The sequence below is a fragment of the Mesocricetus auratus genome, unplaced genomic scaffold, assembly GCF_017639785.1.
Source record: "Mesocricetus auratus isolate SY011 unplaced genomic scaffold, BCM_Maur_2.0 Super-Scaffold_100006, whole genome shotgun sequence".
NCBI lineage: Eukaryota > Metazoa > Chordata > Mammalia > Rodentia > Cricetidae > Mesocricetus > Mesocricetus auratus.
The window spans coordinates 100,475,611-100,889,697 of NW_024429190.1; the positions used below are offsets into that span (position 1 = coordinate 100,475,611).

Consider the following 414,087-nt stretch of genomic DNA (forward strand, 5'->3'; position numbering starts at 1 on the left):
GTTCAGCTGGCATGGTGGTCTGAATGAAAACGGCCCACAGGCTCTTAGGGAGTAGCGCTATTAGGGGGTGTGGCCTTGTTAAAGGAAGGGTGTAGCTTGGGAAAGGCTTTGAAGTTCCAGAAGCTCCAGCCAGGCCCAGTGTCATCTTCTTTTCCTGATCTTCCGGGTATAAAATTCTGAGCTTCCTCTCCAGCACCATGTCTTCTACAATGCTGCCCTGCTTGCCACCATGATGGCAGTGAATTAAACCTCTGAACTGTAAGTCAGCCCTGATTAAATGATTTCCTTCATATAGGTAGCAATATGGCATACATAGTGGTGCATGCCTTTAATCCAGGCACTTGACAGATTTCTGTGAGTTCAAGACCAGGCTGAGCCTGCTCTACAAAGAGTGTTCTAGGACAGTCAGGGCTGTCACACAGAGAAATCCTGTCTCAAAACAACAACAAAAAAAAAGTTGCTGTGGTCATGGTGTCTATTCACAGCAATAAAACCCTAATTAAGACACTGGCAAATGTGCTTGCCACAGAAGCTTGACAGCCTAAATTCAATCCCCAGAACCCACAGAAAGGTAGAAGAAAAAACAACTCCACAAAGTTGTTCTTTGAACTCTGCATGCATGCCATGGCACATGCAAGCACACACACACACCATGCATACATACACACACAATAATAATAAACTTTTTAAAAAGAGTGAGAATAAGATTAATGTTGAGTCAATCTAGAATCTCTATTCACTAAGGTTTAGCAGTTCAAAATGATACAATCTTTTTATAAAGCATCAAATATACATTGCAGTACAATTTAAACGAACATATGCAACTACCATGTGCATGTTCCCAAACTTTTGATAAGTTGTGGACATTATAACATTTCACCTGGAACAATAACTTTCCTATTAAGAATAGTCTCCAAAGTAGCCACATGCATGGTTTTTAAAAGTATTTTATCATTTTGTTTTACTCTGCATTTGTGAGGGAAAAAAGTGAGTGTTGCTGGTGCTTGAACCCAGAGCTTGTGCATATTAGCAGGTGCTCTACCACTGAGCTACACCACCAGTCCCAGTGTATGTTTCTGTAAATATAGAAAACTTGGAAAAACAAAAGAGAAATAATGTAAAGGATGAGCTGGCATAGTGGAGCACACCTTTAACCCCATCACTCGGGAGGCAGAAGCAGGTGGATCTCTGAGAGTTCCAGGAGAGCCTGGTCTACATGGTGAGTTCCAGGACAGCCAGAGCTACACGGTGAGGTCCTGTCTGAAAAAAAATAATGAGGAGGAGGAGGAACTATTCATAATCCCACTATAATAGTAATAATAATGAGGAGGATGAGGAGATATTCATAATCCCACTGTCTGAGACTGACCGCTTTAAGCAATTTGGTGCTGTACAGGAAAAAAAAGACTATCTTGTACCTATTGCTTTGTCCACGTATGTAGCAAAGTTCTAAGTGGTATTAATAATAAAAACTCAGTCAGATATTGGAGCTAAAGCCGACGATCAGAGCAGCAAAGTGGCCATCTCCTAGAGAGAGGTTCTCACCTCTACAAATGCTCAGACAGAAAGGGTGATCCCGCCTCACACTGCATCTGTCTCCACCAAACCTCAGACTCCCTGAGCTCCTGTCTCCTCCCGCCTTATAGTCCTCACTAGTGCTGGGATTAAAGGCGTGGGATCCCAAGTGCTGAGATCACCTTTGTGTGAGCTCTGTTTCTCTTTTAGACTAGATCACTTTTGTGTAGCTCAGTGTGGCCTTGAACTCACAGAGATCCGCCTGCCTCTGCCTCCTGAGTGCTGGGATTAAAGGCGTGTGCCACCACCGCCTGGCCTCTATGACTCACTAGTGAGGCTAGCTTTGCCTCTGATCTTCAGTTAAGCTTTATTTGTTGGACATAAACAAAATATCACCAAACATGTAGTCCAGTGCATCTCTTCTTGTTTTCATGCTCACACAGAGAATTTTCCTTTTCTCCTGTACTGAGCAGGCTAATGACGCCGCAGAGCTGCCCACATGCAAACATATTGTAGTGCATGGAAGGAGAGATTTGCTGATACGGTTAAAGGTGCAGAAGTTGAGCTGACTAGATATCTTGGATTATCTGAACAGGCCTCCTTTCAATCACACGAGTCCTTAAAGTGGAATCAGGAAGCAGAGTAGTCAGAGAGATGCGCCAGAGGACCCAGGCTCCCTCAAGTAGCTGACTTGGAAGATGGAAGAAGGGAGGCCACGAACCACAGAATGAAAGCATCCTCTTGAAGCCGGAGAGGGGCATGGAAAATGGTACCCCCTCCAGCCTCCAGGGAGGGCCTCGAACCTGCCCATACCTTGGTTTTAGCCTAGTGAGGCCACATCAGATTTCCTATCTGTGTGACTCTAAGACAGTAAATCTGTGCTATTCACCCTGTTATTTTATGGTATCATTGGAAAGCAAATGTACTTTTTTTTTTGTTTAGTCTTAATTTGTTCTTGTATATGTGTGAGCGCCTGCTAATAGTTAACTTGGTAATAGGAACAGGTTGTCAAGAATAACAAAGAGTGCTATCTTTACTTCCTGTTAGTAGTCAACCCTAAAATCAATCAGGCAGGCAGGTAGTCCATGCTGAGCCACTGGACTCAAGGCAGATTGTATTCTGTAACTGTTAACACTCAGGTGGAACAAGTTTGGAGCCCAGGAGTTCAAATAACTTCTGACTAAGACAGTGGCCCTTTGCTGGAGACATTCCAAAGTGCTGAGACAGGTTGCTCTGCTTTTCCAGAATGGTGACTTCTGGGAGCATGAAAAATAGTATCAGACTAAACAGCAGAACCTTAGTGATAAGGCAGGGCTACCTTGAGCAGTGGGGAATAGTATGCTTACTGGGTACATAATTCCAAAAGGTGAACATTTCTGAAAACAGATTTATTTTATTAAATCAACTTTTACTGATTAGGGGCTTGTGCTTACAAGCAAAAGAAGAAAGAACTGACTCTGGGGACTGGGAAGAAGGCTCGCTGATTAAAGCACTTGCTACAGAAATATGAGGACCTGGGTTCTGATCCCAAGCACCCACGCAAAAACCAGGAGTAGGGGGTGGCAGCACAAGCCTGCAATCCCAGTGCCGGGAATAGGAATGGAGGCTTACTGGCCAGTCTGTGTAGCCAAAAAATGATGAGCTCAGGGTTCATTGAGAGACTCTGTCTCAAAAATTGTGATGGACATGGAAGAATGCTTGCTTAGCATTCGCAAAGCCCTGGGTTACATCTTCAGGATCACATGACCTGATCCTGGTGGTGAATGCCTATAATCCTGGCAGTCAGGAAGTGGATGCAGAAGGGTCAGAAGTTGAGCAGCATTCTTGGTTATTTAGCAACGCTGGTCTGGACCATGTGAGATCCTAGCTCAAAACATAATTATGATGGAGAGAGAGAGGGACAACCAGCACACACACAGACATGCTCACCGGTATCCACATGCGTCTACCATAGAGGTGGGGGAGGGGAAGGGAGGAAGAAGAGGAAGAGGGAGGAGAGGAGAGACTCTGGCCAACTTAAACCTTTGGGTATGATCAGAATTCATGATAGTTCAGAGAAAGGGGAGGGGGTTCAGAAAAAAAAACTAAGTCTCAAAGGACTGGAGAGATTAACTCAGCAGTTAGAAGCTCTGGCTGCTCTTCCAGAGGACCAGGGCTGATTCCCAGCATCTTCGTGGCTCACAACAGTCTGTGACTCCAGTTCCAGGGCATCTGATGCTGTATTCTGGGCTCCTCAGGCACAGGCCTTCACATGGTGCACAGGTATACACGCAGACATTAAGAGTAAGTCTCAGGAAGGAGCTGTTGATGAGTTAAGAGACAGAGAGCAACCTCACCAGGACACCACCTTTAGGGGGAGACAATCAGCTTATTGGTTTGTTTGTTTGTTTGTTTGTTTGTTTGTTTTTCTCAAGACAGGGTTTCTCTGTATTGTTTTGGAGGCTGCCCTGGAACTTGCTCTGTAGACCAGGCTGGCCTCAAACTCACAAAGATCTGCCTGCCTCTGCCTCCTGAGTACTGGGATTAAAGACGTGTGCCACCAACTCCCGGGAAGCTTATTGTTTCCTAATCTCTTTTTTCAAGATGGGAGAAGCTAACTAAACTATACTAAATTGCTTGTCCATTTCCTGGGCATAACACTTTGAAGGATGGTCCCAATAACTGCATCCAATTGAAGAGGGCTGGCTCCCTAAAGCTGTTGCCAACAGCAGGGGGAAAGGGAATGGGTCAGGCAAAAATCATTAGGTGTCTACCTGTCAGCATGCTTACTGAGTGTGCATTCAGGTACATTATTAGTCTTCTCTTAGGACACTCAGTAGTGACGCAATGCATATGGAATCCATTCTAAGATTCTATAAAAAAAGTAGATGGATAAACAATAAAAGTATGTAAAAATAAATTAATAAAAGAATTCTTTAAAGGTCTAAGCAGATGGAGTTAATCTCTCCAACAAACTAAATGATATCTTCTTTTAAGGAAATATGCACTGGAGTGCTAAGTGGTTTTAAAAGAAGAGGCAGAATATATGCAACCTAGTCTCAGAAACTCAGAGGAGAAATGTATGTATATATACATACATATATATGGGAGAGGAAGAATTTGGGAAAATGTTTTGAAAATAGTGAATTTGGGGGTGAGTTTGAGTCCCTGAATCCACAGAGAGGAGGAAGTCAACCCCTGAAGACTGTCCTCCGACCCCCACATGCACAGTGCCTCCAAATGAAGCAATAAGTAAAATACAAGGAAACATTTTTGGAGGGTACCAAATTTTCTTTAAATAAAACATTTTAAGTAATGGATTTGGATAAAAAAGAAATTAAAGTTCCCTGTGCTGTTCTTGAAAGTTTTCTAAATCTTTAACTATTTCAAAATAAAACTGAACTGAAAGTCACTGGGCAGGGCAAAAGGAAATGTGTTCCCCACTTGCATAACCAAAGATCTTTTGATAAATTATGGTGTGACAAACGAACATTTGTGTGTCTGTACTTTTAGTCCAGGCTCTCCGGGGGGGAAGTTCTCAGTGCCAAGGCCTCGATGATAGGTCCTGACTGTGATGACGGTGACAAAACTCCTCTGGAGACGCCCAGGACACCGATGGGCCTTCCTACAAACGCCCTAGAGCATTCTGATGACACGGGTGGAGAGAGACTTTGGCTTTCACGGTTGTTTGGAGGGATGTATTTCAGGCACAGTGTCTACTCTTAATGCTGTGTCGCCATCGTCCCCCATCATCCCCACCCTTCCCGCCAGACGGAATCTCACTGCATTACCCCAGCCTGGCCTCTATCACTAGCCTCCAGTCCCAGTCTCTCTTCTGAGCACTAGGATTGCAGGCATACGCCACAACAGCCAGTTTGGTTTGTAGCCTTGAGTATTCCTTTATAAATCAACAATTCCTCTCTCAAGTTCTTACTATCTGGATTTGAAGCAAAATATTACTAACATCACAGTTACTTTTTTCGTACTATAAAAATAATCTGTAGAATGATAACTACTACAGCATTGGTATTAACAAAGTTTGGGGTTCAACCCTCCATAGAGCGCTGGCTAAAAAGCATTCATGCAAAGGAATATTGTATAGATGGTATTGTAGTTAGGGTTACTCTTGCTGAGCTGAAACACCACAACCAAAGCCACTTGGTAGGTGAAAGGGACAATTGATCCTTTGTCCACTAGCACAACACTCTTTAACAATAACCTTTTGGTTTTTGTCCACCCCCAAAAAATCTCACAATAATATCACAATCTAAAGCACACTGCAAACTTTAAAAGTCCCATAGTCTTTACAAGTTCAAGCAATAAAAATCAGTCTCTTTAAAATATCCAGTCTTTTAAAATCCAAAGTCCCCGTAAAACTCCAAAATCTCTTTAAAGTTCAAAGTCTGTCAACTGTGGAGTCCAGGAAAGAAATCTCAAAGTGCTTTTTTAATTGCAAGAGGGAAGAAGCAGTCACAACGGGAACAAAACAAAACCACCTCCAGCAGCATTGGCCAACGCAGCGGCCAATGTCTGGGATCCACTCGCGGTTTCCTGAGGTCCCCACATGGGCTTGCCACAGTGCACTCAGCTTTTCTTATGTCAGACCCGGGCCCATTCCTTGCCACTGCTCCTGCTGTCCTTGGCGGTCATTCCATGGTATTGCTTCCTCCAAAGTGTTTAGATTTCCTGCTGCATCTGGGCTGCACTTTCACCAATCATGCAGATTCCTGTGCTCTTCTGAGCTCTCTTCATGGGACCGAACCTCAGCTCTTTGCCTGGCCCCTTCAGCGTTGGAGCTTCAACTGCTTACGGAGCCTGCACCTTCACCCTCGTCTCTCCCGGCCTCTCACAGCACCTCAGCTCTTCCCCACGACTCCTTCATGCCTTCAAGGCCAGCACCACTTGGGAGACTTCTTCACATGGCCAAGCTCAGCCGCCAGCATGAGGTACAGCCTCACTCGCCTTTAGAATACAGTTTCTGTGTGTTGACCTTGAGAAATACTTCCCAAAAGATTTCACCTCGATGATGCTGGTCTCTTCTTAGTCACCATTAGTTTCTCAGCTCCCCCAGCAAATCAGCATCAACCGTCCTAGTAAGGCAAAGGTTTTTACTTCAGTTGTGCTGGTCTCTCGTTCATCACAGCTGATTCTTCAACCCCAGCTGACCAGAACCACAGATTCTTATTCAAAATATCCAATGGCCCTGGTAGTCTTTGCCTCCTCTGAAGTTTAATAAGCCAGGACTCCATCCTCTGCATTGTTCTCAGTATTATCCTCTAATTTTCCAAGTTCTCACAACAGCTTACCAAACTTTGAAAGTTCAAAGGCTTCTCTAACCCAAAATTCCAAAGTCCTTCCACAATCCTCCACAAAACAAGACCAATTCATGTCACAGGAATACTCTGTGAACTTGGTACCAATTTTTATTTTAGTTACTCTTACTATGGTGAAACACTACGTCTAAAAACAACTTGGGGAGAAAAGGGTTTATTTGGCTTACACTTCTATAGTACTGTTCATCATCAAAGGAAGTCGGGGCAGGAACTCAAACAGAGCAGGAATCTGGAGGCAGAAGCTGACACAGAGGCAATGGATGAGCACTGCTTACTGGCTTGCTCCTCATGGCTTGCTCAGTCGGCTTTCTCATAGAACCCAGAACCACCAGGCTCCACTGTGACCTCACCAGCAATGGACAGGGTTCTGGCGCGCTCCCCCCCCCCCTGCCATCAATCACTAAGTTAAGAAAATGCCCTACGTGCTTGCAATGGACAGGACCCCCCCCCCCCCATCAATCACTAAGTTAAGAAAATTCCCTACGTACTTGCCTGGTCTTATGGAGACGTTTTCTCAGTTGAGGCTTCCTCCTCTCAGAAGACTCTAGCTTGTGGCGATGTCTTTCTTGCACAAACAAAGCCTGTCTGGGGGTCAGAGAATAGAGCTAGCCACTAGCTAACCATAGAGGTCTGGAGGTCTGTACAGACAGGCAAGAAGTGATGTAGCTGGGCGGTAACAGGATATAAACAGGGACAAACAGGAAATCGCGCTCTTCTCTGTGGCGACACTTAGGAGGTAAGGTGTGCTGTGGCTTGCTCCTTCTCTCTGATGTCTCAGCGTTCTCCTCTATATCTGACTCCAGCCTTGTTATTATCTAAACCAACTAAGGACTCAATTTACACTAGTTTGTGACAAGTTGACATAAAAACTAGTCAGGACAGATGATAAGAACAAATGTAGCAGGCCCATAAGAGCAGAGATTAAATCATTTAAAATAAAAGCTAAATGAAGCCAGGTGTGATGATATATAGCAGCAATCTCAGAACTCTGAAGAAAATGCAAGTTTTTTACTTTACTAAGAGCCTGGGCTACTTAGTAAAACCCTGTCTCAAAAACAAGTAAATAAATGAATAGGGACTAGAGAGAGGGTTCAATGGTTTAGAGTGTTTGCTGCTCTTCTAGAGGACCTGGTTTGGGTCCCATCACCCATATTGGGGGGCTTACAATCACCTGTAACTCTAGCCTCCGGGGAATCCAGCGCCTGCTCACATGTGTCATAACACATACACACGTACACACACACACACACACACACACACACACACACACTAAAAATAAATCCTTAAATAAAAAAATGCAAGGTACATTAACTTTAAAAACTAACCAAGCCGGGTGTTGGTGGCACACGCCTTTAATCCCAGCACTCAGGAAGCAGAGGCAGGTGGATCTCTGTAAGTTTGAGGCCAGCCTTGTCTACAGAGGGAGTTCAGGACAGCCTCCAAAGCAATACAGAGAAACCCTGTCTTGAAAAAACAAAAACAAAACAAAAAAGATAACCAAAGTTGTTCTATATAGATATGAAAATCTCCAATATACATTTTAAGAGCAATATGCAAGATCGCATAATGATGTCTAGGTAGAAGAATCTTTCCTGGGAAGAATACAGGAAATTAGTAACAGTAGTCACGGCTGTGAGGGGAGCAGTAAGTGCAGATATAGGAGTCACTGTTCCTTTAAGAGCAGTCCTTTGGGAGCCCATTCTTCTCATACAGGGTCAAGAGCCTATTAGCCACTTTAGCCAGAGAAATGTTCCTGCCAACCTGTGGCTGTTTTCAGACTGGGTCCATGGCCCCACAGGCATGTAGTAGATATTTAATGATTATTCAGCTGAATTGGGCTTAACTGGATTGATTTGCAGTGCCTTAAGATACACTTCTAAATAATATTTCCCCCTCTTAAAGTACAGCACGTACACGTATATACATGTGTGTGTTTGGTTGCCCACAGTCTCCAGAAAATGGTGTCAGATCCCCTGGAGCTGGAGTTACAAGGAGAAACACCATATACGGGCTATGGAAAGCAAACTTGGGCCCTTTGGAAGAGCAAACTTGGATAAGCTACTGATCCATCTCTCCAACCCTACCCATTTGTTTTAATAAAGTATGATAGGCCATTTGTGTGAGTTTCCTTCTGTTTGGGAAGAGGAGGTGTGGCCTTGTTGAAGGAGGTACATCACTGGGGGGGGGGGCTTTGAGGACACTCCTGCTTAGCTCTCTCTGTCTCACACTTGTGGATCAAGTGTAAGCTCTAAGTTACTGTTCCAATGCCATGTCTGCCTGCATGCTACCATATTTCCCGAGGTGGTGGTCATGGACTCACCCATTGAAACTATGAGCCCCAATCAACTCTACTACAAGTTGCCTCAGTCAAAGCAATAGGAAAGTAACCAAGACAGGTTTTTACAATCTTTCTACCTCCTCTTCTGCAATGGTCCCCGAACTTCAGGGAGGTTCATAGAAATGTCATATATAGACTAAGAACTCAAGAGCCACTTATTCTTAGCACTTGGACCAGTCATGAGCCTCTGTGTTAACTGATGCCCACTACAAAAAAGAAGCCACGTTGACCAAGGTTGAGAACAGCACTAATTTGTGGAGATAAGCATCAATATTAACAAGGAAGTCAGTTTAGCAAAAACAGTAGTAGATCTCCCCTTAGGGCCTGTGACTTCCTCAGCCACAGACAGGCTTGACCAGATTTACCCTACCAGGCATGAATTCTCTCCTGTAGAACAGACCTCAAACCAATTAAAAAATATTTTTATTCCCATAATCCTCATGCTACTATTGTATCAATCTTGCTTGGATGGTGTGTTATATCATTCAGATGTCATTTTGGCCAACTTGCCTGTAATATCACATGCTGTAATTACTTGTTTGAAAGCATGTCTCTTCCTCACTGGAGAGCCTGGAGGTCAGACTCTGGAGGCTTCACCATGATTGATGACTTTTATCCCCCAATGGCCTTCATGTCCCCTTCCAGAAGCCAGCCTGCAGGGATAAGGTATTAAGGTCAGGTCCAGCTTTATTTCTCAGGGTGCTGCAACCAAACGTGTTTTGTCATCAACAACAAGGTCTAAGCATCTAGTTACGGGAGCAGCCAAGAACAATGACGATAGCATGTTTTGTTTGGGGAACCTTTGGAGCCTCTTTGACTAATAAGTCGTAGGAAGATATCCTATGGGTAACACTTAAATCTTCATTTGGTAACCCACGTCTTCTGGAAGAACCATCATCCATCCATGGGAGGCGTAGACCTATATGGGCTTTACTCCAAAAGCCCTCATTTCTCAAGGGCCTGCCATTCCCCCATGGCAATCTGCTTGACATTATTTTTTATCACTAGGCGCCATTTATTTTTTTCATATCTGTTTTTAGCTCTGTTTTTGCTATCTAACCCCCAGGCTCTTTAATGAAGAAGAAACATGCTTTCAAACAAGTACTTACAGCAGGTGATATTACAGGCAAGTTGGCCAATGCCAGAATTTTATCTTTTAACTTTGAGTAAATCAGATAGAAACACTAACTTCTCAAAGGGTAAAGGATCATTTATCATTTTGGTTCTAATTTTACCTTCACCCTAGGAAATACCCTGAAGCATTCAAGTAGCCCCTTGAATTATATACATATAAAACAACTAACTATGTCTAATTCAAGGTGAAATCCTGAAGAAGTTGAAGTAAAGAAAGTGGGTGATTCTTACTAAGTGATTCTCAGTCGTGTTCTGCTTCTGTTGATTGATTTCTGCATTTAAATGTCTTCGCTTGGATTCAGGTTGCGGTCTGCTTGTGGCTTGCTGGACATCTATCTGTGCAGAAGTGACAGGAATGTTTTTGGTGAGAGTCATGGAAGATGAATGCTGAGAGTTTGCAAGCTTCTGCAGCCAGAGCTGGAGGAAAGGCCGCGAATGAGAAATGAGTGACTCCCGATCAGAACTCCAGGAAATGGGTACAAAGTTCCACCCATGGAAATTTCCTAGACTTTAGGAACCGGACTGTGACTCACTGTACTCAGACATTGCCTTTTTTAGAACTTAGGACAGGGATATCATCTGTCAGTTGTAGAATTTCTGGAGGACCATCCTGCACCATTCGGGAAGGAGTTTAGACTGTGACCCTCTTAGAACAACCGTTGGTAATGGCAGTGTACGTTGCCACGTCTGCCTCTTACGTGCAAGTTTGGTGACTTGCCAGTAATCACAGCCAGACCTCAGGTGTGCTTCGGGGTTTGCTTAACTTCCTTGGAGGAGTGTCAACCACTTCCCCAAGTCAGCTGTAGAAGCAGTGACGGCACTCGTCACTACGGGACAGAAGGCTGGGGCAGAGAAACGGGAGGCACTGTTTCTGAAAACAGAATAGCTATGTTTTGGGGTATTGTCCAAAATGCAGGGGGAGGGAGACCTTATTCTTTGTAGGAAATGAGCCATGAGACTTAAGCCATCGTAATCTGAGTATTGCGAGTAACTTTGAAGAGGTACGGTGGCTCACACGTGTCATCCCGGCTCTTTGAAGGAGGAAGCACAAGGATCAGGAATTCAAGGTCATCCTCAGTTGCATAAAAGTTTGAGACCAGTTTGAGCTACATGAGACTTCCGTCTCATTGAACAAAAATCTATTATCTGCGTTATATAAGGAACTTAAACAGTTCTAGAACAGTAAAGCAAAAACCGGCATTAAACATGTGCAACAGCAGTCGGGAGGCAGAGGCAGGCGGATCTTTGTGAGTTCGAGGCCAGCATGGTCTATAGAGTGAGTTCTAGGACAGATTCCAAACAATACAGAGAAACCCTGTCTTGAAAAACCAAAAAAAAAAAAAAATGTGCAACAGAGTTGAGCATATATTTCTCATGACACAAAATACAAATGGCTAACAAGTGTTTGAGAAAACAATATTCCTCATCATCAATGAAATGCAAAAAGAGACTACAATGAAATGTCACCTTGTATCTGTTAGAATGACTATGATCAAAACAATAATATCTCAGCGAGGAATTGTAATCCCAGAAGGAAGCTGAGGTAAGAGGGCTGCAACAAGCTTGAGGCCAGCCTAGACTATACATTGAGTTCATATGCACTGATTCCGGGATCTTACCTTACTATGTGGTGAAACCCTGTCTCAAAAACCAAAACCAAAACAAGATGAGAAGAAGAATGCTAGCAATCTGAGAAAATTTCAGTGGTAGAGCTGCTTGTTTAGCAGGTACACATCCCTGGATTTAATACTCAGCACCAGAAAAACAGATGAGAAGTGCCGGGCGGTGGTGGCGCACGCCTTTAATCCCAGCACTCGGGAGGCAGAGGCAGGCGGATCTCTGTGAGTTCGAGGCCGGGCTAGACCGATAGCCTCCAAAACAATACAGAGAAACCCTGTCTCATAAAAACCAAAAAAAAAAAAAAAAAAAAAAAAGATGAGAAGTAACAACTGTTGGTAAAAATACAAAAAGAAACAATGGCATTAGAGGGACAATAAAGAGAAGAGGTATGAGAATTATGCTCAACATATAATGTGTACTCGTATAAAAATTCTAAAATAAATGAAGTTTTAAAAATAAGAAAAGAGTAGTTGTGCATTGGTGGACTGTAGATGGGTATTGTTTATATAAAAAAAAAAACATATCATGGCTATTCCTCAATATACTAAAAGGAGAACTAACTAACAAACCACCCAGAAATCCCAATTGGAAACACATCTACAGAAACTGAAAGCAGCTAGTTAAATAGACATTTGCTCTCCCATGTTTACTGCAGTGCTATTCACGGTAGCCAAGATATGGAATTAACCTGACTATCCACCAACACATAAACAGGTATCAAAAACGTGGTATATGTACCCAATGAAGCAGTAGCCATTACAAAGTAAAATGCTGCCATTGGCAGTGACATGAGTGAACATGGAGGGTGTTGGGCTAGTTGAAATAAGCCAGATACACAAGAGCTCCGTCATACGTAAAATTGCGTAGTAAAATTCAAAGTACTAGTAGGGAGGAGAATGGCAGCTTCCAAGGGCTTGTTCAGAGGGTACAATGTTTCAGATAAAGAGGTAAAATCTGAGACCTACTGTGCAGCGTAGTAACAAGCATTAATAATGCATGTGTTGCCGTTGCTAAGGCAGATTTTTGTTTTGTTTTTGTTTTTCAAGAGTGGGTTTCTCTGTGTCCTGGCACTCACTTTGTCGACCTTGAACCGAGATACCTTCCGCCCCTCCCCCCACCTCCCAGTTGCTAAGGCAAATTTTTAAATATTAACACTATGGAATAATTATCATTAGGTCAGATGGTAGCTTTATAATTAGTTTGTTATAATCATTCTATAATGTATCTTTAACACTGATTCCAACAAATATAGGTGATCATTATTTGCCATTTTAAAGTACAGTCTTATTTTACAGTCATGAGCTAGTAAGATAAGATGTAAAATCTAAGTAGTTCTGCATGTGTTCACTGTGGCTCCTAGCAATTCAAGCCCTTATGTAGTCTTCCCTCAGGATGAATTGGGGCTAGAGCATGTGAGCAAGACTGTGGCAGAGGGCATGTTCGGTGATATCTTCTTCATGATTTATTAAAGCTCGCCTGAGGATCCAGAAAGCAAAGCCAGCCTCAAGCTATAGAGATCAGGCAGCGGTGGCACACACGCTTAATCCCAGGGCCCAGGAGACAAAGGCAGATGGAGCTCTCTGAGTTCAAGGCCACCCAGGGGATTGGAGCCCTCTTGTGGCCTTCGAAGGCACCATCATTCATACACTCATACACACAGAGACACATAGACATGAATAAAAATTAAACAAATGTTTTAAGAAAAAGCCAGGAACGTCTTTAGAAAGAGGGAACAGGACGTGAACTTCAGAGGTGACCTGTCCTGGGGACAAATTTAAGGTGGAGCAAAAAAAAAACATCATTTCAGACTAAGGTAATATCTTCACTGTAGGGCCGAAACAAGGAGAGCATGACTTACTTGAAGAACAGCAGTTAGTTCAGCATGACTGGGATGCAGTACTTTTAAAAAATGAAGTCCAAATGGTTAGAAAAGTAGACTAGACACAGCTCACCAAGGACCTTACATACCATGCCTGTACCTGTTGTTTTATCGTGAAGGTCATGAGGAGATGGTAAAGAAAAAAAATCTTTGTGACTTTATTTTATTTTTTTAATTATTTGTATATGGGTCAGGGTTGTATATGTAAGTGTACATGAAGCCCAGATGTGCCAGAGGTTGTCGTGAATCCATGCTAGGAATTCAACTTCAGCCCCCTGCAGGAACAGTACCAGCTCTTAACTCCTGACCCCTCCTGGTAAATCTTTTTTTTTTAGGGGGGGGTTTCGAGACAGGGTTTCTCTGTAGCTTTGGAGGCTGTCCTGGAACTCACTTTGTAGACCAGGCTGGCCTCGAACTCACAGAGATCCGCCTGCCTCTGCCTCCCGAGTGCTGGGATTAAAGGCGTGCGCCACCAACGCCCGGCCTGGTAAATCTTTAAACAGGTAAATGACATGACTAACTATATTCTTTAAAATGATAGCCAATGAATCAGAAAGAACATTTGGAAGCCCCTGTTTTGCCTTGATGAGGAATGACTACTGTTGGGCTTAGGCCTTGACAGTACAAATGGAGGGTAGGGAGGATTTGGAGGACTTCAGGAAGCAGTTTAGGAATATGAGGGACAAAGGAAACGGGAGGTATGGAATCCAAGAAGAAAATCAAGTTCTTTGGAGGGGAGAGGAGGGCAAGGGAGGGGAGGGCAGAGCAGGGGAGGGGAGAGCAGGGCAGGGCAGGGCAGGGCAGGGAAGTGCAGAGCAGGGAAGGGGAGGGCAGGGCAAGGCAGGGCAGGGGAGGGCAGGGCAGGGGAGGGCAGAGCAGGGGAGGGCAGGGGAGGGCAGGGCAGGGGAGGGCAGGGCAGGGAAGGGCAGGGCAGGGGAGGGGAGAGTTCACTGGTCTGTAAAAATTTCTTTCTTTCCTTTAGGTTGGTGGTGGCTCTGGGGTGAAACCCAGGACCTTATACCTGCTAGACTAGCACTCGGCCACAGAACTACATCCACACTCTGATCCATGGAGCTTCTGGAAAGGCGTTGAGAGGGCAGCTAGAAACATGGCTATGAAGCAGAAGTTAGAAAGGCCGGGGCGGGGCGAAGACAGAGAGACCTGAGTTTTCAAGACCTTTGTGTGCACGTGTCTCTTAATGATGTAAACAGTCCCCTGTGCAGAACAGAATAAAAACAGGTTTTATCACTTTAGATCTGTCTGTCACTGACAGCAAAGGCATTGAGAAATGAAAGCTACTTTTAAAACTGAGAGCCGGCGGTGGGGGTGCATGGCTTGAATTACAGTTGGGAGGCAGAGGCAGCTGGATTTGTGTGAGAGTTCGAGGCCGGCCTGGTCTAGAGTTAAATCCTGTCTCAAAAAACTAAGGAAAAAAACGAGATAAGGGCCAGTGAGATAGTTAAACAGATAAAGGCTGTTGCCACAAGGCCTGAGTTTCATCCCTAAGACCCACGTTGTGGAAGGAGAGAACTGACGTCTGAAAGTTGACTTCTGAACTCCTCATGTGCTCTCTGGCAAAACACGCCCCCCCCACGGCACACACTGCACACACACACACACACACACACACACACACACACACACACACACACACGTGTACACAAAATAATCAACCAATTGATTAATGTTATTTTAAAGAACTGAAATAAGACCAAGACAAAAAAGTTAGAACTGAGCCGGGTTGGATATTTCAGGCAATGCTTGATCTGATTCTAGTTCCCAAAATCCACATGTTAGAAAAAGAACCAACTCTTTTTTTTTTTTAATTTAATCCCCCCGCACCCCCCGCACCGGGTGGCGATGGCGCACGCCTTTAGTCCCAGCACTCGGGAGGCAGAGGCAGGTGGATCTCTGAGAGTCCGAGGCCAGCCTGGTCTACAGAGTGAGTTCTAGGACAGCCTCCAAAACAATACAGAGAAACCCTGTCTTGAAAAACCGGGAAAAAAAAGTTAGAACTGAAAGGCAATCTGACTATCTTTTAATACTTTCCAGTTTGCTGAGTGTTCAGTGGTCATAGAAACCTGTTGGTTAATTAAATGTAGAAATTACACAGCACTTAGCGTCTAAGGCAGGGGGATCAGTGTTAACCCCAACCGTGTGAGACTAAGACCACTACCACAATATTTAAGCCAAATTTGAAGCCAGGTTTTTAAAATACTGGCCAGGACAGTGAACACTGGCCAGGTCCATACCTAGAACTCCCAGAAAATGGCTGCAAATTACGTTAGTCCGGTGCTTATAAAGGCAAAACCCACGTCCCATCGTCATCCAATCAGCTGCAAGCACACATCCTGACAGACTTCGTGCCTGTGTTCCTCCTGGCTAAGAGTGATCAAGCACATCCTGTGCAACTGGGACCACCAACCTTGTTTACAGAAGTGAAAACACATGGCTTGCTATCCTAACATGAACAGTAGCTCCCAGCATTCCAGGAAAGTATCTGTCCTTGGACAAATGAAGCTTACAAGTTTATCTGTCCTTAGTTGGGCAACAGGGGCTTACAGGTTAGAGTCATTTTTGTTTTATAGATCTCTTAAGCACAATAATTTAAACTTAAAGGCCAGGCGATGGTAGCGCACGCCTTTAATCCCAGCACTTGGGAGGCAGAGGCAGGGGGATCTCTGTGAGTTCAAGACCAAGGCTGGTCTACAAGAGCGAGTTCCAGGACAGACTCCAAAACAATACAGAGAAACCCTATCTCGAAAAACCAAATAATAATAATAATAATAATAATAATAATAATTTAAACTTAAAACGTAACCTCAGCCCTTGCATTAGGAGTTCAAAGTTAGCTAAGGTTACAAGAGATGATGGATAAGAAAAGAAATAGAAAGATGGAGGGAGGAAAGGACTGAGGGAAACTAAAGGATCTAAAACATTAATTTCTTCCCAAATATTCCCTTCATTGACCTGTTTCATCACCTGTAACATTGTGGGGCTATGTCCCATTTCTAGTCTAAATCAAAAAATTTAAATCTGTTTTATGATCTGATATTTCTCCCTTCTCCCATTTTCTTTCTTCCGTTATGAGTAAGCAAACTTTCCCCTTTGAGTCCTTAATTTCCTTTATTGAGTACTGTACAGAATGGCATTGAGTCTACTTTATATTACCGATAACCGTCTAACTTCTTGAAATTGATTTTCAACTAATAGATTGTTTATCATCTTTAACACCTAGGTGTGGCTAATATCCAACACTTCAAGAGTTGGAGTTCAATCGGTTCCCTCTACTTGAGAGGACAGATCTAAGAACTATGTAGTTAAAAATATTATACAGGTAATGCAATGCCCATGATATTAGTATTTCAGGAATTAAAGTATCTCATACATCATACAGTTTTATAGTTATCTTAGAAGGAAGAAATCACTACATTAATGTGTACAGCATATTTATTTCTTTGGTGTGAGAGAGAGAGAGTGTGTGTGTGTGCATGTGTGTGTGTGCCTGTGTGTGTGTGCGCGCGTGTGTGTGCATGTGTGTGTGTACACGCTCAGGTGTGCATGTGTATGTGTGTGCGTGTGTGAGTGTATGTGTGCGTGCGTGCGTGCGTGCGTGTGTGTGTGTGTGTGTGTGTGTGTTTTACTGGCCTGGAACTTCTCATATTCTTGCCTCCCTTAAGTGCTGGTATGCACTACCACTCCTAGACAATTATTTCTTAAAGTGGGAGTGCAGAATAATGGACCTTTCTTTTTCATTTAACATTTTACTTGGCGAGGGTGCCCACAGCATGGGTGTAGAGGTCAGGAGCTGGTTATTTCCTTCCACTGTGTGGGTCCCAGGATTGAACTCAGATTCTCCAGTTGGTGGCTGATACTCACCGAGCTATCTCACCAGGTCAATAATGAGCTTCGTCAAGGCATTTCAGTGCATATGAAGCATTGTACTTTTTACAGAGAGATAGAGGACAGACAGACACACAGACACACAGACACACAGACAGACAGACCCTGTACACGTGAGAGAACAGAAGAAAGCAAGAGACTCTGCTTTGGTTGTTTCAGAGCTATTTATGCCTCATTAAAAAATTGTCAGTGAACTTCATGTTACCTTATTTGTGGAAATAACTGTGGTTTTTTAAAAGTAACCACTTAATTTTTGTCAAAGATCCAAGAGAAGTGTTCAGAGAAAAAGAAAGGAAGTTATCAAGTAAATGGAGCAGAGTGTGTTTAGCTTAGCAGAAAGAACTTGAGTATAAAGAGACATTACAGTCTACTAAACTTTTTCAATATTCAGTTGATGAAATGGATGCTTAATAAAATTTTTCTAAGTTGCAAAATGGCTAATGGATATTTTTTAAAGTTTAACTTTAGATAGAAGCAGTTTAATGGCCAGCTACACTTGGTACCCGGAGGCAACAGGATCTGGAGTTCAGTGTCATTCTAGGTCACAAACAAGTCCCAGGCTAACCTAGGCTCCAAGAGACCCTGTCTATGAGTAAATAAAAATAAACAAATAAATAAGCTAAGGAGATAGCCCCCGTTATACAATCATGAGAACGTGAGTTCAGCCACCACTCTTGAGCATATACCAAGAGCTCTCATAAAAATCTGGGTTCTAGCATTGGGGAGGGGGAGACAGGAGGCCCCCTAGAGCTTTCTGGAGAGCTAGTCTTACCGAGTCATTGAGCTCTAGATTCAATGAAAGACCCTTTCTTAAAAAACAAGGTGAGAGCTGGGTGGTGGTGGTGCATGCCTTTAATCACAGCACTCGGGAGGCAGAGGCAGGTGGATCTCTGTGAGTTCAAGGCTGGGCTGGACTGATAGCCTCCAAAACAATACAGAGAAACCCTGTCTCGTAAAAACCAAACCAAACCAAACCAAACCAAAACAAAACAAAACAAAAACAAGGTGAGAGTAATTGAGGAAGAAACTCAAAAGTCCACCTCTGGCACACATACACACATACACACAAACACACAGGTACATACATGAGTGCATGTACCACACACTTCTACAGACAATAAATAAACAACAACAAAAACCAGTTTTGTAACTGTTAAAGTTGTAGGCTATGGCTCTCTCTCAGTGTTAGAACGCTTTTCTGACATACCCAAGGTCCCGTGTTAGATTTCCAACATTAAAGAAAGAAAAAGAAAGAAAAAGAGCATGGCATAATGGTATACACTTGTAGTTCCACCCAGGGCTCCAAAGGCAGAAGCAGAGATATCAAAAGTTGAAGGTCAAGCCTGGTGTTGGTGGCGCACGTCTTTAATCCCAGCACTCGGGAGGCAGAGTCTCTGTGAGTTTGAGGCCAGCCTGGTCTACAGAGCGAGTTCCAGGACAGCCTCCAAAACAGTACAGAGAAACCCTGTCTCAAAATAAATAAATAAATAAATAAATAAATAAATAAATAAAAGGTAAAATTACAAAATATAAGTAGTAGATTTTTTTCCTATGATGAAAATTTGGATTTTCTGATTACATAATTAAGATATATTCATTTTAAGTCAATGAGTATAGAAAGGCAGGAAATAAGTTGCATAACCTTCATTAGTCAGATTAGCATTAATGAATAACCTATCATCCCTTATTTTTATCTGTGCACATGCATGCATATGGTTTTACTAATGCAAAATCACAGTCTCCATTTTCTTCTGTGATTCTTCCATATTATATGGAAGGCAGTAATGAGCATCATTCCGCACCCATAAATAAAGTTCACTGTAGCTTTCCAGACACGTGCATGGGATTATGCTCTATGTTAACATACAATTTCATCAACCTTGCCTACACCATTGAGCATTTAAGTTGTTCCCAAAGTTTTTCTTTAATAATGCCACAGTGAGACTACCAGTCATCCTTCTTCCCTTTGTTTAATTAAATTATTTATTCAGATAAAATATATCAGAATATCTACTCAAGAAAGAGGAGTTAGTTCTGGGATCAAAAAAAATGATTCTCCTATAGAAACAAACACTTTAGTACAAGCTCCAAAGGTTTTTTTAAATTGCATCTATTCATTTATTTGTTTATGTGTGAAGGGAGGTGTGCATGCCATGGGGCTGGTGTTGAGGTTAGATGACAATTTGCAAGAGTTGGTTCTCATGCGATCCCTCCTCCCTCTCTTCGACTGGACTCCGGGAGCTCAGCCCAGTGCTTAGATGTGGATCTCTGCATCTGCTTCCATCAGTTACCGGATGAAGGGTCTGTGATGACAATTAGTGTAGTCACCAGTCTATTTACAGGAGAAGGCCCAGTTCAGCACCCTTTCTACTATTGCCAGGAGTCTTAGCTGGGGTCATCCTTGTGGATTCCTGGAACTTTCCCGAGCACCAGGTTTCTTCCTAACCCCACAGTGGCTCTCTATTAACATATTTCTTTCCTTGCTCTCCCTCTCCATCCGTCCCCCAGTTTGACCATCCTATTCCCTCATGTTTGACCATCCCGTTATATGAGCAAGAGGAGCCAAGATTGTGATGGGGAAACCCGCAGAGACAGCTGACCCAAGCTCATGGGAGCTCATGATCTCTGAACCAACAACTGAGGAGCCTGCATGGAACCAAACTAGGCCCTCTGATTGTGGGTGACAGTTGGCCTATTTGGGGGGCCCCTAATAGTGGGACCAGGATCTATTTCTAGTGTATGAGCTGGCTTTTTGGAGCCCATTCCCTATGGTTGGATGCCTTGCTCAGCCTTGACTGGGGGAGGGGCCTTGGTCCTGCCTCAATTCTATGTGCCAGGCTTTGTTGACTCAGCATGGAACGTTTTACTCTTCCTGAGGAGTGGATGGGGGAGTAGGGTGTGGGGGCGGGGGTGATTTGTTTTGTTTTGTTTTTATGAGACAGGGTTTCTCTGTATTGTTTTGGAGTGTATCGGTCCAGCCCAGCCTCGAACTCACAGAGATCCGCCTCTGCTTCCCAAGTGCTGGGATTAAAGGCGTGCACCACCACCACCCGGCGCGGGGGGGGGGGGGGTGGGTGGGTGGGTAGGGGGATGGGGGGATTAAATTAAAAAAAAAAGAGTTGGTTCTTTTTCTAACACGTGGATTTTGGGAACTAGAATCAGATCAAGCATTGCCTGAAATACCCAACCCACTGAGCAATCTTCCTGGCCCGGATTTCTTTCTTTCTTTTTTTTTTTTTTTTTTTTTTTGGTTTTTCGAGACAGGGTTTCTCTGTGGCTTTGGAGGCTGTCCTGGAACTCGCTCGGTAGACCAGGCTGGTCTCGAACTCACAGTGATCCTCCTGCCTCTGCCTCCCAAGTGCTGGGATTAAAGGCGTGCGCCACCAATTTATCCTACACAAACGCCTTAGGGTTTGAGTGGTTCTGGGAAGCCAGAATGAGGCAGTGCTATTGCTTGGCTTTTGTCTGGCCAGAGACAACCGTTTCTTGGGGTCCTCCCTACACTTGGTGGAAAGCCTACTCAGCTATCTCACTGTTGCTTCAGGGTTTCCAGAGACAATGACCTGTCGCCTGGACATCTTTCAGCCATCCCAACTTGAGTCCTGACCTCCACAGTATTTTCTAAGACTGGGAGACCCTTGAAAGTCCCCAAATCCAATGAACACTTCCAGCCTTATTGCATGCTATTCTTGTGTTTATATTAACAAAAAAATTCTTGGAAAACAAAGACCTATTAATTCTGTCAGGTCAACGGAAGGGCAAGACTCCAGCCCAGGCTGTTTTTGTGGGGATATGAGCAGAAGGAACCGCCACTTAGACTTTGCGGCTAAATCTGTAACAGACAACTAGATAGTTGACGTTGGAGGAATTGCTTAATATCCTTTAAAAGTATTTTTAACTAAAATATAATCACATTTTCCCCCTCTCCTTCCTCCAGCCACTCCCATGTTCTTCCTCACTCCCTCTCAAATCCATGGCATCTTTTTCTTTAATTATTATTTTTAGCTTTTTAGAATTATTTCATTTGTTTTATGAGCGTATGATGTAATTATATCATTCCCCCTTCCCTTTCCTCTCTCCTTAAGCCTCAGCTTATTCATCTATTGAAGCAATCAACAATGACTCAATCTTAGTTTCAGAGTCCCCAGACTCGGTTGTCTTTAACTCCTTATCTTCCCCCTTAAACTTCAAAATAGATATAGAACCCGATCACTGCTCCTCAGCCCGACTGCGTGACTTTGGGATGTGCCTCATATGTCATAATTGTGTCCTTACAGTGTCCTCCTTAGCAGGTCTCCCTTGATGGTCCACTTTCAAGGCAGTAAATACTCGTTTTAAAACGGGATTTTAAAATCACTATTTTAAGTCACTGTTTGAAAATAGTTGATGGTGTTACCTCTGATTTCAAGGAAAAAAAAAGAGTCTGTGGAGTCGCTTGCAAAGCCTCCCTCCTGTGTGGCCTGCCGTGTGTGTCTCCTTCACTTCTCCGGCCTTGCTGCCCACAGTGTCGTCAGTCACTCTACCCATGACAGACACGCTAAGCTTGCCCTGCGCACTCGCTCTTTTCTGTGCCTCAAGACCTCGAATCCCGATGCCCTGCTCCCTTTGTCTTCTCATTGACAAACTGTTAGGACTGGCCTTTTTTTTTATTTTTGAAGGTTTATTTATGTATTTCATGTATATAAGTGTTTTGTCTGCATGCATTTAGGAAACAACAGATTTTGTGAGAATTGCGTGAGACTACAGGCGTGGACTGTTTTAAGCTACCATGTGGGTGCTGGGAATTGAATTTAGGATGCCAGGAAGGGCAGCCCGTGCTTTAACCGCTGAGCTTTATTTTGTTTGTTTGTTATTTTGATTTTTCATGGCAGGGTTTCTCTGTGTAGACCGGGCTGGCCTGGAACTCACAGAGATCTGCCCGCCTCTGCCTCCAGAGTGCTGGGATTAAAGGTGTGTGCCAGCACCACCTGGCCTGCTGTCCAGTTATATGCTTGCTTGTTTACTTATTATTTGTCTCTATAAGCTAGAATGTAAGCTTGTTGGAGGAAAGGATTTGCCTACATAGTTTTTCAGTGACCATAGTTTTGCCTGGTACACATAAGAGAATAATCAAAATTTTCTAAAGAATTAATGAATAGAATTTATTTATTTGTTTCTGTGGGGTTTTTGTTTTTGTTTTCACTGGGTCTAATTTTGTAGCTTTAGCTAATCTAAAACTAGCTATGTAGATATTCTAGTCTTGAACACAAGCTCACAGGGATCTGCCTATCTCTGGCTCTGGAATACTGGGATTAAATGCATGCACCGTCATTCCTGGCCCAAATAAATGGGATTTAATATTTCTTATATTCCAGAGATGCAGTCAGAATTCTTTGAGAAACTGAACAGTCCGATGAGCAGTAAGAACTATGTAAATCTGACTGATGTTTTTAATCATTGTTGTTATGTTTCAGGTAGACTTTGAAAGATGTTAGAAGGAGTCTTTGCAAAAATACTGAAGCAGAACCTTGAACAGGAGCTGCCCTGTGGGTAGGTGCGCCTGTCCTAAATGTGTGTCCTGTGGGTAGGTGATGGGGAAGTCCTGTGTATATGTCAATAAAGCACTGTTGGCCAACAGGGAAGCAAGATAGGTGGAACTAGGAGTCAAGGAGGACTCTGGGAAGGAGAAACACATGGAGTCACTATGTAATCACATAGGGGTAAGAAGTCCAGACCTTTTCTCTGGTAATAGAAATACTTAGAACAACAATTATGGGGTAAATACTTAAGTCAGAGATAGCCAGTAAGAAACAAGCAAACGGCCAATAGCTTCATAATTAATACAGCGTCTTGTGTGTTATTTGGGGACTACAACGCGGCAGAGCCCAGGCGACTGGTGGGGAAAAACCAAAGTGGCTGACAAGGAAAAGGCTTCACTCTACAGGTAGGTGCGCCTGTCCTAAGTGTGTGTCCTGTGGGTAGGTGCACCTGTCCTAAGTGTGTGTCCTGTGGGTAGGTGCGCCTGTCCTAAGTGTGAGTCCTGTGGGTAGGTGAGCCTGTCCTAAGTGTGAGTCCTGTGGGTAGGTGCGCCTGTCCTAAGTGTGTGTCCTGTGGGTAGGTACGCCTGTCCTAAGTGTGAGTCCTGGTCTGAATGGGACGGTCCCCATGTTCTCCGGCATTTGAACACTTGATCCCCAGTTGGAGATGCTGTTTGTGGAGGTGTAAGGTGTTGCCTTGTGGAAGGAAGTGAGTTACTGGGGAGGCTTTGAGGTTTAGTAGTCCCTAGGCACTCCAGATTTGCTAGCCTCTGACTTTGTCCCGTGCCCGTTCTCACGGGAGGGCAGCACACATAGTCGGTGAAGGGAAGAGAGCTGCAGTGAGCATGGGAAAGATCCAGAGTCTTGGGGATCTACTTGTAGTTGGTCTGGGTTGCACAGGGTCCTAACTCAGCCCTTCCCTCCTGTATGATTCAGCTTTGTAAAACGAAAAGTTTGAATTGAGTCTGCTTCAGACCTTGGCTGCCCTTCATGTCTTCATTTCCCACTTCATGTTCAGTTTCTTTTTTATCAGACTAAAGACTTCAGAGTGTGCTCCTGCGTCCAGCAACATCAGTGTCACTAGGGGACGAGCGAGAGGTACAGAACTCTTGGGCAGGTGTGATAGTGTGTGTCTGTAACCCAGTGCTGTGGATCCCACAGGACTGCTGACCTGTCAGCTTAGCCAAAGCAGTGAACTTCAGGCTCAGTGAGAGACTCTGTCTCAAAATAAAATAAGGTGGAGTGTAAAGAGAAGCTTTTTCTTGTCTGCCACTTTGGTTTATCACCCGCCAGTCTCCTGGGCTCTGCCACATTGTAGTCCCCAAATAACACACAAGACGCTGTATTAATTATGAAGCTGTTGGCCTTGCTTGTTTCTTACTGGCTAGCTCTGACTTAAGTAATTACCCCATAATTGTTAATCTAAGTATGTTTCTTAATGGAGAATAGTTCCGGGCTTCCTACCCATAGCGGTTACATCTCGAACTCTCCCGTGTTTCTCCTTCCCAGAATCCTCCTGGATTCCTAGCCCCACCTATCTAGATTCCTATTGGCCAGACAGTGCTTTATTGACATATACACAGGACTTTCCCAACAGTGGAGTGTTGTAGGAATTCATTCAGCCAGTAGCCTTTGGGGTAGGGGCCCTTTAAGGCGTGGTCTCAGGTGCTATGGGGACAGATAAGAAGGAGAAGCACGCGCCCACTCAGTTGGGTGATTATATTATTAGTCCTTCATGAGTGAAGTCCCAGTGAAGATCTGACATCCCTTTATTTTGGGCCCTCGAAGACTCTTACAATAATCATTTACAGTGGAGAACAGGTGTAGTGGCACACACCTTAGCCCTAGCACTTGGAAGGGTGAGGCAGGTGGGTCTCTGTGAATCTGAGGCCAGCCTGGGCTGCACCGTGGGCACCAGGCCATCTTCATCATTGTCAATCACCATCATCATCATAGTGGGGAATGATGCAAGTGCATGTACTATGTTAACCTCTGGCCTATACATGTGTCTGTAGTGGTGAATGCACATGAATGAACACACACACATACACACGCACACATATATGCATGCTCGCACACATATACACACATGCACACACCCATATGTACGCTCACACACACACACACACACACACACACACACACACACGAGGGAAGAGAGAGAGAATTCCCCTGACTGAGGCACCCCCTTGAGTTAAAATCCTAATTGACCAAGATTCCTGGTAATTCCAGTTTGAGAAGGGCTGTTCTTAAGCGTCTCCTGCTCCCCTAATCTCCCTCAAGGGCCTCCCAAAACCTCAAATAAACACACATGTTTGCTTTCTAAACAAGCTTTTTACTACGTGCCTCTCCCTGGAGAGTTTTCCATATCTGAGTACAGGAAACACATTTCCTTCTCAGTGACCTAGCATGTTTCTTTAAAATTCGGGGTCCACTCTGCAGGCTTCTGCACACATATAATACACATATATGTACTCGGTTACACATAAAATTAAACGAATCACTTAAAAAAAAAACCGCAAGATCCAGCTAGACGTGTTGGTACATGTCCACATGCCAGCACTCTGGAGACGGAGGCGATACAAATGAATGGATGACATCCTGAGACTCATAGATAAAACAATGAGTTACTCTAAAAAAAACTTTGAGTCAGACGTGACACATGACTGAAGCATAGGAGTTTCCCTCTAACAGGGCCCTGCTGACTCGCTTATCTCTAATACTTCACCTTGTCGTGAAGAGGGTCACTTGAAATGCAGTCATTCAGTTACTGTCCTCCTATTAGATCCTAAGGGCTCTTGCTCACAAATGTTTCTTTTTAAAAGTATGCTGGGGGGGGGCTCGGGAGGAAGGGAGGGAATGGGAGAGGGACCTGGAACTGACTTGTGAAGCAACCTTGTTTCTTATCTAAATTTAAACTGGAAAATAAAATTAAAAAAAAAAATCTAAAAAAAAAAAGTATGCTGAGAGCATTCAAAGAATTACTTTTTTTTGCTAACTACTCGCCAGTATACAAATGAAATATAAATGATTCCATCAAATAATTAAATATTCAGGGACTAGAGTGATGCTAGTTAAGAGATCTGGCTGCTGGCCCAGAGACCCGAGTTCAATTTCCAGTGGCCCACAGGATGGCTCACAATTGTCTCAACTCTAGTTCCAGGGAATCTGACACCATTATGGCCTCCACAAACACCTGACACACATAAGGTACACAGACATACATGCAAAACACTCATATACAGTTAAAACATGTTTACTTCTCAATATTTCCTTTAATTTATTCTTAAAATTCACTTTATTTTATGCATATAAATGTTTAGCCTCCATGTATGTATATACACTATGTACATTGTCAGTTGTGGTCAGTAGAGAGTGTCGGGTCCCCAGGTACTGGAGTTACAGATGGTCTTGGCTGTAACTGAGAGCCGCTGAGCTGTCTCTCCAGACCTCGTAATATTTTCCTACATAATAAAGGCAGTTTTTTATTCCAACTGATACTTTTTCTTTTTTAGTATTTATTTGTTTGTTTAAATTTTCTGTGTATGGGTATTTTGCTTGCATGTATGCCTGTGCACCATGTGCCTGCCTGATCCAGAGTCCAGAAGAGGGCATCAGATCCCCTGGAACTGAAGTTAAAGACCATTGTAAGCTGCCCCATGAGTACTGGGAACTGAGCTCAAGTCCTCTGGAGGAGCAGCCAGACAGCCAGTGTCTAGTCTCCAGTTCTTCTTTTAACAGGCTCCCCTGTGTAGGGTGTGTGTGTGTGTGTGTGTGTGTGTGTGTGTGTGTGTGCATGTGCGTGCGTGCGTGTGCGTGCGTGTGTGTAGGTGTGTATGTGTGTGTAGGTGTGTGTGTGCGCGGGTGCGTGTGTGTAGGTGTGTCTGTGACTGTGTGTCTGTGTGTGTGAATCAGGCACATGTGACAGTCAAAAGACAGCCTCGTGGGTCGGCCCTTGCTGTCCACCTTGTTTGAGGCAGGACCTCTGTTGTTTTTCTTCTGTCTACACTGAATATATGTCACTGTGATTGGTTTAATAGAGAAGCTGACTGACCAATAGCTGAATAGGATAAGTTTAGGTGGGAGAGCCAAACTGAGAATGCTGGGAGGAAGAGGGGAGGAGTCAAAGGAGTCGAGAGCAGACACAGAGAGAAGCAAGCAGGCCGTGCACTGCTGAGAAAAGGTACCTAGCCACACGGCAAAGGGTAGATAAGAAACATGGGTTAACATACGTGTACGAGTTAGCTAGTAACAAGCCTGAGCTAGTGGCCAGTCATTTATAATTCATATTAAGTCTCCGTGTAGGTTATTTGGGCACTGGTCGGTGGGAAAGAAATGTCTTTTACAGTTCAGACTAACCAGCTCTCAAGCCTCCTGGGATGGTCCTGACCTCACCTCCTATCATCTCCCAGTAGGATGGAAGAATATTCTGACATTGGGTTCTGTGATTCAGACTTTTGCAGCGGATGCTTTGTCTGTTGGACCATTTCTCCTGCCCATCCGAAGGTTTTAAAAGTCATTTAGTTTCTCCTTATCAAAAGCCTACGTCAGGCCAGCCAGTTGTGTAGCCGACCAGAAAGGTACCTGGGAAAGGGAACACATACTGATAGGGAGTCATATTACCTGCTAATGTGTTAACATCACACAACGACTGACTTCCTTACACTATTCTTCTGAGCCTGGGAGTCTGTGGGGTGGAGGTGGTGAGGATAAGGCTTCACACCAGCGGTTTGCTGATCCTCCTCTCTTCCCTGCAGACTCTGACTGCTGAACTGCGAGGAGTGGGGAAAAGGTGGCAGTATTTGTTAGATGGCCACTAACTGAGATTAAATCACACGCGTGAAGCCACATCAATAGACTCCTAACAACAGTGTTCTCCACACTTAATACTTACCGGCTGGGCATAGTTTCATACTTAGGAGGCCGAGGCAGGAGGTTCATTGAATACTAGGCCAGTCTTGGATGAAAAATCTTACTCATGTAAAAGTACAATTACTGTAAGTATGTGGAAACATATGACTAATGTAGATATACATTCTGATCCAATACAGGTCTGTCCTGGAAGGCACAAAACGTGTGTGTGTGTGTGTGTGTGTGTGTGTGTGTGTGTGTGTCTGGATCCCTAACACTAAAACATTTGCCTTGAGATCTGTAATGAAAGTCTCACTATCAGAGAGTAGAGGTGAAAACTCAGACCTCAAAGGGTACAGGATGAAGTCTGTGAACTCAGCAGAGCTGCCTATAGTCAAGTGGAAAATGAGGTCATAAATATCTCTAAGATACAATGATGAGCCAACATTCAAGTCACTGCGTCCATTTTTTCCTGTATTCATAATTTCTAGGATTTGTGTACATTTACAAAGAGAAATTAATTTTTTTTGTCCCAGTGTCCCTTTTCTGATAACTCTCTCTAAGCTTTCCTCTGAATTCCCCACATCATCCTGAGTTCCCCTGCAACAGGAGAACTCTAGTTCTTGGTTTACAGTTGGAGCACATGGCCTGGATCAGGCTAGTCTGATCCCAGAATTCCACTCACCAAAGTGCTAGTCTGGGATGATCACAAAAAGGTTGAATTCAATGAGTTGCTTGATTCTCATGCACGTTCTCCTCTCTCTCTCTCTCTCTCTCTCCCTCCCTCCCTCCCTCCCTCCTCTCTCTCTCTCTCTCTCTCTCTCTCTCCCTCCCTCCCTCCCTCCCTCCCTCCCTCTCTCTCTCTCTCTCTCTCTCTCTCTCTCTCTCTCTCTCTCCCTCTCTCTCTCTCTCTCCCCACTAATATTCTATTTGGGCGGTTCAAACTGTAATGCAGGAAATGACGGCCCAGAGGATGGGGATTGGCGGAAGACGACGGCACATTTCTGAGTCAGGCTTTGTGTGCTTCATGCCCAGACTAGAAAGGGTGCAGCAGGTGTGTGTACTGGCACTCCCTGTTGGCTGCGCTGTGGGGAGAGGCGGTGTCTCGCAGAAAATCATGAAAGGGTGAGCAGTAGGCGTTATCTCACTTGCCTGGGTCTCTCCTAGCTTCCATTTCCATTAGTCATATTTTCCCCATAAGTATTGACTCTCCCGCAAGCCTAAGTTGCTGTGGCTGTTTGCAGTAGGGCAGAATCTGGCGCAGTGTTTGTGAAATGTTCAACACAGCCTGGTACTGGTTTCATTCATTTTCCAGAAGGTAATATAAAGCATAGTGTTCAAAACCTTTACAAGGACACATGGCTAGCGAGTGGCAGTCTGGCCCTGGAAATGATAGAGGACCAAAGTGAGAGAGCTTAGACCTGATGGAGCAGGCCAAGGAGAATTACTGAAGACTCTGGCCTATGGGATATACGGTACGAGCTTTTAAACAGAGCCCCGCCTCTGTGCGCCATCTTCTCAGCTGGTTAAATGGTAGAAGTAGATGGCTCCAAAGACGTGAGATGCTTGTTTTAAAATGGGGTGTCACTATATAGCCTTGGATGACCTGGGACTTTCTATGTAGGCTATAATGGCCTCAAACTCACAGAGATCCACCTGCCTCTGCCTTCCATGTACTGGTATTGAAGGTGTGAACCATGACACTCGGCTAAGACATGACATTTTTGAGGTTTTGAAGACTCTCTGACAAGGTTCAGAGCTTCGTTTGAACTTCAACACTCCTTCCTAATTTCTCTCTATCTACATCTAAACTTAGACCTATTGAAGAAGCTCATAGGTGGCAATAATTAGAGAGAGCATGCAGGAGGAAAAGAAGAGGAGCATAACCTAGAGTCAAGGACCAGGAGGACCATCTGTCCACCAGCTTGGGCTTACACTTCTGAGGATCTTGGTGTTTGCTCCATGAACCCTTTGGTATTGTCTGCCTCATAAACTGATGGCTGCACCTATCACATCTGTGTGGTCGGTGTCTGGTATGTACCCAAGCTCATCAGAACAGACAAATAAGAAGAAGGAGAAGAAGGAGGAGAAGAGGGAGGAGGAGGAGGAGGAGGAGGAGGAGGAGAAGGAGAAGAAGAAGAAGAAGGAAGAAGGAGGAGGAGGAGGAGGAGGAGGAGGAGGAGGAGGAGGTAGTAGTAGTAGTTACGGCACCTTTCCTAACGGCATCTGCAGGAATGCCTGCCTGTGTACAGGTGACTCATCAAGTGGGTACGCTTGATATAAGCTTTCCTACAGTTTGTCATACTTGCAGAAATAAGGCCTAAAAACTGGGGGTTTCCTCCATGGTGCTCTCTGCTGTCTATAGATGTGGGCTCTCAGGCAAAAGGACCCTGGGCGCCTGAAATCAGTAGCGATTGGGAACTGGCGGGCATCCCAAGGTTGAGGCCACAACATTGGTATCTGATCCGTAGAGGAGAGCATAACCTGGGCAATCGTGAGAGGCAGGCTTGGTGCCAGTAGCATTTTGTTTGTTGAAGAGGCTGTGGTGCAAGGTGCTTTCAGGGTGTCAGAATAAGGCATTGTTGGGCACTCAGGTGAGACATCACTGAGATTCCACTGAAAGATATGACTAATTGCGCTTTGGGGGGACATCAAATTGCCAGTGAAGGTCATCACCAGTCCTCCCACGCAGCGAGAGATCTTAGGAATCTGCACCGCTGACCACGCCCAGAATATCAGGCTTTCTTTGCTCCATCTGACATCCCTTGCAGATCATCTTCCAGGACTAGGGGAAAGGCGTTCCCTGACAGTAAGTCTGGGAAGCAGTAGGGATTGCTTGGGGACAGCAGCTTATCCCCTGCTCAGGTGATAGCATACTGAACTGCGACCCTGCTTCACCCACACTCTCCCAGACGCACACGGGCCCTCAACATCTCTGGGCCCTGAGAAAAGTGTTGATTGCCTAGCGGGCCATGGTTTTAGGAGGTGTTCACTCCACCGCTTCCAGAAGACAGAGGTTTATCCAAGGTGCGCTTCTCATAATCCAGGGCAATCTGGCCCACGGCTGCCCTAGCTCAGTTCTCCAGCCTCTGGCTCCATACGGGCTAGGGGTGTGGCATACGCTGCCACTGTGGGTGTCCAGACCCACTTCACTACCCCAGAGGAAACCCGGAGCCAGTGCCCCGATACTAGCACGACTTCCTGTTTCCCTGTGTGCATATGAAGCTAAAGCTTTAAGGTGTATGGAGGATCCATCTCAATCGAAGGCAGACCCAGAGATGGAGAGCAGACAAATCCGAATGGCTGGGGGTGCAGCTCCAAGGTGAGACTCTCTAGTGTGTGTGAGGCCCCGACCCCAATTAACAGGGCCACAGGGAAGGAAGGAAGGAAGGAGGAAAAGAAGGGGAAAAACAAGAGGCTAGTGAGACGGCTTAGAAAATAAAGGCACCCGCCACCAAGCTTGAAGATGCGAGTGTGGTCCCCAGAAAGGACCCGTATGGTGGAAGAAGAGAACCAGCTGCCACAAGTCATTCTCTAACCTCAACACATGTGTTGTGACATGTGCGCACACACACACACAATTAAACTGTAATAAAAAATTGAAAAAGAAATCAAAATATGGCTGACATTATCAAAGCCCTTGAGTAGAGCGCTGTGATAGTATTGATTGTCAACGTGACGGGATGTAGAATCATCTAGGACACAAGCCCCTAGGCACGCCTGTGAGGGAGTGACTAGATTAGGTTAACTGAGATAAAAAAGAAAAAAAGACCCTCTGTAACTATGAGTGGCACCATCCCATGGGCTGGAGTCCTGGACTGGACAGAAGAGGCGGGAGCGAGCTGAGCACCAGCATCCGTCTCTCTCTGCTTCCTGACTGTGAACCACGTTTGGTCAGTTACCTCCTGCTCCTGCCACCACACCTTCCCTGCCGTGATAAACTGCGGCTCCAGGAACGAAGAACCGCACTGTCTTAAGTTACTTTTATCAGGCATGTTGTCGCAGCATGGGACAAGTCACTGATACAAACTGCAGTAAACACGTATTCTTAGGATGGAGTGATGGGTCATCGGCCAAGACAACTTTCTGCTCTTGCTGAAGTTCAATTCCCAGCCCCCACATCACAACGCCCCGTAAGTCTAGCACTGAGGATCTGATTCTCTCTCCTGGCCTCTGAGAAAACTCACTCACTCACATGCACACATAGGGACACACATACACATAGTTTTTTGTTTGGCTGGTTTTTTATGTTTTTTTTTCCAGGCAGGATTTCTCTATGTAGCTTTGGAGCCTGTCCTGGAACTTGCTCTGTAGACCAGACTGGCTTCAAACTCTACCTCCCGAGTGCTAGGATTATGTGACCACCACCAGATCACATAGTTTTTCAATCTTAAAAACATGTATTATCTGATATTTCAATATACATGGATTTGTTATTTAATAAATTATTTGGAGTCTGGTTTTCTATTACCACCAAAAAGTCCTCATGAGTGCATAATTAAGTTCTAAATTGTGTGGCACATACTGAATGTTTTGAAAGGAACCAAATAGTCTGTCAGGGCTGCTAGTCAGAGAAAGCTTTATAAATAAAATGAGGTTTGTATGAGTCAGAAAAAGTAAAAGTGCAAGAAATACATAAATAAAGCATTGGGGTTAGCAACGAAGCATGTTGTGTCTGCAGGGCCTTAAGGAGATGGGGTCAGCATCGTGGAGGATAAACTAAATCGGATGGGGCTAGGTTACAAGAAAGCCTTGTAAGGAATCTAGTGTGACGGGACAATGGGAATGGATTGATAATTAAGGAAGATTGGATTATGTGCTGTGGCTGAGGGTGTGGAACCTTGTACCAGGAAGAGTAGCTTTCTAAACCAGTGCTATAATACGCACCTTAAGAGATGTAGCATTGGAACTACAGTAATAACCCTGAAAAAAACGAAACAGGGGTGCTAATGAAAGCAGAAGGGAAAACATAAATGTGGGTGCCTTTGAGTACAGTAGGCAAGCAGATACTCAGTAAACCTGATCAAAGTTAGCAAAATAAAGGGAGTGGGAAAACGGAAAAAGCACCAAATTTTCCACACCAGAAGGGGATTTCCAATATCTATTTGAATTTCTACAAAGAGCATATTTTAAAAATCATGATCTGTTTCTCTCATTAAATTCTTCCATTTATTTATTTATTTATTATTTCTTGCGTGCGCATGCCACAGCGCCTGTGGAGGCCAGAGGGCAGCTCGCAGGAGTCGGTTCTCTTCCCACCACGAGGACACCGGGGGTCAAAGTCAGATGACCAGCTTTGGGAGCAGGTGCCTTGACTTGCTGAACCATCTCAGTCAGAGTTGCCCAAAGCCACTATGTTTCAAATAACGTGCTAGGAAGGTTCACAAGACTCCAGATATCGTCATACGTCTGTGATTTATTATGGCAGACCCAAAGCGGAATTGACAGCGGCAGAAAGCACATGGAGCCAAGTCTGAGGGGATCAGAACACATTCCCCAGGGTAATCTCCTTGTGCGGTCACGCCGATGTGCTTAGGATCCCCGTCAGTGCACTGTGAGACTACGTGAGATGTCACTGATCAGGAATCTGGCTCCAGACTCACACCCAGGGCTGTTACTGCACTGTTAGTCAATCACCATCTGCCTGGCAGTACCAACATTTTGGCTTCCTAAAAGGGAGGTAGATTGCTGTGGTTTGAGTCTTTTTTCCTGACACCATGTGGCTTTGGCTAGCCTGGAACTTTGTGTAGACCCAGCTATCCTTGAGCTTACAGCAATCTTCCTGCCGCTGCCTCCTGAATACTGGGATTATGGGTATGAGCAGCCACACTTGGATGTTTACATATCTTTGTCCTCCTAAAATTCGTTATGTTAAAATCCCCACAAAGTGATGGCATTGGGAACTGGGCCTTTGAGAAACAATAGGATCATGGGAGTGGAGTGCTCATGAAGGTGATTTCTACCCATATGGAACAGGTAATGCCCGCCCTTTTCCAATTTGAGTACAATGAAAAGATGGCATCTATGAACTGGAGAAGGAAGCTCTTAGGCTAAAGGAGTCAGCCAGGGCTGTGACCTCAGACTTCCCGTCCTCCAGAGCTGTGAGAAATAAGCCTCTCAGTGTGTGGCGTCTTGTTAAATCAGTCCACAAAGATCAAGGCAGGAAGCCCATTGTGCAATGTAGACATAACGAATCATTCTTAATAGATTGATGGCAGGGGCTTTCCTAAATTCAAATTTGAGCCAAGGAGCCGATATAGTCATCTTGGCTTTCAAAGGATAACTGCCAAGTGGCTATTTTTTTATTTTTTAAAAACTTATTTTGTTTATTTATTTGTGTGTGTGTGTGTGTGTGTGTGTGTGTGTGTGTGTGTGTGTGTGTGTAGGTGCCTGTGGTTGCTGGAAGAGGGCATCAGATCCCCTGGACCTGGGGTTACATAACATGAGAGGTGGGAACCAAACTCCAGTCTTTTGCAAGAATAGTGAGTCCTCTTAACTCCTGAACTGTAGTTGGTGGTTTTTTTTGGGGGGGGAACGGGGGCCCACTACTGAACTCCCAGATAAATACATGGAGCCTTACTCTTACTTATGAATGCCTGGCTTAGCTTGGCCTATTTCTAGCCAGTTTTTATAAAATCATCTCGTCTACTTTTTGTCTCTGGGATTTCATCTTTCTCTATTGGACGTACTTTCTTTCTTACTCTGTGGCTGGTTGTGTAGCTGGGTGGCTGCCCCCGATGCCCACATCTCCTCTTTTTCTCGTCCTATTCATCCTCTCTGCCTGGCAGCCCCACCTGTCCCTCTCCTGCTTAGCTATTGGACACTCAGCTCTTTATTAGACCAACAGGTGTTTTAGAGGGGCAAAGCAGCACAGCTTCACTGAGCTGAATTAATGTAACACAAAATAATGCAACACGGCCGGGCGTTGGTGGCGCACGCCTTTAATCCCAGCACTCGGGAGGCAGAGGCAGGCGGATCTCTGTGAGTTCGAGGCCGGCCTGGTCTACACAGCGAGTTCCAGGACAGCCTCCAAAACAATACAGAGAAACCCTGTCTCCAAAAAACAAACAAACAAACAAACAAAGCAAGACATCTTCGTATCATTAAACAAACGTTCCACAGCATAAATGAATGTGACACATCTTAAACTAATATTCCACAACACTGACCCATTTCTCCAGCCCCAAGTCTATCATCTTAATTCACTTTTCTGACCTGTTCTTTTGTGAATCACTCGAGGGATATTGTCTTAAAATGTATACTACCTTGTCTGTGCTATACTTAGACTGAGATACAAACGTTCCTATACTGTACAACTTCCTACTAACATCAGCCCTGCATTCCTCTCCAAACTCACGTCAGGCTGCTCTCAACATCACCTTTAACCCTGGTGGCTGTGGTGGTTTGAATGGGAATATCCCCATAGGCTCATGCATTTGACTGATGGGTCCCCGGTTGGTAACACTGTTTTGGGAAGGGTTAAATGTGTTGTTGGAGAAGGTGTCGTCCCTGGGTGTGGTCCCAGGGTGTACCCCCTGGCTCTGCTGTTGGATGAGATGTAAGCTCTCAGCTTCTGCTCCAGGGCCTCGCCAGCCTGCCTGCTGTCACGCTCCAGGCCACGGCGATCACGGGCTCACCCTCTGACACTGTAAGCAAGTCCTCAATTAATGAAATGTTCTCCTTTGTAAGCTGCCTTGACCACCATGTCTCTTCACAGCAACAGTAAAGGATGTAAGACGTTGGCTTGTAAGTTCCTAGAGTACCTTTGCCTGGTAGGTGTTCTATAAAAAACAGACTGTCTGCGCTGTCCACCAACACATGCTGCCACTGAACACATGAGCTGTGGCCAATGCATATTTTAAATCAATTCACTTGCAAACAGACTTTCAAGTTGGTTTCACTTTGGGGCTATATAATGAATAAAGCTGCTATAAACATGGTGTCCAAAATACCTGTTGGGTTCCCTGCTATTCCTTCTTTGGAACATGTACCTAAAAGTGTCCTTACTGGATCATAAGATAACTATTTTTTTAGAGTGTTGTGTGGTGTTTGGGATATAATTCTTCTGCTTTCTAGGCAATCACTTTACTATTTTACTACGAAAGCTGCATCTCCAGCCCCATCGTCTTTAATTACTTTTGGGAACCACCGTTTTCTACAGGAGCTGGACTCTTACTGTCCTGTAGACAATGCATGTGTGCCATTTTCTACAGGAGCGGGACTCTTTCTGTCCTGTAGACAATGCATGTGTGCTGTTTCTACAGGAGCTGGACTCTTACTGTCCTGTAGACAATGCATGTGTGCCGTTTTCTACAGGAGCGGGACTCTTACTGTCCTGTAGACAATGCATGTGTGCTGTTTCTATAGGAGCGGAACTATTTTACTCTCCTGTAGACAATGCATGTGTATTGTTTTCTTCACTTCCAAGCCCAAACTGGTCATTGTTTGCCTTCTCCCTCCCTTCCTTTCTGTTTTCACTTTTTTCTTCTTAGCCAGCCTAGGAGAGGTGAAATAATATTTACCCATGGTTTCTTTCTTTTTTGTTTTTCTAGGCAGAGGTCTCTCTATGTAATCCTGACTGTCCTGACTCATCAGAGCTGGTCTGAAATTCACAGATGTCCTCCTGCCCCTCCCCGCCTCCTGAGTATTGAGATTAATAACCTGTGCCACAGTGGCTTGCCTACCCACGGTTTTAATTTGCATTGTTAATACAGAGTCTCTTTGTGTGTGTCAAATGGCCATTTGTATACCGACTTTGAAAAGTTTTTCAAGTAGTTTGATCAGTATTCAATCAGCTTCAACTGCCAACTTGGTACAAACCTAGAGTCATCTGGGAGGAGAGAGCCACAACCGGAAGAATTCCCTGAATGGGAGTGGCTTATGGGCGTGATGCAGGGCTTTTCCTTGATTGTGGGTGGGCCAGCCCACTGTGGGCTCCTCGCCCCTCCCCACCCCCAAATGGTCTTAGGCTGTGTGAGAAAGCAGGCTGAGCAAGAGGAAACAAGTCAGCATGCCGTGCTCCTCATGGCCTCTGCTTCAGGTTCCTGCTTGAGTTCTGCCCTGACCTTCCCTGATGATGGACAGTCACCTGTAAGGTCAAATAAACCCCTTCCTCTCCAAGTTGCTTTTGGTCATGATATTTGTTATAGCAACAGAAAAACAAACTAGAGCAGGCTGTTTGTTGGTAATTGGTATAATAATTATTTTCCTCTCATCAGAAAAGTGATTTACAAATATTTTCTCCCATCTCGTGGGTTGCCTTTTTAGCTCTGCCAGTGGTGTCTTTGATGTACAAAAGTTTCAGAGTTCTTTTCTAGAATGTACAATGTCCTAGGGTACGCCCCACAAAAAGTTTTGGTGGTGATGAGGCATAGTATAACTGGTTGCCCCGCCCCATACTTTTGGTGTAACACCCAGCAGTTATTGCTGAATCCAATGTCATGAAGCTTCTTTTCTGTGTTTTCTTCAAACAGCTTTAGGAGTTTAACTTTGTTTCCATTGGTAATCTATCTCGAACTATTTTATGCATACAGTGTTAGACAAGGATCCATCTGCTTTAATTTTGCATGTGAATTTCTAGTTTTCTAGCACGATTTGTTGAACAGCCTGGCCTTTCTTCAAAGAATTTTCTTGGCATCTTTTCCAGAAAACATCTGACCACACACACAGTGGCTTATTTCTGACCTCTCTATTATATTCCACTGGTTTGTGTGTCTGTCTTTCTGCCACTTCTACACCATTTTTTTTACTACTGTGGTTGCGAATTATGTTTTGATACCAGGGGGTATGAGTCTTCTGACTTCATTTTTGAAAACAAAAATGTAATCCTGTTTAATGCACCATCTTGGGCATTATTCCTAGAGGACTGCAAGTTCAGTAACATTGTGAAAAAAATATATACTTTATAGTGATAATTTGTAATTAGATTATTTGTAATAAATTAGTTATTTATTATCTAAGTCACTGACAAGCAAACCAGAGGCCTTGTGTATCCTAGGGAGCACTCTCACTGTTGAGCATCCTTGTGTATCCTAGGGAGCACTCTCACTGTTGAGTGTCCTTGTGTATCCTAGGGAGCACTCTCACTGTTGAGTCACTGCTCCAATCCTTCCTTTTTACCATAATTTATTATTCATTGTTATTATTGGGACTGGGATCAAATCCTGGCCTCATATCTGCTAGGCAAGCACTCTACCCTCAGGTCGTCTGTAAATTCTTAAGAAGGTGTCTAAGCTTGGAAATTTCCTCTATCATGTACTTTTCCTAGATAGACAAACCTCTTAGAATGGATTTCAAATTTGTGGTAAGGTAGAGTTGTATAGGGTGTCACTGACTACCTGGAGAAATAGTCAAGGAGAACTTCCTGGACTAAGCTTAATTAAAGCAATTCTTTTAGTTTGTACTGGCAGACTCCCTTGGTTTGCCCAGAACAGTAAAAACAAAGCTGTTTGGAATTTTTCTCCAGCAGGTTTTGCTATGTGTTCAAGGTTAAACTAATAAAAGTCAAAAGTCAATGATTGAAAAGCCATGAAAAAAAATTAATCCAAACTGAGGCAGAGCAGAGCCTTGGCCATTTTTAAAGAAATAAATTATAAAATGGCGGACATACGACCAATCAAATCTGGCCTGGTAACACACACCTGCATACCTAGTAGGTACTTGTATGTATGCATTCTTGGGAGGTAGAAGCAGGAGTGTCTTAAGTTTAAGGTCATCTTAAGTTATAGTCTAGGCCAACCTGGAATACATGAGACCTCATCTTTAAAAAATGAAAGAAAGAAAGAGAGAGAAAAAGGAAGGAAGGAAGGAAGGAAGGAAGGAAGGAAGGAAAAACAGAGAATTTAAATGAAAAGTACTCCGTGACAAGAGAGTTTTAAATCTCAACAACTTCATGGAGGAAGAGACTGAAAGTGAGGAAGGAAAATGCCCCTAGGTTTGAGTGACTGTCACAGAGGTCCACCCCTGGGTTTGAGTGACTGTCACAGAGGTCCACCCCTGGGTTTGAGAGATGTCACAGAGGTCTACCCCTGGGTTTGAGTGACTGTCACAGAGGTCCACCCCTGGGTTTGAGTGACTGTCACAGAGGTCCACCCCTGGGTTTGAGTGATGTCACAGAGGTCTACCACTGGCAGGAAGAGCCACGGGGATTTAGAGAGACAGAGTAAGGAAGCCCAGCATATCAGGAAACAAAAACAAACACAAAACAAATCTTGCTTAATTTTGTCTGTGTGCCTCCTTTTCAGTTAAACTGACATGCCTGCTGGAGAGCTTAGCTCTGGGGCTACACTAACACTAACCTCCGTATCTCCTTACCAAATGGTTATGTAGGCCCATGGTAGCCTTTTTAAAACAATTCCTTTTGTTTCCTTTTTTTGTTTTTTTTTTGAGACAGGGTGTCTCTGTGTGTAGTCATGAGTGTCCTGGAACTCTCTCTGTAGACCAGGCTGGCCTCAAACTCACAGAGTGCTGGCATTGAAGGTGTGCGCACCATGCCCGGGAACAATTCCTTAGAAACCCACAGCCCTGCTCTCACTTTCATCCCAGACATTTCTTTCTCCTAAAGCTCCTGGTTAAAATCTATATCAAAATTCCTTAAAAAATGTGTGTGTGTGTGTGTGTGTGTGTGAGAGAGAGAGACAGAGAGAGAGACAGAGATAGACACAGAGAGACAGAGACAGAGGGAGACAGAGACAGAGAGAGACAGACAGACAGAGACAGAGAGAGGCACAGAGAGAGAGAGAGAGAGAGAGAGAGAGAGAAAAGACAGACAGACAGACAGACAGAGAGAGAGCGCATTTTAATCCCTGCACTTGGGAGGGTCTCTGTGCATTCAAGGCCAGCCTGATCTGTAGAGTGAGTTCCTGACCAGCCAGGGCTACATAGTGAGACCCCGTCTCCAAAGAAACAAACAGGTACAAGGACTAAATAGATGGCTCAGTGGTTAAGAGGACCCAAGTTCAAGTCCCATTGTCCATGTCAGACAATTTGCAACTGCCTTAACTCCAGTTTCATAGGATCTGACACCCTTTCTGGATCTTATGGGCATGCGCGCGCGCGCGCGCGCACACACACACACACACACACCAATAAAACAAATCTTTTAAGAAGAAATTTTTAGTCACATTCCTATAATCCTGGTACTCTAGTGGTAGGGGCAGACAGATTTCCCAGTTTGAGGCTAGTCTGGTCTACAGAGTGAGATCCAGGAGAGCCAGGGCTATATATAGAAACCCTTTTGCAAAAAATAAAATAAAATAAAATAAAAATAAATAACTAAATAATATTAACTTTCATTTGTTTAGACGACTGATCAAGAAGGAGTATTCTTTAAAGTCAGAGAACAGGACATTTCCAGAGACAGTTAGCATGTGGGACGGCAAGCGATGGAGAAAGAATGTCCTGACTGAGCAACACCATCCAGTAAACCGGGAACCCTGGCGGAATGGAATTAGAAGGAAGGGAAGCCAGCCAACATGCACAAGCTCTGCTCTTCCTGAGTGAGTGCACTGGCTTCTGTTGCTGCCATACCCAACAGGCCTCAGACTCCACCTTCTTCAGCCTTCCGATGAAGGAAGCCTCCAGACCTTCAGCCTTGGACTGGGACTGCTTCACTCTGCCCCATAGTTCTGAGGTCTGAGCAGTCATCTGGTTCTCTGACTCTCTGACTCATGCATGGCCACTAAGGGAGAACTCATCTTATCATGTAAACCAGTCCAGTAGCCCAGTATTCTACTGTTCCTCTGGAGGACTCAACACAGACGCCGTGGGTGAGCCCATCAAGCAAGATCCCCAAGCCTCTATCCTTCAAACACTGACAGAAATACTGATGGTCCCTACTGAGGCTCTTCCTTCCCTCCCTCCCTCCCTCCCTCCCTCCCTCCCTCCCTCCCTCCCTCCCTCCCCCCTCTGTATTTGTTGGTCACATCAGGGTGCTCCTCAGTTTTTTGTTTTGTTTTGTTTTGACAGTGTGTTTTACCTAATCCAGAGTTCAATAACTGACTAGCCTGGGTGGCTAGTGAGCTTTGGGGATCTACTATTCTCTATCCCCTCAGCAGCAGGCCACGGGAAGGAGTGGTCCCTCTGGGCTCCCGTATGGGTACTGGGCATCTGAAGTCAGCTCCACAAACTCGCATGACAAGACTTTGCTGGTTGCACCATTCTTCTAGCCTTCATTATCCCCTTTTAAACTTTCACAGATACTGTTTAGGAAGTGCTTACTTTTTGTCTAATCTTCCCTTCAAAATCTGCACGTAAGCCAGAGAGATCTGGAGGCAGAACGAAGCAGCCAGCATCATCGGCTGCCATTCCTGCCTTGCCCCTGGACCATCCGGGACACAGGAGAGGACTGAGCCTTGAACTCATGCCCACTAGGAGAGGAGAGACCCCACCTATGATGGGAAGACGATAGTATAAGAACACATCCAACAACTTAAAAACTTATACGACACCACCAGAATCTAGGGACTCTACACCAGCAAGACCTGAACATCCCAACACAGATGAAACAGAAGAGAATGACCTTAAAAACAACTTTATGAAAATGATAGAGGCCCTCAAAAAGCATATGAGAAAATCCCTTAAAGAAATAGAAGAAAATACAAACCAAAAATGCAAGAAATCAACAAATCTCTGAAAGAAAGTAAGGAAAGTCAAGAAAAAACAATCAAATAGATGAAGGAAACAATTCAAACAGTTCAAGACCTGAAAACTGAAATAGAGACAATAAAAAAAACACAAACCGAGGGAATGCTGGAAATAGAAAAGCTGAATAAATGATCAGGAACTATAGATGCAAGCATAACAGATTACAAGAGATAGAAGAGAGACTCTCAGGTGCTGAAGATAACTAGAGGAAATAGATTCATCAGCCAAAGAAAATCTGAAATCCAACAAATTGTTAATACAAAATATCCAGGAAATATGGGACACTGTGAAAAGACCAAACCTAAGAGTAATAGGTATAGAAGAAGGCAAAAAAAGTCCAGCTCAAAGGTGCAGAAAACATACTCAACAAAATCATAGAAGAAAACTTTCCCAACCTAAAGAAAGACATGCCTAGTACTAGAAGCTCACCGAATAACAAATAGACTGGATCAAAAAAAAAAGTTCCCTCACCACATAATAATAAAAAACCCCAAACATAAAGAATAAAGAAAGAATATTAAGAGCAGTGAAGGAAAAAGGCCAAGTAACATATAAAGGCGGAACTATCAGAATTATACCTGACTTCTCCATTAAAACTCTTAAAGCCAGAAGATCCTAGGTAGATAGTCTACAAACACTAAGAGACCATGGATGCCAGCCCAGAAAATGGGAACCAGTCTACCTCAAGATCCAGCAATTCCACCCAAAGGATGCACATTCATACAACAAGGACATCTGTTCAACTATGTTCATAGCAGCATTATTTGTAGTAGCCAGAACCTGAAAGCAACCTAGATGCTCCTCAACCGAAGAATGGATACAGAAAATATGGTACATTTACACAATGGAGTACTCCTCAGTGTGGGGGGGATGACGACGACAGTGGAATGTTGAAATTTCCAGTCAAATGGATGGAACTAGAAGAAGCCATCCTAAGTGAGGTAACTCAGTCACAGAAAGACAAACATGGTATGTGCTCACTCATATATGAATTCTAGACATAGTGAAAAGGATTACCAGCCTACAATCCACACCTCCAGAAAAGCTAGGAAACAAGGAGGACCATACGAGATACATACACAGTTCTCCAGTGAGGCAGAAAGGGACAAGAGCCCCTGAACAAATGGAGAGTATGGGAAGAGGAGGGAGGGAGGAGAAAGAGAAGGAGAGAAGAAGAGGGGGGATGAGAACATGAGGGATCAGGAAGATTGAGTGAGGAGAGGAATAGAGGAGAGCAAGAAAAGAGAGACATCAATAGAGGGAGCCACTATAGGTTTAAAGAGAAATCTGGCACTAGAGAATTGTACAGAGACCCCAAAGGATGACCCCGACTAGGAATCTACGCAATAGTGGAGAGGCTACCTTAAATGTCCTTCCCCTATAATGAGAATGATGACTACCTCAAATGCCATCCTAGAGCCTTCATCCAGTAGTTGATAGAAGCAGAAGCAGAGATCCACAGCCAAGCACTGAGCCACACTCCTGGAATCCAGTTTCAGAGAGGGAGGAGTAAGGAACAAAGGGGTCAAGACTGCGCTGGGAAAACCCACAGAAACAGGTGAGCTGAGCAAGTGGGAGCTCATGGACCCCAGTCTGACAGCTGGGGAGCTAATATGGGACCAAATCAGGCCCCTGAACGTGGGTGTCAGTTAGGAGCACTGAGCAGTCTATGGATCTCTGGCAGTGGAACCAGGATGTATCCCTAGTGTACGAATGGACTTCGGGAGCCCACTTCCCATGGAGGGATACTCTCTCAGCCTAGATACACAGGGGAGGGCCTCCGCCCTGCCTCAAATGACAGATTTTGGTGACCCTCATGGAAGGCCTCACCCTCCCTGGGGAGTGGATGGGGGATAGGAGGATGGGAGGGAGAGGGAACTGGGATTGATATGTAAGATTGCTTCTAATTTAAATAAAATTTATATATAAAAATCTGCATGTACACATTTGTCTTTCAGAGATGTGTTGCAATAAACTCAGCTTTCTAATGATAGAACAGTGATAGTTGACTTCTCTATGTTTTGTTGCTATTGTTTTGGTATGGTCTCAGGTAGCCCAGGATGGCCCCAGACTTTGTATGTAGCCAAGGATGACCTTGGATTTTCGATGCTCCTGTCTCCACCCTCCAAGTGTTAGAATTATAAAAGTGAGCCACTAAGTCCGGGGTGACTTTGGTTGGTTGAGTTTGTTTTGGTTTTGGTGGTGTTTCTTTGTTTCTGGTCCAGGGAACTGAACCTCATGAATGCCAGCCGAGTGCTCTACCCTTGAACGGTTGGACAGCCCCGTTTCTTGTCTCTGCTTGCCACTGCATCAGGGTTGTGCCTAAATGGATTTAGTGGAAAAGCAAGAAGGAGATCTAGCTATCCAGGCAAGCGAATGTCTAGGACATTTAGTCTTCCTTCAGGCCCTTTTGGTAAAAGTTAGGCTCTAAAACATGACATTGCAAATCACATCCTGTCTCATGTTCACCTTTTCCTTTTTTTTTAAGCTACGAAAATTTCTTAAATACCAGGAATTTGGTTAGGGGTGAGCGGGGGAGTCTGGAATGTTTTTAATCTTGTATTCAGTGTTCTTGGTAACACTAGAAGAGCAGCAAAGCCATGAACTCAATCAGTTTTTTTGGCTCAAACAACCTACCCTGACTTAACTGCTTTTCACGTGGGGGAAAAAACATCACCAAGAGCAGAAAGCCTTGTGTTGACAGGAAACATAACCTGAGCCAGGGAAGTGTTTGGCTGCCAAACCAAGCAAATTCGATCTGAAGCGGCACTAACATAAGCCTCCCTGCCAGGACGAAGAAGGGTATAGTCCCAGGGTTCACTCTGCTGGGGTGAGCTCACACCTAGAGAATGGTATCTGCCTCTGTGTCTCAAAAACGATTGGAAAAATTAAGTTCACCTAAGTTGGGTGACAGGATGATGAACTGCTGGAATCCTTTGAGGGACAGGTGGAGGACTCGGGGTAATTCACCCTGGAAACTAGAAGACGTGGGAGTATAGGATGACTATTCTGAAATAATCTACGGGGCTTTCATTTAGAAGAGCTGTAGTCAATGAGAGGAAGACTTCCCTAGTCCCTGTGAACACTCAGAAAGGAGCAGCTCTGAGAAGCAGTGCTTTGTTTGCATTCAAGAGCAACTACGTGTGTGCATTCTAAAAGGGCTTGGCTGACCCAGCATCTGATTCACAAATAGGATGGGAAGTGTGGTTCTAATGACAACTTTTGTTTGTTTGTTTGTTTTTTGTTTTTCGAGACAGGGTTTCTCTGTATTGTTTTGGAAAACTCTCTATTGTATTGTTGTAGATCAGGCTGGCCTCAAACTCACAGAGAACTGCCTGCCCTCTGCCTCCCGAGTGCTGGGATTAAAGGTGTGCGCCACCAACGCCCGGCTCTGATGACAACTTTTAAGAAGAAAGAATGTGTTACCATTCCCTCTTCTAGAGCCCATGTGAGGATTAACCACAGAAACCACGCTGGATCACAGAGCAATACGGCTTAGTGCATGAAAGCACTTTCTGCCACATTGGCAACCTGACTCCCACAGAATAGGAGCGAACATCTCCATAAAGTTATCCCATGACCACCATATACAAGCTGTAGTAGGTTGTACCCCTCAAAACAAATAAGTAAACATAATAAAATCTTATAAACAGACGCCATGGGAGAGTATCAAAGTTATAAGCATGGAGACAAAACAAACCCATACTAACAGTGTTTATAGAACTTTTTGTATAAAGGTTTATGAAGTAGTAGTGTGAATGTATGTTTTTGTCATAAAACCCAGATACTTGGTGTGCCTAATTCCTCATTAGACCTATGACCATCTTACTATGTGATTCTCAGAATGCACCATTTGGACAAGATGCCCTTCACCAAATAATATAATAGTATTTCAGCCGGGAACAGCGGTGTCAGACTTTAATCCAAGAACTCTGGAGGCAGAGGCAGGATCTTTGAGTTCAAGGCTATCCTGGTCCAAGACAGCCAGGAATACATCAAGAAACTGTATCTCAAACAAACAAAGGTAGCATTTCAAAGAATGGTAGTTTGTGTCCACAGGTCAAAGATCCGGCACTGCGGAACAGCTGGTCATTAGCACTTATTAATCATTAATAATAAAGTAGCATACAGTAGTGTGTGCATGGGATCACTCATCTCTTCTTAATGGTCAGTGAGGCAGGTTAGTCATTATCATCTCCATTTATCAGTGCAGAAACGAGTTCTTGGGGGCTGGAGAGATGGCTCAGTGATTAAGAGCACTGACTGCTCTTCCAGAGCTCCTGAGTTCAATTCCCAGCAACCACATGGTGACTCACAACCATCTGTGATGAGATCTGGTGTCCTCTGCTGGTGTGCAGGCATATGTGGGGGTAGGATGTTGCACACATAGTAAATAAATCTTTAAAAAAAAAAAAGAAACTAGTTCTTGGAGCTGCTTGTCTACCATGATAATGGATGGAGCTACTCCTGGACCACAGATTTTTTTTTTATTGCTAGCCTACTGTTCTTTCCAATACAAAACAGTTTTCTTCAAACAGTAGTTTAGAGCCTTTCTTTAGTGCAGACTTTTTTTTTTCAGAACTATGCTGGTTCTCTGTAACGGGCAGGTTGTTTTGGTCAAAGACAGCTTCTAATTTAAGTGTTGTCCCTAGTGAATGTTCTGTGCTATAGAAAGTTTCCACGTGGGGCTAGGGAGATAGATGACTCATTGATTAAGAACACTTGCTGTTCTTGCAGAAAACTAAGGATTGGTTCTCAGCACTCACATGGGAACTTTCAACCCCCTTGAACTCTGACTCCAGGTGATCTGGCTGGCACCCTGTTCTGGCCTCTGTGGATACCAGACTCCACTTCAGGGCGCATACATACACAAAGGCAAAAGACTTAAATATATAAAATAAAAAATAATGCATGTCTTTTTTAAAATCCTCGGCATATACTGCTACTGATGACTGAGACTACGTGGCCATCTCTCTGATGGTCAAGTATTTTCATGTGTCTTAGTGTCTTCCCTGAATCCATGCCTGTGTACCACGTGTGCTCCTGGTGTCCTTGGAAATGAGTACGTCAGATCCCCTGGAACTGGAGTTACAGATAACTGTGCGCTACCACATCAGTGTCGGGAACCGAACCGGGGCCCTCTGCAAAAGCCACAAGTACCCCCAACCACTTACTCACTCCCCATCCCTCTGTGATGACTTTTATTTCTTTTTTAAGAGACAGGGTTTCTCTGTGTGCAGTCCTGGCTGTGCTGTCGTCCTGGAACCCACTCTGTAGACCAGGCAGGCCTTGAACTCAGAAATCCATCTGCCTCTACCTCCCAGAGAGCTGGGATTAAAGGCGAGCACCACCACCGCCTGGCCTGTTGTGAGACTCTCATCTATCAGAAAAACCCGGGCTTAAATCTGATCTGCCGCCTACTAGTTATGACAGCATCATCACTTGGAGCCCCAGTTTTGCCCTGTGTAAAATGGAAACAATAATAGCACTGTCTTTTGAGGCTGTCAAGAGGCTAAGGAATGGGAATGTGGGCAAAAGCACAAATAATAGGCTGTTTTTGAAAAATGCAGTTGTCTTCTACACACTTTCCTATTGGGTATTGCTGTGTTTTCTTATTTTTTTAGGGGGGTGGGGGAGGGGTTTCGAGACAGAGTTTCTCTGTATTGTTTTGGAGGCTGTCCTGGAACTAGCTCTTGTAGACCAGGCTGGCCTCGAACTCACAGAGATCCACCTGCCTCTGCCTCCCGAGTGCTGGGATTAAAGGCGTGCATCACTCCTCACACCCCCCACCGGCTCTTCTAATTACTTTTGATGAATAAATCCCAGTAAGTACTGAATAAATCCTATTCAGTGGTACCCTGCTGTGCCAACAGCAGTTGACCAGGGCAGGTGTCTCCTGAGTGCCCAGCCTAGTGCTGACTGATCTCTGACAACGTAGTTTGAAACCGGGCCCTTTCCCCAGTGTTCAGAGAGCACGCTCCAAAGGTGACTTCACCAACTTGGGGTTCTAAGAAAGTCTGGAGATGGGAGAATTGAGTGAGTCAGCCAGACCAATAAAGATGGGAGTTGCCTGGGTACAGCTGGGTGAAAGTACACATTTCTGTGTCAGCGGACTGCAGGAGTGAACACATGCTCGCATTAGAGTTCTTAGACTTTTGGGACTAGTTATGAGTTCCCCAGAACTTCAGTTTCCTTTTCGGCGAGGAGAAATGCATTAGACGTGGTGGCCAGCGCCACTAAACCCAGCATCTTGGGAGGCAGCAGTACCACAAGGTGGAAGCCAGCCCGCACTACATTAAAAAAAAAATTAAAAAAAGAAGGAAAAACCTACCCAACATTAACAAACAAGATAGAGCAAGATAGAGACACAATGTCCACCTACTCGCGATGACATGCCCAACAAACCTAACACTTGAACTCGGCTCATCGACTGGCACAGAGTTCAGAGCTTAAGGGTAAGCGCTAGTTGCTGTCAGCACTCTGTTTTCAGTAATACTAGGGTAATCATCGGTGTCATTCCGAGAATAATTCATTGCTTCGCTGTTGGGGAGGCGAGGTGATGGTTCCCGAGCCACCGGTTCAGTTCAGGGAGCTGTAACACACCAGCAGGCCATGTACGCCGCCCCAGCCGGAGGAGCCGCGCTCCCAGGATCACGTGACCCGCGGCCTCGCCTCGCACTCCCCCCCCCCCAACTCCGGCGGCGGCTCGGGAGCGTCCGCGGCAGCAGCGCCGCGGTGCGCGTGCGCGGGGGGCCTTACGCGCTCTGCGGCGCGGTCCGCGGTGGAGACGGCCGGCCGGAGCCGAGACGGGGTGGTGGATGGCTCTGCGGGGCCCGGCGGTCTTCGGACCCGGCTCCCGGGGGTCGCTGGACGAGGCGGGGGCCGAGGGCCGCGAGGCGGAGGTCCTCGCGGCGGCGGGAGCGGCGCTGGAGGACGACGAGGAGGAGGAGGGCCGCCGGGGCCTGCTGCGCTGGGACGGCTTCTCAGCCTGGCTGCACTGCGTGTGTGTGGTGGGCTTCGACCTGGAGCTGGGCCAGGCGGTGGAGGTGAGGCCGGGCCGCACCCCGTCCGTCTCCACCCTGCGCCCGCGAGCCGGGCGGCCGGGGGCCTGGGCGGCCGCGCATCCGGGCGTGGCCCGCGCGGCCCCTCGCAGGGCTCAGCTGGGCGGCGCTTTTCCGTGGGAGGACCGTGGGCTGCGGCCAGGGGTGCCAAGTCCCCAGTGGGCCCCTCCTAAGCACTCGTTGATGCTCCTCTCCTCCAAAGCGCCGCGCTGACGGAAGGATTTGTGGCGCCCAGGAAAGGCTGCGGCAGGCAGGATGTTTGCTTGCTCGGGACTTTGAAGACGGGAACAATAAACCCCTCGCGCCGGACGGCGAATTGTGGTAGCCAAACGTGCACGCCCCGGCGCGTGGGCGCGCAGACTGTGTTGTCAGTTGCTTCAACTCGTAGGTCGTGCCACTAAGACCAAGCCGAAATGCGTATCTCAGCATGCATTTTTCTCCTTTTCCTCTCTTTGCTCCTCTTGCTGTTTTGGTGTGTCGCCGCCCCTCCCTCCAATCCCCTCCCATTCCCTCCAATCCTCTCTCTTCCATTACAAACGGAATCCAGGGACTTCCGAACACCAGGCAGGCTCTCTACCCAAGAGCTGTATCCCCATTCCCTTGTTGTTTCTTAATACTGATTCTCTAAGAGTTGGCCTGAAACCTAATGTCATACATAGGGAAAGTCGTTGGCTTGTACATCGGTCAGTTTCCCATTTTTATAACATCTTACCTAACGGCCTTCAAATCTCACTCATTTTTGGCATTGTTTAACTTCCTTTTTTTTTTTGTAGCGTAAGAGATTTCTCTTATTTATCCAAGAGAAACGTTATCAGAAAAAATAACATTCAAAAGTTTTTGGCATTTTGTTGTTATTCTTAGCGTCAGTGAAAGATTCTAATCTCGTTCTGACTTTGGTGGCCCGAATTGGCCAGGGAGGTTGTTCCAGGTGAGGAACTCCCGCTTTTGTATTTCACCAACTTCTTCGTCGTTTGTATCATCACACACTTCATTAAATGCTGAGTTTTCACTAAGATCTAGCATTATGCAAGGCAGTGGGACATAAAAGACGCTATAACCGGTACTTGTAGATTGAGACAGTAAGGGGGAGATTGAAGAATTAATCTCGGTAGTCCATAGGATCATATTTACTGCCTGACCCGGGCACTCAGTAAATATTTGTTGATAATAGATTGAGTTAGTACATACAGAAATTCTTATTTGATTTGTGGCAGGGAATAGCCGTCTCCAAAGATCGAAGACATTTACTTTTTAAGATTCGTTCATTTATTTAATGGGTATGAATGTTTTGCCTCCGTGTTTTTATGTACAGAACACTTGTGTCTCGTGCCTGTGGAGGCCAGAAAAGGGGCCCTCTCAACAGGAGTTATGGATGGCTGTGAGCTGCCTCCGAGCGGGACCTCTGGAAGAGCAGCACGTGCTGCTACCCTCCGAGCCTTCTCTCTAGTCCCATTGATTGGTTGTGTAATCTCCCCATTTGGAACGTTGCTTTTAGCATGAGTATTCTTTTTCAGATAAGTGGAATATTTTAACATAGTTGGGTTGCTAAAAAAATACGAATCACTAAAGGGGCAGACTTGAGTTTTATTTCCCATAGTTCACATTGCACAGCAGTTTTCTGTATGAAGTGGTTCTTAGCTTTTTTTCCCTCTTCAACCTTCAAAGAAAAAAAGAAAGTATCAACAGTATGAACTTCCTTAGAAAATGAAGACAAAATTCTGTTTTTAGTTAAGTAGACTGTTTGAACTAATGCTTGGGTCTGGTGTTTCATTTGTGTCCCGATGAAGGATCACTGTTTTTAGAAGTAAGGAATAAGGGTCCGGAAGATCCCTTCATAAAGGATCCAAAGAAAGATAAACATAATAAGACGCAGATGATTGCTTGGATTTGAGAGTGGACAGCACTCTGACCCTGGAATACATGTAGTCCAGGCTGGCCTTAAACTCACAGTGGTCTTCCTGGTCCAGTCTATACCCTCACCCCCCCCTACACCTCCCAGTGTGGGGATTAGCAGTTCCGTAATTTTGTTTTGCTTGCCCGCATGCGTGCACACTTGTGCACGGCAGAACATAGGCGAGAACAAGAGTTGGTTCTCTCCGGATTTCACCGTGTCAGTCCTTGGGGTCACACTCAGGTCTTCAGGCTTGGCAGCAGCCAGCAAACTCCCTTTCCCTAAACAGCTGAGCCATCTCACTTGTCCTTGGCTTTTGTTCTTAGACAGGGTCTCCTTACGTAGACCACGCTTGCTTCAAACTCAGAGATCTGTATCCTCCTGCCCCCTGAGTACGCCACCATGCCCAACCTTTTATCTTCTTTTTTAACTAACGGGGAAATACAGAGTATTTTTGTTTTATTCTTTTTTAAAAATGAACACAAGGCAGTAGCTAATAGAAAACAGTTGAAGATATAGTTTGCATTTTTGAAGCTGCACTTGTGTTGGAAATGGACCGGAAGAGAGTGGTTAGGATGGGATTAGAAATGTAGACTTGTGTTGGAAGTGACATGTAAAGTGCCTCCAGCCCCATGTCTGTAAATCACAACCAAGGAGGCCAAAAAGGAAGGTTAAAGAATATCAATCAAACAATTCGAACAGTAAAACCCTGGAGCCCACCAACATTACTGGTCTCAAAATCAGGTTCGAAAGACCAGTGGCTCTTCTACTGTGCTGGAAAGGCTATATTTGTTTCTTAAAAATGCAGGCTCGGCACTCAGAGAGTCATGGGACAAAAGAGGAGGTCAGATACATACATGACTCCAATCAGAATGAGATCCATATGAATCACCTATCTATACAGAATAACTGAAGCCCTGCAGGGACATCCGTCTTCTTAAAAACCAACAAAGTGTAGCGTGAGAGACACTTTAAATCTCTTCTAAGAGACAGTGTAGAGTACGTCAGGAACCTAGTCTGTAAGCCCTCAGAGCAGAGGCAAAAGGGTGCCCCACAGGTGAGTTCCAGGCCAGTCAAGGCTGCACTGGAGACTATGCCCCCCACCCTACCCCCATCAGCAACACAAGAACAGAGCATATACCAGTTTGAGCCACACACTGCTGTGTTTGTGGATAACTGTAGTACAGACACTGTTGCTTTCTGAGCTAAGTTAGTGTTGGAAAAGCATTCAGAATGATATTTGAGATTTAGCAATGTTTTGGGGTATCATTAATCATTCTAGATTTTTTTTTTGACTGGGTTTCTGTGTTGCTTTGGAGCCTGTCTGGAACTTGCTCTGTAGACCAGGCTGGCCTTGAACTCACAGAGATTTATCTGCCTCTGCCTCCCGAATGCTGGGACTAAAGGCGTGTAGCACCACCTCACGGCTTTTTTTTTTTTTTAAAGGAAATTGAAATGTAACCAACTTATCCCAAATCATAATGCTTAATAAGCCAGGATTTTGATTCCTTCTGACTGTAAAAGCTTGATTTTTCTCTAATATGCAAGCTATCCTGAGGGAAAAATGAAACTATTCATAGAAAACTGAAGCAATGCAGATCTGTGAAATACCAGCGATAACTTAAATAAGATTCCTAAGTTATTGGCAATGACAATTTGTCTTCTCCAAGGTATCTCCTTTTACACAGTACTACTAAATCAAATATGCCGAGCGCTTCTAACCTGGAAATCTGAAATCTAAATGCTTCAAAAAACTTCAAGTAGAACGAATTGCAACTCTATAGAGCTTTAGGTTTCTCATTTAATCAATTCATAGGAGTCCCACTAAGTACTGTAGGCTCAATTTTGTTGGTACCTGTTGTAATAGGAATGTCAAAGCTGTTTGGAGAGGCTATAATGGTTGGTTTGTGTTTTCCCCACCATTTGCAGAAAACTCTGTGTGTTTTCTGTAATGGTAGCAAAGTCCTGGACACTATGGTATGTAAAGCCAAGACGTTTATCTAGCTCACAGCCTTAGATGTCCAGTGGTGTGGCCGTAACATCTGTTAGCGAGGGTCTTTTGGCTCCATGACTTTAGGGGCTGGCATCACGGTGAGAACATAAAAAAGGGGAATCACGTGAAGAGAAGGATAGCAAGAGACTGCGGGGAGGTGGCCCTGGCTCCTTCTTAAGATTTCCAGCCCTCTCCTAGGGACTAATCTCCTTGAGACCACCATCATTCCTTTCTAGGCCACTGTGCCAACATCACGCTGGGGACCAAGCTTCCTGCATAACAATTTTATATGGATATATATTAAAAAGTACCTTTTTAACTTTTTTTTTTTTTTTTGGTTTTTCGAGGCAGGGTTTCTCTATTGTTCTGGAGGCTTTCCTGGAACTCGCTTTGTAGACCAGGATGGACTCGAACTCAGAGATCCGCCTGCCTCTGCCTCCTGAGTGCTGGGATTAAAGGCGTGCGCCACCAACGCCCGGCCCTTTTTAACTTTTTAAAATTATTTTTGACATTTTAATTGTGTATATGCGTGTGGGTATATGTACAAGAATGCAGGTGCGCTCAGGCTAGAGGCATCAGATCCCCCAGGAGCTAGAGTTACATGTGTTTGTGAGACGCCTGGCATGGGAGCTGGAATCAAACTTGGATCCTCTGGAAAGCATCAAGTTCTCTTAACCACTGAGTTACCGCTTTACCCCTGTTCACTCTCTTTTAAAGACGGGATTATCATACCAGGCATAGTGGTCAGCTCTTAGGTGAAGTCAGGAGTATTAGGACCTAAAGATTACCTCAGCTACCTACTGGGCTCGAAGTTAGTTATTAAAGTCAGCTTGGACTCCATGACACTCTTAATCAACAGACACATACACACACACAGACACATGCACACACAGACACACACACACACACACACGCATGCAGACATACACAGACACATACACTCACATACACACACACAGACACATGCACACACAGACACACATTCACGCAGACATACACAGACACATACACTCACATACACACACACAGATACACTCTCACATGCGCGCACACATACACACACAGACACACTCACACACAGACAAATACACTCACAGACACAAAACCAGTAAACTAAGAGCAAACAGTTGCACTCTTGCTGTGTTGCTGAGCTCAAGTGACCACCTTGTTTCTGTCCCTTGAATACTAGGACGACAGGCTCCTGTGCCCTGTTCTCTATGAGGTGTCTGAAGTGGTGGTAGAGGGAGTCATTATTGTTTAACTCTTCATTAAGAGTTGAACAAGACCATATAGTAAGTTTGTAGAGACAAAGTGAAAATTTTCCAATGGAAGATGAGAATTAGTTTGAATCTTAAAACTTAGAAAATTAAAATTTTCCTCACATAATAAAAATTATATGTATATCCATTTAAGAAAAAATGTAGAAAAGAGGAAAGGAAAAATCACTTGTTCCATGTCCTGGATAAAAATTGATAGGCAAAATCAAAATAGTTAATGGTTTTTTTGGTTTGTTTTTTTTTCCAAGACAGGGTTTCTCTGTGGCTTTGGAGGCTGTCCTGGAACTCGCTCTTGTAGACCAGGCTGGCCTGGAACTCACAGAGATCTGCCTGCCTCTGCCTCCCGAGTGCTGGGATTGAAGGTGTGCGCCACCAACTAGTTAATCGTTCTTAAGCGTGGCCAAAGAAAGTCGCTTGCTCACACTTCCTGCTTACTCAGTTAATATTATCTCCTCGCGTCTCTGAGGGAGTTCAAGACTAGATAAGTTGTATAGTTTTTCTTGTTTACCAGACTCAGAAAAGAAACTCACTAAAGAGGTGTAAAGTGTAAAAGATTGAGAGACATTAAAAGATAATTTGATAATGCAAATTAAAGTAGAAGATAAATTGTAACGTGTAGTATTCCAGCCAGTTGCCTGGGCCCTGCTGTAGTTTCAGCCTCCAAATAACACACAGGACACTATATTGGCTATGAAGCTTTTGGCTGTTTGCTATGGTTCCTAATTGGCTAGCTCTGACTTACCCATTGACCCATAATCACCAGTGTTTATTTTTATAAAGACTTATCTTTCTGAGAACGCCAGGCTTGTGTTCTCTCCTCCAGGGATCACGTCTTGACGACTCTCCTCACTACATTTCCCAGAATCCTCCTAGACGCCTAGTCCCACCTATCTTGCTTCCCTGTTGGCCAACAGTGCTTTATTTACACCAATCAAACACATTTACAGAATGACATCTCCCAACAATAAATTAAGTATGACCTTTTGGACTCACCAAGGTAGGATAGACAATGAGTATTTTCTATGAATTTGTCAAATGCAAATGCACTAGACATTGTTGATGTACTTTTTTTTAAATAAATAGCTTCTTTTTATTTTATTTATTTATTTATTATGTATACAACCTTCTGTTTACACGCCAGCACAGGGCACCAGATGTCATTCAAGGTGGTTGTGAGCCACCATGTGGTTGCCGGGAATTGAAGAACAGTCAGTGCTCTTAACCTCTGAGCCATCTCTCCAGCCCATTGTTGATGTACTTATTGCCTGCATATTGTATATAGTATATAGTTGTTTTGTTTGTTTGTTTGTTTTGTTTTGTTTTTTTTTCTGAGACAGAGTTTCTCTGTGGCTTTGGAGGCTGTCCTGGAACTAGCTCTTGTAGACAAGGTTGGTCTCAAACTCACAGAGATCCGCCTGCCTCTGCCTCCCGAGTGCTGGGACTAAAGGTGTGTGCCACCAACACCCGGTTGTATATAATTTTTTTTACTTACTGTATATAGTTTTTCTTATTAATTATAACTTTTTTTTATACTAGACAGAAAAGGGAGAATGTGGTGTATTTTGTTTATGATCTAACAAATAAAGCTTGCCTGGAAAAAAAAATTATGGTCAAAGAAAGTCGCAGGCAAATCCCAAAGCATATTTCAGACTAGTGAATAGATTTTATACTGAAATGTTATGATTTTCAGTTAAATAGAAGTATTTGATACAGTGTAATTCAGGTTAAAGATAAGTGAATAGCTGGTCTGGCACGGTGGTATACACCTTTAGTCCTAATCTCCCACAGAGGCAGGTAGATCTCAGTGGGTTCAAGGACAGCCCAGTCTACAAAGCATACTGAGTTTCCAGCCAGCCAGCCAGAGCTACACATTAAGGCTCTATCTGAAAACAAACAAAAGCATGAATATTTTTCTTTGAAAGGAAAATGCTTAATGATGGGTTATACTGGAAGAGGGAGAATCTTGAGGTCACTGTGAGAAAGATTATAATTTCCACTTTATGATTTTAAGGTGAATTATTAGCTGTGCCCAGGCACAGACTGTTAGGGGTTTGCTGGTTTTAGCCCAGATATTTGCATATTGTGAGATCTACCTATTTGATTTCACAGATCAGCGATTTTAGTGCTTTCCCAAGTAAGGTGACTAGTACCCACTATTCCAGCTGTAGAGCATTTTCTTTACTTCTAAAAGGAAACCACCACCTTTTCCCAGTCTTTGGGGACCACAAATCTATGTTTGACAATGGATTTGCTTCTTGTGTACATATCACACGTGGCCTTTTCTGTCTTAGCAAGTTTTCAGGTTTCCAACAAGGCCACACCTCCTAATATTGCCATTCCCTTTGGAGACCGTTTTCTTTGAAACCACCACAGTATATGTGATGTAGCTTTAAAAACAAACACAAAAACCTGCCAAAATGTTGTTTCTACCAGCGACGTAAAGAGGTTTCGGCTTTTCCTGATCCTTGTCACTCTGATGTGTTCTTTGAATATCCAGATGGGTAAGAGGGATCTTGTATTTTGCTTTCATTTGCATTTCCTAACAACTAATGATGTTGAGTATCTTCATGTACTTATTAGCTGTTGAATTTTTTATTGTTTGTTTGATGCTGCTAGGGATTAAACCTAGAATGTTCCACATGATAGCCTGATAGGCAAGACTATCCCCCCTACTTAGTTGTAGCTCCAGCCCTGTTTTTACATGTGTGTGCATGTGATACCATCAGTAACCCATGTTCTTAATTATCTCTCTTCTGAGACTAGTCTCCAGGTGGGAAGGTAGCTGTGTAGGGTCATAGCAGGTCATAGCAGGTACATCTCCTTTTGTAAAGATAGTTAATTTAAAATCACTCTTGGCTAGGGATGTTGTATGTATTACACACACACACACACACACACACACACACACACACACACACACACTGTGTAAAGACAGAGTAGTAAATAAAATGAGGCAGTTCATATAAATATATATATGAACTTTTTTCTGAGAAATGTTTTTTCTGTTATCACACTTAGTCCTTATTTTTGTCTTGTCATGTAATCACACCTTTATTTGTTGAAACTCATAAGAGTCTAATACAGTTAACAGAACCCATGATGTTCTCCTGTAGTCTTAATATTTTAAAATGTGTGTGTGTGATAAATAAGCATGGAAAGGATAATCCCCTAAAACTGATTGTAGAGTTGTTGACGATAAGTTGTTATAGGCCACTAAATTTGCCAGCATAATGGAGTCCAGCAACTCTAGATGAACTTAGCTGGAATCAGACATTATTTTGTGAGACAGCCTCACTATGTTGTCCAGGTTGGCTTGGAGTCTATGTTTATAGTCCAGGCTGACCTTAAAATCTTCCTTCCTGGGCTTTTCAAGTACTTGGATTACAGGCACATACCAAGTCCCATAAACCATGACTTAAATAGAACGTAGTAGTAAAGGTTTTTAGGTGTTACTTACACTTTAAAAATTGCAAGTGAAGTAATCTGAGCATGAAAAAAGGGAGACTCTTGTATACGTAAAAATTGAGAACTAGCCCGGTGTTGGTGGCACACACCTTTAATCCCAGTACACAGGAGGCAGAGGCAGGAAGATCTCTGTGAGTTCGAGGCCAGCCTGATCTCCAGAGCGAGTTCCAGGACAGCCTCCAAAACAATACAAAGAAACCCTGTCTCAAAAAACAAAAAAACAAACAAAATGGAGAACTAATTTGAGAGTGTATCCTCTGGTGAAGTGAAACTTTTGTTTTTTAGTATCTACTCTGGGATAGAGACTGTTCTAAGTTTAAAGATACAGTGGTAAATAAAAGAGACAGTTCTTTTATGAATTCCCATTTAGGCAAACAAAACAAAACATGATTTTGGTTTTTTGTTGTTAAAAGTGACAAAACCTTAGCCTAAGGTGGCATAAGAAAATACAGTGTTGTTTGTTCACTGGCTTCAACTAATAGTAGGCAAACACTGTTCTTCTCAGGATACATCCCCAGCCCTCTCTTTACTTTTTATGTTGAGACATGCACGGTGCACTCGGTTACCCAGGCTGACCTTGAACTCTCTCTGAAGTAAAGGCTGGTCTTGAACTTAAAAGCCTCCTGCATTAGCTTCTCAAGTAGTTCTGGGTATACACCAGTGCCACCAGACCTAGTTGAGAAAACAATTTTATTGATGAATGCTGTTTCAAAATCCATAACTAGATATGACTGAAAGCACAATCAAATGTATCAGGCAGCAGTGCTGTTATGAGATGGTTTTTATCAGGCAGCAGTGCTGTTATGAGATGGTTTTTATCAGGCAGCAGTGCTGTTATGAGTTGGTTTTTTGCCACCCTTCTCTTTCTCTGTAATTGGTTAAAATAATATAAAATGTGAACAACAGTTAGAGTCATTAGAAGACAACACAGTAGAGTATCATATTGTCAGTGGGAAATATTTAAAAATGTATTTATGTACTTATTTTCTTATTTTGAAGCTAAACATGAGGCCCAAAGCCGTCCACATGCTGACAGTACCCTAAACCCTGAGCTGTACCTCAGCTACATTGGGAAAAGGGTTTATTGGAAGCAAAGCTTGTTGAAGAAGTTTGAAAACAAATCAGTTTGAGCTCTGGCTAATTAAATAAGAAAAAAAACTCTTAAAATAGTAGAAGAAAGTAAGTACTAAAAAACTGAAGACATTGTTGCTTTCTGAATTCCAGTGATTTCTGGTCATATTTATAATAATGTTTTCTTTAACAGAACTCTTTATCCCACTTTTTTTTAACTTTAGCACTTATATTCATGCTTTTTTTTTTGAGACAAAGTCTTGAGTATCTCAAGATGAGCTTGAACTCTTGTTACCAGGGAAGACTTTGACCTTGACTTTCTGATCTGACCCTCTTCTCCCTGTCTCCGGAGTTCTGGAATTATAGGCATATGTCACTGTGTCAAGTTTATGTGGTTCTGAGGGTAAAATCCAGGTTGTTGTGGAATATTCCTTTACACTGTGTGAAGGTGTGTCACTGTGATTGGTTTAGTAAAAAAATAACTGCTAGGCAGGAGGTATAGGGGGGACTTTTGGACAGAGAGCTCTGGGAAGAGGAAGTCAGAGAGGCCAGGAGACCCAGGGAAGCAGGATGGGTATTATGGAGATGGGGTAATAAAGCCACAATGCAAAAAGTAAATTAATAGAAGTGGGTTAGTTTAAATTATAAGAGCTAGTTAGAGGCAAGCCTAAGCTATTGGCCAAGCTTTCATAATTAGTCATAAGTCTCTGTGTCATTACTGGGGAGCTGAGAGTCCCTGAGATAAAGGTTGATTCCACAGGGTTCTATTCACGCTAGGAAAGCATTCTACCCACTGACCTCACCTTCCCCATTTTGACTTTTTAGTGTTAGAATTTGCTCCCTAATATACTTCAAAACAAGTACATAGTACTGTTAAGCTTTACTGTGATGCTGGGATATTGAGCTCAGGGCCTCGAGCATGCTAAACAAACCAAACCAACAAAAAGTAAATTACAAACTACTTCAAACTGAAAGGTTTTCAGACTTCTGAGTCATAATGCCTAGCATATGGGAAATATTAAATTATGGGCCTATGCATACATTTGTGGGCCTCTCAATCTCAGACAACTTGGTGTGGGATATAGGAGATTCTGTTTCACAACAACAGACTGTAAAGAGGTATTCAGCGTTAAATGCTTTCTTGAGGAGATGAGACTCTGAGGCAGAGTGGTGCCGTGGCCCAAGCTACCCTGAAACTATGCCACCCAGGCTGTTCTCAAACCCGCCTCAGCCTCGCGGGTGCGGAGACTGTCTCAGCCTCGCAGGTGTCGAGATTTCAACCCTGTGCTACCACACTGTGCTAGAGCCTGCTGGAGTCACTCCTGGACGTGGTTGATCTGCAGGGAGAATCTCCTTGAGCCTCGTGTTGACTGTTGCTGGTTCTGGCTTCAGCTGCTCTGGCCTAGACCCTCTTTCAGTAAGGAAGCTGATGGACACTTGTTTTCCCTCAGAGGGTTCTGTGGTCCTGCAGGTACTAAACAAGGGAAAGACTTAATAGTTATCTAAAGGAATGATGGATGGTGGTTAGGATAGACTTCACGGTAGAGATCTTTTTTTAATTTTTAAATTTTTTCCTTGTCCTTTTAAGTATTTGCTGCATAATACTCATGGAATCAATTGAAAAGTATTTCTTGAACAGGTATGAGTTGAACTATGGATTATGTTTCTTTACATTTTAAGTTTCAAACAGAAAAAGAGAATGAGTTTAGATTTCACCAGCTTAGAGAAATTTCGATGTAATTTTTTGAAATAATACAAGTTCTACTTAGTTTTTTCCTACCTTCTTTCTTGTTTTGTTACTAAAAGATATGCGTTTATGTTTGGGACAGTGTCAGCATGTTTTCTGGACTGTCCTTGAACGACCAGGCTCAAGGTAGCCTCTTGACCCAGCCTTCCAAGGAGCTGTGACTTGACACCACAGCATCAATTGTGGTTTCTTAAAAACATTTTGGCCATAGCCAACTAGAATTTTAGAAGTACGTGTTGTATGCTAACATAATTAATCTTTCTTTTCCAGGTAATTTATCCACAACATTCCAAACTTACTGATAAAGAAGTAAGTAAATATGTTTCTCTGTATAGCCTACTGTTATATTTTCCTTATTTTTATTGGGGTATATGTCAGTATTGATAGCTCTTGTTTTTTTTTTTTTTTTCAGAAAACCAATATTTGCTATTTGTCTTTTCCAGACTCAAATTCAGGTAACTATCATATAATGTTTTTCTTGACTCTTGTAGGAATATGGGTTATAGTCTTCATATATGACAAGTAACCAATGTGGCACATTCAACATATCAGTGATTTTGAGTTTTTGTTTACTGATGCCTAGTCCTGTCATTGTTGATGCCTTTTTCTTCAGCTCTTAGGTAAATGTTACAGCATGATGCGATTGATGAGATGAAATATACTAAGAGCAATAAATTCTTTCTTTCTTCCTTTTTTTTTTTTTTTTTTTTTTGGTTTTCGAGACAAAGTTTCTCTGTAGCTTTGGAGGCTGTCCTGGAACTCACTCTGTACACCAGGCTGGCGTCAAACTCACAGAGATCTGCCTGCCTCTGCCTCCTGAGTGCTAGTATTAAAGGCGTGCACCACCAATGCCCGTTTTTGTTTTGTTTTGGAAATATACAAAGAGAAATAAATTCTTAAAATAAAGATAATATAGTATATTTGGTAACTTAAAGTATATAGTTTATTTTCAGTTCAGAACTTAGGAATTTGCCTGAAACAGTGCAAAGGCAGTAAAATTTTTTTAGTATGTGTATATGTGAAAATGGGTTTGTGCACATGAGTGCAGTGCCCTCAGAGGCCGGAAGAGGTCAGCAGGACCCTTGGAACTGGGTTAGAGCCAGCAGGTCCCCTGGAAGAGTAGTAAGCACTCTTAAACCACTGAGCATTCTCTCCAGCTCCAAATTGTCTGAACATTCACAAGCCAGCAAGAATATAGTTGTGGAATACTCCCTCCAGCTCTTTGCAGTTGCTTACATAAGTTTCTGCTTCAGGGAAAGCTCTTGATATAGTGCTTAGTGTATAAGCCATGCACGCACTTGCCTGCTGCTTAGCCTGCCTCTTGGGCTCCTCTGAGCTGTGCCTGTGTGGTCCTACCTGATCATCGACATCTCTCAGGCTACCTCTGGATTTTCCATTTGAAACAGCTTCATAGACTTAAAGCGAGCAGAACACTCAGCTCCTCAGGCCGCACACAGAACTCCCAAGGCAGAGTCACTCCAGTTTCTTTGTCTTCTGTGGTTAGTTCTAATGTCCTGACAATTTAGGCCAATAGTTTGATTTGGAAGATTTAACAGGTTACTGTTAATTTTCTTTCTGTATGTATATTTACAACTTTGTTTTGTTTTGTTCTCCTATATATGTGTTACTCTGTCTCGGCGAGAGATATGAAAGAAAACTAGTTTCTTAGTAAATTAGATATTGCTCTTGGGCAAGTCTAGTAGGCCTTTTGTCCTGACCTGAACTGATTAGAATTTAAAGTGGTTTTTGTTCGTAATGATATTGTGACAGAGAAGTTGTCTGAATTTATCCTTATTTCATTTAAAAATTTCCTTATAAAGTCTGCATATACAGTGCCGAATGTTGTGAGTATTGGATTTGCATTTCTAGCACTCAGAGTAAACTAAAATATGTAGCTTGCAGGATGAATTTACTTTCTGTGATTGGAATCCCAGTTGATTGTGTAATGTCCTGTCAGTCTAGAACTGGCTGTCTTAGATCACTTCTTCCTTTTTTTCTGTGTGTGCATATGTGCTAGTGCGTGCCGCGTGCCTCGGCCTGCGTGTGAGCCCGTGTGTATGTGTGTGTGTGCGCTTGCATGCGAGCATGTGTGTGTGGTTGCACATGCCTTGGTGGGCATAGTCAGAGGACAACTTCATAGAATTGGTTCTCTCCTACCATTAAAGCGAGTTCCACAGGACAGTTTCATGTTTCCTGGCTTGTGCAGCAATTTCCTTTATTCTCTGAGCCATTTGCTGGCCCAAGAGTCTTACCTCTTGGTAGAGATGGCACTGATTTGAATCAGTATGAACAAACTTTGCTAAATAATTTTTAACTTGTTTAGTTTTCCACAGGCCAAGCTTTTTAATGTATCTGGAACTTAACCTCTGTTAAAATTGTATGTAAGCTCCCAGATCTAAATCCCTTTGAGTCAACTTTTTCTGTAAGGTTTTCAAAAACATGTAAAACAAGTCTTTTCTATTCTCCACCCCCACCCCCAGCCACCAGTTTTTCAAGACAGGGTGTCTTTGTGTAGCCCTGGCTGTCCCGAAACTCACTCTGTAGACCAGGCTGGCCTTGAACTCACAGAGATTCACCTGCCTTGGCCTCCCAAGTGCTGGGATTAAAGGCCTACCACCAATCCCAGCTAAATCTTTTCTATTTTTGGTATTTTATTGTTCAATTTAATGCACAGATCCTAGCCACTGAACCACAGAGAGTAGAGGAAAAACTTCTCTTCCAAACATCAAGGCTAAAAATCAGCTAATTCCATGGTATTTTGACAGCCTTTACAATTTTTTGTTTTGCTTTGTTTTTTCAAGACAGGGTTTCTCTGTATTGTTTTGGAGCCTGTCTTAGAACTCTCTCTGTAGACCACGCTAGTCTCGTACTCGCAGAGATCCTCCTGCCTCTGCCTCCCGAGTGCTGGGATTAAAGGCGTGTGCCATCAACGAACGCCCTGCGCCTTTAAAAATTTTAAATGTATTTTATTCACTTGTAGTACTGGGAATTGAACCTAGGATCTTGTGCATGCTGGGAAAGAACTCTACCACTGAGCCGCTTGATAGCCTGGTTTGGTTTGGTTGGGGTTTTTTCTGGGGGGTGGAGTGAGGGACAAGGTTTCACTATATAGCAGTGGCTGTTCTGGAACTCTCTATGTAGATCATGCTGGCCTTGGATCACAGAGATCCACCTGTCACTGCCTTGCAAGTGTTGAGATTAAAGACATGCCCCATTACTCCTGGCACTTAACAGTCTTTTTGATAACTTATTTAATAGTTAGTGAATCAGTTTTTGTAAGTTTAAACTCAAATGTAAATCCATGTAAATAAAAATTATAATATTTTTGGTACACGAATGACCTACAGAGTTTTTAAAATGTCTTTTTAATAAGTTGCCAATCAAATGAATTGTGGTTTATTTTACCGAAGCATAGTTGGAGCATATAAATGAAATTGGCAAATAATATTGAAAGCAGCGTTTTGATAGTCTAATGAGCATGCTCTAGAGAGCATCTCAGCCCAGAGCCCACGGTGGTTATCCAGACCACTGACTTTCCTCTGTGTCCTGCAAATGGAAGTTATAACTACTGTGCCAACTTTGAGATTGATTTAAAATTTCCAAGACAGCTTTTATTGCTGTGGAAGTGAATCTTGGCACAGCCGAGCAGACTTTAGAAAAGAGTATAAGTCAAGATTTCCTTCCTTTCCATGATACACCCCTGCTCAAAACAAAACAAAAAAGAAAAAGAAGAGAAAAAGAAAAAATGAGAGAATGGAATAGTATTTTAGACTGTATGAAAACTATACAGAAGAAAAAATGCTTTTGCAATTCACAGTGGAATAGTTTGCCAGTCCTACAAATCTCCCTTCATATACACCTAAGATCTTTATGCTTAGGAAAAAACAAAACATTTTGGGCTTGTTTTTGCCTTCTGAGTGCATTTTGTCTGAGTATGATTTTGAAATGTGCTTGCCCTCAGCTGTACATGCCAGACTTTCCCTCATTGTTTCCCATTGTCACCTTCTGAGTGTAGGTGTGCCTCAAGCTTAAGCTACGTTGAACACTCAAGGACACATTTTAAATATGTCAACAGAGAAACTTAGTTTCTGTTAGAGAGAATTTTAAGTAACAGTGAATTCAAGGAGTCCTTGTGGGTAGACTTGGCTTGCAAACAGTATTTGTGTTAAGCAACAAGGACACTGTAGTCTATGGTATATTCCTTAAATTATGTTAAAGGGCCTGTTTTTGTTTTTTAATGTTTGTATGGATCAATACTTTTGTAAAATGCAAACTAAGCAAAACATTAGAAAAGGAAAATTTAAAAATATCAATGAAACAAAATAAAACTATAAATTTGTCATACTAGTATCAGACTGCTAGAAAAGCTTATAGGTGTATTCAACCCTCATATTTATCTGGTCATATGTCACTAGCAAGTTTATGAACTGGTGTTAGTGTAGAGGATACAGTAATACACTTCTACACTTCTAAACTTACACACTTCTGTACTTCTTCACTTACACACTTTTACACTTCTAAACTTACACACTTCTAAAATTGATTTTCTTTTGTGTTCATTGGTGTTTTGCTTGAGAGATGCTAATATGAAGCTGTGGATCCCCTGGAAGTGGAGTTACAGACAGCTGTGAGCTGAGACGTGAACCCAGGTGCTCTAACCACTGAGCATCTCCCCAGGTCACTTGTACACTTGTAGGATTCTGCACTGAGATGCCTTTGTACTGTACAGTTCCTCATTTCTAGACTTCGGTCCCTCTGTGCTGCTGCATTTCTCCATTTCTTCTAAGCTTCGGCACTTGAGAGGATCTGACCTCAAATGCTGTCTCTGAGCAATTCCCTCTCAGCCACCCTGAGGACACAGGATGAGTGACTACAGAGACAGAAGGCCACAGAGTAGAGCCTTTGTCTCTTCCTTCTTGCTTCTTGTTGTTGTGCTGGTCTTCTATGAAGCAGCCTGCCCGTACACTTGTGAGATTCTCTGCATAGCCCTGGTTCTGGGTTATAGGCAGCCTTGAAATTTTATCTTAGTCATATGTATTCTGAGCCACACCATACCCATGTTTGTGATAATGTAGAAATAATCTTTTAGAATTGTCTGTTGTCATCAGGAAAGTTATTTTTTTCTTAAGTCTTTGAGAGACTCTTGTAAGAAGGTCCTCTGTTTGCCTTTAACTTTGCCATCTCAGCGGCACGGGTAAAGGAAACTTTAAAAATAGTCTACAGTAATCTTAAAAGGGAAGGAGATCTTTCTGCCATCTCCCTGACACTCTGTGGGAAGAACTGTGACTGAATGTCCTGGTGCTCTTTGAATGGATAGTTTGGCCAGAGGCCAGCGAATGTAGCAACTCTGATCTGAAGAGCTTTGCTTTTGAGAGAGGCTTTTGTTAAACGAAGAAAAGCAGCTTCAATGTAGCTTCAATGTCCGTCCTGATGGCCACTGAGATGCCATTAAAAACAAGCTGGGGCTGCGTGGGGGTCAGCAGTCAGGAGCACTTCCTGCCCTTGTGAAAGACCCAGGTCCCATGTCAGACACCCTGCGCTGGTTCACAGCTGTTTGAAACCCGAGTGTAAGCGGATCTGATGCCCTCCTCTAGCCTCTGTGCTACACACACTTGCATGCAAGCTGACACTCACACACACAGTTGAAATAAGAGATCTTAGTAACAGATCAGGGGCTGAGGAGATGACTCTGTACAGGGCTTGCCGTGTCCACCCGTATGTGTGTGCATGCGCACTGCAGTTCACAGAACGTGCAGTCTACTCATAAAACACACTTCCTGGGAGGGAGGGGGGAAGGGGAGTGCGGGAAGAGGGGAGGGAGAGGGAACTGGGATTGACATGTATAACAAGCTATTTAAAATTAAAATAAAAAATGATAAAAAACACACTTCCTTATGATGTCCACACATGTGTGTGCATGCGCACTGCAGTTCACAGAACGTGCAGTCTACTCATAAAACACACTTCCATATGATGTCCACACATATGATGTCCACACATGTGTGTGCATGCGCACTGCAGTTCACAGAACGTGCAGTCTACTCATAAAACGCACTTCCGTATGATGGAATGGTTCACTTCATGGCTAGAGACAGAAAGCAGAGAGCCCAGCAGAAAGGACCTGCAGCAAGTATCCTCAAGGATGCCGCTCCCGAGACCTGCTTCTTCCAGCGAGGCTCTACCTTCTAGTTTCCAGAACATTCGCTGGGGATGAGCCTTTTGTGGGAACACTTGCTATTCAAACTAGTAATTTCTAGAGAAACTCCGAGCCATTGGCTCAGAGCATTTCCCCCCACATTTTAGTAGGTAAGTACAACTAGATCCAGATGTGTTGTACGTACTTACAATTGTAGAACTCAGGAGACTGAGGCAGGAGGATTTTGAGTTTGACACCAGCCTTGGCTGCATAGTTAGTTCCAGACCAGCCTGAGAAACATAGCAAGACTTTGTTTCAAACCACAAAGAAATTCAGTTTCTTTCATTTCTTCCCTCTAACAGCAAAGAAATATTAGTGCTCATAACTGCCTTCAGTATACCGACCTAATTTGACTTTTGTAAAAGTTGAACAAGTGTGAAGTTTAGGATTCCTGATTAGAATATTATATAAAAAATGGTTACATGTGTAATAGTTAAAAAATGAGCATTATTGTATTAGTTCTAACGTATTACTTGGGAAAAATCGAACTGATATTACTGCAGGTATTTAAATTTAATATAATTTAAAGAACTGTTCTCTGTGTGAGTGTGTGCACATACACACGTTGACAGGTATTTAAATTTAATATAATTTAAAGAACTGTTCTCTGTGTGAGCGTGTGCACATACACACGTTAAGTATTTAATTTAATATAATTTAAAGAACTGTTCTCTGTGTAAGCGTGTGCACACACACACGTTGGTGTACATGCGCCACTGTGCCGCCGTGCCTGGCTTGAGGCAGAGGACAGTTGCCAGGGTCGGCTCTCTCTTTGTCTACGGGTTCTGTTCGTTGTCAGGCTTGAGTAGAAAGTACGTTCACCTGCCCAGTCATTTCACTGGGCTAGCCATTTCACCAGCTTGCGTGTGTTTAAATTTTAGAGTTTAATAGCTTTTGAAAGTAATTATTGCATAACAAGTTTAATTAAAATTTGCATTTCAAGAGGCTCTCTGATTAAAGTTGAAAATTAATTGTTAATCCAGATGATTAAGATAATAAGTTGACTACTTGGACTCTTACTGAATCTTGTATACTATGTATTTTTAAAGGCACTTTCCATTGTGCAATGTAAAACACACATAAGACCAATTAATAAAGCTTTGCTAGCGCCTCAGAAACCTCCTCCACCACTCCCTCCTCCAAGTGTGACCACCGATTGTTAGGATGAAGGATTGTTAGGATTTTTTTTTCATCACTAGGTCCTATATCCTCAAACACTACAGCTTTGTCTACTTTTCAAAGTCTGTCTTTGGAAACTGTGACTGTAGTTTAGTGGATGTAGTGCTTACCTAGCATTCAAGAGTCCCTGTGTGCACTGCCCAGCACTACGTAAAATTGGCACGATGGCATAATTACTCTCAGCGCTCGCGGTGGGGACAGGAAGACCAGGACTTGAAGGCGGCATAGCAACTTTGAGGCCAGCCTGAGCTATGTGAGACCCTGTACTTGGATATGGTGGCACGCACCTTTAATCCCAGCACTTGAGAGGTAGAGGCAGGGCAGGAGGATTGCTGAGTTCAAAACTAGCCTTGTCTACCTAGAGAGTTCATGGTATCCACATAGCGAGACCCTGCACAGAGAAACAAAAGTTCGTATAGATGCAGATTTAAACAAGAGGAGTGTGTGTTTAGCTTTATTTGTTTATATTTGTGAGATGACATCACATGCAGACAAATTAAAACAATAACAATGGAAAATGAAGCAGGAAAAATTGTAGTGACCCTTAGAAATTAAGATGTGCATTTTTCTCTAACTAGCAAGGTGTTCTTGAACAAGTCCAGAATTTATTTATTTGCTTGTTTATTTTTTTATTTTTTGTTTATGAGACACAGTCTCATTCTGTAGCACTGGCTGTTCTAGACCTTATTCTGTAAACCCAGCATCAGCCTCCAGAGATCTACCTGCCTCTGCCTCACAAGTGCTAGGATTAATGTCCCACTATCCTGGCTAAATCCTAGAATTTTTAAGCTTTTTTTTTTCTTCTCTTAAACATGAAGAATTGTGTTTAAATTATTTGTAAAGTTCATTCACTTGAATATTGATGAAACTGGATACATGTCACCCTAAGCTGTCCTGACTGGCTTTTCTTTGTGTTTTCACTAGGTTGTCTTGGAGATACCCAGTTTTGTTTTAGATTCCGACAGTCTTCTGGGAGGAGGGTGTCACTGCATTGTCTTCTCGATCAATTTGACAAAGATTTACCCGTTTACTTAAAGGTTGGAAAAGTGTTCTTGGAAAAATGTCCATGTGAGGGGAAACATTAGAACTCACTGCTTTAGAGCTAATATAGGCTGTCACCTTTGATAACATTTTGTTATTGTTTGTCTTTGGGGGAGCTGTTTTATTATCTATCTGGCTTTCTCAAATAAAGTCTAAAAGATAAGGATTGAGTATTGAGTGGAATTGACTGAAGTCACTACTCTGGAAGTCACTGCTCTGTGGACTGTGACATTGGACCAGCATGGCGAGGTGCTGTGTTGTCATCCTGAGGTGTGTTGTGGAGTGGCATTGCACAGTCACTACCTGCATAGTTGAGGAGTCTCCCTGTACCGGTGCCTCAGATCTTATTATAACCATAGGTATTTATTGTAGAATTTGAGAAACAGTGTAGCACTGGGGGAAATTCTGGATTTGGTAGCTTTCTGGCTTCAGTTTGCCAGTCTAGGTGTGAATAAAAGCATAAGTGACAATTCCTAGGGATGGAAGCCTTGCCTGTAGTGGGCAGGCCGCAGCTGTGCTCTCTGGGCACGCTGGCAGGTTCTTTATTCTCCTGAGTTTTGTCTGTAGTAGGAAGACAGGATTAGCTTTTGTGTATTGCTCACATACTGACTTGGGGTTCTAAGGAAGTCCAGTGTTACCATTAACAGATATCTGTACATATGCGTATACATATGTACATACACACATATGATTTTTGTCTCTTCTTTCATAGAAAGATCCTGCATATTTTTATGGATATGTGTATTTTCGACAAGTTCGAGATAAAACTCTTAAAAGAGGCTACTTTCAGAAGGTAATTTTATATGAACTGTTAATTTCTTAGTGTTGTGATAGAAAAGTGAGGACTGGACTTGACGGTGTCTGCCTGCAGTCTGAGCCCCTAGGAGGTGGAAGAGAAGAACCAGGGATTTGAGGCCAACCTGGATCACACGAGACCCTGTTTCAATCCCACACTAAAGTAGACACAGTTAACTCAATGTCTGAAGTTTTTATGTGACCTGTCCTTTTTTTGATTACAGGCATCTGACCCTATCTTATCTATCTATCTATCTATCTATCTATCTATCTATCTATCTATCTATCTATCTATCTATCTATCTATCTATTTTTAGACAGGGTCTGCCTATGTAACCCTGGTTGTTCTAGAACTGGCTATGTAGACCTGACTGGCCTACTGGGTACTGAGATTAAGGGATATGTCACTATGTTTTGTCATCTTTTGGGGGGGGGGCAAGGTTTGTCTGCATTGTTTTGGAGGCTGTCCTGGAACTTACTCTGTAGATCAGACTGGCCCAACTTACAGAGATCCACCTGCCTCTGCCTCCTGAGTGCTGGGATTAAAGGTGTGTGCCACCACCACCCAGCCGATGTTTTGTCATTTTTAACTGTTGAATTTTTGCCGTCTCTGTACTATACTTCTGATAAACTGTAGTGTTGCGGTTAATACGAGGGAGAGTGCGCCTATATTTTTGATATTGGAAAATAAGGGAGAAAATAAATTATAATATTCTTACAACCTATAAACACCTGCAATTTTTGTGTGTTTTTTTCTTATTTTGATGAGCCAATGAGTAAAATTAGCAACACCTTCACCATTATTGCTTCCAACCTAAATATACAGTATCTTATAAATTAAAGAAAAATCAATCAGTCCTACCTAAGCTATTAGGACATACCTTCTCCATCTGTATTCGGAATGTTCAGTGCCCATTGATCGATGCTGGATAGACAGGGAGAAAGTAATCTGGAGGCCGGAGAGACAGATGGCTCAGCTGTTAAGAGTGTTTGCTGCTGTTGCAGGGTTACCAATTCCCTTGTCAGCACCCACACTGGACAGCTCACAACCGCTATAATTCCAACTCCAACTCTGTGGACACCCACACATAAATAAAAATGAAATCCTAAAAAAAATAAAAGTAGCTTTTTTCAAGGAAAACAATATTTAAAATCAGTGTAATTTGTATCTAAAGTGATGATCCTGAAAGTTGCAATTTTTAAGTGTGTAGCTAGGTTAGGACAGCTGAACTGCAGAACTAACTGTCATAGGAATTTGGGCCAAACATCACAATTTGTACTTTTCTTAGTAGAAAGACTTCCTGTGGCTAACTTTTGATATTGCTGTGTTGTAGACAACAGGAAGGTATCTTAATTTCTTTCTATTGCTGTGATAAAATACCCTGACCCTAACAACCTGGGGAGAATGTTGCTTATGTTAGTACTAGCCCCAGGTTATAGGCCTTCTCTGTGGAGAGGTCACAGTGGCATTAGCTTGAGACACTGATAATTTGCACCCATATGATTACATCCATAGCATGCACAGCTTGTTTCCTTAGTCAGAATCCTCTGCCTAGGGAATGGCTCCACCCACAGTAGGTGGGTCTTCCTGCCTCCTCTGACATCATCAGGATAATCTCCGCGGGCACTGATCCTCCCTTCCCAGTGGTTATAGATTGTGTCACATTGACAGTTAAAAACTGACCGTTATACTGGGCTTTTAACATTGTTCATTATATTAGTCTGGCTGGGAGAAACTCTTACTTGAAGAGCAGGAATATTTGTGATTCATTTTCAGTTATTAAAGTGTAATAATAAAATTAAACTTTTTGCATTCCTCAGTTATGGCTTTGTATTTTCTTTTAATCTTATGCTGTAAAAACCTTTTAATTTCAAAGTCCATACTTTTTTTGTTGAATTTTAGCTCATTAGTAATTGTTCATGCAAAACATAAAAGGCAAACCTAAATTATAATTATTAGGCATTAAAAAAACTTTTGTCCCCTTCTTTCTTTAGTCATTGGTTTTGATCAGCAAACTACCTTATATTCACTTTTTTCACACCGTACTCAAACAGATAGCACCAGAGTATTTTGAAAAGAATGAACCTTATTTGGAAGCAGGTAAGTTAAATACTACATGAGTTATGTATTGTGTGTGCATGCATATTTGTTCATGTGTGCATATCCACTGTTTTCAGATGCATGTGTGTGAGCAGGTGTACATGCAAACGTCAGCACGTGTGGAAGCCAGCGGTCAATCTTTTGTGCTCTTCCTCAGGAGCCATAGGGTCTCTTACTAAGACCTGGGCTTTCTAATTAGGCTAGGCTGACTGCCCAGTGAGCCTCAGTCAGCTACTTCTCCTGCCCAGTGCCTGTGTGGCAGACATGCACATCACCATGCTGACTTTTTCTGTGAGTTCTGGGGATCAAGCTCAGTTTCTCACACTGTGCAGCAAGCACTTTCCTGACTTTCCTCAATTCACATGCACTCTTTGTTTTTTTTTTTTTTTTTGTTTTGTTTTTTGTTTTTTTTTTTTTTGAGACAAGGTTTCTCAGTGTTGCTTTGGAGGCTGTCCTGGAACTCACTCTGTAGACCAGGGTGGCCTCAAACTCACAGAGATCCACCTGCCTCTGCCTCCCAAGTGCTGGGATTAAAGGTGTGTGCCACCAATGCCAGGCCCATATGTACTCTTTTATAACATGTTTTTTCATTCATTCCTGTGTGTGTGTGTCTGTCTGTCTGAATGTGTGTCTGTCTGTCTGTGTGCACTATATGTGTGCAGGTGTCCTTGGAGACTAGAAGTATCAGATTTCTTAGGCCTAGAGGTACAAATGGTTGTGAGCTGTCTGACATGCGTTCTGGGAACCAAATTGTGGTCTTTTGATAGAGGTGTTAGCACGCTTAACATTTGAACTATCTCTTCACCCCCCCCCCCCCATTAACAAAGGAGTTTTAATAAAGTGGAAGTTGATATTCTAAAGAATCAAGACTTAAACAATGTGAGAGAGAGGGAAAGAATTTTTGGTCTGGCATCTTTACCTATAAATACTAAAAGTGCTATGTGGTCCTATCTACTGTAACAAAATAAATGATATTTGTTAGATTTAGGAAAAAGGTTTTGAACTGATCATTCTTGGAGTACTATAGAACAGAAATTCTTAGTGTGCAACATTTTAGTAGTTAAAACATAAGTAAGAAAACTGCCCTTGAACCTATTTGTCATCCAACAATTTTTTCTTTTTAATTAAAACAGTTTTTATTGGGCTAGAGAGATGGCTCAGTGGTTAAGAACACTGACTGCTCTTCCAGAGGACCTGGGTTCAATTCCCAGCAACCACATGGCAGCTCACAGCTGTCTGTAACTCCAGTTTCAGGGGACCTGACACCCTTACCAAGACATACATGAAACAAAACACCACTGCACATAAAAAATGAACAAATAAAAGATGTTATTGGGGTGTGTGTGTGTGTGTGTGCGCGCGTGAGCGTGCGTGCCGTGCGCGCTTGCATGCACAAGCACATGCCTGAGGGGAGACCAGAAAGATTCTTGGAGCTGGAGTTGCAGGTGGTGAGTTTCCTGACATCAGTGCCAAGAACCCGAGCTCTTTTGCAAGAGCAGAGAGTGCTCTTAGTGGCTGAGCCATCTCCAGCTCTCGCTCAACAATTAACTAGTACATTCCTTAGGACACAGTATCTCTGAAAGAAATGGAAGCCAGTGTTTCATTCCTTTTACTGTATCTGCTGTTACTACTAATGTTTCTCCCCTGTTACTAAAGAACTCTAACCTGCCGTGTCCATTTTAAATATTTTAATTTTTCACTGACATTAAGAAAATGTTTTGTTACATTTCCAGCTTGTAATGATGTTGACCGGTGGCCTGCCCCAGTGCCAGGGAAAACATTGCATCTGCCTATCATGGGGGTGTTAATGAAGGTAACAACTCACCAAAGTGTCATCGTTTGCCCTTTAAAGAACTCACAGAGAGCTCACACATGGGCTTGGCTTTTAACCCTGTGACACTTAGCAGCATTGCTGCCTTTGTTGTTGCTCTTGCTGAGGGTTACACATGCACCACAGTTCACCCTGCCTCACAGAGTCCTTCCTACCCTCCAGGCCCCTCCAGGCAGGCCCTGCACCTGGTAGAACTGGCACAGGGATGTTGAATTCTGCAATGTGGGTAGTAAGCAGAAGCGGAACACTTGTACTGAGTGTGAATTGCTGAAAAGTAAGATAAACTAGAGGAGCTGTTGGTTTTCAGGTATAAATGGTCTCTAGCATTTAATGTCAGACCAGGCGTGCTTATCTTGGAATATTCTCTGTTATAGTGAGTTTTTTGCTTTTTCTTTTCATTATTTCTCTGTGTATTGGGGATTGAACCCAGGACCTCACAAGTGCTTTACCACGGAGCTATATCCCCAACCCATTGTTTTTGTTTTTCATTTTTTTCCTCAATATATGTTTTTATTTAAATTAGAAACGTGAATGCTTCACACATCAGTCCCAGCTCCCTCTCCCACCCCTCCCGTGGTGTCCCTCCACCAGTCCTCCAGCCTCTCACCCAATCCCCACATCATTCCCCAGGGAGGGTGAGGCCCTCCTTGCCCAACCCATTGCTTTGTGTTTAAGGAATTTGAATTTCCTCTCAGATTTTGTAGGGATGTACTCAGGTTCTTTGCATGTGTTTATGACATTGGCTTTAACCTTCACAGTATTCCTTCTTTGGATTTGCTTGTTTAGTATTTGTATTCTCCCCCAACCCCTTTGGCAAACATAAAAAATAATACTGATAGCACTGTGTGGAGGGTTCCCATTGTTTCCTGTGGGGTTTGTACAACAATTTGGCAGGCTTGAGAGGGTGTGTTTGGGTGTGTGTATTTTATGAAGCAAAGACTGGAAAGATAAGCAGGAAGTTCTATGAGGCTCATGTCCTTACAGTGCTTTGCAGCACATTTGCTTCTTGATGTTTAGTGATCTCTGTTTATACACATGGAAACTTTTGTTCCCCTCCTTTATGCTGTAACTAAAAATGAATATCCTTAGTTCTAAGACCCGACATAAATGCTTGGTATTTATAGCATTTTAGAAGTGCTGAGTGTGTCTTTTAGCATCCAGAAAGCACTTTTCATACAGATAAAGGTGATACTTTCTCACTTTGTCTTTAAGGTACGAATTCCCACGTGTCATGACAAGCCTGGGACCACTCAGATGGTGCAGTTAACTCAGCAGGTAGTATGATCTAAAATAATCACAGTGTAGTTTCGGGGCCTGTTAATATATTTCTGAACATACTTAATGTACTTAAACAGCCATTTTTTTGTTTTGTTTTGTTTTTTAGTTAATTGGCGATAAACTTTTAAGATTTCTTGGCTCTTGTTGTTGTTGTTACTACCTCAGTAGATATTGAAGAACCTAGAGTTTATGTTGTAATTGTAAGGACAAAGGGACGGTAAATACTTTTTTAAAGAGGTTTGATTCTGGAAAAGGTCCTCTCTTAGAAGAGTAGCCAACAGACTCCTGATTATAGAATTCTCAGTCAGAAGGATTCAGGACTTTTATTTCTGTTCATCAGTTGGTTTCATTACCTATCATTCCTTTGCTCTTTGAGTCAGTCTTGAGAACAGCAGGAAAACTGGCTGTGTTTGTTTCATGCTTAGTGTTAATGGTAGAGCACATTGCAGTTCTGACCTGGTCTCACACTGGGCTGGTTCCTACCCACAGGGTTCATATTTTTCTCTATCTTCTGTGCTGGGGAGACTGGTATGACCCATTCTCTTTCATGAAAAACACAGAATGGGGATCTCGCTGGGTAGCCCTGTCTGGCCAGGAACTTGCTAGTGAGGCTGACCTTGAACTTGCATGGGTTCTCCTGTCTCTGCTCTTCAGTGCTGGTATTACAGCATGGTCATGTACCATAGTGTGTCACACTTGGCTTCAGACAGGCAGGTGTGATGGTGTTCACTTAGTCCCTGCACTAATCTGTGAGTTCAGGGCCAGTCTGGACTATGCAGTGAGTTCCAGGATAGCCAAGACTACACCATGTGTTAAAAATAAAACTGAGAAAACGGTTTCTATAAATTTAGTGAATCTCCCCTAATATACTTCTTTTCTTTTAATCCTTTAGGCAGACACACACACATCTGTTATTTTACCTACTGTTCATGAGGTGGATCTTTTCAGGTAAAGATTAAAAAGTTGTTAACTATTTTGTCTTTTTACTGTGTGATAGTTGTTATTAATTTATGGAGAATGTGAATAAACATAGAAGGAAATACTCATTTTGTTTCAATGGTAAAGTCCAGTGTTCCATCCCAGCTGCATCTGATGAGACAGGAAAATGGAGATATACATTGGGTACTAACTACATGGTTAAGACTATTAGTTTTTGTTTCATTTGGTGTAAGAGTTATATTGTAGACATGTTAGAAAAAGTCATGTTTTTTTTTGTTGTTGTTATTTTGAGTTGAATTTTCAATTTTGTGGTGAAATTTAATAAAATTTGTACCCTAGTTAAAAAATCTTCAGTAAAGGAAAGTAGAGAAACAACAGCCTGTGTGAAGACTTGCATGCAGATCCACGCATATGGTAGTTTATCTTATTCACGGGCACACCACCCAGTCTGGGGCAGCGCCTCCGCTCAGGAGTAGCTGACCAACACAACTTGCATGTTTCAGTGTTTTGTTTTGTTTCTTTGTTGTTGTTTTGTTTCTTTGTTGTTGTTTTGTTTCAAATCTTTTTGGATTGTTTGTCTGAGAAGGGAAGAACATGAAGTTGGGTGGGTGAGTAGAGTCTGAAAGGAGTTGAGAAAGGGAAAGAATCTGGTCAAATATATTCTGTTGAGGTAAAGGATGGCTCAGAGGTTAAGAGCACTGGCTGCTCTTCCAGAGGACCCAGGTCTGACTCCAGCACCACACAGTGACTCAGAACTCCTAGAACTCCAGTCCCAGGACATCCAGAGTCATCTTATGACCTCGTCGGGTACGAGGCGTATACCTGGTGCACAGATACACACGCAGGCAAAACACTCACATATAAAATATATGAGTCTAGGTGGTGATGGCATAACCCTTTAATTCTAGCACTTGGGAGGCAGAGATAGGTAGATCTTTCTGAGTTTGAAGCCAGCATGGACTTCAGAGGGAGTTCCAAGACAGCCAAGGCTACACAGAGAAACCCTGTCTCAAAGTAAACAACCAAAATACGAATGAATAAAAATTTTAAAAACATATATACTATGAAAATCTTTTTAAAAACCAATAAATAAAAAAGTTACTTTATTCATAGTAGTGAAATAGGATACAACCCAAATACCCATGCACATAGGAAACCACGCAGCAATAATAAATGAGTGAATGAACCTTTAATAGATACAGTAACATAGGTGACTTTCAAAGACAGCATGCTGATTACAGATGTCAGGCTTTTGTAAGCTACTTAATAGATGGTTTCATTCACATAATTTTGGCAAAGTCAAAACTACAGGACCAGAAACCCAAGGAGAGAGACCTTGATAATGAGGCAATTTTTTGACATGGTAGAACTATTTCTGTATCTTTGGCAGTGCTCAATTTTGCTGTAAATAAAATATAAATAATGCTTAAAATTATGATTTTAAAAGTTTTAACTGAATAAAAAGGTAGAGTATCTATAAAATCTACTACTACACAAAAGACACAGAGAGTACATACTGTTGATTGTTTTGATGCTTGAGTCATTGAAGGGCAAGTTGAAGAATTTGTATAAATTAAGTCAGAATTCAGTTACAAGTTTGTTTGTTTTGTATGTTTTTGTTGTTGTGGGTTTTTTGTTTTGTTTTGTGTGGGTGTGTTGCTTCCATTTTGTTTGGTTGAGACACTATAGCCTCCCTGCCTCAGCCTCCCAGGTGCTGGGGTGTATGTGCCGTCATGCCTAGATGCACGAGAAAGTTTTTCTCTTGAACTTCAGAGAGTGTTAAATATTTTTAATTTGGGGGAAGAGGGAGAGGAAATAAAGAAGAATCTAAGCCCTAGGTGCTGAAGGGATGGCTCAATGGTTGGAGCATTTGTTGCTCTTGTAGAGAACTTGGATTTGATTCCTAGAGCCGACTTGTGCCTCACAACCATCCACAGCTCCTGTTCCGGGGCTCTGATGCCCTCTTTCTGGCCTCCGTGGGCACCAGGCATGCATGTGGTGGTCAAACATACATCCAGGCGAAAACATTCATACACATAAAATAGCATAAGTCTTTCTAAAAATAAAAAACTAAGCCATGAAAAATAATCTCAGGCACAATATCTAAGGATCACATCAATGCTTCCCTATGATAGAACTTTGTGTGGAGAGCTTCTCTGTCTCTTCCTTTGTTTTGGTTTTGGTTTTTGGAGACAGAGTCTCCAGTAGCCCTGAATGGCCCCAAACTCACCCTGTAGCTAAGGCTGGCCTTGGTCCTCTTCCCGACTTCATTTCCCAGGTGCTGAGATTACAGGCGTTTGCACCATACCTGTCTCAAGTTTTCGTTTTATGTTTATTAATATAAGTCACATTTGGTATGTTGAAATGATATTTTTACATTCAGACTGAGGGGAAGGATGGAGATCTTAAAAGAACCTGAGGTTGTAGGGTCAGCCCCTGCCCCTGCTTTCACTAGGTCAGGACTTGTTCCCTCTGTTAGCGTCTGCGGGCTGGACCTTTGATTGCAGTTTCCTCTGTGTAGCATGTACTCTTTCCCGCCAGCTGCCTGGGTTCCACCGCTGTCTCAGCTCCCAGATAACACACGAGACACCGTATTAACTATGAAGCTGTTGGCTGTTTGTAATGGTTTCTTGTTGGCTAGTTCTGACTTTATTAACCCATAACTGCTAATCCTCTGAATCGTAGAAATAGTCCTCCTAGTTCTTAAGTTGAAATAGGAGTTAAAGGGTGGTTTCTGAAATAGTTGAAAGAGACTAGAATGCTCTTACTACAGTCCCTTCAAGTCAGGGACTGTTTACCTGATGATACAATGGCGCACAGTCACCCCCCCCCCCTGTAATTTCAGAGTGAAGCAGTTTGGCAGACCCATTGACTGAGCTGACAAAGCTTTTAAATTTTCTTAGTGTCTGATAATATATGCACATACAACAGATATACAAACAAATTTTTATATATGTGCTTTTGTATCCACATATATTAAAAACTACAAAGTCAAAATAAATGTTCTCAATTCCAATGCTATGTGACAGGGTTTATTTTTGTTTACTTCTTTTACATGCTTGTATCTCCTTTCCTTGAGAAATTACCTTTTACAATTTTAAATTTATTTACTGATTTGATCGACCCCCTGGCTAGTAAACAGTTTGCCATCTTCACTGTGACCCTATCCCTTGTGCGCATGCCTTTCTCCACGGGCTCTGTGGTCCCTGCACGTGGAGCCCCTCCTTACCCTGCTCAGGCTTTGACTCCTTCTGACCCCTGCAGCGTGCTCTGTCAAACGGGTGAGTGCCGCTCTCCTTCGCTGGGTTCTGACTCTGAGTGCCACACGCGTGCCCTCCTTACCCTGCTTTCCCACTCCAGGTCACCTCTCCATGCCCTTATCTCCCTCATGTTGTCCTGACCCCTTGTGCCAGATCGTCTCAGCTGTTACAGTGTGAGTGTAAAACGCCACCCCCCCCGCAGGCATTTGAGCCCTATCTGTAGGTGACTAGAGATTGTAAGAGGTGACTCCTGACTGAAGTAAATCACTGGGAGTGATTAGAGCCTGTTTCCACTCACCGTCTGAGATCCCAGTTTCCTGCTTCATTGAAAAGTAATAAACCAAGCTTCCACCAGCTCCTACCCATAGATGGAACCTCCCGCCACCATGCCTTCCCTGTTATAATGGCTATGAAACTTCACAAATCCAAATTGCTTCCATTAGGTACATTTACATATACTCACATATGTATGTGCACTTAATGGCAAGCCCCATGGTCCTCTCTAGCTCTGGCCCCACACAATAGGACACTCCTCTGGTTTGTGAGCTCATTTGTATGTCCTAGGCTCTGGCCTCCAACCAGATCCCCACCCTCTTCACCACAGCTGAGTCCGCCAGCCTCATGGACCGTGACTCTTCTCTTTATTCAGCTTCCCCAGCGCACACACGCAGGCACGCACGCACGCACCAGGCTTTTCTGGCAGAGATGCCTACTGTGTTCTGCTTTAGATTTGAGACCCTTAGTAAGGGAAAAAGAATAGCTCCTTGCATTATCCTAGAGCCATTTTGAAGAGGGACCCTACTTTGCATTTGTCTTTTTTATAGTTAAATTAACCTATTTTTTTTAAAGATTTATTTATTTATTACAAGCACAACACCCTGCCTCCATGTACATCTACACATCAGAAGAGGGCACCAGATCTCATTACAGATGGTTGTGAGCCACCATGTGGTTGCTGGGAATTGAACTCATGACCTCTGGAAGAGTAGTCAGTGCTCTTAACCTCTGAGCCATCTCTCCAGCCCTAACCTATTTTTTTAATCTCATAAATTTGTCTCGTGCTTTTGTACTTCCACGGTTTTTCTTTTTAGTTTGGGGGAATGTTTGTGTTTTGAACTAGTGAGATTGGTTATGATGTTTAAAAATACTTTTTTTCTCTAATCTGCTTGGGAAAAATTGTTACCAAACAAGGAAGAAAACTAGGCAAAAGTCACCAAATGCTGAGTCTTAAACACACTAGTGGAATTATGTCCTCACAACCCACACTAACTCCAGGGCCTCCGTAAAAATATGTAGTCTTTCTTTGGAAGAGGATTTGTCCAGGAATCAATTCTGTTGTTACATAGAGGTCCCCTGTATTTTGTTGCCTTCATTCTTTGATGTCAGAAGCTTCGGCTCTTGGCTGGTACAGTTCATCATCAGGGCCCGTCACAGATGAGTTGTTCTGCTCTTTCCCTTCTCTCTGCTGCACTTGACCTCTTTTTTTTTTTTTTTAATAATTGGCTTTCTCTGTAGAATGTTTGTCTGTGTGTTCTAGAGATTGAACCCAGGGCCTCGCACTGTGAAAAGCACATGCTCTCTGCGGATCTCTGCCCCAGCTTAGCACTGGATTATAAGTTGCGGACATTCAGTACTTGTACCCTTGGAAGACTATTTTTGTTTCCTCCAAAATACTTAGAATAGAAATTCAAGAATAACAAACAATTGCTAACAAAATAGGCCTGTCACGTTAACACAGTTTGATGACATGTTTTTATTGTTTGTCATCTGTTTTGCGTGTGTTATATCTAATTTTATTTTTAAAAATTGGAATAAATCAAACTGATACATTGGTCGGTTTTGGAGGAGGTTGTTTCTTTTCTTTTATTTCTTTTCCTTTTTGAGACAGGTCTCAGGCTCAGGGTCTGGGGATGATCTTCTGATCCTTCTGCTTCTCCCTTCCAAGTGCTAGTATTACAAGATTGTGCTTTGATTGTGTGTGTGTGTGTGTGTGTGTGTGAGAGAGAGAGAGAGAGAGACAGACAGACAGACAGACAGACAGAGACAGAAAGACACAGAGACAGAGAGAGACTTATGTTTCTATGTATTACCACATTCTTAGTTAATTTTACAGGTCAAGCTGTCAGTAGCAGAAAGAATTTGTATCAATATGAAATTCTTAGAATGATTATTTGGGAGTTAGAAAAGCAAAGTTGGATAAATAATGAAGTGTTTCTTCTGTGTGGACACTTTCTAGGTGTTTCTGCCCAGTTTTCCTTCATAGTCAGATGCTATGGGAGTTGGTGCTGTTGGGAGAACCCCTTGTGGTTATGGCGCCGTCACCATCAGAGTCTTCAGAAACTGTACTGGCCCTTGTTAAGTAAGTATATTGGGCTTGTGGTGCTGATGCATTCAGTGTTTCCAGTCTGTGATGTCCCCCACTCATTGCCTTAATCCATGCAACAGCTGTCTCAGAATGGATGAAAAGATTGACTTAGGTTCAGTTAGAGCTGGAACCATGTCTCTGCTGCTTTGAATCTCAGACACACACACACACACACACACACACACACACACACACACACACACGCACGCACGCACGCACGCACGCACACATATGCTCACACATGCACACACACATACATGCGAGCGCGCACACACACATGCGCACACATACTCGTTCATTTACCTTGATAGATAGATCCCCAGTAATGTTAGTCATCAGTGCTTACCTAAAGGCCATGTTGGAATAACTTGTCTATCAGGTATGTATTGTTAATATGGGTTCTCATGGCCGTGGGCAGAGTCCTGATTTGTATGTCTTCCTGTCCCACAGCTGTATTTCTCCATTAAAGTACTTTAGCGATTTCCGACCTTACTTCACGATTCATGATAGTGAATTCAAAGAATATACCACCCGTACTCAAGCTCCGTGAGTAAACGCAATAACCTTTGTTTCCAAAATGTTGTAGAATTGAATAATACATTTTGTTGTGTAATAAATTCTTCATCTAAAATTTTGATTTAATGACAAATTGATTTTATAAAAGGTTTGGGGAGATGTGGATAATAATTTAAGATTTGAAGAGTTAGTAACTTACTTTCTTTGAGAGATTTTTACTTAATAGATTCTGTGTTGTTGTTAACAATTACCTAACTTTACCTCAGATTTTTCCTTTGATTATGAAAAATTCTTCTGATCTATGGAAGGGAAAAATGGTTGTATTTCTTCCATTTTAGCTCCTGTTTTATAATTGCTTATCTTCTTTTCTTAGATAAAGTTTTAGAAGAACAAAAATAATTTCTGTTTACTTCTTGATTTTCTGTTAATGTCACAGTATCTATTGCAGGCAAACTTTCTGTTTGGGGTTTTGTTTGTTTGTTTTGTTTTTATGAGAGAGGGTTTCTCTGTGTAGCCCTGGTTGTCCTAGAAATTACTCTGTAGACCAGACTAGACTCAATCCCATAGAAATCCACTGGCCTCTGTTTCCTAAGTTCTGGAATTAAAGACCTGCTTCTTTTTTCTTTGATACAATCTGGTTTTTAAATTTATTTTTATTTTATGTGTATGCGTGCTTTGTTCGCATGGATGTCTATGTACCATGTGTTTTCTTGAAGGCAACCACTGAACTGGAGTTACAGAATGGTTGTGAGCTGTCAGGTAGGAAATGAAACAGCGGACACTGCTCTTAACCTCTGAGCTGTCTCTCCAAACCCCAAGCTAAATTCTTAACATTCATCAACACTTTTTATTCTCATTGCTTGAGGTAATGAACAAGAGTTCCATTGCCCTAGTGTGTTGAGACAGGCTCTCGTGTAATGTAGGCTGGCCTTGAATTTCTGAGCCTCCTGGTGCTGTGTTCCAACTATGCGGATGGCAGATAGGCCATTTTTAAGATAGAATTTCCATAAATAGTCTAGACTGTCCTTGAACTTTTGATCCTTCTGCCTCAGCCTCCCTTAGGATTGAAGGTCTACTTCACACCTACCTTCAGAATATCTTTTTATTTTTTGGTTTTTTGAGACAGGGTTTCTCTGTACTCTTTTGGAAGCTGTCCTGGAACTCACTCTGTATACCAGGCTGGCCTTGAACTCACAGAGATCTGACTGCCTCTGCCTCGCAAGTGCTGGGATTAAAGGCATGCACCACCACTGCCTGGCTTTCAGAATATCTTAATCCTTGATCCTCCTGTCTCCTGGCTGCCTGGTGGCATATTTTAGTCTTCTGTGTAGACTTCTTTCTCTGATATTCCCTTAAATGTTGCTGCTATCAAAGATTGTCTCCTGGGTTCTTTTTTCAGACAGATCATTTTCTGTATAGCGTTAACAGCACCCAGGGTCTATGTTGAGACCGTATACTAAGGCTGAGAAGGTGGCTAAGCAGGTAAAGGCACTTTCCACGAAAGCTGTCAGTCCAGGCTCAAGCCCCAAACCATGTACACAACTGGGTACAGTGGCATACATCTGTAGTCTAAGCTCTTCACAGTTATATGGGAGGCAGATGCAGGAGAGACCCTGGAAACTTGAGGGCCAGCCAGCATGCATTACATCAGCAGAAACAGTGAAAGACCCTGCTTCAGGAAGGGGGGAGGACAGAACCAACTCCTCAGAGTTATCTTCTGATACCATCCCCATCCCAGCATGCCACGGTACAAGAGCACGTTTGTCTCTCCCTCCCTCCCTCCCTCCCTCCCTCCCTCCCTCCCTCCCTCCCTCCCTCCCTCCCTCCCTCCCTCCGTCTGTCTATCGCTCTCTCCTGGGCTCATTCTTACTTAATTAATTGCAATTAATTTAAAGACTCTATATTAACTTGTCATAGGAGTTCACTCTGTAACCTTAGTACTTGAGAGGTTGAGCAGGAAGACTGAGGTGAGTTCAAGGCCACTCTGGACTAACTACAGAATAAAAACTTAAATGATCCTATATTAATGACTGAAATATATCTTTGTATTTTAGGTCTCTTCAGCACCCAGACCTGTATGTTACTGGTAGTGTAGAATGTTACACCTGTATATCTATTCTCTTTTTGAGATGGGATCTCAAACCCTAGCACTGATGGGCTAGAACTGGCCTTATACATCAGGGTATCCTTGAACTTGATAATGTAGTTTAGGATGATCTGGTCCTTCTACCTTTGCCTCCCAACTGCTAGGATAATAGGCATACCACCACGCCCATTTCACACCCACGTGTGTTAATGCATCTGAAACTAAGCATGTTTAACTGATTTCCTTTTTTTTTTTTTTTTTTTTTTTGGTCTAATCTCCTATTACTTTCTTGATAAATGGTATTAGTTTTGACTTAGTTACCAAAGACATAGTATTGACATCTTCATAATTTGGCCCGAAATAACTCACAACTAAATTTTGTCAGCTCATCCTAAAACATCTTCCAACCTGTTTATTCCCTTTTTTCCATAGTTCCTTCTTCAGACTTGCTTTTCCTCTGCCCACTGTTGCTTCCCCCAAGCTTCCCTTCCTTACAGGGCATCCTCCACATCACACTACAGTGACCTGTAACCTTCATGTGACATACCTCCACCTGATTCTCCGTGACTTCTCCTTGCTTAAAGACAAGATACTAGCTGGGCAGTGGAGGTGCACGCCTTTAATCCCATCACAGAGGCTGAGAGATCCCACTGAGTTTGAGGCCAGTCCATATACAGAGCAGGTTCCAGGACAGCCAGGGCTACACAAAGAAACCCTGTCTTGAAAAATAAAACGAAACAAACAAAGAAAACCCAAGATAACATATGAATTGTACATGCTTGGTGCTGTCCTTGACTGCTGTTGATGCTCCCCATTCTCCTCGGGGGCTGAGGTGCCTGTGCTAATGTGTGTGGTTCTGGGCAGAGACTGACATCTCCTCGTTGCTTGGCATGTACTATTCTGCATTGTCCCCATCTCCCTTCTCTGCTGACCAAAAACTACCCATCGTTCATGTCTTGTCTTACCACGTCTTTGGGGAATCTGCCCTGTGACACCCTGGCAGACCATAGGTTCTCCTTGTGATTATTGTGCATTTCATCCTCATTTGGTTCTTCAGTGTCTTCTTATTGTCGTCATGATGATTGTGTGTGTATACCTTTATACCTACATGCTGTTTTAAGAATCGTGTTTTGGGGGCTGGAGAGATGGCTCAGAGATTAAGAGCACTGACTGTGTCCTGACTTCTATTCCCAGCAACCACATGGTGGCTCACAGCCATCTATTAATGAGATCTGGTGCCCTCTTCTGGCCTGCAGGCATACATGGAGGTAGAACACTGTATACATAATAAATAAAATCTTTAAAAAAAATCATGTTTTTGGAGGCTTGGGGAGCTGGCTCACAGTTAAAAGCACTGACTGCTCTTTCAGAGGACCCAGGTCTGATTCCCAGCGTTCACAACCATCCTTGACTCTGGTTCCAGGGGATCTGATTCCCTCTTCTGACCTTCTAGGGTACCAGGCATACATGTGATACACAGAATACATGTAGGCAAAATACTCATGCATAAAATAAAATGAATAAATCTAATAAAAAATCATATATTTTATCTTCATGTGTCTAGTACTGAGTATGTTGCCTATTATGTTGATATGTAATAATTCAAATAAGGGAATGGTATTCTATATATTCTTACTCAGAAACTGTTACTTATTCTTCTGTGATGTAACATTATTTTTAATTTTTTGTTTTGCACCTTTTTTTTGTCTCATTTTTATCCAGGCCCTCAGTCATCTTAGGAGTAACTAACCCCTTTTTTGCTAAAACACTACAGCACTGGCCACACATTATTCGAATAGGAGATCTTAAACCTGCAGGTAAAGTGTCTACTTGGTGTTCACAGTGTGTGATGGGTTAAGCACTTACATACCTCCCCTTGTGTTCCTCTGCTTCTGTTTATATTATTGGCAACATTGCTGGAGACAGTCTAGTAGGCAAGTACCTTTGGAGAAGAGTTACAGCTTCTCACTAAAATGGGATATGCCCCAACCCAAAAGCATTTCTATAAAGCCCAAGGAAATTGAGCTTTTTATTTTATAAGCCAGAAACAATAGGGAATTCTACTTTGTTTGAGGAAAGTTTTATAGAAAACTAAAATGATAGCCAGATGTCAGAGTGACTATGTAATTCCAGCACTTTAGAAACTGAGGCAGGAGGATTGGAGCTCAAGGCCGGCCTGGACTGCACAGTTCTAGGCCAGCATGTGCTACAGACTGGAGGCCTCCTCTCAAGATAAGGGAGGAACGGCCAGGCCAGGCAGTGGTGGGGTATCACCTCTAATCCCGGCACCCAGGCAGAGGCAGGCGGATCTCTGAGTTCTAGGACAGCCAGGACTACACAGGGAAACCCTGTCTCAGACACAACAGCAGCAAAAAGCTAGAATTACCCCAGGCTTGGCATGAAAGTCTCAGGCGGCTCTTAAGGCGAGTGCTGTGTAACGTTGTGCGTTGTATTGACTGAGGGAGTCCTCACGGGTTGTGCTTTCCTTGAGGAACACATACAGTGTTTGGCTTGTTGTGGGAAGTTAGTAAGTGTTGATTACATGAATAATGAATTCTGAGATTGGGTGTTTAATTTAAATACCAATTTAATGATACCCCTAACATTGCCATGCTCCTGTCATTCCAGTAGTTTGTTGAGTGACACAAATGATAGTTCAGAGAACAGCAGTTACTCTATGCACAAAAGACATAGGAGGCTTAAATTTTTTTTTATCTTTATACTTACCATTAGGTTTGTTTTTTTACTAATCTAGATTTTGATTGACTGGAATCAGTATATTGCTGTTTATTTTTCTTTCCTATGGGAAAAAATTCCCTTAGGAATAGAGGTAGGAAACTTTTTCAGAAACCATTGGTGACATAATATGAACTGGAAGCTTGTTTAAAAACTCACCATGAGGGAGCTGGACATAATGGTAATGTCTTTAGTGCCAGCACCCCAGCACTCGGGAGGCAGAGCCAAGCAGATCCCTATGAGTTCAAGGCCAACCTGATAGTCTTAACAAGTTCTCAAAGGTGTGTGTCGGGGGGAGCAGGGGGCTGGTCTCTTATCAGACATGCTTTGTAAATTTCCCACCATTCTGTGGACTGTCTTTTTTAGTTTTCATGAAGTTCGTTATATCTATTTTTTTCTTTATTTCTTGTGGATTTGGAGGCATATTCATGAAATAAGGTTTAACTTTAAAAATGAATGTCTAGCTTCTTGAACTCAAATCCAGGCGTACTGCATATGCTACACAAGCTATGCAGACAAAGTCTGTGGAGTTACACATCCTGTAGGCCCCAGAGGGAAGACATGGCAAAACATAAAGGTGGGTCTGGTTTTAACAGTGCAAGGGAATTAGTTCCAGTGCAGAGAGGTTTCTCTCTTAGTGTTTTACCTAGGTGGACTATCCACTTTGTACTAAATGGAAAATAAAACCTAAGAATAACATCCACTAAAGAAGAAACAAAGAGTGCGGGTGTATATTGGCTTTAATTAGAAACTACTCATTTCTAATGAGAAAGTGAACAGGAAAGATGAGGGGTTTGCTCTGAGTCGAGATTTGTGTGCAGACATGCAACGGTGCACTAAGATGACTCTGCTAATGCTAAGCCCCTCTTGTTTGTCTGTTATTCACATCAGACCCTGAATAAGGTCTTTTAAATTGCTTATAATCATAGAGCTGCAGTTTGTTTCCTCACATTTGTGACCTTTTCCCGGAGCTTCCTGGCATCTATTTATGTTTTTCAAACAATTGCTTCAGAATTTTGTGCATACATACGATGTGTTTGATTAAGTCCCCGTGCCATTCCTCCCACTGCTGGCTAGGCTGGGAGCTCAGAGTATGTCTACACTGCAGCAGAGTAATTAATGCCTGCAGCACTGGTGTGCTGTTGTCATTTCTCATTTTAAAAGAGCACATACAGATTACTATGTATTTTCATTATTGTCAAGAAATTAGTGACTATGAGAAATATGAAACTTACTGCCAAATTGTTTCCCTCCCCAGCATAATTTTTGTTGTACAGAGAAAACATTTTAGACAAAATACATGAGTCCTATAGCATGTATGATGGGACTGAGAATATTATGATGCTTAAGATGAGCATGCCAGGCAAATATTCGATCACTAAGTTATAGCCTCAGCCCAGTTTATAATAATTTTTTATGTTTTTCTTTCAGGTGAAATTCCTAAGCAAGTTAAAGTAAAAAAATTGAAGAACCTAAAAACTTTGGATTCTAAACCTGGTATTGACTTTTATTAATGCCTTTTTTTGTGTTTATTTGGGCATGTCAGCATGAAGGTGTCATAATGCATGTGTGGAGGTCAGAGGACAGTATTTGGGAGCCATTCTCTCTTTCCAGCATGGATTCCAGGGATGGATGGAACTCATGTAGGCTTGCATTCCCAGCTAAGTCATCCTGCTGCCCCAGACTTACTAATTTTAAGCATGTACTCATTTAGGTTGTTGGGTTTTTTATCTTCTTTTCTTAGGAGTTTATACTTCTTACAAGCCATATCTAAACAGAGATGATGAAATCATAAAGCAACTCCAGAAGGTAAATACTTGCTCATATTAATTTAAATCTCCTTGTTGATGTATGTAATGTTTAGCTAGGCAATGTGTGGCTTTTTTAATATGATAATGTAATGTAGAACCTCACTTCTTAAAAACAATACTGTTGGTTGAACCAGGGCCTCATGCATGCTAGGCAAGTGCTTTACCATTGAGGCATATCCCCAGCCTAGAATCTCACCTGGCAGAACTCACTATGAAGACCAGGCTGGGCTTGAACTCGTAATCCTCCTGCTTCTGCCTCCTAAATGCTGTATTATAGGCATATGCCATCATGCCTTGGCTTGGATTCTCTTTGAAAAGTTAGAAAATCTGTGTGTGTGTGTGTGTGTGTGTGTGTGCGCGTGCGTGTGCATATACGTGATAGTGGGTGTCAGGGAAACATTGTAGTGTGGAGTTGATTCTCTCTTTCCACCTTTGATGGGAGTTCCAGGGAAAATGCTTTTATTTACTGAGCCATCTTGCTAGCCCTAAATCACTTTTGGTTTTTGCCTTGCACACCTCAACCCTGAATTCCTTTTAAACCCAAGCGTTAGGTCTGGATATTGTGGCTCATGCCTGTGATACCAGCACTAGGAAACTGAGACAGGAGGATCTTAAGTTCTAGACATACCTGGCTAAATAGGGATATCCTTGTCTCAGAAATAAATGACAGAACTGGCAAGGTTGCTCAACAGGTAAAGTTGGCTGCCAAGCTGCCAGCCTGAATTTAATCTCTGGGACCCCTATGGTATAAGGAGAGAGGAGAAAACTAACTCCCACAAGTTGCCCTCCACACATTTTGCTGTGGTATGTATTCTCCACTCCTACCTCCTGAGTCACACACACATACTGCTACACACAAAAGAATGCATAGGCCTGAGTTCAGCCCCTGGATCCACATGGGAGAATGAGAGAACTAACTCCTGCAGTTGTCCTCCCTTACATACAAGCACTCCTTGGCACACATGTGCACATGTACACATATACACAGATAAGTGTAATGAAACTTTTTGAATTAAAAGATTAGGAGCTGCATAGTTATAGACTTGAGTGTTGGCTCTGGAGCTATAGAAAAACAGCAGTAATTCTGGAAAGTGACATTGTTGTAAATTTTCAGTGGCATCTAACAGAGAGTATTTTTTAAAGATGTCAGTAGTCTTAATACAGCATATGCAAATAAAGATTATTTTCACTGTGAACTGACGCTCTTTGAGTATGGAATAGATATTAATAAATCTATAGAGTGTGGGCGTTGGTGGCGCACGCCTTTAATCCCAGCACTCAGGAGGCAGAGGCAGGCGGATCTCTGTGATTTTGAGGCCAGCCTGGCCTACAAAGTGAGTTCCAGGACAGCCTCCAAAGCTACAGAGAAACCCTGTCTCGAAAAACCAAAAAAAAAAAAAATCTATAGAGTATCAATTTATATTTGAGTGATAAAGGCCAAGTATATGTATCAGTACAGTACTATGATATTTTGATATATATACATTGTGTAATGTTTAAATCTGGTTAAATGTACCTATTTCTTCAGACATTTATCATTTCTTTGTGGTGAAACATTTAAAATCCTTTCTTCTATGTCCTTTGAGATATTTAGTATGGAGGTGTTCTTTGTTTGCCCTGTTGTACAATAAGAACACACCCAAACTGCTTGCTCCTGTCCAGCTGTAACTTACTACAGTTACAGGTCGGCCTTTCCCTCCCCACCCTGACTCCCTCGCCTCCAGCCAAAATGTCCTTTTACAGAGGTTACAAAGTGAACTTCTTTTGTTTTGTTTTGTTTTGTTTTTCGAAACAGGGTTTCTCTGTATTGTTTTGGAGGCTGTCCTGGAACTCACTCTGTAGATCAGGCTGGCCTCGAACTCACAGAGATCCGCCTGCCTCTGCAAAGTGACCATCTAATTAAGTTTCTTCAATATACATCCTAGGGATGGTTCTTTTTTTTTTCCCCTTGGGTGGTTGGTTGGTATTAAATTTAAATGCCTATTTACAAAGCAGTTGACTTGGCCGTTATCTAAATATGGGTTTCTGTTTTTTACTTTCTACTTACAAGGGTGTACAGCAGAAACGTCCTTCTGAGGCTCAAAGTGTTATTCTCCGACGCTATTTTTTGGAACTGACACAAAGTTTCATCATTCCATTAGTAAGTAATTAATCGTAATGATTTTCTGAGGACTACATAAGTGTGATTTCCATCCTCTGAATCTTAAGTTACATGCTTTACCAGTTATGCGTTTATTGATTTAAAACAGAGCCGTTTATTAGAGACCTGGATTCTTTGTCCCAGATCTCATTCACTTTGATAAATCATTTGATCCTCAGTTTGCTTGTCCGCGTGTGGCTGTTTCTGTGGTCCCTAAATACCTTTCAAGTTTGTTGTGAATTATTTTAAGTAGGGTTAGAACTTATTGAAAGACCTTTAGTGTACATTTCAAGCACTAGGATTAAGAGAGAGAATAGTACTCAGAACTAAGTACTCAGTACTAAGAACAGGACTGTGGGCTTGCTGAAGGATAGGCACGTGTTGTAAGTCTTAATTGAGATAATGATACAAGTTTTAGGACTTGATAGAATTTTATTTTTTTATTTCCAATGTTTTTAAATAGACAAGAATTGTCTGAGTTGTTTTTCTATTTCTGTGATAAGAGACTGATGAAGGCAACTTACAGAAGAAGGCTTTGTTGCAGCATGCAGTGGCAGAGGGTTAGAGTCTGTGGCCGTCGTGGGGGGAGCTTGTAAGAGTGTAGACTGGCATGGAGCTAGAACAGTAGCCCAGAGCCCAAGGCTTCATCGACAACCCTGAAGCAGAGAGAGCTAACTGGGAATGGCGTGGGCTTTTGGAACCTCAAGCTTACTCCAATAAGGCCACACCTCCCAATCCTTCCCAAATAACTTCCCCAATTGGGACCAAGTATTTAAGTATATGAGCCTCTGGGGCCATTCTCATTAAGACCACCAATACCAACACTACACAGAATGCATAGAATTTACCCAAAGGGGGGAGCAGTAGTGAGGAAGGCTGGTGCTAAGGATTGGTCCCAAGGCCTTGCACAGACAAAACAAACACTCACCACTGAGCTCCATTCCTAACACTATACTACTTATTTTAAGAGATGAGAATATTCAGCACAAATGAGAAGATTAAATCCATAATTCCAGGTGATAAATAATACAAGATACCAGCTAAGTATCTATAAGAAACTGATTGATTGGCCAGGCAGTGGTGACACATACCTTTAATGCCAGCACTTGGAAGGCAGAGGCTTAGTTGAATTTTGTTGAAACATGACTTCCCAATTCAATTTAACTGGAGCAGTCTTTCATAGGAAGTGATGAGATCATTGAAGGAACATGAGGGGAAAACTCAGATTCAGGTTGTCAAGATATCTCACCGAGTGAAAGCACTTGCTGCCAAGCCTCATGATCTGAGTTCCACTGAAATCCACATGGTAGAATGGAAGAGAGCCACATACATGCCATGCATGTGTGCATATGTGTGCACGTGCTTGCATGTGTGCTCATACACACACATAGTAAATAAACAAAACACTGCTTCTGTGACTGTGAGGTGTGCAGTGTTTTACCTCACAGACAAACAAGCAATCAGTTCCGCAGTAGATACCAGCAAGGTAACCCTAATCCAATTCTGACACAATACCTGGAGATAGCTTCAGATCCCAACTGCCAAGGGCTGGGTTCTTGAGTTTGCTCTACTCCATGTCAGATGCCAGTCACAAGCTCTAAGATGTGCTTATTACTAATCCACTGTAAATCCCATAATCCCCTTCTTGGGGTTCTACTAATTTACTTGAATGACTTGGGGCAACATTTGATGTTAGTTAATTATACAGAACATTACAAAGAGTACAGGTAAACAGGATAAGGTATGGAGGGAGATACATAGGCTTGCATGATGTCTCTGAATGTACCACCCTCTATAAATATCATATATTCTGCTATCTTGAAACTGTCTAACCCATGTCCTTTGGATTGCTACTGAGACTTCATTGCATAAGCATGATTGAAGCATGCACATCTGTGTCCAAATGGTATTGGTACAAAGAGTACATGTTCTGGTTGGATGCTATCAGACTGGGTGGTAAAAGTCAGCAAACCCTGTCTGTCAGATTCCTTCCTTGAGGTGTGATTCAGACCCTTTTTGAAATGGAGGTCTTAGCAACTACTTTCAGGCAAGACAGGGGAAAACTCATGATCAGCAAGGCCAGGGAAGACAAGAAATTTTTGTAACCTACTGTGGTGAAGAGAAATTCTAATTTTTATGAACTACCTATAGTAGGGAGTTATAAGCCAGAAACTGGGTGAAAAAAATTGTGTATGTCCTGGTGTCCACTTGGAAAACCATTTTATTAAAATGTAAGATCCCTTAAGTAAGACTGTAAGAACTCCTAACATCCATCTGTCTATCCATCCTTCTGTCTATCCATCTGTCTATCCATCCGTCTATCCATCCATCTATCCATCCATCTATCTGTCTATTTATTGGATTTGTTTTGGCTTTAGGAAAGATACGTGGCAAGCTTAATGCCTTTGCAGAAAAGTATTTCTCCGTGGAAGGTATGTAATAGTCAAGCAATTTCCTCTTCAAACTGTCTAGCTATATTTACTCTCTTTGAATAGAGCAGTTCCTTATTTCTAAATATAGTATGCCTTGTTTTCTAGAGTCCACCCCAGTTAAGACAGTTCCTTCCAGAAGAATTTATGAAAACACTTGAGAAAACGGGACCTCAGCTCACATCTGGAATAAAGGGCGATTGGATTGGACTTTATCGGTTAATTTCTTTACTTATTTTATACCCATCTGTAAATCCTTACTTAAAAAAAAAAACTAGTTGTAAAACGTAGAGTATTTGTGTAGCATGTATTTCTGAGCTATACAAAAGGACTGAAGGGCTGGCATGGTGGCACATTGTAATGTCACCTTCAGCGTCATAGCAAGTTGGAGACCAGCCTGGATTACTTGAGACCCTATTTTTGTTGTTGTTATTTGTTATTTGTTTGTTTTATTTTAAAGAGGGAGTATTGAAAGAAGGAATAAATATTAACCAAACTTTGCTTTTTTAAAATTTATTTTTGTAGGCACTTTCTGAAGTCCCCAAATTTTGATGGCTGGTTCAAGACCCGGCGGAAAGAAATGACCCAAAAATTGGAGGCACTTCATCTAGAAGCTCTTTGTGAAGAGGTTAGAAAACTGTGACACAATTATTAAGAGTACAAAAGTATTTTTAGAGGTTGAAAACAATATTTAAAATCCACCTTATTACATTTACTTACTTGTGTGTGTGCACATGTGTGCGTGCGTGCAGTGTGTGTATGTGTGTGTGCACACGTGTATATGTGTGGTATAGTGTGAGTGTGGAGGTCAGAGGGCAGCTTTCAGGAATCAGTTCTCTCCTCCTAACGTGAGGGCCCCAGGTCTGAACGAGGGTGTCAGGCTTGGCAGTAATGTCTTTATTATTATAAATAGTACTCGTAGCTAACTGCTCATGTCTTGTCCTGTGAGCCAGGGCTCTCTCAGTTGTCACAGAAACTCACTGTGGTCTGTGTTATGCGGCAGCCCCCAGCTGTTTCAGATTCAGTGAAGTTGCCTCAGTTACACCACCCCAGCTGTGAACTTTTTGTTGTACATGAACTGATGTGCACATCTCTTCCCAGTTCTGTGTGCAGACCTCAGTTAGTAGCATCAAGTCCCCTGCAGTGGGAGTGTTGTACCACAGAAGTGGCGAATTCTATACAGCAGAGTACACCTGGGATCAGGACTCCCATCCCTGCCCTCTCACTCCAGCTGTTTCCAGTGACCTGATGGCCATCTGCAGTTAGCGTTGACAGTTTTGTGCATGTGGTCGGGCCGCATTTTATACTTGTAACTCACCACCAGCCTACTTCAAAGTCAGCTTCTTGAGACAGTATCATCTTACTTTCTCTTGTATTTTGCTTTAAATGTTGAGGTGGGCTGGTCATAGTGTTGTCTCTTCTAACCATAAACTCCTAGTGACTGTGGCTTTTAGAAAAATACTGTGATGAAAGCAGCCATAAGTAAGCCCTATGAACGTCTTATTTGAAGACACAAAATTTATATAGAGTAATGCATTCACATTTGGTTGTCTTGATTTATTACCTAAAAATTCGTTATAAATTACTCTTATATAAACAAAGATTACTATTGCATTGAGCTGCTGTTCTGTTTTTCCATCTTGATAAAGGGCCACCTCAGAAAGGAGTTTTTTTACATTTTGTTTACAATTGTTTTGGCTAATGTTAGAAGTTATCTACTTAACAGTTTCTAGATTTTCATGACAGGTCCCCTTGCACTCACTGTGCGGCTGTGTTGGAGTTGTGTGTCCTGTCTTCCTTGTCTTGTCCTTCCTTTCCACTAGCCTCACCAGCTGAAATAGAGAGACTCAAGTAGTTTGTGAGTATGTACCAATTTGAGATTTTCTTACTGTCTAGGACCTCCTTCTCTGGATCCAGAAACACACAGAAGTAGAAACAGTAGACCTTGTGTTGAAGCTGAAAAATAAGTTGGTATGTAACTACAGAGATGAAGATATAATATAAAATAGACTTTTGTGAAAATGTTTTTCTCAGCTGAGCTATTATGTACCACAGAGGTAACATTTAGAGAAGATTTGAGATTGGACAATTGATGGTAGATCTCACTAGAAATATTTGACCACTCAAACAGATCACAATGATTCCAAATTATGATAAAGATATTTAAATAATTTTTAAATTACATTATGCGTATGAGTGTTCAGCCTGCACCAGAGGAGGGAACAGTGAAGCTATGTATGTGCTGGGAACTGAACCCGGGTCTTGTATGAGAACCACTAGTGCCCTTAACTGCTGAGCTATCTCTCCAGCCCCTCTAAAGATACTTATAGTGGAGTCTTTTGAAAGCTACAAAACTATCATCTCAGAGTTTGTCACAGGATATCCTCAGACATCATTTGTGAATTTATAGAATAATAACCTTTTATTGAGGTCCCTTTACACCCCCTTTCCCACTTAATGGAATGTTCTCTACAGTTTTATTTTCTGTAAATTCTAGACTAAGACCTAAAGTTTCAAGTGACCAGGCTATAAAAGAGGTTTTATATAGTAAGCACAATGCATTATTACAGACTCACCTAGACTGTTCTTTATGTAGTTGCAGGCTGACCGAGAGAATTTACCTGTGAAACCTGACACTGTGGCGAAGTTACGGACACATATAGATGCAATTATCTTAGCATTGCCAGAGGACCTGCAAGGCATCCTGCTAAAGACCGGCATGACATGATACAAGGTTTTCCTGCCAGAAAGGACTGTGCACCATGAAGCGAACTGACATTTCATCCAGACGCACACAGGGGCTGTCTGAGCAGCAGTGCGTGGAGAAGAGCAGCAGTTGCTGGATAAGGTGGAGACATGTTAGTGCATTCTGTGGAGTTCCACAGTGCCCAAATACCGAAAGGCATTTCCATGTTTTTAATCATGTTCTGAAGTGCTCTTATGAGAGACCTGTGGGGCCATCAGTATAAGTGACTTCAAGCTGCAGTGCCGGCATTGCAGGTATTTTTTTTTTAAATTGGTGCTGCTTTGCCCAATCATGTTGAAACTCAGGGGAATATAAATAACGCTCACACTGGCTATCCTCTTAAGAAGGAAAAACTGAATTTTCCAACTATGGTTAGTAATAACTGAGGCTGACGTAGTGCCTTTCATTGTCCTATGTTTCACAGGGTCCAGCTGCTAATTGTAAAGCTTTTCCTTTTTTAGTTATGATACACAACTTTAGGAGGCATTATGTCAAGTATGACTTGCTGAAAAGTGTTTCTTGTTGCCCCTCATGTTTATTGATGGGTTTTTAAAAAAGTATCATGTAGGTTTTCATTTCACTGTTTTCCTTACCATTTTCAAAATGAAGTCTTATGAATTTTTCCAGAGGAAGGGGGCATATGTAGTTTGTTATGGAACTTCCTCTTCCCTTTTACTGATTGGGCCTGTATAAATTAATTGGCTTGAATGTCTTTTGAAGATATTCTCACTATGAACATCATAGTCAGCTGTTTTTTTAAAAAATATTGATATGTCAAAAGTATCATAAGCCATTCATGTAATAATTACTTGAGAATTTTAACTTTAATTTTCAACATTATTTGTTGGGTGATACTAGTTACCCTAAATTAATGATTTTCAGAATACTTTTTCTGCTGTTGTTTGATATGAGAACTTTTGTCTAAATCAATATTATAGTTTTGTCTGTCTGTTTTCGTTTATACTACCTTGCCAAAAGTAGAATAGTATCATTTGGTGTGTTAAGATTGTTTGTTTGTGTTTAAATGGGAGTGTCTGCAGAAGCCACTGTTCAAATACGCACACAGGAAGTAGCACATATGTAAATATCTGTGTCTGAACAGCCAAAATTAGGTGTATGTGTTTGTCAAAGAATGGCTTCAGGAGCCGTCGCGTGCTGTCTGTTGATGTTAAAGGGCATTGCCGTCGCGTGCTGTCTGTTGATGTTAAAGGGCATTCCTGGTCTAAGAACGGCTCCCTGTGTTTGTGACTGTGGCCTCATATCAAAGAGTGCCCGTCAGTCATGGATACAGTCTCTTGAAGCATGCCTCTGTCACAAAAAGAGAATGCATTTGGACAAAATCATTTGTGTGGATCATATAGGTTATTTTGTGAAACAATACTGACCTTTCAGAAAAAGGGCAACTACTTTTATATGCTAAAGTACTTCATAACTTTCTGGGAAACTTTATTTAGGTAGAAATGGTCATCTTATTATTTTTAAAAACAATGTATTTTAATAATTTCACAATTTATATACAGTTTGTGACATGAATATGAAAGTCATTAGTGTTATATCAAGGATCTTTTGAAATATACTTGTATGAGATATATCACTTGAAATTTATTCTTCACACCTAAAGAATAACATGAAATGTCAATTAGCATGACAATACTGTCTTTACATTTACCACACATAACCGAAACTTAACACATGTTGAAAATCAAATCGTACTCAACTACTTTATCTCCTAACTTCAAATTATGTACCCGCAACAATAGCTTACGGTTGCATTGGAAACCCAAGAAAGACTCAATGGTAACTTAATTTTTTATGTGATTTTCAGAATTGTCTTTTTTTTGGGAGTTTAATATTCAAGCCCTGCCATTTAATATGTTATCTTCACCAGCATAAGAAGGAATCAGTGCTTTTAGAGTGTTACGTAATGCCTAGTGCCTTCTATTTATAGTGAAGACAGGTTTTGTGGAGGCATTTATGGTCATTACCAAAAGCTGAATTAAAGCCTTGGATTTTAAAACACTTGGACAGCTTGTGTTATGTCTCTTCTCTTCTGGTCTTTTTTTGTTTTGGAGACAGGCTTCCTTGTGTCCCAGCTGGCTTCAAACTCTGTGTGCCAAGGATGAGCTCCAACTGATCTTCCTTCCTGCACCTCCTCAGTGTGGAGATCACAGGCCTGGTCCACCAGACCTGGTCCACAAATGCCTGGTTTATGTGGTGCTGAGGTTTGAACCCAAGGTTTCATGCATTCTAGACAAGCTGTCTGCCAACCAAGCTGTATCTCCAGCCCTAACTTGTATTTCTTATATTTGGAATACTTGGGAAAATATACATATTAAAACTTGCACACTATAAAAGTATTTGATTTCTAAATGATTTTTCAAACAAAATTAAAATCAAAACCCTTTTCTGTTTAATCTACTATGAGCAGGGTGAAATTAAAAGATTAGTATCTTAGTCCTAAGAGATTAATAGAAGTAATTTAACCACGTATAGTAGCACATGCCAATAGTTGCAGCTAACTGGGCTGCTGAGGCAGGAGAACTGCTTGATTTCAGGAGCTCAGGAGTATCCTGGGAGCATAGCACGACCTAGCATGACCCTGCCTGGGTGGAAAAAAAGTCTTTAGTTTCATTATCTAGGAATTGTTAAATTATTTTATTTTGTTTTACCGTTAATCTTAAAAAATACCCTTAGAGGCTGGGAATATAGTTCACTTGATAGAGTTCTTGCTTTACAAACATGAGGACACATTTACAAAGCCAGATGCAGTGACTAATGCCTTTAATCTGAGTACTGGGGAGACAGAAACGGGGAGGGGGCTGGGGGGCGTCCTTGTGTCCCGCCAATCAGCCACTGTAACCTTTAGTGATAGCTAATGAGAGACTCTCTTTGAAAAACGGAAGAGAGGGTCCTGGGGAACAGCACTTAAGGGTGACCTTTGGCTTACACTGCACACACTGATGTGTACCCGTACAGAAGGCTAGGCATGATGACTCTCCTTTAATCCCAGCACTGGCGAGGGAGAGGCAGGAGGCGCTCTGTGAGTTCTAGGCCAGCTTGGTCTACTTAGTGTGTTTGAGAATATCCAGGGCTACAGAGAGAAACCCTTTCTCAGAAACAAACAAACCCCAAACCCAAATACCCATACATGAATACAACATGTAAACACCTTTAAAATTCAGTTCACTTTCGTTTCTTATTCTTTCTGAAGGTAGCAACTATGATATAACAGTGGTAGTGAATGTAAAAGATAAAGTTAGAGCCTGCAGTTAGGTTACCTACCCATCCCACTGACCTTCTGCTCTGACAGGTTCATCGAAGCTACAGCACATTCCCCATTCCTTCCCCCCTCCCTTCCCCTATATAAATCCCTTTGGGATGAATAAAGTTGTCGCCTTGATCAGAATCCTGTCTTGGCGTCCGTCGTCGCATCCCCTGCCCCCCATCTTTTTCCTAGGTGTCCACCAGACCCACGCTGAGTGTCCTGCAGGTCGGGACAACCAGTGTGACCTTGGGTGTGTTAATCTCTCTGATCCTGAATAATATGAATAATCTGTATAGTGTATTTTAGCATGGCACTTGTTATCATTGTTTTGAGAGCAGTTGCCTACGTGATGTATCAGCTACTCACATATTCTTAATTGGAAATCAGAAAATCTGTTTTGATATCACTTTTCCTTTTGTTTATTTTAGGTTTTGAAGAGATGAACAGAATTGTAGGACATTTTTCTTCTTATTTTTTTTAAAGATTTATTTATTATGTATACAGCATTCTGCCTCTATGTATGTGACCTCATTACAGATGGTTGTGAGCCACCGTGTGGTTGCTGGGAATTGAGTCAGTGCTCTTCATCTCTGAGCCATCTCTCCAGCCCCTTTTATTCTTCTTCTTTTTTAAAGATTTATTTATTTATTACATGTACAGTGTTCTGCCTACATGCCAGAAGAGGGCACCAGGTTGAATTGTAGACGGTTGTGAGCCACCATGTGGTTGCTGGGAATTGAACTGAGGACCTCTGGAAGAGCAGTCAAGGTGCTCTAAACCTCTGAGCCATCTATTATTCTTAACTAAAGAGGATATGAAAGTTCTCTTGGATTCAGAACTCAGGATCTAAAAGGGGGAATTACACAAAATTGGAGAAATTTAAAGACTAAATTTGAGATATTTGAGGGACTCAAAAGAATGGCAAGTACTATTAATCACCAAACATCTCTCCAGTACCTTTTATTATCTTTTTTTAAAGGTTATCTGGGTTGTTTGTGTGTTTCCCTATTATTAGAATTTTTAAAAAGATACATTGTTGCCAGGCATTGGTGGCAGGGGCCTTTAATCCCAGCACTCTTGGGAGGCAGAGGCAGGCAGATCTCTGTGAGTTTGAGGCCAGCCTGGTCTACAGATCGAGTTCCAGGACAGCTTCCTAAACAAGAGAAACCCCGTCTCTAAAAACCAAAAAACAACAACAAAAAAAGTATATGTGTGTGTGTATATAGATACATTATATATTTGTTTTCATTTGGGGCTTTAAAAATTAACTGGGGGCTGGAGATATAGCTCAGTATACAGTGACAGCTAAAAGTACTTGCTGCTGTTGCAGAAGACCAGAGTTGGAACTCACTGGGAGGCTCATAACTGCCTGTAATTCCAGTCCCAGGGGGTGAAATGGGGAACTTGGATGCAAGTATATAGAACCACTCAGACACACACATACACATAAATAGAAATAAACCTTAAACATACTAGGGGGTCAGTGACTGACTAGAGGCTGTTAGCAGAGAGGTTGAGTACAATGGCATATGGGTAAGCTTGCTTTTGTATGTGACAGAAATATCACAAGTGGTCTCACAAACAGGAATGTAGCAAAGGGTTTTATTCAAGGCAAAGTGAAAATATAGAATATATGTTTTAGGGGAGCAATGGGCCCCAGAAAGTCCTGGTTTCTGTTTGGGGCTTCCTTTTATGGGTCCAAGAAAAGGAGGAGTTATTTCCTAGGGGTGGTATGTCGGTAGCTTTTTGTTTTTGATACATAGGTTTGTGTTTTGCATGCCTTTGTTCATTGTCATTTCTTATATTGTATCTGATTTTAATTATATGCATGCCCCATCATAAATAGGAATAAGATCATTAATAGTTGGTTTTTCCCTAAAAGTTCATTCCCAGGACAGTTTGCTTTGCAGCATGTGTGTCCAAAGCTAGTTCAGGCTGGCTTGCCCCATTGTCCTTAGTTCCTGGGTATGCATTTGGTCACAAAAGGGGATTTACTAAGGGTTTCTCGGGAGCCAAGTCAGTTTAATGCAGGCGAGGGTCTCAGGCTGCAAAGTGCATTATTGGGAAAGATGTGTGTGTTGCTCCAGCTAAGAAGGGTCCTAGGTTGCCAAGCTATCCCTATGCTCACAAGCCTTAGACATCGATATACTACAGAATATATGTTATTAAACTCTACACTTACAATTGGTGAGTCATTGCAGTGAGTCCTATCTCCTTTAACTGTTGCAGGATGGGTTTCTCCGTTCCCTGCAAAGGTCCCCTTCCTCCATAGCTCATCAGGTAACTGCTAATGACTGAATTCTATTTGAAACTCCTATGCTGCACCCCCCCTGCATGTGTGCGTGCAAGTAAACACGGTCATGATAATCTTCCTGTTGTGGGGCAAGGTCTCATACAGTTGAGGCTAGCCCTACATTTGCTTTTCAGCCAAGATGCCTTGTCTTCCTGACCCCCCCCCCCCCCCCCCACTTTCTGTCTCGAAAGTGCTGGGATCACAAATGTGCCCTCTCACGGACTGTAGACATTTGTATTTTGTCTTACAGCTGGTCCCATTTGTTCCAGGCTGGCCCTGAAGTTTGTAGCAGAGCATGTCCTTAGACTTGTGATTATCCTCTCTCCGCCTCCCAAGTGCTGGGATTACGGGCGTGTGCCACAACTAGTTTCTTGCAGTCCTGGGCATGAATGAACCCGAAGCTTTTGTGACAAGACTTTCACCATCTGAGACACAACCCCAGGAATCTATTTTCAGATCACCTTTCTGTATTTTCTATTTGCTCTCCTCCCCCACTAGCCCTACTTTGGAGATCCTTTTATTAGGATACCGTATGCCAAGCTCTCTGCTTTCAGACAGGAGGGGAAAGGTGGTGTGTTGCCAACATTAAATATGAGGCCATACTTATGAAGAGAAGTCATCACACTTTGAGCCTAAGAAATAGGGAAATCTCTCAGTCAAAAAGTACCTTCCCAGAGAAAATTATAACAAACTTTAAGAGTTGGTCAACAAAAAGAAGGGTGGATTACGGGCACTACTAGCGGCAAACGTCAGCAATGGTTGTAGAGGAAACGTGGGAGGTGAAAATTCTTAGAGAATTTTCTTTTTTAAAGGAACGACATTTATACCTTATTTTGTAACCAGTATAAGAGCAGTAAATTTTTCATTATTCTACTGGGAATGAAAAGGTCCCAGAAAAAGCAGTCTTTACTTGACTTCTCAAAGCATAATACTCAGCTGGGTGTGGTGTGGCAAGCGTGGAAACCCTGCCACCCTGGGAGCTGATGTAGGAGGACCACCAATTCTGCCCAACGGCGGTACAACGTTTCTTAGTATGCATGAGACCCTGGGCTCCAGTCTCAGTGATGGTGGGGAAGGAGGAGGCTCGGAGCACTCTCGTCTGGTAATTAATGGAGTTTTCCACCTTTCCTCTGCTAGCAGTCCTGCTTTTAATCATCTCCGGGGAAGCTAGGTTCTTTCCGATGCTTTTATTCGCCGTCTCATATTCACCACTGAACGGCTGAACGCAGAGACCTCTCTCCCGTTCCAGGGAGACTCCAGAGGTCTTAAAAATCGTACACGATGCGATTTCCTTTGTGCTGCGGGCTGCCGTTGGACCTCGAATCCCAGAAAGCTGCGAGCGGCCGGGTTACTGAGGGCATTTCCGTGAAATCCGTGTCTGCGCCTCTCCCCCACCTGACCTGGCCGGGCTCTACAGTTTAAATCAGCGTCTACCTTCAGCTCCGGAGCGCCCCGGAAGGAGGAAGCCGCCCGCGGGACAGCGAGAACGTCACCGCTTAGCGCACAATGCACGCCCGGAACGGCGAGCGATCGCTCGCTGGCTGCCCCGGGGGGAAGGCGTTCGCCTGGAACCCCATTGGCAGCGGCGGCCCGGGGAACGCCGGGAGCCGGCCGCTCCTCCCGTGCGCAGGTGCCAACCGTCCTCGCGGGGCTGGCTCCGCCCCCGGCGGGTCGTACGTCGGCGACGCCGGCCCTGTGCGCGCAGGCGCAGGCGCAGGCGCAGGCGCGGCGGTGCGGGCGGCGTCTGCCACGCGGGGGAGGGGTGGGGCGGCGGTGACGCGATTCTGTCCGCGTTGGAGCGGGCGGGCCGCCGCCAGAGCCTCCGCGGCCGCCGTGTGACGTGGCACAGCCGAACACTTACCGCCGCGCCGGAGCCGCCGCGCCAGTCGCCCAGCAGGTCCCGCTCCCGCTGCGTCGTGTCCCGCCGCCCGGCCCCGCCGACACGCCGGCCCGACACCGACCGCTCCCCAGCCTTTGCCCTCCCGCCCCGTGGTTCGCGAGCCGGAGCCGGGGAGGCCCGAGGACGGACGCAGCAGACCCCCGCTTCCGACCGTCGCGAGTGCCGGCGCCGCTATGGGCCTCACCATCTCCTCCCTCTTCTCTCGCCTCTTCGGCAAGAAGCAGATGCGCATTCTGATGGGTGAGTGAGGGGCAGCCGGAGCCGCGGACGGCCGGGCGCTGGCGCCGGTGGTCTCGGGCCCGGGCTCCCCCGGCCCAGGTGGGGGAGGGCGGCCACGAAGAACCCTCGGCGGGGAACAATGGGGGCGAGGGGTGGGCCGTCTGTCTGCGGCCGCGGCCCAGCCCGAGCGTGGGGCAGCCTCCCTCGCGCTCGCCTCTGTCTGCTGGCTCCCTCTCCCCGACGTGACTGAGAGCCTGCGAGGACCGAGCGAGCGCTCGGCCCTGCGGGGCTGCTGCTCCCCGGCGAGGCCCGTTCGAAGGGTGCAGCCTTCCGACTCACTTTCCTGGCTGGCTGTGGGCAGCGGTCCTCCTCCTCCTCCTCCTCCTCCTCCTCCTCCTCCTCCTCCTCCTCCTCCTTTTCCCTCTCCCCCTCCCTCCCCTCCCCTGGCCGTGGACGCCCTGTGCACACAACCATTGGTATGTGAGCCCGGCCAGCAGCCGCCTGGGGCAGGAAGTGACCAGGCCGGCCCACTGTGCCGAAGGAGCACCCAAGGTTTCAGGAAAAAGTCCGGAGTCCTCTGAGCTCCTTTTACTAAACTTTGCCTTGCTGTGGATTCGACATCTGAAACACGGAACCTGTTTGGCCTACTGTCTTTGCTCCTTTAAACTGATCTTACCCATCTGGCCTGGAGAACAATGAAATTAAAAATCAGCTTTTAGAAACGAAAGAGGTTTTTCTAACCGGATACTTCTGAAGCACCTAAACTGAACACGATTCCTGCGTTCGGGGTAATCTATTGTTGAAAAACTGCTTCTCGGCGGCAGGTTTTACTGCCCTCTGAGGCCATTCATTCACGAGGGCAAAGTAGAGTTCTCTCCTTAGTGCGGGAGTCCACCTCACAGCTGAGATCCAGGGACCGGCAAAGGGTCTATGACACTTGAGTGTGAGGAGAAAAGAATTACTTCCCACCCACGACCAAGAAGCGCTTTAGTTTCTGTAGTACTGCAGAGTATTGGGTACAAGTTGGTTATTCAGCTCCTCTGCAATTCATGAAACAGTCATTCATGATTCATTCACAAAGCTAAGCGAAGATGTTTTCTTTCACTTTCCCAGATCTCCTTTGTGAAGAGGACGGTTATTTTAGGAGGGCCAGTGTGTTATTTTAGCCTTAAGTGGTTGGAAATTGCAGTGTGAAAGAAGATCTGAAGTCAAAGGGAGGACTTGGGGCTGAGAGCAATGTTTCTTAGAGATTACACAGTACAAGATTGTGTTACTGAAAAATAAAGAACTTACTGTAAATGGATCCTGTTTTTCTTTGCTGTACTCTTGAGATGGCTGAAGGGCGAAGGGGAGAAAGATGCTTTAGGCACTTCACTGTGTTTGAGAAACTTTCCCGTCCATCCCAGCAATGAGTGGAAGAGAACAGGCAGACAAGCATCTAACCTGCCGTGGTGGTGAAACAAGTCGTGGGCTGGGATTACTCTTTAAGCTTATGGTCACTTAGGGGTGTGTGTGTGTGTGTGTGTGTTTAAGCTTATGGTCACTTAGGGGTGTGTGTGTGTGTGTGCGCGCGCTCGCGCGCGCGCGCTCTGTTTTTGCCTTATGATACAGGATCTCTCTCCATAGCTCTGGCTGTCCTGGCCCTCACTCTGTAGACCAGGCTGGCCTCAAACTCACAGAGTGCTGGGAGTAAAGGTGTGTGCCACTGCACCTGGAGTTTCCCTTGATTAGGAGCGTTCTGTTCCTACAGTCAACTTTTTGGTTTTTCGAGACAGGGTTTCTCTGTATTGTCTTGGAGGCTGTCCTGGAACTCGCTTTGTAGACCAGGTTAGCCTCGAACTCACAGAGATCCACCTGCCTCTGTCTCCCGAGTCCTGGGATTAAAGGCATCAGCTTTTATGATAGTTCATCAGGGGAAGTGTAAGTGTGTGTGTGAACTGGGAGCATAGTGCTTTGGAAGTTTGGTGATTCCTAAGAGGGTGTTTGGTTTTGGTTTTGTTTTGTTTTTGCTTTGTGGCTTTATGAGTGATTGAACTTGTAATAATCACTTTTATGGTGTCTTCCTCATCTAAGTGTTGGGAATGTCAGTGAGTGGCCGATTGTACACGTGTGCACATGTGTTCCTATGTGTGCATTTTGCTTTGTGGTATGATTTTGACAATGGAATTCAGGGCCTCCTGTGTGTATCCTAGTCATAGCCCTGAAGGATTGCCCCCTCTTTCATTAATGGGCTCATATTTTCTTTATCAGGCTTATATATGCTTCCTTGAGTCAACAGCTTTTCATAGTCTTTATTCTTTTGTTAGGGATTAAAATCAGGGTCTTGAGTGTTGAGCACAACCACTGAGCCTCTACATCTGTAGTCCTAGACTACTGTTTATAAGCATATTAAGAGACAGTAGTAGTTAGCCAGCGTTTCTGGTTGGCCCAACTGCTGTGGAAATGAAAACTTTATTTCCGTACTGGCTGCTCTACCAACATTAATTTGAGCAGATGTTGAAAAAATATGTCTAATAGTTAACTGTAATTAAAAATAAACCGAGCCTGGGTTAGCGTGATCTGTGTGCCTGTAATTCCTTCACCAAGGAGGCTGAAACAGAAGGATCTCAAATTTGAGGCTAGGATGACTGTGTTTCAAGCACTAACAAATAAATAGCTAATGTATTGAATTTAAAATCTTCTAGACTATTGGTTAATAGACATGATGTATTAGTTATTTATAAGAGAAATTTACTCATTGGAATAATTCTAAATTTAAATTTCGTAGATCACTCAGGTAAGCCAGAGTTAGAAAGCAGTAAGTCTATGATAAGGCGTGCTTTTAGTAAATCAATACTTAAACTTTATCTCTGGAATTACTATTGTATTTGTCAGAGAAGTCCCATGTCCCAGTCCCATCCCCCCCCTTCACCCTGTAGAGTCCCTAACTTTAACCTATTTCCAACTTGGGGGAAAGGCCTCTGAGGCTGTATTGTCTTTTCCCAGTGAGCTATCTTGCCAGGGTTTTTGAGCGAGGAACTCATGTAGCACAGGCTGGCTTACTTAGTATGTAACCCAGAGGTGACCTTAAACTTCTAATCTACCTCCTGAACACTGGAAAGGGTCCTCTATTTGCCAATTTAAAAAATACACTAATAAGTAATAAAATTTACTAATAAGTGAGGCTTTAAGATAGAATAATGCTGCTTTTTTTCCTCAAAAACATTTTTAAAAAAGAATAAGAAACAAGAGTTATAATAAAAAATTTATGAAAGTCCTTTTTGTGAAATTTAGACATGAAAACGGGATGATCACCTGTAATTCAGCAATTTCACTGTTAGTATTTTATGTTCATGTGGGAGAGATCTGGAATTGGAGTACACTGCCCAGTGTGAGCTGGGAACTGACCTCAGGTCCTCCAGAACAGCAAACGCTAACCGTTGAGCCATCTCTTCAGCTCCTACTTGCTACATTTATTCTCCACATTTTAGAAGGTTTGATCCCTCTAAAATTGTTTTGTGTTTTCTTTTTACTTAATATATTACAAACATTTTCTTATACCAATCACTAGCCTTTGATAATTTGTTGGCTAATTATCTCATTCATAAAAGGGAAGATACTCCTCAATTTTGTGAGGTAAAAGCAAAATCCAAACTTTGATTAGATGGTCAAACCTCTGAGGAACTAGATAAAATATCATGGTATGTGCTATTAGAGAGCTCTGGCATCAGAATTAGCTGTTTTTGTTTTTGTTTTTTTTCTTTTAGTTGTTCAAGAGAGGGTTTCTCTGTGTAATAGGTCTGGGTGTCCTCTGCTTCCCGAGTGCTGGGTTACAGGCATGAGCCACCACTGGGTCAGAATTAGCTTTCTTATGTTGGTGGGTGTTTTGTGACACAAGGTCTCATATAACTTAGGCTGGGCTTAAATTCCTGATTTTTCTGTCCCATTTGCCAGATTCTGAGATTACAGCTGACCAACTGTTTTGCTTGTTTTTCTGATTTTTGCAAATAGAGGTATATGTTCATAAATCCACCCTCAACCATCAAGATGTGTCAGCAGATAAGGGCACCTGCTGCCGAACCTGACCCCTGGGATTCAGCTTTGGGAAGGAAACGTGGAGGGACAGAAATGGCTCCTCAAGTCTCCTCTGCCCTCCACAGGCACTGCACTCATGTGTGCAGACACACACACTCTCACACACACACATATACACACACTCACACACACAGATAAACCAATAAAAGAGTGCCACCCCAATGTATAATTTTATTGTTTACAAAGTTGTGTAACAGTTACCACTGTCAAATTACAAAATATTTTCATGACTGCCCAAAATGAATCCCATAACTTTTTAAATATAAGTTTTATTGATTCTTTGGGAATTTCATATCATGCACCCCAATCCCAGTCCCTCCACCCCTGCACCATCCCCCCAAAAGAAAACTCAAAAAAATATTAATTAAAAACAAATCAGAACAGACAAAACACTTGGATCCTCCATCTTTCCAGCTCTGCAGCTCCTCCTCATTCATCTCAGTGGCATCCCATAGCTTTTATCAGTCACTCCCATTTTTCTCTCTCTGTCCATGGCAACCACTAATACTCATTGTTCTGGGCATTTCAGCTAATAGAATAATATATCCATTTATCAGTTGATGGAAATTGGTTACTGTTTTTAGTTCTCATTGTGCACATTTGTAAAGAAGTTTGTGTGTAGACTCAAACTGAGAGATACAACTGTCTCTGGCCTCCCAAGTGTTGAGATTAAAGGCATGACACCCTACCTGGGCCAAAGGTGAATTTGATTACAATTATTCAAAGAGGTCTTAACACTCTTCACACAAGAATTGAAAGATCTGATTGCATTTATTTTGTCCCCGCCACCCCCCCATCTTTTTGCTGAGAATGCCAAATCTAGAGCCTTATACTTGCTTTGCAAGGAGTCTACCATTGAGGGACCACTTTCAGATTTGCTCATCTTATTTATACTATTGCACATTGTATCAGTGTATAACAAATGCTTTGTGTCTGTAAGTGAGGGCAGACTAGTCATTGCCTAATATGTGTCATAGTACTTTGGAAGGAAAAAAACTGGTACCCAGTATCAACAAGTGAGTGTCAGGGTTCAATTAGACAGCATAGGAATAAAGGAATTAATGAATGCTTGATTCCCATCCTTCTCCCACCCATCAATACCCCTCCTCACCACCCGTATATTCAAGTTAAGAGTCCTAAAAATTGGTGGGAGTACAAACCATGTTGATGTTGTCAAGGCCTCGGGGCCTTTTCTGTTGCTGTCAAGAGGAGTGCTGACTTTCTTTTCCTCCTATTCAACAGCATCAGAAAGATGGTGCTTTCAGGATGTAGTTGTAAAGGTTGTCTTATAGGTTGAAGTCCAAATCCTGTAACTTTTCATTTCTCTTGCTTGGACTAACTGAAAAAGTCACATTTAAGCACCCAAGAATATAAACTGGATGGGTGAGGTTAAAACCTGCTAGCTTTGTTTTCATGTGTTAAGTTGTAGTTTGATTTAAACATTTAAGTATAAGTATTTTTGCCTAAATTAATGATCTGTTGATTCTACTTTTAAATTCTGGGATAAAGTAAGTGCAGGCAGCCAAATGAGATGTTCTTTAAAAAAATTCAATGACATTATTAGATACTAATCTTTTATTTATGAGAGCTTTAATCCACAACAATATATAGGTTTTGAGAGTCATACTTCAAAGCATTTAATTTGTTCTTCACTTCTACTGCTGCAATAGAGGCTTATATAATACCTTCTAATAGAGACTTTGTCCCCAAAACAAGCATATTTCCTTCTACTTACCTGTGTCTCATGGATTAAGAGCACTTAGCATTGTGGTGGCACATGCTTGTAATTCTAGCACTTGAGAGGCAGTGGCAGAAGGATCAGGATGTCAAGGCCAGCTTTGGTACAATGTGAGCTTGAGGTCAGACTGGACTACATGAGACCCTGTTTTAGGGAACACACACACACACACACACACACACACACACACACACACACACACACGAAAATTGAAGAATTGGACAAGAATATGATAGGACCATTTTCAGACCATAAATCAAGCATATATTCTATCAGGAGACTAGGACATAGCTACTTACATATGTTCCCCCTTAGCATTAAGAACTTTTTAAAAGAGTGATTTAACTTTTCATTTTTAATTGTGTATATGTGTGTCAGTGTGTGGGTATGTGCACACGACTGTAGTGCCTGTGCAGATGTGTATATGTGTGTCTGTGTGGGTATGTGCACATGACTGTAGTGCCTGTGCAGGCCAGAAGAGAGCTTTGGATCCCTTAGAGCAGAGTTAGGCACTTATAAGACATGTGATAGTGGCTTCCAGGAACTGAACCAATACTTACTCTAAACCACTAAGTCATCTCTCCAGCATGAAGAGCATCTATTCAAAATACATTGTAAATATTAAACAGGATTAATTTTTGGTCTAGAGATGTAGTTTAGTTGGTGTGCTGTATATTAACCTCTTCATTTCTAACAGGCACAGCTCACCTTTAATCCTAGCACTAGTATTCGGGAGATAGAGGCAGGAGTCTCAAGGGTTGAAGGCCATCCTCAGCCACCTAATGAGTTTGAGACCACTCTGGGATACATAAGAGACCCTTCTCTAACAAAGGTACTCCCCTAGCTGGTGGAGTAGTGCCCAGAGATTAGGACTGAAGTCTGCCAGTTCCTTTTTTCTATGTCTAGATCTAAAACAGAAAGCGAACAGGGTAGGAAATGTTGATTGGGGGTGGAGGGCAACTAGGCCAAAAATGAGAAAAACTGCACATTAACTCATTTTTGTATCAATTAACTTATACTTTGAAACTAAATTGCTGAATTACTTACATGTATTTGATTCAGATTTTAAATCTATGGTGTCTTCTTCTAGTTGGATTGGATGCTGCTGGCAAGACGACAATTCTGTATAAACTGAAATTAGGGGAGATCGTCACCACCATTCCTACCATTGGTAAGAAAACCTAGACGACTATACAGAGAAAAATTAATCATAGATATGATACTGGTAGGGTTTAAACTATTCTAAGAAGAGTCCCACTTTGAAGGGAGGGCTTATTTCTTGACTCTCATGCATAGTGGTCATTTGGCTTTGTTCTGTCTTCTTGTAGGCTTTAATGTGGAAACGGTAGAGTACAAGAATATTTGTTTCACAGTGTGGGATGTCGGTGGTCAAGATAAAATTAGGCCTCTCTGGAGGCATTACTTCCAGAATACCCAGGTGAGATGTGATACATATTTGTAACTTTAATTTATAGATTTTATATTACAAATTTTATATTGAATGTTGACTTGTTTGCTTTCTTATCACATTCATTTCATTCTTTAGTATGCTCTTATCCATGCCTTTGAAAGTTCAGTTACATATTGTGGAAGAATTAAATGTCACTTCTTCAGTGATATTTTGAATGACAGTAAACGAGTTCTCAAGAATGAAGTATTTCATCAGTCTTAACCTTAATTTTGAGATTGCTGTATAGCACAGTGGACCTATGACAGTGGTAGAACTTGATTTAACTCAGTATGAAAAAGACCTTAGTGATTTTTGTAGATTAGGAGTTGTCAAATTGACTGCACTTTGGACCTCTGAGGGTGGTCCAAATCTCAACAGCCAAGCAAAGCAGTCCTTTTTTAGGTTTTGTTTTTTCCAAGACAGGGTTTCTCTGTAGTTTTGGAGTCTGCCCTGGCACTTGCTCTGTGTAGACCATGCTGGCCTTGAACTCACAAAGATCCTCTTACCTCTGCCTCCCAGGTGCTGGGAGTAAAGGTATCTCACTCCCCCCAACCAGCAAAGCAGTCCTAGTGTTGTAGCACTTTAGTGTTGTGTGTGAATCACCCAGGCATCGGTTAAAAACATAGACTGAGTGGGACGAACAAGCTTCTTAGACTTGATACTTGAAGCAAGTTGTCTTGTATTGATTCTGCTGGTTTGGGTTCTAATAACAGCAACTCTATCGGCTTTTTGAACTGTGGGGCGGTCTCTCTTTGATTGTAGGATGTTTAGCAGCATCCTACTAAATGCCAATAGCTACTCTGCCTTCCAAGTCAAGTTGTGACCACTACAAATGCTTGCATGATTGCAAGGAAGAAAAAAAATCCTCCCTCGGGATAAAATTATTTCCTGGTGAGAACAACTGTTCTATTCTTGTGTTCTCTCCCCCCATCCTCTACTCTCTCTCACTCCCCCCGTCTCTTCCCTCCCTCCCTCCCCTCTGATGCCGAGACTGTAGGCATACACCATTATGCCAGGGCTCCTAAATGTGCGGACACTGAATCTCAGAGTGACTTGAAGACTGAGCTTCAGGGGGCAGTGATGGCACACACCTGTAGTTGCATTGGGAAGCAGGAGGATGCATCTAATGTCAGTTCAGCCTGTTCCTGCAGAGCAAATTCCAGGCTAGCAAAGGCTCCATAGGGAGAGCCTGTCTTTGAAAAGAAAAGATTGAGTTCTTTCTTTTAATTAATCTGGTCTCTTGTCTTTTATACCATAATGAGGGGTTATACATCTGGTTGTGTTTTACTACTAAAGTTGAGAATTTTTTAAAGTAGTATAGTAAGCGTTTGGGATATTTAAGATTTGCAGTGTTGTGCTTATTCTCCATTGAGGTATGTTGTAGCCCAGTAGCAGTTAACACCCTTGTTGAATGGCTGGAACAATCCTGACTCAAGTAGTAAATCTTATTAAATAAGTGTATGAATATAAAAATAAATAAGTGGCATAATTTTTTACTAAATAAGAATGTGTTAATTCACATGGCTTTGGGTAGAAAACAGATTTTGCAAAAATACAGATTTAAAAATAACTTCATTATGGAAATAGAATTTAACACAATAAACTCATGTATATCTGAAGTAAAATTAGGCATAAGTGTTGCCTAAGGCATAAGTGATTTTAATCCTTATAATAAGCTTTATCCTTATATTTGTTTAAAATGCTTTGTAATACAAAACACGTGAATCATGAATTTGAGATTAGATCTATCCTGGCCTCTTGGACAACTTTAGAATTAAACGCTAAAGCATTCTTCATCCAAGGGAGTTCTTACCCATTGGCAAAAAGTCTATGTGGCCTGATGTAATTACAGCTAAGCTCTTCCAGCTTGCATTTCTAGCATTCCTAATCACTTCTAACTCTTAACACTTAAACTAATTGTTTATTGTGGTAAATTCCTCTCCCCTCGTAACTCCCAGTTTTATTTTGCTTTTCTAAATAATTTGTTTGGCCTTTTTAAAAAGGTTAATTATTATTTTGTTTGTGTGAAGGTTTTTTGTTTTTGCTTTTTTTTTTTTTTTGCCATCATGTATGTAGTGTACCATATACATGCCTGGTGCCTGCAGACCAGAAAAGGTTGTTAAATTCCTGGAACGGATGGTTGTGAGCTACCCTGTGGGTGCTAGGAACTGAATCTAGGTCCTTTACCAGAACAGGAAATGCTCGGAACTACCACCAAATGAACTCTTAGAACAGATGGACTTGTTTTTAGAAGCATAGCTTTTCCATACTGTTGATCCTAGGCTACTACAGGAAAGGACTAACTTTGAATTTATTCTTAAAAATTTCCCTCTTACTAATGTTACTTTGGAACAGATGACATTATTTGCATTTATTTGGAATGATAAGAAAATGAGACTGGTGCTGGAAAGATGGCTCAGCAGGGTTTGTTGCTCTTTGCAAAAGGCCGAGGTTTGATTTCCAGCACCCAAATCGTTCCTCACAAGCTTGTGGAACGCCGGTTTCAGGGGAGCATCAGCTCTCCTCTGACACCTCTGCCTTGCAGGCTCCTGCATGTGTGCATAACACACACACACACACACACACACACACACACACACACACACACACACACACACACAAAGAAATGCAATTAATTCAAAGAGATCTGTGGGGGTTAGGGCTATAGAAAGACTATTTAACCAAGCAGGTATAATGTAAAGTATAGGCTTTTAGCAGAGATGCAGTTTATTTCTATTTTATTAGCTGATAATTTTGTGCTGTACCATATGGAAATTTTCTGTAAAGTCTTAATTCAGTTGCTGCCCAATCCCATTTTTGTTGTATAGAATTGTAGTATTTGTGAATAGCTTTAACTTCTTACTGCTACCTTTTTTGTTACAAATTCCTTATTTGATCATGCAAATTTTTAATTTTTCATGAGATATTTGCTTTGGATTTGTTTCTCCTAATCCAAGTTAATAGGCAACTTTTTGGAGCAAGACTTTTTTTTATTTCTGTGATGAAGTAGCGTGTAGTGATGCATTTAAGGACACACAGACAACAAAGCACAAAGGGCCTGAATTTGAAAGAGAGCAAAAGCCTGGGGGTAAATGGGGGGTGGGTGGGAGAAAAGGGAAGAAGAGAAATGATGTAATTATATTACATTCTCAAAAAATAGAAAACATTTTAATTTAAAAATTACATTTATACTTGTAGTGAACCTATCAGGAAGTTATTCTTGTAATCACAGAACTGAAAAGAACATGTTAGTACCATTATGCAATTCTCGATTCTAATCTCTTTATTTAAAACAAAAACTATTGAAGTGTGTTGTCTCTCCTTTTTGTACTTTATACATGCCTGTTACTGCATCCGTAAATCCATAGTTCATACATTTTTGAGGAGCCTTTGTATTGTTTTCCTTTTGTCTTCACGATGTAGCCTCTGTTTGTTTTGTTTACTTTTGAGACTGGGTTTCACATAGTTCATGCTACCCTGGAAGTCAGAGTGTAGCTGATGGTCCCTTGGAACTTGTGGTCTCCTGCCTTTGCTTCTTGAATGCTGGAGTCACAGTGAAGTGCAACACCGCACCTTTTAATCAGTGTAAGAGCTCAAACCCAGGGCTTCTTGCATGCCAGACAAGCATCCTACCCTCTGAGCTATACCCCCAAACCTGTAACTCTTGTTACTTGCATGTTACTGTATTTAAATAGGATAGGGAAGAGAAATGGGGTGACTACTGTTTGTCTTAGGATTGAGAAAGGTAGTTTAGTCATTGGTTAATAAAATTTGGGGGTCTTAGGGGACTTGGAGAATGATAGGTTAAAATTATGTGGTGCTTAAGTCAGTTTTCAATAGATGATCCTTGAACTTATTTTTCTGTTGTTTGTTTGGTTTTTATTTAACAAGAATGTTTTAGCTAGGGTAACATTGCTGTGATGAAAACTATGATCACAGCAACTTGAGGAAGAAAGAGTTTATTTGGCTTACACTTCCACACCACTGTTCATCAAAGGAAGTCAGAACAAGAACTCGACCAAGGCCAGAACCTAGAGGCTGAAGCTGATGCTGAGATCTCAGTTTACTGGCTTGATCTTCATGGCTTGCTCAGCCTGCTTCTTTACAGAACCCAACACCAGCCCAGGGATGGCCCCACCCAAAATGGGCTGGGCCCTCCCCCCATCAATTACTAATTAAGAGAATGCCCTCCCTCCAGCTGGATCTTTTTTTTTTTGGTTTTTACGAGACAGGGTTTCTCTGTATTGTTTTGGAGGCTATCGGTCCAGCCCGGCCTCGAACTCACAGAGATCCGCCTGCCTCTGCCTCCCGAGTGCTGGGATTAAAGGTGTGCGCCACCACCGCCCGGCTCCAGCTGGATTTTATGGAGTTATTTTCTCACTTGTGGTTCCCCCCTTTCAGATGACTCTAGATTGTTGACGTAAACATAGCCAGGACGCAAGAACATATTTTCTACCATGTGTTTAACTCTCCATACTTTTTTGCTAGTGTATTTTATAGTTAGTGTGACCCTTCAGTTTAACTGTTATAATTTTTTCCCTAGGGTCTTATTTTTGTGGTAGACAGCAATGATCGAGAAAGAATTCAGGAAGGAGCAGCTGTGCTGCAGAAAATGGTAAGTATGTATTTTAAGTTGGTAATTTTCAAGATGTGTTTTCTTTGGGTATTGCCAATGGTTACACATTTTAGAGGTAGAAGTAAATTTAGGAAAATATATTATTTCCAAGTTCTTAAGAATGCACAGAAAAGCCTGCTATAGTCCATTGATTTATTTTTGTAGTTTAGCAGTTCTCAACTTGTGAGTCAAGATTTCCTTTTGGAGGTTAAATGACCCTTTCACAAGAGTCACCTAAACCCATTGGAAACCACAGAGATTTACAATATGATTAATAACAGCAAAATTACAAAGTAGCAATGAAAGTAATTTTATGATTATGGATCACTACAGCATGGGGAACTGTATTAAAGGGTCACAGCATGAGGATGACTGAGAACTACCTTCTTAAAAGCCAATTATTTGTGCAAACTGAAGGATATGAGATTTATAAGAGTGCTTGAGATTTACATAGAGAAATTTAATTGGTTTTCATAGCTTGTTTAATGTTGAGGAAAATGTATGTTTAAGAAGACTTGTGAGTGGTCATTTCAATGTTAGAATAGCTGCTCATGGCTAACCTTTGTCTCCAGCTTCTGGAAGATGAGCTGCAGGACGCAGTGTTGCTGCTTTTTGCAAACAAACAGGATTTGCCAAATGCTATGGCCATCAGTGAGATGACAGATAAGTTAGGTCTTCAGTCTCTCCGTAACAGAACAGTAAGTATTTGAAGGTGATACTAACCTCCTCACTGGTGAAACTGGGTAATTGGTCTAATACTCAGCTGCTTTTTAGTATTGTTATTATTTGGAGGTAGATCTAACTGTAGTCGGAACTTACTCTGTAGACAGGCTGGCCTCAAACTCACAATTGATCTGCCTGCCTCTGCCCGCCCAGTTTAAATGTGTAATAATTTCCTTTGGATAGATAGGACATTTATAAAAATAGGGTAATATGGTTTATAGGAAATACATCACATACCAGCTCTTTCAGGCTTTATTTCTAATTAAATATTACATTATATATTAAGTTATGCTATTAAATTTTTAAAAAATACTGGTAGTCTCTCTTTTTCTATTTAGTTAATATTAACTATCTTCTGTGTTGGTACATTAATAGTACTGAGTTGAATGTGTAGGGATTACAGACATTCATAATTTCCTATCATTCAAATAGCTCTCCAACCATTTTTATTTAATACAAATGTTTTATTTTATTATTTCTATTGATGTTGGAGTTTCTCAACCCAGAGTGTCTTTTTTCTGTGTTAGGGCAGTCACCCTACCACTGAGCAGCATCTGTGGTTGAACAACGATTTTTTAAGGTGGTTCTCACTGTGTAGTCTATGCTGTCTCCATGCACACCAGAAGAAGGAATCTGGTCCCATTACAGACGGTTGTGAGCTGCCATGTGGGTGCTGGGAATTGAACCCTGGTCCTCTGGAAGAGTAGTCAAGTGCTCTTAACCACTGAGCCATCTCTCCATCCTTTTTCTTCTAAGGTGAAATTAGTCAGTTTAAAAATGAATAAACTATTAAAATGTGAATTGTTTTCTAGGTGTTTTGTGGGGTTTTTTGTTTTTGTTTCTTTGAGACATGGTCTCATTTTATTAAGCAATTAAGGATCTTAACTGTTTAAAGGTGAAACTTTCTGGAATATGTGCAATCAAAGATGCTAAAATTATTTTTTTAAGTAAAATTTGAAAAGTCTAAAGTTCTTACAATATCAACAAACATATTTCAGAAACTTACCCCTTTTTACTGGGAATATGGTTAATGGCAGAGGACTTGTCTCTGCATTTGAGCCCCTGGGTATGATCTCTAGGGCTACAAAAGTAAAGCTAAAAAAAATCTGCACGTTGCTGAGTGTTGGTGGTGCACGCCTTTAATCCCAGCACCTGGGAGGTATAGAGGCATGCGTTTCTCCAAGTTTGAGGCCAGCCTGGTCTACAGAGTGAGTTCAAGGACAGGCTCCAAAACAATAGAGAAAGCCTGTGGGGGGGGGGGATCTGCACATGTGTTCTACTTAGTTTATGGGGTATAATGAGAGGATCTTAAGGGCCAGGTAAATAATGTGTTAAAGACTTTCCCATTACTCTTCAGATTTTTAAATAGTGAGGAAATTCCTAAAGGATACTTTGAGTGACCTTTGTAGTTACTGAGAGCATTAAATTCATGTGTGTGGGATCGGCAGGGATTTAGTATTTTTTGTTGAAATATGGCAGTATGTATTGTTAATCAAGTATTTTCTTGTCCTTTCTTCACAGTGGTATGTTCAAGCCACTTGTGCTACCCAAGGAACTGGTCTGTATGAGGGACTCGATTGGCTGTCAAATGAACTTTCAAAACGCTAAATGAACCGGGATATCTAACCAAGGACATGTTTGATAGAATTGGTCTAGACTTGTTACAACAAAATTAGTTTGCATCTTGGTTATTAAAGGATATCTGAGACAGGTTTGGGCAGAATATTACAGCATTTAAAACCTACTTTGTTGCCAATTATTGTTTACCAAGCACAATGTTGCTGTTTAGCAATATGCTTGTGTAAAAGAAATTCTCCCTGGGGGAAAAAAAGTATCTACTGTTATACTTCCCTTAAGCCTAAATGCCTGGACATACAGCTATTGCGACACCTTAAACAAATCTGTTTTGAGTGTCTTTTGAGCCCACACCAATAATGTTATAAAGTTACTCCCTTGATACTTTACTGATACATTTATCATTCCTACAACAGTCTGCTGATTTAAAAATGTAGCATTCCATTTGTATTTATTTCTACCCCTTGCCAAAAAAGATTTTTCTAGCCCTGCTTGGACCAGCAGGGAAACACTATCCAGTTTTCCTGTACTGAGGACCACCACCCCCGTCACATTACTGACTCCTGCTTCCATCAGCCAAACTTACCTTGTCAGTGTGGTTTGGCTTCGATAGCTAACCCTGTGCTGGTTGCAAAGAGTTCCTATTGAGATAACTTAATACTCAGCAGATTGTCTTCCTTTATATTACCTTTTTTATGTTGCATGTTGTTTTTGGAATCAGACTGACTCTTTGCCCAGTATATGATAGTTCTGCTGATATTTTACTGTTTATTGATGAACATATCTTCATTACGAATTTTTTGAAAATTCATTAAATTCAGTGAATAAGTTTTCTTCATAACCCATTTGAAATTATTCCTAATAAAATGATAAAAAAAATGAGTGTTCTTTTGAGTGTTTCCAGAATTTAAAACTGATTTCCTTACATAGCCAAGTTGTGCTTAAGTTGGCAGTAAACTTAACTATAGTTTATCAAGAGTGTCGAAGTAAGGTTCAGTATAAAATTTTACTTTTTCTAGTAGAATACCATTTAAAGCTATAAAGTTCAAAAGACAGATCAAGAAGATCAAGAAGCTGTCATAACATGAACTCCAAAAGCAGGGTATGAAAGGGTTGGTGATGAAGCTGAGTTGGAGTGCTTGCCTTGTATGCACAGAAACCCAAGTTTGATCCCTAGTACCATGTCCCATGGAGGTGTCAAGCATATCAATGTCAGAAATTGTCAATTTGGTGAGTTTGAGGCCAGCCTGGGAAACAGGAGACCTTTCTCAAAAACACAGAAACAAAAGAAGGAAAGTAACAAGTAGGTATGCATACATTTGGCAACTAACATTAGGTGGAAGACACAGATAGCTAAGTGATGCTACTCTAGAGAGCTTAGTGGTTCACAACGTCAAAGCTGTGTGCAAGTTACTTGCTATGGCAGAACAGTGGTACATGCCATAACTATGCTAATTAGAATAGATTTTGTCTATATTTTAATGTCTGGTGTATTATAAGCTTTTTATGACTTTTTAAAAATGATCCTTAATAGCTTAGAGGTTTATATGAACTCATGGATCAAAATTTTTGCTGTTTTGAGACAGATTTCTCTATAATGATCCTGCGTGTTCTGGAACTTGTTTTGTACACCAGGCCAGTCTCAAACTCACAGAGATCTACCCTGCCTCTGCCTCCCCAGTACTGGGATAAAAGGTGTGTGCCACTATGCCTGACTCAAAAATTTAATTCCACGTGCTTTTAAAATGTGATTTTTAAGTTGATAAAATAACTGGATTTAGCAAAATAAATTGAAGCTAAGTAGTTTATAAATAGCTGAAATAGGCTACTGGGATAAAGTATGTTCATTTAGTCGGTTTCATTTGATATAATTGAAGCTTCCTTAGTCCAGCAGGCGAATTCTCCCTTCTTTCCAAATAAGAGAGGTCTTATTTCTTGTTGGAGAAAAAAATACAGTACAGTAAGTTTTTATGGTGTATAGACAGTATGAAACTTTGTAAGTTCAGAGGTAGGAATTATAAGTTAGCATCATAGTAATTTTTAAAACTAAGCCATTCAAGGATTCTTTAGTTTGCTTTTTGTTACATTTAGGCAAATATATTAACAATATAGTTATTTCCAGTTATAAACTTATATTTAGGTGCCTAAATTGGATTTGATGAACAGTAATACCAAGATTCAGATGAAAGATAAGCAGCTGTGCTAGTAATGCCTTCTAGGTCACTGTTGGTGTAGAATGGGACTGGGTTCCCGTCTGCCTTGACAGTAGTTCCTACCCTGCCAGTGAATGGGATGGGTTCAGTTTTCTTGAGCACTTAAGAACTAGCTCATAGGAACGATTCTAGCTTCAGTTACAGTGGGTTTTTTCGTTTTGTCCAGACTTAGAACCATTCAAATAGGGATGTACAGTAGCTTTTTCTCATGTATACTTTTGGTTTCTGTAATTTCAGTCTTAAGTGTTCAACCTTGTTTTAAGAATTTTCAAAAGAATTAGGTTTTATATAATTTTTACTATAGTATGCCATAGTTTTTCTATTTATTAGTATATTGTGCTTAGCTTATCAATTAAACCTTATAAGTATGTACACACAAAAAATGATATAGGCTGTGATACTGTTTTAGGAATCCATTAGGGGTCTTACAAGTAGGAAAGACATGTTCCCTAGAGGAATATAAATTAAAAAGCAAAATCAGGACCACTTCATACTATAATACCTAAAACTATTAAGTGTTCAGGATGTGCGGAAATCAGAGCCCTCATGTGTTTCCGGAGATTGTGTACCTGCTTTCAATAATACTCTAGCAATTTCCCAAAAGGTAAATATTTTTCCATATAACCCAACAGTGCTCCTATGTTGGAAGAATACTCAAGAGAAATGAAAACACCCACACAAAAACTTATACACAAATGTTTATAGCAACATTATCTGTGGAAGCAATGCATACAAATACCCATCAATTTGTAGATAGGTAAAAGTAGTATAACAATGGAAAATCATTAAAAAAACCAACAGTATTAACGCTACAACATGGAAGTACCTAAACAGCCTAAGTGAAAGAAGCCAGTTTCTTCGCATTTATGAAAGTCCAAAACAGACATTTCATGGCAACAAGAGTAGGTAAAGGGTTGTCAGGGCAAACAGGGTTACTACTTATAGGTACAGGGTTTCTTTTAGGTGTCAGACTTACAAATACCAACAGCTCTCAACAAGCTGTTCAATCCTAGTACTCCAGAGGCAGGCAGTTTTTTGTTCCGAGTTTGTTTTTAGTTTTTATACTTTTTAAAGTTTAATTTATGGGTATGGGTGTTTTGCCTGTCATGTATCTTGTCATATACCATGTATATGCCTGGTACCCCGAGATGCCAGCAGAGATGGATTCCTGGAACTGGAGTTACAGGAGGTTGTGAGCCACCATGTGGGTGCTGTGAAATCAATTCCAGGTCCTCTGGAAGAATGAGCACTCTTAATCAGAGTGGTCTCTTCAGGCTCAGGTTTAATGTTTCAAATGCCATTCATTGTTATATAGAGGTTGCTACCAGCCAACTTAATTAAGCTTAATGCTTGAAATTATAACTCTTATATAAATTTTAGCATCTGTATGTTAATACACTAAAGGCGGTCAAGTAATCCCCTATCAGAGTAAATGTCAGCTTAATTTATTGGCTTACAGTTTAAAAGTTACCTTGAATTTAGGGATTTAAAAAAAAATCCAAAATTGCTTGAACTTTTTATGATTATGTATTTAATTATACATCTCATTTTCTCAGTAATTTGTATTCATTCTTGCTATCTATGGATTTAGTGTTCCCATTTAAAAGTAAGTTCTGTGAAATTGCTGAAGTATAAAAAAATGACCTTTTGTTGTGAACATCTTAGGCTTTTGCCATCATTTTTTTGTTTATATTCAAGGTGTTGTATTTTTCAGTTTTCTTTAAAGGAAGCAGTAAGACCTTTTCCACTTGGCACAAACTCATAAAAATAGTAGCAGTTGCTGAAGGTAGGCTCTGGAAAAAGGTTGGGTAAACTATTTAGAATAAAGCATGTTATGACTGCAACAACTTCAAAAGTTAAAAATGTGTCATTACAGCATCAGTTTACATTAAGTAGGATGACTGTTTAAATGGGAATAAGAGCCTAGCTGTGGTGGCACACACCTTTTATCCCAGCACTCAGGAGGCAGAGGCAGGCGGATCTCTAAAAGTCTACAAAGGGAGTTCCAGGACAGTCAAGGCTATTATACAGAGAAAGGCTGTCTTAGTGGGGTTAGGGGAAAGTTGTGGAAATAAGTTTGAAAGGATGAAGGGAAAACTGAACCCAGTGTATAAGATAGTGCAACCGTCGTAAGAAAGTCTGGCTCCAGAAAATTAAAGAGGATTATGATCTAGTAATTTACTCGGAAGTATATAGTTGAACTGAAAAATAGATGCTCTGGGTCGGGTGTGTAGCTCAGTGGTAGAATATTTGCCCAACATACATACAGTCCAGGATTTGATTCCCCAGCACTGCCAAACAATGGAAGCTCAACCAAAAATTTGAGCACAAATATCCCTAGCACTAGTCACAATAGCAAAAGAAACAATCCAAATGTTCAGATAAGCAAGATGTATTATCCATGCAGTAGAAATATTTGGCTGTAAAAGATGAGGTATTGGTACAGACTAACATGGATGAACCTGAACATACCAAGGAAGTAAAGCCAGAATACTGTAGCCAGAAATGTTCTTGCTAATGAATTATAAACCGTGTTTGTTATGGGGACAAATGTATAAGAGTTGGTTTTAACAGAATAACATTCTTTAAAATATTCACTTTTCCTTCAGCAAGAACTTGTGACATAAAATGTGATTTACTCCAAAGTTGCTAGATTTCTCATTAAAATTAAATGTACTAAAAATTTCAAAAGTAATAGAAAAATTCAATCACAATTACAAAGATAGCTTTAAACACTCTGATTAATACCTTGTACTAACTTGTAAGTACAAGTGGATTTTGTATATTTATAGAATTTTTGTAGTGTTCCCTATCTTTGTACTCCAGTCATCCTAACATTTGAGTGCTGGAGATTTGACTGAATGCCTGAAATACCTGTATAACCTGACTATCATTTAATCCACAAATATCAAATTTAAGGACTTGGGATGCTTGGTAAATCCTAGTTTCTCTGATCACAGTTCAAGCCCACCATGGGGTTAATATAGGATCTTGATGAATTTTGTGTGTGTGTGTGTATAAATAATCTCACATATTTTTCTTTCAAAATGTTAACTTCTTGCTGAGTAATTAACAGTCTGTTTAAAAGTTTGTCAACATGCTTATTGAAAGGAAAACAAACCCCAATTTTAAAAAGAAAAGTGTTACTGATATAGTTTGGCAGTGCTGCACATGTTTAGCATGCCCAGGATTCTAGGTTCAATCCCCAGCAACACAGAAATAATCTTGGAAAAAAATTTTTTTTGTTTGCAAAAGAACTACTTCTGACAACATAAACTGCCATTGAAATGCTCTTTTAAAAAAATAGCACGTATATGGCTGGGAATGTAACTTAGTGGCCCTGACTTTGATCCTCAGGAAGAGAAACAAAAGAACCCACTACCATATTTAGGAAGGCACAATTTGGTAGCATCAATTTTTTGTGAGCTATATTTTTTAAAAACAAGATCCCAAGAAACTACCACCTTAATGATTATTTCCCTTTAAATAATTTGAATAAAGAGGTTCAATCTTTAGTGCAGATAAAAATGCTTAAGCTAACTTAAGGGTGTCTGTAGAATATGAAGACACAGACTATATTAGAAGAACATGGGTGAGAAGACACATTTTTAAAAGAGGAAAGTTCTTATGGTATTGGGCTAGAAATGAAAAATTTTGAAATAGAGGCTTCAAGATTGGAAAAAAAAATCAGACCTCTTTTTGAGGTGAGAGGCCTTTACTATCTAAGCCAGAAATTAACTGCAGAAATATGAGCTATGCTACAGTTAATTCTGAACACCAAAAAGCAATAGCTAAAGCATTACCAGTAAGGTATGATAACAACAAAATTAGTAAAACTTGAAGTTATCTAAACTAGATACTAATCAATACAACTCGTAATTTCTCCTTAAAATGTTTGGCTTCATTTTTAAATTTTATATATAAATTATGTGACACTTCTGTTACTCAAACTATAACGCTTAAGTCTATAAAAAGTTTCAGATATTGGCAAAAGCTCACTGTCCCCCTTTTTTCCATTTATGTAGCCGCAACTGGCCTTAAACTGTGTAACCCAGATTAGTACTGAACTCAAAGCAACCCGACTCCCGAGTGCTAGGATTGCAGCTATAAAGCACCATGCCTGGCTCCCTTTTTCCTTCTTACAAAAACTACTTTTGAAAACACTTCCAGCATAGAAATGTTCAATGGTTCAAGTACAACTTGAAGCCCCTATCAGAAGTTTCTCATAACTGTGCTGTTCTTTCACATCATATGGCCATGTGCCCTGTGTTTACAAATATTTTTCATGAGTAAGAGTGAAGACAAGGGATCAAGTTATGCTGCTGTTCCCTCTGAATACTTCAGTGTGCTTGCATCTTACTGTTAAAATGGGCTGAAGTGCAAATGAGAACACAAATTATGAGCAATTGTGCCATCATTTGTATACTAAAAAAATGCTAGGAATAAGAGAAGGAAAATACCTTGCTAACTAAAATTAAAGAAGCTATAAAAATTGGTAATGGCATATTTTAATCTTTTGTTAAAGCTCTAAAATTATAATAAATTCTAACCAAACTGAGGTAGTGATAGACTGATGTATTATTATTCCATGTCTCTCTGAAGTCGTTCACTTTTACCTGCATGTCTCCTCCTCCCCCAATTATATGAACATAATTCAATGTAAAATGGATTATGAAAGAAGTTATGAGATTATTCAAATAGTACCTAAAAATCTTAATTACCAGCTAAAAAAACTTATAAAATGTACACAGTAATTCATTTTTTCCTTGCTAGTCATAAATGTTTTTCTCCAAACGTAGGAAATTAAAAAGAAGATAAAGATATACAATGCAAACATTATGAATTGGTTCTGTAACAAAGCCATCTGGAACTAGTAGGGAATGACCATAATAAAGTTTTGTGTCTAGATTTCCTCTTTGGAGATTTTTATATATACGCTCTGATTCATACTAAATTAAGTAACTAGCTTCCTTTTCAGACTCAATGAAGCAGAATCTATTTCCATTTTAAATCGCATACTAGTGCTATGTGATCAGAGGGATGAGAAACACTAGGTAAGGCCTGGTGGGTGGTAACTTCCTCATGACTAGGTAACGGGATCACCTGTTCAACCTCTAAAGCATTTAAGTCAATAAAAATGTAATCAAGACACCCGTGAAAGCCGCCAACGTAATTTGTGTAAGCAGGTTCACCACAAGCACTTTTCAGTTTGAAAAGGTGAGTGAGAGACATGTTGCATCTTTCCTCTTCCCCATTGGAAGCCCAGTCTTCATGATCCTCTGTAATGCTGCCATTGATGACGAAATGATACAGTCCTGTTGACGGCGTACTATTAAAGTCTCCACAAAATATAACTGGTATGCCAGGATAGAGATTGCATGAAACATTTCTAATGTGAACCAAGGCTACTGCCATTTGAATGAGACGAATATATCCACCTACAAACAAACAAAGTTACTGTAAGTACTTTTTAAAGCCCTCTCCAAGGAGGGGGATCCCTCACAAATTATGGTACCTGAGTAACACTAAGCGTGTATGTATGTGCATTCACACACACACTCTGTGTCTGTGACAGGTGGAGTGTATGTGTGCCTTGGTGTTTGTGTGGAGGTCAGAGGACAATTTACATTGAGTTGCTTCTCTTTTTCTACCATTTGGGTCCCTGGAATTGAACTCAGGTCATCAGGCTTGATTGAAAAAAATAATCACCTACAGCTTTAACAACATTAAGTCACTTATAAAACCTACCTTTTGGGTGCCAGTAGAGATGGGTATTAGCAACACATATCTTTTTAGAAGGGTCCTTTGTAGACTGAAGAACTGAAATCTACAATAGGAAACACCAAAAGTTCAGTTGGTGTCTGCCAATCTGAGAAAACTTTTTGTTTTTTGTTGCTTGAGTTCTGGTTGTCCTGGAACTCTATGTAAACTAGATTGGCTTTGAAACTCATAGAAATCCACCTGCCTCTTCCTACCAAGTGCCACAACATCCAACCCTCCATAATATTCTGTACTTAGAACTGTAAGTGGGCTGGAGAGATGGCACAGAGGTTAAGAGCACTGGCTGTTCTTCCAGAGTTCCTGAGTTTAATCTATAATGAGATCTGGTGCCCTCTTCTGGCCTGCAGGATACATGCAAACAGAGCACCTAATAGATAAATAATCTTTTTAAAATTATTTTTATTTTATGTACCAGTGCTCTACACATATCCCTGCAGGCCAGAAAAGGGCATCAGATCCTACTATAGATGGTTGTGAGTCACCATGTGGTTGCTGGGAATGGAACCCAGAACCTCTGGAGGAGTATAACCTCTGAAACCTGAGCCACCCCTCTAGGCCAGAAAAAAAAAATTGTAGACTGAGCTATTTTATTCCATAGTCCCTTGAAAACTAAGATACTTTTAAAATCTGACATTGCAAGTTTTTTTTTTTGTTTGTTTGTTTTGTTTTTGGTTTTACGAGACAGGGTTTCTCTGTATTGTTTTGGAGGCTATCGGTCCAGCCTGGCCTCGAACTCAGAGATCCGCCTGCCTCTGCCTCCCGAGTGCTGGGATTAAAGGCGTGCGCCACCACCACCCGGCCTGACATTGCAAGTTTTAAGGTATATTAACATGAGTAAATGTAACATCTTAGTAACTGTCAATATATAGAACCATTATGAAAAAATACATTTTGTTAAAACTAGGACTGGATACTGTTTTCAAGTGTGGAAGCACATGCCTTTAGAGTCAGGCAGATCTCTGAACAGTCTAGCATTCACAGCATTGTGCCTTGGGAGCAAGACACTCTTCAGTGTTAAAACGGTAAAGAAACAGTATCACCCATCTATCATAGACGTGTGTATTCAACTAAATGAGCTTACACAGAAGTGCACAGAACACAATGGTGTTTAAAAACAGGTAGATAATTCGTTTTACTTGGAACAAAAAGAGCCGGGCGGTGGTGGCGCACCCCTTTAATCCTAGCACTCCAGCAGAGGCAGTTGAATCTCTGAGTTTGAGACCAACATGCTCTACAAAAGATAGTTCCAGGACAGTCTCCAAAGCCACAGACAAACCCTGTCTGGAAAAAACAAAAACAAAAAAATCCTTACTTAAAAGCTCTGGACAAAAACAATAAAAATGTCCTTTAAAAAACAAAGACAAGACCTAGTGTGGTGGCAGGTCAACTTAGTCCTGGGAAGCAAAGGCGGGTGAATCTCAGTTTATTCAAGGCCAGCCAGGTCTACACATTCAGGTAGTTCCAGGTCATTCACAGCTACACAGTGAGACCCTTCCAAAAATCAACAAAACCAAACAACAAGCAAAAATTAGTTTTAAGCTAAGAGGAGTTCACACCATGAACAACTGGCTAAGAATCCTGGCTCATACTTCTATGAACCAAAGTAAGAGCATTTGAACATTTTCTCTTTTATGAAAGAATAATCTGTAAAAATAGACCAAAGAGCCAATGACTTTTTTACATACTAGGCAATAAATTATGAAACAGGTCTTAAAACAAGAGGCACTTATACTTGTAATTGCTTTAAAGTGCTCTAAAACAGTGCTTGGCAAGTTACTATCATTACTGAATTGTGTATCTATCTGGATCTTTTGGGTTTTTGTTTGGTTGTTTTTTCCAGACAGGGTTTTTCAGTGTAGCTTTAGAGACTGTCCTGGAACTCACTCTGTAGACCTCGAACTCACAGAGATCCACCTGCCTCTGACTCCCAAGTGCTGGGATTAAAGGCATGCGCCGCCAACGCCCGGTCTCTACCTGGATTTTAAGCACTAAGAATATCTCTATTTACCTTGTTCAAGATAACCAGCAGCAGGGTTAAGGGGGCTTAACCGATGCTGGGTAAATGGACAAGCCACACCGTATAAGACACCAGGGCAAACATACTTTAAAGAAATGCAATCTAGATAGTTTTCAGTGATAAGTGCTAACACCATCCCTCCACCCCGAAGGCCCCTAAACACGGGTGAGCATGAAGAAAACAGGCAGAGCTACTTGACCTGAAGGACAGACGATCTCTGGAGTACTTTCTCCTGCGCCAGAGGGTTCAAAGCCAGTTTCTCGAGGAGTTCTTTGTGCAGTGGGTCCGACCCCAGGGCTTCTTGGAAAGAAATGTCGTGCTGGCTAAGAAGGGTGAACTTTGACTTCCGGTAGAAAGTGGCCAGGCCTTCGTGCTGTTTGATCCGAAACACGCCCTCCAGCCCGAAGGCCTCCAGGGCGGGCACCAAGCTGTCGGCGAACACGGCGCGGTCCACCTCCTGCAGACAGATGAGGTCTGCGTTGTAGCCCGTGAGCTCCTTCTGGATGAGGTTCTGGCGGTAGTCAAGCTCCAGGGCGTAGGGCGCACAGTACGGGTACAGGACTGTCCGAGAGAACTCGGTCTGGGCGTAGGTGTCCGCCAGGAGGTTGTAGGAGACAGTACGGATGCAGGGGTCCTCGGTCACCTTCTTGGTGTACAGGTGCCGGTGGTCGAAGGTGCAGGTGCCGGGCCCGGCCTCCACGGGGCACACGCTTTCCAGCTCGCGGCTGGGCCCGAAGCGCTGCCCGTTGCCCGGAGTGCAGTGCAGCTTGAGCCGCAGCCCGACGTCGGCGTTGCTCGGGGTGTAGACGCGCTCTTGCACGCCAGTCTCGGCCCACGCGGGCGACGGCAGGGAGCGAGACGAAGTCGCCGTCGCCGCCGCGAGGCCGCGCTCCCCCGGCTCCGCCGCCCCGGCTCTGACTTCCCTGTACCAGCGGAACACGGAGCTGCCAGGGTCCCCGAACTCCAGGCTGAGCTTGGGGCACACCGGGAAGCCGGCCATGATGTAGCGCGGCAGCTGCAGCTCCGTGAAGGCGGGCGGGTTGCGCTCCACCTTATACTTGACGTCGCCGATCTGCAGCACCGCGCCGTCCTGCCAGGCGTCCACGTTGAGCACGTCCTCGGCCACGGCCTCCTCGCGGTAGAAGAGCCTCACCACCGGCTCGCCCGCCGCCGCCTCCCCCTCCGCCGCCGCCTCCGGCCCCGCCGCCGCCGCCGCCCCGCCGCCGCCCGCGCGCGCTCGGCTCTTCCTGCCCTTCTTGGCGGCCGCCGCCTTCGCGTGGCCCTTGAGGGCGTTGGTGGCGATGCGGCTGAGGGCGCGGCCCAGGGGCTCGCTCTGGTCGCGCTGCATGTTCTTGTGGCTGCCGTCGGCCAGCGCGAACGACAGGCTGAGCTTGGGCTCCGAGGGCACACAGCGCACCACGGCGCGCTCCATGGCCTCCGCCCGGCCGCCCGGCTCCGCCGCCGCCGCCCCCGCCGCGCGCACCCCGCGAAGCGCGACGCGACCCGGGAGCCTCCACATGAACCCTAGCGGCCGACGGGAGCCGAGACCCAGAGTCGCCCGGCGTGGAGGCCGCACGCAGCGGAGGCGGCCGCCGGCGGCTCCAGACCCATTCAGAGCGGGGACTTCCGGCCGGCGGCGCGGCGGGAGAAGGAAGCGCGCGGCGTTTCCCGTGCGCACTTTCGCCACGGTCCACTCGTTCTCGGCAGAGCCGCCCGTGCGGGGCGTTCGCGCGCCTCGGCCTTGGTATCCAGCAAGGGTCCAAGGCAAAGAGAGAAAGGGGCGTAAAGGTGCCGCCGGGAAATATCAGACCCCCCCCCCCCGCCCACCCGGGTTTTGTCGAAAGTGCTGACCGAGGGTAGGAACCTGACCGGAGCGGAAGTGCCTGGGCGGCGCCACGCGCTCTCCTCCCCGCAGGCCTGAGCTTTCCGGGGCTGGGTGACGGCGTGGGTGACCCCACCGGGTGGCGACGTCCGCGCCCCACGGTTCAGCCGCCCTGCTCCCTTGTTTCCGAGGTGTGGCGGGTGGCAAACGGAGCTAGGTTCGGCGGGCGCCGCGAGCACTGGGGGTGCATGACTTACCTGATATCACGATGTTGGTCTCGGTTCCGTCGCTTAGAGACGTGGAGCCCAGGAAGACACGGTCAGAGCCACACAGCGTCGTTGTAATCCCACCGATCGAGAGGATCATGTGTTCTGGACCAGCCTGAATAAATAAAACAGCACAGAAGAAGCAAGCTTTTACCAACTAGAATTATGTCTACCTATGTATCATTTATAAATCTCCCAATATTCATATGGGAAGACTGGGTTTTTTTCTTTCTTTTTGTGGTTTTTAAGACAGGGTTTCTCTGTGTAGCATTGGCTGTCCTAGAGCTCACTCTGTAGACCAGTCTGGCCTTGACCTCACAGGGATGCATCTACCTCTTGTCTCCCGAGTGCTGGGATCAAAGGCACGTGCCACCACCTCCCGACAACTAGTTACTTTTCTTCTGATAGATGATATTGGCAGTTAAACACATAGATTGCTTATATTACTATCTATACTGATGGCCAAATGATACTCAGAATTGAATGCATTTGGGTTATTTGCCAATGTAACTCAAAAGTCAGGCTGAGATAGAGTGCCTAAATTGGCAAGGCTCTCAATCGCCTGTACTGAGAAAGGGGTGGGGCATCGCATTAAAACGATTTCCATTTGTCATTCTATAAAATTTAAAAGGGCCAACTTACCTATATTTTTCTTTCCTTCCTAGCCCCCTTCCCTTTCTTTCTTTCATTTTTTTTTGAGGTAGGAGATAGAAGTTTTCTATGTAGCCCAAGCTAGCCTTGAACTCACAACTTTCTACTTCAGTTTCCTCAATGCTGGCATTACAAATGTATACTATCATGCTGACTAACTTGTTTCTTTTAGGTTTTGTGCTGTTAAAATATTTGTAACACTTTATGTAATGATATTTTATTTGTAATCTAACAAAGCTTGCCTGAAGACCAGAGTACAGAGCTAAGCCACTCATTAGCCACACACCTAAGCCATTAGTTAGCTAGCCGTAGAGGACAGGCAGTGGTCACCACACCTTAACCCCAGTGCTTGGGAGACAGAGGCAGATGGATCTCTGTGAGTTCAAGGTCACCTCAGGGCTACATGAGAATGAATCAGTCTGAAAGAAACAGAGCTCACACCTTTGATCCCAGCACTTGGGATGGCATGACTTTGACCCCAGCACTAGAGAGGAATGTAAGGCAGGAGCTCAGTGCAGTCTGAGGTTTGGTGAATGTCGTTGCAGTCTGCAGATACACAGAGGACAGGACACCCCCTCCCCTTTAGTCCAAGCGTTGGCAGAGGTAAGAACTCTCTAGTGGCTTGGCTGCTTTGCTTTTCTGATCTTCAGTTTGAACCCCAATATCTGTTTCTTTTTTTTAAAGATTTATTTATTATGTATACAGCATTCCATGTACATTCCATGTATACAGCCAGACATTACACAGAGAATGACACACCTTGGAACACTCAGCCTTAAATGGGACAATCTCCATCAAATCCCTCCTCTCAGGGCTCAGGGAACCCTGTAGAAGAGGAGTTGGAAAGAGTGTAAGAGCCAGAGGGGATGGAGGACACCATTTTTTTTATTCTACCTTTAGCCAAAAATGTCCTGCCTTACTTCCCTTGTCTGTTCTTTTTGTACTTCCGTAATTCTCTTCAAGCATTTAATACCCATACTAACATATTACTGCACACAGCCATATCAGTGTTCCTTCTTAAAATGATTGACAATAAAGGGATGACTTTTTTTGCTATCACTATTTGCATAATGATCCTATTCTTTGAGAGCGATTATTTTGCAGGCATTGCTCTCTAAGAAATACTGGTGCTAAGCCAGATACCACAAAGAGTGTAACAGAGGATAATGACACCTCAACTCTACCTGAACCAGTCATTCTTGGATATTGCAGATATTTCCAGTTAAAGAATAAGGATTGTAATAAAAAAAAAAAGTTTAGCAAGATGGCTTTAGGCCAATGTACCTGTTTCCATGACTGAAGATCTGGGTTGGACACCTGGGATGCTTTTGGTTGAAGGAGCAAACCAGCTCCTAAAGGTTGTTCTGACCTCCACATACATGCTGTGGCATAGGTGCATACATGTACACACAGACACATACACTGAATAAGGAAATGTAAAATAAAAAATTAACCCCAGATATGCAACTTGCATGACAAAAACACAAGAAACATGAAGATCCAAGGCAACATAACTGCTTCACAGACTACTAGCCCTTGAGTAATGTCTTCCAATTGGGAAGAATACAAAAGAATGGTTCTAAATATCACAGAAATTAAAGAGGACACTCATTCATGAAGTGGATTCCAAGAGAATGCAGATATCTGCATGAAATGAGGAAGTCAATATGTGATATAAAAATCGAGTCTAACAAAGAGATGGAAATAATGAAGAACAATCTGAAATACTGGGAACAAAAAATAAGTAAAAAATCTGCAGAAAGTGTCAACAGTAGAATGGGTGATGGGAAGGACAATATCAGGGCTTGAAGACAAAGAATTGGAATAGTCCACCCTCACAAAGTATGAACAGAGCACTTCAGATCTATGGGACACTTTGAAAAGACCAAATCTATGAATTATGGGCATGAAAGAAGAATGTTGTGTTAAAACAATACAAGACATTTCAATAAAATCATAGCAGATAATTTCCCAAATCAAGAGAAAAGACGCTATGGCACTAGAAAACAAGCAGGTATCATTGTCCTAAAGTCTGACAGAAGAGATTTTACTTTAAAACTAGTCAGAGAAATTAAAGAAGATAACTTCATACTGATTATTAGAACAATCTGACAAGAGGGCATAACAATGTAAAATTATATACATCAAGCATGGGTGCATCCAATTGTATGAAACATATTACTAGATGTAAAGTCACAGATGTAACCCCAACACAATAATAGTGAATAAAGGAGAGAATTGATAAATGTAATGAAAAAGTTTAATAAAATTTTTGATTTTTTTTTACAAAAATTTACAACGTGCAAACTGAAGCCAAAGCTACATAGTGGTGAGAGCTTGTCTGAAAAAAAAAAGACATTTACAAGCAATCTAAACTTTATATGAAAATGCAAAGGGCCTGCAACAGAAAAAAAAACTAGTTCTCTTTATAAAAGATCAAAGAAGAGTAAAACTGCCTGATTCTAAAACTATAATCATTTTAATAAGTTACAGTGATGAAGGCAACATTATATTGTGCACAGGTAGGCATTCCTATCAATGGAACAGACTGAAAGTCCAGAAATAAAACTCTGCTACATTATAATCAAGTGATGGTTTTGTTATTTTGTTTTGAGATGTGGTCTCACCATGTTGTACAAGCTGATCTTGAACTCCTTGAAGTTCCAACTTCAGCCTCCTGAGTAGCTGAAGCTATAGGCATGTGTATGCCACCATCTGTAGCAAATTACTCAAGTAATTTTTTATTATTTATTTTTAAATTAAATTTAGATTAGAAACAAGGTTGCTTCGCAAGTCAGTTCCAGGTCCCTCTACGTTTCCCTTTCCTCCTCCCGTGCCCTCCCTCAAGTGATTTTTTTTAAAAATAAAGATGCTAACGCACATCGGGGCAAAAAGGCATTTTTTTTCAGCAAATGATACTAGAGTTTGTATTTTCTTTTATAAAGGTTTCCTATGCATGCATGTATGTATGTATGTATGTATGTATGTATGTATGTATGTATGCATGCATGCCAGCCATGTGTGTGCTGTTGCCTAAGAAGGCCAGAAGATGCATCAGACCCTGTGGAACTGGAGTTAAGTTTGGTAAAGAACCACCATGTGGGTGCTAGGAGTTGAACCTGTGTCTTCTGCAAGGGCAACAAGTGTTCTAAATTGCTGTGCCATCAGTCCAGCCTCTGGACTTGTATATTCTTATGCAAAATATTAACTTGGGTCCATACTTGTAACTATGTAAAAATTTAATGGAGTAAAACACAATTAGAAGAAAATAAGAAGTCTTCATTTGTGTGCCTGCCTTCATAGATTACCTCAAAATACATATACATACACATTGGCTTTATCAGAGTTAGAGAGGTTTGCTCTTCAAAGACACCGTTAAGAAAAGAATAAGACAAAGTGAAGAACAGGAGAGCATGCATTTATAAATTATCTAATTCAAGACTTGCATCTAGAATGTAAGGATCTATTAAAACTCAGGGTTAAAAAGCTAAATAATCCTAGCTGGTTGAGATAGCTCAGCTGACAAAACAGTTATGAAATCTTAACCTGAGCTGGGCGTTGGTGGCGTATAGCTTTCCCAGCACTCAGGATGCAGAGGCAGGCGGATCTCTGTGAGTTTGAGACCAGCCTGGTCTACAAAGCGAGTTCCAGGACAAGCTCCAAAGCAATGCAGAGAAACCCTGTCTCAGAAAAAGAAAAGAAATCTTAACCCGAGTTCAATCCCTGGAACCCATGTAAAGGTGGAAGTGTAGCTGGGGTTTTGTCCCAGCAGTCACTCCCAAATAACCACACAGAGACAAAATTATGTTTCACTGATAGCTTAGACTTGTTTTTAACTAGCTCCTATAACTTTAATTAGCCCATTTCTTATCTGTGCTCTGTCATGTGGTGGTACCCTTTTTCAACATGGCAAGTTTATTTGCTTCTCTGTCTCCTCAAGACTCCTCAGACCATTGTGACCCTGCCATTCTTCTCAGCATCCTCTAGGGTTGACTCTCCTGTCTATTCTCTTCTTGCCTAGCTATTGGCCAGTCAGCTCTTTTAGTAAACCAACCAGAAGGTGCCTTGCAAAGACGCATCTTTACAGTGTACAAAAAGATTATTCTATAACATCATAGATTATTCACCCCATCATACACACATATAAATGATTATTGAATTTTATATTTTTATTGTGAGCCTAGCTTTTAATGACTGAGACATCTTTCTAGCCTGATTATTTAATTTTATTAAAAAAATTTAATACAATATATCTTTATCATATTTTCTCTCTCCCCAACTCCTTTTACCTACCCATCCACCCAACTTCAAGTTCTCTCTCTCTTTACAAAGCAAGAATAAAAAAATGAGAAAACAGGGCTGGAGAGATGGCTCAGGGGTTAAGAGCACTGTTTACACTTCTAAAGGACCCGGGTTCAATTCCCAGCACCCACATGGCAGCTCACAGCTGTCTGTAACTCCAGTTCCAGGGGATCTGATTCCCCCCATACAGATATACTTGCCAGTAAACCATCAATGTATATAAAATAAAAAGTTTTTAAAAGAAGAAACAAAAAGTAGAACAAAAAATATAAAGACAAAAACAAAAATCCCATAAAAACATGGAGTTTTGTGTTGGTCAACCACTGGGCATGGGCCTGCTCTGGAGTGTAGTTGATATCCAGTGACACTATACACTGGATAAAACTGGTTTTCCCTTTCCAAGCAAGTATCTATTGCAAAGACCTTAGTAATAGGAGATTGTGCCCAATTCTTTATTTTTTAATTTATTTTAAAATTTAAACATTTTTTGGGGGGGAGGATAAGACATGATTTCTCTGTGTAGCCCTGGATGTCCTGGGACTCGCTTTGTAGACCAGGCTGCCCTCGACCCCACAGAGATAACTCCTGCCTCTGCCTCCCAAGTGCTAGGATTAAAGGTGCGTGCCACCACTCTCTGGCCAATTCTTCTTTTCAGAGCTGAGATTCTGTCTGGTTTAAACCTATGAAGAGCTTGTTCATGCTATCAGTCTCCATGAGTTCATATTTCATCAGTCCTGTTGTATCTGATAGACACTGTTTCCTTGGCGCCATCTATCCCTCTGGCTCTTACTACCTTTCCATTTCTTCTGAATAAGTGTCTGTGGTGGTTTGAATAGGAATGGACCCCGTAGGCTCAACTATTTGAAATGTTTGGTCCTTAGAGTGAAGCTCCTTGGAAAAAGGTTAGGAGGTGTGGCCTTGTTGGAGGAAGTGTGTCACTGGGAGTGGGCTTTGTGGTTTCAGAAGCCCAAGCCAGCCCAGCAGCTCTCTCTTCCTGCTGCCTGCTGATCCTCTCCATGTCCCCATGTCTGCCTGCATGCTGGTCACGCTTCCCACCACACTGATAATGGGCTTTTGTCATTCAATGTGGAAATTCAATCCCGCCATCTTAAAAAAAAAACTACAGTTTAATCAGCGGTAGTTTTTAGCAGATAAGACACGTGACCAGAAAAACATAAAGATTTACAGTAAAGTCAGATTCAGATAAAGAAAAATTTCTAAAGGTTTACAGTGTGTTTAAAAATATACGTAGGATTGAGAGAGAAAAAGAAACGGCATAGTGGTAAATAAATAGAGAAGCCGGCTGTGGTGGCGCATGCCGGTAGGATTTGCTCCAGAGGCAGAAGCAGGCAGATTTCCAGAGAAACCCTGCCTCAGAGAAATAAATAAATAAAAGTAAAAGAAATAGAGTAATAATAATAAATAAATAAGCCATGTAAAGATGGAAAATACACAGGAAGTCTGGATACTGTCTACTATTGTGTTTTTTCAGTTGTTTAGTGGCTAAGGAAGGATCAACTGCTAAAATATATTTGATTATAAATGCTGCTAAATTAATCCAACTTATATATTTCAAAAATGCTTTGACTTCTAACTTTAAATATAGGGACTGGTTACTTGGGAAAAGAGTTTGGTTTTGTTTCCACAGAAAATAGAAAGCTGTGGATTCCTTCCAGACTAACATGGTTTGATGAACCAAGACCGCCCCCCCCCACTTCCCCGGAAGCAGTGTCCCAGGTGACCCAGCATCTGAAACAGCTGAGAGGATGCAGCCTTAAGGACTACAAAAAGCAAGGACTTGACCAAGGTTTCTGAGTTTTGTCATGATCCCCATGTATGAACAGCACCCTCTTCCAGCATGAAGCAGTTTGGAATGAGCGACGTCCTAATTCCCATATTGTTCATAAATCTTTGTTTTCATTTGAATGGAGTTGCTTATAATTAGTTAATGATCACAACCTATTTCTTTTTAATGGTAAAAGGAGTATTATGGTATAGAAATGAATACTTGGTATTGGTATGGTTTTTCATTTATTGATACAAATTCAAGGTCAATTTTGTGATGTTTATATTTCTCCTCTTGTTTAAGTGTTGTGTTTATATTGATCTTTTAAAATGTAATGCATAATTAAATACAGATTATAGATAGTTACTTATAATAGTCAAAACTTATAGTTAGGTTAGTTAGGTTTTTTAGATATACAGATATATATTTGAGATAGATAGACAGTCTTCCCACCTTCCAAAGACCTTCAGAAAATGGCATTTAAAATGGTTTAGGGTTTTTCTTGACAATGAGAAATGTCTGTTCCTGGCACATCAATTTGGCTGAAAGGAAGATGGGCATTGAAGAGACTCGTTATGGAGTTTACTTTCAACATGGCAAGATTAGCCATTTGGTCAAGAAACTGCTTGACTGTTGCTGTATAAACTGGACATGCAGGACCCACAGGAAAGTGACTGCTGAACTCAAACAGTCCTTCAGGGTTCCCAATTCATGGAAGAGTCTACCAGACTTTCTACAGGACACAGAAAAATAAATGACAGACGTCCAATGTAGATGGACAGTTTGAAATTTCCTGCTTTGCTGAGAAGTCTTCTGGACACATTGTGGCCTTATGGGCTGAAGATGGATGCCCCAACGTTACAGAGGAATTTCGGGTGACTGTCCAGGTAGTGAGATGTCTCTGTCAATCCTAGTGTTTATATATTATTCTTCTGTGGTCTTTGATGGAGTTAAAGACAGATAGTTATAATTATATGTCACGTCTGCTGCGCGGCCTGTGTCCGAGAACGTGCGGAGGGTGTCGGGTATTGAAAACACAGAGACTCGTTCAATGATATAAAGAAAACTTTAAACAGGCTCCAAAAAGGTTCAAGAAAAACTTCCTAAGAAAAGCTCCCACCAGAGAAGCTTCTGCTCTCTCCTCTACCCTGGCTGGTTCTGCTCTGACACCAGAGGTGGATGTGTGTGGGTTTTTGAAGGTGCGGTTAGTCTCTGGACAAGGTCGAGGTCAGGGCGGTTTCCGTGGGAAGGCCTTTCCCAGGAACTTATTGTATCATTTTTAGTAAACATGTTTTTACTAAACATTGTCTTACAGCTGCCTACTCCCAGGCAGAAGGGGAAGTGGCCAGGAACTTATTGTATCGTTTTTAGTAAACATGTTTTTACTAAACATTGTCTTACAGCTGCCTACTCCCAGGCAGAAGGGGAAGTGGGTCTCTGCTCAAGGTCTGGTGTTCCCACAATTCACCCCTTTTTATTTTCAAATGAGGCACTCCTGGCTTAGGTCAAGTAGGGTCACCCTCCCTTTCCCGTCTTTGGGGGACCTTGAACCCCTGTTTTAGGTGGGAGGGGTCTTCCCCACAGGTTGCCCGTCATCGGAGATACCCCAACCTTAAATCATCTGTAACCAACCTTCATGGCTATCGGGATTGCCATGGGCTAAGCTAAGCAATACTTGGTTACGGATCTCTTGTCTCTGGAACAAGGCACGTTTGAGCTTGGCATAAAGCCAGAATGCCTACCGCCACTGCCACCATTTCCAGGACCCCCATTGACATAGCGCCTCTCCATCACCATACCCATCACCAGATCTGGGCCATAACATTCTACCAGCCTTCATCTGTTACAAGGGTAACCCGCATGTGATTTACATTTACAATTTGATAAAGTTTCCAATCGTTTCAAGATCTGCTCAGGAAAGCATTTAGAGAGTGCACTTGCACAGATACATTAGGTATAATCATTGATGTTACACATGTAGCATTACGAAAAATATGAACAATAGTTGTCGCATTAGGACAAGTTGCATTTCTCCAGAAAAATACACTGGCCTAGTCGTGATTCCAGAAACAGGAACCATCAAGTGACCATGTCCTGTTCAAATACTGAAAAGAGGCTTTTGCCACTCATCATAGTCCATACCAATGTCCAAATGCTTTAAATGGGTCCTTTTTTCTCTGTTAGCTTCATGATGAAAACTCATGGGTCCGGAAGGTTGATGCAGCAGGTCTGTTGAGAAACTGGAAATCTCGAACCGACTGTTTTCTTTCTTTTTTTGGGCTGTAGATTCGATGACATCAAGGGTCAGGAACACTGATTTAGGAGATCTCACTCAAACTGGCTTAGGTAGGCTCCCATGGTCTCAGGTCCAGTTTTTCTCTGCTCCATGCATCTCACTAAATGGTCTGACAGCTGCCGAAGCTTTATTCTTTTCCTGCAAGAAAACACAAACATGCCCTCGACCCCAAATTAGGGTCTTCTCCACTGTCTAGTGTATGGATGTCTCCATTTGACCTGAGCAATGGTTGCTCAAGTTCCATCATGCCAGAATCTGTCTGAAACTCACTGGCATTCACATTATAAAATTTTTAAATGAGGAGTGTATTATTTGATGAGTCATGTGGGGACTGGGGGCATTATTTCTCCTTTTTTATTTTCTAAAAAATTTTTTTGAACTGTTGAAGCTGGGCCATAACAGTAGAAGGATTTGTCTACCCTCCTTGGTTAACTATCTAGGTAAATTGGGCTTATTACTTAGATTATTTGTAGATGTCCATTAAAAAGGACATATCCTTTGAATATTTCCCAAAAACTTCTGAAAAATCACTCAAAGATTGTAAACTATACTGTGTCCAAATAACTTTTTGAAAATTATTGGAAGTCTGTGAGCAGTCTTTCCCAATCTAACCTGTAGAGCTCTCACTAGCTGACAAGGCCTCATTTGCATCTTAAATTTTTCTGTTAAAACATTAACAGACTGGCTGGATGTTCCTTTTGGCTATATTTAAAGCAATCTAGGTAGCTTCTTAACTATTTTTGAAGGGATTTAAGTATCCTTTTAATCATATAAGCAGTTTACACTCACGCATTCACAATCACATTTCATACATACTGGTGTGGCCACACCATACATTCAGAACATACATGCATCTTTCAGTCATCCTTTTTCCCTAGGTCATGATTAGTCTGTTGCAATGAAGCTTCCTTAATTGAAATCTATGTAAAAGAACAACTCCAGCCAATCCTTGAACTAAAAAGGTTAAAAAGTCCTATATGTTTTTTATCATTCCTCCATTTGAGCTACAGTCATGGGGTACAGCCGTACCTACTCCTTGTAACTCTGTAGATGCAAGGTAGAGAGGCCAGGCTTTTGGCCAAAAGTTTTTAGAGATGACTCACAAAATAGACCTTAAATGTAAACAAAATTTTTCATTCCATATACCTTTGTCTTTGTCTTTTTCTTTAATTAATACCAGTACCAGTTTTTTTTTTTTTGAGTCAGGGTTTCTCTGTATTGTTTGGAGGCTGTCCTGGGACTTACATAAAGGTGTGTTGGGATTAAAAGCCTATGCCGCTGGGAATCTCTTGGATTCCCCTACTTCCTGACCCTGGTATCAGGCTTAGGAGGGGGAAACTCAGAATGTCTAGTTTCTGACTTTTTAATCTCATTGGCAGCAGCCGCTTCCAATGTATTATTGGTGTTATAAAATGGATGAACAGGGAGCTGGCATTAACATGGGGGGGAATCCTCACCAACGCCCATATTTCCCTTACCTGAGTGTTCAGCAATGGTTGGATCTTTATCATGGTGAGCATTCCTAGTATCCGGAGTAGTATTGGGGTCGACATGCCTGATGCACCGTTCGGGGACCCAAATGGGCTTCTCACTTCCTGGAGGGAAAACACAAACAGCCCCTCGGACCCTAGCTAGTAGGGGAGTGGGTGGCTGCCATTTTCCTGTAATCAAATCCCTCCATCTGACCCATCCCAAGGACTGGGAGGGTTTGTTCCAATGTCTCTCCATAGCAGACAAATTATTACGGTCTACGGTCAAAAAATTTAAAATGTAAAGTATGGTGGATAACTGAACATTGGGGGGAGGTAACATACTCCCCCTTTTTTATTTTCTTAAAATACTGTTTGAGAGTGGCATGGGTGCGCTCCACAATAGCCTGTCCCGTGGGGTTGTGAGGAATACCAAAAGAATGGACAATGTGATGTTCCCTGCAAAAGGCAGCAAAGCGATTGCTGGCATAGGCAGGGCCATTGTCCGTTTTCAGGGCATCGGGTATGCCCATGTAGGCAAAGGCCTGCAGGCAATGGGAAATAACATCTTTAATCTTCTCTCCTGAGTGGAGAGAAGCAAAAATCAGTTTAGAATACGTATCCACAGAGACATGCATATATTTTAATTTCCCTGCCTGTGGCAGGTGAGTGACATCCATTTGCCAGAGATGGTTGGCCCTGAGGCCCCGGGGATTTACCCCCCTCATTGGGAGAATTATGATAAGGGGCACAATCAGGGCACTGAGAGGTAATCTGTGTAGCTATGGATAAGGGGCACCCAGTGTGAAATTTAATGGAGCGGGCATTTAGATGATACCTCTCATGGAGCTAGTGGGCCAGCTGCTCCTGAGTAAATAAGACCCTAGGGCGGGTCAAGGAGTCAGCAATTTCATTGCCCTGGGCAAGGGGTCCTGGAAGGTTAGTATGTGCACGAATAAATCCCACATAAGCAGGGTGGATGCGCTGCCAAATAAGATGTTGGAGCTGAACTAATAAGGAACGAACCTGGGAGGTTGGAAGAACATATGGAGAAGTTTCTAAAGGTCTAACAATGTTGGCAACATAAACACTATCCGTATATAAATTAAAGGGCTCTCCCTCAAACATTTGGAAAGCCATCAAGCATGCAAACAACTCGGCGGCTTGTGCTGACATCTGCCCTATGGGTACCCTCTTCTGCACCTGAGAAGAAACCACCACCGCGAAACCCTTGGAGGAGCCGTCTGTAAAGACTGGGCGAGCTCCAACTAGAGGGTTCTCCTTTAAAATCTTGGGAAAGATCACAGGGTGTTGTTTGAAAAAAGACATCAAGGGGCTGTTGGGATATTGGTTATCAAACTGTGCGCCTGTAGATGTAATAAACAGGGTCCACCCATCATGGAAGATCTGTAGATGTTCCACCTCCTCCTTACCATAAGGAAGGATAATTTTATCAGGACTCTTTCCAAAGGTTTGAATGCTAAACTTGTGCGCCTTCCACAACAATTGTAAAATGAGATCATAGTAAGGGGTCACTACCTTCTTAGGGGGAGGCTGACAAATGTACCCAATAAATAGGACCAGTCTGCCAAAACACGGCAGTGGGCGAAAAGCTAGATGAAAGTACAACCAGAACTAGGGGCTGCCCATAATCTATACGCCAAAGGTGGGCTTGCTCTATACTTCTTAACAACAATTGTAGGGCTTCCCTGGCCTCTGGGGTAATCTGTCTAGGGGAAGTTGGAGCAGGATCTCCAGGAAGAATATCATAAAGCGCTTTAAGAGCCCCTGTTTTAATAGAAAGAGAAGGGCGAAACCATTGCACCTCTCCCAAGAATCTCTGCCAATCATGAAGTGTTTTTAAATTTGAACAATCCATCTGGAGTCTTTGTGGCCGGAGGCCAGTTTGTTGAATTTGATGACCCAAATAAGTATAAGGGGGTCTCTTTTGGATCTTTTCAGGAGCCAAAATAAATCCTCGGGCCTCCAGAAGCTCCTGTAGCTCTGCAAAGGCTATGTAACATTGTCTTTCTTTGGCCGCGGCCAAAAGAATATCATCCATGTAGTGGATAATGTAAAGATCAGGGAACTTACGTCTGAGGGGATCTAAACAGGCAGCTACATAAATCTGGCATATAGTTGGACTATTAGCCATCCCTTGGGGGGAGCACCACCCATTGGAAGCGAAGGGCAGGCTCCCTAAAGTTAATCGCAGGAAGGCTAAATGCAAACCGAGGACTATCTTGAGAATGTAAGGGAATAGAAAAGAAGCAATCCTTCAAGTCAATGACAATCAAATGCCAGTCTCTAGGAATGGCCACAGGCACGGGCAAGCCAGGCTGCAGAGCCCCCATAGGCTGCATGGTCGCATTCACTGCCCTCAAGTCTTGTAGTAACCTCCATTTCCCTGAAGATTTTTTTATTACAAATATAGGGGTATTCCAAGGGGACGTGGAAGGAACCAAATGACCTGCCTCCAATTGTTCTTGAACTAGCTGGTGAGCCGCCCTTAGTTTCTCCGCTGGTAAGGGCCACTGTTCCACCCATACCGGATCATCTGATAGCCATGTGATGGGTATGGGGGCTGGCGGCGCAACAGTGACCCTCATCAAAAATGGCCAAAACCCTTCCTATCCCCTGGGGCCCTGGTCTCCAAAGGGAGGGATGCCACAGGGCAAACCTCTCCCTGTTCTAGTTTACCTAGTTCCCTCCCTGGGCTCCAGCCCCTCCCTTGTATCATCTGGGGGCCCCTGCTTTTGGACTTGGGTGCCTGAGTGGTGAGGACCACTCCCATTTCTTGCATGAGGTCCCGTCCCCAGAGGTTAATAGGGAGGCCAGGCAAAACATATGGCTGGAAAAGCCCTGTGTGGCCTTCAGAGTCTTGCCACTTTAAGATCCTGAGGCTTTTTTGGGGCACAGCCTGTCCTATTCCCTGGAGGGTCACTGTCCCTTCCTCTTTCGGCCAGGCGGGGGGCCAGAATTTATCTGAGAGGACAGAGAAATCTGCCCCAGAATCTAAGACGCCCCTAAAGGACTTGCCTTCTATCTTTAATGTAAGCTGGGGGCGGTTCTCCATAGTGGCTACCCAAAATGCTGCCGGGCCGGTACTTCCAAAACCTTGGTTGCCCCTTTTCTCTTTAATTTTTCTAGCCTCACAAGGAGCTGTAGGGAGAAGGAGTAACTGAGCAATCCGTTCTCCTGCAGGGATGGCAACAACCCCACTGCCCACTGATGTCATTATTTTAATCTCCCCCTCACTATCCTGGTCTATAACACCGGGGTGTACCTGGATGCCTCGAAGAATAGTACTGGACCGTCCCAAAAGTAGTCCGACCGTGCCTGGGGGCAATGGCCCATGCACCCCAGTAGGGAGGGCCTGGATCCCCATTTCCGGTGTTAGGATTGCCCGGGCAGAGGGAGCGAGGTCCAATCCTGCACTCCCGAGGTGGCTCTAAGGAGGTCTGAGATATGAAGGGGTTGCTCTGGGGAGAAAATGAGTCCTGCCACTGCCCAGAGCAGGGGTCATTGCCCCGTACACATTGGTTTTGGGGCCCTGGGGCGGGGCCCTCCTCCCGTTTCCCTGATTATTATTAGCAGAAAGGAAATTTCCCTCCCTGTCAGTTTTAGAGTAGCAGTTATTGGCCCAATGATATCCCCTTCGACAACGGGGCATAAACCAGGTCTCTTGAGACCCGTAGTACTATTTTGAGGGCACTCTCTACGGAAGTGTCCCTCCCTACCGCAGCTAAAACATGTTTTTCTCCCTCCCAGAGTAGGTCTTTCTTTCCCCACTTGGGGCCGAATAGCAGCAGCTAACACTTGGCCCTGGATGAAGTTCCCATCAATGTCCCTACAGATCCGGATATAGTCATTTAGACTTTTATTGCGATAGGGGCGAAGGGCTTCCTTACAATACTTATTTGCGTTTTCAAATGCCATCTGCTTGATGACTGGCATCGCAGGCCCAATGCCCCCAAATATTCTTTCTGCTACCTGACTGAGACGGTCTACGAAGTCTTGAAAAGGTTCGGAAGGTCCTTGAAGGATTTTGGACAGATGATCCCCTCCTTCCTTGGAAGGCAATGCTTTCCAAGCCCCTTGGGCCGCTGCTGCCACTTGGGCATAGACTGCGATGTCATATTGCATTTGTTGCTGAATGGTGGCGTATTGACCACTCCCGGTAAGCATCTCCACATTTCTCTGGGGCTGTCCGGCCTGTGCATTCCTTTGGGCTGTCTGGCTGCATCTTTCCTGAAACTCACCTCTCCAAATCAAATAATCTCCCCCCGACAGAGCTGCTCTGCAAAGCTGCTGCCAATCGCCAGGTGTCAAATTAAGAGATGCAAAAGATTCCATTAAGGAAAGTGTAAAGGGAGCCTGTGCTCCATAATTTAAAGTTGCCTCTTTAAGTTGTTTTATATCCTTAAAATTTAAAGGGTTATGACGCCTAATGACCTGTCCAGAATTGTTCGGATCTGGAACTTCCATTACTGGGGCCACCACCGGGCAGCATTGGACCCCTCCTCTGGGTCTTCCCTCCAGGTCTGAGAAGGACTGGGTTATCTCATGGGAGGAGTCCCTTTTTTCAGAGTATGGGGAAGGGTTTCTCTCCCCGTCCTGTCTTTCCTTAATTAGAATCTTTTTTAGTTCTTTTTTAAGGGCCGCGATCTCAGCAAGTAACCGTTCCTTTTCAGACTGTGACGAGTCTGAGTCTGAGCTACTTCCATTTTCTAGGTCTGATAGAGAAGGATATAACCGATTCTGACCGGAGTCCTTCTTTTGGGTCGCGCCCGGAGATGTCTACCCGTTTTTTTGTTGTTACTAAGAGACTCCTCCTCATCCTCACTAACAATGGAGCCTCTAGTTTCAGTCACGGTCTCTTCATCATCACTCTCTGCCCCTGAACTCAAGGAGGCTTGAGTCTCAGTCTCTTGTAACTCTAAAAAGCCTCTTTTGTGTCCTGAACTACCTGGCGGTGACGAACCTTATCTGTCAAAAGTGCTCCCCTCACTAATCTCCATAAGGAGAATGTCGTAGGGGGCAAGGACTCAGATCCCTCTTTTCGTAAAAGTCTATGAAGATCACGGCGAACCTCCTCCCAATCTGGAATATTTAAGCTTCCCCAGTAATGAACCATGGACTGGCTCGTTCGATCGATTTTAGAAAGCCTTCTAGGGTTTTAGACTTGACTGCAGTCCCATGTTCTTTAAGTAACTTTTTTAGTTGATACTGTAATGATTCTAGCTTCCCGGAACTATTCCCCATAGTTTCTTAACCCCGTCCACTTACCTCGCTTTCACGATCTCAGTGGGACCTCCAATTGTCACGTCTGCTGCGCGGCCTGTGTCCGAGAACGTGCGGAGGGTGTCGGGTATTGAAAACACAGAGACTCGTTCAATGATATAAAGAAAACTTTAAACAGGCTCCAAAAAGGTTCAAGAAAAACTTCCTAAGAAAAGCTCCCACCAGAGAAGCTTCTGCTCTCTCCTCTACCCTGGCTGGTTCTGCTCTGACACCAGAGGTGGATGTGTGTGGGTTTTTGAAGGTGCAGTTAGTCTCTGGACAAGGTCGAGGTCAGGGCGGTTTCCGTGGGAAGGCCTTTCCCAGGAACTTATTGTATCATTTTTAGTAAACATGTTTTTACTAAACATTGTCTTACAGCTGCCTACTCCCAGGCAGAAGGGGAAGTGGCCAGGAACTTATTGTATCGTTTTTAGTAAACATGTTTTTACTAAACATTGTCTTACAGCTGCCTACTCCCAGGCAGAAGGGGAAGTGGGTCTCTGCTCAAGGTCTGGTGTTCCCACAATTATAGTTTTCCTTAGTTATGATAAAAGATAAGCTACATATAAGACTTTAGACTCACAAAGATAGGATAGATGATATTTTCTTTAAATCTTAATAAATGTTAATGGACAAAATATCGTAGCTATGTTCTTACTTGATAACTGTTCTGTTATATATAATTTGACTATGTTAAAGTTAAAACCTTTCTTTTTATTTAAATAGAAAAGAGATGGGGCTGGAGAGATGGCTCAGAGGTTAAGAGTACTGACTGTTCTTCCAGAGGTCCTGAGTTCAATTCCCAGCAACCACATGGTGGCTCACAACCATCTATACTGAGGTATGGTGCCCTCTTCTGACAAGTAGGCACACGTGCAGACAGAACATTGTATACATAATAAATAAAATATTAAAAAAAAGAAAAGAGGAGATGATGGGGAAGTCCTGTGTATATGTCAATAAAGCACTGTTGGCCAATAGGGAAGCAAGATAGGTGGGACTAGGAGTCGAGGAGGATTCTGGGAAAGAGAAACACAGTGAGTCATGATGTAGCCTCCAGAGGAGTAAAAGGTCTGGACCCTTTCTCAGGTAAAAGAAATACTTAGATTAACAATTATGGGGTAAATATTTATGTCAGAGATAGCCAGTAAGAAACCAAGCAAACAGCCAACAGCTTCATAATTAATATAGCCTCTTGTGTGTTCATTTGGGACTGATGCAGCTCTGTAACCAGGCTGGTGGGAAGACTTTACTCTACAAGTAGAGGTGATACTTGATTTCTCCATGTTCAGAGACATAAGTCAGTGCTGCCTTAAATAACAGGTCCTTACCAGCAGGCTGTGGGGAGTAACCAGTAGCCTTGGCAACAGCCTGTGATGTTTGGTGTATGTTTTTTGGGGGAATCTATAGGGCCCCTTTGCCAATGACATGATATGATATAACCCATTCCTGGCATTGGACGTTTTACTTGGTGTCATAAAATATCTAGCTGGGACATTGCCTCCCCCTTCATACGGTGACTCCACTTAAATTCCTTTCAGATTCAGAATTCTCAGCTACTTCTCTAGCACCAAGTCTGTGTGCATGCTGCCTCCCATGATGACCGTGTGCTAACCCCCTGAAACTATACGCAAGCCCCAGTTGAAAAACCTTCCTTGCAGCTGGATGTAGTAGCACATGCCTTTAATTGTTGGGGCCTAGCCCCCACAGGGTCTCTGGGTTGTTTGTCAGCTGATGGCCACAGGTGCATCCTGTTTTCTAGGCCTGGCTTACTGCCCCCGCATTGCCCCACTGACATCAACATCTAGCACGAGGAAAACACGCTCTCGTCCATCTGGGGTGTTTCTACTGTGTTGTAAGACTATATATAAGACTGCTCCCTCCTACAAGAGAGAGACCTCTTAGCACTTGCAAAAATAAACACACTTCTTAGTACAAACAGCTGGACATCTGGTCTTTCTTTTCCTGATACCTCGGAGTTGCTTGTGGCGCAGGTGCCGCATTTAATCCCAGCACTCAGGAGGCAGAAGCAGGATAGTTCCAAGTAAGCCAAGGCTACACAAACCTTATCTTGCAAAACAAACAAAACAACACAAAAAACCTTTTCTTTTGTAAGAGTTGCTGTGTTCAGAGAAGCTAGGAAACAAGGAAGACCCTAAGAGAGACGTACATGGTCCCCTGGAGAAGGGAAAAGGGACAAGATCTCCTGAGCTAATTGGGAGCATGGGGGGAGGGGAGAGAGAGTTAGGAGAAGGAGAAGGGGAGAAGAGGAGGGGAAAGGAGGACATGAGGGAGCAGGAAGATTGAGTCAGGGGAAGAATAGAGGACAGCAAGAAAAGAGATACCATAATAGAGGGAGCCATTATAGGTTTAAAGAGAAATCTGGCACTAGGGAAATGTCCAGAGATCTACAAGGATGACCCCAACTAACAATCTAAGCAATAGTGAGACGCTACCTTAAATGCCCTTCCTCGATAATGAGATTGATGACTACCTTATATGCCATTCTAGGGCATTTATTCCAGTAACTGATAGAAGCTGAAGTAGACACCCACAGCTAAACACTGAGCTGAACTCCTAGAATCCAGTTGCAGAGAGGGAGGAGTGATGAGCAAAGGGGTCAAGACCAGGCTGGAGAAACCCACAAAAACAGCTGGCCTGAACAAGGGGGAGCTCATGGACCCTGGACTAATATCTGGGAAACCAGCATAGGACTGATCCAGACCCTTTGAACGTGGATGTCAGTTTGGAGGTCTGGGCAATCCATGGGGCCTCTGGTAATGGATCAGTATTTATCCCTAGTACACAAATGGACTTTAGGAGCCCACTCTACATAGAGGGATACTCTCTCAGCCTAGACACATGGGGGAGGGCCTAGGCCCTGCTCCAAATGATATGACAGACTTTGAAGATCCCCCATGGAAGGCCTCACCCTCCCTGGGGAGCAGGGGATCCATAGGGGGCAGGGAAGAAGGGAAGGGAGCAAGAACTGGGATTGCCATGTAAAACAAGCTTGTTTCTAATTTAAATTTTAAAAAAGTAAAAATAAAGTTGCTGTGTTGATGCTGTCTCTTCTTAGCAATAGGGCATTAAGATAGATGTGTTCCTGAGTTTGGTTTGCAAATATTTTATTGAGAAATTTTACATCTGTGTTCATAAGGGATATTGGTCTATAATTTTCCCTTTTGGGGATGTCCTTGTCCGGTTTTAGCATCAGAGTAATAGTGGCATTGTCTCTATCACACATAAATAATGTATTTTTAAAATTAAATAATTCAATTTGTTAACTGAAAAAAGGTTTGGATAGGTATTTAATAAAACTACTTAAAAATCTGTTAAAGACAAGTTGGATAAGGCTGATGTTAATAGATGATTATTAGTTTATTAGTGACTTGATTATATTTATAAAATCTCTTCACTATATCACTAAATTTATTTGTTTGAATGAATGAGAGCTGTATACATCATACAAAACTTTATTCCTTGTACTTTAGCCTAACAAAAATAGCATTAAGAAAAACTGTCACATAAACATACAATTATTTTGTTTTATACACACAGATACTTGAGCTGCAGAGTTCTAGAAAGTTCATTCTCCTACTGATGCCACATATGGAATGCTTACTATGTGTAAAACATGGTAGTATATGGTGTATCTTCATGTAAAAAACTCTTACATGGTGACGAGCACACAGAAGATACTCAGATGTCAGAATCAATATATTTACCATCTGGAAACTGCAGAGAGAGAGGGGGGGGGCTGGGAGAGAGAGAGGGGGGAGAGAGAGAGGGGAGAGAGAGAGAGAGAGAGAGAGAGAGAGAGAGAGAGAGAGAGAGAGAGAGAGAGAGAGAGAGAGAGAGAGAGAGAGAGAGGAAAATTTGGACATAGTCTGCTATGTCTCCTTCCCTCACAGACTGGGGTGTCTGTTTCCCTGGTCTGCCAGGGAAAGAAGGAAAATGAGCACTATACTCTCCAAAACCTTTAGTACTAAACAGCTCCTCTGAGTAGGCAAGGGAGGACCCCCTCCAACTGTGCAAATGGGAGAAATAAGCTAACCCCAACAGAGTCGTGAAGCAGGTATACTCAGGCAGAGACTGTAGGTCCCTGGGGGGAAAGGTCAAGGCCCAGGAAGAAGGAAAGTGTCCACACACCATCCCCACCCCCGGCCTGGAGTTTAAAAACTAGCAGTAGAAGATGCTTCCGCTGGCACAGCAGAAAGAAGGCTGCGGCTGGGAGGAGGACAAGGTATTAAATGAGACAGGTCGTGCCAAGTGAAACAAGCCAGACATGGACACCTGCCTCACGTCTTCTCACGTGCAGAAGGTTTATCTGAACGCACATACAGCGAGAAAAGAAGAAGGATGAAGAAGAGGAGCCAGTGTGAGGAGAGAACGGGACGGGGAAGGGGTGCATGAAAGCTAAAGAAAAAATTTGTATGCCAACTGAAAAAAGCACTCCTCAAGAATGTATTCATCCCCCATAATCTTTTTGGACTCTACACAGGGGCTTCAAATCGCAGCATTGTTTCCTCAAGCATAACTGCAAAGTTTGCGCCTTAACCTGTTTGATTATTGGCAAGGACTTCCTGAAAGTGTTGTATAAACAAATAGCAAATATAGAAACAAGATAAATTCTATTGAGCATTAGTTACAGGAGTTACAGAAAGTCACTATGTGGATACGTGCAGACTCCGTTCTTCCTTGTGAATATTTACAGAAGTCTGTGTTTTCCAGTGGATCCAATTTTCTGCTTCTACAATTTTTGAAAATCCTATTTCCTGGTCTCCATCCAAGGAAAGGCAGTTAGTGAAACAGCAGCAGCAACAACAGAAAAAACTTGTAACTCTTCCTCCATGCAACTGAGTAAAAAATTGTGGGACTGTTAATCTTAAATCTGTCCTAATTGGGCAGCTGGTTCTTCCAACAACCAAACCCTTCCAGGAAGCCAGGACAGTTTCTATGGTGACCGTGTTGTTTCTACTGGATTGTCTACACCCTCCGCTGGATACTTGCTAGAGGTTTCAACCTTCCTTATTCACGTCGGCTTCACCAGACGAGAAACTCCGAAGTCTGTCTCTGCGTGCCGAATGAGAAAGGTAGCAGTCCTCTGCATTTCTCTTCCTTTCCTTCTGAGACCTATGAATTATCTCCTTATCCTGGGGGGGGGGGGGCATTTGGGTGAAGTATAGTTGATACCATGGTTAAATTGTCCAGCGTTTACATGTTTTACATTCGCTATGCATTAACTACTACTATTTCTGTCAATCATAACGTTACTTTATGTGATTTAGCCTGACTGATTCAGTAATGTTTTGAAAAATGTTAATGATATTAAATACTGGCTTGGGGGAGGGGCGTTCTCTCTTAACAACTAGATTTTGTTGTGGTTTGCCTCTAGGGGGAAAACAACAAGCCCTGGGTTTCAGAGTTGAAAGGCTATTCAGCGCACACAGTTCCTCAGTTTCCAAACCTAAGGGAAACAATGTCTGACTTCGTGTCTTCATAGTAAGTGGCTGGTAGAGCTGTGTTTAGAATCCCTGCCCACTCATCTCAACTGTCATTTCAACTACTACCCCACTGGGCAAGTGAATCTGAGAAGGTGTGGAATTTTCTTTATGCTGTCGTGTAAAGTACACTGAATATATTGAGTCTTGATTTCATAAAATGTCTGTATGAACTTTTTCTTTTCCAGGGTATAGAGTATTTTAATCCCGAGACCAAGATGTCAGACCCCAACAAAAATGCCATTAGAGCAGAAAAGGAGGCTTTGAACTTGAAGTTGCCTCCTATCGTCCGTCCCCCCAAAGACATCGGTGTTGACACACCAAAGCAGAGCGAGCTGCTAAATTACAGACGGTCTAAGGAGCAGCAGAAGAAAATTAACCAGTTAGTGTAAGTAGCGCATTAGTAAACAATTATTGTTTGGAATTAACGATTAGCTTAATAGGCTCATAATTTTTTAAAACTACATAGGTTTTCCAGGGATGAAATAAGGATTAAAGTTCAAATTCACTAAAAAAAGCAATTGAAAATTAACCATAGTGATAGCCAACTTTGTAGAGAGCTTGCCCACCCAGATAGTGTCCCCAACCCCGCCCAGATAGTGTCCCCATCACGTTACTTACACTTCTCACAGCACCTTGATGAGGTATATGTTATTGTTAAACTCTTTTTAAATTTTACTTTTAAAATATTTATTTATTTTATATATATGTGTAAGTGCCTAAGTTTGCGTATATACACCACATGTAAGCAAGAGCCCAGGGAAGTCGGAAGAGGTCAGATCCCCTGGAACTAGTCTAGCTGCCATGTGGGCGCTAGACCCTGGGTCCTGAGACATTTATCCAGCTCATTTATCTTCATTTTTTAAATGACTGAACTAAGGGATAGAAAAGTAATTTGCTCCCACACCTGAGGTCTGGATCCAGTGGTCTGGTTCTGCAGTTCAAGTATCTTGTCATGTCTGCTATTGTGTTATAACTGTACTGATTTCCGAAAACGAATCTGGACTTCCCCTTCTTGGTCAACTTCTTTTAAAAGTGGTTTTGCAACTGACTTGAATTTTATTGCCACTTTGTTTGATGGTCATATTGTCAAAAATGATCATTTAAATTTTGGTCGTTACACATTATAGTTAAACAGGTGTGGAATCATATGGCTTCCATAGACATATTTTTATAAGCCCGTTATTCACTTACTCATATTTAAACCTAAATGAAGAATATTGACTAATATCATTGTTAGATACGCTGTTAGATATATTTTGCCCTCTTCATTCTTTTTACAAAATATTTTATTTGAGTGTATATGTGTGTGTGTGTGTGTATGCAAATGTACATGCCAGAGCCTTCAGAAGCCATAAGAGGACATCATATTCCCAACATGGATGCTGGGAACCAAACCCCAGTCCTCTGGAGGAGGAGCAAGCCCTCTGAGGCACTGAGCCCTCTCTGCAGCCTCTTCCCTGGTTCATTCTGAAGACTCGGTAAGGTTGTAGAAGACTTAGAAAGGCTTCCCAGCAGCTCCTTGTGATCGCCCATTGCCATGAACTACTCACAGTCCCATGGGTACACTGTATTTTTTTATCATTTTGAAGACATGCTTTGCAATTAAGGTGTCTGAATCCCTTCCACACTGCTTTAATCCTTTCTACAATGTGTATCATTTTATGTGAAGATGCTAACTACCTGATGTTGTCCACTGTGCTCGTTACTAGGAAGAGCATAGAAAGCAATAAGAAAGGACTGTGTCTCTAACAAGCTCGTTTGCCACCAGGATAAGACAGTAAACACGTAACAAAAAAGTTACATTCAACTTTCAGATCAGTTCTCAACCTGTGGGTCTCCGACCCCTTCAAGGTTTGAAGGACCCTTTCACAGGGGTCATTCAAGACCACTGGAAAACACAGATGTCTACATTATGATTCATGACAATAGCAAAATTACAGTTGCTATGAGGTAGCAACAAAAACAAGTTGAGATCCACTGCTTTAGATGAAGGGTGCCCTGAGGAAACATGATAGAGTGTAGCGAGCTGCCAGTGTGTTCGCAGCTACAGTGCTACCATACTTCACAATGATCTGAGGCTAAGGGCTAAGGATGAATATAAAGACAAAGAAGTGGCTCATTCTTGCAAGGAGAATGGCATTTATTATTACAAGAGTGGAGCCTTATATACCAAAGGCAGGCATGGTAGAAAAACACCAAGGTCAGAAGCCTACCTTCCCAGGGCCCTCCTGCAAAGGGGTGGGTCAAAAACAGGAATTAGCATTTAGATAATAAACAGGAACTTGCATGCAGGTCTTACTGGGAGGAGGGGATGAGAAATGTTTTGCTAAAATCTCCTAGTAACAAGCAGTCAACAGACCCCCATGGGGAAAGGGTGCAACAAGTCCCCCTTTTATATATAATTTAAAAAATTAGCATCTGGCTTAGGTTGCCCGGGACGTTAACATCTACCTTACCCGTCAATGAGAAGTCTGTCCAGGCCTCACAAACCCTCTGTCTTAGGTTGGTAGATGTCCCCTGGGACATACCTGTCATTGATAACTCATTTGTCTTGTTGGCTCAACCAGGCCTGCACTGAGGGGTTGTCTGTTGACAAAGAAAGCATGATCTGCTTTGTAAGAAAATGGCACTGGGCTTGTGGCCTTTCCATATGGCAAACTAGGGCTAAAGACTCTGTTGCCCAGGGTCATAATCCTGAGGGCTAGTGACCCACTCCGTTTCTCAAGTAATAGACCTATCTGTTGCAGTCCCGTTATGAGGGGGTCTAGTATAAATTTGGAAACTTAGGGTAGAGGCATCCCCCCCCCCCGGGGAGTTATCCAGCATGCCTGCTGTGGCAACTGGCTAAGAGATAGGGAAGCCAAAAACTGCAGCCGCTGTGATGTCAAAGTCACTCCCGTGTCGTGTGAGGATGAGTTGGTTCTCTCCTGACTGTTCCACTGGAATAGGCATGACACCTGGGACACGGACCGCCAAGGCTGATCAACAGCTTCTCAAGCGGCATTCCTGGAGGAGATAATTAAACATTTCTCCCGAGAGAGTGTTACTGAATATAGCAAATGTCCAAGTCCATCCTGAGGGCTGCCTTTCTTAGGCTATGGTTGAGGCTGGTTATAGCTGCATATACCTGACACTGAAGACCTGCCAGCATCAGGACAGGCAGGTTCCTCATTAAAGCCTAATGAGTCTATAGGTGGCTGATGAGTATCAGCAGGAACAGAGCACACACAACGCTCTGGAACCCAAATTGGGTACTTACCATCTTGTGGGAAAACACAAACAGACCCCCGGACCCAAACCAAAACCAGATCTGGTTCTCTCCAAAGACCTGAGGTCAGGTCTTTCCATTTAACTAGAGGCTTTTGCTGTACAGCAGGGCGCCAATGACGATCTGCTGCGGAGTTGCCAGAAGCATACACAATTAAAAAATTTAAGATATAGAGAATAAATGATAGAGTGAGGGGAGCCAAGATGGCCCCCAAGAATAGAGAAAGAGTGTGGTAGTACACTCCTGTAGTCTCAGTCCTGAGGAAGCTGAGCATGTGAATTGTGAGTTCAAGAACAGCCTGGGTTATGTAGTGGGACCCTGTATGAGTGAAAAATAACTAAGAAGACAATATAAATAATAGTAACATGCAAGATATCCCAGGAGCACCACAGGAATGGTTGTGGGGAGAATATTTAGGTAAAGAACTAAAGAATGGGAAGAAATCTTCTACTTAAATAGGAGAAAGTCATCCTATGGATGGGATGGCAATCACAAGAGTCATGAAATATGAATGATTTTAGTGTACATAGCAGCTGACAACAGTTAATATCATGAAGGTCCCATAGGCCCCGGGGAAAACTGGTGCAAGGTGAAGAGGAGATTGGAGCAGATTGTCCAGAGCTTTATAGGCCATAACAAGGAATTCAAGATGTGTTTTTAGACCGGTGGATGCCATTAAAACGTTCTAAATGAGCCAGGTGTGGTGGTGCATGCCTTTAATCCTAGCAGCTGAGGGCCAGAGGCAGGTGGCTACAAGACCAATATATCAAGGTCCGGATCCGCCAGGGCTAGAAGAAGAGGAGGGGAGGAAGGAAGGAAGGAAGGAAGGAAGCGAGGGAGGGAGGAATGGGGGAGGGAGGGAGGAAGAAAGGGGGAAGGGAGGGAGGAAGAAAGGAAGGATGGAAGAAGGAAGGGAGGGAGGGAGGAAGGAAGGGAGAAAAGGATGGAAGAAGGAAGGGAGGGAGGAAGGAGGGAGGGAGGAAGGAAGGGAGGGGGGAAGGAGGGAGGAAGGAAGGGAGGGAGGAAGGAAGGGAGGGAGGGAGGAGGGAGGGAGGAAGGAAGGGAGGGGGGAAGGAGGGAGGAAGGAAGGGAGGGAGAGAGGGAGGAAGGGAGGAAGGGAGGGAAGGAGGGAGGAAGAGAGGGGGAAGGAGAGAGGAAGGGAGGAAGAGAGGGGGAAGGAGGGAGGAAGTGTTCCAAACAGGAACGTGATGGGAAATTATTACCAAAATTTTAATAATCAGCGAATGAAAGTGGTCCTACTTTCTGAATGGACGACAAGATGGTTTGTTTTGTTTTCAAGTCAGGGTCTCGCAGATCTGTACCACTTTTATTTGCTGCTTGATAAAACATACTGCCTCAAAGTTTCCCAACTATAATACTACATTAATAATAATGAGAGAATTTCCATGTATTTCTTTGCAAAAACAAACAAAAAAAACTGGAGTTAAGTATTAATTTGCCTCGACTTCTCTGATGCCAGCAGCATTGCTCTGGCCTCCTCGGTGTTTCTGGTGCTTGCTCAATGTGGCTGTGGCTCATGTGTCCCAAGTTTGTTTTCCTTGTCTTCTTAGTCTCAATGGCACGTCAGCTGAGAGATGGGGGAGGCTCTGAGAAGCCCTCACGAGGTATTTCTTAGTACAGGGTGTAAGGAAGCTGCCTCTGACACGCTGGCATTTTAACAGGGACGACTTAGTCTATAGCAGACTTCATTTTAAAACTATCAGTAAGCTATTATTGAGAATGATTTTATTTTTAGTATTACGTTTACACTGTTCTTGAATAATTTAAAACTTAAGATGTCGTTGGTAATGGCCACTAGGATTTGTTCCTCATAAAAAGTTCAGTCAGAGGCAGATATGATGGCTCATGCCTGTAATTGCAACACTCTGGGAAGCTGAGGCAGTAGGATTGCCACAAATAGGAAACCAGCCTCAACGACATAGTAAGTTCAAGGCTAGCCTGGTTGAGACTGTCTCTCAGTACCCCCTCCTTTAAAAAAAGGAAATGATAATGCAGTCAAATAAAGATCTCTTGAAAATTTCCTTGTTTAGTGTAGAGTCTAAAATGTTTGACTTGAGGTATTTTAGTAATTAATGCTCACTTTATCATGCATTTCAGAATTGCTGGAGCAAAAAAAAATTTAGACAAAACTCTGAATAAAAGAATACCTTCATTACCAGAGCCGGACTACCCTCCGACTGTAAGTTCTCTCTTTAAAACCACCATGTACCATTTTATTTCTTAAAGCATCTCAATAGAACTCATTTTAAAAAGAACAATTATATCTAAAATTTGATTAAAATGTTTTAAACTCCATCCTTATTTGTCTTTTGTTTTATTTTTGACAGATGACCAGTGACATTAAAAAAAAAGGAGTGAGTTGGATTTTCTTGTTTTGAAAATATTCAAAAATAATTATGACAAAGTATTCTTCTAAGACCAACCCACCAAGCTTCCTCCTAGGAAAGAAGTCTGTAAACAGCTTTACATTTCTCAATCCAAAGGAGCAAGCATGTTGTGGGTCACACATGAGGCTTTCCAAGAGTTACATGTGTGCTGCCATCCATCACTTGAGGATTAGCTGCATAAATATTTTACTTCTTATTCAAAACTGTTGAAAAATATTCAAAATATCAGTTACAGAAGAAACGTGTCTCTCTTGTAAAACTAGTATAATAATTATTTATCTTAATATTGATGCAATGTTTATTTTTCCCCTAACAAATACTTAATGAGAAGTACTATATACTAGGGACATTAACTGCATGAGTAATGACATAGGGCTGTGAAATGATTGGTTGAAAAATGCCAATGCGTACAGTTTATTTAATAGTAAAGAATCCAGAAAGTTTTGGAGCTGGTTACATATGAGAGGAAATTATGAAGCATGTTTGCAGATGGGGCTGTAAGTTTCCTAAGTCCGTTAAGATTTTCTTTGGGGATAGAGGACTGAAAATATGAATATGAAATTCTCCTTATGAACTGGCAATACTGTGGGAGAACCTCCTTTTACTAGTCAAGATTTTGGTTTAGTTTATCTAATTAAAAAATCCATTACATTTATTTATGGGGTGGGGTGGTGGTTATGGTGTATGTGTATGTGAGACTTCTAGAATATTTTTATTATGAAAAATTGTTGTCTTAGAAAATAGAATTTAGGAGCTACACGAGATGCTCTATCACTCTGACCATGTGGCTTGTTCCTTTAATGCTCCCAAGCTAAACTACATTTACATGAAGCAGTGTGTAGAGAGCAGTCCTATAGTACCCATCCAGCCGGAATGGCTGGACCACATGCTAACCCTGATCCCTGAACACCTAAAGGAAGGGAAGAAAAGAGAAGAACTGCTGGCAAGTCTTGTAAGTGAGGTATCAAATGACTTTGAAAAAAGCATGAAGAGATATTTGGGTGAGTACCACCTGGCACAGACCAAACTTCTTTTATGCCCGTCCCACGAGTGAGTCAGAAGTGGAAGGAAGCTGATGTTTGGTACAGAGCTGTAACACCAGCTCCTGAGAGGTAGACCTGGGAGGATGAAGGGTTCCAGGTCCATCCTCAACTGCATAGTGAGTTTGAGACCAACCTGCACTCCATGAGATCTTGTCTCAAAAAAAAAAAGCAAAATAAGACAAAATAGCAGAAGTAAAGTGAATACTGAGTACTATATATTCAAAATTCACGTATTTATTCACTGTGATTTCTGCCTTTAGTTATAGTCTGAGATTACAACCCAGTGAAAGACTTGGTAATCTAAGGGCACCTTTTGTATTTATTACAACAGTGAAAGACTTGGTAATCTAAGGGCACCTTTCATATTTATTACAACAGTGAAAGACTTGGCAATCTAAGGGCACCTTTCGTATTTATTACAACAGTGAAAGACTTGGCAATCTAAGGGCACCTTTTGTATTTATTACAACAGTGAAAGACTTGGCAATCTAAGGGCACCTTTCGTATTTATTACAACAGTGAAAGACTTGGCAATCTAAGGGCACCTTTCGTATTTATTACAACAGTGAAAGACTTGGTAATCTAAGGGCACCTTTCGTATTTATTACAACAGTGAAAGACTTGGTAATCTAAGGGCACCTTTCGTATTTATTACAACAGTGAAAGACTTGGCAATCTAAGGGCACCTTTCGTATTTATTACAACAGTGAAAGACTTGGCAATCTAAGGGCACCTTTCGTATTTATTACAACAGTGAAAGAGTTGGTAATCTAAGGGCACCTTTCGTATTTATTACAACAGTGAAAGACTTGGCAATCTAAGGGCACCTTTCGTATTTATTACAACAGTGAAAGAGTTGGTAATCTAAGGGCACCTTTTGTATTTATTACAACAGTGAAAGACTTGGCAATCTAAGGGCACCTTTCGTATTTATTTGCTACTATTTGTTGCTATTTGATTTTTTTATTTTGACACTATGGTTTTAGCGATTCTATTTTTATGGTTATTAGAAATATTAATATATTTTAAATATTTGTGATATTTATTAGAATATTGTTGTTGTTTCTTTTGAGACAGAGTATCACTTTGTAGCCTAGGCTGGCTGGAAAACTTACTATGTACCCTTGGCTGGCCTCAAAGCTCATGACAATCCTCTTGTCCCAGTGTCTTGGATACTGTGGTACAGATACAAGCTGCTGTGCTTGGCTCTGACTTTACTCCTCTAATTGACAAAATTATGTACATTTAATAATATATAATATGCCTCAAAATAATGGGTGCATTGTATAATGTCTAAGGTGACCAATTGACATGTATTAATTCATGCACATGCTGAAATGCTTAAAAGTACTATTAGGTATTTTTTTGTTTGTTTGCTCTTTTGTTTTTTGGTTTTTCAAGACAGGGTTTCTCTGTATTGTTTTGGAGGCAGAGGCAGAGGCAGGCGGATCTCTGTGAGTTGGAGGCCAGCCTGGTCTACAGAGCAAGTTCCAGGACAGGCTCCAAAGCAATAGAGAAACCCTGTCTCAAAAAAAAAAAAAGATCTTTGATCCATTTGGAGTTGAGTTTTGCTCATGGCGATAGATGTGGATCTATCTGCATTCTTCTACATGTTAACATCCAGTTATACCAGCATCATTCGTTGAATATTTTTTCTTTTTCCATTTTATATTTTTAGCCTTTTTGTAAAAAAATAGGTGTTCATATGTGTGTGTGTTGATATTGGGGTCTTTGATTTGATGCCATTGGTCCATGTGTCTGTTTTTATCCCAATACCAAACTGCTTTCATTACTATAGCTCTATAGAAGAGCTTGAAGTCAGGGATGGTGATGCCCCCAGATGATCCTCTATTGTACAGAATTGTTTTGACTATCCTGGGATTTTTGTTTTTCCATATAATGTTGAGTATTGCTCTCTCAAGGTCTGTGAAGAATTGTGTTGGGATTTTGATGGGGATTGCACTGAATCTGTAGATTACTTTTGGGAGGATTGCCATTTTTACTATGCTGATCCTACCTATCCAAGAGCATGGGAGATCTTTCCATTTTATGATATCTTCTTTATAATTTTTCTTTAAAGACTTTAAACGTCTTTCACTTGTTTGGCTAGAGTTAGAATGAATTTCTTAAGTGGTCATACCAGTGATCTTTGAATAGATAGAATGCAAAGAACTGAGAATTAAGAGTGTTCCTATATCTGAATTCACCTTCAAAGGAAGGACAAAATGATGCTAAACTTGATAATATGAAAGAAAGGGAATTTTTTCTCTTATTCATTTTAATGTACAGTAAACTTTACCTTACAGTGACAAGTTAGAGATGTAGACAAAAAAATCTAACTTAGTCTTAGTTAGAACTTGGAAGTATATTCAGAAAATGTTAACACTTATGTATATTTTAGTACAGAGTGTTCTTGTGAAACCTCAAGTTAAATGGCTTGAAGATGACGAGGGCCCTTTGCCTGAATCTCCTCTGTGAGTAAATTATTTTTAAAAACAGTGTATCAGCTACCTTTGGATACAATTTAAAAATGAACAGACATTATATTCAAGTCTGCAATAATGAAGCTCAAATGTGTTTTCTTTTTAAAATTTACAAAGATATTCTCTACATTAATCGTCTAGTTCCACCTACATTAGTAGGAAGACCTATGTGAAAAATAATCAGCCTTGAGTAATCTTTGATATATGACAGACAGATTTTTCTATAAACCCAGCACTGTTCTTGCTTCTGTATTTTGGGTGGCTGAGCTAGAGTAAAGTAGAAGTTAGACAAACATTTAGGGTGGCACCAGTAGTCTTTTCAGCCACAAATGATGTCTCCTCTGAAGATAATGTAGTTTCAACACTGAGTGTACAGACTCAGGAGACGTCCATTCTTGACTACAATGCTTTCCTCCCAGTCCCCAGCATTTTTACTTTAACATTAATTTCTCAAAACTTGCGATATATTGTTTAGTCATGTTTAATGTGGTTTTTGTTTTTCCAGAGGACTAGATTATTCCAAGCCTTGGCATTCTAACTTTGTGCAGGCAAGAAGCCAAATATTATCTAATTTGCACATTGTTCATCCAATTATGAAAATATTGCTGGAGCTTGGTTATACAACATTTGCAGATATGATTTTGCTGGACTTAACAGGAATTAGGTAAAACTTTGTATGTATTAATTAAAACTTAAAAGTTGAATGACTTCTTGTCTCACATATCTTATTGTGTAGTTTAAAAACTGATTTATAAATCTTTTTTTCTTGTTTGTTTTGTTTTTCAAGACGGGGTTTCTCTGTATTGCTTTGGAGGTTGTCCTGGAAGTTGCTGTGTAGACCAGGCTGGCCTCAAACTAACAGAGATCTGCCTGTCTCTGTCTCCCGAGTGCTGGGATTAAAGGTGTGCACCACCAACGCCTGGCTAATTTATAAATCTTTAGAGCTTTTTTATATTTTAAAGCTTTAAGATTATATCTCATCTGTTTTAGCAATTGTATATAAAGACCAATCTGTCATTTGTCTGAATTATTTCCCTTTGTTCACCTATAGAGCTAGAGGCCCGATTGATTGTGAAGGACTGAGAAATGATCTATCCATTCAAGCTAAAAAATCAGAAGAGAAGCTAATGAACACATGGTACCCAAAGGTTATAAATCTCTTTACTAGGAAGGAGGCGCTAGAAGGCATTAAGCCTGAAAAATTGGATTCCTTTTATAGCTGTGTTTCCATACTTTTGTCAAATCAGGTATGTATGCTATTGTGTCAAATCACATGCATACGCCATGTGTACATCTTGAATGATAACACTTAGAGTTCAGTACTTTAAATCAAATTCATTAAAGCACAGTGCTATGCAATTATTTAAAAATAAATTAAGGAAGGCCAGGGGAATGGATCAGCAGGTGACAGAGCTGGCCATGCAACAACCCAGGTTCTAGGTCTGGGACCGGTGTAAAAAGCTGACCGCAGCCGCCTGCGCCTGATGAAAGGAGAGGGGTGACCCCCCAGAGCGTTGTCTTTGATCTTCACAAAAGCACCATGGCATGAACATGCCCGTGTTCACATACGTACTACGTGAAACTTAAAAATAAAGAAAATATTTCATTTAAGTAAATGTATCAGTAAATACTCATTTTTTTCTGAAGTGACCTAAAGTGAGAAGGAACTGGTAGTGTAGCTCAGTGGTAGTGTGTGTCTGCCACGCGCAAGGGTTCTATTTCCAGGACCACTAAGCACACACGTAATGGAGTAAAAACAAAACAAGAGGAAAGTATGGAAGCCTGTGCTAATGAGCGCCCTCTGATGCATGCTTAAAGCGCGTGCCCAAGAGTGCCCCCTGACGCACGCTTAAAGCCTGCAAGCCAGTGGTCGCCAGCTTTCCTGTACCCTGTTAACAGAAAGAGGAGCCTAGTTAATATATTTTTCTAATTTGGTTACTTTTCACTTAATTCTCACTAAACATTTACTTCAGAATATTTTTGATCATCTTTAGATGATGTATAAAAAGAACATTAATCTTACACAATTTTGTTTTTACGGATCTCTTAAATTTTTACTATTTTAGACATGGAACTCTAGAAACTTAGTTTTGAATGAAAACATTCCTTTTCAGCGAAGAGCTCCAAAAGTTCACAAATTCTCCCTTTAGGAGGGTACAGTACAAACATATACAATACAATACATAATTGGCAGCTGTATCTAACATGGTAACTTGTATAGGAAGGAAGAAAACTGTTACTCTCCTAAGGACTACGATTATTTAATGACAAGATGGAGCTCATTTTGGAGATTGCTCAGATCCTTGCATATCCTCTGGGCCAAAAATCTAACAGCTGATTCTAAGTAAGAGCGCACTTTTCATACTTAGAAATGCGCACATTTCTAAGTTGCTGTGGCTCTACCCTGGACTTCACCGAGCAGTGTGATGGCAATCTAGCTTTCCCGAAGGAAAAGTACCCTGAGTTCTGTTTACTGATTTCTGCAGTATAAATATTTTCAACATGTGGAATTCAAGTTTCTAAAACTTTAGCAACTCCTCAAATTTGTGGTTATTTAACAGTTGGCTCTTGTGACTGTGGGAACTATCTTTAGTATCAGGCCACTGTCCACTCTTGCCTTCAGGTGTGAACTTTCCTGATCCCCAGTCTTCAACACACTGTTTGATCATTTGAAATGTTTTTTTTTTGGTGCCAGGGACAAACTTACTAATAAATGTAGAAATTCTATACTGCTGTGATTAGAGTGCTAATATTCTATTACAAAAATTGGTTTGCATATATTGTTCTATTTATTATCTAGACATTTATTAAGAGAGGTTATATCTCCAGGACAGAGCAAATTTACAGAGATCATGTAATATACACAACTCACTTAAGGTAAAGATTGAGTTTATGCATTCTGAAATAATAGTAATTTATGATATCATGTAGCTAAAGGATCTCCTACGGAGAACTGTAGAAGAATTTGTAAAGCTCTTTGATCCAAAACATCAGGACAGGCTTCCAATATTTAAGATGGAATTGACATTTGATGAAGACAGAATGGAATTTTATCCCACCTTTCAAGATTTGGAAGATATTATTTTGGGTTTGATAGAACGAATATCTGAAACTCTGCAGGTATTACTTCATCCTTAACCACTGTGGATACTTATACTGTTCTATTTCATAGTACTTGAATGAATCTCACTGTACTCTGTATAAACATAAAATATTATAGGTATTTATTCCCCTCCCAGTTATTGTAAGTTATAAAATTCTTTTTTTCCCTTTGAAAATATCTGCTAATTGGAGGTGTTTTCCTCCTTTTTACCTTTTCTTATTGTTCTGAACTAATACTTTTGTGTGTGTCTTCTTGCTACTAAGTTGTGAATATCTTAAAAAGAAAATCTAAGTCATGGTGGCACACACCCTGATTCCCAGCACTTTGGAAGCAGAGACAGGTGGATCTCTGTGGAGTTTTCCAGGACAACCAGGGCTACATAGAGAAACTGTCTCAAAACAAGCAAAGAAAAACCAAAGCAAGGTGTAACTCATATTTCTTCTTTCTGGTACTTTTTAGTGTTATCACCTTGATGTAGTTAATAAATATCTTTTAAATGATGGAAAACCAACTGAAAGTAAGGTGGGTTGGGTTCTTTTTGTGGTTGCCATTTTATCTTTGAGGTTTTGCGTTTGGAGACAGAGGTGTCATTTTGTAGCCCAGGCTGTCGCCGTTTGTCCTCCTTCTTTATCTCCATAGAGAGACTTTGGGGATTCAGACATGCATCATGCTCAGCTCCAATTTAAGTTTTCATATTGTATTACAAACTATTTACTATTAAATTAGTACTTCTCATTGAGTTATCTTTTCTTGGGCCACAGGAATTTAAAGAAAATGTTATAGATCAGTTAGATATGTGTGACATTCATTTCTGTTTTTATTTGTGTTAGAATGTCCAAACAGTGCCTTCTTGGCTGTCAGGGACATCAGCACCTGTCAACCTTGACACAGAGCTTCCAGAACATGTGTTAGAATGGGCCCTTACTACGCTAAAAATGGCAATACATCGGAACTTAGAAGGCGCAAAAGCACATTATAACACATATGGTATATATGAAATATATTTTTAATCATTCTATTTTTATCTAGAATCTGGGCAGATATCTGGTTTTCTGGCGTTGTTGTGAAAGAGCCAGAAATGAGCAGAATCAGGGATTCAATCGTCATGGGTCAGACGTAGAACTTTTGTTGTCTGGTTTGAGGGGTGACTGTTAACGGAGCAGGGCGATAAAGTCAAAGGAAAGAGGCAGTGGGGATGTTGGAGTAATGAAGAAGCTAAGCCAAGGCTACAGAGGATATATAGATGAATAGCACAAACTGATCTTGCTTCTTTTCTTTTTATTTAATTTTACTTTTTTTTTTTTTGCGGGGAGTCACAGGAGTGGGAGAATGGACATGGAAGGACTGGGAAATGAGTGTGATCAGGGTGCATGATGTGAGATTTCCAAAGAGTCAATAAAACATGTTTCTTTAAAGAGAGTAGTCTTGGCAAGCTTGGAGTTTCATTTTACTACACAAGTGCATCTGATGATAGGTTGAATAGTTGGCCTTTGACAGGCTATTGGCCAAAACTGTCTGCTATCTGAAGTAACCTGTCCCTCTAAATTATTTTCAAAGTTTCAAATATTGTAGTACATTTAACATTTAAAGACACATGCGTAGGTAGACAGTTCTATAGCTCTCTTTGCTATATACTAAATAAACTTGTCCTTTTGGCTTCAAAATCTGTTTTACCTGGTTTACTTCTTGAATCTTTAAACATTTCATTAACTTTTTTTAGGTTGGCATTCTCTAAATGTTGTAATCTACATATGTTAACACCCTATTAAAATCTTATTTGAGTAGTCTACTCCATTCTGTGATAATACAAGAACATTTTACTATATTAAAATGTTATTCAGATTTTAATTGTAATATTAATTTTCAGTTGAAAACTATAACTGGCTCCTTGATGGAACTGCAATAAAGATGATACAGACTTTCCAGACAGAAGACCATACTTTTGATGAATACACAGAAGTGAGTGATATTCTGGTTTTCCTTTCATCTTTACTCATATATTATTTTTGTTTTTTTGAGACAGGGTTTCTCTGTATAATAGTTCTTGTTTTCCTGGAACTCACTTTGTAGACCAGGCTGGCCTTGAACTCATTGAAATCCACCTGCCTCTGCCTCCCAAATTCTGGAATTAAAGGCATGTGCTGCCACCGTCCAGCCTTTATTCATATTTTTAATTAAAATATAATTATATAGTTACCCTTTCCCCTTTCCTCTTTCCAGCCCCTACCCCCTCAAACACACACACACACGCACACACATGTACACACATGCACACACCCGCGCACACACACACACACACACACACACACACACACACACACACATGCCCACACTCATGTACTCAGGTATATACACACACAAAACCCACTGGCTCCTTTTTGTTGTTTGTATGTATATGGTTTCAGGACTGATCACTTTATCTTGGATAACCAATATGGGGCCCATCCTGAAGAGGCTATTTCTCCTTCCCCCAGTCATTAATTGCCTGAGTGTAAGAGCCAGAATGCCATATATCATGCGGTGAAACTGCCTCCCCTAGAAATACCTACAAAAACGGAACCCGAACAATCACAATATGACTAGACATGCTAACTTGGCAGGATAACCCTGTTTATTTTTAGTGAATACTTTCTGAATTTAAATTAGGATTTTTTTTGCCCTAAGTATAAGGCTTCAAATAATGTAAATAGAATTTCTTATTCAAAGCATCATTTTAGTAAAGCCATTGGTTTACCTCATGATTATTTTAATTATTCATTCATTCATCTGTTGAGTTAATAATATTTTTATGTAAACATTTTAAGATGGGATTTATTTCCTTACTTGTGTGCCATGGCATGTGGGAGTCAGAAGATTGGGTTCTCCTATTATGTGAGCCCCAGAAACGGAGCTCAGACACTTAAGCTTGAAGGCAAGCACCCAATACTACACATTTTTTAAATCACACTCAGTAAGATTTGAAAAATATCTAAATGCTCCCTTCAGAAGCTTAAATTTGTCATTGAATTCTTGATGTAGAAATAGCAGTTGTGGCTGCGTGGTGGCTCATGCCTTTACTGCCAGCACTCAGGAGGCAGCCACAGGCACATCTCAGAGCTCAAGCCAGCCTGAATCTACAGAGCAAGTTCCAGAACAGGCAGGGCTACACAGAGAAACTCTGTCTCAAAAAACAAAGAAAGAAAGAAAGAAAGAAAGAAATAACAATTAGGATGTGTTGATATAAGTATTAGAATAGAGATTAACAAAATATGTGAACACAGAAGAAAATTGCTATTGTTTTCGAAGTTGAAGATTTCATGTCAGAAAAGGAACAAAAAGTGATCTTAACTCAAGTGTATGTGTGTGTGTGTGTGTGCACATGTGTGCATTAGACAGGGTTTCACTGTGTCCAACAGGCTAACCTGGAACTCACTCTGTAGCCCAGGTGGACCTGCCTTAAGTGTATGATCCTTTCGCCCCCAGCTGTCAAATGCAAGGATTACAGGAACACAATACCATGCATGTCAAACTGTCAAAGTTTTATTTTACACTCCTTTAATTTTTGAAAACCATCCCAGTTGTTTTAAGTATTAAGAAATTGATATAAATTTCAAGATCTTAGATCTTTGGTGATGGCAGGCCCTAATATTTCTGTCCTTTTGGACTATTGCAGCACAAAAGGTTGCTTATATTTCTCTTCCTAAAGACTGAATTAACCCTTCAGAGGGATATTCAGTAGTGTCCAAAGCAAATCCATGCAGCTGGGAACATTGTAGCAAAAGCGCAGGTTTGCTCCTAAACAGAGATGAGTTGGCTCTGGGAATATTTTCTAATTGAAGATTTTGAGAAATATGAAGATTTTTGATGCTATAGATGTGAGCACACTCTGTATTTACTAGTAGATCAAATTCCACCACAAAAGGAACAAGAACATTTAGGCACTGACCGTGTGTGTGTAGTTCAGTGGTAGAGCACCAGGTCAGAATCCTCAGCACCAAGAGGGAAAAAGTTTGTGTAACAAAGGGAATATGGGTCACTTAGCAAGAATAATATATTATGTGATTAAGAATTTCATGACAATATTGCTATAAAATCATGAATTATAAAATTCTAATTATTTTTTTAAACACTCTTCTTTATAGTTTATAGAAAAGTTTTTCAGCCTTGCTTCTGAAATAATGCTTTTGCCTCAATGGGTTCATTATCCTATGGTTCGTTTGGACTGTGAAGACTTGAAGACAGGCTTGACGAACAAAGCGAGAGCCTTTGCAAACATATTATTAAGTGACATTGCTTCAAAACATAGAAAAGAAAATGAATCGTAAGTAAAATTAATTACTCTATCCAGAATAACAGGCCAAAGAAACATTTCACTAAAATTACTCTTGTTTAAAAAATGAAAGATTGCCTGGCAGGGGTGGTGCACGCCTTTAATCCCAGAACTTGGGAGGTAGAGGCAGGCGGATCTCTGTGATTTTGAGACCAGCCTGGTATACAGAGCAAGTTCCAGGACAGCCAAGGCTACAGAGAAATCCTGACTTGCAAAACCAAAATATGTAAAATATTATATATATGTATACATACACACATACACACACACACATTTTGTTTCTCAAAACAAAACAAAAAACCAGAAAGAAGGAAGAAAATAACAATTGTGATATGTTGATGTAAATATTAGAATAGAGATTAACAAAGTATTATGTGAACACAGAAGAAAATAACTATTTTTTAAATAAGTGAAAATTTATTTAAAATTCAAACATAAAAATTAAATAATTAAATACCCAAAAATTAAAAATGAAACCAAAACATTAAAATATGTACATGCACCTTTTCCAGCCTAGCTGGAGTTTTTCCTGATATTTCTAGTGGCGGCGTAGAAGGGCAAATCTGAAGAATACACCTTTTGTGGAATAGTGATACAGGGTACCTAGATTCATACTTGTACACCTAGGATAGAAGTTTAAAATATATAAGCAAGGACTCGGTCTTTTTCTTTGCTCTACTGTTATATTTCGCGGGGACATGAGCTGTGCCCTTTACATTCATTCTTGAGATACACAGTCCAGCCCGGTGGGTATCAATAGCTTCGTTTTATAAAATGTGGAAACCGGATCTTGAAGATTGGTCTAAATTCATAAAACTGCTTGTCTTTGTTAAAAGTCTTTCATTACTGGGATAAACACCAGGCCCGAAAATGATACTGGGGAGTCAGGGCAGGCACTCTAGGCAGGAAGTGACGCAGCCACCCGGAAGCAGTCTGATTCCGTAAATTTCTTGCACCATCCGGGTGCAGCCTTCCTTGGGCTCGGCTCTCCTGTGTCAGTCAGTCAGTCATGCCGCCAGGCGGGTCTGAAGGAAGCACGGCTTTAGTTGAGGATTCCTCCTCTCCTACGACCCTGGTTTGTGTGGAGTTGACAAAAACTCACGGGGCACAGCCGGCTAGTTAAGGTCTGCTACATTATTTAAATCACTCTTGAAGAGAATTTAAGAGATCACTCGAAGAATAATGAAGTATGCCATGACTTCAAATTAAAATATTACCTTGATTTTTGTTGGCATAATCTATGGTGGCATCAGGCAAACTAAGCTTAAATATTTATATGATGTCTTAATGAACCAGCCAGTTGTTTTTAGGATAGAGAGTTGCAGCCTTGTAACAATCACAGCACACGTTTATTAAATATGCTGCAAATTACTTGTCTAAGTAGAGTAAATCAGGGTGTCCTGTTAGTATTTGCAGTGATTTTGAGGCCATCAAAGAGCACGCTCTACGAGTCCCCGAGACAACAGAAGAAATGATGGAGCTAATAGCTTTTGTGGAAAAAGCTCGAACGATAGGAATTCGTGAGCTGGCTGCAAGGATCCAGGTAAAAAAATATTTAGTAACTATTATGAAATGAGTTATCAGTATTGACACACCCAGGTAAAAAAGTCAGAGTACCCCAAGGCCTCACCCGTGTTCCTCTGGTCACACCCACCGCTCTCTCTCCTCCGTCCATCATAGCCTCTCCTCGCTCTCTCCTCCGTCCATCATAGCCTCTGCTCGCTCTCTCCTCTGTCCCCCAGGGGCTTCTACCTGATTTTCTCTGGAATGATCTTTTTGAACTTCTTCAGTTTCATCGGTCATGTCCATATTCCTAAACAATATGGAATTTAAAAACTTTTTAGACTTTCTGCATTTAACACTTGTCTTAAAAACCTGCACAAGATTCTTTACCCATTCAAGTATATTTAACCTTCACTCTGTTTGGAAGGCTTTAAACACCGTAAAACATGACAGATTACTGAAAATTACACCAAATGTAATTTGGGGTGTAAAACAAGGAATCCCTACCCAGAGAAAGAGTAGCACCATCACCCCAGAAGCTTATCATTGGATCCCCTGGCCTATCGGCGTGTGAATACGGTCTTCCTTTTGATTGTGTTCCCTTGATTACTCTTCTTTATAGCTTTACCAATGAAGTGAGCACTTCTAGTAACCATGGCTTACTTTTATCTGACGCTGATATTTATCCAAGAGGAGTCACTTTGTTTGCATTCTTTTACACATTACCAGCATTACATCAGCTAAGAACACCAGATCCAATTTTTTTCTTTAAATTACATTTTTAATTCAGCGCATTAATTAGTGTGTGGGGGGGTGCACATGCTTGAACATATTTGTAGAGGTCAGAGAACAACCTAAGGGAATTCTCTCCCTTTGTGTGGTTCCCAGGAACATAACCTAGGTTGTGGGGCATGGCACCAAGGACTTTTTCTTCCGAATACCTTGTCATCCTCAACTTTTAAAAAATGTCACAGCACTGCTGAGTAACATCCGGGTCAACAGCACCCGTAATGACCCCGCCTCTCCAATTAGGTATATCTACTGTGTTAAGTAGTTTTTCCTTTGTCATTCACACTGGGGTTCTTCTGGAGTACTGCTGTGATGCTAAGTAGTCAAATACATGATAATATTACTAAGAAGGCAAAACAAAGCAAAAGATGGTAAGTATGTATCATCAAAGATTAAAAAAAACAAATCATAAGAACAAAAATGAATTTAAGATTTTTTGTTTTGTTTTTCGAGACAGGGTTTCCTCTGTGTAGCTTTGTAGACCATGCTAGCCTTGAACTCACAGAGAGATCTTCCTGCCACTGCCTCCTGAGTATTTAAGATATTTTAAAATCAAGTTTCAAAGGATGCCAACTTGATCGCCTTTTAAAATCATGGACAAGGAGGAGGCCAGAGAGAGAGAGAGAGAGAGAGAGAGGAGAGAGGAGAGAGAGGAGAGAGAGGAGAGAGGAGAGAGAGAGAGAGAGAGAGAGAGAGAGAGATAGTAGGCCAGAAGTCAACATTGGATGTCTTCCTCTACCGCTGTCCTGTTTGCGTTTGTTTGGACAGCCTCTGTCACTGAGTCTGGAGCTCACACGCACAGTCTGGCGGTCAGTGAGTCCCTCGGATCCTCCTGTCTCCACCTCCCACATTCCGGCATCACAGGCACACACCACTACACCTAGTTATCGGTGGTGCTGGAGATCCAAGTTCAGGTCTTGTGTAGCAAGCATTGTACCCACTAAAGCACCTTCCCAGCCCCAGGTGAAAGCATTTAAAAATCTTTAAAACCCACATTAAAGTACAGTATATGACTTGAAGCCAAATACATGTGTGATAACTATTAAAATACCCATGTGATTTGGGCAGTGCATAAAATATCACATTTACAGGAATATTAAAAATTGTTGTCTCGGCCGGGCGTTGGTGGCGCACACCTTTAATCCCAGCACTCGGGAGGCAGAGGCAGGCGGATCTCTGTGAGTTTGAGACCAGCCTGGACTACCAAGCGAGTTCCAGGACAGCCTCCAAAGCCACAGAGAAACCCTGTCTCGAAAAACCAAAAAAAAAAAAAAATTGTTGTCTCTGTTCTTTTTTGTATGATAAATCTTGAGTTTCTTTTGTAGGAGTCTAAACGGCAAATGAGTTACTTTTTAGATGTTTATCTATTCTCTCAAGAAGACTTAAATTTAAATGCTACTGTCCTCATGTGGCCTACAAAAATTAACCCTATCTTTGATGAGAATGATGAAGTAAGTATATTTTAAAATGTATAATTTGTGTTTTTGAAAGTTTTTTTAAACTTTTTTTATTACTTAATTTTAAATAGCTTGCTTCACATGTCAATCCCAGTTCTCTCTCCTTCCCCTCCTCCCACCCCCCCCACCATCCTCCCCAGCTTCCCACCCTATCCCCACTTCCTTCCACATAGGGGATATCTAGAGTCTGTCATTTCACTCAGGGCAGGGTCCAGGCACTCCCCTAAGAGTCCAAGCTGAGAGAGCATCCCTCTTTGTGTTATGGACACACGGAATCCATTTGTATGCCAGGGATAAACACTGATCCACTGCTCAGGGCCCCATAGGTTGCCCAGGCCTCCTCACTGACACTCACACTCAGGGGGGTCTGGGTCAGTCCCATGCTGGCCTCCCAGCTGTCGGTCTGGGGTTCAAGAGCTCCCCTTGTGTTTTGAAAGTTTTAATATTGCATATCTCCCTGCCCCTTGTGTGTGCACGCACACGCGTGTTGGTGCGTGTGTACACCAGGACATGCATGTGAAAATAAGAGGACAATGTGTCAGAGTTGGTTCTACTTCCTCCCTGGGGGTCCTGGGTGTTGAACTCAGGCCGTTGGGCTCAGCGCAGTCCAGTCACCTTTCCTGGCAGGGCCACCTCAGGGCCCACACTCTGACATTTTAAGTATAGTGTGGACTTCAGTTTTCATACCAGTTTGCCATCTGACTTTAAAATCTCCATGCCTGTTATGGTCATGACAGCTTAGAACAGGCTTCTGGGCTTAACTCACTGGGTTTGGTGAGCATAGGGTGAGCAGTAAAGCAGTCAGAACCATTATGTAATTAGCAGTGAGCATAAATTAAGTGATTTTCTTTTACTAAGTTATTCAATACTCGTAAAATCTCAGCTGCTCCCATCTGTTCCACTTCATAGATGATTAAAATGAAACTCAGAGAAGTTGATTAACTTGCAAAATTTCACAGAGATTGGAGGCATCAGACTCAGAACTTTATATCAGACTGAATGTAGTTTGAAAATTTAAAAAAGTAACCAGCCAGTTTTAACCTAAATTGGGAGACAAAATAGAACAATGACAAAAATCATGGGACAGACAAGGTTTTAATTTTGACTTTTTGCTTTTACAATCTTGTAACCTTGCCATGACTCTTGATTTCCATATATCAGTTTCCTTATCTTCGCAGAGAAAACAATCATATAGAAAAGGTACTTAATGGCTCTTGATTTATGGCATGTGTGTGCTCGGTAAATGGTAGTTTTTACTATCATACCACAATATATCAAATAGTCAAACTATATAATTAACAATTTTATATTTATTTTTTAAATTTAAATTAGAAACAACTTATTTTATATATCAGTCCCAGTTCCCTCTCACTCCCATCCTCCCATGTCCCCCTCTCCTCCCCATCCCACCCCCCATTCACTCCCCAGGGAGAGTGAGGCCTCCCATGGGGGAATCATCAAAGTCTGTTGCATCAGTTGGAGGAGGGCTGGAGAGATGGTTCAGCAGTTGAAGGTTAGGCTCACAACCAAAAATATAAATTAACAATTTTGAGTTTTGAAAGATCTAGGAAAATTTGTCTCTGTGGTTAACTCTTTGCGTTTTTACATCAGTCATTAAAGAGAATGATTGTTTCCATTGTCTCTAAATTACTCTAGAACATTCATATTTTATTTCAAAATTATTTTCTTTCTACTACATTAACATCATTAAATTATCTTTTTATAAAGCTCATTGAGAATGCTAAACGTTCCAAGGAGAATGAATTAGTAGCCAAGAGAGAAAAATTGATTTTGGAAATAGAAAAGGAGTCACGTCGCATGGAAGAGTTCACGGAGTTTGCAGAGCTGGAGCGCATGCAGCAGGTCAGACACACACGGAGGGCTGTGACTGCGGCCACCATGGGTTAACACAGGGCAGATGAATGTATTTGAAGATGTAGAGGAAGCATGCATTTGACACAGTTATCAAGCCTGGTATCTGTGACTTAGTTTACCGTCATACAGTGTGCATAACCATATCCTGTTCATCACCATGGTGATACTGCGAAGTAGACAATTAACATCACTGTGTCAACAGGAGAACGTTCCTTATGCGATATTATGCAATCTTGTTACAATGCCTTCTGGATATCTCTGTAACAGACCTTTGCTCGCTTTCAGTATCCTCTGGATATCTCTGTAACAGACCTTTGCTCGCTTTCAGTATGTGATGGATGTAAGACAACTACAGAAACGTATTCAGGAATCAGAAGAAGCAGTTCAGTTTATTAATAAAGAAGAGGAACTTTTTAAATGGGAGTTGACAAAGTACCCTGAACTGGAAAAATTGAAGGTCAACATTGAGCCCTACCAGAAGTTTTTTAATTTTGTTTTGAAGTGGCAGCGAACAGAAAAACGGTAATTTTTGGGTAATGTAATAAAAAATAAGCAAACGATATAAACGGTGTATAAATATAAGGCACTTCTTGTTAAAGGTTTAAAAACAGGACTTACTCGTTTACTTGTGTGAAAAGCAAGTTTTGCAGAGGAGAGCCTCAGGGGATGCTGATGGGCCCGTTGGGCCTTATGATGGGACTTTCTGAGTCTTGCTTGGATTTATCAGAGTCCGTCCACATTTTATGTAGCTAGTTTACTGACGTGTACACAAAATGAAAAGTGTGGGGTCAAGTCTGCGTTTTACTTGAATGGTGTTAGTTAGCTGATCATCATCTGATGCATATTTTACCACAGTCACTACAGCTTAAACGATGGGGTTAAGTCTGTCCCTTCACCATAATTTCTACCTGTGTGCCTCAGCTGTCTCTCTTACAGAAAAAGTGGGTCCACACAAAAGTTTCGCGGTACTTGTGCATAGTTCAAAAAAGATGTAAGTTTCAAATTACTTCCTATTCAGATGGATGGATGGAGGGTTCCTGGACCTTAATGGGGAAAGCATGGAAGCGGATGTAGATGAGTTTTCCCGGGAAATTTTTAAGTCACTGAAATTCTTCCAAACCAAGCAAAAGAAAGAATTACAAGAAAGAAGAAAGGCAGCAAGGAAACGATCTTTGATGGAAGAGAAGCCCGAGGAAGAACCAAAAGAGAACCCTACAATTACCATGTGTACCACAGTAATGGAGCAGATCAAGGTTTTTAAGGTATACGTGGATTTAATGGCATTTAAATAGTTCCCGTCTCTTCTCAGGACCATGATGCATGGAGGTCAGAGGACAACTGTGGCCGTCATTCCCCAGGTGCATGTGTGTGTGTGTGTGCTTGTCTCACATACGTGTACAAGTCAGAGGGCAACACCTAGGAGTCATCTCTCTCCTTGCTCCATGTGGGTTTTGGAATTGAACTCATGCCATCAGTCTTACTATGCAGCCGAACCTATGCTGTAATGCTAACTGGGGAGCCAGCCTCCAGTCAGCTCCAGGGTGAGGGCTAGACCTTTCTATCTGAGGGGTAAATAAGGAAACACAGTTTCTGATGGAAATTTTTCTCTTTTACTTAACCTAGAATCTCTGTCTCCACACAGCTGCACATCGCCACAGAGCCATGGCTATACATCTCATTTATATAGCTCTCAGCTCTTTCACACGGCCGTCTCTCTCTCTCTCTCTCTCTCTCTCTCTCTCTCTCTCTCTCTCTCTCTCTCTCTCTCTCTCTCTCTCTCTCTCTCTCTCTCTCTCTCTCTCTCTCTCTCTCTCCCTCTCCCTCTCTCTCTCTCTCTCTCTCTCTCTCTCTCTCTCTCTCTCTCTCTCACACACACACACACACACACTGCACAGCTCTTACAAAGCTCTACACAACTACCTCTCTCTACACTACCACCCCCCTCACAGCCAAACTCTCAATAATTACTGTATGTTACATTTTCAGGGCCCAACCCATTCTCATAGCACAAGATAAGTCACACAGTTTCTCTTAGGCTAGGGAGGTCACATTGACTGGCCAGTGAGTAGTACTTGGCCGTGTACCTGAGCCTAAATGTTTAGGGTTCTCAGACAGAAAGCAGATAGTAACATAAACTGAGGCTGGGACTACGTGCAAAAAGATAATAATTGTAGAAGGTTTTGTCTACCATGGTTGCTTCTAGCCTGGCCCTGAATCAACAATAAACGATACCTGGGAATTCGTCCTTCTGTATTCTCAGCAGGGGCTGTTTTGAATTTGGTCTGAAGTCTAAAATTAGCTGTCTTTGTGACTGAGAAAACTATTACTTTCCTATGTCAGTCTGAATAATGAAAGATATCTTAGTATAGTTTCTATTCATCAGAGTTACAGATTAAGCAGAAATCACCTTCCTGACCATCCACCGCTACATGTGTGCCCAATAGATGGAGAATATTTTTACAAGACAAACATACAAGCAGTGGGAAAACACCCAGAGCTGTCATCAGGAAAGGAATTCGGTTCGTAGGGAAGAAATGAAGCGGCACATGAGGGAAACTACAGGCAGGAAACAAGCCATGTCCACAGCCAGTGACCCTAGACTTCGCCGAGTGGGGCTTCCCAACATGTGCCACTGATTTCTTATTTTCCATAAAATGCAGCTTAATTTATCCTGAAGATCGTAAGCTGTTAAATTTGTTACTCTAAGACTGCGTGTAACATTTCTTATTTTTTTTTTAAAGAAATATCTACTCCCCCCTCTCTGGGTTTCTTACCTGTACCCACAGCCCCTCAGTGGTATTCGCATGGGTCACAGGAGACAGAAAGGGAGCTTGACGCCTGCTGGGTAGCGCCCTGTCCACTCTAACTGCCAATCTTGCTGCCTTTGCCACTCCAGCGAGTGGGAAGGGGTATCTCAGGGTTTTGACTCGCATCTGCCCGAAGGCTGGGTGTCTTTTCACATGCTTATTGGACATCTTCATGCCTTCTTTGGAGAAATGCCTTTTTAGATCATTTGCCCTTTTTTTTTCTGAGACAAGATCATTCTGTTCACTGTGTGGTCCAAACTGGCCTCAAAATGGCCATCACCCCAGTTTCCTGAGTGATTACAGGTGTAAGCCCCTAGGCCTGGCTCTTCACCCATTTTGTTCTTCCTCTTCCGACCTCTTTGTGTCCTCTCCTTTAAAACAATCAGTCCCGTTACTGATGCTGATGGAACATTAACTGGTCTCGTTCACTTGATCCTATGTGGGCCTTGTACAGGGAGCCTCCAGCTACAGTCAGTTCGTGACGGCTGTGTCATGTGTAGAGGACAGCATTTCACAGCACTTATTTCCCTCCTCTGGCTCTTATATTTTTAACACTTGCTTTTCTATGATGCTCCCTGAGCCTTGGGGAGGGTATATGATATAGAGGTCCCATATAGGTATCTAAGCACTCAACAGGAACCTATTCTTAGCACTCTGGCAGTCGCTGAATTAACTGCTGCCCACCAAAGATAGAACCCACTTTCCCTAGGTTGAGAGAAATACGTACTGATCTATGAATCTATACATAGCTATTTAGAAGTCATCTTGATATATATATATATATATATATATATATATATAACAGAACAGCAGTAGTATGTTCCTCTCAGAGAGGGCCTATGACTCAGTAGTAGGCATTGATTCCTTTCTGTGGAACATGCCTCAGATCCAATCGGGAAGTAGTTCATTATCCCAGTAACCATCACCTTGCCATTGCATCTTGCCTAGCAGGTTTTATGTAGGCACTTGGTGTTATGAAGTTGCCTCTTAGAACTTCATTTATTGTATCCCATAAGTTTGAATATGTTGTGTATTTGATTTCATTCAATTCTAGAAAGTCTTTAATATATTTCTTAATTTCTGTCGTGATCCATGTTTTACTCAGTAGTGAGTTGTTCTGTTTCTGAGTTTGTGAGCTTTCTGTTGTTTCTGTTGTTAATCTCCAGTTTTAATCCATGGTAGTGAGATAAGGTGCAGCGTGTCAGAAAACAAATTAGAACATTCATACCTGTACTTTGATCATATTCACCCAGCCCCTTCCAGTCCAGCCTCTCCCCCTCCACACCTATCTAACTTTTAAACCGGTAGTGTGCAGTTTGTGCTACCCATATAATCTTGGGCATGTGCGCATCCTTACAGCATGATCGATGTGCTGGGGTCCACAACTGTGAAGAAAACCGAGTCTCTGTCTCCCAGCTGGTAACAAATAGCTCCTTATCTAGGAGTGTGACTTCATGATCACCTCCCCCTCCACTGGTGGGACTTTTTTCCGATTTGAGCTTGCACAGGTCTTGTATATGCTATCACAACTACAATGAGTTTGTTCATCTGTGCAACTACCTTGTTGTACCCAGAAAGTTCTGTTTCCTTGTTCCTTTACTCTGCAATCATGGAAGAGAGTGAAGGAGCAGCGCCCCCTGCCTCTGGTTCTTACACTCTTTCTACCCTCTCCTCTGCTGTGATTTCTGAGCCTTGGGAAGAGAGGGTGTGATAAAGATATCCATCCCACTTAGGGATGATCATTCCAGTCTCTCCTCTCTGCACCTTGTCCTATTGAAGTCGCTGTGTTACCGTGTGTTAATTATCATCTACGCAAAGAAGCTTCACTGACGAGGTTTGAGAGGCCCACTAATCTACAGGTGTGACGATAAATTCTCAGGACTCAGTTTAATACTGTGCCCATTTTGCCGAATAACTGTAGTAGTTTCTGTCCCTAGGGCCTATGGTCTCTCTAGCCACAGCTTCTTGGTATTGGTTATTGTACCAAGCATGAGTTCCACCGTTTATAGTATGCATTAAGTCCAATCAGAAAGTGGTTGAGTATTCCCACAACATTTAAATGCCACCATTGCACAAGTGGCCCTACCTTGCCAGTCCTGATGATTACTTTTGTCCTCTGGTAGCATGTATAGCTTTACAACTCTGCAAAAACTAACCATTAAGTATGATTCATCCAGGTCAGTATGGGCTTGATTTCTCCATGCTGTGTCACTGAAGAGTGTGGGATCTTCAGTAGTAGGGTCTGGAGGGTAATTGAGAGCAATGGCAATAGCCTGTAATATTTGGGGGTCTATGGGACTTCACTGGCCAACAACTCGAAAAGAGCTAACCAATTCCTGGCACTGGTCTTTTCATATGTGATATCTGTGGTATCTAGTGGGGGCACTGTCACCCTGATATAGATTAACTACATCTAAACTCTTTTAATATAGGTGTATGTATATATTTTAGAAAGCCCCCCACAGTAGTAGGTTTGCAGGTGACTTCTTCAAAAGCTCTGTAGCAGTGATTATCCCTTCTCTACTCTGCCCTTAACATGATTTATTCTTCCAGGAAGTAAGCATTTTCCCATTTATTTAGATTCCCCATTCTATTTAAAATTATATTTGCAAGTTTTACTGTGTAGGCCTCACATTTCTTAAATTTGCAATTAAGCACTTCATTTTTTGTGATACTAAGGTTCATGGAATTTTTTCCTTACTAATTCTTACTTTGGTAATTTCTTGACTACTTTGCATGCCTAATATTGCGGATGAACTTTAGAATCATTTTGCTCCTTGTTCCCTTCCTCTAAATCTAACTGGTGTTTTGGTTGTACTCATATTAAAGGTTTCATTTGTAGAGTCCACATTTATGGAAGTCAAATGAGATTACTGTTTGTATTTTCATCCTCAGGAGTATATCCCTACCGTCTCCATTCTGTGCAATCCAGGCATGAGGGCCCGCCACTGGAAACAGATGTCAGAAATCGTGGGCTATGACTTAACTCCAGATTCTGGGACTACGCTGAGAAAAGTCTTAAAATTAAACCTTGCACCGTATTTAGAAAATTTTGAAGTGATAAGTGCAGGTGCAAGCAAGGTAAACGCAAAGAGGAACTGAAATGTTTGATACGTTTGCTCTGTGACGGTCGCAGTTTTTGTCTTGGTGCGGTGTGTGTAGTCCAGATAGCAACGGGAAGACAGAGGGAGTGGAAGGTGATGAAGACCACTCTTTTATGACACAAACGTGCGCTTGCTCCTCTGAAATCCTGACTAGAAACCGTTCCTTTGACATAGTCCTAACTCTGCTGCCTTCTGACATAACTGAATGATACACTAGTATCGATGTGTGGTTATTCCGTTAAGGATCAGAGTGGATGGATATGTGTGGCGTGCATGTGCACACTCTCGCACATGTGTGCACATGTCTGTGTGTGTGCATATGTCTGTGTGTGCATATGTGCATGTGTGCACATGTCTGTGTGTGTGCATATGTGTGTGTGCACATGTCTGTGTATGTGCATATGTGTGTGTGCATATGTCTGTGTGTGTGTTCCAACAAATAAGTATGGCCTTAGAGAGAAGGTTCTTGAAATGCACAGGAAATTCCAAGCTACAGGCTATCTGCAAAAAGGCCATTTGGGAGAAAAATCCAGTGGGCTTTTAATTCTGTTGCTCATTTTAATAGTTACAACAAGAGTTTTCATAACATCTAAATTTTAAAAACCTTCATTTTTCTTAGGAATTTTTTGTTTTTTAATTGAAAGTAGAATTTTTTTGATGCAATATATTCTGATTATGGCTTCATCTCCCTTAAACTCTTCCTAATTTTCCCCACTTCCCCTCAGACCTCAACCTAAATCTTTTCTTTTTCTCAATAGAAAACAGGCATCTAAATAATAATAATAAAATAAAATAAGTTAAAATAAAAACAACAAACCAGAATAGGACAAAACAACCAGAAGAAAAGAACAAAAAAAATCCACAAGGAACACATATATACACAATGACTCACTTGTTCATGAACAGAGGATTCTCATAAAAAGACAAAATCAGAAGCCATAATATATATATGTATATACATATATATATGCAAAAAACTTGTAAAGTTAAAAAAAGAATACCATTGACTTAGTTTTCTGTTGGCCATCTGCTGCTGGGCATGCAGTCTACCCTTAAGAGTGCTTTATATGCCCGGTGAGAGTCCGTTGGAGACAGCTAGTTCTTCCTTTATGAGCAGTCATCAGTTGGAGATACTTGGATTCCCTCAGCATAGGACGCAGTTGACACAGACCTGTGCATGTCCCACTGTGTTTGGAAGGCCTTGACCCTTGGTGTCCTCCATCTCTCTGGCTCTCCCTGTCTGCCACAGGGTTCCCCGAGTCCAGAGAGCAGGGGTTTGATGGAGACATCCCTTTCAGGACTGGGTGTTCCAAGGTCTCTCACTGTCGTCAGACAAGCCAGTTATGAATTTTGTTTGTTCCATCTGCCGCAGGAAGGAGCTTCTCTGATGATGGCTAGGCAAGACGCCTATGAGAACAGCAGAGTGTCCTTTTACTGCTGTAGTCCTTTAGTAGAACTACAATGTTTGATTTTCTCCTAGCTCCATGACCTGTTTAAGGAACTTTCAAATAATTAAAAAATGATCCCTTCTCAACAGACAGATAGATGATAGATAGATAGACAGGCAGACAGATAAGCAGACAGACAGACAGACATGGAGATCATGCTGTAGTGAGCAAAATGCTTACTGAGCTATCCAGGGAAATTAATAACATAAATAAGTTTTCATCGTCCTATTGTTGTCCCATTTTCCTCATCCTCTCCTTTCCCATTTCTCCCTTTTAGGAGTTTTCCTTAGAGAGGGCCATGAATGCTATGATAGCAGCTTGGGACGATATTTCCTTTCATATAAGTCTGTATCGTGATACTGGGGTCTGCATCCTTTCTTCAGTGGATGAGATTCAGGCAATTCTTGATGATCAGATTATAAAAACGCAGACAATGAGAGGCTCACCCTTTATCAAACCATTTGAAAATGAGATCAAGGTATGTTAAATATGATATAGCTCATTGACACTCATAAAAACTTCTATATTGTTTCATATACGTTCTCATGGAAATATTTCTGATGCCTTAAAAATGTCCATTCAAGCGATAGAAATGGGCCCTGATATTTTTGTGTGGTGAGATGTAGAAGTACATGTTTGAAGGTAAGGGTGCAACAGGGGACTGAAGGGATGGCGGGGGAAGGGATGGCAGGGAAGGGGGGAAGGAAGGGATGGTGTGGGGGAAAGGGATGGCGGGGGAAGGGATGGCAGGGGGGGAGGATGGTGGGGGAAGGGTTGGCATGGGGGAAGGGATGGCATGGGGGAAGGGATGGCAGGGGAAGGGATGGCACGGGAAGGGTTGGCGGCGGGAAGGAAGGATGGCACCGTGGTAAGAGCACTTGTTGGTCCCCAGCATCCACAAGGTGTCTAGCCGCCATCTGTGCCTCCAGCTCCTGCATTTCTGATGCCCTCTCTGGCATTGGCAGGTGCTATGTGCATACAATAAAACAGACTCACACAAAGGCAAAACACCCATACATGTAACAACTTAAAATTAATAAGAAAATTATATATTAGCTAATGTCTTGGAGAAGAAAATAGTATTTTATTAGGATTTTTCTCCAGTGATAGCGATAGAAAGAAAACAGTTTCTTGCTCTTTCCCTCTTCCCTCCCCTGCCTCCTCGTCTTGCCTGCCCTTCTTTTTCTTGAGACAGGGACACACTCTGCATCATAGGGGCTCCTTGAACTCACTATATGGCCAAGCTGGTCTCAAACTGGCGATGATGATTCTGCCTCAGGTCCTGAGCACTGAGATTGTAGCATGAGTCACCGTGCTGCTCTGTGTTTTTGTGTCCTCCGACCCTCCTGTCCTCCCCACCCCTCCTCCCCTCCTGTCCGCCCCTCTTCTCTTCTCCCCTCCTCCCCTCCTGTCCTCCCCTCCTTCTCTTCTCCCCTCCTCCCCTTCTTCTCTTCTCTCCTCCTCCCCTCCTTGCCTTCCTTTCTGTAACAGGATCCCTCACATGTTAAGTGCACACTCTAGACTGAAAAAGCAGTTTTTGTAGCAAGTGAAATCTAAAAACTTTATTCCTGGGATTTTTAAACACAGTGAATTTCTAATTTTAGAAATCACGCCGTATCCTCATAGTAAAGTTATCTATATCACTAATTCTATTTGTGAACAACAAGTATGAGAGTAATTAATGAATTACTGTCTACTTCAGAAAAATAAATGATATATCTTTATTGTTGATTTGAGTAAGCATGCAAATTATGGTAATAGCTTCATAGTATAACGAAGTTCAGTGGTTTTGACCCTTGGTGAGTATGAACCCAATAAAGCACAACCAGGAGATGAGAGATTAAGAAAGGTTACAAACTGTATAAACTAAGGGACACGCTGAGGATAACTCCTAAGACACCGAACAAAGAAAGTAAGGGAATTTAGTGCAGTGTGTGTGTGCGTGTTTGTGTGTGTGTGCGTGCATGATTGCGTGCTTGTGTGAGAGAGAGAGAGAGAGAGAGAGAGAGAGAGAGAGAGAGAGAGAGAGAACATTTTTACTGAAGAGATGTCATCTAATGTAGAGGTAGCTAGGTAGGCACATTCTTGTACGTGCACAATTAGAGATTACTTCTTAGCTGCTTCCAGCAAAGTATGTAATCCCAGTATTCAGGAGTGAGGCAGGAGAATCATCATCATTCCAATCTACCCTAGGCTGTCTAGTGAGTTAGAACCCAGCCTGGACTACATGATAAGACCTTGTCTCATACAAGGTAAGTAAATAAATGAAAGAGATCATGCTTTTAAATACACTGTATGTTTAAAGGTGGTAGAGAGAAATTCCCCTACATATTATTCAAACAAACAAACAACAACAAAAAACTATTCTACATGGAAGAGGAGCTGGGTAACCTTGGTTGACTTAACCCAGCTCCTTGGTTTTCTTTGAAACAAAGAACCAACTTGACAGGGCGTTTGGAGTCAGCAGCTTTGTCCTCCATCCCTAGCTAACAAGCGTATCAGGATTCTAACTGGGTGCTGTATAAATTGATGAAAAAACAAATTTCTAGATTGTTGATTCCAGTTTTGATTGATGTTAACTATGTTAGTCAATGGTCTAGTGGTTTCACATTTCCTACCTGATTTATGAACCTCACAGCAGACATTCATGGTAGGCATTGTTATTATCTATTTAAATAGGTAAGAAAACTAAGGACAAGTAATTTTCCAAAATTCATTTAGTTATTAAATTAAAGAATTTGAAATTCAAACCAAGGCAGACTTTTTGAAAAACCAGATGTAATTTTAACCGTATTTTTAACTCGCAAAACCTTACATATTTATGTCATACATTGTGATGTTTTTGATACATTTTTGTAATGTGAAATGTTTAATTTAAGCATAAACAGTGTTTCACAGATGATCTTGGCTGCCATTATTTGGAGAAAACTGTTGTGGTTTTCAAAGAAGAAAAAAGTGGATATGCCCATTTTTATTTTTAATTAATGTTTAAATTAAAAACAATCTTATTTTACAAACTAATCTCAGTTGCTTCTGCCTCCTGTCCTGCCACTCCCCTCACCATCCCCCATCCCCCTCCTATCCACTCCTCAGGTAGGGTGAGGCCTCCCATGGGGGAATCATCAAAGTCTGTCACATCATTTGGGGCAGAACCTAGGCCCTCCCCCATGTATCTAGACTGACAGAGTAACCCTCCATAGGGAATGGGCTCCCAAAGCCCATTCATGCACTAGGGATAAATACTGATTCCACTGCCAGAGGCCCCATAGACTGCCCAGGCCTCCCAACTGACACCCACATTCAAGGGGTCTGGATAAGTCCTTTGCTAGTTTCCCCCCCAGCTGTCAGTCTGGGGTCCATGAGCTCCCCCTTGCTCAGGTCAGCTGTTTCTGTGGGTTTCCCCAGCATGCTCATGACCCCTTTGCTCATCACTCCTCCCTCTCTACAATTGGATTCCAGGAGTTCAGCTCAGTGTTTAGCTGTGGGTCTCTGCTTCTGCTTCCATCAGCTACTGGGTGAAGGCTCTAGGATGGCATTTAAGGTAGTCATCAATCTCATTACAGGGGAAGGGCATTTAAGGCAGACTCTCCACTATTGCTTAGATTCTTAGTTGGGGTCATCCTTGTGAATTCCTGGAGATTTTCCTAGTGCCAGGATTCTCGTTAAGCCCATAGTTGGCTCCCTGTATTAAGGTTTGTCTTTCTTTGTTCTCCTTCTCTGTTCTTCCCCCAACTCAACCTTCCTGATCCCTCATGCTCTCCTCACCCCTCCCCTTCTCCCTTCCTCTTTCTCCGAACTCTCCCCAGCCCCGTGCTCCCAGTTTTCTCAGGAGATCTTGTCCCTTTCCCCTTCTCAGGGGTCCTTGCATGTGTCTCTTAAGGTCCTCCCTGTTTCTTAGCTTCTCTGGGGTTTTGGATTGCAGGCTTGTTATCCTTTGCTCTATGTTTAATATTCACTTATGAGAGAGTACACACCATGTTTGCCTTTCTGTGTCTGGGTTACCTCACTCAGGATGGTTTCTTCTAGTTGCCTGGGAATTGGATGGAAATTTTATGTATTAAAAGAGAGAAATGAAGCGCCATACCTAGGTCCTTAGACCATATACTTGAGAAATACTTTACTAACTCTAGGTAATCTCTGAGGGTAAGGAGACTTATTTTACAATTTTAATTTCAATTCTCTACAGACTGTGCTGATGTAGAACAAGATCATTCAACTTTACCCTGTTGACATTTGGGAATGACTAATTCTTTTTTTAATATACATTTCTCTCTTCATATGTTTATTTGTTACTGTGTGTCTTTGTGTATGTGTGTGTGCATACAGGCATGCCACAGTATATGTGCCAAAGTCCGAGAGCTACTTATAAAAGTCAGTTCTCCCTTTCCACTGTGTGGGGCACCAAACTCAGGATGTCAGCCTTGGTGACAAGTTCCTTTACCCTCTGGTCTTGAGCTGAATAATCCTTTGTTATGTGTGTGGTAGAATATTTGTACAGTGTGTGAAGGTATATTGCTGTGATTGGTTTAATAAAGAGCTGAATGGCCAATAGCTAGGCAAGAGGTACAGGCAGGACTTGTGGGCAGGGAGAGAGGAAGTAGGAGATGAATCTCAGCATGAAAGACACTCAGAATGGGATAGAGATAAAGCCATATGGTAGAACATAGATTAATAAAAATGTGGATTAATTTAAGTTATAAGAGCTAATCAAAAATAGGCCTAAACTAAAGGCCAATCTTTTGTAAATTATGAGTATCTGTGTCATTGTTTGGGAGCTGGCTGGTGAGATAGAGAGTTGTTACGTATGGGGACTATCCTGAATATTGTAGTGCATTTCGCAGTATTTCTGGTTTCCATACACTACGTATTAGCAGTGCCCTTCTCCTATTATCTGTAATAACAAATATTATGATATTTCAGACACTCTGAAATATTGCCTGGTATGGAGGACAACATAATCCGTAGTTGATAATCACTGGTGTAAAGCAGGGTATACATTTAAGATTTGGAGTGATTCCCTGAAAGACAAGGAAATGAAATAATTTTACAATCACCACCTGTAGAGTGAAGTCTTCCTGCCAGCTTGGTTCCAGAGCAACATCAGTCTCAAATGAACACACAGGAGGCTATATTAATTATGAAGCTGCTGGCCATTTACTCGTTTTCATACTGGCTATCTCTGATTGTAAATTTAAGTATTTCTCTTACTGGAGAAAAGGGTCTGGACCTCTTATTCCTATGGCAGTTACATCATGATTGACCCTGCCTCTCTTTCCCAGAATCCTCCTTGACTCCTAGTTCCACCTATCTTGATTCCCTATTGGTCAACAGTGCTTTATTGACATATACACAGGACTTCCCCATCAACCACCACATATGAGTTCCATTGATTTAGGAATACTTATACCTCTTATGTTTTGATAAGCCTATATGAGAGTTCTGTGAGTGAGATAAAGGTATAAGTTGTTTTCTGTTGATAGTAAAACAATAATGAATTCTAATGCTTTTTTTCTTGCTATAATGTGTAGTTTTTCTTTTAAAAACTGGAATTTAGTACAGGATGCTTTTTATTCAGGCCTGGGAGGACCGTCTGATTCGAATACAGGAAACAATTGATGAATGGTTGAAAGTGCAAGCTCAGTGGCTGTACCTGGAGCCTATCTTTTGTTCTGAAGATATCATGCAGCAGATGCCAGAAGAAGGACGTCAGTTCCAGACAGTAGACAGACACTGGAGGGACATCATGAAGTTCTGTGCCAAAGACCCGAAGGTAGGTGCTTGTTTCTCTCCTACAGCAGATGAACCCTGGTTGTCGTTTTAAGTGGTCATTTGGCTGTTTTCCTGATTATTAAAATAAAACTAACTTACTGTGTACAAATTGGAAAGTTCATAAAAGTGTAAGTCCAAAAGTGTCAAAGTAATTTGATTTTTCAATTCATAGAAATACTGCTTGTGACTCATTCATGTTTGCGTGTGTGAGTGTGTGCGTGTCTAAGCACAGTGTAACTCCTTTAGATGGACAATTACCTCACTTGACTGCCACTGTCCACCACCACTGTCCGCCACCTCACAGAGCACATGAAACAATGATATAAGGCAAACAATGGAGAATGATTGATCAGCACAGGCCGCTCTTCATTGGCTTGAGAGCGTTAATCAGGGAGAAAGAATCTACCCTCTACTGGTCTCAATTCCGACATGTCTTTCCTATTAAGAGCACCTTGTACAGGATCTGATGCTGAAGAACAGCATTTTTCACCCATTTAGCATAAATCCTAGCTATGCATCTGCATTTAAAATGTGTTCAACTTGAGAAACAACATCTAATTCTGAGAAGAAAGCTAGGCGCGTGCTAGGCTTATTGAGAGTTAATTACAGAAATATATGAGTTTGAATGGTTTTTACCTGACTTTGAGTGGAGGAGCTTTTCAGTACATGATTTCTTACAGATTAGATTTTTCTGTAGATAGCCAGTTAATGCATTTTTTTTAGGCTTTGAGAGGCATGCAGTCTATTTTGTAATGCTTACTCTTGCCATCACATAGTGAAAAGTGACCAGAACTAATGTATAATGAATGGGCATGTTTCTACCGTAATAAAGCTTTGCTTATAAACACTAACATAATTGTTACAAAACAGCATTGTTATCACCATTTTTCTTGTTTAATTTTTGAGACAGGGTCTGTAGCCCAGGTTGCTTCATGTTCTCTCTGTAGCTAAAAGTGGCCTTGAACTTGTGACCCTCCTCCTTCTCCTCGTGGCATGCTAGGGTTGAAGCTGTGTGCTAGCACCCTCTGCTTATGCGTGGTGCTCACAGTGCAACCCTGGTCCTCACACATGCTAAGCAAGCATGCTGCCAGCTGAGCTACCTCCCTAGCCTCCTTTATTTATTAACCTTCTGAAAGGATAGAAATATTCCTTAGTTTGAGCTTCATACCAAAACTAGCAACTGTCTAGATTTGGCCAGTGAGATAGATTACCAAAACCTGCTATAAATTAAGTTTAAAAATTCACAATTGTAAGAGCCAAATTTAAATCACACACACACACCATCCCCACAAGACTCTTCCCATATCAGTCAAAAGAAGAAAGGAGAGGGACTGTAGAGAAGGCTCAGTAGTTACGAGTACCTCCCACTCCTCCAGAAGACACAAGTTCAACTCCCAGCACCGCTCAACTGCCTGCAACTCCAGCTCCAGGGGATCTGGCAGTTTTGACCTCACAAGGCACTACACACACATGCACAAACCCATGTTGAGACCTACCTTCATTTCATACACACAGTGGAAAATTATAAAACAATATAATAAAATATACAGGGTAATTATAACATCATTTGTAACTAGTGTCCTCAGATTATAATATGTATTATTTAGTGAATTTCAATATTTTTATGTTATAAAAGAAATTTCAAAGTTGGGTGTGGTCCATTTGGGGTGATACAGCAAGAAGAGAATTACAAGTCTGTGGCCAGCCTTAGCTACACAGTGAAGTCCAATAAGTTGGGGGCAGGCAGATATTTCACTACTAATTTCCTGAAGTTTCAAAAACAGTAACATTTTTGTTTTGGTTTTTTGAGACAAGGTTTCTCTGTGTAGCTAGCTGTCCTGGAACTAGCTCTTGTAGACCAGGCTGATCTCAAACTCACAGAAATCTGCCTGCCTCTACCATTACCTCCTGAGTACTAGGATTAAAAACGTTAGCATTTTCACATGTGTATGTTAATGTTTGTGTCTTATACCAAGCATGTAAGTGTGACTCATATGGATCTGTGTCTTCTAGGTTCTTGTTGCTACTTCTTTAACGGGCTTATTAGAAAAACTCCAGAACTGCAATGACCTTTTGGAGAAAATCATGAAGGGCCTGAATGCATATCTTGAAAAGAAACGACTTTTCTTCCCTCGGTATGATAGATAATCAATTGTGCTATCATTTAAAACATTTACTGGTGTGTGGTGAATTGCCACCAAAACTTTTTTTATTCACGTATTTCTTTTCTAGATTTTTCTTTTTATCTAATGATGAAATGTTAGAGATTTTGTCAGAGACCAAAGATCCACTCAGAGTTCAGCCACACTTAAAAAAGTGCTTTGAGGGCATTGCTAAGTTGGAGTTCCTGCCTAATCTGGACATTAGAGCCATGTACAGCTCTGAAGGGGAGCGGGTGGAGCTGATCGCGCTGATTTCCACATCTGCCGCAAGGGGCGCTGTAGAGAAGTGGCTCATTCAAGTGGAAGACCTAATGCTCAGAAGCGTGCATGACGTGATCGCCGCGTCCAGACTGGTACGTTTCCTAGGACCCAACGCTACTCTATATTCTACAAATGTTGGGGCTTTTCGTTTGTTTGGTGAACATTATTATTCTCTATTTCTAACATCATTAGTAAGAATTGATACAAGCCAGGCGTTGGTGGCACACAGGAATGAATGAAAAAACATGTTATAAAAGAGTACATATGGGCCTGGCGTTGGTGGCGCACACCTTTAATCCCAGCACTCGGGAGGCAGAGGCAGGCGGATCTCTGTGAGTTCCAGGCCAGGCTGGACCGACAGCCTCCAAAACAATACAGAGAAACCCTGTCTTGTAAAACCAAAAAAAAAATATTTTAATCAGGAGAAAGCCATAATATGCTTTTTATTTTTATACCACTAAGACAGTGGTATAAAGATTAGATTAGTGGACTATCAAAACAGGAAGACCAATTAGGAGACCCTCATATTAACCCAGAAGATAGATGATATGGTCTGACACTAGAGAGTTGGTGGGAAATTTGGAGCAAGTTAGATGGAAGAGAAACATATTTGCATCTCATTTCAGCAGGCCTCAAGGTGGTTGTAGAGTAAAAGGGGGAGGAGGGAGAAAGTCTCCAGAATTACTTGAGTGATGTTTACATGAACATATAGGTGAGATTTCCTCGGGGGAAATGCCTGGAAGAGAAGCAGGTTTGTGAAGGCTTGTGAAAACTCAGAGTTTTATTTCATAAATGACCAAATTAGCACGGTCGCCAGACACAGTAGCTCACAGTTGCAATCTCAGCGCTGGAGAGGCTGAGGAAAGTGGACTTCCAGAGTTTGAGGCAAACCTCAGTTACACAACAAGTTCCAGGGCAACAATGTCTCAAAAAGCAAAATAGGGACCATAGAAATGGCTAAACAGGCAAAGGTTCTTTCTGGCCAGCCTGACAGTCTGAGTCTGAGGGAACTGATTCCTACCAGTCGTCTTTTGAGCGTGCTCTGGCAGGTATACTCAGCCCCCACCCCTGCAATAAACAAGTAAAGAAATACTTTTTAAAGCTCAGTAAATAAAGCATTGCAGTACCGCCCACCTATGTCTAGTAGGCCAATACCAGCTCAAACAAGTTGTCCAGTAAATTTTCTAGTTCACTTATTGCTTTTGAAACCTAACTACTTTAACTTTCTAAATAAGATAGACATAGGACAAGCAGGAACTTATTCTTAACCGCAAACAGAATTCTTAACCTGCAAGGTATTTTTCCTGTTTTGGGTCTTACATGAGCCTAGTTTTAAAATATATTATATGGTCTCTGTCTTAGTTTACTTTTCCTGTTGCTATAATAAAATAGCCTCATATAAGCAACTTAAAGAAGGAAGCATTTGTTTTAGCTCACAATTCAAGGTACAGTCCATTGTGGCAGGGAAGTGAAGACGGCGGGAGCCAGAAGCAGTCACAGCCAGGAAGAAGAGAGCCATGAATGCTTGCTAGTGCTTAGCTGTCTTCCCCCATTTTACACACTCAAGAATCCCTGTACAGGGAAGGGTCCCACCCACAGCTAAGGTGGGTCTTGAGTGCATCAGGTAGTCAAGATAAACCCCTGTAGTCACGCCTAGAGGCCTGTCTCCTGGGTGACGACAGACTCCCGGGTAACGCCAGACTCCATCAGGTTGACAACTAACGCTAACCAACAGATTGCTTTTCAATTAAAATGTAGCATCCATGCATACATTATAGTTGATTTGTTGTCAGGTTTTTGTGTATGCATAAATTACACATTGCATGACCTTCACCTTCCTTTTCAAATATTTTTTAGTTTTCCTCACAATAGAAATAACGTGCATTGTTCATCAAAATCTTGGACAACTAACCCAGCAAAAGAACATAAAAATTGTTGTTAAATGTTTACAGATTTTTTTTGGTAAGCTTTTAAAGATAGAAATTCATTCTAATTGCTCAGGCTTATCCAGAATCTTCAAGAAAAGACTGGGTCAGAGAGTGGCCTGGCCAGGTCGTGCTGTGCGTCTCTCAAATGTTCTGGACTTCGGAGACGCAGGAAGTGATCAGCAGTGGAGCCGAGGTAAAGCACCGCTCGGTTTAAACAGCGAGGTTCTTTCTCGCGTTTCACTTTCCTCTGGGTGCTTGTCTGTTCTCTGCAGGGACAGCATCCTCACTTTCTACATGTGGCATTAAAATTATACACATTTTGGAAAGCTCGTTGTTTTTACTAGGATTATACAAGATCACCCTTTAACTCGCTTATATTCTGAAATAGATTATGAAGGCACGGTTATTTCATAAATAGGCAAATATAGTGTTTTGAGTCATATGCATACATTTATATATAACATCAGTTAAACTGTCTCATTGTTTTGTAGGGATTAAGGAGGTACTACAAGGAACTTCAGTATCAACTAAATGATATCGTAGAGCTAGTAAGAGGAAAGCTGTCTAAACAGACCAGGATCACACTGGGTGCTTTGGTTACAATCGATGTTCATGCTAGGGATGTTGTTATGGACATGATCGAAATGGGTAGGTGACTTTTTCTTTAATTTAAGATATAAAATATTGATAGCTTCTAAAAAACAAAGACTTGTGAGGTTTTTTTTTCTTTATAGAATCCTTTTGGAATGGTCTTTAATTTGAAAACATGAATTATTTCAATGTTTGCTGTTATAATACTTCAGATTATTTTCACTTAATGAAAAATTTTTTCTTTCTTTCTTTCTTTCTAGGTGTCTCACATGACACAGATTTCCAGTGGCTTGCTCAGCTCCGTTATTACTGGGAATATGAGAATGCACGAGTTCGTATCATTAATTGCAATGTAAAATATGCTTACGAGTATCTTGGTAATTCCCCTCGCCTTGTCATAACTCCTCTGACTGACAGATGTTACAGGACATTGGTATGCGCTTAAGTTATTTTGTCCACACATTAAATAATACTTTTAGTACAGATTTTTTTCTTGCCCAAATTTGATATCCTCATTTATTTGAAACATTTTTACAGTTGTTTGTGTGTGTGTGTGTGAGAGAGAGAGAGTTGTTCTTTACCTTCTACATATGGATTGCTGCACTGCACACCCCTCCCCTCCTCTCTACCTCTCTCTCTCTCTCTCTCTCTCTCAGAGACTTTTGCCTGCCTGTCATCTCACTGGCCCCTCATTTGTTAACTTATCTCTAATAATCTAATGCACTTATGCTTTTCTAACCCCAACTTCTCTTTTAAAAATTATTTTACCATTATGTGTGTGTGTGTGTACACGTATATGATATAAAAATGTGTGCACGTCAATGAAAATGCTGGTGTGTGCCCCAGTGTGTGCATACACCACAGAGGACGACTTTCAGGAGTGAGTCTGTTCCTGCCTTCTTCCACTGGCACAGGGACTGAACTCAGGTTTCCAGGCTTGTGTGGCCAACACTTTTACTGCTCGGTTTACCGAACCTCCGAATTCTCCTCACGTGGAGGAGTTGTAATACTGAATATTTACTCCTCAGCCTCCCCCTTTTAGCATACAAAAGTGGTTGAATTCTATATGAGTCATGAGTCACTTCCAGTGTGGCTCATTAGAAAAAGAAAGGTGGGGGAGATAAAAGACAAAACCCGAGCTGCAGAAAGCAGCATCAGGCTTTACAAGGGAGCGCTAGGGAGATGACAGGAGGATCAGGGTACAGCTGCCCTCTAGAACTCCCGGTCACTACTGCTGAGTGAGCAACAGAGCTCTAAGTAGGGGGCAGAGGGCTGCGCTTGCTTGAGAAGCTGTAAAGACAGAAGTATAGCTACTCAAACCATGATAATAATAGTGGACAGAATGCAGGACTCCTGGGTAGAATACAGGCAGGTGGATCTGTGTTAGTTTGAGACCAGCCTGGTCTACAGAGTGAGTTCCAGGACAGCCTCCAAAGCAATACAGAGAAACCCTGTCCCGAAAAACCAAAAAAAGAACAAAAAATTTGTTCATGTACACTTAAGGATAGAGATCCATTCTAGAAAATATTTTTAGGCAATTGTGTTTCATATAAATGCCACAAAATATGTATTTGCAGAACGAGATGTTTCCCAAAACTAGATGGTATGGCCAACAGGATGAGGATGTGTAACATGTTATTGGCACCGTCCACTGTTAACTGAAGCATCATTGCATGGTGTGTGTGTGTGTGTGTGTGTGTGTGTGTGTGTGTGTGTGTGATGTTCTCTGTAAGTAGTGCAAGGGAAGAAAGGGAAGTGCTAATAAATAATTTACTGTTATCTGAAATTCAAATTCCCTATGCATTCTGTATTTTACTTACTTAATCTGCTAAGCCAGGGAATTGTGGAGGGACATAAAGGAAATCATTTAATGAGTAGGTTGCAGTGTAAAGTTGAATTCTCTAGTAGCAGATGAAAAGAGGATTCTTGTACATATGATTGATATGACTCATATACTAATGAATTTAAACTCTGATTAATGAAAAAGAGGAATCCATATTAACTGCAATGCAAAGTAGAAAGCATTAATATTGGTAAGAGAAATATAGAGTACTTCTTTGGGGGATGCAGAAAACCAAGAGTATATTCTCCAAGGCAAGAATCTAGAGAAACCATAAATGATAGATTTGTTTGTATTCCAAATATGGGCCCCATTTGTACCACTTATTTCAAGGGTTTTTGTAACTAGCCTTCTGGAAGATAGCTTGGTTATCTTCTACCAATATCTCCACATCCGCTTTCTGAAGAAAATCACCTTGAATGAAGTTTGCTCCCCCAGTGCTAGATTCTCTGTTCTTGAAGGAGAACTATGCATATGTGAAGTATCAGACAACGATTTCTACGTCTGTAAATTTCTATGCTGAGAAGTAACTGAACAATATAATAATAACTGGCTCCCCTGGAGCTGCAGATAACTTCATTTGGCCAGCAACTATCCAGTTTGTTATTTTTTTTTCCTAGCCGATCATAGATTTCTTTTCACACATAACTTTTTTTTCCAGATAGGTGCGTTCTATTTAAACCTTGGAGGTGCTCCGGAAGGGCCAGCAGGCACAGGAAAAACTGAAACCACCAAAGACCTGGCAAAAGCCGTTGCTGTGCAGTGTGTGGTGTTCAACTGCTCTGACGGGCTAGACTACCTAGCCATGGGAAAGGTAATCATGTCAAACATTACAGCTGGGTCTACCTGGGTACACCGAGGCAGACTGCTGTGCTTATATTACTGGACTGCAGTTTCAGTGTTGCTTGAAGTTTGATTTTAGTGGTAATGGCATTGAAAAATATCATTGGAGCGTTTTAAGCTCAACTTTTAATTTTGACTTAGGAAGTTCAAATGTTTTTGTTTGTTTTGTTTAAAAATGATGTCCTTTCTTAAGAAAAATTCACCATTTTCCTCGATATCCTTAGTTTTTTAAAGGACTGGCTTCTTCGGGCGCCTGGGCTTGCTTTGATGAGTTTAATCGGATTGAACTGGAGGTGTTATCAGTGGTGGCGCAGCAGATTCTGTGCATTCAGAGGGCCATTCAACAGAAACTGGATGTGTTTGTGTTTGAAGGGACAGAACTTAAGCTCAATCCCAACTGTTTTGTAGCTATTACCATGAATCCTGGCTATGCGGGACGTTCTGAATTGCCAGACAATCTCAAGGTAATTTTTTTGAGGGTATAAGTTTGTTAATCGAAACTAATAGCATAATACATTCAAACTGTAGTAAATTCATCCATATAGCTTGTCATTTCCTTTTCCCTTTGGTAAAAAGTAAACCTCAAACCCTCATTTGTTTGGTGATGTAGGGGCTTGGGCTCAGGCATACCTGACAAGCGCTCTACCCAAGGCTGCTCTTATTTTTATTTTGAGAAGTCCCTCTAAATTGCCCAGTCTGGCCTTGAATGTGCGTGTCTCCTACTTCAGTCTCACGTAGCCAGGACTGTGCATATAAGCCACCATGCCCACTTTCTAACGCATTTTTAGAAATTCAAAACTACCAAGTACGTAAAAACATTTAACTACTGTTGAAAGAATAGCTTACAGATAGATAAGTTCAAGGAATACACTTACCATCAGCACCTTTTGGTCCTGTTCCTGCTTAGCTTTAAAAATGGCTTCTTTTGCCTAAGTAATGTATCTCATTTATTACATGCCTCAGGTTCTTTTTAGAACAGTTGCTATGATGGTTCCAAACTACGCCCTTATAGCAGAGATCTCCCTCTACTCCTATGGATTTTTGAATGCAAAACCTCTGTCTGTGAAGATAGTAATGACCTATAGGCTATGCTCAGAGCAGCTGTCATCACAGTTTCACTATGACTACGGAATGAGAGCAGTGAAAGCAGTTTTAGTGGCAGCTGGAAACCTAAAATTAAAATACCCTGATGAAAATGAGGATATACTGGTAAGTGTTAATTAAATATGTGCATTGTGATAATATAAGTGGAGAGATAGCTTCTTTAGTGAGATCAGTCAGGAACTGAACACAGCAACTAAGAGTCTTTTAGGTAAGATTGAAATTGTAATTTTAGGTTACTTATTATACTTTACATTAATACAGATGTCTCTATGTTTGATAACCGCAGTGTTAGTTACTCATTATGGGAATTCTGTGATCAATGTAAAATAAACTGACGTTAGCTAAGGGTGTGTGTGTGTGTGTGTTTAGTGAGCATATAAATGTAGGCAATTAAATTATATTATCCTTTTTGTGATTTTAGCTTCTTCGATCAATTAAAGATGTAAATGAACCAAAGTTTCTGTCACACGACATACCTTTATTTAATGGAATAACTAGTGACTTATTTCCTGGTATTAAACTTCCTGAAGCTGACTATCAAGTAAGTGAGTCCATGAGAATGACTTACTCTGTACAACAAACTGAACTGATGGCTCAGTTGTTCACAAACCTTTATTAAGTGGGGGCCTTATTCTGTTTGGATAGTCTTAGAAGGGTGGGTGTGGAGTCATTCCTTATTTTTCAAAAATTTCGGAAGAGTTTGAGAAGCATTGATATTACTTCTTTAAAGATTTAGCAAAATTCACTGTGGTTATTGTGACCATCAAAATACACAAAATTCAAATAAAAATTGAAATAGGAAAAAGTTTAAAAATAAAAAATATATATGATATAATTTTATCTTAAATCTGTTAAGGTTTGGTTAGTAGCTTAATATGTGGTCCATTTTGTAAATTTTTTATTCATACTTAAGAATGTGTATTCTGTTGCTACTGGGGAGAATGTTCAGGTCTGTTAGGTCCACTTGGACTGAAGTGTGATTCAGGTTTGTGTCTTTAGTGATTTGATATTTGGATTGTCTGTGAATGTTGAGAGCCTTAGTGTTTGTTATCTATCAGTAGATATCCAGTGTTAGGTGTACATTTATACCTGCTTTGTCTTCTTGAAAAACAGTCCTCTTTGTTATTGTTGGAGACTTTCTTTGCATTTTAAATACATATGTATATTTTTTTCAAGACAGGGTTTCTCTGTGTAGCCCTGGAACTTGCTTTGTAGACCAGGCTGGCCTTGAACTCACAGAGATCTGCCTGCCTCTGCCTCCTGAGTGCTGGGATTAAAGGAGTGCGCCACCACCACCCAGCTTTATTTTTATTTTCTCAGTGCATGTTTTTCATCCATTTGCTTTTGCTCTGTGAGTGTTCTATATGGTGAAACGAGCAGCAAATGTTTGGACTTGTGTTTGCTTAACCCTTGCATGCCACAGCTCTCATTTAGAGGTCAGGGACCAGCTGGCAGGAGCAAGGTCTTGGGGACTGAGCAAAAGTCCTCAGGCTGGCTTGGTGGCAGGTGCTTTTACCTGCTGAGTCAGCCCAATGAATCATTGCTATGTAAGGTGCAGCCCGTGCTATTTTGTTTACTGTTTTATGTTTTCCCATATGTTTTCCCCTTGTTTCCTTTGTTGTCTGGAGGCTTCCTGTAGTGACATGCTTTCCTGAGGTTTACATAAAATGTTTTAGAGCTGGCTTTTTAAAGTTGGTAGCAACTTTATATTTACATACTGTACTTAAACTCCTGTTCTCCCACATTTTATGTTTTTAGTGTCACACTTTATATCTTCTTATAATTTGTATCACCTAATTACATTTGACTTGTTTTGTCTTTGATAGTTTTGTCTTTTAATCTTTCTACCAGAGATAGAATCTGTTTACACACTGCCATTATTGTGTCATAGTGTTTGGGATTTGACAGTATGTTTACTCTTTTTTCTTTTTTAAAGCAAGAAGTGAAACTATCTTTAATCACAAATATGATTTTGTATAGAAAATCTTGAGTAACTTACATAATACTTATTAAACACAGTTTAGTGAGGTTGTAGAATACACTATACAAAATCCAATCATATTTTTGTATGTTTGCAATGAACAATCCAACGTGAAATTAAGAAAACAGTTCATACTCGGGCGTTGGCGGTGCACGCCTTTGATCCCAGCACTTGGGAGGCAGAGGCAGGCAGATCTCTGTGAGTTTGAGGCCAGCCTGGTCTACAAGAGCAAGTTCCAAGACAGCCAGAGCTGTTATACAGAGAAACCCTGTTTTGAAAAACCAAAAACCAAACCAAATCAAAACAAAACCCAACAGCTCATTTTCAATAGCAACAAAAAATAAATAAAATTCTGAAGAACTAATTTGGTAAAAAGTGCAAAATGTTTACTCTGAAATTACAAAATTTCATTGAACAGACGTGCACACGCTTAGTGAAATAGTGCATTTCTAGGATCCCAGAATTCAAGACCAAGGAGTATGAAGCAGGAGGTTCATGAGTTCAAGGCCATTCTGGGCTCTACTTCAAGACGAGGGTAGGGGGAGAGAAGCAGAAGGGAGAGGGAAGGAAGGAGGGGGAAGGGGGAGGAAGAAGAAGAAAAGGGACAAAAGGAAGGGACTGAAAGCAAAACGAGTTAAATAAACGGGAAGATAACTCATGTTCATAGATTGGGGACGTGAAAATGGCTAAGATGACAGCTTTCCACAGACTGAGCCACAGCACCAATCCAGTCCCCGCTAGAACCCCAACTGGCTTTTATAGGCATTTATAGGCATTCTAACAGTCCCAGGTAACTGCAAGGCATTCCAAATAGTTTAAACAATCTTGGAAGATAAAGAAAAAAACGAGTGGGCATAAAGCTCACTGTAGAACACAGGCTCCGCATTAACAAGTGAGTTCAGACACAGAACCAAAAAGAAAAGAAAAAAAAGGTAGGAGTCACACTTGAATTTCAAACACAATAAAATGGTATATGACTGAAAAAGTGACACTGACTTACGGATAGGCATGTATAACAACAGAATGGAATTTGCAGTCAGAGAGAAAAACTCATACTTACTAAGTTTTTGACAAGCTATCAGCTCAACTCATTGGGCTAAGGAATAATTTTTCCAGAAAACAGTGCTGGTGCAACTGGGTGGTCACATTGGAAATAATGAGAGGGACCCCTGTCTCACACGTGCAATGTTTTTTTTTTCACTGAAAATAGATTCCTTTTTCTCACATAACATACACTGACTACGATTTCTTCCCCCTCCCCACTCCTCTCAGTTCCTCCCCTCTAATCTGGATCTACTCCCTTTCTGTCTCTCAAGAAAAAACAAACAAGCTTCTATGGGATAATAATAAGTTAAAACTAACCCACCAGAGTTGTACAAGGCAAATAGAAGGAAAAGAGCCCAAGAGAAGGCACAAGAATCAGGGATCGACTCATTCCCACACCAGGAATCCCATAGAAATGCTACACTGGAAGCCATAATATATACACAAAGGACACATTGCAGACCCATGCAGGCCCTGTAGATGCTCTGTGAGTTCACGAGAGCTTTGATAATGCTGGTTAGAGGGTCTTGCTTCCTTGGTATCCTCCATCCTCCTGACTCTTACACTCTTTCCACCTCCTCTTCCATAGGGTTCTCTGAGCCCCGAATGGAGGGACTCGATAGAAACACCCCATTAAAGGCTGAGTGTTCCAAGGCCATTCACTCTTTGCATAATTCCTGGCTGTGGATCTCTGTATTTGTTCCTTTCTGCTGCAGGGGGAATCTTCTCTGATGATGACCAAGCGTGAATATAGTGAGGACAGCAGAATGTCTTTAGGAGTCATTTTACTGCTATGGTTTCTTTGTGTGTTGGGGGGCGGAGTTAGAACAGTAGCATTTGGTTTTAGCCTAGGTCCCTGGGCTATCTGGTCTCTGGTTCTTAGTGACCCAAGAAGTATTGGGTATGGGTTCCATCCAGTGGAGTGGGCCTTCAGACAATGGTTGGTCACTACTACAAGATCTGTGCTGCTATTCCCCTAACGTCTTACAGACAGGATACCATTGGAGAGCAAAGGATTTGTGGCTGGCTTGGTGTTTGTGTCTCTCCTTTGGTAGTAAAGAGTACCTTACTGTATGATAGAGGAGGAGTGAAGGCTCTATGTAGGGACCAGCTTGACTTCTCCATGTTCAGTGAGTTGTGCAGGTGTTGTCTTCAGCAGTGGGGGTTTGCTGTCAGTTTGTGGAGAACTATTCATAGTCTTGGCAACAGCCTGGGTTGTTTGGTTCCTGTGGCTCTACTTTGGCCAACAACTCAATTAGATGTAACCCAGTCCTGGTACTGGAAGCTTCATTTGCTGGTTGGAACACTGTTTTCCCCATTATTTGGTAATTTCATTTAGGATACCTTCACTTACGCATGTATTTTAGGAAGCTTCTACTAGGTCTCCATACTACCTTTCAAGTGTCCCTTAACTTTCCTGTCTCTCCTCATATTCATCATGCCCGTATCCTCTCTCCCTTTCCACTCATTGGACCCATTCCAGTCCCACCCCATCCATCCATAATTATCTATTCTATTTCCTTTTCCTAACAAGATCTATCTGTCCCTCTTATCCCTTACTCTACACCTGCTCTCTGTGATTCCACAGATGGCTGCTTTGTTTTCATTGACTCAACAGCTAATAGCCACATATAAGCAATGCATACCTCATTTGTCTTTCTGGGTCTGGGAAACCTCACTCATGACGATTTTTTCAAGTTCCATCTATTTACCTGTGAATCTCATGATTTCAATTTTTTAATGGCTGAGTAAATGTACCACATTTTTAAAATCCATTCTTCTGTTGAGGCACATTTAGGTTATTTCCAATTTCTGGCTATTGTGAATAGAGCAGCAACAAACATGATTGAGCAAGTGTCTCTATGCAGGATGAAGCGTCTTTTGGGTGTGTTCCCAATAGCTGGATCTTGGGGTATATACTTTTAACAGTGAGTCTCACCATCCCATGTTTTCATGTGCTGTCCATCTGTAGTATAGGTCTTTTCCTCCAGCAGAAATTTATTTTGGGGGAGGGGGCTTAGCACAGGATTGAGACAGGGTCTCACAATGGATCTCTGACTGGCTTGGATCTCACTATGCAAAACAGACGGCCTAAAACTCATGTATATCTACCTGCCTTTGCTCCCAGGTGCTGGGATTAAAGGTGCACACTACATTAGAGAGGACTTTAAAAGAGCTGTAGCTGTGTTTGCCCAGTGTCTTATTAGGGCCTCTGTTGCTGTGACCAAAGTCAACTTGAGGAGGAGGAAAGGGTTTCTTTAACTTACCCTTCAGTATCACAGTCCATCACTGAAGGAAGTCAGGACAGGAACTCAAACAGGTCAGGAACCTGGAGGCAGGATCTGATTACAGAGGTCGTGGAGAAGCGCTGCTTACTGGCATTCTTCTCATGGCTAGCTCAGCTTGCTTTCTTCAGAACCCAGGGTTTTCATCACCCCCCATGGGCTGCCCCCTCCACGTCAGTCACCAGTTAAGAAAATGCTGTTCGGGTTGTCTGCAGCCCAATCGTATGGAGGCATTTTCTCAATTGAGGCTCCCTCCTCTTAGGTGACTGTGTCTTGTGTCAAGTTGAGTTGACATAAAAACTAGCCAAGACACCCAAGAAAAACTAACACATTTCTGAACGCAAGTGCCTCAGAATAATTGGCATCTACAATACCTTAATGGTTCTTAAATTTCTTTTTTTTTTTAGTTTTTCAAGACAGGGTTTCTCTGTGGAGCCCTGGCTGTCCTGGAACTCACTCTGTAGACCAGGCTGGCCTCAAACTGAGAGATCCACCCACCTCTGCCTTCCGAGTGCTGGGATTAAAGGTGTGTGTCGCCACCACCTGGCTGGCTCTTAAGTTTTAAATGACGTTTTTAGCTTCTCTCTTTATTTCTAGTTGCTACGGTATGAAGGATTCTCTAGCATATTCTTTTGTGTTTTAAGCAAAAATAGAATTTTGGCACACAGAATTATAAAAAACTGTTTTTATTTAGCATACATCCAGTGATACAATCATTAATAACTTACATTGACATATTAACAGCATTTTAGTTTTATTTATTCTTTTTAATTTGAAAAAAACCTTTCTGTCTAAACGTTTTTTAATAACATTTCATAGAAACACATTCCATTTTTATTTTATTTCAGGAATTTTTGGAATGTGCACATGAAACCTGCCAAGCACATAATCTTCAGCCTGTTAAATTTTTTCTTGAAAAAATGATTCAGACATATGAAATGATGATTGTTCGACACGGGTAAGGGTATTCATCTGCCATAGTTTGATGTTATTTTAAATTAAACTAAAGAACGAAAAGAAGCAATAAACTTTTATCTACGAGGGATAGAGAACAAATAACTTCTCTTTTCTCAGTAACTTACAGCAAAAAACAAAGAACCAGGGGTAGGGTGCATACCTATAACCCTAGCTTATAATCATATGAGGCAGGAGGATCTTGCATTCCAGGCTAGACTGGCCTATATATGAAGATCCTATCTCAGAAACTGGAGTTTCTCATACTGTTACACATGATGGCCCCATTTCAAGAGAAGGATTTACTGTGAATCTTACGGAGTTTAAGCGTCAGGACCTCTTCCTGGTAGGGAACCATCCAACCAGCTGTAAACATTTTATGTATGTAATTTATTTTACAGTGTGTTATTAAAGTAGATATATAATTTTGTGTACATAATTATATATATATGTTTTTATTTTACAAGATCTCTTAAGTTGTGTAAACATGAGGCTCTTTTTAACAACTTTTATTTAACTCTTCTTGATTTTTGTTTCTTGGTAGGGAATTTCTAATCAGCTGTATTCCAAGGGACTCAATTTAACCTTTGAAAGGTCTTCCTATTTTTGTCTTTTTTCCTCAATATGCATGAATTATCAACAAAGAAAAATGTTATCTGTAGTAGCTGAAAAATGATTTAAGTCATTTCCTCCTTACAGAAGTTGGAGTCTAATAATCATGGCTTTTGAAAAGTTAAAAAGGAAACAACTTTGTATTATGCAACATTTCAAATATGTACTAAAATGAGGGAATAGTAAGTCAATCCTCATGTATCCAGGGTTGAGCACCTATATATGTTGTTAGACCAGAATCAGGAGGTAGAAATCAGTAGATATCTTCAGAAATGTAATCAGCTTTTATGTGTTTTACTCTTCATCTGTCCTAATTACAGTTTTATTATCATATTTCTCTAAATTCTTGTGGCAACCTTGATCCTACCAAGCTGAGAAAATTTTATACCTTTAGTCTGTTTTCATCAAGTTTTGTTCTAAAATGATTACGGTTGCCCTCCTTACCCGAAGCTTTTATTTCTATGGCTTCATTTAGCCAGAATCAATTAATAGCTGTATAAAATACTACAGGGACAACTTCATATTTTGACAGAGAGAGAGACAAAGAGAGACAGAGAGAGAGAGAGACAGACAGACAGACAGAGCACTGTCATATAATCTCAAAGTATATTATTGTACTTATTCTACTTTATGACGAGCTACTGTTAGTGTCTTACTAAGTCCAATTCATAAATTAACCTTTATAATAGTTATAAATGTGCAGGTAAAAAACATAGTATTATATACACTTCTATAGTACACATGGTTTGGGGTATCTACTGGTGGACTAAAACATAATTCCCAAAGATTGGGGGGACTTCTGTTCTGAGAACCACATCAACCCTTCATAGATTTTAATAATGTGATAAAGTAGCCCTGTCCTTAATTTCATCCTTAGTATCATTGTTGAAAAGTGTTCTTGTTTTTTTTACCAATGTGCACGGAAAAATCTATAGGTCCCTGAGTTTCTGAACTCTCTCTATTCTCTTTCACACCCATTGGCAGACAGACCTTTCCTTCACAACCTCTGTGTTCATTGTGTATAGATTCTTGTTAAATCCAGCCACATGTTTCCATTGTACCTAATAGCACTGCGTTCACCACCCTCTCCCCTTAATAAGCGTATTATCTGTCCTCCAAGTTGCCTAAGTGGTTAAATTCATCAAATGTTTTACCACTGTATAACAAAAGCCTTGGGTTTTAAGAATATATAAATAGTAGAAGTTTATTGTCATTTAGACTCTGTTTTTGATAGGGTTATGAATGTGGAAAATGCAGTTGGACTTGATCAGTTTAGAAGGGAAGTGTATTTTATCCATCTGAGGAAACATTATAGAGATTTAGAAACTATATATGGTGATTAACACAGAGTGATGTTTTCTATGCCGGTATAAATAATTTAATTGGCCATATTTTTACCATCTTACTGGATAACTCTCTTTCATAGTTTTATGCTGGTAGGAGAACCTTTTGCCGCTAAAACAGAAGTTCTGCATGTGCTGGCTGATACTTTAACTCTTATGAATGAGCGCAACTATGGAGAGGAAGAAAAGGTCATGTACAGGACTGTGAACCCGAAGTCCATTACTATGGGCCAGCTGTTTGGGCAGTTTGACCCAGTGTCTCATGAGGTAATCTACAAATAATACTCTTGCACATTTTTTTTTACCAATTAGAGCAAAGCAGCTCAGTTGATTCTTGGTTTGGCATTCAGTATTTACAACAAAGTTGTATTGCCCAGGTAATTGGTATTAACCAACTTTCAGGCTTCAGTAACTTTTTGTCAATACATGTGACTTTAATTTTTTAAAACAATCTTTTTTTTTAATTTTACATACCAATCCCAGTTTCCCCTCCCTCCCCTCCTCCCACTCCTCCACCTTCCTCACCCCATCCCCTATCCACTCCTCAGAGAGGGTGAGGCCTCCCATGAGGAGTCAACAAAGTCTGTCACATCACATTGAGGCAGCACTAAGGTCCTCCCTCCAGTATCTAGGCTGAGCACAGATTCCCTCCACAGGGAATGGGTTCCAAAAAGCCACTTAATGCACTAGGTTCCACTGTCAGTGGCCCCATAAACTGCCCAAGCCACACTGCTGTCCCCCACATTCAGAGGGTCTAGTTCTGTCCTTGGCAGGTTCCCCAGCTGTCAGTTAGTGAGCTCCCACCAGCTCGGGTCAGCTGGTTCTGTGGGTTTCCGCATCACGGTCTTGACCCCTTTGCTCATATTATAACTCCTCTCTGTCTTCGACTGGCCTCCAGTGCTTAGCTGTGGATCTCCGTATCTGCTGCCATTAGTTACTGGATGAAGGCTCTATGACGACAATTCAGGTGGTCATCACTCTGATTACAGGGGAAGGCCAGTTCAGACACCCTCTCCACTAATGCTTAGGGTCTTACCTGGGGTCATCCTTGTGGATTCCCGGGAATTTCCTTGCTCTCCCTCTCTGTCCTTCCCCCAGCTGGACCGTCCCATTACCTTACCTCGTGTGTCCCTCCCCTCCCCTGACCTGCCCCCACCCCCACATTCCTGATTTACTCAGGAGGTCCTATTTCCCCTTCCCAGGGGCAGTCTGCGTATGTCTCTCTTAGGGTCCTCCTTGCTTCCTAGCTTCTCCGGGGTTGTGGGCTGTAGGCTGTTATCCTTTGATTTATTTCTAATATCCACTTTTGAGTGAGTACATGCTGTGTTTGTCTTTCGGGGTCTGGGTTACCTCACAGTGCATATTACAGCAGGAAACTAGAAGGGTTTATATGGTTTTAATGATAAACCCAGTTTATTTTGTGAAAGAAGCTTTTCAGCTTTTCCTTTTCCTCAGTGGACTGATGGTATTGTGGCAAACACATTTAGAGAATTTGCCCTCACAGAGTCACCTGACCGGAAATGGGTTGTATTCGATGGTCCTATTGACACTTTGTGGATAGAGAGTATGAATACAGTCTTGGATGATAATAAAAAGGTAAATAACTGCTATTTAAAGCAGAGCTTATTCAGATATAATTAATTCTAGGATTATATAGTTAAGCTGAAGCGTGTAAAACTTGAATACGTTCCTAAATTGTCTTCAGTAAAGACTATGCTATAATAAGTCTTTTGCTTTTTAATAGAATAAAGGTGTATTATATTAAAGCTACCGTGTTAACTAATAATTGTCTTAGTCACTGTTCTCTTGCTGTGAAGAGACACCGTGACCAAAGCATCCTCGTGAAGTGGTAAGCTTCAGATCTTTGCAGATGTAAGAAGAAATGAAACAGGTTTTTTACGGGGTTGGGGGGGTGTTTCAAGACAGGATTTCTCTGTGTAGCTTTGGAACAAAATTACAGTTGTGAAGTAGCAATGAAAATAACTGTATGGTTGGGGTCACCATAACATGAGGAACTGTATTAAGGGGTCACGGCGTTAGGAAGGTTGAGAACCGCTGGCTTAGGGAAACACACACACACACACACACACACACACACACACACACACACACACACATATATATATATATATATATGGGTAGTGCTGAGGACCTGGTTAAATTAAAAGGCTTGAATCACCATTCATTCAACCAAGAACTGCCTTTGTGAAATATTCTCTACAAATAAGCAGCCTGGGCACAGGTAAAGGTGATGTTGCGATCCTGAAAATACACAAAAGACTTCAAAGACAATGGCAGGAGCGTAGTAGAAGCAATGAATATAAAGCATGACTAACAAAGGAGCCCAAACTCCCCACAAAAACAAGAGAGAAAAGTAGATGTGGGGAAAACTTTATAGTGAAATTAATTTGACATATGAAGAGTTGATAATAGTAGTTACTAATTGTAGGAGGAAGCCTGTATGCCGCCATTAACCATGTGACTTACTAGAGGTGCATGCAGATGAGGTAATAAAAGAACAGTTTACCACACTGCTAACCACACCCACTTTAAGCATGACTAAAGACGTATACGGACGGACGTAAAGACGTATATGTATGTAGGTGGTGAACTACATCACTAGCTAGGCCCACTTTTGGGCATGGCTAGGGGGCGTTACGGGGGAAGGAGAAACACAAGAGAGTCGAGATGTAACGCCATGGGGTAGGAAGCCCGGAAACTTCTCCGGTAAGAGACATACTTAGATTAACAATTATCGGGTAATTACTTAAGTCAGAGCTAGCCAGTAAGAAACAAGCAAGGCCAACAGCTTCATAATTAATACAGCGTCTTGTGTGTTATCTGGGGACTACAACGCGGCAAAGCCCAGGCGACTGGCGGGTGATAAACCAAAGCTTCCCTTTACAAAAGCTTCCCTTTACAACTAATACTATAAAATTTAATGATCTCTAAGTCAAGGAGCTTGAGATAAGATAGCTTTAATAATAATGGAAAAGATAATAATTTTAGAGAAAGAATGAATTCAGTTGATGAACCCAAGTTTGAACATATGTGATAAAAGAGGAAGTGTTTTAGATTAAGGAAGATAAGGAGACATCATAAACACGGGACCAGACTAGGGTTACTCCAGCCATACTCATGTCTTTGTGTCATAGCACATACTTTATCTATAAACAGATCAGTTCTGTCTAAATTTTAAAATATTTGAAAAATATTTGCCTTTAGCTTTGCCTTATGAGTGGAGAAATCATTCAGATGTCCCCTCAAATGAGCCTCATCTTTGAAACAATGGACCTTTCACAGGCTTCTGTAAGTTCTTAATATAATAGTATTTTGTTTATTTGTTTGTTTATTCATTGATTGAATAAAAAATATTTTACTTTGTGTCCTAAAATGGGCTTAACACCAGGGATAGACAGATGAATAAGACTCAATGTATGTTTAAAAAGGATGAGAAGCACGCTAATAAATAATCCCAACACACAGTTACACACGCTCGCTCTGAGAGTATGGAGGGGACTGAATACCCATGGGGGCAATGCGGAGAGAAAGACCTTGGAAGGTGTTTGGGTTTGACCTAGTCTTGCAGAAGATTCAAGACTTCTTCAGGGAGATTACTTAGGTTTGGGCATTTCAAATCATGACTGGATGATGCATAAACTTGAAGAGGTGTAGGATGTCTAAGGACCTGACTGAAAATAGTTTTCTGTACCGGGAGCATCTAGTATGTGCTAGACTGTAGAAACAGGCAGACCTAGATCATGAATGAACTTAGAAGCCTTGCTGATAATTGCCAGTTAAAGGAAGATGTGCTTTTTCTCCAGCCTGCCACCGTGAGTCGTTGTGGCATGATTTATTTGGAACCCTCACAGTTAGGATGGGAACCACTTGTGGCTTCATGGTTGAACTCATTGAAAGAGCCTCTAAATGAGCCAGACCACCAATCTCTGCTGAAAGAACTCTTCAAATGGCTAGTGCCGCCTGCTTTAGTATTTCGAAGGAAAAAATGCAAGGTAACAGCACTGTAATTCTGACTTACTACGGCTTCTAAAGATTCTGTTTAGCTTACCTAGATCTACAGTCACTATGCTAGAATGACTAACTAAAGTCAGTTTTTGTTGTTTACCTTTGTTTTCTTCATTATACATATTTATTTTGGTCTTGAACTCACTATGTAACTGAGGGTGACCTTGAACTTCTGATCCTCCTGCCTCCACCTTCCAAGTTCTGGGATTACACACTTGTTGCTTCCATGCCCAGCCTTCTTTGGTTTTATATTGCTTAAAAGGTTAAATTTACTTTAGCTAGCATATTTGTATCAAGTCACAGTTTCTAGACCTTTAAAAATCCCAATTACTTCCTACACTTTAAACATATTTAGGGACTGGAGAGATGGCCCAGCGGTTAAGAATGTACTGCTGTTGTAAAGGACCCACATTCAGTTCCCAGCACCCATGCTGAGTGGCTTACAGCTGTTTGTAACTCCCAACTCCAGGGTCTCTGATGACCACCTACACTCAGATTCACAGGCGCATGCACACACACACACACACACACACACACACACACACAGAGACAGACAGACAGACACACACTCTCTTCAATAAAAATAGATTTCAAAATATTTTAAATATGCCTTTTAAATTCACATGAGTGTTTAGCATTTTATGAAGATACTTTATGCTGTGCTGTCATAACAAATTATTACAAATGTGTCTTCTTAAATAAGAGAATGGTTCTGGAGATTAGAGGCTGACATCAAGATGTTGGTGGAGCTGTGCTTCCCCAGCAATGCTAAGTTTCCAGATTCTAGTGGTTCCAGTTCTGTGGCTCATGGCTGCATAACTCCAATCTCTTCTTCTCTCTGTGGCACTTGGGGTCTTAGATTTCATGCCTATTGGATAATTCATAAGATGTCCTGATCTCTATATTCTTAGTTACATCTTTAAAGATCTTTTACCATAAATTCTTGAGATTATGAGATAGAAGAGGAGGCGACAATAACCTTGGTACCCAAGCCACACAAAGACAAAACTAAGAAAGAGAACTACAGACCAATATCCTTCATGAACATTGATACAGAAATACTCAACAAAATACTGGCAAATCATATCCAAGAACACATCAGAAAAATCATCCACCATGATGAAGTAGGCTTCACCCCAGGGATCCAGGAATGGTTCAACATGCAAAAATCCATCAATGTAATCTGCCATATAAACAAACTTGAAAAGAAAAACCACATGTTCATCTCACTAGATGCTGAAAATGCCTTTGACAAAATCCAAAACCCCTTCATGATAAAGGTCTTGGAAAGATCAGGGATAACAAGAACATACCTAAAAATAATAAAACTATATAAAGCAAACCAACAGCCAAAACATCAACTAAATGGAGAGAAACTCAATGCAATTCCTCTAAAATCAGGAACAACACAAGGCTGTCCACTCTCTCCATATCTCTTAAATATTGTACTCAAAGTTCTAGCTAGAGCAATAAGACAATAAAAGGCGATCAAGGGGACACAGATTGGAAAGGAAGAAGTCAAACTTTCACTGTTTGCAGATGACATGATAGTTTACATAAGTGATCCAATAAACTCTACCAGCGAACTACTACAGCTGATAAACACCTTCAACAAAGTGGCAGGATACAAGATTATCTAAAAAAAATCAGCAGCCATACTCTATATAGACAACAAAAGGACTGAGAAAGAAATCAGAGAAATATCACCCTTTACAATTGCCACAAACAACATAAAATACCTTGGGGTAACGCTAGCCAAACAAGTGAAAGACCTATATAGCAAGAACTTTGAGTCTTTAAAGAAAGAAATTAAAGAAGATACCAGGAAATGGAAAGCTCTCCCATGCTCTTGGATAGGTAGGATCAACATAGTAAAAATGGCAAACTTGCCAAAAGCAATCTATCTATAGATTCAGTGCAACCCCAACAAAATCCCAACACAATTATTCACAGACCTTGAAATAACAATACACAACTTTATATGGAAAAACAAAAAACCCAGGATAACCAAAACAACCCTGTACAATAAAGGAACTTCAGGAGGCATCACCATCCCTGACTTCAAGCTCTATTGTAGAGCTATAGTCCTGCAAACAGCTTGATATTGGTACAAAAATAGACAGGTAGACCAATGGAACCAAATTGAAGACCCTGATATTAACCCACGTACCTATGAACACCTGATTTTTGACAAAGAAGCTAAAACTATACAATGGAAAAAAGAAAGCATCTTCAACAAATGGTGCTGGCATAACTGGATGCTGGCATGTAGAAGACTGCAGATAGATCCATGTTTATTGCTATGCACAAAACTTAAGTCCAAATGAATCAAAGGCCTCAAGATAAATCCAGCCACACTGAACCTCTTAGAAGAGAAGGTGGTAGGCACCCTTGACCGGATTGGCACAGGTGACCCTGAACATAACACCAGTAGCACAGACACTGAGATCCACAATTAATAAATGGGACCTCCTGAAACTGAGAAACTTCTGTAAGGCAAAGGACACAGTCAACAAGACAAAATGGCAGCCCACAAAAATGGGAAAAAATATTCACCAACCCCACATCTGACAGAGGGCTGATTTCCAAAATATACAAAGAACTCAAGAAGCTAGTCACCAAAACACCAAAGGATCCAATTAAAAAGTGGGGTACAGAACTAAATAGAGAATTCTCAATAGAGGAATCTAAAATGGCTGAAAGACAAGAAAGTGCTCAACATCCTTAGCCATCAGGGAAATGCAACTCAAAACAATTCTGAGTTACCATCTTACACCAGCCAGAATGGCTAAAATTAAAAAAAAACAAAACACCAATGACAGCATATGCTGGAGAGAATTTGGAGAAAGAGGAACACTTCCTTCATTGCTGGTGGGAGTGCAAACTTGTGTGGCCACCTTGGAAAACAGTATGGCGATTCCTCAGGAAAATGGGAATCAGTTTACCTCAAGATCCAGCAATTCCACTCTTAGGCATATACCCAAAGATGAACATTCATACAACAAGGACATCTGTTCTACTGTGTTCATAGCAGCATTATTTGTAATAGCCAGAACCTGGAAGCAACCTAGATGCCCCTCAACTGGAAAATGGATGGAGAAAATGTGGAACATTTACACAATGGGGGAAAAAACAATGAAGTCTTGAAATATGCAGGCAAATGGATGGAACTGGAAGAAAACATCCTGAGTGAGGTAACCCAGTCACATAAAGACAAGCATGGTATGTACTCACTCATATATGGATATTAGATACAGAGCAAAGGATTACCAGAGTACAACCCATACCACTAGAGAAACTAGGAAACAAGGAGGACCCTAAGAGAGAAACACATGGTCCCCCGAAGAAGGGGAAAGGGACAAGAACCCCTGGGCAAATTGGGAGCATGGAGGAGGGGAGTGGGGAGGGAGGTAGGAAAAGGAGAAGGGGAAAAGAGGAGGGGGAGGAGAACAAGAGGAATCAGGAAGACTGAGTCAGGGGGGAAATAGAGGAGAGCAAGAAAAGAGATGCGTTAATAGAGGGAGCCAGTATAGGTTTAAAGAGAAATCTGGCACTAAGGAAATGTTCAGAGATCCATAAAGGATGACCCTAACTAATGTAGGCAATAGTGGAGAGGTTATCCTAAATGCCCTTCCCCTAGAATGAGACTGATGGGTATCTTAAATGCCATCCTAGGACCTTCATCCAGTATCTGATTGAAGCAGAAGCATCCACCCACAGCTAAGCACTGAGTCATACTCTGGGAATCCAGTTGTAGAGAGGGAAAGAGGGATGAGCAAAGGAGTCAAAACTGTGCTGGAGAAACCTGCAGGAAGAGTTGACCTGACCTAGAGACCCTAGTCATAAAGCTGGGGAGACAACATTGGACCAAACCAAGCCCTCTGAATGTGGGTGTCAGTTAGGAGGCCAGGGCAGTCTATGGAACCTCTAACTGTGGAGCCAGTGTTTATCCCTAGAGCACAAATGGACTTTGGGAGCCCATTCCCTATGGAGGGTTACTATTGCAGCCCAGATACCTGAAAAGAGGGCCTAGGTCCTACCCCAAATGATGTGACAGACTTTGATGATCCCCATGGAAGCCTCACTGTCCTTGGGGAATGGCTGGGGGGGGCGGGTTGAGGGGGTCAGTGGGAGGCATGGCAAGATGGGAGGGCGAGGGAATGGGGATTGATATGTAAAATAAGATTGTTTCTAAAAGAAAACATAATATAGAAGGGTCTTTTGGAAGACCACCATTCAGTGACAGTCACCACACATGCACACTTAATATATTAATACAGAAAGATTCTCAATTACTTCCCATCCTAAAATGCCATTTGAGGAAGAGGAAAAATATGATATTAGAAGAAAAACGCTAGACAACTCCACATTACAAAGATTGTTCAAGGTGACTTCACCGGGAAAATAAAAGTTCTTAGCAGTCTATCAGTGTTAAATCCCTACTACTATACAAATAAATAATACAAAAGAAACGCCACCTTTCCAGGCAATGAGTGATGGGCTTTGTTTTGCAGTTATCATATTCTCTATATGAAGCCAGTTCTAAAGCAGTGTTGGCTTATATTCTCCTTGGTATCTTTGCATTTGTCCTCTCTCGGGTCTTCCCGGGAGAGTGGCCTCGGTTCTCACTCCTCTCCTACCAGGATCATCACAGTAGCTTTGCTCTGGTGCAGTCTAAACCTTACAGTTAGAATGCAGATTCTAAACGTCCGCTCATCCTGCTTCTTCCCTACTTAAAAATCCTTCTTTGGAGCCTTCTTCCTATAACGACCTTTAACAAGCCCATGTGACTCTTGGAGTCTGATTCTTGTCTGCTTCCGAAGCATAACTTTTTTTTTTTGTCATCCTGCCTTTACATCCCCTTAGTGTGTATCTGCTTGTACTTGTTGTATAATTTCACTGCCTTAAACATTCTCCCCTACTCTATTTACCTGACTTTTATGTCCCTTGAAAATTCAGTTCACCACCTCCTGCTCCTCCTCCTCCTCCTGCTCCTCCTCCTTCTTCTTCTCCTCCTCGTCCTCGTCCTCCTCCTCATCCTCCTCCTCGTCCTTGTCCTCGTCCTTGTCCTCGTCCTCCTCCTCCTCGTCCTCGTCCTCATCCTCATCCTCCTCCTCCTCCTCCTTCTTTGGAAAGGCCTTTTTGTTATTTATCCTTCTCCAGTTTCCCTGAAATCAATGTCTGGCCTATTTTTACCCTAAGTACTATATCACCATGTCTCTCATCTGTGACTGACTCCTTCATATCATAATCTCACTATATGACACATTCCTGTCTGTTTTAGTGTTGCTCCTTTTCAGGGATCATGCCTCTTTATTTCCACATCTCCCAGCCTGCTCCATGGCTATAAATGTGTATTTCATAAACATAGAATAAATAACTGAATGAATGTCTATAAGAGTCTTCATTTCCATTATCCTTAGAATATTGCTTATTCTTGTATAGTACTTAATTTCCATTTGTCATGGGATTTAAAATAAGAATACCTTGTGTACAATTTTGCCATATAATAAACCAAACTAAGAATCTTTGAAAAATGTTTTCATTGTACATACACTTTATTTTCTGTAAGTTTAAGTGTTATAAAGACCATGTCAATACTGTATGTGTCCTTACATTTTTATAAAATGAAGTATTTACTTACATTTCTTCTCCAAATAAGATGGAATTTTTTTAAAAAGCATTTTTTAAAAATTTTCCCTTTGCAGGAACTGATCCCTACAAGTAACATCAATGCTGTTGTCTCTCTCACACGCCTCTTTGAGATACTTCTCTGTAGTGTGTTGGAAAATGAACCCACTAGCAAGCACACTCGTATTTGGATTATGGTTGGTTTTATAATTAAGGTGGTTTTAAGCTAAAAAATAAAATGTGGTTATAGAAAATAATATTTGTATTTAAAAAGGCCTTTATAAGATCTAGAGCAGTTTTTTTGATGATCACTGAAGAATAGCTGAGAACACTTAAGTTAACCTGACCTGGCATTCTGATTCTAAAACACAACTCCAAGGAAAATAAAATGTCAGAATGAACTCAAACTGTGCCATTCTTAATGAAAGACCATATGTTGATAATCCCTTGATGGGGCGGTGCAGTGTTAAACCCAATTTCCTTAGATTAATTGATTTTTTTTTCTGTCCTAGTGCTAAGCCGGCATATAGGCAGCATAGAAACTAGCTACTAAAGACTGGGAGAAGGTATCCAACCAGATAGGTGGATACAGGCAGGGTCCGTGGAGGCCTTAGGGAGACATTAGTGATTGTCCTTGTTAGCTAGCGTCTAGGGTTCAAAGACCAGAGACTGTGTCAATCATGAGCAGAAGGAACCAAAAGGAGACAAAAGGAAGTTTTAAAAATCTCTGTCCCTGTCTGCCTTGCTCTTAGCGCACGCTACTCTTCCTCTCTCTTCCGGTAGGTGGCAGTATCATTCCCCTCTCGTTGTTTCTCCTCCACCTCGTTGCTACAAACAAGATAAAAATAAACAAATCTACCTCTTAGGCAAGGGAGATAGCTCAGTGAGTAAAGGCACTTGCTGCCAAGAGTGACAGGTTTAATCTCTGGGCATCACATGAGTGGGAAAGAGTCAACTCACGTCGGTTGTCCTCTGATGTCCACACGCGTGCTCTTGCACACACACACACACACACGCACGCACGCACGCACGCACACGTAGATTGAATGCAACACCATCTTTTAACTTTGGAAACTCTCTCGGACGTCGCGCATCCCTGTCTTTCCATCCTGACCATGAGCTCCCCTCCTTCCCGCCTTCTTCTCACCTTCCGCCCTTCACAAACGTGTCCCGTGAAGTTTGTTTATACCTTTTCTCCGCGTATTTGGAGTTGTCTTTTCGGGACTATCTCTTCACACTCTTCCACAGCTCTTACTGTTGGCTTTCATAAAACTATCCCAGGAATAGTCCAGCTATATGTAATTTCGTGTATTTCCAAAAAATGTTTTGTTCTCTTGATAAATCAAACTCCCAGCTTTATCAGACAGTTCAGAATGACTTCACAAGACTTACGTAGAATGATTCCTGATTGAAAATTTGGGGGCAATGCTTTTGTTAGCCAGATAAAAAATATACATTGAATAAAATTTAAAAGTCAAAAGAATATTTTCCATTCATACCAATCTCCCAACTCCTCTCAAGGCAACTATTGTTAGTGCCCCACATAGCCAAGCCTTGTAAAGGCTTTATAAATAAATAAATATATATGTATAATCTATATATATTATATATGTGTGTATACTCTTTCCTGCATATGTATTTTATGTCAATATCTACTAATTATATTTACTAATTTGCATCTCTCTTGCAATATGTTTTGCTTTTTCCACATCAGTGTTACAGAGTTGCACCTTTTAAATAGCTGTATATATCCATGTGTGTGGCATACTCTAAATAACCAGATTTCCAGTTGAAGAAATAGTGATGTTATAAATTGTTTATCTGATGACCTTTCCCAGTAATGTAAACAGGCTTTAACATATTAAACTTTAGCTATTTCTTCTCAGTTTTCTTTAAAAATAATCACTACAAGTTAACTTTTTTCACCAACAGGCCTGCTTTATATTCTCTTTGATTTGGTCAGTTGGAGCAAGTTGTGATACAAATGGCCGCCTTGCCTTTGATAATTTCATACGATCAATTATAGCTGGGAAAAATGAAGACAATCCAGTACCGAACTCTGTGGGTAAATGGGAATGCCCATTTGATGAGAAAGGCCTGGTCTATGACTACATGTATGAGGTAGGACCTGAAGTGCATGCATGTTAGCACAGAGTGTAAAACACAAAGCCCTGAGTTACATACAGTGTCTGAGTTTTCATCAGAGTCTCAACGCTTAGGGTTAGGGTTAGGGTTAGGGTTAGGGTTAGGTTAGGGTTAGGGTTAGGGTTAGGGTTAGGGTTAGGGTTAGGGTTAGGATAGAGTTAGGGTTAGGGTTAGGGTTAGGGTTAGGTTAGGGTTAGGGTTAGGGTTAGGGTTAGGGTTAGGGTGAGATGCTTAGCCTCTTCCTGCTTCCCCTTGTAGACTTGTTCTAGTCATAGTTTAAGATGTCACATGCAACATTAACTTACTTTTGCACTCTGTGAAAGAATTAATGAAAGTCTTCTTTAAAACAGATATCTAATCAATCATCTTATTCATGCAAATTTTATTTTACAACCATCAGATCTAATTAGAGCCTTGCTTATAACTTTACCTAATTTATAGAAATTTAGAAAGAGACAGGACTCAAACCCAACTAGCAGTGGAGAACTAACTCCTTCATCCAAATCATATAAACATTAAGATGTAAGAATATGACAAAAGCAATTTTATCTTTATTAGTCATAAAGTCAGTGGGATGCTTTCTAAAAGTGAATAATCAAGAGATGACAATATAAACATGTTGCCTAAAAATTGAAAGTAAATATCCAAATATCCAGTTTAAATAGGTAAACGTGGTTTCTACTGGGAAAGAGAAAATGGGAATTGAGAACTGTTCTTTTTCTTAATCTTCTTGTTTGTTTGTTTTTGTTTTGTTTTCTGAGCCAGGGTTTCTCTGTGTAGCTCTGGCTGTCCTGAAACTCACTCTGTAGACCAGGCTGGCCTTGAACTCAAGGATCTGCCAGCCGCTGCCTCCCGAGTGCTGGGACTAAAGGTGTGCACCGCCACATCCAGCGTCTTTTTCTTAATCTAATAAAACTTTTAGCTCTGAAATACATGTCTGTATAACTATGTTATGACTCTAAAAGTTTTAAAAAATGAGTTACTGAGCCAGGGAGATGGCATTGAGTAACAACACTCGGCACACAAGTATGAGTGCCTGAGTGCCACATGTGTGTCCCACAGGACACGGGGAGGATGGATTCCCAACAGCTGTCCCCTGACCTCCGTATACGTGCTGTGGCACCTGGTTTGTCAAAGAAAATATAGCAACAAATTCTTAGCACCAGCCACAGCACTGGAGCAGGCTAGACTCTGGCGACTTTGCCAGTGACTAACTTTATAATCTATAATAGGAGACCTGCGGAACCTACGGGGGAAAGGGAAGAATAGTAAGAGTAAGAAAGCAATGGTTGAGGCCGGTACTGATTTGGAGACATCAATTCAGCAGCACATTCAGCCAGTGGTTCAAAAGAATTTCAAGACTTTTGTCTTGTCTTGTTGGTTTGTTTGTTGTTTGTTTCAAGGTAAGGTTTCTCAGGATAGCCCCTCCACAGCGATCCTGACCCAGGCTGGCCCTGAACTCAGAGAGATTCACCTGCTTATGCCTCCAAAGTGCTGGCATTAAAGGCATGCCCCACCACCGCTCAGCATGAATTTAAGGACTATAATAGTTAGTTCAGCTCTGCTGACTATCTTGGCTGAACATCAGCTTAGGTCAAAAAGCCAAAATGGCAAACAAATACAGAGGTCTCAAATGACTTTTTATTTTTAGTTAGATTATAGCTCATTTACTTCAAGACATGAAAGATACAAAACCAAAATCTAGCAAATTGTAACATAAGCTATATCATAATACTTTGAAATAAATACCCAGCATATGCAAAAGGACACATTAAAGGCGTTTAGGGAAGATTTTAAGAGGACATAAATTCAGCTGGTGGTGCACGCCTTTAGTCCCAGGGTTCCGAAGGCAGAGGCAGGTGGATCTCTGTGATTTCAAGGCCAGCCTGGTTTGTATAGTGAGCTTCAGGACAGCCTTGGCTACGGTTGTCTCAAAAAATAAAGGACATACATTCTAGATACACTGAGTTTATGATAATTTTTATATTCTTTGGATTATCATTAAAAATTAATTGTGTTAATTAGGTGATAGATTCATGGATGATTACTAATCTTTATGGCTGAAAATATTACATACATTGTTTGTAAATTATTATAATATTTCATTATAAAGGAGGCAACGTCTGAAGTTTTTAATTTGGGGCATTCATTTAGCATATTTAAAAATGTTTATGTGTGTGGGTGTTTTGCCTGCATGCATGCATGTGTACTAAGTGCCTGCCTGGTACCTGCAGAGGTCAGAAGGCGGCATCAGATCCCCTGAAACTGGAGTTACAGTTGTGAGCAGCCATGTGGATGCTGGGAATTGAGTCTGGGACCTCTGGAAGAATAGTCAGTGCTCTTATCCACTGAACCATCTCTCCCTGATTTAGAATTTTTAAAAACTTACTTTTCAAAAAGACAGTGAAGTCCCTTTTCTGGTGCTTGGTCATCCATGCATTCAGGCTCTGGCAGTGAGTGTAAACGGCCTCTCAATGTTATCTCAAGCTGCAGACTCTTACTGCAGCAGCTGTCTGCTGCCCATTCCTATTTATTCTCCTGTAAACTGCACGTTTCTGTTGTTTACCCATCTTTGAATGATCAATAGGTAGCATCATTGTGTTACAGCTGTTACATTTTATCTAAGGGCTCAAATTTTAAAAAATAAATGATGTTAAGTGTTGAACAGTTTCTTTCAGATGTAGCAAATTAGTGTTATAATATTTTAAAAACATTTTCTCTTATAGTTAAAAAACCGAGGTCGCTGGCTCCATTGGAATGAATTAATTAAAAGTTCCAATTTAGAAGACAAACGTGCCAAGATTCAAGATATCATAGTTCCTACAATGGACACAATTAGATATACTTTCCTAATGGATTTGAGTATTACCTATGCAAAGTAAGAAACTCTACTGTAAATGTGAATTCTAAATGTAACAGTACCATTCTAATAAAATGGTAGCATTTTTTTAAAAGTAAACTTTGAGGTCACCGAGTTTCAGGCAACTAAGACCATGGCTGGCAGCTAATTAACATGTCCCAAATGGCTGGGAGCTAATTAACATGTTCTTAATGATATCAACTGTTGCTGAAAACCTAGAATTCAGCTTTCTTATTACTCACTCCAAAGTTTTAACAGAACCATAGTTCATTGCCCCTTAAGTCACCAAAAATCACTTGCAGTGTTACTACTGAAAAGCTACCTATTCTGGGATGGGGAAATGGCCCGGTCAGTAAAGTGCTTACTTTATAAGCATGTGGAACCAGACTCCATATAAAAAGCAATGGGAATGGTGGCGTAAACTTGAAGTCACAGCCATGGCAAGACAGGACACAGAAACAAGCAGAACCTTGAAATCATATGGGCGCTAGTCTAGCCTTCTTGGAAAAATTCCAGGCCAGTGAGACACCCCTGTCTCAAACAAAAGATGGAAAGTTGTTTCTGAACCATGGGTTGTCTCTGAACTCCATATATATGTTATATGTTGTACCTGTGCATGTCTACACATACATATGCACTCATACAACCCACCCCCCCCAACAAATCTATGCATTTTGCATGGAGCACCAATGTCTCAGACTAGTAGGGCAGTAACTTTTTGGAGAATGCACCTATCTCTGCTTCTCATTTCATAGTAGGAATGCTGGGATTACAGACACCAGCTATAAGGTCCATTGTTACATGGGTCCTAGGGATCCAAACTCAGGTCATCAGGCTTGCAAAGCAAGTGCTTTTACCTGCTGAGGCGTCTTCTTGGTCCTGCCTCTACGGGTCTTTCATGAACAATTATATACATGTAGAGTTTTAGATAGAAATGACTTGACTACTATTCAAAGTCTTTTAAATACTTGCGTTTCTTTCCATAAAAATGCTTTCATACTTTCTTCTGTTTTTGAATTATGTTACTCATTGTTTTCATGAAGGCCACTGCTTTTTGTGGGTCCAACTGGCACAGGAAAGTCGGTGTACGTGAAGGATAAGCTAATGAATCATCTGGAAAAAGACAAGTACTTTCCTTTCTATGTTAATTTCTCTGCACGGACCAGTGCCAATCAGGTTCAGGTTAGTATAAAGCCAGAAACTTGGGTTTATAATTACTATACTTTATCTTATTTGGCAACTATTAAAATATTTAAAGCTATATTGTTAAACATGCAACTTTGTAAACCTATGAATCAAAAGGTAACACTTTTACATTAGCCCTTTATTAAGATTTGCCGCTGTTTCTGACTTGATAAGCAATGGTTGATTTAACTGGAGAAGAAAATTTAAGAGACTCATGCATGCATACGCCAGAGTAGTGGGTGGGCATAGGAGAATATCCAGTTGTTGTTTCTGTGTTCTTCTGCATGGCTTTTAGGAACATCTGCTGCTCACATGTTTGGTGCAACCGTGATCTATTACATGGCTTTCTTTTGCCCCTAAATATAACAAGCTGAAGCTACTTCACACTGTTTCACGAAACCTCTAATTGCCACAGTTTGCGTCTGTGCCTATGTATTGTTCCCAACCCTATTCCTGTTGTTTTCAGCCAATACATTTGCCTTAACTTCAAAGTCCTTCGAAGTTAGAGTGCTGTAAAATTTCTAAGCAAAAGAATTCTGATACTCAGTTTTACAATGGACAAGCAAGTTTTAAAAACTACCATAAATATTTAAAAAGCATATATATTTATGTTGGCTATAAAAATCCAACAAAGGTTAGGAAAATTAATACTTTTAAACCTTAGGTAAAGGGTCATCCAGTGTGAAAAGTATTACAGAATTGCACATGTATATACGTAGTGCAAGCTTGACGTGTAAATACCTGTTATAATTCTAAGTGCAGAGGAGGGTCTCAACAGATGTTATTTGAAGTGATGTTGAGTTTAAAGTTTAGTATCAGTTTAAGAGTAACTCAGAGTAGCATTATTTCCTCTCTGTTCAGTCCTTTTCCCGATGTCAATTTTTTTATGTTAAGTTATTGCCTGATTAGACAAATGGTGGCTGCTACTGATGCAGCATGGATACTGGCGGCATAGATCTTAATATTGACTAAGCAACAGTGACAATAGTTACTGGCGACATAGATCTTAATATTGACTAAGCAACGGTGACAATAGTTACTGGCGGCATAGATCTTAATATTGACTAAGCAACGGTGACAATAGTTACTGGCGGCATAGATCTTAATATTGACTAAGCAACGGTGACAATAGTTACTGGCGGCATAGATCTTAATATTGACTAAGCAACGGTGACAATAGCAGGGTTGTAACACGGCCATAGGTAAATATACCTTTCTTTTTAAATTTTTAGAACATCATTATGGCTAGATTGGACAAAAGGCGCAAGGGAGTGTTTGGGCCACCGATGGGAAAGAAGTGTGTGGTGTTTATAGATGACATGAATATGCCTTCATTGGAGAAGTATGGAGCCCAACCTCCTATTGAGTTATTACGACAGTTTTTTGATTGTGGACACTGGTAAATAATTTAAAGTCTTTTTTCTTTACTCTTCTCTCATGCAGTATATCCATTCCTACCACAGCCTCTTCTCCCTCCCTTCCTCTCAGCCGCTCCCCTCCTCCAGATACACTCCTCCTCTGCTTTCCTTCAGAAAAGAGCAGTCCTCCCAGGGATATCAGCTAAACACAGCATAGCAAGATGCAATACGACTAGACATAGACCCTCATATCAAGGGAGGATGAAGCAACCAATGAGGAGGAGAAAGGGGGTCCCAAGAGCAAGCAAAAGAGTCATAGACACTCTCACTCCCACTGTTAGGAGTCCCACAAAACTCCCAAGCTAACAGCCATAACCTGTGTGCAGAGGACCTGGTGCAGACCCACGCGGGCTCTGCGACTGCCGCTTCAGTCTCTGAGCCCCTGTGAGCCCTGCTCAGGTGATTCTGTGGGCTGTGTTTTCCCAGTGTCCTTGACCCCTCTGGCTCCTGCCATCCTTCTTTCTCCTCTTCCCTAGGGTTCCCCAGACTCTGTCTAACGTCTGGCTGTGTGTCTCAGTATCTACTGTCAGCTGTCAGAGGAAGCCTCTCTGATGATGCTTGGAGTAGGCACTGACCTCAGAGTACAGCAGAATAACATTAGAAATCATTTCATTCTCTCTCTCTTTTTTGCCAGTTGTGTTTGGTCCTATCCTAGGTCTCTGAGCCATCCAGCTTCCAGTCCCTTGCCTTCTAGGTAGTGTCAAACATGGGTTCCCTCTTGAAACCTGGCCACTCCAAATTCCGAGCCACCACTGCCCCGGAACCTCAGGCAGGAGAGGCTGTAGATCTAAGGTTCTGTGGCTGGGGTCCCAGTCCCACCACTGGAAGTTTTGCCTGGTTACAGAAGACGGCTGGTTCAGACTCTATCTCCTCCCTTACTAGGAGTCCTCACTAGGGCCGCCCTCCAAGATGTTTCCACTGCACTAGGTTTCCACATAACCCTCCCAAGTGTCCCCCACATTCCAGTCATCTCTTCTTCCATCCCTGTCTTCTCCACTTGATCCCTCCATACCCAAACACCCACAGTTCACGTGCATAATCTGTTATAGTTCTGCTCCCCAGAGAGATCCAGTCCTTCCCCCTTAGAACTCTCCTTGTTACTTAGCCTCTCTGGGTCTGTGGATTGTAGTGGGATTATCCATTACTTAACAGCTAATATCCACTTATAAGTGGGTATATATCATATTTGTCTTTCTGGGTCTCGGTTGCCTTGCTCTGGATGATTTTTCTTTGGTTCCACCTATTTGCCTGCAAATTTCATCATGTCACTTTTTTAAACAGCTGAGTAATACTCCATTGTATAAATGCATTACATTTTTAAAATCCATTCTTCAGTTGAGGGACATCTAGGTTATTTCTGGTTTCTAAATGTTATGAACATCCCTTGTGGTAGGATGGAACATCCCTTGCATATATGCCCAGTGTAACATGCATTCTTCCCACCAGCCTGGTCTCTGAGCCACATCAGTCCCAAATGAACATGCAGGATGCTATATTAATTATAAAGCTATTAGCTGTTTGTTATGGTTTCTTAATCACTTAATTATTAACCCACAATTACTAATACATACTTTTATAAGGTCTTATCCTACCAAGACCACCAGACTTGCTTGCACCCTTCCTCCCAAGATCACATGGCAACTCTCCACTCTTGACTACATTTCCCAGAATCCTCCTTGACTTCTAGTCCCACCTATCTTGCTTCCCTAATGGCCAACAGTGCTTTATTTATCAACCAATCAGACAAACATATACACAGAAGGACTTCCCCCATCAGCCCAGGAGTGGTATAACTGGATCTTGAGGTAGATCAATTCCCAGTTTTCTGGGGAGCTGCCATATTGATTTCCATAGTGACTGTATAAGTTTGCACTCCCACCTGCAATGTAGGAGCGTTCCCCTTATTCCACATCCTCACCAGAATGAGTTGTCAATTGTGTTATTTATCTTAACCATCTGACAGGTTTAAGATGGAATCTCAAAGTAGTTTTGATTTACATTTCCCTGATGGTTAAGGATTTTGAACATTTAAGTGTTTCCAGTCATTTGAGATCCCTCTATTGAGAATGCTCTGTTTAGATCTGTACCCCATTTTTTAAATTGAATCATTTGGTTTGTTGATGTCTAGTTTCTTGAATTCTTTATATATTTTGGATATTAGCCTTTTATTGGACATAGTTGATGAAAATCTTTTCCCATTCTGTAGGCTTCCATTTTGTCCTATTGACTATGTCCTTTGCCTTATAAAAGCTTCTCAGTTCCATGAGGTCCCATTTATTAATTGTCCATTTTAGTACTTGGGTGATTGGTGTTCTGTTCAGGAAATTGTCTCCTATGCCAATGAGTTCAAGGCTATTCCTTACTTTCTCTTCTATCAGGTTCAGTGTTTCGGTTTTATGTTGAAGTCTTTGACCCATTTGGACTTGGGTTTTGTACAGGGTGATGAGTATGGATCTATTTGCACTATTCTACATGTTGACATCCAGTTAGTCCAGCACATTCATTGGAGATGCTTTCTTTTTCCATTGTGTATTTCTGGCTTCTTTATTAAAAAAAACAAGTATCTACAGATATATGATTTTATGTCTGGATCTTCAATTTGATTTCATTGATCAGTATGTCTGTTTTGATGCCAATACCATGTGGTTTTTAATACAATAGCTCTGTAATAGAGCTTGAAATCAGAGATGGTAATATCTCCATAAGTTCTTTTATTGATCAGGATGGTTTTAGCTTCCTGGGGTTTTGTTTTGTTTTTCCATATGAAATTGAATATTGTCCATTCAAGGTCTGAAAAGACCTATGGTGAAATTTTGAATGGGATTTTGTTGAATCCATAGACTGCTTTTGGTAGGATGGCCATTTTACAATATTAATCCTGCTGATCCATGAGCATGGGAGATCTTCCTGTCTTCTAATATCTTCTTCAATTTCTTCCTTCGAAGACTTGGGGTTTTTGTCATTCAAGTTTTCCATTTACTTTTTTTTGATTAGGGTTACCCAAGATACTTTATATTATGTGTGGCTATTGTGGAGGGTGTCCCTGATTTTTTTCTCAGTCCATTTGACGTTTGTATATAGGAGGGCTACTGATTTGGGGGGATTAATCCTCTACCCAGCCACTTCGCTGAAGGTGTTTATCAGCTGTAGGATTTCCCTGGAAAGCAAAGCTGCTTATCTTATAGCCGGGAAGCAAAAGAGAAGAAGATACTGGGGTCCTATAGCCCCTTTAAAGCCCTTTGAACCCAGCTGCTCACTCTTCACACCTTCTGATGACAGCTTCAGTATTAAAGAACTTAGCTGCCTGTTGAAAATAGTGGACTAAATTTTGTTATTCAAATGGCTGATTAGGACTTCTTTGAGGCTTTATGTTTCTGTAATGGAGCCCTCTCTGAATACAAGATGCGTAGGCAATATTTAGACATTGTTTATGCACTCTGAAGACAGGACCCCAGATGATAAGAAGACCAGGGCTTTCCCATAAGCAGAGTGTTCAAACTGAGACACTGCTGAGAATAAAGGGCGGTGTTGTTGGTAACATGCACAATCCAGACTCATCCCAGACAAAGTGGAACAGTCGTCCCTAACTACAACCAAGAGTAGGTTGTAGTAACACTCTTCCAGAGTTCTGGTTTTGCAGAAAAAGAAAACGTGTAGGATCAACTTTAAGGATGAATGGAAAGGCAGGGGAAGGGAAACAGAATTAGCATACCTGGAAGGGGGAGTGGAATATTTTCTTCTGCTTGAAACATTGTCTAAAGTTATTTCCTTTACAGAAGCTAAAACTAAGATTAAATTTCTAAGGCTATCTGTGATTCACTCTGTATTCTTTTCCGTTTTTGTCTTTGTGTGTTTTTTTCCAGGTATGACCTTAAGGACACCAGTAAAATCACACTGGTTGACATAGAGCTGATAGCAGCCATGGGTCCCCCAGGTGGTGGAAGGAATGCAGTCACTCCCCGTTTTATTCGACATTTCAGCATCTGCACTATCAATACTTTCAGTGACGAAACTATGGTCCGAATTTTTTCATCCATCATGGCGTACTACCTTAGGTCTTGTGCATTTTCTCCGGAGTACTTTATAGTTGGAAACCTAATAGTCAGTGGGACTATGGAGGTGAGCAAGGAATGCCGTGTGGGACGTGTTTGTGTCAGATGCCACCCTCACTCGGTCTTCTTGCAAAGCGCCATTCCCTTGACTGACCTTGGTGTCCATTATCAGAGATCTTGACCAGACAGTTTAAGAGCAGGAATGTCACAGATTCTGAAAGCAGAGAATCTAACTGGAGTTGAGCCTTGTCTGCTATCCCTAGCTGGATGTCCTAAAACAAGCAACTTGACCTTTCAGAGATCCAATGTGTAATCACTGAAATGACATATAATGCATGTTTCCTAAGCTTATTGTAAGGAATTTGCCTATAACCAGTACTTCCACACAATAATCATTTCCTTGATGACTAGGTTCCCACTGAGGTATTTGTTAAATTTGCTCTTTCCTGTCTTCCTTCTTAAAAAACAAAACAAAACTTTGCTCATTCTTTGGGAATTTCACCTCATGCACTCTAATTCCACTCATTTCCCAGCCCTCTGTGCACACCTTCACCCTTGCAGTGTGCCTCCCCCGGAAAAAGAAAGCTTAGAAAGACATGAACTTAAACTAAAAAAATAAATAAAATAAAAACAAATGAAAGAACACAAAACAATAACAACAACAAAAAGCCAACAGGATCTCCATGACTCCAGGCAACAGCAGGATATCTGAGAGGATTCTGGGGGGAGGATCCGGTATTGATGGTGTTCTAGAAGCCAGAGTCCTTGAACCTAACCTACAACTCATAACACAATAAACGCTGGCAAATAAAGCTGCCTGGACAAAAGGGTCTACTGCGTGACACCCTGCAGGTCCCAATGTTACTAAGACAGATGGAGAGTCAGGAAAGATGGAGGCGTGAAGAAGTTTTTTTGTTTGGTTGGTTTTGTTCTGTTTTTCCTTCTTGTTCTTCATACTTTTTTCTGTTTTATAATTTTTTAAATTTCAAAACAGTCTTTTCTCATTTTACGTACCAATCTCAGTTCCCACTCATTCTCCTCCTCCTGTTTCTCCCACCTTTCCCCCACCCCACCTCCCCACCCACTCCCAGAGAGGCTAAGGCTTCCCATAGGGAATCAGCAAAGTCTATCACATCACTTTGAGGCAGGACCAAGGCCCTCCCCACTACATCTAGACTGAGCAAGGTATCCTTCCAAAGAGAATGGGCTCCAAAAAAGCCAGTTCAAGCACGAGTGATAAATCCTGGTCCCACTGTCAGAGGCCTCACAGACTGCCCAAGCCACACTACTGTCACCCACATTCAGAGGGCCTAATTTGGTTCCCACCGCTGTCAGTCCAGAGTCAGTGAGCTCCCTCTTTTTCAGGTCAGCTGTTTCTGTGGGTTTCCCCAGCATGGTCTTGACCCCTTTGCTCGTCACTCCTCCCTCTCTGCAACTGGATTCCAGGAATTCGGCTCAGTGCTTGGCTGTGAATGTCTGCTTCTGCTTCCATCAGATACTGGGTGAAGGTTCTAGGATGGCATTTAAGGTAGTCATCAATCTCATTGTAGGAGAAGGACATTTAAGGCAGCCTCCCCACTATTTCTTAGATTTGGAATCCACAAGGATGACCCCCATCTAAACAATAATGTTGTTCTCATTCTTAGTTGCATCTTTGTGTGGTTTGGGTATCAGGATAACTGTAGCGTCATAAAGAGAGTTTGGCAATGTTCTTGCTGTTTCTATTGTGTGGAACAAATGGAGGAGTATAGGTATTAGCTCTTTGCTGTTCTGAAGCCAGCCAGCCCTAGATTTTGGTTTTTGGTTTTTTTATTTTGTTTTGTTTGGGAGATTTTTGATGACTGCTTCTGTTTCCTTAGGTCTGTTTAAATTGTTTATCTGGTCTTGATTTAATTTTGGTATGTGGTATCAATCAAGAAAATTATCCATTTCTTTTAGATTTTCCAATTTTGTAGAGTAATGATTCTCTGGATTTTCTCAGTGTCTGTTATGTTCCCCTTTTCATTTCTGATTTTGTTAACTTAGACATTCTCTCTCTGCCTTTTGGTTAGTTTGGATAAGGGTTTGTCTATCCTGTTGATTTTCTCTAAGAACCAGCTCTTTGTTTCATTGATTTTTTGTATTATTTTCTGTTTCTATTTTATTGATTTCAGCCCTCAATTTGATTATTTCCTGTTGTCTACTCCTCCTGGGTGAGTCTGCTTCTTTTTGTTCTAGAGTTTTCAGGTGTGCTGTTAAGTCACTAGTGTGAAATTTCTTCATGTGCTTTATGTGAGCACTTAGTGTTATGAACTTTCCTCTTACCACTGCTGTCATAGTGTTCTCTAGGTTTGGGTATGTTGTGCAATTATTTTTGTTGCATTCTAGGAATTCTTTAATTTCTTTATTTCTTCCTTGACCCAGGGGTGTTGCAATTGGCTTTTGTTCAATTTCCATGAGTTTGTAGGCTTTCTGCAATTAGTGTTGTTACTGAATTCTAACTTTAATCCATAGTGGTCTAACAAGATACAGGGGGTTAGTCTAATTTTTTCCTGTAACTGTTGAGGTTTGCTTTGTTACCTAGTATGTGATCAGTTTTAGAGAAGGTTTCATGAGGTGCTGAAAAGAAGGTATATTCTTTTGTGTTTGGGTGAAATTTTCTATAAATGTCTATTAAGTCCTTTTGAGTAATAATATCTGTTATTCTTATTTCTCTGTTAAGTTTCTGCCTGGAAGACCTGTCCATTGGTGACAATGGGGTGTTGAAGTCTTTAACTAGTGTGTGGAGTTTGCTGTGTGATTTAAGCTTTAGTAATGTTTATTTTGCATATATATCTGCTCTTGTATCTGGGGCATAGATGTTCAGAATTGAGACTTTATCTTGGTGGATTTTTCCTGTGACAAACATGAAATATTCTCCATCTCTTTTGAGTGATTTAATTCAAAGTCTATTTTGTTAGGTATTAGGATAGCTATACCAGCTTAGGTCCATTTGATTGGAAAAATTTTCCCACCCCTTTACTCTGAGGCAATGTCTGTCTTTGAAGTTGAGGTATGTTTCTTGTATGAAACAGAAGGGATGGATCCTGTTTCTGTGTCCATTCTGTTAGCCTGTGTCTTTTTATAGGTGAGTTGAGTTAGATACTAATGACCAGCAATTGTTAATTTCTGTTATTTTTCAGTGGTAGTGTTTGTGTGTTTCCTTTATTTGGGGGTTTGCTGGTGTGAGGTTATCTGTTGCCTGTATTTTCGTGGGTGCAGCTAACTTCCTTGGGTTGAAGTTTTTCTCTGGTATGTTCTGTAAGACTGGATTTGTGGACAGGTATTATTTAAATCTGGTTTTGTCATGGAATATCTTGTTTTCTCCATCCATAATGATTGAAAGCTTTGCTGGGTATAGCAGTCTGGGCTGGTATCCATGGTCTCTTAGTGTCTGCAGACGGTCCTGGACCTTTTGACTTTCAGAGTTTCCATGGAGAAGTCAGGTGTGATTCTCATAGGTCTGCCTTTGTATGTTACTTGGCTTTTTTCCTTTACAGCTCTTAATATTCTTTTTTTATTCTGTATGTTTAGCATTTTGACTATTATATGGCAAAGGAACTTTTTGTTTTTGATCCAGTTTATTTGGTATTCTGTAAGCTCCTAGTACCTTTATAAGCATATCCTTCTTTACATTGTGAAAGTTTTCTTCTATTATTTTGCTGAACATATTTTTTGTGCCTTTGAGCTGGAGTTCTCCTTCTATCCCTATTATTCTTAGGTTTGGTCTTTTCATGGTGTCCCAGATTTCCTGGATGTTTTGTGTTAAAAATTTGTTGGATTTAACAGTTTTTTGACCGATGAATCTATTTCCTCTATCGTATCTTCAACACCTGAGATTCTCTCTTCCGTCTCTTGTATTTTGTTGGTTATATTTGCATCCTATTCGTTTACCCAGATTTTCCATTTCCAGAATCCCCTCAGTTTGTGGTTTTTTTATTGCCTCTATTTTAGTTTTCAATCTTGAACTGTTTACTTCACCTGTTTGGTTTTTTTCCTTAGTTTTCTTGACTTCCTTTAAGAGATTTATTGATTTCTTCCATTTTTTGTCTTTTCCTCCATTTCTTTAAGGAGATTTTTCATTTCCTTTTTAAGGGTTTCTATCATCTTCATATAGTTATATTTAAAGTCATTTTCTTCTGCTTCTTCTGGGTTAGGATGTTCAGGTCTTCCTGTTGTAGGACCACTAGGTTCTGGTGTTGCCATATTCCTCTTTAAGTTGTTAAATGTATTTGGGGGGGGTTCAAGATAGGGATTCTCTGTGTAACTTTTTAGACCAGGCTAGCCTCAAACTCACATAGATTCTCCTGTCTCTACCTCCCAATTGCTGGGACTAAAGGTGTTTGCCACCACTTCCCAGCTGTTAAATGTATTCTTGCATTGGCTCCTACCCATCTCTTCCTTCAATTGGTGCAGGCAATGTCTTTGCCTCTTGGTCCAGTCCTTGCTGTCAGTGTCTTGGGGACCCTCTCTTGGATCGCTCATTGCAATTGCTGTCTGTGTTTCAGGGGGCCCCTCTTATTCCGCTCTGTACAGCTGCTGTCTGTGCCTCACTCAGGGAGTCACTGTGGTCATGGGGGCTGAGTGGGTTTGGGGGCTGAGTGGAACTTGTACATTACAGGTTTCAGTGGTGGGTGCTGGAGTAGGCTGCCTGCAGGAGGCTTGCCCACTAACTAGCTAGTGCAGCTGAGGTGGGTAGGGCACTTTTTCCTTTTTATTTATTCTCTCATACAGTACATCACAATTGCAGCGTTTCCTCCCTCCACTCCTCCCAGCCTCCCTATCTTCCCTCTTCCCCAGATCCACTGCTCTGCCATTATCCTTCAGAAAAGAGAAGGCCTTCCAGGGATATCAACCAAACACAGTATAGCAAGATGCAGTAAAACTAGGCACAAACCATCCTATCAAGGCTGGATGAGGCAACCGAGGAGAAAGGAAGGGGTCCCAAGAGCAAGCAAAAGAGTCATAGGCACTCCCACTTGCACTGTTAGGAGTCCCATAAAACCCCCAAGCTAACAACCATAACATAACATACCTAGTGCAGACCCATGCAGGCTGTGATTGCCACTTTGGTATCTGTGAGCTCCTATGAGTCCTGCTTAGTAGATTCTGTGGGCTATGTTCTCCTGGTGTCCTTGACCCCTCTGGCTCCTATAATCCTTCCGTGGGGTCCCTAAGCTCTACCCAATGTTTGGCTATAAGTCACTGCATCTGCTCCCATCAGCTGCTAGAGGAAGCCTCTTTGATGTAGGGTAGGACTCATCTGGTCTTCTGGCTGTAATTTTCTTTAAGAAAACAATCATAAACAGTTTATATACACATTGCTTTTAGTCAGACCACACACACTGCAGTGAAAAATTAGAGCATGATGGCTCAGAGGTTAAGAGCATTGGCTGTTCTTTCAGAGGATCTGAGTTCAATTCCCAGCAACCACATGGTGGCTCACAACCATCTGTAATGAGATCTGGCACCTCTTCTGGCTTTCTGGCATACTGACAGATGCTGTATACTAAATAAGTAAATCTAAAAAATGTTTTTAAAAAATTAGAGCATGCAAGGATGGGGGTAAAATAACTTATGCTCTTGTAGTCAAAGAGCACCTCCTGATTTGTTCATGATGTGTTACCTGCCCTCACTCATAAGCCAGAACCAGCCTCATATCAAGTGTTGAAAGGGAAAGTAACGCACTCAAAGGTAATTCATCGATAATCTCAGCAAACTAAGCTCTCCAGAATCTTGCCAAAGAGAGGTTATGCCCACAGTGACTTCCTTCCTTCCAGCTGTCCACACCCTGGTAGTTTCTTCCATCTCCTGATAACGCCACGTGCTGTGACCCGTCATCAGATCAGAGCCCGGGGTCTAATCTCTTCTCAAAGCCCATTTGCTGCCACTCAGGCATTTAACACGAGAGCCATGGTGGGGGGCTTTCAGATCAAACCATGAGTGAATGGCCGCACTTTTCCTCCACAGATATATAAGAAGTCTATGGAAAATCTTCTGCCCACTCCTGCTAAATCTCATTATACTTTCAACCTGCGTGATTTCTCACGCGTCATCCGGGGCTGTTTGCTCATTGAGAAAGACTCTGTGGAGAACAAGCAGACTATGATCCGCCTGTTTGTGCACGAGGTGCTCCGTGTGTTTTATGACCGCCTCATTAATGATGAAGATCGGAACTGGCTCTTCAGATTAATTAAAACTGTCATAAAGGACCAGTTTAAGGAGTCGTTCGATACCCTCTTTAGTCACCTGCGAAAAGAGAATGCGCCAGTAAGCACATTTAGTAATTAAGAGCCTGACAGTTTAAAATGGGATTTTTGTGAGTAATTCATAAGCTTACTTTGTGGAAATGTACTTGTTTTTTATTGAACATGTTCTTGTACTTTTTCTTATGGGTATGAGTTTATCTTGAGATTAGTCTGCACAAGGACTCATGTGATGTGCTGATCGTTTAGAGTTACTCGGTTGTTTAGGTTATTATGGGATAGTAGCTGTTAATGGGGGTGATCCAGAGTATGTAGCATGATTGCCAACTCATACACTCTTCCTAACAGAGAGTCCAGAAAGATGGCTTTCCAGTTTATGAGGAGAGCATCTGGAGAGAGAGCTGGGCGGTTAAGAGCACTGGCTGCTCTTGTAGAAGACCTGAGTTAGATTGCTGCCACTCATGGCAGCTCCCAGCCACCTCTGGTTCCAGCTCCACGAGATCTGATGACCTCTTCTGGCCTCTTCAGGGATAACACACACACAAGACAGATACACACCAGCAAATCACTCATAAAATAAAAACAATGAATCTTTTGATTCCCAGTCTATAAAAATAGAAAAAAAATTGTTTTTACCACACTTATCATTTTATGTGTTAATTTTATACAAATATTATTTGCTATCTTAATGTTTAAAGTTGTCAACCCATGACAAATTTTTGTGTTTTTTCTTAAATTTATTTTGTAATTTAACTTTTGTAACTTTCTGATTTATATTCTATAGGTAACTGAAGAAGACTTAAGAAATCTCATGTTTGGGGATTATATGACCCCTGATCTTGAAGGAGATGATCGAGTTTATATTGAAATTCCAAATATTGACCAGTTTAATGATGTTGTTGAGCAGTGCCTAGATGAATACAATCAAACTCATAAAAGAAGAATGAATCTAGTGGTGTTTAGGTGCCTACATTTTATGTTTATGTGTTTGTTCAAAACTTTTATTTATAAATTTTCATGAAATATGTAAAACAAAAAACGTAGTAATTTTCTGCCATATATATTGTAATATAAAATACTGGTAACTTAGTAGGTTGCCTGTTTCAGCCAGCTCTCCCCTTAGTTTGTATTAATGAAAAGAAACTGCTGGTGTTTTGGACAGAGTATGGAGGTCAGAGGGCAATCTTCAGGTGTCAGTCCTCGATGTCACACGTTGTGTAAGATAGGACCTCTTTCTACTGCATGAGCCAGGCTAGCTGGCCTCCAGAGCCCCTAGGAGTCACAGACCTGTGCTGCTGTCTCCCATAGGTGTGCTGGGATCACAAATGCTTGCTGCATCCAGCTGTCATGTGACTTCCGGAGATTTGGAGTTAGGTTGTTAGTGAGGCGTGAACTTCCCCAACCCCAGCTCCTGCATAGTTACCTGCAATCCAGAACATAGTTTAACTTCTCAATAAATTTTCGGTGTATATTTACAGTGCAACATGATGTTATAAAATATTTATAATAAAATGGTAAGTAAACGTATGTGTGTATTGGTATGGATAATAACCTATTTTTGGTAGGTATGTTTTGGAACATTTGTCAAGAATATGCCGCATCCTAAAGCAGTCTGGTGGAAACGCGTTGCTTATCGGGCTTGGAGGAAGTGGTCGGCAATCTTTAACTCGTCTGGCTACATCTATGGCAAAAATGCAGATTTTCCAACCAGAAATTTCTAAGAGTTATGGTATGAATGAGTGGAGAGAGGATATGAAGGTAAAATCATGACGCTATCTAGTGTGAAAAGTGATGATCGTTCATTCTTTGACTAGTAAAAGGGAAGTCGCCTGTGCAACTGTGTGTATTTGGGTAGTTATGGTAACACTGTCCATCCATTGGGCACCCACTCTGAATGCCTGCTGACATAGTGTCATTCCATAGATACAGCACTGCGGTGCAGCAGATACAATTGTCTCTGTGTTTCACTGTTGAGGGCTCTGAAGCCAAAGGAAATTATAATACACCAGAACAAGGCCTTGTAATGCCAGTTACCATAGTTGCCAATGATTCTGTCTTTGTCCTGGTTTGAGAAGACTCATTCCACAGGATATTTGATTTCCATAAGGTCTTGTGCAGACAGCAACAGTCACTGTGAGTTCATGAGTGCAACAGCCCTGTCACATCCAAAAAACAGTGTCTCCAACAGTCACTCCCAGCTGTAGCTCTTAGAGTCTTCGCTCTCCCTCTGCTGTGGTGTCTCCTGAGCCTAGGGAGAAGGGAAGTTGTATGGACTTTCTGTTTTGGGCTCAACACTGCAGTCACCCATTCCCTGACCTCCACTGGTCATGAGTTTACATCAGTGACCACCCACCCACAATAAGAAGAGAATCTCTAATGAGGGCTGAGAGCTAGACTGATCTGCGGGTTAAAGGTCAGTATTTAGAAGGCAGTTTTATACTGTCTGGGTTAGGGTCTCTATTGCTGTGACAAAGCACCGTGACCAAAATCAAGTTGTAGAGGAAAGAGTTTTTTTGGTTTTTGCTCCCACAGTACTGTCCATCATCAAAGGAAGTAGGAACTCAAGCATGGCCAGAATCTGGAGATGGGAGCTGATGCAGAAGGCCCGGAGGGTTGCTACTACTGGCTTGTTACCCCTGACTCGGTCAGCCTGCATTCTTATAGAACCCTTGACCACCCAGTCTAGGGATGACACCACCCACAATGGACTGGGCCCTCCTCCATCAATCACCAATTTAAAACATGCCCTACAGGCTTGCCTACAGCCTCATCTTGTGGAGGCGTGTTCCCCATTGAGGCTCCCTCCTCTCAGAGGGCTTTAGCTTGTGTCAAGGTTACTTAAAACTATCCAGCACAACTGTTATGCTCATGTGTCAGAAATTATACTAGTAGGTTATATTCCCCAGAGAAAATCACCCTTCCAACCAAGGACCCTTGGGCAAGTTTACAAGTACCACGCATGTGTTACCTCCTGTGGATCAGGCCCTAAATCCAATCGTAAAACTGCCAGTTGTCCCCCCCCTGCACCCCATAACTTTCACTGTGGGGCACTGTAACTCGCAGGGTTCACAACTGGCTAATGTTGATGACCCTTCTGTATCACAGCAGCTGGAAAACACCTTCCGGTTACTATGAGAGCCAGATAGCAGAGTTCCCAGTCAACATCAGTAGCTAACCATCAAGTTCTGATGAGTGACCAAGGGTAGTGGCAATAGCCTATATTTTGTGGGGAGATCCCTGGGAAGCCCATGACCAACAGCTCCAAGAGAGATAACTCACACCCGAGACTGGACTTTTCGTTTGATAACTTCTGGCTTCTGGGAGAAACATTGTCATATCACTTAATTTTAATTGTCGCTATATCTAATAATCTCCTAAGAAGTTCTTGAAAGTTTAACTGTCAGTTTTAACAGACCTGTACAAATCAGCTCTATGGGACTACTAAGTCCATGTCTTTATTTCGGTTGGGAATTTTGGTTGCAATTGGCCAAAAAACACATGAAAAACAGAAGCTAGCTCAAGCTAACTTAAATAAAGGGGCAGTTATTGGTTTATAGGACTTAAGTGTTCAGAGGTGGAGAGTCATTTAACGTGATTCGATTTAAGGGCCCAGATTAGAAATTTCTCCACACTCCCTGGAATCGGTCTTCGTTTGTCTCACTTCTCCAGCTGGCTCAGTCCATGAGGCGCTGGGTATTCCTGGCCTTTGTAGGCATCCTCCTCAGTCCAGGGGCCTCAGTTTTAAGTCCAACTCAGTCCTTACAGTAACAGTTTGACTGGGTCCCTCTTTTTTACATGCCTCTGAACCAACCATTGCGTCTAGGAACTTGAGGAAACTAAGCAGTCTGTGCTGTCCACCTACCGTTTGAGAGAAATGGGGCTCCACCAGAATCAAATGCCCTTAAACCCAAGCATAAAAAGAAGGGAAAAGCAAAGCCTACACCAGTCCACTGTGTTCTGCTTATAAAGTACATTTTCCCTTTAAGACCTTGTTAAGAAACGTGGGCATGAAGGGCCAGAAGACAGTCTTCCTGATCACAGACACTCAGATTAAAGAGGAAGCGTTCCTGGAAGACATTGACAGCGTGCTCAATACTGGTGAAGTTCCTAATATTTTTGCAGCAGACGAAAAGCAAGAAGTAATGGAGGTCAGTGCTTTGGGGGAGCCCTGCTCTCAGCACAGGAATTTCCTTATCATGAACACTTTGCTCTGCTCTTCAGGGAAAATGTAACTTATACAATTAAATAACTAAATAAATATAGCTTAGACAACTTAAAGTATATTAGTTTCATACATCACTTTGGTGAATTTTAAATTTTAGCATCATAAGTCAGATTATTTTATAATTGTCTTCATAAAATAACAATTGTTTTATATGTTTTGTGAAATTACATGCTTGTGACTGGTTGGAGTTTAATGTTGTCTCTTAAACTGGTGAGAGAACCAGAGCTGGGTGTGGAGGTACAGACTTGCACTTGGGTGTAGATGGATGCTAGGTCATTTTATTTATTTATTTATTTATTTATTTATTTATTTATTTACTTTGGTTTTTCCAGACAGGGTTTCTCTGTATTGTTTTGGAGGCTGTCCTGGAACTCGCTCTGTAGACCAGGCTGGCCTCGAGCTCACAGAGATCCTCCTGCCTCTGCCTCCTGAGTGCTGGGATCAAAGGTGTGCGCCACCAATGCCGGGCCTTATACACTTTGAAAATGTTTTATTTTTTTTTTATGTGTATATGCCCGTGTACCAGTACACCCCGCAGGTCCCCTGGAACTGAAGTTACAGGCAGGCAACTGTGAGCTACCAGACAAGGGTGCTGGGAACTGAACTCTGGTCCTCCAGAAGAGCAGTGAGCGTTCTTAACCACTGAGGCATCCCCAGCTTCAGTATACGTTTTTGAGATGAGAACTCTCTGTGTTCTGGGGCTTGGCCACATGTGCCCGGGTCCAAGGAGCCTTCCTGCCTTAGGCGTCTGAGTAGCTCCAGGTATGCGTCACACCCGGGTCCCACCTAGCTTTTTTCTTTAAAACTGCGTCTCATTACTGTAGCTCTGGCTGGTCTCATGCCTCAGCCGCCTAAGTGTTAGGAACACAGGGGCGTGCCACCACATCCAGCTACACATTTTAAAAACTATTTTCTTCGTTCTTTAACAGTTTCATACATGTACACAGGTATCTCGATCACGTCCATTCACTAGTTCCCTCAGGTCCCACACATACAGCCCCTGTACCTCATGTCTTTTTGTTATTGCTGTCATTGTAAATAACTCACCGAGCCCAGATAATGCCGCCAGCATGTGTAAGGGCCACCTCCAGTGACCGTGCCCCCGGATAAAACTGACTCTCCATTCCCCAGCAGCAGCCAGTTGCCAGTGCCACCTCAGGTATGGATGAGGACTAGTGAGCCCTACTTCGCGCATGCCGGAGTGTTGACTGGCTAGACCCTGTGCAGGTGCTTACAGCGTCTGTGAGCTCACCAGGGCGACCCATGGCCAGAAGACAGCATTTCCCAGCATGCCTCCCTCTCCTCCACTCTGTCTTTTCACTTTTTCCTCTATGGCAGTCCCCCAGCCTTGGGGTGTTGCTGCAGGATATTATTTTAAGGTGTGCTACTTTTGTGTGCGCTCTGGAACATGTGTTTAATGACGGGAAGATGTGTTTGATTAAATAAAATTCACCTGCAGTCAGCAACTAGCTGACGGGACGTCGTAGGGAGGAGCCAGGTGGAGAAAGGTCTATAAGGAGGGGCGAGAAAAAGCACGAGGACTTCTTGGGAGCTGCGAAGAGGTGAGCCGGGCGAGCTGCGTGCTGTTCAGCCTCTCTGGGAAGCGGGGCTCTACCTCAACCTTTGACTCTTGAGTTCTTTAGCAGAACAGAGACTTAAATGCTGCCTTGGTGGCTTTTGAAAGAGTCAAGGCTTGAGGGAACAGAATTCCCTCAGACTTGGGCTCCTGAGGCCACCGCTGGTGGCAGCTGCTGGACAGGATAGCCGGGGCTTAAAAGACGGCAACAATTACAAAAGAAAAACAGCAAATGGACATCCCACGTCGGGTGCCATTTTACTGTTTGAAATGCTCTTTACTCTTTTGACATTCTGAGGGACCCGGCTCCCAAGTGAATCACACACAGAGGCTTATTCTTAGTTAGGAATTGTCTGGCCTTAGCTTGGCTTGTTTCTAGCCAGCTTTTCCTTACGTTATCCCATCTGCCTTTTGACTCTGGGCTTTTCCTGTTCTTTTGTGTCTGTAATCTTACTCCGTGGATTGCTCTGTCGAGGGATGGCTGGCACGTCCTGTTCTCTTTCTCCTGTTTATCCTCTCTGCCCGCAGCCCTGCCTACCCTTGCTCCTGCCGCTCTACTGACCGCAGTTCAGCTCTTCCTTAGAGCATCCGGTGGTTTAGACACGCAAAGGATCACAGCTTCACTGAGTCAAACAAATGCAGCAGAAACAAAAGCCAAGCACCTTAAACTAATACTCTACTAGAGGGTGTGGGTAGTGGTAAGTGACAGAGATGTCCCATTTAGGTCTGTGAGCTCAACAGTGTTTTAACCAGGCATGAGTCTCAGCATTAACTGCGGCCACGGCACACAGAAGTTTCTCTAACCAAGGATGAGAGCAGCGATGGTTGATGAAATAAACAAGTGTTTAGAAGGTAAACAAGTGTTTAGAAGGTAGCTTGACAACACGTCCACTTAGCAAATCAACAGTTGCAGGCTTTCCCTTAGCTCTTACGACCCCCCAGCCAGGGGGTTGTGACCAAGTTGACAGTCCCAGGCACACATTCCCTCCCATGGAGCGGCCTCACATCCAGTCAGAAAGTGGTTGGTCCCCCATGAGAGCCATGCGGCTATTAGACCAGTGGGCATACCTTGTATCCAAACTACATATTTCTAAATTTTGTACAAGAGAATCATATTCTGTGTATTCTTACGTTACTGGGTTCTTTTTTTTTTTTTTTTTTTGGTTTACGAGACAGGGTTTCTCTGTATTGTTTTGGAGGCTGTCGGTCCAGCCCGGCCTGCTACTCATAGAGATCCACCTGCCTCTGCCTCCCGAGTGCTGGGATTAAAGGCGTGCGCCACCACCGCCCGGCTCGTTACTGGGTTCTTATCTTCCTAACCTTGCCATAGAGCACACATCTTTTGTTTTCATTATCTCGGTGTGAATGCAAACGAATAGGTTTATTTATGACATTGTACTTTGCTCATCACCTTCCCTTGGAGAGGTTCCTTTCTGCTTTAAACTTAAGTCCCACGTTTGAGAGAGAACTTTGAATATTTGCCTTTTTTTTCTTTCCCCCTCCCGGTACTCTTTCTCCTCACCCTTTCTTTAGACTCCTTTCTCCACATTTTACCGTACATCCTATGTGTTGAGTGTGAGCACACACACACACAGATTTTGCTTATGACAGAAAGTAATGCTTTCAGTGTTTGTCTTTCTGAACATGGCTTTACTTTGTTGTGTAAAGGTTATGTAAAATCCAGTGTAAAGGTCATAAGAATGTTTTGTGAGTTTAGTCAGTTTCTCACTGATGGACATCGAATTAGTTTCCATTATTCCTCTAAAAGCAATGTTGCATTTGCATTTACGCCTACACATAATCTTGATGGGGTTTTTCTGATTATCTTTAACAGGTAAATTCTTTATAGATACTTGTTTTTAAACAACCAATGGCATAAAAGTAAAATTTAAGGACAGTTCATACAAACCTCATTCTACTATAGGAAATCTAACTTCTTGTTCACAAGGTTTTTGTTTTCTGTTCTGCAGGGTGTTCGTCCAATAGCTCAGGCCGGCAATAAACACGATGAACTCAGTCCCTTGGCCCTGTTTGCTTTCTTTGTGAACCGCTGCAAAGATAACCTCCACGTCGTCGTGGCCTTTAGCCCCATAGGAGACGCTTTTCGCAATCGTCTGAGACAATTCCCATCCCTCATCAATTGCTGTACTATTGATTGGTTTCAGGTTGGTTTCATTTTGTTTTGGAGGAGCAGAGTTGCTAATTATTCTGAATCTTACCAGAATCATATTCAAGCTTGATTAATAGTAAGCAAGTGTTTATTGATCAGTTACTATAATGATGGGCATAGTACTTAGCACCAGCAGCTAATGAGACTATGTCCATAGTCTGGACTAGAAGCCATAAAAAACAATAGTTAATCAAAAAGAGGGACATGATGTTGATATGCAAAGTGTATAATGATGACGAAAGTGAATTTTGGAAGTATGAAAATGAATCAGTTACATAGAAGGTTGGATTTGGAACCATAGGATCATGCATGAGTGTTTAAAAAATGTAATTATACACATATATTGTATGTGTATTATAATTTTATGTTAACTAATTAATTATTCCCATTTGAGAGAGAATGTGTGTGTGTGTGTGTGTGTGTGTGTGTGTACCTCTATGGAGCAGGCCTCCAATTTAACCAAAAAGTGGTAGAAAACCTCACCATTGTACCAGTAGACTATATTCTGTAACTTATTTATTTTTAATTTATTTTATGTGTGTGGGTATTTTTCCTGCATGTATGTCTGTGCACCACTCATATCCGAGAGGGCCAAAAGAGGGCATCAGATCCCTGGAATTGGAGTTAAAGACCATTGTGAGCTGCTGTGTGAGTGCCAGGCCCTCTAGGAGAGCAGCTGGTGCTCTTAACCACCAAGCCCGTGCCTATAGCCCCCATTTTTTAAAATTTAATACAAAGAGAAGTGTGTGCATGTGAATGTGTGTGTGTGCAGGGTGGAGGAATTATGGATTTGGTCCCCACAACTATGGAGTCTTACAGTTGTAAAGGTCTTCAGTGCACAAGCTGGAGATCTTGAAGAGTGATCCATTTCCAGTATGAAGGCCATGAGGCTCAAGACTTCCAAGATCAGCCAGGCATTGGTGGCGCACGCCTTTAATCCCAGCACTCAGGAAGCAGAGGCAGGCTGATCTCTTCTGTGAGTTCAAGGCCAGCCTGGTCTACAAAGCTACACTGAGAAACCCTGTCTTGAAAAACAAAAGAAAAAGACTTCCAAGATCTCCTATTTTACTTCATTTCTGAAGTCAGCAATAAAACCCATGTGACAGCCTGAGGGTGGTCAGAGAGGGAGGATTCCCTCCTTATTTGGAAGAAGGGCAAATTTTTTCTTTGATTTAGGACTTCTCCCATTTGAAAGAGGTCTGTTGATATTGGGGTGATGGGTTGTACATCCAATCCCAGCACTCAGGAGTCAGAGGAGGAGGATCTCTGAGTTCGAGGCCAGCCTGGTCTACAGAGTGAGTTCCAGGACAGCCAGAGCTATTACACAGAGAAATCTTGTTCCCCCCACAAAACAAAGCAAATTGTATCCAGACTTTTCTTTCCCAATCTCCAGTTCTCAAATAACCAACACAGAGACTTATTAGCTCTGCCAGTAGCTCAGGCTTGTTATTCGCTGACTCTTACAACTTAAATCAACCCATTTCTATCAATGTGCATTTGCCACATGGTGTTACCTCTCTTTCATCTTGTACCTCCTGTTTCCTCCCTGTGTCTTGCTGGTGACTCTTCTCAGTGTCCTTAGTCTGGTTTTCTCAACGAACCTTATCCTATCCAGCTACTGGTCAGTCAGCTTCTTTACTAAACCAATCACAGCATAGCTTGCACAGTGTACAGGAGGACCCAGCACACCAAATATTAAAAACTGCACTGCTCCAAAAGAAAAAATTATAAGCATCTTATTGAAACTGAATGTAAGGAAATTAGTAAAATGTTGTTGCTTCCATGGGTTTTATTATTCTGTCAAGGGTTGCATGGAAGCCAATAGTAGACCCGTGAGCAAATGGTATCTGAGGAATTAGTAAGCTCTGAGGGTAACACCCACTACAAGAGGCTGAACAGTAACAAGAAGAAGGTTGTTCTGCAAGAGTGTTCCGGGCACCCCCTTATGACACTTTGGGTATAAATATGAAGGAGTTGACAGAGAGAACCACAGGAAGGTCTGAGAAAGCAGGGTCTGCTCAGAGGAAACAGCAAGAGCATAGTTGACACCGTTTAGGATGAAGCAGAATGAAAGCATTACACGGATGTGGGAAAGACTCGCTAAGAAGAGCGTGTAGGTGGGAGAAAATAAACACTTCAGCCCTGAATTATGAAGGACTTCTAATGGCAGAAATCCAAATTGAGTTTTTTCCCCTTTTCTCTCATGTGGAAAAAGGGACAAACTGATATTGAGTAGACAGCACTTTCTACAACTGACATGCTAAAATTGAGATGCCCAATGGACATCCAAGTAGAGGAGTGGTAAAGGTGATATAATTATGTTCTTAATATGTACTGTCTCGTTCTTGTTATACTATCACTTTCATTTTAATGTATAAATCTAAAAAAATATTGGGACCTCAGTCTACTTAATTCTGTTTTCCTCATTAAAGTTTCAGCTTCATGACCCTGAATGAAGTCACTACCTACATTGTTGGATCGAGACTCCACATCTTTTTTACAAATAATTTATTTTTCTTTTATGTGCATTGGTGTTTTGTCTGCATGTTGTGTCTGTGTGAGGGTGTCAGATCTTGGAGTTAACAGACAGTTGTGAGCTGTCACGTGGGTGTTGGGAATGGAACCCAGGTCCTCTAGAAGAACAGCCAGTGATTTTAACCACTGGAGACTGCTCATCTTTAATAACTTTTTCTTCTCCTTTTTTCCAGCCATGGCCTGAAGATGCTCTTGAACGCGTAGCTGTGAATTTCTTAGAAACCCTGGAGCTTACTAAAGCTGAGCGGCAAGAGATAGTCCCGATCTGTAAACACTTTCACACTTCCATTTTGCACCTTTCAGAAAGGTTAATAGTAATGATATTTTAAGTTATGCAAATGCCATGTGTTTTAAGTGCCTTGTATTTTCCACAAAAGTCCAACGCTTTGACATTATTTCTTTGTCTTTTAATCTTTATGGTTATTATTGAAACCCTCAGCTAGCAAGTAGTAGAAAGGAGGAAATTATTATGAAGGTCCACGAACGTCTCGCAAACATCTGAAAAACAACCAGGAGTTAGAATCTGTGAAAAGCACACAACTCTTGTTTTCCTCTGATAGGCATCACTGCTTCCCTCTGGGCATTTCCTTTCTTTTTCTTTGACTGTGTTTAGAGGAAGCTGTCTGCCTCTTGGCTTTTGGACATACTTCTTGCAGTTTTAGCTGGAGGGAGAAGCTAGCCAATTATTTCTAGCTTCCTGCTCCAAAATTTGTCCCCAAAAGTGATTATCATTGTGTCTAATGCCCAACCCTGATCTGATCAACAGTGGCCAGTGTGGCAGATTTCTTAGGTAAAACACTGCTGCTGAGGCACTGGGTGAAAGTTCTTGAGAAGATGAGCTAACTGGATGGAGGGAGGAGGGTAGATACCTCAACAGAGGGAGTATTCTAACTGTTGATCTCTGTATCCTTGTTCATGGAGGCATGAACTTAAGTGATGCTATGTTGCCCATCTAGAGCTAGTTTTCCAGTATGATTGCTTTGGACAGCGGTCCAAGCAGTGTGCTGTAGTCTGCATACTTGTATATCCCCTGTATATCCTTCCGTGTGTGTATGTGTAGATACAGATACCGATACAGATACAGGTACAGATACAGATACATTAGTCTTGTGCGTGTGGCCTTAATGCTTTCAGTCAATGCGTAACATACGATGTAACTCATACAGCCCTTCTGATGCTTGCCTACATCATACAATAGCTTGCGTGTCTTCTAGAGCCTCTTGGCATATGACGCATAGAAAAACAAAGGCTGTCTTTTTTTTTTTTGCAGTAGTTCACCTTTTATGGACATCTTTGTTGATGTGTGCTTTCTAAAATGTGTCATTAGTCTTTGATATTTCTCAGGTAAGATCTTGGAAGATGGTTATGTGCAGATTTCTGGAGTTTCATGAAGTTAAAATACTTAGCGTGTCCTACATAAACCTTAACCTTCATTCATAAATGCTGTGCTGAACTGACATCATTGTGAAACCCATTACTTACACTGTAGTCTGTTGCCTGGCTCTTTTTTAGGTTCTTACAAGAGTTAGGGCGCCATAACTATGTTACCGCTACTTCTTACCTTGAACTTATTGGCTCTTTTCGGCAACTGTTGACTAAGAAACGGCAAGCTGTCATGGAAGCAAAGCAGCGCTATGTGAATGGACTGGACCAGTTAGCTTTTGCTGAGTCTCAGGTAAACTTGATACGCTGTCCAAGATAATACTATATACTGACTAATGTAAAAAGTAATAACAGACCAGGAGCAACTGTGTGTTTATAGTAAGTTACCTGTGAGGCTCCTATGCTATGTATGTCACATACACTGTTTCATCTACTTTTTTAGCAACTCCAAGAGGCAGGTGCTCTTATGTCCTCATTTTACAGATGAGTAAGTTTTAGCGAAGCTCATTGAGTTGCCCAGAACACAGAGACTCCAGATACATTCTGTTCTATTTTTAAATTATTTGTTGTCATTTGAGAGTATAAGGAATGGATTTTGGCTTTCTGTTGTTAACAGACGTTAAACATAACATGGGCTTTTGCTAATGAGTCCAGTGTTGTTAATACTTGCTAGTGTTCTGTTTGTATAGCATAGTTTAATGAGACTACCTGAGCCCACACCTCCTTTTCTGGTTCATTCCCTCCGTGCCAGTTGCCCCAGTGCCCTGTGAAATAAATACCTAAAAGGTTCAATGCCTTCTGTGGGGAAAACTGGATGTACTCTCGTGATTCTTTTTATCATGCAAAGCACTGGGAAAATTAGGGTTTCTCATGGCCAGTATTCCATGATGTATTTAAGTCTGTGATTTCGTGTCGGCTGTCACCGCAGTGAGACTTACAGACAAACTGTCTGTTTAGGTCGGCGAAATGAAACTGGAGCTTGTTGAGTTACAGCCCAAACTGGAGGAGGCGAAGATTGAAAACGCACGCATGATGCAGGTAGGGTCAGTATTCTTACTGACGTCACAGGGAGGTTGAATTGTGTAACACCAGTCTCGAAACTGAGCCTTAATTTTTGTCACTGGAACCTGCAGAGTTTACTCTTCTGTGTTGCCCAGGTATCTCGTTGGCTCTTTATGTCTGTCACTTTTAGAGGGTGGTATGAAACCCACTTCCAAATAAGGTAACATATATTTATATTCTCATTTTAGACCAATCTTCCTTTTTCTTTGGTTTGGTTTGCTTTTAGTTTTTTCAAGACAGGGTTTCTCTGTGTAACAACCCTGGCTGTTCTGCAACTTACTCTGTAAACCAGGCTGGCCTCACGGAGACCTACCTGTCTCTGCCTTCCTGGGATTAAAGGCATGCACCACCACTTTTTGTTTTGGGGGTAATTTCATACATTATTTTTTAGTTATCTTCATTCACCTCTCCATCCTCCTGATCCACCCCCCCCCCATTATATATATACCCACCCAACTTGGTGTTCTCATTTTTTTAACTCACTGAGTCCTATTACTGCTACCTATATACTCCTAAATACTAGAGTATGTTAGACCTACCAAGGACCAAAGGATTGCAGGAGCCAGAGGGGTCAAGGACACCACAAATAAACTCACAGAATCTTCTAACCTGGGCTCATAGGGGCTCACAGAGACTGAACCAACAATTAGGGAGCCCGCATGAGACTGAGCTAAGCACTCTGCGTGTATGTTACAGTTGTGTGGCTTGGTCCCCTTGTGGGACTCCTGACATTGGGAACAAGGGTTGTCTCTGATTCTTTTATAGGCTTTTGGGACCCTACTCCTCGTGCTGGGTCGCCTTGCCCAGCCTTAGTGCACAGGGAGGTGCTTGGTCTCACTGCAACTCGATATGCCATGTTTTGTTGACATTGGTGGGAGACCTGCACTTTCCTGGGCAGAGGCAGAGGAGGAGTGGATTGGGGGGGATGAGAACAGAGGAGACATGGGGGAATCGCGGGGAGGCCGTGGCTGGGAGGTATGGATGTATAGTAAAAGAGAATAAGATTCAAAAAAGAAAGCAAATTCTGTCTTTCAACATTTATCAATTGCCAGTAGCTCTTCAGCAAGGGACTGTCATTGTGTGAGCTTCCGAGAGGCTTGTACATGCTGTCACAGCTGTTGAGCTCATATATGCAACTGCCCTGATGTGTGCAGAAAACATGTTTCCTCGTAGTCATCTACTGCCCCTGACTCTCACAGTCTGTCTACACCCTCACCCGCTGTGACCCCAAACCTTGGGAGGAGGAGGATATGGCTCCTCTGATGAGATCTGAGAGCTGCATTAATCTTTGGATAAAATGAGAAGTTGTTAGGAGTCAGCAGAAAGATAGTAATGGGTTCTCATGGTTTCTCACTTACAACCTATCTGGCTGTTGGTCCCAACAGCAGAGCCAAATAGGGGCTGCATCTCGTAAATCTGACTTTAATCTTATCAGAAAATATTTGACTACTCCCATGCCATTCATTCCCCTGTTGTATCAGTGAGAGTTTCTTGGTAGGCAGGTCATTAATGTAGCTGGCAGGACCCACAGGTAAATAAGATTGATAGTTACTTTTCTCCTCTGGGACCATGCATGGCACCTTCCAGCACTGTGAAAGCTGGTCAGTAGAGATGAAGCCACGTCAAACAACAGCTTGAGTTCCTCATGCTCTATGCTTTGAGCGTGTGGTGTCTTGAGCAACAAGGTCTTCCCATGAAGTTCTGCAGGGTCACCCAGAGCAATGATAATATCCTGTTATATTTAGGTGTCAATGGAACCTTGCTGAGCAACAAATCCTGTAGAGGTTTTACATTCTGGACGCTGGACTTTTTGTTAGCCTGTGGTTCGTAGAGCATTATTACAGGGCAACTCCACTGAAGTTCTTTGTGTATGTAAATGTTTATATTTTAGGAACCTTCTGCAATAGCAGTTTTTCATGTGGTTTTCTTTTCAGAAAGTCTGTAGTGCTAAGTATCCCTCCCTGTATTTCTTTCTCTAACCTACCTTCCCATCCTCAGCCCCATTTGACCGTTCCTGTCCATTATTCCTGTTTTTCCTTTATATCACTGTATTCTGTCTTCCCTCCTTTGGAATCTATTCCCTCTCCATCCCCCGTACTAATTTCCTGACATCTGAGGGTATTCTAAATGAGACAAATGTATCTACAGATTCAAAACTAACATCCATAAAAGATATGACATTTGTCTTTCTGGGTCCGGGTCACCACTCAGAATGATTGGTTCCAGCTCTGTCCATTTACCTTCAAATTTCATAATTTAATTTTTTCTTAGCAAGCCTTTCCACTATTCAAAATGGCATGTTGAGTTACCTGATTTTCATGCCATAGTCTTTTGTCTCTAGGCTTAAAGAAGCAATAGGTTACTTGATAATTTGTCTTTATTTACCTTGTTCCTTTTCTTTAGATTATTGAGATAGAATCTGCACAAGTAGAAGCCAAAAGGAAGTTTGTGAAATTAGATGAAGAGATAGCCAGCATGAAGGCAGAAGAAGCCCAGGCTCTGAAAAATGAGTGTGAAAGTGACCTGGCTGAGGCCATCCCAGCCTTGGAAGCAGCGCTGTCTGCGCTGGACACACTTAAGGGAAGTATTTGGATTTGCCACCTTGGGTTTCATCAGTAAGGAAGCAATATACAGGTCTTTGGTGAGCATGCTGTGGCTCTATTTTGGTGGCTCATACAGCGTTTTTTTTTTTTTGTCAACTTCAAACACATCTGAACAGTTCTTCGATATGATGTTACAGTTACATATTTTCTCTTCCTATGTTATGTATAATTTTCAATCACGATGGTTTAGAATGAATGGAAGGAATGGTCCTTTTGAATCCCAAGAGGTTCTACACATGGGCTGGGAAGTCAAGGAATGAGAGAGTTGGGAAAGGGGAAAACGAGTGTGTGTCTACCTCTGCAGCCTCCTGGACACATGGGCATAGAGAATTCAAACGCTATGTCCTATGCAGCTGTGAGTTGTCCCTTTCTGCAGAGCATTGTGCTGTGTGGGACTTTTAAGGCAACTTAGGCAGGACAGAACCACCTCACCAAACACAACAGCGGAGTCCAGCACCTGTTGACTAGGGAGGCTGAGCGTGTCCAGAGCCTGTTCTCTTGCTGCTTCCTTCCTCATTACCATGATTTTCCATGCCTGGCAAGCTCAACAGATGGCCAGCTTAGCATTCCACAGGCTCAAACCCGACACGACTTTAGCTCTACAGCTTAGTGGTAGTTTTGAGACAAGATTATTTTAGGGCATTCAAACTAATATAAACTTCCTAGTGTTTTCACTATGCCCTGAACAAGGAATTTAAAACCTCAAAACAACTTTGGAGAAGCCGAATGCAGTGTCTCTAAGTGGAGAACATAGGGAAGGTGCTCATTTCTAATAATTCCCTTGCTCTCCATGCTCCCAGCCAAGATGGCTGACATGGAGGACGGAGGGTTACAGTCTGTAATCGTCTAGGCCAGTCATCTCTGAGGCAAATGGAGAACTGGTGCATATTTCCAGAGCGTTAAAGGAAGGTGATGCCGAAGCAGCATTAAGCAGCCGCTGGAAGGTTTTAGACTTGAAGATAAAAAGGGCGAGGAGGGACTATAAGGGATGGAACAAGTGGTCGAGGTCAATTTCAACTTGACAAGTTTCCCAGGGGTAACAAGTAGACGAGCAGCTATTGGCATAGATTCAAAATATAGGAACAAGGAACTATTCTGAAAATTCATTAATATTCTTAAGTCAACATAAAATTCATTAATATCCTATCTCCTTAATTATATGTTAGTGGAACCCCCACTTCTAAACAAAATTCTGACTTTTAAAATGTCAGATGGATTGCCTCAGGAATCTTATGAAACAGCACTGGAAACTTAGGACCACACTCTGAATGGCAGACTGCGGTGCAAAACACGCACAAGGCTCAGAGAATTATATTTTAAAACAGAAGAAGATGGAAGCTTTAAAACCATTGAGCTAGTTGTATCAGCCCAGCCAGACGCAGTCATTAGAAATGTTTGCCTTGGAGAGTCAGGCGCACAGAGAGCACAGGCAGATCACAGCAGACCCTTCACATCAACTCCACCATCCGTCACGGTGACGGCAGCACAGTGTGGGAGCAAAATGGTGAGCAGAGAAAGATCGTGCTCACTCTTGGGGGAATCGTGATCAATTAGGAAGTCAAAATTACCACTCATTTAAAATATGATCTCAGCACATATACTAATGAAGTTTAAAGTAAGTCCATTTGATCCCCAGAGAGCCAAGTCATACAGAAATCCTAGTAATGACAAATCTAGCCAATGACTGTCAGAGTAATGATATCACTGAATTTGAAATTAGTCTTAACACATATCACATGAAGAATGCAATCATAAGAACACGCACTGAAGCCGGGAGGTGGTGGCCACGCCTTTAATCCCAGCACTCGGGAGGCAGAGGCTGGCGGGTCTCTGTGAGTTTGAGGCTGGGCTAGACCGACAGCCTCCAAAACAATACAGAGACACCTTGTCTCGTAAAAACCAAAAAAAAAAAAAAAAAAAAAAAAAAAAAGAAGACTTGCCCAAGCTTCCACAGACAATTAAAAGTAGGGTTAGGTTTCAGTCCTGCAGGCCCACTATTCCTAGTTCAGAGAGGGGAATCAGGTGCAGCAGCCAGGAGGCCAAAGGTTTAAAAGGATGGGTAACCAAAATGTCTGGAGAAGGGCAGCCTGGGCTAGGGAGTTCAGGGTGGATGCAGGTTATCCCAGCCGTGCTCTTAAGAGGAGGGACTGAGGGGTGCTGGGGGAACATGGATGCCAGGTCAGGTTTGTCTTTTATTAACTTGTTTTCATTGATTTTACATACCAGTGACAGTTTCCCTCCCCCCCCCTCCCTTCCCCTCCCCATTTGCCTCCTCACATGCGCTCCTCCTCTGACTCCATTCAGAAGGGGTGGGCAGGCCTCCCATGGGCTTGGACAAAGCATGGCACATCAAGTTGAGGTAGCACAGAGCTCCTCCCCTGCATCAAGACTGGGCAAGACAACCCAGCTAGAGGAACAAGCGCCTGAAAGCCAGCTAAGTGCCAGGGACAGGTGCCAGGTTCAACTTTTATATGTTAAACCTCAGCCATTGGTCCTGGGTTTGAAACTTAGCAAGAAGAGGGTATCAGATCCCCTGTAAGAGAAGGGATGATTGTGAGTCACTATGTGGGTGCTGAAAACTGATCTTCTCCCCCCCAAAAAAAAATTCCTTGCTTTTAACAGAGACATCATTCTAGGCAACCAAGACTATTAATTTAAGGAACGACTTTATCACTGTATTCCATGACCTTTCAGAGTCTCATCTAACACAGGAGTCTTAGTACCTTCAGACCCTGCCAGTAGAGGGCATTGTCTTAGCGTCTGCTTTCAGCTAGAGTCACTGCTGTGTATCTGCAGGTGTGCAGTATTGCTATGAGTTAGAGTCCCAGTTGATTCTATTTAGTATAAGAAGTATTAAGGAAGTTTATAAGTGAACAACAGAATTACTGGAAGACCTATAAGAGAGCTCTTGGAGTGGTCCACCAAGAATAGCTCACAAAGGTGTTTAAACCACAGACTGGTCCAACAGAGGAGCTGTCTCTCCAGGAATGAAGTCTACACATCTCGTCCACAGAACTGTCAGCTCCACGCTCATCCACGGCAGTGAAACAAATGCCTCCCACCATGCCATTCTTCCCACCCACCGTCTGCATCCGAGTGGGGCTTGGGTGGTAGCGGCGTTTGTTCCTGTGTAGGGGCTAAGATACTTACTAGTTTCCCGGCACTCGAACCATTCATTGCAAGGACTATCAGAGGAATGTTGGGATAATAAGAGAACTGCTGGTATCTTTCCTAACAATATAGGTAACAAATCATATTTCTAATATAGGCTTGTCATATTTACATCATTTTATAAATGATTCTCTGGGGGTTTCATAGCACTAACCATGTCTTCATCAGGACTTAGGAGCCCTCTGTTCCACCCTCTATTGCTAATTCTCTTATAAGCATGCAAGACAAAAAAATACTCAAGGTGTTTTTTTACTTCCCAAAATTACTTTTTTATTTTTTGAAATAGCATCTCACTGAGTAACCCAGGCTGGCCGCAAACTCATAACCCTTTCCTGCACCCCTGAGCTCTTGAAATTAGAGGTGAATACTGCCACACCTAGCCCCAACATCAGTTTTTAATTCTCACTATTTAAAGATAAGCTGTTCTATAAAATATCTTGTTTTCTTTTGATACAGCCAGCTGATATCACAATTGTGAAATCAATGAAGAATCCTCCAGCTGGTGTTAAACTAGTTATGGCTGCTGTTTGTGTCATGAAAGATATAAAACCAGAAAAAATTTCAGATCCTTCAGGAACTGGAGGCAAGGTAATAACTGGGCTCAGATTTCAATCATATCTGTGAATGGTAAAGCAGAATACGCTTTACTATTGTCAAATTGAATACCAACGACCTATAATCCAGGGAAGAAATACCGTTTTCTGAATTGAATGGACTCAAAATTAACTACAGAAAAGAGTATCTGTGTATGTCTTAGTAAATTTGATGCCAGAAAGCTGTGGTTTTAGTTGTTTGTATTTTCTTTTCTGTCCATACAGACTCCCTGCTATTGCCACATGTTCTGAGGCCTGTACTTGTAGCTAAAATTTGTAAGAATATGACATATAGGCCAGGCAGCAGTGGCACAACGCTTTTAGTCCCGCACTTGGGAGGCAGAGGCAGGCGGATCTCTGTGAGTTCGAGACCAGCCTTATCTACAATAGCTAGTTCCAGGACAGCCTCCAAAACCACAGAGAAACCCTGTCTCGGAAAACCAAACAAACAAAAGAATATGACATACAACCTTCAGGTGTTGTTGTTTTTGATAATTCATACATTTTTGCCAAGCTAAGAGAATTATAGTAAAGCAAAAACAACTAAAAAGTCGCCTTGTGCTGCCAGGTATGCTAATCCCAGCTCTCCAGAGGGGGAGAGAGGGGATCAGCAGCTCAGGGCCAGCATTCGAGGCAACCCTGGGCAGCATGAAGGGGAAAACAAGAGGGTGGTGTGCTGTGCTCGCCCAGAAAGTCTAACACACAGGAGGCTGGAGCAGGGAGATTGCCGTGAGTTCCAGGCCTGTTTGGGCTCCATACTGAGTTCCAAAGCAGCCTGAGTCGCAGGGTGAGATTCCCTATAAAACGTGAAGGTGAAAGCGAGCCGTGGAGCCAGAAGACTGCATTCGGAAATCTTAGTCCTAGTGACCGTGTGACCTCTGCATGAAGAGTCTGACTCTCTGAGAGAGCCAGCCCGGTGAGAAGATAGCCACAGCGTCGTCCTCACAGAGCCGGAGGATATTAGCTAATGCATGCAAGGCTCAATATCAAAAGCCTCGTAGACAGCGAGCACGTAATAATGTAACCTGTTACTGTAACTGTAACTCAAGGCGCTATCCCTTAAGCAGGAAGGCATCCTGCACTGAATTTACACTTTCTCTCTAGGGTTTTATAATACCTGGTTTGAATTCCTAAATTTAAAAAAATGAATTACATTTTTCATTAAGATAATAAAATAGAGCCTTATCCAGTTATTCTCATTTACACATACACACACTAAATAAATTTAAAAACAAAAAGAACCAACCTTTAAAAAGTGAAGTAATAAAAATGTATTTTCTTCTGTGAAGCTGCCTGTTTTTAAGTTTTCAAAAGAAACGGTCACCTCAATTTTCAATGATGAAAACCTTAATAAGTTTATAGCCATGTTTAAAATACTTTGTATTTTATATAACTAGCATGTTCTTGGGAGAAGAGTCTTTTCCTGTTTTTGTTTTCTTAAAACATAGGGTTTCACACATTGTCCCGACTTCCCTGGAATACTGTAAGTTAACCAAACTGACCTTGAACTCATAGAGATCCGCCTGCCTTCTCTAGCATGCTGGCATTAAAGGTGTATGCCACCACATCTGGCAGGAAATGAGTCTTGATTCTCAAGAAGTTAAGATTTTTAAGAAAAATAAACATCTTTCTGACTAACTTGCTCTCTTACTTGTATAACTAATATATTTCCATAAACTTCATTTGTAGATACTCGATTACTGGGGACCTAGTAAAAAACTTCTGGGAGATATGAATTTCTTAAAAGACTTGAGAGAGTATGACAAAGACAATATTCCAGTAAGTTATATGAGATTTTCCTCTTTAAGTGTGATTTTGTTGTGATTTGATAATTTTTAATTATATGCTGTCTTATAAAACATAAGGAGATATCCTTTTGTGAGAATAAGGTATTTGATAAAGGGGCACTACAGTTATTAATGTCAATAGAATGAATTTTCATAATAACAAAAAACACTTTTAGATTATTGGAAAGCTAATAAATTACTATTTTAACATACTGTTGACTTGAAAAAATTCTCTAAATATCTTCTTGTAATAGTTCCTTTATAAGGAAATCTTGTTCGTATTTACATAAAATAGGAAGGTATCATATTTTCCATTTGAATTGTTATTCATGTTAATTATTCTGTTTTCAAATGTTCTGATTTGGTCTTTTTAGCATTTTTGAAAAAACTTTCTTTAATATCCATAAATTTATGTATTTAGTCATAAATATTGTTTCTGCTACAATTATACTTTTTAAATTACCCCAAAATGTTTGTTTTGATTTTTAAAAACAATGTAACTTTTTAAAAGATCATTTGTGTGTATATGTGAGTGTGTGTGTGAGAGAGTTTGTGTAAGTGTGTGTGTGTGTGTGTGTGTGTGTGTGTGTGTGTTTAGTGTGGGTATGTATATACCATGGCACTCCGGTGACATAAGGCATCTAGGTTTCTCCTTCCATCATATGAGTGTTAGGGGTTGAACTCAGATCACCAGGCTCGGCGGCAAATGCCTTTTGCTCAATAAGTCGTATCAAAGTAACTTTTTAAAATCCAAATGTTCTTACTACATATGATTTTCTTGCACTTTATGGTTATGTGACGAATGTTTTAATTGAAAACCCACATCCCTTTTATATAGGTCACTGTTATGCAGAAGATTCGTAGCGAGTACCTGACAAACCCTGAGTTCGACCCGCCTAAGGTCGCCAAAGCTTCTTCTGCAGCTGAGGGTCTGTGCAAGTGGATCATGGCCATGGAAGTGTATGACAGAGTGGCAAAGGTATCTTCAGGGCTTGCACACCCATTTTTTACCAAAATAGTCCCAGAAATAAGGACGTACACTCGACCTTTCTTTAATTTGTGTTGTGTTAGGTCTTTCGGGATTTTATGCAATGAGTTTTGAGTATACTCACCTCTTCCCAACTCCTTGCAGACCCATCCCCTCCCCTGCCCACCCACCCACCCACCCAACTTTGTGTTCTCTTTGTTATTTTCTATCTGTGGAGTCCAGCTCGTGCTGATCACGTATTCTCAAATGTGTGGTCTCCCACTGGGGCGTGGTCAGCCACTGGTGGCCACACCCTCGAAGAAAGCTTGGCTCCCCTCCTCCCAGTTGCCAGCGGCTCCTCAGCTAGCGGTGGATTTCGCGTCCGCCTCCCGGTCCACTCCGGGATTCGGCAGGCCTGAGCTTGACACGCCTTGAGCATGCTGCCTCGCTGCTGTGAGTTCGCATGTAACCCTGCTCTGTTGTGTCCAGAGGACGCTTTTCCTTTCATTCACTCGCCATCCCTGCCTCTTAGTCTTTCTGCCCCCTCTTCTGTTGTGATCCCTGAGCTTTAGGGGCAGGTGCAGGATATATGTTCAATTCAAGGCTAAGCATTCTGCAAGGTTTTTTTTACCTCAGTCATCTGTGAGTCCCTGTTAATGCGCATCTGCTGCAAACAGAAGCTTCCCTGACGAAGGCTGAGAGGTCCAGCGCTCCATGAATATGTCAGCAAGAGAGCTCCACCTGAACACGTCAGCAAGTCTCTCGGAGTTGGTTTACTAGCAGGATACTAGCAGTAGGTCCTCCCCTAAGGCCTGTGGTCTGTGTAGCCACAGGTTCTTGGCCCAACAATAGTGCCAGGTATGGGCTTCATCCTGTGGAGTAGGAGGTAAACCCACTCAGAAAGTGGTTGGTTATTCCATAATTATTGTGCCACTGTCACACCAATGGCATGTCCTTATTGTAGCTCACAGGGTTTGCAGCTGGGTAGAATTGAGGGTTACTCTCCTCGGACAGCTTTCATAGCACCTCTAGCACTGTGGAAGCTAGCCAATGGGATGAGCTTCTGGGTCAGTACCAACTATCTGTCTCCATGTCCCACTCAAGAGCATGGTATCTTGAGCAAAAGGGGTCTCATCGTTAAGACCTGGTGGTAAACCAATAACACTGGCCGTAGCCTGTAATGTTTTGGGGGTCTATGGGGCTTCACTGACCAGCAACTCCAAACAAGGGAATCCATTCCCAGCATTGGGCTTTTGCTAGCTTGCAGTATCTAATAGGGTCATTGTTGTCCCCTTACAGGGTAAGTGAGATATATATGGGGGGGGTTAACTCTGTGTGTGTGTAAGCTTCTATAGCAAGTAGGTTTCTATATGATTTTAACCCCCCTAGCATTCCTTCCTCTAACCTTCCCTCCCCCACCTCAGTGTAAACCTTTTCTGTTTTATTAGTCCCCTTTAAGATTTTATGTCACTGTTTTCTACATCTCCCACCTTGAAAACCTAACTCTACCCCACCCTCTGTGGGTATTCCAAATGAAACACATACATCTGACGATTCAAAGCTAACATCTACAAATGAGGAAAACATGTAACCTTCCTCTTTCTGAATCTGGGTTACCTTCCTAAGAATGATTGTTTCCAGCTCCATCAATTTACCTGTGAGTTAAATAATTTCATTATTATTGACAGCGGAATAATAATCCATTTTGTAAACATACCACATTTTCCTTGTCTATTCATCAGTTGGTGGACAGCGAAGGTTTTATTGTGAGTAGAGCAGACATGAATATAGGTGTGCAGGTGTCTCTATAGTAGGATATGAATATAGGTGTACAGGTGTCTCTATAGTAGGATATGAATATAGGTGTGCAGGTGTCTCTATAGTAAGATATGAATATAGGTGTGCAGGTGTCTCTATAGTAGGATATGAATATAGGTGTGCAGGTGTCTCTATAGTAGGGTATAAATATAGGTGTGCAGGTGTCTCTATAGTAGGGTATAAATATAGGTGTGCAGGTGTCTCTATAGTAGGGTATAAATATAGGTGTGCAGGTGTCTCTATAGTAGGATATGAATATAGGTGTGCAGGTGTGTCTGTAGTAGGATATGAATATAGGTGTGCAGGTGTCTCTATTGTAGGGTATGAATACAGGTGTGCAGGTGTCTCTATTGTAGGGTATGAATATAGGTGTGCAGGTGTCTCTGTAGTAGGATATGAATATAGGTGTGCAGGTGTCTCTATAGTAAGATATAAATTTAGGTGTGCAGGTGTCTCTATACGAGGATATGAATATAGGTGTGCAGGTGTCTCTATAGTAGGGTATGAATATAGGTGTGCAGGTGTCTCTGTAGTAGGATATGAATATAGGTGTGCAGGTGTCTCTGTAGTAGGATATGAATATAGGTGTGCAGGTGTCTCTGTAGTAGGATATGAATATAGGTGTGCAGGTGTCTCTATAGTAGGATATGAATATAGGTGTGCAGGTGTCTCTCTTGTAGGGTATGAATATAGGTGTGCAGGTGTCTCTATAGTAGGATATGAATATAGGTGTGCAGGTGTCTCTGTAGTAGGATATGAATATAGGTGTGCAGGTGTCTCTATAGTAGGGTATGAATATAGGTGTGCAGGTGTCTCTATAGTAGGGTATAAATATAGGTGTGCAGGTGTCTCTATTGTAGGGTTTAAATATAGGTGTGCAGGTGTCTCTATAGTAGGATATGAATATAGGTGTGCAGGTGTCTCTATTGTAGGGTATAAATATAGGTGTGCAGGTGTCTCTATTGTAGGGTTTAAATATAGGTGTGCAGGTGTCTCTATAGTAGGATATGAATATAGGTGTGCAGGTGTCTCTATAGTAGAGTATAAATATAGGTGTGCAGGTGTCTCTATAGTAGGATATGAATATAGGTGTGCAGGTGTCTCTATAGTAGGGTATAAATATAGGTGTGCAGGTGTCTCTGTAGTAGGATATGAATATAGGTGTGCAGGTGTCTCTATAGTAGGGTATGAATATAGGTGTGCAGGTGTCTCTATAGTAGGGTATGAATATAGGTGTGCAGGTGTCTCTATAGTAGGGTATGAATATAGGTGTGCAGGTGTCTCTATTGTAGGGTATGAATATAGGTGTGCAGGTGTCTCTATTGTAGGGTATGAATATAGGTGTGCAGGTGTCTCTGTAGTAGGATATGAATATAGGTGTGCAGGTGTCTCTATAGTAGGATATGAATATAGGTGTGCAGGTGTCTCTGTAGTAGGATATGAATATAGGTGTGCAGGTGTCTCTATAGTAGGGTATGAATATAGGTGTGCAGGTGTCTCTATTGTAGGGTATGAATATAGGTGTGCAGGTGTCTCTGTAGTAGGATATGAATATAGGTGAGCAGGTGTCTCTGTAGTAGGATATGAATATAGGTGTGCAGGTGTCTCTGTAGTAGGATATGAATATAGGTGTGCAGGTGTCTCTATAGTAGGGTATGAATATAGGTGTGCAGGTGTCTCTATAGTAGGGTATGAATATAGGTGTGCAGGTGTCTCTATAGTAGGGTATGAATATAGGTGTGCAGGTGTCTCTATTGTAGGGTATGAATATAGGTGTGCAGGTGTCTCTGTAGTAGGATATGAATATAGGTGTGCAGGTGTCTCTATAGTAGGATATGAATATAGGTGTGCAGGGGTCTCTATAGTAGGATATAAATATAGGTGTGCAGGTGTCTCTATAGTAAGATATAAATATAGTTGTGCAGGTGTCTCTATACTAGGATATGAATATAGTTGTGCAGGTGTCTCTATAGTAGGGTATGAATATAGGTGTGCAGGTGTCTCTATTGTAGGGCATGAATATAGGTGTGCAGGTGTCTCTGTAGTAGGATATGAATATAGGTGTGCAGGTGTCTCTATAGTAAGATATAAATTTAGGTGTGCAGGTGTCTCTATACTAGGATATGAATATAGGTGTGCAGGTGTCTCTATAGTAGGGTATGAATATAGGTGTGCAGGTGTCTCTATAGTAGGGTATGAATATAGGTGTGCAGGTGTCTCTATAGTAGGGTATGAATATAGGTGTGCAGGTGTCTCTATTGTAGGGTATGAATATAGGTGTGCAGGTGTCTCTGTAGTAGGATATGAATATAGGTGTGCAGGTATCTCTATAGTAGGATATGAATATAGGTGTGCAGGGGTCTCTATAGTAGGATATAAATATAGGTGTGCAGGTGTCTCTATAGTAAGATATAAATATAGGTGTGCAGGTGTCTCTATACTAGGATATGAATATAGTTGTGCAGGTGTCTCTATAGTAGGGTATGAATATAGGTGTGCAGGTGTCTCTATTGTAGGGTATGAATATAGGTGTGCAGGTGTCTCTGTAGTAGGATATGAATATAGGTGTGCAGGTGTCTCTATAGTAAGATATAAATATAGGTGTGCAGGTGTCTCTATACTAGGATATGAATATAGGTGTGCAGGTGTCTCTATAGTAGGGTATGAATATAGGTGTGCAGGTGTCTCTATAGTAGGGTATGAATATAGGTGTGCAGGTGTCTCTATTGTAGGGTATGAATATAGGTGTGCAGGTGTCTCTGTAGTAGGATATGAATATAGGTGTGCAGGTGTCTCTGTAGTAGGATATGAATATAGGTGTGCAGGTGTCTCTGTAGTAGGATATGAATATAGGTGTGCAGGTGTCTCTATAGTAGGATATGAATATAGGTGTGCAGGTGTCTCTGTAGTAGGATATGAATATAGGTGTGCAGGTGTCTCTATAGTAGGGTATAAATATAGGTGTGCAGGTGTCTCTATAGTAGGATATGAATATAGGTGGGCAGGTGTCTCTATTGTAGGGTATGAATATAGGTGTGCAGGTGTCTCTGTAGTAGGATATGAATATAGGTGTGCAGGTGTCTCTGTAGTAGGATATGAATATAGGTGTGCAGGTGTCTCTGTAGTAGGATATGAATATAGGTGTGCAGGTGTCTCTATAGTAGGATATGAATATAGGTGTGCAGGTGTCTCTATTGTAGGGTATGACTATAGGTGTGCAGGTGTCTCTATAGTAGGATATGAATATAGGTGTGCAGGTGTCTCTGTAGTAGGATATGAATATAGGTGTGCAGGTGTCTCTATAGTAGGATATGAATATAGGTGTGCAGGTGTCTCTATAGTAGGGTATAAATATAGGTGTGCAGGTGTCTCTATTGTAGGGTTTAAATATAGGTGTGCAGGTGTCTCTATAGTAGGATATGAATATAGGTGTGCAGGTGTCTCTATTGTAGGGTATAAATATAGGTGTGCAGGTGTCTCTATTGTAGGGTTTAAATATAGGTGTGCAGGTGTCTCTATAGTAGGATATGAATATAGGTGTGCAGGTGTCTCTATAGTAGAGTATAAATATAGGTGTGCAGGTGTCTCTATAGTAGGATATGAATATAGGTGTGCAGGTGTCTCTATAGTAGGGTATAAATATAGGTGTGCAGGTGTCTCTGTAGTAGGATATGAATATAGGTGTGCAGGTGTCTCTATAGTAGGGTATGAATATAGGTGTGCAGGTGTCTCTATAGTAGGGTATGAATATAGGTGTGCAGGTGTCTCTATAGTAGGGTATGAATATAGGTGTGCAGGTGTCTCTATTGTAGGGTATGAATATAGGTGTGCAGGTGTCTCTATTGTAGGGTATGAATATAGGTGTGCAGGTGTCTCTATAGTAGGGTATGAATATAGGTGTGCAGGTGTTTCTATAGTAGCTTATAAATATAGGTGTGCAGGTGTCTCTATAGTAGGATATGAATATAGGTGTGCAGGTGTCTCTATAGTAGGATATGAATATAGGTGTGCAGGTGTCTCTGTAGTAGGATATGAATATAGGTGTGCAGGTGTCTCTATTGTAGGGTATAAATATAGGTGTGCAGGTGTCTCTATAGTAGGATATGAATATAGGTGTGCAGGTGTCTCTATAGTAGGATATGAATATAGGTGTGCAGGTGTCTCTGTAGTAGGATATGAATATAGGTGTGCAGGTGTCTTCATAGTAGGGTATAAATATAGGTGTGCAGGTGTCTCTATAGTAGGATATGAATATAGGTGTGCAGGTGTCTCTGTAGTAGGATATGAATATAGGTGTGCAGGTGTCTCTATAGTAGGATATGAATATAGGTGTGCAGGTGTCTCTATAGTAGGATATGAATATAGGTGTGCAGGTGTCTCTATAGTAGGATATGAATATAGGTGTGCAGGTGTCTCTGTAGTAGGATATGAATATAGGTGTGCAGGTGTCTCTGTAGTAGGATATGAATATAGGTGTGCAGGTGTCTCTGTAGTAGGATATGAATATAGGTGTGCAGGTGTCTCTATAGTAGGGTATGAATATAGGTGTGCAGGTGTCTCTATAGTAGGGTATGAATATAGGTGTGCAGGTGTCTCTATTGTAGGGTATGAATATAGGTGTGCAGGTGTCTCTGTAGTAGGATATGAATATAGGTGTGCAGGTATCTCTATAGTAGGATATGAATATAGGTGTGCAGGGGTCTCTATAGTAGGATATAAATATAGGTGTGCAGGTGTCTCTATAGTAAGATATAAATATAGGTGTGCAGGTGTCTCTATACTAGGATATGAATATAGTTGTGCAGGTGTCTCTATAGTAGGGTATGAATATAGGTGTGCAGGTGTCTCTATTGTAGGGTATGAATATAGGTGTGCAGGTGTCTCTGTAGTAGGATATGAATATAGGTGTGCAGGTGTCTCTATAGTAAGATATAAATATAGGTGTGCAGGTGTCTCTATACTAGGATATGAATATAGGTGTGCAGGTGTCTCTATAGTAGGGTATGAATATAGGTGTGCAGGTGTCTCTATAGTAGGGTATGAATATAGGTGTGCAGGTGTCTCTATTGTAGGGTATGAATATAGGTGTGCAGGTGTCTCTGTAGTAGGATATGAATATAGGTGTGCAGGTGTCTCTGTAGTAGGATATGAATATAGGTGTGCAGGTGTCTCTGTAGTAGGATATGAATATAGGTGTGCAGGTGTCTCTATAGTAGGATATGAATATAGGTGTGCAGGTGTCTCTGTAGTAGGATATGAATATAGGTGTGCAGGTGTCTCTATAGTAGGGTATAAATATAGGTGTGCAGGTGTCTCTATAGTAGGATATGAATATAGGTGGGCAGGTGTCTCTATTGTAGGGTATGAATATAGGTGTGCAGGTGTCTCTGTAGTAGGATATGAATATAGGTGTGCAGGTGTCTCTGTAGTAGGATATGAATATAGGTGTGCAGGTGTCTCTGTAGTAGGATATGAATATAGGTGTGCAGGTGTCTCTATAGTAGGATATGAATATAGGTGTGCAGGTGTCTCTATTGTAGGGTATGAATATAGGTGTGCAGGTGTCTCTATAGTAGGATATGAATATAGGTGTGCAGGTGTCTCTGTAGTAGGATATGAATATAGGTGTGCAGGTGTCTCTATAGTAGGATATGAATATAGGTGTGCAGGTGTCTCTATAGTAGGGTATAAATATAGGTGTGCAGGTGTCTCTATTGTAGGGTTTAAATATAGGTGTGCAGGTGTCTCTATAGTAGGATATGAATATAGGTGTGCAGGTGTCTCTATTGTAGGGTATAAATATAGGTGTGCAGGTGTCTCTATTGTAGGGTTTAAATATAGGTGTGCAGGTGTCTCTATAGTAGGATATGAATATAGGTGTGCAGGTGTCTCTATAGTAGAGTATAAATATAGGTGTGCAGGTGTCTCTATAGTAGGATATGAATATAGGTGTGCAGGTGTCTCTATAGTAGGGTATAAATATAGGTGTGCAGGTGTCTCTGTAGTAGGATATGAATATAGGTGTGCAGGTGTCTCTATAGTAGGGTATGAATATAGGTGTGCAGGTGTCTCTATAGTAGGGTATGAATATAGGTGTGCAGGTGTCTCTATAGTAGGGTATGAATATAGGTGTGCAGGTGTCTCTATTGTAGGGTATGAATATAGGTGTGCAGGTGTCTCTATTGTAGGGTATGAATATAGGTGTGCAGGTGTCTCTATAGTAGGGTATGAATATAGGTGTGCAGGTGTTTCTATAGTAGCTTATAAATATAGGTGTGCAGGTGTCTCTATAGTAGGATATGAATATAGGTGTGCAGGTGTCTCTATAGTAGGATATGAATATAGGTGTGCAGGTGTCTCTGTAGTAGGATATGAATATAGGTGTGCAGGTGTCTCTATTGTAGGGTATAAATATAGGTGTGCAGGTGTCTCTATAGTAGGATATGAATATAGGTGTGCAGGTGTCTCTATAGTAGGATATGAATATAGGTGTGCAGGTGTCTCTGTAGTAGGATATGAATATAGGTGTGCAGGTGTCTTCATAGTAGGGTATAAATATAGGTGTGCAGGTGTCTCTATAGTAGGATATGAATATAGGTGTGCAGGTTTCTCTGTAGTAGGATATGAATATAGGTGTGCAGGTGTCTCTATAGTAGGATATGAATATAGGTGTGCAGGTGTCTCTATAGTAGGATATGAATATAGGTGTGCAGGTGTCTCTATAGTAGGATATGAATATAGGTGTGCAGGTGTCTCTGTAGTAGGATATGAATATAGGTGTGCAGGTGTCTCTGTAGTAGGATATGAATATAGGTGTGCAGGTGTCTCTGTAGTAGGATATGAATATAGGTGTGCAGGTGTCTCTATAGTAGGGTATGAATATAGGTGTGCAGGTGTCTCTATAGTAGGGTATGAATATAGGTGTGCAGGTGTCTCTATAGTAGGGTATGAATATAGGTGTGCAGGTGTCTCTATTGTAGGGTATGAATATAGGTGTGCAGGTGTCTCTGTAGTAGGATATGAATATAGGTGTGCAGGTGTCTCCATAGTAGGATATGAATATAGGTGTGCAGGGGTCTCTATAGTAGGATATAAATATAGGAGTGCAGGTGTCTCTATAGTAAGATATAAATATAGGTGTGCAGGTGTCTCTATAGTAGGGTATGAATATAGGTGTGCAGGTGTCTCTATTGTAGGGTATGAATATAGGTGTGCAGGTGTCTCTGTAGTAGGATATGAATATAGGTGTGCAGGTGTCTCTATAGTAAGATATAAATATAGGTGTGCAGGTGTCTCTATACTAGGATATGAATATAGGTGTGCAGGTGTCTCTATAGTAGGGTATGAATATAGGTGTGCAGGTGTCTCTGTAGTAGGATATGAATATAGGTGTGCAGGTGTCTCTATAGTAGGATATGAATATAGGTGTGCAGGTGTCTCTGTAGTAGGATATGAATATAGGGGTGCAGGTGTCTCTATAGTAGGATATGAATATAGGTGTGCAGGTGTCTCTATAGTAGGGTATGAATATAGGTGTGCAGGTGTCTCTATAGTAGGGTATGAATATAGGTGTGCAGGTGTCTCTATTGTAGGGTATGAATATAGGTGTGCAGGTGTCTCTGTAGTAGGATATGAATATAGGTGTGCAGGTGTCTCTATAGTAGGATATGAATATAGGTGTGCAGGGGTCTCTATAGTAGGATATAAATATAGGTGTGCAGGTGTCTCTATAGTAAGATATAAATATAGGTGTGCAGGTGTCTCTATACTAGGATATGAATATAGTTGTGCAGGTGTCTCTATAGTAGGGTATGAATATAGGTGTGCAGGTGTCTCTATTGTAGGGTATGAATATAGGTGTGCAGGTGTCTCTGTAGTAGGATATGAATATAGGTGTGCAGGTGTCTCTATAGTAAGATATAAATTTAGGTGTGCAGGTGTCTCTATACTAGGATATGAATATAGGTGTGCAGGTGTCTCTATAGTAGGGTATGAATATAGGTGTGCAGGTGTCTCTATAGTAGGGTATGAATATAGGTGTGCAGGTGTCTCTATAGTAGGGTATGAATATAGGTGTGCAGGTGTCTCTATTGTAGGGTATGAATATAGGTGTGCAGGTGTCTCTGTAGTAGGATATGAATATAGGTGTGCAGGTGTCTCTATAGTAGGATATGAATATAGGTGTGCAGGGGTCTCTATAGTAGGATATAAATATAGGTGTGCAGGTGTCTCTATAGTAAGATATAAATATAGGTGTGCAGGTGTCTCTATACTAGGATATGAATATAGTTGTGCAGGTGTCTCTATAGTAGGGTATGAATATAGGTGTGCAGGTGTCTCTATTGTAGGGTATGAATATATGTGTGCAGGTGTCTCTGTAGTAGGATATGAATATAGGTGTGCAGGTGTCTCTATAGTAAGATATAAATATAGGTGTGCAGGTGTCTCTATACTAGGATATGAATATAGGTGTGCAGGTGTCTCTATAGTAGGGTATGAATATAGGTGTGCAGGTGTCTCTATAGTAGGGCATGAATATAGGTGTGCAGGTGTCTCTATTGTAGGGTATGAATATAGGTGTGCAGGTGTCTCTGTAGTAGGATATGAATATAGGTGTGCAGGTGTCTCTATAGTAGGATATGAATATAGGTGTGCAGGTATCTCTATTTTAGGGTATAAATATAGGTGTGCAGGTGTCTCTATAGTAGGATATGAATATAGGTGTGCAGGTGTCTCTGTAGTAGGATATGAAAATAGGTGTGCAGGTCTCTATAGTAGGATATGAATATAGGTGTGCAGGTGTATCTATAGTAGGATATGAATATAGGTGTGCAGGTGTCTCTATAGTAAGATATAAATATAGGTGTGCAGGTGTCTCTATACTAGGATATGAATATAGTTGTGCAGGTGTCTCTATAGTAGGGTATGAATATAGTTGTGCAGGAGTCTCTATAGTAGGGTATGAATATAGGTGTGCAGGTGTCTCTATAGTAGGGTATGAATATAGGTGTGCAGGTGTCTTTATAGTAGGGTATGAATATAGGTGTGCAGGTGTCTCTGTAGTAGGATATGAATATAGGTGTGCAGGTGTCTCTATACTAGGATATGAATATAGTTGTGCAGGTGTCTCTATAGTAGGATATGAATATAGTTGTGCAGGTGTCTCTATAGTAGGGTATGAATATAGGTGTGCAGGTTTCTCTATAGTAGGGTACAAAGTCCCTGAGTTTGTATCCAGAAGTGGTGTAGCTGGACCATATGGTAGATCTGCTTTTAGCTTTTTCAGGAATCTTCACACTGATTTCCATACTCAGATGTACAAGTTTTTCACTCCCAACAGTGGTGAATAAGTGTTCTTTCCCCATATCTACCAAAGAAATTTTATAGTTTTGTGTTGTGTGTTTGGTTGGCCGGTTTTTTTGGGTTTTTTGGTTTGGTTTGGTTTTTTGTTTTGGTTTGGGTGTTTTTTTTTTGTTTTTTGTTTTTTTTTTGGTATTTTGAAACAGGGTTTCTCTGTGTAGCTTTAGATCCTGTCCTGGCACTCGCTCTGTAGACCAGGCTGGCCTCAAACTCACAGAGATCCACCTGCCTCTGCCTCCCGAGTGCTGGGACCAAAGGCATGCATCACTACTGCCTGGCACTGGGTTGTTTTTTTTTTTAATTGTAGACATTCTGACTTGGATAAGGTAAAAATCTCAAGGTAATTTTAATTTACATTTTCTGATGACTAAGGATGTTGAACATTTTTTTAAAATGATGTTCCAGGGAGTTAGGGCCTGGTGACTTGGAGTTAGTATCCAGAGGCCTGGGTAATTAAGGGAGAAGAGGATGGAGATATTTGGTTTGAAGGATATGTAGTCATAGTTATAAAAGAGGAAAAACACCTAGAATAGACAAATACAGAGAAATAGAAGGTAAATCGGTTATTTCCTGGGGCCACAGGTTAGAAGAAGGGATGAGGAGATAGGTAGAAAATAACTTAATAATGATTATGAAGTTTCCATTTGGAGTCAAGAAAAATGTTCTGAAATTACTGTGGTAATTATTGCATAGTTCTGTGACTATACTAAAGACCATTGGTACTTACACTTCAAATGGGTGAATTGTGTAATACATGCATTATATCTCAATAAAGTTCTGCTTTAAAACTTGATGCAGGGTTAGCAAGATAGGCCAGTGAATTAGGCTTGCCATCAAGCCTGATGACCTTAGTTCAACCCTTGGAACCCACATAGTAAGAGGGGGAAAAAACCAACTCCTGCTAGTTGTCCTCTGACCTCCACATGTATGTTGTGGCATGCCATGCTTGCACACATGTGCAGACATACCCACACAGTAAACAAATATAATAGAAATGTAAAAGATCTTGAATGTTCTAAGTGAGGTGATCCATCAGGTTAAGATTCAGTATTATTAAATTAAGAGTGAAGAAAGATCCTGTGAAGTAATGGCTTGAATTGAGAAGGATCTTTTTTTAGGTATCCACTGAGGTAGGAGGATTGTCATGAGTTTGAGAGACATAGGGTGAGTTCAAGGCCAGTCAGGACTGTAGGGTAAGAACCTGTCTCAAAAGAAAAACCAGCAAGTGAAACAAACAGGAAGAAACAGTCACCTGACACTGCCCCTTTTCCAGTTGATAGGAAACTTCTCTTTATTTTAAAACACTTTGCTGCATATTGGGATATTTTTACTCTAGGTTAAAATAGCTTGTTATTCCAGAATAATTTTTTTCTATACTGTAATATACAAATCCAAGCAATTAGTGTATTTTGTGGAGTATATAGGTTTTTTGCTGTAAGATTTAAACGCGTACTCTGTACAATTTGTCGCTGTACCCCATGTCTGACCTGTACATAGAATACACACATCATCTGCATCTTGTTCCCAAACAGGTTGTGGCTCCTAAGAAGGCGCGACTATCAGAAGCTCAGAAGTCCTTGGCTGAGACAATGGAGCTCTTGAATAAGAAGAGGGGAGAACTCGCGGAAGTAGAGCATCATCTGGAGAATTTACAGAAGACTTTTCTTGAGAAAACCGAGGAGAAGGCAGCGTTAGAAGATCAGGTGGAGCTGTGCGCCAAGAAGCTGGAGCGAGCCTCAAAACTGATAGGAGGGCTGGGAGGAGAAAAATCAAGGTAGAGGCGACTGCTTCTCAGGAGCGTTAAGGGTAACCGGCTTGAGAGGGGCGGGGGCCATCATCGGGTGCTGGTCACAGTTACTTCCGATTTTACAGCGGCTAATTGAGAATTGGGAGCTGGGACTCTCCAAAGGAGCAAGATACATGTTGGGAACAGTATTTATGGCTTGTTTTCAAAAACCCACAAGGAGAGGGGAAGAGGAGAAAAGAAAATGCAATGTTAACAGTTTTATAATCTATGTGGCAATTGTTGGGCAGTTATTCTCCAATTTTCTGTGTATCTTTAGATTGGACTGGAGAGTCAGATGTCTCATTATTTTAATGTTCACTCAATGAATAGCATGAAATAGCAACTTAGTTCAAGTCAGACGGTTTCAAATAACTTCTATCACGATGATTTTCATTTATCATGAATGGAAAAACTATCAACTTTATCTGCAGAAACTCAATTTTTTAAAAAATATTTTTATTTATTATGTATACAGTGTCCTGCCTGCATGTATGCCTGCACACCAGAAGAGGGCACCAGATCTCATTACAGATGGTTGTGAGCCACCATGTGGTTGCTGGTATTGAACTCAGGACCTCTGTAAGAGCAGTCAATGCTCTTTAACCTCTGAGCCATCTCTCTAGTCCGAAACTCAACTTTTTAATTTAAAGAGTATCAAATAGTCTTGCTTCACAATAGTATTTCTGGATGAACTCCAAATGTTTCTCGTTCTTTTTTTTTTTAAGACAGGGTTTCTCTGTATTGTTTTGGAGGCTGTCCTAGAACTGGCTCGGGAGACCAGGCTGGCCTTGAACTCACAGAGATCCACCTGCCTCTGCCTCCCAAGTGCTGGACTTAAAGGCATGCACCACCAACGCCCAGCATGTTTCTTGTTCTTATTTTCCTAGAAATAAATATTGAAGCAAACAGTGGGACCAAACAGAAAATTATAAAGCAAAAATGCTAGGGGTTGTCATTGTTGTTGGGAAGGCTGAGTCCTCCAAGACAGACCTATTGCCCTAATATTGAAACGTGATTCATATAATGTGGCTTATCAGAGCTAGAAGGGATCCAACCTTCTCATTTTACAGATAAGGCTGACATTTCCTTTTCTTGTTTTAATTTTATGTATATGACTATTGGCCTGAATGTATGTCTGTGCACCACATACTTGCCTGGTGTCTGTGGAGGCCAGTAGAGGGTATTGGAGTCTCTGAGCCGTGGTTACAGACGGCTGTGAGCCACCATGTGGGTGCTCAAACTGAACTCAGTGCTCTTAACCACTGAGCCATCCCCCCAGCCATCCCTTCGCATACAGTTGTCTGCTGTTACTTGGTTTTGCCTTTGGTTTGTTGCACAGATGGTCTCAAGCTGCCAGTGACCTTCAGATAACTTATGAGAACTTAACTGGTGACGTCTTAGTGTCAGCAGGAGTGATAGCCTACCTTGGTGCCTTCACTTCGGGGTTTCGGCAAGAATGCACGCAAGATTGGAGCTTGCTATGCAAGGTACTGAATTTACACGTGCACGCTTTGTTTTCGAACATTTCAGGCATATTCTGGAAATTATGGTAGTGATGAGAACAGGGAAAGGAAGAACACTAAATATATGCAAAGTCCCTTTCTCTGTCTGTCTCCCCCTCCTTTCCCCTCCTTCCCCCTCCCTCCCCCTCACTCCCTCCCCCTCTCTCCCCTTCTCTCCCTCTCCCTCCCTCCCTCCCTCCCTTTTCTTTAACTCGTAAAATACTCTCAATGCCCAACTTTCAACGTAGTTTTTATGATTCTTAGTTATAGCAGTTAAATATGTATTTTAACTTAATATTTCAATTAAGATGAAAGAATATATCAGACTTTTATTTCTTACAGGAGAAAAAAATCCCTTGTTCAGAGGAGTTCTCATTGAGTAAAACCTTGGGTGATCCAGTAAAAATTAGAGCTTGGAATATAGCTGGGCTACCAACAGATGCATTCTCCATAGACAACGGTGTGATTGTTAATAATTCTAGAAGATGGTAAGGAATGTAAAGGGTTTCCCTGTGTTTATTTACAAGTGTTCAAATATATAAAAGTTGAGAGACTTTCACCAGAAGCAGCAGTGTAATGGTCACCCCTAGACTCCGCAGTTAGCATTTTGTTTTATAAAAGTTGAGAGACTTTCACCAGAAGCAGCAGTGTAATGGTCACCCCTAGACCCTGCAGTTAGCATTTTGTTTGATTTGCTGCTTAGTCACAAATCCATCTACACTTGTGCCAGCCCATCTTTCTAAATGTGTTTACAGATGAGCTACAGACATGTGTTTTCCCCTTAGCCGTCAGCATGTAGACTGTTGACTACATCAATATTAGCTTATATATTTTTTGTTTGAGGTAAAAGTTATATATACCAAAATAGAAAAACTCCAGTGTACCATTTGGTGAGTTCAAAAAGAGTATATACCTGTACACTCAAGCCTCCACCAACATGCAGAGCAAGGCTTCCTCCTGGATAATTCCTTTACCCAGGAAATCATCTTTCCAATTACTTCTCAACATAGATTAGTTATGCCTAATATCTATACTAGACATCATATCTTCTTCTTGACATTTATATGAGACATCTTCCTCTCAGGATAACTGTTTTTAGATTCTTCCATGTGTGGATATTTCATTTCAGGGAGGGTTGTACTCTACTGTATAATAAACACATGAGCATTTGTGGTTCCACCATTTATTCAGGAGTCTCACCAAATGAAAGATTTCCAAATAATTCTTGCATCGATTTCTCTATTTATAAAGTGGGGCAGTAAGTATGCCTGAATGAGGACACTGTGCACTTAAGAGTATACCAGATGACTATGAGAACCCAAAAGTATAATCATGGCATGGTTTAGAAATGGGGACACTTAAAATCTAATGATGTCATGGCTGTATTACCACTGAAGAGGCTGTTTCTCATTATAATACTAGAAATTATTCCTCATATAAAAGTTAATTACAATTCCCATTTACTGCTGTCCTCTATAGCCTCCCCCATCCAACAAGTCCCAGGCTGAGTAACCACTGTTCTATTCCCTCCTAATTAATTGTATATTCTTTTTTAAATAGACTTATTTATTTTATGTGCATAAGTGTTTGCTTGTGTGTCTTTCTGTGTACAACATGCATGCCTGGTTGCCTACAGAGGCCAGGAAAAGGGTGTTTGGTCCCCTGGAGCTGCAGACACTTGTAAACTGCCACATAGGTCCTCTGCAAGAGTAGCAAATGCCCTAAATCATTGACCCATCACTCCAGCCACCAACTATATATTCTCAAACGCAAAGCCTTTACCTTACTATCCTAGAAAAACATTCCTAAATAGATTTTAAATATACACCAGACTTAACTTGGGCACTCACTCCATGTAGCTTTACTTACAAACGTACAAAAATCGTTTATTAACTGGTATGTTTGTACCATTACTTTTCACATTACAGTAAGTGATGCCATGCGTTAAAATTGCTGTGATGACAGTGTTATGAAAACAGCACAACTCACAGATTCACAACGTCCTAGTTCTCTAACACGGGTCTGGTTTTAGAATCTTGGGATTTTGGCCAATGTGAGACTAAATAACTTCATACATGTATATAATACATTCTGCATACTCATCCATTTACCCCCTCTTATGCTCCTCCCCCTCCTCTCACCATTGTACTTTCTTTCTTTTTTGATTTTGCTTTGTGACCACTGGTTTAACCAGGGGCACTTCTTTTACTTTCTGTGTTAACTTAAATTCTTAATTTTACAATATCTACCCTTCCCTCTCCCACTTCCTTTCCTCCTGCTCTGCCATCCCTGGCAAACTCATGACCTTTTTTTTTTTTGTAAATTTGCCGTTTGTTTCTTTTTAATTTTCTTCTAATTTACATTAGGAAAAAAGCTTGCTTTACATGCCAATCCCAGTTCCCTCTCCCTCCCCTACCCCCCACTGATCCCCTATCCCGTCCCCTTTCTGCTCCCCAGGGAGGGTGAGACCTTCCATGGGGGATCTTCAAAGTCTGTCATATCATTTGGAGCAGGGCCTAGGCCCTCCCCCGTGTGTCTAGGCTGAGAGAGTATCCCTCTATGTGAAGTGGGCACCCAAAGTCCATTCCTGTACTAGGGATAAATACTGATCCACTGCCAGAGGCCCCATAGCTTAACCAGGCCTCCTAACTAACACCCATGTTCAGGGGGTCTGGATCAGTCCTATGCTGGTTACCCAGCTATCAGTCTGGGGTCCATGAGCTTCCCCTTCTTTAGTTGTTATTGTTAACATACACAAACATATATAATCATAGGACTTTTATGAATATAAATCTTGATATAAAATACTTTGTAACAATTGACAACAACATTTACTTAATTGCATAGATTTTAAGACGTTGTAGCATTTATGTGTTTCTCTTGGAATTTTCTTCTTATATATCTAGGCCTCTAATGATTGACCCTCAGGGTCAAGCCAATAAGTGGATCAAAAACTCTGAGAAAGAAAATATGCTTAGTGTCATTAAGCTATCAGATACGGACTATATGAGAACGCTGGAAAACTGCATTCAGTTTGGAACTCCACTTCTGCTGGAAAACGTTGGAGAAGATCTGGATCCCTCTTTGGAGCCTTTGCTACTTAGACAAACTTTTAAACAAGGTAGAACTGAAAGATGATTGGATTGTTTTGAGGCATAAAAGAAAAATCATATGTAAACTTAATAATGGCGATGATGACAGTGTAGAGCTCCTGCAGCATTGCTATGCAGGGAGATAAATCTGAAAGATGCTTTCAGAAGTGAACCTCCATCAGGTCCCCTAAGGTCAGCACTTTCGCCCTCATCTTCGCCTTATTCATTACTACCTAGATTCTAGTTCTGCTGAGAGCATGATCCAGTTGATGCCAGACAGAAATCCCCTTGTCTTATGATTGTTGACCTCAGAAAGTCCATTAATTATGAATAATGACAAGAATGTGGACCAGAGTTGAATCTAGGTAAACATTACCCACTATGTATCTTTCTGATGATGACCATTTATCTCTGTCAAGTTCTAATACTTTGGTGATCTTTAATCATATAAAAACTTAAGAATCACAGTCAAAATTTGGTAGAAAAAAATCAAAAAGTATCTTGATTTACAAAGGTCCATGACAACCAGAGATAGTGTCCTATGTTGCTACAGAATGAGCCCTACTGTATAATTGCTTACTTGTCTCTGCACCAGTGAATTTTGTCATATCTGTTTTCTGTTTCATCTTACTTAGGTCCCTTTGCTTATAACTTACATAAGGCCTTAGAAGTACATAGGAAAAGAGGCTAAGTAACTTTGGCTCATTTATTGTTTGTTTTTTCCCTTAAATATAGGTGGTATTGATTGCATTCGACTTGGTGAAGTCATTATTGAATATTCTTTTGATTTTAAATTTTATATCACCACAAAGCTGAGAAACCCACACTACATGCCAGAGCTGGCTACAAAAGTGTCCTTGCTCAACTTCATGATAACCCCGGAAGGGCTTGAAGACCAGCTACTGGGCATTGTGGTCGCAAAGGAAAGGTATGCAGTTCTGTAGATGCTTTAGGCAGTTTGGAGAATATCTGTAGGCTGTTGGTATTTTTGTGGCTATTTTGAAATGGCTATGTTTTATATTTTGTCATTATAAGTCAAACAATTATATAATCCTTTAAAATAACCTTTAAGCAATAACTATTAAGCCAAGTCATGTTATATTGGTCTTTTATTATAGATGAGGGTCAGAATACACACTGTGACTTCTATCAGCCTGAACTAGAAATTTTTCCCATAGTAATAAAGGACTTAGATATAATCAGAAATGTATTCAAATACTTCTATACAGAATAGTAAATTTAGAAAATGCTTGAAGATAGGGTGTGAAAACAGGATAAAAAACTACATATGTAGTATAAGTAATACTATATTTTAAAAATTGATGAATGAATCTGTGTTCAAAATGAAAAAAAGAAGGGAAAAGATTAAGACAGAATATACCTGAATATTAGCAGTTATTTTACCAAGTATATAAAAGCACAGGCAATTTTTATGATTTTATTGATATTTTGTATTTTTCCATTATTAACATACACCACTTTTCAAATGAGAAAAATGTAGCAGTACCCAGAAGAGGTACAAGAGAGAACTGCTCTGGGAGAAAGTAGTTGATTCTAGTTGAAGTTTATCATGACATTATTGAGTGAAATCAAATTAAAAGTATATAAAAGTAGCTTTGTTACTTCCAAAATTAATATATAAACAAGACCTTTGTTATAACATTCTCTATGTCAAATGGTATTATTTTGATGTTTGGTCCTATTTTTGCTCATTAACCCTTAATGCCAATTTCACCTTTCACTTAAAAAGCCAGGAGGACCAGTCCTCCTCCCTATGATTGCTATTTCAGAAGCATTATTGACAACTTAGCCAAAGAATTAATAAGAAGCTTCCTGCTTGGAGTATTGTTTTTAATTTTCCTGTGTGTAGCCAGCTGAGCCATAAGGATTGCTTCCTAGAGTTGCTGTCACATTTCAAGTATGCAGATGATGTTCTCTTTGTTTAAACTTCTCAACTCAATGTTTGTAAGAGCCTTTTCACTTCCTATTGCTGTGATCAAATACATTAACAAAAAAGGAACTTGGGGGAGAAAGTGCTTCTTTCGGCCCACAGTTCCAGCTTAGTCCTTGTTAGCAGGGCAGTCACAGCAGCAGGAGCGTGAATGAACTGGTCATTCAATACTATTCTGTGTGTTTGAATACATTTCTGAGAAGAGAGCAGTAGACACATGCATGCCCGCACTCAGCTCCCTCTTCCCTTTTCATAGTTCAGGGTCCAGCCCATGAAGTGGTGGCCAACCTGACATAGATAATCCGTCGCTGAAACCCCCTTCCCAAGCAATTCTAGATTATAACACATTAACCGTCAAAACTGCCATCATGGTATGCACTTATTTCTCCTTACCATAATAAAATTGGTTAGTTTTTGTCACAGCAATAAAGTAGTAATTCAAATATCCCCAAAATTTTATGCGTGATATTTAGATATAAATTAGATTAATTACTACAGATTTATGGCAAATGTTTCTGTCTTTCTTAGACCAGAATTAGAGGAGGAGCGGAATGTTCTTATTCTTCAGTCTGCAGCTAACAAGAAGCAGCTAAAAGACATAGAGACAAGGATTCTAGAAACATTGTCATCTTCAGAAGGAAACATTTTAGAAGATGAAAGTGCAATAAAAGTCTTAGACTCTGCCAAGTTGATGTCTAATGAGATAACGAAGAAGCAGCAGGTGAGAATAAGGACTCATAGGAATGTTTGGACTCTGACATTCTGGTTTGTTTCCAGGCTCTGAGGAAAACAAAGACTGACAAAATATGAAAACTTAGGAACTAATTTTAAACTCTAGATATCTTACTGTTGAATCTCTCTCAACTTAGTTCCATCTGCACATTATCTGTACAGAGAAGAAATAAAGTTGTTAGCTATGTGTGCAGTTTATCAGGTTTGTTTCGTTTTCCTTGACTCTTCATCTAAAAACTGAAGTTTAAAAGTTGTCCTGCTCCAGGTGGTGGGTGGAATTTGAGGTGTGCAGGGTAAGTCCTGAATGGCTGAGCAATACGTGGTTATTGGAACCACTAGGGGGTGTTCTAACATCAGCCTGTCCTCCGTGTGTTTAGTGTGTTTACTAGAGAGAGAGAGAGAGAGAGAGAGAGAGAGAGAGAGAGAGAGAGAGAGAGTAGGTTGTGTTTATCTATGAGATGGGGCATGTGAGTGACAGGGCCAGTGCTGCACATGTGGAAGTCAGAGGCCAGCTTTCTAGAACTGAAACCAAATCAGCCAACTCTTTCTTGTTAATTCTGCTCTGCACTGTATCACAGACTGTCAGCTGCCTCTCCTGTCTGTACCTACCACTTTCCCACAGACGTTCTGGGATCACAGATGGGAACCACCTTTTCTGGCTTTTCACATGTGGTCTGGAGAGGAGCTCAGGTTGTCAGCAAAGTTTCAGCTCTTACCACTGAACCATCCTGCCATCTCAATTCAGGACCTGCCCCTGTAAAACATTTCTTATTCTTTTTTTCTTTCTTTTAAAGGTTTTTTTTTTTATTTAGATCAGAAACAAGCTTGTTTTACACATCAATCCCAGTTCCCTCTCCCTCTCCCTCCCCTGCCCCCCACTGACCCCCTGTCCTATCCCCTTTCTGCTCCCCAGGGAGAGTGAGGCCTTCCATGAGGGATCATCAAAATCTGTCATATTATTTGGAGCAGGGCCTAGGCCCTCCCCTGTTTGTCAAGGCTGAGAGAGTGTCCCTCTATGTGGAATGAGCTCCCAGAGTCTGTTTGTGTACTGTGGAAGTATTTTTAAAGATTTTAAAATTTTTCAAAGATTTGCATATGTGTGTGTGTGTGTGTGTGTGTGTTGTCCCACGTATGTCTGTGTACTGCACGCTGCCTGTGCCTTTTGAGGACAGAGGGAATGTCAGATCCCCTGGAACTGGAGTTAGATGGTTTTGAGCTGCTATCCGGGTCCTGGAAAGTGACCTCAGGTCCTTTTCCAGAGCAGCTGGTGCTCTTAACTCCTGAGCCAGCTCTCCAGCCCCCACTTTAGTCTTAAAGCAACAGAGAATGCATTCATCCGCATCTTCCCTCAATGCAGCGCCACCGTGGGGAAAAATGTTCAAGAAGTCTGGGATTTTGTTTGGTTTTGGTTTTGGGTTTTTTGTTTGTTTGTTTTTGGTTTGGTTTGGTTTGGTTTTTGGTTTTTCCAGGCAGGGTTTCTCTGTGGCTTTGGAGGTTGTCCTGAAACTCGCTCTTGTAGATCAGGCTGGTCTCAACTCACAGAGATCCACCTGCCTCTGCCTCCTGAGTGCTGGGATTAAAGGCGTGCGCCACCACCGCCCAGTCAAGAAGTCTGGTTTTATACTGTGTTGATAAGGATTCTTTCTGCCAAGTGTTTGGTCCCTTATGTTTCTGAAGAACCAAAGAAGGGAGTGTCTTCTCTACACTCTCAAAAGATCAGTTTCTTCTGCAAAGCCTCTGTCCTCGTTTCTGTAAACGACACAGAGGAAATTTCCCATTGTCTGCTAGCACCTATGACAAGGACCTCCTGACTGACATTCTGATGTGCTTCAAGTTCTAATCCTCTTGGACACCTGACTGTATGGAACCAAGGCTGCACAGGCACACCCCTTCAGCAGCCAGCACACAGGACACCTGACTATATTGTGTTATTCTATGGAACCAAGGCTGCACAGGCACACCCCTTCAGCAGCCGGTACACAGGACACCTGACTATATTATGTTATTCTATGGAACCAAGGCTGCACAGGCACACCCCTTCAGCAGCCGGCACACAGGAAGCCATAGCAAAGCATGGAGAGTGGGTTGGGGAGTGTTCTAAAGCATTTTCCCCATAGGATGAGCATCAACCTAGCAGACTGGGTTGTCAAGTCAGAGCTACTGCCTTAGGGAACCTTTCTCTTCTTCCAGGGTTGAATATATATGACACTACTAGCTGCAAAGACGTTACATGAGTGAGAGACTAGTTGAGAAAAGTATTCTCGGTAGATATAAAAGCATTAACTATTAGGTAGTCAGGGTTTGTGCTGAGCTCCAGTACACATGGTGGTGTCTTCAACATGGATACGTGCACACTGCTCTCCATTCCCGCCTCCTCCTTCCTCTGACCTGTTAAAACCAAAGAGGGTAAACAGCTGACAGACCCATGTCAGACTCATGCAGAGACTGAAGGCTCATTTTCTTCAGATAAGAGAGCAATGGCCAGTGGGCGCCACACTGTTAACCTACAGTGCAAACGTCCTCCTTTTTCCTTCCTTTCCAGCTTTTAGCTGGAAGCTCCTCTCTTGAGGAGTGTACTTAAATTAGGCTCATATAATTTTTCATTGAGTTAAGGGTTGTTCAAATACATATAAAATCATCATATGAAAAGTACATGATGAAGACACTCCCTGCTCATTCATCTTGATTTCTCTCTTCTACCAGGTTGCAGAAAAAACAGAACTCAAAATAGCAGAGTCCCGAGAAGGCTACAGGCCCATTGCCAAGCACTCATCAGTGTTGTTCTTCAGCATTGCAGACCTGGCGAACATTGACCCCATGTACCAGTACTCTCTCATCTGGTTTGTGAACCTTTACATCAACTCCATCCATGACAGGTAACCAGAGCTCTCATTTCATCTATTCTCCCTAGGTTGCATTGTTCACCATCCTTTCCGTTAAAAAAAATCATCTAATTGTTTCTGGTTACTTTTGTAGTATTTCCATTGTAGAAAATTAAGTGAGAGGAAGTGAGAGAAGGGGAAAGAGAGACAACTAAAGTCTTCCTTTGAGAAGCTGTGTCATGCACCTAAGATCCACATGTATAAGGATGCTCGCACTGTGAAGCCCGGGCTGACCCAGCACTTGCTGTTCTCTGGGCCCTGCCTCAGACTTGTGTCTGTCCCCCGAGGGCTGAGATCACAGCATGCGGCACCACAGCTAGCTCTTCTGTCTTCTAAGTATTGCAATCATGCTCAAGATTGCCTTCCTTCCTTTTCTTTTCTTCTTGGCTTTGGTTTTTCCGGACAGGGTTTCTCTGTTCATACCTGCCCGTCCTGGAGCTCGATCTGTAGACCAGACTGACCCCAAACTCTGCCTGCTTCTGCCTCCCAAGTGCTGGGATTAAAGGTGTGCACCACCTTTAATCTAATGTCTCCTTCTCCAGCTCTGAGGCATCTAAAAGGCTGTACAGCATTTCCATGTATTTTCTAGATACTTCACTTTAATTGAGTAAGAAATATATTAGTTATTTTCCTTGTTGCTCGGACAAAATACCTGGAAAAGGCAACTTAAGAAAGGAAGTGTTAATTTTAGCTCACAGTTTGGAGGTCCGTTGAGCTGGGATGGCCTGGTGGAAGGGTGTGAGGTGGCTAGTCACACTGGTGCCACAGGATGGTGCCACTTAGTAAATATAAAAGAATCCCTCACAGACATTCCCAGAGGTTAGCTTACATCATGGTCCTAAATCCATGAGGTTGACAACAGAGGTTAACTGTCACTGTGTGTGTGTGTGGTGTGTGCATATATATATACTTATATATGCATATGTTTTAGAGTCATCCAATCTCAGTTTTACCTCATACCAGTTACAGGACTATAGAAAAGTAAGTTACCCTTTCTATAGGAATAATAATTATATTTGTCTCCTCTGGTCACTTTTAGAATTAAGAGAGATGTTTTCAAAGTGTTGAGAACAATGTCTTAGATTTAGTAACTTCTGTACTTAGTAAGTAAAATAAAAACATGACTTGAGCCCACATGTGTACTCTAAGAAATTTCTTTCTGTGTGAGCTCTTGGTAGAACAATGTCCTCTGAATGCTTAAACCCCCCCCCAAATTTCCCATTTGTGACTTAGAATGTGGATTGACGCAGTGCTTGTGGCAGAGGAAGATCAAGATGAAGAATTGACATAAATATGGGTTACATGTTTTAGTTATGAGATAGAGGAATTGGAACTGTTAGCAATTACCTGGGTTGGACAAGTTTTACATTTGTATATGAGTGATGGCAAATGTCTCTAGTGATGAGAAATAAATTTAAAACATTTTATAGGTTGCCCCAGGTCACCCGCTTTTCCTATTTTTGTTTAATAACATGTTTTCCTTTTTTAAACGTTTTAGTAACAAATCCAAAATTTTGGAAAAGCGCCTGCGCTATCTAAACGACCATTTCACATACAACTTATACTGCAACATTTGCCGATCGCTGTTCGAGAAGGACAAGCTCCTGTTCTCCTTTTTACTGTGTGCTAACCTCCTTCTGTAAGTCACTTGTGCTTTACTCTAAAAAGTTGCCTTGGAATATAACCTACAAAATGGCTCCTCAGAGGATAGTATAATGCCTTGTTAGGGTTAATTCATTATTTCCCTAACCACAGCGTTGATATTTTTGTTTATTTTTGTTTTTCACATTTATATATTACATAAATGTTGACAAAATATGGCACAAAGCCCAACCATCTGCAGAGGTTAGGCTGGAGGCGGGGCTGCCGCGTCTCCCGGGCTCTGCTCTGTGCTCTCCCCAAAGGTGACCGCCATTCTCTTCTGCAGCCTTGCAGTTTAGCTTTGCTGTTACATAAGCAGTGTACAAAGGCAGGTACTCTGTTTCCTTCTTTCTCCCCCAACCTCCTCTAAATAACAGTACCACAGACTCTCTATATGAAAGCCTTGGTGCTCAATGTGCAAATTATTTGCCAGATTAACCCCCCCCCCCGTTTGTATGCCATGGGCAGTTAAGCTCCTATTGTTCTAGGTCTGCACCAAATTCTGTTTTGTTCTCTTTGCATCAGGGTCCTCGGTAGCCAGGATAATGGCCTTGAACTCACGGTCTTCCTGCCCCAGTCCCCTGTGTGTGTCATCTATTGTCATTTTCAAAGTATATTTTAATATGTGATAAGCATTATTCCTTTGTGGTTTAAACTTCTTTGAGGTGAAGAATGGTGTCAGGCTCTACAAACACACACACACACACTCACACACACTCACACACACTCACATACACACTCACACACACACACTCACACACACACACATACATACACTCACACACACACACCCCTGTAGGGGTTTTAGAAATCTATTATCATTTTCCTTTTTTTCTATTGGGTTTTTGTTGTTTTCTAACTAACTTATATGAGTTCTTCATATAATCTAGATCCAAACCCACCAACAGTGTGTGATTGTCACTCACTATCTAGAATGCCTTTTCATTCCCTTAAATAATACAAATTCTTAACCTTAATATTGTCGGCTTATGGCCTGTGCTTAGTGAAAACACTTTGTGCTCAGCTGATATTATAAAGATATTCATAATTATCTTTAAATTTAATTATTTTCCTTTTACACTTATATCTAAAACAGAGGTAACAGATCTGTGTACATGATCTAAAATGTCAAATTTTACCTTTATCCATATAGCTCTGGCTCATTAAAGTCAAGCGTTATTCTAATAGGCCAGCCTTTGTATGTTGCTCATTTTCCTAAAGCCATCTCAAACAAGGATGTAAAGAAAAAAAGTGTTTATTTGAGACCATGATGTGTGTGCCCTTGAATTTAACTTGAATTTATTGGCACTCCTTTCTTATCCTTGAGCACAGTGAGATCATAAAGCCATCTGAAAATTTGATTTATGAAAGAAATTGACTTAACATAAGAGAAAATAACTAACTGGGGAGAGGGCTCAGGGAGTCGAGCACTTTGAACCTCTAGTAACCACACAGAGCTGGCACGGTAGCCAGCACCTATGTCCCAGAGCGCCTGCAGTGAAATGAGGGGCAGAGACCCTAGAAGTCATGGGCCAGTGAGCCCGGCATGTGCAACAGCAGACACACACGTGGGCCAGTGAGCCCGGCATGTGCAGCAGCAAACAAACAGACCCTGTCTCAAACAAGTTGGACAGCAAACACCAACACCCCAGGTAATCCTCGGGCCTCTACCTGTGAGTTATAGCAAATATGCCTATACTCACGTGTGTGACTGCATGTGAGAACGCACGCGCACACACACACACATACACACAGATTTAAAAAATTTTTTTAAAGTTAGCTTGTATTTTTTTTACTTCAGTTTCATATTGCTTAATCTTACATCCTTTTAACAATGTCACCTCCAAACACAAAAATACTGTGCTGGGCGGTGGTGATACACGCCTTTAATCCCAGCACTCAGGCAGCAGAGGCAGGTGGATCTCTGTGATTTCGAGGCCAGCCTGGTCTACAGAGCGAGTTCCAGGACAGGTTTCAAAGCTACACAACAAAACCCTGTCTGGAGAAAAAATAAAACATACAACAACAACAACAACAACAAAAAACCCACAGAGATATTGTATCTACTAAGTACCTCTTTCTTTAGCTATGTGCCATGTACAGGATGTGTGCTGTTGTTTTTTGTAAATGTGCTCTCTCTCCCTCTCCCTGCCACCTAAATTAAAGTGTGTGCAACCCCTTATTTCTGTCAGCAGTGGTGGGGCAGAGCTGTTGCCCTGTCCTCCGGTCAGCAGCCTGAGTTTTCAAGGATTTCTGAGGCAAAGCTACATCATTGACCCTTGACTTACTACACAAGAAGTAATTCCAGGATGAGCCAATATGAAGCAGAGTTGGAGTTTACTAAAAGATGGCTTTAACACAGATTTTAAACACAGGCGTAAATAGAAAGTGGGATACTAAGGAAAGCAATAAGACACACAACTATGGGTTGCAATTATATAGCTTTCCAGTAGCCAGATAGACTGGTTTTGTTAAGTTCTGAAGCTACATCTCAGTAAATGAAAATAGAGTTCCTAGTGTGTCTTAGATGGGATTACAACTGAAACAGTAAAATCCTAGGTCACAGAGGAAGTTAAGATGTTTTGTCTACTGTACTCAAAAACTAAGCGGCCTTGTCTGTGGGATTCCAGACTCCTTTTTGACAGGCTTCCAGCAGACTCCTTTCCTCTTCCCAGTACCCCTGATTGCCTATGCCCTTTTATCCTTCCTAATCTCTGCTTTGTAAATGTGTCAACTTTGCTTCAGGAAAAGACTCGGCTTAACCCGAGCAGAGGTCCCAAGGTAGCAGAACTCCTACAACCACTATCAGCCGTGCCTGTCTGGGTCTGCATGCTGACACTGTTGAGCCCTCCTTAACTCTGTCTCCTGTCTGAACGATACTGCCAGGCTTTGGGTTTTACCACCTCTGCTCTGCGAAGAGAGATGAGGCTACCATATAAACCACCTTACGTGTCTCTTGGTGTTACGCTCTGCGCAGTCTATTGCTAAGTACAGTCTGAGCGACTCCATGCAGGCTCTGATACAGAAGTTGACAACATCCCATTTTAATATCAACAGTTTACAACAGCTATTGTTTGGAACACAGGGCCAAGAAAGATATTGAATACCAGGAACTGATGTTTCTTTTAACTGGAGGAGTAAGTCTTAAGAGTAGTGAAAAAAACCCTGCTCCGGAGTGGCTACAGGATAAAAGCTGGGAGGAGATTTGTAGAGCAAGTGAGCTTCCTGTCTTCCAAGGACTCAGGTAAGTGTATGCATTTGGTGACCTCACATTGAATGGTAATACTAAATTGGTAAAGTGAACTTTTTTACATGATTCTAATTGGTTAGTAGAAAGACGGGCTCTTCACGTAATATAACAGTTCACATAAATGTAAGGAAGTATTAGGGCAAAACCATGGTCTGCTGCAGCTCTGTCATCTATCCCAATGTACCAACGAAAAGAAACAAGTTACAGTGGCCACCCTGGGAAAAGAAGCCCCTCCCCCAAGCACGTATTTAGAGTGCTGATGTGAGGCTCAGGTCTACAGAAGAAGACTTAAAGCAAGAAACAAAACTCAAGTCCTAATGGATCAAAGACCTCAACATAAATCCTGTTATACTGAACTTGATAGAAGAGAAAGTGAGAAGTAGCCTTAAACATGTTGCCACAGGAGACCACTTCCTAAATAGAACACCAGTAGCACAGACACTGAGAGCAACAATTAATAAATGAGATCTCCTGAAACTGACAAGGTTCTGTAAGGCAAAGGACACAGTCAATAAGACAAAACACCAGCCTACAGAATGGGAAAAGATCTTCACCAACCCCACATCTGTCAGAGGGCTGATTTCCAAAATACATAAAGAAATCAAGAAACTATACATCAAAGTGCCAAATAATCCAATTAAAAAATGGGATACAGATCTAAACAGAGTTCTCAACAGAAGAATCTCAAATGGCTGAAAGACACTTAAGGAATTGCTCAACATCCTTAGTTATCAGGGAAATACAAATCAAAATGACTCTGAGATACTATCTTATACTTGTCAGAATGGCCAAAATCAAAAACTCTGATGATAATTTATGTTGGGGAAGATGCAGAGTAAGGGGAACACCCCTCCATTTCTGGTAGAAGTGCAAACTTGTACAGCCACTTTGGAAATCAGTATGGTGGTTTCTCAGAAAATTGGGAATCAGTCTACCTCAAGACCCAGCAATAACGTTCTTGGGCATATATCCAAAGGTTGTTCAATAATACCACAAGGACTGAGTTTGCAGTAAAGTATGTCACCATCAATACCCTTTGCTATCTGCCTGTTCCATTCTTGCAGAAGTGTGGGACAAGAACCAAGCTGGAGACAGGAACCAGTCCCCAACAACCACCTTGCCATCCCAGGAAAGGCACGTTAAAGACTGCTTAAAAGTTCTTCATTTTAAAAAAGCCATCTTCTCTTCAAGGGATTAGAAATGAAAACAAAAGTAGAATCCCGAAACTTGTGATTGACAGTGTTAGATAAGTCTGATGTGTAATGCCTCCACACAGTGGCTTTAAATCATTCTGTCGGAACTGAGATGGTATCCCTGGACCTTTCTACCTCAGCTGTCTTTCTAACAGTCCACTGGCCTCAGTATTTGTTCCCCTTAAGAGTTGTAGTAAAGGGGGGAAGCTTTCATTTAACTATTTCTATTTTACCAATCTTCTACCCTGAGGTGGGGAGCCCTTCCCCCCTCGCCTTTATTTTAGAGAGACAGAAAAATAATTTGGCAAGAACAGGGATTATCAAAAATAAGGGGGGGGACAACTCCCAATTAACTGTTTAACTGCCATAACTTTGCTGAAGCATCTCCACATAAGACAGCATCTTGGTGCTTGGTGGAACATGTTTGCAGTCCTAGCACTGCAGAGAGTGAGGAAACAAGACTGACTTAAAGGCTAGCCTGGTCTAAATGGTGAGTTCCAAGCCAGCACAACAGTGCATGGACGTTCAAGTGATCCAGTAACACTCAGCATGCAGAATGTACTTCAAGTGATGAAGCAGGGTTGACATGTAAGTATTGTGAACACGGAGATCTTTAGGTTGCTCACATTGCTGATGATATCCTTGGAGTCTTTTCTTTGTGAAAAGCCAGTCACAGTTGGTATCTACCAATGTGAGGTTAAATTGGTCATTTGACAGAGCAGAGGGATCTGGACACTGACTTTGAATTTTTTTTTACTTAGAGCAATGGGCTAAATAGTAATCTTTGATGACATTGGAAAAAAAAACCCAGTTCTGGTTATTTTATTTTTCTGCATATATCACCCTCCGTTTCTTTCTACATGATGCTCTTCCTTATGAAGATGTTATAATTTTTATGTCCATGGAGCAAGAAGTGGTATTTTTTTCAGGACTGAAATAATACCATGGTACATATGTCAGGGAAGAACACAGAGCTGGGTGAGTCAACTGAACCTGTCATCGCTAAGACCAGCATCCTTCAGGCTGTAGGAGGACCATGTCATGACTCTCATTAGAACTGCATTGCCTGAATCCAGGGTTCTGGCTTATTCTCTCATATCTTCTCCTACTCTACCAGAAGTGTTTATCTATCTGTTCCTAGACAGAATACATTCCTGCCTCCTGTGAATTCCAGCACTCAGGAGGCAGAGGCAGGTGGATCTCTGTAAGTTCAAGGCCAGCCTGGTCTACAGAGTGAGTTCCTGGACAGCCAAGATTATGCAAAGAAACCCTGCCTCAAAAAAACAAAACAAACAGCCGGGTGGTGGTGGCGCATGCCTTTAATCCCAGCACTCGGGAGGCAGAGGCAGGCGGATCGCCGTGAGTTCGAAGCTGGGCTGTACCGACAGCCTCCAAAACAATACAGAGAAACCCTGTCTCGTAAAAACCAAAAAAAAAAAAAACAAAAAAACAAAAGAACAACCCCTATATTCTAGTGATTTTAATGTGGTCCCTTGTTGTAGAATATTACTTTACATTCACTTATGCTGTGGAACATTTGTTTAATGATGCAAAGATGTGCTGCATTCTTTTATGTTGCATTTGTTTAACTCTGTGAAGCTGTGTTACTTTGCCTGCCCGAAACACCTGATTGGTCTAATGAAGAGCTGACTGACCAATAGCTAGGCAGGAGAAGAACAGGTGGGACTGGCAGGCAGAGAGAGTGAATAGAAAGAGGAATCTGGGAAGAGAGGTCAAGGAATGAGAAAAGGGGTGAGGAGGACACAAGGGGCCGGCCACTCAGACACACAGCCAGCCACGGGGTTAGAAGTAAAGAAAGGTGTACGGGATAGAGAAAGGCAAAGGGCAAAAGGCAGATGGGATGATTCCAGAAAAGCTGGCTAGAAGCAAGCCAAGCTAAGTCCAGGCCTTCCTGAGTAAGACTAAGACTCCACATGACTCATTTAGGAGCTGGGAGCACCCACCATAAACAAGAGCCAGAGTAAAGGCAACAATAATAGTCCCTTACCGTCTTACTCCTCCCTCGCTCAGTCATCTCTGGAAACAGTTCGCAATGGAAAAGACAATTATTTCTTCTTCTAGGGAGCATTTTTGTGAACACACAAAACAGTGGCAGGAAATCTATGACAGCAAAGAGCCACACAATGTGAAATTTCCAGAACCAATGGATAAGACGCTGAACGAACTGCAGAAAATAATAATTCTTCGGTGTTTAAGGCCTGATAAGGTAAAAGACAAAGCTGAGATTCAGATAAACTGCAGTTTATAAAGTGCCTGTCTTAAACTCAACAACCCTGTTGTGCATGATTGACCTCTTCACCAGCAAACACTGTGTAACCAGGGTCTCAGGTTTGTGCTTTGACTGGTATTGAAAACCCAGAGACAGCAATAACCTAAAGGAAATGAATTTACTTCAGTTTTAGCCAGTGTGGGAAGAAGAAGGGGGAGGGGGAAACCCTCCATTCTCTGAGCCTTGCTTATAGAAAATGCGGCAGGAGGACCACTATGAATTCCAGGCTAGTCTGGGCTACGGAGCGAGACCTTGTTTCAGAAATCCTAAATAAAAAATAAATAAATATATATTTTAAATTTTAAGTGTAGATAAAAACATATATAACTAGGCCAGAAAGGGATTTTTGGATGTTGTGCAATGTCCATATAATCTAAATGTTAAAAAGTTTAAAAGTTGTATTATAAGTTTATGAGACTAAAAACCTACAGTAAACTAAGAGTAATTTCTCCTTGAAGAATGCAAGACCTTGCTGAACTGGTCTAATAAAACTCTTGTTTTGCATCTGGGCTCACCCATCTGTGCTTCACAGACTGGCTCTCTGGTGGCTGTGGAGTGAGTCCCACGTCTTGTGGGGTTACTGCTTCGCCATGCATGCTTTGAAGGCTGAACTTAACATGTACAGCATTGAACTTACCCCCTAGAACACATGATACGTGTTGATTTGTCAGTCTCCCCAGCCAGACTAGGGAACACTTGATGTTGGGAACCCATGTCTTGTTTTTCTGTGTATCTTCATGACTTAAAGCACTGCGTGGACAGATACCATATGGTCAGTCACTTTCAACAAAGTGGGTTGAGCTAAACTGAATTAAAACGTGCCATTTGGGGCTTAGTTCACAGTTTCTGCCATACTAAATGAAAGGATCTTATTTTTTAAGGATCTTTTAAAATGTGTGTTGTGTGTGTGTGTGTGTGTGTGTGTGTGTGTGTGTGTGTGTGTGTGTGTGTGTGGTGTTTGTGCCCATAGAAGCCAGAAGAGGATATAGGCTCCCCAGGAGCTGGAGTTTTAGATGGTTATGAGCTGACAGATGTGGATGTTGGAAAAAGAACTCAGGTCCTCTGGAGGAGAATGAAACACATAACTGCTGAGCCATCTCTCCAGTCCAGAGACATGTTTCCTTATACTTAAGACCTACTTGTATTTTTTTCTGTAAAAAGATACCCTCTCTGTCCATTTTTTCTTTGGAATGCTTTTCTTGTCCTATCAGTTTACAAATTACTTTTTATATAGTAAGGAAATTAATGATTTTCTATGATGCCTTTTGGAAATTATGTTCTACTTTTTGTTTTTCAGTAAATCTGTGGTATGCAGCAAAATTTTCTCAAAAATGTATTTTATCTATTCCCAGATAACCCCGGCTATAACAAATTATGTAACTGACAAGCTAGGGAAAAAATTTGTAGAACCTCCACCATTTGATTTGACAAAGAGCTATTTGGATTCAAATTGTACCATTCCCTTAATTTTTGTGCTATCTCCAGGAGCAGATCCTATGGCCAGTAAGTATATATACTGTAACACACACACACACACACACACACACACACACACACACACAATTTATTTTCAGTATGTTTTGCCTACATGTATATAAACGCACTGTGTGTCCAGCATATACTGTAAGCTTTTAACTTATAATGAAAACTTTTATTCAATATGCATTTGTTATGTGATTATAAATCTGTTAACAAATCAGGTTTTCCATGACACAACATGTAAGCATAGGAGCTGTAAGCTGGGATCGAGTAGAAGTGGTGTCATGTATCTCTGCCCCTTGTAGGCCTGCTGAAGTTTGCAAATGATAAATCTATGTCCGGAAATAAGTTTCAAGCTATTTCACTGGGACAAGGACAAGGACCAGTTGCAGCAAAAATGATTACAGCTGCAATAGAAGAAGGCACTTGGGTTTGTCTACAAAACTGTCACCTTGCTGTTTCATGGATGCCTACACTGGAAAAAATATGTGAAGATTTTTCACCTGAAGTCTGCAATTCAACTTTTAGACTTTGGCTCACAAGCTATCCATCTCCAAAAGTAAGTGTCTTATGATAGAGTCCAGTACATTTATTTAGCTGTTATACTCTAACCTTAGAGATTTTTTAAATACTCTGGTACTATAATTGTTGCGGAGTTTTCTTTGTCCTGGCTAGGTCCCACCGCTTCAGCCCCAAATAAACATAGATGCTATATTAAATATAAAATTGTTGGCTGGTATCTAGGGCTTCTTACTGGCTAGCTGTGTCTTAATTATTAACCCATTTCTATTAATCTATGTATCTCCAAATAGTCTTAACTTACCGGAGAAGGGTCCAGACCTGTTACCTGTTATTCCTTTGGTCTCCTTACATGGTGACCGTTCTGGTGGGCCGTCTCTGCCTACCTTTCCCAGAATTCTCCTTGTCCTAGTCCCGCATATCTTCCTGCCTTATTGGCCAACAGTGTTTTATTTATCAACCAATAAAAGAAACATATATACAGAAGGACATCTCCCATCATATAATCATTTTTTAATCCATTGGTGTTTGCAAGATTGTTACCTTTCATAACACTTTGTTTTGTTTTGTTTTTTGTTTTTGTCTTAGTTCCCAGTAACTATTCTACAGAATGGAGTAAAAATGACTAACGAGCCTCCCACGGGTCTTCGGCTAAATCTCCTTCAGTCATATCTCTCTGATCCAATTTCTGATGCTGAGTTTTTCAAGGGATGCCAGGGCAAAGAACTGGTACTGTCCAGCTTCTCACACTCTCCAGCTGTGTTCTTACAGTAGTTATCGCATTAATATAAGGTTTTTAGTTAGTATGTCTTCAGAACTGGGCATAATTTCTAATATAACAAAGTTGTTTCCATCTGACTCATCATTTTATTCCCAATGGTTTATATTCTGCTTATGACATAGTAGATATTGAAATAAATACTTTTGAGTGAATATAGTTTAGTCTATAAACTAAAGCCCAAGCATGTTTTGGATTATATAACTTAACCATTCTTTCAACAAATGTATGTGTTGAGCACGTTTCAAAGTACTAGATATAAAGCAAAGAAAACACAGAAGGAGAAAAATATGCCTCTCAAGAACTTGCATTCTAGTGATAATAGTTTTAAATACTATATTTTCCATAGTGTGCACCACTACTGCCTGGTTACCTAGTGTGGCTTCTGGGATTAAAGGTGTGTATCACCACTGCCTGATCTCTATAGCTCGTGGCTGACTTTGCTTTCTGAGTCCCCAGGCAAGCTTTAATAAGTCATAAACAATATATCACTACAGTAGGGGGACAAGGGAAGTAAGTATAATTAAAGTACATAATATATTTGAAATGAATTTTCTTCATAAAATACAGTACTATATATACATATATATATGAAATGAATATAAATGAACAAGTCAGTAAACTTGTAAAACATAATAACCCTTAAGTAAATAAGTGTACAGCTTTGCACATGGTATTGAAAACTTTAGAGGATCCCAGTATAGTGCTCACTTTCCTTGTCTGAATTCTTTCCAACTAAGAATCTCACAAAAAAAAGGATACACATAGGAAAGACAAGATTACAGCTTTATTGATGATGTTGGCTGTCTTCCTCTGCTGCTCTCTACCTTATCTTTTGAGGCAGGATCTCACTGAATCTCAAACCTGCCATTTTGACCAGGCTGGCTGGCTGGCTGGCTGGCTGGCCTGTGAACTGTTTGGATCTATGTGCCTCTGGCCCAACTCTGGGATTATAGCACACTACCATACCTGGCTTTTACTAGTAACAAAAGTAATCTCAAGACAAGAAGCTATCCATGGAAGGGAAGGAGGGATTCTGGCAGAGACCCATGTTTAAATATCTGGAGGAAAAAAAACTACATTTATATATCAAGTAATTATTCTCATTGCCAAGAGGTTTTCTCCCTGACTGTTTCACTATACCATTATCTAATGAATGAACATATATTTTGACTTATGTATATTTCAAGAATAGAGCCAGGCATTGGTGATGCACGCCTTTAATCCCAGCACTTGGGAGGCAGTGGCAGGTGGATCTCTGTGAGTTCAAGGCCACTCTGGTCTCCAAAGCAAGTTCCAGGACAACCTCCAAAGCAATACAGAGAAACCCTATCTCGAAAAAAAAACAAAAACAAAAAAGAAAAAATGAATAGAGTCTATTCATTAAGGCACAGTATGCTTACATTTCTAGATTGGTTGGGTTTTGTTTGTTTTTTGGTTTGGTTTGGGTTTTTGTTTTGTTTTGTCATTCTGCTTCAGTCTTGAGTTTACTTTTGTTATATTTCCCAGAGTAACCTCAAACTCCTGAGCTCAAGCTATCCTCCTGCTTGAGCCGTGAGGCTATAGGCTTGCATCACCATGCCTAGTTTGCATTATAATAATAAAGAAACCATGAACCATGACTCAGTGCTAGCCACTCCAAACTCTTGGGCAGGAAGATTGCTTGAGCCCAGGAGGTCAGCCTGGGTAACAGAGCAAGATTCTACTTCAAAACAAATAGGAAGGGCAGGAGGGAAGGAAACAATTTATATCACTGCATCACAGGAAGGCAGCTGGGTTGACTTAGACCTATGTTTGGGGTGTTCTAATTTAAAATACATGTCATCAGTATCCTTGAAATCTACTGTGGGAGACCTAAAGGGATGGGTGAGCATCTGCCAGAGCGCTGATACAGGAAGGCACACATGACATCCATATTAGACACTGAAGATGTCATGGAGAGATCAATTAAAAATGCTGTCACTAGTGCTCTCCAAATGAAAAGTAATAAAGTTGGGAATTATATATTGAAGTTTATTCATATTCTCTTCATTAGTCATTCTTTTGCACTTATAGTCTCAAGACATGCCCAATAATCTACAAAATAATACTGAGTGCTGGAATTAGAGATAGCTATGAATGGCAGGTATCATTAACCAACAGTTTTATAAAATAGTAGTAATTTGTAATTTTAGTGTTATTATGGCTTGCTTAGCTGTGGATATTTTAATTAAGCATAAGGTGAATGCTTTTTGTAGAAAATATGTCTTTAGACGCATGCCTTTTAAAAACAGAAATCTGTAGTGACATCTGATCATAAACTCTTACAATTAAAGATCATCTATTTTGCTAGTTTTAATGATGGAAATCTAATCATATTTTTCTCTTGTACAATCTTTGCATTAAAGGCATGGGAGAAGTTGCTTTTTGGGGTTTGCTTTTTTCATGCCCTTGTTCAAGAGAGAAAGAAATTCGGTCCTCTGGGTTGGAATATTCCATATGGATTTAATGAGTCAGACTTACGCATCAGTATCCGGCAACTGCAGGTAAATTGAGAACAGAACAAGCATTTATGAGAGAGAACTGTTTAACAGTCCCAAGGCCACATTTAATGGTATTTATGTCAGACTTTATAATAAAGATGACAGATCATTTTTATAGAGACTCTTGATACGTGACTGGAGACAAAACTCAGTAGTAAGCACTGGCCTAGTGTACACAAGGCCAAAGTTTGGGCCCCAGCACTGAAGGAGAAAAAAAAGAGCTAAGAATAAATTATTAGAATCTTACCAAGTATTTTTTAAAATATTAATCAGAAACCTTGACCAAAATAAGTCCTTCTTTTTGAAATTCCTTATAGTTGCTGAATCCCATGCTTATAAACTGTAATTTTTGTTGAATGACTTTGATCTGAACATTGTTTTTGAAATAGTAGTAGATATGGAGAATATTTTCCTTTAAAGATTTGCCATACAGCCTGTAGGCAACTAGGAACTAAGCCATCTACCAAGCCCCAGATGGTAGTCTCATGACCTCAGCCTTCCCAGAACCAACATCAACATCCACAGACATCAGCTAGACCCATCCTTCATATACAGTGGTGGGACATGCAGTGAGACGTGTCTTCAAACCATCCTCATCTGCTCGTAATGGCAAGTACCTCTCTCCTCCAAAAAGCCGAAGCAGAACCTGACAGCTAAGTCGTTAAACAACAGGACGGCACTGGCTCCTTTCTTGTATGTGGTACAAATTTAACATACGTTCTCCAGGGGTCTCCTCCAGTTTGGGAGAGGGAACCCAGTTGAACATACATGTGTCCTCCCCCAGAGAGAAGGTGGGGAAACTTTTCCATACAGCACATGATTCATTCCCTCAAAGCATAACCTTTGCACTTCCTCAGTCCCCCTCTCAAATCTCTTGACATTTCTCTTCCTCCTGAAAACATGGGAGTCTGGAAAAAAGACTCAGCCCTTGTTTTGACTGGAAAAAGACTCAGCCCTTATGTTTTGACTGGGCTCTGGAGAACTTAAAAATATTTTCTCAACCATGTACCATTTTTTTCTATAATTCAGAGACAGACAGAACTCTCTCAATGAGTAACACACCATTGCAACACACACACACAGACACAAACACACACTCACAAACACACACTCACACACAAACACACACACTCACACACATGCACACACACGCGCACACACACTCACACACTCTCACACACTCACACACACATACACACACACGCACACACACTCACCCTGTATACTGGGAAAGTATAGGATCTAGAAGTGGAAGGAATAAACGTAAGCCTTCCATTCCTTCCCATTTCCCTCACTCTGTTTTGTTCTGCAAGGTCAATGGCAGACGTGTAAGACAGTGTGAAAGCCATGCACATCATAGCTTAACTATGATTATGAGGACACTCATGTACTGACACCATGTCAATGAAGACTGGAAAGCTGCCTCAGTGGTTAAAAGTACATACTGCTCTTGCAGAGGACCTGAGTTCAGGTCCCAGCACCCATGCTGGACAGTTCACAGCCATCTGTAATTTCAGCTCCAGGGGATCCAACGTCAATCTGGCTTGGGGAGCACCTACACTTTCACGTGCTCATACTACATACAGACCCACATATGTGCACATGATCACATGTGATTTTTATTACTATTTTAAAGAAAAAAGTATTCTGAGGGCCGGAGGATGGCTCAATGGAAAAGAGCACTTGATCTATTTAGCATCTGACATAGAATCTGCAGCACCTATGTGTGTGCCCATAACCCCAGCACTGGGGGAGACAGGCTGATCCCGGCTCACTGGCCAGACAGCTTAGCCAGAAAGAAAGAAAGAAAGAGAGAGAGAGAGAGAGAGAGAGAGAGAGAGAGAGAGAGAGAGAGAGAGAGAAAGAGAGGAAGAAAGAGAGAGAGAGAGGGAGGGAGGAAGGAAGGAAAGGAAAGAAAAGAAAAAAGAAAAGAGGTTTCTGGTTCACTGAGACCATGTTTCAAGTCAGTAAAGCAAAGACACAGAGGACACGCAGTATCCTGACCTGGGCTCCACAGTCACACACTGGAACACAGGCACGCCACACGTAAACAGTCAACATATGAGCAGGCACGGTCACTCACCCTTGTCATCCCAGCACTTTTTCCGCTGAATAGTACTCCATTGTGTGAATGTACCACATTTTCTCTATCCACTCTTCAGCTGAGGGGCATCTAGGTTGTTTCCAGGTTCTGGCTACTACAAATAATGCTGCTATGAACATAGTGGAACAGATGTCCTTGTTGTATGAATGGGCATCTTTTGGGTATATGCCTAAGAGTGGAGTTGCTGGGTCTTGTGGTAGGTTTATTCCCATTTTCCTGAGGAATCTCCATACTGATTTCCAAAGTGGCTGCACAAGTTTGCATTCCCACCAGCAATGGAGGAGTGTTCCCCTTTCTCCACATCCTCTCCAGCATAAACTGTCGTCGGTGTTTTTGATTTTAGCCACTTTAACAGGAGTGAGATGGTATCTCGGAGTTGTTTTGGTTTGCATTTTGTTTTGGTTTGCATTTCCCGGATGGCTAGGGATGCTGAGTACTTTCTCACTTTTGTCTCTGCTTCAGTTGTTTATAAATGAATATGACACAATCCCATTTGAAGCCATCTCGTACCTGACCGGGGAGTGTAACTACGGAGGGAGAGTGACAGATGACTGGGACAGACGCCTCCTGCTGACCATGCTGGCTGACTTCTATAACTCACAGATCATCGAAAACCCACACTACAAGTTTTCCCCCAGTGGAAACTATTACGCGCCTCCCAAAGGCACTTATGAGGACTACATTGAATTCATTAAGGTAAATGGTCTGAAAGGAGGGTAAGACAGGTTGTGTGTGTGTGTGTGTGTGTGTCTCTGTCTGTCTGTCTGTCTGTCTGAGTGTGTGTGTGAGAGTGTTTGAGAGTGGGGTGTGCCAGTGTGTGTGAGAGACAGTGTTGTGTGAGTATATGTGTGACAGTGTGTGTCTGTGAGAGTATGCATGTGAGTGTGTGTGTAAGAGTGTGTGCGTGTGAATGTGTGTGTTTAAGTGAATGATGAGTTGCACCCTCTAGTGGGCAAGTGTAGACAAGCAGGATGTTAATGAGCTTTCAGATGCGTTTTTTGCTGAGGTGATCACTGGGCGTCAGAGATCTGAAGCTTTTGATGTTTCTCTGGTTACTAGCTCTTTGTTGTTTGCACATCTACCTTATGAATTATTGCTTTGTATTAGGAAAATTAAACAAACAAACAAAAAACCCACCACTTTCTTCTGCCCTTGTGGCATTCTCTGGATGAAAGGCGTTTATGGGAGAAACAGCGTATATTAATGTTAATATTTTATATGAACGGGACTTTTGGGGAAAGGATTGAAAACTAAAAGAAACGGTTTACTTTGGGGTTTATAAAGCTATTTAAATACACTGATAAAACAAAGAAAAAGCTGTGAGAATGTGTCTAGGAAACACACGAGGGAAGCTAATGGAAGGTGCAGTTATCTTAGTAAACTCTGCAGGTTCACCCCGTACAGCTTTCTGTCTCTAGTGAAAACTCTCCTCTTCTTGGCACAACACGAGGGAAAACTTACAAATGTCCTGCCATTAGATCAGGGGAAGATGAAAACTCTAACCCTGTTGAGCCTTTAGCTCCGCAGTGATGGTTACGCTAAGGTGGTGTGCTTTGGAGTGGGGTACCCTGATCCCCAGTGAGTATATGACGCATGCTTGATCTGTTTTCCAATAGAAACTTCCATTTACTCAAGAACCTGAGATATTTGGATTACATGAAAATGTTGATATCTCCAAAGATCTTCAACAAACAAAAATTCTCTTTGAGTCCTTGCTCCTCACCCAGGGAGGCTCCAAACAGACAGGCTCCTCAGGAAGCACTGACCAGATCCTGTTAGAAATTACTGAAGACATCCTCAAACAGGTGACGCTTGGTTTAAAGCGTGGTGCTTGGGCTGCGTGGTCTCCATTTGTAGTAGAGACCCCATGAAGCTGGACTGTAACTCTTAGCAACATTCTTTTACTTCTCACACGCTAGTCCCCACATCTGCTGGGTGGAGAACACTTTCAGTTGTTATACGGTTTTTGAGTAAAACGCCTACTACATAACAAAGTTCTTAGTAACTATAGTTATGGATGAACTAATGTGCACATGATTTATTTCTAAATAAAAAGTAAAAAGACTTTTTTTAAAAAATGGAATGTTCTGAACTTGCTGGTTCAAGGAGAGCATGGTTTTCATCTATACCGTAGGAGATGTCCATCACAAGGAGGTAATCAGTGCTCAGCCGGCAACTGTGCACTCTCTTTCCATGGTGTAGCTCACTGCGCCGAGCCTGCTAGGAAATGTGGAATGGTGCTCTCCTATGTTTTCTTCCAGTGACTAAGGGAAACTTGAGCAGATTACGATCCTCAACAGCAATCTTTATAGTTCCCTTCTGATGCAACTACCGTGAATATGTCCATATTCCATGTCAGACTCCCTGGCATAGCAAAATCAGGTCCCTATCCCACTCGCCTCCAGGACCACTGCAGGGTCCTCCATAACCCTGGCTATGCCACCATGAGGGAGGTTAGCAGTCAGTCATGCCACCATGAGGGAGGTTAGCAGTCAGTCATGCCACCATGAGGGAGGTTAGCAGTCAGTCAGGCCACCATGAGGGAGGTTAGCAGTCAGTCAGGCCACCATGAGGGAGGTTAGCAGTCAGGCCACCATGAGGGAGTTAGCAGTCAGTCCCGGCCTCCAAGCCGCTGACTTTGCAGTATGGCAAACTGCTTCCATGGTTTAACTCAGTGGGGAAAGGCTGTTGGCTTTATGAATGCTGTCTCCAATAAGATTCACACGAAGGACTGGAAGATTTACTACGTATCTGGGGGAGTGCTGAGTCAAAGTCACTGGAGTGACAGCACTTAGATGCTTGGGACAGAAAGGGAGCTTGAGTCTCAGCTCAGGTATTCCCTAACTGGGAAACTCCCTTGCCACTTCAGGAGTATGAACTCCATACTATTTGATAGGAGGGTGAGTGATAATTGATTATAAGTGAACATAAAGCAGTTATGAAATTGTAAATACATTCTATCCATGGAAAACAAGACTCAGTTTGCAGAAGGAAACTGTAGAGGTTTTCAGAAATACAATGTCCTATCTGTAACATGGAAATAATGATGACCTGTGTGTTAGCTATTACTGGCAACAGAGCTGAATGAAACTCACTGTCTGTTCTGAGAGTAACTGTGACTCTTAATGTCTGTTCTCTCAGCTCCCAAATGATTTTGACATTGAAGCGGCACTACAGCGTTACCCTGTGCGGTATGAAGAGAGCATGAACACTGTGTTAGTGCAAGAAATGGAGCGATTTAACAAGTAAGTAAATCCCCAGGAGCCTGGGAAGCAACTGACCAAACTTGACAAAGTGATTTACTGGTATTGAATCTAAAATCTTCAAAAATTATCAAAATGTCCAATTTTATCTTTTAAGTGCCGTAGCCTCTTGTCCCAGAAGAGGATCTTTTATAATGTAAACATGATGATGAAAAGGAGGTCATTAATCATGTAACTTCTCATCTATCACTGTCCTCTTCACAAAGTAAAGATGGGGCTGAAGAGATGGCTCAGTGGTTATGAGCACCGACTGCTTTTCCAGTGGACCTAAGCTCCTGTGGTAGCCTCATCAGGCAGCTCAGAGCCACCTATGACTGCAGCTCCATGGTATTCGGCTCCCTCTTCTGGCCTCCTCTGGCAACTGCACTCATGCACATACCCATATACAGATACCCAAACATACACATCATTTTTTAAAATTATATTTAACTTTGTATACATGTTACTGTCTCTCCCCTCCTCCACCAATCCCCCTCAACTCTCCACTCCATCCCCCCTCTGCTCCCCAGGGAGGGTGAGACCTTCCATGGGAGTCTTCAAAGTCTGTCAAATCATCCCGGGCAGGGCCTAGGCCCTCCCCCATGTGTCCAGGCTGAGAGAGCATCCCTCCATGTGGAACAGGCTCCCAAAGTACACTTGTACACCAGGGATAAATGATGACCTACTATCTATCCGAGGTCCCAAAGATTGCCAAGGCCTCCTCTCTGACACCCAGGTTCAGAGGGTCTGGATCAGTTCCATGCTGGCCTCTCAGTCACCAGTCTGGGGTCCAATTTAAAATTTTTTAAGTTAAAGACAGAGTGAGCATGGATTGGGTCTATATGTCCTTTTACCAGTTCCTGTTGTTCAGCACGTGTTTCCTTTCTGTTTAAGTGCTGTGGCCCAGGTTAGCCATCAAACAGCCTTTAGACCTGACCTCGTTTATGGGTTGGTTGGTTGGTTGGTTGGTTGGTTGGTTGGTTGGTTGGTTGGTTGGTTGGTTGGTTGGTTTTAAGACAGAGCACAGCCTAAACTGGCCTCAAGCTTGCTATGTAGCTCAAACTGGCCTTGAACTCCTAACCCTGCTGCCTCCACCTCTGAAGGTGCTGAATTATAGGTGCGCTGTTGTCTAGTTCCCTTTTCTTACTGAAGTTCATTAGGTACCACATGATAAACAAGTTATTTGCTCTGAGTTTTATTGAATTTTTTACAATTCAATACTGGATCAAGAAAGAGAAATTTGGTTTTGTTATGAGTTTTCTGTAATATTTCCATGTTTGTTTTCTAGATTTATTGATATAGTAAACTATATTAAAATACCATGTTGCTTTATTTAACTCTGTTTTTTGGGGGGAGGGGTGTAATTTGTTTGCTTGCTTATCTCTTTGTTGTGCTGAAGACTGAAACCTAGAAACTCATATGAACCAGGCAGATGCACTACCACTGAGCCACATCTCCAACCACAACTCAGTATTTCTTCTACAAATGCTACAATTATACACATACATATATACACTAGTATTCAGTCTCTCAGCTAGTATGATTTCTTTATTCACTACAAGTATATTTACGGCATATTCAGCAGTGGGGCCTAAGTAGAAAACAGTGTTTGAAAGTGTATAAATCAATACATAATTTATACTTTGATATGGGGTTTCCCATTTTAGTCATTACACAATAATTTTTCGTTTTGTGGAACAGGTTCTTGATATATAGTACAGACTGTCCTTGATATACAGTAAGACTGCCCTTGATATATAGTACAGACTGCCCTTGATATATATCTATAGTACAGACTGTCCTTGATATATATATATAGTACAGACTGTCTTTGATGTATCTATAGTACAGACTATCCTTGATTTATAGTACAGACTATTCTTGATATACAGTACAGACTGTCCTTGATATACAGTACAGACTGTCCTTGATATACAGTACAGACTGTCCTTGATATATAGTACAGACTGCCCTTGATATATATCTATAGTACAGACTGTCCTTGATATATATATAGTACAGACTGTCTTTGATATATCTATAGTACAGACTATCCTTGATTTATAGTACAGACTGTTCTTGATATACAGTACAGACTGCCCTTGATATACATATATATATATAGTACAGACTGTCCTTGATATATAGTACAGACTGTCTTTGATATATCTATAGTACAGACTATCCTTGATATATAGTACAGACTGCCCTTGATATATATATATATAGTACAGACTGTCCTTGATATATATATATATATAGTACAGACTGTCCTTGATATATATATATATATATAGTACAGACTGTCCTTGATATATATATAGTACAGACTGTCCTTGATATATATATATATATATATAGTACAGACTGTCCTTGATATACAGTACAGACTGTCCTTGATATACAGTACAGACTGTCCTTGATATACAGTACAGACTGTCCTTGATATATAGTACAGACTGTCCTTGATATACAGTACAGACTGTCCTTGATATACAGTACAGACTGTCCTTGATATATAGTACAGACTGCCCTTGATATATAGTACAGACTGCCCTTGATATATATCTATAGTACAGACTTCTTTGATATATATATATACAGTACAGACTGTCCTTGATATATAGTACAGACTGTCCTTGATATACAGTACAGACTGTCCTTGATATACAGTACAGACTGACCTTGAGCTGACTATTTAGCCCAAGCTGGCCTCAAGTGCAAAGAGACTGTCTCAGTCACTGAAGTTCCAGGATTACAGGTCTATGCCACCTTGTCCTGCTTGCATAGCACCTTTTTTTCAACTTTTTTCCGTATATTATTTGCCTATTATTTTTCCTTGGGTGATTCTTTGCTTGAATGAATTGGGTCCTCCAAAAATGGTCCATAAATCCAAATAAACCCTTATAAAAGTTCAAATGTCATGTCTCATAACTATAGGAAAAACAATTTTAGGATTCACATAATTCATGAAGAATCAGAAAGTATCTCAAATATCTAATGCAGTTATTAACAAAAAGAGCTACCTAAACCCAAAGAATGCTATCAAAGGTGGTACCTGAGACAGCATTAGCAAATGGAACAGAAGAGAGCTCAGAGAACACTTATCATCAGTTGATGTCTGAGAGTGGCGCCGGCTATGCACAGTGGAGGAGCAGCAGTCTCCTCATAAGTGGTGCTGGGGAAACTGGATGTGCACAGGCAAAAGAATGAAGTGGGACCTTACGTCAGCCCACGTACCATGCCAACTCAAAATAGGTAAGACTGAACCAAACCCTGAAAGTGCTGGGCAGGGTTCAGGGATAGACTGCGTGCCTAACATGCAGAGTCCTGAGCCCAGTCACCAATACCAAACAAGCCTGAGACTGTAAAACTACTGAGAGACAGCATGGAGGAAAACTATATAACTGTAGACTCCACAGAGGTTTTTTTTTCCCCCTTTAAGATCTGACCCTCAAAGGCAAAGACAGACAAACATAATTACCTCAAAATACAAAGATTCTTTATATCAAAGGAAGCAATAATGTATAAAATATATAAGGAATTCACAGCTGGACAGTGGTGGCACACACCTGTAATTCCAGCACTTGGGAAGCAGAGGCAGGCGGATCTCTGTGAGTTTGAGGCCAGCCTGGTCTACAGAGCAAGTTCCAGCACAGCCGAGACTATTAAAAAGAGAAAGAAACCCATACACACACACACACATATATATATATATATATATCAGAAATTCACACAACCCTGAAATGGAACAAATATTCTGATTAATCAATGGGCAAGAGACTTGAACACACATTCTCACACAAGATATCCAAAGGTCAAGTATTAGAAGAAAGGCCAGTGCCAGCACCTATAAGAGATACAAATGAAAATCATAAGATCCATCCCTCACTCTCATGGAAACAGCCAGTGGAAATGTGAAAATAGTATGGAGGGTCATCAGAAAGCAAAAACAAAATTAACATACCACCCAGGAGTCTCATTTTTAGTATTTACCCAAAGATTTTTCAATCAATATGTCAAAAAGATACCTCTATTCCTATGCTTAATACATCACTGTTCACAATAACCATGATACAGAATCAACTTGTAATTCGTCAAAAAATAAAGGAAATGTGTTTACACCACACAGCAAATAGTATTTATTCCTAAAAAGTAAAGAATTCTGTCATTTGTGACAACATTGATGGAATTGAAATATTTCCTAAGTGAAATGAGTCAAACCTAGAAAGACAAATGCTGTGTGTTCTCATTTTTGTGGACAGCAACTAATCTTCTATGACAAAGAGTGGAATAGCAATTACCAGAGCCTGGGAAATAGGAGAATTGGAAGATGGTGGTCAAGGTGTGCAAAGTCTCAGCTAGACAGAAAGAAAAGGTGTGATTTGTTAAGTCAGTCACACAGCATGCACAATACAGTTAATAATTTTGTACATGTTATATCTTAATACCATAAAATGTAAATTTCCAATGTTCTCATGACATAAAATATGAAATATTTGCAATGACATGTTAAATGACTTTAACATGACTTTCCAATTGTATTGAAAATTATAACACCACCTTATAGTCCATAAACATGCACAATTATAATTTACCAACATATAATTTTTAAAGTTATCTAGGTCCTGAGCAATAATAGCCAGAAAAGTGTTTGATATCATTCAATATCAGTATCACATAATAGTAAATTGATGTGCTACTGGTTTATTCTGTATTTCAAAATAGTATGCCACTTGTAGTGGCGCACACCTTTAATCCCAGCACTCAGGAAGCAGAGGCAGGGGGACCTCTGTGAGTTCAAGGCCAGCCTAGTCTACATCATCAATTCCAGGTCATCCAGAACTACATAGTAAGACCCTGTCTCCAAAAAGAAAAGATGGCTAAGATGAAAAATGCTCATTCAAATGGCACCTACAGTTACCTCACACACTACCTATCAAGTGGGCATAGCCATGCTTTGGGAAACACTGCCATAAAGCCGTGGCTATTTCCTGTTGTCTCTTCTTGTGCGGATTATAACACAGTTTCTTTCATTGCAGTTTAATCAGAACTATACGTAACACTCTACAGGACCTTAAAAAGGCTATTAAAGGTGTGGTTGTAATGGACTCTGCATTGGAAGCACTTTCAGGCAGCTTGCTTATTGGGAAGGTTCCAGAAATGTGGGCGGAACGATCATACCCAAGTCTGAAGCCCCTTGCAAGTTACATCACAGATTTCCTAGCCCGGCTGAGCTTTTTACAGGTAAAATATTATTGATAGATAGATGGGTAGGTGGGTGGGTGGGATAGGTAATTTTATATTTAATGTGTATTATTCAAATAAAAACATATTCACTCAAATACTGTCAAAAATTACCATACAGCACAATATATATTTGTCATTAAGTTTCAAGGACATTGCTCAGACATTGAGTAGGCGGGAGCAGGAAGACCGTGCACACGGGGCAGAAAGAAGGCTGAGAATCCCCGTCCATAGGGGGCAGTGCACACGCAAACCAGGGCATTACCTGGGCTCAAGATCTGGAATGGCATGAGTTACCGCATTAGTTAAAGGTTAGAATATCTAAAGATGGCGACTCTTCATTGGGCTAAAGAGCATAATGAGTACTCACAACTACAGTTGGCCTTTACAGTTGGCTCTTTCAAGTTAAATTTACTTAAATCAATGCTGAAACCATTTTTGAATTTCCAAGAATAACTGGGGGGGGGGGGCAAAAAAGGAAAGAGGGAGAATGCATTGGTATCAGGGAAAGTCTTCTGATGGACAGCGGGGGCAACACACATGAAAATCAGAATCAGGAATTGTATGTGCAGTGGCATTTTGTAAAAACAGACATAATGTATCTTGTTTTCCTTGTAGGAATGGTTCAGTTTTGGAAAACCCAGTGTGTTTTGGATCTCCGGTTTCTTTTTCACCCAAGCTTTTTTAACTGGAGCTATGCAGAATTATGCCAGAAAATACACCATCCCTATTGATTTACTAGGCTACGAATTTGAGGTACAAAAGGTCACTCCTTTAACTCAGTCAGCAGTATGATACTAAATTAGTCATATGTCTAAGCAAGAAGAATATGCAAAATTTACATATTAATGTCCAATATAACCAAATTATTTTTCTATTCTATGTGTTCTATCAAGTATATAGTTCTTGTCTTACTATATTTAGGACTTTTGTAATGGGGTATAAATAACGCAGTATTGTTCTTATGTTTAAAAAATTAATGTGATAAAATGCTTCAAAATACCTATCCAAAGCTGGGTAGATAGTTGAGTTAGCAAACTGCTTACCACACAAGCCTGGGAACCTGAGTTCTCCCTCTAGAACCCATGGAAAACTGCTGGTCAGATGACACACATTTGTGATCACAGTGCTGTAGAGGTGACCAGGGTTCACTGGCCAACAAACCAAGGTAGATGCCTCCTGAAGAATAACACCCAAGGTTGACCTCTGCCTCCACACACCCACTCATATACACGCTCATATGCCTGCACACATGCTCACGTGCTCGCACACACAGCAACTGTATAATACTGTATGTTTTTAGATATTATGGCTGAAAATTTTCATAGTCTAACCGGTTTTTTAATGTATCCTGACAGTTCAGCCAGAGTTTTCTTCATGAGATGAAGGTGTGTGGTGAACAATATTAATAGTGTGGGTCTCTCTTCAGGTGATTTCTTTTCATGCCTCTGACACTCCACCAGAAGATGGTGTTTACATTCATGGGTTATATCTTGATGGAGCACGCTGGGACAGGATCAGGTTAGTACTTTAAATATAAACCCTCTGCCAGCATAGATGAATCATAGATATGATAGGTGGCCTCCTGTCTCCTGTCGGACCAAAGGATCTCTCCTGTGAGATCCTTTCAGAGTGCTTTCAGAGATGCTTTCAGAGTGCTTACACAAGTCATTGCTCAGGCTAGGACAATTGATGGGTGATTATTTTTAAGTCCTAACAATTTCAGCTAATATTCTAGTGATCTCATTAATAGAAAAGTTAGCTGAAATTATTTTCCAGCTTATGGTTGATAACTGCTCCCTTCTATCTTGTAATGTGTAGGACTGAATCAACTTTAAACAATTGACAGTTTAGTTAAGCTCCCATTAAGTGACTGGAAATTTTCTGCTTACATTTGAGTGTGTGTGTGTCTGTCTGTCTGTCTCACTGTGTATGTATGTGTGTATGAGTGTGTGTGTATATATATATGTGTGTGTGTATATGAGTGTGTGTGACTGTGTATATATGTGTGTATGAGTGTGTGTGAGTGTGTGTGTCTATCTGACTGTGTATGTATGTGTGTATGAGTGTGTGTGTATGACTGTGTATGTGTGTGTGTGTGTGTACAGAGAGATTTCCAACTTTGTTCTTAGAAACAGAGAGGAAACTATTAAGCTTTTCCTGGTTTACAGTAGGTAGGGGTGAGAAAAGGCAGAGCATTTCCCTTAGAGCCCTGGTCCTCAACAATTCATTAACCTGAACAATCTATTGTTCCGGTTGGACTTTGCTCGAAAGTCTGTGGGAAATGAGGCAGGAAAAATCACTGAAGAGGAAGAAATGTGATACTGCTACAGAGGTAATTTCAAGACGTGTTAATGAAGAGACCCACGCTGCTCCCTGGCCTCTGTGGGCTTGTAGTCATATCATAACGCAAAATGTATTCAGTCCAACTTCAAAAGTCCCCATAGTCTATCACCGCCTCAACACTGTTTAAAATTCCAAAGTTCAAAGTTTCTTCTGAGACTCATGGCAATCTCTTAACTTTAGTCCCCTGTAAACTACTGAGTTATATTCCCCACAAAAGTATAGTCCAGAGCTGGGTGTTGGTGGCGCACACAGGAGGCAGAGGCAGGTAGATTTCTAGGAGTTCTCGGCCAGCCTGGTCTACAGAGGGAGTTCCAGGACAGGCTCCAAAGCTACAGAGAAACTCTGTCTTAAAAAACAAAAACAAAACAAAAAAAGTGTATTCCAGACTGGCCTTGAATTCCTTACCCCTCCCTCCCCCTGACCCCACCCTGCCCTCTTCTAAGCATTGTCCTGCTGGTGTGTACCACCGTGACAGGTTTCACCCCTCATCGGTTTGCTGCCATTTTTCTTTGCCTTCTTAAATTATTTAATTTCCTTCCTTCCTACCCCCCCCAAATGCAGCATACTAAAAAGAAAACATTCTCTAGAGAGGCAGACCTACTTTTTTACTTTAGGTTATCTAATATTTTTATCTTGCTTATCAAAGTCTCAGTTTGTAGCCAAGAGTGAACTTGGCCTCATAGTAGCCATCCTGGCTTAGCCTCTGTGGTGCTGAACTTACAGGGATGAGTCACCATGCCCAACTTACACTTGAATCTGGACCCTGTCAGGGTCTGTAAGAGGTTATTCAGAGTCTTGGAGCCTCCACGCTGTCTGTGGACCAGGCATGGGCATGATCGCTCTGAGGGCGGAGCGTGGTAGGGCAGTGTCTGTTTAGTGAGCAATGCTAACCATTGACAGATTCGATATTTGTTCTCTGCTTTGCACCTTGGATTTCCATCATCTTCCTGTGTTTCTCTTGTCTCTCTATTGCCTTATCCTCCTCCCTTTCCTCTCCTCCTGTCCATTCTCCTCCTCCTTTCCTCCTTCCCATTCTTCTCTCTCCCTTTTGTCTATAAATCTGATGTTTTGCTGTATTTATTCCTTGTCCTCTCTCATATTGAAGACCAAAACTGGAATTTTGTTCTAACGAGAAAATAAGTAATAATATCCATCAATGTCTCTTTGCAGTGGATTGCTTGCTGAACAACATCCCAAACTTTTGTTTGACCTGATGCCCATCATATGGATAAAACCAAGTAAATACATAACAGAATATGTTAGAGTTTTACAGAGAATAATTATTCCCATGAATAATTTTTGCTCAAAACTTTTAGGTTTTAATTCGTTTGTGATTTATACCAGATGGAATGTCTGTGCTGCAAATATGTTGGGGCATTTACACTATTGTGGGATCATCCCTCTGCTTCTGTATGCTAATATTAGCTTATATGAGCTGATATGGTTTTAAGGGCCAGAGAGATGGCTCAGCAGGGAAGAGTCCCTGCTGTTCTTCCAGAGGATTCAAATTCAGTTCCCAGCACCCACGTTTGTCAACTGGTAACTCCAGCTCCACATGATTTGATACCCTCTTCTGGCCTCAGCAGGCACCAGCTCAAACATGTTACACACGCCGACATAAACACATGACACATAAATTAAAAAATAACCACCTTGTTAAGTTACCATTTGCTTATTCCATCCTTGCGCTTCCCTGATGGATCTCATGCTGCAACACTCTCTCTCCCCTCCCCCACTTTGGCTGAGTGCTTCTGCTAATTGTGCAGCGTGCATGGGGCTTTGTGCAGACTGCACCAGCACCCAGCATTTTCTCCTCTAAAAGACCCATAAGCCTAGGAGCCAATCGGGAGACCTAAGGTCCATGTAGAAACCATGTGGGGAGAGGTCTACCTAGCCCTTGATGGAGCTACCTTCCTCTTTCTGCCATCATCATGTTTTCTAAAAGTAAACTAATAACAGCAATAATGAGGCTCATTCATTTTTCTACCTTTTTACAAATAATTTTTAGTTTTACTTTTCTGAAGTGCTTATGATCAAACCTAGAGCCTTACATATACTAGGCAAGTGTCCTACTCCTGAGTTACACCCCAGCCCCAGTTTTCTTAGTCTTAAATAACAATGGAGGAACATATTCACAAATTACCTAAAGTCACCACCCAAGCTATCAAATGCTTCCCTATCAATGTGATTCAACTATGACAAGAGTGGCTTTCATTTAGAAAAACTCCTCTAGTAACTGCACATAGATCACTGTGCGAGTTGACAGGAATTGGTATGCTCTCCTTATTGATATCCTGCTAAAAACAAGTAGGAGCGCCAGCCTCTTCTGATTGGTATGTTAGAGCTGGCTGGCGGCAGTGCCAGCTCCCACCTGCGGGCACACTACAATTCTTGGGATTTGCTTCACTTGTAATTCAGAATGTCAAGTGCAGTTCTAATGAGTTATATTAGAGTTCTAAGCAGTTTCTCCCAAATCTCCTCTCACACCCACTATCTTGTCTTCTTTCTCCTTCCTTCCCATATCCTCTGGAGATTTTTCATGCCTTCGCAGAGATAAAAACTGTTTCCTAAGATTTATTTTTATGGGCTGAAGAGATAGCTCAGTAGTTAGGAGCACTTGCTTCTCTTCCAGAGGACCCAAGTTGCCTTCCCTACACCCATGCTGGGGGGCGTACAAGTGCCTGTAACTCCATTTCCAGGGGACCCAGAGTCCTCTCTGGACTCTGTAGGGAATTGAACTCATGTTCACATACTCCATCCACACCCAAAGATATGCACATGTATGCACAGAATTATTTTAAAGAGTTTAGATTTATGTGTTTGTGTGTTCAGGTGCCTATGGAGGCCAGAAGAGGACATCAGATCTCCTATATCTAGAGTTACAAAAGGTTGTAAGCTGCTGGGTGTAGGTTCTAGAAACTGAACTGGATACAGCAGCCGGTGCTCTTAACTACTGAGTCATCTCTCCTGTCCCAAAGAGCAAAACTTTACAGTCAACTCTTGATTTATTGAACCATTGAGGTGTTTGCCTTGATATGCCTACTGTTTAAATAAAAAACAACTAAACCTTTCAAATATCAGACTCAAGATCTTGGCCATTCTGTTATAAAGTAAGCAATTGTTCTTTTAGAAATAGTGGCTGTTTAATCTTTATTTAACAGATATATCTCTTTTTTTCTTTTTCAAGATGAAAAGCTTAAGATTGTGAAGTCCAATGCCTATCTCTGTCCCCTCTACAAGACAAGCGAACGTAAAGGGACTCTTTCCACTACAGGACACTCTACCAACTTTGTCATTGCAATGTTGTTAAAAACGGACTACCCTGTTCAACACTGGATCAAGCGTGGTGTGGCTATGCTCTGTCAGTTGGATAACTAAACTGAACAAATTTAGAAAATACCTCATACTTTTTTAATTTTCACTTACTTAAAATAAATCCCAAACTGAGAATTGTGGTGTCATTCCTTGAACGGGTCTTTGCCCATTCTGCCTGATGCTCCACCGCTGATTAGAAAAGTTCTCTAACCAGATCCCTTTGAGTTCGGCTAGACACCTTCAGAGAAACTGGGAGGCAAAGCGTTACCGGAAAGCATGTGGAAGGCTCTGCAGATTTTATCTAGTTTCTTAAAGTTTGATACAAACACAGAAAGATTTGGACAACTAGATGGATATGATTTAATTTATATTAGAAAGTATTTCTTCCACTAATGTTGTCCTTTGTTCAGCTCCAGTACTTCTCAGCTACCTGAAACCATTATGCATGAACATTTTAAATACTTAAAAGCACAGTAAGGAAAATACTAAGACAAAGAGCCATGGCCTGCATCGCATACTTCTAAAAAGTTAGTCCAAAATCTCCACGCACTCTTGTAACAGGAGGTGAAGGGAGACGGTGAAGCTTCCGCTCAGTGCCAGCTTCCGCTCAGTGCCAGCTTCCATGTCCCCCTTGGCATTTCATCTTTCAATGGAAATACCAAGTGTCCCCTTCATTTTAAGTTTTTATTTTGTTTTGTTACTAGTCTTAGTATTATCAATGTGTGTGTGGAGCAGGAGAGAGAGGTGTGCATGCCTCTTGCAGTGCGTGTGTGGGGATCAGAGAAGAACTCTCAGGTCATGGGGTTTGCACACCAAGCCATCTTGCTGACTCTGTCTCCCCTTTGTTATTTTCAATGCTTGATATTCTTTTTACTTAGTGAGCATTGATAACATTAATATAAACTGAGGATTTATAAGCATTTCAACAAAACAAAAAGTTTAGTCAAAACTGCATTATGCGTGGATCTGGGGAGATCACTTAGTTGGTAAAGCGCTTGCCATTCAGGCATGAGAGCCTGGTTCGGTGCTCAGAGCCCAAGTGCAAAATCAAGATGTGGTAGCAGAGAGAGGACTCAGCAGTTTAATTACCATCCTGTTCCTGCAGACCGCCTGAGATCAGCTCCCAGCACCCTATGGAGCGGCTCCAACTGCCCTTAACTCCAACTCCAAGGGATCCAACGCCCCCTTCTGCTTGTGCAGGAGCTGCACTCACGTGCAGAAGCCGACACTCAGAAGGACACACACGCACACAATTTTTTAAAATTTCAAGTTGTTAAAGAGCTGAATGTAGTGACATGCACTTTGTAATTCCAGGACTGAGAAGGTGGAGACAGGCAGACCCCTACCACTTGCTGGCCAGCCTGCCTAGTTAGCAGGCCCTAGGTCTCGGTAAAAGAGACTGTCTCGAAAACAAGGTAGCCGGGCGGTGGTGGCACACGCCTTTGATCCCAGTACTTGGGAGGCAGAGGCAGGTGGACCTCTGTGAGTTGGAGGCCAGGCTGGTCTACAAAGTGAGTTCTAGAACAGTCAGGGCTGCTACACAGAGAAACATTATCTCAAAACAAAAATAAAACAAAACAAAACAAAAAACCAGGTAGCTGGAAAGATGGCTCAGTGGTTGAGAGTACTTAATGCTCTTGTAGAGGACCTGGGCTCAGTTCTCAGTGCCCACATCAGGTGGCTCACAACCACCTGTAACTGCAGTCCCAGGGGATCCAACGCCCTCTTCAGCCTCCAAGGGCACCCACATACACAGGGACACACACAAACAAACATGAAAGTACACACGCATGCACAGAATAATCTTTTTAAAAGCTGGGTGCCTTCTGAGAAATAATAACTTGAGGTTGATCTGTCAGAACGCATGTACACACGTGTGAACAACACCTGAACACGCACACAGATTTACAAATAAGTTCTGTAACGTAATCCCTTCCTTGGGATTCCAAGGTTCTGAAGGCTGCAGCTCCACAGCCCAGAGAATACGTAGGTGTGGGCACACAGGGACTCTGGAACAGTTATCCTTTTGCCGGCGCGGGGGATTTAACCGTGCATCTCGTGCGTGCTGCTCAGGTGCTCTGCCATGGAGCCATGGCTCCAGCCCCCGTTTTTCCTTTGCGTTTTGAGACAGGGTCTCAGTTGCCCAGGCTAACTCTGCACTCACTCTGTAGTCCACGCAGAACTTGAACATGGGGTCTTCCCGCCTCAGCTTCCCAATAGCTACTCGGATCCCCAGTTAAGTCACTTTTGATAATGCCAGCAGAGCAAATTTGCTGCCTCCTCTGAAGTAGGAAATTCTGGTCTCTCGTGGCTCTGTGCCTGAGTCTTAAATTTTTTTCATAGCCAACCTTCTACAAGTACATTATATCTCCCAAATCAGATGAAATCTTTTAAATCTGATTAATCTAGCAGTGAGGAAAAGAGGTCATGTTTCCAAACAGCACAAACCCACATGTGAAAAACAAGGAAAGCATGCCAGACTAGTCTTATGATCAAGTATTTATAGTAAAGCTATTTATAATGATCGCCAGTGGGGAGAGAAGATCCAGACATCTGCAACATGGAGACTTGGGAGCAGCCCTAGAGGACATTTAAAAAGGTAAAAAATTAGTCTTTAGAGCCTGTTCTATATTAAAATGGTAGTGTTCTCTTTAAACCATTTAGATATTGCCTAATACACTGGCTGGCTTAATTATTGCTGTTCCTATTCTTTGTGGTGTATTTATTCCCAAAACATTCTCACTTTCGGGTTTTTACAATAAAATAGTGTTGTTAGCATAGCATTCACTGACTCTATGGAAGGTCTTCTTTTGGGTGCTATAATCATTGAGAAAAACTCAAATGCCCTGCCTAAATAAGTCAATAGGAAACACTTTCAGTATTGCAAAAAAATGCCCTGGGCTTTTTAAAATCCCTTTAAAGTTTAATTACTTATTTGTAAGTAGTTTTTGTTGTTGTTTTACTTTTTGCCTTCAGTTTTGAAGTTGGTGTGTAAATGGGCTTTGCTATGACATTTTCATACACGTGTGTCATTATGCTGTATTCGTTCCCTTCCCCATGCTGTCCACCCCGCCCCGCCCCTCTTGACTTTCTTCCGTGTGTCTTCTGTCACTCTCTTTCTCCCTCCCCCTCCTTTAAAAGCACTTCCTCTCATGGTTCCTGTCTACTTTCATGGTGTGTGTGTGTGTGTGTGTGTGTGTGTGTGTGTGTGTTGCTCTCCACCTCACTTTTAATTTTTTCTTTATTCTTGACATTGTCACAGGTGCATACAATGAAATATGATCATATATTTCCCCCAACATGTCATTCTCCCAGCTTCTTGTCCTTATTTTATTTTGTGTTTTTTTTTCTTTTTTATAACCCACTAAGTTCAGTTAGTGCTCTCCATGTGTGTGGGAGTGGGTGTGGAGTCACACCCTAAAGCGTGGAAATCCTAGCAGTAGCCATGTCTTTTTAAAAAATGGTTTTCACCTAGAAAATATCAGCTGACAACAGTCCTGCAGTAAGGGATGAGGACTAGAGACCATCTGTCCCATATGTGCCAGAATTTGATGAGTTTGACCTTGCGTGGGCCTCTTGCAGGTAACCGTGGCTGCTGTGAGTTCTTGAGTGTGACTATGAAAGCTTGTCAACAGGGATGAATTTTACTTGTTGGTTTGAGATTGATTTTTTTTCCTGAAGCCATATCCCTAAAAGAGAGTGACTTCCCTCCATCAGCAGCTATCGACTGTTGAGAGCTCCTCAGCGAGATGCAGGCCTCACAGGGCCTCTCTGCATCCGGGCTGGCACTTAGACTGACTTCATCTCATGTAGGTTCTGTGCAGTAACCACAGTTGCTATGCACTGATGTGTGCAACAGCTGTGCATGTCCAAAAGCCACCACTGTGCAGCTCTCCTCCCATCTGCCGACTCTTACGTCCTTTCTGCCCCCTCTTCCTCAGTGTGCCTAGATACGGGTGTGGATACAGGAGAGACATCCATAGCTGAGCACTCAGTTTCTTATAAGGTCTTCTTTTGAGATCTGTCTATTCAGTTCATTAGCCCTCTTATTAGCTAGATCATCTAACAATTTATGTACTTAATTTTTGCAGTTCTTTATATAGTTTGGATATTAATCTCTGGTGTATAGTTGGCAATGATTTATGACCTAAGTCTCATGAAAGTAGGGTTTTCTTGAGTAAGTTTTAAATAAATGTCTACTCACAGAAACATCTAATTTATATTGAATCCAGGGCAGTCCAGAAAACTTTTAAATTCATGGGAAAATTTTAAATGAATATTTTGTTTTCAAAATTTGCATTTTCTTCATTTATCAATCCTGTCAGCTTTCTAGTTTTCTAGATGTCACTTCATATTTTTAGGCAGTTGAAATCTTTTCACAACTGGAAAAATACTTGAACTCATTCTGAGTTGAAAGTGAACCTATCCAAGACTCACATGGATAACTCCAACAGTGATGAGGACACAGACACCGACTTTGAAACCCAACTCATCATTCAACAGAGTTTGCTGGATATCTACAAGCCAGGAATAACGCAACATACATCAGAAGACAAGAGGTAATGTCCTCCTCATTGGCAAAGAGTATTAAGAAGTATTCAGCAGTTGAGACCAGTCATGATCTTAATGCTAATGTTACAGACACAGAAGGGAAAGTCAGAGAATACAGGGAGTTGTTATCTTAGGGTTTCTGTTGCTATAAAGAGACACCGTGACCATGGCAACTCTTATAAAGAATTTAACTGTGGCGGCTCACTCACAGTTTCAGAGGTTCCGTCCGTTATCATCATGGCAGTGAGCGTGGCTTGCAAGGCAGATGTAGTGCTGGAGGAGCAGCTGAGAGTCCCACATCTTGCAACCAACAGGAAGTCAACTGACTGTCATACTTAGTAAAGCTTGAGAAAAGAGACCTAAAAGCCTGCCCCCACAGTGACACACTTCCTCCAACAAGACCACACCTACTGCAACAAAACCACACCTCCTAATAGTGCCACTCCCTTTGAGGGCCATTTTCTTTCAAGCCATCAGAGTTGTCTTTTTTTTTTTTCAGTAGTGGTTAGAATTGAACCCTAGGTCACGCGAATGCAAAGCGTGCACTATGCCGCTGCATTCCCAATGGGTGACTGTAATGTAAGCACGTCTAGAATATAATGCCCAAATGCAGAGAGAAACTTGGAAAGAAGTAAGACAGTAGGAGGGTAACAAATCTGGGTGAGAAGATGCGCACTGGAAAGCAGAAGGAAGAAATGAAGGCAGGCGATGAAGGCCAGAGAAGAGCATAACACAGTTGTCCTTACGGAGTTGAAGGTACACATGAATATAACCAAGACACACAGGAAATTACCTCAGTGAGGCAGGTGAGGAGCCCGGTCTTTATCTACTGAGATCCAGGGAGGGAGTGCAGCCTTAGGAGAGACCAACACCTCCTGGGTGAGGGGATTAGAGTTTTGTTGGCACTAGGTCTCTACACGGTGTAAGAATTACCCTCACCCTGGGTAAGGACAGTTCACAGTCATGCACAGCTAGCTGATCAGCAACGTTGGCCTCCAGGGCTGAAACCATTGCCTTTATGGAGTGAGAAGCCCAGTTGGTTGGCATGGCAACCTCTATCTACCTGCTCAGGTAAAGCAGGATGGTTTCTTAACCTCAAATGACCTTACAATTAAATATGGAAATGAGGATTAAATCAAACCTATAGGATTTTTAAAGCTTTATTTTGTATTTTGGATGTGTGTGTGGTGTGGATTTATGCATTTGAGTGCAGGTGCCTGTGGAAACCACAGGCGTCAGATCCCTGGAGCTGGAGTTATAGGTGGTGTGAACTGCCCGGTGTGGGTGCTGAGAACCAAACTCTGGTCCTCTACAAGAGCAGGATGTGCTCTTAATCACTGAACCGCATCACCAGCATCTGGTAGTATTATCTAACTTTAACAAATTCATGGTGTGATCACAGTATGCCATGAACTAGTCCTAACTATTAACTTACTTCAATTTTAATTCTCGTTACTTCTTTATGGGGAGGTCCTGTTATTTTTAGAAATAACATTTACAAATAAAGAAACTGAGGCACAGAAAAGTAACTTACTCAAGTTCACTAATGAGCTAATGAGGAGCCAGGCAGGTTCACAGTCTGTGCTTCCCGCAACAACATAATCCCTATACATTGCTGTTCACTTTAGGGTGATAATTAAAATAATATTTAGATGCTTAAAGTTTCACAAAGAAATCAGACTTACCAAGTTGTCTAGTGATATCAATCTTATGGTTGTGGTATTAATGCATAACCAAGCAATTGATTTCTTTTTTAATTTATTTACTTATTTTTATTACATATAGTGTTTTGTTTGCATATTTGCCTGCACACCAGAAGAGGGCACCAGAGCTCACAATAGATGGTTGCGAGCCACCATGTGGTTGCTGGGAATTGAACTCAGGACCTCTGGAAGAGCAGTCAGTGCTCTTAACCTCTGAACCATCTCTCCAGCCCCAACAATTTATTTCAAATAAATACTTATAGTCTAAAAGTGCAAGAGATTTTTACTAAGTAAAGTATGGAAATGTATGATGGAAATTGAAATTGTAGTCATCACATAAATTTCATTTATTAAATTTCAAAACTTGTACAATACCCAGAGAAGATTGCTGATTGGGCCAGGCATTCACTGGTGTTAGAAATATAAAATGGAGGCTGGATAGTGTTTACTGCACAAACTTGAGGTCCTGAGTCCATATCGCCAGCACCCGCATAAATGCAAGACATGGTGGTGTACATCTGTACTGTCAGTGCTCAGGGAAGCAGAGGCACGTCAGTACCTAAAGCTCATTAGCCAGCCAACAGTCCATCTGGCTGAACTGATGCGCGCCAGCAGAGAGACCCTATCTCAGAAGGAAGACACGGTGGAAAAGCAACGGAGGAGACACCCGACGGTGACCTCTTAAAGGCAATGGAGGGGATGCCTGATGGTGACCTCTGGTCCTCTTGTGCATGAACACTCATGCACATGTGTGAATATGTACACACATGGACCACACACACAGAAAGGAAAACAAGAATATTCTTATGTCGTGTGGAGTAGTGACCCACCTAAAGGTGCTTACTCCCTAATTCCTAGAACCCTGAGTACACAAATCTGTAAAACTACAGGAAATTACAGATGCTAATCACATAGTGGAGGTGACCCGGGCAGGGCCTTAACGGTGGGCAGGAAAGGGAGAGGTGTCACCGAAGGGAGGGCGGCACCCAACCAAGGACCTGGAGGAAGAAGGAACGGATCCATGTACCAAAAACCATGTGATGGTTCTAGAACTTGGAAAAGACAAGAAACAGAACCTTACCTAGAGCTTTCAGGAGAAGCCAGATCTGTGCAAGCCCAGAACCGAAGAACCACAAAGTAATGGCTTTGTGCTGTTTTAAGTCAGTAACAGTGTGGTCATTTCTCACAGAGCACACAGAAACAACACAATTACAAATGTTAGGGAGACTCAGATGGCCACATTGTGAACAGGACAGAGTGTCTAAGAAAATTCATTCTTTCCAACCTGGGCTTACTGAGTAAGCAGAGAAAACCGTCTAAGATTCATATATTGAGTCCAGGGTGCTTGCCCACAACCCCTGCAGAGGCAGAAGCAATGCAGGGACCTGGAGCAGCTCTGGGCTACATAATGAGATCCTGTCTCAAAATTTAAAACTCATACACAATGCTTTAAGGTTTAGATCTTTTCATAAAAGTAGAATTTAAACTGTTACTGTTTCCTGAAAAAGAATTCAAACTATGGGGAATTCACACCTTAATTATGTATTTTTAACAATAATTTTTTGCTAGAGTATCTATCGGTTTTTCCATGTGGTACAATTGACTCAAATTTAAGTCAATTCAGCACCATTTATTGAAGGCATAAACTGCAGTCTAGATTCCCAAGTAGACCTGTTCCTTGCCTTCAAGAAGTTATGTCTAACAAGGGAGAGCAGACCTGGAGGGGCAGTTTCCCTATAATGTGTTGAGGAACGTACTACATTTTACAAATGGAATCTATCCCTCGCCCTCAACCCTTGCACTCATGTACGAGCACACATGATGAGTGTGTATGTGTGAGTGTGTGCATGCATGGGCACGTGCACTGGAGATGTTATGCATGCAAGGCAAGCATTCTAAGCTGCACACCCATCCTCAAGGCAAGTGTTTCTACTAGGTCTCACTGAGTCCTTCATATGGGAGTTCATCCCTGAGTAACTACAACTGTTTTTACCTTTTCTTTTGGGCTTCCATCAAAAACACTAGATAACTGCTTATTTTTCTGTGCAGATCCCATTCTGTTTTGAGTGCTGATCATAAGAAGATCATTGAGGCGATAGAGGCAGTTAAGTTCTCTTCCTATTCTCCCTTCCGTGTGTGGTGAGGTGTGGTGGTGGCAGCATTTCCTTCCAGGCACCAAAAGCCTGGAAACAGTCTCCTACAGACTGGGCATTTGGTGGTCGATGGCAGAAGTAGCATGGGCTCCTGTGTGTGCCAAACATGAATCTGTGTTCTTTTCCATGTCACCAGGTAAGGAAGATGCACTGGCGCACTTGACCAGGTGCCAGTCTGCATTTGATGAAGCCAACGGGGATGGCTGGCTCCCTCTGCATAAGGCGGCAGTGCACTTAAATAGGAACATCTTGGAAATAACCCTGAAAGGTAAACTCCTCTTCGCTCCTCTTGATGCTTCGGAAGAATGAGTTAAGTTTATTTCTGCATCTTAACCTGTGTGGTGTGATGAATTTATTTCAGCTTCCAAACCCAGTGCGTGGGAACACACCACCCACAATGGTGAAACACCACTCTTTTTGGCGGTCAGCAGTAGCCTCCTAGAAAATGTCCATTTTCTCCTTCTCAATGGCTGCAACCCAGATGCTAAGAATCTTGAAGGCAATTCCCCTCTTCTTACAGGTAAAGAACAGCTTCTCTTTGAAGAAAGTCTAGGTCACCTCCGTGGCCACAGTTACGGCACTGTCCGTTCGGCTCCTGCTCTCTGGCGTGTGTTCTGCTGGGTGGGGTAACTTTCGCTTGTAACCAACTCTTCTTGACTTTGAGGCCAGTCTGGGTCACATAGTGAGTTAAAAGTTAGCATGGATTTTGAAACTGTGTCCCAAGAAACAAAACTTAAAAAATAAAAATCCTCTGAGAAAGAACAAAGATATCTGGGAAAGAGAGAATTCCGATAACTGGCTCTTAAACCCAACCCAAATGTAATTCTTGTCGACACCACACTGCTCAAGTTGTCTCTCATGGCCCCAGTCTTCCTGAGAAGGCAGTGCACAAACTACAGAGCACCACACCACAGCTCGCATGAGAAAGCTCTTGCGTGACAAGTGTGTGTAAGTCACGTCTGAAAAGCAAACACACTCTGAGCCTTTCACAGCGATGGTGGGAAGCTGGCTCCTCTCTGGATTCTGGATTCATTTATCTGTGTGTGTCCTTGCTGCTGTTTCTAGGCTGGCTCTCTTCTTTGTTTTGGCTGATGCTAGCTACATGATCATTTGTTTTCATCACAAAGAATCTCAGGGAGCATTCTCTACTACATACTTGGGAACCAGCCCCAAACCCTCACTGCCTGTGAGCAGAGCCATTCCTATAGATATTTCAATGGCATTTTAGCCCTCCATCCATTGCTGAGGAGGCTTCTGTTGCTGTTAGGGCTCTCCTCCTAAGCAGCTGCAGGCATCTTAGGACTGTACTAAGCATTTAGACTCTCATTAAAAATATAGTTCACTTTATTAAAGATGGTTTTCATAAACAATTCCAAAAATAGAATTAACATGCAAATGAAAATTGTCACCACCACTCCATGTCACAGGTGAAGGAGCAATTTTAGTGGACAGTCACGCCAAGTTTAGGCTTGCCTTAGCATTTCTGTCCTCCTTAAGTAATTTATAATGGACATGCACTTTCTTTCCCTTTTAATAATATTTTTACGTTTATTTCCTCGTGGTGCGGGGGTAGTTGGGGGTTCACTGACATGGCACATGTGTGAAGGTCATACGACAACTTGCAGACATTGGTTCTCTCCTTCCACCATGTGTGGCCCGGGATGGAACATGAGTTTTCAGACATGGCACAAGTCCTGTGCTCACTGGGCCATTTAACTGGCCCTCCTTTTCTTTCTTAAAAAAAAAAAACATACATTATTTACACATAACATTGTAACATATCATCTGCAAAGCTAAAAGTTTTATGCTGTGTGATGTATTTTTAGGTGGTAACTACAGGGTTGCTTTGTACACTGGTGTCGTATGTAGGCATTCACCATCATCATGACATTTTCATATATGTATAGAATGTATTTCTGTCATGCCCATCCCCCATTCCCCTCTCTTGTCCCTCTAATCTCCTTCCTCTTTTCAGATATACCTCTCCAACACATACTTTCATGTCCTTGATTTTGATGATCCAATGAGTTTAATTAAGGATGCTTAAAAAAAAAAAAACATGGGTGACAGGTGACTTTTACAGGAGCATAGACATCTCCCTAGTGGTTGTCTCACTGAAGAAATGTCTCACTATCCTCCAGTCACCATTAACTGTCTGTGGGTTCTAGGGAGGGGTGCAGCTTGTGAGCCTCTCCACGAAGCTCCTGTTTTCTTGAGAGAAATAAGGTTAATAAACTTTTTCTCAACCATGTAAATACCCAGTAGAAAGTAGCAGCTCACAGCTTACAAAAACAAAAACAAGACCCCACATCTCATTTATGTAAAACACTCTAGTATTACTTTGTATCTGCCTTAAGAAGCTGAGGACACTAGCTAATAGGCCACTTACCTTAAGCCCCTCTTAATGCACTGTCCACCTCACAATTCCCCAGCTGTTCTGAAAGACTCCTACGACATGGCCACCTTGCTGATCAGCCATGGAGCGGATGTCAACCTTCGATGTGCCAATGAGAGAACAGCTCTCCATGAAGCTGCCAAGCTAGGCAGATTGGACATGGTGAAGTTGATGCTGGCTTCTGGGGCACACCCGGATGCACGGAGCTCCTACGGATTTACCCCTCTCGCGCTTGCGGCTCAAAGCGGACACACTGAAATCATGGAACTCTTACTGCAGAAAGGCAAGGGTTACCCAGTGACTGGTTACAGGAGTAATGAGAGCCAAGGGTTGGTTTAGGGGTAGGGCTTATTGTTGGTTCGTGTTTTTTAAGACTTACTTATTTTTATTTTGTATGTGGGAGTGTCTTGCCTGCATGTATGTCTATTTACTACATGCATATAAAGTTCACAGAGGCTAGAAAAGGGATGCCCAGGAACTAGAGTTAAAAACAGTTGTTGGTATGTTCTGGGAATTGAACCCAGGCCCTCTGGAAGAGGAGCCAGTGCTCATAACTATTAATTCATCTCTCCAGACTCCCCAAGAGTTCTTCTAAAATAACATTTTATAAGGACCAGTGTTTGTGAAAATTGTGTGTGAATGTTAGCTATTTAAAAACCTGAACTCAGCTGGGCAGTGTTGACACACGCCTTGAGAGAGAGAGGGGGGAGGGAGAGAGAGAGGGAGGCAGAGAGAGAGAGAGAGAGAGAGAGAGAGAGAGAGAGAGAGAGAGAGAGAGAGAGAGAGAGAGAGAGAGAGAGGAGAAAGGAGAGAGGACAGAGAGAGAGGAGGGAGGGGGAGGAGAGAGAGAGAGAGAGAGAGAGAGAGAGAGAGAGAGATTAAAAGAAACACTGAAAATGGAGACTGAATCTTTTGTGACATAGTTTTGCAAATTATGAGGCTGCAGATGACTTTTGTCCAATACTCCATCAAACCAACCCTTGGTTCTCAGTTTAAACTTTTGTGTTGGTTGTCCTTTCCTACAAAGTCTCTGCAACAATCCATGTTCTGTGTGTCTCTGTCTCTCTGTCTCTGTCTCTGTCTCTGTCTCTCTCTCTCTCTCTCTCTCTAAACTTGGTCTCAATCATATAATCACCCAATAGACAATAGCTGCTCACAGTTTACCAAAAAGCAAACATCTCATTGATATAAAACACTACTAACCAGGGCTGGAGAGGTGGCTTAGTGATTAAAAACACTGACTGTTCTTCCAGAGGATCCAAATTCAATTCCCAGAGCCCACATGACAACTCACAATTATCTAACTCCAGTTCCAGGGAATCTGTCACCTTCACACAGACATACATGCAGGCAAAACACCAATGTACATAAAATATAATTTAAAAATCACACCAACATTACTTTGTATCTGCCCTATCTATCTGTCTATCATCTGTCATCTCCCTTTCTTGCCTCCCTTCCCTCCACACCCTCCAAGGTTTTCTTGAGGCAATGTGTCATCAAGCTGTTAAGATAATAGCAAATTCCTCCTGACTGCTTTACTCTGTGTCCTAGCCTCTGCTTGGGTAATAACCAAACCCCCAGGGGGAGAAGACAATTCATGCTGAATACTTTCTATCCGACAGGTATTTAGCAGTTTGTATCCTTTAAACACGTGAGGCAGGTATCAACTTCATCCTGCACTTGAGGAAAGAAGACCAATGATGGTACCAGCTGCAACACGTCTTCCATTACACCCACTCCCTTTAGTGATGACAAGTCTAGACTCTGGTTTATCTAGCAGGGACCCTTGGCTCACAAAACGAATACATCACTGAGACCATCATTAATGTGTCCAATGAAGCAGTGTATGAAATCACAACATTGTACCTTTTATTTTCCTTATATCTAGAAGCTTTGGATTTTAGTAATATATAATTCCAGTCTACAATACTCTAGATGGCAAGGCCTTCTATACAGGAAGCAGAGCTCCAACAAATGCCTGTTGAATTTTAACACAGTGCCTGACATGTGATCTAAAAGATGTCTAGAGTTATTCACTGGAATAACAAAAGGAAACACCAGATCTTTCATCTTTGAGAAAGACTCTTTCCCTCTACCTCACTGTGTTACTGGGGTTTAAACCAGTCTTCTGCATTGTCCAAAAGAACTCTAATAATAAACTACATTTCTAGCCTAAGAATAAGCCTTGTCTAGATCACTGATTTAAATATAAAGATGGAGGAAAGACAACAAATTTAAATCTTTTTTATAAAGTTTTATTTAAATTAGAAACAATCTTATTTTATATACCAATCCCAGTTCCCTCTCCCTCCTGTCCTCCCATGCCCACCACCAGCCCCCCATCCCACCTCCCATCCACTCCTCAGGGAGGGTGAGACCTCCAATGGGAATCATCAAAGTCTGTCACATCATTTGGGGCAGGGCCTAGGCCCTCCCCTATGTATCTAGGCTAAGAAAGTATTCCTCCATAGGGAAGGGGCTCCCAAAGTCCATTTGTGCACTCCGAATAAATACTAGTTCTACTACCAGAGGCCCCATAGACTGCCCAGGCCTCCCAACTGACACCCACATTCAGAGGGCCTGGTTCGGTCCTACACTGGTTCCCCAACTGTCAGATTAGGGTCCATGTGCTCCCCCTTGCTCAGGTCAGCTGTTTCTATGAATTTCCCCAGCATGATCTTGACCCCTTTGCTCATCACTCCTTCCTCTCTACAACTGGATTCCAGGAGTTCAGCTCAGTGATTAGCTGTGGATCTCTGCTTCTGCTTCCATCAGCTACTGGGTGAAGGCTCTATGATGCCATTTAAGGCAGTCATCAATCTCATTATAGGGGAAGGGCATTTAAGGTAGCCTCTCCACTATTGCTTAGATTGTTAGTTGGGGTCATCCTTGTGCATCTCTGGACATTTCCCTAGTGCCAGATTTCTCTTTAAACCTATACTGGCTCCATCTATTAATGTATCTCTTTTCTTGCTTTCCTCTATTCCTCCCCTGACTCAGTCTTCCTGATTCCTTTTGTTGTCCTACCCCCTCCCCTTTCACCTACCTACCTCCCACCTTCCCCATGCTCTCAATTTGTTCAGGATATCTTGTCTCTATTAGGGTCCTCCTCCTATCCTAGCTTTTCTGGGGTTGTGGATTATAGCCTGGTAATCCTTTGCTCTATGTCTAATACCCATTTATGAGAGAGTACATACCATGTTTGTCTTTCTGTGTCTGGGTTACCTCACTCGGGATGGTTTCTTCTAGTTCCATCCATTTGCCTGCGAATTTCAAGATTTCATTTTTTTCCCACTGAGTAGTACTCCATTGTATAAATGTACTACATTTTCTTTATCCATTCTTCGGTTGAGGGAAATCTGGATTGCTTCTAGGTTTGGCTATTACAAATAATGCTGCTATGAACACAGTTGAACAGATGTCCTTGTGGTATGAATGTACATCCTTTGGGTATATGCCTAAGAGTGGAACTGCTGGATCTTGAGGTAAAGTGATTCCAATTTTCCTGAGAAACCACCATACTGATTTCCAAAGTAGCTGTACAAGTTTGCACTCCCACCAGCAGTATAGGAGTGTTCCCCTCTCTCCACCACCTCTCCAGCATAAACTGTCATTGGTGTTTTTGATTTTAGCCATTTTGACAGGAGTGAGATGGTATCTCAGAGTTGTTTTTATTTGTATTTCCTGGATGGCTAGGGATGTTGAGCACTTTCTCAAGTGTCTCTCAGTCATTTTAGACTCCTCTATTGAGAATTCTCTATTTAGTTCTGTACCCCATTTTTTAATTGGATCCTTGCTTCTTAAGTTCTAAATTTTGGAGATCAGCCCTCTGTCAGATGTGGGGTTAGTGAATATCTTTTCCCAATCTGTGGGTTGCCTTTTTGTCTTCTCAGGTTCAGGAGGTCCCACTTACTGTCGATCTTAGTGTCTGTGCTACTAGAGTTATGTTGGTTCAGGAGGTCCCACTTACTGTCGATCTTAGTGTCTGTGCTACTAGAGTTATGTTCAGGATGCTGTTTCCTATACCAATTCGTTCAAGGGTGCCTCCCACTTTCTCTTCTAACAGATTCAGTGTGGCTAGATTTATGTTGAGGTCTTTGATCCATTTGGACTTAAGTTTTGTGCATGTCGATAAACATGGATCTATCTGCAGTCTTCTACATGCCAGCATCCAGTTATGCCAGCACCATTTGTTAAAGATGCTTTCTTTTTTCCATTGTGTATTTTTAGCTTCTTTGTCAAAAATTGGGTGTTCATACTTGTATGGGTTAATATCAGGGTGTTCAATTCGATTCCAATCAGTCTACCTGTCTATTTTTGTGCCAATACCAAGCTGTTTTCAGGACTACAGCTCTATGATAGAGCTTAAAGTCAGGGATGGTGATGCCTCCAGATGTTGCTTTGTTGAATAAGGTTGTTTTGGCTATCCTGGGTCTTTTGTTTTTCCATATAAAGTTGATTATTGTTCTTTCAAAGTCTGTGAAGAATTGTGCTGGGATTTTAATAGGGATTGCGTTAAATCTGTAGATTGCTTTTGGTAAGATTGCCATTTTAACTATGTTGATCCTACCTATCCAAGAGCATGGGAGATCTTTCCACCTTCTGGTGTCTTCTTTAATTTCTTTCTTTAAAGACTTTTCCCTTGTTTGGTTAGCGTTACCCCCAAAGTATTTTATGTTGTTTGTGGCTATTGTAAAGGACAATGTTTCTCTGATTTCTTTCTCAGCCATCTGTATATAGTAGGGCTACTGATTTTCTTGAGTTGATCTTGTATCCTGCCACTTTGCTGAAAGTATTTATCAGCTGCAGGAGTTCCCTGGTAGAGTTTTTTGGGTCACTTATGTAAACTATCTTATCATCTGAAAATAGTGAAAATTTGACCTCTTCTTTTCCAATTTGTATCCCCTTGATCTCCTTTTGTTGTTGTATTGCTCTAGTTAGAACTTCAAGTACAATACTGAAGAGGTATAGGGAGAGGGGACAGCCTTGTCTTGTTCCTGATCTTAGCGGAATTGCATTGAGTTTCTGACCATTTAGTTTGATGTTGGCTGTTGGTTTGCTGCACATAGCTTTAATTATGTTGAGGAAGTTCCTGTTATCCCAGATCTCTCCAAGACCTTTATCATGAAGGGGTGTTGGATTTTGTCAAAGGCTTTTTCAGCATCCAGTGAGATGATCATGTGATTTTTGTTTCTCAGCTTGTTTATATGGTGGATTACATTGATGGATTTTCATATGTTGAACCATCCTTGCATCCCTGGAATGAAGCCTACTTGATCATGGTGGATAAGTTTTCTGATGTGTTCTTGGATCTGATTTGCCAGGATTTTATTGAGTATTTTTGCTTCAGTGTTCATGAGGGATATTGGTCTGAAGTTCTCTTTCTTAGTTGTGTCTTTCTGTGGCTTGGGTATCAAGGTTATTGAAGCCTCATAGAAAGGGTTTGGCAAAGACCCTTCTGCTTCTACTGTGTGGAATACTTTGAGAAGAATTGGTATAAGCTGTTCTTTGAATTTCTGGTAGAATTCTGCACTGAGGCCATCTGACCCTGGGTTTTTTTGTTTGTTTGTTTGTTTTGGTTGGGAGACTTTTGATGACTGCTTCTATTTCCCTTAGGTGTTATAGGTCTGTTTAAATTGCTTATCTATTCTTGATTTAATTTTGGCAGGTGATATCTATCCAGAAAATTGTCCATTTCCTTTAGATTTTCAAATTTTGTGGAGTACAGGTTTTCAAATTATGACCTGATGATTCTCTGGATTTCTTCAGTGTCTGTTGGTATGGCCCCCTTTTCATTTCTGATTTTGTTAATTTGCATGTTCACACTCTGTCCTTTGGTAAGTTTGGATAAAGTTTTGTCTATCTTGTTGATTTTCTCAAAGAACCAACTCTTCGCTACATCGATTTTTTTGTATCGTTTTCTGCTTTATTGATTTCAGCCCACAATATGATTGTTTCCTGGCGTCTACTTCTCCTGGGTGAATTTGCTTCTTTGTGTTCTAGAGCTTTCAGTTGTGCTGTTAATTCTCTAGTGTAACTATTCTCCAGTTTCTTCATGTGGGCACTTAGTGCTATGAACTTCCCCCGTAGCACTGTTTTCAAAATGTCCCATAAGTCCCTAGAATTGGGAATTCTAGGAAGTCTCTAATTTCTTTTTTTATTTCTTCATTGACCCAGGAATGGTGCATTTGAGCATTGTTCAACGTCGTGAGTTTGTAGGGTTTCTGCGATTTGTGTTGTTGTTGCATTCTAATTTTAATGCATAGCGGTCTGATAAGGTGCATGGAGTTATTCCAATTTTTTGTACCTGTTGAGGTTTGATATGTTGCCAAGTATGTGGTCGATTTTTGAGAAGGTTCCATGTGGTGCTGAGAAGAAGGTATATTCTTTTTTATTTGGATGGAATGTTCTATAGATGTCTGTTAATCCCAATTGGGTCATAACTTCTATTAGTTCCTTTGATTCTTTGTTAAGTTTCTGTCTGGTAGTCCTGTCTAGAGGTGAGAGTGGGGTGTTGAAGTCTCCCACTATAAGTGTGTGGGGCTTTATATGTGATTTGAGTTTTAGTAATGTTCCTTTTATGAACGTGGGTACCTTTGTATTTGGGGCATAGATGTTCAAAATTGAAACTTCATCTTGGTGGATTTCTCCTGTGATGAGTATGAAGTGCCCTCTTTCATCTCTTTTGATTGATTTAATTTTAAAATCTAATTTGTTAGATATTAGGATTGCAACCCCCACTTGCTTCTTGGGTCCATTTGATTGGAAAATCTTTTCCCAACCCTTACATGTGAGGTAATATCTGTCTTTGAGGCTGAGATGTTTCTTGTATGCAGCAGAAGGATGGGTTCTGTCTTCGAATCCATTCTGTTAGCCTGTGTCTCTTTATGGGTGAGTTAAGACCATTAATATTGAGGAATGTTAATGACCATTGATTACTCATTCTTGTTTGTTTTGGAATAGTTGATGGTGGTGGAATTATATGTGGATTTCTACCTCTTTTCTTTTGGTTTTTGGTAAGGTGGGATTATCTATTGCCTATGTTTTTCTGGTTGTAGTTAACTCCCTTGGGTTGGGGTTTTCCTTCCAGAACTATCTGTAGGGCTGGGTTAGTGGATACATATTGTTTAAATCTGGATTTGTCGTGGAATATTTTGTTTTCTCCATCTATAGTGATTGAAAGCTTTGCTGGATATAGCAGTCTGGGCTGGCATCCATGGTCTCTTAGTGTTGGTAGAATATCTATCCAGTACCTTCTGGCTTTCAGAGTTTCCATGGAGAAGTCAGGTATGATTCTGATAGGTTTACCTTTGTATGTTACTTGGCCGTTTTCCTTTGCTGCTCTTAATATTCTTTCTTTATTCTGTATGTTCAGGGTTTTTACTATTATGTGGCCAGGGGATTTCCTTTTACTCTCATTGGCATGTCTTTCTTTAAGTTGGGAAAGTTTTCTTCTATGATTTTGTTGAATATGTTTTCTTCCCCCTTTGAGGTGTATTTCTTCACCTTCATCTATACCTATTATTCTTAGGTTTGGTCTTTCCACAGTGTCCCATATTTCCTGGATATTTTGTGTTAGGGATTTGTTGGACTTAAGATTTTCTTTGGTCGATGAATCTATTTCCCCTAGTGTGTCTTCACTAGGATTCTCTTTTCCATCTCTTATATTCTGTTGGTTATGCTTGTATTTGTAGTACCTGACCGTTTGCCCAGCTTTTCTATTTCCAGCATTCCTTCAGACTGTGGGGTTTTTTCACTGTCTCTATCTCAGCTTTCAACCCTTGCACTGTTTGAATTGTTTCTTGTAATTTTTGCTTTGTCTTTTCTTCTTGCATTTGTTGAAGTTTTTGGTTTGTCTTTTCTTTCATTTCTTGCATTTTTTGGATTCTTTCCTCCATATCTTGTATTTTTTGTTTGGTTTTTCTTCCATGTCTTTAAGGGATTTTCTCATATCATCTTCTTTGAGGGCCTCTATCATTTTCATGAAGTTGTTTTTAAGGTGTTTCTCATCTGCTTCTCCCGCAATGGACTGTTCAGGTCTTGCAGGTGTAGATTCTCTAGTTTCTGGCAGTGACATATTGGTTTTTCTGTTGGTGGGTGTGTTTTTGTATTGTCACCTTCCCATCATTTCTTCCTGTGGGTGCAGAAGGAGTCTCTTCCCCCCCTGGTGGGTATGTGCCCACGGTTCCTTTCCAGTGGGCGGGAGCAGGCCCAATACCCTGGTGGCTTTCCTTTTGTGTGGATGGAGGCCATCCTAGTATCAGAACTTAGCAAACTCTGGGTAGGTTGGACCCTCGCCTCTCCTGTCCCATGGGTGGAGATTGGGAGTTGGAAGCTGGAAGTCTCTGGGTGGGCTGAATCCCGTTGGGCTGGGATCTGGATCCGCTGTGCGCAGTCCTCAGGTCTCCAGTGGTTCTGCTCAGGCCACCTGAAAGCAGGCTGGAGACAGATCAACAGTTACCTCGCCTGTCCCGTGGGTGGAGAATGGGACTTTTTAATTGGATTACTTGGTGTTTTGGTGGCTAGCTTCTTGAACTCTTTGTATATTTAGGAAATCAGCCCTCTGTTAGATGTTGGGTTGGTGAAGATCTTTTCCCATTCTGTGAGCTGCTATTTTGTCTTGTTGACTGTGTCCTTTGCCTTACAGAAGCATCTCAGTTTCAGGAGGTCCCATTTACTAATTGTCGATCTCAGCATCTGTGCTACTGTGTTATGTTCAGGAAACGGTCTCCTGCACCAATTCGTTCAAGGGTACTTTGATCTTTTACCTGTCAGATAAACCAGCATTTGCTGGCCAGCGAGCCAGCATTTGAAGCCGTATCTGACTAAATCACTTTGTTTTACCACCCTGTGTGGCTGCAATAGCAACATGGTCTCAGAGAAGTAAGCTTGGATCTGGAGATGTGCTCACAAATCTTAATCCTCTTGTCTACTAGCTCTATTTTGGAGGAACTTAAACGCAGAAAGCCTGAGTTTATTTACCTTTCAATGAGGATATTAAAACCTACTTTTGAGGTTGTGAAGTTTAGAAATTCTTTAATATTCTATTTTTATCTTTGATTTTTGAGACAGCCCTGGCTGTTCTAGAGCTCACCATGTAGACTAGGGTGGCTTCAAACTCAGATCCACCTGCCTCTGCCTCCCAGTGCTGAGATTAAAGGTGTGTGCCATCACTCCTGGCCAAGATTTCATTTTTAATTACATATGACTGTCTCTGTGTGTACGCCACTAATGCGTAGGTGTTCAAGGAGGCTAGAAGAGAGTATTGAACCCCTACAGCTGGAGTTAAAGGTGGTTGTGAGCCACCCAACCTGGTGCTGGAAACAGAAGTCAGCTCTGTTAACAGCAAGCACTGTTAATGGCTAAGCTCTCTCCAGCCCCAAGTTTAGAAATTCTTACACACATAAAGGAACCAGGACATAGTAAACACTCAAGAATGGCTATCAGATTGTGTAGTGCATTCTGGAAATGGGGTTCTTGTGCAGTTCTTGTGATGAAGGAGTCTGTTCTAAAGGCACATCCTTTCAGTGAGCTCCAAATATGCTCAGAATATGTCAGCTTCATTGAGACTTCTAGCATTAGCTCAGACATCTTTTCTTCAGCTTCCAGCTCTCCTCCCAGTGCCTGCCCTGGATCTTTTAGAGGACACTTAACCTACATAATCAATGAAGTGTGGGTATAGTTACCTTTGTAAGTATCAAGTCTTCAACTTTAATAAGAAGGATTAAGGTCTTTTACTATGAAACCTCTAATAATTTGAAAAATAACAAATGTCCCTTTCATCAAAATACCATTAGATGATATGGAAATACAGTTGTTTGCAGTGCTGCTCTACATGCAAGCAGGTTATGCATTAGGGCAGCTTTTATAAGCCAGTCTAGAAAGAAGGAATACTTGTACCAAGAATTCCTACTGGAGTTCCAAGTGCCAAACGACCTATTAAACTATTCTGAGAAACCACTTACCCCATGGTTTTCTTCCCCAACTAATTTATACTGCACTTGGGAAAAGGGAGCACATATTTTATCTTTTATTCTTAGTGTTTTACTTTAACAGGTGCTGATTGTTTTAAAATGTCTTACTTTTATGTTTAAATGTATAAGTGTCTGTATGTATATATGTGCCCACAGAGGTAGGAAGAGAGCATCAGTCCTCTGGAACTGGAGTTTCAGATAGTTGGAAACTGCCTTGTGGGTGCTAGGAACCAAACCTTAGTCCTCTGGAAAAGCAACAATTACTCTTAACTGCTGAGCTGCTTTTTAGTGGCGGTAATGGTCTATTAGGATTGCTTAAGCAATAGGGTGGAAAGAAACTTTGCCTAATGAGATTTTTCCTCTTTTTAGGGGCTGATGCTCACAGTCAAGCCTCTGATTGTTCCTCCATTTTACTTGAAGCTGTCAGAGGAGGAAATCCAGATTCTGTGACTCTCTTGTTAGAGAATGGAGCTGATGCCAACATTCCTAAAAGTTCAGGCCACCTGCCCATTCATGTGGCAGCTGACAAAGGCCACTTATTGTAAGTCCCATTCTGTAATTGTAACAGGAAATAGTAGTAACTAAATTTTCTTAAAGAACAGTTTGGGAAATATGGGAAGTCTTGGATCTCAGGTGATTTGGCTAGTTCAAAGTTTTAACCTAAACAGTAGCTGTATTAACTTTGACATTTGAGTTTCTTGAAGAAACTAGCACTTTGGTATGGGTCCTAAATACCACCTGATTAACATATATCATTCATTGTAGGGATAATAGTATCATAGACAGGTTAATTCTACTTTGTAACAACCTCTAAAGTGCGTCTTGAAAATTTTTTTCCAGAGCTCTAAAGATGTTGGTTCCAGTTACAGATATTGCTGCCATCAAGAGGAGTGGGATCAGTCCAATTCACTGCGCAGCAGCCGGGGCGCATCCCCAGTGCCTGGAACTTCTCATTCAGGCTGGATTTGATGTGAATTTCATGCTAGATCAGAGAATCCGTAAATATTATGATGATCAAAGGAAGTCAGCCTTGTATTTTGCAGTTTCAAATGGCGACCTCTCTTCCGTTAAGCTGCTTCTGAGTGCTGGGGCTCTACCCAATCAAGACCCGGTCAACTGCCTACAAATAGCTCTCAGAATGGGCAACTATGAGCTCATAAGTCTACTACTGAGGCATGGGGCCAATGTCAATTACTTCTGCAGAGTTAACCCTTTGCATTTCCCATCAGCATTGCAATACTCATTGAAAGATGAAGTCATGCTCAGGATGCTGTTGAATTATGGGTATGACACAGAGCGATGTTTTGATTGTCCTCATGGGGATAGAGTTCATCGTCTTTGTACTTTTGAAGGCTGGACATCTACAGTTATTAAAGACACTATGGTAAGCCCACAGTGCTGGTAGTATTCCCTAAACAGTTGTGTGTAGCCTTGGAACTGTAACAATAGGCGCAATATGCCCTTGGAAAAGCTCACACTGGCAAGACTCTAGTGTGGTATCTCATAACATAACTAAACCCAACCATGGGAATTTGTAAGAAGTACAGAATTCATAGGAGAAAGTGACTTTAGTCAGAACTATGAGAATGATTCACAAGTTCAGCATGAGCAAGGTTTTAAACAATGCATACAATCTTGTATTCTAGCTTTTTCTTTGAGTATTCAGCTAGATTGTTTCTAAGTTCCCCATTCCTATAATCACTGTTTCTCTTTGGTTATCCCTTTTAGTGCTCAAATCTGATCAGCCCATCTCCCTTTGCCATCTTTCTGACAAAAAAGAGACTCACGCACCAGTCTCTTAGCTTTGCCTTACCTCCTCTGCTACTTTCCCAGGGCTTTCAAATGTTTCCTCCACTTTTCAGGTCTTATTTAGTGTCCTCTCCCACAGGCCCTTCCCTGTCTACCTCAAGTAGTTCCCTCTTTCAATCAATTCTCTTACTGTGAAGATTTATAGCACTTATCTAGAATTATTTTAATTATTTTGCACCCCCTCACAAATATATGAACATCAACTCTTACTCATTTTGTTTCCTTGGTCTTGGGTCTGTGCTTAGCATATAGTGGATGTTCTATACACACCTGAATTTATATTTTGAAAATGTGAAAACAAGGGCTGGGTGGTGGTAGCGCACGCCTTTATTCCCAGCACCTGGGAGGCAGAGGCAGGTGGATCTATATGAGTTTGAGGCCAGTCTGGGTTAAGATTACACAGAGAAACCCTGTCTTGAAACACCTCCCCCCCAAAAAAATTTTTTGAAAATAGTGAATGGAAGACTTTGAAATGGTTTGATGAAATGAAGGTTTTATTGAGGTAATAAGGGTTCAAGCTACTTTATACACTGATTTGGCATTAGGGCATACACCATCTGGTATTATTTCCTGAATATCTCGTATATTATAACTTCAACTCTCATTTGGGCATCTTGTCTAAGGGCACACAAATTATTTAAAGACAGAAACTGCCATATTGTTCAGGTATTAGGATCTAGGTTATAAACAACAGAAAATGCAAAAAATAAAAAAGCTATAATAAAGTGACAGCTGGGCAAAATGGCACACATGTAGTCCCAGCTACTCAGGAGACATTACTTGAGGCCATGCTGAGCAACACAGTAAGACTCTAAAACATAGGACTAGCAAGATGGCTAAGCGAGTTAAGATGTTTAACACCAAGACTGATGACCTGAGTTTGATCCCTGGAACCCACATAGTGGAAGGAAAATCAACTTCAGAACAATGCCTCTGATCTCAATACATGCATGAACATGCATGCATGCGTGCACACACACACACTTTTCTAAAAATAATCAAAAATGTCTCGTCTCTTATAAGAACCATAACTAAGTTATCTTCCCACTAGACAGTTTTGTGTTTAACAGGAGAAACACACACCCATATTCCAGCTAGCCAGAAGGCTGCCCGTGTCTTGCTTTTCTTTAAGGGTATCTGGGTAACTGTTCAGACTCCCACTCACATCTGGCAGCTAGAATTGTCAGTTACAAGGCCATCTTTATTGCAGACAACCAAGCAATAAACATATGTAACTACCTGTCAAGCCTTACCCTGTGCAGCTCTGAGGCCACCCTGAGGTCAGTTATGCCTGTGACTCAGTTTAGTACGCTTTTCATCACTCTGCTAAACTAAGGATGCTCAGTGCTGTGCTTTCTGCTTCTTTTCCTCTCAGTTTTGTGAAGTCATAACTCTGTCATGGCTACAGCATCTTTCTGGAAAAGTTGTTCGTGTGATGCTTGATTACGTTGATCAAGTTCAAATCTGTTCAAAATTGAAAGCTGTGCTTGAAAAACAGAAGCTCTGGTCAGAAATACATTTTATCTTGAGTGAGTATCTTTCTTACAGAAAATTCTTACCACAACACTTTATGAACATTCTTCTGATTAAAAGGTTGACCTAAAAAGGAATAGAGAAATACTATTCTTTTAAAATGGTGCTATTCATAACTACACTTAATGTGTGCTTATCATCATTTCCCATCTCCTTCCTTCCTTCGTAGGTAGTTAACACTTTTCCCCAAAGGCTCTGAGGAACAATATACACCCAAGACTCAGAAGCTATGAACTGGCAATAGCAAGAGGGAAAGCGAAGTTCCAACCCTGTAGCATATAAAATGATGTTTCTCCAAACGAATTCTCTCACCTGGGTCAAATTGAATTTTTCTTATATCTCCTTTCTCCTGGGGTGATCTTTGAGCTTTTAGTCAATTCCAAGAGACAGGATGGGGGAGCTGACAGTTAAGTACTTGAAGGATTTGGGGGTCTCACAAGCCAGACTTACAATTGATGTGGGTAGAAACTACCTACATTGAAGGCTGTGATGAGAACTGAAGAGCTGTTTCCCTACACACATTAGTGGCAAATAAAAATGCTATTAACCATCATATCTGCCCACTTCTGAGGATACCAATCCTCTGGCCCCCTACACAATCAAAAATAATTAAAGTTAATATGATTAACTTGTCATTAATGAAGAAAAACAGAAAAAAGTAATGAATAAAAACTAAGAGAACCTGGCCTGGGCATGGGATGAAGCTTCTGGTGTTTGGTTGGAAGGCTGAGCTAGTCTAGCCATGGGTGCATACACAGAACAAAGTGAATTCTGGAGGTTGTTGGGACTTGGGGCAGCAGCAGAAGAATCCCAGATACTGATTGCAAAGTGAGTCTTCCTTCCTTCCTTTCCTTCCTTTCCTTCTTTCTTTCTCTCCTTCCTTTCTTTAATAAATAAAAAATGCTATTAACCTAGATATCAAACACATTTGCCAACTAAGCCCTCAGGTCACCAAGGAACAAAGCAATTCTTTTTGTTTTAGCAAACCCTCGTTCTTTGAAACACTTGTGCCGCCTTAAGATCCGGAAGTGTATGGGACGGTTACGCCTGCGCTGCCCTGTCTTCATGTCATTTCTTCCACTGCCCAAGCGTCTAAAAGCTTATGTCCTTTATGAAGAATACAACCTTTATGGACAAGAAAGTTTTACAGGATCTTGGTAATTGACCTATTTTGGAGGAAAAAGGTATAATGTGCAGCCTTTTCTTAACAAATGACTTTTTCTTCACTTGGTAACTAACTCTTCAGTGTAGTCACATCACTTCATGTCTCTGTGTGCTGGCCTCTCTCTGAGCTTTTCAGAGAGGCTCCAGGTCTCTCAGACAATACAGTTACTGCCCACATGACTTAAGGGTGAGGCGCTACTGCTGAAGACATCCCACACTTTGGCTGCAGAACACAACACTCTACATGTTACAGTACTGAAGTGCCAGGCAAAATGTGCCCCTGATGCAGCTTGCGATGAGCCAGCCAACTACTCTCCAACTGGATTGAGACTCACTCCATTAGAAGGAATTTATGCCTGATACTATAAACCTGGATTTGGGGGGTGCGTTGTTGTTTCTAAAGTCCCAGGCTGCAGAGGTCATAAGCCCTAGGAAAGACCCTACTGAATTTTGCTAAATGAACATGTTCTCAAACTGCCTTTTAAGTGTGTTATATTCATTATATATTAGTTAGCCTTGGTCAGAGATATTTTTTTCTGGCAGGTGTCAATTAAGGTAACGACTCATAACTGGTGACATGCTAAGAAAAAATAACTATTGAGTGTTCAGCCTTAAACAGAACATTCATAATATCCCACTATGGGGCTCAAAGAATACGGCAGAAGAGCAGAAAAACTGTTGAATCAGAGAGAGGATGGGGAGGGCTGCTATAAAACACTGTACATGACATGGTCACTGCGATCTCATTAGTTCGCAGAAACTGTGGTTACCTGCACAAGACTGGGCCCACCAGCATTCCATTATGGTGCTAGAGAAGAAAGTTCTTGCTATATTAGACTAATGACCAGAATCTGACTGCCAGAGCTCAGTGGTAGAAGATCAACTCCAACAAGTTGTACTCTGATCTCCACATGCATCCATGACACACACATGCACGCACACACACACTCTTCTCTCTCCAAACGAACAAAACAAACAAAACAGCATCGTGAATCAGGGAGGGCTCAAGAGGCCCCCTCCTCCTCAAAGAGTGACTGGTAATTAAGCTGCTGAGGAAAGGAGAGCCACGCTCTTCAGTGACATAACCCGCAGAGCTGTTCACACTCCAGGAAGTTACTTACTCGTTGTATTTGCACCAGCCTGTCTTCACACTTATGCAGGCGCCTAATTACTCGGTGAGTCAAATAAATTATAAGAGTTGGAGGGGAAGAGAGAATTTGGCAGGAATGAAAGAGGAATAATAAGGGGTGATGGGGCAAATATAATAAAAATATATACATGTGTGAAAATGCCAAAAATAAATTTTAAAGTAGCTTTGAATCCAGGCTTGGTGGTATATACCAGGTTTTGGGAGATAGAGGCAGAAGGATCAAAACTTCAAGGTCTCCATGGGTACTTTGGAGACTGTCTCAGGAAAGCTAAAACAAAAAATAAAACAAAACTAAAAAACAATGGCTTTGAACATAGTTTCTCAACCATGGCTAGAACTTTAAGATAATTCAAAAAAAAAAAAAACTCATGCAAGAGCACTGGCACATGCCTATAATCCAAACTATTCGGGAGGTGAAGTGGGAGGACCTCACATTCAAAGCCATCGTAAGCTACTAGGCGAGACCTTAGGAGCTAGGACGAATTTCACATAACTCAAATACACCCAGTCTAACTGTGTATTCATCTTATAGTAGGAACATGAATGCAATTTCTTTATGTCCAAAATAACAGGTGCCACTCAGGGTACCTCTGCTGGCCTGGAACTCACAGAGATCCACCTGTCTCTGCCTCTTGAAACCTAGGATTAAAAGTGTGCACAACCACACCTGGCTATGACTTTTGTAATCTTTTTACAGAGAATATATATCTTACTGATTCAACTGAGTAGAGGAACCCCACTACATGACTGGAAGTGAACAGTTCATGTGCCCAATTCCTAGTGCCGACTTAGCAGCTGACATCACTTCTTCACGGTCAAGTACACAGGCAGGGTAATTTAGAACTCTGAACTGAAATTCTATCACTGATAGGGAAAACATTTGCCATCTTTGGAAAATGCTTGGTTATGCCTCACCACTTACTCATTAGTGTGGTCCCTGGCAGAGAAATTTAAATTGTTTTCGAAGTAATGATGAACTTACGGTTTCTGAACTAAACACAGGCTGGTATGAACAGGGACGGACTCACTACCAACAGAAGATGCCAGTTTAAATGTTTATTTCTATACCATATTGCATGTAAAGAATATTTTTAAAGTAGATATACTTGTTGGGGACTGCTAGAACCTTGAACAAAATGGAGTCTGTCAACCGTTTCTTGGCCTTCCGCCTACGTGACTGCGAGCACACATGCCCTTGAGACAAAGGAAAAGGCTAACCATTAAAGTTAAATTTACACGGGGCAGCCCACCCACCTAGCCAGAGGGAAGTACCCTTACAGAGTAATTGTCTTTGTTAACAAAAGGTTAAAGTGTTCTGTTGTATACTTCCTACCCCTCCCTAATTCCTGCACCTGACTTACGCTGACAAGCATTTGTGGAATGCAACTAATGACTGATGGAAAATTACAGCTTTGTCTTTACCGTATTTGGTGTATATTTGAATTGAGACTTGATTGACATGCTTGTACCACCCCCTGAGGTCCTTCCTCTATAAATTCCAGCGCGCCCCAAAAATAAAGGCTCTTGATCAGCGAACGTTGTCTTGAGCCTGTTTCCATTAACCTCTTGAAGTTCACTTTCCAGATCGGATCTGCTCGTGAAGGCCCACTAAATTAGTAGCGACCCTCATCACCTCACCCCCGCGGGTCGGGGGTCCCCTTCCCGGGGGTCGCAACTGGCGCCCACGTGGGACACGAGTTACAGACCACCGATCGGACGGCAGAGGCGCGACGAGTCCGGAGCCCACTCATAAGGCGTCAGGTAAGCCCCATCCGGGTGGCGCAGAGTAGGGTTAGTCTAATGACCTAGGTTAACACCGCCGTCCCATCCGTCCCGCGAAAATGGGGACTAGTATCAGCAAAGAAGCTAGATTTATTAAAGGAATTCAAGAAGAATTAAGAGATAGAAACATTGAGGTTAAGAAAAAAGATTTACTTAAGTTTTTGCTTTTTGTACATGAAGTTTGTCCCTGGTTTGTCATTACCTGCCCAAAAATAGTTTGCAGTACTTGGGAACAAGTCGGGGCCGAATTACCTAATTATTTTGAAACCAAAGGCTCTGAAAGCGATAAAAAGATTATGCAGCAGTATTGGGATCTCTTAAAAAGTATCATTGTTAACGCGGAGGAAAGCCTCTAAAATGAACAAATTCTTAAAGATGCCCAACAACATCTAGAGGTCGCTTCCTGAGGGTGTTCTAGTGCAGCTCCAGGGCAAGTTCTGTCGCTGATCTTTCTAAAGATTGTTCCTCTTCCTCTGCTAACTCTGACTTTGATAAGCTTCCTCCTTCTCCTTCTGATCAACCTACTTCATTTGCCCCTAAAGTTCGCTCTCTAGCCACCTGTATCTACCCCTCCCTACGGGCTGTCGCCTCTGCTCCTCCTGAGGAACCTCTCGATCCTGGGGAAGCCCAGGAGCTAGAGGAAGAGGCTGCCGCATACCTTCGGGTTCGGGCGTGAGGTCTCTCTGGCCACGAGACCTTCTGCCTACGATCCTTCCTAGCTCCCTGATCTTCCTCAACCTTTTGCTCCCAAATACTCCTCCACTGTTGATTCTCTTGCTTCCTCTCTCTCGTTCAAGCTCTCAGCGACAAGTTTTCACAGCTCCTCTCCTCGGCATCATGTAAACTCCAGTTCCCTCTTTTTGACCCTGAAGGGTAGGGAGCTGAACCGCCTCTCCCTGCTAGACCTCTTCCTGTGGCACAGGGGCAACCACGCACTAGACAGGCAGCTTGAGCCGAAGAAGCGGCTCGCCTGATCCCGATGATAGAGCGTGCCTTGGCTATAGCCCACCTGCTCAAAATTTTCAGTAGTGGTTACTACCTCCCCTGTACCCTCCCCCCCCCCCCGCCCCGGCAGATAAAATCACCTGGATAAATGATGATCCTGTCTGGGTAGGGCAATAGCCTCTAGTCAAAGAAAAATTAGAAGCAGCCCAGCAGCTTGTGCAGGAGCAATTCAATGCTGGCCATATAGAACTCTCCACATCTCCTTGGAATACCCCTATTTTCGTTATCAAAAAGAAATCAGGTTTGTGGATGCTTTATTTTTGGAAGCCACAGATGTAGTTTTTCTGGATGAATTGTTTTTCTTATAGATGATGTATCGGTGTGGTATGCTTTTGCGTTGATCTACAGGGTGATTTAAAATTTATTTTTACAAGCAGTTTTTCAATCAAATTCTATATTTGATACAATGTGTTAAAGGTAGATCAGCCTAGAGTCATGCAGCTAACAGCTGGGACCCCTGAGTGTCTAAGAGTCCTTAGAGGCTAGGTGGCCTCTCTTGGTAGTCCCTGTGGTGGTAGCGCTGGCTGGTCACAGGAACGAATCTTCAGGGCCCTCAGCATGGCCCTGAACTCTTGGATTGTTACAAGGATTTTTCATGGGCATTTTGCTATACAGGCAGTGGACAATCCCAGTAGTCCCAGGCATGCCATAAGCAACCTTTCTGTGATCTCTCCCTAACACATTTTTCACACCTATGAAAAAAGGAATGTGCCCTGAGTAGATGTTACTCTCCCTTGGTGTTCATATGCCTCATTTGCGAATGCAAACATTTTGTTTATGTTTTAAACCCTTCCCCAAAGTAACTGTGCTGGCTGGCTCACCATAGACAGTACACGTGTAGCTCTGTCGTGGGCATCCTGTGGCAGGCATGCTGATCCTGTAAATTGCACTGATCTTGTGACAGTTTTCCTTATCACATCCAGCAATGAATCTGCTGTACTCATTTAAAGTGATTGTAAACAGACTCGTAGTGGCAGGAGTGATGTGGATCTGGGACATTGCCTTGCTTCTACGATCCCAACACATTTCAGTATTATATGCTAGAGTGTGCGGACTAGACTCTGCTCTCTCGAGCACTGTAGACTGGCCTTGTCTGACTTTCCAACAAAAAGTTTTCCACCTCTAAACAGCATGTTCTTTAAGACCTAAAGAGAAGGCTTGAATGTAAACATTCAAGTTAGGAGTCTTTGTGGCACTTTTGGTCTGTTTAGTTTTCTTGTGATCAGTTTTCTTGTGATCGGCCAGGCCCCCAAAAGTATGTCATTCTAGTTCTGTGTGGCCTTTGACAGCTTGGACAGCATCTAAATGGCCCAGCTAGTGTTACCAGGCCATTGCTGCATTTCTTTAGCCAGTCCTAAACTTAAAGCTGTGAGGTCACTGCTGTGTCACACTGTCGTTTATGATACATCCATGGGTGGCAGGGGCACCTGAAGCCTTGTGACCCTGCTGGGTTCTAAATCCATGCTCTATTCAGCCCCACACAAACTGTCTGTGGTCAGGGTACCCAGTGTCTGAAACTAAAGGAGCTTTTACACTCAAACCGCTGTATGTGTGTGTATGTATGTGTGTATGTGTGTGTGTGTGATCAGTGCCATTACAGAGCCTTCACTTTATGTCTTTGGATTTGTTCTGCCATTTGATTGTCTCTCAAGTTGAATGTATTGGCTTAGCCAAATCACTACAGAAGGTGATTTCTAAAAACCTTTCAGACAGATGCATAAAAGCTACCTCTAACTTCTTCTTGGTTTGTGTTTGATCAGTCTAACTCTTCACAGTTAGCACAACAGGCTCATAGATTACATCACCTTAATGCACAAACACTTAGGCTACAATATTCCATCACTCGTGAACAGGCTCGAGAGATAGTTAAATCGTGCAAAGCTTGCCTCTCCCTTTTGCCTGAGCCTCATACTTGCCTGAGCCTCATACAGGAGTCAACCCCCGTGGTCTTGTGCCTGGTGAGCTTTGGCAATTGGATGTTACTCATTATTCTGCCTTTGGCAATCTTAAATATATTCATGTTACGGTGGATACCTTTAGTGGCTTTGTTTGTGCCTCTCTCCAAACAGGAGAGGCCACCAAAGACGTTATTGCCCATATTTTACATTGTTTTACTATTATTCCTGTCCCTATCGCCATTAAAACTGACAATGGCCCAGGGTACATTAGTTCTAAATTTAAGGATTTTTGTAAAAAATTTGGCATTACCCACAAAACAGGAATTCCCTTTAACCCTCAAGGACAGGGAGTTGTAGAGCGAGCTAATCAGACCTTAAAAAATATGCTCTTTAAGCTTTCTTCCGAAAGCGAAACCCTGTACGCTCGCAAAGGCAAGCATCGCCTACTTTTAAATCATGCACTTTTTGTGCTCAATTTTCTCTCTCTGGACAACAATGGCCAATCAGCTGCTGATCTGCTGATCGGCTCTGGCACCCTTCCACCTGTGAAAACTTTCGACAGGTTCTCTGGAAGGATGTGCACACGGGCCAATGGCTCGGTCCTCACCCAGTCCTTATCTGGGGAAAAGGACATGCTTGCATTCATAATACCAGCAATGGAGAAACGCGCTGGCTTCCAGACAAACTGGTCAAGCTTTATAACCCTCCCAGGGAAAGAGCCCCTGAGGAATCTCCTGTTTTCTCTTTCAGATGCTGTTGATAACAAAACTCCCAGTGAAGATAACACCACATCGCCTGCTACTTCTTCCATTTCTCCTTTTGATTTTTAGTTTCCCTCCTTGCATCCCTGCCAATCCCTACCGAGTATACAACTATACTTGGATTATTACCAATGAGGCCGGGGACATAGCCAATGCTACCTCACAACTTGCCGGTTCTATCCCATGGCCTGATCTTTTTGTCGACCTGTGTGCACTCGCCATGGGCGCGGCTGGAAAAACTTGGGGCACACCTAATAACTTCATGCCCCAACCCAAACCCGTGAACACAAATAACCGCTATAGTAGTGTTCCTGGGTGTTATAACCCCATTGCACGTACCTATCTAACCATGGCACCCATTTACGTTTGCCCCGGCCCACATAGGGAGCGATCCCTAACAGGAAAGTGTGGGCAATCAGAAAGTTTTTATTGCGCACAATGGGGTTGTGAAACCACAGGTGACACCTATTGGAATCCCTCCTCTTCCTGGGACCTCATAACTGTAAGGCGATTTAATCCCCCTGCCAGACTGCCTACTTCTGGCCCACCACCACTTAATCCCCTTTGTTCACGCAGTTGGTGCAACCTCCTACATATCCAGTTTACGGCTGCAGGAAAAAGGTTCCTCTGGGAAGGTTCCCGAGGAGCTCACTGGGGTCTACGCCTATATGTTTCTGGCACGGACCCAGGCCTCACCTTTTCCATTAGACTTTTGAAGGAAATCCCTTCCTTTCGCCCTATTGCTGTTGGCCCCAATCCTTTTTTATACCCCTCTGGTGGTGGCTCATTCCTACCCAAGGCTGCCGCCCCTCGCCCTGGTCCTAATCTCCATTCTCCAGCTCCCGCTGCTGCCACCACTGTTTATCAACCCACCATGCCCGCCGGTCCAGTCTCCACCGCGGACCTCATCCTTCAGATGGTCAACGCCTCAGCCCAGGCACTCGCCAACACCACCTATGAGCGCTGCTGGATTTGCTATTCGCCCATCCCTCCATTCTACGAAGAAATTGCAGCCTTCGGCTCACCCATCTACACCAACGACACCAATCTGCTTCGCTGGGGCACGCAGCCACAACCACGTGGCATGACCTTAGGACAGGTCGTGGGATCTGGACTCTGCCTTTTGGGACCACGTATGCTTCCCCCCACCCCGCTGTTAGAAGCATGTACTCAAACCATGCAAGTTGCTACTCATGCTTCCTTCCTTATTGCCCCCAACCTCACCTTTTTTGCTTGCTCCACAGGGTTATCCCCGCATATTATTGTAGATGTTTTTCTTGCGCACAAGGACTACTGCGTCCTTGTTGTACTTGTGCCCAAATTGACTGTTCGCCCTGAATCTGATTTATTGCCCCAAAGTGATCCAACTGTAACTCTCTCTCGCCAAAAAAGAGAGCCGGTCACCGCCCTCACACTAGCCATATTGGTTGGTCTGGGTGCGACAGGTGCTGGCACAGGAATTTACTCCCTAATCCACACAAAGGACTCTATTAATGCTCTAACCCGCACTGTTATTAGAGACGTAGATGAGCTAAAAAGAGGTTTAGATTACTTAGAACAGACTGTTGGTTCCTTAGCTGAAGTGGTACAACAAAACCGCCGAGGTCTCGACCTCGCCTTTTTGCGGGAGGGAGGAGTTTGTGCCGCCCTTAAAGAGGAATGTTGCTTTTTCAAAGACAAATCAGGATTAGTTAGAGATAGTATCAGAAGAGTTGAACAGAGTCTGGAAGAAACAAAAAGAAATTTGGATCAAAGTGAATCTTGGTACAAAAATTGGTTCTCTACCTCCCCCTGGCTATCGACTTTGCTGCCTAGTTTGTTAAGACCGTTTATTGGCTTCATGTTACTTATTTCCTTTGGTCCTTGGGCATTTCGTCGCCTTACTGGTTTTGTTAAAAATCAGGTTGATGAGGCTACCAAAAATTCAGTTCAGGTTCACTATCAGCAGCTCTCTCAACAAGACCCCGAAGAACCTGAGGCTGTAGACAAACCTACATTCCAGCCTTTGAGCTTTCAGGAGTTTGAGTACCTGGCCAACCGCCCGCGTTCACTCTGCTCCAGGCTGTGGAGATGCTTAAGACGGGGATAGCTTGGTGCCAGAATCTGGGAGCAAACATGGCTCTCTAAACATTGCCGGCAAAAACTTAATTCGTATCCTCTCTCGCCATGTCCAGAACTGGAAGCCCACCAGGTAACCTAAGACAGGCACTCCACCCAATTGCTCTCTTCTTTTACTATATAGAAAAGGGGGAGATGTTGGGGACTGCTAGAACCTTGAACAAAATGGAGTCTGTCAACCGTTTCTTGGCCTTCCGCCTACGTGACTGCGAGCACACATGCCCTTGAGACAAAGGAAAAGGCTAACCATTAAAGTTAAATTTACACGGGGCAGCCCACCCACCTAGCCAGAGGGAAGTACCCTTACAGAGTAATTGTCTTTGTTAACAAAAGGTTAAAGTGTTCTGTTGTATACTTCCTACCCCTCCCTAATTCCTGCACCTGACTTACGCTGACAAGCATTTGTGGAATGCAACTAATGACTGATGGAAAATTACAGCTTTGTCTTTACCGTATTTGGTGTATATTTGAATTGAGACTTGATTGACATGCTTGTACCACCCCCTGAGGTCCTTCCTCTATAAATTCCAGCGCGCCCCAAAAAATAAAGGCTCTTGATCAGCGAACGTTGTCTTGAGCCTGTTTCCATTAACCTCTTGAAGTTCACTTTCCAGATCGGATCTGCTCGTGAAGGCCCACTAAATTAGTAGCGACCCTCATCACCTCACCCCCGCGGGTCGGGGGTCCCCTTCCCGGGGGTCGCATATACTGAAATTTTTAATTAGAAATTTTTACTCATGCTATACTGTATATAAGTAAGGTAAACTTTTTGATTATATGCAGCTTTCTGTATATGAGAGCTGAGGAAAAACACAGGTGTTCACTTAGCCACAGATGTCTTACTCAAATGGCACTGCAGAGAGGTGGGTGACACACTCCATGTCACTGCAGCCCAGTCAGCCGTCACACTCAAGTCCATATTCAGTCTTAATGCTTTAGTGTAATTAAAGCTCTTTGATTTCTGATACAGGGATCCATTAGCTACTTCAGTAAACACACATAAATTTTGTTTTTTGTTGTTGATTTTCAAGACAGGGTTTCTCTGTGGTTTTGGATGCTGTCCTGGAACTAGCTCTTGTCTCAAACTCACAGAGATCCACTTGCCTCTGCCTCCTGAGTGCTGGGATTAAAGGCATGCACCACCACCACCTGGCTCTTATAATTATTTTTACACTAAAGCTTTTGCAATATTAGTGCACTTGAAGTGCTCGTTTAGGTCACACATGCACTAAGTTATCAATTTCTAGTTAATATCATCCACTCCCTTCACAAGTATATACCTTTAGGTGCTATAATTAAACTACAAAGAGCACATGGAATAAATTCATCAGTATTAAAACTACAGGCCCAAGCTACTTAAGCTGGAGCAAACAACCTACCTTATTTTGTTTTGTTTCCCGAGACAGGGTTTCCCTATGTAGCTTTGGAGCCTCTCCTGGAACTCACTCTGTAGGCCAGGCTGGCCTTGAACTCACAGAGATCCGCCTGCCTCTGCCTCCAACGTCCGGCAAAACCTGCCTTTTTAACTAGAGGAGTTTGTTCAAGTAGGATAACAACATAAAGCATATGTCATAAAAAAAATAAAAATTTACTGGAGTAATTAGTTATTGAAGTCTCTTTCGTTTGCTATAAAAAGTCAAATTTTCTTGGTAAGTGACTTGTCCCCCTATTTTGGCTATTGTGGGGCCAGAGTGTTATAACATATTTGTCTTGCTATTTTTAATTATATGTATGTGTGTGCGTCTGTGTGGGTGCATGTGTGTGTGAGCACAGTGCCCACTGATGTCAGAAGGGTCGGGTCCACTGAAGTTGACATGCAGGCAAATGTGAGCCGTCTTATGTGGGTGTTGGGAACTGAACCCAGGCCTCTGGAAGAGGAATATGTGCTCTTGACTGCTGAGCTACCCTCTAGCCCTGACTAAAAACATCTGAAATCACTGGGAGAAATAAAATTCATAGTAACTATCAAATATACATAAAGTCTGTATAAAAATTATGGACTTTATTACACATTTAAAAAATTCCAACAACAACATATTTCTTGAACCCTTGTCAGCAAATACCTATTTTGACAAATGAAAAAATAAGTTCTCTGCCCCACAAGCTATACCATGATCACAAATCCAATTTTAAAGAGAGATGCTGCATGATTTTTAATTGTATACTGTACAGTTGGTTAATATCATCAGTGAAATAGGTTAATCAATTTAACTAATTACAAAAATCACAAAATATACACTCTTGCACATTAACTATCACTTAACCCAGTATTCACATCAACTGAAGTTAGTTTCTTACAAGTGTAGCCAGAGACTGATTAAAGGTTCAGCATGGTTCTAGCTTCAGATCTCTGTTATTAATGTAGAATAAAATCTAAAAGGAAATAAATCAAACTTGCTAAAAACAAGATGAAACGCTTGCTGGTTACATACACTGGTATGTTTAATATTTAAAGTATAGTCTAAATGTTCAGACTTGCTATCAAAAGCAAATCAGTATTTCCGTTTCATTTCGATGCCAGAAGATTTTGTAAATAGTAGCTCTCGGGGTCTACCAGCATTGTCAGTTCAAACTGTAAGCAGTGTGGTTCCTGTAGTAGCTTGTGAGCATCCACCACACAGAATCATGTTACCTACAATGTTATGTACATCCTACTATCCTTTTCTCAATAATAATGACAACTTCCTTATCCCAACACTGTGGAGCTAGGAATTCTTTTGAAATTAAACACCCAGTAATCTTTAAATACATGGCAAAAACAAGATTAGTTTCAGGGATTGAGGGACTTTGTTCAAAGGGACAGTTTCAGTCCCTAGCAAGTTTATAGCAAGTCTCTAGCAAGGATAGAGAAATAAGTGATTTTCTATTGAGTTTATTATCAGAGTTATGCAAGTACTGTCAATACAGGTAATAAGAGTACTCAGCAGAATTAGGTAGGCTATGTTGCTTTCCCTTTTTAAAGACATTTTGTTCATTTCTAAAAAGTGGGGAGATTTTGGAGGACAGTACACCAGAACAAGTTCAGCACTAACATTTGAGAACAAGTGTCCAAGCAACCTTCCTTAAGCAGGAGAGGTGATTAAAGCTGATGTGCAGAGTCCCAGACAGTTTCATAGTGACAGAACAGAGGCTGAATCATCTAAAACCGTTCAACTCACTCTGGACATGTCCTGGGCACTGGAACACATTCTGGTCTGGCCTATGACATGACAGCAACTGTGGGAATTCCTATGAAATGTGACTTAAAAAGAATTAGAAAACCCTCACCACTGGCCTGAATTTTTTGCTTCCACGCAAAGCACTAGTGAGTGAACTGTCCCCTGATGGTGAGCACTCTTACTGTGAAACAACAGATTTCCCCTGAACTGTCCCCTGATGGTGAGCGCTCTTACTGTGAAACAACAGATTTCCCCTGAAGTCGGAGGACAACTTCCATCAAGAAAAGACCTCACAAACTGAAAACTTGGGATAGGGCCGCAGCTCAGTGGTAGAGGGCTTACTTAGCATGTGTGAGAAACTGGGTTTGATCTCCAGCACTGCCAAAATCAAACAGACAACAAAAACAAACCAAATAAAACCAACAACAAAAAACAGAAACCTTACCAATCTTAAAAAAGTCTTAAAGCAAGACTTGCCACAACTAATCAAGTACTGACCACAGCAATTTCTAGTTTAACAAGAAGGAAATACTAATGTAAAAGCATTCCTTTTAGTAAGCACAAAATTTAATTTTAACCAAATGTACTCCATAAATTGCTACCTATTAGCTGTATATTGGGTAACATAAATAACCATTACTCCCATTTGGCACATGGATTAAAAACATATATATATATATATAGTTATCTCATTACTACAGACAACTGTACTTACAGAGTGTGAAACTGAGCTATATTCTGAAAACTAAAACAGAAGCCACTTCTAACTCAGAACTAAGAGAAAATTACTTGTGAAATTAGTGGTTAACCTCTTGAAAATCTATAAATGTATGACTATGTAAAATACCTTACTCAATATATTTAACCTGTATACATATGTATATATATACACACTTTTTCATGTAGAACACATGAAAACAAAATCTATAAACAAAAATTAAAATCTGAGTGAAGGAAGAGTTTTGACAGAAAATAAATGTAGGGCATGTTAACCTTAGTAGCAAGCGAACTCCTTCCTTGGTTCTACACTATTTGAGGTGTTCAGTTCCTTTCAGTCTTTCATGGAATTAGAGCTTTTACTCATTTGAAAAGTAAAAGTATTTACAATAATTAGTACAAATTATTCTACACTCATAAATTAGTTATTTGCCTTTGTGGATATAAAGTGGCAATTCAATTCATTATCAAAATGTAAGATTATGAAAATACTGGGATTATCAGTCTGAAATTTAAAAGATTATGTTCTCTAAACAAAACTGCATATTTTTATTCTAAGCAGTAAACATAAATGTTATAGAACATCTTCTGAAATGCCACATATTATCAATAAAAATTATTTCACAATACAGAAAATACAATGTATCACTCTACAACACTTCCTTTACATGTCAATTCTAATATAAAATGTTTTAACAACAACAAAAATCTTTCAATAAATTCTGAAATTTTATCCTAACCCTTACTGCTCTTCAGCAATAAGTAAAGTCCCAACCTGAGAACTAAGAATATGGTGACAAAATACCAAGAACTGCATCAAACACCAACAGACACTTGAGTTTCTTTCCTCCTGCCATGATACACTGCCATCAGAGACATGGAGCAAGCCCAGAAAATGCCCTGAAATCAACAGCACCACGTGCCCCTGCCCTGGTGACTTCACACAAATCCTACTGCATACTCGACATTGTTAGAGCATTTGCAAACCTGTAGAAGTCTCCATACAAGAAATTTTAAGCTCATTCGGTTGAATACTCCCTCACTACCAACAAGACATTCCTAAAGAAAGGGAGAGAGCACACACGAATGTCAGATTCTGAAGAATAGATGATTTCTTATGGATTCAGCCTATTACAGTGCATGATAAAAAGTGTTCACAATTTCAAAGAAAAATATCTTGAGCAAGTGTGATTCCTCAGCAGTCAACTAGAGGAAAGTAAGCAGGTCTTATTTGGGTAAGCAGAATTTGATGATAATGCATAGAATTTTATTTTTAAGAGAATATGCTCAATATAACCTGTTATCGCATTTAGTCTTTTTTAAATGAAGCTGAAACAAGGAAATATGAAGTTTAGTCCCCTCGTTGGTCTTTAACATGGTTACCTTGTGCCACATTCCAGGGGACAAGGGAAATCAGTCAAAAAGCAAAAGCAAGTTTATGCTTCTGATTCTCTTTTTTTCCCTTCTTCTCCCAAATCACTCTCCTCTGATTGGCTACTGCTAAGGACAAGCTGGCCCTCACTACCAGCCTGGTTTGGTCTATTGGAAGCAGCTATCAATCGACTCTGTTCTTCCAAGTCCTGGTGGAAAGATAAAAAAGAAACTAAATTACCTGTCAGCAATCAAATGGAAAACTACACTTTTCTAAACTAATTAATGTTCTATACACTTTGACGGTACTTGAGAGCTACTCCAATCCTATCACATGCCTAATTCTGGAAATCTGATGAAAAGAAAAGCTATATTCAACCAACGAGAGACAACAGGGTGAATTTTGGCATAATATGAATAACTCCATAAAAGCAAACAAAATTTGCTATATTATCCTCCCTTTCTTGTTCTATTGCTCATAACCAAGTTCTGACAATCCTCATATGTCACTGCACACCATGTAAGCAGTCTCATAGTCAGGAAGTTCCATCGTCATCCTCATGCCATCCCCTGCTGCTCTCCAGTGTCCCTCTCCCTCAGTTACTTCTGTGCCGTCTTTGCACTTCTCTCTCAGCCCCAGCTGTCCACTCACTTCAGCTCTGACTGGTCTCTCTGTGTTCTTTACATTCCTGTTACTTTCTCTCTTGTTTTCTGACCTTCACCCTTAACAGGATCCTACAATCTCTTGGATCACCTAACCAAGTTTTGACTCTGAAAACTGTGTAGTTTTAATTATCCTTTTGTAGGTTTGATCCTTAGTACCACAAAGAAATGTAGAAGTGTGCTGTGGGGAATGGAAGACGCCTGAGTGTGTGCTATTGACATGCACACAGCCTCGTCAAGGACTGCAGTGTCTCCAACCCACGGGAACTGGCAAAGCTACCTTCTGGCCTGTGTGCAGATGTTGAGTGTGCAAAAACTAGCAACCTCAGTTTTCCCTTCCCCTCTCGTGCCTCAGGAATAACTCTGGCCTGAGACTGCTCGCCACTCCACAAGAGCTGTGCTGAGAACTGAGTTGAGGGTGGTTCTGCAGCAGTAGGTGCCCCCATCAGAAAGAGCCTCCCATGCCAGCTTCTCTGTGCATCTGTCCATCTTTTCCTCAGTGTCTGTCCTTTCCAGAACCGTCCAAGCTGTGCTGAATGCTGTGCACATGAGTGTGTGTGCATTATATGTGTACATATATGAATATGACACTTGATGATTCTTAAGTATTTTCTCTTTCATAGTCAATGTGGCAAGACAATTAAGTCTATTATTGGTATATGAAAATTCTAGCACGTCTCTTTAACAGAAAGTTATATTTCATGGCAACTACTATGCACTTCAGATGTCAACGCTTTTCTGCAGTGCAGTGAGTCATCTAGTTATTAGGTGGCTGAACTACAAGAAATAAATGGATGGACTTCCATTTGGAAGCTAAAATCTGAAAGTCACAGTGCTGAGTTAGTCATCATCAAGATTACATAAAAGAACAGATACCTTCTCAATCTGTTTTTGTTTGCTGAGTTCTTTCTGTTGCTTCTCTTTTACTCTCTCTATTTCTTTTTGTTTTTCTGATGCCCTACGATCCTAGAAGGGGGTTGGTAAATAAAACAAGCATGTTAAATAGAAAGTAACTTAAATTTTACACATTTCAATTAATATGAGCTTTGTAACTTTTCAGTATTTTTACATAAAGCACACCAATAGTTTTCCAAGACGGGGTTTCTCAGTGTAGCCCTGGCTGTCCTGGAACTCATTCTGTAGACCAGGCTGGCCTGGAACTCACAAAGATCCACATGCTTCTGACTCCCAAGTGCTGGAACTAAAAGGTGTGCGCCACCACCACCTGGTTCCAGATTCTAAATGCTATATGAGCAATAGCATCTACTGTTAACCTTGTTTAGCAAAGCAATTTTACTTACTTGCTAGTATGAAAGAGCTTTTATTACACTGCTTTAGCTTAGAACGTCCTTGGAAACTAAGTGGCTCTGACTCTTACCAGTTCAGCATGCAGTGCTATCTGTTTTGCCAATCCAACAGAGTCACAAATCTAAAAGGAGAAAAAGCAAGACCTCAGATACTTTCCTATTACACTACAGTTTTCAAATACCCAAATGGATGATGTATCTAGTTTTATAATAATTCAAGAAAACATACACGTTTAAATAAGAATTTATTTAAAGATATTTCAACCAAAAAAATTTCAGCATTTTTTTCCCCCAGAATCTATGGACTTCTACTGCTGGCTTTTCTCTCATCATGTGCCCATCCTACTTCACATTACATCAAACTCATTACTGATGGAAACCATTGCAGAGATCTACAACTGCTCAAAATGTAGACAATCAGTGACTATAAGTGCTCAGGCCCAATTGATACCTCTGTACCTAATTGATACCCTACACCTAAGGCTAAGGGAAAATCACGTAAGAGAGAGTCGCAAAGACTAAGAGCCAGAAGACCAAAACACCTGTCTTCTAGACATGACAGGAAAGATGTACCCATGGAATCTCAACAATATGGTTACCTAACAAGACCTGAAAATTGGCAACAGTTGGCATGCAATGAAAATGGAGGGCATTTATTTTACAAGACCCTACCCCTAGATGAAGAGCTACAGGCAACTGATAGCTGCTGAAAGAGGAAGAATCTGTTTTGTCCAGGGATGAGCCCCAGTAGATTACCGAGTTCTAAGTGGTCAGCCCGAAGCACACGCATATAAAAGCAACATTAGAAGGACTCTGTGATTTATGCACACGTACACACACCAATTATAGTAAAGTCACGGGGGAACAAAGAAGGAGCTGGAGCGGGGAGAGGGAGAGGAGCACAGCATTCATGTGTTAAGTTCTCAAAAATACAAAAAAAACTTTAGAATTTAAAACATCATTACTGAGATAGTAAGTCATCCAAAGAATGAAGGATTCGGGTGATGTTATCTATCGATGTAAACTAGTAACACCTAAGACTGACTATGGGAACATCTACTGTTCTCAGGATAAGTTAATGAAACAGAAGACTGAGCCAGCTGTCAACAGTCTGCAGAAGCTGACAGGCTGCACGCATCGGGTGGCTCTCTGGATCCAGAGTACACGCTCTCATTATGCAGCTCAGCTGGGCGAGGCATAACCTGAGAGCTTTTTCCAGAAATTCTAGGGTAAAACTGTGACTCTGATAGGTGTTTTATGAACTAAACATTCTGAAAGCCAGTACCTTTTCCCCCTCATTGTTTGATTCAAATATGTAGCAGACTGACGACAAACTACTTTCACTTCTTCCGCCTGATGTCCGGAGAACAAATCCAAAAAGTCGTTTATTTTCCTGGTGTGTAGCATACAGAACTACACATGGTAATGGAAACTGTCACAAAACACCATAAATAAACATGAGATCTTCCCAGTCGCTACAGTAGCATTCAGATGATGAAAACTCATGATAAATTCTAAACTTATTGTAAATAGAATTTTAAAGACAAATTTTCAATAGAATAATAATCTAGAACAAATAATGCCATATTTGGTTTGGATATTACCAAAGAGAGATTTTTAAATAATGAGTTTTGCTCAATAACATATTTACCAATACAAATTTAACTACAAAAATTATCTACATAGTAATAATAAAAACATAACTTAGACATACAAAGAAACAAATAATTATAAAATGAACTCAATTATGTTCATGTTTTGATTCCTACTGTTAATTTCTTTGGCATATACACTCTCTAGAGATAAAAAAAGTATTAACCGTACCAAAATGTGTTGAATCCTTATTTTATAGAGTGCTCAGTAAATTTTTGGAGCTGGCTGTATATGTAACTACAGCCTAAAACCCAATCTTAATTGATATAGTCGTATTAGGACACATAGGACCAGATTATTATCAAACGATAAAATGTACACATGAACAAAAGATACTTAAAGCTTTAATCACATAGAACTCACTGTGAGCCTTGTAACTTGGGTCTGTGGATCAATTAACCTATAATAATTAAGAATTTGGAAGACAACTTTTTAATTAGGCTGAATTTTAAAGAATCATTTTTTCTGTAAGTTTGTTTGGAGAGGGTTACTACTTACTTCAAACAGTCACAAGTGACTAATAAGTGTGATTCTGTCATACGAAAGATGTTATGGATGGCCCGAGCCGCTAAGATCTGACGCATCGTTTCATAAACAACATCTGGATGGTCATCTGCCTTTACCTCCATAGAACCAAGGAATCGGACAATAAATAACTGATGAAGAATAGAGTCTGTAATAGAGCAGGGTACATTATGGTGAGGGATGTCTGTGGCTTTGCAGCACGTTAGCCTTAAACTCAAATTCCCGTACTTTAGCATCCTGGATACTGGTATTACAAGTGTATGCCATTCTACTTAAATATTATGTATTTTTAAACCCTGTAGTCCTTTGCCAAAAGAATATACTACAAGGTTTTAGGTTTTCCAATGAAAAAAATAAAACCGAAAGGAGAAATTTTGAAATAACCTTTAACACTACAGTCAGTGTTCAAGTTATAGGAAAATTAAGGCCTCCGTTTCAATCGGCAAAATATACTGTTACAGTGATATGGTCTGTGGTGGTCTGAATGAAAACGACCCCCATAGGCTCATGGGGAGTGGCATTAGTGGAGATGTGCCCGGTAGTACTGTGACCTTGTTGGAGGAAGTGTCACTGCAGGTGAGCTCTGATGCTTCAGAAACTCAAGCCAGGCCCATTGGCTCACTCTTTCTCGCTGCTGCCTGCAGAGCTCTCAGCTCCTTCTCCATCACCAGTGTCTGCCTGATGCTGCCATGCTTCCTGCCACGAGGACAATGGACTAACCCTCCAAACTGTAAGCCAGCCCCTAGTAAATACTATGTAAGAGATGTCATGGTCATGGTGTCTCTTCACAGCACTAGAAACCCTAACTAAGACATGGTTCCAGATAAAAATAATTCTTTGTACTAGTCCTATAACTTTACTGTAAGTTTAAAATTATATCTAAGAAAAATAGCTGCAGCCAGGTATGGTGGAGCACGCCTTTAACCCCAGTATGGAGAGGCAGAAGCAGGTGGATATCTCTGAGTTAGAGCCCAGCCTGGTCTACAGAGTGAGCTCCAAGACAGCCAGGGCTCTGTGACACAGATGGGTGGGTGGGACAGAGGGAGGAAGGAAGGAGGGGAGGGAGGGAGAAGGGAGAGGGAGGGAGGGGGAAGGAGGGAGAGAGTGACAGCTGCTGGGGCTGGAGATGATGGTTCAGTGTACTGTGTGTTAAGTGTCAGCTACATAAGCATGAGGTCCTGTGTTTGGATCCCTAGCACCCACATAAAAGCTGGCTGCAAGAGCAGCTGAGACAGACGGTGTCTGTAACCCCAGGGCTTAGGAGCATAAGAGAATGACACAGGGAGGGAATTGCTGACCAACAAGCCTCAAAAGCAGGTGCAAAGGACAGCGGGAGATACCCAATGTGGACCTTTGACCTACGAAGGTATACACACATATACATGCACACACTTACATATACCACATACACACAGTAAATCAGCAACAAACCCAAGTACTGGCTGGGTATGTTGGCACATGCCTGTAATCGTAGTACTGGGGAAGGAGAGGCAAGAGGATTAGAGTTCAAGGTCATCCTTGGCTACATAGTGTTTGAAGGCTGTCTAGTTATTCGAGAACTGTCTTAAAAAGGAAAAAAGGTACTGGAAAATGAACACACCCTTCCCCACCCAACCCAGCCATCCCAGGGCAATTGCCCTGGCCTCGTTTAGCCACCCCAGCCTGAGCCTCAACCAACCTTTAGGATTTCACCAAGTCCTGCTCTGTCTACCCTAACCTACAGTAAGCCCCTCCCACACCTCATCCCTCTGCTCTCCCGCCCAGTCCACTCTGTCCACTGGACTTCCTCCCACCTAAGCTACTTCTCACCTTAGGCCTCAGCCACCTGTACACCCTTTCTTGTGCTCCAACTTGCTCTGTCGATACCAGTCATAAGACTAAGAAAAGAAGTCCACATGCCCAAATAGTACTTCAAGAATATGAACAGTATGAAAAGACCAAGCCAGTATTTCCTCTCCAAAACCTACCAGTGCTGTATAAATGTTTGCCAATGATAATTACCTAGGTGAAACCCAAGACAGAGAATTTAAAAGAACAGTCATAAAGGTCACCAAATGAACAGTTTAAGAACACACAAAGAAAGAGCTCAATGAAATTAAGGAGAACAAACAGCTGAGTGATGTCCAAGAAAACACAAACATAAGACTGTGGAAATGAAGATAATCCAGGACTTGAGAACAGAGCTGAATAAAGAGACAGAAACACTGAAGAGGACTTGAGCTAAAATGAGGATGGACCTGAAAAACTCAAAAAGCTGGGGTTCCCCTTCTTCCCCAGGGTGTGTTGGCCATGGGGCCGTGAGGGCAAAGGGGGCAGAGCAGCAGGCAAAGCCTTGTGCCACCTGTGAGTGAAACAGAAACAGCCTTCCAGGAGACTGCTTCAGTGTTACAGCTCAACTTTACTTCAAAGTGAAGGCAGATATAAAGGATGGGAACAGTGGCTGGGGCATCACCTACTTTGCATAAAACAGGACGTTTCTATCATAAAGCTCCCAGCACAATGTTTAGCTGCCATATGGGCAGCAGGGGGAAAGACTTTGTAGGGAACTGTGTCAAGGGTTACATTAGAGATAAGTCAGGCATCTGGGCCTAGAGACATTCTCCAAATAAGGTCAGACAGAGTAGGAAGCCTCCACTGGTGAGGAACAGGGGAAGTCCTCCATGCTGCTCAGTTCAGAGAGGGCTGCCAAGCCATAGACTGCAACCTCTGACCAGAAGGGCCTCCCAACAGTAAGCCAACTAGAAAACTCAAGGGAAAGCCTTACAAGTAAACTGCATTAAGCAGAAGATAGAACATTAGGTTTTGAAGATGAAGTAGATGAGTTAAACCAAATAATCAAGGAATATGAAAAAAAACTTAAAAACACAGTAAACATACAGGAAATGTGGGGAACCATGAAAGCTAAACCTTCAATTATTATAGGCACAGAAGAAGGAAAAGAATCCCAAGTAAATAGTCCAGCTCTTTCACAAGATATAGAAGAAAATCTTCCCAAACTAAGGAAAGGCATACCCATACAAATACAAGAAACACACAGAATATCGGACAAGACCAGAAAAGAAAATACCCACATCTTATCACAGTTAAAATACTAAGTATACATAACAACAAAAGTGTAATAAAAGCTGCAAGAGAAAAAAACTAACACAAAGGAAAGGAAAGAAAGCCCGTCAGAATTAACAGCTGACTTCTCAAGGGAACCTTTGAAAGCCAGAAGACTTTGGAGTAATGCATCCAAGTCATAAAAGACCACGAGAATCTGCCTAAACTAATATAACTGCCATATTGAAGGGCAAAAAAAGGTTTTCTATAATCTAAATAGCCCAAAAAATTTTCTACCCAACAAACCAAACCTAAAGAAAACAATATTTCTGGCTAAAGAGAGGAATGTGGAAACAAATATAAAGCCATAATTATTAAAATACAAAATACCACTGAAAACACAACACTATGAACTAATAACACAATGGCTGAAATTAACACACACATCTCTTTTTTATTTGTTTGGCTGGGTTTGTTTTTTTCAAGACAGGGTTTCTCTGTGTAGCCCTGGCCAGCCTGAAACTCACTCTGTAGACAGGCTGACTTGGAACTCAGAGGTCCACCTGCCTCTGCCTCCCAAATGCTGAAATTAAAGGTATGTGTCACTACCACCACTGACAACACACACGTTTAAATAATAACATTAAATATCAATGGCCTGGATTCCCAAAAAAAAAGACACAGATTGAAAGGAAAAGAAACCAAACTCATCTGTCTGCTGATTACAAGAAACCCAGCTTTAAAGAGAGGCACTATCCTGGGATAAAGATGGACCACAAGCACTCCAATCACATGGAGCCAGGACGCAAATAGGCTTCCCTTATCCTAGTATCTGCTGAAAGACAACAAACTAAAACTAATCACAAAAGACAAAGGATACTTTGTTTTAATCAGGGGAACTCTTAACCAAGATGACATTATGATCCTAAGCATACATTCACCAAACACTGGTCAATCTTTAATTTCATTATTTTAAAAAAAGTACTAATGGATTTAAAGACAGAGTAACATCAATCCATAAATACTGATTCCAACATCCCCCACTTTCTATAATAGACAGATCATCTGAACAAAAATACAGAAAAATGTCATAATTAACACCATAAGCCAAATACAGAAAGGCTGAAGTAACTCTATGTATCCTACCTGACCACAAAGCAATAAAATCTATAACTTACAACAAACTCATGGAGACTTCCTTATTTTTTAGTGGATGATAAATGAGTCAAAGAAGAAATCAAGAAAGAAGAAATTTCCAGGAACTAAATGAAAATACATCAAAACTAAATTTCTGGGTCATATTGAAAGCAGTCTTTTGAGGGAAATTTACAGCCCTAAGTACCTACATTTAAAAAATCAAAAAGAGGGACTGCAGAGATGGCTCAGCAGTTAAGAGCACTCACTGGCTGCTTTTCCAGAGGACCCTTGGTTCAATTTCCAGTACCCACATGGCAGCCCACAACTGTCTATAACTCCGGTTCTAGAACATACATACAGACATACATACAGGCAAAACACTAATGCATGTAAAATAAGAATAAATGAATCAAAAAAATCAGAAAGAGCACAATAACTTAATGATAAACCTCAAAATTTTGGAAGAACAGCCAGGCAGTGGTGGTGCATGGCTTCAATCCCAGCACTCAGGAAACAGAAGCAGGTGGGTCTCTGAGTTCAAGGCCAGCCTGGTCTACAGAGTGAGTTCCAGGACAGCCAGAGCTACAGAGAAACCCTGTCTTGTAAAACAAAACAAAACAAACAAAAGAACCCAGAGGAAGGGATCGTGGACATACTCCCATTCACAACTGCCTCAAAGAAAATAAAATTCTAGAAATAAGCATAACCAATAAAGTGAAGGGCCTCTGCAATAAAAAATTTAAACCTCTGAAGAGATAAACAAAACAAAAACCTAGAAAATGGAAGATCATGAATTGGTAAAATTAATGTTGTGAAAAAATTCATTTTACCAAAAGCTATTATAGATTCAATTTAATCACAATCAAAATCCCCATCTCATTCTTCACAAAATAGAAACAAAAAACTACCCTAAAATTCATAAGGACACCACAAAAACTCTGGAGAGCCAAAACAATACTAGAAAAAAGAACCATGCTAGAGGGATTACAATTCCAGATCTTAAGATATTATTACAGAGCCACTGTAATAGAAACAATATGGTATTGGCACAAACATAGACACAGACCAATGGGATAAAATCAAAGGCCCAGACATGAGTACACGTAACTTAAACCACTTAATATTTGACAAAGATGTCAGACAAACCCTGAAGAAAAGCACACCTCCAACGGAGGGTGCCAAGTAAACTGGGTGTCCACATGGAGAAGAGTGAGATGAGACCCTATCTATATCACCTTGCACAAAGCAACTCCAGACAAAGACCTAGAAGTGAAGCCCAAACGCTGAAAATGCTAGAGGAGACACAGGCAGTGTTGTGCATAATGATGTAGGAAAGGACGTTCTAAGCAAGACTCCATTTGACCAAGAACTAACAACTAAAAAGTGCCATTCTAGATCCTTCACCCAGTGACTGATGGCAGCAGAGGCAAACACCCACAGCTAAACACTGAACTGAACCCATGAAATCCAGTGACAGAGAGAGAGGAGCGATGAGCAAATTGGCAAAGAATGGGCTGGCAAAACCAGCAGAGACAGCTGATCTGAACGGGAAGCTCTTGGACCCCAGACCGACAGCTGGGAGGCCAGCATAGGACCGATCCAGACCCCCTGAGTGTGAGAGTCAGTGAGGAGGCCTGGGCAACCTATGGGGCCCTGAGCAGTGGATCAGTGTTTATCCCTGGCATACAAACGGACTCTGTGTGTCCATAACACAAAGAGGGATGCTCTCTCAGCCTGGACTCTTAGGGAAGTGCCTGGACCCTGCCCTGAGTGAAATGACAGACTCTGGATATCTCCTATGTGGAAGGAAATGGCAATAGGGTGGGATGCTGGGGGGGATGGTGGGAATGCGGGAGGAGGTGAGGGAGAGGGAACTGGGATTGACATGTGAAGCAAGCTATTTAAAATTAAAGTAATAAAAAAAGTTTTTTTTTAAAAAAGAAATAAACTGTTAAAGAGGAGGCCCACAGAACAGGAGAGAATCTTTGCTAACTATACAATTGTAGAGGCTTAATATCCAAAATATATAAAAAACTCGAAAAACAAAGGGTTAAAAAAACAAAAAACAAATGACCTGTCTAAAAAGGGGCTTGGAACCTGAACAGAGAGGTTCTCAAAAGAAGAAAAAAAAAAGACTAAGAGATATCTCAAAAAAATATTCATCACATTAGGGAAAGCAAATCAAAACAGCTAGTCAGAATGGCAAAGATCACCAAGCAACAAGTGCCAGAGGCTGTGCAGGAACAGAGCCTCATTCACTGTGGTGGAGCTGCAGACTGCTCCAAGGACCCTGGGAATCAGTGTGGAAAATTCCCCAAAGGCTAGTAATAAATCTACCAAGTGGCCCAGCTAGACCACTCCCTTGGTATATTCCCAAAGGCTTTGACACCCTACTCCACAGACACCTGTTCACTCACGTTCACTGCTGTCATAGTCACAAAAGCCATGAAATAGAAACAAACTAAATGTCCTTCAACTGCTGAATAGGTAATAAAAATGCAGTACATATACACTATGAAACACTATTCAACTGTAAAGAAAATTAAATAAACTCTGCAGGTAAATGGATGGAATTAGAAAAGCTTATATTGAGTGAAGTGACCCAGACACAGAAAGACATCACATGCTTTCTCTTATCTGAGGCTCCTAGCTCCAAGTGTTCAGATGTGAGTACACATCCTGGAGTAACTACAGAAACCAGGAAAACAAAAGGGGACCACTGTGAAGATGAGGGCTAGGGGAAGCAACAGAGAGGATAAAACTGATCTGATCAGGGAAATGGGGATAAGAGTAGTGGCTGTAGTCATGAAGGGGGGAGATACATAAGGATAAAGGTAAAATAACAATTAGGATGCCTGATTAACTATCTACCTAAGGGAGAAAAAGCATATAATACACATAAGCCTTGCATAAATAAATATACATATTGAGTTTAAATGAAGATTTTTTTCATTTGGGCTGACAATGCTCCCTCCAAGAGCCAAAGACCATCTAACAAAACTCCAACACCAGGCATAAGAAGCCCTCTTTAGGAGTTGTTGGTCAGGGTTGTCTGAAAGACTTCTAGAACAGTACACACCATTACCCTTGGTTGCCCCAGACACCATTACCCTTGGTTGCCCCAGAGATCCCTGACCTGGAACAGCCTCTTTCCTGAGAACCAGCTTCCATGGTACCAAGAGACACCATGCAAGTGTCCAAAAGACAAAGGGACCAACAGTCCTACCCAGCTATGACGCCTAGGAACCAAAACCACCCCCACCTATGAACCACAGCCACCAGCACAGCACAGCCCAGCACAGCACAGCCCAGCACAGCACAGCAATCCTAAGGTGCGACAGTGCTGCACACACCTTGGTGCTCTCAGCTCCAAGTCAACAAGAGGGAAAGCACTCCAAGTACTGGAAACCCCGCCAAAAGCCAGGGTTAGTGAAGTCAAGGGTCTTGAGGGTGGGAGGATGAAAATGAAAACTTTTTTTTCAAAAAATAGAAAAAAAGAGCTCAAGGGATAGTTATGTACTAAGAATTTGACCATAAGGTCAAAAGTCTATGACAGTCTACAATCATGTATGAATAACTTCTGAAATCAGGTTAGGTTCTCCTGGTTGCCTTAGCAGCACTACGAGTAGAGCTGAGAAGATTGTGAAGGACACATCAAAACTGAGCATAGCAGCAGAACAAATGCGAATGACACATTTCAAAGTTTACTGCAGGGTCACTCTAGAATTTAAGAGCATTGCAGTCTGTCCTACCTTCAGTTCCTGATTGCGTGCCTCCTCCAGATTCTCCAAATGGATTTGTACGCCTGACGTTTAGGAAAAATATGAACAGATGGGTCAGTCACTACAAGACACATAGAAGAGACCAGAGTTAAAAAAAACTTTACATGTTTTTAAAGAAAAGCTCTAGAATGTCCCACTCTGTTAATGAACAATAGGATAACCAGAATACTATGTGAGCTTCACTCTCACACTGAATAATAAACCAAGACAATGTCTCTGCATTGACTGATTTATCTAGTAGGCATAAATTTAGCCACACACAACAAAATATCCTCATAATAAACAATTTTCCAAAGGTTCTCTTTTAAACAAGTCAACAAAGAGGAAGACTAATGTAAAAATGCCAGGGGTTTCCTAGAACTGTAAAAATTCCAGTCTGGGTTCTTTAAGTACAAACCACAATTATAACGATTTAAACACTGTCTAGTTCAAAACATGTATTTCTTTTTTCCTGTTAGTTGTATGTCCTACAGCTGGGTCTATATATAAGTATTACATATAAATATATATATATATATATATATATATACACATACACATATACATACTTGCCTAGGGCTTGCCTAGGATGCACACAAAGCCTGGGTTTGGTTCCCAGTACCACACACAGAAGTGAAACAAAACTAAACTCTGTACTTCTCAAGATATAAGTAACAATGCAAGGAGAAAAGTAAGCCAAAGATTAAAACTACTTCCTCCTCCCCTTCCTGCTCTTAGCTTGTACACAATCAGAATGACAGAAGGAAAAAGTTTAATTCAAAGCAATTAGATGCAGTGGTCTAAAAATAATGGCTTTAAGAAAACAGGACAGGGGCTAAGGACATGGTTCAGTTGGACCTGAGTTCAATCCCCAAAACCTACGTAAAAAGCCAAGCACCCAGGTGTGGTAGTACACATCTTTAATCCAGGCACTCTGGAGGCAGAGACAGGGGCAGGTGATATCGGAGTTGAAGACTAGTCTAGTTCTAGGACAGCCAAGGAAACACATAGAACCACTGTCTCTCAGCCGGGCATTGGTGGCACACGCCTTTAATCCCAGCACTCCGGAGGCAGAGGCAGGTGGATCTCTGTGAGTTCGAGGCCAGCCTGGTCTACAGAGTAAATTCCAGGACAGCCTCCAAAACAATACAGAGAAAGCCTGTCTGGGGGGGGACGGACGGACACGACACTGTCTCTCAAATACCCTCTCACCTCCACCTCCTCCCTCCAAAAAAATGAACAAGGTTGAGCACACTTGCAATCCCCAACTGAGGAGACAGAAAAGGGTAGATCCCTGGGGCTTATTGGATAGCCAGCCAACCTGACAAGATCCAGGTCACTGGGAGACTCTATCAAAAAGGTGAATGACTGAGGAATAGCACTGAAAAAACAACACCTGAATCCCTTCTGTCCTCCACAACCCTGCACATAAATCTATGTGTGCATCTGTAAATATATAACATGTGTACACACACACACACACACACACACACAGAGGAATAAGGCATTGACCTCTTTTTTTAAAAAAAACACATTCATTTATTCATTTATTCTTATTTTAGGTGTATTTATGTGTCCAGCGTCTGTGGAGGCCAGAAAAGAGCTTCAGATCCCTGGAGCTGAAGTTATGGATGGTTACCAGCTACCATGTAGGTGCTGGGAACCCAACCTGGATCCTCTGCAAGAGCAGCAAGAATTGTTACCCACTGAGCCATCTCTCCAGCCCAACACTGATCTCTTTCATAGCACCCTGGCCTATCCTATCAAATGCTATACATGCTTAGAATATTTATACATATTTTCATGACTATATCAATGTCATATCCAAATTTAATGCATTAAGTGCCCAACCTCCTTAATAAAGATTCACCGTAGTTGATTTCTTTATGTGTATGCATGTTTGTCTATATAAATTATTGTGTACCACATGCATTCAGGAATCTGTGTCCAGAAGGTTTCACATCCCCTGGAAACAGTCACAGACAGCTGTGACCTGCCATGTGGGTGCTATGAACTGAACCTGACACTCTGCAGGAGCAGTGAGTGCTCTCAGCTTCTGAGCCATCTCTCTAGTCAGTCCCCCTAAAAGCAAATAAGCACTTTGACAAGAGTCGTCCTCGTCTTCTACTTCTTCATCATCTTCATCATCACCATCATCATCGAGATGAAGTAATTGTGGTGATATTTTGTTTATGACCTAACAAAGCTAGCTGAAGATCAGAAAGGCAATGCAACCAACTACTATGGAGTTCTTGCCTCTACCAAGGCTCAGGAAGGGGCGATCCTGCCCTCAGGGTTACTGCACACTGACCCCCGTCTCCTCCTAACTTATATCCCTCTTTAATGCTGGTATTTAAAGGCTGGCACCACCACTGCCTGGCCTCTATGGTTAACTAGTGCGGCTGCTGGAGTTAAAGGTGTGTGCCACCACTGCCGGGCCTCGAGTATTCTTCTTCAGAAAATGTGCGGATGTCTGCATGGTCAGAGCTCTACGTCTTACTAGAGAGCAATGAACTGAATGGTTCATTAAGAAGAAGAGTATCCTTCTTCCTCATCACTAACATCATCAAGACAACATCTCATACAGTCCAAACTGGACTTGAATTTGCTACATAGCCAAAACAACTTGAGCTTCTTCCTTTTTTGTTGTTGTGTTTTTCGAGACAGAGTTTCTCTGTGTACCTTTGGAGGATGTCCTGGAGCTCGCTCTGTAGACCAGGCTGGCCTCGAACTCAGAGAGATCCGCCTGCCTCTGCCTCCCGAGTCCTGGTACTAAAGGTGTGTGCCATCGCCCAGCCAACTTGAGCTTCTGATTCTCCTACTCCCAACTCCCAAGTACTACAACTGCAGGCATGAGCAAGTAAGCATGCATAGGTTTTTTTTTTTAATTGTGTATACAGTCTTCTGCCTGCATGCCAGCAGAGGACACCAGATCTCATTCAAGGTGGTTGTGAGCCACCATGTGGTTGCCAGGAATTGAACTCAGGATCTCTGGAAGAATAGTCAGTGCTCTTAACCGCTGAGCCATCTCTCCAGCCCCGCATGCGTAGGTTTTATGTGGTGCTAGAGACTGAATCCAAGGCTTCACACACACTAGGCAAGAACTCTACCAACTGAGCTACATCCCCAGCCCCTTATTCTGATATAGAATTTTTAAAAGTGTCACATCCTAAAGATAGAGTTGTCATTGTCCTGTAATTGACGGGGCAAATGCCCAAGTAATTGACTCGATAATTAATTCAGTATTAAATTTTTTGACATTTGATTATCCTAATATCTTTAATTGATGCAGAAGCCTAAAAAAAAAAAAAACAAACAAAACAGCAGAATCTGTATGGGTCTATCCTAATTATGAAAATGTTGTTAGGCAATTACATGAGAGACAACATAGCTGATGCATAAATTCATCACAAATAGTGACATCATCACTCACCTGCCTCCTTGGCCAAAGGCTTTTGCCAGGCCAGGCTGATCTTCACAGACAGGAGAAATGATATCAAACTGTATTGGAGTATCTGGGGCAACAAGAGAATCTAGAGACAGGGAAGCCAAATTTGTAGACTCTGATCCCAAGGATCCTGAACTGCTGGTTCGAGCTGTCGGTGGCCGAGATTGTCTAATGACAAAGGAAAACAAAAAGGCACTGAATTTAGTTTTTTCTTTATGAAGTCCAATGCTTAGCAGCCGGGTGGTAGTGCAGGCCTTTAGAAGTGAAGGCATAGAATCACAAGTCCTGGGCCAGCAGGGTCTACAAAGCAAGACCCTGACTCAAAAAGTAAAACTTAATTCCAAATCAGCCTGCTATTTATTTAGTAAGAGTCTTTCTTTCCAATTAAACAAACATAAACTGAGACTTAGCAGATAAAGTGCCTGCTGCCTAAGAAGGAAAACCTTCTAATACTTGTCCTAATAAAAAAAAAAAAAAAAAGCCGCCCATGGCAGCAGGCATCTGCAACAGCAGCACTGGAGCACACAGACAGGAAGACTCACAAGAAACTCACTGGTCGCCAGCATACCGAGTCAATGAACTCCAGGTCTGTGAGGGGCCCTGACTTAAAAAACAAAACTCTCCAGTATATCAACCTCTGGCCTGCACAGACACAAATACATGAAGGTGTGCACACATTCAACCCTTATTAATCAATTTATTATTTTGACAATATACTTCTGTTACTCAGGGATGATCTAGTGCTTACCTAAGTAGTACTATAAATCAAACTGCTCACTAACACTTTAAATAGCTTATACTGTCCATTAAAAAACCCCATATGCTAACTCACCCTGCTGGACGCAGGCTCTCGTGTCGCTGCTGGAAAGACGGGGAAGGAGTGACAGCTTCCAGAGCAGACTGATTTACTCGTGCAGCAGTTTCCTATTTTGTTTTGTTTTTGTTGTTTAAAAAAAAATAATTAGTATTAATAATGTAAGAAACTAAGTTTGATATAGTTCTCAAAATTGTCACTAAACTCTTTAGTTGTGTTTAAAATAATCTAAAGTTACTGAGGTATTTCCACTCTCTGATCTTACTAGTAAGGCACATTAATTTCAAATATTATAAGAATAATTCTAATTTCCTTCTACTAACATACAACAGGAAAATACTCTTTTTCCATTAATTTTTAACTACAAGTTATCTTGGTTTGTACTACTATCACCTAGCACACTGCCTAGTCTAATTAAAAATGTTTTATAGAACATGAAAATTTAGAAGTAGGAAATACTCATTAAATATAAAAGAACACTTCTAGAATATGTTATTTGTGAAATTATTTTTAATATCCTCGATGGCATCTCATTTTCACAAAAACAGAATTCTTTTTTCTAAATGAAGTCTTTGAATTTAAAACCTGGAAGTCATCTTAATCATTTTCTTCTTCACCTTTTACTCAGCTACTAACTGGACCCTCCTATCAAACCTTCCATTAAGCACTAGGAGCTTAAGCTGGACATGGTGGCATATGCCATTAATCTGGGTTACAGAGAGGGGCAGAGACAGCAGATGTGAGAAACCCTGTCAGGGTAGGGGGAAGAGTTTAAGACTTAGACTTTCAGTTGACATCATAGTCCCTACCCAACTCTGAGAAGCACCTGGGTTTACAGCACAGGCAGCCCACGAAGACTGTCAAGGACCACGTCTTTTCCCAGCTCTCATACAGCACGGGTTCACTGCAGTCCTTCCGTCCTTCAACTGCTGGTACCCTTGGGTTCAACCTGCACTTCTACGTTTACAAGCTGAGGCTCACCAGGGCTGAAACCCTTGCTACTCAATGAATAATTTGCAAACTCAAAGTTCAGGCTATGTCGTTACAGATGTACCAAAATCATAACATGTATTTGAATAAGATTTCCAGGTGATCTGTATGCTAGTTCCATCTATATGTCATTTCTGTGTCTAAGCTTTAGTTTTTATTGTATAATCTGCAACAAAGCTCAGGCTTCTATCATCTCTACAGAATTTTCTCTAAAACAAAATCCTAACATTCTCACAATCTAAGCCTGTACATGATCACCATGTGCACTGTTTTAGCCATGTGCTTCTCATCACAACATGTAGTGCATACGATGTCACAGTTCCCGTTTTCACTCCTAGAGAAGCCACAGAGCTTCACCTACATGTTTACCTCTCCATGACACTAAGCTAAATTGTCACTATCAACTGACTAAATGATTTCAGTACATTTTGGAATAACACGCTGTTCTGGGACAGACAATACATGGCACACTGTAGCTACCCAAACAGAATCATATGGATTCTGTACTTAAGACTACAGAACTTAAGAAAGAAATCAATTAAGAAAAGCCATATAAACCACAAAACTACTTCACTCTGATAGATCTGAATAACAAAATAAAAAACAGTACCTCTGGGTTTTCACTCAAGTATATCTGTTTAGATATGTTGTTTATTGTACAAATCCACTGAAAAGGAAAAATGTGATTACTAATTTTTTCCAATAAAGCCTCCCTACTAAGGAAAGCTATTCAATCTGAAACTGAAGCAGAACTTTCATTAGAAGTAGCACATAATCTTCATAAGAAAATACCCTAGAGATGGGGATATATCTCAATGATAGAATATATACTTAACAAAACATGTGATCCCTTGGATTCAATCCCCAGTACCACAAACAAAACAAGGCATCCTGCTACAAACTCATGCATGTATGAGATATTCAGATTAGTTATTTTTAAATAATTATTTATACAAGGAAACAAATAGTAATCATGTTAAATTATAACTTAATAGTATGCATTTATCCTTTCACTTCCTTATTTTCCACCAAATATGATAGTATGAACATAGTTACTATAACACCTATGAGAAAAATTAAAATACAAATTCTTTCTGAGTATTGTATATTACATATCTTCCTTCTTTCAAAAGAGCAAACACTATCCCACATCTTCTGCCTCACTCTCAAGGATTCCTGTGCCTGCCAGACCCCACAAAACTAATACTCTGAGTAAACCATGCAGAGAACAGAAACATCAGTGTCCTCAAAGACTACAACTACTCTTTCCCATGAGAAATAAATACATGTAGGTCTCTACAGAATTCCCAACTCCATCTTTTACCAATAAAATTATAATACTAAATAAAAATGCTTGAAAGTAAGCTGGGGTATATTTTCACAAAGACTGTTTCTGAAAAGTTTTTAAGGTAGCAGTCTCTAGAACACCTTACCTTCCTTACGTGGTGTACTAGGAGGACAACTGGAGCCAAAACTAAAGGCTTGGAAGGAAGAGCAGAGACTCCCAGATCTCTGTTGCTCTGTCTTTCTAAGCTGTAGGTGCTCCTGTCATCTCTGCCACTATGCTCTTGCTGCAGGGGGCAGTGTCTCAAAGATTAGTGAGAACGACAGTACATGAAGCTGTCAGCTCATGCCACGAAGCCTGCCAGAAGGCAGCACTCAAGGTCATTGCTGGATATACTTTAAGACAGCACAGACATGGCTAAGGTCCCTCCAGCTATAAAACTGTCAGAAACTAAGACTGCTATTTCAGCACAGGGAACTTTAAACATGAGTTTTAATTAACTATGATTTTTCCAAATTTTCTATAATGAATACATTAATATGTTTTGTTCTCAGGAAAAATAGTTTTAAATGTTGCTAAAGAAATTAATTTTATAAAAAATTTTTACCTCTTCATGGTCTTTTTTACTCTCTGCTTGCAAAATTGAAGATCTAGGGAGAAAAGAGTGAAGTTTTAGCCTCAACTTGAAAATTAAAGAAAAAACACAAGGGACAATACTTTAGGGAAAGAAGACCATCAGAGATTCAGGGGTGAAGACTGAACTCCAAAAGGCTCTATCTACACACCAAAGTCCAAACCAAAGGGGAGCGTCAGTCCACTCGGAAGACAGAGCATACAAGAGGAAATGCACTTCAACTCCTGGTGTCTCTGTTGGGGAGGTGCTAGAAAATACTAGTTTCATTACTGACAGTTTCACCCTCAATAGGTTAAACAAAGATTCCAACATATGAATGACTAACATAGCATATAGTTTTTGTCCATATATTAATATTTTAAGAGAAAATTTAAATTTAACTAATTTTCTATCATATCAGAAAAAATGGGAAACCATAAATTCAAAAATGGGAAATCATTAGGAAAAACTAAAAATACAAAAATGTAAACACTAGTAGCAACATGTTAGCAATTTAATAATTCTGCTAACAGGCTGGGCGTTGGTGGCGCACACCTTTAATCCCAATACTCGGGAGGCAGAGGCAGGCAGATCTCTGTGAATTCAAGACCAGCCTGGACTACCAAGCGAGTTCCTGGACAGCCTCCAAAGCCACAGAGAAACCCTGTCTCGAAAAAAAAAAAAATTCTGCTAACAGAAAACAAGAACTCTTAATATACAGCACTGACATTCATTGTATGTCTGTAGAAGGACTGACTAGGACGATAACCAAGCAGCTAAGACAGTTAGCAAAGTTATCTCCATAAATATGATGGAGAAAAAATGACTTTCAGAAAACTTAAGAGGTTCTTCTAAATAATAAGAAAGTTCAAAGGTCAAAATCAATCTCAGCTGACTTAAATATCTATCATTAGGAAAATGTTTAAATTATGTTGTATGGTTTTTTAAAGATTATAATACAGCCATTACAGATGTTTTTCTAACTTACTTGCTTTGCTTATATGTATGTGAGTTGACGTGCACCACACAAGTATAGGTGCCCTTGGAAGCCAGAAAAGGGCGTCAGTTTCCCTAGAACTGGAGCTACAGGCAGTTTTGATCTGCCAGATGTGGGCATTTGGAACTGGACCCAGATAGATGCTCCATAAACACAGCAAGGGTTCTTAACTGCTGAGCTACTTCTCCAGTGTATACATTTTTAAATACATGCAGATCCAATTTATGTATACAAAATATCCTTTAATTATTTAAGAAAACATACTTAGACCAAGCCTGGTAACACACTTATAAACTATGAACACTCTTAAACTTCTTCAGGGGCTAAGGTACAAGGATCACGAGTTGAAGGCGAGTCATGACAACTTACTGAGAACCTGACACAATGGAATTTTTAAAAGGGCTGTGGCTCTAGCTATGTGATAAAGACTTGCCTAGAGTGCTCATGATTGTGGGTTCAGGGGCTGGAGAGATGGCTCAGCAGTTAAGAGAACTAACTGGCTGTTCTTCCCAAGGACCTGAGTTCAATTCCCAGCACCCACATGGCAGCTCACAACTGTCCGTAACTCCAGTTCCAGGTGATCTGATACCTTCACACCAACATATAAAGTTAAATAAATTTAAAAAAAAAGATTGTGGGCTCAGGACAAAAGAGAAGAGAGGAGATGCAGAAGGGAAGGAAAAAAGAAAATGCATAAATAAATTACAATTTTTTTCTATTCTATTTATGTTTTTTAAAAGAATTGTTCTACTCGATAGATTCTCATTTAATGCAAAAGTAACAGAATTTTTTAAAAAGTCTGATAACAATAATGGACAAACTAACCTAACCAAAAGTAACTGATGAACATTTCAAAATAAGACTACCGTTAGGGAGCCAGAGAGATGGCTCAGTGGTTAAGAGCACTGGCTGCTCTTTCAGAGAACCCAGGTTCAATTCCCAGCACCCCCATGGCAGCTCACAGCTGTCTGTAACTACAGTTCCAGGGGATCTAGCATCCTCACACAGACATACATGCAGGCAAAACATCAGTGCACATAAAATAAAAATAAATAAATTTTTTAAAAAGACTATTGTCAGAATCTATACATCACATATGGGCACATTATGTACGTCATATTTCTATTCCTCACAGTAATTGACAGTACAACTCCTCTGCCTATATTTGATGTATAGAAAAACAGAAGTCAGAGGATTATAAGCAACTTGTCCAAGAACACAGAGTAAATAAAATAACAACCCATGACTGGCATTCTAACTTGCACTGCCTTCCCAATACTGTGCAGGATTTTTCAGTGACTAGTCTCAAACATGAAATCACAAGTTTGCACCATGTATTGCTTTGACAACTTCAAAGTATTGAAAAAAATCATTTAATTAAGCAGAAAAAAAATGAACTCGACTATTAAACTTGGATGCACATTACCTTAGTACACTGTTGTAGGAATTTAGCAGCCATTGTAAACATAAGAATGAACAGTTTTCACTGTATCTAGGGTAAACATTAGAGTGAATAGTTGTTTTCTTGAAGTACTTTAATCTTAAAGAATCTTTATAGAAACCACTATGGAACCTTTGTGGAAAACAGTGATTGTTTTCCATGACTTAAAAACTGTTTTACGGAAGGGATGTTGCAGCCTTCACATGATTTTGGTCACAAGGTGCCTCTAGCGCACTGAGGCTTCTGAAGACTAAAGTCATGAGGGCATGTGATGCTTTCCTTCAGAGAGAGACATATAGATCAGATTAGGGACCTTGGTATGAGGAATACTTTACCCAAAAAACAACTTGTTGTAGCAATCAATAAATATGCCTCTATAGGCTGTTTGGGGTTCAGTTCAGTTTTCATACATAGTAATTCCAATGTCTACATTAAACAAAAAGTAATTATTCTGCATTGTATTTTAAAATATATGTCTTATTAGCAACAGAAAAGTACTAACTTTTTTCCATCGAAGGAAGTGATCTGGAAACAGTATCTCCTGTCTTCACAGTCCACAGCCATCACTGAACAGTTGTCTATGTCCATGGCCAGGCCTCCTGCCACATCTCCTCGGGCTTGACTCATTAAGTTCCCACCCTGCGTGAAGTAAAACTGTCTGTCCCAGGTAGATGACACCAAACCTGTTTTACTAAAGAAAGTACATTCATATTTTAATAACAACACCTAAAAAATCCCTTATCAGCCAATACAGGAAAAAGCATGTAAAAACAAAACAACTTGCAAAAAGGCACAAAGATGTCAACAAGACATCTAAAATGATTTTGTACATGTTGACTCACTTGTGTGAAAGTGTATACAGTTTCAAGAACAAGGCTAGAAATTAAGTTGCAGCTGTTAAAATGATACATCAAAAATACAAGTTACAATTCAGTATTCAATGGAAGAAATTCAATTTTATTTCTAGGATTAATCTATTTCACCATCTTGTACCAAGTGATGGCTAGGGACTTAGCTCAATGGGGTCATGTAATCCTAGGATGCTCAAGGGCCTGGGCTCCAGGCCATCCCTGATAATTGAAGAGAAAAAAAAAAGAGGGAGTCAAAAAGGTTTGGCCCATTTCAAATGAAAACTCAAATTTGACTTGATATCATCACATGGTTGAATATGTGATTAATATTAACATGTTATGATAGGCTTATTTAGACCCAAATTTTGTTTCATCCCTTTTACAAACACAAATTATTCAATAAATATTAAGGTAAATTTTTTTGTTTGTTGGTTTCAAGACAGGGTCCCTCTGTGTAACCCTGGCTGTCCTGAAACTGGCTTTGCAGACCAGGCTGGACTTGGAACTCAGAGATCCACCTGCCTCTGCCTCCCAATGCTGGGATTAAAGGTGTGCACCACCACCACCTGGCTTAAGGTAGTACTTTTAAAGTATTCATGAACCTCCATCTGTCAAGAAACTCATATAATTGCACTACTAAAAAGTTTCAACCTTGGGCTGCCAACATGACATAATGGTTCAAGGTACTTCCACCAAGCCTAGTGACTAAGTTCTGTCCCCAGCGCCCACATGGTGGAAAGAGGAGCAACTCCAATAAGCCGTCCCTCACCTCCACTCCTGAACTGTGCTCCAGCACGCATACACAAAATAACCACCATGATAGTGAAAATGCATACACAAAATAATCATAGTAATGAAATATATACACAAAATGTATTTTTATTAAAAAAAAGATTTCAGCCTTTAGTAAAACCAAAACAATCTGACAAACAATATTTATTATACACTACATTAACTGGATAGTACAAGATGAGATAATGAAAATAACCGTAGCTTTCTTACTTCCTAGCATTTAGGTAGCCGGCCTTCCGGGTTAAATTTCGGTTGACAGGAAACGTGGTGGGATCTGGGTCAGGCACATATAAAGGGTCACTGGCTACTTCCAAGTCTTCTATTGTCTGTTGCATGGTCTCAACATCGCCATCCATTTCCCTGCGGACACTAACACAGAGAACAGACTAGTTACTGCCAGCCACAACCGACAAAGAATGCCTCACCAATCCTATGTGCCCACATACTTAACTACTTAAGAAGCAACTGCAAGATGGTTAAAGTAACATAAAGTCATTTTAAATGTTTTCTAAAACTTAGATATTTTGGAAACAGTATGAAATTTGAACACTAGTAAAGTGTTCAACCTAACTACAGAATAGTTTTCAAAATGCTCTGTGATATGACCTATGTTGAAGCCCCAGCACTGCAAAAACCAAAATGAAAAGGTCCCAATTTCATCTCTCTCCACACCTCAGATTGACAGCATTGCTACCCAGACAGCAACGGTGATCAGAAACGCTGTCTTTCTCTAAACACTAGAGCATAGAAAACAAGATTGGCTTAGTAATCTTCCAAGTAATGTTTTTTTTTTTTAAAGATGAAAACCACCAACTTTTAGGACACACTGTCATTCCTTTTTTTTGGGGGGGAATGATTTATTTATTTATTATGTGTACAGTTTTGGCATGATTGCCTGCATGCTAGAAGAGAGCACCAAATCTTACTACAGATGGCTATGAACCATCCATGGGGTTGCTGGGAATCGAACTCAGGATCTCGGGAAGAGCAGCCAGTGCTCTTAACCTCTGAGCCATCTCTCTAGCCCCCTTCCAAACAATGTTTACAAATGAGACTTTAAAAGAAAATTTCACTTGTGGATAATTACTGTTACATACTTATATTATCCAAACATAAAAGCTAGCTTTCAATTATTAAAACTGTCATCACATTTCACAGTTCTAAGAAATCTAGAATTTACATTCTAGGGAAAAGATAGTAAAAACTCCAAAATTTAGTGATAAAGCTGAGAAATACACTCATAATCCTTATGAAATTAAGTTGTAAATGTTGAAATTATGACATTTAGCTGTTAACTTATTGGCATAATTTCATTTTCATTGTAATGAAAACAAAGTACTTACTTCTGTACACTTGTTCCAATATTAGCTAAGAACTCCTCCAGTTGTCCAGTGAGGTTCTCGGAGCCCATCTTAAAGAAGCTTATCTGAGGAGGAGGAGGGGAGGCAGACAACACAAACACGCACAAGGGCATTCAGAGTGAGTCACACCAGCGGTTTCTAGGACACAGGCTACACAGCAATGACATGGGTTATTTGGTTTGTCAAAGAACCAGCTGTGGTTTACAACATCCACCAGAGACAGAGCACTGAAGAAACGAGAATTAAACTCCACTATGCATTCTTTCATGATTCTGGGGGGAGGTTCCTGGTGTTATCTGAGATAAAGTCTCACTGTGTAACCCTGAGTGGCCTCAAGCATTCCTCCGACTTCAGGCTACTCTTATGCCTGAAGGGATACTCAAATTTCTTGGGTTTTTTTTTTTTTCGGAGGGGGGGGGTGTTGTTGTTTTGTTTGTTTCTTTTTGAGACAGGGCTTCTGTGTGGTGCTGGAACTTGCTCTATAGACCAGGCTGGCCTCAAAAACACAAAGATTCACCTGCCTTTGTCTCCAGAGCACTGGGATTTAAGGTGTGCACCACCATCTCCTGGCATATTACTTTAAGGAACTGATATTTCCCCAACTCAGTTTTTCTAGCCTCTTTTCTAATGTGCATCTTTTTGGGCATTTGAACTACATTATTCATTGTATGCGTATGCGTGTTTGCCTATGTGTATGTTTGTGCATCATTTGTGTGACTCGTGCTCTTGGAGGTCAGAAGAGAGTGTCAGATCCCCATCATACAGGTGCTGGAAATTAAATCTGTCTGGGTCCTCTAGAAAGGCAGTCAGTGCTCTTAACCACTGTGACATCTCTTCAGCCCCGTCACCTACTATTTTTGACTCAGGACAAAAGTGAACTTGCTCATTCCTTCTCAGACTTACGAAGCAATAATGAAAAAAAGCTCCAACACTAGGCAGCACTCTGAAATTCACCCAGCTTTCTGCTCACTGTCCCAACTGTGGTGGAAAAAGTATGAATACAATGTGTTTCCACTGATTCTATAACATTTAGTACTTCAATTGCAAGAAAACCATTCTCCCAACCTCATTAAAATAGGACACTCATGACAATCTTTAAAAATAATTTTTAAGGCAATACAAATTAGTATGTTGACAACAGTTCACAATATCCTTATAGTTAATGCAAATATCAAACCTAATACAAGGCTTTAGGACAGATATATCCCAAAACATACTTAGCATTTACCTGAGCCTGCATGTATCCAAGTAGAGGTTCTAACAAAGCTATTTTCTTCTTGTACTGAAGAGTATTTAATGCACAAAAATAATGCATCATGGTCTGGTGTTGTTTCTTCCTGGAAGTATACACATCCTCTGTTACTTCGTACTTTACCTTTGAATGAAGAGTAAAATATTATTAATAGTTATCTTCAACAGAAACTGTGAAGAAGAGTCTACCAAGGAAAACAGTATCAATAATCACTGACCATAGTTTTCCTGTTTTCTACTCTATTGGAAATCCATTAACACAGTAGGTAAACTGATTTTTCTGTTTACCAAGCATATCACTTACAAAATGCTTATCTGCATACAACTACAAATGTAAAGTCTTCAAGAAGCATGACAGAGAGACCCACCATATGGATTATTATTTAGCCAGTAATATCTGACCTTACTCAGCTCACACCACATATTGTGCCTTCCTGGTTTTCTCCCTACCACTCTTTCGACCTGCTCATTTTCCTTGACTCACTTTAAAATATGCATGTTCTCCTCAGTTAAAAACTTCTTTTTCTCTCTTTCAATCACCACCTTTGAGCCGGGCGTTGGTGGCACACACCTTTAATCCCAGCACTCGGGAGGCAGAGGCAGGAGGATCTCTGTGAATTGGAAACCAGCCTGGTCTACAAGAGCTAGTTCCAGGACAGCCTCCAAAGCCACAGAGAAACCCTGTCTCGAAAAACCAAAAACAAAACTCACAACCTTTATTATGACTCTGCAAAGTATTCTAGTACTCCTTACTGTATTCTCTCTAGTATGATCCCTTTCACATTCTCATTACTGCCTTGTTGCGTACCTGTATCATGTTACTTACCCTCTTAAAATCCTTTCATGACTACTCACTTCCTCCAACACAAATTTCAAGGCCATAAATATAGCAACGTGGCCCCAATTTTTTTTTTTGTTGGGCTTTGGAGAGGGGGGTTGTAAAACAATGTCCCATTCTGTAGCCCAGGCTAGACTTGAACTCCAGAGTAGCCTCAAACTTTCTGTGATTCTCCTACCTTTGCCTCCCAAGGCTGGGATCATGAGTGTGAGCTACCACACCCAGCCCCCAACTACTTCGTTATTTCTGCCCTCTTTCCCCAAGCGTATCCAAAGAGATGAAAGGTAATGATTTCCTCCCATCGTCACATGTTTAGAATTTAGTGGATCTTGCTAAAACTGCTACTGCATTATCTAATTTTATTTTCACAATTGTTGTTTTGTGGATTTTTGTTTTGCATAGAGAATAAAGGCATAGAATTAAGTAACTAGTACATGACTTCAAGTAAAGTAGTAGCAGACCTCAGACATGACCCCAAAATCTTACCCACCTCAACCCTAATTATAAACCCTATATTCTCCAAACTCCAGAAACACAACCTCTACAGAAAAACTGTTTTGGTTTTAGGGATTTTTGTTGTTTGGGTTGGGATTTTTTTTTTAAAGAAAGTCCTTTTCAATCCCCAAAGTGTTGTCTACTTATCTACAATTGCACATGCCACCTCCTAAGTATAACGTTTTCCAACTCACCAATAAAGCTCTATCTGTACAACTAGCAAAGTCCCCATTACTGCATTTAACTCATGCCGATCTACAGTATCTCCATCCTTGTGCTCTGGAATGCATTCACCCAAAAGCCTTCAATGAATGTCTATGAGAGCAAGAGTGGAGTCTACTCACATTGTTCCCCCAAGGCATCCAACATACTGCTTGATAAACAGATGCTCAACAATTTTTCTAATTAAAAAAAGATGATTTTTTAAAAATACTTGGAATACAAAAGCAATATAAAATATGCCAAATTATATAACCTAGACCCTTAAGTATCTCTCTAAGGCAAAATAACTAATGTAAATCACAAACTGTGTGTGTTTTATTGGGTAATTTGTGAACTAAAATTAGAAACAGAGAGCAGTTTTGGGGAATGATCATTGTTGTTGTCACAATGACTGCAGCACAGTAAGTGTTACTCAGCTGTCAATTCCCATAAGCCATCACTGTGTCTCTGCCTGCAGAGAGATCCCCTCATGTGCAAGCACTGGTACAAGCTATATCTCAAGTCTTGAAATCACCTACAACTTAATATCCTCTTTAACCTTTACTTGAGTACATTTGTCCTAAAATATTGTGTAATACTTCTGGATTTCATTTCTTAAAGAAATATCAAAACCTAAATATTGCCTTTAAGTAGAGAAAGCCTCATACCAGAATTTCATTGAATTCTGTATGTGACAATTCACTGAGGTAATGTGTGTGTGACTTACTTTTTTTTTTTTTTTTGGTTTTAATCATGTGATCTTTTAAATGAGTTTCTAGACAGTGTTTGTTACTCAATTTAGGGCTACCTTTTCCTCAACCAAACTACCATGGATACCTATTTACACACTTATGTACATACTCTCAGATAACCTGAACACAAAACTGAATTTTTTCCTTTTTTGTGGCTTTTAATTACATTTCTCTAATCCCTTTCCTCCCCCTGAACCTTCCGATATACCTCTCCCTGTTCTCTTTTGAATTCATATCCTCTTTTTTCATAATTGTTATCGCATGCATAGACTGTATCTCACAAGGTATTTCTGAATTCACATGTGGTCAGACGAAAACAGAACATGCAGTATTATCAAAATATAAAACAAAACAAAAACAAGTTTATATACTGGGAATCAGCTACACTTTTAAAACAGTTATGTTTAATTATAACATCAAATACTGACAGAAGAGAAACATTTCTGTTTAAAGAGATCGGTTGTCAAAAAGGTTTTGAACATCTAGGAAAAATAACTTGAGCATAATACCACAGCAATGATCTGTTGGCTCTATTTTTAAACGGGAAAAACTAAATCACCTGATGACATGGCCATTAACTGTGAGATTGAAAAAGTATACAGGATTGGAGAGATAATGGCTCAGCAGCTAAGAGTGCTCAGAGAGCTTCCAAAGGAGTCAGGTTCAACTGCTAGCACTCACATGGTGGCTCACATCCACCTGAAACTCAAGTGTCAAGGACTCTGACTCCTTCTTCTGGCCTCCCCAGATACTTAACACACATGGTTAACAGACATACCTGCAGGCAAAGCATCTATACACATAAAAAGTATGAGCCAGGCAGTGGTGGCACATGCCTTTAATAACCCCAGCACTCGAGAGGCAGAGGCAGGCGGATCTCTGTGAGTTCTACAAAGCTACACAGAGAAACCCTGTCTCAAGGAAAAAAAAAAGTTAAAAATGTTTTGAAAAGTATGTACACACACCTTGTCATTTTCTCTCTTTTTTGACAATCGGCTGTATCTGTTAATTGCAGCATCATGATCTGGAAAACAGAAATGAGTGTTAACAGTACAACCATACTTTGCAAAACTACAACTGTACTAGAGCTACTTAAGCATTTCCTACCACATGATCACCATGTTCAAATTTTCTTCACAGCTTAGTTTCCCTTAAATTATGCTACTATGTATCAGACTGATAGAAAACACTAACTTCCAAAGAAGCTAGTGCCTGCTCTTTTCTGAGGGAAACAGACAAGCAGTAGATCTGGAGTAGGGAAATGACTGGGAGGGATGGAGAGAGGGGACTATGGTTGGGAGGTATTGTATAAGAGAAGAATAAATAAAAAGGAAAAATTATTCTTAATTCAAAGTTGTAAAACTCTTTAAAAAACAGGAGAGCTGAGGATGTATCTTAGTGGGAGAGGGCTTGCCCAGCATGCTCAAGGCCCTGGCTTCAAGACCCAGCACAGGAAGAGAAGAGTATGAGAGGGAAGGGAGAGAGGAAGAAAGAAAACGGTAATATTTACAAAGTGAATAAAAGAGAATATTTTACACCCTCTTTAGGCATTAATTAGGATAGTAAACTGTAGGACTGAAGTAACAGCCATTCAAACATTTTTTTGTAAAAAGTATATTCAGACTATCTCCACTGATTTAATGTTATCATAACCATTTAATTGAGTCAATTTTTAGAAGTTATTACAAAGAATCAGCCATGATGTACACTGATAAATAGATGAATGAAAGAAATTAATGTGTAACATATTCAGGGCTTACCATTACTAGCAATCTGAAACACCTCTTTTAGTGTCAGTATTTCTGAAAAAGTTCAAAAATAATTTCAGTTTAGCATATTTATGAAATATTTTTATTATATTTATACAGCAATTAGTACCACGTAAGCCATAACTAAAACCCAAACAGGAATTTATAGGCAAGGTGAAAAAGTTAGCTTCAGTTATTCTATAAAGCATTCAAAATCATTAGCCACCAGAAGGTCATTTCCACAAATATGAGACAAAACAAGTATTAAAATCCACCTTAAATGCTAAGAAATACAAATACAATATAAATACTGACAAACTAGATTCTAACATATTAATTTGTTGCTTTTGTATGTGATTAACAATTTCAAATGATGAGTGAAAAAGAAAAGATTAGGCCATTCAGTCTTAAATTATGAATTCTTGTTTCTTCTTTGGAATTGACCATTCTGAAGGATCGTTTCAGTTATTAGCTCCATCTCTAAAAGATACTTGTCTTTAAACACTTTATCATTCACTGATATGCTTAGTTTTTACCTACTTGGAGTTTATAAATTATTAAAAAGAACCAGATCTATAAGGCACTCATGTGATCGCCTACTAACCTTTTTGTTTGTTTGTTTGTTTGTTTGTTTTGTTTTTTCAAGACAGGGTTTCTCTGTGGCTTTGGAGGCTGTCCTGGAACTCGCTTGGTAGTCCAGGCTGGTCTCGAATTTACAGAGATCCGCCTGCCTCTGCCTCCCGAGTGCTGGGATTAAAGGCGTGCGCCACCAACGCCCGGCCGCCTACTAACCTTAAGAGAGAAAAATACTGCCCACTAGTGAGTCCGCTAACTACTACGGCTGCTGGGTGTGCCTGTGCCCTCAGCCCCCAGCCTTTATGAAGCTCCGCTGTCCACTGCCATCTTTCAGTCCCCTTCATTCCCTCACCGGACTCTCCCGACTTCTTAGTCTCCTAGACACCAAATCCACTCTGTTCCCTCTGTAAACAAGAGCACTGTGTTTCTTTAATCCTCTAGAATCCATTGGCGTGGTTTTGTTCACAGAAGTCCAACATGTTTACCATGCTTTAGTTCCATCTAATCGGTTTCTATATTCATCTCTTGTCTTGCTTTAGTATACCCAGCGCTGGATGTCTTACTATTCTCAGAATAAGTGTCAGATTTCTATCAACCTATATACCTCTGTGAATTCCATCTCCTTAACAGAATAACTCCTTTCTCTTAACACATTTAGCTTCACTGTTCAATGCTCATGTTGTGTCTGTGGGAAGCCTTTTTGACCATTTCCTCTGAGACCCCACAGCACCTTCTCATTCGCTAATTATGAGACACTCTCTACTGCTAACCATCACCTTTCTGAAAAAAGGTCATTATTATTTGTTAGGAACTAGTTATATCAAGCACTTCCATAAATGTTTAGTAACTGCTTAAAGTAAAAGTGGCATGTTGTGGCCAGAACTGCTTTAGGTAAGAAATAAAATGCACTCTAGATCTTCTGACAACTGATGAAAATAAACAAGATTGACTTCAATACCTTTCAGATCTCTTTCTTTAAACTGGGAAATGGGGAACATCATGGCATCGGCAAGTTGAGTTGAAAGTACCGCATGACAAGAACTAAGCTAGTAAAAGAAAGACCACAGAGACCAAATAACTAACAGATGACACAGCTAATAAATGTCTAGACATAGACATTTACCAATGTTATATAAATTTGAATCTAGTCTTTTTTACAATTTTGTTATATTTTTCACAAATGAAAACAATAAAAATTATGTAGTATAATACAAAATATTACATGATAAAAAAGAAATTCCTGCCAGGTAGTGGTGGTGTATGCCTTTAATCCCAGCACTTTTGGGAAGCAGAGGCAGTCAGATCTCTGAACTCGAAGCCTGGTCTACAAAGTGAGTTTTAGGACAGCCAGAGCTACATAGAGAAACCCTGTCTTGAAAACCCAAAAAAAGGGGGAAAAATGTCTTTTTTTTTTTCTATTTGTTTTCTTTTGCGAGACAGGATCTCTCTACATAGCTCTAGTGGTCCTGGAACTCACTATGTAGACCAGGCTGGCCTCAAACTGAGAGATCCACCTGCCTCTGCCTCCCGAGTGCTGGGATTAAAGGTGTGCGCCACCATTCCCAGTCTAAAACTTTTATAAGAAAATTTAGGACAACACTCTCTTAGATATGATATCAAAAGCACAAGCAACAAAATATGTTAAAATGGACTCTATTAAAATAAAAACTGGCCGGGTGTTGGTGGCGCACGCCTTTAATCCCAGCACTTGGGATTAAAGAGGCAGGCAGATCTCTGTGAGTTCGAGGCCAGCCTGGTCTACAGAGCGAGTTCTAGGACAGCCTCCAAAACAATACAGAGAAACCCTGTCTTGAAAAACAAAACAAAAAAATAAATAAAAAATAAAAACTGTGCATCAGAAGACACTATCAAGAAAGTAAAGAAAGGCCGGGCGTTGGTGGCACATGCCTTTAATCCTAGCACTTGGGAGGCAGAGGCAGGCGGATCTCTGTGAGTTCGAGGCCAGCCTGGTCTACAAGAGCTAGTTCCAGGACAGCCTCCAAAGCCACAAAGAAACCCTGTCTCGAAAAAACCCAAAAAAAAAAAAAAAAAAAAAGTAAAGAAAATAAACAGAATGAGAAAATATTTGCCAACTAGGTCTCAGAAGAAACCTGAATCTAGGTAATGAACTCTTACATTTTAATAATAAAAACCAAATAACCCATTCAAAAATGGGCAATGGATCTGAACAGACACTTCCCCTAAGACTACATGAAAAAAATAAAATGCTCCGTATCATAGCAGCTGTCCAAAACCCGCAAGTCAAAATGGCAATGAGACACCACTGCATGCCCATCAGATGGTTACTTTTTTGTTGTTTGGGGGTTTTGTTTGTTTATTTTGGTTTTTTGCAACACAGTTTCTCTGTGTAGCCCTGGCTGCCCTGGAACTCCCTCAAGTACACCAGGTTGCCCTTGAACTCAATAGAGATCTGCCTGCCTCTGTCTCCCAAGTACTGGAATTAAAAAAGCCATGCGCTACCACCATCCAGCTCAAATAGTTATCATTTTTAAATGAAAATTCTTGCTATCAAGGATTAAAAAAACAGAACTCTCACATGCTGCTTATAGGGCACACACAAAACAATCTGATGATCCCTCAAAAAGCTAACCACACTCCTGAGAACACATCAAAAAAAGAACTGAGCCGGGCGGTGGTGGCGCATGCCTTTAATCCCAGCACTCGGGAGGCAGAGGCAGGCAGATCTTTGTGAGTTCGAGACCAGCCTGGTCTACAAGAACTAGTTCCAGGACAGGCTCCAAAGCCACAGAGAAACCCTGTCTCGAAAAACAAAAACAAAAACAAAAAACAAAAAAACAAAAAAAAAAAGAACTGAAAGCTGGTATTTAAAAGATGAAACTGGTGCTGGAGAGATGGCTCAGAGGTTAAGAGCACTAGCCGCTCTTCCAGAGGACCCGGGTTCAGTTCCCAGCATCCACAAAGCAGCTCACAACTGTCTGGAACATTTCCAGGGGACCTGACACCCTCATACAGATGGACATTCAGGCAAAATACCAATAAACAAAAATAAATAAATAAATAAATAAATAAATATGGCTGGACAGTGGTGACGCACACCCTTAATCCCAACACTCGGGAGGCAGAAGCAGGCGGATCTCTGTGAGTTCCAGGCCAGCCTGGTCTATGTCTCGAGTTCCAGGACAGCCAAAGCTACACAGAGAAACGCTGTCTAGAAAAAAAAACAAAAAATAAATAAAATAAAATAAAAACAAGTGATCAAGCCAGTATATGAATGGTCAATGAATGGTCATAACTAGAATACACACTAGTGGATAAACAAATGTGGCACTATATATCCATGCGATGAAATTCACTCAACCAAAAAGAAAGAAAGAAAGAAAGAAAGAAAGAAAGAAAGAAAGAAAGAAAGAAAAAGGAATGAAGTACTGGCACAGATAAACATTCAAATGAAAGAAGACACACCTCAGAACCCACCAATTACACAGGCTAATTTATAAGAAATATTTAAACAGGATGGCATATAAGGAAGTCATCAAACTCATTACCGGGGGCATTTAAGGCAGCCTCTCCACTTAGATTTGCCAGGTGGTGTCATCCTTGTAGGTCTCTGAAAATCTCACTAGTGCCAGATCTCTCCTCAAACCTAGAATGACCCCCTCTGTTATGGTATCTCTCATCCTGCTCTCCTCTATTCTTCCCCCTCCCCCCCCAACCTTCCTGCTCCCCATGTCATCCTCCCCCCCTCTTCTCCCCTCTCTTTCTCCCAGCTCCCTCTCCCCTTCCCTCCCTCCCCCCATGCTCCCAAATTGCTCAGGAGATCCTGTCCCATTCTCCTTTTCCGGGGTACCATGTACATCTCACTTAGGGTCCTCCCTGTTTCCCAGACTCTCTGGATTTGAGATTGTAGGCTGGGACTCCCCTGATCCATGTCTAAAACCCATATGAGTGAGTACATACCATGTTTATCTTTTTTGACTGGGTTACCTATATGCCATCCTAGAGCCTTCATCCAGTGGCTGATGGAAGCAGAGGCAGACATCCACAGCTAAACACTGAACTGAACTCCTAGAACCCAGTTGCAGAGAGGGAGGACTCATGAGCAAAGGGGTCCAGACCAGGCTGGAGAAACCCACAGAGACAGCTGACCTGAACAAGGGGGAGCTCATGGACCCCAGACTGATGGCTGAGAGGCTAGCATGGGACTGATCCAGACCCCCTGAACGTGGGTGTCAGTGAGGAGACCTCAGCAATCTTTGGGACCTCAGGTATTAGATCAGTATTTATCCCTGGCATCTGAATGGACTTTGGGAGCTCATTCCACATGGAGGGATGCTTTCTCAGGCTGGACACATAGGGGAGGGCCTAGGCCCTGCCCCAGATGATATGACAGACTTGGAGATTCCCCCAGGGAGGGCCTTACCCTCCCTGGGGAGCTGAGGGGGGGTGGGATAGGGGCTAGGTGAGCTGGTGGGGGGCGGGAAGGAGGGGAGGGAGAGGGAGCTGGGATTGGCATGTGAAGCAAGCTTGTTTCTAATTTAATTTTTTTAAAGTAAATTAAAAAAAAAAAGAAAAGAAATATCCAAACAGGCAAATATATAGACACAGAGAGCAAAATGTAATCATTGCCAAAGACTTGGAAAAATCTGAGGGAGTGACAGATTAAAGGGGAAAAAATTCTTTTAGGATGATGAAATGAGTTTTTTATTTTGTTTTTTGTGTTTTTTTTTATTTTTTTCAAGACAGGGTTTCTCCGTGTGACACTGACTGTTCTGAAACTCACTCTGTAGACCACCTCCCAAATGCTGGGATTAAAGGCATGCACCACCATCACCCATGGATGAAAATGTTCTTGCTATAGATAACTATCATGGTTGTACAATACAGTTAATGGATTAAATATCATGAATGTTAATGTATTTTACGGTAATTTAAAAAATAGAAAAAGTCCATTTCCTGTAAGCATTTTGTTTTGTTTACTTGAAGTGCCAGGGGTCAGACCCCGGTACTCACACATGCTACTCGAGGTGCGCACACATGCTAGTCGAGGTGCTCGCACATGCTAGTCGAGCATTCCACCACTAAGCTACATCCCTACCCAGCACTATTATTACTTACACTGATAGCCTCAGACAAAATTCTGCTATAATGAGTTATTAAGATACTAGAAAAACTGAGGCTAGGCTATAGATCAGCGGTTGGGGACTTAGCTAGACATTACATGTGTCCTGTGCTAGATCCCAAGCATAGCAAGAGTACATATATGAGAATAATCACACAAACACTCGCAGCTTGCTTTTACAGTAAGAGTAGAGAACAGTTACGTTCTCCATACACATCTCAGTGCTTCTCTTCTAACTTCTAGGCCTTTGTGTTGTTATTGTCTTATGGTCTGATAGGATTAATGGTTTTAGAAATTAAAAACTAATTTTGGATACTTTGCATGGATTAATGAGAACTGAACAGTAAAGTGTTGCTAAATGGCAAAAAAAAAAACCCACAAAGTGCCTAGCTACACCAGACAGCTTCACTCTTCTCTGTCTACATCAAATAACAGTGAAAACAAATGATTCATAGGTTAGAAATAGATGAAGCCCATGTATAAGCTGATTCTTGGGAAAATAATGTTTTAATTAGATAAGAAAATACTGACTTTATAAAAGCCATCATGATGTAGAAATTATGCCTTTTGATACTACCCTTTGCAACAAAACTTCTTACAGAATCATAACTATACGGGGTCCCCCAATAAAGGCAGGAGAAATGGCACAGTGGGTATCAGCACCTACTACCAAGCCTGATGACTGATACTAACCCAAGGACGGAGATGGTAGGAGAGAACCTATTCCTGAAAGTTGTTCTCAAACCTCCACACACACACTGTGGTACCCTCTCACACACACACACACACACACACGCACACACACACGCACGCACACTCACACACACAATAAATGAAATGTAATAAAATTTTTATAGTTTTCAGTAAAAGCTGAGTAACAAGTAACTTAGTTATAAAACCACCTATTCAAGCAAGATCAAAACTTACCTCATCTATAACCTTTGAAAACTGCTGTAAAGTAGAGCTCATAACTTCATCATCACCCCCCAAAGGAAACCGCTAAAAAGGAAGAAATGCAGAGGAGATAAATGCTCAATGCTGCGGCTTTAGTTTTGTTTTGTTTTTTTTTTGTTGTTGTTGTTGTTTTTTGACTTTTCAAGACAGAGTTTCTCTGTGTAGCTTTGTAGACCAGGCTGGCCTCAAACTCACAGAGATCCGCCTGCCTCTACCTCCCAAGTGCTGGGATTAAAGGTGCATGCCACCACCACCTTTTTTATGAATAACACAATTTGTGCTTTCAAGTAATTTTAGAATTCAAAAACTTTGAACATATTCCAAAATGCTTTTAATAATCTTCATAATTAATAAGCAGTTTTAAATGTCTGTTAAGTAATCAACTAACAGGATATACTGGATTTCAAAGATTTGGCTTTAGCTCAGGCTCTTCCAACAACTAACAGCATAACCTTAACCAAAGCCAGTTTTTTTGTTACTAAAATGGAGAAAGCTGGAAAAGCAGACAACCTTAGTTCTAACATTAAGTCACGAACAATAATGACTTAGTGAAATTTCAGTAGCCTATTTTATAAGCTCAGTAAGTCCTAAGAAGCCATGCATGGTGGTGAATGCCTGGAATCCCAGCACTCAGAAGGCCAAAGCAGGAGGACCACGAGTTTGAGAACAGCCTGAACTATATGGCGAAACCCTTGCTCTAACACAAAAATAAAAGCTTCTGAATGTAAAAGTTTGCTATACAGATAGTATATAATTACACATGTTAAATCATGCTTTAAAACTTTGATATATGTACCTGCTTTTCATATTCTTTCAAAAGTTTTGAAGTCAGGTGTGTTGCTGCACTTAATTCATTCTAAGGAAAAAGATCAGGATTCAAATTAGCACAACATTACATTTAAGAAAAATGTTAACTGATGGTATCTAAGTCCCCTTGACTTACTACCATACACATATTTTTAACTTCTCAGCAATGGAAAAGGAACTATCATTAAAAGTGTTTCAAAAGAAAATGCAGACCAGAAGACAGGCACTGTCAAAGAATTCAGCAATGTTACAGGTATGTACTTTTTTTCTTTTCTTTCCCATTTTAAAGACACGGACTCATGTAGCCCAGGCTCACCTTAAACTTGCTATGTAGCTACAGACGGCCTTGAACTTCTGATCCCCTTGCCTCTGCCTCCCAAGTGCTGAGATTACAGAACATGCACTACCATAGCCACCTTCAGGTATATGCCTGTTACCTGGTTTTTTTGTTGTTGTTTTGAGGGTTTCTGCTAGTGAAAACTAAGCATTAAATATATTTAAAGCTAGATGTAAACTGTACATAATGTCAGCAAAATTTGTACTGATTCTTTGAGAATGACTTATTCTTCAATCTAAAGAATATGAGCATTCAGTAATGTAACAACATGTTTAACATAGGATATAACAAAGCAACACGGCCAGATGAATGACATTTTGGTTAATTCAGTTTTTTCCAGTTGTGATATAATAATACTGACTTATTAACTGAACATCTGTGGCCAAAATGAAGCCATGTAAAACCTATCATGGGGGGGGCACAAGGACACAACTATCATAGCAATAGATAGAAGGAGATGGAAAATAAAATAGAGTACATCAAAACAATACAGGCTGCTATTAAAGCTTATAAATTATACAAATATAGCCTCCTCAAGTTTTATGTCTAGTCTACAAGAAAAATTAGTCATAGACTTCTTCTATGGCTACTTTCAAAGCCTTTACTAAAAAAAAAAAAAGGAAGGGACTCCTTAAAGTTAAAAGCATGATTAAGAAAAATACAATATGGGGTCTTCAGTCAATTCCCTATCAGTGAATTCCAGTAAGAAAGTTCTCACTATGAGGAGATGGGATGGACCCGACAATATTGTCACTTTTTTAGTACTACAAATTTGACTGAAACATAAATTCTGTAATATAATATACTTAGTGTTTGTCTTAGTTAGGGTTTCTATTGCTGTGAAGAGAAGTCATGGCCACAGCAACTTCTATAAAGGAACCACTTAACTGGGGCTGGTTTAGTTTCAGAGGTTTGGTCCATTACCATCATTTTGGGAAGCATGGCAGTATGCAGGCAGACACGGTGCTGGAGAAGGAGCTGAGAGTCCTACATCTTCATCCGCAAGCAGCAGAAGCAAATGCCACAGTAGGCCAGCTTGAGCATATGAGACCTCGAAACCCATCCCCACAGTGACACACCCCCCCAACAAGACCACACCTCCTAATAATGCCACTCCCTATGGGCCAAGCACTCAATAGGTTTGAATACTAATGAAGGCACCATTCCTAGTTAAACCACCGCAGTTCATTCATCCTTTCAACAGACATTACTCTGGGCCTAAGAACGAGTCAAGTAAACACTAACTCTGTCCTCGTGTGCTGAGAGAGTCTCTTTAACCAGTATTGTGTTGGCCTTTTAATTCTTTACCTGTGCATCATAAATCCGATGCATAGCTTGATACAACTGGTTCATATAATTGGAAATAGCAGTAGCATCTTCTTCAAATACACCCAGTAAAGACCTTGTCTGTAAAAGAAAACATTATAAGCTTATATAAATCAGTATATAAATCAGACATTGAAACACTTTCTAAAAGCACTCTAAAAGAACTCTAGTAATTCTGACTTTTAATCTCTTTAAACTCTTTTGATAATAATGTCAAGAAGTCAAAGGATTTTTTATTCTGTTTCATTTCATTAAAGTAGCAGCATAAAAGCTGGGCATGGTAGTACACACCTGTAATTCTAGCACAGGAACAGATCTCTGAGTTCAAGGCCAGCCTGGTCCTTAGAGAGAGTTCTAAGACATCAGTCCTACACAGAAACCCTACCTCAAAAGAAAAACAAACAAAAAGTAGCATAAGCAAGAAGAACAAAGATGTGCTTTTGCAAATTAAAATTCCTGTAATTAAACCTAAAAACAGGAAGCAATGCATAGTGGCCATACTAAAAAAAAGAAAGAGGGAAAGAAAATAAAGTAACTAAAGGACAATTAAAGCTTAAAATCCAAAGGATGACACTACCCCAACCCAATACACACATATAGTTTATTCTTTTTAAGATAGGGTCAAGCAGGCCTCAAACTCATGGCATTCATTCTGCTTCAGGAACTGAAATACTGAGACTACAGATGTGAGCCACCCACACCTGGGTAGAATTTGCATTTTTATTCACTAACTTCCTGTATTCAAACTCAGGCAACTGGGTATAAGGTAGGGTATGGCACAAGACCTCTGTGACACAGGAAGTCCACAGTCTCAGTATTCTACTTTGCCAAAGCTTCCCTTTTTCCCTATTATCACCGTGTTTCACCCTCTCAGTAGCTGAGACTACACACATGCACTACGACTGGACAGATACGGCAGACTCTTCTGCACTCCAGTGGTCGGCTCCCTGTCTCTCAGTGCTGTTCTGAAAGCTAGGCATAGTGATATATGCCATTCGTCCCAGCACTCAGGAGAAAGAGGCAGGTGGATCCCTGAGTTCTAGACCAGCCTGTTCTACAGAGTGAGTTCCAAGACAGGACTACAAAGAGAAACCCTGTTTCTTTCTTTCTTTTTTTATTTTATTTTTATTTCATGTGCATTGGTATTTTTGCCTGCATATATGTCTGTATGAAGGTATCGAATGCCCTGGCATTGGAGTTACAAACAGTTGTGAGCTGTCATGTGAGTGCTGGGAATTGAACCTGAGTCCTCTGGAAGAACAGCCAGTGCTCTTAACCACTGAACCATTTCCCTAGCCCCAAGAAACTATCTCAAAAGACCAAAATAATAATAATTAATTAACTAACTAACAAGATTCGACAGGCGCTTGCCTTTAATCCCAGTACTCGGGAGGTAGAGGTAGGTAGGTAGGGGCCAGCCTGATCTACTGACAGGCTCCAAAGCCACACAGAGAAACCCTGTCTCAAAAAAAAATTCACTGTGATCCCTATTTTCAAAACAGCATAGACAAGTCTTACTAGAGGCTTAAATTTTTCTCCTTATGTTAAATAAATTAGATTTAAACTTTACAAGCTTTATTGTAAATCAAAATAAAAAAAAAAAAATAAGCCAGAGGCCACATGATAGTGTCAAATGCTTTTAATACCAGCACTCCAGAGTCAGAGGCAGGTAGATCTCTGAGTTCCAAGCCAGCCTGATCTACAAAGCAAGTTCCAGGATAGCTAAGGCTGCACACAGAGAAACCCTATCTTGAAAAACAAAACAAAACACGCAAATATAGCTGAATTCAAGCTCCAACAATAAAAAAGCAAATCTTAAATAGGTAACTATAATTAAGGAGTTTTCATGATTCCCAAGCTCTAACTTTTCTACTTAGCAACTAATAGGCCATTTTGCTGGGGCTGGAGAAGCTATTGTTAGTAATCAGGCATCTGTCCTGGCCTGCCCTTGGGGTTCTGACAAGACACGCCCTCATCTGCAGCCACTGAGAGCACCACCTGTGCACATTCACTACATTCCCTTTTAAAAGGGCCCTGCCCACTTCCCATCCTTCTCTCCCTGCCCTTCTCTTCTGCCACTCCTGTCCCCAGAAGCCAGCCTCCCCTCTCCCCTTCCCATTCACTTCCCCGAATAAAAAAACCCTCCACATCTGCCAAATGGTCCCAAAAGCATTAAGCTCGGTCCTATTTACAAAGGCAGAACTTTGGAAAACCTCTAAAAGTTCAACAATAGGAGCCGGACACAGTACACCTGCTATAGTCCCAACTATTCTGAAAGCTGAGGCAGAGGGAACTCTTGAACTAGCAACACACATCACAGGAGTTTCCTCTCAAAACAAAACAAAAATCTTTTTAGAAGACATGAGTAAGAGTTCTAGTTAGGAAGAGAAAGGGAAAACAATAGAGGTAAAGGGCAAATACAATAAAGATAGACTGTCATAATAAAACTTACTGTTATGTTACTAATATATGCTAATAAAAACATTTTAAAATGTCTGTTAAGTCACTTAGGGAAATATGCAGGCTTGAAACTTTTAATTCAGGATACTGTGAAGACATTTTAGCTAAAAAGCACCCAGGTAAAAAAGTTGGGTGTGGTGGCAGGTACTGGAAAGGCGTCCACAAGCAGATCCTTGGGGCTTACCGCCCAGTCAGCCAAGCCTACATGATCCCATGAGAGACCCAAGTCTCCAGGGGAGACACTGTCTCAAAAACACAAGCTAGGTACAGGCTGGGGAGGAACGGCGCCTGAGGTTGTCCTCCAGCCTCTGCATGCCCGCATAGACAAAAGCAGCTGCACACACACACAATCACATACTAACAGTGCTGGCAAGATGGCTCAGTAGATAAAGCCCTCACCCTGCAAGCTTGAGGACCAGAGTCCAGATTCCCCAGAACCCATGTAAAACTGGGCATGTGCAGAGGTCACATGTACTCTCAACACTTACAAGACAGAGACAGGATACCTGGGGCAAGCTGGTTTGCTAGACTACCCGAATTAACAAACCCAGGGTTCAGAGGAAGACCCTGGATGGTAAGCAATCAAGGAAGATAAATCAATCTGTGGCCTCCATTCACATGAGCACACATACACAGACATGCAAACACATACATTACAACACATGCACACACATAAAATAAAAGCAAAATTGAGGATTTATCTTATTGGTACAGTATTTGCCTAGCAAGTGCAGGGTCCTGGATCCTGTCTCCAGTCCCAAAGAAATCATTGTTTTAAATTAAAAAACAGGGGCGGGAGATGGCTCAGTGGCTAACACACTGACTGCTCTTCTGGACAATCCAGGTTCAATTCCCAGCACCCACACGGTGCTCCCAAACATCAGTAACTCCAGTTCCAGGGGACCCAACACGCTCTGCTGGCCGTCGTGGGAAAGAAGCGTGCAAGTGGCACACAAACACACGCAGCCGGAGCACCCAATGTAAAACAAACCCAAATTAGCAACAATAGGAACTCAAAGCACTTGTGAGCCGGGCAGTGGTGGCCTTTAGTCCCAGCACTCGGGAGGCAGGGGCAGGCGGATCTCTGTGAGTTCAAGGCCAGCCTGGTCTACAAGAGCTAATTCCAGGACAGCCTCCAAAGCCACAGAGAAACCCTGTCTCGAAAAACCAAAAAAAAAAAAAAAAAAAAAAAAAAGGAGAAGAAGAAGAAGAAGAAAGCAAGTACTTGTGGTTCAAGCTTGCAACCACCAGTTAGAGACAGGAGGGGTCCATGTCTGAGGCCAGCCTGTGCTACAGAATAAGCCTGACTCAAGTTGTAAACTAATTACATGGGAAATTTAAGATTACCACTACATCGAAGTCACGGATAGGGCACTATGCAAACCATTCTCTTTATAATCTTTACGAGCTATAAAAAGTACACGTTCAGACAGTGTATTGAGTCTTAATTTTAAAAAAGTTAAAAAGATAAAATTATGCTGACCAACACAACCACAAAATTGTTGCATATCATCTGGAATAAATATAACTTAAGACTTTACACCGAGAGAGTCATTTAAGCGAAATTTAAACCAGCTGTGAGATAACCCAAAAACGTGGGCGTCTCTCTCTCATATTGCCTGATAAAGGGGATGCTACGTCTGAGCAACTGAAGACAGCTTTCAGAATAAGAAAGAATAAATCAATCCTACAATCAGAGCCCAGCTTCAACCTGGAAATCAAAGCTGGCACAAAATCCACAGCAAAGTGTCATCCAGGAAAGCAAGCTCTAGCCCTTTTTCTACACTCTAAAACGCATATGAAATAAGGTATTTCTCAGCAAGCACTATTTAAGAAACCCACCAGCAACACTGTTCTGTGTTCTTACTACATACAAAAGCTGGCCTGGGGACGAAGCTGACGCAAGCCCGAGGGCCCTAACACCTTTCAAAACAGACTTCATTCAGCACCGAGAAAGAAACCTTGCAGCTTTACCTCCCCAGACTGTCTTCAGCCAGAGCAGCCACACCAGCAACATCACCATCCCCAACGCACGGGACGGGGCTTCTATTCCGATCGCCCCCCCTTCCCCCCGGGCCAAGCCTGCAGCCGAAGGCTCAGCAGCGCAGGCGCCTTCCGTGCCCCGCGGAGTGGGGTGGGGGGGACGCACACAGCTCAAGTGACAGCCACCGGCCGGGGGACTCGGGCGGGCACCGACACACGGCGGGGAGCAGGGCGCGCTGCACGCACACCCGGCCTCGCAGCCCCTTCCTGCCGCCCCGGGCGTGCCAGGCCTCCCCGGGAAAAGCGCCCCGGCCGGGGCCGCAGCTCCGCACGCCGTACCATCGCGATAACAGCCGCACCTCCCGAGAAACGCAAAGCGGAGCCGGCGCGGAGGCCAGCGCCAGGCCCCGCCGGAGACAGCCAAGGCCGCTGCCTCCGCCGCCCAGCCGCGCGGGCCTCTCCAGCCCGGCCCGGGGAGTGTAGGGCGCGGTCCCCGCGGGCGGCGACACCCTCACCGCCCCACCTTCCCCGGGGGCGGCGGCGCCCACCTGGGCCGCCGCGCGGGCACTTGAGGCCGCCCGGGCCCCCCGCGCTAGGCCGCGCGCCGCCCTCGGCCACCGGCGGCGGCTCACCTGCGGGCTGTCCTCCAGCGTCTCTTCGATGGGCAGCTTGTCGATCCCCGGCATCGTGGCGAAGGCTGGGCGGCGGCAGGACACTCAGCAGCCGCCCACAGCTCGGCGCGCCGCCCCGGCCCCGGCTCCGGCCCCGGCCCCGCCCCGCCCCGCCTGCGGCAGCTGACCCGGCCCGCCCGCTCGCAGGCGCTCAGAGGCGGCCGCGCGGGAAATCCCGCCCTCCCGCGCCTGTCTGTCCCGCCTCCGGCACGCCCATTGGCTGGCTGCGACGCCCGTCAACGCTGCGGGGGCTGACCCGGGGAGATGCTTTCGCGACCGCTGCCGACTCTGCTCCGAGGTGGGACGGGCGCGCACCACGCTGAGTGCGAGCGCCGCTCTTCCTCCCGTGGTTGAGCGTGTCGGGGGCTGGCCCCTGTCGGGCCGGCGCGGTTAACCCGAGCCCGGGGTGAGAACCGCTCCAGGGGAAGTGAGGACGTTTTACGTCTGCGCCGTGATTTTTCGTCAGCAACCGTGGAAAAAAAAGGTCCCTGTCTCTGGCCCCCGTAACTCCTGCAAATCTCTGAAATCCAAAACTGTGTCACCAGCGGGGCTTACAGTGAATTTGTAGGGAGTCGACCCCTAACCGTTTTTTTGTTGTTGTTGTTTGGTTGGTTTTGTTTTGCTTGTTTTTGTTGTTGTTGCTTTTTTCTGGACACCTGGCTGTCAACACACTCATTAACAAATCATTAGTCCTTGACCTGGCCTTGGAGTTTGACGGGCTGAAATCATGACCGCCCGTATCTCTTATGGATGCACGAAGGAAAACGTCTCTTAAGAGTTTAAAAAGAGGCCAGCCTTGTCTACAGAGCGAGTTCCAGGACAGCCTCCAAAACAATACAGAGAAACCCTGTCTCAAAAAACCGAGAGAGAGAGGGAGGGAGGGAGGGAGGGAGGGAGGGAGGGAGGGAGGGAGGGAGGGAGGGAGGGAAGGAGGGAGGGAGGGAAGGAGGGGAGGGAGAGAGGGGGGAGGGAGGGAGGGAAGGAGGGGAGGGAGAGAGGGGGGAGGGAGGGAGGGGGGGGGAGAGAGAGAGAGAGAGAGAGAGAGAGAGAGAGAGAGAGAGAGAGAGAGAGAGAGAGAGAGAGAGAGAGAGAGAGAGAGAGAGAGAGAGAGTTTTAACTCTCTCTCAGTAAAGTGCTTGTCCCGCAAACCGTATCACCAACAGGTTTTGGAAGAGACTTAAAGAGTTGGAGACTTGGTGTGTGAGGGCTAGAACGCTGTTCTTTTTACTGTTTCCTCCTTGTGGCATCCTTTTCTCCAGCTTCACGCTGCTTTATTTCTCTGTAAAGTTAAAGTGTTTATCAGTATACAGAGAAAGTGACAAAAATCACTAATATTTCCCCAAAAACAATCTACCCATGAACCCCACTAGTCCCTTCCACTGTCATCCAAAAAAGTACGATCCCTGAGAGAAGAGCATTAGCTTCCTTGTTCCCCAGCTACTTCAGCTGAACCAAATGCAAACACTGTAGAGCAAGTCCAAATATGGTAGCATTGAACATGAAGTCGCATGTTTGAAATTAAGGCTACTAGATTTTCCCCATGATCTCATGAAAGATAAAAAGTGTTTCAGAAGTTTTATGATACACTTGTATTCTGGTGTCACAGAATTATCTTTAGTGTGGCAGTCCTTTTATGAGAACTCACCCCTTGGGTTCCCTCTTGAAGAGACCCTTGGCTCTTGAAGAACGGTGACTTGGAGCCAATTCTTACTTACATTGTATGAAAGGTTCCAACTTGTACTGTGGGTGTCTTGCTCTTGGAGCTCCTTTTTACTAGGCCAGCACAAGCAGGATGCCACTGGCTGTAAGGGAGCAAAGCTTTCAAGCAAGGTGCGGTGATGCTCGTCCGTCACCCAACATTGAGGAGGAAGAGGCCCAAGGATCCCTGCAAGGTGAGAGCCTTTGTCTAGGCACCAGTTCCAGGCCAGCCAGGACTACACAGTGAGACCCTGTGCCAGAGAAACAGGGGGAGAGGGAAAGGGGAAAAGGAAGAAGAGAAAGAAAACTTTCAGGGTAAGTGACCTTCCTGCTTAAACTGTAATTTGTAAAAGGGAAAAAATAAAGATAAAGATAACTGATAATACTCAAGAATGATCTTTCTCAACATATGAGAAAGAAGAGTAATTAGTTGGTGTAACAAGAGGAATTAACCAACCAACTTGGTCAAGCCAAAAAAAAAAGTAGAAAAAAGAAAAATTATATTTAGTTTCTGAATTATCTGGGTGTAATGATATCACCAAGTTAAATATTTTTCTCTGTTGTTTGTGTATCTAAACTGTTTCTGTAAAGAGGACTCGAGAGGCTCATAACATTACCTTAAAGTGGCAAGGAATTCTTGGGAAGCCTAGCCGGTTAAAAATGAAAACAGTCAGCCGGGCATGTAGGCACACATCTTTAATCCCAGCACTGGAGAGGCAGGTAGATCTCTGTGTGTTCAATGCCAGCCAGGACTACAGAGTGAGTTCTGGGACAGCCAAAGCTGTTACACAGAGAAACCCTGTCTCAAAGAAACAAAAATAATAAATAAGCATATTGTTGATGAGTTAGGTTAAAAAATAGTCTAGTCAGATTATAAGATTGGGAAACTAGAGAGACGCATCTGTAACTTCAGGAGACTGTATACTGTTCAACCAAGTATACAATTTTAGTTATTATTCTAAAACAACCCTAAAGCTGAAGAATTACATTTTCTTTTGATAACCAAAAGGTTAGTGGAATTTTGTTTTGTTTAGTTTCTTGAGGGGTAGAGTTTTTTTAAATGATCTGTTTTATTTTGTATACATTGACGATCTGCTGAATGTGTATCTGTGTGAGGTGGCAGATCCCCTGGAACTAGAATTACAGACAGTTGTGATCATTGTGAGCTGTCCAGTGAGTGCTGGGAATTGAACCTGGGTCCTCTAGCTAAGGGCCAGTGCTGCCCCCTTGTTTTATTTTTAGGAAGTCTCTTGTAGCCCAAGCTGGCCTTAGTCTCGCTGTGTAAGGAAGGATGAACTTGAACTTGTGATCAACCTGACTCCACCTCCTGAGTGCTGGGATAGCAGCTCTGCCACATGCCTGGTCAGATGTCGTACCGGGATGGGGTGCAGGACTTCATTCGTGCTGGGACTTCATGTGTGCTAGGACTTCATGCCTGCTAGGACTTCATGTGTGCTAGGACTTCATGTGTGCTAGGACTTCATGTGTGCTGGGACTTCATGTGTGCTGGGACTTCATGCGTGCTGGGACTTCATGCGTGCTAGGACTTCATGCGTGCTAGGACTTCTTGCGTGCTAGGACTTCATGCCTGCTAGGACTTCTTGAGTGCTAGGACTTCATGTGTGCTAGGACTTCATGTGTGCTAGAACTTCATGCGTGCTAGGACTTCATGCCTGCTAGGACTTCATGCGTGCTAGGACTTCATGCGTGCTAGGACTTCATGCCTGCTAGGACTTCATGCCTGCTAGGACTTCATGCGTGCTAGAACTTCATGCGTGCTAGGACTTCATGCCTGCTAGAACTTCATGCGTGCTAGGACTTCATGCCTGCTAGGACTTCATGTGTGCTAGAACTTCATGTGTGCTAGGACTTCATGCCTGCTAGGACTTCATGCGTGCTAGGACTTCATGCCTGCTAGGACTTCATGCCTGCTAGGACTTCATGCGTGCTAGAACTTCATGCGTGCTAGGACTTCATGCGTGCTAGGACTTCATGTGTGCTAGAACTTCATGCATGCTAGAACTTCATGCGTGCTAGGACTTCATGCGTGCTAGGACTTCATGCGTGCTAGGACTTCATGCCTGCTAGGACTTCATGTGTGCTAGGACTTCATGCCTGCTAGGACTTCATGCGTGCTAGGACTTCATGCGTGCTAGGACTTCATGCGTGCTAGGACTTCATTCGTGCTAGGACTTCATGCGTGCTAGGACTTCATGCGTGCTAGGACTTCATGTGTGCTAGAACTACATGCGTGCTAGGCAAGCATTCTACCGACTCGGCTACATCTACAGCCTTTTGCACAGCTAACCAGTCAGTTCTGTGGACACTCATTTCCTCCTATGCCAGAAACAGGGCTTGTTCAGAGAATGCCTGTGGGGTTACTGTGGGTAGCATAGCAAAAACTTTAGGCAACTGGTTAATTTTATGGGAAGCAAATCATGATCAAGCAGCACCCATCAAAGAATTCTTAGGCATACTTTACATATATAATTCACTGAGATGTTTCACACATGTAATTTACAACAAAAGTTATGCAATCCCATTAATAGACTTGTTCATTACTAGTCTTCTGAAATTATATTTGGTAGTCTTATAATTAGGTTTATACATGATATTCCTTGAAGTGCTGGTTTGTAGTTTGTAATAGGGAAGAATCCAACAACTGAAATGACACTGGGGCTTCAATTTTTAAAATTATGCCCCTGGGCTAATGGTTTCCAGATGTAAGCACAGCACATATAAAAAATCATCTGAAATATTGTTAGTAGACAAATTCCAAAACCCTGATAAAAATTTCTGCTGCAGTGCAGAGTGGAGCTGAGGATCTATGTAAGAAAACCTCCATCGCCGGGCGTTGGTGGCTCACGCCTTTAATCCCAGCACTCGGGAGGCAGAGGCAGGCGGATCTCTGTGAGTTCGAGGCCAGCCTGGTCTACAAAGTGAGTTCCAGGACAGCCTCCAAAGCCACAGAGAAACCCTGTCTCGAAAAAACAAAAAAAAAAGAAAACCTCCATCATCCAGGCAGTGGTGGCGCATGCCTTTAATCCAAGCACTTGAGAACAGAGGTCTGGGTTCAAGGCCGGCCTGACCTATAGAGGGAGTTCCAGGACAGACTCCAAAGCTACACGGAGAAATCCTGCCTCAGGAAAAAAGAAAGAGATAGAGAAGAAAGAAAAGAAAAGAAAAACCTCCACTAAAGATGAGATAATGGCCATTCTTCTTTCCCAAATTACCTTGAATTTTAAAATTTTTACACTCAGTAGAAGGGTTATAGATCAGTGGTAAAGTGTGTCTCCAGCATGTATAAGGCTTTGGTTTCAGGCCCCAGCACAACATTTAAAAAATAGTAATACAGAAGTTTAGAAAAGTAATTCCCAATGGCCTACTCAAAGTGGTAAGAGAAGCATCATTTCCAGAAACCTCTGGAAAGCCACCTCTCAAAGACTTCATAATCTGAAATTTGAGGACATTAATGCGCCTTTTAGAAGATGATGCATAATCTGGGCATAGTGGTACAACCTGTAATTCCAGTACTCAAGATAGAATCACACACACACACACACACACACACACAGAGAGAGAGAGAGAGAGAGAGAGAGAGAGAGAGAGAGAGAGAGAGAGAATACTTTTGAATGTCACTATAGTAGGACTTAAACAGGAAATCCAATTATTTCCTTTTTAACATGCAGCTGAGATGAACTAAATTCAAGAAATTGATATATGAACTGGTGATTTGGAAGCTCAAATCGTTCCACCTGCTTAAAAAAAAGCATGTTCCTTTTTAGAAGGAGATAGCATTGACTAATTTCTTTGCTCAGTCCAAGAATGTTGGCATATGTCAGCATTGTTCCCATTTCCGATGAGAAGGGCAGATGAGAGTCTGGATTGTGAGCTCTTGGTTAGGGTGACGGAGCCCACGGTTAGGTGTCTGTTTTAGAACCCTGTCTCTCGCACTTGGCAGTTCTGTGACTTTAGCCATGTTACTTCTCTGTGTCTCTGCTCTGTCCGCTGAGAAATGAAGCCTAGCGAAGGGGACCTACACTGTCGAATTAATAAACCCATCAGTTAGCTTTAGAGTACTGCACAGCAGATAAGCCATCGGTGAAAAAGAAACCTGTCCTTTCCAGTACCTGCTGCTAAGTAGTAAAATGCTTTGATGGTCTTACAGCAGCTTCCAATTTCCCTTTATCTTATGCAAAGAAATCAATGTGTTCCGAATTGGAATATCATGCTTATTATCTTAAGGAGTTACAGTACCACTTAAACAAAACCATTGCCTTTGCTGTTTTATCACTGTGACTTAGGAGAGACCTGGCCAAAACCAAAAATTAAACATAAATAAATAAATAAGGTGTTTAGCCTGATTTCTTTTGTTGTTTCAGGGTTCTTTCTTTTCTTTTCCTTATCTTTCTTTTCTTTTCTTTTTTTTTTAATTTATTCTGACAGGGTCTCATATAGCCCAGGTTAACCTCAAACTCCCTTTGTAGCTCAGGTTTGCCTTGAACTCCAATCCTTTTGTCTGCATCTTGGTAGGTGGAGACAGAACTGAGATCACAGAAGTATACCACCCTTGGTTTCGTTAGCTCCTTTTTCTTGGCACAACTCTGTCGTGAACTGATCTGTAAAGAATAAAGGTGTGTTTGCTTCGTGGAAGACTAAGAAGCTCAAGACGGCCAGCTGTGGCTTACAAGTCCTTCTTGCCATTTGTGGTTGCCAAAGCAGCCTCGGATTCCCGTGAAGCAGCGCGCCCTAGCTCAGGCCTGTCTTCCTCATTTCATAAATCCAGGGTCCAGCTGTGTTTGTGCCTCCCCTTCACGGCCTCGTTTACTCTATCGGAGTCTCATCGTCAAATAGTTTTCTTTCTCTCCTCTGCTCCCCCGTCATCCTCCTCCTGCTCCTCCTCTTCCCCACCGCAAGTCTGTGTGTGTGTGTTGCGTGCATGCGTGTGCATGGGGGCAGGATGGCCGCACTCACCCATGCATACCCGTATGAAGGCCAAAGGTCCGAATTAGCATCTCTCTATTGCTCTCCACCTTATTTTTGAAGTAAAGTCTCTCACTGGATCCACACCTTGTTATTTTGGCTAGCCTAGATGGCCAGCCAACCTAGAGTCTGCCTGTTTCTGCCCCACCCCACCTACAGGGTTACAGATGCAAACACCAAGCGCACCTTTTGTGTGTGTGCTGGGTATCCGACGTCAGGCCCTCTTGCTTGCAGAGGTCTCCCACTGAGCTGTCTCCCCTGCCTTCCACTCTCTTAATGCCTCACAACGGGGATTAAATTTCAACATCTGTTTGGGTGGGAACATTTAAACCATTTGTACTTTGTTATTCTAGGGAAAGGGTGTACCAACAGCAAAACTACCACTATAATAAGTATCTGAGGGTTTGTTTGTTTGTTTATAGAAGAGGTTTGGAATTGCCTCCAAATTAAAAGATGCATGACCTCTATAACAATTTTAGCAGCATGAGACTTCTGGAAGAGGGTACAAGGGAAAGAGATTGCTGTCAAAGAAGTCAGTATGCCCTGTGAGTGTCTCATAGCTGTACGAGTCTTGATTTTTACAAGACATTAAGGGAAGTTTAAAAACAAAACGGGGTAGCCGAGAATTGATTAAATTACGATTTTTATTGCATAGTTAGTGCAAATCAGTCTTGGGGTTAATGAGCACATCCTTTCATGAACACTAGATGGTGGTGTTTGGTTTAGGAATTCAGACTACCTCAGGGAACGAGTGTCTTCGTTCAACAAATATTTATTCCCCAATGAGCTTTAAAACATTAACAGTCAGCTGGGCGTTGGTGGTGCACGCCTTTAATCCCAGCACTCCGGAGGCAGAGGCAGGTGGATCTCTGAGCCTGGTCTACAGAGCCAGTTCCAGGACAGCCTCCAAAACAATAAAGAGAAACCCTGTAGAGTAAAAGGAGAAATTAGAATTAACCCTGTGGTGCTGAATTCAAGTTAGAATATTCATGTAAACTTGTAAGTCCCAGTAAGTGTGTAGAAATAAATATCGATATCAGCATATCACATACATAGTATGGCTCCTGACTCTTTCATTGAGAGAGCCTGGGGACACGGAGAGCCCAGTAACTATGAACAGGCATACAGCCAAGATCTTGACTTTCAAATACCATTCCCAATTAAAAAGCCAGGATTCATTGTGGGAAATTACTGATTATAGAACTGGAGGCAAGAGCTTAGAGACATGTGCTTGAGACATTTTGTTTTTCGAGAAAGTACAAAATGCTTTTCTAAAAAAAATTCTATAGAACTGTCTGGAGAGATGGTTCAACAGTTAAGAGTGCTCACCCATGTGGTGGTGGCGCATGCCTTTAATCCCAGCACTTAGGCAGAGGCAGGTGGATCTCTGTGAGTTCGAGGCCAGCCTGGTCTACAAGAGCTAGTTCCAGGACAGCCTCCAAAGCCACAGAGAAACCCTGTCTCAAAAAACCAAAAAAACAAAAACAAAAAACAAAACAAACAACAAAAAACAAACCAGTTAAGAGTACATACTGCTCTTGCAAAGGAGGACATGAGTTTGTTTCCCAACACCCATGTTGGTTGCCTCATCGCTGCTTACAACTCCAGCTCCAGGGGGATCTGATACCACAGGTCTTCTTGGGCACCTGCAATCCTGTGCAAACACCCACACACAGGCTGGAAAGATGACTCTGTGATTAAGAGCACTTGATGCACTCAGAGGGCCTGGATTCAATTCCCATGACCCACTTGGCATCTTACAACCACTCATACCTACAGTTCCAAGGGATCCAACACCTTCTTCCAACCTTCAAAGACACCAGCCGAACCTGTGGTATACATTACACACAGAAAGGCAAAACACGCACATGAAGTTGAATTTTTTCATACTATTTTTTATATTTTATTTCTTTATTATGTATACAATCTTCTGCCTACATGCCAGCAGAGGGCATCAGAGCTCATTCAAAGTGGTTGCCGGGAATTGAACTCAGGACCTTTGGAAGAACAGTCAGTGCTCTTAACCACTGAGCCATCTCTCCAGCCCGAAGTTGAATTTTTTAAAAGAAAGTTTGATATAAAATAGAATACTTAAAGGTTTAAAACATCTCTCTCGGGCTGGAGAGATGGCTCAGAGGTTAAGAACACTGGCTGTTCTTCTGGAGGTCCTGAGTTCAATTCCCAGCAACCACATGATGGCTCACAGCCAACTGTAATGAGATCTGGTGCCCTCTTCTGGCATGCAGGCTTACATGGAGTGCTGTATACATAACAAATAAAATAAAGTAAATTTTGCCGGGTGTTGGTGGCGCACACCTTTAATCCCAGCACTCGGGAGACAGAGGCAGGCAGATCTCTGTGAGTTCGAGACCAGCCTGGTCTACAAGAGCTAGTTCCAGGACAGCCTCCAAAGCCACAAAGAAACTCTGTCTCGAAAAACCAAAAAAAAAAAAAGTAAATTTAAAAAAAAATCTCTCTCACCAGGTATGGTGGCTCACTCCTACATTCTTAGCAATAAAGAGGTTGAAGCAGGAGGATGGCTAGTCTTAGGCCAACATGGGCTACATAGTGAGACTCTGCTTCAAGAAAATAGCTCAGTGGTGGAGCATTTGTCTGGTACAGAACCCTAGGTTCAATCTCTAGTACCCCAAACTAAAGCATCTCCCCAACAAAATACTCTATTATTTAAAAGGTAAATAGTAAACTTACGGTGAAGAAACCTGGAAGATAGTACTTGTTTTCTCTTGTGGTTCTTTGAGAACTTCATACAATAGTTTTGATCATATTCACCCCATCTCTCAACTACTCCCAGTTCATTCCCGCCCCTTCCCTACCTAGCCAACCTCATATTTAACTCCTTTTTTTAAAACCCATTAAGTTAATATACTCTTAGACGTGTGACCTTCCACTGTAAGTGTGTGTGGTCAACTTCCCAGGGGCCACATCCTTAAAGAAAACCTACTGCCCCTCTCCCAGCAGCTGTGGGCAGAAGCTCCTCAGCCAGGGCTGGGACTTCATGCCCACCTCCCCCCACATGCTGGGATTTCAGCAGACACCGTCTTAAGCCCCCACTGATAGGACAGATCAGAATTAGATATTACCTAGTAAGAAATATGAAAGGAACATGTCATTGCTTCTATGATGGTTCTACCAAGGGGCCAACCTAAACCTAATCATGAGGAAACACCAGACGACCTTAAAAGAAGAACATTCTACGAGTTCCAGGACAGCCTCCAAAACAATGCAGAGAAACCCTGTCTGGAAAAACCAAAAAAAAAAAAAGAAGAAGAAGAACATTCTAGGAAGTAACTGTAATTTCCAAGTGCTAAAGCTCAAGGAAATGTGAGGTTCTTGATGACTAAAAAGTTGAATGATTAAATACATTTAAGTACACATACGCACACACACAATGGAAGGAAATGGCTCACTCTGAACTGGATCTATTATTTGTTAATGTCAATTGATGAAACTTGCTTGAGATCTGATAATTGCGAGGCTGTGGTGTGTCGGTGTTGATTTCTTGCCTTTGATGGTTCTGTTCTGATGGGAGAAAAAGGTCTTTGCAGTAAAAACACTGAAGCATTCAGGAGCGATGAAACATCATGTTGGCAGCTACTGTCCAGTAGTTGGGGAGGAAAAAGATTTTTGAAGCTTCCCCAAGTTTGCACCTGTTTTAGAAATTAATTAGAAAACATGTGTAGATATGGCCAAAATCTTTTAATCCGTTTGTTTTTTCCCATTAAGATGGTCCTGCTTCTTAAAAGAGATCAATGAAGCCGGGCGTTGGTGGCGCATGCCTTTAATCCCAGCACTCGGGAGACAGAGGCAGGCAGATCTCTGTGAGTTCGAGGCCAGCCTGGTCTACAAGAGCTAGTTCCAGGACAGCCTCCAAAGCCACAGAGAAACCCTGTCTCGAAAAACCAAAAAAAAAAGAAAAAGGAAAAAAAAAAGAGATCAATGATAAGCAGGAGTCCTGACTCTGGGAAAGAAGAGCTCAGGAGTCCTGGAAAGATTCTTCTGGCCACTAATAGTACTCCTAAAATTACTTCTGATGTTTTCTTCCCGTACCCTCTTTTTATTTTACTTTAGTTTTGGAGATTTTGTTTGTTTTTATTTTATGTATAATAGTGTTTTGCCTGATGTTTGACTGGCCACAACATGAAATGCCGGTGGAGGCCAGAAGAGGGTGTCAGCTTCTTTGGACCTGGAGTTACTATACATGGTTGCTAGCCACCACCTGTGATGGGACCCCTGGAAAAGCAGCCAGTCCTCTTAGCCTGTAAGTCATGGCTCCAGCCCCTCAAATAGTTCTGTTTTAAATGAAGATCTAAATGCCACTCAAAAGTCAGGTAGCGGACAGGTGAGATGGCTCAGGGACTAAAGGCACCTGCTGCCAAGCCCGATGACCCAAGTTGCATCCAGAGAGCCAACGGTGAATGCAGAGGACTGACCTGACGCCCACATGTGCTGTGGCACACGAGCAAACACAGGCACAGTAAATGCATAAATGTAATGGAAGTCTCTGTTCAGTAGAATCTCAGCACCTCTGGGGAAGAACGCAGTGGGAACCACAGGGCTGCCTCGTTGGGTTCCTAGCTGTTAGTTTTTATTTTTACGTGTGTTAGTTTTTATTTTTACGTGTGTTAGTTTATTTGGTGTGGGGGGAGGTAGGCATGTGAACCACAGCACACATGTGGAGGACATGCTGCCCTGTTGGGGGAAGTCCTGTGCATTTGTCAATAAAGCACTGCTGACCAATAGGAATCTAGATAGGTGGGACTCGGAGTCTAGGAGAACTCTGGGAAGGAGAAACAGAGAGTCAAGATGTAACTCCATGGGGTGGGAAGCCCGGAACTATTCTCCGGTAAGAGACATACTTAGATTAACAATTATGGGATAAATACTTAAGTCAGAGCTAGCCAGTAAGAAACAAGCAAGGCCAACAGCTTCATAATTAATATAGTCTCCTGTGTGTTTATTTGGGACTGATGCGGCTCTAGAACCAGGCTGGCAGGAAGGCTTCTCTCAAGGAAAAAGCTTCTCTTTACACTGCCCTCCTTGGTTCTTCCCTCTACCATACAGATGCCAGAGATGGAGCCCAGGGTTTCCGGTTCACAGCAGGTGGCTTTCCCCACTGAGCCATCTTACCAGCTCAGAGTACAACCCTTCATAAGTGTATGTTTTTCTTATGGGAATTCCGCTAATATCTGAATTGCAGCAGAGCTTCTGAAACAATGTTATTTCCAGTGTCTTCTAGCAATCTTATGAACCCATGGGTTGTATTTGTATGGTACTAAAGTTTGCTATTCTAGATAAACTTCCCCTCCAAGCATTGTTAACCTTTATTGAACTCTGCCAGTTTTCAGTCTCATTCTGGGAACTCCAATTATGTAGTGATTCAGTTTACTAAATGCTTTATATATCTAGAAATAAAATTTTCAGGTAATAATTCCTCCTTTACCTATATATCTTATTAATAATGCCATCACCTGCTGGGCAGTGGTGGCACACACCTTTAATCCCAGCACTCGGGAGGCAGAGGCAGGCGGACCTCTGTGAGTTCCAGGCCAGCCTGGTCTACAGAGATAGTCCCAGGACAATCTCCAAAACAATACAGAGAAAGACCAAAAAAAAAAAAAAAAAAGAAGGAAGTTACATAAGCAAAACGACAAAACTGATGTTTGGAGCTATAACCTGGCAGAGCTGATGTTTGGAGCTGTAACCTGGCAGAGCTGATGTTTGGAGCTGTAACCTGGCAGAGCTGATGTTTGGAGCTGTAACCTGACAGCAGAGTTGGGCTCTTTACCCACCTTCAATCCTATTCAATTTCACCCCAGCATATTGGACTCTTTTCTGTTCCTACACCCTCGAATGTATACATCTATATTTTCCTATATTATATTTATATGTGCACTTACTTGTATTCCTGGGAGACTAAGAGAACTATGTTATTTATATTTATATTTATATTTATAAAAGTTGAGCCGGGCGTTGGTGGCGCACACCTTTAATCCCAGCACTCGGGAGGCAGAGGCAGGAAGATCTCTGTGAGTTCCAGGCCATCCTGGTCTACAAATCGAGTTCCAGGAAAGCCTCCAAAACAATACAGAGAAACCCTGCCTCAAAAAATCAAAAAAAAAAAGTTGAGAGACCCATGAATTCACATTATAATATCTCCAAATGAGCCTACACATGTCACTCTACTCCAATGTTTACCAGCATTTTGCAAAATTTACTTCAATTATTTCTTCCTTAGTTTTTCTCTGTTTTCTTGAAATAGCCTTTTATTGTTGTTGTTGTTATTGTTGTTGTTGTTGTTATTGTTGTTGTTGTTATTGTTGTTGTTATTGTTGTTATTGTTGTTGTTGTTATTGTTGTTGTTGTTGTTGTTATTGTTGTTGTTGTTGTTATTGTTGTTGTTGTTATTGTTGTTGTTGTTATTGTTGTTGTTGTTATTGTTGTTGTTGTTATTGTTGTTGTTATTGTTGTTGTTATTGTTGTTGTTATTGTTGTTGTTGTTATTGTTGTTGTTGTTGTTGTTATTGTTGTTGTTGTTGTTGTTGTTATTGTTGTTGTTGTTGTTATTGTTGTTGTTGTTGTTGTTATTGTTGTTGTTGTTATTGTTGTTGTTGTTATTGTTGTTGTTGTTGTTATTGTTGTTGTTGTTATTGTTGTTGTTGTTATTGTTGTTGTTGTTGTTATTGTTGTTGTTGTTGTTGTTGTTATTGTTGTTTTGAGGCAGGGTCTCTCTATGTAGTCCTGGCTGTCCTGGAACTTACCTTGTAGACCAGGCCAACTTCAAACTCATAGAAATCTGCCTGTCTCTGCCTCCTGAGTGCTGGGATTAAAGGTGTGCACTGCTACTGTCCAGCATGATTTTGTCTTTATGCTTGAGTACCCAGCACAACCCTAATACATGCTGGAGTTTGAATATTTGTTATGATTCAGAAGGGGGGAGTGTTCTTTTAGTTTTGTTTTGGTTTTGTTTTTAGGAGACAAGGTTTCTCTATATAACAGTCCTGGATGTCCTGGAACTTGCTCTGTAGACCAGGCCGGCCTTGAACTCACAGAGATTCACCTGTCTCCACCTCCTGAGTGCTGAGATTAAAGTCGTGTGCCACCACTGCCAGGCCAGAAGTTTGTTTTTAAATTGTTTAGAGACAGGTAACATTTTTTCCCACAGAGACAATGTAGAAGTAACTATCAGTAGGTTAATTGACAACCCCTACTTAACGTACTGATTAGATTAAATAGCATCAAAGTTTAGACCTGAGCCCCTTGGAGCCCAAAACCCCAAACCATTTTATCCTTAAATATTGAGTCTTGGGAAACCTGAGTCTAATTTAGTTGAGCACTGAGTTTTCTTGTCCCCACTGAGAGTTGAAGTAGGACATAGCAAGATCTCCTCTGGGTAGAAATATCATTGATAAAGGTTTAACAGAAGGAAATATGGTAGCACCCATCAAAAATGATTCTTCAATGAAATGTCAATGGGAAACAGTCCTGCATGTGTGCTAAAATGTACATACAACCTATGTACCCATTATCAACTGTAGTTCAGTAAGTACAGGTTCATCTATTCAGTCTGGCACCAAACAGCTACTGAAGAAACAGACAGAGCTATAGGGGCCGAAAAGGGGGTGGAGGCAACCATGCTACAGAAAAACTCATTACAAAGTTGGTATGGCCGGAGATACATGGAAATGAGACATCACCCCTACAATCTTTTCTAAATAAAAGATTTAAACTTGATACAAAGCTCAAACATGCAATATATACACATAGAAGGTGATAAGCAAGCTGTAATCTACTTATATACTAAACTAAACATATCTATCCCATCTAAATCCTAAACTTATCAAAAGAGATGCCCAAGTCTGAACACCTCCTTCCAATCCCAACCCTAAAATAATTGAAAACTAACCCTAACAGGTCTAAACTATCCTGCAATATCAACATTAGGGAAAGGGGCATAGCATTCTCAAAATTACTTCCTGCTGAAATTGGACAATGACAATAGTCTTATGGGAACCTGTAGGAAGAAAATGTTAGTGTAATAAGAGTCTTTCGTAGATTAAATAGTCTCTGTTTGGCAGGAGATGCTTAACTGAAGTTCTTGACTGAAGTTCTAATGTTGATTGAAGCTCTCGTCTGAAGCTCTGGCCAGATTGTAGAAGGTGCACATTGGTCTGGAGTTGTGTCGAGTGATGTAGTTCCAAATCAGTTTCAGGATGATATTTGTCAGGTGGAGTCGATGATATGGGGTCCCATTTTCTTTCCGAAGGGTTTGATGAATAGGGGTGTGGACAGAATTGTGGGTTCACCCCACAGAAGGGGGCTAGGGATGATAGCAAAGTAGGAGAGTGCTTGTGTGGCATTGTAGTTGGCAGCCAGTTAGGAGTAGGATGAAAATGAAGCCAAGAAAGTGTCCTAATTTACTCTCTGCAACACAGAGTGCAATGAGTCTCTTTACAGTTAAAACTCATTTATGATTTGGATTGATTAATATCAAATTTTCTATCATCAAAAACAAGAGGAGACTGGAGAGATGGCTTAGTAGTTACGAGCACTGACTGTTCTTCCAGAGGTCCTGAGTTCAATTCCCATCAACCACATGGTGGCTTACAACCATCTATAACAGGATCTGATGTCCTCTCTGGCATGCAGCTGTACATGCAGATAGAGCACCATATACACAAATAAAACTTATTAAAAAAGAAAGTGGGAGAAGGAGGGATGGGGAAGGGAAGGGAGAAAGAACTTTTTGGTAAACAATTTTACTTGAAAATGAAAACTATCCAAACAGGCAAATTCTAGCACTTTTTTTTTTTTTTTTTTGGTTTTTTGAGACAGGGTTTCTCTGTGGCTTTGGAGGCTGTCCTGGAACTCGTTTGGTAGTCCAGGCTGGTCTCGAACTCACAGAGATCCGCCTGCCTCTGCCTCCCGAGTGCTGGGATTAAAGGCGTGTGCCACCAATGCCCGGCAAATTCTAGCACTTTCAAGGAAAAAAAAAAATCAGTCTACATAGTGAGTTCCGGGACCTAGGACTGGGTTATACAATGAGACCACATCAACGAGAGAAAAAGAAAATGAAAAATAGCAAACTTTATTTCTGAGATTTAAGAAAAGTAAAGGTTAGCAGGGCGTTGGTGGCACACGCCTTTAATCCCAGCACTTGGGAGGCAGAGGCAGGTGGATCTCTGTGAGTTCGAGGCCAGCCTGGTCTACAAAGCGAGTTCCAGGACAGCCTCCAAAACTCTGTCTCGAAAAACCAAAAAAAAAAAGAAAGAAAGAAAAAGAAAGGTAAAGGTTGGGTCAGATAGCTAAGCAAGTAAAGGCACTAATGCCATGACTTTCAACTTGTGTTGGGTCCCTGGATCTGCATGGTGAAAGGAAAGAATAGACTACTGTAAATTGTCCTCTCATCACCACATGTGTGACAGGCAAGCGTGTACCCATGCCCCATGTGTGTACACACAAAACAAATACATACAACTGTAAAACTTTTTTAAAGGAGAAAACCAAAGGCTAAGATATTTTATCATTATTATAGATAACTGAACTTACCCAAAAGATGATACGATATCTGTTTGTATGATGGGCACCATACTCATTACATGGAGAGAGAAGCACATGACATACAAACCCTAGCAGGGTATGGTGGTGCACGCCTTTGATCCCAGCACTCAGGAGGCAGAGGCAGGTGGATCTCTGTGAGTCTGAGATCAGTCCTGTCTACAGAGTTCCAGGGCAGCCAGGGTAACTCAGAAAACCCTGTCTCAACCTCCTCCACCCCCACCAAAAAGAAAGGTTTAGAATGCTGTAGGACCTCTTAATTTTTTTCCCATTTTTATTATTGTTATTGGTGTGTGTGTGTGTGATGTTATGCATGTGGAGACCTAGAGAACTTTACTTCCAGGGATCAAACAGGTGGCCAGGCTTTTGTTGCCAGCGCTTTTACTCACTGAGAACCTCTCGCTGGCCCCATGCAGTCTTTTAATTTTTGAACTGTCCTGTAATAATACATAGTATCTCTGAGATCTGTGGACAGGAAGTTGAGACTGCCATTACATATTAGAGCAACAGTACAAACGTTCACCCACAAAAGTCCCATCAATCTAGACATCTATTTATTTGCTCAACAAATAAATACTTTGGCATTGTTCTAGGAGACACTGGCCATAAAAACTAAACTTTTATTGATTGACTAATTTAGAATTACCTTCCTCCAGAAATGGTTTGTCTATTTTTGACAGGGATCAAGAAGTTAATGGTCCTGGTCTAAAGTAGTTGCCCTCAGTTCAGCTCCCTCATCAGAAGCTAGTCTCAGGATTCCTAGTTTCCGTGATTCTCAGGATATTTGACACTGGAGGTGACCCCATGTGACCTCAGTGTCCCCGGTCCTGAGTTCAGGGTTTGTTGTTGGTCTTGGGGGTTGGTTTTACTTAACGAGGAATCTAAAGTTTGCTGTAGGGTTTATTTAGAATCTAGTTTCATGGAGAAAGGGTCTTTCAACGTGTGTGGCCCAGCTATCACTAAGTCAGTTACATTCATTCCATTCACTTCAGTTACTTCGGGTCTGGTTTTCTTTTTTTCCTTTTTTTCTTTTTTCTTTTTCTTTTTTTTTTTTTTTTGGTTTTTCGAGACAGGGTTTCTCTGTGGCTTTGGAGGCTGTCCTGGAACTCGCTCTCTAGACCAGGCTGGTCTCGAACTCACACAGATCCGCCTGCCTCTGTCTCCCGAGTGCTGGGATTAAAGGCATGCGCCACCAACGCCCGGCCGAGTCTGGTTTTCAAGCTCGCCAAAGTCACCAGCCAACTTTCTTATTCGGGAACTTAATGGACGGACGCGGCTGTCTTCACGTTGACACAGCCGGCCATTTATGAGCCGAGCAGCACCTTGAGTGCTGGGGATTGGAGACAACAGACAAAAATCCTCAGTGAGGCAAACGTAAGCTACCTGTTGCGACTGAAAGTGCTGTGGATGGAAACTGAGTTGGGCAAGAGGACTGACCGCCCTGGGAGAAAGACTTCCGCTGGGGGGAGGGGGAGTACGGCGGAAAGCCAGGCCTCACCGGAAGGTGACATTGGAGGCTTGCGTAAAGGAGGAAAGGACTACACGGGTAACAGGCATTTCAGACAGTGATTATAATCAGAGTAAAGGGCTGCAGGCAAGGTTGGACGCGGAGTGCTTGCTCATGGAGAGGAGGGGGCTGGTGTGGCCGGGCTGGAGCGATCGATGGGAGAGCACCAGAGGCCACCGAGGAGAAAAAGCACCTCTGGCGGTCACAGCGTGAACTGACACGTCTTCAGTGGCTCTTACAGCGCTTGTTGGAGAGAAACCCACTGGGGACCAAGAACAAGAATGAAAACAGAGCAGTGGACTGGGGCTAGGGTTAGGGGAAGGCGATGGGGGTGGGAAGAGAGCTGTGGTTGGAATGCAAAATAAAATCAAAAAATAAAAAATGGGAAAAAAATAAGAATATTGAAAAAATGAAAGCGGAGACTCTGCTAGAAAAAAGAATGAAAGCGGAGACTCTGCTAGAGGCGCTGTTGTTTGCACCCTGCTGCCTGGCTCTGCTCTCACTATTGCTTCCTTCCTTCCTTCTTTCTTTCTTTCTGTGTGCATGCTTTTAATTCCTGCACTGGGAAAGCAGAGGCAGGCAGACAGACCTCTGTGACTACCCAGAAAGCCCTGTGTTGAGGATAGTAATAGTAATAGTAATAATAATAATAATACCACCACCTTCAGCTTGTGGGATCCCTGGCTCCATTACTGTCTCCGCCTCTCCCTTGTTCTTACTGGCGACTCCCTATCCAGCACCACTTCCCTCCCTACCTCCGGGTGGTAGGGCAGCCTAGCCTCAGTCTAAGTCCTTTCTTGTATCTAGCTCAAGTGGTCAGAGATAAAGCCTTTAAGACCGTGTCATTTCTGGTAATTACAAGCCTTGAGCTCCTGCCCTGGGCTCACAGGATAACTGCTTGTTATCCAAACTGGAGCTCCTCATTTCTTCCTAATTTCTTCTTCCCCAGACTATTCCTCCAGCCCATCCCCCACATCCAATAAATGCCACTGAAGTTGCTCAAGACAAAAAAAAAAAAAAAAAAAAAAAAGAATCATTCTGGGAAAGTTCTACAGCTCCAGTGATAGCAAAGGAGCCAGCTTGGAACCAGATCTCAGTCTGCGTAAGGCCCATAGGCTGTGTGAAGAGTTCCTCTGCTTACACCAAAGCTGCAGACCCAGGCAGGAACCCTACTTGATTCCCAGAAGACTCCAGACAGAGTCTCTGACCTTAAATTCTAGTCTTATGGAGGGAATGGACATTTCTACCCTTCTAGGACTTAATCCTTCACTAAGTATTGCAAATGCCACCAATGAGAGAAGAAAAAAAAGACTAGAATTTTAAAAAGAAGAACACAACCAATGAACTAACTCTAGATGTGCAAATCACAGCACAGAAACATCAGGAAAATATACCTTCTTCACAAATCACTAACTCCACAATAATGGAACCTAATGAAAATGACTTGGAATGCTACCAGACAAGGAATTCAAAAGAATGATAAGTCTATCCAGACAATTCAAAGAGACATGAATATACGCCAAAAGCACAAAAAGAGCAGATGCAATGGGGAAGTCAACTCAAGGCATGAAAATAGAGTAGACTTGCTGAAGAAAACCCACTTGAAATGATGCAGGAAATGAAAAACACAAGAAGCCAAATGCAACCCTTAGTGGAAAGCCTCACCGACAGACTGGATCTTGTAGAAAACAGAGTGTCTCCACAGTGAGAGAGACCTAGGAACGCAAAGCTCTGACTGGGACATCTTATCAAATTCCTCCCCTCTGAGCTCAAGGAACCCCATGGAAGAGGAAGGGGGAAAGTTTAAGAGCCAAAGGGGGGGGACTGGAGAGATGGCTCAGAGGTTAAGAGCACTGATCTGTTCTTCCAGAGGACCCGGGTTCAATTCCCAGCACCCATATGGCAGCTCGCAACTGTCTGTAACTCCAGTTTCAGGGGATCTGACACCCTCCATACCAATGCAAAAAAAAAAAAAAAAAGAGCCAAAGGGGATGGAGGACACCAGGAGAACAAGTCCCTCTAAGTCATCTGAGCAAAGCTCACATGAACTCGCAGAAACGGAAGCAACAAGCATAGGGCCTGCATGAGTCTCACCAGGTCCTCTGTGTGCGTATCATAGCTCTCAGGGTTTTTATGGGACTCCTCAGGGTGTGAAAAAGTGCATCTCTGATTCTTGTGCCTTCTCTGGGGGCTCTTTTCCTTCTGTTGGTTTGCCTTGTCCAACTTCAACGTGGCGCTTTTTGTTTTATCTTGTTTTGTTTTGCTTTGTTGCTATCTCTTAGATGCATGTTCTCTTCTCATGAGAAACAGAGAGGGGACCCAGATGGGAGAGGAGATGGGGAGGAATAGAGGAATAGAGGAGGGGAAACTGTAATCAGGATACACTGTATGAGAAAAGAATCCACTTTTTAAGATTTATTTATCCATTTTATGTATAAGTGCTCTGTTTTCATGTACGGCTTTATGCAGAAGAGAGCATTGGATCCCACTCTAGAAGGTTGTGAGCCACCATTGAATTCAGGACCTCTGGAAGACCAGCCAGTGCTTAACTGCTGAGCCATTTTTCCAGCCACCCCCCCACCGCACCCCCGCCAAGAAAAGAATCTATTTTTAATAAAAGGGAAGCCGGGCGTTGGTGGTGCACACCTATAATCCCAAGACTCAGGTGGCAGAGGCAGGTGGATCTCCTTGAGTTCAAGGCCAGCCTGGTCGACAGAGCAAGTTCCAGGACTGACTCAATAGCTACTGAGAAACCCTGTTTAAAAAAAATTAAAAAGGGGGAAAAAAAAACAAGCAAAAGAGAAAACTGTATGATTCCTTCAGGTGAAAAGTCTGTGTGCTTATTTTTAGGAGCTTCAGTATGTTTTTTTAAAAGATCTTTTAGGCCAGGAGATAGTGATACATACCTTTGATTGCAGAACTCAGGAGGCAAAGGCAGAGAAAGAAGCAGATAGATCTCTAGGTTCGAGGCCAGCATGGTCTACAAAGTGAGTTCCAAAAAAGAAATACTGTTAGATCTAAAAATCATAGATTAACACCAACACAGTGATATTGTGTAACTTCTACACACCACCCTCATCAATAGACAGGTGATCTGGATAAAAACTAAAGAACAAAACACTGGTGTTAAATAGAATTCATAATTCATAACATCACAAATCAAATGGACCTAACAGGCATCTACAGGATATATTTCACCCACTGAAGGGTGTCACAGTAGTCCTAGCAACTTCCTACAAATGGACCATATATTAGGACACAAACCAAATCACAACAAATATAAGAAATTGAAACAGCATTGTCCTGGCTTGTTTTGTATCAGGTTGACACAAGCTAGACTCATTTGGGAAGAGGAGCCTCAACTGAGAAAATGCCCCCACCAGGAGGTGCATCTTCTTGATTGATGTGGGAGGCCCAGTTACTGTGGGCAACACCACATCCGGGCATGTGGTCCTGGGTCCTGTAAAAAAAAAAAAAAGCAGGCTGAGAAAGCTGTGGGAAGCAGGCTAGTAAGCAGCATCCTCCATGGCCTGTGTCTCAGTTCCTGCCTCCAGAGTCCTGCCTTGAGTTCCTGCCCTGACTTCCCCGGGTGATAGGCTACAAGCTATAAGATAAAATAAACCCTTTCCTTTCCAAGTTGTTTTTGGTAATGGTGTCTTATCACAGCAATAGAAACAGAATAAGCCGGATATCAATAGCAAGAGAAAGCAGACAAACAATACAAACACACTATTGACTACTGAGTCAGGGAAACATCAAGAAGGAAATTGTAAAATTCATAGAATCCATGGGAACAAAACCACAACATACTGAAGTCTTTGGACACAATGAAAGCAGCTCTACAAGGAAAGTTTATAGCACTAAGCAACTACATCGGAAAAATTGAGAGATTTCAAAGTAATAATTTAATGATGCACCTGAATGCCTTGTAAAACAAGACCAAACAACACCCCCAAAAACAATAAACAGGAAGAGAAAGTCAAAATCAGGGCTGAAATTCATGAAATAGAAAATTTAAAAATACAAAGAATCGTCGGGCGGTGGTGGCCAACACCTTTAATCCCAGCACTCAGAAGGCAGAGGAAGGCAGATCTCTGTGAGTTTAAGACCAGCCTGGTCTCCAGAGCTAGTTCCAGGACAGCCTCCAAAGCCACAGAGAAACCCTGTCTCAAAACCCCCCACAAAAAAATACAAAGAATCAGCCGGGCGTTGGTGGCGCACGCCTTTAATCCCAGCACTCAGGAGGCAGAGGCAGGCGGATCTCTGTGAGTTCGAGACCAGCCTGATCTACCAAGGGAGTTCCAGGACAGCCTCCAAAGCCACAGAGAAACCCTGTCTCGAAAAACCAAAAAAAAAAAAAAAAAAAACAAAGAATCAATGAAATGAAGAGCTGATTCTTTGAAAAGATTAACAAAATTGACAGACCTGTAGCCAGATTAGCCAAAACAAAGAGAAAAAATCAATAAAATTAAAAATAAAATGGTAGGTATCACAACAAACAATGGTAAGTTAAAGAATCATAGGGATATAATCTGAAATTTTATATTCTACTGAACTAGAAAATATAACAAATAGATGAATTTCTAGATATATATGATCTACAAAAGTTAAATCAAGATAAAGTAAATAATTTAAACAAACTCATAACAGTCAGTGTGATAAAAGCAGTAACTAAAAATTTCCCAACTTAAAAAAATTAAGGGCCGGGCGTTGGTGGCGCACGCCTTTAATCCCAGCACTCGGGAGGCAGAGGCAGGCCGATCTCTGTGAGTTCGAAGCCAGTCTGGTCTACAGAGCGAGTTCCAGGACAGCCTCCAAAGCCACAGAGAAACCCTGTCTCAAAAAAAAAAAAAAATGTGATCATCTCAGTAGTTGAAACAAAGACCTTTGACAAAATCCAGCATCCCTTCATACTATAAATCCAGAAGACTCTAGGGATCCAGTGAACACATCTCAACACAATAAAGGCAATATACAGGAAGACCACAACAGACATCACACTAAGTAGAAAAAAACTCAAAGCGTTTCACTAAAATCATGAACAAACAAGGATGTCCACTATCTCCCTGCCTGTTCAACACAGTGCTCAAAGTCTTGGCTAGAACAATTGGACAAGAGAGGGAGATAAAGGGGAGAGAAACAGGGAAGAAAGAAGTCAATGGAACCTTGTGAGTAGATGATACAGCTTTATACATAAAAGACTCCAAAGACTCCACCAGAAATCCCCAACAGCTGACAAACACGCTCAGCAGAGGAGCAGGGTGCCATAGTAATACACAAAAATCAGGAGGCTTCTTTATACTAATGAAACACACAGAAAAAGCAAAAACAAGGAAGTCATCCCATTTACAATAGCCTCGGATAAATCTTGGGGCAGATCTGAGGACACCAAAGACTTATCCAATGAAAAATCTAAGACACTGAAAAAAGAAGTTGAAAAGATGCCAGAAGTTGGAAAGACCTCTCATACTCATGGACTGGTAGGATTAACATTGTGAAAGTGGCCAACCTACCAAAAACAGTCTACAGATTCAATGTAACTATCTCAAAATTCTTACAAGGGCTAGAGAGATGGCTCAGTGGTTAAAAGCACTGACTGCTTCTCCAGAGGACCCTGGTTCAGTTCCCAGCACACACACACAGTGACTCACAACCACCTGTAACTCCTGTTCCAGGACACTCAATGCCCACACTCCTAAACCCTAACTTTTGACAATAAAGAGATGTACATTGGAGAGAAGGCAACATCGTCAACAAATGGTGTTGAACAAACTGTAGCTACATGAAGAAAAATGAAAGTAAATCATTATCGCTCACCTTTCACACAACACAACTCCAGACAAGTACCTCAGCCTAAGCTCTGGTGTGCTGGATCTGACAGAACAGGAGATGGGGATTACACTTCAATTTCTAGGAACAGGATAGGGCTTTGTGAACCGGCCTTAAGAAAACTAACAAGAGCTGGAGAGATGGCTCAGAGGTTAAGAGCATTGGCTGCTCTTCAAGAGGTCCTGAGTTCAATTCCTAGAAACCACATGGTGCTTCACAACCATCTATAATGAGATCTGGTGCCCTCTTCTGGCCTGCAGGGATACATGCAGATAGAGCACTATATACATAATAAATAAATCTTAGAAAAGAAACCCCCCCCAAAAAAAGAAAGAAAGAAAAATAACAAAAGGGCCCTTATGAAACTAAAAAGCAGGGCCTGGAGAAATGTCTCAGCAGTTAAGAGCGCTCACTGGCTGCTCTTCCAGAGATCCCGGGGTTCAATTCCCAGCACCCACATAGCAGGTCACAACTGTCTGTAACTCCAGCTTCAGGATATCCCACATCCTCATACAGTCATACATGCAGACAAAACACCAAGGCACATAAAATAAAAATAAATTATTAAAAAAAAAAGATTTCTGCCGGGCTTTGGTGGCACACGCCTTTAATCCCAGCACTCGGGAGGCAGAGGCAGGCGGATCTCTGGGAGTTCGAGGCCAGCCTGGTCTATAAGAGCTAGTTCCAGGACAGCCTCCAAAGCCACAGAGAAACCCTGTCTCGAAAAACCAAAAAAAAAAAAAAAAAGATTTCTGGGCAATGATGACAGGCTCCTTTAATCCCAGCATTTGGGAGGCAGAGGCAGGTAGAGCCTTGTGGTGGTGAGGGCAAGGGAAAGACACCCTTCCCAGCCTTGCTTCTGTCACCCACAGTAGGGGAGGGAGCAGACCCTCCCTCTCACCTGATGCAGCACTGGGGAGAGCAGCTGGCCGCTGCTCTTGGCCTGGGCAACACAGTAGAGCTGGCCCTTGTGGTAGAGGTGTGGGAGAGCCATCCCTGAGGGTGTGAAGGCAGGAGAACTGGCCCCACCCCTTGCTCGTTGTTGCCAGGACAATGCTGGAGAGCTCACCCTGGTGATGAGGACAAGGGGGAACTGGCAGGCTGACCAACTCTGCAACTACCCAGGCCCAGAACCAGGGTTATGAATTGGCCTTCCCTATCATCCACCTGACCTGTAATCTG

At 41.7% G+C, this 414,087-nt stretch overlaps 6 protein-coding genes and 1 pseudogene across 13 annotated transcripts; 4 read left to right on the forward strand and 3 right to left on the reverse strand.

Annotated features, from left to right (window-relative positions):
* Positions 1-48,444: 48,444 nt before the first annotated feature.
* Positions 48,445-97,685, forward strand: Dennd6a (DENN domain containing 6A). The gene is made up of 20 exons (XM_005077673.4): positions 48,445-48,758; positions 60,488-60,526; positions 60,630-60,672; positions 68,517-68,629; positions 69,346-69,426; positions 71,424-71,529; positions 73,263-73,342; positions 74,573-74,635; positions 75,531-75,586; positions 81,074-81,196; positions 81,653-81,748; positions 85,527-85,621; positions 87,972-88,037; positions 88,285-88,349; positions 90,402-90,491; positions 92,870-92,923; positions 93,029-93,138; positions 93,446-93,548; positions 94,817-94,891; positions 95,517-97,685. The coding sequence occupies exons 1-20, from the start codon at positions 48,531-48,533 to the stop codon at positions 95,646-95,648; spliced, it is 1,818 nt and encodes a 605-aa protein (XP_005077730.1). The 5' UTR covers positions 48,445-48,530; the 3' UTR covers positions 95,649-97,685.
* Positions 97,686-103,149: 5,464 nt separating this feature from the next.
* Arf4 (ADP ribosylation factor 4) lies at positions 103,150-118,359 on the forward strand. Its single transcript, XM_005077674.4, has 6 exons — positions 103,150-103,364; positions 110,246-110,326; positions 110,484-110,593; positions 115,149-115,220; positions 115,793-115,918; positions 117,465-118,359. The coding sequence occupies exons 1-6, from the start codon at positions 103,298-103,300 to the stop codon at positions 117,549-117,551; spliced, it is 543 nt and encodes a 180-aa protein (XP_005077731.1). The 5' UTR covers positions 103,150-103,297; the 3' UTR covers positions 117,552-118,359.
* LOC121141038 lies at positions 108,556-108,659 on the reverse strand (annotated as a pseudogene).
* A 2,057-nt stretch (positions 118,360-120,416) lies between the features above and the next one.
* Positions 120,417-129,220, reverse strand: Pde12 (phosphodiesterase 12). The gene is made up of 3 exons (XM_040747768.1): positions 127,729-129,220; positions 125,480-125,558; positions 120,417-125,169 (listed from the first exon to the last, which is right to left on the reverse strand). The coding sequence occupies exons 1-3, from the start codon at positions 129,046-129,048 to the stop codon at positions 124,727-124,729; spliced, it is 1,842 nt and encodes a 613-aa protein (XP_040603702.1). The 5' UTR covers positions 129,049-129,220; the 3' UTR covers positions 120,417-124,726.
* A 21,588-nt stretch (positions 129,221-150,808) lies between these two features.
* On the forward strand, positions 150,809-306,022 carry Dnah12 (dynein axonemal heavy chain 12). Of its 5 annotated transcripts, none has more exons than XM_040747769.1 (74): positions 150,809-150,909; positions 151,097-151,296; positions 156,298-156,379; positions 156,528-156,554; positions 157,399-157,588; positions 160,032-160,104; positions 160,619-160,777; positions 161,165-161,360; positions 163,045-163,233; positions 164,047-164,203; positions 165,084-165,175; positions 167,338-167,516; positions 168,933-169,068; positions 171,143-171,268; positions 173,003-173,137; positions 173,478-173,671; positions 174,168-174,411; positions 178,852-179,037; positions 180,786-180,986; positions 186,084-186,278; positions 188,291-188,412; positions 188,510-188,792; positions 190,702-190,821; positions 191,120-191,276; positions 191,480-191,652; positions 193,721-193,873; positions 194,127-194,366; positions 194,866-195,111; positions 195,428-195,547; positions 201,165-201,274; positions 203,309-203,492; positions 204,681-204,821; positions 206,451-206,534; positions 207,050-207,238; positions 212,960-213,079; positions 214,815-215,003; positions 217,754-217,905; positions 218,931-219,069; positions 220,305-220,471; positions 224,354-224,609; positions 230,531-230,830; positions 231,551-231,729; positions 232,332-232,524; positions 234,753-234,914; positions 238,538-238,732; positions 241,446-241,579; positions 242,785-242,947; positions 243,613-243,693; positions 246,121-246,297; positions 249,948-250,079; positions 251,774-251,863; positions 252,710-252,850; positions 265,549-265,790; positions 267,142-267,289; positions 267,647-267,792; positions 270,211-270,425; positions 271,132-271,324; positions 272,876-273,068; positions 275,783-275,955; positions 277,460-277,600; positions 280,688-280,846; positions 284,128-284,272; positions 285,688-285,838; positions 286,120-286,373; positions 286,922-287,062; positions 289,499-289,636; positions 292,200-292,433; positions 293,354-293,542; positions 294,879-294,982; positions 300,022-300,226; positions 300,845-300,982; positions 301,656-301,747; positions 303,743-303,810; positions 305,760-306,022. In XM_040747769.1, the coding sequence occupies exons 2-74, from the start codon at positions 151,127-151,129 to the stop codon at positions 305,948-305,950; spliced, it is 11,883 nt and encodes a 3,960-aa protein (XP_040603703.1). In that variant the 5' UTR covers positions 150,809-150,909; positions 151,097-151,126; the 3' UTR covers positions 305,951-306,022. The 5 variants fall into 5 exon arrangements, with proteins under 5 accessions (XP_040603703.1, XP_040603706.1, XP_040603707.1 ...); XM_040747771.1 differs by lacking the exon at positions 150,809-150,909 and adding an exon at positions 150,933-151,003; XM_040747772.1 differs by lacking the exon at positions 212,960-213,079.
* A 4,264-nt stretch (positions 306,023-310,286) lies between these two features.
* Asb14 (ankyrin repeat and SOCS box containing 14) lies at positions 310,287-331,650 on the forward strand. The gene is made up of 9 exons (XM_021231583.2): positions 310,287-310,446; positions 314,191-314,243; positions 314,428-314,562; positions 314,656-314,814; positions 316,727-316,972; positions 327,036-327,207; positions 327,507-328,050; positions 329,851-330,004; positions 330,991-331,650. The coding sequence occupies exons 1-9, from the start codon at positions 310,325-310,327 to the stop codon at positions 331,167-331,169; spliced, it is 1,764 nt and encodes a 587-aa protein (XP_021087242.1). The 5' UTR covers positions 310,287-310,324; the 3' UTR covers positions 331,170-331,650.
* Positions 331,651-341,867: 10,217 nt separating this feature from the next.
* Appl1 (adaptor protein, phosphotyrosine interacting with PH domain and leucine zipper 1) lies at positions 341,868-389,422 on the reverse strand. 4 transcript variants are annotated; one of them, XM_040747776.1, is made up of 23 exons: positions 389,274-389,359; positions 384,490-384,579; positions 384,181-384,279; positions 382,525-382,584; positions 381,702-381,773; positions 376,632-376,719; positions 375,110-375,151; positions 374,315-374,373; positions 371,041-371,187; positions 369,795-369,877; positions 368,662-368,820; positions 367,311-367,499; positions 364,365-364,407; positions 363,083-363,139; positions 361,501-361,592; positions 360,654-360,836; positions 357,212-357,264; positions 349,254-349,428; positions 349,119-349,155; positions 348,388-348,534; positions 347,174-347,224; positions 346,672-346,761; positions 341,868-345,341 (listed from the first exon to the last, which is right to left on the reverse strand). In XM_040747776.1, the coding sequence occupies exons 3-23, from the start codon at positions 384,223-384,225 to the stop codon at positions 345,198-345,200; spliced, it is 2,016 nt and encodes a 671-aa protein (XP_040603710.1). In that variant the 5' UTR covers positions 384,226-384,279; positions 384,490-384,579; positions 389,274-389,359; the 3' UTR covers positions 341,868-345,197. The 4 variants fall into 4 exon arrangements, with proteins under 4 accessions (XP_040603710.1, XP_040603709.1, XP_012974293.2 ...); XM_040747775.1 differs by lacking the exon at positions 384,490-384,579 and having other exon boundaries at positions 389,274-389,422; XM_013118839.3 differs by lacking the exons at positions 384,490-384,579; positions 389,274-389,359 and adding an exon at positions 388,633-388,879.
* Between the last annotated feature and the right edge of the window lie 24,665 nt (positions 389,423-414,087).

Excerpts from the sequence above, each read along its gene's own strand:
- Asb14 (XM_021231583.2), top strand. The coding sequence starts at position 310,325 with ATGGATAACTCCAACAGTGATGAGGACACAGACACCGACTTTGAAACC. Across the intron at positions 314,563-314,655 it reads CTTGGAAATAACCCTGAAAG|CTTCCAAACCCAGTGCGTGG; the intron begins GTAAACTCCTCT and ends AATTTATTTCAG. Across the intron at positions 328,051-329,850 it reads CAGTTATTAAAGACACTATG|TTTTGTGAAGTCATAACTCT; the intron begins GTAAGCCCACAG and ends TTTTCCTCTCAG.
- Dennd6a (XM_005077673.4), top strand. The coding sequence starts at position 48,531 with ATGGCTCTGCGGGGCCCGGCGGTCTTCGGACCCGGCTCCCGGGGGTCG. Across the intron at positions 85,622-87,971 it reads AGGAGATCTTAAACCTGCAG|GTGAAATTCCTAAGCAAGTT; the intron begins GTAAAGTGTCTA and ends TTTTTCTTTCAG. Across the intron at positions 93,549-94,816 it reads TAGAAGCTCTTTGTGAAGAG|GACCTCCTTCTCTGGATCCA; the intron begins GTTAGAAAACTG and ends CTTACTGTCTAG.
- Appl1 (XM_040747775.1), bottom strand. The coding sequence starts at position 389,327 with ATGCCGGGGATCGACAAGCTGCCCATCGAAGAGACGCTGGAGGACAGC. Across the intron at positions 371,188-374,314 it reads AAAAGAGAGAAAATGACAAG|GTAAAGTACGAAGTAACAGA; the intron begins GTGTGTGTACAT and ends CTTCATTCAAAG. Across the intron at positions 364,408-367,310 it reads ACTTCCTTCGATGGAAAAAA|ATCTTCAATTTTGCAAGCAG; the intron begins GTTAGTACTTTT and ends TTTTCTCCCTAG.
- Dnah12 (XM_040747769.1), top strand. The coding sequence starts at position 151,127 with ATGTCAGACCCCAACAAAAATGCCATTAGAGCAGAAAAGGAGGCTTTG. Across the intron at positions 163,234-164,046 it reads GAATATCTGAAACTCTGCAG|AATGTCCAAACAGTGCCTTC; the intron begins GTATTACTTCAT and ends TATTTGTGTTAG. Across the intron at positions 217,906-218,930 it reads TTGAGTATTACCTATGCAAA|GCCACTGCTTTTTGTGGGTC; the intron begins GTAAGAAACTCT and ends GTTTTCATGAAG.
- Pde12 (XM_040747768.1), bottom strand. The coding sequence starts at position 129,048 with ATGTGGAGGCTCCCGGGTCGCGTCGCGCTTCGCGGGGTGCGCGCGGCG. Across the intron at positions 125,559-127,728 it reads AGAGATCGTCTGTCCTTCAG|ATTTCAGTTCTTCAGTCTAC; the intron begins GTCAAGTAGCTC and ends TTCCTATTGTAG. Across the intron at positions 125,170-125,479 it reads TCTCTACTGGCACCCAAAAG|GTGGATATATTCGTCTCATT; the intron begins GTAGGTTTTATA and ends GTTTGTTTGTAG.
- Arf4 (XM_005077674.4), top strand. The coding sequence starts at position 103,298 with ATGGGCCTCACCATCTCCTCCCTCTTCTCTCGCCTCTTCGGCAAGAAG. Across the intron at positions 103,365-110,245 it reads GCAGATGCGCATTCTGATGG|TTGGATTGGATGCTGCTGGC; the intron begins GTGAGTGAGGGG and ends GTCTTCTTCTAG. Across the intron at positions 110,327-110,483 it reads CACCACCATTCCTACCATTG|GCTTTAATGTGGAAACGGTA; the intron begins GTAAGAAAACCT and ends GTCTTCTTGTAG.